The sequence below is a fragment of the Neovison vison genome, chromosome 6 (assembly GCF_020171115.1).
Source record: "Neovison vison isolate M4711 chromosome 6, ASM_NN_V1, whole genome shotgun sequence".
In the NCBI taxonomy this organism is placed as follows: Eukaryota; Metazoa; Chordata; class Mammalia; order Carnivora; family Mustelidae; genus Neogale; species Neogale vison.
The window spans coordinates 182,741,379-183,318,094 of NC_058096.1; the positions used below are offsets into that span (position 1 = coordinate 182,741,379).

At 37.7% G+C, this 576,716-nt stretch overlaps 1 protein-coding gene and 1 pseudogene across 1 annotated transcript; both read left to right on the forward strand.

The window, feature by feature from the left end:
* The first annotated feature begins 35,791 nt into the window (after nt 1–35,791).
* Nucleotides 35,792–284,677, forward strand: CNTN3 (contactin 3). Its single transcript, XM_044253145.1, has 22 exons — nt 35,792–35,846; nt 61,884–62,010; nt 73,975–74,150; nt 131,143–131,238; nt 183,602–183,805; nt 185,447–185,549; nt 186,017–186,201; nt 189,713–189,849; nt 190,788–190,917; nt 192,988–193,138; nt 216,236–216,363; nt 219,062–219,237; nt 246,274–246,391; nt 247,233–247,391; nt 247,491–247,640; nt 249,108–249,178; nt 250,168–250,402; nt 252,645–252,760; nt 266,322–266,505; nt 281,688–281,800; nt 282,415–282,583; nt 284,577–284,677. The coding sequence occupies exons 1-22, from the start codon at nt 35,792–35,794 to the stop codon at nt 284,675–284,677; spliced, it is 3,084 nt and encodes a 1,027-aa protein (XP_044109080.1).
* Nucleotides 284,678–389,608: 104,931 nt separating this feature from the next.
* Nucleotides 389,609–389,779, forward strand: LOC122910938 (annotated as a pseudogene).
* The last annotated feature ends 186,937 nt before the right edge of the window (nt 389,780–576,716 follow it).

Here is a 576,716-nt window from a genome sequence, read left to right on the forward strand (position 1 = left end):
TTAAATTCTGAGTTTTAACAAATGAAAAAAAAAGGAGATTTTCTGTGGGATGCAATGCAGTCATAGGTCAAGCCACTTCTACTTCTAAACAGATGTATTTGACCAATTAAGGACACATCTCCATATATAATGCTCAGTAACTTAGGGTGTGTCCTGGAGCATGATGTCTCATTGTTTTAGGGAATCTTCTACAATCTGATGCGTCCCGTACTTTCAGAATGCCATTATAATGGTGGGACCACAGAGGATGCTCATGCAAAAGAAGTTAGACTACCACCTCACACTATCCAACACATTATTTTAAAATAGATCATGGACCTAGCAGAAAAGCTAAGACTATGAGACATGTAGAAGAAAACTTACGTGCAAATCTTCATGGCTTTAGATTAGCCAATGGCTTCTTAGCTATAGCATCCAAGAAAAGAGACATAGTTTGTACTTCATCAGAATTAAAAACCTTTGTATTTTAGAGGATACCATAAAGAAAGTGAAAAGACAACCCACAGAATGTGATAAAATATATGTAAATTGTCTACCAGATAAAAGTTTCTGGAGAATGTAAGAACTCTAACAATGAAATAATAAATAAACAAGTAACCTTACTAAAAAATTGGCAAAGAATCTGAGGAGAGATTTCTCTAAAGAGGACATAAAAATGGCTGATAAAGACCTGACAACATACTCAAGACAATTAGATGACAAGCACCAACCGGCAGTGAATATTTACCAAAACCTGTTATCCCAAATATACAAACACTTAAAATTCAGCAATAAGAACCTGAACAACCTGATTAAAAAATGAGCCAAAGATCTTAATAGACACTCAAGGGAGATCTACAGATGGCACAAAAGTGTATAAAACGATGTTCAACGTTATATGTCTTCAGAGAGATACAAATGACAATAGCTGTGGGATCCCACTGTACATGTATTAGTGGCCAACATCCAGGACACTGATAACACCAAGTATTGGCAAGGATGTTTAACTCCACTAACTCTCATTCATTGCTGGTAGGAATGGCAAATGGTGCGGTCACCTTGGTAGAGGGTTTGTCAGTTTATTACTAGAGTAAACATACTCTACCATACGATCCAGCAGTTGTACTCCTTGGTAGTTACCCCAAGGAGTTGTACACTTACACAAAAACTTACACACAGATGTTCATGGCAGCTTATTCATAGTCGCCAAAATAGTAACACAGCTAAGGTGTCCTTCCATAGGTGGATGGATGAATGAATTGTAGTGTGTATAGTCAATGAAATTTTATTCAGGTCTCAAAAGAAAAGAGCTATTTCATGTCATGAAAAGACATGGGGGAACTTGCAATGCATACTACAAAATGAAAGAAGCCCGTCTGAAAAGGCTACATGACATTCCAGAAAAGACAAAACTGTGGAGACAATAAGTCGATTTTTAAGGAGGTTAATGGAAGGGAGAGATGAATAGACTTAGCACAGAGAAGTTTTAGGGCGGCAGAACTATTGTGTGTGGTATTATGATGGTGCATACATGTCATTAAATATTTGCGCAAACTCATTGAATGCACACCGAGAGTTTATCCCAAGGTAAACAATGGACTTTGAGTGATAATGATGTGTCAGTGTAGGTTTGTTGGTTGTGACCCCTGTACCCTCTGGTGGGCGATGTTGAACGTGAGGGTGGCTGTGTGGGTCTAAAGGCAGGGAGTCTATAGGATGTCTCTATATTTTCTTCTCATTGTGGCTTTGAGCCTAAAACTTCTCAAAAAATTAAGTCTGTTAAGGCAACCGATCATCATAGCACTTTCTCGGGCCGATGGCTTCTTTGTAGTATGAAGTGTGTTAGGACAAGTGGCATATGTTCCAGGTCTGCCCACTTTGCGTCTCCATAGCTGTCAAGTCAGGTGTTTGATCAGATGTGCTGTTATCTGTGATCTCATGTTAGATTATCCAGAAGCCCTAATGTAATAGCATTAGTTAAGACCCATGGGCAAAGGAGGCAAACCTATGCCTGGAATATAGATCAGTTTCTGTCAAGGTGAATTCCTGTACTTTCCAGGATGGAGGAAGTTTGCTGTAAGCAAATTATTATCAAGTTGCTTGTGGTTTCTTTATGGACATAGCTGTATTTGGGGCTCAGTGTTGGTCTCTTGATAATAATGGGCACAGCTTTGGTGAGTGGAGAGACTCTGCTTTTGGGCCCCATCCATGGCCCCCATCTGTGCTGCGGCCCCATCTTACACCCCTTGTGCCAGTGCTGTGGGAGTTGATGACAAAAGCTCACTGATAACTGGTGAACTCTTCTGCCTTACTGGGCTATTGGCCACCTCTCTGGGGGTGTAGTCCTTAGAATACTAAGGTCTTCACCTTTTGTGAAGTGCATTATTTCTTTTCACATTTTTGTTTCACATTTTTTTTTTACATTTTTGTTTCACAGGTCACATTTCTTTTCACATTTTTGTTTCACAGGTCACTGTGTCCCTGAGCTACTCTCCTTTCCTATTTTAGGCTCCTGACCAACTAGCGAACCTATGAACCCCTGCCTTTCACTCCAGGTATATTCTGACCTCAAGATACTTCCATTTTAACAGAAAATGGATGCTCTGTCCATTGCGAATATTTGTCTTCATGGCTGTCTCTCAGAGATCTCCTCTGGTTGGACACAGGTTAATTTTTGATATACACACACATGAACAGCTGGCCAGTCAGGCTCTGCTTTATGCTTCATTCCAGAAATACCACCTCCATGTTCTTTTGGATTTCTGCTGTGCCAGCCTGACCCTGTGACTTGGAGGGTCTGACTAAACCAGGTTATGATGGACAGTTCTGTCAGAATGGTTATATAATGTCCCATGATTAGGCTTCTCTCTTTTCTAGGGCATAGGAGCTCTGCAGGAGCTGTTTTTCAAATGGTGTATAATTTTCCACTGCAGAAGGCATGTCCTTGCTCCAGGACCCTGAGGGGATACGTTGTGATTCTCTTGTTGGAACTTGCCAGAAACTTTACAGTGCATTTACCCACCACTGATACTGATACTGCTCAAACCTCAGCATCTGCCAGCTCATATGGCCCTCAGTGAAGGGCAGCTTTCACTTGTGCCCTTGTCTGCTATAGTCGTTTCTAGCTCTGGGCCCACTGAAAACTGGAAATCTTTGTATCATCCGGGTAACAGGTCAGAGACTTGTTCAGAAGAGAAAGAGACCTAACTGGTGACTGTGTGTGTGTGTGGGGGGGGGGGCTGGAGTTTGGGGAGGGTTGATAATACACTAATCTGTCCTTTACTTTGGTGGGAATGTCCTCATACACTTCATATCACTGGACCTAGAGAAATAAAAAAAGTTCACCTATAAGGCCAACCACTGGATGTAGGTAGGGTTTTCTTCCCACTTTCTGGAACACATGTTTTATATCAAGACCTCTAATATCCTTGCCATATGTTGCTCATTTGGTCTGATTAACATACTGTTATTAGTATAACATCATGTTGTTCAGAATGTTCATCTTGTTTAGGTCCCTTGAGACTATGTTATGTCCATGGGTGGAAGGGTTATAATATTCCTGGAGCAAGACCATAAATGTGTGCAATTGGCTATCCTTAGTGAGTACCCTAGAAAAACATTGAAAGTTCAGCAGTTTATATTATGAAGTCTACATAATTTTAATGCCAGAATGATATGGTATATAAGAAGGAAATGACCTACATACATATGATTTTAGGAAAGATAATTCTAACTAAAATGTAAAATTCTAACTAAAATATTAACAATTGGAATTCAGCAGTGTATTAAGAGGATAACTCTGACCAAAGAAGGTTTATTCCAGGAATATAAGACTATTTCACTGTGTCACAAGGGTCAACAAATTAATTTGGAAAAACCATATGACCATAATAAATATATACTGAAAAACTCTCTACTAAGTATCAGCTGTTATTCCTTGTTCAATATGTAGGTGAAATAGAAATACAAAGTGTTTAGATAGGACTAAGCGTCTATACAAAAGTCAATTAAAACCAACATGTATGAGTTTAAATGGCCAACCACGAAGATTAAAATTTTTAAAAATATGCAAGAGTGCCTTTGATCACCATTATTTCTGTAAGCATACTATAACCAAATCTGCATGATTTGGCATGAGAAGAGACAGATTGGCATACTAGAATATAGAATCTAGAAATAGATCCTAGTATATGTGAGAATTTAATGTATACCAAAGATGGCATTTCAGTTTAGAGGTAAATAGATGATTCATTTAAGAAGTGATGCTGGCACGAATGGCCGTCCATCTGGAGTAAAGTTGAGACTGGGCCCTTACCTTACAGTGTGGTTGTTAAAATAAATTCTGTATGGGTGAAGGATTTAAATATGCAAACTATCTTAGAAGGACATTTAAGAAGCTATGTGCTTAATAGTGGGGAAAACATGCTCAAGATAGCAACCAAAAAATATAAAGAAAATATAGACCTATTATCTATGGAAAACTCAAAAATTATTACATAGAAAATACTACCACAGAGAGAATCAGTAGAAAATATGGTGAAGAAAATTTGCAAGTAGATGTCAGACAGAGTTAATATCCATAATACACAAAGACTTCTTACTCTTAACATTTGTTAATTTTATTTCTGTATAAATAGCTCAAAGAAAAAGGAATAAAGAAACAAGCAGGTAATTCAAGAAAAGTGAAACCAGGGAGCTAGCAAATATATAAAGGGATGCTCAAAGTTCATGAAGTCATGGCAAAAGTGAAAAAGGACATTTGTTTGTCAAGTAGAAATATAAATTGTTTCATCCTTTTTTATAAAGCAATCTGGTACTCTTGTTTTAAAAATTTTACATTACATATGTTTTTATTCCTGAGAATCTATTCCATAGAAGTGAAATATGGTGTGTGTGTGTGTTTGGATGGGTTGAAAACACTTCAGTGCATCTACTTATAGTATATTATATAGTTCACCATGAACAATGTAGGGATTAAGGGTACCGAACCTTCCCACATAGTCAAAAATCTGGATATAAGTTTTGACTCCCCCCAAACTTAACTACTTACTAATAGGCTACTGTTGACCAGAATCCTTAATGATAATGTAAATAGTCGATTAGCGCATATTGTGTATGTTATATGTATCATGTACTATATTCTTATAGTATAGGAAGCTAGAGAAAAAAATATTAAGAAAATTATAAGAGAAAATACATGTACAGTACTAAACTGTATTTATCAAACAAATTGCCTGTAAGTCATCCTGCATAGTTCAAACCCATGGTGTTCAAGGGTCAACTGTGTGACTGTTAAGAATGATATTTGATGGGAACCTGGGTGGCTCAGTCTCTCAAGTGTCCAACTCTTAATTTTGGCTCAGATCATGAGCTCGGTCCTGAGATCAAGCCCTGCATCAAGCCCCATGCTGTGTGTGGAGCCTGCTTAAAAGATTCTCTCTTTCTCTCCTCTGCCCCAACACCCCTCTTCACATGCTCTCTCTCTTTCTCAAAAAAAAGAATGATGTGTTAGAGCCATGACAGTTGGCTTGGAGAAATTTTTATTGGGTATTTCTGAATAAGAATAGCAAATTGCAGAAAGAAAACAGTGTCTGTAAATTTTGCAAATCAGTAACAAACACTTTAAGTATGTATATATTTGTTATTAATATGTTTGTGTGAATGTATGTATATTTAAATACAGTTAAATTAATAAAAAAGGGGGAAACTATGGAAGGATACCTGTTGTATTGGCTTGTCAACCTGTAATAAGTGAGGTGGGAATGATGGAGTGATGTGTATATATGGGGAAAGGAGTGAAGTGCAGAAAAAGAGGTAGTAAAAAATTAATTATACTAAATCAGTAAAATTTAAATAAAATAAAAGAAAACAAAGTAAATGGGAATAAAAAATTATTTTGGGTGCTTGAGATTGTGGATATACATTGATTGTTCTAAGTTTCAAGAAATGAAACCAAATCAAGAACTTTATTTTTATATTGGTGGAGGCAGGGAGGCAGAGGGAGAGGGAGAGAGAAAATCTTAGGCTCCATGCCCAGTGCAGAGCCCAACACAGGGCTGGATATTCCAACCCTGAGATCATGACCTGAGTGGGAATCAGGAGTGAGATGCTTAACTGACTGAGCCACCTATGCATTACCCCAGATTGAGAACTTTATTTTTTTTTATTATTATTTTTAAAGATATTATTTATTTATTTGGCAGAAAGAGAGAGAGAGAGAGAGCACAAGCAGGCAGAGAGGCAGGTGGGGGCGTGGGTGAGAAGCAGGCGCCCTGCTGAGGAGAAAGCCAGATGTGGGGCTCGATCCCAATACCCTGAGATCATGACCTGAGCCAAAGGCAGAGGCTTAGCCCACTGAGCCACCCAGGCGCCCCAGATCAAGAACTTTAAAAAGTTACTAGGAGGGGCACCTGGGTAGCTCTCCTTGGCTAAGCATCTCTTGATCTCAGCTCAGGTCTTGATCTCAGGGTCGTGAATGCAAGGATTGTCTTGGGCTTCGTGCCGGGTGTGGAGCCTACTTTAGAAAAATGAAAATAAATAAAGAGTTATTAAGAGATGATGTAGTTGAGTGATTGATACTAGAGATTAGACCCAGTTCTCAACTCTGCCTTTTATCACCTGAGGAGGGTACACAACATAACGACTGCTATCATCAAGACAGCTGTATCGATGTGATCTAAATGGTCACATTTAAATACTATCAAAGTATTTTTTAGTAACAGCTCAACGAATTAATGTCATTTGCTTCTTATCACAGAATACCAGAGTATCCCTAAGAAAGTGAGTTTCGTATTTAAAGATTCTGTATGTTCTGGGATGCCTGGTTTGCTTAGTTGGTTAATTGCCTGCCTTCAGCTTAGGTTATGATCCCAGGATGCAGGGATCGAGTCCTACATGGTGCTCTTTGCTTAGTGGGGAGCCTGCTTCTTCCTCTGCCTGCGCTTCCCTTCATTGTGCCAAATAAATAAATAAAATCTTTTAAAAAAACCTATATTTTATTGGGAAAAAAGATCAAGCACTTATTCTTGTAATACAATTTAAATAAAGGGCTGTGACTTTAATTGCCTTGAGCTTAATGAACTTACAGGCCTTGACCTGGGGACCTTTGATCTTAATGAACTTAGAGTCTAAATTAAGTTAGCTACTAGATCTGAAAATGTATAACTAAAATGCTTACATTAATGCTTGTGAATAGGCAGATGGATTTTATGAACACTTCAGACATGGTGGAATTTGAACCTGGTAAAACTGATACCAAATAGATTTAGAGTTATTAAAATACTAAGGAGAGTAGTGGGGATTCCAAAAGGATAATTTTCACAAAGCCCTAAGAGTTGAGTATGGGAGCGGTCACTCAGCATACATATCTTCATTCAGAAAATTATTTTAACAGGATTGAAGATCCTAAATAGTCATTCCATCAGAGAATAGAGAAATTATAAGGATAGTTTTCTATTTTGAAAAATTTAAAGCAAATTGTAGACATTCTAATTTCAGGTGGGGATAATAGCGGCTCATTGCTGTGAATTAACTAGCGGGTATTGAAACAGTAGCCCTGCAGGACACACATCCCTACACCTGCCTGCTGGAACTTTCGTTATATAGTACGTGTTGTTTTGGAATACTGATGTCAGTTTTTTGAAGGTTTTTTTGTTCTCTGCCTCAGAATTGTTTTTAAAAAGATGTTTCTATTACTTCTCGACTTCACTGTACCAGAGAATCATCTAGGCAATCTCTTAAAAATGTAGATTCCTTGATCTCACACTGATGTTCTCATTCAATTAATCCCAGGGAGGAAGGGGCTCTATAATTGGCTTTTTAAATAAGGAGCTTAAAGGATTCTGAAGGAGAGAGTTAATGCCTTGTCTTTCTGGAAGCATTCTTACGGTCTTTATTTTAGGGAAGGAGATGCTCTGTAGTCAGTGCTGTAAACCTTAGAAAGTTTATGTACTGGTAAATAACAATGCTTGGATAAAAAGAAGATATCTTTGCATCATTAAATAATTTTGAGTGCTCATAAAACTGTATTGTAAATACTACTTAAAAGCAGAACATTTTTATATATGTTCAGTGAAGAGGTTGACAATACAATCTGAGAATGAATAAAGGCTCCTTTAAACTTTAAAGTTTCTCAAAGTCAGATATGTAATATTCTTGAGCTATTCAATATATATTATTATATCATAAGGTTGTGAATTCATATCATAATTTATTAAGAAGAAATTCTAATAATGCCTTTCCCCTTTCAGTGCCAGCTTGACCTCCCATGTCACTTTTCCCAATTTATTTTCTGCCTGTGGTCTTTGATCAATATAGAAAAATCAGTCTGTGTTCTTTCTGACTCTTGCATTCCTGGAGTTTCTGATTAATTTATCCTCAATGACTCTACAAATTCCACCATTGCAAATTGAAAGTTTAACCTGAACTTGTCAGTCAAATATGATTAAAAATCACTTGCAAAGAAGTAGTAATTTTTTTTTTTCTGTGTTCTTTTAGCTGTCTTTGTACTTGACCTTCATTTCCACTGGAAAATTTTTTTTTTTTTAAGATTTTATTCACCTATCAGAGAGAAAGAGAACAAGCAGGGAGAAAGACAGAGGGACAAGCAGATGCCCTGCTGAGCAGGAACCCCAAGATGCGAGATGCAGGGCTAGATCCCAGGACCCTGAGATCATGACCTGAGCCAAAATCAGTTGCTTAACTCACTGAGCCACCCAGACACCCCTCCACTGGAAAAACTCTGAATTGAACAACTTAGTTAGATGGTTACAAAATCACTGATCTGTCCAGTTTCCTTTCCTCTTCCTATACTGTCTCTGTTTTTCTACCCAGCTTTGGCATTTCTGTGACCTCAGTATGAAATGGGGGACTGTGAGGTCATCATGAAGTTAATCATGGGGAACTCCCTTACAGGTTTGATTATGTAATGCTCGTGTTTGTGCAGTTCCTGTGATCAAAGTGCACCTTAGGTTTTTCTTAGGGGAGGGACATAAATTAATATCTGTATATAAAATATAAATATCTTCTAGGTAAATTTTGAAAACAATATTCAAGGTATAATTATGGTACTTCCTATAATATTCTACTTAATTAGTTTGTATCATTTTACTTGGAAAATATTTTAGCTTATATTCATGTTTCTTATGAATGCATATATTTATTTTTCTCCATATTGAATCTCAGGGTATTTTCACTTTAACCATTTTTTTTTTTTTTTTGTAGAAAACCTATGATAAGTGTCATAAGCAGCACGTTACCTGGAGCATTAAATCCAACAGCCTTAGCTTGGCGACATCATTTGTGAAGTGGTAACAGAAGATCTGATACCACCAGAGATTATCATTCCTAAGTAATAAAGTATATGCTAGTTTTCAGCCTTATTTTTTTCTGATCATATTGTTGTCTTAAATGCCTGCATATTTTTGCATTCTCTTTTATCTTGATTACTCATATCTCAGTGTTTCACACATTTCATTTACTTTCTGCCTGTTGAATATTTTGAAATTTAACACACTGTGTTTTTTTAACTGTTAGGTAAATTTGGGAAACAGCCATTCTTAATTTTTTAAAAGAAAAAAACCTGAAAATTTATTAATCAGTTCTGTTTATATTATGAAGAAAATATGAAGTCATAACAGAGCCTTTTCAGTTGTTAAAGTAGAAAAGAATAAATAGGGTCAAAATTAGTGAATCTTTTAAACAATATTGAAGCAATGTGTCTGATAAATTTATGCCATTAGCTATATTCAAGACCCTGTGATCATTGCTGAGTCATGTCTGATGACATTCATTGTTTCTGACTCATCGTGTTATACTACTTAGTGCATTTTAGCTGAGTAGTTAATAACTCACTTAGTGATTCTCAAATAGTTATGTGGAACAGAATTGCATTAAGAACTTTTTCAGGGGTGCCTGGGTGGCTCAGTGGGTTAAGTATCTGCCTTCGGCTCGGGTCATGATCTCAGAGTCCTGGGATTGCCCCGCATCAGGCTCTTTGCTCAGTGGGAAGCCTGCTTCCCCCTCTCTCTGCCTCCCTCTCTGCCTTTTTCAAATGAACTTTTTTCATACATACATTCATAAAATACATACATACAATGTATGTATTTGAAAAAGTTCAAATACATGACTTTGAAAAAGTTCAAATACATACATTGCCAAGCCTCAGATTTTGCTTGGACAGAGCAAAAACGTATGGGTTTTGAAAAATCTCCCCAGTAGTAATCTACTACTTGATTTTATTTTTTAATTTTATTTATGTATTGAGGGGAATGTGGGGGAGACCACACAAGTTGCTGGAGGGGCAGAGGAAGAAGCAGGCTCCCCAGTGAGCAAGGAGGCCAGTGTAGGACTCAATTCCAGGACTGGGATCATGACCCGAGCTGAAATGAGATGTTTAAACAACTGAGTCACCCAGGGGCCCCACCATCCACTATTTTAATCGCTTGATTTACCTTCTTTCAATTTTTCCAGTGGCCATTAGCTTAATTTTTCTAAATCACGAATTGTTTAAATATATCTCTTTTCCAAAGCTTTGGCTGTTTCTCATTTTATAGGATGAAATTCATGTTTTAGTGTTTAAGTCCCTCCTTGTCTCAAAGGAGGCTGGAAGATACCACAGTTATAGCCGAATGCACCAGCATGTGTCCCGCACCAACAATGGTGAAACCCATGGCCCTGAAGCACTGTCTTCTTGCACCCACAGTGGACACTGGCAGGCAGGCATGGGACCGCTCTCTGCAGAACTCAGATTTGATCTGAGCATCCTTTTTCATATAGTTGTATGGAAAGCTACAACCAAGTGGTGAGAGTTGACATGTAGCGAAACCAAAATGACATCATATTCTACATGAACTCTTTGTTCTAATCTCCAGCTTTATAGAGTTTAGGAAAAAAAAAACAGTCTCGGGGTGCCTGGGCGGTCATTCTGTTGGGTGTCGGCTTTCAGTTGAGGACAGGATCCCAGGGTCTTGGTCTTGAGCTCCCTGTTGGGGTCTGTGCTCAGCAACGATCCTGCTCCTCCTTCTCCTGCTCCCCCTGCTTGTGTGCTCTCTCTCTCTCTCTCTCTCTCTCTGATAAATAAATAAATAAATAAGATTTAAAAAAATCTAATATTTGCTTTTATAGTGGAACATTTCATGCACACGAAGAATCCACATTGACATCCATAATTTATAAAGGACAGTAGAATGAACATTTATGAGCCCCCTACACAACTTGTGAAATAGAATATTATCAGTGTCTTTGAAGGCTATTTTATGTTTTTTCTCTATTCCTGTCCCAGTCCTTATTGTAGGGGTTGGTACCATTTGAATTGTACATTTATCATTTTCCTGCTTTTTGTGTGTGTGTGTGTGTGTGTGTGTGTTGATACGTGTTCAAGTAACTCTGTACAACTCTTAAGTTTTATTTATTTACTTTTTTTTTTTGGATTTTATGTAAATGGTATTATATTCTCTTCTTCTGTAGTTTGTTTTTTCACTTGATGTATTTTGAGATTCAGTTATGTGTATATGTAAAACTGTACTTCCGTCAGTCCTTTCTGTTTTGTAGTAGTCCATTGACTGAATACACACTCGTTGAAGGACATTGGTTTGTTTTCTGTTTTTGTTTTTTTAAGATTTTGTTTATTTGACAGACAGAGACAGGCAGAGAGGCAGGCAGGGGTGCCCAGGGTTGGGGGCGGGAAGCAGGCCCCTTGCTGAACAGAGAGCCTATGCGGGGCTCATCCCAGGACTCTGAGATCATGACGTAAGCCGAAGACAGAATCTTAACCCACTGAGCTACCCAGGCTCCCGGTTTGTTTTCTGTTTTGCTATTACCTGTCATGCTACTAGGTTTATTGTTGGACATGTTGAATGGTGTACGGGTGCAGGAGGTTTTCCACTGTGGGTACCTAGGAGACAAACATCATTGCCTTCATTTACCAAATGAAACACATTTTTGTCCAAAACAGTTAATATGAACCTATATTTCAACAAAGTATATAAAAGTTCTTTTTGTTTCACCAACTCAGCAACACTTGATAGGCTAACTTCTCGATTTCTGCCAATGATTTTATCTATATTGTGACATTTTTGGTAGTGTTTAATTATTCTTTTTTTTGGCTTGTTCTAATTTACACAATGGATTTGTGTTATTAAAACCAAAAGTTTGAAATATTTTAAGTGGAAAAATACAGAATAATCTGTATAGTATGATTACAAACATATAAATAGAACATACCACCTTCATAGGTGCACGTATGTAGACATGTATGTGCATATATATGTGAGTGTGTATGTATATGTACACACATAAAATAGATGATCACTTGATTAATATTGTTTGATTCAGGGATACTACTTGGCCGTATGATTTACCCTTTGCATACTGGTTAACGTGGGACTAATGATGTCATTTGGGTAGAGGGAAGCAGCAGAAAGTCTTTAAAAGGAAGTGGTGTATAAGGAGGGGGAGGTGGAGCCTTGGGCTCTTTGCCGGCTGTGGCACATAAGAGCCATGTGCAAATTGCTTCATCTCCCAAACTCAGATTCGTCAAAACTCAAAGAGATTCCCCGATGTAAGAGTCAGTGCTTACCTTATCTGTCCATGTGAAGGTGAGTAGATGGAATCCACGTAAAGCACTTTGTATGGAGAGCGGCATATAATAAATGTTCATCAGAATTCATTGACCATCTGCTTGGAGAAACAGGGCACACATAAGGAAAAGAGCAGTACAGGAAACATGCTGAGAGCCAAAGTCAGACCAGTGCATCATTTACAACCGAGTCAGTGTTCACAGAAACTCCTATGGTGGAAAGAGAACTATTAACTGTTAAGCAGGACACGAGGGGGTGCCTGGGTGGCTCAGTGGGTTCAGCCACTGCCTTCGGCTCAGGTCATGATCTCAGGGTCCTGGGATCGAGTCCCGCATCGGGCTCTCTGCTCAGCAGGGAGCCTGCTTCCCTCACTCTCTCTCTGCCTGCCTCTCTGCCTACTTGTGATCTCTCTCTGACAAATAAATAAATAAAATCTTTAAAAAAAAAAAAAAAAAAAAAAGCAGGACACAAGGAAAGCCCCCAAACTTGAGATTCTAAAGCTGTTTCTTACTCTTTGTCTGATCACACGTTTCCACGTTCCCCCACTCCTTTCTGCTGAAAGACAGATGAGAAAAATCTTTGAAAATCTCGGGAAAATGTATAAACAGAAGTAGAAGCCATAGAGGAATCCTGGTGTCTGTGGAGCGGCTGGCTTTTTATTTCAAGTGGATGCTTCTGCGAACGTGGATGGCTGCCAGGCCTGGAAGAGGGAAGTGTTTTGCTAACTCTGCACTTTCTGAGTTTTTAGAAGCATTGTCCCCTGGAGAGGTAACCTTGAAGAAGCCCAGCTTCCCTAATAGAACATGCTGCCTGACAGGTCATGCAGGTCTGGATTTTGTGTGTGCTGATCTGGAAGGCTCTCTGCCAGGTCGTGCCGTCCCCTCTTCTTAGCCAATGGCGCCTATTTTCTGAACAGATACAGTGTGGACATGGGAAATAAGGCCTTTATGTTTAGACGATAGGAAAGACCTTTTCGTTGTACCAACGTATTATTTTTGATCCTACTTGCTTGCAGTCTTAGTTCTTCACCTGTCCACTCTGTCTCCTCCTCAGAGGCTCAAAGGAACAAGGATGGTACAAACGTGTCCATGAACTCAATTCTACAAATAAGAAGAAATGATAACCGGTACCTAACAAAAAAGCAGCATCAGAGCTTCACAGTAGAAATATCTGTGTAGGGACTGCCCAGATGATATTGTATTAAATTGTTATTTTTTTGTTCCATCTCTGAAGGATTGGATGTTTTAAACTGGTGAAGGGAGCCCATGGATGTTACGGGCGGTGGAAGTAAAGCAGCCTGAGTCCCAGGATTGCATTGGTGTAGACTCTAGACCACTCTTCGTAAGCTGGGTGAAAGTGGGCAGCTTACTTCCCTTCTCTAAGCCTTCCTTTGCTTCTCTGTAGGTGGCCAGAGTCTTAGCACTCCCCTCATAGGGCCCTTGGGAGGATTAAATGAACTCTGTGCCAAGCACATGATAGTCAATAAAAGACAGGAATTACTATCAGCATTTGCCTTTTAGTACTTTAAGAGAAACATTTTTAGCACCAGTATTTGGCACTAAATACAATAAATCGAATCCTGAAATTTCAAAGTGACACTCCTGCCCAAAAAGGCACTTGAAATAGTTGAATCTCATTCTCATCTTCCATCCTGGGTGAGGTATGTACTCGCTTACATCAGGTCTGTGTCCATGGGACACCATGTGCCGAGAGGAAAATATCATAGGGGGGCTTTCTTTTTAAAATATTGGAGAAAGACCATTTATACAGTCCTGTACAATATGAAAAGCCCACTAAACCATTTTTTGAAAGGTAACAAAGGTGATATTCAGAATATTTAGGAAGGGGCATGATACTGCCCGATCAGAATGGGCAGAGCTGTGCATAATGGTCATAGCTAGGCAGTGTGTACCTGAACTCAGTATCAGCCTAGACTCTGGTGAGGAGAGGGCTTGGGTTGTGGCTGCAAATATTCAGCAATTTCCAGACTTTTAGTTACTAGTCCCCATAGAGCCAGCAGCTTTGTTTTTGATTTCTTTCCTCCATTGCTGCCTCAGGGAAGAGCATTTCACAAAAAATACATACCACCTACCAAGGACATGAATGTCCACACCTCCTGTATATTATAAAAACACTTCAGTCTTCAGAATGCCCACATGATAATAAACATTATTCAAATATACATGCTCCAATAACCTAGATTGTCTCCAAAATGAACATTAAACAGGAATATTTTTATTATGATAAATCAGAATGTATCTCTCATGTTTCCAAGCACCAGTTTTGCTACATAAAATGATAGATGTCTGACCCTGGAAGTAATTGGGCTCAGGAGGAATACACGGGGAGAGAATTTTAAGTGAAGTTCAGCGTTCTTGGCTTTCTTAGCTTGTGATCAAACTTTAATCAACTCTGCTTTCAAACTGTAAAATGAGTGGATTATGTAACCAAAATAAAGTGAATCCTTATTGCACCCACCAAAGCGTTTCGCAAACAGTTACTAATTAATCTGCACAAAATCCTTTCAACTCAGGATCACCCCAAGTTTGTATAAAAAGCCTTGCTGTAGCGGGGTGTTAGAGGTTAGAATTGTAACCCACCAGCTCTTAGGGTACAAGAAAACCTGCCTCCTATAGTTTTGTAATTCGGTTTAAGTTTGTTTGTTTGTTTGTTTGAAGTGGCAGACACCCATTCCTCCTCCCCAGGTGTCGTGTTACATTTCCCAGTCTTCTTGGAGCCAGTGGAGTGTGAAGTGGGTGATAATGAGAATACTTGGCAGGGTGGGCTGCAGAGAAGGCACCTTCTTCCAGGTTGTCTCCATGTGTCCCTTCCTGTCAGGCTCTTGTCCCTGCTTCCATCTTGGAATCTTTCCCGAGTCCACCTTTCTGGGAAACGCCGAGGAACCGCTCTTCTCTTCAGCTGTGCTGCTTCTCTGTGGACTTCCAGACACCCATGTCTCCCTAGCTGGGAAACATGTTTTTTTTTTGTCTTGAAGGAAATTCTTCTTTCTCTCTAAATGTGTTTCTAGCTGAGGCTTTTAATGAATCTTCTCAGTGGTTTTTGGGAAACATCCCATGCATTGGGGGAACAACTTGGAACTTTCCATCCTGCCTCATCTTTCCCTGTGAAAAAGGAATCACAGAAGGAGGAGATGCAGGGAAACTAAACCCACATTAAAAATTTTATAACATCCCCAGAGGTGACGACATCTTGCGGACTTGTTACTGACACCTAGAGCTGGAACTTGGAAGCTCACTGTGTCCTAGCCAGTGCTTGGGAATGCATCAGTGACCCTGCAGTAGAATTACTCTGGAAAGTTTAAAACAACAACAACAAGACAACAACAACAGTTCTGGGCCTGGTGCCTGGAAATTATGATGCAGTGGGACCGGGGGATCAGCGTTTTTGCAAAGCTCCCCCAGATGGTCTGATATGGAGCCAAGTGTGGCAACTACTTCCCTAAGTGTGCTGTTCATTAATTCAGCAAATATTGTTTAGAGCGTCTGCTGTGAGCCAAGCCCCATGACAGGCTCTTGGGCAGACAGTGGGGATGTGCACGGAAACGGCCCAGCAGAAAGTGAGCACGGGAGAGCTTATCTTTATTTGAAAAAGGGGTTTTTTGATTATTGTTGTTGTTCTGTTGTTCCTCACCTGTAACTGCATTCAGAAACCTCAAACTGCCAGCCTGCAGGCCACATCTTGTCTAAGGCAAGTTTAGTTAGGGCCTTTCTGTGTTTAAAAAGGATAAGGAGTTGCCAACCTGAGAACAAAAAGGTTAATGGTTACTGTCTGGAAGGGAGAACCAGCTGACCCTTTTCACTGGATGGGCCGTGGGCAGCTCCACGCCCTTCCCACCAGGCACTCTCCGCTAACTTCTCCTGTTTGCCTGGTTCTTTAATGTCCTCGTATTTTGAGTATACGAGGAAAATTCAAGTATGTATTTATGGGAAATATCACTTGTTATTCTGGAATGTGAAGCCCTGGTGAAGGAACTTTCTCTGGTCCTACAAAATGAAATAGAAGCTCAAATATCCACATAGTGGTCCTTTATCTGGAGGGTCTGGAGAAGCCAGAAGGAAGCAGAATCTGCGCTTAAAGCCAACCAGAAACCATAGCGTCCATTATTAGCATATCTGTCATAAATGTTTTCAGGCAGAATTCTGGCTGCAGAAGAAGCAGCGCTGGTGTTCAATGTTGGGCCTTTACCTGTAAATCTGTCTGTAGCTTTTTTGGTAAATTCAGTTCCACTCCCTAAATCTGTCTGTGCGGGGAAATGAAAGCACATAGATTACTGTCGTGTGAACTGAAACGTGTTAACTTTTAGTTGCACCTCATGGTCTACATCCAGGTCTTCAAATTTTTCCTGCCAACAGTTAGCAAATGCTTTCCTAATATTTCACACGGGGGATGCACAGAAAATGCTAATACCCGCGTGGCACGCTGGGGGCGAGAAGAGAGGCCCCTTGCGGCATGAGGCAGCCTGTGTACACAGAATTGAGGTATCTCCCGTGTGGGCACCGTCTTTGCTGCCCTCTGATCCTTGGTTGCAAAATTTTGGTTCTTGGACATCAGCTCATTAGTGGGTGGATGAGAACCATTTCATTGAATACAGTGGAATACTTTCTGCATAATAGATATTTTCTCCTTTGACACATGGGAAGGATGCATCCTCTCTTTCATGGTCACACTTCGCCCAGTGAAAAAATAAAATAATCCATCAGTCAATCAATTATTTATGTATTTATTTTTGAGAGAGAGAGAGAGTGTGAGCCAGCATCTAAGCAGTGAGGGGGTGGGGCAGAGGGAGAGAGAGAATCTCAAGCAGGTTTCATGCTCATTGTGGAGCCCGACACGGGGCTCGATCTCTTGACCCTGAGATCATGACCTGAGCTGTTGACTGAGCCACCAGGTGCCCCAAAACAAATTTTTTTCAAAAGAAATTGTATGTTTTATTTTTTTAAGTGTTTATTTTAATTCCAGTTAGTTCATATACAATGTTACATTAGTTGCGAGTATACGATAAGGAAATTGCATTTTTATTTTTTTAAGAAAGATTTTATTTATTTATTTATTTATTTGATAGAGAGAGAGAGAGAGCACCAGTAGGCAGAGAGGCAGGCAGAGAGAGAGAGGGGGAAGCAGGCTCTCCCCGCTGAGCAGAGAGCCGGATATGGGGCTCGATCCCAGGACCATGAGACCATGACCTGACCTGAACCGAAGGCAGAGGCTTAACCCACTGAGCCACCCAGGAGCCCGGGGAATTGTATTTATGATTAGAAAAAATACTGAAGTCTTTCTAATATACAGTGTGTTATATTTCCTCAGGAGCAGGAGAGTGATCAATTATGCTTTTCAAAATTTTTAAGCAGAAAAGTGCATTTTGGTCAGAGATTTTGAGATGGATCGCATCTGAATGGCAGACATATTTTGTTTGGTCAACACCACTGTTTTGAAGTTGTATTTTTATTAGTTTGAAATGTTTGGAAACAGGAACATCTATAAAACTCTGTAGGTCCAGCATCTTCTAAAAAAATCAGAGTGTCTGGCAGCCCTGGGTGTGGACTGCCCTCAAGGCTGAGGTAGCACGCGCTGAGCACACGCTCCTGTGCTCATCTCCACCCGTCCTTATGTACGTTCCAGATTATTCCACATGGGCAGTTAGTTGGAGGATCCTTTCACCCCCTATCACCGTTGTGGAGTATGGGCTTCATCAGAACCATCATTTATTTGTGTGAAAAAAAATAGAGGCTTGTTGTGGTGGGGGAGGGACCCAAGGGTACTACTTTTCCTCCCCATGTCCTCAGCTGAAATTGCTGTGGGTATAAATTCAAGCTGCTATCACAGTTTGCCTCAATTTAGATTTACACTTCTGTGTTGATAGTGTGGATGTTTTATACACCTAGATGCAGCCCCTAATAGGTGTGAATTCTAAGCAGATAACTATTCATAGCCACGATTAGCATTTCTAAAAGGTGTCAGAATCACTCCTTTCATTGTGATAAAGCAACTTTAAAAAACACAGTTAAACAGAACAAGTACGTTTTTAAAAGATGTAAGCAATTAATATCCCTTAAAATGAGTTAGAGACCTATGTTTGAGTTAGTACTTCAAGTCTCTGATTTCTCTCTGGTCAAGTTGTCAATTATGTTTAATTTCTTTGAAATAATAGCAGCAACTGTTACGTCTTGAATACCAAGGAGTTGGCTCAGCATATAATCACAATCTTACTTAATCCTTATAATAAACCAATTAGGTACATCTTTACTGCCCCAATTTTACAGATGCAGAATTTGAGAGCAAAAGAGGTTTAAATAACAAGTTACTTGCCTATGGTTATAGAACCTGTTATGTGTGTGTAAGTGTACACACATACATGTATGTTTATGCCACATATTTATATAAACGTGCACATATAGAATATACACATATCATCCATATTGAACCACAGTTCCTTCGGCCTCTCATGATTTTAAGCTATTCTGAACCTCCATTCATGGTAAGAAATAATGGTTATTTCAGGCCTCACTACTTAAAACATTGTATTTCCATAGTATCCTTGTGCAAAACAGTACTAACCCTTACTAAATTCAGTACATGTGATCATTATTTTCTCTTCTTTCATTAGTCTCCAAACACACACACACACAAACAAAAAAAATCAATGTATACTCTCCCAAGTGAACCATAACCTGAAGTTTAGGAAACACTGACTTAGAAGCTAGGTATCAGGGAAGCCATTCCTGATAGAGCCAGTGAGATGAGACACTTGTTAAAATGGGGCCACGGTACAAAATCATCATTTCCTAATAATGGTTCATGGAGCCATACATTTTTCTTTGGATTCATATTTTACCTTACAATGGAAAGATCTTTGCTTTACTTTACAATAAAAATAATTATTTAAAATTCTGTATTAAAACTGCAGCTGTTCTTTTGTATGCCAGTTATACCTAAAGTAACTAAACAATAATAATCAAATGGGGGCGGGGTGAGTGGAGCTACAGACGGAACAAGAAGGTCAGAGTACTGGTATTTGTTGACGTTGAATCATGAGTATATGGGAATTCATTACCCTATTTTGTTTACTTTGTATGTGATTAGAATTTTTCAAAAAGTTATTTTTACAAAGTAGGCCACCATAGTCTCTGCTGTGTTTTCAGCTGAGGCTCCTGGTTGTCCGAGAGCAGGACACACAAAGGTTGAAGTGTGGACTTTCTTCTGTAAAGATGTGAACAGTTAGTAGCTAGGCTGACAGAAGCTGGTTTTGGGGGGTCTTCTGATACCAAACGGCTCTCAAGTTCGTTTTCTTATGTCGACACAGTTCATATTTGTGGGTGGATAATTCTTGGTTATGGGGGACTGTTTTGTATATTATAGACAGTTTAGTGACTCCTCTCCTTGGCCCCTACCCTCTCGATACCAATAGTGTATCCATAAACTTTCCGTCCCCAGTTACGAAAACCAAAAACCTCCTCAGACCTCAGCAAATGTCCATTGAAGGGCATAATCACTCCAGTTGAGGGCCACTGTCCTAGATCCTTAACATATCACCTGGTATTTATGCCTAGCTAACTTTAGGTCAGATTGCTAAAGCTTCCAAGAACTACATTCTACTCATGTTTTAGGGTAAACCAATTACAGATTAGGCAACGTAACAACTAGGGATTAGTTTAGAAATGCAGACTTAGGCAGGGTCATTTATCTGAAATTGGACATGTTAATTAACCTTTATCTATCTTAGTAACGTCATCTGTAAAATGGGGATGGTCACAGTACAAGTGTTGACTTTTTTTTTTCTTTTAAAGATTTTATTTATTCACTTGACAGAGAAAGAGAGAGAGAGAGAGAGAGATCACAAGCAGGCAGAGAGCCAGGCAGAGAGAGAGGAGGAAGCAGGCTCCCCGTTGAGCAGAGAACCCAACTCAGGGCTTGATCCCAGGACCCTGAGATCATGTCCTGAGCCAAAGGCAGAAGCTTAACCCACTGGGCCACTCAGATGCCTCGTAGTATTGACATTTATAAAGCTCTTAAAACCCTGCCTGGTACACATTAAGTAGTGAGGATTTGCCATTCCTATCTCCCTAGAACCCATTGTGCCAACAGGATGGTTTGCGATTCTTGTAGATCAAGGGATTCTCCAAAGTGCCATGCTAGTATCATATCTAATTGCTAGTCTTCATAAGTGTTTGGGTGCTTTGAGAATGTGTATGTAGAATGCATACTCAAATTGCTGCCTGAGTAGTTTGTGATGTAAAAGAAGGAAGTGTGATGTGGTGCAGTTGGTTTTTAGAGCTCCAAATGGAGAGACACCTTAAATGGAGTGACCGCTCAAGATCAACCCATAGTTTCTGTATTAATTTAACTATGAAAGTGATAGTACAAGCATAGGGAGATGGTGAGCACTTCATCCCTGGAAAGGCTTCAGTGTATCTTTGATGGTTTGAAGACACTGATTCGGAGCCCAGGCTGGGATAGTACACAACAAGACCTCTCCATCCCAGAGTCCCTCTTTTCTCTTTTAGCTACTGAATAGTGGTGAATCTCTTCTCTTTCCCCATCACCATATACCTTCAATCTTGCTCATGTGATTTTGACTGAGGCAGAATCAATACTGTGCAAGTAAACTCCAAGAAGAGTGTCTCCTCTAGAAAAACACACCTTTTCCTTCTTATATTTTCAGTTCTTCCCCTCAGTTTATAAATATGCTCAAGAATTTTCCAACTTAAAAATAGCTTTCATTGACTCTCCATCGACCCTCTGCCCATCTCCAACCACTATTCCTTCTCTCTCATTCTAAATTATTGAAAGAGTAGCTGATTCTTGCTGTGACCACTTCCTTGCCCTCTAGTTTACAGTTCTGCCCTCCACAGTGTGGCTGAAGCTTCCACCAGGACTGCGCTGAGCCTGACAGGGTAACATTGCCAAAGGCATGTTGAAGGTCTTGGTTCACAGTCTCTCTCTCTCTCGTTCTTTCTTGTTCTCCTTCTTTCTCTCCCTATTTGTGTATATTTTAAAATTAGCTTTAGTGAGGTCAAATTTACATGCCATAAAATTCACTCATGGTATGTGTACAATTCAGGGAATTTTAGTAGGTTTACAGAGTTGTGCGACCATTGCCATGATCCAACTTTAGAGTACTTCCATCACCGTGGAAAGAACCCTTTCTCCATTTACAGTCACCGTGGATTCACACTCCTAGCCCCAGGCAATCAGTGTTTGAGTTGTTCTCCATCACTCCCTTGCAAATCCATGCACTCTGCATGCACTCTGCTTTTATAATGCCGTCTATCTATGGGCTGCCCTGTGCCTCTTAAAGGTCCTTTGCTCTCCTCGAGGAGTTCTTCTTTCTCTGCTCACATCGTAAAGGTTGGGCTTCTCCGTCTCTCAGCCCAGTGCTTTCTGGACGTTCCCTGTATCATTTTATTCGCTACGATGAATCACTTACTATGCTGGGTTTTGCTGGTGTTATGATGTCCTCCCATACCTCCCTTCTTCCATGTCTCCTAGGTAAGCGCTTTTTAATTTAAGAATTACCTCGGATGCCACCTGTTCTAGTATGTCCTGTGAAGTGCAGCTTTGTTGTCTCTCATTTTCCCCTTATATTCTTTCTGTAGAATCCTCTTCTGCCCCTGCATGAAAAACCCAAGTAGCCCTATACACTGTACTTTTTTTTTTTTTAAAGATTTTATTTATTTGACAGAGATCACAAGTAGACAGAGAGAGAGGAAGGGAAGTAGGTTCCCTGCTGAGCAGAGAGCGCGACACGGGGCTTGATCTCAGAACCCTGAGATCATGACCATAGCTGAAGGCAGAGGCTTTAACCCACTGAGCCACCCAGGCACCCCTACACTGTGCTTTTGATGATGCTTAGATATCAGATGTAATTTTGATCAAAAAATTAAAGTGCCCAGTCCTGTGTAATAGTAAAACTTAGAACTTAATTTGGAGACAAAACATCTCCCTCCAGCGCTCAGCTACTGGAGAGGGGAAGTCAGCAGTTAGAGAAAGAATTCTTTGGCTTCCCTTCTTACCTGGCATGTCCTTATCCCCTCCCCTTAATTTGCTGATTCCAGTTTGGCTTAGTGTTTTACAAGGGAAGAGAAGAAAAAGGCCAGCCCCTGGTACTTGATGGATTTCCTTAGAGTGATTTAAGATCATGGCACTTGACACTCGCCAGTAATGTAGAACTGCTGTTTTCTTTCATTGGTTCTTTCATGGGTTCTTTAGAGATCCCCAAACTTTGGATATGTCCCTCCTTCAGGTCTCTGTGGTGATACATGCCCACCCGACCTTGTCATTTCCTACTTCCTCAGCTGCCGGAAGTCCAGAGGTACGCTAGCTTCCCTCTGGCAGATCTCCTCCTCCTGCCTTTCCCCATGTACTCCCCAGTGTATCTGACCCCCAGGAAATGGCCCCCAGGAAATGCCAGCTGCTCTGCTCCTGTCCTTTTTTCTTTTTTTTTTTTTATTTTTTATTTTTTTTCCCAATTTATTTATTTTCAGAAAAACAGTATTCATTATTTTTTCACCACACCCAGTGCTCCATGCAAGCCGTGCCCTCTATAATACCCACCACCTGGTACCCCAACCTCCCACCCCCCAGCCACTTCAAACCCCTCAGACTGTTTTTCAGAGTCCATAGTCTCTCATGGTTCACCTCCCCTTCCAATTTACCCAAATTCCCTACTCCTCTCTAACGCCCCTTGTCCTCCATGCTATTTGTTATGCTCCACAAATAAGTGAAACCATATGATAATTGACTCTCTCTGCTTAACTCATTTCACTCAGCATAATCTCTTCCAGTCCCTTCCATGTTGCTACAAAAGTTGGGTATTCATCCTTTCTGATGGAGGCATAATACTCCATAGTGTATATGGACCACATCTTCCTTATCCATTCATCCGTTGAAGGGCATCTTGGTTCTTTCCATAGTTTGGCGACTGTGGCCATTGCTGCTATAAACATTGGGGTACAGATGGCCCTTCTTTTTACGACATCTGTATCTTTGGGGTAAATACCCAGGAGTGCAATTGCAGGGTCGTAGGGAAGCTCTATTTTTAATTTCTTGAGGAATCTCCACACTGTTCTCCAAAGAGGCTGCACCAACTTGCATTCCCACCAACAGTGTAAGAGGGTACCCCTTTCTCCACATCCTCTCCAACACATGTTGTTTCCTGTTTTGTTAATTTTGGCCATTCTAACTGGTGTAAGGTGATATCTCAATGTGGTTTTAATTTGAATCTCCCTGAGGGCTAATGATGATGAGCATTTTTTCCATGTGTCTGATAGCCATTTGTATGTCTTGATTGGAGAAGTGTCTGTTCATATCTTCTGCCCATTTTTTGATGTGTTTGTCTGTTTCGTGTGGGTTGAGTTTGAGGAGTTCATTATAGATCCTGGATATCAACCTTTTGTCTGTACTGTCATTTGCAAATATCTTCTCCCATTCCATGGGTTGCCTCTTTGTTTTTTTGACTGTTTCCTTTGCTGTGCAGAAGCTTTTGATTTTGATGAAGTCCCAGAAGTTTATTTTCGCTTTTGTTTCCTTTGCCTTTGGAGACGTATCTTGAAAGAAGTTGCTGTGGCTGATATCAAAGAGATTACTGCCTATGTTCTCCTCTAAGATTCTGATGGATTCCTGTCTCACGTTGAGGTCTTTTATCCATTTTGAGTTGATCTTTGTGTACGGTGTAAGAGAATGGTCGAGTTTCATTCTTCTACATATAGCTGTCCAGTTTTCCCAGCACCATTTATTGAAGAGACTGTCTTTTTTCCACTGTATATTTTTTCCTGTTTTGTCAAAGATTAATTGACCATAGAGTTGAGGGTCCATATCAGGGCTCTCTACTCTGTTCCACTGGTCTATGTGTCTGTTTTTATGCCAGTACCATGCTGTCTTGGTGATCACAGCTTTGTAATAAAGCTTGAAATCAGGTAAGGTGATGCCGCCAGCTTTATTTTTGTTTTTCAACATTTCCTTAGCGAGTCGGGGTCTCTTCTGATTCCATACAAATTTTAGGATTATTTGCTCCAGCTCTTTGAAGAATGCCGGTGGAATTTTGATCGGAATGGCATTAAAAGTATAGATTGCTCTAGGCAGTATAGACATTTTAACAATGTTTATTCTTCCGATCCAAGAGCATGGAATGGTCTTCCATCTTTTTGTGTCTTCTTCAATTTCTTTCATGAGTGTTCTATAGTTCCTCAAGTACAGATCCTTTACCTCTTTAGTTAGGTTTATTCCAAGGTATCTTATGGTTCTTGGTGCTATAGTAAATGGAATCGATTCTCTAATTTCCCTTTCTGCATTTTCATTGTTAGTGTATAAGGAAGCCACTGATTTCTGCACATTGACTTTGTATCCTGCCACGTTGCTGAATTGCTGTATGAGTTCTAGTAGTTTGGGGGTGGAGTCTTTTGGGTTTTCCATATAAAGAATCATGTCATCTGCGAAGAGAGAGAGTTTGACTTCTTCACTTTCACCACTCTTGTTCAACATAGTATTAGAAGTCCTAGCAACAGCAATCAGACAACAGAGAGAAATAAAAGGTATCCAAATTGGTAATGAAGAAGTCAAACTCTCTCTGCTCCTGTCCTCTTTTAAGATCCATTTCCTTCCCACATTGCATCTTCTGTTCCGCTTCAGCCTGCTCTTACTCTCCAGTGTGGTCCTAGACCCCGGCATTCCCGAGTGCAGCTCTCTCTGGAGTCCTTAAAGCAGAGCTGCAAAGAAGTACCCTTCTTCCTGCCCCCAAGGGGGTGAGACTTACCAGAATTCTCTTCAAAGAAACATTTTTCAAAGCCTTTACTTAGTCTCCTGAAACCTCTCATGGGAACAGGGGTCTCAGAGTCAGACAAATGGTTTTGCAGTATCTCCTTTGAACCGTTGTTCCCCATTCTGTTCTGGAACCTCCCTTTCACGTGGGATGTGATCCCTACTGTGTCTGGGTGACCGAAGGAACTTCATGTTAACATCCTGGTGCAGACTTCTTTTCTCCACTCCAGAATCTTTTTATGGACCAGCATGCTTCTTGAGAGCAAAGATGATATTTTACTTTAAAATATCTTCTCTGTGTCTGTCCCTGACATGCTGTAGGCACTCAGTGAATGTTCTCATTCATCCAAAATTATGAGGGAAGAAATAGAATGGCCTTGCTGGGAATGCTGAAAGGTTCTTTCTAGTACTTTTCAACCCCCTTTTTCCTTTTTCTACTTGACTCTGGCAGTAAAATTATTTATACGTTTTTGACTATGCTAGAAATGAAGTAATATTGTTTCTTTTAAAATTGTTTATTAATGTTTTATATTTATATATTTTGTATTAGGCAATCTATATATGTGTACTGAAGAAAATTTAAAATATATAATAATATATAATAATGTAAAAATATTTTATTCCTCTAGTCCCTGTTCCCAACTGCACAGTTCCTCCCCAGAAACAGCTGCTCTCTTCAGTTCTCACATACCTTTTCAAGCCATTCTCCATGCTGACAAACGTATTATAGATATATGATTTTTGTCCCCATACAAAAAGTATCCTACTTCGCACACACTGTTTTATATCTAATGATTGTGACTTAGTGTGTCTTGGAGATATCTTGATTTAATCCTAAATAGCGTTGCTAAACTTTTCTTAATTCATCCCTACAACAGGGATGGTGTTTTATCACAGTGTATAAGCTTGAAATCAAGCAGAAGAATTATTTATGTAAATAGCCCTGTCCTTTCCCTTGACAGAAGAAATTTAATTTCTTAAAAATTTAATGAAATTTAATGTGCTACAACTTAATGAACTGACTTCAATTGCCTATTCTATTAATACAGAGTTTTAAAAATATATACAATATCAGCTCATACTTTATGGTTCCCTAATGGTCCTATTGCCTAAGCATTCTGTTTCACACCTATTATGTGAAAAAAGATGTATAGAAAATACACAGCACCTGTCATCCTTTTTTAAGGAGGTAAATATTTTGACCGATCTGTGTGTCTCTTTATCTGAAGAACGGGGGTGATAATAGAATTTTTATGGATTATTCTGAGGATGAAATGGGTTAATGTATGGACTGTACTTGAGAAATAATACTCAATAAAAGGCAGCGGTTATTATATTCTATTCATTTTCCTTTCTGAAAGTTTGAAAATTGTTTTTGTAGAAAAACATTTCCATCATATTGTTATTAAGGTATTTTAAATTTCTAAAAAAACATATGATGGCAAGGAATGTTGTTATGCAGACTTAGGAAAGGTATGTTGTTTCTCATCACCATGTCATGAGGTCTACAATAATTTCCCATTTAATAAGAAGGAAGAAGACTCATGCAGCATTTATAATTATGAAAATTTGTCTTTGTCCATTTTGTTCCTGTTAAATTTGGAAAATGTCAAGGATAAAAATATGTCATTGAATTTGCTTATTGTTTAGTTTTCCCGTTATCACTAAATGTGGTGAGACCCCAAAGTCTAAGTCCCTTAATTAGGGCATGGATCTTTTCTTTCTTTTCTCCTTTCTCTTTTCCTTTCCTTTCCCTTCCTTTTTTTAAGGATTTTGTTTATTTATTCCAGAAAGACTGAGAGAGCGAGAGAGAGCACCAGCGTGGGGCAGAGAGAGGGAGAAGCAGACTCCCCACTGAGCAGGAAACCTGATGAGGGTCTCGATCCCTGGACCTGAGCCAAAGACAGATGCTTAACCAATTGAAACATCCAGGCACCCCTTCTTCTTCTTCCTCTTCTTTGTTAATTTAGAGAGAGAGAGCATGTGTGTGAGCAGGGGTGGGGGGCAGAGCAGAAGGAAGGAGAAAATGCCAAGCAGATGCTACACTGAGCATCCAGCCTGACATGGGGCTTAACCCCACCACCCCAAGATCATGACCTTAGCCAAAACCAAGAGCAGATGCTCAACAGACTGAGCCACCCAGGTGCCCTGGCAAGGTTCCTTTCAACAGAGGTATTAAAAAAAAAAAAATCCCCAAAGAGCAACTTAGGTCTGATTGTATTAGAAAAACATGAGATAATCTCTTTTTCAGGGTGAAGATTGCATTAGAAAATTGTGCTTTCTTTCTTTCTTTCTTTCTTTTTTTTTTTTTTTTTTTTTGTTGTTGTTGAAATTCAGACTTGTTCCAAAACAAAAGTATTGTCCTGAACATAGAGTAAGGGTCAGCGTTACATGTCAAGTAGTCACCCATTCACTGGTGGAGAGATACTTGTGAAATAGCATGCCCTGGAAATGGCTATGCTCATTTGAGGTTAACATAAAGCAAGAATATTGAAGTTAAGCCCTCTTTGGAGTATATTTAAGAAGGATTGACATTTTTGTCTAATCTTTTGAAGGAGGAAATGGGTTGGCATGATTTGGTGGCTGTGTCTTTTCCCTTAAGCGCATGTTTGGCTGAAGGCAGTGGAACCAATTGAAAAAGGATATGTAATTTTTCCTGACATATCATCAGTGCAGATCTCTTTGAATTGAGGACAGGGAGATCTCTTTGAGTTGCCAGAGAAGATGTCTTTGAGTTGAGGACAAAGTAAAGAGGCTCTGAAATCAAACAAGGCAGCTCAGAGTGTTCCGGCAGCGTTTTTACAGCGCTGACTCATCGACTCGATGTATGTGCAACGTGACTCTGGTTCTTTTTCTGCCTGTGTACACTGATTGCTGAAAGACCAAAAGGAAAAATTAACTGGATGTCACAGATGCCATGCCTCACTGTACCAAAAGCAACTTCATACTTTCAACTTCTTTGTCAAGCCTTCAACAGTAGCCTTCTCCAAATATTTTTTAACAGATTTTTTTCTCTGTGTATAATTTATATTTAATTCTATTTTGATAGTCTCTATTCATCTCTGCATGAACAAAGAAACAAATTAATCTCTAAATAGTATACATTCACATGCATATTTGAACATCTGCATATATTTATATCATATCTATGTGAAAGAAATTATTTTTCACTGTAGTAAAGCAATTGTGTACAAAAGTTGTATCTGTCTGTTTGTATTCAGGTAGGGAGGTAGGTGAATCCATAGGTTTGGCTAAGTCTTGGAGGGGGTCTTAACCTACAGCAGGTTATAAATTGCTGGCTTGTTTGTTTTTATTTTTGTTTTAGCAGATCTTAGTTTAGTTGGAGAAGGAAGCCATAGTCAAAATAACTGTAATGGAAGGTGTTGAAAATGTTGAGAATGAAGAAAAGAAAATCAGGTGCTGTAGGGGTCCTTGGGAGCACGAGATGACCTTCGGCTGGCATTTACTGTGCTTGCTGATAGTACCACTGTAAACACAGAACTGGGAAGATACCACCAGTCTTGAGCATGTTATTAGTTCCCCTCTCCTTCCTGCTGAACATTTGTGAACTGTATGGAGAATGTGTGTGTTGTCAGGAATCTTGGACTTAGGAGTCCAATGCTCATGTAAATTTCATTCCCTACCCATTCAGTTCCAGCAGGAAGGAGGTCTAGTATGCAGACTATGTCACCTACATTTCACATGATGATTGTGAATGAAAACAAGGGAGGTAGATGATGCCTGATATCTGATCCGGCAGGAAGTGAGATCACATCAAACCCTAAAACTTATTTATTAGTTGACTGCGATGGTATTATGGTTGTATTCCATGACAGTGAGTTAATAGAAGTTCTAGAACACTCATAATACAAAACCCAGCAAACTTTTATCTATCCATTAATAATTGAGTGTTCTACTGTAGTATAGGTCTCTAATCTGTTGTTTTGGGGGAGGGTCTTGGTGGGGGTTGGGAAACACACATATTCAAAGAATGGAATTTCTTTCTCACATGTCAGAATGAGAGTTGTCTTTCTGTGGATCTGAGAGATGTGTTAAACAGTCCTTCTAGACAAAACTTCTGTAGGGTTTGTCTCATTGAAAAAGAGAGCTCTCATTAAGTGTCTATTACTCTGATATAAACAAAGCCAGATCATTCTCACGCCTAAATTTTCCACCACCTAAAGACGCTTAACTCTGAGCATTTGCCAAGACTACATTCAAAGTTGTCCATATACTTTTAATATTATAAGTATATATCAATATTTCATGATACACAATCTTGGGGGCAATTTTTGTAAAGTATGTGACAGAAGCCACAAATGGCCTCTTCTTTTAGAGCAACCAGGAACAACTATTTAGAGCATTTTTGGTTTTGAGTCCAAGGTCTAGCCTTTTTTTTTTTTTTTTTTTTTTAAGCTCAGCTGACATTAAGAATAGATAGTACAGTTGTCAATATGTACTAAATTTGGGGGCTATTTAAAGATTGCCATGAGAATCGCGTTATGAATATATTAAGCAGTAGCCCTCAGATGCAAATGTCTATTAGCAGAGAAAATTCTAAAGCCTATTTTTTCTTTGATTTAAAACATTCCTATGACTAGTAGAATATTTTAATGTGGCAAGATGACATTTTGATTTGTATTTGTCTTGCTTCAGTAGCTTCCTTTGTATTTATTTTAGCTTGGTGATTTCAGAAGTGGGACAAGTTTTATATGTCCCTTCTCTCCGTGACAATACTTAGCAATGCTGAGAAGTCAGGTTGTGATTGTATTAATTACTTTCATTATTTAAAAAGTCAGTGCCCTACTTCAGCACTGATTAAAAATGAGCAACATAATTTTTAGAAATAATGTTCCTAAATGAGGTTTTATTTTATGTTCAAACTTTATTCATTGTGTTTCTGTGTGTGTGTGTTTGGGTATGTGTGTGTGCATATATAAGAAGACTGGAATATATATTTTTCTTCTTTTAAACCAAGGGGTTTGCCTAATATTGTCTAGCCTCTGATTTCTATGAATTTGAAGGTAAGAATGAAACTGGTGTATTGCAAAATGTTTTCTTTTCATCCTTTTATGTCTGATACAAATTATAATATGTCTGATTTGAATGTTCATTGATTGTGGCAATTACTAGTTAACACTGCAGTGACTTTTCAAAGGGTTTTATCTTGATACTAGTATTCTTAGCCAGGCATATGGGATGTACAACTAGACATTATACATCTGCAGTCTCATTTCATACCACACTCAACCTGGGCCCCTGCATTTCATCTCAGTAACTTTCTTTCTGTTCTAGCAACAAGCCAGGAACACTTAAGCCCCAAGGCCTTTGCATATTCTATTCCTTATTTCCACAGCAGACTGCCAAAATATTTAACCAGCAATAGGGCATGGCCACTGACCAGTCAGAAGGGACACGGACTAGAGCAGGTTCTGGAAGCCCCTTGCTTAGCCAGGGATTAACCTTTTATGTGATCAATGCAGGGTGTTGGAGTGGGGTGCTAGGGCAGTTCTTGGGAGATGAGGTGGTAGTTGATGGGAGAGGGTCCAGACAGTGATGAGTCACTAGCCTCTTTACCATCTAAAGGCCATACCAAGTATTTGTGTATACCTGGGAAATTTCTTCTTTCCTTTACCCTTTAACATATACACACCTCTGATTATATATAATCTCTTCTTTTCTTCCATTACACTTTATTTCCTTAGAGGAGCTTCCCCGCTCTTCCTGATGAGGGCCATTCTCATTGAGCCTTTCCTAGAAACTTATATCCCTACATTTTACATTTCACAGTGGCTAGTTTATAAATACTTTGTACTGAATTTTATCATGTTTCCCTGCTTGTGGGCAGGAATTCCTGAAGACAGGAATCATCGGTGACCCGACAACCCCATCCCCCCTCAACCTTCCCTGAGTCTTGAAATTCCAGCCCCTACTAGGTGCTCAATAAGTTATTTATTGAATGCATGGGTTTTCCAAAAGATTTTAGAATTTCTTTGGACACATATATACTTTTTTTTTTTTCTTAAAGATTTTATTTGTATATTTGACAGACAGAGATCACAAGTAGACAGAGAGGCAGGCAGAGAGAGAGAGAGGGAAGCAGGCTCCCTGCTGAGCAGAGAGCCCGATGTGGGACTAGATCCCAGGACCCTGAAATCACAACCTGAGCCGAAGGCAGCGGCTTAACCCACTGAGCCACCCAGGCGCCCCACATATATACTTTTAAAATTTAAGTGATATGCATGTTACTTTGGGGATGCATTGTTGGGAAGATAACATTTTTAAAGAAGATTTGTGTACTTATTATTTTAGAAAGAGAGAGAGGGCAAGTGGGGAGAGGAGCAGAGGGAAAGGGACATAACGACTCCCTGCTGAGTGTGGAGCCTGGTGCCAGGCTCTATCAATCCTATGACCCATGTGATCATGACCTGAATTGAAATCACCAGTCAGACACATTCAGCCGACTGAGACACCAAGGCACCCTGGAAGATAACATATTTTTAAGAGATTTTATTTATTTATTTATTTATTTGAGAGAAAGAGAGAGAGAGAGAGAGCGGGCATGAATGGCAGGGGTTAAGACAGGGAGAAAATCAGACTCCTGGCTGAGCAAGGAGCCTGATCGGGGCTCAATCCTAGGACCCCGGGATCACGACTGAGCTGAAGGTAGACGCCTAACTGACTGAGCCTCCCAGGTGCCCCTCAAAAACATTTTTTTAAGTTACCATCTTTTTAATGCCTTTATACACATTTTTCTGAAGTGATTTTCAAATGATGGCTAGTTCCCAAGCTGTGACTTATCTTCTTGTTCTAACAGAAACGCTTTCACTCACATGAAGTCCAGTACAAAGATTTAATCTCCTGAGTTGAATTATTCATTGTTCTTAAAGCTCAGCAAGAAACATTAAAACTTGAAACTTGAAAGCCCACTACTGTATATACAGGATGTTTGGAACATTGGAACTACTCGTGATGGATGAGCTGTGTCCTACCTTCAGAGAGTATCAGTCTAGTAATTTTCTCCTTATCCTATTTGTAAGTGTTGATAACATTTTCTTTCTTCACTGCAGTATCAGAACAAAGACCATAAATTTTGTTTTCTTTTTTCTTCTTTTAAGAACTTACTTATTTATTTATTTGTTTGTCAGAGAGAGAGAGAGAGAGAGAGAGAGAGACAGAAAGAGAGGGAACACAAGCAGGGGAAACGGGAGAGGGAGAAGCAGACTTGCCACTGAGCAGGAAGCCTGACTTGGGGCTCAGTCCTAGGACCCCGAGATCATGACTTGAGCCGAAGGCAGATGCTTAACTGACCGAGCCGCCTAGGCACCCCTACATTTTGTTTTCTATATGACATAGAACAGAGCTTCTAATAGTTACGTGAATATGCTTTTTTTTTTTAAAAATAGGTAATACATTTATGTATTTATTTATTATTTTTAAAGTAAGCTCTATGCCCATCATGGGGCATGAATTCATGACCATGAGATCAAGAGTCGAATGCTCTACCAACTGACCCAGTCAGGTACCCTTGGATGCTTTTTAATAATGATTATGATGATAGTACTACATGGTGCTTTGTTAAAGTTTGTCTTTTCTTTTTCTTGACAATTCGAACTACTTGTTCTTTTTATGCTTGTTATTACCCCGTCCTTTCCAAGTTCAATTTCATGTATAACCTGGATAGCTTTAAGTCCTCAGAGGAAGAGATACCAGTCCAGTCACTGTTACACTCCTCAAGCCTTTCCTCTGTTCAAGACTTATCCATTGTCTTTAGTCTTTAAAAGATCTTGCAATCACTCTCCATTTTTTTATGAATCTGACGCATCACATATATCATTGCATTTCATGTTTCCGTGCCTTTTATGACTGCCATTGTATTTGAAAGTTTTTTTTTTCTTGTTTTATTTCTTGCCTTTCTACTTTGTGCACACACATGCATGTGTATGTGTGTGTGTGAGTTTGTATAGTTGTGCTACCCTTCTCATGGTTTCTGGACTACTTTCCTTACATGCGTGATTACAAGGAGATTATAGCATTTATGGATGTCAGTTAGAAGTTAAATGTAATCTTGAATGATTTCAGCTATCGTTCAAGTTAGTAAAAAACAATATGGACATAAAATGTGTCACTCATTGAGAAGAAATAAAAGAAGGAAGCCTTGGTATCTGAAAGCCTCTGATGCAAGTGGGGAAACTCAGCCACTGGAAAAGGTTGAGCAGTGTGACAGTTGATAATGGCAGAAAGTGGGCCCTCACTTGTGTGCTTAAATCGTTGAGTAATTTTGGTCCTCAGTCTTTTGGGATCTGATGGTATGGAAAACAGCTTCAAAAGCTCTCAGATTCACGGGCCTACTGTAATAGACACTTCCCCACATATACCCTCTAGTTTTTCATCACGTCAGTGCACACACTGCTTTCAGTTGTCACCAAATACATTTCTTTACCTGAAGCCATGTTTTTGGCCTCTGGAGCCATTTTGGCCTCTGGAGTCATTACCCAGAAGTGCTGGGTAAAACTCTCTCGAACTAGCCTTCAAATGGTAACTAATGAGAGTTATTGTATAAATATTCCAGCTTCCTTGTCCATTGGCAAGGATAACTCTGGGCAACTCCAAATAAGTCTTGGAGGACTCTGAGGCATACACTCTACTGGGTCCGGACCTTCAGAGTTTCCCCAGTGAGAATAAGGTCCTGTCAAACATAGGGATTGGTGGCTTTATTTCTTACTCTTTATTGGCTTCCTTCTTCCCCTGTCTCCTTTCTTCATACCCTGACTCTTTTTGTCCTTTACCATCCAAGTAAGCTGCTTGCATCTGAATTCATTTAGTAGTGTTTGCATTAGGGGAACCCAAGATATATGCAGTTTGTAGTAATGGGGCTAGTGAGAGATGGTCACAGATCCCATGATGGTATAAGTTACTAAGTTGCAGTTCTTAGAACAGTAGTTCCCATTGTATTTCTATAGTTTCAGATTCCTGTGGGTTAAATCATACCCAAATTCTGGAATTTTTGTTACAACCTCCATCTTACTTCCCATGAAAGAACATATATTAGATTACAAGCGCACAGGAACAACATTACTAGAGGAATGACTGGTTTAAGATATTATGTACAAGTACAATTAATTGCAAGTTGTCATATTTTCAGTATCAAAATTGTTATCTGGACACACTTGATTCCAGTCAAATACATCACATCACAAATTGGGATCCCTTGATAAACTACCACTGTCTTGAGAAAACTGAGATTTCTCTCTCTGGCTCAGCAACAACTAATACAGCCCAATCCATAGCAACTGCTGAATCAGAGTTTTACACCTTTTCTGCTAACGTGGATGATAGTCAAAGCATCCGTTCGCCTGTATGGAACCAGCTGAGTTTCAGCAGTCCAGAAAAGATTATCCAATTTTAGGTGTATAGATCTAGCCTAGTTAATCATTGACTGTAACTTGAACTAGTTTCAAATGGCCACGGGAAATGATTCAAGGTATCCATATAATTATTTTCTCTTTAATCAGCATATCAAAGTTCATGAAAATTCAAGAAAGGAAAAAGAAAATTATTTTATTTTCAAGATTCTCATACTGAACAGTTTCCACCATTCTCATTTTTTAAATCTGTTTTATGCAGCATATGTAATTGGGGGATTTTTATAATTGTCTCTGAAAAAAAATTGGCTTAATATGAGCATTGATAATGCTATTTATAATTTATATGTCTTATTAGGGATTCAGAGACAGTGAAAATGGTGCTTCAAGATATCTTCATATTTGACTCTTAGTTTTACCAAAATGTTATCATTAGAGTAAATGAGAAAAGTTAGAATTTTAGGATAATATGTTATTTGTTCTAATTATTATCTAGCAAAAGTTTTAATATTTAATATGTTAATATTTAATACTTTAGTGTTGTTGAACATTTATAATTCTGTGAAACTGCTTCCAACTGCATGTCAATTACATGAAATGTTTTTATTTTTTTAATTAATGAATTTTTTTTTTTTTGAGAGAGAGAGAGAACATAAATGAGGGAGGGGGAGAGGGAGAGAGAGAGAATGCCAAGTGGGCTCCATGCTTAGTTCTGAACCCCAGTGATGGGTTTGATCTCACAACCTTGAGATCATGACCTAAGCTGAAATTAAGAGTCGGACCCTCAACTGACTAAGCCACTCAGGTGCTGCACATAAACTGTTTTTAAAGTAACTACATTTCATAAATCTTCTCTTTTGTATCACAAAAGATTTGTTTCATTTTAGGATTTTTTTTTCCATTTTAGGATTTTGAGTGGCTGTGAATGATACAGTTTTATGAAAAGAAGAAAGTGTATTTTTTTAAAAGCAGCTTTTTTTTTAAAGTCTAACTTCTTTGTACATATATTTTACAGATTAAAGGATTTACCTGAAGACAAAGCATTCTATTCATCAGAGACTGGACAAGAGTTACTCTTGCTTTTGGCAATTAAAGATGATGTTGTCATGGAAACAGTTGATCCTGCTTTCATTCATTGGCTGCCTAGGAGGTAACAATAAGCTGTATTTTCTAAATGGAGGTTAGAACTATTCATGAGCCATATGTTAAATAATTTTTAAATGTTGAAATAATACTCCATAAGTAGCAAAGAGAAGGAAATGTTTTTCCCATAAAGAAATTTTTAATTTCCTCTTCTGAAAATCAGTTCTCTTCCCAATTCCCTGATTTTCACAAGCCTTTCTATCTCCATAGCAAAGATACCTAATAATACAAACCTACCATAGTATGGTAACTGTAACAGTTAATCAGAATTTGAGAATGTTAATTTATGACTTTTTTCCCAGAAAGAGCTAAAAGTTGTAATCTCTAGAATACAAGTGAGAATATAAGCTTTTTTAAAAAAAGCCAGTATTTTCATATACAATCTTAAAAAGAATATGATTTTTACTCTTACAAACAACTTATTTTAGGAATCAAAAATATTCTTTTTTCTTTTTTAGTTTTTGAAAATTTTAAATCTAGAACAAAATAGAAAATGGAATGAGTCACATATCAGTTATATGAAAGCATCTTTCATAAATTATTTGATATATTTCCTTTTTGTTTTTTTTCTGGAAGAGTAGCAAAGTAAAAGAAAAATTTTTAAAAATAAAGTGGTATATGTATTACTATTAATTTTTTTGGTTTCCTTACTGTTTTCCTTCTTTGTAGTAGAAATATTAACGAGCACATTAAAAAAAAACTGAAAAAATAGTAAATACGCACATACATTCCATTTATGTTTGCTTTTATTTGAATATTATACCATTTTATTGTATTCTGTCCATGTGTCTGTTTCCTTTTTTTTTTTTAAAGATTTTTATTTATTTATTTGACAGAGATCACAGGTAGACAGAGAGGCAGGCAGAGAGGGAGGAGGAAGCAGGCTCCCTGCTGAGCAGAGAGCCCTATGTGGGACTCGATCCCAGGACCCTGGGATCATGACCTGAGCCGAAGGCAGAGGCTTTAACCCACTGAGCCACCCAGGTGCCCCTGTGTGTGTTTCCTTTTATTTGCCTGTTTGACCCATCCCTCTGAAAATAAGTTCCAGAGATCATCACCCCGTAAAAAATTTAGTGCCCATCTCTTGAGGACACAACCAGTTTTCTACCTAAGCACAATTCCTTTAGGATACCTAAGGAAACTAATGACAAAAGTAGTCTGTCACTTTTCTTTTCTAAGAATACAGAATTGATGTGGAATGAGGACAAGTGTATTGTCAGATTAAAGCATGTTACTTGAAGAAGTACATTTATTGGTGTAGATTTTTAAGCTCTTATGTCAAACTTAAAACATTTTTCACGTATTTAAATGAAAATATATGGCAAAAATTCATAATCAGTAAGAGATTATAAAATAAAACCTCCAACTTTTGAAGTTTTTGTTTCTTTTAAATCGGTTTTCCCCTGTGATGTCTGTCTTGCTTCTAAATTATCTTTGACTGCCACTAATCTGCATCTAGGGAAGAAGGGTCAAGTATTTATAGATGTTGGCCTTTCCAAGTGATCATTGGAGAAAGATCAACACAGATATCAAGGCTAAAATACCCATTTCTTGGATTCCTTTTTTCATTTACATAATTTCAGATTTGAGTTTTATTGTTGTAGAGGGGACCAAAATGAAAGGGATTTTACTACCGCAATATTATTACTCACTACATCAAGTTTCATAGGGCAACCTTGAAATTTCCCAACTAACTGAAAAGAAGATAAATGCAGGAAGTGGAAGTGTAGCCACAGAAAACAAGATCACTTTATCAATGGCTTAAAATTTTCCATTCTAATTTTAACCATGTCCAGTTTGCGTTGATTATTTCAGCATTTTGGGGAAATGTTTTACATATTTTTTGAGCAAATTTATAAGAACAAACGGCGTCCATTTTGCTAGAATGTTAAGACATCATAAAACAATTAAAGGTCAACTTGATTTTCTGGATATGTTGATAAAAAAATCTATAAGGATTTGTAGGGAAGAATTGGATTAATATATGATAAATTTTAGATAGAGTTATTTAGAAAAGTGGTAATTTTTATAATTATAGAGAAGAATTGGGATTTTACCAATTTTCTAAAGAACATTGATTGTATATAGTTCTTTACATACTTTGATACTCCTCTAGGATCTATAAAATTTAGGTTAAGAGGTTTGTGAGTGTGATATTTTACTAATCAATATGGGTCATCTTTTATGTATTAAAGTTGAAACTCTGTTCATGATATAGTGACTGTCTTACAACAAATGGCAAGCAAAAAACACTCTGTGGGAATTTGCTTACTTAGAGTGGTGTTCAGCTAATGATATAAACCAGATAAACACAGCAAATGTTTGATAATTTGCATTTTCTATCTTCTCACATTTAATCTTTTGAATTTCCATTATTTTGTACATTTTTTCCATTTCTTTCTGTTTTGTCTCTGCATGCTTCCTTCTGCAACAAAAAGGCAAAAAGGCAAAAGTAATTTCTGGCTAGGACTTTTCCTTAGGATGCATTTGACTGATTTTCTTCAAAAAAAAAAAACCAAAAAAACCCACAAAAAAACATTAGGCTTCATTCATTCTTAAAAATACTTTTTTTTGGCATCTGTTTATGCAACATACATTGTCTTCAGTGAAGAAAATTGACAGAGCTCTTTGTCCTTGTGGGATTTATGTTTTGACATGGTGAGGTGGAATGTGGCATTAAGTTAGAAGATGATAGTGCAGTGGGGAAGAGAAGCAAAATATGGTGAGAGTGTGGGAGATTGGGATGTGGATTGCCATTTTAAATAAGATCAGTCCTCATCAAGAAGTTAACATTTGAACAAAGACTTAGAGGTGAGCAAGTTGACCTTGTGGATATTTAGAGAAGAGAGCTCCAGGCAAAGTCAACAGTCCATGCAAAGGTTCTAACATATGTCAAGCTGAGTGTCTAGAAACAGCAGGAAAGCTAGCCTGGTTGGACCAGGAGGGAAGCAACAGGTGAGAGCCAAGAGGTAATGTCAGGATGGATATAGCAGAAAATAAGTAAATGACCGAGAAGATTTAGAACTTTTATTCTAAATGCCCATAGCATGATTGGAGTAGAGAAATGATTTGATCTCACTTATTTTTTAAAAGAGCCTTGCTGGACACTGTGTTGTGGATTAACTGTAGAAGGCCAAGTGAGCAAGCAGAGGCACTAGTTAGAGTGCAGCCATCAGTCAAGGGTGACGGTGGCTGACTTCAGGGTAGTGGTAGGGTTGGTGGTCAAATTTTGGGTTTATTTTGAAGGAGAATCATGACTCTTTGCTGGTAGGATAGATGTGGAGTGTGAGAGAAAAGGGTGAGTTGAGGATAACTTGAAGGTTATACATCACCTTGTGTTTAGAGCAAATTACCTCTGTTTACCTCAAGAGGTGGGCCTCGTGAGTAGAATGAAGACCCAGAACAAAGCATGGGTTACAGTTTTCCACTAAAATTAATTAATTAATTTTATTTTTTTAAATTTTAATTTAAAAATTTTTTTTAAATTTAAATTTAAATTTTTTACCCACTAAGTAGTGGGTAAAAAAGTCAACTGAGTGGATCATGACCAGTGTTTCTTATTAAAATTAGAATTAAAAAGGGTTGGAGTAGGATCTATCAGCATGCACTGGTCACTTGGTAAGTATATTCTGCTGAGCGCTTGTAGGCCTTTGGAATATAGCAGTGAAAAAACAAAAATCCAACAATATCCTAATCTTTCTAAAGCCTTCCTTTTAATATGTGTGTTGAGTCCTGATAGTTCATGTATTTCTCACTCAGTTGCTGTCAAAAAAGTTTAAGAGCCGGAGACCTAAGGAGAAAGGAGATAGAGAAGAGAACCCTCCTGCATTTTGAGAAGAAGCCAGGAAAGGAAGGAGCAATAGTAATGACAGCAAAGTTAATAATACTAATAATATTAATGGATGGACCTCATTCTGTGGAAGTGCTTTACTTAGCTCCTCTAATTCACAAAAACAGTGAGATAGAATAGTATTACTTCTATCTTAGAGACAAGGAGAACAGTCTCTAAGATTTTAAGTGACGTTCCTAATCTTTGTGGTTATATCAAGATGTCTACTTGTCTTTGAAATCAAAGTATAGTACCCTACTATAATCGGTAGTACCTACTACTTCAATAATATATTTTTTGGAATAAAGCTAGGGTATAAGCCATGAAGTAAGAATCATCAAGAACTCAAGGAGATTGTTGTTTCATTACTTAATTACCTGTTAGTTAATTGCTTAACCATATTAGAAACTGTAGATATTTACTGCCCAATATGGAAGCCACTAGCCATGTGTGACTAGTCCACAATGAGTGTATTGTAAGTATAAACTGCACACAGTTTTTCAAAGACTTGGTACCAAAAATATTAAGATTTAAAATGTCTCAGTAATTTTATATTCATTAGATGTTGAGATGATAATATTTTAGATATATTTGGTTAAGTAAAGGTATTATTAAAATTAATTTCACTTGTTTCTTTTAACTTTTTAAATGTGGATCCTGGAAACCTTAAAGTATGTGTGTAGCTTGCCTTTTATTTATTTTGGACACCACAAATCTAGACATTTATGAAATAAAAACCTGACCATTTTACAAATTTTTTTTGCCATGTACTACCCCAACAGGAAACCAAATGAATTAAGATAATGGGACTTTTTGATTTCATATGGGAGTACGTCCTGAGAATGGATTGCCTTCATATACTAAATTCTTTGTAGGATGAGTTCAGATTTCACGTGACATTGCTTGGTGACTGTAGACAAGCCCTTAATCAATGCATGTGGAAATTCTAGACTTTACAGACTATATTCTATTGTATTTTTCGTTTTAATCCTCTAGTAGGACTAGTTGAGTAAATGTAAGTCTTTTGGAAAGAGATATTTCCTTGGATAACTGAAATCATTGTTGATGCCCAGTTAAAACACCATATGGAAAATATATTTCTGTAAAAGTTCCAAGGGGTTCTTATTTCATCAAATTCTTCTCTTAAAATTGTAGTGAATAACCAGTATGTTGGGATCTACTGGCACTTTATAATACCTAAAAACTACTTGTGAAAATAAGTAGCCATTAATCTGAGGAGGGGGGATGATCTTCAGTTGTCCTTACAGTGGATCTTGTGGTGGTAGGTTCCAGCACCTACTCTGTTCTGCAGTATGAAACAGCCATGGAGCTTGGGTAAGATTGGTACCATGCAGAGCTCCAAAGATGGACCTGTCTCATTTGCTCCAGTGACTGGCCTCAATTGCTAAGCTTGTGGCAAATTTTTGGCCATAACATTTTGTTCAAACTTTGTGGAAAGTGCCCTGTCTCCTACTGTGTCTAAGTGATGAATCCTAAAATCCTAATTGCTGCAGGTGGCCATCCTGTAATCAGAAAAACCAGCCTGAGGGAAATGCTGATTCTGTGCCTATGGATCAGAGATAGCAGAAGAAACCAGCTCTTCAGTGATATTATACCTACGTAGCTACAGTCCTGGCTTAAATAGTGTAAGAAGCAATAAACACCACCCCCCCAACCACACCAGCCCCCCTAACCTAGCCTAGTCTCTATTCTGCAGAGCCTTATTAACCCATAAACTTTATTTGCCTCTTTCAAGAATTATGAAGGCAGCCTGTGCCCCTCATCATGTCCCTAAATGTGTCATAGATGAGACCATAGATCACGCCTTAGGAGATGATTCAGATCATATTGATTAAATAATTTCATAAGAACTGTTGATACTGTAATTAAAGATAAAATATATCATCACCAAACATGAGCCTTGGCTTCCTTTAATAGTATGGATTAAGTAATGGACAACATCCGCAAACAATACAAGCAAAATTCACGTGTTTGGGCTGCATTTGAAAATCATCCTCTCTGCTTGTTTTAAAGGCAATAGTTTGTGGCAAAGGACACGACATCTTTGAGTGCCCGAATCCCATGATCCATCCTGGTCTTTGTCGCCTTAATGTGAATCACCTTCTGTGCTAGTATTTCATCCCGTCATGGCCAAGGAAAGCTTTAAAAGCAAAATAAACTTTTTAAGTCCTCTCTGAAGTAATTGAGGGGTATTTTTCAATTGTTAATGATGCCACCTTTGTAATCACTGAGAAAATGAGTGTGTGGTGTTGCATGTAGCACTTCAAGTAAACTGTCGCCATAAACTCAAATGACTGTCATTTCTTCTGTGGTATTTGTGTGCAGTGTAATATGATTTGATGGCACTGATACTGGTGAAATGGAGATGACGCTGATCTATGCTTATAAATCTTGACATCCTCCTTGTTTTCACCGGTAAACTTATTTCAAATCATCCTCCTCACTTGCAGCGCCCTAAATCTTGAAATGCTTTTCATTTATCCCATTTAAATCTTGACAGATTATCAGGGTATGAATGTGAAAATCTGGAAAAAAACAAGGCAGGCATTGTTGGCATAGTTTGTTCTTATAACCTTGATCATTGATAACCCCACATATTGGATTTTTGTAAGCTTAATGGTGACTAGGAAAACATTTCAGGGACTTACAAAATAATGTGCATTGGAAATGCTGTTAGAGTTCAGGAAACGCATAAGATTAAATAAAACCCACAATTTTATTTAGCTCTTAAAGTAGCTATTGTCGCAAATGTATCTGTTGATTAATTAACTGACTCCTGGAAATGCAGTGCTCGTTCAAACTAACTTAATTGACTATTGCCTAAGTGATAAGCTGTCTTAAAGTACTCATCACATAAAAGTGTTTTTAAGTATCTCTGGGTATATTTTGTCTTTCTGTGAGCTTTTAGCAGAGCTAAAAGGATTGGGTTTCTGCTGTGTACAGATGCAGTTTTTATTAACTCATGAATAATGGCAAATTCATGAACACACACATAAGCAAACCCATGTGTATGCATTTACACAAGGAACTACAAAAGGAATCCTGATTTTGGTCAGTAGCATTCATCTTATGAACATACTGATGAGTAGCGAGAAGGCAGTGTTTATGCTGTGACGGAAGGGTGTCCCTAAATGACACTTCCTTGTTGTTCTCTGCTTTCACCACTTGCAGTTCAGTTTTCCATAGTCCGCTCCAGTCTTTATCATCTTTCACTTGAACTATTGCCCTAACCTTGCCCTTCATCTCTTTGCCTTCTTTCTCTTCCCTTCTACAGTTTATCCCACACACTGCAACCCTGCTTCTCTTTTGGAACAGCCATTAAGCAGACATTTCCCAAGTGTCGATCTTGTGTAAGGCATTGTGATAAGTGGTATTGAGGAGGCTAAGATGGATTGGGTTGCTGTCTGTCTAGGAAGGAAAGGAGACACATGTAAACAGAGAAGAAAAATGCTAAGATTTAAAATCCTATTTAAAAAAATGCTGATAAATGGTCTAGACTAGAATGGAATGGAAGTTCTCAGAAGGGAGAAGTTACAGAAATGAAAGTTGGGACACCTGGATGGTATAATAGGTTAAACATCCAACTCTTGGTTTTGGCTCAGATCATGGTCTCAGGGTTGTGAGACTGAGTCCCACATTGGGCTCCACAGTCTGCATGGAATCTGCTTAAGACTCTCTCTCTCTCTTTGTCTCTCCATCCGTCCCTGCTGTGCTTCTCTCTCTCTCAAATAAATAAAAAAATCTTTAAAAAAAAATGAAGAAGGGAGGTACCAGGGTGGCTCAGTGGGTTAAAGCTTCTGCCTTCAGCTCAGGTCATGATCCTAGAGTCCTGGGATCGAGCCCCACATCAGGGTCTCTGCTCAGCAGGGAGCCTGCTTCCTCCTCTCTCTGCCTGCCTCTCTGCCTATTTGTGATCTCTTCTGTCAAATAAATAGTTAAATCTTAAAAAAAAAAAATGAAGAAGAATGGGCATCTGGGTGGCTCAGGAGGTTAAGCCTCTGCCTTTGGCTCAGATCATGATCTCAGGATCCTAGGATCGAGCCCTGCATTGGACTCTCTGCTCAGTGGGGAGCTTCCTCCCCTGCTCCCCCGCCTGCCTTTCTGCCTACTTGTGATCTCTCTCTGTCAAATAAATAAATAAAGTATTTTTAAAAAATGAAGAAGGAAAATTATTCATGGGTAAGACAGCATTTGACCTGGTTCTTTAAATAAAAATAGAGTGAACATGTATTGAGTTCTTTACTTGGTACCAAGCATTGAGCTAAGGGCCTTGTGTGGATTATATCATTTAATTCCTTTGGCAACCTTCTGAGCTTTATACTCTTATTATCCCTGTTTTATAAATGAGGGACTGATAGCTCTGACAAGTTAAGGAACTTTCTAAAATTCAAATCGCTAACAAAAGTTTGAGCCAGAATTTACAAACCAGTCTAGAAGACCGCTTCACTCCCCAGCCCATGGATATAACCGTTATGTTAAAATTGGACATAACCTAAGAGAATGGAACAATGTGTTAATCTATTTAGCTGCATAGGCTTGGTGGCTTTAAAAACTGAAATTTATTTCTCATAATTCTGGATGCTGAGACATCTAAGGTCAAGGTGCCAGTTGATTCACTTCCTGGTGAGGTCACTATTTCTAGCTTGCTGACACCTGTCTTCTTTCTAGGTCCTTACATGGCAGGGAGATTAAGCTCTTTGGTCTCTTCTGGTTGGGACACTAATCTTTTCATGAGGGCCCTATCCTCATGGCTTCATATAAACCTCATTACCTCCCAATATCCCCACCTCTTAATACTGTTAAATTGGGGGATAGGGCTTCAACATATGATCTGGGGGTGGACACAGATATTTAGCCCATAAAACATAAGAAGGATTATTTAAGTGTGGAGAAAAGTATGACATAGAATTGGTTGCTGGTTATCCATGGCAATTATGGAATAGCTTTGATTATAATGACAATTAATGTATATTGAGGTTTTCTTGCATGTCAGCCCCAACTTAAGCAATCTATTTCTGTTAATCTATTTAATTATTGCAAAGACCCTTTGAGATAGGTATTATTATAAATATTATTACTTTATAGAATAGAAGAAAAACTGAGGTACAGAGAGATTACTACCTTGCTTAAAGTTACATGCCATTATTAAGTGTAACCACATTTCAAACCCAAGCTGTATTTCTGTAGATCTACACTGTCCAATTTGGTAGCCATATATGACTATTGGGCACTTGAAGTATGGCTAATCCAAACTGAGATTTGTTTTAAGTGTAAAATATTGAATTTCACAGACATATTTTGAAAAATGAATGGATTACATCCCAATAGCAATATTTATATTGGCTGAATATTGAAAAGTATTAATATATTGGGTTATTTATAATACATGATTAAAGTTAATTTCACCTGTTTCATTTTCCTTTATATTTCCAAACAATGCAAATTTTATATATGTCATGTATTTTTTTTATGAGAACATTTAGGTTCTACTCAGCAAATTTCAATTATATGATATGGTATCAAATAGAATCATATTTCCATTGGAAACTAGGGCTAGAAATTGTTAAGAGAGAATGATAAAGTCTTGAATTTGCTGTAAGACCATTGTCCCCAAAGGATATTTATAGGATAGAAAGGAAGGAAGAAAAACTTAAAGAAAATGCTCACTTTGGGGTTATTGTGGTATATGAAGTGAGGGATAACTTATGCCCAAAGTAGGGCAGCTGGGATCATAAGGTAAGGTGGGAGATGGGAGAAATTACAGAGTTAAAACTGAAAAGATATGACAAACAACTGGATGGTTGTACCTGGTGAGGGAGAAGAGATTATCGAAGAAGACTTTTGAGGTTTCCAAATTGAGTGGGGAGGTAATGAGGCAATTAAAAGAAATAATAAACACAGGAGGCAAGAATTTGGATGTGTTTTGAGCATACTGAGTTTTGAAATGCTCAAGGAGTGGGTGGTTTGAGCTGCAAGTCTGTAAAAATCAAGAGTATATTCCAGTGTTGTGGGGGGGGGGTTGTGGGGGGAGCACTTGGTATCCCAGCAGGAGATCGAGATGGGGAGGGGTTTTCATTGTGACAGCAACTGGGGAGCCTGTTTAAGCCTAATGGAAGGAGAGTTACAGGAGGTAGACCGAACCCAGGGGCAAATATGACAGGAAAGGAAAGACAGAGCAAAGATACAGAAGAGCTCCTCCAGGTTAGCAAGCTAAAGTGAGGAATTATTTCAGGAAAAAAGAGAGTTGGAAGAAGATGGAGTTAGAAAAAGCTACTGAGACTTGTGAACAATAAGCCATTGGAGCATCTGTGTGGCCCAGTTGATTGAGCATGTGGTTCTTGGTTTTAACATTGGTCAAAATCCCAGGGTTGTGAGATCGAGTCCCCATTGGGCCCTACACTTCGTGCTAATTCTGCTTGAGATTCTCTCTCCCTCTGCCCCTCCCACTCCCTTGCTCCTCCCCATGCACTCCCCTGCACTCACGATCTCCCTTTCTTTCTTTCTCATGTAAATAAATAAACCCTTAAAAAAAGGGGGGGGGCTGAGTTACCAGAGTGCATATCTTTTAAGGAAGAAATACTGGGTAAGGAAGAAAGAAAATATATTGATAACAGTAATCTTTGATAAAACAGGGTTCTATTTACATCCATACACATGCGTATAGTTTTGTATATACACTTGTGTATTCCAGGCCATGCCCATCTTGTAAATGAGAACAGTGTGGCTTATTGGGGCCCTTTTCCCTCCAGTCAAATGACCAATTCCTGGCTCAGTGGCTTCTTGACCTGGATTGCCTAAATTTCCCCCCTATGAAGGTTTGAACTGCACTAAGCCTTTTTTGGGTCCAGTGTGTTGTAGATCCTTTTACAGAAAAGAACCAATGTTTCCTTCTGGAGAGTATTGTTTTTTGACCAGCGGTCAGAAGATAGGTGTGTATGTGCATGACAGCCCAGGTGTACATTGGAAGGATTTGTCAATTAAAAACACTTCTGTATATTTGCTACTTCTTCCAGCTACCCTTAAGGCGAAGAGCCTTAAGAGAATGGATAGAAACTGAAGCGTCCCAGGGTGGTTGGGCTATTGAAAGTGGTTCTTTCAATACTGAGCTACTCTAAGTCAAAATACTTGATACTTCATTAGTAATATGTAACCAGAACTTGCCTTGGTGTGCCAAGTGGCTTAGGAGATCAGAATCCCATTTGTTTTTCAATGGGATTGATCATTGATAAGTCCTAGTCCTGGCTTCTGTGTCTATTTTGTCTTTCCCTTTAAAAAATCCTACATGGCTTTTCTGGAATGAATTGTGAGCATGTACTAATATTATTACTTCACGTAACTCTTGGTGATTTATCTTACATATTGCTGAGTGTTTGGGAGATTGGGCTCTTAAATATCGTGTGCATTTCCTTTATTCTCTATTTGTACCATTTTGCTAATCATTCTATGAGTTTGATTATATAAAATACTCATGTGTGGAACTAGACCATGTATTTCTTCACTGTTCCAGTTTCAGTCCATGTCTTTAAGCTTGCATAAAAGTAATGACCACCACTCGGTTGTCCTCACTGGCAAGTACAATGCAAGGAGTTTATGTGTTTTTCTCTAATTTTACGTCAACTCTGTAGTATCCATTTTCCACATATTTTATATTTTCTGTTTCCTTGAAGTCTTAAAACTTTTCTTTTTGCTTAATGTACCATTCAAGCACTCTAGCAGTGAAAAAGCCTGCAAGGGTATTCCTTGGGGATCCTTTCCCTGACTTCCTAAAGCGACCTGTCATTGACCACCCATCCATTGAGAGCCTCACCCACACCCCCAACCCTGGCCGTTGACATGTGTAAATTAAAATCTTAGACATAAAAAACTGCCCATTCAGAGGAACCAGTTCTGCCTCTGCATGACTTTCAAATCCAAACCCTAACTCAAAACCTGCAGAATATTTTAATTTGAAAACTAGCCAGGCTCTTTGTTCTTGTGTTGTCAGTGAGCCCTAATTTTTCATGTGCCTTTTCTTTTCCCCCTCATGAATGAGATATGCAGATACAATTTAGGTTTACTTCTGCATGTTGTTTCCTTTAAACATCAGTGGACACTGTAAGTTTGAGACAATGTCAAGTGAAAGAATTCTGTGATTAGATATGCATCATGGGATGCTATTTTCAATAGAGATATTTTTAAATTTCAAATTACTTTATGAGGACAGTAAGTGGTAGGGAACAATCAAATTATGTACACATCTTAACATATGTATGTATCTATGTCTGTAATTTGAAGAAACTATGGGAAGAGATAGTTGTTTTATGTTTTGTGATAAAACTTTTATCATTTTCAAGCAATATCACATTACTAAATAGGTTCTAGAGTTTTTATTTTTCAACTGTGGCAAGGAGAGGCTGAGCCAGTTTTGCTAGCTGCCCACTGATTGCCAGTATTCTGTTTTTACATAAGGTCAGCTCCCAATGTCCACAAGGAATACTGCATTAATTTCTCTGAACAGTGTTAATGAGAACAAGAAGGCAAATGACTTACAGACATGGATGAAATGTTAGAATTCATCTGTTCATCAGTAAATAAGCATATACATGAAAATGATTTTGTAACTTTATTATTTATTAACTTTTTTTCATTAATCAAATCATTGATGCAAGAAATGAAACGAAAATAACTCTACCATTGCACTGCATGTTTGTGAAATTTCGTGTCATTCCAGTTCTACTATTCATAAAATTCATGATACATGGTTGAGATGAAAATACTGGTGATAATGAAATGTTTGCACAACAGTCTGTATCTGAAGAGCATGTACTGAGTGTAAAACAGTGAGCTTCTTGGTCATGCTGCATTGTGGATATTTACTGCTTACAAAGAAGAGAAGAACAATAAACGTCTTATTGGCAGGGTGGGGGGAGGGGCAGGGGAAAGGAAGGCAGAAAACCTCCTATACCTCTAGCAGGCCATTAGATTTCCCAAATGCTTCCTCTTCCAGCTTCTGCCTGGCAGCTAAGGAATTAAGCTTTTATCTTGTATTTGACTTACTACTTTTCTTTTTATATTATCTGGGTTTACTCTTCTTATTTATGGGACCGCTGGAGACAAAAGTAATATTCCCACCTGTCACTTAAACAGGAAGCAATTTGTTCCTTTTAACTAAAAGGACAGTTAAAAAAAAAAAAAAAAAAGGAAAGGAGAGCACTGTCTCTTTGTTCAGGTAGATCCGAGCCCCTGCTTGTGATGAGTGACCTTGGGAGACTCTTACACAGAAAAAACTGTTCTTTTCTTAGACTTCATGTGTAGTGGTCAGAGGCCCATGATCTGTCAGTGGAAGGTGGTCAAGAAAGAAAACTCAAGGACCGCAGAAGTGTGCAGTGGGGCACGGTGGCACGTAATGGCGCGGTGACTCATGAATCCATATTCTCTGAACCCGTGACTCCAGTTTTTTACCTGGATTACTTTATAGGTTCTGCTGATATGTGAGAGGGACATGTGTAGGATCCTTTTTTCATTGCTCTGGTGACTTAGTCATGGTTTATTCCAAGCATGTGAACGTTATTTGCTGTTTCCATCCTATGAATAAGGAAGGCTGATGAACGTTGCTCTTGGTGGACTTAAGGAATCCAGGCCACTCTGGGATCACTTGCTGCCATTGTGACATTGCTTGGTGTTGCCTGTTGACATGAAGCACTACTAAGTATTATTCAAAGAACATATGCATACTGGGGATGGTATTTCCCTGTTCATTTTTCATGGCAGTGTCCCATGGTCCTCTTGTTCTTAGAACCTCTGCAATATCAAATGCCATCTGGATGTGCCTCTGGGAGATTTGTAAAGGCGGATGGCAATCTGTATGTGTGTTTTTATCAGCCTTAAGTTTTCAAAGTAGAACCTCCTGGGTTTTTAGTCTCCAGATCAGTTTTTCATTTCCAAGTTTTTCTTTTGTCAGATTTTAAAATACGTTCCCTGACTTTTTTGAATAGGAAATGAGAGCTTTTCATTCCCATCCTGTGAGTGTGTGGATACATGTGAATGATATTTAAGCTCAGACATATCTATAAAAAACACATGAAGGGGGCATATACAGAGCTTATTTATATGGATAATTAGGAAGAAAGGGTGTTGAACAATGTACTGCATGGGTTTCTGAGTAGCCATCTATCTTTACTTAAGAAATGATTCTGCATCATATACGATGCCACACATGCCTTTTATTCCCTTTTTGCTTGCTTATGCAGCAAAGCAAATTTAGAATACTCAGTGCTGTGTCCATTATTCCTATTATGGGAGAAGAGAGAAAAACATTAGACTAACACTGATATAAAAGAATCTAATTTTTTTTCCTGCCTCATGGGGTTTTTGAAAGCTCTTTCCTGCTTTTTTGGTTGAGTTTCCCATTGATACTGTTTTGGTGAGTAATTATTTGAAGACAGAAAAGAGAGTAATACCTGTTGCAGAATTGTCTCCCAGTGAGAACTGATTCAGTAGGTATTATAAAGATTCCTTCCCCCCCCCGTTTTTTTGAAGTTATCACCCTCCATAGATTAATAAGGACCTTTGTCTTAGACATAATACTTAAAATTATTTGCTCAAACGAGATAACTGGACACAGGTGGCAGTGTTCACAACTAGTGTGAAGATAAGGACAATGCCTTGTAGATAGGGCGCTCTAATGAGCGAAGCCATTTATTAGACTACCTTCTCATAAATTACCATTCCTCATTTAGATGTAATCAAAAGTTTGATGCAGGCACTGAGCAAAAAGAGACAATAGTATCAAGTCTCATTTATTGTACTGCACTGCATTAAAATATTGACTATCTTTTTTTTAAAAAGATTTTATTTATTTATTTGACAGAGGTCACAAGTAGCCTTTTTTTTTTTTAAGATTTTATTTATTTATTTGACAGACAGAGATCCCAAGAATGCAGAGAGGCAGGCAGAGACAGAGAGGAGGAAGCAGACTCCCCACTGAGCAGAGAGCCTGATATGGGGCTCGATTCCAGGACCCTGAGATCATGACCTGAGCCGAAGGCAGAGGCTTAACCCATTGAGCCACCCAGGTGGCCAATATTACTTATCTTTTAATCAAAACCCCTTTAATGCTGATATCATTCCATAACTCAGTAGCTCAGAGAACTTAATGACTTGCCTGAGAAGGTAGATGGTAGTATCAAGGGGAAAAAAAAGCACGCCTATCTTGATGGAAAGTCATTATTCCTCCCTTAGACATACTCCTTCCTAAAGCAGGTGTTGGCAAACTTTTTCATGCAGTATTTAGATACTAAGTATTTTGGGCTTTGTGTGCCATATGGTCTCTGTCGTAACTTCTGTGCTGTTAAAATGTGAAAGCAGCCATGGACAATACATAAACAAGTGAACATGTCTTGTCTTCCAATAAAACTTTATAGATGGACACTGAAACTTGAATTTCATATGATTTTCATGTGTCGTGAAACATTATTTTTTTGATTCATGGGTCGTACAAAAACAGATGGCAGTCAAATTTGGCCTATGGGTGTAGTTTATCGACCTCTGTCCTAAAGCATAAATAAATGTTTTCTTAAGATCATTTTTTGGCAAGCACTTAGCTTATCATGTGCAAGGTATTTTGCAATGTGGTGTTAGGGAATAAAAAGGACATAGGTTCAGGAAAAAAAAAAGACAACCTTCACACAAATGACTAAAATACAGATGCATTGGGAGAGTTATAATCCATTGCACTAAATTGCATTTCTGATAAAGTGGGATTAATTTTTGGCTGGTCTTCCAAAAGATTTTGTGCCTTGAATAATAGGAGGGAAAGCAGTCCAGGAAGAAGGATGGTGTAAATCAATTCAAGATAATTCGGTTGGTAAACAAAGTTATTTTCATGTAACTGTGGATGAATGTCTTGCTAAAAACCCAAGAAGTCTCACTCCCTCTGGGGCTGCCTTCTGGGAAGACTGAGTGTGTAGCTCAGTCTGTATGGCAGTGCTGAGTTTAGGATTGCCATGGGAGAAAGGAGGCCTGGTATTATTAGATCATTGATTTTTTTCCTTAAGGTTAAATTTGACTTTATACCTAATACTTTTGGATTTTTAAATGGGACCATTTAATTTAAAGGAAGGTCCCCCACCCCCTAACATTTTATGACCCATGTTTAATCATTCTGCAGGATAGATTTTGCCCAGTAGCCACTGGCATACAGTTCTGCAAACAAAAATTCTGAAGTATATGTAATGAGTTGCCTCATATACATTTCATAAAATTAAAGAATCTCGCATGTAAAAAGTCCTGGAGAGACAAGTTAGCTCAGACCCTCTCTGAAAAGCAAGCATGTTTCCCTAAGGAAAGCTCCAGTTCTGAGATGAAGATACAGAAATATGGAGTGTGCTGGCAGCTAGCATTACATCCTGACCTTAGAAGATTTAGACTAAAATAAGAATTGCATGTTGGTTATGTGTTAACTAAATTCATGGCTCACATTAACAATTTATCATGGATTTGGGGATATTTTGCAAAGAGATCCATTTCAGGTAACAGTTAAATCTGTGCAAATGCTGACCCCTCTTAAAAGTAACTTGAAGCAACTTCTTTAGAAATCTGAGTAATAAAACAGCCCACCAACAGCTCAACTTTTTTTTTTTTTTTAAATTTTAGTGGCTAAAGCAGCTGTTATATTCAAATGAGTCATTAAAATCCAGAAATGAGGCTTTGCTTCAGCACTCAGAACTTACACAAGAAATGACTGGTAGAGTGCTGTTGCTATTAAAAGTGCTGTTTATCTACAGCTTTACTGAAGTTGCACCTGTGTAGTACTTGTATTTTCAGTATTCAGGAGGGAGTGGAAGAATTATAGGTGACCAACATCCTGTAAATTTCTTAAACAAAAATAGCCACCTAATGATGGTAGACACTTGTGAGAACACAGTGGGTGTATTTTTTTTTTTTGAGATTCATTGATGCAGTCACTTATTTTAGCTTCTATAAGTCCATATTTTTCTATGATGAATTATTTTGTCGTTGGACATGGATATTCCAGTTGGAGATAGGGTATTTGCCTAGGGTTATCTTGAGAATGGCCAAATTCTTTTTTTTTTTTTATCTTTTTAAAAAATATTTTATTTATTTGACAGAGAGAGATCACAGGTATGCAGGGAGGAAGGTGGGGGTGGTGGGGGGGAAGCATGCTCCCTGCTGAGCAGAAAGCTGATGTGGGGCTCAGTCCCAGAGCGGAAGGCAGAGGCTTTAACCCACTGAGCCACCCAGGTGCCCCTCTTTTTTTTTCTTTTTTTTTTTTTTTTGATCAGCATTAACATTCTGTAAACTAAAACCATTTGCAAAGAAGCACAGACACACATATTTTGATTCTAACATTAATGTACCAAGTTTTCTAATATATACAATATGATTGGCCTGATTAGGAGGTAGAAGTGTGTGTTTAATATATTCACTATTTTCCAAAGTTTAACGACTAGGAATAACAAAAATATAAGTGAAAAACAAGTAAAGCCAATGTATATACAGTATGATAGGGATATGTGAGCAGAGTACACAAGAATTGTTCTAAGAATTCTGAATGGAGGAAGATTGCTAAGTGGTGATACTGAGTAAAAATGAATGAAAGAATTGAGAGCAGATTTTCCTTAAACTTTCTACATGTGGGGACCTTCTCATACTTATCACTAAATGATTCTCAAGAGTAGCAGCACCAAAAATGTGTATAGAGTATTCAGTTTAACTCATCCTCTGCAACCCTGAGGATCTTTACTTCTGTTGTGTCAATATTGAGGAAAGCAATAACATTAACATGAGTATCATCTTTTATTCAGAGTGTTTAATATTCATTTAGAATTAGGTGGCTTAGTGGATGCAAAATGTCTAGTACAGGGCCTGGTAAGCATAAGTGTCTGTTTTATCTTCATATGTTGATGTTTGGGACTGTGCATTTGTTTAATAAGTATTATGAGGGATTTTGCCCCATATATAGAACTAAGAAACAATTTTTTTGGGGGTTGGGGAATAAAATCTGTGTTTTTATTTGCCAAGGTTACCAGCAATGCACCATACTATTTGCTCCCCTCTCCAAGCCTACAGAGAACGTAGCCATTTAGCAGGTTTGGGGAAGACACTCTTGTCATTTCTACATGTTAGGACCGTAAATACTCTTTCCATTTCCAAAGCAGACAGTTCTTTACCTTAACTGCCTAAGTTGGTTTAATTCCTAAATGAAGGAAGTTAAAGAAATACCTTACAGTCATCACAAATACAATAAAAAATAATAATCTAGGACACTGAGGGCAGGACAGGCATGGTTCTAGACCAGGGTTTGTCAAATTGAGGATGGAAACTCATTGACGGGTAATAATACTAATGTGTGCTTATGTCTGGCATTAAAAAAAAAAAAAGAATAGGTTAAAGGAGATTGGGTGGAATAGAATAGAAAAAATGCTATGACCCAGAATGCAAAAAACGTAAGTATTATTTCAGGAGACCCCTTTTTTGTCACTTCTATGTGCGTTTACACACACCTGCTGTGTCTACAATAAATCATGATGAAAAATAAATTTTAGTTGTGGTTAAATGAAAAATGATGAGAGCAAATTTGAGAAATTATTTAGTAATTCAAGTTCAGGCAGTTCGGAGACCCCCCCAACCCCCATCCCATAGTTCCAGACACCGGTTTTGGCAATGGCTGTCCTCTGTCCTGCTTCTGTAGGTCTCTGTACCTCCTGCACAGCCCAGCTTCATACCCTTAGTTATTTAGAAAGAAGAAAGCAGGATCCTTGCTGGGAAGAGGGAGCTAGATGGTATTTTATATACACAGACATTTACAAACACTGTGCTGGCTTCTGCTTACTGAGGTGTAGGCAAGAAACAATTATGCTGTTTTCTACTTTATGAGATTACACTGCAAAAATACTACAGAATGCAATCACCAGCTGGTATTACTTCTTAATAGCTTCTCCATTACAACTGATTTATAATAGAAATTCTCTATTGTATAGTTATTTTTTCATAGAAACAATAGCCTTGAAGTGGAGTTCATTATGAAACATCCTTTCTAAAATACATGAAGGGAATCATGCCTGGGCCCCAAAGAGCTTTGACCCAATCTCTTTGGCAAACAATAGAAACCACATACATAATAATCTATTAAAACCTTTGAGGGGAGGATGTCTAAGAAATGTTTTTAAAAAAGTTAATTAATGAAGTCTTCAATTCAGTATGATTGGTGAGAACCTTGTGAATTTACATATATCAGAGATGTTCAGTGAAAGGTGGTATAATAGAAAGTGGGGATGTAAGTGGATTTTTTTTAGGCACATGAGCCACAGATTGTACACTCCTGGCTATATTGTGCACACGTGGCACACTGCATCTAACAGTAGCATTGTAACTTTTTTTTTTTTTTTTTTTTTTGGTCATGTGGACTTGCTATTAAACTATCTAGCAAGGAAGGTATAACTCTGGGCTGGGGATTATGGAAGGATGTCAAGGAAGTTCAAAAGCACTAGAACTCACATTCATATGGAGACAAAACATGAATTTGAATAAAGAAAGCCAGAAAGCATTATGAAAACATTTTCATCTGCAAAGACTTCAACCCATCTGCTAAGCCTTTTTCCCCCACATACATTATTTTCTGCAGTATAACAATGAAGTGGTTAACTGTTTTATTCAGTTGTAAAGGACAGTTTACAAATCAGAAATGCAGCCATTGGCTAAAAGTATCAAAATTAAATATTGGGTACCCTCAAAATTCTCCCACGTTCTCTTTTACTCAAGTATTGTACAAAGTGAATATTAATCCAGTGAAATAGATAACTTTCATCAAAATATATGATTAGATCACTAAAGGGAAGTGCTAAAATCCAGATATTTTAACTTTGAACACAACTATAATGTGCGTATATGTTTATGGGTGTGGTCATCTGTGTGTGTGTGTGTTTTAAAGACAGGCTGCAATGAAAGAAAAATGCAATTTTTTGCTAAAAATTTGTCATGACTTGGAAAGGTTCTTCCAGTTCACAGGAGGATTTTTTTTATTGAACATTCATTTCCAGCACCTGTAAAGCTTAAATAGTCCTTTTCAGTTTTTAATTGTCTAATTATTGCACATTGCTTCCCATGCAGTTTCTTTATTTCTGTTTATGGACAAAACGTGAAACACAGATTGAGCAAATCAGGTAGTAAAACCATTAATTCAGCAAATTAAATAATTTTTATTGCTTTCTATTGGTCTCTATTATGCTCTCATACTCCAGGTGTCTGCCATTCTCCAGCACTTTTTCTTATAACATAATTGCTTGATAACATTTCCAGATGTGGGAAATGGATAAATTAGTTATTCCTGGTAAGCATTTTCTTTTTCTTGTTCATCTTAAGTATACCGTATTGCCTTTTCCCTTTTTTTCCTACCATGTTAGTTATAGTACATTCAGCTGCACATGACAAAAACCCATTAGAGGTTTATTTTTCTAATGTGATGTTTGGGCTTATTTGGTTCATGTTGGTTCAGGAACTCAAAGATGTGAGGGCTCTGGGTTTGCTTTTCTGTGATATATATATTTATTCTCCCTCCTGGTGTCTTCATGGCCATAGGGGTTCCCAGCATGACCTCCTTCCTCACACGATAATTTCCATATCAGAAAGGAAAGGAAGCAAATTCAGCATTTCCTTCATGTTTTTTTGTTTTGTTTTGATTTTTTCTTCAAAATCAGTATAGAGACCCTTTCCTAAAATCTTTTAGCAGGTTTTCTCTTACCTCTTGGGATAGGTGAAATTATGTCCCCCTCAAAACTTGGGTGTTGAAGTCTTAATCTTCAGGTCCACAGAACATGACTTTTTGTGGACATAGGGTCATGGCAGATGGGATTAGTTAAGATGAAGTCATTACCGTGGGCCCTAATCTATTATGACTGGTATCCTTGTAAAAGGAAAATTTGGACACAGAGACATGCACAGAGGGAAGATGACCTGATGAGACACAGGGAGAAGACGTATATCTACAAGCCTAGTTGACAGGCTTGGAGTAGATTCTTCCTTTATCACCCCCTGAAAAAACCAGTCCTGTCCACACCTTGATTTGAGACTCCAAGTCCGCAGAACTGTGAGACAGTAAATTCCACAAAAAACTCAGTTTGTGGTGGTGTGTCATGGCGGACCTCACAAACTAATACACCCCTCTTTTGTTGCTACTGGTCTCCTAATCCAATCCTCCTTGTCCACCTTGCTTCATAGTCAAGAACTACGGAGTGTTCTAGGAAGGTAGTTTATCTGTTGCTTTCTGTATCTTTAATGAGAGGGAAATTTTGAAGACAACGAAAAAGAGTAGTTAAGAGAGGTTGAGTTGTGAACCACCAATGTCTGCTACAACTAGTTTTTCATATACTGTATTTGGCATTCAAATATTTGTTAAAGAAATGAATTAAGATTGAATTCTGTATCCTCGCTTGACTTTGGGAGAATATAAATGGAATTTTATTTTTGTCACTTCTTGTTTGTTTGGGATTTTATAGCTTTAAGCTACTGATGAAAAAAAAAAAAAAAAGATGGCCCACTGCTAGAAAATGTTTCCATATTTGTTTGTTTGTTTGTTTATCTGTAGAACTGGAGGGCCTAGAATACAGATCTCATCTCATTGGTGACCTACTACTTTTATTTTCTCTGACCCAGTCTTGTGCTCCCTTCTGTTTGGTTTGGATGCCTTATAAATACATTGACTATTCCTTTCTAGCTCTACCTTTTCTTAAGTTCTGCTTTAAGTAGCAGTGCCCACCCTAGCTCCCTTTTTGGATTTACCCTCTTCATTTCAAAATATCCTTCAGTTTTGCATCCTGTAGATGTATGTAAATAAGTGAAGGAAAATAGGATATGCTCCCTTTTTCCATAGCAATGTCAGAGATACCATCATGGTCTTTTAGGAATTTTATTTCTTTTAGTAAAGTAATCCAACTTCCTGGAATGCTTTGTCTATTTCTCCTTGTCAGCCTTCATAAAAATCGTATGGAGTATGACTATTAGAATTGATTGGCCACAGTTTGATCTTTTAGGTGACATTACCTTAGGAGCTCATAAAGCTTGTACTTACATTCAAAGGTAGTTATTCTGAGTAGCCCATGGGTGTTTGGGGGAAAAAATAACACCTCAGGATTGGACTTTTGGACTTATTAGTCCTGTTCGGAAATGTTATATGCCCTTTATTTTAGGCTATAAACGTAAAATGGAGCTTTGGAGCCAGGCTAGCATATCAAAAAAATGCCCCTGTCACAGAAAGTAAAGTTTAGCATCAATCTAAATGTTACACTGAATCCATTTCGTTAGCCAGGAGGCCCCCTTCTGTTCTCAGCCAAGCGGCTTTTCGCTGGTTATGAATATCCATGTGAATCGTTAAGGTTCTGTCCTTTTGAGGATCAAAATTCATTTTGAAGAAAATGAAACTTCAGAATCTCTTCCTTTTAAGTTTATGTTGCTAGCAAGAGATGACAACCTTATATGCCAGCATCTCTATTTCCCTCTGGTGAAGCAAGAGTGAGTAGTCTTTGTCTCTTTTCAGAGTATGAAGCATGGACTGACCTGTCAGATATGATTATTAATTTGTACTTCCATTTTAGGAGGCTTTTGAATGGCTGCTGATGGTTTAAAAAGCCTTTAGGAGCTTTAAATTTCAGAAATGGTGTGTATGTGCCTCACAGGCTGGGAACTCCAGTGTTATCCGGAAATACTGAAGTTGAAATAGCAAGCTGATGGTTAATTTTGCCTTTGACCATATTTAGAACTGTGTGGTTTACTTGAAAGGGAAACACACCAAGAATAGGGGTATTAGGGTCTGCTACCAGGTCTCCCACCAAAAACAAAAACAAAAAACCAAACCTATGTTGCCAGGTTGGGTTATTTAACTGCTCTGTGCCTCAGTTTCTGCTGGGGAGGCCAAATAACTTAAGATGAAAACACAAGCTCTGAATTAAAATCTTAGCTTTATCAATCACTAGCTGTAAAAACATATCAGCTTTATATAGAGTTATTGTGAGAATTCCTTCATTCATCTTATTCATTCAATACATAAATACAGAATATCTGCCATGTTCTAGGAGTTGGGGATACAACAATGAGTTAGATGCAAATAACAAGAGCATATGTGAACATGTATAATGTCTACATTGAGTGAGATACAGCGAGATGTGCTTTGGGACCTCTGTGCAAGGTGGAAATGAGGGGTGGGTGGAGGGACATGTAAGCTGAGTGGATGACATTTATGGTGACTTCTGAATGACAAAAGGAAATCCGACCACAAGAATAACAAGGGTGGTGGAGGCTGAGCCCCTGTGTGGCAACAGTCAGCATAGACTGCGAGGCGTAGACAAGAAGGGCGCTGGACCTCATAGGGTAGAGGGTGGGGTCAAACATAGCCTGGGAATAAGGAAAGCAAAGCTTGTAATTTCCTCAGTTCAGTGCCTGGCACATAAATGTTAGCAAATTACCTGTGATTGTCATTCTCTCAAAAGGGTGTCAGAATAAAATGGTTTATGGTTATCTCACACCTTCATTTAAAATTAATAATGGTCTCTAGAGAAGAATTAGAGTATCATTTGGGATATGGCTTGCGTTAGAAGATGATGGAATGGACATTTGAATTTTCGTTGTAGTCACTTGTAGGAAATTTTTTTAAAAATACACCTTTTTTTCTCTTTTTCATTGAAATCACCCCCTTCTTATCTTGACCTGATTTTCCTTCTTTCAGTTTCTCTCCCCAGCTTACCTGGGATTTTCAAATCTATGCCATGATATTACTCTAATATTGTTTTTAAGTTCCCCGTATATAAGTTTGTTGGAACAAGGATGCTATACCATCTCATAAGTGAACAAAATAGATTAACCACTCTAAGTAAATCAAAAGCTATTACACCAGAAAAAAAATGCTATGGAAAATCCACCATATTTATAAATATTTACAAATAGGCATTAGAATTATTTTCAACTTTCTAAGACAGTAAATTTAATTAATGAAGTCAATTGTCATTTTTGCATTTATTTGTTATTTTTTAATGCATTAAACTTACTTAGGGGTGGGAGAATCAGAAAAATGACAACCTTGTATTTTTTTTGATTATGGGTATTAATAGCTATTTCAAAATCTATTTCTTCTGAAAGTTCTCCCTTTTTATGAAAAAAGGTGAGAACTTTTTCCTAGTGGTGTTTCCCCTTCAGAGGTAAATAAAAACTGGGGGCTAGAGAGGATAGCAGCCTGATTTCTTAAGGTATGGCTGGTATTAGTAAGGATTAACTTCGTGGTGATGTTGCAGTGAAAAGGGCATTCATATTCAGCTAGACTTTGAGGTTTGAGTGCACAGTCCCTATACTACCCTAGGTCGTCTAAGATACCCTAAGGTATTTCTAATACCAACTGCAAGTTCTGGCTTTGATAATTTGCTAGAGGGTCAGACAGGAGTCACTGAAAGCTAATATAATCATGATTATGGCTTATTATAGGGAAAGGATACATGCTAAAATCAGCCAAAGAAAGAAACCTATAGAATAGCATCTGGACAGTTCCCCAAAGCTAAGCTTTTGTTGTCCTCAGGATGAATAAACCTCCTGTCATTGATGTGCCTTAGTAAGGAAAGACTCTGGCCAACCAGGGAAACTCACCAAGCCTCAGTGTCCAGGGTTTTTACTGGGACTTCATTACATAATTAGTGACTCGTGATGGCTCATGTAGTTGAGCTCAGTTGCCCAAGTCATCTCACACCTCATGACAAAAATCTCCCACCATCAATCACAAATTGGTCTTTCTGGTATGGCCAGGCCCCATCCCACACTGTGAGGTATGGCTGGTCCCACCCTCAGATCCAAGGTGGCCAGACCCCACCCCAAACGAAGGCATTCCCATCACAAATGGCATAGGTTACCTGCCAGAAGGTGAGGGCAAAGACCAGATGAAGGGCAAGGCTTTTGGGACCATAACAAGAGGGTTCACTGCCTGGGTTCTAGACTCAGATGTTCTAGGGTGTGTACCTTCTGCAATGCTGTGTGAACTTGTCCCTGTCACCTAGCTGCTTTTAGACCCCATGCTTCTCTTCTGTTCATTAGGAATAATGATCTCTCTGAAGATTAAAGAACAGATATGGCCACATAGGTTTCGTGCACTGGCACCAGCTACTGCTGTTTTCATCATGTCAGTGATTAGTTTCAGTATCATGTTATTTTATTATTCTTGTTATTATGGTAAACATTTCTTGGGAATGTTATTACTACTTGTAGTTGTCAAAATATAAGTTCATAGTTTCTGGACTTTTTTCATTGCTTTTCTAACTTCTTTTCTTTGTCTGACTACTTGTGAGCTCTCTTTGTTTCTTAGTCTGTTTATTCATTCTTTGCTTCAGTAGGAGTTCCTCCTATTTTACTGAATGCTCCCAAGATAGGAGAGTAAAGAATTTTCTTTTCTTTTTTCTTTTTTTTTTTTTTCCCCTGTGAGTTTGTTTGTTTTCAGAAATGCTCTGGCAATGATTATACAACTAAAGTGGCATAAGCATTTGTTGATTGCATTACCTCATTCCTTTTTAAATTCATAGCACAAAGACAGATTTTTATTTTTGTGTATATGTGGAAATTCTCAGAAAATATTTGAGTTTTTTCTTTAAAAGATACTTTCAAAGATACTTCCTTAGGGTTATTTCCTTCTCTTCACTTGGTTAGTAATAAAGTGGAAATACCACCAAGTGCTGAGTGTTTTGAGGTCAAAACAGAAAAAGAATATTGTCAACCTTCAGATTCGCATGCATGGCAGATTTTATGAAAAAGATCCTGCTGAGGTATACAGCTAGTCTTGGTGAAGACGCTTAGGACAGAAAGACCTTCTGTAATAGAATATTCACCAGTGAAAATTTAGGTAGAGTTTATATTATAAAAAGTAATTAGTATCGCCTTATTTATACTTTAAAGGAATTTTATTAATGTGGCAATGTTTTTCAATACTAGTTTTCATTGTTGCATACATGTTACTAGGCTGTGAGCGGTTTCACTGATGCTCATTAGCAAACCCCTGCCTGCAGAGTGTGTTCTGTGGACAAGGGAGGCAATATCTGCTTTTTCTTTTCTTTTTTTTTTGACAGAGCAGATACTTTTTACTTCTTTTTCTTCTTTGATTCTAGAATACAGATTTTACGGTACCTTTTACTTACTATGACTGTTTATTTTGGATGTCTCCCACCCATACAGGTGAGCTGCTCTTGCAAGGTCCAGTGTTTATCAGAGAGCCCAGCAACAGCATTTTCCCTGTGGGTTCAGAGGATAAAAAAATAACTTTAAATTGTGAAGCAAGAGGCAATCCCTCACCTCATTACAGGTACAGTGACAAGTTTGCAAATCCAAATTATGAAACAACAATGTGGCAATTGTAACTTTTTTTTTTTTTTTTTTTTTTGGTTTCAGTATATTCATGGCATCACTAAGAAAGAATACATGAAACTGTAGTTGTATGTCATGTTCAGCAGATGTCATACGTAAACATTTGGATCCCTACTGTCTATATTTGATTGATTATTCACTTTATAAGAGTTCTTGATTTAAAGGAGACACGGTAGAATCTCTTAAATAAACAATGTTCTATTTACTCATTTATAGTGCAATTTAACGTATAAACATGTGTTTATATGTAGTCATTGGAATCATATATATCCATTGTGGGGATAAAACCAGATGTTCCAAAGGTTTTTAGAAATCATAGTTGAAAAAAAAAATACTTTTTAGAGTTTAGACTTCTTCCTCTACCATTTTACTGACTATGTGTTTGAAGATTCATTAAGTATAGAAGAATAAAATAACATTCTTACTAAAGAATTTTAAGTATTCCTGGAGAGAAATTATATTTGATTTAGTAGGGTTTTTTTATGTAAAAGTATGTGTTTTTCAGATTATATGAATATTTGTTCACTGGAAACCTTCAAACATCACAGAAAGGTGTAAGGAAGAAAGAAGAAAAAAAAAAAGTCTGAATTCCCATCACCTTAAGATAAAAGTATTAACGTTTGGGGGACGATGGTAGCTTATTTGGATGGGATGGTATTTACTTTTTTAAAGAACACAAGATTAACAATTTTTACTGTTAGGTGTGCTTAGGTGACCCAATTTAATGAAGAAATGAATTATTTATAAAGAGCATATGCTGCTTTCATATAAGTGGCTACGAAAAAGTGCTTGAGGCACCTTGAAAATAATATGCTCTTTTGAATCCTGTGAGCGTTTGTCTTGAAAACTCTGTTTACAGTATTAGTTTCTTGGCAAAACCTTTTCTATAAACTGCAGAACAAGCATACTTCAGCCTGTATTAATAAAATTCTAAGTGTTTAGAGTAGTCATATAGATCTTATTGAACTTCTTTTGTTTTCTTAATCCACGTAAGTAATAGAAGTCGACGTTCCTTGTTAAATTGGGTCAGCCTTGGGTTAGAAGGTAGACCTTTATATTTTTGCATCTGGAAGTAACCAAGGTCAGTCTCTTTAAACAATATTCAAGATGTGCTTATTGAGCACCTGCTGGATACTTGCACCAAAATAAACAATGATTCCAGGTTACTGGTCAGAAATGGCAGAGGTGATTAAAAAGTTTTCTCTCTGCCTTCTCCTCACCCTATAGAAATAAGGAAAGTATAGCAGGGGATTTAAAAAAAAACAACAACAAGAATCTGTATTAATGAGATAGTTCAATTAATCAGAAGAAACATCTGAAAATACTTTCCTCTTTGGGGGAAAGATGAACAGATCAACTTTAATAAGATGTTATCCTGGAAACATTTCCCCCCAGCATTTTCCTAGGGCATTCTACCATTTTCCAAATTTATCCATTTGTTTCTCCCTGAAACAGAAGATTCTCCTTTTAGATATGACTGTAATATGATAGAGTCCATATGAATGACTCATCTGTGGGCTGTTTCTCTGTTGTCAGTAAAGTTGTATTCCTAGCATTTATCTTATGAATAATTTGATGATAAATGTGTTCAGCTGAAACGTCGTCATTAGATAGAAGATTTTGTCAGGCAGGAGTGTATTTCTAAAGGAAGAGTTTAATTATGTTTGTAAAATTTTACCAAATAGCGAGAAATCTCGAGCTCAGAAATACAGAAATAGTCTTTTGTTGCAATCACTCCTTTATATATTGTGTATTTATTGTAATGCCAGAGAGTATGTTTTTAAGCATACTGACAACATGTATAAAATGTGGATGAAGAGGTCCTGCCATTTACATAGAGCTTCGTATGTTTTATAATGTGCCCTGAGATGTTGTATGTTGCAGTTTAAACAAAATCTGATTCTGAGACTAGGAGATATATGACTTTTATGCCTCATAATTGCAGAAATTTAACATGCTAAGTATTGTTTTAAAGTACTTTGGTTTGAAAAAAAAAAAATAAAGTACTTTGGTTTGTAGCCAAATAGAGCAGACACTTTCATTATAGCTCTAAAGATTTTTTAAAGTTAAGACTTGTAACCAATATAAAATTCCACTTCAACTAAGGGTTTTTAGTCACTGGAAGTCAAGACCTTGAAAAACCACATTGTGGTTTTACATTGTGAAAATATTAGGCTTTCCTATAATAACTCTATTATTCATGTTATCTGTATAAGAGGTTATACTGATAGAGCAAATGAGAGTATAGAACAATGGAGGTTGTAATTATGACCTTATCTATTTGGACAATACCTTCCATTATAGCCTGTTTTTTTCTCCTAGCTTTTGATGTTCATAGTCAGTCTTGTTACATTCTATAATATTCTTTAAGTATTTCAGAAGAAAATATGCTTGTTTATTCTTATTTTTTTATTATCCTTTAAAAACTACAGATAAATGGTTTAAGTGTGGAATAACACTGAAGACATAAAAATGGGGGATTTTCTTTTTTTTACAGGAAATCAGAGAAACGTGATGTTTTTTATAAGTATTTTTAAATATAAGCAGTTAGATAGATAAATAGATACCATGGAAGAAAATCAGTGGTTCATGTGAAATGATAAGTTAAAGACAATCCAAACATGTTTCCTTTGATTCAGAATAAAGTTTAATAGTCTTAGAAAAGACTATCCTTCGTAAGCCCACAGCCTGTCTTGTCTTGTAGACTGAGACAGATTTGTCTGATGAGAGATCTTTTCTTGGCTATCCCACTGGGTAAAAAGAACTCTTAATTGGCCATGTTAGAAATCCAAAAGTTCAGAAATTCTCCAGAGAAATTACTTGTGTTAGGGTTTAATTGAGAATTTTATTCTTGCCTTTGCATCTCCCCCACCTAAGCCCCAAAGTCTATATTTAAAGGTTAATTAGTATTCATTCTCATTGTAATTGCCGATGACGCTGAAAGAGATTACCCTGAGGGAGTATTAATAACATTTTTAAATGGGAGGGGCTTTCTCTGGCTTTTTATGAGGTTATAAATGCCTACCATTTGCTCAGATGAAAGACCCCCAAATAGGAACATCCATGGTCGCTTGTACTGGTGTCAGTCAGCCTTTAAAGGAACCACATATGCAAATGCCTCTGGGGACCAGGCAAGTAACAGAGCTAAAAGAGGTGGGTGTGCCTTAAGAACCTATAGACACTTTGAATAATAACTGGAAACTGTCCAACACTTAGAAGCCTATTGAATCATCATGACTGCTTCTCAGCACTGGCCACTAGTTACCATCCAGGAATCCCAGGTCAGTGTAACAAAAGCTTTTCAAGAGATCTTTTAAAGTTCAGGTATTTTGGGGGCACCTTGATGGCTCAGTGGGTTAAAGCCTCTGCCTTTGGCTCAGGTCATGATCCCAAGGTCGTGGGATCCAGCCCTGTATCAGGCTCTCTGCTTGGCGGGGAGCCTGCTTCCCCTTCTCTCTCTGTCTGCCTCTCTGCCTACTTGTGATCTCTCTCTCTGTGTCAAATAGATAAATAAAATCTTAAAATTCAGGTGTTTTTTTCTTCGGAAACTCTCCTTCAAGTGTTAACTCCACCTTTCTTTTTAATCATGATATAGGCCAAAGAAAAAAAGGCTTCAAGTGAGCTATGTCCTATGTGGGCTTTATGTTTTCCTCATTTAGTCTAGCTTGAGATTGAAAAGCTATGTTGTCCAATATGGTAGCTAGTAGCCAGATGTTGACCCTATAGATTTAGATCAGTTAGATTAAAAATATATTTTTAAGTCAAGGCAGCCTTCTTTCTTTTTTATTTTCTTTTTCTTTTTCTTTTTTTCCTTTTTAAGATTTTATTTATTCATTTGAGAGAGAAGGAGCACGAGTTGAGGGAAGAGCAGAAGGAGAAGCTGACTCCCTTATGAGCCAGGACCCTGACATGGGCTCTGATCCCAGGACCCAAAGACCATGACCTGAGCCAAAGGCAGACATTTAACAAACTGAGCCACCCAGGGACCTCTACACAGCCTTATTTCAAGGGCTGAGCAGGCACGTGTGGCCAACAGCTACTGTACGAAAAGGAACCAATGATCACTTATGCTTCTAGAAAGTTCTTGTGGATGGCACTGCTCTAGACTAACCCTCAAAACTGTAGCTTTTCTGTTTTTTTCTCCTCAAAAGAAAATAGTCCCAACATTATTTTCTTCCAGCTCTATAAGATAAGTAAACTATGTTAATAAGGTACAGGGTAAAAAATATCGATAAACAAGTTATAAGGACTAAATATCATTGCAAAATATCATGTCCCCTGCCAGTTTCTCCCTTTTAGGTATGATTCCCTATAATGGAATTTGCCAAAAGTCTACTAAATGCATTCAGTATAAGATAGAAAAATAAAAGAAACTAATTTCTGCTCATGTTTATTGAAAGAGTAAAATGTAAGGAAGTGAAGTCTGAGGTGATTTATTGTCTATACATACAGAGTCACACACACATATGTACACACACACATAATGTACCACTGTACATGGTACCACATATAGTAACATATGGGGCTCTATATATGTACTGCATTTGTATATGCTATATTTTTTACATGTACAATATAAAATACAGCATATGGACTGTGTATAATATACTCTATATTCTGTGTAATAATATCGGATATATATTTTAAGTATAATTTTTATTATATGAAGTTTGTCTCTTACATATATATTGTTGCCATGTAAGATCTAAAGTCACTATTATTTCACTTTTATGCTGCTTGCTTCAAGGCAAATAAAAGGTTTTTGTTCCTCTAATTCTCTTGGCCCTTAAAGAGATACAATCCTTTCTGCTGGGTTACTGGGCCCGATTCTCTGCGTTTATGTTCATGCTCAACAACTTTTAGCATCCTGATTTCTCCAGCTGATGAGTTCTCGTCCCCATACCCATAGTCAGGCACTAAAATCAATGAAATCTGCACATGGTTGGAATAATTGCTAACCATTAAAAAGTAAAGAATATCTATAGTGCCCGAGGGAATCTGAGGGAGACAGCATCTCTTACCAGGCATTTTAAACTTTGTCTACATTACCGTGTCTCTCATGAAGCCTTCTCAGTATCTTCTGTGTTGGGTCTCCTGCTGTGATGATGCCCATTGTATCTGTGCCTACCTGTATGGTGAAACTTACCAGAATCTGCAATTGTCTCAGTAGGATAGAACTCCCTTAAAAATGAAGACTGTATGTTCTTCCTCCTTACCTCCCAAATACCTAGCAAACAGTGCCTGCTACTGTGGAGCATAAAAAAAAAAAAAAAAAAAAGGAATGCAAAATGGGAAAAAAACAAAGCAAATTTGGTATTAGATCATGTTAGAAGTCAAGAATGTCATGAAAGATCAGAGGGTAAGAAGTGGTCCGTAGTACATTTGATAGCATATTCTAAGTTTGGACTGATTCCCTTTTTTGGCTCCATTTTAAGACGGATCGCCCATGAAGTGACAAAAGAACACGAGGCCTACTTACATCCTTCCCATAGCAGCTGGAAAAAGAGGACGTGCTTCCTGTTAGTGTCATCAAAAGTTCCGAATGCTGTCAGAAATAAAAACAAGGCTTATAGTGTGAGCAGTCTATAACCCAAGAAAAATAGAGAAGTTAGCTTTTAGATATCACAGATGGGAGTGTCAAAATTAATTCACACCATTTATTGTTCTTCTTTCTTGTGTTTTTGAAGTGCAGTGAGGAGGAAGGAAAACGTATTGGTTAAAATCAAGTTAAATCAGTTGGGTCACATTCGTATTCTTAACTAATCACTGAGGCCGAGATTGGATTGTTCTGAGTGGCCAGGCCAGGTCACGTAAGGAGCGGGCTCTTCAAAGGGAGTAAGGCAAAGAAGACATGAATAGCAAACCTTATCTGTAATTCTTGTAGGAATAATTTTAAGGCAATCACTGATCAATTGGAACCAGGCTGTAACTCTGTAAACTGAAGAGTTGCTTTTAATCCCAGTGGGTTGTTTTTTTTTTTTTGTCTTAAATATATATGCTTAAAACTTATCAATGAGTGAGAAATGGGAATCTATGTCATAAAACACATTTTAAAGACTTAATTTTTAAAAACACAACATTGCAATTTAACTCATTTTTATCTTTGGCAATTATTGCTGAAGCCTAACTAGTTATTTTTGGATAAAGTATTGAATATGCAAATTCGAACATTCATTCTTTCAAGGGCTGCAATTATTCTCATCACTTCAGTAAACATATTAACAAACATTGCATTTGAACACAAATGCATTTGCTTATTAACTTGAAAGCCGCATCTAAAACCGCAAATTGCTTCTGTGATTAAATTCCTAATTTTCCTGTCAAACCCCAAATAAAGTATTGCCTGTTGATTTAACAAGTGTTTAGTGTGGGCTTATTTCCCAAACCTAGCTCCACTTCCCTAAAGATTTCAATAAATTATTTTGTTCTTCTCACTTTATGTTGAAGTCTACCATGTGACATCAGTTTTTTCACCAGCATATTGTTCGTATTTCCATTTTCCTGACCAGATTTGGTGGGATAGGGTAGATATCCTGAAGGACATTGCCTTTGTATAATCAACGGTGAGGTAAATTATATCTGGGGATTATTTTGAAAATCACCTGAAGTCACTCAGTTTTGTTAGTTTCATTTTTCAAAGGGTAACAGTCTCTAACCTTGTCATGTTCTAGTGAAAGACGCTGTTTAGGACTTGGTGCCTTAAATTATACCAATGAGATAGATCTATGCTTATATTCATGATTGTTGTTCACGCTAGCGAGGTTTTGTGTAAGATTTACCATCTCCTGTAATAACTAGTATTGTAATAAATAATAACTAATAAGGTAAATTAGAATAAATATGCATTCATTCCTCATCTTTGAGATGTTTATTGTTAATATGGATGACCACAGTTAGGGATGACTATATGTCATGGTTATGGCTAGGTGACTCCACTCATGAAACTTCTGTAAGCACCTATTGTGTATCCCCTGTTATGGCTGATGGTGGGAATTCAGCAGTCATGACTGCTGATGACGATTCAAACAGTCATCGTTCACGGTAGGTCATGCTTTCAAAAAGCATTTTTCAACTCTGAAAGTTTAGGCCTTTCATACTGGTTGAAATTACATCATATAAATTCATGTTTGTGTGCGTGCATGCACGCGCACACACACACACACAGAGACACATTGTTCTTTATATTGGAAGTCAATGGTTCTTCTACACTCAGTCACTGACGTTTTAGTGTATTTCCCAGAAGTAACAAGTATAGTTTTCATCATGAGGAAGTAGTAACTGCCAGTTGTAATAGCTTCTGTGTTGGCTACCTTATGCTGTTATATTCAAAATTCAAAACCTGTTAGCTCAAGGGCATGCATGATGTTTTAAAGAAATTCTATTAAAAAAATGTTTAGAAGGAGATTGGCCAGAGACTTCTATCATTCCATTGAACAGGCTTGGCCCAGTCTCCTTACTCTACCTCCCCAGCGTGAGGAGATACCAGCACCTTGCTGTGTATAGGATACAGAGAGATTTTAGAGGTGGATTGGTAAGATTCATGTTATCTCAGGAAGGCTAGCAGAGTGTGAAGCCCAGACTTCTCATTCCAGCTCCCAACTCCTATGTATTGGCCCAGAAGCAATTTCACATATAACCTTCACACCAAGATATGCCAAGGGATGAGAGCTCATTGCTTGAAAATCAGTAGATTTGTGAAATATGTATATTAAACCATTTCTCACTTGTGGATTCTAAAAGCAAATCCTAATTTGTGTAGAATGAGCATTTGAACACTGAAGGCTGGCAGTGAACTCATAAGATCATTCAAGAGTGTTACAACATGATGATTATACAAAGGTGCTTAATCTTGTGACATTTACCACTGAACTAAAGCTACAAGGTTAGTCTGTTCCTAGAGCACAATGTAAATGTTATAGGATTGAAATGCTGGTGTATGCAGCCTCAAGAGCCATGGTGCTGTCTTCTTTTGCTCCAGATCACTGCATTAAGCCTTTTGGAATACAATTTGGGTATGCAAATGTTACTTTCATGGATTTTTACACAATTCTGTCATTTCAAAAAGATTTCATTCTTGAACTTTAGAGTTTCTCATGAACTTCACATTTGATTCATGAAAGTGGACATCTGCATTTATTACAAAGAATTGTGACTGGGCAAATCTAAAAGATAGTATCTACCTCTAAAAGCTTCCCAAATTCATGGCCTGTGACATTCACCTGTCATACTTGGTTACCACATGTTGTGTTCATGAACTCTGCACAGTTGACTACAATTTACTACAAAGAAGGTTTATGTAATTTATAGATTTATTGGACACATACTTTGTAAAAGGAGTATGTATGTCTGTCTTCAGTTTTCCTGAATGTTTCTTGTACAGAAGATAATCTCAGAAATATTTAGAAATCAGGCCCAAATATGAATATTTTGCTTTGGGAACACAAGTACATTATATTCTCAGGATATGATAATTTTTGGAATTTCAGGCCCAGAGATTCCTTACACATTCAGAGTTTAAATAAATACAGCCCTTTCTAATTCACATACTTTCAACAAGAGGAAAAACAATTAATGTTTAATAAGGTATTGAGAAATTTTACATCACCTGGGGATGAGGTCTAGTTAATGGTGAATAGTGTTAAGAAGGAGAGAAATAATTATATCACCTTGTTAAGAGAGAATTAGCATTCTTTGGGGTATTTCATGTAAATCTTAGCTCTGAAGAGTTTGTTAAAGTGAAAGCGCTCTTACTTTTTTAATAGCAGAAACATTTAAAAGAGAGTAGATTTTACCTTTTCACCTAATGAAATAATCTAGGGATTCAGTCTGTATGATGAAGATTGAGCTAAAGGAGTAAGAAACATTTAAGCATACAAAAATCTTTTCCATTTTGGTTGTTTAGTCAAAGCTTTGGGATGATAGCTTTTAGATCTAAGACACTTACTGAAATAAAGTACTATCTCACATACTTTATGATCTCTTAAATCTTTCCAGCTATTAAACAGGTAAGAAGAAGTGCTTCTTTGTGTTTTTATTTATCTTTACAATTTTCCACATAGCCACTGTACCTTTTTTATTCATCAGCTAAACACAAAAGCACAATTTTCAAATGAAGCCATCAAGCATGCTTAGTTAGGCCATAAACATTCTAACTCTAAAGCTAAAATCCTTTTTTCCCATACAAACTCTATTTTATAGGGAACAAAAACACCAAGTACCCTTCGTCATGGGAGTCTTCCTTTCAAAAGTATGTGGAATTATGTACATTTCTAGAGAAGTTTTTCCCACTGCAAGCATGAAGTTGCTCAGAAACTAACAAGCCATTTACAGCTTAAAAATTGAACCCCCCCCGACTAGTGATTTATTGTCCTATTGATTCTTTGAAAGTCAAGCCCAGCATGTGTAGGACTATGTCTTCCCCATGTTGTTTGTCTGCATGTGTACCTGCCTGAAAATTCATTGCAACATGGGGCTAAACTTACACATTTGTTCACTTCCTATGGTTTCTATCATTACAATTTTATTATGTATTATTCAGATACAGAAAATGAGATAAACATATAATCTAGTCCAGTATGAATATCCATATAACCACTCTTCAAGAAAGAAAATAAAATATCTAAATTTCCTAGTATTTGTCCCCTGAACATACCCCACTTTCTCCATGAGATCTTCAAAATACCTTGAAGTGGAGGTTTATAATTTTTGCACGTTTTACAACTTCATATAAATGGTATTAGATTATATTTTATTAAGTGTTTCATGATTACTTGAGATTTTCCATACTAAATCCATTACTTTTGACAGGTAATATTTCATTTACCTTTGCATAATTTCATTTGTGTTAATGTTAATGTTTCATATCTTTATTTGCTTTTAGAGCATGTAATATGTTCAGGTTAAATATATATTTATATATATTTATATATATATATATACCTAAATATATATATTAATACAACAATTTTTAGATCACACATGACATGATGAAAGGACTCTGGACTAGAATTCAGATAAGAACTACTTCTGATCCAACAATGATTTATGTGGGAACAATTATGTGGGAACAATTATGTGGGAACAATTTATGTTGGAACAACAATTACTCACCTTTTCATTGAAATCTTCATCTATAAAATGAGTATTAGATTACCCAACTTCTCAAAGTTACAAAGAGCAACTGACATGATTGTTGTTTTTGTTTTGTTTTGATTTTTTAAAAGGTTTTATTTATTTATTTAACAGAGAGAGAGAGATCACAGGTAGGCAGAGAGGCAGGCAGATAGAGAGAGGGGGAAGCAAACTCCCTGCTGAGCAGAGAGCCCGATGTGAGGCTCAATCCCAGGACCCGGGGGTCAGCCACCCAGGCACCCCAGTGATTGTTGTTTTAATACACAATAATTTATAGAACTGATAGTGGTTTCTTTTTACTATAAACATTATGTCTTCTAGGAGGTAAATGGCTCTAATTTATATAGTGGTGTGTTAAGACTGTGGGATATTTCTGAGGGTTTTTTTTAATTATTTTAATTATTTTTAAAAGAATTTATTTATTTATTTGACAGAAAGAGACACAGTCAGTGAGAGAGGGAATACAAGCAGGGGACTTGGGAGAGGGAGAAGTAGGCTTTCCGCCAAGCAGGGAGCCTGATGCAGGGATTTGATACCAGGACCATGACCCAAGCTGAAGGCAGATGCTTAACAACTGAGCCACCCAGGCATCCCTATTTCTGAGTTTTTAAAGGTGAAGTCTACTTTGATGTGTCAAGTATGCTCACTGTTTAAAAACTGTTTTTTCGTTGGTTAAGTTGGTTAAGCAGCTGCCTTTAGCTCAGGTCATGATCCCAGTGTCCTGGGATCGAGTCCCACATCGGGCTCCTTGCTCGGCGGGGAGCTTGCTTCTCCCTTTGCCTCTGCCTCTGCCTGCCATTCTGTCTGCCTGTGCTTGCTCTCTCCCTCTCTCTCTCTGATAAATAAAATCTTTAAAACAAAACAAAACAAAACTGTTTTTTCTGGAGATACCTTGGTGACTCAATCTGGAGATAGCTTTGGTTCCAGTCATGATCTAAGTGTCATGAGATAGAGCCCCATGTCAGGTTCCACACTCAGCAGGTAGTCCGCTTGAGATTCTCTCTCTCCCTCTTGCTCTGCCTCCCCCCCCTACTCTTTCTCTCTCCTTCTCTCTCAGATAAATAAATCTTTTTTTAGAAGAACCCTAGTTTTTCTGTTTAAAAATTCTTGTTCAAAAACAAGAATCTTTTCTTTTTCCTTTTTTCTTCATGCTTCCCATTGATAAATATGGCTCTGGGGTTAATGCCTTTACTATGTGAGACCCCCTAGGTGGCATTTAGGGTTTTTTATGGTGGTGTACCATTTAGTAAATAGCATTGTGATGGCTGAGAAGAGTGGAGAGTGCCTCAGGGATGGGTATTTACCCAGACAAATTGAAATGGATAGTTGAGCACTTATCCAATTAATTTATTAAATGTGCTCAGTCAGTCTGAATAAATCAAAGAAGTGTGCTCTTTCCCCCCTTCATCGGCAGCATGAGATTGGTCTGAAGTACATGAGGTAATTACCTCCACTTTCTACTTCATCTCTGCCTAAACAGACCTAGACTCATTTTTCCCCTAGTGAACAAATTATTCTCCCCCTTCAGAAAATCATGAAAAATCCTTAAATTTTAGCTGTTATTCTGTTGTGCTTTCACCATGTTTGAATCTTTTGTTTCTGATACGTGGCCATGTTTGAGCTTCAGACATGTCACAATGGAATAATATATTTATTGCCTTTTATTTGTAAGGGAGGTGATGTTTAAAGTCGACTTTATAATGTAGAGTTTTTCTTTTTTTTTAAATTTAAACATACTAAAAGGGGAAAAACCTTGACATTTGTTTTACAGATGGCAGCTGAATGGAAGTGATATTAATCTGAGTATGGAATACCGTTATAAGTTGAACGGAGGAAATCTTGTGGTTATTAACCCCAACAGAAATTGGGATACAGGAAGTTACCAGTGTTTTGCCACAAATTCGCTTGGAACGATTGTCAGCAGAGAAGCTAAACTCCAGTTTGCCTGTAAGTTTATGTTCACCATGTCCAGCAACTTAACATTTTAAAAAGTTAACTGACTTTGTGTGGTCATTTTGGATTTTAGAAACAGTATGTGTATTTTATTAATTCAATAAATCATTTGAGGAACAGTTCAATATGATCTTTTGGATCCCTATGTACTTACTGTATGAATCAGAGCTTAAAATGTGTGTGGGTATATTTTCCATTTTACTATTTTTGGAAGGATTCTGTTTAGGACGGGAAAAAGAATCCAGGTAAGAATATGTTCACAGAGTAGCTACCCTGTATCTCATATTGAATTTGAACTGAAAAGACAGTGAAAGAATTGTCAGACATGGTCCTTGCTCTTTGAGAATTTTGAAATTAGAGAATTATATCTGACAAATATGAAGATATTTAAGGCACAAAGACAATGAAAAAGAAAAGAATGGGATATCTTGTTGACCTCCCATGCAGTTTGGCCCAGCTCACAGTGACCTTAGGGGTAAGCCTCACTCCGACCTGGCTCTGGAAGCCACCTTTGTACCAGTTAATTGGACCTGGGTGAACTCATGGCCCAACCTGAGAAAATCACCTTCTTTGTCCAGGGAATTTAGAATAGGGACCAGAGACCTCATTTAACTTTTTATCTTCCTGAAATATTTTTTGACTACTTTCTACTTTTTGTTTCTTCTTACCAGACTCTCTTCCTTTGTTTTAACTATGTATTTTTTAAATAATGCATTATCAGGATTATCTTGGTTATGAGGTTTCTGTTAGTTCTTTATACCTCAGTAACTCTGAAATTGGAATGCATGTGTTCTTATAATGGGGTAGTAGTCTCCCTCCATAGCCACAAGCCATTAATAAATTGATGATGTGTCATTTAATGCATGGCTTATTCTGTAACTTTGTGTTGTAATGACAATGGTTGGCTTTTCTTTTTTTTCTTTTTTTTTTTTGTGGTTGGCTTTATTTTTGATGTTCTATTCTGCATGCTCTGTTTTTCTTATTTATTTGCTCTTCCCATTGTTTTCACTTTGTCTTCCTCTGTGAACAGTGTTTCTGGTTCTCTGATTTGAAACTGTATCTTTCCCAGGTATTTTGAGGGCCAGATGTTAGATTTATATTATGCAAATTTCAGCTGGCCTGTAAGTTTACCAAGGTGTTCTGTATATACGTCTTAGTAGCCATAATTTTAAATCTAAATTATTTTTTCAGAGTCCCTCCATTTTAAACAAGTTCAGTTCCTTTTTTTCCCTTACTATATACTTTGCTGTCTTAATAATTTCTATGGTCTTTGATTTAGATTCTTATTATGCCATTTTCATACATAGGGCTTTTTTTTTTTTTAAGATTTTATTTATTTATTTGAGGGAGAATGAGTGAGAGAGAGCATGAGAAAGGAGAAGGTCAGAGGGAGAAGCAGACTCCCCAAGGAGCTGGGAGCCGGATGTGGGACTCAATCCTGGAAGTCGGGGATCATGACCTGAGCTGAATGCAGTTGCTCAACCAACTGAGCCACACAGGCGCCCCCATAGGCCATTTTGATACATACACACACACACACACACAGGCATACATATGTATTAGGTATTATGTATATATACATGTATGTATGTATATAATAAGTGTATATATACTGTTTTTCTCATGAATAATTTTATATGTGCATATTATTTTTAACCAGAATTTTGCTATTATCAATGAGATAGCAATGTTTTACCTAGTTGCAATGCTAGCTGTTGGAGGCAGGCCCCTGGCCAGGGCGGCCTCCGCCATTAAAAGATGGCGCCTGGCTAGTTGCCAGGTTAGGATTGCCTCGTGAGACTAAGCGGAATGCCCAAAGAGGAAGTAAACAGCATTGGTTGCTAGCGAAGTTGTTCGTTTGGGTGTGCAGCCTGATTTGCTCCCTCCTGTACCCTGCTCGCTGATTGGTCATGTAAACGTATATAAGTGTGTAGACTTGCGGAAATAAAGAGAGAGAAGGTACATCTGAACTGGGGCTTCTTGTGGTCCTTGCGGGTCGAGGGCGATAAATGGTGCCGAAACCCGGGAACTAAATAAAGGAATCTTGCAAGGTAATCCGCAGGAAAGGGGGGGTAAGCGGGGACATTAGCCATGTTCAAAAGTGGGAATTCCGCGGTAAAGCGGGGAGTAAAGGTCATGTTCAAAAGTGGGAATTCCGCGGTAAAGCGGGGAGTAAAGGTCCGCAGGTAAGCGGGGACATTAGCCACGTTCAAAAGTGGGAATTCCGCGGTAAAGCGGGGAGTAAAGGTCCGCAGGTAAGCGGGGACATTAGCCATGTTCAAAAGTGGGAATTCCGCAGTAAAGCGGGGAGTAAAGGTCGACTGAAGTATATGCGTGTAAAAAGTTAATGTGCTAGTTAGTGTCTTTAACGTCCGCGTCTGTTGTCTGTGTGTTCATAATGGGATCTGAAGTATCTAAAGTGCGGTTGGAAGGGTCTTTAAAAGATCTGCTGAAATCCAATGGAACTCCACTAAAAGCAAAAACTGCTCGGGCCTTTTTGAATACAGTGGAAAAGGTGGCTCCATGGTTCCTAGATGAAGGCTTGCTAAACATACCTCAATGGGACCACCTGTGATCCAGGGTTTGGCCCCTGTGAAACCTATTAATGCCTCGGGGCCATATCAACCTTTTAAGTTGCCCAGGTGCACCAATAACAGGGTATGGCCACCGGAGTGGTCTGGATGTCAGAGTACCTTGCGCTCAGTTTACCTCAATGAAATGCATAGCTTTACATTCACTCCACGCTTTCCTACTTATAAAAATAATACCTTTACAAGGTACAATTATTCCTTTCAAAATCTAAAGCAAGGCAATCCCTCCTCTCCCTTTGATGCATGGCAGGTCTGTAACTTGCTAGGAGCATGTACTGATATCTCAGCAGTAAATGGTGGCAAATTCCTCAACTGTTCTTATAAACAAAATGACTCTATTACCTTTGAGACAACAGTTAATGTGTCTTGTCCCAATAATATTACTTATCAGCCCACTCCCATATGGGTCTCGCCACCGTTCCTTTTCCTCGTAACAAATGCTAGCGAGCTGAATGATACGTTCAATTGCACTAAGAATTGCTATCTTTCCCAGTGCTGGAATGTCACGGCCTTCAAGCTGGCTGTGATTATGCGTATCCCTACCCATGTTCCTATCCCAGTTTCCATTCCAGAGGACAAGTTACCGGTGGTGCTATCCAAAAAGAAGAGAGATTTTGGTATCACAGCCGCCGTTGTGACAGCATTGGCTATATCTACAGCAGCTGCCACGGCAGCAGCAGTCTCACTTGCTGCAACTATACCCACTAGGGAAGCTGTGAACACCCTTGCAGTAGGAACGGCGGCTGCCCTTCACACACAGACTCAGATCAATGCACATCTGCAAGCAGGAATCCTGATAGTCAACCAGAGAGTGGATTTGGTTCAAGAACAAGTGGACATATTGGGGGCCCTATTGGGACTGGGATGTATAGCACCCTTCCTGGCAATTTGTGTAACTCCCATAGCCTATACTAATATGAGTGACTTACAGAATGTCTCCTGACAGCTCTCCCAATACTTGCGGGGGAATTAGTCCGTAGAATTCCAAAACTATACTCAGCACCTGCTACTAGGCATAACAAGGATAAATAACACCAGAGTTGAGCTTGCAACCCTCCCAGAGATAATCAAAACATTGCAAGATGTGTTAACCTTTACGAAACAATGGGCTAGCGTAATTGGTCTGATGACAATCCTGGTAGTGGGCTTGATTCTACTAATAAGGAAACTGCAAATTTGGAGGCGACAGCAACCTAGGCAACAGCAAGCCATGGTGCAGGCTTTGTTAGCCATTGAGGCTGGAACAACCCCCCAAGTGTGGCTAAGTATGCTGGGTCGGTAGTCAACGACGGGTAAGATTGGTGGGGGAAATATACCAACCTAAGACAGGACGCAGATCATTGATATCTGCCGTCTGATGACGGGTAAGGATATTCCCCGCCACTGACAACCTAAGACAGGCATGATCCCTGCCATAAAAGAAAAAAGGGGGAGATGCCAGAGGCAGGCCCCTGGCCAGGGCAGCCTCCACCATTAAAAGATGGCGTCTGGCTAGTTGCCAGGTTAGGATTGCCTCCTGAGACTAAGCGGAACACCCAAAGAGGAAGTAAACAGCATTGGTTGCTAGCGAAGTTGTTCATTTAGGTGCGCAGCCTGATTCGCTCCCTCCTGTACCCTGCTCGCTGATTGGTCATGTAAACGTATATAAGTGTGTAGACTTGTGGAAATAGAAGATACATCTGAACTGGGGCTTCTTGTCCTTGCGGGTCGAGGGCGATAGCTAGCCACAAGACCTCTTCCCATTCTTGCATTCTAATCTTTTTTAATTTCTCAATTTTTAATTATTTAACAGTTAATAAGTTACATTGAAAAATATGGGGCGCCTGGGTGGCTCAGTGGATTAAAGCCTCTGCCTTCAGCTCAGGTCATGATCCCGGGGTCCTGGGATCGAGCCCCACATGGGGCTCTCTGCTCAGCGGCGAGCCTGCTTCTTCCCTCTCACTCTGCCTGCCTCTCTGCCTACTTGTGATCTCTCTCTGTCAAATAAATAAATAAAATTTTTTTTAAAAAAATATATATATAACTATGGGAGTGTCTGGGTGGCTCAGTGGGTTAAAGCCTATGCCTTCGGCTCAGGTCATGATCCCAGGGTCCTAGAATAGAGCCCCGCATCGGGCTCTCTGCTCAGTGGGGAGCCTGCTTCCCTTCCTCTCTCTTTGCCTGCCCCTCTACCTACTTGTGATCTCTGTCAAATAAATAAATAAAAATCTTTAAAAAATAAATAAAAATAAAAATATAACTATGTTTCATCCTCTTGCATTTTAAGGAATGTCATTATATTGACTTAAGTATGAAGACACCTTTTGGTTGGTACAAAGGTTGCATCCCAAACTGCCGAAGAATTCCAATGTGGTGTTCTGTTGCCTTCTGGAATTAGTGTTGCTGAGCACAAGTGTGGGGTCAGAATCACTTCTATTTCTTAGGAGCTCACCACCAACTCTTTTTGTTTGTTTTCTGTCTCACATGTTGGTTGCATCTGAGATCATTTTTTTCTTTATCCCTTTAGTTAAAAACATGCATTTTTCCAGCATACAGCTAGGTTTAGCTCTCTTTTAATTTACTTTGCATAGAATGTGAAAAATTAGTTTATCATACTTGAATATTATTTTGTACATGGTTCTGGAAATATTTCATCTTTTATAACTTTTAGTTTTATGTATGATTTATGTATATTTAAAAAAAAAACACTGATACCCTGTATCTTGGCTTTTTTGTCTTATTTCTTGAAATACTCTTTATCTCATGTTGTTCCTTCCAATGAATTTCTGTTCCTGATTCATAGAGGCCACATCTGTTTGTTTGTTTTCTTTTGAAGGTATAGTCAGTTTTCTGAAATGCTATATTGGACCCACAGGCAGTCTTTTTTTCTACTATCATTTGTTTTTTTTTCATTTTTATGCTTAATATTTTCAGTGCACTCTAAGGCAAATTTTATCCAAAGCTCACCTTTATCAACAGGTGATGTCAGGGGATTACCCTGGCCCTGCTTGCTTCTCTGCATGAAGAGGTCAGATTATCTTCTCAGATCTGTAGGAGAATATACAATTCCCAGTCTGATTCCCTATTTTAGGAGTCTTTCACCAAATATATTATTCCTTTTATACAGTAGTATTTTTCTATTATAGATTCTTGATACTTTATAATATCTGAAGAAGTATAATTAACTTAAAGAATACCCCCCCCTTAGTCTATCCTTCATAGTAGAGTATGGCTTATTTGGAAATACTTCTAAAATTATACCATGCCTCTTCTAGTCTTTTCCTACTTCCTAGCCAGTACTTTACAGACAAAGTAGGATAAAGTTGTTAAGTCTGGAATTTTATTTTCCCTACTTACAAGCTAATAAGCTGGCCTGCTGCTGTTTCACGGATGCTAGCAGAAGACACGATATTCCTGGGTCAGTGACAAAGAGCTTTATTACTCACTGATGAAGGAGGGAGTACGCGTCAGTTGCCCTTGCCAAGTCCAACAGAGGTGGTAAGATATGGCTGGGATAGATACCATACCCATAGCTGAAGAACACAGGGCTGAGATCTTACCTCTTTTATAGCAAGCAGTGAGCAAGCTGCTCTTCATCTTAGCTAAAGGAAGATACTACCTTATCCCTCTCTGCAGATGTTACCTTGTCCTTTAGCTCTCTGCAGACACATCCCTTAGAAATGGGTCTGCGTAGGAGTGACTGGACCTTTCAGTCTTTGCACACCCACTAAAAACTTCAAAACAGTTCTCCATTGTTTGTTTGGTGCTATTCTTTGGGTTTCCTTACAGTCTTTTTTCATCTGCCTCACAAGCTTTACTTGTTCTGATGCTTGGGCATGAGATTGCTTAGCTGTCTTGGTGGAGATTCTTTCATTAGCTTTGCTTTTGCAGTTGGCAGGGGTGGGGGAAGTTCATAAGTGTTTGGGGGAAGTTACAAGAACAAATTTTTTGTATCCTAAGCCTACTGCCACATTAGATTGGAAAGGTAAAAAAATGTATTTTTAAATTCATATAGTTGAGATACAGGTTTCTGGTAAAGAAGCCAAAGATAGTGGGAAAAGAGGTGGAGGATATTTACTATATCAGAGATTTCAAATAACCAGTTATAAGAGAGCACTGCTTTAACTTGGCAGCCTTGAAGGGATGTGATATATTAACCAAAGAAAGAATTAGGATCAAGACTCTTGTATTGGTAAGATGCTCATGACTTCAGGGGAATTCTGACTGTCTTTGCTGCAGGCAAATGGATGGTAACATGTTGACACTGAAAAACGTCCTGCTTGTTTACTGTATGTCCCCCTCTTGATTGCATTTGCATGCTTAGTAATTTTTTTCTTTTGTTTCTGTTCTTCATGGAGAAAATATTTAAATTGTGCTTCATGGGTAAATGAGTAATTGAAAGTATAGTCAATGTGCCACTTGTAAATCTGGTGAAAAAGGAAGGAAATTTTATCTTAATTTTCAAGTTGCTTGAAAATAGTGTTTGTAATAAAATCAAAGTGAAAAGGCCATTTATAATTTAAGAAGTCTGCTTTTTGTAGTCATTCTCAACCTCTTCTAGTAGATTATTTGTGGAACAGTTAGGAAATCTGTTGAAGGGAGAAATATGTAAAGTGATTCAATGTTTGAGTTACAGGCTTTCTCAGTTATTTGCTATTATGCTACATTGTATAATTTTTGATACTTGCTTAATATATTTGAAAATGTTTTTCCAAATTCCTAATTCCAATCACAGCAGATTAGGATAGTACCTCCAAATTCCCAAATATCTTTGCTTTATTGATAATTAGTTTTATTGGTCTTATTCCTGATTTTCTTTTAATTCTTTATTAATATGTTTTTATTTTGGCCATTTTTATATTTTTAATAATGAATGATATTACATGGACGAGTGGCATGGAGAAATTGCAAAGAAAGTCTGTGTAGCCACCACCTAAGATTTAAAGCATTTTTTAAAAGATTTTATTCACTTATTTGAGAGAGAGAGAGAGCACAAGAGGAGAGAGTGTCAGAGGGAGAAGCAGACTCCCTGCTAAGCAGGGAGCCGGATGCAGGGCTTGATCCTGGGACTCCGGGATCATGACCTGAGCCAAAGACAATTGCTTAACCAACTGAGCCACCTAGGTGCCGTAGATTTAAACCATTTGAAGTCCAGTTAAATCTACCTGCTAACTCATCCTCCTGACATTTTCTTCACTTGTTTCCCCTCCCAATAGGTATTCACTATTCTGAATTAAATAGGACTTTTTTTTTATTCCTTGAATACACATGTGTTTTTCTAAATAGATGTTAAATTATTTTACCTTTTTAATATATTGAGCTTCTACACAATGGCATCATACAGTATACATGCATCTACATTTTTGTCCCCTCAACATTATGGTTGTGTCTGTTGGTCTACATTCTTGCTAATGCTGGTTATTGTTCATCTTTTTAATTTGTGAAAATCTAATGAATATAAAATTATATTTCACTGTGGTTTAATTTGCATTTCTATGATTACAATGATGTTAAGTTCCTTTTCTGTGTTTGTGACCATTTATGTTTCTGTGATCTAGATTTTCTTTCTTTCTTTTTTTTTGGCAGGAATTCTTTGTACACATTCAATTAATCATCTTTTTAGTAGCTAGATTTGTTTTTCTTTTTTTCTGTTGATGCTGTCAAATGATGAACAAATGTTCTTAATTTTGAATTAAAGTATCAATCTTTTTCTTTATAGCTTATGTTCTCTTATGAGCTGTTTGAAAATTTTTCTCTTTTATCACAAAGTGCTAAAGACATTTTCCTTAAATGTATTTATAAAAGTTTAATGTTTTGCTCTTTATATTTAAGTCTTTAATTATCTGGAATTGATTTTGTATATCCTGTGAGACAGAAGTACTCATTTATTTTTTTCTAATATGAGAAGTCAACTTAGCAGCCCAATTGATTGAAGAGTCCATTCTTAACCACCCAGAATGCAATGTATGATCCTTGTCTTTGATTTCTTTGGATGATTTTGGAGAATTAGCTGCAAATAATGATAGTCTTTGTTTCCTTATCAGCCCTTGCATCTTTTTGGTCTTTTTAAATGACTGCATTTTCTCTAGCCTAAGACAGTGTTAAATACATTGATGGTAGATATTCCTATTTTGTTTCTGATTTTAAAGAAAATGAATTAAGGGTAACATTTCACCATTTCATATGTGTCCTTTAGATTTTGTAAGTGCGGTTTATCAAGTTAAGGCAGATCTTCTCCAGGTTAGGTTTTATCATGAATGTTTTATTTTTTTAAGTGCTTTTCCTACTTTTACTGGAAAATTCATGCTGTTTTTTCTTTTTTAAACTGTTAATGTAGTAAACAGTTTTTAATATTAACCAATCTTTTATTCTTGGGTTAGTTTCCTCTTGGCTTTTATGTAAGTTTTTAAAACTAAATGGGTGGTATGTGTTTGACAATATTTTTTTTTGCATTTTTGCATATATATTCATATATGAGATTTTCTTTCTATATTCTCTTATACTGTCCTTTCTTTGGCTTTAGTATCAAAATTATTTCACCTCTAAAAATGACCTGGAGAAAAATTTGAGAAATATTGGAATTATCTGTTGCTTGACAAAGAAGTAGAACTTACAGATAAAACCATCTGGGCTTCGAGTTTTTACTGAAGAAATATTTTAACTATTGAGTGAGTCTTTTGAATAGTTATAGGAGTAGTCGTATCTTTTTCTTTATGCAAAGTTGTAGTTTTTCTAGGAATTGGAAAATAAACGTATGTTTTCTAATGTATTGGCAAGAAGTGGTATCAAAACATTTCCTTTTATGATCGTTCTTATCTCTGCTTTATCTATATGTACTTCCCGGTTTCATTCTTTTGAAGTATTATTTTGGTACTCTTTTTAATCAAACTTGTCAGAATTTGGCATTATTTTTCACTTTTCAATCTTTGCATTTCATTTGCTTGTTCCCACTTCTTAGATTTTTTTTTTTAATCACTATATGTAAGTATGCAAGTAATCATTATATGGTTACTTTCCTACCATTCTAATGTTCTACTACAAATATGTGTGGCCTTAAATTGTCCTGAAATCATTGTTTTAGCTGTCAACCAAGGCTCTGATATTTACCACATTTATTGTGGTTAGGTTCTACAAATAATAAAATTTCGTTTTGATTTTCCTCTTAGATCCATGAGTTATCAGATATATTTTTGAATTTCCAAACATAATAGAGTTTTCCCAGTCATATTTTGTTACTGATTTCCATTTTTTTAAAAGATCTTATTTATTTGAGAGACAGAGCACATGCGCACCAGAGAGGCATAAGTGGGGGTGGAGGGAGGGATGTGCAGAGGGAGAAACAGGCTCCCCAATGAGCTGGGAGCCCAACATGGGATTGGATTCCAGGACTCCGGGATCATGACCTGAGTCTAAGGCAGAGGCTTAACCAACTAAGCCACCCAGACATTCCTTGTTACTGACTTCTAACCTTAGTGCCCCATCTATCAGAGCAGTGTTCTCTCTGTTAATTGGGTTAAACTTGTTAGTTGTGTTGCTGAAACTGTGTATCTCATTACTGATGCTTTATCTAGTCAGTCAGTTTCATACAATTATAATTTCTGTTTATCCTAGTATTTTTGTATTTTTTTAAAGATGTTATTTATTTATTTGACAGACAGAGATCACAAGTAGGCAGAGAAGCAGGCAGAAAGAGGGGAAGGGAAGCAGGCTCCCTGCTGAGCAGAGCTCAGATGATGCCTGGCTTGATCCCAGGACCCTAGGATCATGACCTGAGCTGAAGGCAGAGGCTTTAACCCACTGAGCCACCCGGGCGCCCCAGTATTTTTGTATTTTTGCCTTATGTATTTAGTGAATTATTGATGTATAAAAATTTATAATAGGAATATTGTTGGTCAACATAAGGTGACCAACTATCCCTAATAAATTGTTTGCCTTAGAATTTAGGTGTTAATGTATTGATATTGCTTCATTAATATATTGATTTTTTTTTTGTTTTCTTCTCTTTGTTTGAACTGATTACAAATTTCTTTCCCCCTCAGTAACATTGAAAGTTATACACCTTATTTATTTTCTTCTAGTAATTGCCCTAGAGATTTCAGTATGAATGCTTAACAAAGTCTATAGTTAAGCAATATTTCCAACAATAGAGGACTTTGCAGTATTTAAAACTATATAGCTTTTCTCCAGAATACTGTTCTTTTGTTATCAACTATTTTTGTTGAAATTTTTAATTCCCTGAATTAGACATGACTGATCCTATTCCTTTTATTTTCTAGTTTTACTTTTATATCAGAAATAAATAATGTAGCATGTGCAAACTTCTACACAGTTTTTTGTTTGATTTATTATATTTGTTTTTGCTTGTTTGTTTAAGGAAAACTTTGGGTTTCTGTCCATATCCTGTTTATTTCTCCTTTCCTAAGGAAGACGACTTTCAACTCTTTGGCTCTTAGGATATTTATCTCATTTTTTAAATAAGTCACTTGCTTATATTGCTACTTCTTGATTTTTTTTTTTTCGGTATAAGCATCACTTGACCGTCAGATCTAATAACTGATGCTCTAACAAGAGTCTCACGCCACCACCTTGCCATCACCGTGATGTGAGGTGCTCTTTTTATGAGGTTTATGAAACACAATATTTAAATAGTCTTACAAAAGCACAGAATTAAAAATAGGAAAATCCACACTTTATTCTACTTACTGTACTCTGACTAGATTGAGTTTAGATGGGCACAGACCAGTCAGTTTTAGAGCTACCCCTCATCCAGGTCTCCACGACAAATAAACGTTTCACTGCCTTTGTTTGAAACTGGGGGGCTGGGAAGAAGCTAATCACCAATTGATTAATATTTGAATACGCATTAACTTAGGGTATGTTTTCAGAGGATTTTATGGGATCAAAATTTAAAATAGGTCAGTATTCAGCATTTCTGTGGTGACGAGTTTATAAGTGATAATTCAGAGCTGAGTTTTGTAGCAAAGTGTAATACTAATTATTTTTTCTTTTGTGCATAATTCTTCTTGTCCCACAAATTAGTAATTTTTAAAATTTCTTCATTTTCTGTGGTTTTATACTAGGTCATCCAAAATTTTGGCTAGTTTTCTCAGTGTCCGCTCAGATATCAAGATGCATCAAGTATTCTCTTAGTTTTTATCTTCTTGAAATCTTTCTGGAGGTCTTTTCTTTGAATACTTCTACTGAGTTTTTAATACACTGTCTAAAGTTTGCAAATTAAAAGACTTTTTGTACTCTAAGTTTCCTCTTTATATCTTTTTCTAGTTTAATGGCTATTATACTTTTTCATATACATACAAAGTTTGGAGCCATGGTTTTCTTCCTTTATATTTTCTTCCCCTATATAAAGTGTTTTTCCCAAATAGCTTCATTTCTATTTTATGCTGGTTGGTTTCTATCTTTCAAATAGGAATTTTTTTTTTTTGCATACATCTGGTAATTTTTGGTTATTTGCACAGACTTAAAGTATAAGGAACTCAACCCTATTTGAAATCTCCATTTTCATGGTGGACCTTGTTATTCTGAGGTTAATGATACAATGGCTCATTGCCTTAAGAATCCCTTACTATCAGAGTTTCTAGTTCTTCCCCTTTGGGTAAGTCAGGTGCCCCAGAGGGAAGAAGGATCCAGTTTTCCCCCTGGATGGTATTCTGGGAGCCTGGTGGGAGAAGAGGCCTAAGGGATTGCAGTGTCCAGGGTGCATATATTTATTTAATCCACCTGTTTCCTCACAATGTATGTCAAGATTCTGCCGAGTAGTCTAGTCAAGATATCCTGTTTTACCCCTTTAGACAATAAGCCTCTCCTTCCCTGGTGTGGAATGGCATTCTGTTGATTGTAGGGGGGCAGACAGGTGATCTGGGTATCTCCTGCTTAAAATTCTTATTTTACCACCTCCTCCTCCACTTCATTTCTTTTTCCAGATGAGCCTGCTACCTCCATTCTGAAGCATTCGGAGGATTCTGCCCACAAATTGACTCATTTCTAGACTCTTCTCCACCATGCGCCCAAACATCCTCTTTATCCATTATGCAAAACTGGTTAAACATCACTTCTGTTTTCTGGCTTCTGTGCTTATGTTGCATGTAGCTATTCTGCTTTCCTGTCTTTGTGGGTTTGGGCATTCCAGAAAATACCTCTATATCGTCTAAGTCCTGGTTTGGGGAGTATCTTAGAGGAAGAGAGAAATGAGATATGTATGTGTTTTCTTTAGAAGCCTTATTGTTATTTCACACAATCAAGTGTTTTTGCAGATGTACTCACGTGTTCACTATGTCCTTTGTGTACCCTCTTTTTTTTTTTTCTTTAAATAAAGATTTTATTTATTTACTTAGAGAGAGAGAGAGAGTGCAAGCACGAGAGGGGAGAGAATCAGAGGGAGAAGCAGACTCCTCGCTGAGCAGGGAGCCCGATGCAAGCCTTGATCCCGGGACTCCGGGACCTGAGCTAAAGGCAGTCGCTTAACCAACTGAGACACCCAGGTGCACCTAGGCACCCTCTTTCTTGTATCTTGGCTCATTTTTCTTCTTTGAGATCTGTATCTTTTAGAAATCTAGTATGTTTCTCTTGGTGGTCAGAACTCTTTTGTCTTCTCTTTTCCCATCAGCCTGAAAGTGTGTCTATTTGCCCTTAGCTCTTCAAAAAATAATTTCACTGCAAAATGCACTGCTACAGAGACTGGAGCCAGACTGTGGGGGTTCGAATCCCACCTCCACCACTTACCAGCTGTGTGACATTGGACAAATCCTGAACTCATTTGTGTTGCTGGTTTTTCATCAGGTGTGAGGTTTACATGAGCTCGAATATGTCAAGCATCTGGAGCAGTGCCCAGCAGGAAATGCTTACTATATGGGGATCAGCTGTTGTCCTTCTGGTTTTCTTTCAAGTATATTTCGAAATTTCTCATTCTCTCCTACATACCTGTTGACTTGCCTGTCATGTTTTCTCTCTCCACATCTCTTTGCGGTGCTCAAAGTTACTTAGTTCTAGCCTACACATCCCACTCTGCCTGATTTTCTATTAAATTATCCTTTGGGTTTTTAATTCTAGTGATTGTATTTTCCCTGTCTGGACATTCTATCTGGCTCTTTTTTCTGTGTTCCTGTTCTTTATTCAGAGCATCTTGTTTTTCCTGATGGTTTGATAAGCCACCCCATTTTTTCTTTATTATCTTACTTCTTTAAAATCTTAAATATTTAGGTATTCTTTTATAATGTTGTATTAGCTCAGGATATTGCCAGTGTTAACCTGTGATTTGTAGGTCTGTTGAGAATATAAGAAATATTCTCTCATCTATTTTTTTGATGTGAATATGGTCTTAAAAAAAAAAAAGATTTTTATTTATTTATTTATTTGAGAGAGAAAGAGAGCACCACCAGGTGGGTGGGGGAATTGCAGCAGGAGAGAGAGAAGCAAGCTTCCCTCCGAGCAGGGAGCCCCACACAGGATTCAAACCCAGGACCTTGGGATCATGACCTGAGCTGGAGGCACCTCCTTGACCCACTGAATCACGTAGGTGTTTCATGATGTGAATATGGTCTTTAGCAGAATTTCTACTTACCCAGGCCAGCAGGAAACTCTCCTTAGCCTTGGTTTAAGGAGCTTTTATTGCTTTTGTCAGGAACCTCAGGGATATAACCAACCTGGGAACAATTTTATTTTAATATATTGGTTCTGTGTAGCCCAACACAAACAGTCAATTTTCAGTATTTATGGTAGTTCTGTTCTATAAAGTCACTGTTAACACTGAATTAACGTATATTGAACCACAGCTCCTCAGGGAAATACAGGGTTAGGTTCCTGGTCATAACATTATCATCAACCAGTCAATACATAACCTTGTTTTATGTATGTTTCTGTTTAAAGGAATCTTATGTAATGTACATTGTTGATTTATTAACATTAAGCTCATGGTCAAGAACTCTATTACTCATGCTTGAACAAAGCTTTTCTAACCATTTTTTTCCATAAGGCAACCACAGCTTCCTTATGCATGAGAATATGAGATAGATTTCAGCACTATGCTTGGGGTCCATTTGAAGCAGGGAGGTCAACAAAAAGCACAGAAATGCAAAAACCGTGGCACTAAATATACAGGAAAAAAGGATGCTTGTTTTCAGTAGGAAAGCTGAAACAAGGAGGCAGAACATTGCTTATTCAACCTCAGCTGGGAATGTGCGCACTGCGTGAGTCAAATTTTTCACCACTTCAAGCATGTCTTCGAATGATGGCAAAAGCGCCACAAACACTGAATTGGGGTTTACAAATAAATCTTAAGGAGTCGATCAATTTACAAATATGAAATTGACAGATGATGAGGGCTGAATATATGTTAACCTCGTATTAGAAATCCCACATTGTGTGAGGTGTAGGTCCCATGTTCTGAATTCTTTGTTGAAGTGTCTGTGCCCTTCAAACCCCTCACTCCTGCCATGGCCTTACCCACAGAGAGAGAGAAGGACAAGTGAACTATCTAGTCCTTTCCCTGTACCCACCAAAGGTTTATCCCTGAGTGCAGCCCAGCAGGTGTGCAGCTGTAAGTGAAAGGGCTTATTTCCAAATGGCCGCTTCCTAGGCCCCAAACCTTACTTCCTCTTTCCACCTGGTCAGTTCAACCTTAGCTCCCAGATTGCCAAGCCTAATGCTATCATTGCCCACGTCTTTATTCCAGTGTCCTGGCAACCCCAGCATAAGTTCCAGAATGAATTACTCTGCTTTCAACTTCCTTTTTTGCCCTGCTCTGCATTTGATTTAATTTGGGCTGTATTTTCGCCAACACTGCTAGGCAATTGGTAGAACTAGATGTCTCTCCCATTTCTTATGCTTTTTAATATTTCTATTTAGTTTGGTTACTTAGGAAGGTAACATAAATGAGTGAACAAGCTTGGTGTAAGCAACAAGGGGTAGTAGGGTCTAGAATGGACCAGAGATGATGACATGCTTTTTCGAAAGGGGATACTACCTGCTCAGTTCCCCAGCTTTTGTCATTTATTTACTCCTGAATTCATACTTCCAGCTTTGACCTCTCCTCCAAACTTGTGGCTCAAATAACCACCTGCCAGTTCTCTGGATATCAGTACTGGATATCACTACTCTGATATCACTCATCTCACAGTTACATTTCCAAACCATAATCTTGATTTTCCTGGTAACCTTGCTCCTCCCCAGTGTTCACCATTTTGATAAAAGACACATTTATTTTCTGGTTGCACTGATGTGGCTGTTAGCTAAGTGTATTGGTGAGACAAGGTGAGTTTAGGGTTTTCCTTCCCTGCCATTGTGGTAAGCATTGAATAATGTTTAGAATTGTTGAATCGCTATATTGTTTACCTGAAACTAATATGACTGTATGTTAATTATGCTTGAATTTTTAAAAAATTGTAATTCATTTGATGCCCCCCTCCTGCAAAAGACATGTTTGTTGCATTGTTCAGGCCCAAAAGCTGAGTCATCCTTGAGCTCTTTTTACATTTCTCACATTCCACATCTGTTTGTCAATCCATTCTATTAGTTTTCCTTTAAAGTATACCCAGAAGTTGACCACTCCTCCTTCCCTGCACAGCTACCATTCCAATGTGAGTCTTGTCTGCCTCCCACCTTGCATACTGCATTAGCCTTATCACGTAGCCTTCTACTTCCTATCTCTTCCTCCTGCCACCCACCCACCCCCACCTCAACCCCTCCCACTGCCCACAATGTTCTTTTTTCCACCCAAGAAACAGTGATTCCACACTTGTCAAATCACTCTCTTCTGCTGAAACCTCCAGAAGGTTTCCATTAGAATAAATCTCACTGATTATCTTGGCTACCAAAGCCCGATCCTGCTTCCCATATGTAATTCCCTACCACTTCTTATTGTGTCCTTGAATCCAGCCCCACTAACCTTGTCCTTCCCTACTATGTGAAGAACGTCCTCACCTCAGGGCTTCTGTCAGATCTGTACAGCTTGCTCACTTGTTCACTTCATCCAGGTCACTGTTTTAATGTGAATTCCTAGAAAGTCAAGGGAGAAGCAAATCTTTTCAGTCCTCTGTATGTTCACCATCTCCTTGATCCTTATATGACATTAAACATCTTTTTATTTTTATCTCCCTTACTATATTGAAAGACTGTGTTTTTCTCTGTTCTATCTAGAGCCTGACAGAGTGCCCAGAATTTACTAGATACTCACCCAGAATTTGTTTAATGAGTGAAAAAACAGATGAGAAAATGCGAGAACACTGTTAGCAAAGCTAATCACTTTTCAAGATAAACTAGAATCCATCATTCTTTACATGAAATATCCTGACTTTTTAAATGTGAGAGACTAAACTCAATTTCTTAATGAAAACACTGCATGGACCGATTCTGTCTGCCTCAAGCAAAACAAGTCTAAAGGCCAACTAACTGGTGTCACCAGTTAGTGATGTCTAACCTAGATGCTCAGGGCAAATTCAAAGGATTGCACTGGATTGTAAATGTTCCTACCTCAGTCTCTTAAAAAGAAACAAGAGAGAATGTCTCCTGAGCCCAGCGTTCCTTTTTTCCTTTACTTTTTCTTCTTAAACTGCTGTCATCCAATTTTTCTATAAAATGGGAAATTGGCCATATTGGCCCTACAAAGGATTACTCCTTCCTCTATCAGCAGAAGAGGTAGCACATTTTTCACTTTTCTTAAGATTATAATATTTAAAAGTACATTGAGGCTTGGGAAAATAAATTTAAAGAAAGATTAAACAAATGTAGAAAATTTTAAGGATGAAACTCAGAGTTGCTGGCTATATCTGAAAAGAAAAATTACTAAAGACTAATTAGCTTAAACTGTTGTGCTATAATTAGTAGGAGCTTAGTTTGCTGTGAGTTATAGGCAGTGCTATTTCTCATAAGTAAATAGTGCAGCTAGAAACATAAATTTCATCTTTGAACATAATGACTTTGATGAAGTTCAAAGCTGCTTTGCTCTGATGGTCTAAAAACAAGTTAAATTTAAAACAAAAGGGTGTAACTTTATCAGTATACCATTCACGCTTTATGAATTTAAAAAGCAAAGCAAAACTTATTAGTCAAACACAATATTCTTCAACTCAGTCACATAGGAAAGTTAAAGTTTTAAAAACAAGATTCTATAGAAGTCAATAATTTTTCAGTAACTTCTCAGTCTTTTATGCTTTTCCATATAATTGGAATATATTTCTTCTTTGTCTTTTGAATCATAAAGAAGTTTTAGATTATAAAATAACTGTGCATATGTAAGGGTATTTATTATATAACAGTATTTTTTCAGGTCCTATGTTTTGGGGGTCCTATATCTTGGTTGAGAAGATTCCATAGACAGGTATCTTCATCTAACTTTCTACCGAGTTTGCTATGTCTACCCACTAATTCTCATGTCTTTGATATGCTTATCTATGAATGACAGGGATGCCATGGTTGAAGCTCGTGTGACCAACATGTCTGAATTAATCAGACTATTGTCCAATTAATTTTCTTCTAAAAGCATATTGATATGAATCTTTCTAGGACATACTTTTATGTTGAAATATTGGATATTATATCTTGATCTGAACTATTGAGTCTGAGCTGGAGTTGGAATCTTTATCATTGAGATCTTGAAAACATGAGGCTGGAATAGGTCCCTGATTTAATCAACTGGCCCAATCATGATAGAAAGCTTCTGAATGTAAAGGAAGCATTCTCATTGTAGATTTTATAATGGTAAGGGTGGGCCATCAAAAGAGGTTGCTGGAACCCCATGACCAGAGTGCATTCTTTTATTCAATGAGCATTCATTGAGTATTTGCAATTGTTAGACATTGTACGGGAGGCTGGGCATTCTGGAAGGATCTTATTTTCATGGAACTGAGGGTCTAGTGGAGAAGAGAATTTCATCAAGTTAGTACAAAATTATATACTAACTCTGACAGTATTGTAAAGAAAACCAGTTGCCTTTTCTTTTCACCATGATCTTTGGTGCTTGAAATTCTACAGTTCCGTCTTTACTCTTTTAAGCCTTAAAGGAAACGAAGTGAAAAAGAGCTCATTATGACCTAGATAGGAATGAAGGTCAGCACACTGTAGCCGGTGAAGGAAGAATGGCATGAGGTGACTTGACAGAAGTATTCACAGGGATAAATCATTCACGTTTACATAAGCTATCTTATTCCAAGCAGCCAATAAGCAAGGTGACATGTTTTGATTTATAAAGATCAAATGGCTGATTTCTCTGTAGCAATTAGATTGAAGGGCATTAAAAATGCCAACAAGGAGACCAATAGGAAATTATTACTGGTGTTTACACAGCTGATGATTGTTGAGGGGGAGCCTGTGGCAAAAATGGTATTATTTAATAAGGGATTGGATGTGAGGGCAATGGAATATTTTTCTCATAGGCTTGATTCGATGGTGGTACACTTCCCCAGGATAAGCAACATTAGAGGAGTAGGATATTTCATGGGTTGGATGGCAGGAGGAGGTGGTGGGAAAGTCATGTGTTTGTAATTTTAAGCAGAAAATTTGATAGCATATCTATGACACCTGAAAGATAATCTTTTCCATCTGTTTCGGTAATAATAGAGTGATCTATGAACAATATGTCACCACTGTGTTACACATATTTATGCAGGCCATGCCCTGCCCAAGGGTTCCTGGATGAAATCCCTCCAAGGCTTCCTTTTCCAACAGTGCAGCCTGCTCCAGGTCTGGCCGGGTCAGCACGGAAGAAGGGGTGGCTTTCTGCCTGGCCCGGAGAAGGCAGCTTTTTATAATTCTTACCCAGGCACTGTGTGTGCTGAGTTGGTCCTGTCAATAGCTGCGGACCTGGTGAGTTGGAACAGGGGACAGGTTCAGATATTTTTAAAAAGCAGCTTTGTTGAGAGACAATTCATATATCCTATAATTCCCCCTTTTAAAGTGTGTGATTCAGTGGTTTCTAGGGGATTCACAGAGCTGTGAAGACACAACTTCACTTGTATTTTGTGTACAACGTTCCAAGCTCACCGTCGCCACAGTCGATTTTAGAATATTTTCATCATTCCCCAAAAAAGCTCTGTGCCCATTCACAGTCAGTTTCCATTTCCCCCCAAGCGCCTCCCCACCTCAGCTCCCTCATCTACCTTCTGTCTTTATGGATTGTCCTGTTTTTGACATTTCATGTAAATGGTATGCAACATGTGATTTTTTTTATTAGTTTCTTCCACTTAGCATGATGTTTTGGAGATTCGCCTATATTGTACATATATTAGTCCTCCGTCCCTTTTTATTACGGAATGATCTTCCATTGCACGTGCTGTGTTATCTGTTCATTAAGTGATGGTTATTACAGTTGTTTTCTCTTTTCAAACTGTTAGGAATAATGCTGCTTATAAATATGTAAGGGTAAGCATTTATATAGACATAGGTTTTTGTTTGTTTGTTTTTTAGATATAGGTTTTTATTTCTCGAGTTTATACTGAAGACTGGAATTGCTGATGTATATGATAATTTTGTGTTGAACTTTTTTGAGGAAGTGTCATACCATTTTACAGAGTCATTGCACCAGCAATGTATGAGGGTTCTGATTTCTCCCATCTCAGGTAACATTTGTTTTTATATGTTTTTATTGTAACCATCCCCATGGGTATGAAGTGTGATCTTCCTGTGGTTTTGATTTGCTTCTCTCTTGTGACTGATGTTGTGGAGCATGTTTTCATGGATTTATTGGCCATTTGTGTATCTGCTTTGGATAGTGTTTATTCATAGATTTTGCCCGTCTTTTAATTGAGTTGCTTTTTATTATTGAGTTGTAAGATTTCTTTATACATTCTATATACTAGTCCTTTCTTAGATATATGTAAATGTTTCCTACTGTCTTTGTGTCAGATGAGCTTTTGAGTCACCTCTTTAAAACTCTGGGGTCATTTGTAGAAATCTTCTGTGATTACTTGGCTGAAAAGGGGGTACCTTCAATCTGGGAGTGATTCAATAAAGTTAAAGTGATATACTATAAATACTATGCTAATCACACCAATGTGCTAGCATGGAATTCAAGGTTAGAAGTTGAAGACCTTGTTCTAGTCTTGGCTCAGTTATTGAATGGGAATCACTTAGCTTCTCTGGGCCTGAGTTTGTTTTGCCTTTTTTTTTTTTTTTTAAAAAGATTTTATTTATTGATTTGACAGACAGAGATCACAAGCAGGAACAGAGAGAGGAAGGGAAGCAGTCTCCCTGCCGAGCAGAGAGCCCGATGCGGGGCTCTATCCCAGAACCTTAGGATCGTGACCTGAGCCGGAGGCAGAGGCTTTAACCCACTGAGCCACCCAGGCGCCCTGCCTTTTTTAAAAAATTACTTGTAAGGAAGAATTGGGCTCCTAAAATAGTCTTTTGTTCTACCTTGTATGTTTCTAAGGTTAGAAGTTAAGCTGAACAGAATTAAGCTAGTGTTATTTTCAAGGCAAAAATACTAACTTCTTGATTTTGATACATCTGAGAGTTTTACATGGACTTTTTTTCCTTCTTTTTTTTTTTTTTTTTTTATCAAGAATACCCAAATGTCAGGGTATAATAACAGCCTTTAGAATCCTTTTGCCTTTTTCCCTTCCAGGGAGTGCTTGTTGACACTAACAACTAAATAACAAGCCTATAAACTCTGTTTCTGAAGGATGATGTAATTTCGCAGTTTGAAAAGTAATGCTTAAACTCCAGAATTTGTTATCTGAAAGTGATTTCTCTGTTTTCTGCCTGTGGATGTTGATTTTTGGACGTGGCCCTTGTTTGCTATAACCACAGGGTTGTTACTGTGGAGAATCTTGGAACTTCCCTATTGCGTGTTGAAATATGTTAGCATTCATGGAAATTAAGTTACTTGTTTAGTATATAGTTTTTTGCTTTTCCCCCAGCTGTGGTTTTATCTTATTCAATTGTTTCTAGCTAATTCCATCATTAAAAATGTGATCAGTTAATTCTAAGAAGTCAAATAGGGCATTTCCTACAGGGGTAGTGGTATTAGAATAGAGTCATCTCCATCAAGGCCAGTCACTGGCCATTCCATGAAATTCGTTACTTTAGATTCTTTGTTAATGATGACAGTATATCTCAAGTCTGAGGATGTGAAAAATTTCTGATCCCTGAATTACATGGACATTTTAGATTTTATTCCATTTCATTAAAAAAAATAATAATAAATCTTCTTTGATGTTAAGCCTTGGCGGGCTTTCAGCCCTCTTCCCTTTTCTGTCAGTTACCAATCATGATAAAATTCTAGACTCAAGGTTTTCCTTGAGATAGCAATAATATTTTATTTTAACTCCTTATACATATTTGGGAATACAAAGTATGTTTTATGTATCATTGTGGGGATCAGAGAAAAAATGCTGCTTCACTTTATATGACTCTGATTCTGATTCCTTTCAAATTGAGTGCAATTGTATAAAAAATAAGTCCTGTGAAATCCTGTCTTATCAGAGTCCAGTATCCCAGAGACTTGGAAATTTCTCAAGGCTGGCAAAATCACCAGCCCATTTGGCTCTTTGATTAACTGGCATTCTTCCATATAGGTTTTCTTCTGTTCCAATATAATGCCATTACAGAAGAAGTAGATTGAATGCTTCTCTGGATAGATCAGTTTTATTTCCCTGAACCTTAGGAAAGTTCTTGCTTAGAAATCATCTTCCTGTTGCTTTGTTTTACTTTCCCTCTTTGGTCACTGTTGGAATATTCTTTCACTGCTGTTGTGTTGGTTTTGGGGTGTGTTTTGTTTTGTGTTTTTTTTTTTTTAATTGCTTTGTCTTAACTCTAAAAGCAATCTCTTGTCTATAGCAGAACTGTTACGGCTTGTCGGTGAGAGAGAGTGTGTTGCCTGGTAAAGGTAGCAGCTGCTTGGGTGGTATATTTAAAGCTAAACCAAATGGCTTATGAAAAGGCTAGATTGAATTCAACCCTTTAATTTCCCATAAAGCACTATTATAGGTGTGTGGTGTTTTGTAGTGCATTGTGTACCATAATTTTGAGGCTGTTGTGCTATCCTGCTGTACATTGCTAAAAATATTTTGTAATTTTTTTCTTCTACAGGAGCATCTATTTAAATGAGTCCTGGTTTAATGTTCTTCCATTATACTGCTATGATTCTATTTTGCAAATGTTGGAAAGTGTCTTTAAGATCATACCTGGAGTACTGTAATTTTCAAACAAATGAGCTCTTGTGGTGCTTTTTTTCCTCCTTTCCCTCTTCCCTCTTTTTCTTATTTTTCTTCATTTTGAAGTTACAGCTTTAAAAATCAAAATACCTTTTATAATACATATATTTCACTATGTATCTTCTCATAATTCCATATTTGATAAGGCCTCTCTTGTTTATTAGTTTTAGAATGATTTGATTTGCCAAAGATATACTAATGACCCTTTTTTATTTTGTGAGTTGTCTGCCCTAAATCTTCTGTCTTAAAGCTTATGCTACTCAAGAATACAGTCTGTCTTTCAAAAAAATTCCGTTGGCTATAAATGATACTTCAAAACTTCAATTTCAACATTTCAAACAACAATCTCTTTTATAAAATAGAATATTTCATCACTGCAGTTATTTGATTTGGTAAAGTTATTGATGAAAATTTCCTACAGTGAACACTAATCAATTCTTCTTCTTTATACGTGCCAGCTATGATTAACAATGCTGTCTATCACTTTCCCACTAATGTTTTATTCCTTTCCACTCAAAAACATTAATATATAATGATATAAGGTGAATAAATCTATATTTTTATTTTGCATTCCTCATATGTTTATTGTGACTTCTTGATTTTCAAGTTTGCATTTTTATAACTGCCTTCTTAAAATATTAAATTTATTTTAATGCATATGCTGAAAATTTTTCCTAAAGATCTGTATTTTAGTTTGTCTAGTAGACAGCTTGATGATGAAAGGTCTCACTCAACACATAGTCGTTAGATACATTTTCCTCCATGACAACTCATCTCACTTTCAAGCTCCCATTTAGAACAGGTATTAATACTATGACATATAATTATGTATGTCCTAGTTTTTCCCCACTATCAGAATCATATGTTTCCTAATGTACAATAATAGTTTCACATAATATTTTAGGAATTGATCTTAATTTCATGATTCTCTTTTTCTTTCTTTTTTTGACTACAAATGTTGTTATTAATATTTTAATTATGCCTTTTCAAATGCCATGTCTCGATGGTGTCTCCAATTCAAAACATTTTTTTCCTGATGAGGCCCTGGGTTGGTTCCTTTGTAAGGAATTCAGTGTCCAGAATAACTAATATTATGCCACTTACCACGTTTACCTTCTTCCTTTGTCCCTTACTGCCTCCTGACTATCCTCTGTTCCTGCCGAAGTCACTTGCACGTCCACCAAGCTCCCTGGTTCTCTCCATCTGTCTCTTCTGACACTACTTTTCAGTGTCTTTTCAGTCTTTACTTGTTTTCTTTTGGACGCTTTCAGGGACAGTGATAGAAACTCAAATCAGAATTGGCTAGAACTCCAAAGGGATTTTTTGGCTCCTGCAGCTGAAAAGTCCTGGGTAAATTAGCTGTTAACCAAGGCTGGATTTAGAAGTTCAGATAATGCCCTGAGTCCTCAGTCCCTCTACTTGCTACTTTCCTCTCTGTTGGCCTCCCTTCTGCTGGCCCCACTCTAGAGTGGCTTATGTCCATCTGCTTTCCATCATGATCACTGCCCAGTATCCCAGGACAAAGACTTGCTTCTCTTTCAGGGTCCACACCTGAATCCCTGAATCCCAGGAGTAGGCCTTACCCACCTGGAACAGGAGACCTGTTCATCCTGGATCTGTTCTCTGACCATGTGGCTAGATCTACCAATTGACTGAGCCTCATTTCATCCTTAGACACTGACATGGTTGGTGGGGAAAGTGCCCTGAAAAGAAATCAGAGAAAGGTTCTTCACCAAAAAGAGAGTTGGATGCTGCAAAAGAAAAGTGAGGTTTCCACTATAACTTTCTCTCAGATGGAGAAATACATATTTTTTTTTTTGGATGCCAAAATGACTCCTGGTCAAGATTGGAAACAATCACCACTTTACTGGGCTTTCTGGATTCTTCCTTTTGGAGGAATAGCATGGAAAATCTATTTCTGATGTGGTGGGTTAATTGAGGCTCTCGTCCCACTGTTTGCTTTTTTTCCTGTTATAAACTTTATCATCTAGTGTTCTTTTTCCTTAAACAATGCACAAATCCCTATATTCCTTAACTGACTTGTGCACGTAATAGCAATGTTAAAGGACCTTTATTTATTTTTTGTTTTCTCTTGTGTATCTACACAATACTTAGTACTGTACGTGGGATCATTTTTTATATATATATATATATATATATATATATATATATATATATATATATATATATTTTTATCCCCAGGCTGGCACACAGTACCTGAGAGAAAATAATTTTGCAAGCTGGCTGACAATTACTGAGGGCCTACTATGTACCTACTACTTTCCTAAGTGCTATGGGAAACATTTAAGACCCAGCTGGGTTTAATAGGAAACTGAGATTATCACAGGGTCCTTAGGGAATGTCTGTTTACAAATTTCAACAGGATCACATGTAACAGAAATAGTAAAATGTGGTACATATACTTTTGGATAGAAAGTACCATTTCTTGTCCCTGTGGATTTTTGTTTTTCAATTCAACAGTTGTGCAATATGAACTTACTATATAAAATGGATTTTTTCCCCCCTAAATAGGTTCTTCACACAGACGGTCCTCTGGGTCTAGTAGCTGTTCAGTAAATATTTTTGATGGGCCTGCTGGGATCTAAGTACTGTGGCTTTGGCAGCTGGATTTTAAGCTGTCAGCATGTTCTACTACCACTCTTTCATGTAAACTACTGTCTTCTTATCATGCCTTAGCAGTATTTTTCTATACTCTTGCCCTTATAACTATATATACCATCAAGTATCTCAGCAAAGAAGAAATCAGAATGTAGTAGGTTGGGTCTCATAACCAAGTTCATTTGGGGAACAACAACCTATTCGGTTGAGAATTTTAAGTGCTGCTTAATAAAAGCACCAATTTTTTTTGGCATATGTGTATTTAGATAGAATAATGGTAAATAATATCTGTTGAGCATTTATTATAGACCATGCACATTGCTAATAAAATCATTTACATAGTCATAGCATTTAATCTTCATAACAACTGTGTGAGGTTCACACAGCTGTCAAGAGGAGAGACAGATTCTGAAGCCTAACATTTTTCGTCCAAAATCTATGCTTTAACTACTACACAAATTTTGAGTCTGGATAAAAAGAACTATTCAAAGCATTGGGGTGCCTGGCTGGCTCAGTGGGTAGAGCATATGTCTCTTGATTTCGAGGTCATGAGTTACTACTTAAAAAAAAAAAAAAAGGAAGAAAGAAAAAAAAAAAGCCATGCAAGGCATTGAAGTTCCAGGTCAGTTTACTAGGAAATTGACATTGTGAAGTGATTCTTAGAGAATGCCTGCTTACAAATTTTAACTGGATCAAATATAATAAAACCCCTAAAACCAGGTACATGTATCTTTGGCTAGGTACCACGATTTCTTGTCCCTCTGGGCTTCTCTCACATTCAACAGATTTGTAATATGGATTGATTTTAAAATGCTGGTAGATGAGACAGAAGATTATTTAGACCACAGCATCATTTCATTAGAGAGAAAGTGAAGGGTGTGAGTAAGACATGCTGGCTCTCCAGGAGATGTTGACCTGAGAACAAAACAACAACAAAGTAGGACATGTTTTTCAGGTTTCCTTAAGTAACTGGCCAGGAAACCAGCCAAAACAGTGTTAAACTGGAAACATGTAACATTTTTAAGATAGTCTTGTCCCTGCTGTGAGATATGTCTGCATGAGGTGCAAACTCATTTGACATCTTGTGTAGGAAATCTGGAATCCAGAAAACCAATTAGTTGCTCATAGTGGCATTCACAAAAGGAGTCGGCTTTATAATGAGAGAGAGAGAACCATGGATTCTAACAGCAGGAGACTAGGGGTAGGTATGCCTCACTTCCTCTTCCAGCTGCCAGGAATCCTACATAGTTAGCTTTGAATCCTACACTTTTACTTACTCACCAAAATTCATGTCTATTGGTATTGATGTTATCTAACACTATTTGCACATATTCAGAGATATTAAACATGATGTGAGAGACAAAAGGGACATGGCACAGACACATGAGGTTTCAGTCTTATTGCAGAAGAGAAACATACACAAAATGCAAATTAGCTGTCTACACATTAAAGCAATCAAACCATTAACAGGTCAGAGTTGTTAGAGCCTTTCACCAAACAAATCATTACTGAGTTCATTTGATCATTCATTTAACTAGCCTTTTATTGAGCAAGTTCTGTGTACCAGTCACAGTGCTAAATATGGGGGCTACAAGACAAGCTCCCATGCCCTTAACTGACCTACAGCTTAACAGGAAAGGCAGACTGCTCTAAAGGTAACAGTTGAAAGAAATTATTGAAGCACTTAGTGAGGAGAGATTGACAAGGCCTGGAAGAGTATGAAAGTTTGCACTTGGGAGATGCCATTTGTTTTTGGACTTCAGAAACTTATAGGTCTGTATTAAACAAATAAAAGATAGGCTTTATCACTCGGGATAGGAAGGGCATCAAAGATGAATCAGAGATCTCTGGACCTTGAAGTTGGCTGACAGTCAATGTAATTGGTTGGTGTCACATAAGTCATCGGATACTTTGGATATTGACATGGCTATAAATTTTTGGAGATAATATTCTAGGCAGTAGGTTTTTAAAGTATAGACATATGAATACAAGGGAATTTTTAAAAATAAATTATATAAGAAGGAGAATGTTAAGTAAAATTAAGTGAGAGAGGTCTTGTATACCGTTATATGGGATTTGAAACTTAATATTTTGGAAGTGAAGGGCCACTAAATATCAGAATTAGCAGGATGACCAGATTTGTGCTCCAAGACATTGAATCTGGCAGGATAATATGATGGTTTGGGGGTAAGGAGTTTAGAAAAAAGGGCTAATAACGAGAAAACAGAGAGAGGCAGAAGGAAAAGAGGTTAAGTTGATTTTTGTGATAAACACATCCAAGACAGACTTTACTGGACTTGGGTGAAGGAACAAAGAAGCAAGATGACTCTAAGTTGATTCTTAGATTTTGAGTGAATGTAAAAGGAAGATTAAAGTGTGCTCTGATAGTTGGAGAAGAATGGGTTAAATAGGGTTTTGTTCTTTTAGAAATTTATTAAATTATTCAACAGCCAGTATTTCGGTTGTTATAGGCACTCAGTGGAAAGACTTAAAAGTTTGCACTTATTATAAGGGAAAGCCACATTGGTGTTGTTGCTCTCCCCCACTCCAGGTTGGTCTAACTTAGAAGAATAAATCATAATGGAAGGGCATTGGAGATAGGTCATTGAGTGATAGGATGCCTTCTTGTAACCATTATCTGATTCCTTATAGTTATGAAGTATAATCGAGTAGCAAAGTGATTTGAACAAGAAAATATTCATTAATGAATTTGCTTATAAAATTGCTTCACATTTTAATAGCCCTCCCTAGTAATATTCCTAACACCAACTGTACTTACTCCTTGACTTTTTTTTTTTTTTACAAACCTTCTCAGTGATATCCAACAATATAATGCAAATTAGAGGCAAACGGTTTAAAAGGTGAGATTGCAATTTTACTGAAATTCCAAATCAGTGGAGATCAATGCATCCACGTTGGGAAATAGATAATATCTGAACCTGTTGACCAATTTAACATCACCAAAAAGGGGACATTTAGGGTTAGATGCCTCTTGATTTGAAGCCATAAGAAAGTACACAGGGCCACCAATGAATGATAGTTACCGAAAAATTGAATAAATAAAGCAGAGCACCTGGGTGGCTCAGGTGATTAAGGGTCGGACTCTTGGTTTTGGCTCAGATCATGATCCATGGTCCTGGCATTGAGGTCTGCACTCAGCAGGGAGTCTTTTTGAAATTTTCTCCCTCTCCCTCTGTCCCTCCCTACTCTAAAAACTAACTAACTAACTAACTAAACAAATAAATAATTTATTTATTAATAAATAAAATGGATAGTAGCTTGACTCTAATTAAGCCTGTAGCTCAAACTAGCAGTTCTGGGGATAGAAGTTCAAGTTAGAACAAAGCATACCGATGCAATTGACCTAACCCATATTGTGATCCAGTCAGTTGCAAAAATGTCTGATTTCCTGCAACAAATCAATGACATGAACAAAGAGGGAAAAAAGAGGAAGAGGAGAAGGAGGGAGAAAAAAATCAGTGAAAAAAAAAACTTGTTGTCTTCATCCCATTTGGGTCTGCTATAGAAAATACCACAGACTAGATAACTTAAAATGACAGAAACATATTTCTCACAGTTCTTAAGGCTGGAAGTCTTGAGAGCAGAGTACCTGCATGGTCAGTGGAGGACCCGCTTCTGGGTCACAGACTTGCCATCATACCCACATATGATGGAAGGGGCAAAAATTAGTGAATCATTTCACCAGGTACAGAAGGAGAATCATCTAATATGTCAGTATGTCAGTAGACATAGAAAAAAATATTTAACAGCATCCATACGTGGTAAAAATCTCTTGCCAAATTAGGATTCCAAGGCAATGGCCTCCATTTGATGAAATGTATCTTCAGCCCGCAACTAACAGGTGCAATGATGAAAGACCAAATGGTTTTCCCATTAGGGAAGACAAGGATGCCTGTTCTTTCTTCTCTTCTTCAACATAGTACTAGAAATTCTAGCCATTTCAGGTAAGGAAAACAAATAAAAGGTATACATATTGAAAAGGTAAAAAAAAAAATTCTATTTGCAGATCATATGTCTAAAATCTCAAGAAACCTACGAAATTCTTTTCGAAGGAAGTTCAGCAGGGTCAGAGAAAACAAGTTCAACTCACCAAAAACAGACACACTTTTATATGATAACAAATGAACTGATTGAAACCAAAATCACAGACACAGTTACCCCACAGATGAAAAGCTTAGGTATACACTTTGCAGAACTTATTCAGTATCTTTATGTTCAAATTGCACAATGCTCTTGAAAGAAATCTGAGTATACCCAAATATATGAGGGACACACCATGTTCCTAAATTGGAAAACTCAACATAGTAAAGATGTCAGTTTTCCCCTGTTGAATCTATAGGTTTAACATCATTTCTAACAAAATCCCAGTAAGGTTTATTTTGTTTTGTTTTACAAAAAAGCTTATTTTAAAATTTAGTGGGAAGGTACAGACCCTGAATAGTTAAAGGAATCTTGATGTAGGAGAATAAAGTATAAGGAATCATTGTACCCAATATTAAGGATTAGTATTTAGCTATAGTAATGAAAACTGGGTTGCATTGGGGGATGGGTAGACACATAGATCAAGGAATAGAATGAAGAATCCAACAATAGGCTCACACATAAACTCTGAGCTGATTTTTGACAGAAATGCAGAGGCAGTTCAGTGAAGGGAAGATAGCTTTTTCAACAAATGGTGTTAAACCAATTGGATATGCAGAGACAAAACAATGAATCTGGAGTTAAACCTCACATTTTAAACAAAAACTGACTCAAAATGAATCATGAACTTAAGTATAAAGTGTGAAACTATAAAAACTCAAGAAAATGGTGAAAAAATCTTTGCAGTGTAGAGCTAGCATAAGAGTTCTTACACTTGACACCAAGAGCATGATGCATTAAAAGAAAAAATTTATAAATTGGACCCTTAATATTAAAAACAAAAAACCAACAACAACAGCAAAAAAAAAAAAAAAAAAAAAAAAAAAACAGAACAAACAAAAAACAGACCATGGAAAGAGAATGAAAATATATACTATGGACTGGGAGGAAATACTGTAAGCACTATGTGTGCTAATGGTAAAACTTGGGTTAAGTGAAAGAAAAAGAAGACAGCTGTTGGAAATAGTGCAGTGTTTAAAATAAAATAATGAGCTTGTTAGATTTGCCTTGAATTATTCCTGGAAAAACAGAAAGCTAGAATTTAGAAAACCTAACTTAAAGAGATAATAGAAGAAGATAATAAAAGAAGGGTATAGTCTTTTGGAGGAGCATTTAGGCAGTCTACCTTCAAGGTTAAAGTCTTTGAAAGTTAAAGACTTTTAACTGAGAACTAATGGATGGGGAGGGAGTGGAAAAGGAAAGTAAAAAGGTGGATAGAGAGAGTTTCAGCAGAGGAGATAGCATGTGTTAAAGATGAGTGATGGGAAAAGCAGCAAGCATAGGACATCCCAGGGCCTGAGAGGAGTTTGAGGGTTCACCCTAGAATTTATAAAGACGGATGGTGAGAGTTGAGGTTGAGGGAAGAGGCAGCCAGAGTTCTTGCAAGTTTTGTTAAGAAGTCAGCATGAGGGTGGTGTAAGCAGTGCCATAGAGAGTGGGATCCACGTGGGGACAATGGGAGGGACTGTGTTGATAGAATGTGTTGATGATGGTAGCCTGGATAAGGATCTTAGCTCTGGAAATGTAGAGGAAAAGATCAGGAGGCATTCAGAGAAAGCAACAACAGAAGTTGGAGATACACTGGGTGTTAGAAAGGAGTGGAAGATGGTAGTGAGAGCCCTCCGGAACTGGGATGATGATGTCTGGAAGAGGTAATGTGGCAGAAAGAGAGCAGTGTCCATGGAGGTCACTGCACAAACACCCTAAGACATGGCAGAGAGATGAAGAGTCAAAGCGCCCTGAAGAGTCCAGTCCATGCAGGGTGGTTGTGGAACACTCCGTCAAGTTGAGAAAGGTTTTGGCTGGGCTTCACACGAAGCTGGTGAGTTTAGTGGTCTTTAATTGAATCAAATATAGCTCTTGTATTTAAAGATGCCTGAATTGAGAGTGTGGATTTATAGTTGGTGTCCAGCTGGAAGAGAACAGAACGGGAAAGAGAGAAAACTTTGGTCTAGTGAATCTTTATGGCAATGGGGTTTGGACCCAAATAGATCAGCTTTCTTTTCTTCATTGTATACAGTTAAATTCATACTATTTGGTGTATAGATCTAAAGGTGTTGGCAGTTACATCAGTTGACACAATCAAGATCCCCAGCTGCCCCTTTATAGTCACATTTCCCTTATTGCTTACTTTTGAAAACCACCCATCTCTTCTCTGTGACGATACTTGCACCTTTTCTAGAAGGCCATATACATGGGATCGTGTAGTGCAGAACCTTTTGAGTCTGGCTTCTGTGCAGGTCATATGGTCTCTGACACCTATTCACTGCTCCCCTTGTAGGAAATGAGCAGCCATAGAAATGCATGTGATTGTGTCCCAATAAAGCTTTACTTGTGAGCACCGAAATTTTCATTTCATATAATTTTCCCATGTCATGAAAACAGTATTAGTCTTGATTATTTTCAACTACATATAAAAATAATTTTTAGCTCCCAGGCTAAACAAAAACAGGTGGCAGGGGGGATTTGGCCCTCAGGCCATAGTTCACCAACTCCTAATACTCTTAGTACCAGGCACTTAATAAGTCCTGGAAAATATAAGCTGTTTTTATTATTTTTTTTTCTTTTACAAATTCCCATTGCTAATCAGAAGCGGAGAACATATACATCTTACTCCAGCAGAGGGCTGTTTGTGTGGACCTCATCCAATTACCAACCACATCCTCCTTCAGTCTCTATAGAAGTGCTTTTCCTCATAGATTCAGCGGGGTTGACCATTAGTTCCCATTTGCATGGGACATTTTCAGTTTGCATGTTTTCCCTATCTGATGCCTAGTTAATGCCTCTGTTTTTGTTCAAAATTGTCTTGGTGTAGATGATTTTATATGGTCAACCAGAGTAAGTTCATCAGCCCAAATAGAAGATTGTGTGAGAGGCATCTGTACAAGACTCACCATTGTGTACCCCAAAGTTGCAGGTGAGGAGACTGCCCTGGATACCAGCAAGTAGATCCTCTTTATGAGAACCTATAGGACTTTTTTCTTCTAGTTGGTATCAGGGGTTGTGTTTTACTTACTGAACTAAACAAGAAAAACTTTCTGGACATTGTGAATTATTTAACCAACTAAATGTTTTCTTTGTAATTGTTAGAAAGCTCAGAATGGAGTTAAGGACTTGAATGTAAGTAGATAGGACTTTATAACAGTTTCTGACTCTATTTTGTGTGTTTTTTTCCTTGCTTTTACTTTTTTAATTCTTAGATTCTTCTAATTTGTTGTCACGTATTGATTGAACTATTCTTTTGAGCCGTGCAATTTTTTTTCTTTAACAAAGCAAGGCATTAAAATGTAATGAATTTTGTCTTCTACTAGATATTTTGATCTAGTAGATAATTTTATCTTCTACTTGATAAATGATAACTGTGAAAAATTTCTTATTTTTATACTGAGTGAGTATATGGCACACACGTAAGAAGTCAAAGTAAGCATTTTTTTATCGGATTATTTTAGAAGAGCAGACAGAATATTTCCATAATGTCTCTTTTCTCTGATGTTCAATTCAAAAATATTTTGAATTTAAATAGCATTTTTTTTTCTTTTGGTAAGAAGTGTAAAGGGGGAAGGGAGCCTTGTTTATTAAGCTGTTGAGGTGAATTATACTATTCTTTATTCCTATTTTACTTATGAGAACACTGAGTTTCATAAAATAATTTGCTTTAGGCACTTTGTTGATGACAAAGTATAAATGCAAATCTTGGCCACTTAACTATAAGTCAGAGGCTGTTCACACCTTTACCTATCAGACTTCTAAAATCATATTTTAATGGAAAGTTATTTTCTGAAAACCATTACCCATGCGGAGTATATTAAACTTCTGCAAACAATCAAAACACTTTTAAATTTTTTTACTCCACACTAAATGGTGACTTTTTCCTCTGAAGCCAGTTATATAATTTGTCATAAGATTCCATAAAATATCAGATTTTAATAATATTTTATTATTTTTTAAAATTTTTTTAAAAGATTTTATTTATTTATTTGACAGAGAGAGATCACAAGTAGGCATTGAGGCAGGCAGAGAGAGAGGAGGAAGCAGGCTCCCTGCTGAGCAGAAAGCCCGATGCGGGACTCGATTCCAGGACCCTGAGATCATGACCTGAGCCGAAGGCAGCGGCTTAACCCACTGAGCCACCCAGGCACCCCGATATTTTATTATTTTTTAAAAGATTTTATTTATTTATTTGACAGTCAGAGATCACAAATAGGCAGAGAGGCAGGCAGAGAGAGAGAGAAGGGAGAGGAAACAGGCTCCCTGCTGAGTAGAGAGCCCGATGTGGAGTCTTGACTTGAGCCGAAGGCAGAGGGTTTAACCCACTGAGCCACCCAGGTGCCCCAGATTTTAATAATATTTTAAAAGGCCACTAAATTCTGGAACATTAATTTTATCATAGAACTTTATAAAATGTAGTATTTTAATGTTAAAAATAAAATCTACCATTAACATATTATAGCATGTTTGTGAAAGATGTTTTATAACCTAATTATTGGTCTTTAGAATTATTTTATTTGCTTTATTTTTATGGCATATAGAGTATATAGAAAAAAAAACTTCTTGGTAAGTAAAAAATTTTTTTTAGTGTACTCTTAATCTTTTGCTATTTCAACATAAAAGGAATATTTCAAATTCTCAGCTGGATGAGAAGAGCACCACATGTTCTTCTGCCAAAAAAAGTTTAACCTAAGTCATAACAAAGAAAATTGAGAAAGTTTTGTGATTTTTATTGAAAATGTGAATTAGTTACTATGAAACGTCCTACCAGTCCTTGGCTTCCTATTTAAAGGAACGCTCAACAACTCAACTATTTTAGACAATTTACTTTCTACCCCTGAAACCTGTATGAATATCAGGTGTTTTTGCTAGAACATACCACCTAATGGTAAATGAGCAGATTGTCTCTTCTGTGTTTTCCTCTGTTCTTACGTACTGACATTAAGTTACTATTTTAGTATTGTACTTTACTATTCTAAAAGAAACATGTCATTTTTCATATTTATCCCCCTCATTTTGAGCCCATTAATGCAATATAATCCTAATACATTGCCAAGAAACTATAGATGGAGCTGGCTTTAGGATTCTCCAGATTTCAAGGCTAAACTAATCTCGTACCTTTGAAATAAGATGTTCATGGGCAAAAATGAGGGTTTGTAAATCAGCAGAAAAGTAATCAAAGTTGAATATTCTAGAATTACTTTATTATTATTATTATTGTTGTTTTGCTGTGGATAGGTCTTCATTTAAAAAATAACATATGGTCATGTGAAATGATAAAATCCTGGAATGAGGGGTGTGCCCTCTTCCCACCTGCATATCTGTGCTTGCCAGGCCATGGTTCAGTGCCTGTTCAAGCATATATAGACATATAGCCTTTAAATATTAAAGCCAAAAGACTGTTCAGCAGCTTACAATTCCCATTCAACATATTTTGGAGAGTGCTCCATATCAGAACATATGGTTCTGATATTTTCCTCCCACAGCTGTAATAATCCATGGCATAGACGTAGATTCAAAGTGTGGTTCCCCAGATCAATAGTATCAGCTTCAGCTGGGAACTTATTTTAAATGCAGATTCTGGGACCCCACATCCGATTCAGTGCATCATACAGTATTTGGGTGGGACCTAGGATCCATTGTAGTTTTAACAAGACCCCAGATGATTCTGATGCCCAGTAAAGATTGAGAACGAGAGCTTAAGATGAACCATGTTCTTTATACTGGTTTCTATTAAAAACCATTTAGATTTTTTCTAGACGTTTTCTTTGGTGAATAGTGCTGCAATGAATATGAGTATAGACCTTTATGGAGATTGGTAGAAATTTGTCAAATGCCTTTCCAAAGTTATGCCCATTTACATTTCCACTAATAATGTATGAGATTTTTCTTATTTCTTAGAAATACTGGGAGTATTGAGGGAGTAGAAGGGAGTAAGGTAATGAGGGAGTAGAAGACTAGCTGAGGACAATGTACACCTCCCCTCGGAAACCCCCAACTCCTGGATGGGATTAGTGTGACATTCCTCCAGGAAGCTCCCAACTGTCTTAAAGTTAAAGACTTACTAGAGGGAAAAACAACCTTAACTTGACAATGACAAGGCCTCCAGTATTTTATAGGTCCTCTTTAGCATATAAAGGGTTTTTGGTTTTTTTTTTAAACCTCTCTTTTTTCCTACCCCCAGTTCCCAAGTATAAAATCAGCAACCCCTCACAACCCTGATGCAGCAGCTCTTTCTGCCCATAGGTCCTGTCCCTGTGCTTTAATAAAGCCACCATTTTGCTCCAAAGACATCTCAAGAGTTCTCTCTTGGTCATCAACTCTGTACCCCACCCCAACGAACCTCACTTATATCCCAAATCTACATCACTTATGAAGTGATCTTTCTTGAGATTTTCTTCTATGGTCTTTTTTTTTCTTTTCAGTGTAACAGAATTTATTGTTTATGCATCACACCCAGTGCTCCATGCAGTACGTGCCCTCTGTAATACCCACCACCTGGCTCCCCTGACCTCCTACCCCCCCACCCCTTCAAAACCCTTAGATTGTTTTTCAGAGTCCATAGTCTCTCATGGTTCATCTCCCCCTTCCAATTTCCCTCAACTCTTTTCTCCTCTCTTCTGTAGTCTTATAACTGGAATATTAGAGGACTTTTTTTATTGTATCTCAAAAAACGGTATATGTTTATATTTCAGATAGCTAAAAGCAGAATATAAAATCTACCCTACCACAATAATAGACACTTACAACTAACATTCACTGAAAGCCTACTATGTGTTCACTTAATTTTCATAAGCCTTCAAGCAAAGGACTGTTTTCATTTTTTAGATAAGAGGTGAGAAGGAAAGACTCTGCATGATTCATTCTCTTGCTCTTAAATGATTGTATAACTACATATGATCATAACAAATTATAAAAATAAGAGATGTACTTTAACATGCTCTTTTGAGAAATATGTAATTACATTGCCTTATTGTCCAGAATTTTCAAACAATTCTCTTGCTTAATGATAATGTTCTAAGAATATCTCTCTGAATGTTAGGGTTCTGGGTAAATATTTTTGGCTTACTCTGTAATAGAGTATTCAGCTAGTCTCCTGAATATTTGGAAGAAGACCAATTAATACTAAATGGCTTTTGGTAAATGTCAGAACAGAAATGGCTTCGGTCCACCCAGGCCTACCGTTTCATGAAGGATACAGTATGTCAGAGGGTTTTCTGCCTATCAAGTAGACTATCCATTTATGCAGAATTGCAAAATATTTCACCCTCAGCTCACTACTTGGACTTACCAATTTTATATTTATATTACTATGCATTTTTAACAGATCCAAAGCCCCTCCACCACATGCGTAGTCTGAATCTTTAGGGGCAGACCCTGGGAATATTCACTTTAAACATGCTCTCCTGCTGATTATTATAAGCCAAACTGGAATTTATTCTTCTCTCTATTAAGAATAATGGTTGGTTTTCTTTTAATTGAGCGAAGATGACAAAAGTGATTAGTGTTCTAAAAGAGTATATAAATAATTCAGTAAAACAACTTACTACAACAGTGTGATTTACATTAAGACTCATAACCTCATCTAAAAATGATTAATTTAATTTTGGTCTTTTTCTTTTACTTTGTCTTTCTTGTGGCCGGATGTCAGTTGGCAATGAAATGGCCCCAGAGCAGACACAATAAGAAGCCACATAAAAAAAATCTACATTATTTTTTATTATATAATACATGGATATTTCTTTATGATTTATACTCAAAGGCTTCTGAAAGACTTGAGTAAGCTTACAGAAAGAAATTAATATAAGACGGGACAAGCCCAGATAAAAATAGAGACCATTTAAAAGGATTAGAGGCACCTGGGAGATGTTAATTCTAACAGCTGGGAAGTATCCTGATAGCAGCAACCAAAATGAAACATGCTGGTTTATAAATTTTTAATCTTGGCTATAGAAAGCATTTATGCTCAGAAGAGGCTAACTTTTTCCTAGAACCAAGCAGAGGTGAATGTGGGATGGATAGTGATGGCTGTTGTATAACACCGAAAACAAGGAATATTTTGCAAAACAGGAAAATAGTGGAATGCACCCTTCTAGTAGACCACAAGGGACTTTTTGTAAAGATAGCCATGGTGGACATTTCTGTTTGGGCTGATACACTGTAGGAACGCCTGATATTTAAGCGTTCACATTGCCTGCATATGTGATATCTCATTTAATCTTCTTAGCAGCTCCTGGTATGTATATAATACTGTTCTTGCTTTACAGCTAGAGGAACTTCATTGTTGGTAGGGAGGCTGAGTAAGCGGAGTTGCTCAGGTTAGCAAATGGCATCCTGACTTCAGAACCTGTTATTATGCTCCACAATTTACATACATGTCAGATTCACCCAAGCGTTTGCTTTCTGATGCCATATGCTAAGGCAGTAAATCGACATATGAGAGAATAAGGAGGAATAGGGCGTGAGTATTTACAATATCACAGTCCCTCTCATTTTCTAGGCCAAGTCGAATGTCTTAATCCTCTACTAAGTGCTGTGAAATGAAACTACTCTCTAGTGGTTCTGTTGTTATTTTGTGTTGTTGATTAGAAGAAGCCTGTCTCCCTATGGCTTATATGGCAATGTATGCAGCATGAAATATGTGTTCAGAATGGGTATAAACAATGAAGAAGAAAGAGGAAGTTGCCCTTATGTTCTCACCTAGATACAGGGCTTACCCACTTAAGTGTCATTGTGCATCCTGAAATTCTTGAAGGTGGAATGAGTAAGTTCTCTGCAGAGAAGATCCATGAATCATATTGAGTATGTGCATCAGTGATTGGTCATAAACTCTAGAGTTCTGCCCCATGTAGCATAGAAGACAAAGCTCTAACCTGGAAAACCCTAAAACAGATGTTCACAGCTGAGTGTTCCATCCATAAAATGACATCAGGCAATGGGCTACATGGATCATCTAATTTTAATCTGGGCTGTGTCCTGATGGGTGTGCCAGAATGAGTTATTACTCAAGTAGCTGAAAAAAAAAAAAGAACTTTTGAGATTGTTTTTATCTCTTCATTATAAAATGGTTTGTGTTTTTCAAATAGAGCAATTTAATTTGGGGTCCAGAAGATTCCTGTTCCTGGTGTTAGTATCTTAGAGCTGTGAAACTCCTTCTGAATTCTCCAGCTAAGGAAGGATAACATGTGCACCCTAGATCATTCATCCTAGGAGAGAAAGCTTAAGGTAAATCTTGAACTTGAAAATAGGACAGTAGTAAGAGTGTTCCTGTAGGCTTCTTCATACCCTGCTCTTCCTCAAATTGTCCTCCATTTACCCTACTGATGCACGCCATCTGTCCACTGCTAAAAGTCTGATGAATGTGCATCTAATGAAATAACTGTAAGTGGAACAAATGAAGGAATATGTCTTTGGAATTTTCAAGCAACTTGGTATTATAGTCATGTATAGTAACACCTAGTGTGGAACATTTATGTAGAAGAAACTAGAGTGAAATTTGTTGACATGCCCTCCAATGGAAGTCTGTCTGAAAGTCAAAGCCCTACCATCTGACCCTGATCTCTGGAAATGTATGTATGGGGGGATTTTTGCCTTCTGAAGCAAAATACTCTGAGGCATCCCTGTCTAATGAAAAAGTAATGTGAATCACATATGTGATTTAAAATTTTCTAGTAGTCACATTTAAAAAAAAGCAAAAATAAATAAGGTAAGTTAATTTAAGTAATACATTTTGTTTAACAATCCTAAATTTTATTTCAACATGTATATTATTTCAGTATAAAAAGTTTGAAGGAGACACTTTACATTTTTATACCAAGACTTTGATATCCAACTATAGCACATTTCAGTCCAAGGACTTAGTAGCCTCATGTGAATAGTGGTACAGAATTCAAGAGTGCAGCTCTAGGCTTATGATGCCATTTAGTATAGAGTCTGTCTTTGTCTCTCAGTCTATCTCTGTTTCTGTTTCTCTCTCTCTCTCTATATATATATATATACACACACACATACATACGTAGGTACACACATTTATATTTTATTACAAATATAATGCATTTACATTTACATCTAAATATTAATATTTTAAATGTATCTATCTATCTATCTATATATGCATGCAGGAATGCTTACAGACGCCTTCTACAACAGTAAGGTATTCCCCTGCCTATCTAAATAAACCCTAAAGGCCTATCTTCAAAATCCTCGTAAAATTTGTCCGGGTAATGATTGCTCTCATTTTATGGATGAGGAAACTGAGTCACAGAGGGAAGAAGTAGCTAGCCCAGTGGTACAGAGCTATTAAGTTCTGACTGACAGTTCTTCTAACTCTAAGACCAGTACCCTGGAAGTCAGATGTATGAGGCCTATGTGTTGAACCAGGGGTAGGTAGGTTGGACTAGTAGCAGTTTGACTGGTAGCAGAAAAGTAAAAGAAATTCAGATCTGGCTTCCCCCCCGCCCCACCCCGCTTTGTTCTGGGGAGCAACGTTGTGAGCTCATGTGGTTTTGGGATAAAAATCAGGATCATGAAGACTTGGAATTGAAGCAGATCTTTTGTGTGGTTGTGACATTGACCCTGTTTGTGTCCTCAGGGCACCGTTCATATCATAGTCCCTGTGAAGGAGTTCTGCAACTTGAGTTACGCAGTGTGCACCTGTGCAGCTGGAAGGGGCCACCCTGGCTTTAGGCCCATTTGTGCCCCAAACTCCTAAGTCTAAGCAAATTACTAAATTATCCCATCTGTTTTTTTCAAACACAAATGGAGACTATTTGTTGATGCCACTGCAGAAGTTCTGCCTTTTCCTGTGAGCCATCCATAGGGATGGAGCACATATTTCTCCACGAGCATTACGCCAGCATTCCTCGCCATGGTTATCCTTGCTTTGGCAATACACATTAAGAAACTACATAAAATATATTGCTTTTCACATTCATGCACTAGCAGTACTCCTTTTGCTTCCTGTCATAGTTAAATACATATCTTATTACAGCATTTCTCTTTAATTTCATTGATTCTAGTAGAAGGCATTCATAAAACAAGAGTAGTTTTTAATGTTCCCATATGTTATTGTCAGAGGACTGTGATGTTCTGGAAAGTGTTGCACCACAAACATCAGTTAACCTTCTAACTAAAATATATCATTAGTGCATTAAATATTATGAATGCTGTTAGTAGCATCAAGCATACCGAAAGGCAGTATTCATCAGAGAGTAATAATGAAATAGCCATCTAGACACTGCACTGCATGCTTTATTGAAGCTGTTCTGTTTGCTGACTTCAGGAAAGATTGCTGTATTTAATCCCTTCCAGTGTGCAGTTGTGTTTTTTAAAATGGTCTTTCCATATTAGCCTGTGTGTCATCGTGAGTAAGATATTTTGGTGGTATATAAAAATACTCAGAATCATTTATCCTCAACATTGCCTAATTTTAGCCATTTGTAGCTTTTAATGACTTTTTTTATGGTTGATAATGTCCTTTCTTTGAGCAGTAAAAGAGCAGGCCATATTCAGCTAGTTCCTGACAGATTTATAATTGAGAAAATTTAAATTTTTGCTGTAAGTGCCTCAATTAAAATGGTTTTCTTAGAAGTATATTAAAATTTAGGTAAAGTGGTAATTTAAGAAAATTTTTTTTTTTTATGGAAGCCATGCCATGTTTAGTCTTAAAGTTCCAGTTGGGACACCAAGAAAAAAGAATATTGCTGAAAACTAGAAAGGTAGCATTGTTGGACATACGAAGAGTCTAAAGAAATATGTCGTGATCTCAAAGTTTGTCATTAAACAGGGTCCAGTGTCTGGTAAGTGAAAAGTTCTGGACACAGGAAGGCTGGATTTCGGTGAGATCTGCTGCTCAGCATTCTGAAACATGCATGGGTAGTGTGGGAAGTGCTCACGTCTGTTCCTGAGCACCCCTTCTGCCCTCAATATGACATTTGTACTTTAGTCATAATATTGCTCACCACCCATTCTGGGTTAAATTGTGTCTCCTTCCCCCACCTCCAAAACAGAGATGTTAAAGTCCTAACCCAGGATCTTAGTATGCCCTTATTTGGAAATAGGGTCATTGTAGATGTCAGTGGGAAGATGAGTCATTCTGGAGGGAGTAAGCCCCCAATCTAATGTGACTGGTGTTCTTCAGAGAAGACACCCATGAAAAGAGAGACATGTGAGGAGGGTTCTTGTGACTGTGGAGGCAGAGATTGGGGTAATGGCCTCTACAAGCCAAGGAAGGCCAAAGATCACCTGAGATCCACTAGAGCTAGAGGGAGGAAAGAAGGATTCCCTGATCGGTATCACAGGGAGTGCTGGCAACATTTTGATTTTAGACTTACCCTTAGAATGGTGAGACAGTAAATGTCTGTTGTTTTAAGCCACCCAGCAGCCCTAGGAAACTAATACAGCATCTACTAAGTGCCAAGTCTTACTCAAGAATTCCCTGCCTTCATGAAGCTCACGTAGTAGGTAAAACCACTCTACCGTGACAAGGAACCTAACAATAAGACCTCTGGTGAGAAATAGTACCTAAGCTGGATTGGAGGGGTTAGCAGTTAGCCAAGTGGAAGGAGCAGGAGAAGGTAGGCCTGGAAAAAGGACATAGCCATGCTGTAGGCAGCCTAGAGAAAGGAGTTCCATCTGACTGAAGTGGAGGAGAGCCATGGGCAATGGCGGGATCCTGCAGGAGAGCTAGGGTTCACATCCCACGGGACCACATCAGCCATCTAAAGGAACTTGGGAGTTTCCTTTAGTGCTTTCTTTTCTTCCTCATCAGAATTGCCACACATTATCAATCACATAATTTTATACCTTAGAAGTAGTCCTTTCTATTTCCACAATCAGGATTCAGATCCATTTCCCATCTAATTTTACTAATTAAGCCAAAAAAAAAAAAAAAAGAGAGAGAGAGAGAGAACAGGAATATGAAGACATCAGTGTTTAAAAAATCAGACTTATGGAATATATACTTGTAGGGCAATATTTTCTATGACAATGGTAGCCTAATTGATCACATCAGCTAAATGCGGAAGAGTATTTATGGAGAGAAACTTACATAGCATTGATGAGTGCATTTCTCCTGCGAGCATCATGATTTCTGGCATTGTTAATAAACAAACGGGTCCAAAGGACAATATGTCACTTGTTTAATAAGTTGGCACATTTATTCTAACAATACTATATTTACATTTGTCCCATTTTCACTTTGTTTTACCCTCCACATCAGCACATTTGCCCTAATTGCTTTCTAATTTGTGTGCATTTCTGTGCTTTAAAAATTTAAACCAAGAAACGTTTTTCAGGGGTTCTTTAAGTACTAAAGGGTGGGGGGTCTACTAGACTAATGGATCCATGTGTCACCTAGTGTCATGTGTAATGCATTTCTGAAGCACAAAATTGCATTCTTGTTTTTTTTGCTTATTCTGGATCTCAATATAACTTATAAAGAAAACAAGTAGTAGGAATCCGTGTTTGTTTGCTTAGCCAGAGACACAGGGAAATGCATATTCAGAGATATACTGATAGTGATGTTTCCATGGCAACAAAGCAGGCTATCATAATATTTAGATCCATCTATTACGCTTTAGTTTATTTTAGAATATGGTGTTAAAATGACAAAATAATACAGGCCTTATTTTCTTAAATAACTTTATAATAGCTTGTTTTTTTTCTGGGTTAAAAATTTCAAAGACCTCATAAAATTAGTAAGAAGTCATTATTAAAAATGTAACTTTTTATTATTCCCCATTATTGTCAATTACTACATTTTTTTGTTGTTTATAAAAGTTTTAAAATTGCTGTACACAACATAGTAAGTCAGACGCAGTGTTAAAAGTTAGGGAAAAGTATACATTTCTTCAAATTTCACAATTATGTTTTGTGGGAGATTTTTTTTTTTCCTAGCTATTTGCTTTGTAAGCTTTAAGTTAATAATTTAAGAGATCTGCTGCAGAACAGGAGAAATCAGCTATGCAAGCTAGTGCTCTAAGATAATACCAGTCTCCTGTTGCTGTTTTGTTTAGGCTAATGTGCAGGTATATGAGAGTGAGATCTCTTACTGAAATCCTAGGATAACATCCATTTATATACTTAATACATAATATATGCAAAACACCTTATGTGTGCCAGAGATATAAAAATAAAGCGGGAAAAAAGAAAGTGTAGTCCTATGAAGCTTTCTAGACAGGATGGGGGAAGGAGGTCTGTACTAAGGTAAACAGTGAAAACACCTTACATACAACAGTGTATAATAACTGAAAAAACATGAAGTTACATAAGATTATAGAGAGTAATGCCTGAGGGGGGATAATTTACATCTAAATACAGTGTTGTTGTTTACATTTTTAAAAACCCTGTTTCAGTGATCAATGCCTTTGATCACTAGATCAGACCCCCAAGGGATTCCTGGACAGGTGGGTATCTCTTCTCTGAGAAAGAGGAAACCAAGCCGCATGTGGTCAAGGAGCCAGCTGGCAAGTTTCTGGAGGGGGACCACATCTTTTCGTCCACAGTCTTGTAGGCACTTAATAAATTTGTGGAATAATTGAGTGAACATTTGAAAGAATGAACGTACCTTAAATGTGACTTTCAGATTGCACAAATATTATTCATGCCAATTTCCTAAAGGTAGGATTTCACAGAAAAAGAGTCAGAAGCTTAAACTTTAATTTGGATGTGATGTTCCTCCCTCCCCTTTTTTTATCTTCTCTGTATTAGAAATCAGAGGGTGCGCCATCAGCCTACCTCTGACACTTAATTAACAGTTTGACTTTGGGCAAAATCTAACCTCTCACTGTCTTGATTTGCTCATATTATAATTGGGAATAATGATATATATTGCCTATCTCACAGATTTTTTTTTTCTTTTTGAGAATCATGTAAGATAAAATACATGAGTCTCTAGAGGCTCATGCACTTCTAAAGTCATTTCAGTCCTTTAAACTGAACTGGGTAAATATTTTTTTCAGGCAATCCATAAGTAATCTTTGATGTCTCTTACTCTTATTTTAATGGGAATTTTCAGTATGAAGTGATCATATAATTAAAGAAAAAATAAACCTAATTAGCTTCTTTCTATGTAACAAGGGTGATCTTTGAATACCAGACTCTAGGAGTTCTCTCACCTATGAGCCTTGCTATTAGTGTGGAAATGTGCTGCTCAGTGAATCATTAAAAAATTAACTATTTGTAAATAAGTATAAGGATTCCATATTTGACATTTTTCCCTGTTAGTGTTCAGAGAGTTACTGCATTATGCTAGTTTGTTTTTATTTTTAGTATTCCTATGATGATACAATATATTGTCAATAATATAATATATAATGTAACACCATATATTCATTGCTAAAATCATATGTATGTTAAAGGCAACTGTTCTGTGACATTTATAAACAGTCTCAGTGACTGATGTACTCAGCCAGCTACAGGTGCCAAAGATCAGGAGCTTTTGAAACTCATTTCATGTGTTGAATTTAACAAATATTACTTAGCAACTACTCCATTAGTTGTGAGGGGAAAACAATAGAAATTATGATGTTCCCAGGGAGAGAGTCAGACCTATAAAAAGCAAAGGCTAACTATAGACAAAAACTAGTAATAGTTGAAGGCTTCAAAAGAGAAGGAAAAATGTTAGCGGGGCTTGAATGATGTATGTTTGGAAAGATGAGGAGAAGATATGTAGAGTGTGTCCTTGCCTGGGGACAGAAAGCAGTGTGCTAAAACTTGCTGAGCACCTCATATATTCCAAGAATTTTGCATTTATTTTCTCATACATATTTTCTCATACCTGCACTTTTCAGATAATCTTAATTTTTCAGAAGAATCGGTGCTTCAAAGAGGTTGAGAATTTGTATGAAATCATAGAGCTAGTTTTAGTAGCAGATACTCCTACTGAAATATAAGTTCAAATTCTTTGTTGAAGAAGCCACAGACACATTTTAATTTAGACTGTTAAAAAGTTTTAAAAAATGTTTGAGAACATAATTAAGATAACTACATTGAGGTATTACATGGGTCCCATATTCAGAATATTGTCAGCTTATCTGATTTTTTTTAAAACCTTCAAATGGGCAAGTATGTGTTCCTAAATGAGGGGACCCAGTATATATTCATATTACTAATTATTAAAATTCCTTGATGGCACTTCCAACGTGATGGTTAATTTTGAATTATAACATTGTAATATTCTTGAAAATTCAGCTTTCTTCACGTGGTAATGTTTTGTGTAAGAGCACTGGCTTTTTCTAGGGTCCTAGTAAAATCAAATTAACTTTTTTTTTTTTTTTAAAGATTTTATTTATTTATTTGACAGAGAGAGATCACAAGCAGGCAGAGAGGCAGGCAGAGAGAGAGAGGAGGAAGCAGGCTCCCGGCTGAGCAGAGAGCCCGATGCGGGGCTCGATCCCAGGACCCTGCGATCATGACCTGAGCCGAAGGCAGCGGCTTAACCCACTGAGCCACCCAGGCGCCCCAAAATCAAATTAACTTTTAAAATATGGTGTTTATATAGATTTTCTGAATTATCTCAAATCTCTGATGTACCTGAAGGTCTTTGTTTCAAAGAAAAGTAAAATGATTTATAGTATTGCCAGACAGGTTTTTAAAATTATGATTTTGATGGTAAAGCTGAGCATTTTTTTAATTCATGAAGAATAAGAAGAAAAATACTTTTAAGAAGTAAAGATTTACTTTATTTTTCAGTTTACATTAACTGTTCATGTGTTAAATTTGAGTATTGTAGGAGAAATTAGCATCCATAATCAAGTAGAGAGAGTTGTGGGTTTTTTTTTTTCTAGATCTAATATACTACAAGAACAAAACTGTCAATAGCATAAATATTTAAGTATTCTTAATTATCTTGTTTGATTTAACAACCCACCATTTACTTTTTCTAAATACATAAGGGGCTTTCTCACTGATACAGTCAGGATAAATAGTTACAGGGTTGTTTGAAAAATTCATTTAAAACAGGTAATTATTTTAAAAAGGGTATGTATAGATCATGAAAATTTTATTTTTGTTTGAATATGTGATAGTATATTTTTTTTTTTGCTTTCTGTTTTTGTTTTCTAATTTTTAATGCAGTGTCAAAAACTCTTCCTTGATTAAAGGTTGTATGTTAGTAGTTCACTTATTATTGATAAATCACCCCCATATGAATCTTTTGAGACTTCCAGTTACAGTTTTTTTTAACTTGAATAATAATTTTAAAAAATATTTCTGAAGCATCCTGGGTACAGAAATAGCCTAAAGATTTTTATTTTCAAGATTTTATAATTTTCTTACCCCATTTATTCCATCTATTTTGGTGTCAGTTTCTTGGAAAAAGGTAAATTTTCTTCTTCAAGTCTTACAAAAGTCTTTAAATTTTATTTGTATATAAACATTAGCTCCTTTCTTTTTTCCATATACCTATTTCATCAGCTTTCTTTAGTATTTCTCTATTAACTTAATTTCAGCAGCAACAAAATGTCTAAGCCAAGCAATTAATTGGTTTTGTTAAGAAATGCAATAAAAGGAAGCAGAAGGACATGGTGGAGAATAGGTACTAGGCATAAGCATTCCATTTGCTCCAGACAGCTGACAGTACCTCTGACAGTACCTTTTATAGAGGGATCATGTCGCCTAAGTTGAAGCCATTTGTCCTGGATAGATGCATATGAGGCCTGTGGAAAGCCACAAGAAGAGATGGAGGAGGTCCCAGCCCTCTGCCCTAGGCCTCTTGGACAAACAGATCTACAGCACAATTACCATAATAGTTCAGAATTCTTAGACTATGCTTTCTTCACATAGGATTGAACATTTCTAACTAGACCTTGAGATACATAAACATAATATAAGTTCAAAGTAGAGGATGGGGCTCAAGTTTGAGAAGCAGAAATGGCCCAAGTGACAGACTGTGCTCGATTATCCCAGTACCTGAGACATAGACACATACTTCACATCCATATACATGCATGTCTTTTGAATCAATAACTGAATATTAGGATAAGGAATGTGGACTTTATCATCTAGACAATAAGGAATGAATGTAGATTTTTGAGCAGATATTGAAAATTGGGGGTGTATTTTATGAAGAAAACCTGAACTCAGTGATGTGGGTACAGGACAGATAGTTTGGATGGGAGGGAAGACACCACAGCTCAGAAGAAATGCCCGAAAGTTGGCTGGACTTCCTGTACACATGAAGTTAAAAAGAACCGGACCAAAGTCAATGGAACTTTCCTCATCAATTATGAAAATACCTTCGTCAAAGTCCGTAACAGATTTGAGCCACAGCTTTTTGGAAAATGGAAAAATAATGTCTTTATAATAGAGCTCTTTTGAAAATTAAGTGAGATAAATTTCAGAAAATTTCTATCAGAGAGCCTAGCAAATCTCTTCATCCCTTAATTTCTTCCTATATCCCTTTAGTCAATGTTGATAAGTTGTATTCTTATAGTATTGGGGATGCTGAGGTATAAAACACAGACAAGCATACTGGAGTCATATGCTTACTACTATAGGTAATTGAACATTCATAATTCCAGCAAAATTCAAATGATGCCAGTGAAAAAATAGAAACGGCAAGAGAGAGGGTAGGCTTTGCAGAACAATGAGCGTGATTGAATAGAATGAATTGAAAAGACATAGGAAAGAGAAGTGACAGATTGCATATGGAAGTCATAGAGAACAATGATAGGAAGATGGAAGTTGGAAGAGGAACTGGCTTTTGTAAGGGCCATTATGAGCATCCAAAAATGAAATGTCAAATATGAGGTGGCAATTGGACAGCCAAAAAATGTCTGGAAGGCAAGCAGAAAATGCCCATTTTGAATCAAAATTTTGGTAGACACATCACCGGTACAGACAGAAGGGTAGAGTTTCCTGAAAAAAAAAAAAAAAAAAAAGTAAAGAAATGATAGATGCTTTTATTTATTGAACACGTCTAAATTAGACAGTGTGTTAAGAAACTGGCATGAGTGCTCTTGTTTCTTAATCACAAATACAGCAGAAATAATTGCTGTTATTATCCTCAATGTACAGATGATGTAAGTGTGAATCAGCAAGAGTCTGCCCAACCAGAGTCTCAGAGGAGGCATTTGTACCTGGGTTTGTCTAATTCCAGAGGACAAAGACCTGAGTTCCACCCAAGTAAAACTTGGAGGAAACCGAGAGATGGTTAGGATGGAGGGTGGGGAGATGTTTACAGGAGTCAAGTATGAGGGTCATTGGAGGATATTTTTGTGGGGTAATCTGTGCATGTTTGAAAGCATAGAGGACAGATGAGAGAGACTTAAGTAGGGACAGGTGAAAGGCAAACACTCAGAAGGAACAACAACTTGTGTGCACTTTTATGATTTTTGCATTTTTTAAAGATTTTATTTCACACAGAGAGCAGGGGAAACGGCAGAGGGAGAGGGAGAAGCAGACTCCCTGCTAAGCAGGGAGCCCAATGCAGGGTTCAATCCTGGGATGATGACCTAAGGGTCATCCATGGAATCATGGGATCATGGGATCAATCCATGGGATCATGACCTAAGCCAAAGGCAGTTGCTTAACCAACTGAGCTACCCACGTGCCCCATGTTTTTCATTTTTCGCAGGACTTGCACATGTGTGATGCTAGAAATCCTTTTCTTAAAAAACCCTGTGAACTTCAAAGGGCGGGTGTTGTCCCCAGTTTTCAGGTGGAAAGCTAAGAGACACAGAGCTATCAAGTGATACTCCTTTAGTCCTGTGGTGTTGATTGTGATAAAGCAAAGGCGAGATTTCTGGTGTTCTTACTCCTCTGTTCTTTTCCTAGGCCACCATGATAGAAAGTTCAGAAATCTGCAACACAGGCACGCACAGAGGGTTTGACTGGGTAGGGAGAATCGCCATGGAAATTCCAGAAAATGCCATGATTAAAAGATGGTCTAACTCAGTTTAAACTTCTATCAAAGACCCACACAATGCCATGAAATACGCTATTATCTAGAGATATTAAAGGTGAAAATGATATTGCTCTAATCTTAGTGCAGCCCCCAAAACAGGAGAACAAAATGAACAAATACAAAAGTATGGGAGCTTCAGGGGTGAAAGGCTGGAGGCAATTTCAGGGATTTCAAGAAAGGATTATGTGCCTGAAGCTGGTTTTGAAGATGAATAAAAGTAATGTATACCCATGAAGAAACGGGAACACACTTTGCATGTCTACACCAGCATTTTGCGCTCAGGGAAATCCAGATAGTCTGTTACTCTTACCGGGTATGTGGCTGACAGTTGGGGGCGCCAGATGCAATGATGGGAGACCGGGGGAAGCTGAACTGTGTGGAAGGGTCTTATAGATTATGTTTATGGGCTGGGCAGTCACCCTTTATGCCAGAATTCCCAAATCCCATTAAAAAACAAAGCGCCTGGGTGGCTCAGTGGGTTAAAGTCTCTGCCTTTGGCTCAAATCACGATCCCAGGGTCCTGGGATTGAGCCTTGCATGGGGTTCTCTACTCAGCAGGGAGCCTGCTTCCTCCTCTCTCTCTCTCTGCCTGCCTCTCTGCCTGCTTGTGATTTTTGTCTGTCAAATAAATAAATAAATAAATAAATAAAATCTTTGAAAAAACAACAACACGAAGCCTTTCCTGAAGATGTTAAGATCTTATTAGGTGCTTCCCTATATGCTAAGTAGGCTTAGAAAATACTGAATACTTGGGGTGCCTGGGTGACTCAGTGGTTAAACATCTGCCTTGAGCTCAGGTCATGATCCTGGAGTGCCAGGTGGAGCCTGGCATTGGGCTCCCCGCTGAGCAGGGAGTCTGATTCTTCCTCTGCCCCTCCCGCTCATGCTCACCCTCTCTCTCAAATAAATAAATAAATCTTAAAAAAAGAAAAATATGGAATACAGAAGTCTGCTCAGAAACTAAGAGTACACCTGTTTTAAAACCTCTTTAAAGGCCAAGTTTAAAATAAGAAACCTATTTGCAATAGACATTTTGGGGACCCAGTGTGACATCCCCTTTGCCCACCTTAATTTATTTGCAGGAGGGTAGACAGTTTCTTGCAAGTTCACAGTGAAAGGTCTGATGAGTTGGGAGGAATTACTGCCCTCAGCGAAAACCCTCCACTGTTGCGGCTGGAAGCCTGTGATTAATGCCCCAGACTCCCATCTTGGAAAATGACAGTTCTGCACAGTATTTGTAAGCTTGTTGGAAGTTTCTGTACAGTCAAGCCCTCTTGGACTCCAGTAGCAGCTTCTTACTGTCCTCACTCCTTCCCTCCTACCTCCTGAGACCATCTCCCACACACGATCACCTGAGGCTCTAAATAAAACTAAAACACTATTGAACTTTGTTGAACAAGCCATTGTTTTTACATAAGGCAACATTCCCCCCTCCCCCAAAGACACACCTGTTGCCACGGTAGAATTTTCCCTTAGGGACTTCAGAGTTGATTAAATGTTTTGAGAACTGGGCTGATATATTAAATAAGAAAGGGAATAGAGTAAGAGGAGACACTGAATTTGGGGGTTGGGATACAGAGCAGAAAATAATGGTCGTGTTTTGGACTTGCTGGTACTGAAGATGATGGAGAGTCAATTAGTGATATCTTAATATTCAGATTTGGGAGATCTTCCAGAGGCTTCTGTGCGTGTCAGGAAAACGGAAGAAAACTCATGGTCATCCATGGTAACACAGTTTGTTGGTTTGTTTTCTTTTTATAGTGGTGCATGCTGTAATGAGGTTTTTCAGCTAATTGAAGCTCTACCACTTGTAGTAGAAGCTGAATCATTGCGTGGGATTCTTTTATTTATAACACCTGGTACCTTGGAGATGAGGATGAAAACTGTAACAGAACTGCGATCTTGATTTTTATTGCCTTTCTGGATGTGTTCATTGAGTTTTTTCTTAGCTTTTGTATAGGAGTGCACAGCTTTCTTTTCCTAAAAGCTATCAAAGACAGTCTTGTCATTTACACTGTTTGGGTGATGATTGAATTTGGTAACCACAAACCACTATGTATTTCAACATTAAACATTAAAGACCTTTAAAGCATGACGCATGGAAGCCTATTACACTGCCTGTATCTGTGTTCCTTTGACAGTTTATTTAACTGTCACTACCAGGTAATATTCTGCATTTTAATTGGGAAGGTAACACTTCACCTCATAGCATCATGTAGAATTGTGTTACACAAGTAGTAAAGTTCACATGCAATTTTCAGCGATATTGATTTTAAAAGTTCCTCATGCTCTAATTGCAAATGATAACAAGGAATTTGGAGGCAGAGCTCTAAATTTTTAAGCTTTAGGACCATTCAGTCAGCTGGTCAAAATTTCCAACATATTGCCACTTCTATGCTTCATTTTAATCCTCTAAGGGAAAAAATGGTTTGTTTTATTTTGCAGTCTTTTATTGTCATCCTTTTTGTATTTATGACCTACCCAATTGAACATATGTGTACCTAATTCAACATATGGCCTTTGCCAGCATTTCCCATCTTCTACACAGAATTCTTTGGTCAGATATATTCAGGATACTCGTAATACCCATCCAAATTATGAGACCTCATCAGTGCCTACTTTATGTTAAGGTCTCTGACTACCGTGTATAAAGAAAACTCATTTAATTTGGCTTTACACAGTGTCCCAAACTGACATTGGTGGGAAATGATAGCCCTTCTTTGGCTAATTTTAAGTCCTGCAGAGGTAGACTTTTATTCTAGCCCTCAGTTATACTCAGTAACATTTCACATATTCTGCTTGCTAGGTGATTACCTAAATTAATCTACATGGAGAAACCAGCACCAGCAATCAGTAGCTAGTGGAATCAGATTCCAAATTGGGCACACGAGTATCAGGAAACCAGAGTCACCCCAGTCCTTTCTTTGTATCCATCACTAATTTCTTATGGTCTTGGCTACCTCTCCACAGCCTAGGGAGATGAGCCTAAAAGGAACATCCTTGAGAAGTCCATGGAAATCCTGCTCAATCCAGAAAACCAACAGACAGGCATCAAGGCAGACTATTTTATATGCTAGGAATGATCCCTGTGCATTTTCCCAAGGAAAGCAGTCCAGTTTATTAGTCTTCTCTTAATGATTCAGGTACTTGTTGTCAAGTCTTTTGTTATCAAAAACTCTTTGCTTCGCCCTAGATCCCAAAGATGCTCTCCTTTATATTTCTCTGAAAGTTCTATAGTTTTCTTTTATATATATATATATATAATATATATATTTTATATATATATAATATATATATTATATATATATAAAATATATATATATTTATTTTAAGTTTCTGATTCATTTTGAGTTCATGTCTATATATGAGTGAGGTTTAGGTCATTTTCTCTTTTCTTTGCTGGAGGGTAGGTCGGGGGCATGGGGTAACTGGGTGATGGGCATTAAGGAGGATACATGATATAATGAGCTCTGGGTCTTATATGATGAATCACTAAACTCCACCTCTGCAACTAATAATACATTGTATGTTAATTGAATTTAAATAAAAATTTAATTAAATTTAAAAATTTAAGTTGAGCGTATTTACATGAGTCTACTTCTAGGCTATTTTGTTCTGTGGATCTATGTATCTAGCCCTTCACCAATACCACACTGACTTGATCATTTTATCTATAAAATAAGCTTTAGTATTAGGTAGAGTGATTATTTCCACTTTAGTCTTCTTAGTAAAGATGGTCTTAGCTATTCTAAAGGTCTGTGCTTTTACATACAAAATATAAAGGTAGAACAAATTTTCTAAATGTGCTAGAATTTTGGTTAGTAGTTGCATTAAACCTACATATCATTCTGCGGAGAGTTCTTACTGTGTTGAGTGTCCCAGTCCACAAACACAGTATGGCTCTCCATTTGCTTACATTTGATTGTTTTCTGTCAGTATCTTGTCACTCTTAGCATATGTTTTATTCTGTATACCTAAATATTTCAAATTTTTTTGAATGATTGTAAGCAGTTCTGCATTTCTAATTTGGGTTTCTACATGTTCAGTGTTAGTGTCTAGAAATCGTGTCTTCTATGTTATTTAACTCACTTACTTATACTGAGAACTTGTGGTTTCATTTTGTTTTGTTTTTGATAGTTTCCTTCTCCTTTTCCATTTAGACATGTCATCTGCAGATAGGGGTAGCTTGTTTCTTCCTCTCCGAACTGTATCCTTTTTATTTTTTGTTCTTTCATTATTGCAGTACAATACATTTTAGTACAATACTAAGACTGTTAGGTAAGAATGGATATCCTTGTCATATTCCTGACATTAGGGAAAAGCCTTCAGTCCTATACCATCAGATATGATGGTAACTGTACTTCTCTTTTTGTTGTTGTTGTTTTAAGATTTTATTTATTTATTTGACAGACAGAGCTCACAAGTAGGCAAAGAGACAGGCAGAGAGAGAGGAGGAAGCAGGTTCCCCCATGAGCACAGAGCCCGATGTGGGGCTCAATCCCAGGACCCTGAGATCATGACCTGAGCCGAAGGCAGATGCTTAACCCACTGAGCCACCCAGGCGCCCCTGTAACTGTACTTCTTTATACATGCTTTTTTTTTTTTAATCATATTGGTTTGCATTTCAAGTCAAGCTAAGTAGAAGTTCCAGAATAATTTCAGAGTTTGCAAGAATTGAAAAGGAGACAAAAGTAGATTTCTGAGAAGTTTCTATCTAGTAATTCATGGATTTAGTTTTTACTTATTTTGACTCATAAGGAGAGTTTGTTCTACTACAGTTCTTGCCAAGCATGGATTCTACACAGCCTTCACTTGAGTTTGGGTGACACATGTAACCTTCAAGTAGGTCATTCAGTTACCTAAAACTTTTTACACACTTAGGTTACCTTTATCTCCATAGTCTTCAGTTTTCCTCCAAAAGGGAGGAAATCTTGCTATGTTTTGAAGTAGATGTTCTTATGCATCAGTGTTTTTCCTTGGTTGATCCCTGTGTCTGAACAGACTCTCCCTCTCCATCCCCCTCCCCCATCTGACTGGCCAACTGCTGCTCTTTCAACACATCTTGTCCATCTCTAGGTTGAGTGTTTGTTCTTCTGTGTACTTACCTCTGCAAAGAGCAGGTTCTCACTGTTGGTATCAAGTCCATTTCTAACAGACAGGGCTCTCCTTGAAAGAACGCTCCAGTGATTTATATTTCAGAACATGCATGCAGCGGGCTGAAGTCTTCAGTGGATAGTTGTTCAATAAGTGACTGCTTCACTTCTCATCCTTGCTGCTAAATGGTTGTTCCAAAGATTCTTTACCTCATGGGCATTTTCATACATTCCACAATGAAATGTTCTAAGATACTTAATCTGGGTTGAACTTGATATATCTTAGTAGGAAGCCACAAAGTTCTATTTTATGTGCCTAGACTTTAGCTAGTGAGCTTCTTAAAAATGCAGATCCCATTCTAACTTACTAGTTTTAAGTGATTTACCAAGTATCTGCCTTCGTAATAGGAATCTAGGTAATAATGGCACAGTTGGTCCTATACAATGCTTGGAGTAACATGAACTAAGAATTCAGGGGGTTGAGTATTAAAAAAAAAAAAAATTCAATCTAGTCACAGCGATTTGCTAGCAAGAAAGCCCTGGAAAACATGTTGAAGCCAGTATAGGTATTTTGCTTTGCTTTCCCACACGTTTGCTCCACAAACTGGCTACAGGTAACCAAAAAATAAAATTCTTTGCCCATGTATAGCATTAGAGACAGTATCAATGCAAGTGTCTAGCTCAATTAGCAGGTCTGTTCTAGGCCCCATTAGGACTTTAAACAAAAGGATTTTTTTTTTACCTCTAGGGGAGAAGAGACATTATTAGTTTCCATAGAACTCTTTTATCCTTTTTTTGCATATTCGAGCTAAAATCAGTGATGAATCACTTCCATGGTGTGAATTTATGTAACAGAATAAAACAAGAATTGGGTAAGAAATCAGCAATGATGACTCATACTTGGTTGCCAAAAATTGTCATTTGATATTATTTTTCCATGTACAGGCTATGTTCTGATATGATACACTTCCCCATTTAGATATTGAAAACATTTGGATGGTCTAGTTTTGCAGTTCCAGCTCAGGCACATATCAGGAACCTTAATATTTTCATTATGTTGCATTTTAGTTACACATTTAAGATAATATAATACCGTGTTACCCTATCGTTTTTGTAGGGAAACTTTTTGTTAAATAAGTGCAGAAACACATTTTTTTTCTTCTTTTATGGGCACATATAGTGAGTTTTGCTAAATAGCTTTATTCCGTGCTTATAACCTAGTAATTTAATGCTGCTTTTCAGTAACATTAAAGTGAAACAAGTAGACCTTCTTATTTCCCTCTGATAGGCTGATTTAAGGTGCTTAGAATATTCATAGCTGTCTACAGTCTGTAGTTTTATCAGTTTGAAGATAATTATTTGGCTTTTTACATTTTCAAGGCAGGGTTGAAATTTTCCTAGTTGTGTTCTAAAGTAGACACGCTGCCTTACCACACAGGCAATTTATATGAACCCTTAAGAGCTATGAAATGAGTGTATTCTTTCACGAATTGACAGTGCAATTGTTCTGATACAGAATGTGACACCACTGAGTATATTAACGGCAGAATTCACAAGTTTTGGGTTCAAAGAAACAGATTTTTTTTCTTCCTCTTTCCCCAAAGGCTTAAGCTTTGTTCAGAATGAACCAACATAATTTTCTCCCTTCTGTAATTTATGCTGGAGAATAAGAATCAGAATTTGTTGTCCTGGACTGTGGCTGGAAGAAATTTAACAATTTGAGAAAATAATCACTGCTGATCAAAATAGCATTTGCTTTGATTGCTTTATTAAAAACATGGGGGAAAAAAGTCTTTGGACATTGTAAAAATGATTTTCATTTTTTCACAGTTATATACGTAAAGGAATAGGAGGATCTAATTTACTGTGATCCTTTGAAGTCTAACAGGGTGGTAATTTTCAGTGATACACATCCTCTATGGAACCCTTCCAGACATGGGACAGATAAAACTTGTAACCAGAATCTGAATGTTTTCGCTTCTTTTTGTGAATAACAACAATATTTATAGGTATAATAAAATTTATTTAGGCTACTTATGATAAAAAAATTTGGGGAGAGAAATTCATGAATGGCTGGCTTTCGTTAAAAGGTCTCTAAGAGGTGATGAATCACTGTGGCAAATGTGGATATCGGTTTATGTATATTTTTGGTTCAAGATATTTCATGTCCTTCTTTGAGTCTTACTGTGTGGTTATTTCTTTCCACTATGCTTTATCCTTTGGGGTAGCCCAGGCCATTTCTGACACTATTCCAGCACCACAGGATTAATGGGTATATAGTTTTATCATATTGCTGAATTACTAAGAAGCCTTAATAATGAAATCAAAATTCTAATTTTCCTTCTCCAAGCAAATGTTCTCCTCTTGAGGTTCCTGAGAAAGGGTTATAAAAATTATCCTGCAAAAGAATGGATTGTCTTTGTGTGAAGATTTGAATTTGTGTTGACCTTTCTGAAATTCCATTTTGTTTTGTTTTCAAATCAGATCTTGAAAATTTTAAAACCAAAATGAGGAGTACGGTGTCTGTGCGTGAAGGCCAGGGAGTCGTCCTGCTCTGTGGCCCGCCGCCACACTCCGGAGGTGAGAAGTGGTCTGTTTGTGTTTTTTATACTTATTGAGTAAGTTTCTTTGCAAGACCTACAGCACATGTACTATTATTGCTCCCTTAAATTACCCTTAGAAAATTGATAACCCAAGTATTGGATTCTGTCAGCTGAGTTAGAATGTAAGAAACTCTACAAAAGAGTCCATCCAGAGAAGTTTATAAACATAATTTATTACAGCAAGAAGTGTTGTAAAGGCAAGTGAGATCAAGTTTGTTTCAATTACCTAATGGTGCTGAACAGTGCTTCTTATGCCATATCATTTGTTACTTAATTTTAGACCATGACTTACATTAGAGTCTTTCTGGAATCTTTGTGGTTTCCTTCTTTCTCTGTCTCTCTCCTTTTCCCTCTCTGTATCTCTCATATACATACTTAAACATGATGATTAATATATGCTATTTGATCTCTTTATGTATGATACACACGTGAAAATGATATGTGCATGTGTATTCACATCATTGTCATCGGGGTGTTGGAATTACAAATTTTATGCTACATTGGTATAAATTGAAATACTGCTTTAAGTTCAGAAGCTTAACAGACTAGCTACCCGAGTGAAAATGAACTTCAGTATGTATGAAAATAATTTAATAAGCACTGCTCCCCAGGAAGAGCCTGGAGTGTGGGTTTGATTTTGCTCTCATGCTTACTCCTGCAAACTTGGTCATTTGCGGGAACAAAGAGGGCATTATTAATATATAAATCACTGTTCTTGGAGAAACAAACTATTCTTTTTTTGAAAGGATGGGAATTACTGAGAGATAAATGTGTTAGAGAGGATTTTTCTGACCAGAGGCAAAACTGAAAAGTCTTCCCCTCACAGTGAAGTTTATTCAAATGAAAATATGATGGATTTATTTGTTTTGTGACATACAGGTCCTTTCTCCCCAGTCAGTTTTAATCACAAAACCCTCAGTCCAATAAAACAAACATATCCCATCTTGGCTATCTGGGCACTTGAGGTATCTGAACCAAGAGAATATTGCAAGTGTGGGGCTTGACTAGCAGACATGATTGCCATGGTATTGGAGGTATAGGTTTATTTCAGGCTCCTCAATCTACTTCAGTAGTGTATATTTTCTGGAATCCTGACTTCCCAAAGAAATTTTAACTTTGTAGGGAAACAGAGTCTCGTGAATGCAGGTTAAATAACTGAACTCAAACTGGTTTGAAGAAAATAGAAAATGGCTCCACATCACTGGGATGATTAGTTGGCCTCTGGTTGAGCTGTATGGTTGTCAGGGAGATGCACCACCCAAAAAGACTTGTGGCCTCACTGAGAGTATGGGGTCAGTGAGCCTCCAGGTCTTAGTTCCCTTCCAGTCTCTTTAACTCTAGAAAGCCAGTTGCACATAGTCTCACCCTGTCTGCAACAGCCCACATCTGGTGACTCATCAGGGTAGGAATACAAGGTCAGCCCTTTCTGCTCAACACTAGAGAGTTCGGGTAGGCAGTCCTTCTAGAGCTTCCCACCAGAATATCCAGGGCATTGTTGTATCATATCACAGTTGGACTTCTTTTGCTTCCTAGTCCTCCTCCTGCTTCTTTCCTTTTATAAGTTTTGACCATTGATAAAAATACTTGATCCCAAACTCTATCTCATTGTCTGCTCCCTGAGAACCCAGTCTGGCATTCTGCTGGAGCCCCAGGTTCAATTAATTTTATGAACAGTTGTCCTTTCCTTGTATCTTTTGGCTCTAATTCCCTCAGTGTTGATCCCATGTAATGTAGAATCCTTTGGTGTCAAAGGTGGCCTTCAATAACTCCAAGCTCTTGTAGTCCCTAATACTAGAGATGATAATGAACCAGGTAACCTGTTGCTTAATGGCTCTTGGTTTTAACTGAATCACCCTCATTTAGGGCATGGTTCCTGCAGTAGGAGATCAGGGTCAACTGTCTACTGATAAGCACTAAGATGAGAAACATATTTTCTACAAGAAAAGAGGGTTTTGCTATGAGAAAAAAAGGAGGCAGTGTATCAGAAAGAATCAACGGTTAGAACTACACATAGTAAGGAAGTATAAAAATAAATTTATTTTTAAAACAAATGTAAAATAACAGCTGGGACATCTTAGTTTATGATGAGCTTTAGAAATGTTGGCCTGATTTATGATCCTGACTGAGTGATCTCTAAGTGTTTTTACACTTAGATAGATTTGCTAATAACAAAGGCAGGACCTCTCCATTGACTAAGCTGTTGGATGAAACGTGTTTCAAAAGATGAGTCTTTTCTAATATCATGCAACTGGAGAACTGTCGGTGACTTCCTGTATTTCTCTTCTAATTTTTTAGAGCACATAGGTTGGGGCGACTGTGGAAGTCAAGTAGGACTGTAGATGAAAACGGAAAGAAACTGCCCCGGATATGACACGTTAGCACTGAAGAAGCCATACCATGCACACGGTTATAAAGAAGTGAACAAAAGCATGCCTTCTTCAGTGCTAGATCGTGCAGGAAAATGGTCAGGGCTCATGCGTCAGATTTAGATGCTGAAAAGAGGATTCTCATTGATTCAAGTTTACCTAATGCTAAGATATTCACAATTTACATCCACTGCCCTGACACATTGGCCTGTGAACTCCTTGAAGACAGAGCCCAATCACTGTTGGCTCTGCACCCGAGTGCCCAAGGGAAAGTGAATGTCCACACATATGAAAATAAATTAATAAGCATTTAACGAGCAGCACAAGGCTGGTTGGTGTAACACGTAGTCAGTGAATATTAGCTGAATAAATGCACACATTCATGAGATGACTAAAGGAATCCTTTTTCTTAGAGTTGGTCACTTATAAAGGCTTTTTGAGAAATCACTAGACACTTTATTTCTAGAGGTCTAAGCATCTAAAAACCAGTATGCCCTGGGTGCGAACCAGACAGGTGCAGGCACTGACAAATGAGAGCGAACTCCAACCACAGCAGCCGATATCAGCCCTGCTTCCCAGCCCTTACTGACTCAGGGAGTTGTAATTCAATGAACGGTGTGAAGCAGGACACAAAACAGCTGAAGCTGTGACACAAGGACTTATCAGTCACGTGGTATGTGGTGCCCATGGCCCACCCTGTGACCCTAGGAGACATGCCCTTGCCTTTCTCTGACTTCACCATTCTGCATTATCTTCATTCACTTCTTCCCATTTCTTCTTGGTCTCTTCTCAGGGACTGGAAGTGTTTAATTATGTTGTTATTTTCTGATTACTGAAGACACCTTCATAGTCTGTTTGTCCACCATATTCCTTACCAGAGCCATACCCTACCAGAGAAGGCACATAATGGCAAACTAATCATAATCATAGTAATAGTAAAAATAATATTCCTAGTTCTAAGAGCCTGTATTTATGGAGTTCTCCTTAGATGCTAAACAGTGTGATGGCTCTTCTTAGAAATCATCTGCTAGAAGATTCTTTTGGTTAAAAGTATGGAGAGGAACTGGTTGAGTGACAATATAAGGGTCAGGAAGCTTCCATTCTGGAGATGCCAAGGGACTCAGCTCTCACCCAGCCAATACCTAAATGCCTTGAGTCCACACTCCTTGCTTATAAATGATGGCTGAAGCAGGAAGCTGGAAAAGAAACTTCAGCCCTGAGCCCCCCAGCTGTTACTCAGTGCTACAGTTTGGGAGTTCACGAAATGTGGCTTGGAGAGAAAGTAGTGTTCTTAAAATCATAGAACTCTGAAGAAATAGAATTAGATCCTCAACGCCTGAGTCCTGGGCCATGGTTCCTTCTATTATGGTACAGCCTAAACCAGCCCCCAGGTGCCGTTCTCTAAATGGTTGTAGTACAAAGAAACAGAGTCCTTAGTGAAAGAGTCACTATCCTAAGCCAAGGGCTTCTGACATTTCAGATCAGATGCAGCAGAGTTAGTGGTTTAGTTTTTTGTTTTTTGTGTGTGTTTTTTTTTCTTTTAAGATTTCATTTATTTATTTGACAGAGAAATCACAAGTAAGCAGAGAGGCAGGCAGTGAGAGAGGGGGAAGCAGACTCCCAGCTGAGCAGAGAGCCCGATGTGGGGTTCGATCCCAGGACCCTGGGACCATGACCTGAGCCGAAGGCAGAGGCTTAACCCTCTGAGCCACCCAGGTGCTCTGTGGTTTAGTTTTAATATCCAAGGCCATTGTTTATGGAAACACAACAGACAACAGAGAAGCAATGCCTAAAGTCCTTGTGAGCAGAAATGCCCCCAGAGTTCAACCAAATGCCCAAGTCAGGTATGTGCTAGTCCAGGGCTTCTGAGAGTTTGATGGCAAATGAATCAGCGGGGGACTTGCTAAAATGCAGATTCTGAATCAGTGGGTCTTGGCTGGAGCCTGAGATTCTGCATTTTCAATAATCTCTCTCAGGAAGCTGATGCTGCTGGCCCATGGACCATACTCTGAATAACAAAATCCTAGCCTCTCTCTTCCATTATGTGGGGTCCCTAATGATTTCCCTGTTCCCTATTTCTGCCCTCACTCTTCCTTTCTCCCTAGCCAGTTTCTTGTCCTAAACATTAGAATATGTTTTTGTAGTTTGAGAACCAAAATATTACGTCTCCACTGAGGACATCACTTTATTTTTCCTCCATTCACGACTAAAGAGTCTTTCTCAAGATGATCTTCACTCAGATTGATGCCCTTGTTTGGTGGCCTTCCTGGTCTTGAACAGATTTATATATACTTAATGTCTCCTAAAACTCTTATCTTTCCTTTTTTTTCTAAGTCCTGGATGTAAGAGGGTTGCCCTTTCAGTGTTGCCCTTGAAATAAAGGGGCTAGAGTCCCAAGCATAGCAGCAATCATGGTTTTATCTCATGACTTCTAACCTCCCAGGTATGACAAGAAAGGCAAATGTAACCTTGAACTTGACATTAGTTTAGATCTAGGAATTCATAAAGAACCTCACCAAAAACAGACTCTTCAGATTTTGAAATTAGATTATATGACATGAATTAGGTGCTGATGGAAACCATTAGTTGCGTGTATTAGTTTCTGCAAAACCCCTTTGAGAACGTCTCAGATTTCTGAGTGAGATGATGCTTTTATCTTTTAAATCACAATAAAAAGAAGATATCAAGGTACAAAGACACAGCAGTTATAGTATGCCATGCATTTTTTTAATCATCAAGAGATACAGTGTGCCCCCAGTTTTATCTTTCCCACACTGCTTTCTGCCGTCTTCTTGTGGAGGGGACACTTCAGGAGTCTCTAAAGAGTCCTGGGCTAGAAAGACATTCCTCCTTCGGTGATGGGGAGGTCATGGAGTTGCGACTCACACCAAACGTGTTCTGTTTGGCTTTGGGTCATGTTTCTTCTGTAGCCAGCAACATGATCTGTAAGAGCTACTTCACAGCTATTTATTGAAGGTCACAAGAGCTGATTTTACCTTTTTTTTTTTTTTAATTTCAAGGTTTAAAAATGTTTTTTTTAATTTTCTTATTAACATATAATATATTATTAGCCCTAGCGGTACCGGTCTGTGAATCACCAGATTTACACACTTCATAGCACTTGCCATAGCACATACCTTCCCCAATGTAAGGCTTTTCTTTTTTTTTACTGACCCATAGTAAAATTGCATTAAAATCTCTTCTCTTGTAAATAAATTGTTTACTTTCTATTGTTCATTTGGGATAAAAATCAGAAATATTCTCCCAGAATGGACTGGGGAATTCTACATGTTCAAAGCCTAAATGAGGGTGCTGAAGTATGGAAACTGCATATATTATTTACACTCCTGTAATTCACTTATGCAGATAATTTATAAGAAAGTGGCAGCAACCTGGGGCTGCTTTGCTTAAGAGCAGTCACCATTTATTTCATGCCAATAAGAAGAAAAAATTGTTTCACGGTAGGTGACAATTAGGAATTTCTCTTAGGAATCCCTACAACTCCTAAGCAACACAGGTCACCATCATTTGAGAGGGGACTTAACGTCCACACTTTCTGTGACATTTTTCTGCCATTTCCTGTCCATTGGCTTCTCTACAGAACAACTCAGTATCTCTCTGAGGCAAGAGGAATTAAAATCCTCTTAGAAAGTTGTTGAAAAACTAGGAATTGACGAGTTAGAAATAAGATCCTGGACATGGATTATCTGTAGCTTTAATTATTAATCTAGTTACCAACAGTGTGACAAGCTGGGAATTAGTATAATTACCATGCAGTTGCTGGTATCACTATAAAATCATTAGAAATTCAAATGCACTGGAGAAATTACCCTATTATAAATAAGGTTAGAAGACTAGTTCATGGATACTTCATGATAAATATTAATTAGACAAGAATTCATAGGCTGATCAAGTTTATTGCATACACACATGTTAAGGAAGAGTTGATTTGTGTTCAAAGATGGCTGATGATATTAATTCCGAGTAAGGAAGAGGCGGTAGGCTCTCGCCATGTTTGGTCTCCGATCCAGCTTCCTGTCTGTGCTGTGTGTATCCTCTTCCTGACATGACAGCCCTGGACACTGCCATCCACTCACAACAACATGGCCTTTGGGCTGTTCAAAGGACCCTGTGAAATGCCAAACAGCAGGTAGTGAAGGCTGAAGTGCCTTCATGCTAAAAATTGCTTTGTAAATCCTGGTGTGACATAGGTGAGAACCGTTAGCAAGATAACCAGATGGCATGGGATTTACACCCGCTGTATCAGCTGTATCAACATCTTTGGTGGGGTTTGTTTTTGTTTTTTTTTCTCTTTCTTTCCTTCCTCAAGACTGTAAAGCGAAAGTCATCTCTGGTAGCTTAGACAAAACAAGCCTGAGGAAAAGGTGCCAAGTAGGAATTCTCTGGTTGTGTCCAGTTGCTAGACCTGTCATTAACATGACAAGGCACCTAGATGGGCTTTTTGATGGGCTTTTTGATGGGATTAACTCAGAACAACAACATCCACAAATAAAATGTGAACTTAACACCATTTTGTCTTAGATACTCTTTTTTCCTTAAACTCCCCTTCTCTACCATTCATGTTTGTAATCTCATCAAACTTAAAACAATAGTTTCTCTGAAATAAAGAATATGTAGGAGGATGTTCCCGGGCTTTTTGGCTTTTTGGCTTCTATCACATTTGCATCAGTCACCATGTGAAATGTTTCTCTGAGAATCCAGTGGTTTCTCCTTCCCTAGAGCTGAAAGAGCCGTATCTTAACAGGCATTTATGCCCTCACAAGTTGTGAGATCAAGATAAACCAGATGACTGGTGGATTCCTGAAAAATGAGCATCTATGCCAGGAGAGCAGATCGTTCTGAATGTATCGCTCCTAACTGGCGAAAGGGGAGTGGACAAAGTCAGGTTAACGTGTCATGCCAAATGTTAGAGAAGCTGTCTGTAGACGGAATGAATAGTGTATCGCTACTATAAAACTATTTTTGAATCCATTTCAATTCTGATGTGACTGTTGACATTTACAGGAGTCCAAAATATTAGCAAATTCATAGTAACATTCAGACAAGTATGTTCTGAGTCAATTGACGCACAAACCTCAGCTGCTATTGTATGGATAAAGCAAAATATTTTGATCTCTAGAGGAAATATCTGTTGTAGTGACTCGTCTTAATTGCTGAACATCCATTTTGTGGTTGGAAGTGGAGATGAGAAATCCTGTTTCTCTGAAGTACTTAAATGTGGAATCCGTCAATGAGAAATATTCATGGAGTCTGCCTGTTGTCTTTGCTTCTATTCTTTTTTCCTTCCTTCCTTTCCTTCCATTTATCCATCCATCCATCCATCCATCCATCCAACCATTTTATTCATTCATTGATTTACTCATGCATCCATCAAACATATGTTGATGTGTAGATGCTTTATGTTTTATAGTACTATTTTACTATAATAAATATAACCCTTGACTTAAATCATCTTAGTATTAAGTAGAGAAAAAACCACAGGCATTGTCGATAAATACATAGGAAGGTATTCACCTGAGTATTTGTTGAAGCTCACCCCAAACCTCTCCCCAAGTGAAAAATCCTGAAAATATGTAAGAAATAGGAAGATAAATAAGAATCCTCTTGTCTTCGGGGGCTTCTGGCCCCACAAGAAGTGAAAAGGCGGATTTGCTAATGACTGGTTAGCCCTGAAATAGCAGTAATAATATCATTATTCAATCAGACACAGGGTTTATTGTTCATAACATCAAGGAAAAGGTGTATTATTCTTATTCTGCATTGACAAGCTAAACCTCAGAGCAGTTAGGTGATTTGTTGAAAGCTGTACAATAGAAGATTTGGGCTTCAAACCTAGATCTGTTGCTTTTTGAAGGAAAATTTTTCTATGTTCACAAAAATTACAGGCTTCAGTTTTGTGATTTACATATTATCTGCCTACTAGTGTGGTGTTTTACCGAACCTTTTGATACATGCAAATACATAATTAAAATGTTTATAAGCACCTCTACCTTGTCCTACTCTCTCTGTCTCTCTCTCCCTAGCTCTCTCTTTCCCAGACATACTTACGAGGCCTAGTGGGTGCAAGCCAGGCTTCTAAGAGTTAGCTTGCTTGAGTTCCAGTTCTAACTCTGACATTACTACAAACTTTGGACAAATTGCTTAACCTCTGAATCTGTTTCATATCTGTAAACAGGGAATAATCATAGAACTTATCCTTACAGAATGGTTGTGAGGGTTTACAAAGGTACTTCATATGATTTGTTTGAAATGTCTGATTTATTTATTAGACAAAAAATATGCTAAAGTCCTAGTATTTTTACTATATGGAAAAATATCCAAATGGGGCACCTGGGTAGCTCAGTCAGTTGAACGTCTGCCTTCAGCTCAGGTTATGATCCCAGGGTCCTGGGATCAAGCCCCGCAGTGAGCTACCTTTTCAGGGGAGAGACACTTCTCCCTCTCCCTCTGCTGCTCCTCCTACTTGCTCACATTCTCTCTCAGAGAAGTAAATAAAATCTTTAAAAATAAAATATTTAAATAATAATATATTTATTTAATATATATTTTTATATATGTTTAATTTTTATATTTATTTTATATTTAATTTATATTTATATATATTTAATAAATATATTTATTAAAAACAAATATATATTTATATATAAATATTTTAAAAATATATTGTATTTTTTTCTTTTACTCCAGAGGATTTATTTGCCTGAGATATTTGTGCCCCACTTTGGAAAACATGGTTCTAGAAAATATTGGAATTTCCTCCTTCCTTATTGGTTAATCTGTGGTTGGGGATGGAAGACTTGATTTTTTTGTTTAACAACACAGTGACACTTAGAAATAGGGGAATGGGGATGCCTTTGAGATGCTTATCCTGTACAAGAATCAGTGACTGCCTCTCTCCAGGGACGTCCCAGCCCAGAGGTTGCCCCTACTGTGGAGTAGTTCCAGCTGGCCTTGACTGATTGGCCCAGAGAAGGACACCTGAAACAGGCTAGGCCAATCAGATGCTTTCTTCTGGAAATTTGGTATTTGACCCAAATTCTGAATTTTGGAGTTTGAGGCACTTATTTCTATTATGTAGACTAGACAGCTAAGAAAGCTGATGCACCTGGAGCAGAGATGGAGCCCTGCCAGGGATTAAGAAAGCCCAAGTGGGATTGGGGGGTATGGCGCCTGAATGGCCCAGTTGGTTAAATGTCTGCCTTCAGCTCAAGTCATGATCTCAGGGTCTTGGAATAGAGCCCTGCATGAGGAGCTCTGCTCAGCTGGGTGTCTGCTTCTCACTATCATTCTCCCTCTGTGCTCTCTCCCTCTCTCACACTCGATCTCTCTTAAATAAATAAAAACCTTAATAAAGGAAAAAAAAAGAGAGAGAGAGAGAGAAACCAGGGACAGAGAGTAAAGACTAAGGATGGCTTAGCATGAGTGTGGTCAAGTGGGGCAAGGGGCAGAGAGAGAAGGAGAGAGACTCTGAAGCAGACTCCCCAGTGAGCACGGAGTCACATGAGGCTCTCAATCCCAGGACACTGAGGTCATGACCTGAGCTGAAATCAAGAGCCAGACGCTCAACCAACTGAGTCACCCAGGTGGCCCATCCTATCTATACACAGCAGCAGGCTTCATGCCTTCCCCTTCTACTTCATTCTCAGATTCCCTAAGTGGCCTTCCGTAGTACAATGAGAAAATCATTTTCCCCCACTCTAACGACTGCAGAGTTTTCCTCGCTCTGATTCTATCCACCCACAGACAAAAGTCAGAAGGAGACTTAAGCCCATCAAGAAAATTACATGTGTAAGCTGGAAATTTAAATCCACTCTTTCAGTGATAAGTGCTTCAACAAGAACTTATTTAAAAATTGCAGAGCTCTGAGGGATGGTTTCTGCTTTAAGTAAAAATAAGGTTGTTAATTTAGTGCAAATCACGGCTGGTAAAGGCTTTGTTTCCTAACATTCTAAGCAGAAACTGAGAATGATCATTAGTCAGTGCTTTTTGTCATTAAAAACAAACAAAACAATACAAACACCCCAGTAGTACTAGGCCAAGTCCTAAGAAGGAATCTGTGCACTGGTAAGAGCGAGGGCGACACATTGGATGCTTTGCCACGAAAATGTACTTATATGGACCTCGTGTTTTAAATAAGATTATCAGAGCTGCGGTAACAAACTTGAAAATAGATTAGCTCAAACCCAACTGTGTTTCTTGTTCAGTTAAGGTCCAAGTCAAGCTCTCTGGCTCCAACCATTTATGCCCCTTCATTGCATCTAAAATCCATGGTCATTGCCTCTGTCTCCCTCAAGCTGGCAGAAAGAAAAGGGTGAATGAAGCCACATGGGTGGTTTTTATGAAATAGGTGTAGAGGTCATACGTTACCTACGTGCCCATTCTTTTTTGTTTGCTTAAGATTTTATTTATTTATATATTTAGTTATTTAGAGAGTGCTCATGGGGGGAAGGGCAGAGGGAGAAGGAGAGAGAAATCGGAAACAGACTCTACGCTAAGCACAGAGGGAGCATGACGTGGGGCTCAATCCCACGACCCAAGAGCATGACCTGAGCCAAAATCAAGAGTTGGATGTTCAACTGACTGAGCCACCCAGGTGCCCCACCTATGTGCACTTTCTGTTGACCGATCTCCAGTCACATGGTCCCACTGAGAGCAAAGGAGGTAGGAATATGTGGTCCAGTCTGTGCCAAGGGAGAAGTGAGAACAGGTTGGAAGTATGGCTAGCCTGTCTCTGCCTTGCTTCATTAGATCTGTGCCTTTAAAAATGAGCCCAGGAGGACCTGAGACATAAGATACAGTCACATGTCTTAAGGGCTTATTTGTGAACTCTAGTAGCTATGTGAGAAGTTTTATTTGGAGAACTTGTTTAAAATGTCCATTCCATGATCTCACTTTGAGATTTTGATTCAATACTGTGGGGTCTTTCTTAGGAATCTGCACTCTTGATAAATGACTCAGGGGGATTTTTGATTCAGATGGTCTTTGAGTAACACTTTAAGGCACGCTATCATCAAGTCATAAAAATTTAAATGTTGTAAAGAAATATTTCAAGGAATGGAGGAATGCCATTTATGATGAAGAAAGTGTAAGCCTTGACTATTTCAGTGGTTGATTTTATTAATAAGGACAATTTAGACTCTGAAAGGGAAATGGAATTCTTGGCTTATATAAAACATTGATGTTCATTTATTTATAAGCTAGGCAGTAACTATCTCAGCTGAGTGTTTTCTTCATAATGTTAGCTGCCTTAGAGAGTATGGTTGTTGGTATGCCATGTGTAACTGAATATTCTCTGGCTCTCACCCACCTTCCCAAGTGTGGAGCTATTGGGAGGCACCCACAGTCACCTGTGCTTCTTGATCACATGAGCTAAGCACCACTACTGGTAGTGGTAAAGATTACTTAGCCTTCGGTCCTCATAGGCACTGCTTGGCATCTCACCACTGAGTAGTTTGAATCAGTTCAGTGTGTGTGTGTGTGTGTGTGTGTTTCATCTCAAGGGGGTATATCTGTCTAGTGTAAAAACCCAGATTGATTTTGTAGGGAGGGAATTTTTAAATTGATCACTTTCTCTTTTTGGCCTCACTCTCACTTAGAAATTATTTTTCCCTATTAAATATAGTATGTTGAACTTTAAAATGATACCAGAATTTAACTCTAAGAAATTGTGAAATGAGCCATGTGCAAAATTTTCAGTAAGATGACAAGAATCAGCTCTTAGATTCACAGAAATGCCACAGTACTCACCTTTCCATATTCTGCAGGGACTGGCCAAGTGATGCAAGTGAATATGCATGGACAAATTTTGAGGCTTGGATAATTTTTTCCACTTACAAGTTAAATCTTTTAACAACATTTATTTTATTTGCATTTTTTAACTATAGAAAATATGGAGGGTTTTTTGTTTTTCTTTTTTTTTTTTTAGTTCATTTAGTTTTGGTCACACGTATTTTCCATTTGCTGATTATAGTTGTCACTATGGTGTTTTTTCTTATGTCTTCTTAAATTCTTTAGACACAGGCACATTTTGCTTATGAAACACATAGAGAGCATTTTCACTATTTATGTACAAAGTTTGCTTTGTATCGGTCAGCTTTTATTATGTTTTGTTGCAGTAACAAATGACTCCAAGGTCATTTGTTTGACTTTGGAGTCATTAGGTTTACAGTAATGAAGGTTCATTTGCTATTTTATAGGCTTTTATGGGCGGGTTGGCTGCAGCTATGTTGAATGTCACTTTTTCACTTTAAGAAAAAAGAGTCCCTATCTGGGATAAACCATTTTCATGATGGGAAGAAAAGAAAATTATCAGAACCATTCAGTCTGTCTATAAGTTCAATCATTTCCACACTCACTCTCTTTTGCAAATCAAGTATTATGACCAATGCTGATCAAATGGGCTGGAAGATCCTATTACAGAGATAAGCACAAATAATTTTAATAAAAACATAATCAATCATATGTACTATTATTTATTTATATTTTTAGCTATTTGGCTTTTGGAGTTTTCCTACATTTTATTGGATCTGGATATAATATTGATGTTATCCTAACTGTACCAATAAGAAAACATGAGAATAATATATCTTGATGAAAAATGGGACCCAAAAGGTTCAGACCACCCAAAGGTTTCAGATGCTACTCAACTCCAGCTGGTTATTGCCATGGAGAAAGTACCTCTTTGGATTTTTCACATAAAGCTAGAAACTATATATTGGCAAAATTTCCCAAAAATGTTTTAATAGTGTGGGTTAAATAATACATGGTTCAAGGCTGCTTTCATCCTTTAGACCACAGATGAAGGTCTCTTCCTCAGGGACATATAATTAATGCTAATTAAAAAGAAATAGACCTCATTGACTCAACAATCTGAGAGAATATGAGTCTGAGAGACAGTTAAAGTTATGGCATATAGCCTTTAAAAATTCACTTTTATGGGATTCAGGAGTACATAAAATAGTTCCAAACAAGGCTAATTAAAACAGCTAATTATGGGTTCCTGGAGACCTGTGGTGTTTAGAAGTCACATCTCACTCCTTCTGGAAATAGCTTTCCAAATTATGTTTACATACTTCTACTGAAGTAGTTAAGTGTTCTCCCCTTCTATTTTATATCATTACTTTACTTAGCAAATGTTTTATGCTCCCAAAGTGGGGCTAACCCAGTCAGTGAAACACAATAGACTGCTAGGGATCTAATATGTGATGTTTAAGTACTTATTATTATAAGCATAAACTCTGTAATTCTTGAGTCTGAAACTGATTTTATCTGGAAAAAGGTGGTTTTGGAAGATCAGTGATAGATGTCAGCAAAGACAAGTTCCCATGAAGAAGCATCGTGTTCCCAAGAATAAATACAATCACTCAGTGAAAACATCATTACTTCTTCTGTTGTAGCTACAAGTAAATTGTTTGTTGTTCCTAATGTAAATTTTTATATAAATCTAGAAACTTAAAATTTTTCCAGTTTTTTTCTAACACGTTGTCTGTAATATTATATTTGGAAGTACTATGCATTTTACAACTCACTCCTGTTACTTCTTTTAATTTCCCATTTGATTTTTTAAAGATTTTATTTATTTATTTGACACAGAGAGAGAGAGAGATCACAGGTAGGCAGAGAGAAAGAGAGGGAAGCATGCTCCCTGCTGAGCAGAGAGCCCGATGCGGGGCTTGATCCCAGGACCCCGAGGTCATGACCTGAGCTGAAGGCAGAGGCTTTAACTCACTGAGCCACCCAGGCGCCCCTCCCATTTGATTTTTATACAGCATGTCTTATATTACCTGTATTGCCTTGTAATGATCACCTTCCACAGATAAGAAACTTGATTTTTCACTGCCTCCCTGACATGACCATCTGATTAATGGGTTGATACAGTAAATCAATTAAATAACCGTAAATTCTGTGTTCCCACAAGAGACTTCTTATTTTCTCTAGTGGGTTTTTTATTTTTAAGATTTTATTTATTTATTTATTTGACAGAGAGAGAGAGCAAGAGAGGGAACACAAACAGGGGAATGGAAGAGGGAGAAGCATACTTCTGTGGAGTAGGGAGCCCGATGTGGGGGTCGATCCCAGGACACTGGGATCATGACCTGAGCCAAAGGCAGGTGCTTCACTGAGTGAGCCACCCAGGTGCCCCTTCTCTAGTGGTTTTATATTTTATCAGCGTATGTTATACTCAAAGACTATTTGTATGACATTGAGCAGCATTTTTTACATTCTGTTCTTGTGGCACAGTAATATGTACCATGTACAAATGTAAGGCAGTTAAAAAAAAAAAACAGTTTTTCAAAAGTACTGGGAAAAAGCAAAAGAAAACATCATTCTTTTCTTTCTCAGGGCTTTTATGAGTACAGTATTGAGTTTACATATCCAGGAGGAAGACTCTCGCATGTAGGTTTTCCCAAATTTACCTGACAGGAGAGCCCTGCGTGTATGCAGCATCTTGTAGGACCAGATGTTCTGAGGCGCACACTTCAGGAGATGCTCACCCAGCTTGAAGATTGCACACTCCGGTAATTTTCACAATGTCCTCTGCCGAGCCTCTGAGGGTCTGTGAAAGTCCTTACGGGGACGGCTTAGTGTACATACCCCTCATTTCCTCTTCATATAGAGCATTTCTGTTTTTACTTATTTCAAATTTGTAGTTCCATATGAATATTCTTCAAAGGCAGGATTCTGAATTGACAAATTATAAAGAAAAGGAAGGAAAAGAGTAAGAGAGTAAGGCTGCGGAGGAGATAACAGGGAGGGAGAGAGGGATAGAGAGAGATTATATCTTTTATCAGTGAGCAAGTAGAGGTGGTTGCCTGAATGTACTCATTTTTATTTTGGCTGTAGAATTCTTGACCTGTTAGGGGGTGGTTTGTTCATTATATCATTATGAAAATTGGGGGAGAAAATTAGGGGATGCTTTGAGTAGTTAACGTACTTCTGGTGTTCTGTAAATTCAATTAATTATGTGTGGATCACATTACATCTGTTAGAGTAATAACAATAGGCCCATGTTTTCTGGTGGAGAAACTAGTCCATCAATCATCCATAATCATTGATCTTCAGATAAGGGGACCCATTCTGACTGGTTTACAGTAACCGAAGTGCGTTTTCAACGTTACTGCCGAAACATACTGTATTCCACAAATCTCTTAAGAAGGCCTATTCTGTCTCCACTTGAGATATAAAATGACATCTGAAGTGGTGATATACGTGGGCTTAAAGCAATCTTTTTCAATCATTATAACCTTTAAGCACCACTAGCATCCCTCAGGATTCTTTGACCTTTTCTCTCTGTGTTATGCTTTTTGACAGCTCCGAGAGACAAGCAGTACACCTCACATCTGGAATAAGCATGAAATGTTAATTCTTGACACATACTTAATATTGACAACCACTTACAGACACTCATATGATGGATTTTGTTTTTCCCATGGCTGTAACATAAACCATGGGAAAGCTTATTTAAAACATAAGAAATCTCTATGAGTTTTCTTAATACAGTGGTAGAAAGCGGTAGAAGTTATTTATATTCCAGTTTTCCATAGCTGTGGTTCTATCTCGAATTCATCACCATAGGTTAGGCAGAAGTTAAAGATTCAGCAGTCCTTGGCCCTACAATGACAGGATTTTGTTCTCTACAGTAAAGAAAAAGGGGAGTTAAAGAGTGTTAGAGCAAAACCCAGACATATTACCACAATTGCAAACCCCAAAGAGTGTTATTATTAAAGACATTATTAATATTTCTATTAACGAACTATACCCAAGGCAAAATTCCCTATCTCTTATAAGCAGTGGGGGTATTACAGCATGTACAACTTCTTTCTGATTCTTAGTAAAGTATATCACAGGTATCTATTCCAAGCTACAAGGCTTCGATAAGAATCTTCAATTGAATTGGAAGAAATGCTGGTTTGCTAAAACCAAGTCATTATGGTCAAAACATCATAATGCAGTAAAAGAATTCATCAGAAAGTAAAAGGATTTAGATGAAATCCGGAACTCAGTGGATCTCCAGGTTTATCTCCAAGTTGGAAGAACTTTAAAACAAGCCAATATTTTACTTCCTAGTCAAAAAAAGCATGCATTAAACAGATAGCCTGGAATTTCAGTTAGAAAGCATTATGTAGAGAACATTTAGAATGAAAATGTAGGAATGTTCTCCCCCCTGAAAAGTACCTATATTTTGTGAACTCCAGTGTCTTAGGTACATGATTAGGGATAGATGCCTTGAGTCAATTTTAATAGGAATTGTCATAACTAGCAGTTAGGTTATTAGTATTGTGATAAGACATCCTAAAGGGGACATAACGTAAAACCCTCATCTATCTGCAAAGTTCTTGAGCAATTTGTGGCATGGAGAACTGCTTCTTAAGCTCTGTGTAGTGTGTTGGTGAAAGGACTTGAGAACTTTTATACTTATACTTGGAATTGAAAAAAGATTAGAATTGATCATTGTATCGATAGCCATGCTCTATCTTAGTCCTAGTACAATCCTAGTAAAACTTACAGAAACAACCTTCAAATGGTCTCTGTGTAACAAGGAGGGGGCTTCACTAAATGACAAAAGGAGAGCTGAATTATATGAAAATTGTTGGAATCAGGATACAGGAGCCCCCATTGCAGGGTAAGTGCACTGAAGAAAGGAAACGAACCATTTAGCAAAGCTGTATACAAGTTTCCACATGGAAAAATGAAGGACAGAGCACCTGGGTGGCTCAGTTGGTCAATCATCTGACTCTTGATTTTGAATCAGATTATGATCTCAGGGTCATGAGATAGAGCCCCACTTTGGGCTCCAAGCTCAGCATGGAGTCTGCTTTGAGATTCTCTCTTTCCCTCTCCCTCTCCTACTCCTGCTTGGTCTCTCTCCTCTCTCTCTTTCTCAAAATAAATAAATAAATCTTTTTTTTTTTTTTTTTAATAGCAGATATTTTCCAAACAATTCCAAGTAGATTTACAAAGGTTCAGCATGCTGTCTACCAGGAAATGCAGGATGGGTATGTATGTTTAAGAATGCTCCAGCAATCTGGCACAGTTTGGAAATGCATTGAGAGAGATTTAAATGGCAAGCTGGTTTCATGCCTCAGTCTTGTCCCTTCGAAGGACAGGAACATGTCCCTCAGTCATGTCCCTTTCGAATTTTCAAATCCAAGTGCAGCTAAAAGAATTAAAACATGCACTGCCTCTTGAGCATACCCCCCCCCTTTTTTTTTTTTGTCGTTTTTATTTTTGTGATACCTTTTAAAAACCAACCACGGTGACTATACTAGGGAGATAATCCAGGGATAAGATTTGCTGAGTGCAAACCTTTTATTAAAGGCCGACAACATTATGTTCTGGAGCATTTTGTTTTCCTTTTCTTTAACACTAGTTAGATCAGATTTTCAAAAGCACATCAGAAATATTCCTAGTCTTAAATCCAGGGATTTATAGAACACAAAGTTGCAAGACCAGTGGGAAATTAATTTCCTTTGAAGCACATTAGCCTGAAGTTTCCTGCCTCCCACAGTGGAGCAGAAATTGTTCAAACATCATTGTTGTTCCTCCTCCAAGTTATAAGCCAACTGCAGGAAGCCAGTGATTGCCTGGACCATTCTGGCTAAATTGGAAAATATCAGGTCAAAGAAAGGTTAACTGGAGACTCCTTGTGTTGCTCACAGCTACCACCTCTGGAGAACCTACTGTGTATGTAGATGGCCTCTGTCACACATTTCCTAGTCTAATAGGAACAGCACTATGACTGCTTTAAATATCAGTGAGATAGACTTTATCAAATTGAAATACCTTCAAATGGACAGTGTTTTATTTTGCCATCAAGTATTTATTTTACCAGTATATTCTGGACTTGTTATTTAAGAAGCTTTTGTAGGTGCAGAAAGTTCTGGGTCCTCTACTTAGAACATTTTGCATGCTTCTATTTTACCCACACCTTTCTGTTTTCTCAATCAAGATTCTTCTACTACCCACAGAGTAGATGCCTTCTTTGGTTCATTGTTTCTCTAAAGTTTCACGTTGCTTTATCTTGAACAGTACGTGGAAAAATATAACAAATTCCAGTGTAATATTGTAACTTAAAGCAGAGTTCAGTGTTCGTTTGCAAGGGAGAAATGAAGGACCCTTTGTGTTCTGCCACATGGTTCTGGAAATCTTTAGGTCTGAGAACATACTGCTTAGCACAAGAAGCTTTATTTTTCTTTAATGTCTTTGGATAGTTTTCAAGATACACGGTAACAAAGTGGAGTTGTCATTTTAGCCCTGAAAAAAATTAATAAGTACATGTTCACTGCTAAAATTCTCCTATATATCTTTTCCTTATTGTTCTCTTCCTCTGGCAGAAACAAAATAATTACTAGCAAAGAGACATAATGGAGCCACTTTATTTTAGCTATTTATTTCCTTTACTCATACACACCGGTACCCACACGATTTCTTTCCTTTTGGCCAAATTATAGATTTGCTAAAAAAGAAAAACTGGATGAAGGAAAATTGTACACATGGAGAAAGGAGGTGTTTATTGATATATACTGCATATAGTTAAATTAAGGAACATGTAAAAAGTAAGATTTGAAAATGAACTCAAGCCTTTCCCTTGAAGATACTTTTAAAAAAATAATTCATACTGTTTTTTCAGATGATAAAAGCAATGGTGCTTATTACAGAACATTTAGAAAATTTAGTAGTTTTAAATCACAAAAGTAAAATTACCCATATTACCTCAATGCCAAAATAGCCATCATTTTGTTCTATTTACTCAGTCCTATTTTTTTCTTAAACATATTTTTTCCATAATTGAGAACTACTATACAAACAAATTTGTACTTTTTTCTATTAATGTTATAAATACTTGGCTATGTTAGTGTAAACACATTAGAAATAATCTTTTTTATAAAAACAAATAACTGTAACTATAAAAATAATGCCTTTAATCTTAATATTTTAAGATAATGAGTATTTTGTTTCTCATATTTGGCAAATTTTTCTTCTAGTTTGTCACCTCTTCTTACTTCAGTGGACTTCATATTTGCCTGCTTATTTTGCTTTATTACTGTATTCAAACTTTTTATAGTTAAATCTCTTTGATTTGTATATGATTTTCAGCATCAGATATCATTCTTGATAGAGTCCCCACATTATGTACATGTTCATCTATTTTTCTTTTAGTATCTTTGTATGTTTTAAAATTTGCATTTCATTCCACCTGGAATTTGGTATAATTTCTGAGATCGGGACTCAGTGTCATTTTTGAGAAATGGAGACTCAGTTATCCCAGTGCTCTTCAGTGGATAACCCACTGTTTCAACAACTTCTTTGAAATGCCGTTCCAGTCACGTAAAAATATCATATAGATAGCTGCATACACACGTACATATGTATATACATATATAGATCAATTTTTAAATTCTTTACTCTGTTATTGTTCACTTCCTACAGCACCACTACAATATTTTAAATGCTACACCTGCTACATTTCGTAATGTTTTAATAATTTATAGGCACGTTCCCCTGTTATACAACTTATTTTGCCAAATAAAAAATACTGTCTTTCAAATATATTCATTCTTCTAAATGCACCTCAGAATCCTCACATTCAAAGAACTTTTTAAGATTTTGATTGGCGTTATCTGATACTTGTATATTCTTTTGGGAAAATTGGTATTTATACTGTTAAGATTTTACATTCATGAATATGGCATATATCTTCAGCATTAAAATCATAATATTTTTTCAGTAAATTAGTCTCCTTCTGCATAAACTACACATCTTTTAAAAAGATTCTGGCTGGAGTGCCTGGGTAGCTCAGTGGGTAAAGCCTCTGCATTTGGCTCAGGTCATGATCCCAGGGTCCTGGGATCTAGCCCCGCATCAGGCTCTCTGCTCAGCAGGGAGCCTGCTTCCTCCTCTCTCTCTCTCTGCCTGCCTCTCTGCCTACTTGTGATCTCTGTCTGTCAAATAAATAAATAAAATCTTAAAAAAAGAAAAGATTGTTGCTAATATACAAGAAGACTACCTTATTTTTTCATATTTAATATGTCCAAATTTCTGGACACTATATTAGGATTCTTAGGTGATGCTCATGTGTTCCCAGAAGATACCATGACAGAAGTCATTTTTTAAATATATCTGAAGAGAATCCCACTGATTGTGTATCCCTGAGGGTACTTCCTTTTGCTGTTCTGGTAGATTCTCTACCATATTAAGGAACTGGCCCTTCATTTCTCATTATCTGATAGTTGTTAAGATTGTCTAGACTTTTGTTATTTTAATGCTATTATCAGTATTTTTGGTTTTCAAGTTCACTCTGCAGTTTGGGTTATTGTGAAAGTTTTTTGTGTTTGAATTCTTCAAAAGCACAAGCAGAGAGGACTGCTAATCTAATTTATGTGCTTAGAATATGAACCATTCTTATCTAGTCCATCTTTTTTTTTCAGTTGTTTTTACTCTAAAAATGTCCCTACGAACAATAAAGAAAAGACAACAAAACAAAAACTCTAGAGCAAACTGCATTGTTTTATGACCATGTCAGTATTTTCTATTAGTGTGCTAGCCTTTAAACATACAGCAGAAGAATCTGATTTATGTATTTTACAGAATGGGAAACTAAGACCACTGTAGGTCAACTGATTTGGTATATTGGCTGGTACATGGTATATTGGTATACATGGTATATTGGCTGGGCCATTTGAAAACTCAGGTTTCCTAATGACTAATCCTTTTCATGATAGCCAGCAATGTCCTGGGTTATTTTAAGACCATGTTGAGTTTTTTAAGAAGATTCTTTTTTAAGCTTTTCTCAAGAGGAAACACACTTAAGATTCATTGGAAGGAAAAGGTAGAGTTGTAATCAAAGAGAAATAGCCATGGAAAGGACTTAATTATGTTCAAGTTCCCCCAGTTAGTATGATAAACCAGAGTAATAGCCATTGAGAAGACTTAGCCAACTTCCTTTTACATGTCCAAGATGTACAACATCCCTAGCATGTTGGCAGGCTTGTAAACAAGTTTCAACAAGTACTTGGTGAAATAGCAAATTTTAGCCATTCACTTCTACCCAAACTGAATTAAGAAAGAAATTCCTGACCCGTTGGCATCTTCCCTAAAATGGAATGGACTCATTATAGAGGTAAAATTTAGTCTAGTAATTTAGGTAGTGGTTTGTTTTGTATACGTTTATTTTGTGCCTGCTGTTCTCACAGTGTACTCTCAGAAAGATGGTGATATGTAAGAGGGAGGAAATACAGGAAATGGCAAATTCCATTTTGCCAAATGGATGAAATTGTTATGAGCTTGGAAGAGGGAAGATTATCAAGGTGGAGGTGGCTTGTAAAAGATTGTTTTTCATGATAAAGAGAAGCTTCCTGGTTAAGTGAGCCTTGAGGAAGCAAAGCATGGAATATCAATAAACCTAAAGGCAAGAGAGAAGAAAGAAAAATGAACTAGAAGCAAATCAGCTCCCTTCATTAATGAGTTTAATGACAAACAAGAAGAATAAGGAGTTCAGAATATTTCTCAGAGCCCAGGAAGTTCTGTTTGGTTGCCTTATCACCTCAGACAGTCTTCTGTGTCTTATAACAATTTTATGGGTCTATACTTTTAAGAAGAAAAAAAAAATTTCTTTTAAATATGGAGCGCAAACTGCTTTGCAGTATGGGGTGTTGTAGAGGAAAGTCAAACACCAGGTCAGGCCATGAGTGGATTAGACCTTCAGCCTTTTTCTGCCTGTTGTCACTGTCTTGCTGAAGAACTGGAATTTTTGGACAGATCGGTTTCTGTCATAAAGTGGGTGGAGTCCTAAATTCTGATTTCAGTCCTGATTCACTCCCCCAGTACCTTGTGACATTGCACCAGGGACAATAATTGTCCTTCTAATTTCAGAATTTGTTAGGAGAGTCCCTGAGAGAACCCCTGTGATGTATGCCATGTGCTTCTCTTTCCTTTACACTTCGTATTGTTTCAGCAATTCCGCTCAATGAGATCATGCACATATTTGCAGTTCACCAAGTCTGGTTGAAAGTGGCAACCTCAGTCACTGTAGGAGTGTCCTAATAACTTCTTCCTACTCTGTCTTCTCACTGTGCACACAATAGCCAGTTACCACTTTAAAATGTGAATTCATTCTTCTGCATGTGGCTGTCCAGTTTTCCCAACACCATTAATTGAAGAGACTGTTTTGTTTTTGTTTTTGTTTTTGTTTTTTTCCCATCAGACATTCTTTCCTGCTTTGTCAAAGATGAGTTGACCATAGAGTTGAGGGTCTATTTCTTGGCTCTCTGTTCTGTCCTGTTGATCTGTGTGTCGGTTTTTGTGCCAGTGTCCATTCTGTCTTGATAATAACAACTTTGTAATAGAGCTTGAAGTCTGGAATTGTGATGCTGCCAAATTTGCTCTTCTTTTTCAACATTTGTCTGGCTATTTGAGGTCTTTCTGGTTCCATATAAATTTTAGGATTTTTCTTCCAATTCTTTAAAAAAACTTGATGGTTTTTTTATAGGGACTGTGTTAAATGTGTAGATTGCTCTAGGTAGCATAGATATTTTCACAATATTTGTTTTTCCAAACCATGAGCGTGGAATGTTTTTCCACTTCTTTGTGTCTTCCTCAATTTCTTTCTTAAGTACCTTATAGTTTTCTGAGTACAGACTCTTTGCCTTTTTGGTTAGATTTATTCCTAGGTATCTTAGGGTTTAGGGTACAATTGTAAATGAGATCAACTCCTTAATTTCTCCTTCTTCTGTTTTGTTGTTGTTGTGTAGAAATGCAACTGATTTCTATGCATTGATTTTATATCCTCACACTGTACTGAATTCTTGTATGAGTTCTAGCAGTTTTGGAGTGGAGTCCTTTGTGTTTCCACATAAAGTATCTTATCATGGGCAAAGAGATTTTGACTTCTTCTTTGCTGATTTGGATGCCTTTATTTCTTTTTGTTGTCTGATTGCTAAGGCTAGGATTTCTGGTACTATGTTGAATAGCAGTGGTGATACTGGACATCTGTTCTGTGTTCCTGACCTTAGGGGAAAATCTCTCAGTTTTTCCCCATTGAGAATGATATTTGCTGGGGGTTTTCATAGATAGATTTTATGAGGCAGAGTAGAGGGTTGTGAGGGAAGGGAGGGAAAGAAACGAAACAAGATGGGATGGGGGAGGGAGACAAAACATGTAAGAGAGTCTTAATCTCAGGAAACTAAATGCAGGTTGTTTGGCAGGGAGAGGGAGTGGGTGGCTGGATGATGGACACTGAGGAGGGTGTATGCTATGGTAAGTGCTATGAATTGTGTAAGACTGATGACTTAGAGACCTGTACCCCTGAAACAAAATATTATTAAAATATTTTTTAATAAAATATAAATTTAAAAAATGTGAGTCTAATCCTGCCACTCCCTTAAAGCACTTCAGCAGCTACTTATCACAGATGAATTCATGTTCAAATTCTTTATCCTGCTCCCAAGGCCCAAGACACCTCTTCTCAGGCTTCTCCCAGCACTCCTACAGACCAGCACTTAGGGCCCTCGCACTGGCTTTCCCTCTGCCGCCAGTGCTCACCCTATCCCCAGGCTTTCCCTGCCATTGGGGGCTTTGCTGAGTCAACCTCTTTTCTGAGCCTTGCATCTAAAGCAGCCTCCCCTCCCTGTCACCATGCTGTCATGTTTATTTCCTTCATAGCTTTTCCCATTTTCTCCTGTTTTATTACTTATCGATCTTGTTTATTTTAAAAACTGTTGCCCCTTTGCCAATGCAATTAGTCTACTTCTGGGTGAGTTAAGACTTTGCTTAATTTTTTAGCTCTGTACCCTTAGAGCCAAGGATAATACTCAATATATAACATGCACTCAATAAACAGGTGACAGGTACCTGCTGGCACACTTAAAATGTTATTCACTACCCACTTACTTAAGGTAATGTGCTACAGGAAGTTTCTGTGTTTGCTATGTAGAAGGAGAAGACATTTATGTTATGGAAGAAGAAAAAGGCATGGCTCCAAAGGTTTAAAGTTTTATGAGCTTAGATAAGGCTTCCTTTGGTGGGTCTTATTTAAAAAACAAAACAAAACAAAAAACCCCACCATTAAAGACCTTTGCTAGATGATTAGAAACCTCATGTACTTGTGCCATAATTTCATACCCATGCCTTAAGCAGTGTTTCTGTACTTTTTTTTTTTTTTTTAACTTATGAAGAGGGGAGGAAAAATACAGACCTTAGGGGTTCTGGGACATAACGGTGGGAGAGCAACCATAAATCCAAGACTCCTTTGAAGTCTCATACCTCACTTTGAAGAATCATGTGGTTTTTGCCTTCCACCCAATAATATATCCACGTGGTAAAATTGATGCTCCCAGAAGATGTGCCCTGGAAACACCAGGGCCCCACATATCCCCAGCATCTTGGCTTCTGCTCCTGGGCAGCTTGCCCTCCAGCCTAAGAAATGTAAAAGACCTTGTATCTTTGGCAAAGTTTATTCTTAGACGAAGATGGGCTTCATTCATAAGTGCTTCCCAGCCAAGCCTGTGCTGAAAACTAGACCTAAAGTGCTTGTTGTTAGAAAATCTTGTGTATTGAAGAGTAGTTAGAAGAATGAACTATTCTGGAAAAATGACTCACCGAGTAGCTGAAAGTGAGGGAAATGAGGGGAAAAGGGAACAGACACTGTAGCCTTTTCAGGTCCCCAAGTCTGGGGCATCTGTGAGCATCTCTGAGCCTCACTTTATTACAACACATGACATTATGTTGCCTAAGGCTTTTATGCTATTGGATTATGTTCCTCAGGCACAATTTGCTAAGAGAAAGAGGGATGGCATATGTTTTAGAATCGTCCTGGGATCCCTAGGTGGCTCAGTCACTTGAGCATCGGACTCTTGATTTCTTTTTTTTTTTTTTAAGATTTTTTTAAATTTATTTATTTGACAGAGAGAGATCACAAGTAGATGGAGAGTCAGACAGAGAGAGAGAGAGAGAGGGAAGCAGGCTCCCTGCCGAACAGAGAGCCTGATGTGGGACTCGATCCCAGGACCCCGAGATCATGACCTGAGCCGAAGGCAGCGGCTTAACCCACTGAGCCACCCAGGCGCCCCCGGACTCTTGATTTCAACCAGATCATAACGTCAGCATCCTGGGATTGAGCCTCTATTAGGCCTGGTGCTAGGCGGGGAATTTGCTTGAGATTCTCTCTGTCCCTCTCCTTTTCCTTTGCCCTCCCCCACCCCTGCTCATGCTCTTCCTCTCTCTCTCAAATAAATAAATTAATCTTTAAAGCAAAAATAGAATGGTTCTAACAAATACTGTTCTTTATTGTTTAATTAGGCCCCTGAATCAGCTTGTTTCAGATAACTGTGTGAGAGAGAGAATGAATGAGAGTATGAACAGTGTGTTCACATTCAAAAGGCGGGATTAAAGACCGTCTGAGAGCTGAGCTGGTGAAAAATGTTTCTGTAAATACTGTTTTCCTAGTCTCTTTTTTTATCTTGAGTACATGCTTTTATGAAAACTAATTTGGTTATAATAAGTATAGTTTGAATCTCTTTTTTAGTATCAACAGTTAAAAAATTGTCATTAAAGAAAAACTCATCTTGTGTAGTGATTGAGCTTTAAGAGTAAATTAAATTGGATCTTACTAAGGAGCGGAACTAGAATGCATTACTTTTTTTTTTTCTTTTTTCATTAATAATGGAGCCGGTCTCATAGTCTCCAGCCACATATAACCTGTCAGTTACGAAGCATTTTTATTCAACAAGGTCACAAGTTTATTCCTCCTGAGTTTTTCTTCCCCGCTCTTCTCATACAGATATTAATGTATCTTTAATAGAGGTAGGAAAAATTATGAATGTGTTCTTATTTGGAAATCCAAGATAAAGGGAATTCTTCTTTGCTTTGATCTCATAGCTGATATTAAACACTGATCCCAAAACTTATGCAAGCATAAATGCTATATTAAAGTATCCTTTGGTGTGCAAATCAGTCCTTAAAATATAATAGTTCTGCTGGATTTTTATAAATAGATCCTAAGACCTGAAATGTTCATATATACCTATGTAACCCAAGGTAATCACCAACACTGATTTATAAGGTTGAGTCCTCAGAGCTTTTATTTTATCCTTTGTAAAGGTCAGCTGGTATAGCATGCATGGTAATCTTAATCCTTAAATAGTGCTCTAATTCCTTAAAAGTAAGCAAGCAGAAAGGGGCACGTTGTGTTGCCATGGTTGCAGCAAATTGTTGATCACAATTACACTTTTAAAACCTAAAATGGCCCAGTGATTTTCACAATGGCCTGCAATTGCAATTCCTTATAAAACTTTCCAAAATAAGTCTTTCTCAAATAGGAATTTTCCACACCAGAGCTCTACAAAGGATGATTATTTTGCAGGCTAAAGAGAATGTGTTAATTACTAGGAAGCAGATTCTAATTGAAAGAGTAATGGAAGATATAAGACTTCTATCATGACCCCAACTGGGATGGTGCTCTTGCTTGAGAAAACAATTTAACAGCAGCTCTGAACTTCAGTGTTCCCATCTGTTAAATGGAGATTATTAGGAACACCTTCTGTTTGAAGATAAACAAATGGGAAAGTTAAAAGGAAAAGTAATGGGATCTTTGAAGGAGAAAAGAAGAGCCTTATGTTAATTTGGAGAATCATTTCTTTGTATAAAATGCGCTGACAAATTTTAATTAGAGCCATCAGTCAGAAATTTATTTTTAACTATTTTAAGACCCAGTTGTAAATCTCCATCCAAAACAGCCTAACATTTTTATTTATATGGTACAACCAGCCATACACAGATGAGACACAATTATTTGAGATTCCTCCACTATATAACTAGTTCACTTAATTCATGAAGCATTGATTTTAGACTCACTCTGTTGCTGGGCTTAAAGGAAAAAAAAAAAAAAAAAACAACCATAAATAAACACCACTACTGCCTGCATGCTGCTAGTAGTCTAGGGGTAGAGAGACATATGATAAAGACACTTAGAAGCTGTATAAGAAGAAATTGAGGCTCATACAAATTACACGGGGGGAAACAAGTGAGACCTCAGGTTAAACCACGCATGTTTCACCCTTAGCTAACAATCCTTAATATCTTTCCTATCATGTAATACCTTCTCATCACTGCAGTTTACTTTACCAGAAGTGAACCTGTGTGCAGGTTCTCTCTCTCTCTCTCTCTCTCTGGCAGATAAATAAGTAAGATCTTTTATAAACAAACAAGTAACTAAATAAATAAATGAGTAAGTGCTATATAAATAGGTACTCATAGGAAGTCAGATTCAAGTCTGTATTGTTCCAATCTTAGGGCTAAAAAATTAAGCAAAATCCTCGCTCACCTGGAAGTAGACTCTAATTACATTGGCAAAGGGGTAACAATTTTAAAAATCAACAATTTTTAAAATGAATTTATTGCTTTTGATGAAAAGCAATAAAATGGGAGGAAATGGTGAAAACCTAAACCTAGGTGATAGCACCATGACAGGCAGGGGAGGCTGCCATAGATGCAAGGCTGAGGAAAGAGGCCAGCTCAGCAGAGCCCCCGCAGTGGCGGAAGAAATCAGCCAGGGAAAGACTGGGAATGGGGTGAACATTGGAGGCAGAGGGAGAGCCCTTGCAAGGGCCCTGAGTGCTGGCCCTTCGGAGTTCTGGGAGGCACATGAGGCCAGCAATGAGAATTGACAGGTGGGGAGATTGGGATGAGAAGATGTCCTCAGGTAGGCTGAAACCAGGTATGTGTGTTTGTGCGTATGTGTATAGAAGCATATGGCGGGCAATGATGAAGTCTTAGCATAGTGATGACAAATTTGTTGAAACAGACAAAACTTGATTTTGTTCTCCAAAACCTCTGTGTTGTGCTCATCTGCTGATTGGGTATAGTAATGTGAATTCTCACATTATTTAACCTGTGACACCAACTCATACTCTGGTGCCATAGAGATGAGGATGACATTCTGGCCCTGAGATGTTTAGAGAGTAGTAGGAGAAACAGAAAAAGACATGAACAGTTTGTAGGGAAACAGAATGAATACTAGAGGCATGTGCAAACAAGTTTCTAATCTAGACTTCTCAGGCTACTCAGTTAATTTCATTTTTTTTGATCATTGTATCAATTTATATTACTTATATTTTATCTTATTACTCTATTAGCATATAGTTCCTTTTCATTGCACAGTAAACATTTTTCATGTATTTATTTATTTGAAATAATGAGAGTCCTATATTTACAGGCTCTTCTGTGAGTTCAAAGCACTTTCATGCACATCAAATTACTTACCATCACAGCACAGTAACACGAAGTGATTAAAAATCATATCTTTATTTGAAATCAGAAGCCACTGATCAAGAATGGGAAGAAAGCAGAGGTTTTCTCATTTGTGATGGTTATTTTAACAATTATCCCACATGCTTAAAAAAACTTGCTTCCGTCTAGCTTTGCTAGTTCCTCGCCATCTTTTCAAATCAAATGACTAAAAAAAGAGATTAACTTGCCTTTTTTTTTTTTTTAAGATTTTATTTATTTATTTGACAGACAGAGATCACAAGTAGACAGAGAGGCAGGCAGAGAGAGAGGAGGAAGCAGGCTCCCCGCTGAGCAGAGAGCCTGATGCGGGGCTCGACCCCAGGACCCTGGGATCACGACCTGAACCGAAGACAGAGGCTTCAACCCACTAAGCCATCCAGATGCCCCGAGATTAACTTGCCTTTTAACATTTCAGAATCTTCATTGATCTCTGGATAGACATTAGTACAGTTTCCTCGGTGTTTGTTGTTCCTTGTGTTCTTTCTTACCGTGGACAGTTCAGAGAACCGTGAGCACTGTCGTCTTCATAATGGCTTTTACCATGGGCCGGATAAGCTCAGATTGGATGTCGTGTGTCCCGATAAAATTTGCACTCTCGCAGTCATTCAAATGATAGCTCCTTTGCCATTTTGTTCTACACTGGTTTAAAAAATAAATAATTCTTCCGTTTCTGTTCTCGAAGAGCTTCATCATACATTGCTTCAAAATCACACTATTTTTCTAATGCTAGATGCTTAATTAACATCTGGAGAGTATATATATCTTACTGAGACTCAATCATGTTGCTCCTAATCAGATTCAGACTTTTTTTTTTTTCTCCTTCCCTATGTTCTAGCTATTAACTTACTACCCTGTGAGTTTTTGACTTAATAAATGAGAAAAACAGTTTGTCCTTACATTTAAATCTCAAACTCCCCTACGTTATGTAGACTCATTTCTATATTAATTTGAGATGAACATCTCCACAGACTGGTCTAATGAAATAAGTGTATTATTATTATTCTTTTTGGCTTTTCCCATGAGGAGAAAGCAATTTTCTGGGTTCTCTCAGTGATGTGTCTTATTCTGCTACACAATATCCCCTCTACCTAATATGTAATCTTTCAGCTTTTTGTTATTGAGATTTTTGTAGGATGTACTTTTATGGTGCTGTGAGTGCTTTGACTCACAATTGTTGATCTACTTTTATTACTATTAAACTCTCAGAGTACATCAGCTACAATTGTGCTTGTCATTCTCCATTCATTGATGGCTGGTAAAAGGTCAGGTTCAACATTAAAAATTCTGCAAATGGAACAGGAAAAACTTGGCACTGTCTGACAGATTTTGAATCATAGGGCTGTTTGTGGTCCTTCTCGCTGTCTGCCCTCATCCGTACTCCTTCTCCCCTTTCCCACTGTGTTCCAGCCACACTGGAGCTCTTGTTTCTTGCCCCCAGTCCTGCCTGAGTGCCATTGTTCTGGGTGTTCCTCTGCCTGGAACTCACTGATCTTTTCGAGGTCCACTCCTCCCTGTTAATCACACCTCGGCTAGAGTGTTATGTCCTTAATAACATTCGCCTTGCAAATCACCCAGAAAGGGATGGCCACACACTTTGAGAATGTGCCAAAGGAAGGAACAGCGAATTAAAGAGAAGAAAAATCAGAAGTTTTAGTATGGCGTTAAAAGATTTTCAAAAGGATGAGACATCAGACCGTGCAGACACCAGCAACAATGATCAAAGGCTTGTGGGAGAGCAGCCTAGTGCATGTTCTGAAAGGCAGCCTGGCGTTCGTAAGTCGGATGCTGTTCTCATAGACTCAGACACTCACATTCTGCTCTTTCTCACGTATTTAAAAAAATTCTCATGTAGCTCAGTGAGGGTTCATGTTTGAGGATGTTCCTTTCAATATTATTTAAACCACTGGAATGTTGGGAGCAAACTTGGAGTCCATTAATGGATTAGAAGATAAGTAAATATAGTAAAAATGAGGTCGATGCACATCAGGAAGTAGGCACGGAGGTTATAAGCCACAAGTGAAAGGCATAATATGGAGAGACCTTAGAATAGTGCCTGCTTAAAAAAAAAAAAAAAAATTAGAATTAGGTATATAATACAGTATCATTTATGAAAAGCATAAACCGAGTTTCTGAGAATGTTCTGGACTTTGATCTGGGTGATAATTGCACAGATATACGCATCTATAAAAGCCCACCAAGCTGTACACTTAAAATAGTGTACTCTACATATGAATGTTAAACTGTGACTCAGAAACGTGAACCCTGCTCTTGCCTACCTGCTCAAAGTAATTCTCCCTAGTTGATTTTTATTGCATGAACCTTCTCACGTTGTTTACAAAGCCACTATCATCATTTGATACTTTTCCAGGGCCTATTTATGTTTGTTGCAGACAGCACTCTCTCTCTCCTAGAAAGTGAGCTCCCCGAGAACAGAGAATTCCTCTAACTTGTCTGTTATGACGTAACCCACACATGTAAGGGCACTGAATTGTGTCTGTCTCGTTCTGTCCTCTCTACCGAACATCTAATCTCTAGGCTTTTTGAGGTTTTTACAGACTGTGCTTTTGTGCTATTCTGGGGGTTTAGTCATTGCTGATTAAGCGTGCAAGGAAGGAAGGAAAAGGAAGGAAAAAGGGTGAAGGGAGAAGGAAGGATAAGTGGAGCAAGCAAGAGCTAAAGGCATTCTCCCCTTGCCTTGTCACCTCCTTTTTACAACATCAGTAACCCTCAATTGCCTAGCCATGGCCTTTGTTTGTTGGAGTCATGCCTCTTGATGTCCCCTGCCCTCAATTAAATACTCAACATTACCAGCCCCTGGTTTAGATTCTCTGTCTGTCTTTCCCCACCTTCTCTCTTATTCCTTCTTCCTCTCTTTTCCCATTCCGTCTCGTACCTTCTTTGCCATTCCAGGGCCAGTCTCTACTTTTTTTTTTTTTTTTTTTTTTAAGATTTTGTTTATTTATTTGACAGAGATCACAAGTAGACTGAGAGGTAGGCAGAGAGAGGGAGGAAGCAGGCTCCCTGCTGAGCAGAGAGCCCGATGTGGGGATCGATCCCAGGACCCTGAGATCATGACCTGAGCCGAAGGCAGAGGCTTTAACCCACTGAGCCACCCAGGCGCCCCCCCAACCCCGTCTCTATTTCTTACATGAGGAAAGTCACATGACAATGCTCATTGAAATTAAAAGGCAGTGTGTTGAGAATCTAAGTACAATAATAGTAAAACAAGCATAGTAAATACGATAAGAGCTGGGGCACCTGGGTGCCTCAGAGGGTTAAGCCTCTGACCTCGGTTTCAGCTCAGGGCATGATCTCCTGATCCTAAGATACCCCCAGGCTCTGTGCTCAGTGGGGAGTCTGCTTCAGTTTCACTCTCCCTCTTCCTGTCCCTCCCCCTGCTCTCTCTCTCTCTTTCAAACAAATATATAAATAAATCTTTATAATAAATAAATATAATAATAGCTAACATTTACTGAGTGTTCAGTCTATGCCACTGACATATATTTCACTATGTAATTTTCACAAGTCCGTAAAAGTCAGGTTATGTCCCCCATGTAGCCGAAGAGAACACTGAAGCTCACGGAACCACATGGTTGATGGGCAGTCAAGTCAGATCAGTTTATGCTTTTGAGCCCTCCTGTCTCCTTACCCAGGAAGCACATATTTACAGAAAGTCCAATGTCTTGGCAAGTCATCCTCTCTGTCATCGGAGACAGCACCGTGTAAGGAGGAAGCCTGTGGTGAAGCAAAGCATAGATTATCCAGGTGGGGCCCATTTCCGTGAAGCAGGGCTGCTCACTTCAGCGTAAATCTCTGGACGATCATAATGTTTTATCGGGCTGCCAAACTCAACGTTATTAAAACACCTCCATTCATATTAGAGGCGGTTATGTGTTTAATTCCTCCAGTAAGACACATCCGCAGTAATTCATGACCAGGAATGGGTTCTTATTATACTTCGATAAATAGAGCACTGGCAGGGAAGCTAATAAAGGCAAAAGAAAATACTTTCAGAGTGCCTAGTGCCTTTATAATTCTATCTTTCCCCCCTAAATTTACCTTTGTATCATCACTTACAGTTACCCATTTGTATGAACAGTGCTAAATCTGACTTTGACGGCGACCCCATTACCATCTTTATATTGGCGTGCTTTGCACTGGGCAGGCACCTGCTAAGCCTTCCAGATGTGGGACATGTGGGTGGGAGGGCCCTGGTGACTGGGCAATGTCTGGGGCTGACCCGGCTTGCCTGGTGGGCTGTGGCTGGCACGCTGTTCCCCGTGGACCCACTGTTCCCCGCCGGTCCCCATGGAGCTCTCCTTCCCTGCAGCCATTCCTGCTTTGCTTACAACACCTGACTTTGGGACAGTGTTGGGAGCTTCCACAGGCATTGAGTCTGCTTTTGATTTTGTATATTCCTTCTGCAGCTCAAAGCTTTCTAGGGCTTCGTGGAAGGGAAGAACATTGACACGGAGAACTGTGGAATCAGAACCAATTATGCTGCCACGAAATAGCCTCTTCTTCAAAAAGAGCAGACTCTCAGCAGCCGGATAAAGTCTAAAACGGCAGGCCGTTAGGTCTGTTTCACATTTTCCTTCTATTTAGTCATACCCTTTAACAAAAGCCAGCGTTTGGGGCCTGGGTCTCACCCAGGTCAAATACTGCAGGATTTGGAATCCGGCTCTAATAGAGCTCTGACTCAACTGTTGGGTAATGCCCCTTCATGAGATCGCTTGGCTAACAAATGACATTTTTGTTCTTAAGAGTTCACAGAATCCTTTTTTGAAGTTTGTTGCCTACAATTCCCTGTACTGTTTAACTGCAGTGAGGGATAAAGTTGATAGGTGACTAGGGAATGATTTTGAAAGAAGAAAGGGGGAAAAAAGGCAAAGGTGTAGTGTTGATTCCTTCAAGTTATTATCATGCTGGGTCCCGAGAATCTTAATTACATCTTTCAGAGCTCATTATTTATTGCAGAGAGAATAATAAGGCTTCCTTCCAAGTCGTTAGGCTTGGGATCTAAATTTTAGTCCTTCAATTTCTCTCTTTTATCTTGGCACATGGAATAGGGCTTGGATTAAAGAGAGAGGAAAGATTGATGGCAAGTCTAAGTTAGTGGGCACACAACGACTTACATTTCATGAGCTGGGGCTTGGGAATAGGCTGGATTCCATCCAACCTTGCTTCCCTGGCTTACCCTCTCTGAGATCTCATGTCACTGTAATGGGCCTTGATATTCTCCTCTGTAGAATGGGAATAATAACTCCTACCTCACGGGGTGGTATGAACATTAAAGGAGCTATGGGTATGAAGTGACAAAATGCCTGGCACAAAGTTGTTTCTCATTAAGTAATAACTGTTATTTTTACTTCAGTGGCTGTTTGGGCTGTTATATTCTAGAATACTACTCAATATGTGTCACACTTCTTTTTAAAAGATTTTATTTATTTATTTGACAGAGATAAAGAGATCACAAGTAGGCAGAGCAGCAGACAGAGGGAAGAGGGGAAGCAGGCTCCCTGCTGAGCAGAGAGCCCGATGCAGGGCTCGATCCCAGGACTCTGAGCTGATCACAGAGGCTTAACTCACTGAGCCACCCAGGCGCCCCTGTGTCACATTTTTCAAAGCATAGCCTAAAGCATGAAAAACTGGCTGTGACCATTCTGTGAGTCATTTTTAGGTACCACATTTGTTGATGGAAAATGTTTCTTGAAGTAGACTTTGTGAGTCAGGCATATTCTTCCCATTCCACTTTCTCTCATGTAAGTAGAAATGCTCATATTTAACTGAGCAGCATGGCAAAATAATTTACAAAATTAATCTAAACTCGTTAATTCAGTGACACTAGTAGGGTGATTTTAATTTCACTTAGCCTTCTTCAAATATAAAAGCCCATGTAATTCCACAAAGTTTGCCTATCAATATCTAGGATACAATATTTGAGAGGTAAAGGTCCACAATTTTAGTAATTAAAATTATATTTTTAATACCTTCATTTCTTCTGTTCCTGACTTGTTTGGGAAGTCGGTTGAAGCTGCATGCTGACAATATGAATACAAACTGGAAAATTAATCTGTAATATGGGATAAATGCCAAGAGCATACATACTGATCTCTACTATGGAAAGCAGTGGGAATTAGCATCAATAATGTGATTAAAACTTGGTAACTAGCGTAAGAGCTGAAGAAGAGAAAATCTGGTGGAGTAGCTGTCCTTTTCTAAATATGTTTCAGTGATAGCCGAGTCCTTCAAGAATCTCATTTCCCTGATTCTGTCCAGGACTTCCTGCCATGTGGACAACAAGAGTGCTTTCTTTGTTGAGGTTGTAAAGGCTGGTTGAATGAATTTCTCTTGCCTGTGTGCCTGGAGGTAATTTTGTGAAATGTCCTGTGAAGACAAATGGATAGAATGTATTTTGTGTCCAAAGACTGTTTCAGTTGCCCCTTAGAACAGAACTTATCAGGAAATACCTGTTACAATAAATACAATTCTTAGCATTGATTTTATACCTTTTTTTGGTATGTTTTTAATAAAAATAAATATATTGTGGATTTTAAAATCTGTTTTCTATGTATCTTTGTATCTTTTCTTTTTTTAAATAGGTATGAAAACCTTTGAGCTATGATTTCTCTTACACTGACTTTTTCAGTCGTGTTTAAAATATTTGAAATTCTGGGGCACCTTGGTGGCTCAGTGGGTTGAGCCACGGCCTTCGGCTCAGGTCATAATCTCAGGGTCCTGGGATCGAGTCCTGCATTAGGCTCTTTGCTCGGTGGGGAGCCTGCTTCCCCCGCCCCTGCCTACTTGTGATTTCTCTCTGTCAAATAAATAAATAAAAATCTTTAAAAAAAAAACTTGAAATTCTAAAGTCAGTGATGTGATAGCCACTCAGTCAAAGTGTATTCTTCCTGTAAGAATTATGTAATTAATATTGTTCAAAAGATGTCCGTCTACCCAATAAGCTTCTCATATATCAGGCTTTCAATAAATATTTACAGTGTAAACGGTTACTTAAATTTGTGTCCCTTTTAAATTTGTCAGTATTAGATTATTTGGTTTTACTATCTCTTACCTACCTTTTGAGGTATGCTGTGGTAATTTTAAGTCAGTGAATTCGTTTTTATCAGAAATCGTCATGGCACGGAGACAGGCGAATCTCGGGCTGCTCAGAGAGCCTGAAGGGAGGCCATGCTGACACTGCCCCTGGTCATTAGAGCTGCAAGGAGCTCATCATCCACCTTTGAACTTTCTCCCTTTCTCCCGAGAATGAGAAGTCATCCAGTAAAGAAAAGGAGAGAACATTTTTAAAAAGATTTCATTATTTATTTGATAGAGAGAGAGAGAGAGAGAGAGAGATCACAAGTAGGCAGAGAGGTGGGCAGAGGGGGAGAGGGAGGAAGGCTCCCTACTCAGCAGAGAGCCTGATGCCGGGCTCGATCCTAGGACCTTGAGGTCATGACCCACACCAAAGGCAGAGGCTTAACCCACTGAGCCACCCAGGCACCCCTGGGAGAGAACATTTTTAATTCCCGAGATTCCATTTTCTATGTTTGGCAGTAAAACGTTGTTCTTTTCCTACCTGCACCATTATGTTTTCATTAGGGTTCAAGAATGAAGTAGAATGGGGACCTTTTCTCATATTCATTTAATATCTGCATATCATCCAAAACAGTGGCATGGAGGTGAGCATTTAATTAACAGCTCTTCTGATTTTAAAGGCAGAACAAGCTCTCAATATCCTCATAGGGATGTGATGAGATATTTCCATTACTTAAGATTAGGGACAGTGAACTGACATTTAGAAATGATTGTTCCCATTTGGAAATATTTCCAGAAGCAAGTTAGAAATAGAACTCCAAACCATTGATTGCTTCCAGTGCCGTGTAGAGCAACTTACTGACTCCTGAGCTCACTAAGCACCACCTGTACTGAGAACCTGGCTTCTACTGCAAACTTAATTCATCTAATGAATTTAGCAGGAGAGATGCAGGGTTTTGTCATGCTTGCATTTTGAATATTTTCAGATTCCAAGTTTGGTCCTGTTAGCTTCCTATTCAAATGAGACCAGATAACTTTTTCAGAATGCTTACACTGGCTTACATTTTCTCTTGAGAACAAAATTTTAATCCTAATTATTCTGTTGAATTATTTGATTCTTTTCTGTCTTATTCTGCCAGTTGTTTTGATGAAAGTTTATTCTTGCTGTGTTCTCTTCTCTTTTTATGTATAATGGTTTCTATATATCTAGTAGTGTATACATCAGGATCTCCTAAAAGTACATTAAAACACTTAAAAAAGCAATTCCCATCACTCAACCTAGCTAGTTAAAGGAGTCAAATCTCTATGCACATCAGGATTTTAGAGCTTCTCACCATCAACAAAGCCTAGAGAAGTTGTTTGACACTTGTTTGCCTTGCCTTCCTGACCACCATCTTAAGCTCTTCTGGGATGGTTTGGTCTGCTCCCTAGTTCTGCCAGGGAAAATGAAATCTTCGCTCCTTGAATCTAGGTGGGCTGGTTCACTTCAGATCCCAAGTTATTCAACCCTGTCTCTCTGTTTTCTTCATACTGCCTGCATTTTGCATAGTTGACTTTTTTGTAGGGTCCCCACAGAAGACAATCCAACAAGACCAAAACAACACCAAAAACAATGACAACAACCACAGATATTTATTGATCACTATTTGTCATATGCTTGTAAGTGCTTTGTATTCTCTTATTTAATCACCACACCAAACCTATGAAGTAGGTGCTATTCTTATCTTTATTTTGGGGGGTAGGGGGGAAGGAACTGAGGGATAGGGAGAAAAGGAAATTTTCCCTAGGCTACATAGGTGGAAGTACCAGAACCAGGGATGGATCCTAGTCATGGTTTTGGGGGCTTTTTTGTTTTGGGAGTTTTTGTTTCTTTCTTTGTTTGTTTTGTAGTTGTTGTTTGGTTTTGGTTTCTTTGCCATTCACTCTTGTTTTTAACAAGTACCCTAGCCATCTTTTGTAGAAGTGAAATTTGCAAAGGAGATTCAGTATTTTAAGGGATAGAGGGGATCATAAACACTAGTGTTCCCCAGTCCTACTGAATTCATGGGTTGTTTTAACAGTCAAAATCTTCTTTTTTTTTTTTTTTTAAGATTTTATTTATTTATTTTACAGAGAGAGATCACAAGTAGGCAGATAGGCAGGCAGGGGGCAGGGGAGCAGGCTCCCTGCTGAGCAGAGAGCCCCATGTGGGGCTCGATCCCAGGACCCTGGGATCACGACCTGAGCTGAAGGCAGAGGCTTTAACCCACTGAGCCACCCAGGTGCCCCTTAACAGTCAAAATCTTAATACCGCTCACATGATTGAAAAGATGCAATGAGAAGACAGTGCCGTGTAGTAGTTTGGGATCTGTTCCACATTGCCTGGGTGTTCAAATCCTTCTAACTTTATCTATTACTTAGGAGTTCCCTAATTGTCTTAGTTGCCTCTTCAGTGTAGAACAGGATGGTAACAGTGTTCACCTCATAGATTTTGCAAGGATTAAATAAGCCAGTATGTAAAGGTGTTCTCAGTATCTGGAGCTAAAATCAGTGTCAGTGTCTAAGTATTTAACTTGGCTATATTTTTATTGCTTTTTGTGTTTGGGGGAGGGAAAATACAGGATACCCAAAAGCCCTGATGAATTCAATAGCACTTTTTTTTTTTTTTAAAGATTTATTTATTTGACAGAGAGAGATCACAAGTAGGCAGAGAGGCAGGCAGAGAGAGAGAGGAGGAAGCAGGCTCCCCGCTGAGCAGAGAGCCCGATGCAGGGCTCGATCCCAGGACCCTGAGATCATGACCTGAGCCGAAGGCAGCGGCTTAACCCACTGAGCCACCCAGGCGCCCCTCAATAGCACTTTTTAACTGATATACATTCTTGTCAGTCACAGTATAGCCTACACATTTTAAGTAACAGGACCTGTCTATATGCTATAAAACACATAATTTGTTCAGTCTCTCCATCAAGTACAACATGCCTGTGGATTCTCTAACCTTACAGCAATTCCACGGTTCGCAGAGAATCCATACTTGGCAACCAAAGCAATCTCATGCACAACTCTCCTTTTTCAGGAAAGAGAATCTGAGAACAGAGAGTTTAAGATAATTTATCAAAGGCACATGCCTAGAATGGGACAAAGTTATGCCAAAACCTCAAATCTCATGACTCCAACATGGAAATCCACACTTCCAAAGATGTCCCAAAAATCTTATTTCAGGTTGATTTTATAATCAGAAAGATAGCTGGGTTGAGTACCGTTGTGTCCTTAAACAGTATTTTATTCTTTCTGAGTTTATGCTATGTTATCTTTGCTGTTTCTACTTGTTAAGCAACAGAGAAGTGTTTCTTTATATCTTTATTTATCAGAGGCTGAAAGGAAATTTGGAGCTACAACAGGACAGTTCCCATGTTTTGTCTTCCTGCCTTCATTACAAGTCATCAGGCACACTACAAGGTTGATAATCAAATCCTTATTACAAAGACTGTTCTCATTACCTTCGTAAATTCTCTCTGGTGAACAAATGGTACAAAAACGGATTCTCTAACTGGAATTTGAAAATCTTTCTCTAAAGAGAAGTGGTACAATTGATTATTTTTACCAGAGCCTAAGTGTGATAAGTATCTATGAGTAACAGAAATAAAAGATAGCTACAAGGTTGCTTGATCTAAAACCTGGTATGCTAAATACTCTTTGATGTAAGGCATTCAGATTGGAAGATGGGGAATCCCTTCATGTCATGCCAGTGGAGGGTCAACTAATTGAATTAATAAAATAGATCAAAGAAATGAACATGCTCATAAATTTTCCAGAAGGTATGTTGTTGAAATAAAATGTGGTATAAAACTTTCATGAGCGCTTTCAGTAATTCCCAGAGCCTTCTACCACATATGGTCTCAAAAAAAAAAAAGAAAAGAGAGAAAAAGCATCTAGAAGCAGAGGAATGGAGTTCCATGGGGGTAACTAAAACAAATGCACTGCTTTCGCCTAGAATATCAACGGCTAAAACATAACTGACAGAAAGATATTTATATCATCTCAGGTAATATTAAGGGAAATGAATCAAAATAAGCAGGGTAAATTGGGAAGACAACTTGTTCAACAGTAATTTAATTAGAAAATAAAAATGTAGTATTGTTTGGGAGAATAAATAGAAGAGGTAATACGGGATTAGAAAGAATGAAGTTGAGGATACTTCCAGTTTTAAGAGGACCAATGAGGGGTGCCTGGGTGCCTGAGTGGCTCAGTGGGTTAAGCCTCTGCCTTCAACTCAGGTCGTGATCTCAAGGTCCTGGGATCAAGCCCCACATCCTGCTCTCTGCTCAGTGGGGAGCCTGCTTCCCCCTCTCACTCTGTCTGCCTCTCTGCCTACTTGTGATCTGTGTCTATCAAATAAATAAACTCTTAAAAAAAAAAAAAGACCAATGAACATTTATGTCAGAGAGATTAACATTCCTTTGTAAGTTTATTCATGATTCTGATCAAGGCAGAATCTAATGTTCATACACTGTAGGTCTGCATATTTACTTCTTTTTTCTTTTCATCATACTGGCTGAGGAATACTCACATGATTGTTGTTTTTTTTTTCTTTTCACAAGGAAACCTGTATGCTTGAACAGCAGTGCTTTGCAGCAAAAATGTTTGAAACAGGGAGCAGGTGGTTGCTTTGCATTCCTTTGTATTGTTGTAGGTAAATACATTTGGACCTCCCGCCCCCCACCCCAAAAAAAGAAAAGAAAGAAGAAAAAAAAGAAAGAGCCGGTGCTCTTACAACTTCTAATATAATTTGTTTCTTGTTTGAAAAAATGTAAAAGGGAAGAAATTAACTGAAGTTGTAAGTAAACATAAACTTGACTGCATTTTAGGGACAACTGTAAACAGAACAACATACTTAGATTTTACTAAATACTTGAGCTGGCTTGAAAGGTCATTGTCCTTTTTTACCATCTGAAGATTATGGCATGAGCTTTGCATCCTTTCCTATGGGGCCACAAATGAGCTCAGTTACCAACTTGAAGTATAATTAGGATGCATTTTTTAAACTCTATTTGGCTCAATGGACTCCTGTCCTATAGTTTTGAAAATCACAGTGAAGCCAATATCCATTCGATATTTTTATACTAGAACAAGATTCAGATTAGAATCCTAGTGGTACTGTTAAGAATGACTAGAAGGGTCATTGGTCCATTAGCCAGACATAGAAAAGTAAGCACTGCATAGCACTGGAATATGGTGTTATTCATAATTGAAATGCTGCCTTTGACATACTCTCCATCACTTGATATTCACTTACTCTTATACCTCTGCACTTAATTGACTGATACAATGTACATCTATTAGTTAAATATAATGTTTGTAAATAGGTAGTTGGGATGTTGAAAAAAAATGGGGATAAGGAAAACCTGCTAAAGCAGCGATGGTTATGTTTACTACTAGAAATTAATATTAGACCAAAAGTTCTTTGTAAAATATAGAGAATCTCACTTGACATAAATTGCCATCATTTTGAGGTGCTCATAATGGCAGGGTATAGACAGAATAAGAACAATATATTCTTTTCTTCCTTTTACCTCTTACTCTTCCTTATATCCTGGATAGTATAAATTCTGAAAGAGTCCCTCAATGAGGGGCATTCAGATACTTTTTTTTTTTTTTTTTAGGATTTTATTTATTTATTTAACAGAGAGAAAGAGATCACAAGTAGGCAGAGAGGCGGGCAGAGAGAGAGGGGGAAGCAGGCTCCCTGCCCAGCAGAGAGCCCGAGGTGGGACTTGATTCCAGGACCGTGAGATCATGACCTGAGCTGAAGGCAGAGGCTTTAACCCACTGAGCCACCCAGGCACCCCCATTCAGATACTTCTTTAAGCATTGATCTTTCATTGACCAAAAATCATTCTTGCACTGACTAGGGTGTGTTATAAAGAGAAAGCAAGTAATAGAGAGGGATCAAATACAAAGTAACAACAATATTGAAGTCTGATAAATAAGCCAATTGGTCAACATAGTAAATCTTTCAAAACAAAGATCAGAAAGATGATATCTAAAAAACTCAAACACTAAGCACTGAGAATTTTAAATAAAACCTGCATTTGGGCAATAGGCTTTTATTTCTTTATGTATATGTCTCTCTAGCATCAACAGGGTTTTATTTAGGTAGATTACTAAAATCACAGAAAAAGTATGTCAGTTTTTTCAGGCTTTGAAAGACATTTCTATAGAGTGATAGTGATAGATTTTTTCATGAACTAATCTTCATAGCCTTTTTTATTCCCATAAAAAGCAAGGGAACATGATATAATGCAAATACTATTTTTCAAACTTTTTTTAAGGCCTACAAACTATTATCTACATTTGACTTGAAACTGTGACTTCTGTGAAATCTTCTGAGCCCATCCTTTAGTGCCTAAAGAGGTTGCCATTTATAAAGCCCTCTGGATGTGAAGGATGGAAATTGCTTTTAATGATAGATTTTGGAGGGCATTGTTTTTTGTTACCACATTTATTTGGGATATTCAGGCATAATTGCATATCCTATCATAATCCAACATTTACATAGTCTTTTTAAAAATTTTTGATAGTAAATTTTATTTATCTGTTATATCTATATACTATTATAAGATATAAGCAAAATGATGTTATTTATTAAGATATTTATATAGTTATTTTTAAAACTCAGGTGACTTTGCATGATTTCAAAAGTGTAATTTATAATGAGACTGCTACTATTTAAAATCTACTATTCAGAGGAGTTACAGACCACAGAGTGTAAAGATACATTTAAAAATAAGTTTTTAAGTAGTATTAAACTTGGCTCAGTCAGTTAAGTATCTGCCTTCAGCTCAGGTCATGATCCCAGCATCCTGGGATTGAGCCCCACATCGGGCTCCCTGCTCAGCAGAGAGCCTGCTTCTCCCTCTCCCTCTGTGTGCCATTCTTGTGCTCTCTCTCGATCTCTCTGTCAAATTAAAAAAAAAAAAAAGTCATTTAAAAAATAAATAATATTAAACTATTTTGAGGAACAGTTTGATGTGCTACTAGTGGCAAATCGTAGTACTTTGTGTGGGTGTGTTTGTGAGAGAGAGAGAAACATGAATTTCTCCCGCTTCCTTAGGACTAATTTATTGTACCAAGTAAGAAGACCCCTGTGATTTGGTAGGATGACTTCATTTTCTGCTAATAAACACATTCTATTTACCAATGATAGTGGGTATCTTATTCTGCTATTAAAACAAACAAACAAACAAAAAAAAACTCCCACATGGCAAGAAGAGAAATATCCACTCTTCATGACATTCCTTAAGGAAAGAATACAAGAAAAGGAAACCTAACGAAGGATGGACAATTAATGTGATACCGCTCCTTCATCCACTAGGCCTTAATTATTTCAGGGTTTGTTTTTTTTTTAAAGATTTTATTTATTTATTTGACAGACAGAGATCACAAGTTGGCAGAGAGGCAGGCGGAGAGAGAGAGAGAGAGAGGAAGCAGGCTCCCTGCTGAGCAGAGAGCCTGATGCGGGGCTCGATCCCAGGACTCTGAGATCATGACCCCAGCCGAAGGCAGAGGCTTTAACCCACTGAGCCACCCAGGCGCACCTTATTTCAGTTATTTTTACTTCACATTTTCCCCATCTATAGTTTTTTTGTATCATTTGCAACCCAGCGAAGCCCCTGTCTGGAATTAGCTTCCGATAGTTGGTGTGGAAATTGTAGCCCCAAAGCACTACCCTTGGATTCATTAAAGGGTGGGCTTCCTATAGTTAGCTTGTACTAGAAAATTTCCATTTTGCAAGGACAGTGTAAATTTTGCATATCATTTTAATAGCAAGGCAGGTCAATCAAATTATAATTGGCTCCAATTAGCACTCCCATGAGCTATAGGATTCTTTAACTTCTCCTGGACTGCACTTAAAACGACATGTTATTTACTGTCACTGAAGTCATAAAAAATATCCATTATTCGGTATAAGTGGTGAGGAAAGTGCAAACCTGGCAAGAGGGATTTGGCGTACATTTAAGATCCGTGCACCGGCATATACATTGCATCAAGCATGGCATTGTGCGAAATGTGCTATTACAAAGCACTTTCTTTTAGCTGCACAAGCAGGTCTTGGCAATGAAACTTGTAGTCATCCGCAGCATTTGGGTTTTGAGCTAATCTTAAATTTGCTTTCTAACATTTTCAGAGCCTCGAACTCCTTTGAAAGCCATATTTTTATCATGAAAATGAGGAAGCAGAAAACAAATGCATTATATTCCCCAAGTCTCTCTTACCTTAAGATCTGACTCTTGTCGTTTTGGGGGTTTCTACCTGAGTTTCATCACTGTAGCAGGAGATCCACCTACAACCAAGGGGTTCGTAGTAACTGCACGTTGGGTCTGTGACAGGACAGGGTTCCTGTCTTCATGAAAACATCGTGATAACTGGCCCATCCTGATTAGGTCTCTTTTTCTCTTCGGAAAATTTAAACTGCTTTCTTTAAGAATATCATGCTTCCTTAATACTGTGGCCAAAGGAAGTAAGTCAGTAAATGTCTTGAATGTTTTTGCTCCTTCCCCTTCTCAGTTACCCTAAGTCGTTGCTGAACAACAGAGTTTGAGTGTCATCGAAGTTGGCCTCCACGTGGACGTCCTCATCCTGAGATCTCCTTGGAACAAGGAGACAAGGGTGGGGGTCAGTTCACTGAAACAAGGTGAATTAAGGATGGGAGATGGTTGGTTTTGGGGGGGGAAATTAAAAAGTTTTTTGTGAGAGGGGCACCTGGGTGGCTCAGTGGGTTGAGCCGCTGCCTTCGGCTCAGGTCATGATCCCAGGGTCCTGGGATCGAGCCCCGCGTCGGGCTCTCTGCTCAGCGGGGAGCCTGCTTCCTCCTCTCTCTCTCTGCCTGCCTCTCTGCCTACTTGTGATCTCTCTCTGTCAAATAAATAAATAAAATCTTTAAAAAAAAAAAAAAGTTCTTTGTGAGAAAAGGGGATGTATGTATCCAAGCAAAAATGAAGAATGGTGAGCGTGGTCACATTTCTGCATCAACAAATAAGGAGGAAAGAACTTCACTTTGGCACCTACTTCCGTTTTAGCAGCCATGGTACCAGGAAAGAAATGAAGGTGTTTGTTAGAAGAGCTTTACTGGCATTAAAAATGAAGACAAGGGTGCCTGGGTGGTCCAGTCACTTAAGCTTCCAACTCTTGGTTTTGGCTCAGGTCATGATCTCAGGGTCCTGAGATCAAGTCCTCTGTTGGGCTCCATGCTCAGTGGAAAGTTTGTTCGAGAGTCTCTCTCTCCCTCTGCCCCTCCCCGTGCTCATGGTCTCCTCTTTCTCTCTCTCTTTCTCTCTCTCTCTCTCTCTCTCAAATAAATAAGTAAATAAATCTTTCTTTAAAAATGAGGACAGAGCCTTGTGGAGGGTATGTTGTTTATGTGTGTGTGTGTGAGAGAGAGAGAGAGAGAGAGAGAAAGAGAGAAACATTAATGTCTCCAGCTTCCTGAGGACTAATTTATTGTACCCACCTGCAAGATGCAGGTACTCTACTGGAAATATTCCTGTTTCTGAAAGAAAATGATAGAACCAAAAATGGTGGTCACAGAGCACATTAGGAAACCGCATTCTCTCTTGGAAGCATCTGTAATGCAGTGGAAAGGGCTCCTATGTGTTCCAGAATGGTGGCAGGTCTAGAGCAAGAGAGGGGAATACAGAAGATTTAGGGGACTAGCCTAAGCCCTGTGAAGCTTCACATGGTAGTTAGGACACTATGACAGCCTTGTGAGGAAGAGAGCTGTTGAAGTAAAGTAAAGCCAGTAAAGAACGCCAAACTCATAACTTGGTCCAGGGCTAATCCTAGCCTAGAACATGAGTCATCGACCTTTGTTCTTACAAGTTTAGTCAGATAAAATATTTTAGCCTTTATGGGCCATGTACTCTCTGTGGTGGCTCCTGGGCTCTGCTTTTGCAGCATAAAAGCAGCGATGGACAATAACAAAGGGAGAGGTGTGAGTATGTTCCAAAATATTTAGTTTACAAAGCGAGCTGCTTTGTAACTTGACCCCCTGGCTATACTTTGCCAGCTCCTGACCTAGAATCGGCGTGGAAGTCCGGGAAGTATGAAAGGATGAAGGAATGTCATTTTTAAGATAGGTCTTTTTTTTTCCCCCTCCCCTCAAAAGTCACACTTGTGAGTACTCTAAGTAAAAATAGATTAGGCGGACATTTATAGGCTAAACAAGGAACCCTGCAACATAATGTAATGCAGCCCTCAATGCAACATCTTACAAAACAGCTTTTGAAAGACAGCACGCTGAAATGTTGGAAAGGTTCATAGATGCCTTCTGCTTTGAGGGTGCAGACTTTTCAGTCCTAGCCATTGATCTTTGGTTCTCTGAACCTTAAATTATCTTCAGTTTTCTGCATGGCTCTAGAGTTTGGAATACAAACTGTCACAGACCCTCCAAGCCCCATGGCCAAATGTCCTTCCCAGTTGTCTAAGTCACCAGTACAAATCACGAATGCCATCCAGCAAGTTCCCAGTCTTAGACTATGCCTTCTTTTAAGATAGGTCCAACTGCCCAGGCAGCACTGGAGAAAATGGCCAAAGTTACTTCTACAGTTTTGTTCCACCAGTTTTGTTTGACAGCTTCTTCTGGAAAATGCCTTTATAAAGGATTAAATCTCCCTCAAAGTAGAATTTTATAATGAAACTAGGAGTAAACCCTTAAATGTCAGTAGTCTGTGTATTAATGTATCTCCAGGTAAATACTAGAGTGACATATTTCCTGTGAAATTGACTGGCCTCATACTTAAGTGACCTGAGAAAGAATGTGGCTGGAGAAACGATGTCATTCATCACATACTACTTTTTTAGAAAGCAGTTTCAGCACTTCATTATCTTAATTTATGACTCTGATTGCTAAAGCCTCTTTGCTCTCTAATAAAAAATATTTCACGTACCTAATATTAACGTAGAGTTGTTAATAGAAAGCCCAGTGGCCAAGTAGTTTTGGTATAATGTGTTTGTGATTTACACCACAGGTTATGAAAGGTTTTGTAAAGTCTAGCTCGTTTGAGTATATAAAATTATCATTTTTATTATAGCTTTGTATTTATCATCATACATAAAATGATGTTGAAAAATCTCCAAAGAATGCTGATTTGATATATATTTTACTTTGCAGTGTACAATTAATGTTTATTGCAAATGCAGATTTTTATGATAAGTAAACTCTGATAGTATTACAGCAGATTTTTTTTACTTTATTCAGAATGCAGTAAATCACTTAATTCTCTAATGTTTTCAATCAGAGTGATGCCATATATTTTAACACAGTCATACAGGCAATAAATGAAATAGTGCAGATCTCCTCTCTAAGACATAAAAGTTATGTCTCTTTCCATCTCAATAAGAAAGTCTGTAAAGAAGGGGTAGGTAGGTGCTACAAATTTCTGTTTTAACTGTCATGACTGTATATACCATATTAAATACAGATTTGATTTCTTTTGGTTGTTAAGGGTCTGAATCTTTGTGTGTTTTCTGCTGAATCTTTGTTGTTAAGGGTCTGAATCTTTGTGTGTTTTCTGTTTTGTTCTGTTTTTTAGTGGGGGGTGGTGAAAGGGAGAGAGATAATCTCAAGAAGACGTCATGGGCTAAGTGGAGCTCAAAGTGGGGCTCGATCTCACGACCCTGAGATCATGCCCTGAACTGAAACCAAGAGTCGGAAGCTTCACAGACACTGCTACCCATGCATCTCAAAGATCTGAATCTTTGTATAAAACACTAGAACACGAATTCATTTGCTTTGGGGTTGCTGTGATTTGCCATCTCTTTTGGAATACCCCACCTCTGACACAGTATTGATCTTAGAGTCATTTTGTATAAAATACGAGTCTTTCTTAAGCCTTCTAAGTGCGGCTTTCTCTATTTTTTTTGTTTGTTTGTTTCTGGTCATTTGTTTTTCTCTGGAAATTTTATCTCTATCACTTAGCACTGTACTTGAACTTAATAACAGCACCTGATTGTTACACGTTATCATTGTTTCTGTTGGTTTTCCCTTGCTCATATGACAAATTACCACAAGCTTAGTGGCTTAAAACACCATGGATTTGTTATTTTACAATTCTGTAAGCCGGAAGTCCAATACAGGTGTCCCTGACCTAAAATCAAGGTGCCAGATGTTGACAGGGCTGCTGAAGGCTCTGAAGGCTCCGGAGGAGAATCCATTTCCTCCTTTTCCCCGCTTCTAGAAGTCACCTGTTTTCCTTGACTTGTGCCCTTTCTTCCATCTTCAGACCAAAAGCATAGCAACTTCAAAGACACCCCTGTTTCTCCAAGCCCCCTGCTTCCCTCTTACAAGGACTCTAATGACAACATTCCCCCCAGCCCTGATAATGCAAGATAATCCTCCCATCTCCATATCCTTAATTTAATCACATCTGTGAACCCTCTCTTGCTATATCAGGTAACACGTTCAAGATTTCAGGGATCAGGGTGTTGGCATATTTTGGGGGTCATGATTCTCCCTGCCATACCGTTATTAGGCCCAGCCTCTCTCCTAGGCTTGTATTTTAAAGTCTCACTTGCCCACTGGGAATTTCCTTTTAGGTCACCAACCTGAGTCTCAGAATTAATTTACAATACGACCTCTTCCTTCCCTAAAGTGGCTTTCCCTCTCTTTTTCCTGTTTTTCCTGTTTATCTCAGCTTAAAACCTTAGAGTTTGATTTTTGTGCTGTCCATCAAAGATCTTTTTTTTTTTTTCTCCTATATTTGTGGGGTTATATTATTTGAGAGACATAGTGGAGGAAGACTATTATGTTATTCTGGTTACTCTGTATTTCAATGTTAGGCCATGTTATTGCACTTTTAGTTCAAAAGCATACCCACCATGCAATTAGGATATAAAGAGAGAGGGAGCATTGTTGAAAACTCTTTAAAACATCTTTCTACACCATATAATACACAGGGAGTATACAGTCCTCCTGGTTGTGTGATGATCACATCTGCAGTATGCTGTAGGGGTTGGTTGACAAGTATAAGCCCTTTGTAATTCAAGGGATACCTGTATGCCGTTCCATGATAGACCTCCAAATCTGCCTGATTATATAGATTCTCAAAGAAGAATGTGGGAATACTAATTCCTACAAAACAATAGCTTTTCTCCACTGGATTGTCAATTTATGAGTGATGGTGTTAGGGCTTCTGCTAGGTAATATAGCTCGGGGGGATGAAGGTTTTCTTGTTTCTTCCTTGGTGGGGGTCTCTTGATGGGCTTGCAGTGTTTTCCTCTGGGCTTGTCTGGAGGGTTAGGTACTAAGAATCAATTAGGAATGAGTTTGTAAATTTGAAGAGCCTGAGGGTGAAGTGAAGGGATTACACAGATCCTGAAAAAGAGGTCAGTAAAAGAGGCTCTTTCCTCCATGTGTAAGGGAAGGGGCCATTTCCAATACAGAGGAGAGTCTGTTTCTCAGTTGCAGCCACACTCTGTCAGTTCAAGCCTTCTGAGAAGCAGACCTCAAGATAGGATAAGAGGATCAGACTTGTTATTAAAAAAAAAGGCCTATGAAAGATAAACGGGGAGGGAACAGAAAGTGGTAGAGGGAACCTCAGTCTGAGATTCAAGTCTGAAACCTGTGACCAAAGAGAGGAGAGGAAAACTTGGATAGGAAGAATGCCAGACCACCAGGAAGTTCTGAGAGTAGGCATTATCTGATAGGATGTCTCCAACCAGGGTTGCCCATGGGGGAAATCCTGCACCAGGGGGAATGGGCCAGCATGAACACCCCAGTGGGCTCCATCCATTAAGTAGAAGCAGCCCCAGGAAAAGTGCAGCCGCGGCACTCAGGGGCTAGCAGGTGGAGGCTCCCAGCTAACTGTGTTTTGGGCAGGAAGTTCTCCTGAATGAGACCTCAGTGGGACACTTCCATGTCGACCATAACCCACGCCACAATTCATCCGTGTTCACTTCTCCATGCTCATTTTGGGAGCAGCTTTAAAATGATTATAATTTTGGCCTTCTTCTCTCCTGACAATCCATCATTACTAGAAGTCATGTAGGCAAAGCCAGCACAATATCTGTACGACAATATCATGATTGTACAGTATTTAAATCTTAACAACATTAATTCGGGATTAAAAAAAGAACTACAGGTGGAGGCTTATCAAATTTCAGTCAAAATTACATATATAATATTTGTTCCAAAGTGTTTCATGTACTTACTGATCATGCATTCTCCTTGCTATATAGTATTTTTTACATGTAATTTATTCGATTTTAGGTTTTTCTGAATCTGAATTCTTTCTACCATCCATTCTCATTTTAGTATAAACTGGTTTAATAAGGTTGACTTCTTGTTCTTAACACCCAGCTGAGGTCTGGAGGCAGTGGAAGTTTAACACTCACTGGACAAAAGGGACATTTGTTTTAAAAAAAAGATTTTATTTATTTATTTGACAGAGAGAGAGATCACAAGTAGGCAGAGAGGCAGGCAGGGGTGGGGATTGTAGGCTCCCCGCTGAGCAGAGAGCCCGATGCGGGGCTGGATCCCAGGACCCGAGATCATGACCTGAGCCAAAGGCAGAGGCTTAAACCACTGAGCCACCCGGCACCCCAAAAAGAGCATTTTTAAATAAAAAATGAAAATGAGAGAGGAAATTGTATTAGCTTCATGGGTAGAACAACTTGAAAAGCAGAATGAGATGGCTTTGCCTTCTTCAAAGCAAGGTAAGGTGACAGGGGTTAGGGAATGTTGGCATGGGGACCAGATTCTTAGTGCAAGAGGAAGAGCCTAAGGAGCTATGATTTCCACCGCTGTCAATTTCAATAAATGTAGAGCTAACTTAGCCTCCCTGACCAGCATTCTCTAACTCTGGTTTATTTAGTATGATTGTAAGAGAAAAGCACCATCAGATTGGCATGAGGACAACTATGGAGCGAACATTTGAGACACTTTTTTTTTTTTTTCATACAGTCCAATAAACAACTTTAGATTTCACAACCTATCAGGTGACTGACTGGATGTCATGAAACACTCTGCCAATAGGATAGAATGATGTGGAGAGCAGTTCAAGGTTAAAAATCCACGACTCTCAACGTGCGCACAGTTTGACATTGACTTACTAACCTTTGGAATCATCAGACATTCACATTTGCATTAAAGGCAGAAGGGAGTCAATGCTGTCTCCTTGCCACGGTCCTTACCACCTTCTCTCGCCTGCTTGCTTTACACATGCCCCTCACTTCATCTGGAGTGCTTTTATCCCTGCTTCTCAGAATGTTGTTCTGTTCTTTAAAACCTGTTCTTTGACTATGAGAGAATGTCACCTCTCCTTCCTCTGAAATCCGGAGTAACTCTCCCCCAGCCCTTTTACATTGTCTCATTGTTCTTTGTATACTGACTTACTGTCCCACTTTACCAAATGCAAAGACCCATCACTCCTGGAATTATGCCTTCAATGTATTTTGAATTTGTTACTCACTGAATTTATTTTCATTACATACATTTTCTGAAAATTCTTTTGAAAAAGCATTACCGTCATAAACCAATAGCGTAAGGCTGATGAAATTGTAAAAGACACTAGGACCATGGAAAGAAGGACTCAAATGAGCCAACCATGGTAACTGTGCTTAAATAACATCTTGCCTCTAAAAAATTGGGCATCTAGAGCAATGCAGGTTGGTATTGTTTACCCTCATTATCACAGAGCAGAAGAACATTAGTTCCTTTGGAGAAAGTTGGTTTGCCTTGACCCTGAAAGTCAAGAAATCTCCTATTGGACTTTACATAGGAGATGGTAGCATAATTGTATCCCTAATTCACTCAATAAATGTTTATTGAGGACTATTAAGTGCCTTTGGATATTTCATTTTGCTAATTGGGCAGAGGAGGGCAGTCAGGATAAAAGTTTACATCAGTGTTTACCAAGAGGTGGGAGGACAGATAACTAAACAGACCATTATATACAAAGCAGTAAGTGCTTGAATGATGTGAGCTTAGAGTTGTTCTCGATAGGAGAATCTGCCCTGAGGACAAGGATGAAGGAAGACTTCTCCAAAGAAGTGGTTCCTTATAGTTGGAACCATGCTTTGAAAACCATCTGAAAGTTAACTGTGACAGAATGGGGTTTCGTGTTGAAACGGGGTGAGGGAAGCAGAAGAGTGGACAGAGAAGAAGGACACTGTAGGCTTCTAAGCAGCATGTGCAGAAACACCCAGGTGCTAAGGCTTTCAGCAGGGGCTCAACCCTGCAGACTCTCCTATTCAGGTTAAGAAATTTTGCATTATTCCCAAGAGCACCAAGGAACTTCAGAAAGCTGTTCTATCAGAAATGGACATGATAAGAATGGTAAATTTGAAAGATCACAGAATGTGTGGTATAGAGATAAAATTAAAAGGGAGAAAGACTGAACCCAGAGAGACTTGTCAGGAGATGTCTGGAATGGTGACAATGATGATGGTAACAATATTGCTCCCACAAGAATGCTAATCAGCAGTGTCCTCCACCATAATGCAGAATGACCGCAGAATCAGTTCACAGAACTCTTTCTCTCATGACCTGCAATAAAAGCTTTCAGCAGTACTTTGTGGTAAAGACAGTTTCGTGTATTTTTTAGTATAATATGGAAAGCTTTCTTTAATGGAGTTTCTTTTCCCCCCAAATTTTACTAGAACTATCATATGCTTGGATCTTCAATGAATATCCATCATTTGTTGAAGAAGATAGTCGGAGATTTGTCTCTCAAGAGACAGGCCATCTCTACATAGCCAAGGTCGAGCCATCCGATGTGGGTAATTACACATGTGTGGTGACCAGTACGGTGATGAATGCCAGAGTGCTGGGCTCCCCAACTCCTCTGGTGCTACGTTCTGATGGTAGGAAATTTTTCAAGGTGCAACTCTAAATGTAAATGTTGTAGATACTAGCAAAAACAAAGGGGGAAAAGTGAAAAGTGTATCATGAAGAATTATTTCATTTTGGGGGGATCAAAAATATTTATGAGTACAGTGATGAAGATTATTTCATTAACCACAGGTCCCTGTACCTAATCCTTACCCAGGACCAGCTTTATATGGTTTTCAGGATGAGTGCAAAATAAAAATGGTGGCTCCATTGTTCAGAAATTATTAAGAATTTCAAGATGGTGGTAGGAGATCACTGAACCAAGGTTGAGGTTCTTCTGAGTCTGAGGCTCAAATTACATTGTCATGAAGTCACCTGTCCTGATTTCAGGCACCTTGAGGTTCTTAAAGCTCTGGCTATCTTGTTACAGGATATAAAGCATCTCTTAAAAATTTGTTAAATGTACGCTAGAGGGAGGGAGGTGGGGGATGGGATAAGTGGGTGATAGACATTAAGGAGGCCATGAGTTTAATGAGCTCTGGGTATTATGTAAGACTGATGATTCACTGACTTCTACCTCAGAAACCAGTAATACATTGTATGTTAATTAATTGAATTTAAATTTTAAAAAATTAAAAATACATATATACACTAGATTCCCAAAGCTTATTCATTTTATAACTTAAAGTTTGTACTCTTTGACCACCCCCTCACCATTTCCCCCACTTTCAGCAGCATCGTGATCATAGTTAATAATCCTGTATTATGTACTTGAAATTTGCTAAGAGAGTCAACTTGAATGTTCTTACCACAGAATATTTAGAAATTAAGATGGTATCTATGTGAGGTGCTAGATGTGTTAATTGGATTGACATAATCATTTAACAGCATATACATATATTAAATCATGTTGTACACAGTAAAAAAAACCAGGTTTTACAGTCTAAATATATGTAATCTTTATTTGTTAATCATACCTCAATAAAGCTAAAAAGAAAAAAGAATGTGTTTCCTCAACCCCTTCATGGCTATTTCAAGGAAGCACATGAACTTCAGAGGAAGTAGATTTGTAAGCTTATATAACTGGCCTACTTACACAAAACCATATCTGATACAGCACAATGCCACGACCACATATTATCTAAGCATTTCTTTCCAGTCAGTTATAATTGAATTTGACCTTTTTCATTTATTAAGTTACTGTTTCTTGTCTCCAGGGTGCCATTTAATAAGTTTAAGATTGGTTTCTCTGCTACCAGGGCACCATTAAGTAAATTCCCTCCCATAATTTTTGTTCTTTAGGATATTTCAGGAAGTCATAATACATTGTATATTTCACTTTGACTAGAAATGTCCAGATTAAATGCAGAATGAAAAAGCCTCCCATTTTATACAATGTAAAAGGTATAATGGTTTTCTGGGAACTGCTCTACAGACGGTAATTTAGGAATCATGGAATTCAAGGTCCCTGATGTTTAGTAATGTTGCATGTTTGGCCCAGTCATCTCTGCTTTGAAAGGTGCCCAACGGATGGCTAGTGAGTAATTTAAATCATTAGAGCAACTAGTTCAAAATGGAGCAAAAGGAAGTTTTATGTTAAAATAAAAAGGGCGGTGGGGGGACAATTCTAAAGGAAATATTGAAACTATTAACCTTGAATTGTGGGTTTACAGGTGTGATGGGGGAATATGAACCAAAAATAGAAGTGCAGTTTCCAGAAACTCTTCCAGCAGCTAAAGGTGCAACTGTGAAATTGGAATGTTTTGCTCTTGGAAAGTAAGTTTTATAACATTTACTCCAATGTGCTGAAATAGTTTGCTGTAAAAGATCAAGATAGTTTTTGACTGACTCATCCTTATTTTCTAAAATCTTCTTTCATTTAGGAACCAAAGGAAAAATAAAATATAAGACAGTTTGCAGCGAATGACTGTAACGGCCTAATGTCATGAGCTAGATTGGTGTTATTTTTCTTTTGCTTGTTTGTTTGTCATATTATAAAATACAGTGGCTATGTGCTCAACTTTTTTCTCTAAATCATTAATTAACTCAGGAAAATGCACAACTTATTTTCTTGATATATCAATGGAGGTAAATCCTTGTATCAATTTTATGTAAGTGACAACTGGAAATGTTCTGCATTTGAAACCTGGCGCCTTTTTGCTCCAAAAGGTTTAATTTGTCAAGCCTAAAATGCATCCAAGATTTTGTTTAAAATAGCAATAACCTGAAAATCTTCTTCTTAGTCCTGTACCTCAGATTAATTGGAGGAGAAGTGATGGACTCCCCTTTCCCAGTAAGATTAAACTGAGGAAGTTCAATGGTGTGCTTGAAATTCCAAACTTCCAACAGGAAGATACAGGTTCCTATGAATGCATTGCTGAGAATTCACGAGGAAGAAATGTCGCCAGGGGGCGTCTCACTTACTATGGTGAGCTTCTATTTTGGGCAAATTGGATTTTTAGATTGTGCTCTCTCAATAAAATGTTGGGTGGTGGGAATTTATGGCAGAATGCCAATGTGCAACTTGTTCTGTTCCCATTTTTAAAATGATGAATATTTAGGGGGAATTAAAAAACAGTAACATTTTGCAATGAGGTCGGAGGCATGACATATTCTATTTGCATTTTAAAATGATTCATATGAAAATGAATATTTCACTTTTTTCCTACAAGTAATGTCTTACACACTTGATAATATCAGGGAGAGATCTCCTTTGCATCTGTCCTCTCCCCTGGAAAATGTGACTTTGTATCTTCCTTTGTGATCTTTACTAAGGCAGAAAGAGACTGTTGACTAGAGAACTCGTTAATTACTGCATTAGACAAACCACATCAACTTAGACTTTTGAGTTCTTCAGTGTTAATTCTCTCCCTTCCAATAATGTAACTCTGCTGTGTTTGCTTCCTTTAATTTATAATCACATTTATTTGATGTACTGTTCTGTTTAGATAAAGAAAGGATAATGATGGTACCTTTATTTATAGTCTATTGGTATAGGAAAATTAAATTATCTTTTTTTTTTCAAAAATTTTTTTCAAGTCAGTTTTTTAAAATATAATATACATAAAGATATATGCTCAATGAATATATACTTTCAGTGTAACCGTTAGAAACATTGTAAAACTAGTGGGAATTGACCACTTTTGTGAAAGGCAAATTGTACTGCATTCTGTTTATCTTAGAAAGTGGAGCTAGAAACAGTTTGCATACGTAAATGTTTCAGGGAGGAAAACATTTGTAAAGACAAATATTAGAATTATAGGGCATTTTACGACCTCCCTCAAAAAATCTACAATAGTTATGATGAGATTGACACCTGTTCAACTATTGTAAGATTTAAAGATCTGTCAGAGACAAAATGGAGGCCTGGTATAGTATCATGAGTCATTCTGTGTTTTTTAACCCTCTTGTTACATTACTGCGTTAGAATACATAGCACCAAGGTGAGGTTACCTGGGGTCAAAGTCTACATGCTGATGGGATGATGAAGAGGTGGGTTGGTGAGCATGTAAGCCATGTGAATGTTCAGCTCCAAAACCATCCAGAGCAAGTGCCTTTTTCTCATAGGAGAAAACTCCAAAGAAGCCTTTCCGAGAAACCATTACTTGACCCAGGGTAAGAAGTGAGCATTATAAGGAAACAGAAGATATTCCAAGTGCCTGAATGTTTCAGCAGGAGTGTTTTAGCTCTGTGGAACAGCAAATAATAAACAATTACATGCCTCCTAGGACAAGAAATTCAAAGCTAAGCTGTGTTCAAGTACCTTATAATAAGGGCCCTGCTCAGTTTCTCTGTCATTTTGATTCTACCCTGATCTCTCTTTTCCCTTCCTCTGCATGATAGTCTCTGGTAGTGTCACAAAATGGCTGCCAGGCATAGTGTCAGAATATCAATTTTTGCTCGTTCTTCCTGTCTCCAAAACATCTTGAAATTCCTTTCTCAAATCTCATTGCCCACAGTTTAGTCCTAAAACAGTCACTAGCAAGGAGAATTGTCTTAAACAACTTCAGAGCCTCTGTTTGGAACAGGGAATGTGGTCAGGTTCCCCTAAATTTTATGGACAGTGTGAGGTGATGGATGAAAGGATAGTTCAAAGAGAAATGGGGATTATTTTACAAATAAAGAAAGGAGAAACTGGATACACAAGGGATAACTAACATCGTCCGGTATACTGACTAGATAAGATAGAGTACTGCTTTATTCCATTAGGTAGGTGATATGCTATATACCCAAGAAATCAGAAATTAATGAGATAGGGTGTTTCATGAAAGTTACTCTACATTTCTGGCTTGCCTAGTATATTCTACCAGTGCATGGCATTTCTCTGGTTATCCATTCTATTATTTCATGTAAGAAATGGTCTGATAGAATATTTGGATCTCATGTGATAGAATAAGACGGGAAATCACAATTAACGTGGCAGTCGTGATCTCAGGATTGGCTTAAGTCCGGCAAATTATCCTCCCGTTTGGAGGAGGAGAACAGTAGTAATATAAAGCCAGTGGAATTTTTTGCTAGAAACTTGAGTCTTAGGTCAAGGACTCATGTGAGTCTCTTTGCAGTCTTACTCCATGAAGGCTGATATTTCCCAAAAGAAGAAAATGTGCTTTAATGTAAGTAGAGTGAAGTGATTTTGAACTGAACTACACTTCAGACTGGGCACGTCATTTATATAAAAAATAATAATAAGGTAAAATTTAGACCATTACATTTTCTCTAAAATCTAAACAGCTACATTTTCGTTTCAATTTCCTTTATAAAGAAAAAAAAAGCAATTTTACGAGATAGGAATGGAAAGACAAATCTTCCCATGGTTGCAATTAAATAGAAATAGATAAACTGTTTCTCCATATGGAGGATGCAAATGTGAATCCCACAGTAGACATCACATGCATAATGCAATGTGAAACCAGTAAGACATCTCACCTCCCAGTTTTGGATTTAAAATGCAAGCTGAGACTTGGCTGAATATACTGTGTCTATTGAGTGGCTTCAGTTGTAAGCGGTATGTTGCTTTCATCTGTAAAAAGAATTTTCCAAATATCTTCTAAAATGTAAGAGAAAATGATAAATCCACTTGATGCTGCTGATTTGCATACATAATTTAAGGTTGCATGAGCAACTTCTTTTTCATAAAAAATCATATGATTCAAATTGAACCAATTTATCCATCTTTCTCTGCCTTCATTTTAATTCACACAGAGGTTCATAAGATGCTCATTGGCTTGTATTTAATTAAAAGTTATTTCTAACTTGAGGGAAATGTTTTTTTCCTCAGCTCTCAAAGTTTCCCTTCTACGGATGTTAATTTTTAGTGCATAATTAAGACTAGTATCTGCTGTCATTCATGTATTAAGTTGTCATCAGTTGTGACCTTATGATTCACAAATGCACTTGGAAAGGAGTCTGTTTTGTGTACCTGCATTACCAGCTACTAATACACATCTGAATTATATAATACAGTGCTGGGGCACCTGGGTGGCTCAGCCCATTAATCCTCTGACTCTTGATTTTGGCTCAGGTCATATCTCAAGGTCATGAGATCAAGCCCAACCTCAGGCTCTGTGCTGGGTATGGAGCCTGCTTAAGATTCTGAGATTCTGTCTCTCTCCCTCTCCTGCCCCCCACCCCCGCCCTGCTCTCTCCCTCTTAAAAAAAAAAAAAAGAAAGAAAGAATGAAAAAACATAACACAGTGCCCAGAATTTTGAAAACAGAGAAGGCATAATGAGTTTGGCTTAGGAAGTGACAGATTGCAACATTCATTCTCAAATCTAGAAATGTTTCCCATATCCACTTAGTAAATAGGGTATTAAATATAATTTTAGCCACTATGCTCATATTAATCCATTGTTCACAGTGTTTATATCCATTTGTAGAAAGTATTTACTTTTTATTTGCTGGGTGGTTTGATTTTTTTTTTTTTTTTTTCTCCTTGCAGCAAAGCCTCATTGGGTTCAGCTCATAAAAGATGTAGAAATAGCAGTGGAAGACAATCTTTTTTGGGAATGCCGGGCAAGTGGTAAGCCCAAACCCTCCTACCGATGGCTGAAAAATGGAGAAGCCCTTGTGCTTGAGGTAAGGTAGTGAGGCTAGTTAATCTTTCTTCCCTTCATTTTGTTTTGAATAAATGCCTTCCTCATACCTGGTGCCAAAGTCAATTCTTGAGTTTGCACACATTCATTTGCACCTAAAAAGGAGTAAAGGGGGGAAATCTATAAAATCAAGTACCCAGTCTGCCAAGAAGGAAATGTTTTCAACAAATGAATTTCATCGGGAAAAGATGATTTTATGATTTTTGTCTAAAACTGATTACTTTTTTTTTTTTTTTTTTTGCTTTTGAGACTAGAGAAGACCTGACTTTAATCAAATGTGGAGTATAATTTCTTTTTCCATGTATGACAACTTGATATGGCCTCTGGAGACAAAATGTGTTGTTACGTGGTTACCTTCTTACATGAGTACTTATTTTCTCAATCAATTTCTTTCTTAAGCCATGTAATTTCTGTTCTTTTAAAAAATCGTGTACTAAGTCAGTTAGGTTCCTTCAAATTTCTATATATAACCTGTCATAGTACCTACACACCCTTAATAAATATATTTTCTGGAACCTTTTCTAATGTACAGAATTTATAATGTCTTTAATTTGCATGATTACAAAAATGGTGAAAACCTTTCCAGTTGACAGGATAGAAGCATTGATACATTTTTTAAAGTCTGCAACTTTAACCATAGGGAAAACTAAATGCCCACAGTATTTTACCTCTCACTTTGTTATTTATTTTACTGATAGACATTTGGACTGAAGGGTGTTTATTAATATTTCTAATGTGTGGCTATTATGTTAAATCAGTCTAAGATTTTCAAATAAGGAAATGTTACCATTTCAGGCCAGATTGCCTAATACTCTGAAGGAAATGAGAGAGGTTTGTGTATGATTGAAAGAATAGTGGTTTTCATTTTTCCTTTAAGATGATATATACATTTATATGCAAGAGATTTTTGTTATCATCTAGGAGAGAATACAGATAGAAAATGGTGCCCTTACAATATCGAACCTAAATGTGACTGATTCTGGCATGTTCCAGTGCATCGCAGAAAACAAACATGGTCTCGTCTATTCCAGTGCTGAACTTAAGGTTGTAGGTAAGACTAAGCTTCTCTTGTCATATTTTTTTTTTCTTAAATCTTCATTTTCGCTAAAACCAGAAATATTTACTTCTCCTATTATATTCCTATAGCATCTACAGTCTTGCAATAACATCATTCAAGATTTTTAATCAGGGAACTTTTTTTATGATTTCTAAGGAAAAGCAGCAATTGTGGCCTGAATAAGCCTCAAAGGTTGAAATAGTGCAATGATAATGAAACAGTGTTGACCTCAAACATCCTTATCTGTAACTCTGATATTACAAACTAACCAATGCCTTTTAAGAGAATAAATGAACTTGGTGTTTTCTGTTGCCAGGCCAGAAAAGTAAACAGAATTCAAAACAATATTTTATTGATCCACAAGGAGTTGCTTTTGTTTTTAGAGACCGTGCTCAAAGCATCCAGCATTGGGCGTACTGAAGTTTTAATTAACAAGGCTCCAATATTTGAAGTTCTGAATTATTTTCTTCTTCTTGCACTTTAAGTATATGAAAGTATAGAAAATATTATATCATGTTTAGGGCAATTATCCAGAAAAATACTTGTAAGAGGTAAATGCCCGAAATCAACCAGAATAATGAGAGCATAGCATAGCATGAAACACGTAAGAGAGAAAGAAGAAGTGAAATTTATTGCTCCATGTAATGAAAGTACAGATTTGGATCGGAGCAGAACATGATCCTGGGCTCAAGCATCATCACATCATCAGGGTCTACATGGTGCTCCCCAACACATTCAGTTTTCATGACTATAATCAGTCTAATGGAAGAAGCACGGCTTTGCTCTGAATTTCCCCCTGCTTGTTCTCTCTCTCTCAAGTAAATGCATAAAATCTTTTTAAAAAGTTTTAAAAATGTATTGTAATTCATTCAATAAAAAGGGCTTTTTTTAGTCGAAAGTACTATTTTAAGATCCTAAGTTTTAAGGCCAGCAACCTCTGGGTAACATATCTTCTTTATCCATTATCTAATATATAACTACATAATATAATTTGCTATATGATCTCCACTTACAAAAAAAAAATATTGTATTAACTGGAATTTTCCTTCAAACAGAACATTAGACATTAGGAGAAATGCACTTTTTTCACATTTGCAATAAAAGGAAGGCTGATTTTCTGGGAAAAGTATCATTTCATTCAAACAATACATTATTATGTATCTTGAATGTTCAGGTGTTGTTTCAGGATCAGCACTGTGTGCATTATTACCACATATAAGGTTCTCTACATATTATTATGCTTAATGTTACTGTAACGTTTCTGTAACATTACTGTAATGTTAATGTAGTAATTCCTATTATATATTCCTCCAACAAAGAAGTTAAACCTGACCATGTAAAAATTTTATAATAGATCTTGGTAATTTTTATGCAAGAGAATAATAATTCAGTATTCAGCCTTCATTCTACAAACATTTACTGAGCACCTACTGAGTGCCAGATGCTCTGCCACATGCTGAGTCTCAGAAATCACGGGAGAGACTGACTCTATTGTTGCCTGATAGAACTAACTTTCAAGAATTTTCTGTGATAAATTGTCTTTCATTCTAATAGCTCCCGACTGAGCTATTTTAAAACTTCACAGTCAACTGGGGGCTTGGGTGGCTCAGTCAGTTAAATGTCTGCCTTTAGCTCAGGTCATGACCCCAGGGTGCTGGGATTGAGTCCCATGTTGAGCTCCGTGCTGTATGGGGAGTCTGCTTCTCTCTCTGCCTCTCTCTTTCTCTCTCACTCTGTCTCTCATGAATTTAAAAAAAAAAAAAAAAAACAAGAAATCTAAAAAACAAAACTTCACAATAAACTTCAAAAATTCCTGTGTAAGGTAATCATCCCAAGATTTAGAACTTCTAGAAAACACAGTAGTAGGAATTAGTTTTTAAGCCCCCAAATCCTGTGAGCGGTGCCCAGTCAATTAAGTAAATCAAGTACTGACATCTGTGTGTTGGGAAACTTTCAAAGTGGTTATAAAGTCAACCTTGGAACTTCCAGGAATTTTAAAATATTAAATTCTAATTTATTTAATAAATAATAAATTATCATTCTCTCATCTTTCTTGCCTTTCAGCTTCTGCTCCAGATTTTTCAAAGACTCCAATGAAAAAGCTGATTCAGGTACAAGTGGGCAGCGTGGTCAGCTTAGACTGTAAACCTAGAGCCTCCCCCAAACCACTCTGTTCATGGAAGAAAGGAGACGTGATTGTGCAGGAGAATGAAAGGTATTTTGTTGTCCAAAGTAATGGTGATTTGCTTTCTTCTTTCTTTCCCTGGTGTGTCAAAGTAGGTTTTCAATATGAAACAAGTAGAATACAAGTTGTTGAAGAACGAAGATGATAGTATTTTTGATTCTGTAATACTCTCATGAAGATAGTAAGCAATTTTTGAGACCTATATTTTTAAAGATTTTATTTATTTATTTGAGAGAGACAGCAAGATAGAGAAAGAGACTTAGTGAAGAGAGGGGCAGAAGGAGAGGGAGAAGCAGACTCCCTGCTGAACAGGGAGCCCAACGTGGGGCTCCATCCCAGGACCCTGAGATGGTGACCCGAGCTGAAGGCAGGTGCTTACCGGACTTCTGCCACCAGGGCACTCCAATTTTTGAAATCTAAAAAGAGGTAGAGCTATCATCTGTCTTCTTCCCATACAGAATACCTTCGTTTAGCAAGGATTTCCCTTCTCAGCCACCTGGTTAGACTCAAAATAGAATGATGAAATGTCAGTCCTGGACCCAGGTGAGCCCGTATCCTAGGACAAAGAAGAGAAGATATAATAAGAGCATATGCCAAATAAATGCCAATGTTGCTGCAGCTTTATACTGAAATAATTTCGCATTCCTGGTATTAGTTTAAGCAAAGGCTTTCTTGGTTTCCTGATTGTTATAATAACGTTTAAAATGAGGAGGAAGAATGAGGCTTACAGGGTACCGTCTATAGACCGAGACTGCCTGGGTTTAATTCATTCTGCCTTTTACTTACACAATGAAAAGTTTTATTTCCTTGACTCCTTTTCTTTTTTTTTTTTAATTTATTTATTTGTTCTAGAGAGAAAGAGCACAAGTGGGGGGAGGGGCGGCAGGAGATAGGGAGAGAGAATCCTCAAGCAGACTCCCCACTGAGCATGGAGCCCGACTCGGGGCTGCATCTCAGGACCCTGAGATCACCACCTGAGCAGAAATCAAGAGTTGACCCCTTAACTGATCGTGCCACCCAGGAGCCCTGTCATTTTCTCATTTTTGATGTGTATGAAGGGGACTGTTAGCCAGATGAACTATATAAATATCCCTACATCCCTTAAGTCACTATCTGGTGATGAGTAAACATAAATACTAGCTATTATTATTTGTTTAGCACTTAACGACGTGCCAAGTATTATGCTCAGAGCTTGTGACAAATAGGGTCTTGACCCCAGAGGCATCCATGTCCTTATCCCATAAACCTATGATTGTGTTACATACATGACAAAAGAAAACAATTCAAGTTGAAGATGAAATTAAAGTTACTAAGCAGATGACTTCAAGATAGGGAGATTATCCTGGATTATGCAGCGAGGTTCACAGTAACCATCTGAACACTCGTAAGGGAAAGAGGATGGCAGAAGCGTTTGTCAGAGCTGTGTGACACTTAAGGATGAGGCAGGAGACATTTCAAACTTCGGAGGGACTTCATTTGCTATCTCTGGCTTTGAAGATGGTGGAAGGGAGCCATGAGCGAAGGATTTTGGATGGCTTTTAAGGTGGGAACAGCCCTCAGTTGACAGCCAGTAAGGAAAGCAGGATCTTAGCCCCATAGCCACAGTGAACTGAATTCTATCAACAACCTCAAGGAACATTTACTAATTCTGAACCTTCCCAAGGAACATAGCCTAGGCGGTACCTTGATTTTGGTCCAGTGATACCTGTACTGGACATCTGATTTCCATAACTATATAATAATAAATTTGTGTTATTTTAGGCCAATCTACTAAACTTACAGTAATTTATTACAGAAGCAGGAGGAAACTGATGTAGAAGTCTACATTATCTACATTGTCATTATCTCTTTTAAGCATCCCTGGAACTCTATGATGTGTTGTAGATCATATAACCCTTTCCATTTTACTAATGAGAAAAACAAAACTTTGATTATATAATTTGCCTCGAGTCATATAGCCAGGCTTTTAATCCAAGACTGACTCTAGACATAACAGCTAAGCATTTTCCCTGTCACATTTTTATATAGGGAGTCCAGAATTTTTGAGGTGGTCTTAGCCTTTGCAGTCATGGAATCCAAATTACTCTTGCTGGAGATGAGGGAACACAAACAATAAAACCCTAGGCCAAGGAACGTGGATTTCCTTTTTAAAAATTATAGTGTCTTAATGCAGACAATCAAGTTGAACTGCTTGTATGTTACCAAGATACCAAGGTATTTTTTTTCTTATTTTTTTAATTTTTATTTATTTATTTATTTTTATTTTTTTATTTTATTTATTTATTTGACAAACAGAAATCACAAGGAGGCAGAGAGGCAGGCAGAGAGAGAGGAGGAAGCAGGCTCCCTGCTGAGCAGAGAGCCCGATGAGGGGCTCGATCCCAGGATCCTGGGATCATGACCTGAGCCAAAAGCAGAGGCTTTAACCCACTGAGCCACCCAGGTGTCCAATTATATTTTTATTTTTTATAAACATATAATATATTTTTATCACCAGGGGTACAGGTCTGTGAATCGCCAGGTTTACACACTTCACAGCACTCACCATAGCACATACCCTCCCCTATGGCCATAACCCCATCCCCCGTCTCCCAACCCCCCTCCCCCCAGCAACCCTCAGTCTTAACCAAGGTATTTTTTTTTTAAGATTTTATTTATTTATTTGACAGAGATCAAAAGTAGACAGAGAGGCAGGCAGAGAGAGGGAGTGGGGGAAGCAGGCTCCCCGCCAAGCAGAGAGCCTGACCCGGGGACTGATCCCAGGACCCCGAGAACACAACCTGGGGCACCTGGGTAGCTCAATGGGTTGAGCCTCTACCAAGGTATTTTTGTGAGTTGGTATGACAGCACCACTTGCTGTTCCTCCTGTATTTAATGGGAGACACTTCCATTAAAAGACAGCCACAGCAGGATGACAAGGCAAAGTTGTGAGCTGAGTGGTTGAACACAATCCAGCTAAATGTTGGGCCTCACAGAATGGATTTCTGGAACAGGAAGTTAATTAGTTATTTGGAGTTTAATTTTGTAAACCAGTTGAAACAAATGTAGGCTTGTGGCACAAATTAGTTAATTGTGGCTCTATTGGAAATGAAGTCTTCTTGCATAACTGCTGACTTTTTGTGTTCAAAAAAGTTTTAAATAGTTTTAACTGTTTACATAAATTAAATAGTGGTTAAATCCCAAGGACTTCAGTGCTTTCCACAATAATAAACCCACTTGTCCTCACAGTAGTGCCTATAGGAGGCAGAGGTTTTTAATCTTAATTTCAAAAGTGGATAAGAAGATTAAGAGTTTTAGCTACAGGCACACAAGGAGGGATTTACTCCCACATTAGAGAGTAATAGGGTAATGCAGGAAAAAGAAGTATAAATTCTGGAATCTCATCTGGGGTTTCTGACTTAGCCACCTTCTACCTTGGTGCCATTAGGTCCCTTATGTAACACGTTTGAATCTTATTTTCCTCACCCATGAAAGACATCATAATTCCTACCTTACATAGTTGCTCTAAAGTGAGCATTTAGCCTAATGTCCAATATTTGCAGATACACTGATGAGTAAGTATAAAGATATATTACTAATAAAATGTTGAAAATAACAGTGGCTGAGAAAGATAGAAGTTTTTTGCTTTTTAGTTGGGTGGCTCATTAACTGATTCATGTCTGTAAAGGTCGGTTGTTAGGACTGCCTGGAATCCACCATTTTCAGGGACACAGACTCCTTCTATCATGCTGTTCCACTGTCTTCATATCCTGAATCAAGATGGCTCCCTGGGCTTTAGCTTCTCGGTGTCTTCTCCCAGTAACAGGAAGGAGGAAGATAGAAATCAGGATATACTTCTTTCCCTTTTTAGGAACTTCCCAGAAGTTCCATACAATATTTCTTTTATGCCCTACTGGACAGAAATTAGTTCCTAGGCCAAACTTAAATGCAAGGGAGGCTGAGGAATATGGGGTGTTTATTGTTTTGTTTTGTTTTGTTTTTGTTTTCATGGGCACATAGGTATCCAGTGAGAAATTGGGATTATTTTTTTTTTGTTAATTGGGAATACGTTTTTAAGTGGAAAGAGGAAGATGGTTTACTCTTGCAATGTATCCTGTTATAAATGTTACTTCTGTTCATTTGAGGACTACTGACCTCCATTTCATTTTAAATATTTCCAACATCTCTATGAATGAGGAAACGTTTAGTTACAAAATAGGATTAAAAAGAGGAAACATGTTTAAGAAGAGGGTCATGGTGTTTCAGTCCCTTCCAAGTATCTTAGTCTGGGCTTTTATAGTGCAATACCATATACCAGATGGTTTATGAACAACAGAAATTTATTTTGCTCAGTTCTGGGCATGGTAGTCTGAGATCAGGATTCCAGCTTGGTCAAGCTCTGAGAAGGGACTTCTTCTGGGTTTCAGCGGCAATCTTCTTATATGCTCACATGGCAGATAGAGACCAAGAGAGCTCTCGGGTCTCAAAAAAGGCACTAATCCCATTCATGAGGCACCAACCCCCCCTCCCGCCTCTGCTCAGGACCTAATCACCTCCCAAAGACCCAACTTCCTAATAGCATCACACTGGGGATTATGGTTTTACTTATGAATTTTGAGGAGACCCAAACATCAGTACATAGCACAAAGTCTGGTGCTTTTTGCTTTTATCTCTTTGGACAGCAAAAGCACTGATGAGCCAGAGGCTTGAAGCTTAGGGAGAAGGCTGTTAGAGGCAATTATTGAACAAGTTGTACTTTTGAATCTTCTCCAAGTTCATGTGAAATCAGAGTGGGCCTCGGCCATCACTTGGCAGCGAAAGCTCCATGTCTGTCCCTCTTGACTTGGTCTGCAGTCTTACGCCAAACTGGGGAAGCACTTTAAATGCTAGATTTATTGTGATGGTTCAATCATTGGCTGTTGCAACTTGAAACATGTCGATTCAAATCAGATTTGGGGAACAGATGAATTTATTGGCACATTTGAAACTGTAAGAGAAGACAAAATTTTGGGAGGGTATTTATGGCAAGATTTTAAGTATGTTAGCTTTTTAAGTTTGTTTTTGTTTTTTATATGAACTTGGGTTTATCCATGAATGAGAAACTTGTAAGGAGGAAAGCTTTCTCCACCCTAGTGTAGGGAATGCTGGTGGCAAATAAACTTGATTAAGCCAACACATACATGTACTTTATTATGTAAAGCCTAAATCATGAAAAAAGTAATGTTAAATTGGGGGGAAAAAGTCTAAGGATTTAAGATGTCCTAAAAATGTATAAGCTGATAAATAGGTCTACTATGTAAATCACACAATACATTTGAACAATTATAATCAACCTGGTTTGTAAGTTTTTATATTAGCACCGTACCAGCTTTGTAATTAATGCATCAGCGATAGTAGTGGGGATCTAAGTCGGTGAGTCACCTAAATTACAGAATAGTTTTGAAGAAATCAGTGTTCCTGCTTGAAGTCCAGAGAGCGTTTCAAGCTAAGGTAATAGGGGAATTACTTCCCAGCAGAGGTCTTAGAAAAGCTGCTCTGAATAGATAAGATCTTACAATGCCAGTAATGATTCCTGAGCTCTCAAAAGCAAGTGCTCATTCATTCATTGGAAAATATTTTGAGTACTTACTCTGTGCTAGGCACCAGATATTTAATTTTTTATCAGACAAGTCCCTGGGTATAAAGATAAGCAACACAGAGCAGTTACAGTAACACTCAATGGGAAACTACAGTATGTTCAGTGATTACCAGAGAAGTCCCCGTCTACAGATTAGGGATCTGGGCAGGCTTTCTGGGGAATGTAATTTGTACAGAAAGAGTTGAAAGGTGACTAGAGTTTACTGAAGAAGAATGCTTCAGGCAGAGGAAAAGGATGTGGAAGGGCACGGGGCAAAGGGGCTTATGAACTTGAGTAGCTTCAGGTTACTTCAAGTGTAAAGTGTTTTGTGAGGGTGGATGCAGACAGCAGGGCTGCAGATGTGAGCCGGGATCTTACTGGGAAGGACATGGAATCCAAATCAAGAAGCCTGGGCTTTATTCCACAGGCACTGAGGAGCAACAGAGTAAAATCAAAGTAGCAGAATTAGAAGATCAAATTTAATTTTGACATATTCTTTAGAAGAAAATCATAATGGTGGCAGTGGGGAACATGGATTGGAGTGGCAGAAAGACTTGAGGCAAGAATCTCAATCAGTAAAAATTCACCTATCCGAACAAGAGAGTATGATAGGCTGAAGTAAAGAAAAGGCAATGAAAAGGGAGAGAAGTACTGAGGAATTAGAGAAGGGGTTAAGTTCACTGGACCTAGGAGTTGATTAGATTAATGATCTGTAGAAACAGAAAGAGTCAAGGCTAAATCCTAAATTTCCAGCTTAGACATCAGGGAGCACGGTAGACCTATTCAGTGAGACAAACAACATTACAGAAAGAACAGAGTAAGCACAAATATAAGTGCTATTTGGGATTGTTGGTATTTGAAATGTTTATTGAAAACCCAGCTGAATATATGAGCGTACAGGGGTTGACCAAATGACTTTGGAACTCGGGAGAAAGGCTTGAGCAAGAGATAGACATTTAGGTGTTCTGAGCATGACATCTTAGCTGAAACCGTGGCACTGAATAAAATTGTCTTGGAAGGTATGTCGCACTAAATGGTAGAGGGTCAACACCTTTTCTCTGAAGCTGATGGAAACTAAAGCTATGGGGTATAGAAGTCTGTTTTTATAGTCTCAGATAAATGGCATACAGTCCTAATTTGTAAGCAATCAACTTACTAAGTAAAGGTCAATATTAAGTCACCTAGTGTGCAAATATTCTAATCTTTGAAATTACTAGCATCATTGTGGAGCAAAGTTGCTATTATTGTTTGCTTTTTCTTTTTGTTTTCTATTTGTATCATCCACTACTGAGAAAAGTTGTTGTGCTTTTTTCCCCCCTTGCAAGAAACAGGTTTTCTGAATAAACAGAAATGCCCGGCTCCATTGAGTGTTCAGTGGTAGTACTCCAACTGTCAGTATTTTCGTGTTTTTTTTTTTTAATTCATTCATTCATTTGCTTATAATCCACATATTTTCAAAAAAGGCTGGAATTGAAATAGGATGTTTTTTCTCCTTTAAGCAAAGTAAAATTGGAAAAGACTCTAGAGAATGCAAGCAGGCATGGTATTCAAGAGGAAATAGCCAGTTGGCATATTTTAAAGAATGTTTAGCTTTTCTCTTTTACTTAGTGGTACTTACAATGCATTAGCCAATTATTTTTAAAAATGGGGCTTTCAGTTGAATGCTATTACTTATAATAGTAAATATTTTATTGCAATAGCCTCAATTTGAAAGAGAATCAAAGAATGGCCCATTACTTCTAATTAAACACATTAAAATTGTTTCAGATGTTCTCGGCAGCATTTAATATTATAGAAATTTAAATGCTTTTTATGGAAAGAAATAGTAAAGATTTTTTCCAAATATTAATACCCATAATCCACACAATACTTTTAAAACGTATTAACCAATTCTTAACATGCTTTTTACATATAGTTAAGAAACTGGCTTTGAAAATGTGGTAAGAATTATATTCTGTATCAATCCATTTATACAACTGCTGAAAAATTATATTCTGTATCAATCCATTTATAAAACTGCTGGGACAGAAAATAGTGGTCACTGTTGCCAGAGTGGCTGGAGGGGTTGACTATATAGGGACATGGGGAACTTTTAGGCGTGAGGGATTTGTTCTAGAACTTGACCCTAACATGGTCATAACCATGACCACACTAATTTATTAAAACTAACAGAACTGCATACCAAAAAGGGTGAATCACACCATAAATAAATTATATTTTATTATTTAAGCAAAAATTTACATTCAATCTTACATTAGCTTCATCCCGAATTCATGAGTAGCTTCATAGAGAAATTGAAAGGCTCAAGAAATGCTCCCAACAGGTCCCTTTTGCCTTCTGCGAAACATCAACTAATTCCACGACAGCACTGAGAAGCAGCATTGAAATTTTTGCCAGTAACCAGAAGAATTCTGTCAGAGCAAGAGCCACTTGGCATTTGCACCACTGCTACCACGAGTCACTACAGTCTTGCTCTGTAAAGATGTGTCTAGGAGCTATGTGACTATCAGCAAATCTGTTAGACGGCACTTCCTCTTGTCTCAAGCTCTTAGATGAAGAGCAAGGATTCCTTTGCCAAGGTTTCTGTCTTTATTCTTTCCCCATTTCCCCCACATTTCTTGGCTCCTCTCTGTCTAAATACAGTCGAGCCTGGCTTTGTTGTTGGTGGTGTTGTTTCATAGTGTTCAAAATGCTGCTTCCTTCTCTGTCTGCCTTCTGTTGCCCCCTTTCACCCAAAGAACTGGATTCTGTAACAGCTGTTACCTCATAGCTACCCAACACGGATAGAAGCTCAGTGCGTTTCAGTTAATCTACCCTTGGGCAAACAGCTAAGATCTTGGGTAATTCTTTACCCCTGTACTTTTAGGTCCAAATTAATCCTGAAATGATGAACTTAGAAGATCAAAGGAGAATTTTATTTAATGTGTGTCGTATTGCCCCTTTCAGAACTTGGATATTAGTTGAATAGAGATTGACATCCTTGCTCCCTCTACAGAGAAGGTACTCATCCTGTCCACTTATTTCATCTTTATTCAGCAGTGGGAGCTGTGCCCAGCACTGGGAATACACAGATGAATACAAAACAGCAAGAGCACTTAAGGAGCCCAGTCATGGTATATTCATAGTTTGGAAAAGTTAGCCATGGGATAGACTATATGATCATGGTGATCATATAATTTATTCTATAAATTGAGATATTTTGAGGGGAAAGGGAGCACTGCTAGCATTTAACCTTCAAGACAATACGTTTAAACTGTGCTCGTCTGAGGAAACTGGACACTGCCCCCTTGTATAAAATGGGGGTGTGCAGAAGTGAGTAAGAAGCAGAGAAGAGATGCTGTCCCAGCCTTGGGAGCTGGGGAAGCAGCTCCACAGAAGGAGAGGCATCTTAGAGGATGCAACCCTGGAGCTGTGTTCTGAAGGATCTATAAAATCTAACAGAGCAAAAGAGTAGGGAAAACACCGTCTGAACAAAATGGTGGATGGCATAGACAGAGATGAATTGGGTTATTTATTCTAACTGTGTCTTTATTCAAGTCCCTATATGATCAGGAAAATAAGGAGGCTGACCTGAGTTCTTTTCCAGAGAGAGCACCATCTCCCTCTCTCAGAGGATGTGAACATCGGCTCATCATTTTTATTAGAGGGGAGATTGAGAAACCTCAGTAAGTATGCAACAGTCTCAAAGAGTAGAGAACAGCCCACTTCCCTGTCTGGGTTCCCTAACCCACACCTCCATTTCTCTCATGCTTCCAGCTGTAAAGAAAAGAGGAAAGGGTGCATTTGCTCCTTACATCCCATAGTATCTGAGAAGATTAAGCTAGTATTTAGCAATGAAGATAATCAAGAGAAGAATCAATGCAATCCAGACTTTTGGGTTGCCATCCCCCACACTTCAACCACCAGAACATGCTTAGGGAGCTTCTCCCATTAACCACAGACATCTAAGTTTCTGTGTAGGTATTTGTGTCATTATTTACATGAATCATTTATGCCTATTGGCATGCAGCATACTAAGTACTGTGGACATCGTTTGCTGTGTCAGATGAAGCCAAACGTAGGTTTGATTTCCTTCTTGACTTAATTGTAACAGAGCATCAGCATCAGAAAGGTGTGGGTTAGATCTTGACACTTCGATTACCATGGAGGTAGAGCGAGGCCCATTATTTAACCTCTGAGTCTCATTTTCTTGTTTGTGAAATGGGGTCTTATTGCAAAGTTAGCCAGCCTGTTAGGTGGTATTTTCTTGGCACATACTCTTAGCAAAGGTTGGACAAAAATACTAACCTTCCCTGACAAGCAAAGAAAGGACAAAGTTTCCTTTGGAAAAATGATGTCCAGCCCTGTCCCTGCTCCGTTTCTCTCACATTTCTTTATCTCAGGGGACTCGAGCTGCAAAGATAAAAATAGGATAGTGTGTGTGTGAAGCATTTCTTATAGTGGCTTCTGGATTTGGATATTGCTGCTCATGTTGCTTTTAGTATTAACTGTTTTCATCATGTTGCTCAGATACTTTAGGAGTAAAAAGACTGGGTTAAAAGTGTGTAAAGACTTTTTTGTTTTTACAACTCTCAGCTGAGTTTTCCATTATTTCAACCCCCCGAAATAAATGAATTTTACCTAAATTTTATTAAAGAAATTGCTGCTTTCTTTTTTTTGAAAGATTTTATCTGAGAGAGAAAGAGAAAACATGAATGGGGGTGGGGCAGAGCAAGGAAAGGGACAAGCAGGCTTCCTGCTGAGCATGGAGCCCAGTGCAGCCAATCCCAGGACTCTGAGATCATGATCTGAGCCAAAGGCAGAGGCTTAACTGACTGAGCCACCTAGACACCCCAAGAAATTGCTGCTTTCTTCTCCTTCTTTTTTAAGATTTGATTTATTTATTTGTCAGAGAGAGAGAGAGGGGGAGGGAGCACAAGCAGGGGAAGCAGGAGGCAGAGGGAGAAGTAGGCTCTCTGCTGAACCAGGAGCCAGGTGCAGAACTCAAGCCACCCAGGCATCCCAAAATTGTTGCTTTCAAAAATCATATCAGCTAAATTTTGCAAATGACCATGTGGTTCTTAAACTCATATTTCAAGTTTGATTTTTATGAATTATTAAAGTTAAGGCCGCTTTAAAAAATATTTTGTCAGTGTCATGATTTTGGTAAGGGGATAGCTGGTTAATAAATTTCGATGTGCTGAACATTGGAATTGACTTGAAGCCCATTCCTTGTTAGAACTGGGTAATTAATTCATACCTATACTCAGAGTATATGTTTTACTTCCTGGGAATGTTTACCCATACCACATCTGTTTGGTCATAAAGCATTTCTCACTCAAGCTGCAAGATTCTGTACATGCTTACCTACAGCCCAGTCTATGTTCTGTTCTTTTACTGAAAATTGAAAGAAAAAAAATATATTAATGCTATTGTAGAAACCTGTATTATCATCACATACTACCTTTGCCTTTTTTCCTGATAATGTGTTTAAGAGAGGAAAAATCAGATGCTTTCTCTCAAAGTAAGGATATTGACTCTTTTAACACTATCAACTTAGAGGACAGGGGTATATACCATTGCCTTTTGAATAAATTTTAAGAGAAAGGAGAAACGGACAGAATTCTTATTTTATCCTGGCTTTTTTGCTCTTATAATTTCTTCTGGCTGGAATATCTTTTCTCCTCAACCTAGAAAACCTGAACTTGTCCCTCAAGGTCTGGCTTATTGTTACTCATGGTGGGAACTTCCCCCAAACCCAGTGGAGCGAGATTAATTGCCCTTTCTTCTGCTTTACCCTTGTGATTTCTTTATCCAATTGTATCACCTAACACAGTGCATTATAACTGTTGGTGCAGAAGGCCGTCTTCCCTGGGTTCTCAGAGAGCCTTTTGCTTATCTATCCTGGTCGCCTCAGGCTCTGCTCCATACTTGTTTGTTCATTTCAACATTCATTTATTCCTCAAATATTTAACATCTACATTTCCCATTAACTATTGTTGCATAGCAAATCACTGTGAAAGCCAGTGGTGTAAAAACAGTCACTTTGTTAGATTTCACTGTTTTGTGGGTCAGAAATTGGGAAAAGGCTCAGCCATGAGATCATAATCTATGATCTGTTACATAAGTTCTAATGAGTTGGTACTAGGTATTAGCTTAGCTTGTCTCCCATGACTGTAGTGGGGTAGTGGCTAGAGCGAGAACAGCTGGGAGCTGGCTGTTCCCTGCGTGTTCTCTTTGGCAGCCCCAAGCCCTTTCCATGTGTTTTCTCCATGTGGGCTAATTTATGCTTCCTCACAGCATGCTGTCTCTAGGGATTTGAAATGTTTACAAGGCAGCTAATGCGGTTTGTGAATGAATATTCAAGGTAGCAAGATGGAAGGTGAGTCTCTAGGCTCAGAAGACCCAACAGCCCACTTTTCTAGCATTCCACTGGTTATTAAGGAATCCCCAGGTTCACAGGGAAGATTCACAGGGAAGGAAATTAGACTCTACCTCTTGATGAGAGAGTAGCAAGATTCTAGGGGAGCAGGTAGGATGGGAAATCTAACTGCAGCCACCTTTGGGAAGTGCAATCTGGCATACCTCCCACATGCCATGCACTGCTCTGGGCTCTGAGGAAATCACACAAATAGGACAGCCACAGTCCCTTCTTCAAGGGACGTGCAGAAGGGAAATAGAGAATACAGATAAGTTGAAAAAGACCTCGTAGAAATTGCAGATGGGAGAGGCAGAGTACGTAATTTTAAAAAGATAATTTCTTTAGCCATAAAGAAAAAATATATATAATTATATACAATTTAATTTTTTTAAAAGGCCTCATTAAGGAAGTAACATTGGGGCAGAAAACTAAATGGCAAGAAGCAATGCCTCGTGCCAGGAATTGGGAGACGTGCCCCAGCAAGAACAAAGGCCAGAGATGGGGATGAGATTGGTTTGAGAATGAGGAGGAAACCAGTGGCACTGAGGTGTCATGTGTATAGATCAGGAGAGGAACAAAATATAAAGCCTCAGGGGGAAAAAAATAAACAAACCAACCAGTGAATTAAATAGGAAGTCTCAGAGATGGGATCCTTAAAGACCATGATAAAAATGTTGGATTTTATTTTAGATAGAATAAGACTCATTGGAGGCCTTAATGCAAATGTGTGACATGACCTGGTTAAAAGAGAACTCGGGCTGAAGTACGGAGAGTGGGTTGAATAAAAAAAGAAAGAGAGTGGAAATCTGGTTAGGAAGCAATTTGTAGGCTTGGTTTATTGTAAATGAACTATAGGTAGGCCCCTCAGCCATTAGATTATGTCTTCAAAGGCAAGGGGCTAGTTCTTACTCTTATTTTTCAAAACACATAGTGCAATTTAAGTCCTCAAAAAATACCTATTGAAGTGAAGTTCATTCTTTTCTGAGCAGTTTCCATTTCTTAAAAATACCTATAATTTTTAAATTTTTTTTTCTATCTTTATTCTTTTTTTTTTTTTTAAGTAGGCTCCACACCTAGCATGGAGCCCTGTGTGGGGCTGAACTCACAACCCTGAGATTAAGACCTGAGCTGAGATCAACAGTCAGGTGCTTAACCGACTGAGCCACCCAGGCGACTCTATAATTTTCTTATTTAATTTAGCACAACAGTTTCTTTTTTTTTTTTTTTATATTTTATTTATTTATTTGACAGAGAGAGAAATCACAAGTAGGCAAAGAGGCGGGCAGAGAGAGAGGAGGAAGCAGGCTCCCCACTGAGCAGAGAGTCTGATGCAGGGCTCGATCCCAGGACCCTGAGACCATGACCTGAGCCGAAGGCAGAGGTTTAATCCACTGAGCCACCAGACACCCCGCACCACAACAGTTTCTTAAAAATATACCAAAAGTTGGCTTTCTAAATAAATTTCTACTTGAGGCTTTTTATTAAAAATTTAAAAAGTTCCTTAATTCTTGGCCTCCCTGAACCTTTAACAAAAATAGAGGTAGAGAGATAGGTGGATGGATGGATGGGTGAGTGGATGATTAGGTGAGATGCCATTGCACTTCCATAAAAAAGGGAAAAAACATGTGTTTCAGTAGTGATGGTTGCTGCCTCCCACATTCTGATGCTGGAAGGTGTTATTCATAATTTATGATCTGTTATGTAAGTTCTAATGAGTTGGTACACTGAGTTAAATTTCTTACTGCCTAACAAACTTAAAAATAATTATTTTGCACTTTGATCTGTTTTCCACTTCCTGATTTATTTGTGATATTTTAAAATTCTATCTTAATGAAGATTTCATTGCTAGAGCAGTTTCTAAAAGAAGATGTGAATGATTGACCCTTTGTGAGTATGAAGTCCTGAAATCTGTAATTGAGATTGAATATGTAAAAATTTATCTTGAGAAAAAAATTATTTCCTGACCTTTTACATTCAAATACTAAAGAAATAGGCATGTTTAACTTTACCTTTAAGATTTTATTAGGCTCTTTATTTTCCACAGTATTTACTTAATTGAGAAAATGGTAGTATTTTAAAACTTGATATAAATTACATGTTTTTCTAGGTACTTAAAAATATTGATACACCACTGTATTTATTATTTATTATTTCTTTATTACTCTAGCCTCATTTTAATAACTTGATTTGTCCTAGTTTATTTCATTTACACATGTCATGTTTCATTCCTGAAAGAACTTGAGACAGTTTATCAAAGTACACATGATTTACACACTGGGGAGAAAAATATTTTGGAGAAATTAAAGATGCCAGCTTTCCATTTGCCTAGAATATAAGTTGTATTAATTAGGACAGCTTCAGTTCTTACCAGGGAATCCTTAATGCCTCTTAGAGCATGATCTATAGTACATGTTTAATAAATCCCTGCTGGATGAGTATCTGAGGGAAATTTGCAAAACATAACCCAGTGGATCCATTCATGTATTTGAGATGCACAATTTTGGCTCAGAGCTTTCTGCTAAAAATACGCAGAAAAAAATACTGCCACTTACACAGTCCTTGATGCCCCTAAGGTGATATGAAACCATTTTGATAAGGAGATATATAGCTCTCCCTAGGCATAAAAGTGCAAATATGTATATCCAAATTCAATAGATTGTCATGAAGAGAACATTGAGTAATGTAATTCTAACAGTCCACATTCTTACAATATAGACAATGACTTCTTGGAGCGCTTGGGTGGCTCAGTCAGTTAAGCATCTGCCTTTGGCTCAGGTCATGATCTCAGGGTCCTGGAATGGAGTCCTGAGTTGGGTACCCTGCTCAGCGGGCAGTCTGCTTTTCCTGCTCCCTGTGACCCTCCCCACCATTCATACTCATTCTCTCTCAAATGATTAATCTAAAATATTTTTAAAAAAAATAAAATGACTTTTCAGTGAGTATTAAATGTTTTTTTTTCCCCTTATTCTTTGCAATCCAAGCATAACTGCTGATATTAAGTCTTAAGGCTCTTGAGAAAGAGGTGGATCATACTCTTCTAGTTAATTTTCCATGCGTATTATTTCTCACATGTATGTTTTTAGTGAGCTTGAAATAGAAATTGTCTCAAGGTTATGTCTGGCGTCAGGAATGTAGGGTCCACAGAAGAGGCTGCTGTGAAAATAAAGGGTCAGTGCTTATAAAGAGTCAGTTGAACTAATATTTATCATCTGATAAACATTATAAATAAATAATGATATCTAACATAATAATGAATTATTAATTAGGTCAATTTAAATCAATTTAATTATATTATTATAGATAATATTGAATTATAATGTTTATTTATAATATTATGAATAATAAATATATCATCTGATTAAAGGTGTGGTGGCTCACCAGAACCTGTGTGAATAGACAATGATCGCGCCTCTGCATGGGGGGAGGACAAGAAAAGTGCAGATTTTTAGGCCCGAGATTTTTCTCAGAAAACATTTTGGGACCCACCCAAGGTTATGAATGAACACGTGGCCCATGACTCTACATTCTTGAGGGGTGCTACATGACTATTCTTTCTTTTTTTAAGTGAGGTAATAGTTGACACACAATGTTACATTAGTTTCAGGAGTGCAACATGGTAATTCCACAATTCTGTATGTTACCCTATTCTGGCCACAAGTGTAGCTACCATCATTCACCATACAATGCTGTAACAATACCATTTACTATATTCTTTATGCCATGCCTTTTACCCCTGTGACTTACACCTTCCATAATTGGAAGCCTGAACCTCCCACTCCCTTTCTGCCATTTTGCCCTTCCCTCTATACCCCTCCCCTCTGGTAACCTCCAGTTTGTTTTCACTATTTACATTACCACTCTATTTTTGCACAAGATAATTTTTAAGGAGTTAGTCACCAAATGTACACAGTCATCATGAGGGAAAATCTTAATAAGGTACATCTAAAAAGGCAAACACTGGAATATCCAAAACAAAAAGTTTTCGAACACAGTTTCGTTATCGTTGGACGAGTTGAATTGCTAGTGGGAGTTACCAATCTGAAGTCCACAAAACCTTAGATTATTCAACTTGACTTGCATCACATTTGTTACTATTGTTTTGTCTGTCTGTGTATTTGCTCTGCACAGAGTTCTCACACTTCTGAAATACTCAAAGAACTCTGTATTCCTCTGTATACTGCAGAAAATAAATGGCCACTTATACATGGATGAATATCTAAAATAGAAAATAATGTTGGAATTGGGATATTGAAGCCAGATTCATTCTGTCATGCAAGAATACAGTATCCAGACAGATGTTTTTTGGGCCACTCTTGGTTTGTGATAAAACCTTGTCCTCCTTATATGGAAGATTGCTTCTGAACCCTTCATATTTGTTAAGATAACAAATGTGTATTGAAAAAAAGACAATGCACATGCCACCTATTTGTGGTTGCTCATATCTTTTAGGGATTTGGTAACTGTAGCTAAGGACTTATTCAAGGGTATTACTCAGATTTACTAGGTAAGTTGCAGAAACTGACTCAGGGATGGACAGAAAGCCAAGTGGCTCCAGAAGTCCTGGCAGAAGGGACTGGACCATATTCTCAGAGCAAGTACTAGAATGAATGAACTAAGCATCATTTTTGTTCTTGTTTCACAAATAAAAGTTGAAAGAGGGAGAATCCAATAGGCAGAGTTTAGAATACCATTACTCAAAGTGTGGTTCCCAGGGGCTCCTTGGTGGCTCAGTTGGTTAAGCATTGGTCTCTGATTTTGGCTCAGGTCGGGATCTCAGAGTCCTGAGATGGAGCTCCGCATCAGGATTCTTCCCTTTCTCTTTGGTGTCTGCCTTCCTGTAGAGAATGAATGTATTTCGATGTTCTCTTTACCATGCAGTAAGAGACCTCGCCCTTACAGGAAGGGCCTGGTTGTACGCTTGAGCCAGTGTACTTAAGTCTATCTAATTCAGGGATGAAATATCAAAAAAACCATACTACTCACTTAAGCAGTTTTAAATCAGCTTTATGTATAGTATAAGCAGTAGAACTGACATTGTGATGCTCATTGATTTCACTTACGAGTCTCTCTCTCTCTCTCAAGCAGGAAAGAATAGTGTCAAATATGGCCCCACTTTGAACCTTAATAACTATTCCCTTTGAGGTTTTCTTTTAAATACATGAGGTGTTAGAGAGTTGTTTGTTTGTCTTGTTTGGTTTACTCCCTCATTCATAGGAATATTTATCATTTTTGCAGATACTTTATTATATAAGGATTTAAATGTTTCAAATGGATTACCTCGGCCCCATGAATTACTTAGATGAGTAGTTTTATATAATAATTCAAATTGGAAATCCCCTCTTAGGGGCCTTTTGTTCTATTGGCTTGAGTCCATTTTAGAAGAAAAAACAATCACATCCCTGTTGTAAAAGAAACTGAACTACAGATTTGTCATGATAAACATGCTTTTGGAAAGGTTTTTTTTTTTTTATAAAAGTAATGATTATGTCCTTTACTGTTGTTGATTCTTTTCTTATGAATATGAAGAAATGTTAATTGATATGGAAAAAGTACATCTCTCTAGGACCTTAGATGCCTGTTCCATGTAATCTATGTGTCCCAACCAAGTAACAGTGCCTCATAGTATTATCCTAGTGCTTACTCAAAAATAGGATAATTAACTGCTGAATCTTCTCTGCTCTGCCTCTCTTTTCCTTGGAGATTTGCCAACCAATAAATCACTAACCTAACACTGCTGAATTGATAAGACAAAAGCCCAAAATGGTATAGCTAAAAGAATGAAAATTCAAATATAATTTTCCTAAAGTGTGTGTGTACATTATCATTGAACTCAAGGGGCAGAAGTTCTTTTCACCAAGCATTGGAGGCTGAGCGGGAGCTGCAAACGAAAATAAGCACTTCGTGCTCTTTTTCACTGACACTTATTTTTCTCATGCATTTTCATCAATTTATATTTGCTTTTCTTAACTGTCATTATTTATCTTGTAATATATGCATTGTGAGTACTTTTCTCTTATGGCTAATTGTAAGCATCCATCTCTTCGAATATGTACTCAGAAAGTGAAGTCCAAAATAGCCTTGTTATTTTCTATACAGCAGTTTAATCATTACGATCTCATGTGATTTCATCTCCACTGAGATGTGCTTCCTGAGAAAATGTATAGTTGCGGTGTGTTTGTTAAAATTCAAGTTGAATAAATTACCGTAATATTCAGAACATAGGCAAGGATAAAACAATATATTCAGAAATCCTGCCTTGCATGCACAATAGACCGCACTGTTCCCATTTTAAAACATATTGTGTTATTATGAATGGTTACGTGTCATCATAAGGTACAGGTCAGTGTTGCCTAGATGACAGTCAACTTTCTGAACAAACAGCTTTTCTTAACAGCCATAAATTCAGTGCCATCACTGCATTACAGAATGGACCATTGGAGCAGCTTAGAGCAATTAAGTTTACTTATCCCAAACTAACCATAGACTGCACAGAGTTAAGTAAAATAATTAACCTCCTTTACTATGAAAGGAAAGTCTGATAAAAGGAGATATATAAAGGCATATTGTAAAAACCGATCAAGGAGTCAAAAATGTCACAGTGATTTAAATTCTACATTTTTCAAAGGAAACTAGAGTCCCACATTTCTGAATGTTAATCTCATAAATCTTTGTTTAACTTTTTGTGCCAAGACTTAGAGACACTCTTTGTTATCTACACTTTCAACTCTATCCGTTTGCAGCAAAACGTGTTCCCAGAAAGCTTAGAAAGCAATTTCATTTATACTGAAGAAGTATAAAATTTTCACTTTGGATCTCTGTAGGGAAGCATGGGTTATTGAAGGTTTTCTTTTGAGAAACAATTACTCCATCCATTTACTGAATATTGTTTATTTTTATGTTGTGTGAAATGCCCTGTGGGCCTCTTAGATCTTACTGGAAGAACCAGTTTAGGAAGAAAATACCCAATTAGCTCAAAATTTCACAATGTACAGAGTTGGCATTCTTTGAGAGTCAATATGTTTGTTTTGAGGTCTGTGTGATTCCTAAGTTGTTAGCCTTGTTTTTGAAGCTATTCCTCGTCTTGGCATCATCATAAAGATAGGTTTGCTCATTTACAGTTATTAAACCTCATGCCCTAAAGGTTTTGTCGTTCTTCCAATACCCCTAATAGTTCTGTATTTGTTGTGGAAGGTTAGCTGTTAGGCTAATTCATAGGATGTGAAGGTATCTGCAGTTGCCTGTCTCTGTTCTGTGATATCCAAATCAGAAGATCTGAGCTTTGGGTGAATATTTGTTCCGTCAACCAGAGACATTCTTACTTTGATTTCATGCTTGCTAATCTTGGAAGTGGTCCGTTCCCACCTCCAGCCTCTATCTCAGACCAGATGAAGTTGCATCACTATTTAAGTATCTTTAAGACCCTCTGATAACCGTCTCCTAGCTTGTTTTCTTTACATATTTAAAACTCCAGTAAACCTGCAATATTTTTTATTTTTTATTTTTTTTACTAATAAAGGTAAGTAAAATTGATTGAGCAATGCTATGAGTCAAGTCCTATCCTCTTTGAAGATCATGACCCCAAATTTTTACAGATAGGATTAGCAAGCAAAATGGGTCAGGAGCATTGCCCTTGTTTGTACTCAGAGACTTTTCTCAGTAACTTTTCTCTCACTCTCTCTCTTCCTCCTTCCCTGTCTCCCTGCCTTTATCTTTAGTCTCTCCCTGTTTCTTAACTTCTTTCTTCATAGTGGAGGTACATTTGTAGTCCTCTTATCCTAGGAATTTCTAAATTCTCTTCATCCTGACTTCTATTGCCTCAGCTTCCTTTTTTTCCACATATGTATTTACAGAGTTGATCCTTAAACAACATGGAGGTTAAGTGTGCCAACCCCATGCAAAATGGAAAATCCCGTGTAACTTTTGATTCTCCAAAAACTTAACTAAGAGCCTACTGTTGACTGGAAGCCTTACCAATAGCTTGGTCAATTAATTCATATTTTGTATGTTGTATGTATTATAGACAAATTATTATAATAAAGTATTTTAGATAAAAGAAAATTTTGTTAAGAAAATCATAAGAAAGAGAAAATACATTTGTAATACTGTATTTAAAAAATCATGCAGTTCAAACCCTTATTTCACGGGTCAACCTTATGCAGAAACATGTGCGAATGTATAGATACATTTATATATGGCACATAAATAGGCATATATATGTGTATATGTAGATACACATTTATGTGCATAATAGTCTGCACACATTCTGAATTTATTTTCTTATAATTTCTAAAATCCTCACTGCCGGGGGTGCTTGGGTGGCTCAGTGGGTTAAAGCCTCTGCCTTCAGCTTAGGTCGTGATCCCAGGGTCCTGGGATCGAGCCCCACATCGGACTCTCTGCTCAGCGGGGAGCCTGCTTCTTCCTCTCCCTCTCTCCCTGCCTCCCTCTCTGCCTACTTGTGATCTCTGTCAAATAAATTAAAAAATAAAAAATTTTTAAAAATTAAAAAAATCCTCAGTGCCGTGCAACCTGTCTTGAGTGCTAATCCCTGTTCTTCTGTAGTGACTCTCTAGAGACATACAATCTTTTGTTCATTCAGCAAGCATCAATTTTGAATATTTACTCTGTCAGGAATGGTTCAAGGCTCTAGAAATCTAGTGATGCGTAAATCAGACACTCTCAAGACACCCTCCCTACCTCCAGAGAGCTTACAGTCTCTGAGCTTACTAGAGAAGAAAATTAGTCAAATAAGCACACAAATGTGTAATGGGCCAGTTGTCAAATGTTATAAAGCAGGCACAGAAGTTGTATCATCATTTACAGGAACACCTCCTCTGACCCGTGGTTCAGGGAAGTGGCCAAAATCTGAAGGTTAAGTGCACATTAACCAGATGTAGGGAACAGTGTTCACAAAGGCACCAGGGCAAGAAGAAGCATAAAAGCATTTGAAAGAAAGTATATGTGAGTGGGGAAAAGTGAACAAGGGGTAGAATCATGTGGCTTCAGGACATTAGAGAGAGGTGGGGTCCTGATGAGAAAATACATCTCAGCCTTAGGCGGTAATCATTCTTCTGTAGGCGGTGTGATGCCAGAGAAGCTGTCTAAGCTGGTATTGGGGTAATGGTGGAATTACATGATCAGACTTCCATTTCTTTCAGGTTGCTCCCCGTGTTTCTCAAAATAGTCTCCGTATGTGGAGTGTTTGGTTTGCATGTGTCCCTCTGCAGGGTCTCCTCTTTCTGCTGTTACTGCACACTATCTAAGGAAATCTTTGTTCTCGGAGAAGCTAAGGTATAGAGATTTTTCTTTGATGACCTCTTTGAGAAAAGAGATCAATCAGCGGGTATTTCAAACCCATCAAAGTGGTCAAGGTTCCATGAGGGGAATCAGATACTACACCTTTTTCACAGCTACCTAGGAAATTTCTTGGAATTTGTAACCCTTGTACTTTGCCCCTCAAATTAAAACAAAATGTTCTGTGTTCCCTGATTAGCTTTCTAGGCCATTGTTCTCAAACCCTTTTGTTTATCACATATTGCATGGAGCACTGGATGTGGTGCATAAACAATGAATCTTGGAACATAAAAAATAAATAAATAAATAAAATAAAAGCACCTTTTGATTAAGACCAAAAAAAAAAAAAAAATTACATGAGCAACAGACTTTCATGGATAATCTACCTGAGATGATGAGCAGGTCTTTGTGTGCTGGCTCTAATTATACCACTTTCTTACTCCAGAAAATGGAAGTAGGATTTGAGTGAAAGTGAATTACAGTCATCAAAGGACTATATATGTATAGGGAATATAAAATACGTATCTTGTATATTTTTGATATATAAACTCAGACAAATCACACTTTTGATACTCACCTGCAAATCTTACATCAGCAGGATAATACTTAGAAATTGAGTTGAGATCGTCCACTATAGTCTGATGCCCTTAGTGTCCTCCCTGTCTGTTGTAGAGCCTTAAAGTTGGAAACACTTATTAATCATGGCTTCCATATGTCATGCTGATGCTGGGGTTGGAAATCTTTTTAAAGAAGTTGACCTTGTCTTTGGATAGATTTGACACTCACATACCAAAGATATGAATCACACAAGATAAAAGGCATCCTAAGTGTTAAATGTATGGTATGAGTAGTTAAAGATTTTAGGAATTCAAGGAAAGGGGAAATAATTACGGGTAGACAAGATGGGCCCTTAAGATTTGTGGATCAGACTAATGATAGGTAAACCCTTTCTCATTGTTTCTCATTTCAAATGATACCTCTTCTAAGAGGCATTTCTAAGGCACCCTATCATGGAAACACTCCTTATAGTTATTACTCTTTATTATATCACCCTGTTTGTTTCCTTCAGAGTACTTCTCAAATATCTGAACTTGGTTATTTATTGTCTGTGTTGCTCAGTAGACTGTTAATTCCATGAAGGTGGAGATTTTCTATCTTGTTCACACTATAATCCCAGAGAGTCTCATAATGCCTCGCACATGTGAGACACTCATTTGTATCTCCTTAATTAATTAGTTAGGTACAAAAGCTTTAAGTACTTTAAGCATATGCTCAGCAACTCTAATGTAAGGTTCATTTGTACTGCCGATTCTTTGCAATAGCTCACAAGTGGCCATGAAGGTGTTATTTTATAAAATTTGAATTTATATTGGGTCAAATGTGATTCTTTCAAGTTCGTTATGAAAGGAAAGAGAGTTTCTCAATTCTCATATACTGTTTCAAAGTTAAGGGAATTCATGACATGTCTATTTTCTTTTTTCTCCAAGCTGATAAGGTTAGCCCATCATGAACAATCTACCACACCATATATTTTTAGAAGGCATTTCACACTTATTTGATAAAGACATCCCTGAAAGTAGGTATAATGTTAAATAATGGGGTTAAGTAATGCTGCATAAAAATGTCAAGAAAAGTTCAAATTGGTAGAGCATCTTCTCTTACAGTTGTGTGTGTCTGTGTATGTAAATTTTATTTTAGTAGTGTTTATTCCCAAAGAGGCTAACGACTGGTTTATCTAGCCATAGAAATCCTAGTTTAAGGTGATAGTTCTATTTGAAAATTGTTATTTAGGAAAAATGACTATTATATATTTATTTGTCTAATTTGGTTTCTTTAGAATTTCTTATTTAAAAGATGGAGGACTTAAAATAGCCAATGTGACTAAAGCTGATGTTGGAACTTACACCTGCATAGCAGAAAACCAATTTGGAAAAGCAAATGGCACAACACACTTGGTTGTTACGGGTAGGTACATTTCTTAAAGATTACCTTATGTAGAGATGAACACTGTGGTATGTTATAAAGATCAAGGGAAGGGAACAGATTTTTTACAATATGCAGTGCACTTTGAAGGTATAGAACCTGTTTCCACTGTTATTTTTAACAGGTGGAAGTCAAGAGAACAACTCTTAATATTTCTTCAAGGAAATTGAAATGTGCACCAGGGAACACTTTAGTTATATGCTGGTATGATGGACAGAAGAATTACAAATAGCATATGCTGATGATGAAATTTTATGGTATTCTATTATGTCAGATCTTTTGAATGTGGTCTTTCATAATATCATTGATATTTTCTGGAGACATTTAAGTCCATGGAATAATCTTTGCCATCAGTGAGAGTCACAGAGAGTTGTGGGTATATGTTGTTTATTTATTCATTCAAGAAAAAAAAATGAATACCTACTCTGTGTCAGGTGCTTAGCCTATGTTGGCGAAAAATGGCAAAGATGCTGCCCTTATGAACCTTACCTTCTACCAGAGGTAGAAAGAAAACATGTAGTAGGAATAAAAGACAAGAAATTATTAGAAGGAAAAAATTGCAAACAATTTAGAAAATAAGGAATAGTGTATGGTAGAGGTAAGCTGGGACAGAAACACCATGACTGGCATGGACCCGGTAAGAAAGAGAGGTTTCGACAAAGTGTGGACATGGAGGAATTAGCTTATAGATTCCTTGGGGACAGTCATGGAAGAGCTTTGTAGACCTTGTTAGGACTTTAGCTTTCAGTTAAGTGAGAAGTGGAGGCTGGTGCAAATCAACAGAGGAGTGGCATGATGTGAAGATTTAGTCTAGCTGCTCTGATGACACCACACTGTGGGGAATCAAGAGTAGAAATGGAAGAGATCTCAGAATACCATGGCTGCAAACCAAGCTGGAGATGGTAATGACCCCAGGGAAAGTAGCCGCAGAGCAATTGATGGGAAAGGATCAGATTCTGTAAATGCTCTGCTTATAGAGTCAATAGGAGTTGATGATGAATTGAATGTGAAGCCCAAGAAAAAGGAGAAAAGGATGGTTGCAGGGCATCTGGCGAATAACAGAAAGAATGACAGTCAAAACAACTGAGATGGGAAGGTTGCACAAATTTGGGAAAAGATAGACCAGAAGTTCAGTTTGGATGAGTTAGGTATGAAATGTTCATTAGGCTCTATTTGTGTAAAGCAGACCACAGTGTTCTTGCATTAGCAATAAATCCAACCTTTCAGTGGGTTAAAATAGCAGACGTTTTTGCTTATATAGCAAGTCCATGGTGGGTCAGCTATCTTGTCTTCATTCAGATATAAAGGGTCCCAGTGCCTCCACCATCAGACACATTGTCCGTCGCAGTGGAAGAGGAGAAACACATCAGATGGTCTCTTAGTTCTTCCAAGCTTCTGCCTGTCAGTGCCACCCATAACTCCATCTTGTATTTCTTCGGCCAAGCATTAGCATTTGGTTATGCCTGAATTCAAAAGTGTTGATAATTTAATCCTACTGTATGTGTTTAAGGAAATTGTGGTGAACAGTAATGTCTATTATAACACCAAACCAAGTATGTTTCCCAAAGAGGAATTTGGTTATATGAATCTGGGTTCAGGGAGAGAGAGATGAAGGATGGAGATACACATTTGGGAGTTGTTAGCATATAGGTATATACTTGAAAAACAAAGAATGACTAAAATCACTGAGGGAGTGAGTGAAGATAAAGAATGAGGAAAAACCAAGGACTGAGCTTGAGGCAGTCTAACATTATGAGATTTAGAAAGAGAAGAGGGACCAGATAAGGAATGACTGGCATGGATGGTTCTAGAAAACAAAGAGAGTTTGGTGTCCCAGAAATCAAGCAAAGAAAGTGAACTGACAGGAAGACAATGATCAAGGGTAGTAAATGCTGCTGAGTGGTCAGTTAAGTAAGATGAGATTGGAAAATGTGCCATTGGTTTGCAGCGGGGTGATTACTGGGAACCTTGATGAAAACCAATGGCTTGCAAGGAGCCAGAGGCTAACTGGAGTGGATTAAAGAGGGAATTTACTAGAGGAATTGTAGACAACATGCATAAATGATTCTTTCGAAGACTCTTGCTGCAACATGGAGTCGACAAATGAGGAGCAACCATGGAAAAATGGGGCCATAGGAATTTTAATTCACAGTAGATGGGAGGACTGTTACGAGGATGGAGAAAAGGAAATGTACACGGGGACCCTCGGGAGTGGGGCAACACATTAATTAACATTTTAACTTAGCATCCCTCTCATAGTACCTGTTCTATATGTCTTTTGTGTGGTCTTTCAAACGTTTGAGTCTATTTAAATTTTTTTTGCATTTTTGAGTTATTAAAAGTCCATGAGAATTCAGTGGTTTCTATTTCTAACCTCATATTTCACAAAGCAATAAAACTACATTAATATTGATTTTGTAGTAATATTCCAACTCTTGTTTACAGGTGACTTTATTTTTTAACTGATAAATTCTATCAATTCAAATATCCTAATTCTTTTTAACAAGAATTTGTGGATCCGATGACATATATTACAGATCTGCATAAAAATTTCTCTCGTAATCTTGAAAACTTTTATTCATGTACCCTAAATGTTAGATTAACCATCAGCTTGTGAAAATGATGTCATCAAAATAAAAATGCTAATGTTTTACTTAAACCTTTTTTCTTTCTTTAATAGAACCAACGAGAATCACTTTGGCACCGTCCAACATGGATGTCTCTGTCGGCGAAAGTGTCATTTTGCCCTGCCAAGTGCAGCATGACCCCCTGTTAGACATCATGTTCACCTGGTATTTCAATGGGGCCCTCACTGATTTCAAGAAAGATGGATCTCACTTTGAAAAAGTCGGTGGGGTAAGTCGTGCCACTTTACTCCTGCTATTTATATCACTGGTGGCTCTGACACATTGTCCCTAAAAAAAATATCTGGCCCATATATGATGCTCGAGAAATGTTTGTTCTATGAGTAACTCTGCATTCTCAATTCTTTTTTTTTTTAAAGATTTTATTTATTTATTTGTCAGAGAGAGAGGGAGAGAGAGCGAGCACAGGCAGACAGAGAGGCAGGCAGAGGCAGAGGGAGAAGCAGGCTCCCTGCCGAGCAAGGAGCCCGATGTGGGACTCGATCCCAGGACACCGGGATCATGACCTGAGCCGAAGGCAGCTGCTTAACCAACTGAGCCACCCAGGCGTCCCTGCATTCTCAATTCTGTTGTGATCTAATTTTATTACTGGCATTCCCAGAAAGTGAGCACAGTTACTTCAGCCTATAAATTATCATTTTAATTAAAATTGGTGTTTGTTTTATTTCTGTCAAATATAAAATGATACATATGACCATGATAATTTTGTCGTTACTACTCCATGGGAGGCAAAATTTTCATATACAGGTGTCGGTTTTCAACATGACATATTTATTATGAGGTTGAAACTAGTCACATTTGCTAAGTACTCCTTTGTGTCAAGCCAAGAGCTTTATCCACGTTAATCCTCAGCATCGCTCTGGGCATTGTCAGTGAGAGTTTTCATTTTACAGATGCACAGACTATGGATTTGAAAACTGTATTGACTTGCTCAGGGTCCCTGAGCTGGTTAGTGTGGACACTAGATTCAAGCCTAAATCTTTATGTGCTCAAATACAAATGTTTTCTTAAGCCCCATTCGGCCTCCTCATTTGTGATGGTTCGGTGTGAGGAAGAATTACAGAGTTCAAGGAGGAACCTTCACTTTGAGGAGAACCATTAAGAAATGACTCAGTGTTGGTGAGCCACACAGACTGACAGGAGACCCCCCCCCCCAGCTGGTCACATAACTCTGAATCCAGAACCACAAGGCCAGTTGCCCTTGAAAACCCGTTTTCACTGACTTCAGAATAGCTTCATTCTGTGTAGCTAAGGTGTCAGGGGTGTAGAGTAGAGATCAAGGTGTGTCCTTTGAATGAAAAAAATAAAAACAACAAAAGATGGCCTGATGGACACCTCGGTTGTATTCATTTGACAAAGATTTCATGTTAAATGTATGTGTATACACAGGTATAGCAACCTACTAGGATCATGGGCAATTTAAAAGGATAATGTTATGACTTCAACTGTGTGCCCCGCCAGAAAAAAGATTTGTTCAAGTCCTAAAGCCTAACCGTAAAATAATAGAATATGTTGATTTCTGCTCCTGGGTCCTGCCACAGAGCTCCTAAAACCCTTGGAATTTCCTGGGTGATAGGAATGCTTTTCTTCTAATAACGTGTCTCTCTGTGGGCTTTGAAACAGCTTGAGGATGAAGGCTGGTCCTTCAGCAGAACCATGATTAGAAGCTTGGAAGTTTTGGCTCTATCACTCATTCTCGGAGAAGAGGAGAGGAGCTAGAGACTGAATTCATAATTGATTGGACCTGTGTGATGAAGTGTCCGTTAGAATCCCAAAAGCGTGGGGTTTCGTAAGTTGGCGAGCACATCCACATGCTGGGAGGGTGGCACACCCCTTCCTAGGACCTCTTTATCTGGGTGTTAATCTTCCTCCTTTATTATATCCTTTATAGTTCACTGGTGCATGTCAGTAAGTGTTGCCCTGAATTCTGTGAGCCGTGCTAGCAAATGACTGAACCTAAGCAGTGGGTCATGGGATCCCCGGTTTACAGCCAGTTGGTCAAAGGTGCATGTAGCAGTCTGAGCCTTGTAACTGGTATCTAAAGTAGGGGCGAGGATCCTCTGGGACTAAGCTCTTCTTCACTCGTGGCATCTGAGTTCAGGCAGATAGTTTCAGAACTGAATTAAGGGCATTCAGCTTGTGTCAGAGGGTTCCTTGGTGTGGATATATATACCTCTGGTATCAGAAGTCTTGTAGTGTGTTCTGAGTGTAAGTATGGTACTGACAGGAAAGAAGATACAGAAATTTTTTTAGTTACACCACTAGCTCACAGGGTGACCTTATTTGAAATTAGGGTTATTGAAGATACACTTAAGTTACAGTGACAGAATGAGGCTTGATCCAATAAGACTGATCTCCTTATAAGAGAGAGAGATTTGATGATGGGGATAAAGGGATACAAGCTTGAAATTGTAAAATGAGTCATAGGATAAAAAATACAGTGTGAGAAATATGGAGAAATATTGTAATAACTTGCTATGGTGACCGAAGCGAACTACACTTAGCACAGTGAGCATTTTGTAATGTATGTAATTGGAGGTTCACTAGGCAGTACCCCTGAAACTAATATAATATTGTTTATGAACTATCCCTCAATAACAAACACTTCAAAGAGGGAAATTTTGACAAAAACATACAAAGAGAACACAATGAAAAGACACAACACGGAGGGAAGGTGGCAATGTGAAGACGTAGGCAGAAATCAAAGCTATACTTCTATAGGCCAGGAAATGTCTGCAGCTTCCAGAAGTCGCAATAGGCAAGGAAGGATCTTCTCCTAGAGATTTTGGACAGGAGCTTGACTTCAGACTTCTGGCCTCTAGAACCACCAGTGGATGAAATTCTGTTGCTTTAAGCTACTCAGTTTGTGTTACTTTGGTACAGCAGACCTAGTAACTAAAACAGATGCTCTCTTAAAAGGAAAAAAAAAAAAAAAAAAGGCAGAAATGTTTCCATACCTAGCACAGTAAAGTACAATTTCATTGTCATTTCTTTTTTCTATCATCTGGCTTTTTTTTTTTTTTTTTTGAAGGTCAAGCAAAGCTTTATTTCCTCTATCATCTGGCTTATTTCATTTTAGAAGTTCTAGTTTCCCTAATTATTCTGATTCAAGGCTTTCGAGAACTTCACCAATTGCTACAACCTATTAATATTTCTTTCACAATTATTTTAAATGCCCTTTTTTAAAAAAAAGTCACAGATTTCTTCTATTGCACTAGGAAAAGGCATATGCCAGTATTCTTAGCCAATTCTACTCCATACCCAGGATTTGTCATTTGCTTTTCTTGGGGGAAGGTAAAGGAAAAGACAAAAGACTAGAATGTTACCTTCATAAAGTCCCCTTACCAAGTCTGGAAAAGGCTTCTCTTCTACCCCAGCTCTTGTCATAACCTTAATTCTTAGATAAAGAATCTTATTTGAAACATTAGTTATAGGGCACCTGGGTGGCTCAGTGGGTTAAGCCTCTGCCTTCTGCTCAGGCCATGATCCCAAGGTCTTGGGATGGATCCCCACTTCAGGCTCTCTGCTCAGTGGGGAGCCTGCTTCCTCCTCTCTCTGCCTGCCTCTCTGCCTACTTGTGATCTCTGTCAAATAAATAAATAAAATCTTAAAAAAAAAAAAGAAAGAAACATTAGTTACCTTTGCTATCTAATGTAGATAATTGTGTTTGTGATTTAACTGCTGGATCTTAAATTGTTGATGGTGTTTTATCCAATGCAGTGTCCTCCATCTTAACTAATGCTAAAGAAGTATGTAATGAGAGACTTAAAGAAGGGCTCACTTTAGCCTGAGTTAGATTACCGCTTTCTGTAAGAGGAGCTTGGAATAAGGAATATTTGAGCTTTTCGTGTAATTTACCTGCTCCTGCCTTACCTGTAGGTCCTATATAAAGTAGAAAGTCATCTTTTCAGCGGAGTCAGGCATCTAAAACATGACATTTCATAAATTAATTCCATCACCTGTTCTTTCTCTAGCACGCTAGTTCATGGCCTGTGAATTTTTTTTTCTGACTTGTGCCATTAGTAACTTAATATTCTCTCATCAGTAGAAAACAGGAAGCCATACATGATGACATTTCCCTTAAGCACGGGCAATTAAGTAAATTAGTTTTCCACTGCATGGGAAGGGAATCACACAACAAGCCTTGTTCTCTGATTCTATATTCATTGCAGCATTCACATTAATACCTGGAAAAGCCTGCTTCTAGATATTTATGTTCCTAGATAGATCCCTAGTGTCAAAAGCAGCAAAATGTGAGTCAGAAAGTTGCCAATACATGTGGATAATAAGAATACTAATTTTATTTTTTTTTAAGATTTTACTTATTTATTTGACCGAGAGAGAGACAGTGAGAGAGGGAATGGGAGCACAAGCAGGGGGAGTGGGAGAGGGAGAAGCAGGTTTCCCGCCAAGTCCGATGTGGGACTCGATCCCAGGACCCCGGGATCATGACCTGAGCTGAAGGCAAACACCTAATGGCTAAGCCTCCCAGGCGCCCCAAGAACCCTATTTTTAAAGGGGGGATAATTTAGAATTGGGAAATCTGGCTTAGAGATTTAAGTGATTCAACCAATTGTCACTGGGACCATATAAGAGGGTTTTATTGGACCATACATTGAGTATTCAATACTTATTCATTTATTGTAAAAAAACAAAAACAAAAACAAAAAACCAACTTTGGGGGAAAATCTCCAAGCTCAGAAAACTCTAACAGTTTAGATCAGATCCACTGTGTTTGAACATATGCCTGTCACAGGTTTCTGCACAGTTATACATTGAGAAAAGCTTGTCAAACCAAGTGACTGAAGCAAATTGTCCTATCACAGGGGAGGGATGGGTCCAGAGTCAAGCTTCAGCATGGGCCCATGGGACAAATCAAAGTTGTACAAAGAAACCAGCAGTGAAAGAACTCCAGTTTTCCACTGTTTGCCCCACAAATCTCAGTTGCAGGCATGTTGTAGGGTAACTGGAAAAACAGGGATTGTGTTCAGGTATATATGACTTCTAGATTCTGATGCTACTGGATGGTGCCATGGGTGAGTTACTTAACTTTGCTTCCCTCATTTTTTGGTCTCTTTTCACATCAGTTTTTAGTATTTGGCATGTTCCCTCCGACCTTGAGAATTTGCACACATTGATCTCTTCTGGAACACTTTTATTTCTCCATTTCACTATGTTTACGTATATTTTATACACACACACACACACACACACATATTATTATTATTTATATATGTGAGTAGGAATGCATATATTCATATGTATACACTTTAATCTTTTATTTCACATAAATGCAGTTATAAGAAGAGACATAGGCTTGGGGGCCTGAGTGGCTCAGTCAGTGAAGCGTCAGCTCTTGATTTTGGCTCAGGTCCTGATCTCAGGGTTGTGAGGTCAAGCCCCATGTTAGGCTCTGTGCTGGGCATGGAGTCTGCTTAAGATTCCCTCTCTCCAGGGGACGCCTGGGTGGCGCAGTTGGTTAAACGACTGCCTCCGGCTCAGGGCGTGATCCTGGAGTCCCGGGATCGAGTCCCACATCAGGCTCCCAGCTCCATGGGGAGTCTGCTTCGCTCTCTGACCTTCTCCTTGCTCATTCTCTCTCTCACTGTCTCTCTCAAATAAATAAAATAAAAAAACCTTAAAAAAAAAAAAAAAAAAAAAAGATTCCCTCTCTCCTGATCCCTCTGCCTCTGTCCCCTACTGAAGGAAAAAAAAGAAGAATAGACATTAGCTCATCAATATATGTACAGTTACATTCTCTTATACTCCTATATTTAACCAACAGAATTCCACTGCATGGACCCAGTGAAAATATAAAAAAATAAGTGAGATAGAGAGAATGGAGAGAGATTCCATCAGTCACCCAGTAAAACATCTTTCTCTACTTTTAAGTATACCTTAGCTTCCAATAACAGGATAAGGGAGATAATAGCCCACAGTTCAAGAGAAACAAAAGAATATCACTGGCTGGGACCTATGTGGCTGGGGTCTAGCAATTTAAATATAATTTTTAGAACATTCAAGGACAATTTTGACTGGCCTAACAAGCTACCTTTTGGACTCAGACATATTATATGGTGGGGGCTCACTATAAATAGAAACGTTCAAACCGAAACTTACGAAGAGGTCACTGTATAATTCTAATGGATGTTTAAACGGATATGCTTTGATAAACTTGATGTGGTGCAGGTGTTTAGAAATGAAAAATGTATAGAGCCAAGCTGTACAGCTTTACAAACATTTTGTGGAATTGGATCTATGATGAATTAGAATGTGTGTGGATAACAGTCACTGGAAGCAATAAGAGGTTTAGCAGTGACTGGTTCAGCGCTGACTGCCATTCATTTGAGTGGCTGGCTTCAGGATGATTTATCTCCCACAGCCCAGGCTCACTCTTGTTACGGCAGCTACTCATGAGCTTCGGGACTTGATGCATTTCCCAGCTTGCGGTGGTAGGAAAGAATATCTTTACAAATAATCCTTTGTGTGTAATAACACAGTTGTGGTCACTTTAACTTGATTTGTTTCATAGAATTATCAGGGTATGAGGACTAAAAGTTTGAAAATAACAGTTCTTTTATAATACAAAAAATATTTAAAAAAAGGTTATATATGCATTTTATTTATTTATTCATTCATTCATTTATTTTAGAGGGGTGGGAGGGGCAGAGAGAGAGAGAATCTCAACCAGCTCCTCACCCAGTCCAGAGCCCAATTCAGGACTTGATCCCACAATCGAGAGATCATGACCTGAAACAAAATCAACAGTTAGATCTTTGACCAGCTTAGCCACCCAGGTGCCCTATATATGCATTTTATGTACAGATCTGAGACAAAGCACTCATTCCAAACACTAGTTGGGGCTATATTCTGAATTTTTAAGCATCTTCTACTTGGAGAGTCTTATAAATTTTATATGTTGCCCAAATTCAAAACATTACCTGACTTGGAATGATCACGAAGAGGATATATTCAGGAAGAAGTCTATAAAAGTGGTGATTAAACCAGAAAAATTACTATTATTCATTTTGAACACTTCCCTGAAGTCCAGCTCTTTCCACAAAGCTGTTTTAAGGTTGAGAAAACAAGTATTCTACAATACTTATGGAAAAAGGGAAGTGCACAAAACAGTTGAAGTTGAGTTTATTTCCGTAACTCATCATTTGCTCAACCAGGCATACAGAGTCTCTGTTTCTTCTTAAAGTGTGATTGGCACCCCAGGGCTGTATTCATGAAGTGAAGTGTTTATTGAGATGAATGGTCCAAATCTACCCCTAGCGGAGACTTGGTAAGGTTTAAATTTATAAGAAGGCGGGCAGAAGTTAAACCAAGTAACATGTACCTTGAACTAAAAGCCCATAAAGATATCAGAGTTAAAACAAAAACCAAGGCTATGAATAAAAGGATGTACGTGAAAAGATACGCAAATATTTATCAGTCAAATGCAACAAAAAAGAGAGAATAACAAGTGTTACTTTATAAAAAGATCATAATAATTCAAGGCAAATCTCAAGAGTAAAAAGGGTAAGTATTTTTTGAAAAAGTTTGCTCTGTCATGAAGATATAATAATCGAAAACTATAATGCTCAAAATAATATACCATAAAAATATATCAAGTCAAAAGCAAAGAGAAAAATTAGAAACAAAATTGGTATATAGTTCCAAGAGCTCTTCTTTTAAGTGCCAACAGATCAATTTGCCAAAATTAGAAAAAAACAATTTTGATGTCTATTATAATGGGAGAAACAAACACATATAAAAATTTTCCATACAAATAGAAAATAATGCATTCCTTTTCATTCTTTTTACACCCTCATAAAACTTAGAAAAGAAAAATAGCACAACTGTTATATATAAAGGAGATGGAAGTACAAACTGGATAATGTCGAAAAGCAATGGATAATCTCTAGAATGTATCAATGAAGAATAATGATAAAATTAAAATTAGAAATGAGAAAGAGAATAGCAGATAATAAAGAAATATTTTGAAATGGCATTCCATGTTGAACTCATATATATTTAATGGAATTCAGTTAAATGGAACATTTCTGGTAAAATAGAAGTAATCAAAACTAATAAGATCTAGGAAACCTAAGTAGATCCACTAAGTATGCAAACATATAAATCAATAGCCACCAACTTCACCCTCCCCCACCAAAAAAGGATATTAGGGACAGATAATTTTACTTTTTTTTTTTTTTCAAAATTTTTTCAAGTTTTCAGGAACCAGATAAATATTTTGTTATATAAACTATTTGACAACGTAAAAAGTTCAAACATCTTTTCAATTTATTTTTTTGGAGCTAACATACTCTTAAGAACAAAATCTAGCAAGATAGCAAATAATTGGTAGATATAAATTCATCTCATGAATATAGTATGAAAGCCTAAATGACACTTTGTCAAATGAGATTGAGCATTATATTAAAATAATGATAATGACCCTTTGAAAACTACATGGGGATGTTCTGGCCAGTGTGCCTGCATCATATCAATAGATCTAATAAAATAGACCACAGTATTCTCAATGGGTATTTAAAAGACATTCAATAAAATTAATGACCTATTGTAGAAACAGAAAATGCTTCCTCTACATCTCAAAAATGTCTTTAAAGGGAAGTGCCAGGAATACTTTTATTTAAATCAGCAATAAGAAAGGAAACATACAAATACCATTACTTTAAAAACATTTGGAAATGTTTGGACAAACAGTGGGGTATAAACAGGAATAAATGACCTTAACTCTGAAAATAAGGAAGCATAGTTACCATAATTTGAGGACAGAATGACATTTGAGCTACTCAAGATCCAATAGTATCAACTCTAAGTTTTTAAATAGTGAGAGTTCAGTCAACTGCTTAGATACGAGATAAATTAAAAAAAAAAAAGATAGCTTTTTTATGTACCAGCAGTAATAGAAAAGAAAGTATAGTAGAACAAAAAAACTACCTGAAAAGATAAAATATATGTTAATTTTTATTAGGATGCAAGACCTAAATTAAGCTTTAAATACTTTGTTAATATGAATGAGTAGGTGGGTGGATGGATGGATGGATGGTTGGATGAGAAGAAAGAAAAAGAATCACAAAATTTTGGTGCTCCTGGCTGAAATAAAACAGCTGTGTATTTTGAGGCTTTTAATTTTCCTTAGACTTTTCCATGGTTTTAAAATAACCAACAATCTGATTCCAGTTTAAATAATTCTGACAGTATAAGAGTAAGAAATAGGTAAGAAAAAGAATAGTTAATAGTATTAATAGTATTTTGAAAGAAGAATAGTGAAACCTTATTCGATAATTTCAGAGTTTTCTGGGGATTCCTTGCTTAGGCAAGGAATTGCTGGATTTGATAAGAATTATCTCTGTTCATCATTAAAAAATCTGAATTCAGAATTCCAACTTTTAAAACCTATTTCATTCTCTTATGAACTGTTGATCTTTATCTCTCTTTGCCTGAGTTTCTCATCTGTAAAACTGAGGTGATAACAGTATCTTATTTAGATAAATATATATATCTATATATCTATATATATCTTTTATATATCTATATGTATCCTTTTTATAGCTACCTGTCTATCTGTATAAAGCACTTAGAACAACAACAGGTTAGTTCTTGTTATTACCATTACTACTACGAGCAGTAATGATAGCTTAGTCTCTAAATTGTCCTCCAGGAAAGATGCGGCAATTTATCTTCCTATCAGCTTGAGGGTGCTTGTTACCCCAAATCCTTTCCCATACCTATTTCTCTTCATTTTTATAAAAGTTTTTTGCCAAACATGGTTGAAAAGTGATATCTCATTATCACCAACTTCTCATTTCTCAGATCAGTAGTGAGCTTGAGAAACTCTCTGTTCATTTATTAACATTTTAGATACCATGGAAATATTTAGAATTATAACTGACTCCCCCAAATCAAGACATTTGGGAGTTTACTACTTACTCTTGTGAAATGGAAGATTACCTCTGCAGGGAAAAGAGAGAAAAAATTACCTTTTTAATTCTAGATAGAAAAATTGATAAAATCCACCTACTTGGATTATTATGTAGAAGAATATTCAAAAACGTTTTTAAGAGATTTTATTTATTGATTTCAGAAAGAGAGAGAGCAAGCATGAGCAGGGAGAGGGGCAGAGGGAGAAGCAAACTTCCAGCCACCCAGGTTCCCCCCGAAATATTTTTCTTTTTATCTGACGATAAGGAATGATTTTCAGAAGTTAAAAAAACAAAACACAGGCAGCTCAAAGACAACCATTAAGCCAAAAAGATGTATTTTATTTTTGTCAGAGACAAAGCGGTAAAATTGACATTTGTGTGTATCAGATTTTCATCTCATCTATGTCATGTGTCCATTAAACAGTGTTTTCCTGAGGTCACAGCAGAAAATTGTTCCCATAGATATAAACTCACAGTATGTACTGTCATTTCCTACTTTAGGATATGATATAGGCTTATTTCATAAATAGCAAATCTGTATCCTTTATTCATTTCTCTTGTTGGAATTCAGAACTTTGTCTAACAGATTTGCAGTAGGTCCTTATGTATTCAAGCTATTGATTATATCTTAGTTTATGCACTGGGAATATCTTCTTTCAGTATGTCACTTTTCTGCTGTTTATCATTCATAAAAGTTTTTAGTTTCATATAGTCAAAAAACAAATATTCTTTTCCTATGAGTTTTCATAAACTTTTCCTGGATTTCCCACAAACTGAGAATTTGAGGAGAGATATGGAGAAGACTTTGGAATGACTGTTCTTTGGATAGTATGTTAGAAAAAAAAATGGGGATGTGTCATGGGGAGTAAAACTTTGGAGAAGATGCAGATATTTAAAGAAAACTTTGGTAAGATTTTGCTGTGAATTGCATCATGTACACCCACAATTTTAAATAAAATTGCATCACTCCACTTGGGAGATGACTTTTTCTCCTGGGAAAAGGGCATCAGTTGTTGTCTTAGTGCATAATGGGATCCCACTCTTGAATCCACCCCTCCTGTTAGTAAGTCTTGAGTTCAGTAGTGTCAGTCCTCCAGTTTAGTGCTTCTTCAGTTTTGAATAGGTTATTCTGGGTCTTCTATCTTTTCATGTAAACTTTAGATTCACTTTATCATGCACTAATTTGCTGGGATTTTTTAATTGAAATTGTGTTCTATAATCAATCAGGGGAAAAACTGACATTCACAATATTGGATGTTCCTATCTATGAACATAGAATATCTATACATTTATTTAGTTTTTTTGATAGCTTTCATCAGAATTTTATAGTTTTCCTCATATAGTTCTTATATCTATTTTGTTAGATTTATACTTAAATATTTCATTTTTTGAATGCTGTACAAATGGTAATATGTTTCAATTTCAAAATCACTTGTTCATTACTATTAAATAGGAGGGAAGTTGACTTTTGTATATTAACCTCATATCCTGCAACATGGCTATAATTGCTTATTTCCAAGCATTGTGTTTTATTGATTCTCAGATTTTCTACATAGATAATCATATCATCTGAGAAAAAAGATGGTTTTATTTCTTTCCAATCTGTATACCATTTATTTATTTACTTACTTATTTTTTTGTCTATTGAATTACTAGGAATTCTAGTAGTGTTAAAGAGTAGTGATGAAGGGGAACATCCTTGTCTTGCTCTTGATGTTAGCAGGAAAGCTTTAAGGTTCTCACCACTAATTATGTTAATTATAGTTGTTTTGTAGATGTTCTCTATTAAGATGAGGAATTTCCCCCATTCTTTGTTTGCTGAGAGTTCTCATCATGAATAGGATTTCCTTCCTTTCTTTCTTCCTTTTTCCCTTCCTTTTTTCCTCTTTCCTTTTCTTTCTTCCCAGTGTTTCTACCCAAATATATTTCCTTCCTTCCTTCGTTCCTTCCTTCCTTCCTTTTTCTTTCTTTCTTTCCTTCCTTTCTCTCTCTCTCTTTCTTTTTCTTTCTTTCATTCTTTCTTTCTCTCTCTCTCTCTCTTCTTCATCAAATGCTTTTTCTGCATCTGTTGATATGATCATGTGATTTTTCCTTCCCCCACCCCACCCCCCACTGTACCAAAGCTGGTCTGTGTCACCAGTTGAGTATGGCAAAATTGATGTTATGGTCCTTTTTTTTTTTTTTAGTTTTTATTTAAATTCCAGTTAGTTAGCATACAGTGTAATATTAGTTTCAGGTGTACAATACAATAATTCAGCACTTCCATACATCATCCATTTCTCATCACAGGTACCCTCCTTGAAATGTAAACCAACCCCCCCCCCATCATCCTCCCTTCTGGTAACCATCATTTGTTCTCTACATAAAAAGCTTCTGCATAGTGAAGGGAAAAAAATTGGCAAAATTAAAAGGCAACTTACGGGATGGGAGAAGATATCTGCAAAAGATATATGCGATAAAGGCTTAGATTCCAAAATATATAAAATCTTATAAAACTCCACACCCAAAAAGTGAATAATCCAATTAAAAATGGGCAGAAGAAAGAAATAGACATTTTTGGAAAGATTTTTCTTAATCAGAATCTTGACATAATGGATTACATTAAATGATTTTCAAATATTGAACCAACCCTACATAAGTGGAATAACCCCACTTGGTTGTATTTTCTAAATTTTTATAAATTATTGGAATTGATTTGCTAATACTTTGTTGTAGATTTTTATGTATATGTTCATGAGAGATATTGGTCTGTAGTTTTCTTTTATTGCAATGTCTTCATCTGATTTCAGTATTAATTAGGGTAATGCTGACCTCAGGAAATGAGTTGGGACAAGCTCTCTTAGCTTTTATCTCTTGTAAGAGATTATAGAGACTTGGTATAATTTCTTCCTTAAACGATTGGTAGAATTTTCCAGTGAAACCATCTGGGTCTTTTGCTTTCTGTTTGGGAACATTATTCATTATTAATTATTAATTAAATTTCTTTAATAACTTAGTTCTTATATGTATTTTGGTAGAATGTAACTTTCAGAGATTTGGCCATTTCATCTAGGTAATCATATTGGTGGACACAGAATAATTCATAGTATCCCTTTGCTAGCACTTTAATTTTATAGAATCCATAGTGGTACCTCTTCTTTCATTTGGTAATTTGTGTTTTATTTTTCTTTTCTTAATTAGTGTGACCAGAGGTTGATTAATTTTATTGATCTTTTCAAAGAATCAGTTTCTGGTTTCATTGATTTTTCTTTATTGATTTGATGTTTCAAATTTCATTGCTTTCTAATCTTATTATCTTATATCATCTACTTTTAAATTATTTCTTTTTTAGTTTCTTAAGATTGAAATTTAGATTATTGATTTCATATCTTTTTTTTCTTTTCTAATATATGCATTTAATGCTGGAAATTTCCCTCAAAGCCATTGCTGTCTCTATATCCCACAAACTTTGATAAATTATTTTCATTTGTATTTAGTTCAAAATATTTCTAAATTTCTCTTGAGATGTTTTCTTTGACCTACATGTTATTCAGAAGTATGCTGTTTAATATCAAGTATTTAGGGATTTTCCAGCTCTCTTCACCTATCTTTTTGTTACCAATTTCTAGTTTAATTCCAATGTCTGAGAGCAGACATTGTAGCAGACATCTTTCCCTTCCTATTTGTTAAGGTGTTTTTTGTGGTCTTTCTTGGTAAATGTTCTATGTGAGCTTGAATAGAATGTATAATCAGCTGTAGTTGAATGAAGGAGTCTATAGGTATCAATTGTATCCAGTTGATTGATAGTGCTGTTCAGTTCAACTATGTTCTTACTGTATTTATACTTATTGGATCTGTACATTTTGACAGATGGGTTTTAAGTTCTTCAGCTATAATAGCAGATTCCTCTATTTCTCCTTATAATTTTATCAATTTTTTTCCTTTTATGTATTCTGGTTCCTTGTTGTTAGGTTTATAATCATTAATAGTTGTTATGTCTTTGAATATTGATCACTTTATCTTTAGGTAATGCCTATCTTTGTCTTTGATAACTTTTGTTATTTTAAAGTCAAGCCTGTTTGAAATTATTATAGCTGCTCCCATGGTGCTTAGGCGGGTCATTCAGCTAAGCAGCTGATTCTTGATTTCAGCTCAGGTCATGGTCTTGGGATCCTGGGATCAACCCCCATTCTGGACTCTCCACTCAGCGGGGAGTCTGTTTGAGGATTCTCTCTCCACATTTCCCTCTGCTTCTTCCCCCACTCATGCTTTCTCGTTCTCTCTCTCAAATAAATAAATCTTTAAAATATATATATATATATATATAGCTACTTCCTCTTTTTTTTCAGTGTCCCAAGATTCATTGTCTATGCACTGCACTCAGTGCTCCCTGTTATACAGGCCCTCCTTAATACCTACCACCAGGCTCACCCATCTCCCCACCCCTGCCCCTCCAAAACCCTCAGGTTGTTTCTCAGAGTTCACAGTCTCCCATGCTTCATCCTCCCTTCGATTTATACCAATTCACTTTTCCTTTCCTTCTCCTAATGTCCTCCATGTTATTCCTTATGCTCTACATGTAAGTGAAACCACGTGATAATTGACTTTCTCTGTTGACTTATTTCACTCAGCATAATCTCCTCCAGTTCCATCCATGTTGATACAAAAGTTGGGTATTTATCCTTTCTGATGACTGCATAATATTCTGTTGTATATATGGACCATATCTTCTTTATCCAAGGAGGGCCTCTTGGCTCTTTCCACAGTTTGGTGATTGTGGTCATTGCTGTTATGAACAATGGGGTGCTTATGGCCCTTCTTTTCACTACATCTGTATCTTTGGAGTAAACACCCAGTGGTGCAATTGCAGGGTCAGAGGGTAGCTCCAGTCTTTTTATTATTAGTGTTAGCATAGCATATTTTTTCCACCTACTTATTTTAATCTATATGTGTCATTATATATATTTTAATTATTCTTATTAACATATAGCATATTATTTGCCCAAGGGGTACAGGTCTCTGAATCATCAAGCTTACACATTTCACAGCATTCACCATAGCCCATACCCTCCCCAATGTCTGTAACCCAGCCACCATATCCCTACCCTCCCACCCTCTGGCAACCTGTGTTATTATATTTAAGTGAGTTTCTTATAGACAATATTATGTTGATTCTTGTTTTTAATTCACTCTATCTCCATTTTTTACTTGGTATATTTAGAACATTCATATTTAAGGAGATTATTGATAAAGTTGGATTAATATCTATCATGTTTCTTCTGTTCTTCTTGTTGCCCTTGTTCTTTGTTTCTGTTTTTAACCTTCCATATTTTTCCTGCCTTTGTTGTTTTAATTGAGCATTTTATATGATTCCACTCTCTCTCTCCCTTCTTAGTATATCCAATTATACTGTTTGTTAAGTAACTATCCTAGACTGTGCAATGTATATTTACAACCAATTGCATTCTACTTTCAAATAACTGTGTACAGCTTCACTTGTAGTGAAGGTACCTTTTAATAAAAAATATTACTAATTCTTTCCTCCTATCCTTTCTATCATTTCTTTCATTTCATATAGACATTATACCTATATTTATATATAAAATAAAATTCACTTTGATAACAGTGTTTTGAACAAACTGTTGACTGTTAGATCTATCAAGAAAAAGCAGAATAAAAGTTTTTACTTTACATTTACTTATTTATTCTCTGATGCTCTTTCTTTCTTTATGAAAATCTAAGTTCCTGACCTCTGTCATCTTGCAAGGCAGGTTACTAGAACAAATTTCCTTAATATTTTTTTATTGTTTGAGAAAGGTATATACTTCTCCTTTTACTTTTCAGAGTACTGAATTCTAGAGTGATGAGTTTTTTCTCTCAACAGTAAATATTTCATTTGATATGTTTTCTTGCTTGCTTCATTTCTGAGGAGACATTGGATATAAGTCTTATTTTCGTTCCTCTGTACGTAAAGTGTTTTTTCCTTGGGCTTCTTTCAAAATTCTCTTTGATTTCTTTTGAGGTTTGAATATGATATGCCTATGTGTTGTTTTTATGGCATTTATCCTGCTTGATTTTCTATGAGCTTATTGGATCTGTGGTTTGGTATCTGACATTAATTTGGGGAAATTCTAAGTCATTAGAATTTTGCTTCAAATATTACTTCAAATGATTATGCTTCAAATATTACTTCTTCTCTCTTTCTCTTTTTTTCTCCTTCTGATATCCCCATTAAGTGTATATTACAATTTTTTTAATTATCCTATAGTTCTGGAATATTTTTTCTCAGCCTTTTTCTCTTTTATTTTCAGTATTGCAAGATTTGATTGTCATATTTTCAAGCTCAGAGATTGTGTTCTCAGCCATGTCTAGTCTATTAATGATCCCATTAATTTTTTAAATTTCTGTCAGTGTTTTTGATCTCTAGCATTTCTTTTTTATTGTTTCTTAGAATTTCCCTTTCTCTGTTTTCATTGTCCATCTATTGTGCATATTGCCTGCTTTTCCATTAAATCCCTTAGCATATTAATTGTAGTTCCTTTAAATTCTTGGTCTGATAATTCCAACATTCCTGCCATACTTGGTGCCTATTCTGCTCTTTTTTGCCTTTTGATGTGCCTTGTCATTTTCTGTTGAAAGGCAGATGGTGCACTAGGAGGAAAGAAGGGCAGTAAACTGGTCGCTACTAATGCAATATAAGGTGTGGGGGAAGGGAAAGCATTCCATAATCCTGATTAAGTCTCATTCTTTTGGTGAGGTTGTTCTCCTGGACTGTGAATTTCACCTGTGCTGCTTCTTCCTCTCCCCCATTTGATGGGATGTCTGCAGGGCTTGAAGTTGTCCGTTTCTGTTACCCATGTTGAAGGTGAGAGGGAGCTAGATTTGGGTATCCCCCCAGAAGAGGTATTTGTCTCTGATTAAAACCCCAGCCAGGTAGGCCCTAGTAAAATAGTTTTTCCTGAAAGCAAGCTTTGTTAAGAACAAAGTGCTTTGGCTTATTTCAACCTAATGAATGATTCTTGTTCCCTTCCCTTGCCAGAAACACAGGGGGATTTTTCTCCAGTAGTCATTGTGGTGACCTCGAAGAACTCATGGAGTAACAGCTCACAGAAGTGTGGGGAACCCACTAAGTTGTTCCCTGGAGTTCCCCGTAGCTCTCAGGCTTGTCCACAGTGACCCGCCAGCAATTCATCAGTTACAGTTCAGGTTTCTCTACCCCCACGACTGGCTCCTGAGCAAGTTTCTGCTCATAAATTAGTATTCTCTGTATTTACCTGTTTTTTAATTTTTGTTTTTGTTTTTTTCCCAGTTTGGGAGACAGTGATTCTCTCTATGACCTCATTTCTATACCAAATCTAACATGAGGTGTTGATTTTTCAGTTCATTCAACTTTTTACTTGCTTTTAAAATGAACTGATGTTAAGCTCCTTATACATGGCCTGAAAACCAGAAGTCAGGGTAGCTGGTCCATTTTTTAATTGGGTTATTTGCCTTTTTTTTATTGGATTGTAATTGTTCATGCTGGCTTAGATTTTATGTCCCAATTTCAGAAAGAAAATCATTCTACTTTGCAAGATGTAATATTTAATTATACTATTTAATTGATCTGAACCTAACTAAGAAAGTAAAGAATAAATGGTTCCTTTGGGACAGTTTAAATTTTTAGACAAAAATTGGAAATTTTAGGTGTTTTTTTTATTACAATAAACACTCTTATTTTTTAGTATTTCTTATACTGACTCTAAAGTTTTAGATCATATTCTTACAGAAAAAATAGCTAGTGATAGTCATATTTGACATTAAACCTTGTCTTTTTTCTTAATCTTCTTCAGTAAGACTTTGAGATGAAAACCTACACTTCTGAAGTATTGGGATAACTGTTGGAATACATTGGTCTGCTGTTGTAATAACCACAGTGAGATTTCTTTTTGAACACTTCTCTTGGGAGATGGCATAATTTTATTCTCTCTGACTGCTTAGGAGTCCCTTTTTCTGACTTGCAGAGGCTAACGACATGAAAGAAAGGGTGTCCAAGCAAGGGTTGTTGTAGTTGTAGTTGCTGTTGTTGTTTTTAACCTATTTTGGGTCCTGGGTATAGCTGCTCAAAACAACCTCACAAGGATAAATTTTGGTGAGTAAATACCCCAAACTCACTGTTCCCTCTCCCTCAGATCTCCTGATGGGAGGAACCCAAGGAAATGGCAGAGAATGAAGGAACCATTTTATATGTAGTGCATATAGGCCAGCTGCCAAAAAAAGAGGTAGTATTGTATATACAGAGATTTCTGGAGGAGTATAGCCAACCATGTTTCCAAGATAGCTGTAACAACATCCCTTACCAACTTGCTCTTCTTTAGAATGACTTTGACACTCCTCCCCACTGAGTGATGAAATCAATGTCTCCTACTTTGAAACCTAGTCCCTTATGACTCCTTGAGCAGTAAAAAAGAGCAGGAGTGATGCTATGTGATTGCTAAGGCTAGCTCGTAAAAATGCATGCATTTCTATCTTGTTCCATCAGCACAATTTCTCTTGGAATCCAGCCACCATAATATGAGGAAGCCCAAGCACACTGTGGAGAGGCCTACCTCAAGAGGAACTAAAGTCCCCAGCCCACAGGTATGGCTGAATTCCCAGCCAGCAGCCCACCTCAACTTAACCAGTCATGTAAATGGGCTTTCTAGTCCCCGGCAAGCCACCCTGGCTGATGAGACTTAGAGCAGAGATGAACTTCCCCCACTGATCTCTGCTTAAATCACACAATCCAGAGTAGAATAAATGATCATTGTTATTTTAAGCCACCAACTTTTAGGTAATTTATTACATAGCAATAGTAACTAAAACTACAAGCAAACATAAGACATTTGGCACAGCTTAGTCAAGTTTCCATGAAATGACTTTTTATTCCTGTGTATGAGAAAGTCTTATTCTTATATACTAGCCTTTCATTCTACAAGGGACAAATGTCTCTTACTAAATTTTAAGCTTATAATATAAGGATTTAAAAAGAGAGAAAGATCTGATCTATGAGTTAAATTGCTACTCAGGGTAGTCTCATGACTTAAAATACTTTCATTCAGTTTCAGAATTATTCCTAAATCCAGAGAAATCCTAGAGTAATTCATGTTGAATAACATTAAGTTTCTGTATGAATCTAGAGAAATGTATCAGCATGTTGAATTATTTCAGTGTCTATTTTTTTTAATTATGGGAAACATACCAAGACAGTCTAATTGTAAAGAAATGTGTCTTGTGATTGACCTATGGTACCTGTTTCAAATACTGGCTTTCTTACCTGTACTCTATGATTAAAATATGTTTAGGATTGCTGTTCTTAGCTTATGAGTCCATCAGTAAACAGCCTAACTTAACGATTTTCTCATGCACTTACTAGTTGCAGAATTTTAGAGTTAGGAATAGATGTGAGTGATTATTTAGAGCCTAAATAATGTGATTATTTATAAAAGAAGTGAAGATGATGAATCGAACATCTCAGGAGGTATCATGAGTGTTGGCTCCGACTGCTCATTAGAATCAGGTAGAGGGTCTACATTTCCTAGTCCATTCTGATTTAATTGTTCTAGGATGTGACCTAGCCATTTCTGAGATATATATATATAAAAAATATATATATATATATATATATATTTTTTTTTTTAAGACGTTTTAGGTAAATTTATTGTCTAGCCAGCATGGAGAACTGCTGGGTGTAGTGAACTGTATAGCCCCAGGTTTTGCAAAGCACAGACCACATACCACTAGGCAGTATTAAATAAGGTAGAATGAGAGATCTATTCTATTTTTATTTATGTTTCAATCATATAGGTTAAATCAAGGAGAATGTTTCAATATGGCATTCGGTTTGTCACTAATGGTTCTCTAATAGTAGCTAATCTCCCCTTTTAACTGAGAGAGCAAAGGTCTCAGTCTCAGAGACTTTGAATGTGTCCAGCTAATGTCCATTTACATTATTTTGGACAGTGTTCTTTGCACTATTTTCCACTTGTTGTATTCATTTTGGCGGGTAACTATTATTTTGGTTAACAGTTTCCTGTTTAAGATGAAGACATACATTTTCCATATAAATGTAAGTCTAAAAATGTTTATAATTTTGAGAAAAAAATAAGTCTTTGTACTGGGATATGGCAACATACAATTGTGGAGGTACAACTCTATTGAAACACTGAGTTAAAATTGCTGTGAGAACAAAGATGAGGCATCCTGATGCCACAGATTCTTAGGTAGATACTCCATCTGCATAACACCATCCAGAAAAGAAATGTCCCATGCTGTTAATAAGAACTTGATGTTGCAGTAGAAAAGCTGATCCCTTATAGCAAACAGGTATTGGACACAATGTAAAATATGCATAAAGTGCCTTTGACTGAGTTTTTATCATTTTTTTGTGTGTCACTCTTCCAAAAATAGTTACGATGGAACAGGCTGGGACCCTCAATCCAGTAAAGGAGCAATTACTCCAATTTATTAGTATCAAAGAATATACTGCAAATTTTGATATTAGCAGACTCCTATTACCTGCCTTTCAGTCTCACCTGTTTGGATAAGCAAGCATTGGACAGTTTCAGATGAAGTTCTTAGTCAACAAAACTAAGACTGTTTAGTATTAGGACCTTTTTTTCATGTTTCAGTGGCTTCTAATTATTTCTTTTCCTTGTATGAACAGTATACATTTGCAATGGAATTGACCTTGCTGCAGCTGTTTTGGGTTGGTGGGGGGCAAGTGTTGATTTGGTTGATCAGAGATACAGGTCTACCAGCAATTCCTTCAGGGACATTCAGAAAGGAAAACACCACCCAGGCTCCAGAAGGCACCAGCAGGTTTGACTGCTTTCAAGGCACCTGCATCTGATTTGCATGCTGTGTCGGGATTTGGAAGGCAACCCCGTGATGGGTTGAATGATTTATATTGGAATTTATGCAATAACAGGCTGTGGAAAGTGACAAAAAGGAGGAGGACCACCTATTCAACCTTGCCTTCCAAATAGTCATCAAACCTTTTTTTCCCCCCTTAAACTGAAAAATTATGCTTCTTGGCAGTCCAGCAGCAGCATTTATGAGAGTGCTTACTAGGGAATTAGTTTTCTGCTGATAATTTTTTATACTGCAAGTTTATGCTACGTTTGCTCCATTCAAAGGTTTCCCGAGATCTAAGGTTTATTTTATTCCTTGATTTTTAGCATATGTTAGATATCACAGTGTACTTTTAGCCTACCCATAATTATTAATGATCTACTTATTTATTTTCACCTGGCATGGCTTATCATACCATGTACTATTCAGCATTTACCCCCCTACCCAGGGCAGAGTAGGTTTTAAATTATATAAAAAAAAATTCCATTAGCATCATCATCTAAGAAAATATAGGGAAAAAGTTAATAAACTCCTCTTCTATTTCATTTCATACACACTGAATTTTCCTTAGCATTTATTTCAAAGATGATTTGGCTTATACATCCATTTACTGTTTATACCTGTAACGTGTTCTGGAAATGGAATCTTTCCCTGGAAGACACCTATATAATTAGATGAACAAATAATTGGATAATCAAGTAAATCTAATGAAACTTAAAAAAAATTTTTTTTAAATAGAAGAAACTCAAAATTTTATTGTCATCAAAGTATAAATATGAACTTGAAACTATCTACAGTGAACTTTATGTTTTCTGGGGACAAATGAACAATTTGTGGATTAACTATACCCCTGATATCCTCTCTCCCCTCATACTCCCAAACAGACTATGTTCTCACCTGCCTTAGAGTCTTTGTATATGTTTAAGTGCCCTGGTATAAACCATTTTTCAGAACCCTCTTTTTTTAGGTAACTTCTACTCATGTTGCAAATCTCAGCTCAACTATTAATTCACCAAAACTCCAGAAAATCATAGATTCTTCTATGTGCTTTGAGCTAGCATTATTATATTATAATCTTACATTGATTTATTATACTCATATGATTAATGACAGTCTTTCAACTATAAACCCCATGAACATATGGACTGTTGTTTTTTTCACCATTGTATCCTCAGCATCGAAAGCACAGGTGGATAAGCATAGATAGTTTTAGGTGAATTCTCTTATTTTTAAAAGATAGGGCATTTCTTGGGGTGCCTGGGTGGCTCAGTGGGTTAAAGCCTCTGCCTTCAGTTCAGGTCATGATCCCAGGGTCCTGGTATTGAGCCCCGTATTGGGTTCTCTGTTCAGCGGGAAGCCTGCTTCCGCCCCTCTCTCTCTGCCTCTGAGTCTACTTGTGATCTCTGTCAAATAAATAAATAAAATCTTTTTATTTAAAAAATTAAAAGATAGAACATTTCAAAAGGAACTTGGGAATTCTTTTTTTTTTCTTAATTTAACTTTGGTTTTTTTTCAGTGTTCCAAAATTCACTGTTTATGCACCACACCCCATGCTCCATACAATACGTGCCCTCCATAATACCCACCACCATGTTCACCCAACCCCCACCCTCTCCCCTCCAAAACCCTCAGTTTCCACAGTATCCCATGGTTTGTCTCCCTCTCCAATTTCCCCCAACTCACTTCTCCTCTCCATCTCACAATGTCCTCCGTGTTATTCCTTATACTCTACAAGTAAGTGAAACCATATGATAATTGACTTTCTCTGCTTGACTTATTTCACTCAGCATAATCTCCTCCAGTCCCATCCATGTTGATACAAAAGTTGGGTATTCATCCTTTCTGATGGAGGCATAATACTCCATTATATATACGGACCATATTTTCTTTAGCCATTCGTCTGTTGAAGGGCATCTTGGCTCTTTCCACATTTTGGAGACTGTGGCCATTGCTGCTATGAACATTGGGGTATAGATGGCCCTTCTTTTCACTACCTCTGTATCTTTGGGTAAATACCCAGTAGTGCAATTGCAGGGTCATAGGGTAGCTCTATTTTTAATTTCTTAAGGAATTTCCACACTGTTTTCCAAAGTGGTTGTACCAACTTGCATTCTCACCAACACTGTAAGGGGGTTCCCCTTACTCCACATCCTCTCCAATACTTGTTTACTGTCTTGTTAATTTTGGCCATTCTAACTGGTGTAAGGTGGTATCTCAATGTGGTTTTTTATTTGAATCTGCCTGATGGCTAATGATGATGAACATTTTTTCATGTGTCTGTTAGCTGTTTGTATGTCTTCTTTGGAGAAGTGTCTGTTCATGTCTTCTGCCCATTTTTTGACATGATTATCTGTTCTATGTGTGTTGAGTTTGAGGAGTTCTTTATAGATCTTGGATATCAGCCCTTTTTCTGTAGTGTCATTTGCGAATATCTTCTCCCATTCCATGGGTTGCCTCTTTGTTGAGTTGACTATTTTCTTTGCTGTGCAGAAGCTTTTAATCTTGATGAAGTCCCAAAAGTTCATTTTCGCTCTTGTTTCCTTTGCCTTTGGATATACACCTTGAAAGAAGTTGTTGTGGCCAATGTCGAAAAGGTTACTGCCTATGTTCTCCTCTAGGATTTTGATAGATTCCTGCCTCACATTGAGGTCTGTTATCCATTTCAAGTTTATCTTTGTGTATGGTGTGAGAGAGGTCCAGTTTCATTCTTCTACACATAGCTGTCCAATTTTCCCAGCACCATTTATTGAAGAGACTGTCTTTTTTCTACTATATGTTTTTTCCTGCTTTGTCGAAGATTATTTGACCATAGAGTTGCAGATCCATGTCTGGGCTCTCTACTCTGGAACTTAGGGAATTCTTATAACTTAGGGAAATGTCTCCTGCTTCTTAAATACCTGTGTGTGCCATCAGAATATGCCTGTTTCCTTACTAAAATCTCCATTTCTCAGTAAATCTATGATTAGCAGCATTGAAGAGGGAAAGGGTGGAAATTGTACTGTTGTGCTTTGAGAGGGAGATTTTAAGGGAAAGAAGGATGGGTAATGTCCAAAAAAAAAAAAAAAAAAGATTTGACTCTGCCTCTGCCCAGTTCTTATCTATCCTCTGTATTTGAGGAAAGGGGTGTGGGGAAAGGAGAGTTTAGGAAAACAACACAAAGAAATACTAACAAACTAATTAATAGACAACAAACTAGAAGCTATTTGTTATCCAAGGAATTAATAGTGTTCCTAAAAATGTTTTATTTGAATCTAAATAAGGGATGCAATTTTATTGGTAAACATGTTGAGAAATAATCTATTGAGTACTGATTTACCACATTTTGACAATTTTTTTCAGTTTTATGGAGTTATAGTTTACTAATTTTACTTGTGCTTTTCTGGATCCACTTCTCTTACCTTTATCATAGTTAATCAGCAATTAGTTATACTGTAACCATTAACAATGAAAAATTGATGGGGACAGGAACTGGTTTGATATAAGTGAAACTTTCCTTGGAATTGTTTTTTCCTTTTTTATCTTTAATGTTGGAGAATTTTCAGTTGCATCTCAGTAAGAAATTATAGGATATTCTAATTAATAGTATAGGTGCTTAAATTATTAGCAGTAAATGTCTCATTCTTGTGAAAGAATTTGGACTTTAGAATTATAATCATGTTATTTGGCCACTTCAGCCTGTGGTCCTATTTAATGTGGAACATTTAAACATCTAGCTGTATGTCATAATATTTGCATTTTAAGAACTATTATATTCTACCCCCAAAATAAACAGATCAGAAGTGTATGACTCCATGAATATTTATGAAATGAACACACTCAAGTATCCAGCACCAAAATCAGGAAACAGTATGACCTTTATCTCAGAAGTCATCCTTTGAAAGGCAACCATAATCCACACTTGTGATACAATAGATTTCTGTAATGTGCTCTTTGCTATCCAGTTTTCATCTTTGAAGTTGAGGCAGCCACGTTGATCTAGAGTTATTATTCATTCATTCTCATGGTCTAATAATATTTGCTTAAATGAGTGTCCTGCTACTCATCTTCATCTACTTCATTGTGATGGAGTCCTTCATCTACTTCATTGTGATTCTGATTAGGTTGCTTTTATTTTGAGTAGCACTGCTACATTCTTATAAATGTCTTTGTTGAACATATGCATACATCTCTGTAGGGTGTATACTTAGGAGTGGAATTGTTGGGTCATAAATTATGCATATGTCCTGCCTTAGTGGATACTTCTAAATAGTTGCCCAGAATAGTCCTACTAATCTATAGTCCTGTTAGCATAATGATTTCCAGTTGTCCCACATCCTCAGTAGGACTTGAAATTGTCTCATTTCTTCAGAAGTTATCTATAAATGGTCTGTGCCATGCAAATTTATTTAACCTTCATAAATAAACTTTCTAAACTTATAAAAATAACATGCTTCACATGTATACATCTGTTATCCTGATTTGGGTTTACATTCTAGGGGGCAGAGACCATGTATTAGGTACTTCATTGTCCTGGAGTGGACTTACATGGCAAGCACTTGATGAACTTTTGTTAAGGTGGATCTTAAGGCTGTATATTGATCCATTAAAAGAATAGATACAGTAAGAAAGAAGCAGTTGAAGAACAATACAAATATGTTCTGTTGAATGAGACAGAAGTTAAAGAGGCATCCTTTCTAAATTTTGATAAATTTTACTTTCCATTTATGTATTCATCCATTCATCTTCATGTTAGTGCTGAAAAAAAATCAGTGGTTCCTACTGTTCACGTGTCTTATTTAATTGCTTCCTCTCTCCACTCTACTTTGTAAATAGATAATTAAAAATTATATTTCCCCTGATGGTGAGCCTAACTACATTTCTTCAGGAAGGTGGTTTGGTTTTGACATGAGCTAAGTTTTTTCTCTCTTGACCCACCCATACCATAAGTGAAAAGAAATGACACATCCAATATCTGTCTCTTCCTTATAGTTTCAACAAATATAACTAGCCAATGTGCCTTTTATATGTATTTATGTGTCTAAGGACATAAAGAAAGTCCAGTTCCAATTTTCTTTTACCGAACTGCTTTCAAAATAAGCAAATAAACCTAGGGAAGAATAATAACTCTCCCAATGGCTTGATGGAATTTAATAGTAACAGTTCTTACCTCCCCGAAAAGAAGAGATTTCTATAGAAATGATAATCAACCTCCTGTGAGTATATGGAGCTCATAAAACCGGAAGAGCTTCTAAAGGTCAGCAAGCATTGAAAGTTTTGTCCTGGGGATAAATTTCTAAATAACCCTGAGGAGAAAAGAAAGGGAGGGAAAGAAAAAAGTTCAACTTGATGAAAGTAAAATGTGCTAACTTAACAGTTTTTGGATTATCATTTAATTACAGCCATCAATCACCTCACATCTGCTTTCTCCCAGTACCCAAGACATTCAGGCAAAAGCCACACAACCTGACCAACAGAGAATGCATAGCCCATTCAAAATCCAAAGCCTAAGAAATAATATTTAAAGAATTTCCCTGTAGGAGATCTTAGGAAATTTCCTAAAACCTGGAGAATGGAATCCATCCTTCAAAAAAATACTGAGAAAACCCAAGAGTAAACCTATCCTTTTAATTAACAAGATAAACACCATTGCTTCCTCTGTGTACCAGTTTAGAGATGTTTCGGTTGGTGATCATTTTCAAAGAGCTTTGCTTTCCAAATCATTTTATTTTCATTCATATTTTTACTAATGCGTGGAACTGGTCTGCAGTAAGTAATTTTATGAACATGATTTTATATTCTTTTAAAATACAGACCATTTGAAGTTGAGCTTTTAGAAATACATTTGCTGCATTAATTGGTGCTAGAGGATGCCAGCAAATGTCTTTATGGACAGCTGTTATTTTTAGGGTTTAAAGTGTTGTAATTTCTTCTTATTGAGGGGTTCATACTGACTGTTCCTAAATTCTCTATTGAACAAATTAAATAGCGTTAGGCTTTTTAAGCACCAATGTGATCAGAAACATGTTTCAACCATGGTAATCCTCTTGTCCTGCTGTATTTATCTCTCACAAGATACCTAAACGCTTCCCTCCTCTTCTCAGGCAGATAATTGCATAGAGGTTGGAACCAGAGAAAAGAGTTGAGCTGGTGCTGAGCAGTGGATATAAAAAGAAGTGTCACCCTAGTGGAAGTAAATAGGCTCTGAGACCATAATCTCTGCCCTTATTTACTTTTGCAGCCATAAATGCCCAGGGGAAATCTTGTCGTTTATTTAGCTACAGGAATCTATGTGTGCAGCCACGTATGGTTTTTAACTTGTTTTTATTTCCATACATTCCATTATAGCAGTCTACAGTCTTGAACCTCCTTGGTCTTCTCTCTAAATATGGGTTTTATCCCAATGGTGTTGTTGGCTACAGCCTTCAGGAATTCTTCCCATTTTCAAAATGACAGTGTGTTCATTACCTGTTTTTTTCCAACAGAGTTCATCTGGTGATTTAATGATCAGAAACATTCAGCTGAAACACAGTGGAAAATATGTGTGTATGGTGCAGACGGGGGTGGACAGTGTTTCATCTGCCGCCGACCTCATAGTAAGAGGTAGACATTAATGCCTCAGTGATTTTTGTTGTTGTTTTGCTTTGTTTCGTTTAATTTTCTTTTTTAATCTCATATCTTAACTGATCATTCCTTACTGGAGGAAAAACCATGAGACCGCATATGAACATGTGAGTTGTATTATTGATTTGATTCCCTCCCCCCCAAAAGACCAGAGACTATGATGATAAGGACGGGTCCTAGTCCAACAAAATAAATATCTCAACTCTGCCCTGCAAACAGCTCTCACTGTAATCAGCATTTCACAGGTGCTGCCAAGCTGATGTGTTTTTGAGCATGTCATTAATGCAGCAGTAGTGTTTAATATGAAAGAGAATAGTGATAATGTGTCTATGACAACTTCCAAAAACCCGAGATCGTCCAGAATGCCTGAGAGAATTTGCCAATCTGAGTCACTGTCCAAGGTACTGATTTGCTACTGGGCTGAAAATGACCAGAGTGCGTGATAAACTGAAACAGCTCTGGAAAGCAAACTGGAAACTACAGAGGTGCACCAGTAGATTAAAGGAAAAGACATCATGCCAAAAGTAAATGATGTTGTATTTGGAAGGGTGCAGAAATCCTCAAAAAGTGGGCATCATTTGCAACCCTAGAATACTATGATTTTGATATTACTGACTCCCGTCCAGATTGAATATCTAACAGCAGAAATGTCCAAAAGAAAATGCGGTAGTTGTATTGCCAGGAAAATACCCTTTTTTGCTAAGTACTTTTGAAATTAGGATCTGTTGTCGGTATTACATTGATCATGTGACATTCTTCACTTGGGTAGAAGATGATATTATGGAATTGCTGTCCACTTTTGCATTTTTGCCTTTCTTAGGTTCACCTGGGCCACCAGAAAACGTGAAGGTAGATGAAATTACAGATACCACAGCCCAACTCTCTTGGAAAGAAGGTACAGATAACCATAGCCCAGTTATATCCTATTCTGTTCAGGCGAGGACACCTTTCTCCGTGGGTTGGCAAACTGCCACAACAGGTAAAGGGAAAGAGTGAAGTGCCCTTGGTACCTATAAATGGGTTTTAAACCAGTGCTAAGACCTGCAGAATGTCACTTCTCTGACATATTCCTTTTCAGTGCCTGAGGTTATTGATGGGAAAACACACACCGCTACAGTCGTCGAGTTAAATCCATGGGTGGAATACGAATTTCGGGTTGTAGCCAGTAACAAAATCGGAGGTGGAGAACCCAGTTTACCCTCAGAAAAAGTAAGAACTGAAGAGGCAGGTTAGTGTTTTTGTTTTCTGAGTAAAATAGGTTACTAGGTTTCCCTGGGTGTGTATTTCCATTTCTCTCAGACTTGGCCTCCAGGCCAGCAGGGGATTAACCTCAATAATCCATTGTTGCAATTATCTGACCTACCTAATAGCAGAACTGGCCATATGGCATTTGACAAAAGACACTCTTGTAAGTGATTCTGATGTAATGTGACATTTCCAAAAGTTCAGTCCATCATCAGCATTCATTAGTGCATGTTGAGTGAATATATTTTTGTCACTTAAGGTTATAATTACTATCTGACATAGTCACCCTGTTAACAGGGGAAATGCTGTTTTCGTTTATAACAAGCATTGACAAATTGGTAGGATAATGACATTTGGGAGTTCTGCTGCTAGGAAATCTCATTTTACCACCACGCTCCATGAATGAGCTCAAGCAACTGATGATCAGGAATATTTTGACCCCTCAACTATTAGATTAAGAGAGAATCATTGTTAAAATGTTATGTTTTGGGTGACTATTAATATTAAATTTAAGACTATTTTTATAACTCTAAAAATACCCTAACATTGAAATTGAAACTTAGGTAGTGTCCGTAGTATCGGATTCCTGAGGCCTCTGAGAGGATCTATAGACTTTCCTTTTCAGAATCTGTAATATTAATTAATGTTGATTAAAATGATGTTTAAAGTATAGCTAGTATGTCACTTTAGGAGCCAAAATAGAAGTCATGGAATATGTTTCAGTAATTTTAAATATGCTTTTTCACTCAGGACAATGCATGTGATATTTATGGCAGGAATTATGAGGAATAGGAGAACCATGCCAGTCTTTGTAGTCCATTTGTTTATTCATACAACACATACTTATGGAGTATCTACTGTGTGATCAGAACTTTCTAGATATGGTGGCTACAGCTCTGAACAAAGACACACCTTCAGGAACATCTGTTCTAGTTCTGTCATAGAAATTACTAAGCATAAAGTTCTCCATGTAAACAGGGAATCTGATACCCATGTGAGGTGTATAAACAATACCTCATAAAAAGATTTGAGGATTTGAGTCTAGGTCCTTTTTTTTTTTTTTTAAGTAAAGTCAATGTTGATACAGCAATTATATCTGTAATGTGGAAGAGTCACAAATGAAACGTTCATACCAGGTTCATTTCCCATCATCCCCATGGAATCACTTTCCCTTGTTGTATTGACCTCTATCCTGAGTCATTTTTTTCTTGTTGTTTGAGGTGTTGCAGATCTATGAAAATTTCATGTAAATATAATTTATTTGATGATCTCCTCAAAGATAAATATGCATATATGGATATTGCATGTATGTCTCACATGATCCAGATACACACACATACACATACATATGTATAATGTGCCAGTGATCCAATTACTTCAAATATTAGAAATAAGCAACATTGAATCAAATGCAAATAGGGTTTTATCTCTGTCTCTCTGACCTACACAGTTCCGGAAGTGCCTCCTTCAGAAGTCAGTGGAGGAGGTGGAAGCCGGTCTGAGCTGGTGATAACTTGGGATGTAAGTGTCTGGACAGCAGCCTCCCCGTCAGGGGTTTGCTCTTCCCATCACAGCCCCTGGTGGTGCTGGTAGTGGGCCTTAGTACTAGTAGCTCACCTTATGCTAATCACTTTTTCTAGAACGGATTTGTTTTTTGTTGGTTTTTTTTGTTTTTTTTTTTCATTTCACTCTTGCAACATTTTATAGATGAAAACACTAAGGCATAGAGAATATTAAATAATTTGCCCAGGGTCATTTGGCTGGTAAACATGGGGTTGAGAGTCAAGTCCTGGCTGTTTGCTCTCAAGCTGTCCTCATGGCTTTCCACGCAGCTGTAACCCCACTGATGATGTTCACCCACTGATTCCAGCAGGTGCTTGCTTCCTGGCCATGCTCTCAGCTCTTGCTTTATGTTGTAATTAGGAAAAAATGTAATTAGCACATTTAAAGTCAGAAAGCATGAGAATCATCTGTGTTATTTGAGGATGTTGGTGGAAAAATAGAAAGTTAAAAGATCATGAAGGAGTGTCAGTAGGAATTGTTGACATGATCTAAACACAGCTTTGACCTTAATACATTATTTTTACTTTCTTTTTTTAATATAGTTTAGTCCTTTGTACTTAATCATCATATCAATAGGTAATTTTTTTTTTCCATAAAGTCAACGTTCTGGATTAGATGATTTTTATTTGACTCAAGTGATGAGGTATATTCAACTGAAAGTATATCTTAAGATACAGAACTTAGATTGGAGCTACAGGGTGCTTAAAAAAATCTGAATAACTTTAGAAAATTCCAACTGGTTATCTGGATGGCTACGAAAAAGTGGCGTATGTCTCTTTAAAGCATCTGACTGTGCCACTGACCTTTTTCTCCTTTTTTTACAGAACCTCTTAATACAATGTCAATTATTATTTGATGGGTTTTGCAAAAGACTAAGGATTAGAACGCATTTATTTTTGCCTGGCCCTCATGTATAAGGGTGAATTTAATATGTCTTTCCTTTGTAGCCAGTCCCTGAAGAACTACAGAATGGTGAAGGTTTTGGTTATGTTGTTGCCTTCCGCCCTCTTGGAGTTACTAACTGGATCCAGACAGTGGTCACATCTCCTGATACCCCAAGATATGTCTTTAGGAATGAAAGCATCATGCCATTTTCACTGTATGAAGTTAAAGTGGGTGTTTATAATAACAAAGGTGAAGGACCATTTAGCCCGGTGACAACCGTGTTCTCTGCTGAAGAAGGTATGGAGACTGTGTGGTTTGTGTTTTCAGTAAACCTAGTAAATGCTTTGTGACTTCAGATAAATTTCTTCCAAAGAGTAATGACTGAAGCCACAGTTAGATTCACAGTCCAGGTAATAAACATCAACCAAGCCGATTTGAAGTACGAGGCTCAGTAGCTAGTCAGAGGATGTAACTCTTGGTTAAAATCTGTGGACGATGAGTACATTTTGAGCTCCATCTTGTGAAACAGGGCACAACGCAGCTTTCCATAGCCTTCTTCTTTGGGGGATAAGATTAGGATACTCTCTTCAAAGTGCTCCAGTCTCAATTCTTATGGTGTTTCCTGTGACCTGAGAATGGGACGTTAGCAGAATGGAGAAGGAGGCCTAAAGTATGACATGGAGAGGTGTGCAATGTTCAGGCTTAAAGATGTGAAACACTGGTTCCAGCTAGTGTAGATTCATACATATGCCACTCTGGACTCATGCTGTCTCTCTGCCTTTCCTTAAACTTGCCCCAACTATGGTATCTCCTTAGAAAATATGATTATTAGAAGAATCATATGAAATTGCCATTTTATAGGAAAAAAAGCAGCTGAATATTGGCTATCACATGGGGTTCTACTTAATAAGAATGATAGGATCTATCATATATTGATGCTTACCATTGCCAGACTTTACCTAATTTGGATTTTCTAAGGAGGAATTACATGTGGGTACTATCATTATAGCCCATGTATACATAAGAAAATGGAATTTTAATGAAGGAAATGAATAAAGTAGCCATACTCCATACAGACTTACCAAACAAGTATTTTAATCAAGAGCCTTTGGTCTGAACCATTCTGAACTCATGAAAGGTGACTTTGCAGTGTCTTCTCTACCCCAAGACCCTGCAGTAAATTGCAGAAGGTGGTCCACAGTTGTTATATCTAAAATAATAAGAAGACTCCGTTTTTTAATACCACATATTCTTATCCTCTCTTTTTTATGTAGTTCTGAGAGAAAAACAAACAAGTAGTATTAAAAACTTTGCAAAAAATAAGAGCCTTTATAGTCATAGCCAGACCCCTCCAAGACTAGCCAAGGATTTTGCTTGTAAGGGCAGCAGTCTGAAGAAGGATGAAAGTTAACCAGGGAGTTTTCAAGCACTGCGTACCCTGTGCATTCTGGACTGGGAGGGCTGAAGGCTGGAAGGAGGGACAATTAGAGCCTGTTACCCTCTCCCTCCCCCACCCTGCATTTTCCTCCTCCTGTTATTATTCTTGCCACCACTAATGAGTTGAATAAAGGTCTTTCTGTTCCAAACATCAGATAGAGATTTGACTTTTCTATGAAAAAGTGAAGGATTTGTTGGATACTATGACTTACTGAATCAAAAGAAGATTTAAACAGCATACCTCGTAAAGATCATTAATAAGAAAAGCTGTGGAGCCTCAGAAACCCTCTTGCTCTCTAGGGTGCCAGGACTGGATTGACTGGCCTCAAGTACTCCTCATCTGTCCAAATCAAGTTTCAAATTATCAGGACAGAAAATCTAATAGGCCCTTCCTTGGACCAAGATTCTGCCTCACTATCAATCAGTACAGCCCAGAAGAAGGATGATTTAACACAGAAATGGATATTGGGAGAGGGGAAGTCCCTGCTCAGATCTGTGCTGTGAGACAGGAGAATGACTATGAGCCCCTCAAGCTAAGAGTTGTTTATTACGGAGGGATATTTGTTGTGTAATAAGTTCTGTGCATGTCTGTCTACTCCTTCAAAACAGTAAACGTCTGGAAATTGCTGTATCTCATTTAGTGTGCCCCTCCTGTGGGCCTTGGATACAGAAGGCACTAACTAAATGCTTATTGAATAAATGAACTCTGTAGAGCATGACTTTGTTTGGCAAGACAAAATTAAACAAACAAACAGGCAGCATTTGGGTGCATTGGAATGCCCAAGCAAGAGCTGGGGGATGGAGGGGAAAGAAATAAGGAGTGGTGGAGAGAACATAGGGAAAGAAGGGAAGAAAAGATACCAAGAAAAAAGTGCAACAGAGGAAAAAAGAGTTTTCTGCTGGGGTTTAGCGAGGAAAAGTCTATCTACTCCCAAAGCAGGGAAATAGATTAAGACATGGTTTATGTTTTCAAATGTTTTGATAAAGTGTTTTATTGGATTTTCGAATATGTTAAAGCGCCTTTTTAAAAATATGACCTTCAATAGATTTTTAAATTAACTACCAAAATAATCATTGTATTTCACTTTCTGTTGTCAAACAGAGCCTACAATAGCTCCATCTCAAGTATCTGCAAATAGCCTATCTTCCTCAGAAATTGAAGTCTCATGGAATACCATTCCTTGGAAGTTAAGCAATGGACATTTGCTTGGCTATGAGGTAATTTCTTTTAAAACTAATAGACTGCCCCTCTGATTTCCACCCTCTCACTTCTCCTCTCCATCTCCCCATGTCCTCCATGTATTTCTTTGTTCTACACAAGTAAGTGAAACCATGTGATACTTGACTCTCTCTGTTTGACTTATTTCACTCAGCATAATCTCCTCCAGTCCCATCCATGTTGATGAAAAAGTTGGGTATTCATCCTTTCTGATGGAGACATAATACTCCATTGTCTATATGGACCACATCTGAAGGGCATCTTAGCTCTTTCCACAGTTTGGAGACTGTGGCCATTGCTGCTATGAACATTGGGGTACAGATGGCCCTTCTTTACACTACCTCTGTATTTTTGGGGTAAATGCCCAGTAGTGCAATTGCAAGGTCATAGGGTAGCTCTATTTTTAATTTCTTAAGGAATCTCCACACTGTTTTCCAAAGTGGCTGCACCAACTTGCATTCCCACAAACAGTGTGAGAGGGTTCCCCTTTCTCCACATCCTCTCCAACACAAACCATGAGAGACTGCTGTGGACTCTGAGAAACAAACTGAGGTTTGTTTGGGATGGGAGGTTGCATGAGCCTGGTGGTGGGTATTATGGAGGGCACGTATTGCATGGAGCACTGGCTGTAGTGCATAAAAAACGAATTTTGGAACGCTGAAAAAAATAAAATTAAATTAAAAAATAAAAAATAAAACTAGTAGATCGCATGTGTATGTTGCCATGGTACCTTGTCTCCTTCCATTTAAAATTCTTTTTAACAATGACATTTAAAGTCTGACTTCTGTTGAAATTCTATTAGCACATTGTCCTATGTAATTATTAGTGGTTATTGAGTTTAACTTAATAAGTTGAATGAAAATAACTTGGTATAGAAAGAAAAAACAGTGGAGCGGCTGGGTGGTGTGTCAGTTGTACATCAGACTCTTGCTTTCAGCTTGGGTCATGTTCTTAGGGTGGTGGGATCAAGCCACAAGTCGGGATCCATTTTTAGCCTGGAGTCTGCTTGAGATTCTCTTTTTCCCTCTTCATCTGCCCCTCCGCTTTCCCTCTTTCAATCTCTCTCTCTCTCTCTCAAAAATAATAAATCTTTAATTTAAAAAAAGAATATGGAAGGAAATCATATATCAGATGAGCCAAATCTTTTAGATGGATTGACTAAAAAATAAGAGTGATATTGAACTGTAATATTTAAGTTCAAAAGATATTTATGCCAATAGGAAATCATTTTCGTCCAGCTCTTTCTTTGTCTTACCTTCTTGGTGGCCTTGTTACATTGTACGATTCTCTGTTAGGCCCTCCAGAAGATAACTGTCTATAACTTAATTCTTGCCTTCAGTCTGTGACCTAATTCTTGCCTTTAACGAACTCTGTTTGGAGAAGTAAGATGAGAGATCTGAAACAGCATGACACAAGAACAAATGTAATGACCATCAGAATAGGTAACAGAGGAAGTGTTTGGATGGTCAAGAGTAATGAGTAGTCTTAAAAGCTGTCATAGGTTTATGAGACTGACGCGCTGCCTACTTCACTAAGAAGGCACTAAGCTGTCATAGGTTTAATGGGACTTTAAAGGAATATAAGCAAAGAGAGAAGATGGAAAATTCCAGATTAAACATGGCATGTTGGAGGACTAGAGGGAGTGGTGACCCACCTACTGAAGAAGGTTCCTATAGGAGGGATGACTGCAGATAGTGCAGATAGACACAGGAGAGCCAGGTCACATATGGCTTTGAATATTGAGAAGAACTGTTCTGACTTGGCCCCATGTTCAGTAGGGAACCATTAGAGCTGAAAGGAATTGAACTGAGACTGGCAAGATAAAAACTAAGTCCTTTTTTTTTTTAAGATTTATGAATTTATTCCCTATAGAGAGAGAGGAAAGTGCAGAGGGAGAGGAAGAGAGAATCTCTAGCAGCTCCTGCTGAACACAGAGCCCCATAGGACACCCGAGCCCAAATCAAGATTCTGACTTTTAACCCACTGAACCACCCAGGCACCCCAAAAGTAAAGTCTTATGAGGACTTCTCTGACAGTGATATTGTAGGAATCATAGTTCTGATTTCATCCCCACCCACAGCCATTTTTTTAAGGACCCTCCCTCATGCTTGTCACTCCTGATTCAGGGGCATGCTCACACAGGCACATATGCAACACAGGACCCTATACCCCTCCACTTGCCCACATAAGCTCCAACTATGACACCAGGGTGGCCACCTGATCCATGGACAGTCAGGCGGAGCTAGTCAGATTCTTGTTTGATATATTGAACTAAGCAATATAGAGATTGTAATTACTGAGTATAATGCAGTGATATGTGGAATTTAGGACTCAGTTCGGGCTTCCCAAGTTAAGGCCATGGGCAAGTGGGACAAAGCTTGTCGCAGGTGAGATGGAGCAGACAGACTCTGCTACAACTCCAATGAATGGAGGAGACAAGGACCCACGGAGCTGTAGGGACAGCAATCAAAACAGAATAGCTCTTCGGTAATTGCCCAGTTCTCAAGTAGACTCTCTGTATTCTTTTTCATAATGTCACCTTGCTCTCCTTTTCAGAAAACTCCCTTTATAATTGAATTGAGAGAGTTTCTGTTCCCGGTAACCAGACATTGACTTGAATAAATATCAGTGATAAAGCAGAGAAAAGATAGGCTACAGCAGCGGTGCTCCACAATGGCATGGTGGATGGCCTTCACCAGAATTACCTTAATTGTTGCTAAAGATGAACCCCCCAGAGCCCTCCCTGGACTCACTGAATCCAAATATCTAGAAGTGGGTCTTGTCAATGTAGATTTTTAGTAGGTATCCATAGGGAAATGTCTTCCCACACCTTCAATACAGGAAACACAGAAACTTGACCAGGGACAGAACTGCCTAGACTTCAAGAAGTAAAATACCACACAAACACCACAAACTGCCTTGGTTGGCATCTGAAAGGAAGCCAAGAACATTTAGTTGGAAAGTTCCTTTAATTCCAAGACAGTGAATCTAAGAAGCAATCCCTACTTTCTCCCCGGTGATTAGAGAAATGGAATTGTGGGGGAAAGGTAAGTGGGATGGAGGGAGATGGAAAGGAAAGCAGTTCTGAGCTCAAAACTGCATGGCATCTTGACTGCCACTTTACTGGTTGTGCTGGAAAAGTCGCATCAACTTTGTGAGCCTCGTTTTCCAGAATTTTTCCTAGAATTGGGCAGTAATTGACCTAACCTTATTAGGATTTGGGGAGTACTGAATGGTATTGGACACTTATGTGCTTCTTGCAGTCTCTGGCTCATAATAGTAAACAGTCCCTATGTGCAAGCCCTATCTCAAAAGAATTGCTGAAATATTAATTTATAGAATTCTCCCCAGTAAATATCCTCAAGCAGTTCTTCCACTCTAAGCTTCTTTGCCGCAAGAAAGTTTATGATAGTTGTCAAGAGGGGTTGCCTGCAAGAGCCCTTTCTCCCTAGGTTTGTTTGCAAAACTCAAGCCCTTAAGGAGTTAGTTCCATGTGTCCTGGAGGGTAAGAAGAAAGCAGATGCCACTGAGAAAAATTAGAAGTGAAATTTCAGGTGACCTTGGTGGAAACAAAGATCTGATACTTAACAAAATCTTGGGGGGTCCATACCTTTCTACCTGGCAGTCTCCATGTTGGTGGTAAGACCACAGGAGGGAACAGATCTATTTCCCACTTTCAGCAATGATCAATGATTTCCCATTCTCCAAGCATGGTCCGGGAACTAAAGGGATCAAATCAATGTAATATTAAGTTTTCTGGGAAAGGTTTTGGGAATGGGCGCCCCAGCAGTGACTGAGGTTGAATTTCCCATTAGCTGAGCAGGATATGAAACTCAGTGGTAAATCAAATTAACTTAAGGAAAATAAACAAACACATTTTGCATGCCTCAGACAATGGACGGAGATGCACATCGCCGTTAATAACCTTACCCTTTACAAACCACAAGACAGGATCATAATTCGAGAGCCAGTTGTAGTTTGTGAAATACTTAAGAGAAACAAGAGAATATACATAAATGGGCTTCGTGGTTTTCAAAGCACCACAGCCAAGGTAGCAGTTGCTGTCAATTTTTTGGCAGCATGGGGACAGATAGATGTTAATTTTGCAATACATAAATGTAAGCTGATAAGAATATTCTACAAGAAAGCTGAGTTATACCTCTTTTGTTTATGTCATGAAAGAGCGATTGAATGAAAGAGAAAACCAATGAATCCAAAGAGAGCCAGTGTAGAATCTTATTAAGTCTACCCCATCTTGGAATTAGACAGACTTGCAGCCAACTCCACTAGGATAGAGGACGAGCTGCACCAGGGACCGGGAAATCTGCTTGTTTATTCAGTGATGTACGCCAAGTGCCAGGAGTCCTATCTAGCACACAGGAGGCATGCAAAAAAATATGTGTTGATTGAATAAATGCAATTTTGACTCCACTATCTTGCTGCTGTGGCCTTGAGCAAGTTATTAAAGCTCTCCAAAGCTCAGTTAAAATAAAGATGATAATAGTAAATAACACACTGCATCATTAGAGAATAAAATGAGATAAAGCAGCTACTGTCAAAACGGCTGGAAGAGACTTGGGCTTTTCTCTGTTTTGAGCATTGGTCACTGGGATAATATCTCTTTGGAAGGAAAAATTGGAAAAAGCAGTGAAGAAACATAGAAAGACCTAGTATAATCCAAATGCATCATTCAATGCTGTTGTTTCTGTTGGTGCTGGTGTGTTGCCCTCGGGTTAGGAGGTGAAAAGATGAGAGAGGCAAAGAGAAAATGGGACTTACTTTGACATTATCTGTAGGTTGGGGTGCATGTCAGCTTGCCTGTCTATATAAAAGAGCCGCAGACCTAACATCCAAATGCAGCATGAATAAGGTGTTGAAGGGAAACAACTAGTGAAAATTTCTTTCCATGAATCATGGAACACTACATCACAAACTAATGCTGTTCTGTATGGTGACGAACATAACATAATAAAAAATAAATTTAAAAAAATTTTCTTTCCCAAGTGTTTGTTAAATAGGAAGAGAAAGATAGGCTAATTTGGAGAATCTTAAGAAATATTTTATGTAATTACACGAAGATAAAAATATGTATTTTCTTAGGTTCCATCATGATTTAAACACTAACAGGGAAAAACAAATGACTTGGCGGAGTGGTTAATTACCAGTCGTGTGGCTAACTTTCTGGGTTGCAGTTTCCCCAATATGGCTTTAAAATTGTTAAAAGCTCCTGCTTTCCTCTCATCTCAGCAAGGGTTGATCATGTGCCACGTGGCATGCTGAGCCCACATCATCATTAGCATCCAGACTAATTTTCTTTCTGATTTGACCAAGTAGTAGTTGAGGAGCTCATTTCCCTGGGCTCCAATTTATTTCATCTGCTAAGCCGGAACACTCAGGCTCAGATCTTTTCTTGTGCCCTTTGGATAGGAACCCGAGATGCAGACATGATAAAGAAGATGCAAAGGGTTGAAGTTCACCGGTAGCAGGTGCCGGAGGAACAAAACTCCCAAGTTATAGCGTGATTTCTCCCATCAGTTTCTGAAAGCCATTATGTGTCTTGAAAAATAAAACTGGAGAGAATAACCTTGATAAGTAATTGAAACAAATGTCTACAATTGTGAGATAATATAGATTAGCACTTTTGGGGGATACTTAGTGATTTTTTTTAAATGCGTGGGAGGGGAGCAAAACCAAAAAAAAAAAAAAAAGTGTGCAAAATGCATGACTATTAACCTCACTGATACCGGTTAAGTTTTAGAATATAAGTGAGGTTCCGTGGGGTGAGGTCTGGAGCCAATGACCAAGAAAGAATTCTTGAGACATCTTTGGTGCAAAATGGTAGTTTATTAAAGCAGGGGGACAGGACCCATTGGCAGAAAGAGCTGCTTCCCCCGGGGGTGTGAGGGGTGGCTTATAATATACTATGGGGTTGGCAAAGGTAAGGAAAAGGGAGAGTTTGAAAGAACTTTTATATGCTAAAGAGGACCCACAGGATACCTAAGGTCGTGCCATTTCAAGTTAAGGTTGTTTTTCCTTTTATTTAGTAAGGCATTAACAGTAAGGTATAGTTGGGAGATTCCTGGAGGAATGCCACATTCCTGCTATCACACATCCTTATCAGTGACCTTTACGTTTAGAAGAAATTTAACTTTATTTACATTTCCCTCTGCCTCCCCCCCCCTCAATTTTATGGAGGGGAAGATGATGTTAGGGCTTCAGGAATGGAGTTAGGGATCTTTGGAAGTTAGGCTATTGATAAGAAAGCTTCTACCTTGTAAATCACTAGGACATTTGTAAATTGAGGGAGACTCCGGTCTCGCAGGATTGTGATCTCTACAAGTTAACTATCTGTTTTTCCTTTAGGGCAGCCAGGAGTGCCTGAGGAGTGCCATCTATACCCCATGGACGGGGCGGGGTTGGGGGGAGTTGTGGCGTGTTGGCGTGTGGGCCTCTGCTTTGTCCTCAGCTTGCCTTCTCTTCCCTCACCAATACCTTGGTCCAGACTCCTGTTCTAAATAGCTGTAGAGAATGTGGTTGGTTGAAACATTTTAATTACAAAGGGAAAAGATGTGAAATATTTAAGTTATTTTTTGAGAGTGTGAAAATTCTACTGGAAAAAAAAAAAGAAATGTACATTAAGTCTAATTCCATACTATCAAGCAAAGAATTAACTGATTCTAGAATTAATTCATTCTAGAATTAGTCAAATGTAACTTGGGAAAATTGGATAGAAACTATTGAGACACATTTAAACAAATAGGAAACAGGCAAAAATGAATTCAAGTGAATGAAATGCAGACTTTAGGCTCAGAGGAAGGACTGGTTATGCTAGAGAGAGCGGTCACTGTGTGTGAGCCAGAGTTGCTCAAAGGGAGCTCTGTATGTGTGGTGGTAGTGGTGCGTGTATGTGTGTGGCCAGGCGGGGGGGGGGGGTGTATGTTTGAGCTATAACTGACATACAACATTGTATTAGTTTCAGGTATACAACATAATGAGTTGATATTTGTATAAATTGTAAAATGATCATCACAGTAAGTCTAGTTAACATCCGTCAGCACACATAGTTACAAATTGTGTGTGTGTGTGTGTGTGTGTGTGATGAGAACTTTTAGGATCTCCCTTCACAATTACCATTGCTATGCATGAGATCCCCATGACTTTTATTTTATAACTGAAAGTTTGTGTTCTGTGTGTGTGTGTGTGTGTGTTCTTTGTTAGGGCAAAGGTAGTCCCTAGCAAACTGTGTCCCCGCATAGGGATGCAGGGGAATAAATATCATAGCCTCTCTCTTCCTACACTCCCATCTCCTGTCTTCTATTGGCCAAATCCAGTGAGAAGCCAGAAGGCCAAGGTCATGCAGCACATGGGTCAGCCCTTCAATGACTGAGAACCATGTAAGAAAGAACAGAAGATAGATCCACATTTGTCTTCCAAAACACTATTGAATGCATTTTTCCTGCCTTCTCTTTATCTAAATACATTTGAAGCTAAGTTGAAATATTTGCCTCTCTGAAAATCTTTAAGTATAAACAAAATTATTTTAGTCTACTAAAATAGTATTTCTGACTTAATATCTGTACTTTAATGGCTAAAGAAAGTGCCATTTTTCAATACATTCCTTTTATAAATTGCATTCTGTGTTAAGTTTTAATTAAGTGACATCTCATGTGCAATAATATTAAGGACTCCTTAGAGCAGGGACATTAGTTTTTGGAACAACCAAATTACTTGCAGAAACAGAGATAGCATTTTAAATCCTGACATTCCTCAAGTTTGTTTCTCTGTACTTATCCAGATAGAAACACATGGGCCTGTGATATGATTTTATGGTTCTGAAGAAAAATAATTAGATTATGCCATCAAGAAATTCAGAGTTCCAATGTTTCATAGATGCATAGAATATTAGGACTTGAGTACTTAACTTAGTGAATAAAAGGAAAAAAATTCTTCCTCTCTACTATATCCACCTAACACTTCTTATACCAAATAATGTGGATTTTTTTCTCTACACTGACCGGTTCTCCTACACCTATTGGGCATCCTAAAATTGAGTTCAATTCTGACACCATAAACCTAGAGTTTGCTTCAGATACCACAGATTAAGGGCTAGTCCATAAGACTGCTGGTCCCCTACCTCCCCCCTCTGCCCCTCAATGCCCTTCAGATGCTGGGCCTCCTATACTTATGATTGGCTATAAATCTGGAGTTCCCACATCCTCCTCCTTGAGTTTGAGATCTTGCTAGTACAGCTCACAAAACTCAGGAAAGTGCCTTACTTACTGTTATATATTTATTATGAAGGATACAACTCAGGAACAGACAAATGGAAGAGAGACATAAGACATGGTCTGTAGAAGGACACACACAGAGTTTTCATGCCCTCTCCAGGAGCTCTACCCTCTCAACACCTTAGTGAGTTCACCAGTCCAGAACCTTCAGTTCGGGCTTTTTATGGAGGCTTCACTGCAATCGTGATAGATTAAATCAATGATCGTTGGTTAACTGACACAGTCTCTAGTCCCTGGTCGGGAGGTGGGGCTGAAATTCCCACCCTCTACTTATTATAAGGTTGGTTCCCCTGGCAACCCCATTCTAAAGCTATCCAAGAGCCAGCAGCCACCAGATAGCTCATGAGCATTTAAAGGGAAATGTCTAGTGTTTGGGGATCTACGAATTTCTGTGGTGGAAAGGAAGGAGGCATTTTAGACTACCTTTGTTAAGTCATTAAGAACTCAACAATACTGAGTGCTTAGTATGTGCAGGCTTTGCTTTGGATGGTAGAGCTATGGTGATTACCAAGACAGACAACTGCCTCAGGTGTGTGACCAGAGCTTCTGCTGTCTGCCATGCCAAGGAGTACAGCTGTCTCTCTCCACAGGTGCACAATCCATACTGCAAATCAAGGCACGGTGATACACAGATATTCCAGAGATTGAGCTACTCTCAGGTATATGGTGATGGAAAAATGTTGAGAGCCACAGTTATTCCGACCACCTGCTCCTCTGCAGTGGATTTACCTTTTATTCTCTGCCCACTCCCTGCCCAATTCAGATTTTACCACTTGAAAATATGTGTCTTCAGTTCTGGAAAATTCTCAGACATGTTCTCTTTAACTGTTGTCTTTTCCTCCATCTCTCCTGCAACTCTGGTTGGAACTTCTCATTTGATCTTCCATATCTCTTTGTTTTCATAGTTTTTATTTTTTTCTCCATGTTGTGGATTTATTAATTCTCTTTTCTTTTTTAAATTTAATTTAATTTTACTTTTTTCAGAGTTCCAACATTCATTGTTTATGCACCACACCCGGTACTCCATGCATTACGTGGCCTTCTTTAATACCCACCACCGGGCTCACCCATCCCTCCACTCCCCTCCCCTCCAAAGCCCTCATTTTGTTTCTCAGAGTCCACAGTCTTTCATGGTTTGTCTCCCCCTCTGATTTCCCCCAACTATTAATTCTCTTTTCAATCATGTAGTCTTTAGCTTAATTCTGTCACTGACTTTATTTGTTAATACAGTATTTTTCTGATATTTTTCAAATCCATCCAGTTTTCTTTGCTTTTTTTTTTTTTAATCTTCTATTCTTGGCAAGATAGATTCAGTCCCTTCTTTAGTGAATTTGGACATTTTAAATATACTTATTTTGAGATCCACTTCAGATCAGTATCTTGTAGCTAGACTCCCACGAGCCTAGTCAGCTAACTTTCTTTCTTATTAGCAGGATTCTTTTTGTATTTTATAATATTTTTCTCTGCTTGTCTTTAGTACATGCAACTTTCATGTTCTGTCATTGTTATAGTAACTCTTTTCCCATCAAGTGTTATACAAATAAATATATATGTATATATGTACATATATATATATTTTCTCTATCTCTATATAGATATATATCTCTAGATATATCTTTTTTTTTACTTCTTTTTTTTTAAAGATTTTATTTATTTATTTGACAGAGAGAGATCACAAGTAGACGGAGAGGCAGGCAGAGAGAGAACGAGAGAGAAGCAGGCTCCCCGCTGAGCAGAGAGCCCGATGCGGGACTCGATCCCAGGACCCTGAGATCATGACCCAAGCCGAAGGCAGCGGCTTAACCCACTGAGCCACCCAGGCACCCCGATATATCTTTTTTTTAATTGAAGTATAGTTAACAGACTGCACAATCATATTTGCAGAAGTTTTCCTTCAGTCTATATGGTTTCCTTTCTTCTTCCCTGCATTGTGATCGTGTCTATAAAATCTGAATTAGCATGGACTTACAGTCTGTTTTCTCAGGTATAGGACTTTTACAAATCCAAACACAACTGAGGGGAAAATTTGGTCTTTGTCTTTATTTCATTCTTGACTTTTGCCTCCTTTATTTTTTTCTTTCTTTCTTTCTTTCTTTATTTATTTTACTTTTCCCTTCTTAGAAAAAAACTATCTACCCTTATTAAATATTTTTGAGCAAAATTTTATAGGACATATTTTATTAACTACTCATAGAAAATTGGGAATATTAATGTACTGCTTTGGTTCTTTATGTTTGAGTTGTATGCACATTTATTCAATTTTGTAAGTAAAGCTATGTAAGGAGATTACATAATCAATTCCAATGAATATCACATTCCAATTTGGTACAAATTTTCTCTATGGTCTAAATATTTTTAATTCATGTCAGCAACTTAGATACAAAAATAAATCTCTCATTCTGGTACATGGAGTACTTCAAAAGCATACTGCTATCAAGAACCTTAAGTGCTTTTTATAAATAAATTTATGAGATATATTCTTTATGCCTATTAAAAATTGTTTTTATTTCTTCTTTAAATCAGTTACCTGAGGAACACTTTCTTAGGCAATTTAAATTGATGTAATTTGACATACCAGAAAAAGAATGGCCCATAAACAGAGACCAGTGTGTATGACAGGACACCCCTGATTGAGTTACTTAACTCCTGGGGGCCTCTGATGTCCCATCTGTTAATTGAGGGTTTCAAGGGCTCATAATTATGTGATTTCTTTCCCCAATCTGTGCTATACCCAAGGCTGCAAGTTTCAGGCTGCCTGTAGCATGTTATTCTAATTACTGACTCTGTGTCATTCTTTGTTTATAATAAGCGGATAATGTTTTCAAGGGCAGGGAGTGTGTCTTACCATTTTGGAGTCCTCTAAACCTAATATTACCTAGTGTTTACTGTTGTTGAATTTGGAATGTGTACCAGTGTTTAGTATCCATTAACAGTTTAGGGGCGCCTGGGTGGCTCAGTAGGTTAAGCATCTGCCTTCGGCTCTGGTCATGACCCCAGAGTCCTGGGATCAAGCCCCACATCTGGCTGCCTGCTCAGCGGGAAGCCTGCTTCTCCCTCTCCTCCCAGCTCCTGCTCTCTTCTGCTACCTCTCTCCCTCTGCCTCTCAAGTAAATAAATAAAATCTTTAAAAAAATAATTTTACTTGGCTGTGGCTTTATAAAAGACAATTTGTACGTTATCCTTAATTAATGAAAAAATTCTTTGTGATTTTCTGTTATACTGGGTTCCCTAAGATACGTAGATCTTTTTTTTTTTTTTTTTGCTAAAATATCATCAAGTTTCAGTGTTAATTCAGTGCTTTAAAGGTGTAGAAATTACATATTCAATTTAGTCCTGATCGTTTGGGTTCATATCCTTCTTTTGAGGTTTATATAAAAATTAATAACTTTTCCAAGAGTAATGCACATACACATATACATGGACACAGCATTTTACATGAATTTAAGGGGTCCTGTATGTAAATATAAATATGAATGTAAATATAAACACAAACATGTACATACATATACACATATACACTCATGCATATATATATACACACATACATATACATATGTAGGGAAAATATTGCCCTAGTACATTATTAGTACGCTAACTTAGGATCATTATTGAAAAATCTGATTTTTCTATTAATTTTTTTAACTAAAGAATTTCATAGTTACCCTTTTTTTTTTTTCCCAAAAAACACTGTAACTTTTAGTGTATTTTTCCCAGAGGGCTAAGTGGGTTATCCTAAGTAGATCATAAACAAGCTTTGTTTGGACCACACAATGACTTTAAAAAAAATTGAGCCAACTCTAAATTTGGGCCATTTCACATTAAAATAAAGTTTTCTCCTTTTCTTAAAAACAAACAAGCAAAAGGGGCTCAGTCTGTCAGTTTTCCAACTTGATTTCAGCTTATTCATGAACTCAGGGTCAGGGAATTGAGCCCTCTATTGGGTTCCATAGCCAGCAGTTTCCTCTCTCTCTCTGTCAATAAATAAATAAATCTTAAAAAAACAAAAGACCTCCAACCACTGGCTCTTCCTTCCCTTGGTAGAGCCAAGTAGTAACTCCCTAAGATAGAACTTGGCTGTCTATTTTGCCACAGTCCCCTTAAGTGTCTACTGCCTTCATGACTGATGGCTAAGAATCAACTGCCGTTTTCATTGTGCTCCAACAGCTGTTGACTTCCACAAATTATAGAAATGGTCTTCCGTTTTCATATTTTGCTATCAAGAGAAGATAAATGAAAGTCAGTCAGAAAGGGCAAATGTTGCAAGAAATATGGGAGAGAGCATATGCATTTCTTTATGAAAGCAAAAAAATATGTACCCAGTCTGCCTTACATATTTATGTTAAGTGTTTGCGCTCTGCTTTACACGATTAAATGGTGATATCCAGTCTCAGCCTGAGGAATGCTTGTACTTTTCCTGAACAATTTGGTGGTCTTGTTGCTGTTGCTATTCATGTTGGTTTTGCTTTGACTTTCTGGATAATCCGTTCTCTGTAGCGCAGCACAGCAAAACTTGATAGCATGAATTGGACATGGGAAACATGTATTTTTATTGGATTTTTCATACCCTAATTTCTTTTTTTATTAAATATTCTCATTAAGCTTTTTTATAAGTTATCCTCCATATGCATTTTTCTTTATATAACATCTCAGATCGTTTTGCACAATTCAGAATAATGAAGTACAAAGAAAACGTGTTAGCATAACTTAAATTTAACTGTGTTAACTGCTTTCCTCTTCTCTTCAGCAGCTCTGCATGCACAGGTGGCCTTGTTGACACCTGGCCATCACTGGAGGACAAACCAGTGGCCAGCTGGCTTTTTGATAGTCTTTTCTCTGACAGTTTTCTTTCTTCCCAGAGGGAACCACCACCATCCAGGCGAGGTGAAGCAGAGCTGCCAGCATTCCGGAGTTGAGCTTGGACCTGGTTGGTTAGGGCCCGAGAAGGAGGAACAGCCTGTTCTATTAAATTTGCAGATTTCACCCTCATTTTCCTTTAATAAGCTATAGTCTAGGGGTATTTAGCTCTCACTGTCTTTGACTTTATCTGGATTCTTTATCTGGTTTATTTTTTGTCTCCTCCCAAAGTCCCTTTTCTCCTCTGGCACAGAATCTAATGGGACCCCTAGCACATAGTAGGTCCTTAAAGAACATTTGCTGTGTAAATGATGAATATAAATACATTATAGTAGCCATTTTCATGAAAACCACTTCGTGGAAGTGTGGTAGTGTTTGTGTCAACGTTTTCCATCTTTTATGTTTTTCTGTCAACCAGGTGCGCTACTGGAATAATGGAGAAGAAGAATCATCAAGCAAAGTGAAAGTTCCGGGAAATGAGACATCAACCAGACTCCGGGGCTTGAAGAGTAATCTGGCCTATTACACAGCTGTGCGGGCTTACAACAGTGCTGGTGCTGGGCCCTTCAGCACCACAGTGAATGCAACCACAAAGAAAACTCGTACGTAGATTCAATTTTTTGAATGGCAAGGAAGTAGTTTATGGTAGCCTTCTTTCTCATTTAAAATTGGACAACCCAACTCAGTAAGCCCACTGAATGCTATAAATCCAATCCCAGACTGTTGTAAACTCAGACACACACATATCTTTGTCTTCCTAGATCCCTGAATCTTTAGATAGAAACCCCATGTGAAAATCAATGTGTACCTTTTGAAAAACCTTTGTGTGGGGTGTTGAGTCTATCCATTTTTCTTTTAAAATGATAAGCCTGGTTTATTTTCATGGGTTTTTTTTTTTTTTTTAGTTCCCTAAAGCTTGAGGATTTCCAGTACACGTGAATAAGTTAAATTTCACACCAGAGAGTCAAGAGTGGTTTTCTTCTTCTTTTTCTTTCCTTTTGATGCCTTTTTGACATTCAGAAGATGCTAGCATGCACTAAAAGATCACCATCAGAAGATGTTGGTGCACGTGAATATACTGATATTTTAAAAAATCTAACTGGAGATGTCAGTTGCCTTGAAAGCTGAGTCTTTGTTAGCTATGCATTCACAGGTAAATTCACAAGCAGCAGTTAGGAGCTGTAGGTAACTTGGCTTTGAATTACATTACAGGAAGATCAGTGATTTGCAATTCCATAGTCTTACACATATATTTCAATTAGACTGCTAGCAGAATTATATTTTTAATCATTGTATTGTGTTAGTAACTTCTTGGAGTGCAACTACTTCAGTTGTCCTTGTCATTGTCATCATTACAGCTAATAGCAGTTGAGAGTGTTCTATCTGCCAAGTGCTTTACATGCATTCCCACATTTAAACTTCCTAACTACCACAGGAGGTAGCTATCAGGTAGCTATTAACATTGTATAGGTAAGGAAAATGGGAATGTAAGATGAAGTACTTTTAACATAATAACGCATTACTTTTATTTACAGAAAATTATTTTTCTTCTTTTCAGAATTTATTAACTCGGTAAAAATGTTTGCTTAACTGGCTTCCTATGGGAATGAGACATCAATTTTGCCTGATTTCTATATCTATATTTAATTTCCAAGTTTGTATAAGAACATACATTTGTTAGATAAAATTGCTAAGAATACCAATAGCATAAAATGGAATATCATTGACTAGCTTTGTGGGTAAGTTAACATATATATAAAACATAATTCTACTACTTTAGATTTTAGTCAGCCAGTGTTAATTTGATGAGCAACGTTCACGTTCATCTTTGTATGATCTGTACAAAAGAGAACTTGATTACTAATTTACTAGTATAATGAGATTGCAGACCGAAAGTTTAGCAACAATCCATTATAAATCTTCAGTAACATACCTTTACAAGCAACCAACCCGTGTAATAATTCAGTATTATCCTTCACTAGTTATTAGGGGAAGGCTGGCCCAATCTCTTTCTCATAATACATGGCAGGGGTTACACCAAGTATTATATGGGCTTGGAAATACTTAAACTGAAAACATTCTGTGTTTAGAACTTCTCGCTAAATATGTTTGGTATTCTCAATAACAATTCTGAATTAGTAAGATTTAAATATACATCATTATTTATATATTCAAAGCACAGCATCAATCAAAAATTCTGATTACAAGAATATATGCAAACAAGTTTATCTGGCTCTTTCCTCTGACTTAATAATTGATGTGATTACTTGCTAGAAAATTATGATTATACAAAACTGTGTGACATCATCATGGAATCAGTGAAGAACTTAGCAATTGGTAAGATATGAGGAAAAGACAATAGGAATGTTATGATAATGTATAATGAATGAAATACAATTTAAAAAAGAAATTTCTGATTTAGGTGTAGCATATAGGCGCCCAATCTAAAGTAGAAATTTACAACGGTAATGATAGCAATGATGATTTTAATGGTTGACACTTAGAGCAATCTGCAGTCACTGTTCTAAGTATGTTTTTCTTGTACTGATTCTCACTTCTACAACAACACCGTGACTTGGAAGCTGCTGGTAGCCTCACCTTAGAGATGAGAATGCTGAGGCTTATAGAGGTTATATCACTTCCCTCCAGTTACAGACTAAGTAGCTGGATACTGCTAGACATAGTCTTAATTGTGCTGTCCTCTCTTTCAGCCATATAATCAGAATATCCATGCCCCGTTTAACACCAGTATTTATTGGGATTTTTGCTCCATGCTTAGGACGTGGGTAAGGTTATCAAAGATAGACAGTACTCCTTTGCTCACAAAGCTGTAGTCTGATGGAATTCCAACAATTGAATAAAATCTCTCTGACGGTGATACGTTTGTATTTCTGCAAATCATTCAGAGTATGCATGTCGATCTGCAGGTGTTATTAGGGAAAAATTTCCTACGTTGGGTGGGAAATTCATAGAAATCATTGAAATCCTTAATTACTCTAAGATTAGGTATATAAAAAGTATGCGTTAAACTTTCACTTTTATGTTAATAATTTTTCCTTAAAGATACCAAAAATGCAAGTAAAACAGGATCCTTTAAAGCCTTTCTTATTACCTGTTACTGGCAACTCTCGATAGTCATCCTAACCTTTGTCCTGGATTTAGCTCCAAATCCTATTTAAGAATTTTGGTAACGTTTTTGTGATTATCTCTATAAAGAGAATTATCATCATGCTTTAGACATAAAGAACTAAGATTACGCCTTTGATTATTTGCTTGCTGTCTGATTTTCCCTCTGGATTGCAAACTTTATGGGGAAAGAATCTTCCTGTGTCTTGTTCATCCAGCCCTAGTGGCAAGCATGGTGCTACAAACCACTGGTTAAATACTGATTGGGTAGCTAAATGGATGAATGAAAGCTAAAGCAGGCCAGCCTGAAGGACTATTACTAATCAAATATACTTCCTCTTGACTGAACATTGTGAATTCAAAACAATTACTGTAGTTTTTTACCATCTTACTTAAACTGTGCAAGTTTCATGGACTCGTAATCATGGAATTTAGTATGCAAGCCTTTATATCAGTACAGATCCTGGGTGATTATTTTTGATTAATGTAAAATAATACAAGGATTCTCAAGTTAAATACTGTAGCTTCCGTTAAACACTTAATTTTTGATATCCAAATACTTGTGTTTTTTGGAAGCATTTCTGAGTTAAACTCTAATTAGCCTCTTTAAGTAATCTAAAATGGGTCTCTGTTACTTGCAACCCAAGGGGAGCTAACTCTTAAGAACATCTTGTATCTAAAGGCACTGATGAGGAAAAATTGCAGATGGCATGTAAATGATGAAATTTGTTGGCTTCTAAAAGGAAACATATTGAGAATTTTATGTTCAGAGATAGCAAGAAAGAATTTGTAGGGCAAATATTCTGCTTTGTGTAACTAAAAAGTCAAGTGGTAATTCTGGTTTTCAGTATGGATGGATTTCGCACTCAACCAACATCCTCAAGATTCATCTTATAAGATCTCAAACTGAATATTTCTAAAACTAAGTTCTTGACTATGCCATCCACCCCATTTCAAACCCGTCCCTTTCAGAATTCTCCATCCCAGTAACTTAAATCCCAATATTTCAGTTGCTCAGGCCAAAAATCTTAGAATCACCCTCAACTCTTCTCTTTCTCTCATACTCAACAACTGACTCCTGCAAGAATCTGCCACATCTTATTGTTATCATTGCTATCACCCTGTTGTAAGCTGGAACATCCCTTACATAGATCAGGGCAGCAAACCCCTTCCTGTTCAGCCTCTTTCCACCCTTGTCTCCAGTAAGCCACAGTGATGCTCAGGATGCCCCCATTTTATCTCATTTCAGTTAAATACTAAATCCTTATAATGCTCAATAAGGCTTTTTTATATGATCTATCCTCCAACTCCTCCTCTGACTTATTTCCTGTTATTTTCCTCTTCACTCATTCCACTCTCACTTCAGGGCTTCTGCATTTGCTGTTCCCTCTGCTCAGAAAGCTCCTCCAGGCATCCAGTGACTTTCTCTCTCATCTCTTTGAGATCTTTGCTCAAATACTAGTTCAGTGCCACCCGACCACCATGTTTAAAAGTGCGTCCCTCATCTCCTGACACTCCGTCTCCCTTCCCTGCTTTGTTCTTTGGTATAGAGCACTAAAAGCTGTCACAGATTCTATAACTTGTTCCCATTTATTTGATTGTTCTCTCTAGCCTGCTTTGACTGGAAGACAAAGTCCTTTAGGGCATAGATTTTACCATAGCTCTGATAATAACTCTGTCCTCAGGGCTTGGTCTCCAGTGTTGAAGTAACCATAGTTGGTGCCCAATAACAGATGTTCAACAAACAAGACTCTCCTTCTCTTGGCTCTGTTCCATGGTGGAATCATTCTTACCATGTTCCATTTTTCAGGGTGAAAGTATTGCTGTTTTCCACTTAAGGCTTATTTCTGTCAACTAAACACCCTGGGAAAAATGGACCGCTCCCTTCTGATAACGCCACTCAGAGCCAAGGATGGTTCTTCTTGGCTCATCCCAGAACCAGCTGTTATGAACAGTTGATAGAAAACTTTCCCTGGGCTGGACTGAAATCACATGCCTAGACCTTACCCTGGAACAAGGGGATACTGTTTTGTTTTTATTTCAGTGATGACTGTACATATATGTCCACTTGAAAAATCAGAACAATATTAAATGGTACGATGTTTTGTGCTTGGGTTTTTGCTTTTGCAAGCGGAATGTTTATCCATGTAAGCTGAGCTAAAATCAGTTGTCTGAATTTAAGAAACCTAATCAAGTGTGTCCTAAGGGATTGTAAAGGTAATGTGAGTAAAACAAACACTAAAGGAATAGGGGTCAGAATATTTCAGAAGTTTTTTGTTTGTGTGTGTGTGTGTGTGTTCATCACCATACAGTACATCATTGGTTTTGATGTAGTGTTCCATGATTCATCATTTGTGTGTAACACCCAGTGCTCCTTGCAATCTGTGCCCTCCTTAATACCCATCACCATGCTCACCCATTCCCTTACTGCCCTCCTTTCTAAAACTCTCCATTTGTTTCCCAGAGTCCCTAGTCTCTCATGGTTCATCTCCCTCTCTGACTTTTCTTCCTTTCATTTTTCCTTCTCCTAATGTTCTTTATGCTATTCCTTCTGTTCCACAAGTAAGTGAAACCATATGATAATTGACTTTCTCTGCTTGACCTATTTCACTCAGCATCATCTCTCCAGTTCCATCCATGTTGATGCAGAAGTTGGGTATTCATCCTTTCTGATGGCTGAGTAAAATTCCATTGTGTATATGGACTACATCTTCTTTATGAGTTTTTGATAAAATAAAAATTGCTGTTTCAAATATATAATTTCATATGTATAATTTAATTATATCATTATCTACTCTAAGTTATGACTTGGGAACTATATCAATGCAAAATTTCCCAAATTTTATATGTGATTTTGCTTCTCAATTTTTGCCATTCCTCTGGGTCTCCTCTAATATGTACCTAACAGTTTGTCTAAAAAATTAACTTACAGGGGTACCTAGGTGGCTCAGTCAGTTAAGCACCTGCCTTTGGCTCAGGTCATGATCTTAGGGTCCTGGGATCGAGCCCCACCTCGTGCTCCCTGCTCAGCAGAGAGCCTGCTTCTCCCTCTCCCTCTGTCTGCTGCTTCCCCTGCTGGTGCTTTGCCTCTGTGTGTGTGTATGTGTGTCAAATAAATAAATAAAATCTTTTTAAAAATTAGCTTATAATTTTTGCTATCATAAACTTAAAATTAAAATGGAAACTAACCAAGTATGGAAATCAATATCATTGCCATAAATAGATGCTAACAAAATAGTACATTAAGTGGTAATAAAATCAGTAATAAATACAACAAACAAATATGCCACTCTCCATTTTTTAATACAAGCAACATGCTCTTACCTGTTCAGACCTCTAAGTCTGCTCCCACTTTATTTATGTTGTTAGTATCGAAGAGATATTAAAAACCTAGTATCACCAAATCCAGCCTTCTTTTCAAGTTAATAGGAAAAGCAAAGGGAATTTCTCTCTAGGTGACTTAATGTTATTTGCCGGCTCCTCTATATATCCCATCCCAGATATGTCTGTGAACTACTCATGTCTGTATATGATATACCACCAATCACAGAGACAGCAATAGAACACATTGTTCACTAATGCGCGTTCCCCAGATTTTAGAGTGATTTTTGTTGTTTTTGTTGTTCTTGTTCTTTTATCTGTGGACTTCAACAAAATGATTTCTGATGTTGTAAGTTCTGAAACAAGATAATAATGTGATATTGAACTTGAACAGAATTCAGTCAGGGAGTTTCAGCTAATATTAGATCAAGTCATTCCTCTGGCCAAATGTGTGTAAATCTTATGAACTTTGTAGGCACTTTGGCACTTTTTTTGGAAATCTTCAACTTGCTTACAAATTCTCTAGAAACTTTAAATTGGGAATATCCAGTCATTTAAAAGAAAGATCTTCCTCCCTGACACTCCAGGTTGGACCCCGAGAAAAGTCTTTTCTGAGATTCGGATGAATTAAGAAGTAGATGTTTTTGTTGTATAGTTGCACATTGAATCAGTTTCCTATTGTAAGTCACGTGTTTAATTCTAATGATTCTAAAACAAATATGTCTCATTATTAGGGAGAAAGTATCTTTTGGTGACCTGACTCTGGTACAGTGTCCTGTGTTTTAAGCACTTTAATGACACATGCTGATGTTCAACTCAACTGAACTCCCACTACAAAGTACAGTTTCTAGCTACTGGTGAGAACAACCACTTCCCACTAAATCACCTCATTATCATCAAGGAGTCAAGAAAAAAATTAAATCTTTTGAGTCTTGCATAAATAATCACAGCAAGCGTATGTTCTTAAAATTCCATGTTTTGAAAGTAAATGCCAGTTTCATCATCACCACTATGGAAATGCCACTGTTGAAAATTCTAAACAGCAATATTCATAGTTTTTACTTTTTATCTTATTTTTAAAGATTTTACTTATTTGACAGACAGAGATCAGAAGTAGGCAGAGAGGCAGGGTGGGGAAGGAAGCAGACTCCCTGCTGAGCAGAGAGCCTGATGCGGGCTGAGGGTCCTGATCCCAGGACCCTGAGATCACCATCTGATCTGAAGGCAGAGGCTTCTACTTTATATAAAAAGAAAACATTTTCATTGTTGAAAATTTGGGAAAAAAGAAAATTGTAGAGAAGAAAATAAAAACCACCCATAATTCTATCATTCAGAAATACTATCATTAATGTTGGGCTTTCTTTTCAGACTTAATCTTCTGTAGAATGTTTGTCTTATACAGTGGAAGAATGCTGTATATTTAGTTACCTATACATCATAGCAATTTCCAGCGTCCCTAATAGTTTTTCATAAATGTGTCAGTGTATATATAATATTCCACTGTGATGATATACCACAACTTAACCATTTCTATTGATAGGCATGCCTTATATTCCTAGCTCCATTCTGTCAACAACCTTATGTTTATCACTTGCTTGTAGGCAAGAGGCTGGGGACTCAGTGACCTCTGTAAAGCTGACATTGAGGAGTCTGTTAATCAAATATGCAGAGGACATCTTGATAGGTACTTAAAGAACAATAATTATAAAAACCTTCAACGTTAACACTGTTTTGGTTACAACATATGAAATTACGGAAATAATTTTGCAGCCTGCCAATTTTTAGTTTACTATGTAGTGATAGGCTGCCTTTCTACTAAAATTAAATTAGTTTTTGTCATTTTTTTCTACTTTAGCATACTATCAGCAGTAGAAATTGAGCTGAAAAATCTGTATGATGAAAAATCTGTATGATGTGAAAGTTGAGACATAATTTACCAAAAATTTTAAAATGTAAACTATGTATCAAGTTAGTTCTAATATAATGTAGAACTCAGTCAGCCTATTCTGGGTGGGGGCTTCCAGATAGGATAGGATCTAGAAAGTGAAATTCTACATAGAATTGGATGTGGAAAGTGAAACAGATAACCTATGTTAATGTACAGGATTCCATTTTTCCCTGTCTTTACAAAAATGTATTGTGTTGCATCAAAGCTATTTAGAATATTGGCTAATAGCTGTACCAGTCAGATTAGGCTAATCTAGACCGCAGTATCCAAACTCCAAAATTAAGTGGCTTAAAACTACAATGTTTGTTTCTCACTTATCCGACACGTACACCCCAAGTAAGATTCAGATCTGATCCATGCCATGTTCACTCCAGGACCCAGACCGAAGGAGCAGCCACTCACTGGGCTGTATAGATCTCATGGCAGAGGGAAAAGAGAAGGGCTGAGCACATTCTTCTGTGTCTTTGAACGCTGCTACTGGGGAATGACCTGTTTTGCGTTTGCTTACATTCTGTTGGTAGAAAGGAGTCACATGACAGAGCCTGATGTCTGCAGGATCCAGGGAGAAGCAGAAGTATGTCTTCCTACAGGCAGTGGAACCACAGGTCCCATGGCCAACCTGAATGTCAATGGGAGAAGTATATACTCTCCACAAGGAGTAAAGGGCAGAGGACTTGCAAAGATCATAATAATACAATTTACCTCAAAATACTTTAAACAAGAACACAGCCGACCTACTAGCCAGTAATATGGACCATCGAAAAGACGTTTTCCGAGGATCTAAGAATGTAGCTCAGGTTGTTCAGATCCCGGAACGACACCTTCATCTCTTCCAGTGTCTGTACCTTCTTCCCTCCCGTCCTTCCCTAAGCATCCACCACATCAAGCCTTGAGGGAAATAACAAGTTTAAACAGTTACATTTTACAGATTTATTCCATCAAAATGTATTACTTTTCTAAATATGTCCATCCAATGTCCTTAAAATGTATAAAAACTACCTCAAACTAGTACTTATTTTAAAAGAGAAGTGTCCAGTCAGATACCTTCAATGGCCAGGCAGGTATCAATGGGCAGGGATGGAAGATGGCTGGGGTGTCTTGTCTTAGGGCCAGCCCATTCTCTCTGTCCATCAGAGTAGGCCCATTCTTTCCCATCTGATATTGCATGAGCGATCAGCAATCAGAAACCCAGAACTTAAATGAAAGGTCCTGAGTTTTAAATGTTGGCAACTACGCAAAATTAAAGTACATTGGGTTAGCCCCTTCTACGCCCCCCCCCCAAAAAAATTTGCAAGCTGGTTGATGCGTTTTCAGGTCTCAACTTCTGATCTGAAGTTTTCCAGTTCTAGAGCAATTTCACTCTCCTGTAGGTTTTATTTTTTAAGATTTTATTTATTTATTTGAGAAAGAGAACAAGTAAGAGAGAGCATGAGAGGGTAGAAGGTCAGAGGGAGACACAGACTCCCTGTGGAGCTCGGAGCCCAATGCCGGACTTGATCCTGGAACTCCGGGATCAGGACCTGGAGCGAAGGCAGTCACTTAACTGACTGAACCACCCAGGTGACCTCGCTAATCTTGAATCTAACATATCTAATCTTGAATCTAACATATCTGATCTTGAATCTAACAACTGCTCTCCAAGGTCTTCTTGTGGTTTTACAGTTGAGATACAGCTGCTTCTGTTAAGTTAAGACAATAGCTCAGGACATTTGCCTTGGAAATAGCCACAGTGCTTCCAGGCCTTTGTCTAACCTGGAGGAGGTAGATCTTTTCTGTGCTGTTACAACACCTGGCACACAAGGCTAGGCAGTCTTTTTATAGAGATTGTGGAACCCAAGGTTTCCTGCTTGAGATTGGACCATAGGAAGATAGAAAAGAAGAGCACTGAAGGCTCAATACAGGGTAAATGAATGTTGGTGAGGACGGAAACCAGAAATGGGAACAAAGATGCTAAAGGCAAAGTTGGATCATGCAATGAGCAAACTCAACCTGTTCCTAATTTGCCCACTGTTTTGCCATCCCAGTCACTTGATTTTAGCCACAGACTCAAACAACCTGTATTATTTTCCCAATATATTTAATTTATTTAATTTAATAGTTAGATATATTCATTTTAAAAGACAACTGTAGGGGGCCCGGGTGGCTCAGTGGGTTATGGCCTCTGCCTTCAGCTCCGGTCATGATCCTAGGGTCCTGGGATCGAGCCCTGAGTCGGGCTCTCTGCTCAGCTGGGAGCCTGTTTCCTCCCTTCTCTCTCTGCCTGCCTCTCTGCCTATTTGTGATTTCTCTCTCACTGTCAAATAAATAAAATCTTTAAAAATAAATAAATAAATAAAAGACAACTGTACCTTTACTAGAAATAGAAAATCACTAATACTCTTTATTGTAAGATAGTGGCTCTAAGATTTTTTTAATAAAATGAAAACAAAGCAATTATTTGAATAGAAGAATTTTAAAAGTTAAACAATACAATGAAATGCAAAGAAAAATAAACCTAATTGATTTTCCCAAAAAAAAAAAAAAAAAGCATACCTGAAAATGAGTTTTGCAGTGGGCTAATCAGGGTCTTTGTGATAGTTATTAGTAGAGTGATATTCTTTTCTTGATCACTTGGTTTAAGATGAATTATTTGTGTTAAATATTCCCTTAAGTCAGAGTTAGTTTGAATTGTGACTGTGTATTTTAGGATGCTTACCAGACATCTGTGTGCAGCTGGAAACATCTGAGTTATTTGTGTTTGCATAATAGCCTTTGTTCCGTATCATTATTTAGAACCTAGTTTTAATGAGCTGTGTGTTATGTGTGAAGTAGATTACCACAGATGTATCAATATTGGCTTCATCCAAAATAATTATATCTGTGAATCAAGAATTGGATATGACAGGCTTTTTTTTTTAACTTAACATGAAAATATGTACATATTTCCAATTAAAAATGTCATCCACCTAAAATCATCTCTAATGGTAGAAATATTAATCCTTGGGAACCACTAATAAGACCCATGGTTAGAAGTCAGAGAACATGTCTATCTCTTTGCTTAATGTACTGAGAAGGATCCCTAACACATAAGAAGTTGTTATTAAATATGTAGTCAAAGGTAATTCCAGCTGGAGACATTGTTCCCTCAGGTCTGTGTCATCAGCTAGCATTAGCTTTGCTTTTTATTGCCAGCACCCGTGGATGTCAGTCATCATGACTTGTTGAGTTTACACAAATGTCGTGTCTGTTGCATCCCTCCAACTCCATGGCAATCATCATCACGCAAACAGACCTTTATTCTCTCTTCCATGAAGTGCTACCAGATTCTCCCAACAGAATGCCCACCAAGATCTTCCTCCTTTTCCTTCTGCTCCCATAAAGATCTGTGAAACCACAACACTGGTAGTATCACTTCCCTACCTTTACTTATGTATGGTCTTCCAAATTGCCTACAAAAAGTTTCCTTTTCTAGTTCCTTTGGTCTCCTGGACCCTTCAGCATCTGGCTCCTACTTTCTTCTTCAACTGCGTCTGCTCCATCCCTTCTTCTCCTTGCTACTGTGTAACCAGTCAAAACTTCTGAGCTTCCCGCGGTACCTTGCTGTGTCCTGCCTTTTTGCCTTAGCGTATGTTTATCCCTGTGCTGGATACCTTTCCCTCTCTTGCCTCTACAAATAAAAAACATAATTTGCCTTTCCAAATCTACTCCAGATGTTGTCACCTCCTTATTCCTTTCTTCCTTAACACTTAACATACAGATATTTCTTGAATAAGTCATTGAATCGATATACCAGTTTTGGGGGGTGTTTTTCTTACTCTGTTCTTTCTTTGTGTGATGTTCCTTATCATCTTAGCCTCAGTACAACTGAACATATTCAATCTCAAGACTATCCCAGTTTGGTCTTTATAAAATGTGTAGTATTTGTTGGGGTATCTTGGAGAACTTTCAACCGTGTAGCTAGACAGTTCATTTTGAGCCTTTGAGAAGTGTGGCTAGCCAAATCTTGATCATTCTTCATTAACACAAAGGAAATGGGTCAAACTTATTTCTCGATAGCACTGTAAAAGCATTTTCTTTATCCTTGTGTTTGTGCTTTTTACATTAAAACATCAGTCATTTACAAAATCTAAATTGATGTCTACCCCTTGGCAAGGCATTGGACTAGTGAATAAAATCGACCATATCAAATTTCTGTGTGTCAGAGACCTTACTGGACATTGTCTCTGCTTGCAAAGATCTTACAGGTTAATGGATATTAATAAAACTGTATATTAATAAAAATGAAATAACAAAGAAATGTAAAATGTACCTTTAATGAGGATTATGAAGAAAGGTCCTGGTATCTGAAAAGAGCCCCCACTTTAGTCTGAGAAGTCAGGAAAAGCATTCCTGTGACAGAGGAAGTTGAGTATATTTTGTGACATTCTTGTTTAGTATTTATTTTCACATCATGTACAAGTCTGTGATCAGTCATTCAGGAGTTAAATAAGGCCTCAGGTACTCAGCACAGTCTAATATGGGTGGCTTAGACTTTGGCATTAATCAAAACTGGCTTGAATCTGCATAATATCTTTTACCCATTGTGTTGTTTAGCAAGTTCTTGCTTTTAATTTTTTAATTGTAAAAATAAACAGAACATGAATTTTCCATCTTGCCCGTTTTTAAATGTACAGTTCAGTAGCACTAAGATTGGTTGCTGTGTAACAGATTCTAGAAGTCTTTCATCTTATAAAACTGAAACTCTGTAACCATTAAAACAACAATCCCCATTCCCAGCGCCCAGCCCCTGGCAAGACCTTTGTGTCTTTATAAATTTGAGTACTCTAGGTACTTCATGTAAGTGGAATCATATAGAGTTTGTCTTTTCTTGACCAGATTATTTCACTTTGCATAATACCCTTAAGGTTTATCCATGTGTCAGCAAATTTCCTTTCTCTTTAAGGCAGAATAGTACGCCCTCTTACATATACCACACTTTGATCATCCATTCATCTGTCAACAGAGTGCTTCTCCTTTCGGCTACTGTGAATAATGCTGTTACGAACATGAGTGTACAATTGTTTTTAAGTCTCTGGTTTCAGATTACCCATGTATAGAAATAGACATCATTATTATTATTATTTAAAGATTTTATTCATTTATTTGACAGAGAGAGAGATCACAAGTAGGCAGAGAGGTAGGCGAAGAGAGAGGGGGAAGCAGGCTCCCCGCTGAGCAGAGAGCCCAATGCCGGGCTTGATCCCAGGACCCTGAGATCATGACCTGAGCCAAAGGCAGAGGTTTAACCCACTGAGCCACCCAGGTGCCCCAGAAATGGATATTATTATTATGCAATGAGAATTAAGTGAATTATACTATATGAAAATTATACTATATAAAAAGCACATTTTACCATGCCCATATGATAAATATTTAATAAGCATTTAGTTACTATCAATAATAGGATTTTGAACATGGAAAGAAAGTTTATTTGGTATAGAATTATCCAGAAAATGTTATTCTTATCAGTGGTGGTAAGAAAGATGATTTGGGAGTGCTTCACAAACACTTTTTTCAAAAATTCAGTAATGCTTCATTTATTGTAGAGAGTACTGTAAGAACGTAACTAGCATATCAAGCCCACGCTTGTGTGAGTATTAGTATTTGGGAGGAAGCTAAGGTAGATGTTTATTTTTTTGAATCGAGTCTTCTATTTAAAGATAGCAAAAATTATAAAAGTGGTACATTATTATCTGAAGCTCAGGAAACACTGATGTGATTCAGAATAAGGGTAATCAGACCCAGAACAAACCTTAATTTTTTTCTTCCTTTCCCTTTTCCTGTTTTTATCTGTCTGTTTATAAGTATCCAATTGAGGCTGCATTCATTCAACTCATCTGTTTTTGGACTGATACAAGATAAGCCTCTGTGTTATACTTTAAGTCATCTCTTCTACAAGACTAGTGCTAGAAGAGATGATTCAGCCAACATGACTCAAGCCGGGTATTAATAAAATCCAACCTCCTGAGCACGCATCTTTCAGTCGAACAGACCATGCTGCTTTTGCTCCCTGAGCTGCATCCCCCGGAACCTGTCCCATTACACTGCTGTCAGGATGCAGGAAATCACAGACTTTGGGAAAATGTTCTAACGCTTGTGCATTCATATCATTTGGACTGAGTCACCAGAACATGGTCATCAGTATTTCACCCCTAAAGCAACTGCCTTTATATACATTTTTGTTATCAAAGCAGTGCAGCTTCAACTCTCTGCGCTGACCTCAAGTCTCTGCTAATGCCAGATCATGCCGTTTCAAAGGCAGCATAGAATAGTGCGAAAGAGCAGACATGAAGCAAAAGAGTCTGCAGGGAAGACAGCCTTGTTTGGTGTCATTAGTCACATAAATGTATCTGAGAGCTCTTCCCATCTGTAAATTCAGCCGTCTTTCCCCCGTGGCATGAGTCAATGATGTTTAGAAATTTCCCTGCATAGCCAATATTTTATATCATTTCCCCATTACAAATTCAGTTAACCAGATCACATTCTGCGGCTAAATCCACAAGTACAACATATTTCAGCACTGCTTTGGGCAATTGTGAGGTTGTGGCCAAATGGATAATATTGTGTTTGTTTTGTGCTTGACAGGAAACTGAATTTTAATGTCCTGTCTGTGCTGCCGCCGAGCCCCCTTTCCCCAGCACGAGTATGCGGTCTAGTGCTGGTGAGAGGGAACTAAGCTTTGAATCCAAGTCTTTAAACCTCAGAGAATTTCATTCATTATCGAATGGAATTCTCATTAATGTTTTAGGGTTTCGCCTTATTTTTCTCAAAAATTGATTTAAAACTTGGAAAACGAAGAGTGAAATATAGACTCTCTGCCACAGTTTTTCATGGGAATCGCTGTTACTTCATGGGAATAAATATAAGTAACCCTTATCTTTGATTGCCTCCCATTTTGCCTATCTCATCACACAACGCTGGCCTAAAAATCATCCGCACTACATTTTGTGCGTCTTTAATCTCCTCAGTTGGCAATTTCTCTCAGCCTCTGTCTGGATGTGTCAAAGTGGGTCAAGGCTGCCTTCCTTTCTTGGCACATCAACAAGCGTCCCTCTAGTGGTGGATGAAGGAATTTCCTTATCTCCACTATCCACATGTTTCCAGAAGTGGCCCCACAGCCACTATTGAGAGATGTCCTCAAAGATGTCATGAATATGATGAAATGAATTCTCATTATTTAATTGAAAAACCTGTTTCAAAGGAAACTTAGCGACACTTAATTTGTTTTTTCTGATCCCACCTATATGCTGCATATCACTAAAGAGATTTTACTTTCTTTTTATAAGCTTCCTTTAAACCATCATTTATCTGCTCTATGTGAATTATCACTTATATTCAAATCTGGTTCATTTTCTCATTTTGTATTTCAAGCTCCCAGTCAGCCACCAGGAAATGTTGTTTGGAATGCCACAGACACTAAAGTGTTACTTAATTGGGAACAAGTCAAAGCAATGGAGAACGAGTCAGAAGTAACGGGATACAAAGTAAGATTTTGCAATGCTTTCTTTTCCTACTCCTGGCAAGGGAAGCTCAGTTTGAATGATTTTTCTAACTCTGGTAATGTGGTTGCCGTAATCTGATTTTAACATAGATTAAACTTCTTGTAAAAAGGGTATTTTTTCTCCCAAATGTCTGATTTCTTAAATATAAATTTAAGAGAAGTAATTCTGGTCATGCAGGGATTTGGGACAAAATAGTTATAAATTGTTTATAATGTTAATACTTGGCTAATTCTGATGTTCACCTATATACTATTTAAAAAACAACTGAAATTTTTGGCTTTAATCCGTGGGTCTGGCTTTCAAGATAAGTGCAGTAGGGGCTTGCTCTATCTCTCCAGCCTTATAAATGCCCAAGCCAGCTGAACCCTTCCATAGAAGTTGGCTCTTTCTCCCCTCCTTGATTTTCAGGACTTGATGATTCTAGTATGTGCTGACCCTTAGTCCAAGACCTATGAAAAGAACTATGTATGAAACTTATATACTGGTGACTATAACAAGATAAACAATATAAATGAGGTAACAGAGTAATCAGTTCTATGAAATAAAGTAAGAATAGGTAATGGAAGAAATTAAGTGTATTTGTTCATACATTTTAGGTGTTCTATAGGACTAGCAGTCAAAATAATGTACAAGTGCTGAACACAAATAAAACGTCAGCGGAACTTTTGTTGCCCATTAAAGAGGACTACATTATTGAAGTTAAGGCCACCACGGATGGAGGGGACGGAACCAGTAGCGAACAGATCAGGATTCCAAGAATAACCAGTAAGTTGATCAAAGTCAACATTTACTTTATTGATAGCATCAGCATTAAGAGCTCCCAAGAGTGAGTCGGTCAATGTCCTTCTGTCCATTTTCTTCCCCATGACATCCTCCATCTAAATGGAAAGAAGGTTTTGGAATATGAGAGATGACAGAGAAATTTCTCCTGAGTGATACAAAATACAAAGAAAGATAATAACAAATAGAAAATACATCAGAAAATACTTAGCAGAATTTTATTAAACTGAATTTTTTTCCTTCTTATGATCTCTACCCAAATTTGCCTTTGGATTGCCTCTAAAGAACAGAATTTCTTGAACATTTCTCAAGGGCCATGTTAAATGCACCAACTAGTTTTAAGATCTTTGTTTGCCTCCTAGAAATTATACATGAATCTTATTAATTCTTTAAAAAATGGAAAATTTAACATGGTTAAAGTCATAAACCACTTGGCCAAACCAAAAAACACTTCTTATAAAAATTCTTTGTTTCTGAATTCTAAGGAGGTTCACACTAACTTTTCCTTTCAAAATCCAAATTAAACCTATTTTATAATAGAAATTATACCATTAGAGTTAAGGGAAACAGACTCATGTTCTTATTTAATTTTTAGGACTATTTTTTAAAGATTTTATTTATTTATTTGACAGAGAGAGACAGGGTTAAAGAGGGAACAGTAGTAGGGGGAGTGGGAGAGAGGGAAGCAGGCTTCCCCGAGAGCAGGGAGCCTGGCTGGGCTCCTGACCCTAAGCCAAAGGCAGACGCTTAACGACTAAGCCACCCAGATGCCCCTCACGTTCTTATCTTATCAGTGACAGCGGTGCAAGAAATTTCATTTATTCTTTCAAATCTCAAATTTGGAGTTTGGGGACCTCAGTTTAAATGGAGTAGAAGCCATCTTCATATTCTATTCTGTAGTTCTCAGTGACAGAAATAGCCTTGTTCTATGTTTCCTTTCATGGGGCTTGACCTAGTCTGTAATCATGGGCATAAGATTAAAAGCTCTCTTTAATCTTAGAAAACAAAACGACTGACATCATTAGGAAGTAACGAGAAAGAGGGATATGGGAACTTAGAAGAATTTTATCTTAACATGAAACCATAAAGACTGCCATACTTAGACTGAAACAAATACTAAACTATACCCAGAAAATGGAAAGCGTTTATCTAAGAACTGAGTTCTACAGCGTAAAAATCTATAAATAAACCATTTCAGACTATAGACATTTTAAAAACTGCATGTACTTCAATAGAGCAAAATGAGAAATTTAAGCCTGTTATGATTATTATATAGGTTTTAAAGTAATTAAGATAGACTCTCTTATTCCTCGAATAGCGCAAGATGTAGAGTTCACATTCTAGTATGACCAAAGTGTGACTGTTACAAAGAGTTGACTCTATGCTTTTGCAGGAGCAGACACAATCTTTGCATTTTAGGGCTGCTGAGTCAAGAGTAGCCTTTTCATCTGACATGTGCCGGCTGCTGAGCTTGCAAGGACTAGAGTAGACAAGGCCATCTCTAGAAAAATGGAGCTTTTATTGATTTCCTTTTTTTTTTAAAGATGTTTTATATTATGCCTAATAATTTTTCTAGAAATGCATAAAGTAGAAACAAACACAGATTTTTCCAAACTCTTATACAATGAACCTTTCTTTAATTAAACCATTGAATTATCTCAAAATTGTCTGTAATAGAGTATAATTGTTTTCAAAATGATTAAGTTGTTTTTGCAATTTCAATTAAAGTTAAGTAATATTAGATGAACAAAGCTTTGATTCATTTTTTAAAAAAAATTTAAGTACGTCAGAGTTTTTAGAGATATTCTTGGCAAGTAACATAGGCTACATTGATAAATAAAATGAGGGCTAATAATAACTTGTGGTTTTAGGTTAGGTTCATTGTATGATTTGATTTTGATAGGGGAGGCATTGCTTTTGCCCTGGTTATTTATATTGGTACAATCCTTATTAATAAGCTATTTATCATCTTTGACAGATATGGATGCAAGGGGTTCTACTTCAGCCATCTCTAATGTCCACGCTGTGTCAAGTTATATACCTGTAGTATTGTCCTTTATTGTACATGCCTTGTGGTGATATTAACTTTTCTTTATTATTTACTAGAAAGTTAATTGGTTACAAAAAATAAGTGCTTTCATGAAATTCAGTGATTATGCATGGTTTTTTTTCAACTCTGTATTTTTAACTTTCTATAGGTAAAATATGAATATAGTAAAAAAAAAAAAACAGTAAATCCTTTTAGGGGAATCTGAAATGCCTTAATATTTACCTGATAAACCAAAGGAATTTACACATTACCTACATTAGATTTTTGATAAAGATCTTCGTAAGCTATGATTTTAAGCACTGCCTATGGATAGACTCACATGCTCTCCTGTGGAAACATACACACACATACACACTATGTTTATTTGTTTGTTTTTTAATGTAGAAAAACTCATTATTTAATCCAAATGTTATGTTCCCATTATAACAGCATTGCTCAGAAGACTTAAGCAGTGTTATTCTGATATGTTCGTTTGATATACTCAAGGGTAAAAATACATTTTTTAAATTACCCTGTTTTGAAGAGGGTGCATGTGTTTCAAAAAGATGTTGGAAAATGCTACATCAGAGATAGGAACAGTGCTGTTTTGTTTAGGTATGACAAAGCTGTGAGATTCTTTACAAATCACCTTGCTCTCGCTAGTTCTTCATTTTTCATCTATAAAATGTGGAGATAATACCCAGCATACCTGCCCCTATCCTGTGCATTGTTTGTTATGAGAAAAAGAAAGCAATGTGAAAGTGTTTTGTTATTCTTAACACTCTGAATCTGTGCAAAATATAATGAGAATTTTCTTAACCATATAAAAGTCGTAAGGACCAGCCACTTTATTTTTAAAGTTTGCATTCTATTATAGGTAATGCTTTCTTTTTTTCAATTATATTATAAAATTGAAATGATCCCATTTTATTCCTCCTCAAATATTAAAAAAAATTAAAAAGTAATTGTTTCCTTCACACCTAGGAACAAGATTTCAGGTTTTATTACAACACGGAGAATATAAGGAATGACCTGACTCTCAACTCAAATATTAAGCAAAATTCACACAATTCTTCATTTCCAATTTCTGATTCCATTAAGGGACCCTCTCTTTTTTGGATGGTGGAGATGGTTTTTTAATGAAATCCAACCGTCTATCAGAGTGAGTCTGGCAGGCTTTTTAGTTCCTGAGTTAAATTTGTAAGAACCACGGCAATGCTGCTGACTTTGATCTGTATGACTCAGTCTTTCAAGATGTGGTTTTCAAAAGATTGTTGAAGACATGACTTCATAGCAATATGTAAAGAATATATGAAAATCGACAGATTGAGTGTTAGACATTGCAAAATCGATTTTTTTACCTCTTTCCTACCAATTTCACATTTTGCAGGAACTTGTTCTTCTTGACAAAGATATCAGAATTTGAAACCAATAGTTCAGATATCAAAAACATAAAAATTAGCAAAATTCTGATACCATCATGAAATGTTACTTTACACTGAAAGATTACATTTGAGATAAAGTCGTTATACACAAAGGAGAAAAAATATTTATAACTTTCTCTGCAAGGTCTGTATATACTGTATATATCTAGAAAAAATCTGGATGGCTAGTAGATTTCATATGACCATTGTTATTTCCAGTCAAAAAGTGGGGAAGCACTTTCTCCAATACCTGTATTTTATGCTACATGTAATGGAGTTGTACCTTTTTATTCTTTAGTAATTCTGATAATATGTTCCTATACTTTCCATTTTCAAGATGATTACTCTATTGTTTCCTGGCATTTGTAGCAATATATCTCCATGAGATATGTACTTTGTTTCATATTGAAAAGTATAAAATTTATCTTTAAATTCTGTGTGTGTATCCTATGGTTATCTGTATGTATTATTTTCTATTATTCGAATAAAATTTATAACAATCAAATGTCTATTCATGATTAATTGTGGTGTGGTCAAAAAGAATATTTTAAGGGGGGAAATGGGAGGACACCATAATAGTTATGCTGATGCTATCATTTCTTATATTTTTCAGCCAAATTTTAATCTTTCCATCTTTTAAGAGAAATTTTTAAAGTTATTTTTGTACCCTACTGACTTAGTAAAAATAGCAGTTTAAAACAGTGGTCTTTGTATTAAAAATATTTCAGGTATGGGGAGAGAGGGAAGGGGAAGTAGAAAATTCACTTTCTATAGTTTCGGCATCTAGTTTCTAATGACTTGGTTGGTGGTATCTACACCCACACTTTTTTTTTTAAGATTTTATTTATTTATTTATTTGTCAGAGAAAGAGAGAGACAGCAAGAGAGGGAACACAAGCAGGGGAGTGGGAAAGGGAGAAGCAGGCCTCCTGTAGAGCTTGGAGCCCGATGTGGGGCTTGATCCCAGAACCCTGGGATCATGACCTGAGCCAAAGGCAGACTCTTAACGACTGAGCCACCTAGGTGCCCCTACACCCACATTTTTGACAAGAATTTTCTTAAGATTAATATCAACTTATCACGTCCTTTGTAGTTTCTCACTGGTTTGAGTGTTTGAACCAGTGTTTGAGACTTTCTAAACCACTCTTGTAGTGTAATATATTCTAAATATTTAAAAAAAAATACTAGAAAAGGTCAGTTTGTAATTAGTAAGGAGTTTTAAATATTATTGTTGATGTAAGGAAAATTCACACTAAAGTAATAATTGAATTGTTTTCTTACATGAGAACTCAAAGATACATTTAGAGGCAGGACAATCAAATGGGGAAAGCACATGTAGGGTTTGTGCCACAGGTGAGTGTATGTGTACCTGTGTGTAGGGAGGAGTGATTTTTTTTTTTTTTAAGATTTTATTTATTTATTTGCCAGACAGAGATCACAAGTAGGCAGAGAAACAGGCAGACAGAGAGCGGAGAAAGCAGGCTCCCCACTGAGCAGAGAGCCCAATGAGAGGCTCCATCCCAGGACCCCAGCAGAAGGCAGAGGCTTTAACCCACTGAGCCCACCCAGGCACCCTGGGAGGAGTGATTTTTAAAGAAACAGATCATACCATTAAAACCTGTGCCCAGGTTCTCTCTCCTGAAGTCAACGTCGTTGGACATGGCAGAATCAGGTTATATTGTCTTGGTCTGAATTACACCCTCACTAATTAGGGCCCCATGACCCTGCTCACATTCAGTAACTTCCCCACGCCTCAGTTTTCCTATCTGCAGAACGGGGCATGGTAGTATTACTCTTAGAGAGATGTCAGATATTCAGTGTCTACAGCACACTCTGTGCTGAGTTTCACCATTTGTGAATTGAGGTTGTTGGTGTGCCCACTTAAAAGGATGGAAGTTAGGGGCACCTGGGTGCCTCAGTCAGTTAAGAGTCTGCCTTCAGCTCTGGTCGGGATCCCAGGACGGGATCGAGCACCACATCAGGCTCCGTACTCAGCAAGGGGTCTGCTTCTCCCTCTCCTTCTGACCTTCCTCCCCGTTTGTTCTCTCTGTCTCAAATAAATAAATAAAATCTTAAAAAAAAAAAAAAAAGGTTGGGAATTAGTTAATGAAACCATGTGTGTGAGTGCTTTGGAGCCAGGCTCTTATCATTAGACTTCTCATCAGTTGGTAAATACATGACATTGGAAGACAAAAGTAAATATTTGAAGGTGACTTTCTTTCAATACGTTTAGAACTTTGATCTCATTCTATGGAGAAGAAAAGTACATGATACCATTAATTCCTAAAAGAGAAGGTAAAGTGATTCTGTATCAGATTTTTTATAAGAATATAACATTAATAATGTCAGATAACATCTTCATTGTCTTTGTGCCAGATTCTGAGCCACTTTACTATTGCTAAATTAATCATCACAGTTAAGTACAAATATCAAGCCCATTTTGCAGATAAGGAAACCAAGGCTCAACCAGATTAAGTACACTATACAAGGTCATTCTAACAAGGGCAAGTGAAATAGGATTCTAATGCAGGCTAACTGCAAACCTGGACCTCTATAGCAAGTTTAGATCCCTTTCAAAATCAGACCAGTTAGATTTAGAGATTTTGAGTAAGAATTTGTAGTACCAACTTGTAGTGCACTTTGCTCTGCCTCTGTTACTGATCATAATTCAAATTGGGGAATGGAAAAGCTGGGAAACTTTCCTTTGGCAATTGTAAATTTTGATATTCTCTAATTCTTACATGGACGTCTATCCAAGATAAGACTGTCCCAGCTTCAGAATTTTTTAAGTAAAAATTATAAAAATATTTGTCCTTTGAAAAATATTTTCTAGGTTTTGTGTTTAATTGTCACCATGCATTTTCTTTAATTTTTTTGAAGGTGGTTTGTGTTGATTTTCAATAATTTTACCATTTTCATTGAAAACGTAACACAATGGCTCAATAAAATAAAGAAAATGCAAAATGACTAGGATGCTACTAGTTCTTTTTTTCCAATTAAAATCCCCCCTGCTGTTTCATATTCATATAATGCCATCTTTTTTTGAATTTGAAATTAATCTTAATTGGGTTTATTTTTTTCTGAAACATTGTACCCTTTTAAAAAAAAATGTACTGATATTCATTATAAGTTGGATAAACTTCAGTAAACATTGGAGGTAAAAACCCACAGTAGCAGTTACTACATTAGCAATTAGTAAATTACACCATTCTTTTGAAAGTAATGATATAAATAGATTGGAATATGGCTTTTTTAATCATTAGGTTTTTCTGCTTTTGTTTTTATTTGAACACTGTGCCCTAATTTAACATATCTTGCTTTATATGTAAGCGATAATTACCTCTTGAACTTGCACATGGAATAAGCACACTGATATAGAATTAAATATGTAGAAAAGGGTGCTTCTGTTATTTGCTGGTCATCATTCCTATCCTTTACTCTTATTTCACCCACTGAAATTAGCTTGGAGCCTGTTGAGTCTACCTTGATCATTAGTACTGTGTGGAAGAGAAAAAATTAGAAACTGTATAATTGGATGTTTCCTGGGAAAACTCGGCGGGGGGGGGCGGGGGACAAGGATAACAATGGCAAATTAGCAGATTTATTTGGGCTTCAGACAGTAGAATGTGACAAACACAAAACCCAAAGCTAATCTAAAATGTATAGCTAGACTGGCTAATGAGGAAATGAAATGTCCATTCAATGTGATAGTTGCAGCGGTTTTTCCAAAACCTCCAGATGAGAATGGCTGCCCTTCCAAGGCTAAATGTCAAGATCACAGATGAGAATGCTCATTGGGATCATAAACTCTGCCAGAGTGAGTGCCCTCCTTGTACATGGCTCATCTTTATCTGTTCAGTACATATTTGTTGAAATAAGTCAGTGAATTTTTCACCATCTCATCTGACCCTCTCCTGTTTCGTTTGCTTAATTTTTCTTCCTGTGCTGCCTCTGGAGAGAAAAGATACAATACTTGGGAGAAGAAGAGGTGTTATAAAATCTTATTAGAAGTAATTATAAGCAATAGATCGTCTGTGTTCGGCAAGTTGACCAAACTGGAAAGAAGGCAGTATAACCTCATTGTTAGAGCACTCATTCCCAGTCATAGGTCCGAGTTGGAATCCTTGCCATGTTTTAAATAACTGCGTGACCTTGGAGAAGAAATTAATCCCCTCTAAGACAGTGTTTCTCCAAAACCACACCAATGGAAGGACCTGCCTTGGAGGAGTGTCCTGGTAGGATGTAATCACAGAAAGCCTTTATCACAGTTTGCCTCTTGGGTCCCCAATAACAGACTCTAATAGGTTAATCATATTATTGGGTTTTAAATGCTGATTCCTTCTTTAAAGATTATCCGTCAAATACAATCTTCCTCAAAGGTTGGTTCATGCATTCATCCTTGGTTTCAGACACTGGTCTTGAGATAAGAGATTTGAGATTCCTCCTCTCAAGAGCTTATATGTGAGTAATAAAGCAAGGGAAAGGATAGAGAATAATTTGATGATGAGAAAGAGATTTTAGAATATATGCTCAAGTAATTGAGAGAACTAAGATAATGTTTATAGAGTTTGTAGCACAATACTGGGCACATGTAAGTCTCTGCTGACTGCAATCTGTATTCTCAAAGCAGACTCAAATGGCAAATAACTCAGAATGTTGCCACAAGTCAATACCAGTGATAATATACAGAGGATGTTTTCAGAAAGATGGTTAAATCTCAGACTAAAACCTTTATTGTTATTGCCTTTAAGTAAACAGGCCTGTTTGTGACCTCCTCATATATGTTCCTCATGAATTATGTAATTAGGTTTGAACCAGAGTCACTTGATCTGATAGGGTGGGCCTAGCATGCTGAGAAAGTTCCGGAAGTTAGTCTGGAATGGCTGAGGAATTTTTAGAAAGCCTTGGCAGAAAGGAATGTATGAGATAAAAGGAAATCATGTGATGAGTATCCAAGTAAAGGACATTTTGAGAATATTTCTATTTTTGTATTCTTACCTAGATCAGGTTATATCCAACTGCCAGGACCACTCACCACACACGAGTGACAGACTATCCTGTTGGGTTTGGAAACACCAAAAGAGATGTCTTTGGCTACTGCTTCTACATAAAGCTTTCTTCTCCCTTTAGAAATTAAGTACGTTTGCCTCTATGCAAGGCCCTTCCTGACTAGGCCCTTTCTGGGGGGGAAAAAAAAAGCCATTCCCACTTCTATATGAGAAATACAGAAAGTTGTTTTTGTTTTTTGTTTTTTGTTTTAAATCTAGGTTCCTCATGCCTTAGCTCGAAGTAATGAAATTTCGAAGTAATGAAATAATCTTGAAGAGAGAGAGAACAGGGGATGTAGGTCAAGATCTGAATCTAAAGAAATGATGACAGGGAGAAGTGCTGGGTATATTTTTCAAAGTAGTAACAATCAAAAACATTTCACTTATTTTCACGGACATTCACCTTTCAATGAAAAGTCATTCCGTATCTTCAAAGAGGTTTTCTTCAGAGTAATGCATAGCCATACTTCTGCTCACAGACTTGTGAAGTCCTGTGGAGAACATTGCGTTTATAGCCACCGCACTGGGGAAAAGGCAGCGAGTGGGCAGCGGGGGCTTGTGACGGTAGATGAGCCCCAGCTGCTCAGGGGAGACTGTGGAATGGGGAGAGCCCCTACACACCTGGGAGTAATCTGTTACAGATGGTAACTTGCCTACAGGACATTTCTAGATCTGAACAACACACTGGTGGGAAGAAAATTATGCAGAGCTGTGAGCTGAGTCTTGGTCAAGTCATGGTAGGTACATCTAATTTGAATTTTAGAAAAGATGATAGGAGATTTGGGAAATGATTAAGATTACGGGCTTGGAATCAGCCCACAAGTCCTGAGTCTGCTACTTCCTTGATTAGTGTTTTTGAGCACATTACTTCATCAGTCTAAAGCCCTTTAAAATTCCCGTCAGATGGAGGTTAAGAAGTGCCTGCTTCTATTGTGTGGTAATTAGATGAAATAACGCCAGGAACGTGGTTCTCTCGTTCTACCTGAGGGAGGCGGTCCTTAGTACTGCATGCTTAGAACTAATTTCTACGTTTCTCCCATCCAGAATACTGCAAGAATGAGGTTAGTGCTAACTTCTTAATACTTGAAATGCTGTGTGCCTTTTATTCCATAGCTTATATCATTTTCAGATCCTATCTGGACACTTGCTTGCTACCCTAGGTGAAAACTGACCCAGGAAAACGCCATGTTGAAAGGGTTTTCCTCATTGATTCACGCAGACAAATGCCTGATGATGTAAGCAGAAAGTTTTCCTTTTCTAATCTTAAATCTTCTTGGATCCAAATGAAATTGGACAATAACAGGCTCAGAATCTGAATAACGCAATAAAGCACAGCCCAACTTTGTCTCTTTCAGCAAAGAGGGTGAATGGAGGGGTTCCTTGTGGAAGGCTTTAGTAATTAATTAGAAGTGGTCAGAAAAATTTCTAAAATGCTTGCTTAGGAGGAGGCCCTAAAATCAAATTAATGTTACTGGATAGAACCTGAGGGAAAGCTGTGTTATGCAAAATCTGAGTATACATTTTTTATTTTATTTACATTTTCTCTAAACTGTATATGTGTGTGTGTGCATATAATCTGTGGGGCAGATAAAGGCATATAAATATATATATATGGAGGTATAAGTGTGTACATATATATATTTAACTGTTTTAAACCTTAATCTCTGAAAATTGGGAATAACATAAAAGAGACACATGAAAAAGGAAATATTAAAAATCAAACAGACATTATAGTAAAATTTAAATACAGTTTGTAAGTGTGGGAGTATATAATAAGCAGTGTTATACAAATTTCAAGGAGGAGAAACCCATTTGAAGAAAGACTAATTAAGGAAATAACCTGGGAATGAATAAAAATTAAAAAAATATTTCAGGAATGGAAATGCTTTTGTAAGCATTTGTGTTTACAATACCGTGTTTGCACCTGTAGCAACGGTAACTTGAAAAGACGCCTTAAATTTGACTTCTCGGTGTATAAATGTCACTGTACACTTGGTTTGTAAGACAACTGGCTGTCAAATATATTGCACAGATATGCTGGATGTTGTATAGCTATCAAATCTAGATGCTAATTTTATCCTTAAGAGCTATTGGAAATCAAATTTAGATAGTTTTCCAGAAAAGAGGAAACTTGTCTCTTTATTGTGAGAATGTAAAAGTTGAAACCATCTGTCAGTCAGTGGCTCTTAGGAATTAACTTCAGACAATCAAGGATGAAGTTGTGCATGAGAACAGGCATTAATCCGACAGCTTTATGTCTAAAATAAATGACAATATGATACGATTTGGGAGAGCAGTATAAGTTTGTAAGCAGACAAGGGTTAAGAAAATGTATTTTCTTGTTTCAGAGGGAAAATAGGGATTTTCAACATTTTTTAATATTTTCAATATTGAATACTTGAATACAATATTGAATACCTCAATATTTTTCTCTTAAATTTTTTTCTGTTCTGTATCTATCTACTAAGATATGTAATCTTTATTTACTTAACGAACTGTGCTTTTGACATTTCCCTACTATCTCATAAAAGCATCTAATGCTGGTTTGTTTCACACCGTTTCATTTACTTAGAAGTCAGGTATGTATTTAGGGGCGCCTGGGTGGCTCAATGGGTTAAAGCTTTTGCCTTCGGCTCAGGTCATGATGCCGGTGTCCTGGGATGTAGCCCCACATCAGGCTCTCTGCTTGGCAGGGATCCTGCTTCCTCCTCTTTCTCTGCCTACTTGTGATCTCTGTCTGTCAAATAAGTAAATAAAATCTTTTAAAAAAAGAAAGTTAAGTATGTATTTAACTCTTGAAAAGTGTTCTATAAATACCGTCCATTATAGAAGGGATCACCATATTTTTATTATTGGTTTACTTGTCTCTCTATTCAAATGACAGTAACTGTGTTTCGGGCAGGGAATGCTTTTTTATTTATCTTTTTATCTCTGGCATACAGCACTCTGCTTCGTAATTGAGAGGAAATCAATAAAAGAATTAATAAAGTGAATTAACGAATGAGAGGTCTGGATCATTGTCTCCCGTCTTTCAGGTTGTTACAATCTTCCCATTCCTTTTGCTTCCTATAGCAATCTCCATTCACTGACATTTCTGCATGAATCATAGGGGAAGACAGGCAGTGTCTTTTCTCTTAATTAACTGAGCACTCCACAGTCTCTCCATTTTCCAGCAAGAGACAGAAGTTAAACTAAGATTCATAAATGATTAAGCACAACAGTAAAATCTGCAGTGTGTTTTTTTTTTTCCATAAGCCTAGGAGATGATTTGTTGAAATTTTTTTTATTTCTGTGGCCTTTTTTATTTCTGAGATAAAAAAGATCCTAGATTCCCTAATCTGCAAAATGAGAATAGTCCTGGTAACTCAATAAAGGTTGTGGTCGGGATTAACAAAGAGTCCATGGAAAGCACCAAGCGTAGTCTGATTCAGATAAGAGCTCCACAAATGGTTGTCATTAACTGAGACTTGACATTTTGATTGAGTAATGCTTCCTAGCAAGCTCTATTGAGTTGGGGCTTAGGAAATCAGTTACATAAACAGTTATCCTGTTCTTAAATTTTTTTGATGATTTTTCTGCATAAACAGAAGGGTTTTTAATTTTTTCATGATTACAGTATTTTCTCTACCTTGTCTATTTATATTTCATCTCTTGGTGCAATTATATTTTCAAAAAACACCTAATAAGGACATGAAACTTTAATTATAAAACATCAAGTTGTGTGTGTGTGTGTGTGTGTGTGTGTACAACGTCATTTTATTATTGACTCTGCAGAATTTTCATCCTTTGTGTGTGTCTCATTTCTTAATTAATATCCAATTATCTGTTGTGGGTGGGTCTTCATGCTAGACAGTGGGATGTAGCAGTTAGCAAAGAAAAGAGTTGCTTCTGTTCTCATGGAGCTTTCATTCCATAGGAAGTAATAGGCATAAGGCAGGTAGTCCGAAAATGACTAAATAATTAGACTGTAAAGGAAATACAGTGTGTGGGTTAATAATGGCAATGGAAGAAAGGGGAACTCGAGAGAGTAGAAGTGAGGGGTGGTGGAAGATTTCAGCAAAGAACTAAGGAGCATTTTCTAATCATAAAAGTTACAACTAAGCTTTCTGAACAGAGAAATCATTAAGTCAAAGAGGTTGAGGTAAGAAGAGAGTCTGGACAAGAAAAAATGGAATCAGATAAGGTAGACGTATTGTTGACTTGTGGGTCATGATAAGGCAGCTGGATTTTATATGCAGCATATGGGAAGCAATTTACTGCTAAAGCAGAAGAGTGATATGATTTTTTAAAATTTATTTATTTATTTATTTAACAGACAGAGATCACAAGTAGGCAGAGAGGCAGGAAGAGAGAGAGGAAGGGAAGAAGGTTCCCTGCTGAGCAGAGAGTCCCATGCGGGGATCCATCCCAGGACTCTGAGCTGAAGGCAGAGTCTTTAACCCACTGAGTCACCCCTGCGCCCCAAGAGTGGTCTAATTTAATGGTTTTTTGTTTTTTGTGGGGTGTTTAGGGGAATTGTGTTTTTTTGTTTGTTTTGAAGATGTATTTATTTATTTGAGAGAGAGAGAGCAAGCATGAACGAGGGTGGCAGAGGGAGAGGGAAAGGGGAGCCTGAGCCCAAAAGGAGATTCAGACCCTTAACCAGCTGTGCTACCCAGGCACCCCTGTTTTGTTTTGTTTTTTAAATTCTACTGGCTACTCTGTGTCAAATAGGTTGAAGCGGGGAGGCCAGTTAGGAGGTTAGTGTGAAAGTTGCAATGAGGATCTCTGGTGGGTGGCCTGGAGTCAAGGAAGCATGTGGGGGAGAATTGGGAGCCCTTGTGAGATTTGGGAGGCAGGGTCAATATTAGTGTTCGATGAATTCAGTGTGGGGGGAGATGGGAAACTAGAAATAAAGTATGACTTCTTTGTTTTTGTTCTGTTTTTACGTGATCTGTTAAAACTCACAGACCAGCTCATCTTAGAGCATTCAAACATTACCTACAGGATAATCCAGGAAGATTTCTTCTTTCATGCATACTTGGTGTTTTTTTTTTATTTATATCACATGTTATAAATGTTGCCTTCTCTTCAGGTAGATTGTAAATTGTTGTCAACCAAAATCAAGAAATCCATCCTACTCTTATAACAAGTTAATGTTTTTGGTCTAAAGTTCATTTTTATCTTCATCAAATTAATACACCTGCAAAGCTTAATTTTGCAAATTGAGTTTATTTTAGAAGGTAGTCTTGAATTCTTCTCCAATTAAAGCAGCTAAAAGAAATTCAGATGAGGTCCTAAATGTATAATGCTCTAAGTGTGGTAGAATTTTTTTAGCAGACTGTTTATTTGGTGATGTGTAAAAGGTATATAATCCCACAGAACGTTCAGATTTTTAAAATCCCTCTCAAATTTATTTGTGGACCTTTTGTTCTGGGAAAGAAAGAGCTCCATTGAGCTTATCCTAATATTTATAATAGTTAAGATCAGATACCAGTCATGGACATATTTTAGGCATTAACAATCACAGAATGAACAAAATGGATGAATGCTTTATGTAGCAAAGATTGTGTCTGCCTATAATGGAGCAGTTTCTCCAATCTTTGACCATTTTCACTGAAAAATTGCTGAACTGCCATTAATATAAATATTTTGGTTGATTCTTGACAATTTTAAATGCATGCTTGGTAAGAAATATGTCCTCGATGTTGCTATCTTGCCAATCAGTTTTGTCTCATGGTATCTACGAAGGGGAAAGCCATATTGAACCACATTCAGTTTTAACTTTACTAAATACCACAAAAGTTCCCCAAACCAGCATTACAAAAAAAGTTAGCTTATTGCCCTTTTACTTCTGTATAACACAACATCAAAAACATTTTATCTGCCAATATGTGATTTCTCCAGTGACCTTTGACATTTTTGAGCATATTTTCTCATGCATCATTAGAGGTTTCATGCCAAACCAATAACACAGTTCTCTGTTGTTTTCAAATGCCTCCTAAAGCAAAAGGTTAATGATCAATAAAATGCACTGAAATGGTTCTTTTTGCTGCCATAGCTCATCTATTTCTCTTTTCACTCAATATCCACTTGCTTTTAATATTTTGTGAGTAGCTTTTGTTTTTTCATGTAATGAAGAGTAACTAATGTGCCATTTTCTCTTTATAAAGTAACACACTCTCAGACAGGATTCTATCCATGAAAGAGATGCCTTTCGTTTGCTCTGTGACAGTGGTTAACTCACTATTTGACAATTCTGTGCCTTTAAAAAATTAAAGGTTGTGCATGAAATCTCCCATTTGCATGAGTTTATACAAGGTTATAAAATTCATGTAAATGTTGTCTGGTTTAAGGGTCTATAGCACCAGCACTGAATGCTAAAAGAGATCTAAAGCAAAGCTCAATGAACACAGCCTTAGGTGAGGTGTGGCTCATAGACTGTTTTTGTAAATAAAATTTTATTGGGACACATCCATTCCTTTTTGTTTGTCTTTGGCTGCTTTTATGTTTCTTTCTTTTTTTCTTTTTCTTTTCTTCTTCTTCTTCTTTTTTTTTTTTGTTAAAGATTTTATTTCTATATTTGTCAGAGAGAGAACATGCATGCACAAGCTGGGGGAGCCAACTGGCAGAGGGAGAAGCAGGCTCCGCACCAAGCAAGAAGCGTGATGCGGGGTTCAGTCCCAGGACCCTGGGATCATGACCTGAACTGACAGCAGATGTTTAACAACTGAGCCACCCAGGCACCCCTGCTCTCATGTTTCAGTAGCAGAGTTGAATAGTTGAAGCAGAAACCATAATGGCCCACAAAGTCAAAAACATGGCCCTTTACAGGAAAAAAAAAATTATTGATTCTTGATCGACATAAAATCAAGCATGTTTAGTTTTGAAGCCATGCAATCACAAATATATACACTAGTTGACCTTGTGACATTGTATAGCTTGACAGTTCAAATTTTGTCATATAATTTGAGAGTTATGGAAGGTACAACCTGCCAAGCAAAACATAACCTATTGTCCCTTTTCAAAATACAAAGTTCAATATTAGTCAGAGTATATACCTCAAAAAAATACACTGAACATAAATGAATGATTATACCTGGGGACAGAAGGAATTTTGTCTTTTCACTTGCTATACTATTAAAAACTATAATTTCAGAATATCTCTCTAATAGGTACATGGTATGTTAGTATATTTTTCTTTAAGTAGATTTATTACCAAAGTCAATTTCAATAGCCCTGTCACAATGCATTATAATTATCATAGACAAATTTCAAGGAAGAATTTTCAGGATTTTTGTTAAGATACATTTATTAAATATTGCTACTTTAATTCCTGAGACACAAAGCACTATTATAGTCAACAATTCTCTTGACCTCCCTTTCAACCCAAAAAAATGGAGCCAGTATTTTAAGCACTTCCTGGACAGCAACAATACTTAGATTATAAAACTCCTGTGTGCATATACAGGTGATGATGATGATGATAATGATGACCAATTGGCCGTGTCTCTGATGTTAGGATAATTGCTTAAAACAATCCAATGAGGTTGGTGATGTTATCCCTGTTTTAAAAAAGGAAACAAAGAAGAATAGGTTTTGAATGGTCATGTGTTAGAGCCTAGGAAAGTATCAAGATATTTGACACTATTGGCCAACGCTGGTTCTCAACCATTAACACCATCAAGGTGCCTCCCAGTAGGCTGAATGAGTCCATTTAGGGTAGAATGAATTAATCAAGGATATTTATTGAAGTCCTAGGTACAAGCTGTTGAGTCAGATTCTGTGCTTTTGAAGAGTCAAACTAAATTTCATTATGCTCCTATTATATGTTGGACCCATCATAGATGCTGGGACTAAAATTTTCACAGACACTTTAAAATTAGTCACATCTGTAATCCTAATGATTGAATAAAGCTACCTATTTGTCTTTTTTCCTCTCATAAGTGCCACTTTCATAAGTATCCTGGCTAATTTGTATGCATGTCTTGTGTTCAAGAGATGGGATTGTAACATCAAAAGGTAGACACATTTAATACTGATAGATATTACTAATGACCCAAAATGGTGTACCCAAATATTCCCATCCCATCTCTACCAAGATAGTCTTTTGCCCATAGCTTGGCTTTTATTAAGCAAGTTAGAACCACTAGACTACTAGCTGATAAAGATGAACCCATCAGTACACATGACCTACATCTTAGTTCTAAATCACTCTGAGGTTGTTAGCACATTATAATGTGTCTTTTTCTTTATGTGGGAAATAGAATGAGTTAGTTAATAAATTTCACTAACACCCATTCAATAATAATGGGGGGTGAGTGAGTTCACATTCTACGAGGAAGTACTCTGAGAAGGCTGTCAGAAACCATAGTATCTACCCTAACTTCGGACTTGTGGCATTATCTGTTTTATGCTGCACAAGCCTATTTACCTCTTTGGTCTTAGGTTTCCCCAACTGTCAAATGAATGTTAGATTAGACCATCATTTAGTGCTCTTTTTCGGTTTCAGTTTTCATTAAAATGTAAATATGGATGTAAATAATAATGTAATACTGTTATTTTTTTTCTTTGCTTTCATTTCAATAATTTGTGACTTCATTCCTTTAGAAGGAACTGTAATAAAAATGGATCTTTCTGTTACCCCTGCTTGAATATAAGCTCTGTTGGTGTCTGTCTTGTTCACAAACATGTTGTGCTCACTGCATGCTAGGCTTTTGATGGATGAATAAAACAGTGTCTCTTTTAGATGAATGTGAAACCATTCAATAAAGCAAACCTGAAGGTGATTCAAGTTTTGACTTTAAACTGGAACATAATATCCTACGTATGACTTTTATGGACTTTGTTGGCTGAAGTTTACATATTTCACCATACACCGGAAGATTTTAAAAATTGGGATAGGTCAGATTTTCAAAAATTATGATAGGCTATTTAAAAAATAGCTTTGGGTATTTCTCTTTTTTATTATTTTTATTAACATATAATGTATTATTTGGTCCAGGGGTACAGGTGTGTGACTACAGGCTTACACATTTTATAGCACTCACCATAGCACATACCCTTTCCAATGTCCATAACATAACCACCCTATCCTCACCTCCTCACCCCAGCAACCCTCAGTTTGTTTTGTGAGATTAAGAGTCTTTTATGGTTTGTCTCCCTTCTGATCCCATCTTGTTTAACTTTTTCTTTCCTTAGCCCCTACAAGCCCCCAACCTGCCTCTCAAATTCCTCATATCAGAGAGATCATATGATAATTTTCATTCTCTGATTGACTTATTTTGCTTAGCATAATACCCTCTAGTTCCATCCATGACTTTGCAAATGGCAAGATTTCATTTCTTTTGATGGCTGCATTGTATTCCATTATAAATCTATACCACCTCTTCTTTATCCATTCATCTGTTGATGGACATCTGGGTTCTTTCCATAGTTTGGGATTGTGGACATTGCTGCTATAAACATTCAGGTGCACATGCTCCTTCAGATCACTACCCAGTAGTGTGTAGATACCCAGTAGAGTAGTGTGATTACTGGATCATAGGGTAGTGCTAGTTTCAGCTTTTTGAGGAACCTCCATACTGTTTTCCAGAGTGGCTGCACCAGCTTGCATTCCCACTAACAATGTAGAAGGGCTCCCCTTTCTCCACATCCTTGTCAGCATCTGTCATTTTCTGACTTGTTAATGTTAACGATTCTGACTGGTGTGAGGTGGTATCTCACTGTAGTTTTGATTTGTATTTCCCTGATGCTGAGTGATGTTGAGCACTTTTTCATGTGTCTGTTGGCCATCTGGATATCTTCTTTGCAGAAAAAGTCTATTCATATCTTCTGCCTATTTCTTGATTGTATTATTTGTCTTTTGGATGTTGAGTTTCATAAGTTCTTTATAGATTTTAGATTCTAACCCTTTATCAGATATGTCATTTGCAAGTATCTTCTCCCATTCTGTCAGTTGTCTTTGGTTTTGTTGACTGTTTCCTTTGCTGTGCAAAAGCTTTTGATCTTGATGAAATCCCAATAGTTCATTTTTGCCCTTGCTTCCCTTGCCTTTGGTGATGTTTCTAGGAAGAAGTTTCTGTGGCTGAGGTCAAAGAGGTTGCTGCCTGTGTTCTCCTCAAGGATTTTGAGGGATTCCTGTCTCACATTGAGGTCTTTCATCCATTTTGAGTATGTTTTTGTGTGTGGTATAAGGAAATGGTCCAGTTTCATTTTTCTGTGTGTGGCTGTTGAATTTTCCAACACCATTTGTTGAAGAGACTGTCTTTTTTCCATTGGATATTCTTTCCTGCTTTGTCAAAGATAAGTTGACCATAGAGTTGAGGGTCCATTTATGGGCTCTCTATTCTGTTCTATTGATCTATGTGTCTGTTTGTGTACCAATACCATGCTGTCTTGATGGTTAAAGCTTTGTAATAGAGCTTGAAGTCTGGAATTGTGATGCCACCAACTTTGGCTTTCTTTTTCAACATTCCTCTGGCTGTTTGGAGTCTTTTCAGGTTCCATATAAATTTTAGGATCATTTGTTCCATTTCTTTGAAAAACAATGATGGTATTTTGATTGCATTAAATGTGTAGATTGCTTTAGGTAGAATAGACATTTTCAAATGTTTGTTCTTCCAATCCATGGGCATGGGATATTCTTCCATTTCTTTGTGTCTTCCTCAGTTTCTTTCATGAGTACTTTGTAGTTTTCTGAGTACAGATTCTTTGCCTCTTTGGTCAGGTTTATTCCTAGGAATCCTATGCTTTTGGGTGCAATTGCAAATGAGATTGACTCCTTAATTTCTCTTTCTTCTGTCTTGCTGTTGGTGTACGAAGAAATGCAATTGATTTCTGTGCATTGATTTTATATCCTGACACTTTACTGAATTCCTGTATGAGTTCTAGCAGTTTTTGGAGTGGAGTCTTCTGGGTTTTCCACATAAAGTATCATATCATCTGCAAAGAGTGAGAGTTTAACATCTTCTTTGCTAATTTGGATGCATTTTATTTCTTTTTTGTTGTCTGATTGCTGAGGCTAAGGCTTCGAGTACTATGTTGAATAGCAGTGGTGATAGTGGACATCCCTGCTGTGTTCCTGACCTTAGGGGAAAAGCTCTCAGTTTTTCTCCATTGATAATGATAGTATCTGTGGGTTTCTCATAGATAGCTTTGATGATATTGAGTTATGTGCCCTCTATGCCTACACTGTGAAGAGTTTTGATCAAGAAAGGATGCTATACTTTGTCAAATGGTTTTTCAGCATCTGTTGAGAGTATCATATGGTTCTTGTTCTTTCTTTTATTTTGTATTTCATCACACTGATTTATTTGCAGATGTTGAACCAACCTTGTGGCCCAGCAATAGATCCCACTTGCCGTGGTGAATAATCCTTTTCATGTACTGTTGGATCCTATTGGCTAGTATTTTGGTGAGAATTTTTATATCCGTGTTCCTCAAGGATATTGGTCTGCAATTCTCCTTTTTGATGGGGTCTCTGTCTTATTTGGGGATCAAGGTAATGCTGGCCTCATAAAATGAGTTTGGAAGTTTTCCTTCCATTTCTATTTTTTGGAACAGTTTCAAGAGGATAGGTATTAATTCTTCTTTAAATGTTTGGTAGAATTCCCCTAGGAAGCCCTGGCCCTGGGCTCTTGTTTGTTGGGAGCTTTTTGATGACTGCTTCAATCTCCTTACTGGTTATGGGTCTAATCAGGTTTTTTATTTCTTCCTGGTTTGGTTTGGGTAGTTTATATGTCTCTAGGAATGCACCCAAAATGGATGCATTCCAGATTGTCAAATTTGCTGGCGTATAGTTGCTCACAATATTCTCTTAGAATTGTTTGTATTTCATTGGTGTTTGTTGTGATCTCTCCTCTTTCATTCGTGACTTTATTAATTTGGGTCTCTTCTCTTTTCTTTTTGATAAGTCTAGCCAGGGGTTTATCAGTCTTCTTAATTCTTTCATAGAATCACCTCCTTGTTTCGTTGATTTGTTCTACTGTTCTTTTGGTTTCTATTTCATTGATTTCTGCTCTGATCTTTATAATTTCTCTTCTCCTGCTGGGTTTAGGCTTTCTGTGCTGTACTTTATCTCCTTTAGGTATGAGGTTAGGTTGTGCACTTGAGACCTTTTTTGTTTCTGGAGAAAGGCTTGTATCGTTATACACTTTCCTCTCAGGACCACATTTTCTGTGCCCCAAAGATTTTGAACTGTTTTCATTTTCATTTGTGTCCATGAATATTTCTCAATTCTTCCTTAATTTCCTGGTGGACCCATTCATTCTTTAGTAGAATGCTCTTTGGCCTCCATGTATTTGAATTTGTTCCAACTTTCTTCTTGTGATTGAGTTCTAGCTTCAGAGAATTGTGGTCTGAAAATATGCAGGGAATGACCTCAGTCTTTTGGTACTGATTGAAACCTGATCTGTGACCCAGGATGTGGTGTATTCTGGAGATGTTCCATGTGAACTAGAGAAGAATGTGTATTCTGTTGCTTTGAGATGGAATGTTCTGAGTATATCTGTGATGTCCATCTGGTCCAGTGTGTCATTTAAAGCCCTTATTTCCTTGTTAATCTTCTGCTTAGATGATTTGTCCATTTCAATGAGGGGATTATTAAAGTCACTTACTAGTATTGTATTACTTTGAATGTGTTTCTTTGATTTTGTTATTAATTTGTTTATATAATTGGCTGCTCTCATGTTGGGACATAGATATTTAAAATTGTTAGATCTTCTTGTTGGACAGACCCTTTAAGTATGGATATAGTGTCCCTCCTCATCTCTTATGATAGTCTTAGGCTTAAAATCTAATTTATCTGGTGTAAGGATTGCCACCCCAACTTTCTTTTAATGTCCATTAGCATGGTAAATTGTTTTCCACCCGCTCCTTTAAATCTGGAGGTGTCTTTGGGTCTAAAATGAGTTTCTTGTAGACAGCATATTGACGGGTTTGTTTTTTTTTAATCCATTCTGATAAACTGTGTCTTTTGATTGGGGCATTTAATCCATTTATATTCAGGGTAACTACTGAAAGATATTAATTTAGTGCCATTTTATTGCCTATAAGGTGATTGTTACTGTGTATTGTCTCTGTTTCTTTCTGGTCTCTTGCTTTTAGGCTCTTTTGCTTAGAAGCTCCCTTTCAATATTTCCTGTAGGGCTGGTTTGGTGTTTTCAAATTCTTTTAATTTTTGTTTCCCCTGGAAGCTTTTTTTTAAAAAAATATTTTATTTATTTATTTGACAGATAGAAAGAGAGAGATCACAAATAGGCAGAGAGGCAGGCAGAGAGAGGGGGAAGCAGGCTCCCTGCTGAGCAGAGAGCCCAGATGCAGGACTCAATCCCAGGACCCTGAGATCATGATCTGAGCTGAAGGCAGTGGCTTTAACCCACTGAGCCACCCAGGCACCCTGCCCTAGAAACTTTTTATCTCTCCTTCTATTTTCAGTGACAGCCTAACTGGATATATTGTACTTGGCTACATGTTTTTCTCATTTAGTGCTCTGAATATATCAAGTCAGTCCTTTCTTATCTGCCAGATCTCTGTGGATAAGTCTGCTATCCATCTAATATTTTTACCATTGTATGTTACAGACCTCTTGTGTGAGGCTGCTTTCAGGTTTTTCTCTTTGTCACTAAGACGTATAAGTTTTACTATTAGATGATGGGGTAGGACCTCTTCTTATTGATGTTGAGGGGGTTCTCTGTGCCTCCTGGATTTTGATACATATTCCTTTTGCCATATTAGGGAAATTCTCTATTACAATTTACTCCAATACACCTTCTGCCTCCTGTTAGGGTCCATGATCAAAGGAACAAGACTGACACAAAACAAAAGTCAAGCAAAGCTTCATTTCACGCCAAGCATCAAAAATCAAACTGACTAGTAGGGGCCATATCTTACAAAGAGGTGACAACGACCAAGACACCAATCCCAACTATTTCCCTTACCCGATGATTCCCCCGACCCAACAATTGCCCCTACCCAACGATTCCCCCTACCCAACCTCTCCCCTACCGACGACAACGATCCTGGCGGTGCTGCTCCCTGGCAAGGCCGCTTCCTGATGGACGACGCTCCCAGCTGTGCCGCTCCCCAGCGAGGCTACTCCCCAGTGATGCTCATGACACTCCTGACGACCACCCCGATGATCCCGATGATGCTGCTCCCAATGACCCCGATGCTGTCACTACTCCTTCCCTGCCTCACAGCCTAACCTTTATAGAGGTGGTTGAGCCCAGCCCATACACAGGTGGCCAATGAAATTGCAATACACAGGGAAAACTGCATAGTCATGCTAGGTCAGCAGTACAGGTGACCAAATGAATTTCAAAATATCACAGTAAATATATGCGTGCCCCACAGATTGGATATCTCCATGCGCCCTGGCCCACCCCAATATCTGGGGTTTGCAAGCAAGTTCCAGGATGAAATGGCTCCCTCTGGCCAACCAGTCCCTTACACCCCCCTCTCTCTTTCTTCTTCTCCTGGGATCCTAATTTTTCTAATATTGTTTCATCTTATGGTATTACTTATCTCTCAAATTCTCCCCTCATGATCCAGTAGTTGTTTGTCTCTCTTTTGCTCAGCTTCTTTATTCTCTGTCATTTGGTCTTTATATCACTAACCCTCTCTTTTGCCTCTTTTATCTTAGCAGTAAAAGTCTCCATTTTTTATTGCACCTCATTAATAGTTTTTTAAATTTCAGCTTGTTTAGATTTTAGTTCTTTTATTTCTCCAGAAATGATTCTCTAATATCTTCCATGCCATTTTTGAGCCCAGCTAGCACCTTAATAATTATCATTCTGAGCTCTAGTTCTGACATATTACCAATGTCCATTTTGATTAGGTCCCTAGCGGTTGGTACTGCCTCTTCTTCTCTTTTTTGCAGTGACTTTTTCCACCTTGTCATTTTATCCAGATAAGAATATGTAAATGAGAGAGTAAAATACTAAAAGGGTGGCAAAAACCCCAGAAAAATATACACTAACCTAACCAAATCAGAAGAGACCCAAAACTGTGGGGAGATGGGGGGAAGAAATACATAAAATACATACACACACACACACACACACACACACACATATATATATACACATATATTGGTGAATAGAACAGAGCCACCCACTTGATTTTGGGTATATTCTGGTCTCTTAGAAGAAACTACCTCCCAAAATTTTAGAGAAAGAAAAACTTATATATATACAATAATAAGGGTAACTGTGATGAATGGATAAAATATGACTATAAAGATGAATTTTAAAATTTAAAAAAATTTTAATTAAATTTAATTTTTAAATTAAATTTTTAATTTTTTATTTAAACTTAAATTTAAAATAAAAAAATTTGAAAAGACTCTAAAAAATGAACTGATAAGATAACTTGGTTGGAAAAAGAAAAAATAAGAGGAGAAATGTGATCATGCTGGAGCTACATTTAGGGTATATTTTGATCTATTAGAAGAAACTATATCCCAAAATTTTAAAGAAAAAAAAAAAACCTATATGTACACAAAAAAATAAGGTTAAATACAATGGAGGGATAAAATATGACTATAACAATGAAAATTTTTAAAAAGATCTTTTTAAAAAAAGGTATTGATAAGATAAAATAGTTTAAAAACATTAAAAGAAGAAAGAGGAAAAGTTGAAAAAATAAAATTTAAAAAAAATTAACTTTGCAAGACTGAAGGATCATGGGGAAAATACCAAGAATTCTATATGCTGCTTTCCCCTAGCTCTGGAGTTCCACAGTTCTTGTTGATCAGTGAACTCGGTCTTGGCTGGATGTTCTTGCTGATCTTCTGGGGAAGGTGCCCCTTGCAGGTATTTTCAAATGTCTTTGCCTGAGGCGGAATTACACCACCTTTGCCAGGGGCCAGGCTAAGTAATCTGCTGGGGTTCGCTCTCCTGATCTTTTGTTCCCTGAGTGCTTTTTGTAGAGCTCTGGAGGACGGGAATGAAGATAGTGGCCTCCCAGTCTCCGGCAGTCAGTCCCTCCTATCTCCCTGGTCTCTGGGCATGATCTGTGCTCACCCAGCCTGTGACTAAGTGTTTCTGTCTCTGGCACATGGTCCTATTTGGAGCCTCCAAACCCAGCAGATTCTTTTTTTTTTTTTTTTTTTTTTTCTCCGAATTTATTTATTTTCAAAAAACAGTATTCATTATTTTTTCACCACACCCAGTGCTCCATGCAAGCTGTGCCCTCTATAATACCCACCACCTGGTACCCCAACCTCCCACCCCCCCCCGCCACTTCAAACCCCTCAGACTGTTTTTCAGAGTCCATAGTCTCTCATGGTTCACCTCCCCTTCCAATTTACCCAAATTCCCTACTACTCTCTAACCCCCCTTGTCCTCCATGCTATTGGTTATGCTCCACAAATGAGTGAAACCATATGATAATTGACTCTCTCTGCTTGACTGATTTCACTCAGCATAATCTCTTCCAGTCCCGTCCATGTTGCTACAAAAGTTGGATATTCGTCCTTTCTGATGGAGGCATAATACTCCATAGTGTATATGGACCACATCTTCCTTATCCATTCATCCGTTGAAGGGCATCTTGGTTCTTTCCATAGTTTGGCGACTGTGGCCATTGCTGCTATAAACATTGGGGTACAGATGGCCCTTCTTTTCACGACATCTGTATCTTTGGGGTAAATACCCAGGAGTGCAATTGCAGGGTCGTAGGGAAGCTCTATTTTTAATTTCTTGAGGAATCTCCACACTGTTCTCCAAAGAGGCTGCACCAACTTGCATTCCCACCAACAGTGTAAGAGGGTTCCCCTTTCTCCACATCCTCTCCAACACATGTTGTTTCCTGTTTTGTTAATTTTGGCCATTCTAACTGGTGTAAGGTGATATCTCAATGTGGTTTTAATTTGAATCTCCCTGAGGGCTAATGATGATGAGCATTTTTTCATGTGTCTGATAGCCATTTGTATGTCTTTATTGGAGAAGTGTCTGTTCATATCTTCTGCCCATTTTTTGATGTGTTTGTCTGTTTCGTGTGGGTTGAGTTTGAGGAGTTCATTATAGATCCTGGATATCAACCTTTTGTCTGTACTGTCATTTGCAAATATCTTCTCCATTCCGTGGGTTGCCTCTTTGTTTTTTTGACTGTTTCCTTTGCTGTGCAGAAGCTTTTGATTTTGATGAAGTCCCAGAAGTTTATTTTCGCTTTTGTTTCCTTTGCCTTTGGAGACGTATCTTGAAAGAAGTTGCTGTGGCTGATATCGAAGAGATTACTGCCTATGTTCTCCTCTAAGATTCTGATAGATTCCTGTCTCACGTTGAGGTCTTTTATCCATTTTGAGTTGATCTTTGTGTACGGTGTAAGAGAATGGTCGAGTTTCATTCTTCTACATATAGCTGTCCAGTTTTCCCAGCACCATTTATTGAAGGGACTCTCTTTTTTCCACTGTATATTTTTTCCTGTTTTGTCGAAGATTAATTGACCATAGAGTTGAGGGTCCATATCTGGGCTCTCTACTCTGTTCCACTGGTCTATGTGTCTGTTTTTATGCCAGTACCATGCTGTCTTGGTGATCACAGCTTTGTAATAAAGCTTGAAATCAGGTAAGGTGATGCCGCCAGCCTTATTTTTGTTTTTCAACATTTCCTTAGCGATTCGGGGTCTCTTCTGATTCCATACAAATTTTAGGATTATTTGCTCCAGCTCTTTGAAGAATGCCGGTGGAATTTTGATCGGAATGGCATTAAAAGTATAGATTGCTCTAGGCAGTATAGACATTTTAACAATGTTTATTCTTCCGATCCAAGAGCATGGAATGGTCTTCCATCTTTTTGTGTCTTCTTCAATTTCTTTCATGAGTGTTCTATAGTTCCTCAAGTATAGATCCTTTACCTCTTTAGTTAGGTTTATTCCCAGGTATCTTATGGTTCTTGGTGCTATAGTAAATGGAATCGATTCTCTAATTTCCCTTTCTGTATTTTCATTGTTAGTGTATAAGAAAGCCACTGATTTCTGCACATTGACTTTGTATCCTGCCACGCTGCTGAATTGCTGTATGAGTTCTAGTAGTTTGGGGGTGGAGTCTTTTGGGTTTTCCATATAAAGAATCATGTCATCTGCGAAGAGAGAGAGTTTGACTTCTTCATTACCAATTTGGATACCTTTTATTTCTCTCTGTTGTCTGATTGCTGTTGCTAGGACTTCTAATACTATGTTGAATAAGAGTGGTGAAAGTGGGCATCCTTGTCTTGTTCCTGATCTCAACGGGAAGGCTGCAAGCTTTTTCCCATTGAGGATGATATTTGCTGTGGGTCTTTCATAGATAGATTTGATGAGGTTCAGAAATGTTCCCTCTATCCCTATACTTTGAAGCGTTTTAATCAGGAACGGATGTTGGATTTTGTCAAATGCTTTTTCTGCATCAATTGAGAGGACCATGTGGTTCTTCTCTCTTCTCCTATTAATTTGTTGTATCACATTGATTGATTTACGAATGTTGAACCATCCTTGTAGCCCAGGGATGAATCCCACCTGATCATGGTGGATAATCTTTTTAATGTGTTGTTGGATCCTGTTGGCTAGGATCTTGTTGAGAATCTTAGCATCCATATTCATCAGTGATATTGGTCTGAAATTCTCCTTTTTGGTATGGTCCTTGCCTGGTTTGGGGATCAGGGTAATGCTGGCTTCATAGAAAGAGTCTGGAAGTTTTCCTTCTGCTTCAATTTTTTGAAACAGCTTCAGGAGAATAGGTGTTATTTCTTCTTGGAAGGTTTGGTAGAATTCCCCAGGGAACCCGTCAGGTCCTGGGCTCTTGTTTTTTGGGAGATTTTTGATCACTGCTTCAATCTCGTTATTAGATATCGGTCTATTCAGGTTGTCGATTTCTTCCTGGTTCAATTTTGGTAGTTTATATTTTTCCAGGAATGCATCCATTTCATCTAGGTTGCTAAGCTTATTGGCATATAACTGTTCGTAATAACTTCTGATGATTGTTTCTACTTCCTTGGTGTTAGTTGTGATCTCTCCCTTTTCATTCATAATTTTATGAATTTGGGCTTTCTCTCTTTTCTTTTGGATTAGTGTAGCCAGTGGCTTATCGATCTTATTGATTCTTTCAAAAAACCAGCTTCTAGTTTCATTGATACGTTCTACTGTATCTCTGGTTTCTCCCTCATTGATCTCAGCTCTAATCTTGATGATTTCCCTTCTTATGTGTGGAGTTGGTTTGATTTGTTGTTGATCCTCCAGTTCTTTAAGGTGTAGAGACAGCTGGTGTGTTCTGGATTTTTCAATTTTTTTGAGCAAGGCTTGGATGGCTATATATTTTCCCCTTAGGACCGCCTTTGCTGTATCCCATAGGTTTTGGACCGAAGTGTCTTCATTCTCATTGGTTTCCATGAATTGTTTCAGTTCTTCTTTGATCTCCTGGTTGATCCAAGCATTCTTAAGCAAGGTGGTCTTTAGCTTCCAGGTGTTTGAGTTCCTTCGGAACTTTTCCTTGTGATTGAGCTCCAGTTTCAAAGCATTGTGATCTGATAATATGCAGGGAATAATCTCAGTCCTTTGGTATTGGCTGAGTCCTGATTTGTGACCCAGTATGTGGTCTATTCTGGAGAAGGTTCCGTGTGCACTTGAGAAGAATGAGTATTCTGCTGTTTTAGGGTGGAATGTTCTGTATATATCTATGAGGTCCATCTGGTCTAATGTGTCATTCAATGCTCTTGTTTCTTTATTGATTTTCTGCTTCGATGATCTGTCTAATTCTGAAAGAGGCGTGTTAAGATCACCTACGATTAGTGTATTCATATCAATATGACTCTTTATCTTGATTAACAGTTTTCTTAAGTAATTGGCTGCTCCCATATTGGGAGCATAGATATTTACAATTGTTAGATCATCTTGGTGGATAGTCCCTTTAAGGATTATGTAGTGTCCTTCTGTATCTCTGAGTACAGTCTTTAGTTTGAAGTCTAATTTATCTGATATGAGAATCGCTACCCCAGCCTTCTTTTGAGTCCCATTGGCATGAAAGATGCTTCTCCACCCCTTCACTTTCAGTCTGCGTGTATCTTTAGGTTCAAAATGGGTCTCTTGTAGACAGCATATGGATGGGTCCTGTCGTTTTATCCAATCTGCAACCCTGTGCCGTTTTATGGGTGCATTTAGGCCATTCACATTGAGAGTGATTATTGATAGATACGTTTTTATTGACATCGAGTTACCTTTGAAGTCTTTCTTTCTGTAGACTGTCTCTATATTTCTGTTCAATGCTATTCTTTGGATTTTTCCTCTTTTATAGCACCCCCCTTAATATTTCCTGCAGTATCGGCTTGGTGGTTGCATAGTCTTTTAAGCCTTGCCGGTCTTGGAAACTCTTTATCTCTCCATCCATTTTGAATGTCAGTCTTGCTGGATAAAGTATTCTTGGCTGCATGTTCTTCTCATTTAGTGCCCTGAATATATCTTGCCAGCCTCTTCTGGCTTGCCAGGTCTCTGTGGACAGGTCTGACGTTATTCTGATGGGCTTCCCTCTGTAAGTAAGGAGCCTCTTTGCCCTGGCAGCTTTCAAGAGATTATACCTACAATTATAATTTCTCAATTTGACTATCAGGTGTCGTGATGTTTTTTTGGAGTGTATAATCTTGGGTGGAGACCGTTCAGCCTCTAGTACATGAACGCTGGTTTCATTCGCGAGATTCGGAAAGTTTTCATGAAGGACTTGTTCCACGACATCTTCTAGACTTCTTTCTTTCTCCTCCCCTTCAGGAATTCCAATAATTCTGACGTTGGAACGCTTCATGGCATCACTTATTTCCCTAATTCTGCTTTCGTGGGATCTAAGCTGTTTGTTCCAGGCTTCCTCCTGATCCTTTCTCTCTATCTGTTTGTCTTCCAGATCACTAATTCTATCTTCTGTCTCAGTTACCCTAGCTTTGAGAGAGTTTAGATTGGATTGGAACTCATTGAGAGCATTGTGGACCTCCTCCCTGGTAGCTTTAAGCTCTGCCCTAACATTGTGAACATCCTGTCTGGTCGCTTTCAGTTCGGCCCTAATCAATTCTGTTTGGTCATCCATGGCTTTCTCCAACCTAGCTATTGCCTGGATAATTGTTAGCCTGAATTCTCTTTCTGACATATTGTCTATGTTGATAGCCGTTAGCTCTGTTGCAGAAGGTCCATCCTCTGTATTTTTCTTCTGTTGGGCATTCCTCCTCCTAGTCATTTTGGTGGGAGAAGACTGAACAGATGTAGCTGGATGTATCAACTCTGGTGCAGTCAAGGTGTACCCTGGAACACTTCCTGATCTCCGTCTCAGAGAGAAGCCTCAGTCTGGGTGCAGAAGCTGAATAAATTCCCCCTTGGACGCTGGCAGTGCAGGTTCCAAGTTGCAGACCCTGGGGGCGCAGGATCTTTTGCTCGTCCCCAAAGCCAAGGCAGTGGCGGCTGTCTGGGAGCTCCTGACCGCCAGAGAGGTTCCAAGCAGCGATCGCACACTGAGATTTTGCCGCCGGCGGGGGCTGGGAGTGCCCGGCTTGCGCGCACCTCTTTTCAGAGGCGGCTGTGGGTCGGGCGCGCGTCTGGGGCACTGAGAACGGGGCGCTGGTCCGTAAGCCGCAGGCTGGGCTTTTGCGCGCCTCTGTCCGGGGAAGAGTTTCGCGCGTGCCCGGCTTAGACTTTGAAACAATGGCCCGGGTCAAGAAGCGCCCCAGGGCCTTAGAAACCCAGGAGAGCTGGAGCGACGTGCGCGCGCATCTCAAGCTTTGTGGTAGGGCTAGCGCGCGTTCTGCAGACCAGCGCAGCTCCCATCCCCTCACAGGAGCCGGAACCCCCGCGCTCTGGGGCACGCTGGCGGCTTAGGGACCAGGAGCCGGTTTCCCCGCCGCACTCTCTCTGCCTCCGCGCCGGGGAGGCCGTCTGGGACCGGGGACTTAAGCCCCTGTCCCTAGCCGCCCCGATTCCCACAATTTGACCCTGCGATCCTTTGCTCTTTTGGAGTGCTTTCAACCAGTCTCCAAGTTAATGCTGGTCCCCAGACGCAGGGCACTCTCGCTCGTATCGGGGTATTACTTTTGCACCGGTCGCCTCTGGTGGCTCCCTCCCCCTTTTGTTTATTTTCCGATATCAGTCCGCTGTTCCCATTCCGCTTTACCTGCTCACTGGCATCTTCTGCCCCTGTAGAGATCCAGACGTGTATAATTCTGATCTCAGGCTGATTTCATGGGTGATCAGAGTTCTTTGGTAGGTAATCAGCTCACTTTGGGGTACCAGCTGAAAAGACGCCTCTTCCTAGTACCCCGCCATCTTGTCCCCCCCCAGCAGATTCTTGCCATGCACTCCTGTGCCACTCCTTCCAGAGGAGGAAGGAAGGGATCTCTCTGGATATGTTACTTTTGGAGGTCCCTGCTCGAAGAACAGTGGTCCAACTGTGCCTTGGATCACGGTTTAAGGTAACCCTGAGCTGAGAGCTAGCTTTGGATATTTCTTGAGTTCACCATTACAGACTGTTCCAGAATCTGAGTATACAAAGTAACCCACACATAACATTTAAAATTTATATAACTTGGGACTTGTAAGGATATTGAATTTTACATCCTGTAAGTTTATTAAGCATTTATAATAGATCTCTGAATTGTTGAAATATAGGCAATAAGTCTCTTCTTTAAAAAAAATGTCCATTTGAATTTTAAGGTGCCACTCAAGGTGCTAGGAAATACAGTCAGTTAAAAAGGCAAAAGAAATTCCTGCCATTGTGAAGTTTACACACTTGTGAGGTTTTCTTATGTGAGGAAATAGCAATGATTGAGCCTCATAATGGTTCTTTTTTTTTTTTTTTCTTTTGAAATCCCTAGACTTGGCTATATTTAGAGTAGTTTTTTCCTCGTTGTTCTAGTAAGAGACCACTATGTCGACGGGAGAAATACCTTGATCCAAAAAGATTACAGAATAAATCTGTAATCAAACCAACATGAATTTTCTCCTTCATGAGTGAGAAACTGTTCCAGATTGAGTTGTCTCACAGAGAAATTTTTTTTCAGCAAAGAAGCTCACAGCGAATGGCTCCCCAAGATGTGACTCCCCAAAAAGGGGTGAATGAGTTCCTTTAGTTTAGGGTTACAATGAATACTTAGATAAGGAAGTTTTTTCATCCTATGCAGAGGTAGGCAAAAGGTAACATGTTAAGGAAATATGGCTATACATATGTTGTATGCTATGTAAGTGAGGATGATGCTCCTCCTTGGAGCATTTTAATATTATAATGAGGTAAAGGTAATTGTAGGCCATTCCAGCAGTCACTCAATGGTCCATCTATGCAGTCATAAGTTGGGTTTAACTCCAGCAGTGGGGGTGGTCTGGGCCAGTGGGAGATTCTGCCAAGACAGTTGCCATCACCTGGGTGAGGGGGGTTATGAGTTTTTTGTCTGAGTAAATAGGAAAACTGAAAAGAAGAGCTTAGGGAAAAGTGTAAGACAAAGGTTAGTGAGTACAAGCAAGCAGGCAGTCAAGGCCAGGTCTTGGGGTTTAGCTGGTGACAAATCCACTTTTACTTAAGATAGTGATATTTAAAATTGATACATCTTAAACAATGGAAGGATCTCCTAGAAGTGATGATTCTTTCCCCCAAAAAGAAAAAGAAAACAACAACAAATTTAGGCATTCTACTCGTAATTTGGCACATAATTCCAAGGGCCTATGGATCACCCATACATCCACATGGCTAAAAGCTCTGATCTAGACCAGCTGTTTGACAAGTTAACAAAATTAAGGATAATAAATATTAGATATTTGTTGAGCTATTTTAAATGTATAAACCTGTTATATAGTTTATTTAGTGATTGATGATATTTGATTGACTATTAATGCTCTTATTGTCAGATACTGCACCAGGCAACACTATTATTCTCAAAACATGTTTTGATATTATTACCTAATAGGTAAATTTCATTGTAAAACCAATCAATGGAATATCTTGCCCAAACCAAGTTCAATGTTTATATAAAATTCAGAAGCAATCATTTGTGCATTTGCCAAGCATTGCTCTTTCTAGTTTTTCTTGGGACTTAACTAAACAAGAGGAAATTTATTTCTTGTTTTTTTCAGACCTCAAACAAGAGTATTTGACTATGTAATTATTAAAAACATGTATTTCATACAGAACAAGTATAAGTACTAAAAGCCTGTATTTCATACAAAATAAGTGTAAGTAAAAGTAAACTGTAGGGTTACTCGTGACACATTCCAATATATTAACTTTGTGAAGTGCAGACTTACGCAGAAGACTCAAAGAAGCAGATCCAATCACTGAATTCTAAAACGTAAGTTGCTGAACCCCTTGTATATCTGTCAAGCATCTGTAATAATTTGAAGTACCATATTAAATACTGCATATTTTAATTAACTAACATAGTTTAATTTTTCCAAGTGGCATTGGCAAGTTTTAATGTAATAAGCATTACCAACTTTAGATCAGGTCTTTTGAGACCAAATGACACACCAGAATTACAAGTAGAGAGTGACTGCCATGAAATTATGCATTGATTTAAAATCAACACATTCAAATTTCTTGTGGTAACAAATGATATTTTCATCCCAGAATGGCCTTCTTGCGACTGAATCTTTATCCATGTATTGTTCGTGTCCACGAATAAGTAGTTATAAGAAAAACAAACCTTTCCTTTGGTGACAACTTTTTTCAGGTGTAGCCAAAGAGATTGTCATTTACCAAGTGGTACAGCTTTTTTTTCCTATTGAAACTAGCATAGAATATAAGTTTCTCTGTAGGCCTTTCAAGAACTCATTATCCCTTAAAATATTAAAAGAAAATTATTGGTTTTTCAATGAAAAGAAAAGAAATACATTAGCAAGGGGAAAGATTAACATATGTTAAATTTCTTCTTTAAAGAGAAAGTTATGAGATCATCCACACCATCTGTAATAGTTTTTCCCTCAAATTAATTTCAGCAATGTGTATTACTGAACGCTAGAGTTTAACTGAATAAATCTTGAAACACTTAATGCTTCTAAGTTTCATTTCTGGTGATGTGGAAGATGAGGAACTAGGACTGAACTTTCTCTTGCAAATAACAAAATGAAAAAAAAAGAAAGAAAGAAATGCATAGATAGTCTGACCAAAAAATAAATAAATAAATAAAAAATAAAGAACTTAGAGCAATAGCTGAGTGAAGCCCAGACCCTGAGATTGATTGAAACACTAAAGTCAGATTTCACCTTGAATTATATGTGCAAATTATAGTTTTTTTGAGGTTCGTTTTTTGGTATTTCACGAGGCTGGGGTGGATGCTGGTACAAAAGAAAACAATTTTAAGGCTGAGCCCATATGAGAAAATCAAAGCAGAAATCCTCTTTTCTTCTAGTTAGAACTCCAGAGTACTATTCCCTTCATGTAACGGTGGATTAGAAATAACTCTGTTCCCAGATGAAATTATGATAATTGCCTGCCTCCAAACTTGGTACCGAATGAAGGAGTAAAGATCTCTCCTGAAAATACGTAAGCACAAACTGACATTTGCATAAGTTTGCAACATAAATTCATCCCAAATGGTCAGTTCAAAGATGCTGATCCAAACCAGGAATTTAGATGTGTTTCCAGTAGAAGTACATTTAAGCCCCATGCCGGAACCAGATGATAACCCTTCCAGGCGGTGTTCAACTTTATCCCATGTCTCAAAGAAGCTTCCTATATAAGTTTATAAACAAAGTGGGCAGCAAGCAGTTAATAATCAATAAGCACATAAGGTAACAAGGCACCATGAGTGATAGCCATCAGAAATAAGAGAAAGAAGAAAATCACCTTGCAGTTAAAATATGTAGATTATCATTGTGAGAACAGGAATAACTCATTTCCTTAGAAAACACTTGATTATCTTAAAGCCATACTATCTTAGAGCCACATTTCCTCACTACTTTTTTCCACTAAAGACACAATCCTAATGTGTCCTGAGAAAATTGTGTTTATTGTATAGTATTATAGTATTTATTGTAAGAGGGTTATCGAAGTCTAGCAAGTGGAATAGTGCAACATCTGACATCTACTACCTTTGGGAGACTACTTTTCTTTCACTTTAGGGAGGGAGTATAAAGGCTAAAAAGTATAGGCTTGAAATCAGAATAAGATCTTTAATCCTATAATATACTTGTCCAATGTCCCAACAAGTAATGTATTTAAATTCTAAGCTTTGTATTGTTCGTTGTAAAAATGGTCTTATAATATCTCTATTACCAATTTCTACAGTGGGTTGCAGTGAGAATTGAGTCAAAACGCTTAAAGCATATGTCATAGTTGAGTATGGAATATTTCTTGGGTCATGTTAGCATTTTTTCTTTTCCTGTGCTAGTCTCATGAGACACGGTAGCTTACTGTTCTTTGTTTATGGAGAAGGATCGCCTGTCCCCACCAGGATGAGTTAGTCTGATTTATCCCATGCATTCACCCATCCTAAGTTTAAGACTACTTGGTCTGGGGCACCTGGGTGGCTCAGTGGGTTAAGCCTCTGCCTTCGGCTCAGGTCGTGATCTCAGGGTCCTGGGATCGAGTTCCGCTTTGGGCTCTCTGCTCAGCAGGGAGCCTGCTTCCTCCTCTCTCTCTCTCTGCCTGCCTCTATGCCTACTTGTGATCTTTCTCTGTCAAATAAATAAATAAAATCTTTTAAAAAAAAAAGACTACTTGGTCTGCAGGTGCGTGAATTGAGCCTTTAATTCACGCCTTTAAATTTGTGATGCATAATTATGCACCACGTCTCAGGAAAATGTGAGTCTTGTCTGAGACTCATCTGTCAGCTTATGGTATGATTTCACTGGTTGATTAATTTCACTAATCAAATATTAGAACTTTGAAGGGCTTCCTTGGTGCCTTCCCATAAAGAGTGGACATCTGTTTGGTCTCTCTGACATTTCTGTCTGTTAATCCTTTCTTTGATAGTAAGAAACCCATGCCCCTTAAGGTATTAATTCATTTGGTCAATCTCCCTGTGTGCAGAAATGACACCATCATCCGTCAAGACACTTATCACATCTCCTACCCCTGTCCATGTTCATATACTTTGAGCTGAACACTGTCCCCCACCAACAACGCCACCAAATCTTCCCCTTCCATAGTCCTCCTCAGTCAGGCTGCTTTCCATTTTGGGTGATACTGTCACTCTTCTCTGGCTCAGACAATCTTCCACAGAGATGTCCTCCATACCCCTCTTGGGCTCTAAAACCACAACCCAGGTAGCCCTCCATAGCCTGTTTGGACTCTGACAATAACACCATGCTACCTCTTCTACCCTACCCCATACTTGTTCTTGGAGACCCCTTCTCATATCTGATCATCTGATCTCTGATCACTCCATGCCTCCCATCCCCCTAAGCCCCCATCTGGACACCTGCCTTGCTCAGCTTCATCTGATGACTTTAGATCTGTTTTATTTCAGAAGGGATTACCATGTTAAATTTAATCATGAGGAAGGTGAAGCTAATCAGTTGATGCTGGAGACAAACTGCAAGTACATTTATATTTGGAATTCTAGAATATACGACCTCATAATTGTTTATATATCCTATTTATTGTCTAAATAGTGAGGGCTTCTTTGTTTCTGAGGATGTTCGCACAGGACAGAACTTAGGAAAATATATGGAACAGACTAAAATACAGAGTTTATATCCATGGATATATGTATCCAGTACTGTCAAAGAAGCTCAGATTTTTGAAATTTAATTTCCATTTTATGATGTATGTGTTTTATTAGAACTAATTGCAGGATAGAATTATAGGGTTCACTTAACAGGAACTAATACTTGAGATTTGCTGGCTGATTTATTTGAGAAATGGTTTGCCTATTAACACTCTTGTCAAATGTCCTAAGATCTAAAGATTATGTGAATAATAAAGACTTTTATAAATTAAGTCCCTAGATTGGGATTTGAATGGAAAATATTTTCCAGTGATGTACGGAAGGACTTTTAAGACATTTCAACATGTTTTCTTTGGGACATTAAAGTCATGATAGAGTAAAGGCAAAGAGTGTCTCCCAAGAAAAGGCTGAAATCACTGGTCAGGTAAAATCAGCAATGCCCCTTAGGCATATTTCTTGTCTTTTCTATACAAAAGAAAAAGTTCAACCATCCTTAGCATGTCCACATATGGCAAGGCACAAATTTAAGTAAAAATATCTTCCAACTCTCTCACCTTCTCCTGAGAACATGGTTTTAAGCTATATTCCTATGAAATTTTCATTTATATCTAAGACTGTTCAGTCCAGATATAGAAGCTATTAATATCCAGGGTTTTAGTGAATTATACACTTCATCTCCTGGATAGACAAGAAACCTTATGCAAACCCTTTTCATACATTATATAATGCCATTTGAAGTTTCTAGTATAATTCTTTTTTTTATTACTCAGAACTCATTAAGGAAGAGATGTGCATTAAAACAGTAGGCACACAGTGAGTAGTGTGGTGTTCATTTTAAAACAAAGTAGACACCTACTTGCAACCTTTTATGCCATTGGCATGTTATCTCCATTTGCTCACAAATACATTAGGCTCTTAATCAGTTTCACTCATACAGAAAGAGACTCTGAATATTTCCTGATTATTTTTTGAAACATAATTTCAGTGCTTTAATACAAGTTTTCAGCAGCTTTGGTATACTTTATTTTGGTACAAAAGATGGAAAAGATGGAGATTTTCACATTCTCATATAAATATGATATCATGAGAAATAGTTCATAGGATTTATTAGAACTGCAGAAGTGATACCTTTTCTAAATAATTTACAGTTGGAGATGGAACTGAATATCTAAGAGAACTGATCATTTTTAAAGACAAGTATTTCATTGCAGGTAGATGCTGCTTCTGAATGAGTTGCTGTAATTCTCAGTAGTTGCATTTAGTCTCAGAAAATAATTCTCTTTGGAGACCAAGCCCCATGTGCCAAATACCAAAGATGGTACATGAACGTTTTGTTGAAGGTGGCCTTTCACATTAGTATTTAATTCAAATTGTTAATTTCACAGAGGCAAACAATGCCATGAACGCTGTGAAATCTTACAAAGATAAAAATGTTTCTGAAAGTATCTTTTTAGTTGTCAAGAGCTCAGACTGAGAATCACACATAAGGTTCAATTCTTAGAAATGCTAAACAGTTATATGACCTTGAACATTTCACTTCAGTATAAATTAACCTTCAATTTATTTGACTGTTTAAACAAGCAGATAAAATACAACATTAAGCAAGGATTTATATATTTTTAATATAAAAGAATATGATGTGAGATATATAAAATAGTGTATGCCTCTTATAACGTGTAAGAACTAAGTTACAATGCATGGCACAGAGTTTATTCCAAGGAGTAGTAAGTATGTACTAATTACTTTAAAAGGTATAACTCTCATGAGTGACAAGACTGAATGAATTCTCTAATCAGAGTTTAAAACAGAAGGAAAATTATCCTCCATGTTAGAGAAAATTTTTTTTTTTTTTTTAATCATGGCCACTTGGGGCACCTGGGTGGCTCAGAGAGTTAAGCCTCCGCCTTCGGCTCAGGTCATGATCTCAGGATCCTGGGATCGAGTCCTGCATCGGGCTCTCTGCTCAGCAGAGAGCCTGCTTTCCTCTCTCTGCCTCTGCCAGTCTCTCTACTTGTGATCTCTCTCTCTGTCAAATAAATAAATAAAATCTTTAAAAAAAAATCATGGCCACTTAAGTATTTTATATTAAGATACTGTTTTCCAAATATGACTTTGCTATGAAACGGTACTCTGCTTCAGCTGAGGGAGAGATTATCTCCCAAGCTAGTACAGAGAAAAGCAAGGTCTATATACAAAGATGAAAAACATAATTTTTTTCCTTGCATAAAATAGTATTTTTGGTATAAATACCCCAAGAATTTTGTTTATTGATTCAAACTGCATTTAAATGTAGATTTCATACCTAGGATGCACTGATTCTGCTGATGACATCTCCTAAGCAAACCAATTAGTGCCTGGTATTGTTAAAGAGCTGACTGTCACTGGAATCAGAACTGTTTGTCATAAGGTTCATCTCATAGAGAGTCATTAACTGGGGTACCAAGCAATTTGAGTAAAAAACCAAAATATATAAAGAAGTGTCCAGAGTAGGACAGAGTTGCTGTTTGTTTTGTTTATTGATCTCCGTGAGTTTAGCCTCCTTATCCAGTCTCTGGTCAGCTAGTCATCTGGGCAGAGCCAAATGGAAATCCATTATGCATGTTTCTTCTGGTTTCAAGATATAGACTAAGTGAACCATAAAATCATGTTTGCTATGTGGTTGCTAATGGAATAGAACCAGAAAACCATTAAAAAAAGAAAAAGGCAGTTTCTAAGCTACTTCAAAGTCTTTCTCTGGGGATTCATGACATCTTGGGTCCTGCCCCTAGGCCTTTGAATCCAAAGCCCAAAGTAGCCACTATGCAGCATTCCTTCTACAGATATTAATGACCAACATGGTTAGAAGTTAATTTCTTTTGAACTTCAGACTTGCAGAGAGAGACCTGCCTACCTGTGACACCTTCTTAAGAAAGCTCATTGGCATATCAAACTGAAAATAAATTCCTGATCTCCCCCATCCTTGAACTTGGAGGAAGTGACATCACTATTCATAGCCTTGAGAATTCCCTCTACCTTGACTCTGCCTTATTCGCTTCATCACCAAAGTATCTCAATTGTCTTCCCTTCTGAATGTATATCCAATTGGCTCCTACTTTTTTATGTACTCTATCATTATTTTAGTCTAGGCCACCATCATGTCTGGTGTGAAATACTACAGTAATTACCATCTTGCCACACAAGTCCTCTCTAGTGCAGTCCCACACTGCATCAGCCACAGCAATCATTAAAAAAAAAAAAAAAAATCTGATCTGCTCTCATACTACACCTAACTTGTAACTCTTCCAATGGTTTCTAATGTTCTTAAGTTAAAGACCAAATCTTCAACAAGGTCATGAATGCTATGGTCTTTATGCCCTTCCCTCTCTCTTTCCTGCTCTGCTTGAACCACAAAGTTGTTCTTTCTCCACTACACAGAACAGTTTCCCAAGACTGGGAAGACTGTTCCCCAGTTCAAACTTAATCCATTCTTATGCCCTCTCCTAGAAACCTGTAGTTTTCCCTGATGTTGGTTGTATCATGACAATAGAGTCAAACTTAATTCATCTATAGCCTTGGTACTTAGCCTAGTACTAGGGGTATGTGCTTATTTATTTGAATAAATGAGAAAGGAAAGATGATATTTTTTAAATTGTTAAATTAAAATTTAGGGAGCATTTTGTGAGGAACACAATTGTTCTCTAAGGATCAAATGAGGAAAAAGTGATTACTTTAAACTAGAGTAATTTACCCATGAAGAATTTCACCAACAGGGACACGAGGAAAATCTGTCAAAGATTTGACTAAGACATCCCCCTGGATATCTGTATTAGTGCTGCTTTAGAACATCTTGAAAGCCAGTGATTACATAAAAACATATGGTGATGATAAATTCTTATGCATTCATTATTATGTAATATGTTTATGTATGAGACAACTTTCAAAATATCATTGACATTTTTGTCTCCTTGAATCTTTGAGGTGGCTGCTTCCCAAATCCTTGGATCTTAATCTGGCTGTCACCATGCCAGCTCTAGAGGTAGAGAGAAGGTGCTTGAGCAGGTGAACTGTTGTTAACAGTAGAGTTTCTCTGGATTCCTCTCTGATTTTTGACCTGAATGAACAAATCTGAGTAGTTCTGATTTGGGAGCCTTATGAATTCATAGCAATTTGAATTTACTCCATTGTAGAAAGCCTCTGTTACTGGAACATGCATAAATAAGCCTGCCCTCTCTTTTACCTCCTTACCCCCAAAGAATCCTTATTTTATTGAAGTAAATATTCCACCAAAAGTTGTTAGAAATAATAAACACAGTTATCTTTTGGGACATAAAATCGATGTACAGAAATCAGTTGTTGGGGCGCCAGGGTGGCTCAATTAGTTGAACACCTGACTTGATTTCAGCTCAGGTCATGATCTCAGGGTCTGCATCAGGCTCTGTTCTGGGCATGCAGCCTGCTTAAGATTCTCCTTCTCTCTCCCCCTAGCCCCTTTCTAAGAAATAAAACAAAACAAAAAAATGATCTTTCTCTCCCTCTCTCCCCCACTCCTGTTGTCTGTCTCACTCAAAGGAAAAAAAAATTGGTTGCATTTCTATACACCAGCAAAGCATCTGAGAAAGAAATAATCCCATTTATATAATGACTAAAAAATAAAAAAGTAAAGCATGAATTTAGCCAAGAAGGAAAGATATATACACATAAAACAGTAGGACATTGATAAAAAAATTAATCAAAAACTAAATGGAGAGATTAAAATGAAAAGAATCCTTGTTAATGGCTCCCATCTCCTTACCTACCTCCTCATAAGGATACTGACCTGTCTTGAGCAAAGGAGAGGTTCTGGTTCTTATTATGCTTTGCTTTCTAAAATCAGAAGCAATGACCAATAAGAAAATTTCTAAAGGTCCCCTCCTATAGCAGGTTTTAACACCTGGTTGCTTATTTCCTGCATAGGCTGGAGGGAATGGCATTGGTAGAGAGGGGAAGGACTTACTGGCCTCAGTGAAGTGACCATTGAACAACCTGTACTGAAGTGTTGTGGTTTTGTTTTTGTTTCTGTTTTAATTTTGACTATCAGTATGGATTAAATGTTATCAGTAAAATATCAATTCTTACTGAGATTATCCCTTGCAATTGTGTGATTAAATGAATCATATTGGTGAAACTGTTGCTGGTATTTGCTTAGAAAATCATGATTTGGAAAAAAAAATTTTCTAATGATGTCATGGATAAAATCTTTTAGATCAGTGGCTCTCAAAGATCGCCTTGGAATTCTTGAAAGTTGTTACAGATACAGATTTTCAGTTTCCAACTCAGACTACAATGGGGTGGGATGGGAACCAGCAATTGGCATTTTAGTAAAGCTCTCTGGACAATTCTGATGCCCCCTAAGGTCTGAAAGTCATTGTGTTAGATCATTGGCCCACTTCACATGTGTCAGTATAGAGTCACCTCTGACAATATGAAGCAGGTGATTTAGGCCCTATGTTCATGAAAATAGGTGTTTGTCAGGTATGCCACTGCTGCCTGGGAGTGTCCAATCATTAGCTAAGTGACTTAGTTTTCATCATCTACCTCCCAGCAGCTAATTCAAATGAAGATCTCCAGAAAATTACAAAGTGCTACATGTCATAGACATTCATAGTCATTGCTAATTGTCAAAATCTTAAAACACAAAACTGTGAATATCAGTAGTCTACTGTATTCATTTTAAACCATAACATTTAGTATGGGGAAAATAGACTTTGAGGATGCAATAATTAATAGAATCTGTGATTACATTCATATTGACTTTTTTAAATAGGTAAAATTGTATTGCTGTCTTTAAAGACACTTAAGAAGTCAGATTATTATTTTACCTGGGAAGGACAGATCTATATAAAAAGAAATCAGGGTCATTATAATGTCCTCGAAAAGTATTCACTTGAAATATTATATTTAGAGAGTAAAGATTGGATTCCAAATCCTTTTCCAAGAAAGAAAGACAAATATAGTTTTCCAGGTCACTTTTGAATTCAGTGAGACTTCAATCATCTCTCTATCCAATAAGGAGCCCCCAATTCAAACATCACCACATGCAGCAGAAAAATGTTCAACGTTTGGCACTGATCCCTGTCCAAGCTCAAATGGTGTTTTGAAATGCTCTTATTACATATTCCTTTCTCTCTTTGAATGGCATATTCTAGCTGTATTTCATCTGCTCTTTAGTTTGTGAATAGACACTATAGTTTAGCAATAGAAATAGTTCAAGCCTAGAGATCCAAGATTTTGATAGTTCACAAAATAACAAACATTGGCAAAGTACTGGATAAATATTTTCTTCTCAAGATATTAATCAGTTCCAGGACCTCTAGGTGGCTCAGTTAATTAAGCATCTGCCTTGGGCTCAGGTCATGATGCTAGGGTCCTGGGATTGAGCCCCACATCGGTCTCCCTGCTCAGTGGGAAGCCTGCTTCTCCCTCTCCCACTTACCCTGCTTGTGTTCCCTCTCTCACTGTCTCTTTCTCTGTCAAATAAATAAATAAAAATCTTTTTTTTTAATATTCTTTTTAAAATTAACACATGATATATTATTTGCCCCAGGGGTATAATGTCTGTGAATCATCAGGCTTACACTTTTCACAACATTCACCATAGTACATACCCTCCTAATGTCCATAACCCAACCACCCTTTCCCTACCCCTCCCACCCTGCAGCAAATCTCCATTTGTTTGTGAGACTAAGAGTCTCTTATGGTTTGTCTCCCTCCTGATCCTATCTTGTTTCATTTTTTTTCCTTCTCTACCCCACACAACCTCTTGCCCTGCTTCTAAAATTCCTCATATCACAGAGATCATAAGATAATTGTCTTTCTCTAACTGACCTATTTTGCTTAACATAATACACTCTAGTTCAATCCACATCATTGAAAATGGCAAGAGTTTGTTTCCTTTGATGGCTACATAGTATTCCAGTGTGTGTGTGTGTGTGCGTGTGTGTGTGTGTGTGTGTGTGTGTGTATCACATCTTCTTTACGCATTCATCTGTTGATGGACATCTATGTTCTTTCCATAGTTTGGCTATTGTGGACATTGCTTCTATGAACATTTGGGTTCATGTGCCATTTCAGATCACTGAAGATACATTTCTATCTTTAGGGTAAATACCCAGTAGCGCAATTGGGGCTGGGTCGTACGGTAGCTCTATTTTCAACTTTTTGAGGAACTTCCATACTATTTTCCAGAGTGGCTGCACCAGCTTGCATTCCCACCAACAGTGTTGGATGGTTCCCCTTTCTCCAAATCCTCGCCAACATCTGTCATTTTCTGACTTGTTAATTTTAGCCATTCTCACTGGTGTAAGGTGGTATCTCACTGTGGTTTTGATTTGTATTTCCCTGATGCCAAGTGATGTTGAGCACTTTTTCATGTGTCTATTGGCCATTTGGATGTCTTCTTTGCAAACATGTCTGTTCATGTCTTCTGCCCATTTCTTGATTGGATTATTTGTTCTTTGAGTGTTGAGTTGGATAAGTTCTTTATAAATTTGGGATACTAGCCCTTTATCTGATATGGCATTGGCAAATATCTTCTCCCATTCTGTCATTGTCTTTTGTTGACTGTTTCCTTGCAAAGAAAAAGCTTTTGATCTTGGTGAAGTCCTAATAGTTCATTTTTGCCCTTGCTTCACTTGCCTTTGGCAATGTTTCTAAAGTTGCTGTGGTTGAGGTCAAAAAGGTTGGTTGCTGCCTGTGTTCTCCTCAAGGTTTTTGATGGATTCCTGTCTCACATTGAGGTTTTTCATCCATGTTGAGTCTATTGTGTGTGGTATAAGGAAATGGTCCAGTTTCATTCTTCTGCATGTGGCTGTCGAATTTTCCATCACCATTTGTTGAAGAGACTGTCTTTTTTCCATTGGACCTTCTTTCCTGCTTTGTCAAAGAGGAGTTGGCCATAGAGTTGAGGGTCCATTTCTGGACTCTCTATTCTGTTCCATTGATTTATGTGTCTGTTTCTGTGCCAGTGCCATACTGTCTTGATGATTAAAGCTTTGTAATAGAGCTTGAAGTCTAGAATTGTGATGTCACCAATTTTGGTGTTCTTTTTCAACATTCCTCTGGCTATTCAAGGTCTTTTTTGTTTCCGTATAAATTTTGGGATTATTTGTTCCATTTCTTTGAAAAACAATGATGGTATTTTGATAGGCATTGCATTAAATGTTCAGATTACTTTTTATAGCATAGACATTTTCAAATGTTTGTTCTTCCAATCCATGAGCATGGAATGTTCTTCCATTTCTTTGTGTCTTCCTCAGTTTCTTTCATGAGTACTTTGTAGTTTTCTGAGTACAGATTCTTTGCCTCTTTGGTTAGATTTATTCCTAGGTATCTAATGCTTTGGGGAGCAATTGAAAATGGGATTGACTCCTTAATTTCTCTTTCTTCTGTCTTGTTGTTGTTATATAGAAATGCTTCTGATTTCTGTGCATTGATTTTATATCCTGACACTTTACTGAATTCCTGTATGAGTTCTAGCAGTTTTGGAGTGGAGTCTTCTGGGTTTTCCACATAAAGTATCATATCATCTGCAAAGAGTGAGAGTTTAACATCTTCTTCACTGATTTGGATGCATTTTATTTCTTTTTTGTTGTCTGATTGCTGAGGCTAGGGCTTTGAGTACTATGTTGAATAGCAGTGGTGATAGTGGACATCCCTGCTGTGTTCCTGACCTTAGGGGAAAAGCTCTCAGTTTTTCCCCATTGATAATGATAGTATCTGTGGGTTTTTCATAGATAGCTTTGATGGTATTGAGTTATGTGCCCTCTATGCCTACACTGTGAAGAGTTTTGATCAAGAAAGGATGCTATACTTTGTCAAATGGTTTTTCAGCATCTGTTGAGAGTATCATATGGTTCTTGTTCTTTCTTTTATTTTGTATTTCATCACACTGATTTATTTGCAGATGTTGAACCAACCTTGTGGCCCAGCAATAGATCCCACTTGCCGTGGTGAATAATCCTTTTCATGTACTGTTGGATCCTATTGGATAGTATTTTGGTGAGAATTTTTACATCCGTGTTCCTCAAGGATATTGGTCTGCAATTCTCCTCTTTGATGGGGTCTCTGTCTTTTTGGGGATCAAGGTAATGCTGGCCTCATAAAATGAGTTTGGAAGTTTTCCTCCCATTTCTATTTTTTGGAACAATTTCAGGAGGATAGGTATTAATTCTTCTTTAAATGTTTGGTAGAATTCACCCGAGAAGCTGTCTGGCCCAGGGCTCTTGTTTGTTGGGAGCTTTTTGATGACTGCTTCAATCTCCTTATTGGTTATGGGTCTATTCAGGTTTTCTATTTCTTCCTAGTTCAGTTTGGATATTTTATGTTCTCTAGGAATGCACCCAAAATATTCCTGATTGTCAAATTTGCTAGCGTATAGTTGCTCACAATATTCTCTTAGAATTGTTTGTATTTCATTGGTGTTTGTTGTGATCTCTCCTCTTTCATTCATGACTTTATTAATTTGGGTCCTTTCTCTTTTCTTTTTGATAAGTCTAGCCAGGGGTTTATCAGTCTTCTTAATTCTTTCATGGAACCAGCTCCTAGTTTCGTCAATATGTTCTACTGTTCTTTTGGTTTCTATTTCATTGATTTCTGCTCTGATCTTTATGATTTCTCTTCTCCTGCTGGGTTTAGACTTTCTGTGCTGTACTTTCTCCATCTCCTTTAGGTGTGGGGTTAGGCTGTGCACTTGAGAACTTTCTTGTTCCTGGAGAAAGGCTTGTATCGCTATATACTTTCCTCTCAGGACCGCATTTGCTGTGCCCCAAAGATTTGAACTGTTTTCATTTTCATTTGTTTCCATGAATATTTCTCAATTCTTCCTTAATTTCCTGGTGGACCCATTCATTCTTTAGTAGAATGCTCTTTGGCCTTCATGTATTTGAGTTCTTTCCAATTTTCTTCTTGTGATTGAGTTCTAGCTTCAGAGCACTGTGGTCTGAAAATATGCAAGCAATGATCTCAGTCTTTTGGTACTGGTTGAAACCTGATTTGTGACCCAGGATGTCATGTCTTCTGGAGATGTTCCATGTGAACTAGAGAAGAATGTGTATTCTGTTGCTTTGAGGTAGAATGTTCTGAATATATCTGTGATGTCCATTTGGTCCAGTGTGTCATTTAAAGCCTTTATTTCCTTGTTGAGCTTTTGCTTAGATGATCTCTCCATTTCACTGAGGAGGTTATTAACATCACCTGCTATTATTGTATTACTATCAATGTGTTTCTTTGATTTAGTTATTAATTGCTTTATACAATTGGTTGCTCTTACGTTAGGGGCATAGATATTTAAAATTGTTAGATCTTCTTGTTGGACAGACCCTTTAAGTGTGGATATATTGTCCTTCCTCATCTCTTATTATAGTGTTAGGCTTAAAATCTAATTTATCTGCTGTAAGGATTGCCACCCCAGCTTTCTTTTAATGTACATTAGCATGGCAAATTGTTTTCCACCCCCTCACTTTAAATCTGACAGTTTCTGTGGGTCTAAAATGAGTTTCTTATAGACAGCATATTGGTGGGTGTTCTTTTTTTTATCCATTCTGATACCCTGTGTCTTTTGATTGGGGCATTTAACCCCATTTATATTCAGGGTAACTACTGAAAGATATGAAGTTAGTGCCACTGTATTGCCTGTAAGGTGACTGTTACTGTATATTGTCTCTGTTTCTTTCTGGTCTCTTACTTTTAGGCGCTCTCTTTGCTTAGAGAACCCCTTTTGATATTTCCTGTAGGGCTGGTTTGGTGTTTTCAAATTCTTTTAATTTTTGTTTGTCCTGGAAGCTTTTTATCTCTCCTTCTATTTTCAATGGTAGCCTAACTGAATATATTGTTCCTGGCTGCTTATTTTTCTCATTTAGTGCTCTGTATATATCATGCCAGTCCTTTCTGGCCTGCCAGATCTCTGTGGATAAGTCTGCTATCAGTCTAATATTTCTACTATTGTATGTTACAAATCTCTTGTCCAAGGCTGCTTTCAGGATTTTCTCTTTGTCACTGAGACTTGTAACTTTTACTATTTGATGACTGGGTGTGGACCTATTTTTATTGATTATGAGTGGGGTTCTCTGTGCCTCCTGGATTTTGATGCTTATTCCCTTTGCCAAATTAGGGAAATTATCTCCTATAATTTACTCCAATATTCCTTCTGTCCCCCTTTCTCTTTCCTCTTCTTCTTCTTCTCCTCCTCCTCCTCATCTTCCTCCTCCTCCTCCTTCTTCTTCTTCTGGTATCCCAATTATTCTAATTTTGTTTCATCTTAAAGCATCATTTATCTCTCAAATTCACCCCTTGTGGTCCAGTAGTTGTCTATTTTTTGCTCAACTTCTTTATTTTCCATCACTTGGTCTTCTATATCACTAATTCTCTCTTCTGTCTCATTTATCCTAACAGTGAGAGCCTCCATTTTTTATTGTACCTCATTAATAGCTTTTTAAATTTCAACTTGGTTATATTTTAGTTCTTTTATTTCTCCAGAAAGGCATTTTATTTCTCCAGAAAGGGATTCTCCAATATCTTCCATGCTTTTTTGAGCCCATCTAGCACCTTGATAATAGTCATTCTGAACTCTAGTTCTGACATATTACTAATGCCTGTATTGATTAGGTCCTTAGCTATCTCTTTTTTTTTTTTCTTTTCTTTCTTTCTTTTCTTTTTTTTTTTGGTGACTTTTTCCACCTTGTCATTTTATCCAGATAAGAATAGATAAATGAGAGGACACAATACTAAAAGAGTAGCAACACCCCAGAAAAATAGACACAACCAAATCAGAAGACACCAAACACTGGTGGTAGAAGAAAGGGGGAAAATGGGGGGGGGAATATAAATATATATATATATTTTTTCCCCTTTTTTGGTAGAAGGAAGGGGGAAAAAGGGGAAAAATATATATATATCACCAGTCTAATATATATATTATATTTTTCCCCGTTTTCCACCATATATATATATATATATATATATATATATGTCTATATATATATTTTTCCCCCTTTTTGGTAGAAGAAAGGGGGAAAAAGGGGAAAATATATATAATATATCTTATATATATATTTATATATTATATATATATATATTTTCCCCTTTTTCCCCCTTTCTTCTACCATCAGTGTTTGGTGTCTTCTGATTTGGTTAGTGTCTATTTTTCTGGGGTTGTTGCTACTCTTTTAGTATTGTATAATTATTGTATAATATATATATAATATATATATTATATTGTATAATATATATATTAGACTGGTGACTAGAACTGAGCCACACACTTGATTTTGGGTGTATTTTGTTCTCTTAGAAGAAATTACCTCCCAAAATTTATAGGAAAGAAAAAAATATATATATATATATAAATAAAATATATATACACACACACATATATAAAACATATATATATACAAAATGAGAGTAAACATGATGAAGGGATGGAATATGACTATAAAAATAAAAATTTAAAAAGATTCTTAAAAAGGAATTTATAAGATCATAAGTTGGTTGCAAAAAGGGAGAAAAAAAAGAGGAAAGAATGTGATCAGGCTGGAGACTAGAACAAAGCCATGTGTTAGATTTAGGGTATATTTTGATCTTAGAAGAAATTGTATTCCAAAATTTTAAAGAAAAAGAAAACCTATATGTATATAAAAAGTAAGGTTAAATTCAATGAAGGGAGAAAATATGACTATAACAATGAAAATTAAAAAAAAGATTTTTAAAAAGGTATTGATAAGATAAAAGAGTTCAAAAAGTTAAAATAGGAAAGAGAAAAATTTTTAAAATAGAATAAAAAAAGGAAAATTAAAAAAATTAACTTTGAAAGACTAAAGGATCGTGGGAAAAAAGCCATGTGTTCCTTTCCCCTAGCTCTGGAGTTCCACAGTTCTCGTTTATCAGTAAACTTGGTCTTGACTGGATATTCTTGCTGATCTTCTGGATAAGAGGCCTGTTGCTGGGATTCTCAACTCTCTTTGCCTGAGGCAGAATTGCACCACCCTTACCAGGGTCCAGGCAAAGCAATTTGCTGGGTTTCGCTCTCAGACACTTTTTTCCCTGAATGCTTTCCATACAGCTTTGAAAAATGGGAATGATAATGGCAGCCTCCCAATCTTTGGCCCTGTAGGAGCTGAGAGCTTGGGATCCCGCTCTTCAGTGTGCCCTCAGAGAAAAGCAGTCAATCACTCCTGTCTCCCTGGTCTTTGGCCTCACTTTGTGCTTACCCAGCCTGTGACTGAGCACCTCCATCTCTGGTGCACAGCCCTGTTTGGAGTCTCCAAACCAAGCAGATTCCTGCAGCGTGCTCCCATGCAGCTCCTCCCAGAGGAGGGAGGGGGGTCTCTCTGGAATTTCAACCTGTGGGGTCCCTGGTTAAAGAGAAGCGACCTGAATGCGCCTGTGGATCAAGGTTTAAGGTAATCCTGATCTAAGAGCCCACTTCTCAGCTCCATCTCTACAGCAGGCTTCCTTGCTCGGATACCTAGGATCTCTGCCACACTCAGACACCCCTGGTCTTCTTGTGTTACCATAGGTCCTGAGACCACACTGTCCCCTTGAGGGGTCCATCCCCACTTAGCCTTTGGAGAGATGTCTCTTAGTGGAACAGACTTATAAAAGTTCTGATTTTGTGCTCTGCTGCCCCACCACTTGCCGGGAGCGGCCCCTCCCCCTTTGGTGTGGTCTGTCTTCCCATTGCTTCAGATTCACTTCTCTGAACATCCTACCTTCCAGAAATGGTAGATTTACTATTCCTAGAATTGCTGCTCGTCTTCTCTTCAATCTCCTGTTGAGTTTGTAGGTGTTCAGAATGGTTTGATAGCTATCTAGCTGAATTCCTGGGACCTGATGATATTTTGTTCTCCTACTACTCTGCCATCTTGCTTCTCTCTGCTGTCAGGATTCACTTGGGTTTGCTAAATAAATAAAAATATTTTTAAAAAGATATTAATCAGTTCCAATTATACAATGTGTGTGAGATCTCTTGAGTGTTTGATTAAAGAGTTTTTGTTTCTTTACATGATTGTTTCTTTTAAATTATAAATATATTCACCTCCATTGTGTTATGGTTGGGTGAATTTCTGTCTCCATGCCTGCATCCACACCTTGCCTTCTATCTTGCTGTCAGTCTTGCTTATAACTAAAGGCCCATTCCATTTCTGCCTGCAGCCACTGCTATTTTCTGCTTATGACATGTGAGGTGGGCTCTGCCTGTAGCCTTACTATCTGTAGGAAATTACCCCTTCCTCCCTCTGTGTTTTTCTAGTACTGTCAATCTAGAGTTGACCTACCCTTCTGGTTGTGCAGGTTGGACAGGGGTGAAATATGGCCTGAGATCCAATTCCAGGCCTGGCCCCATGGTCCTGGAGGAAGAAGAACATTTTGAATGCATCTTCTCAGAGAAGGTGCTTCATTACAATTATCTACCTCATAGTGAAGACCTCCTTATTTACACAAAGGATTTGGTAGGTTCTCACTCCTAATAAAACGAAGAAGCCAAAAATGAAATGGTTAAGCCCTTAATCCCTTTCTGGGAAGATAATAGCAAGAGAAGCTGCAGACTCCCCCTGTTCCATTGCTTTCTATGGGACTGCACATACCTGATGGGCCAGAAAGAGGTTGTCTCACTTCTGAGCGAGAGCCTTGAACAAAAGCTCTGGTAGTTTTAATGGACCCTGAAGATAAGCAGAGGGGAAGAAGGAGGCCTAAGTGTGGAAAAATACTAGGTACCAAGTCTGAGAGGAGAAAAGTTTCTCCAAGTTTTCCCTATTCAACCCCACCCCCTACTTGCATAAAAGGCCTCAGCAGAGGTGCCAGAAGAACAACTCGGCCTGAAGCCTTGAATAAAGAGACCTGGGAATGAAGGTTCTGGGCCAGGGATGTAAATATATGAACGGAATGACCAGCCAGTGGGTTTCTGTCCTTGACTGCACTCCCTGTCAGAGACTGCCATTCATTGGCAGGGTCCCAGGTCTGCTGTGGGGAAGGCAGCTTTCCCATGAGAACTGCTAGGTAAATCCTCTGTAGCCAAAGCCTGTGGTCAGGCCTGAAGAATCACATGTGGAATTTTAATAGGGAGCTGAATTCTGCGCACTAACCATTGTCTTCTTATAGCTTCTCTCTCTTTTTTTTTTAACCTCTTTTTTGTGTCCTAAAAGCTGTACTCTAACACACAAGACCTTAATGAGGCTTCTAAATTAATTTTTTAACCTTATTTCATCTCTAGCCCTAACGTGTTATAAGAATAACCACAAACCTATTGTGTTGCGGTGTCTAGCATAAGTACTAACATCTCTTTCTTTTGGAAACAAAGGATCTTCCCCGTGCTTCTGTTGGAGATAGGCACCCTTTCAGTGACAGCACCAGGCATGTATTATAAGATCCAAAAATAATTGTTGACTTAGATATAGATGATCTCCTGAAAAAAAAAGAGGGTATATACAAGCTATATAGAAATGTGTCATTAACCGTGCTGTGAGTTAGGAGTCCAAGGAGTGAAGGTGAACTTTCCTCACACTCTGGTAGTGGTGAAACACCTCTACATCCTGAACATGAAGAGGAGTGAAGTCCTAGTTCTCATGGTCTGTTATCCTTGCTTTTATCCATGAAGGAAGAAGTTGTGGAATGGAAATTAACAAGTGAATAATTAGATATGAGGGAAGGAAAGATAGGAAAGGAAATAAGGATTATGGAGGGTTTCAAACCTCATCTTTCACTAGAAGATATTGATTCTATTAATGTTGGATTCTGACTCTACCCCCAGTCATTGCTGTCTATCATAGACCAAAAAATAAATCAACAAATGTAGTAATTTCTCTGTGGGCTTCAGTATAGATTGTGAGACCAGCATTCAGCATGCTAGGTTTATTTATTTATTAAATTTCTTTTCAGTGTACCAGAATCCATTGTTTATGCACCACACCCAGTGTTCCATGCAATACGTGCCCTCCATTATACTTAACCTCCCATCCCCCACCCCTCCAAAACCCTCCATTAGTTCCTCAGAGTCCACAGTCTCTCATGGTTCATCTCCCCCTCCAATTTTTTCCAAATCCCTTCTCTTCTCCACCTCCCCATGTCTTCCATGTTATTTCTTATGCTCCATAAATAAGTGAAACCATATGACAATTGACTCTTTCTGCTTGACTTATTTCACTCAGCATAATCTCTTCCATCCTATCCATGTTGATATAAAAGTTGGGTATTCATCTTTTCTGATGGAGGCGTAATACTCTTTAGTATATATGGACCACATCTTCCTTATCCATTCGTCCATTGAAGGTCATCTTGGTTCTTTCCACAGTTTGGCGACTATGTCCATTGCTGCTATGAACATTGGGGTACAGATGGCCTTTCTTTACACTACCTCTGTATCTTTGGGGTAAATACTCAGTAGTGCCAGTAGTGCAATTGCAGGGTCATAGGGAAGCTCTATTTTTAATTTCTTAAGGAATCTCCACACCGTACATTAGAAGTAGTTGAAGTATCCAGCAGGCAGTTAGAGGTATGTGTTAAAATTAACAGAAGTGTTGATTTGGATATCACTCAAATAATAATGGTCATTAAATCAATGGACACAGTACAATGACCACTACCACAAAAACAAAAAGAAAGAAAAAGATGAACAAAAACAAAAACAAAGAAAACAACAACAAAAAAAGATGAAATTACTGACAGGGAAACATATGTACAGTCCAATTTCACCTCCACATAAAAAGCAAAATGATTCATTATTTAATAATAATGGAGAATGTTATTTCATAAGAAATACACACTAATACTTCATCTATATTATGCTTAGGAAAAGAATAGAAAGAGGCTTCTGTATTTGCCTTTCAACTATGTGAAAATTTGATTTGATATTACTCTATATTCTTAACAATAATCAATTTCCAGAGAAGGAGAATATAAATGAGAAAACATCTGTCTTATTTGGAAGAGGTAGAGAGGTAGAATAAAGTGTAGGCAAGGAGTAATATTCTGAACTGACTGCATTTTCCTTTCTCATAAAAGAGAATATTTTGCATTGGAGAACGCTTGGAGTTCATTGATTTAAGAGGCCAAAAATTGAATTGAAAACAAAAGCAATTTTTTTTTGTCTCTTTGTCAAAGTATCTTCCCTTGACCATCCTGTCACTTAAGAATAAATATCCCATTAATTATTTCTTTCAGTAAAATACTATATTTGTTGCATTGAAGGTCTTTTAACCTCTCAGTTGTATGGTGAACTAGTGATAAATTCAGCTTATATCAGTCCAGGTCAGTGTGTCCCTGGGAAGGTTTATCTCTTGCCCCTAGATAAACAGCAAAATTATGATGTTTTCTTACTGTGGAAATATTGCATCCCTTGGGGTCAGGAAAACTTAACCATCTAAGTTATTTAAATCTTATTTCTCTCCTCCCTGAAGTTATTAGCCTTGTCCACTGAGATTCTAGGTAAAATATATATTTTTCAATAATAAAATATATTTAAAAAATATATTTTTTCAAATATACTTCATTATTGAAAAAAATTTATTTTTTCAAATATAATTTGTTTTTCTCTCTTTGGAATTTCTGTTGCTCCTCATATAGCACAGATGTGACTTATGTGTATTTGTAATAGACTGTTGTATCTTGAGTTTATAACTTCTTGTTTTTCTCATCTTTCTCATCAACCTATGATTTAGGATTTTCATCACAAGGGTCAAAGGAAATGTGCAACCTAGGGAATTTCCTAGTTTTTTACAGATGGACTCATTTTTCCATCTTCCAGAGAAGGATTGCTAGATTGTATTTAGGATATGATTGTCTTTCTAAAAATGGAGGTTACAGCAAGACTAGTGATAGAAAGTATCTATTTTTCATCCTGTGTTTTTAACTTCTCTTCATCCCCAATATGCCCTATCAGTCTCAAGATCCATTATCATTGATACCCGCTCCTAGGGTTGGCTCTTATAAGTAGCATATTTGAAGTTCTTTGAGGTCAAAATGTAAACTCTTCTAAGGCTGTTTACATTCTTAAACCTTATCTTCAAAGTAAAAATGAAGTGTTGTGCCTTCCATGGAAATTTCAAGATTATTTCAAGGTTACGTGTACCATGATTTTTGACTTTATGGTAGTGTCATAAATTTATATTTTGAATACAAGAGAAGGGTAACAGAACTACCTACAAAACAGTTGAGATTCTATCTCTTTCTACTCTTTCTGTGAAGACAAATGGGGACCTTAAAGTGTCTTTATTTTCTCAAAGTACATCTGTTTCTGAAAAATGAATAATAGATACTATTATTCAACTATAAGGACTAAAGCTGCCTCTTGTCAACTTTTGAATGGTCACCTGTAACAAAGAGATTCTATATACAAAAATCATCCTGTTTCCATAATTTTTAGAATACGAAGAAGAAGAAAATTCAAGTACATAAGGACCAATAGATTTATTTTCAGAATAAATAATAACTGTCTACTTGAAGGGAAAAAACCAAGCTAGATCTGTATGTCACAAAACATATCTAAATAAGTGTCAAAGGGAATTCATTTGATCCTTGAATAACATGGATTTTAGGGGCACCTAACTGCATGGTTAAAAATCCACATGTAACTTTCACTCCCCCAAAATGAAACTAATAGTCTACACTTGACCTGAAGTTTTACTAATAACATAGTCAATTAATACATATTTTATATGTTATATGTATTAGATATTATACTCTTACAATCAAGTTAAAAAAAGGAAAACGTTATTAAGAAAATTATAAGTGAACATATACTTACTGTATGGTATTGAACAACAAAAAAAATCTTTTTATAAGTGGACCAATGCAGTTCAAACCCATGTTCAAGAGTTGACTATAATACTAAATCATAAAATATATACTATATTAAATATTATACAATTTATTGAATCCTAAAAGAATAGGAAGAAAAAATATGTAAATAGGTAACAAATAAATGGAAAGGGAGAATTTTTCTAAGTAGAAAGGCAAAAGAAAGAAGCATAAAGGAAATATATATATATATATATATGAATAAAGTATAACATCTTCTATATATGGTAAAAAATGAGAAAAAAACCCAGAGAAATGTTGGCATATGTATTATATAATGAAATTAATATCTGTAATGTATAAGGAATTCTTAGAGAATAATGATAAAAGGATGAGTGATCCTATTGTAAAATGAGCCAAAGTTATGAATAGAAGACATTTATTGGACTAAAAATTTTAAAAAATGTAACAAGGTCAACTTCACTAGTATTCAGAGCAATACAAATTAAAAGAGAAAATGCAATTTTTTCACTATCAAATTGGCAAGTTTTTTTTTTAATCTGGTATTTAACCAAAGAAAAAGATGATTTATTTCAACCCAGTAGGAAATACTAGCTGTGTTAGAGTTCTATAAAGAGGACATGTTAGACTATCCTCAACATGGTTCCTTCCACGGGAGATTTTTAAGGGTTGCTTTATTTTTTAAAAAAAAAAGATTTTATTCTTTTCTTCAGTCTGTATATTTTTAAACTCCTTTATTTGAGCTATGATTGACACACAAAAGCTGTGCATTTTTAATGTATGTATCTTTTTGGGTTTGAAGATGTTTTTAATGAAAGTTTCCAAGCATAAAAATTAAAGAGGATAATATAGTGAACCTCCATGTGCCCATGAACTAGATTCAACATTTATCAAGATTTGAAAGCAATAGTGATTGAAAAAAATTTCTTTGTCTTTATGACCTGATCTTGGATACAATGCAAGTATATGGTACATTTCAAAAGACATAATGTGTGAATGATCTGATCCTCCACTTCAACTTCTTAGATATTATTCTAAGACAATAGTCTAGGATTTGAATGATGAGTTATTTTCCAGATGTTAAGGACAATAGAAAAAAATGCCTTACAAATGAACTTTTCCCAAATGAACACTTAAATGATTTATGAAATTAGGCAGAAAATAACTACCCTGTTTATATGAGTTTTGGGACTTAGTCCAAATCATTAGACCCCAAAAGTCCTGCTCTTTTCACAACTTCTACTAGAAATTATCAGCTCTTAGCCTCATAAATAAATGGGACATAATATTTAGTGATTTAGTACATATTCTCTCACCCTTATAAATACATGAGGTTGATACTATGGTGACCCCTCTCTCCAAAATAAGGATGAGTAAAGGGTCCCATATCAATACATCGAGTTCCTGTTAACATCTGGGATCTAGAGCTTCTATGATGAAGCACAAGCCAATTCCTGCTCTGCTAAAATAAAACAGAACCTTTTTTAAATAAAGATTTTATTTATTTATTTGACACACTGAGAGGGAGAGGGAGAGAGAGAGAGAGAATATAAGCAGGTGGAGCAGCAGACAGAGGGAGAGGGAGAAGTAGACCCCTCACTGAACAGAGAGCCTGATGCAGGGCTCCATCCTAGGACTCTGGGATCATGACCTGAGCTGAAGGCAGCTACTTTAACTGACTGAGCCACTCAGGAGCTCCAAAACAAAACCTTAAAAAAAAAAATGAGTCAGGGGCACCTGGGTTGCTCAGTGGTTAAAGCCTCTGCCTTCAGCTCAGGTCATGATCTCAGGGTCCTGGGATCGAGCCTCACATCAGGCTCTCTGCTCGGCAGAGAGCCTGCCTCCTTCTCCTCTCTCTCTCTCTCTGCCTGCCTCTCTGCCTACTTGTGATCTGTCTGTCAAATAAATAAAAATCTTAAAAAAAAAAAAAATGAGTCAGTAACAGGTCCAGAATGATAAGTCCTAAAGATATACCAAATATTTGTTTTTGCTTTGTTTTGTTTTGTTTTGTTCTGTTTTTTAGGAAGTGTATTTTTTATAAGTTGACTTTAATATTGTTTTACTAAAGCAAGTGCCTTAGACATAAATACAAAGAGATTGATATGTAGAAAAGGATTTCAGCTCTTAGACAGACCTAACCTCTCCTACCATACTTTTATGTGCTATTGTTTATGTATTTTTTAAAATATTTTATTTATTTATTTGACAGAGAGAGAGAGAGAGAGAGATCACAAGTAGGTAGAGAGGCAGGCAGAGAGAGAGGGGGGAAGCAGGCTCCCTGCTGAGTAGAGAGCCTGATGCGGGGCTCGATCCCAGGACCCTGAGATCATGACCTGAGCCGAAGGCAGAGGCTTAACCCACTGAGCCACCCAGGTGCCCCTGTTTATGTATTTTTATAATAAAATACACTTGCAAAAAATCCCATACAAATGTATGTTTTAAAAATTATTTCAGAGGACTCATTTTATAAGTATCATCAGTTAAGAAATAGAAATTGGCTACCTACCTGAACGTATCTTCCACGTTCTCTCTCTCAATCACATTTCCCCACTTCCATAAGTAGCCATTATCCTGACTTTCTAGTAATTATTTTTAATATTTTTATTCACCAAGTATGCATCTTCAGACAGATGAGTTTATTCTTGCTCCTGTATTTTAACTTGGTGTATCTTTTAACTCTCTCTTAATCTGTATGTTCTCATTCCATCCTTCTTTATTCCTTACAATTTATCAGCACAGTATTATGGTTAAAAAACATCTTTTATATATGGTGGCAGGCTTTCTTTCAAATAAATTCAGCTGTTGAAAATGGATAGTTATTCTGTGTTCAAAGTCTCATGAATCACCCTTTAAACCACAACAAATAACTCTTAATTTCAGGTCCTCCCAATATTAATCCCCTTCCATCTTTATTTTAAGGTTGCTTGGGGAAAGGAAATTGTTCTGGAAATTGAATGTAAAGTTTCATTTGTTTTAGGAAATTAAATTGATTGAAGAGGTAAAGTGGGGCTCTTTGGAGTCTTCTAGTAGTGGGTAGTAGAAGCCCATTGTGGTTAGCTAAAGGACAAAGGGATATTTGTTACAATGACCCTAGGTATGCAGGGAATCCAAAGCTGTGACTGAATGGGACATCCATAATAAAGTACTCTAGGGTAGCACATTATAAATTAAGGGTCAGGTATGTCGGCTGATGAGTTTATGAAAATTCAGATTCTTTTTTTTAATTAATTAATTTATTTTCAGCATAACAGTATTCATTGTTTATGCACCATACCCAGTGCTCCATGCAATCTGTGCCCTCTCTAATACCCACCACCTGGTTCCCCCAACCTCCCACCCCTCGTTGCTTCAAACCCCTCAGATTGTTTTTAGAGTCCATAGTCTCTCATGGTTCACCTCCCCTTCCAATTTCCCCCAACTCCCTTCTCCTCTCTAGCTCCCTTTGTCCTCCATGCTATTTGTTATGCTCCACAGATAAATGAAACCATATGATAACTGACTCTCTCTGCTTGACTTATTTCACTCAGCATAATCTCTTCCAGTCCCATCCATGTTGCTACAAAAGTTGGGTATTCATCCTTTCTGATGGAGGCATAATAGTCTATAGTGTATATGGACCACATCTTCCTTATCCATTCATCCTTTCAAGGGCATCTTGGTTCTTTCCACATATTCTCAGATCACAATGCTTTGAAACTGGAGCTCAGTCACCAGGAAAAGTTCAGAATGAACTCAAACACCTGGAAGCTAAAGACCTCCTTGCTTAAGAATGCTTGGATCAACCAGGAGGTCAAAGAAGAACTGAAACAATTCATGGAAACCAATGAGAATGAAGACACTTTGGTCCAAAACCTATGGGATACAGCAAAGGCGTTCCTAAGGGGGAAATACATAGCCATCCAAGCCTCCCTCAAAAACATTGAAAAATCCAGAACACACCAACTGTCTCTACACCTTAAAGAACAGGAGAATCAACAACAAATCAGACCAACTCCACACATAAAAAGGGGAATAATCAAGATTAGAGCTGAGATCAATAAGGTAGAAACCAGAGATACAGTAGAACGTATCAATGAAACTAGAAGCTGGTTTTTTGGAAGAATCACTAAGATCGATAAACCATTGGCCACACTGATCCAAAAGAAAAGAGAGAAAGCCCAAATTAATAAAATTATAAATGAAAAGGGGGAGATCACAACGAACACCAAGGAAGTAGAAACAATCATCAGAAGTTATTATCAACAGTTATATGCCAATAAGCTTAGCAACCTAGATGAAATGGATGCATTCCTGGAAAACTATAAATTCCCAAAATTGAACCAGGAAGAAATTGACAATCTGAATAGACCGATATCTAGTAATGAGATTGAAGCAGTGATCAAAAACCTCCCAAAAAACAAGAGCCCAGGACCTGACGGATTCCCTGGGGAATTCTACCAAACTTTCAAAGAAGAAATAACACCTATTTTCCTGAAGCTGTTTCAAAAAATTGAAGCAGAAGGAAAACTTCCAGAAAATTCAGATTCTTATTTAGTAGGTGGGGCCAGAGATGGTACACTTCTTTTTTTACCTTTTATTTTTATTTTCATTTTTTTATTATGTTATGTTATTCACCATATAGTACATCATTAATTTTTGATGTAGTATTCCATACTACATATATGTAGTATGTTTGCATATAATACCCAGTGCTCCATACAATACGTGCCCTCCCTAATACCCATCTCCAGGCCAACCCATCCCCCCATCACACTTCCCTCTAAAACCATCAGTTTGTTTCTCAGAGTCCACAGACTCCCATGGTTTGTCTCCCTCTCTGCTATCCCCCCTTTCATTTTTCCCTTCCTTCTAATGTCCTCTATGCTATTCCTTATGTTCCACAAATAAGTGAAAACGTATAATTGACTTTCTCTGCCTGACTTTTTTCACTCAGGATAATCTCCTCTAGTCCCACCCATGTTGATGCAAAAGCTGGGTATTCATCCTTTCTGATGGCTGGGTAATATTTCATTGTGTGTATAGACCACATCTTCTTTGTCCATTTGTCTGTTGAAGGGTGTCTCTGCTCTTTCACAGTTTAGCTATTGTGGACATTGCTGCTATGAACATTGGGGTACAGGTGGCCCTTCTTTCATTACATCTGTACCTTTTGGGGTAAATATCTAGTAGTGTAATTGCTGGGTCATAGGGTAGCTCTATTTTTAATTTCTTGAGGAATCTCCACACTGTTTTCCAAAGTGGCTGCACCAACTTGCATTCCCACCAACAGTGTAAGAAGATTCCCCTTTCTCCACACCATCTCCAACATTTGTTGTTTCTTGCCTTGTTAATTTTTGCCTTTCTAACTGGCATAAGGTGGTATCTCAATGTGGTTTTGATTTGAATCTCCCTGATGGCGAATGATAATGAATATTTTTTCATGTGCCCTTTAGCCATTTGTATGTCTTCATTGGAGAAGTGTCTGTTCATATTTTCTGCCCATTTTTTGACTTATTATTTATTTTTTGGGTGTTGAGTTTGAGAAATTCTTTATAGACCTTGGATATCAGCCCTTTGTAGTGTCATTTGCAAATATCTTCTCCCATTCCATGGGTTGCCTCTTTGTTTTGTTGACTGGTTCCTTCATCGTGCAGAAGCTTTTGATCTTGATTAAGTCCTAAAAGTTCATTTTAGATTTTGTTTCCTTTGCCTTTGGAGCCGTGTTTTGAAAGAAATTGTTGTGGTCCATGTCAAAGAGGTTATTACCTATGTGCTCCTCTAGGACTTTGGTGGATTCCTGTCTCACATTGAGGTCTTTCATCCATTTTGAGTTTATCTTTGTGCATGGTATAAGAACGGTTGAGTTTCATTCTTCTGTATGTAGCTGTCCAGTTTTCCCAGCACCATTTATTGAAGAGACTGTCTTTTTTCCACTGTATACTCTTTCCTGCTTTGTCAAAGATTATTTGACCATAGAGTTGAGGGTCCGTATTTGGACTCTCTGCTCTGTTCCATTGGTCTATGTGTCAGTTTTTATGCCGGTATCATGCTGTCTTGGTGATCACAGCTTTGTAATATAACTTGAAATAAGGCAAAGTGATGTCCTCAGCTATGTTTTTCTTTTTCAACATTTCCTTGGCTATTTGGGGTCTTTTCTTGTTCTGTACAAAATTTGGGATTGTTCTTTCCAGCACTTTGGAAAAATGCTGATGGTATTTTAATCAGGATGGCATTTAAAGTATAGATTGTTCTGGGCACCACAGACATTTTAACATTTATTCTTCCAACTCATGAGCATGGACTATTTTTCCATTTTGTGTGTGTGTGTCTTTTTCAATTTTTTTCATGAATGTTCTGTAGTTCCTAAGTATAAATCTTTAACTCTTTGGTTAGGTTTGTTCCAAGATATCTTATGGCTTTTAGTGCTATATAAATGGAATTGATTCTCTACTTTCTCTTTCTACAGTTTCATTGTTAGTGTATAAGAAAGCAACAGATTTCTGTGCATTGATTTTGTATCCTGCCACATTACTGAATTGCTGTATGAGTTCTAGTAGATTGGGGGTGGAGTCTTTTGGGTTTTCCACAAAAAGTAACATGTCATCTGCGAAGAGAGAGAGTTTGACTTCTTTTTTGCCAATTTGAATGCATTTTATTTTATTTTTGTTGTTGTTGTCAACTGATTGCTGTTCCTAGGACTTCTAGTACTATGTTGAAAAATAGTGGCAAGAGTGGGCATCTGTGTTGTGTTCCCGATCTTAAGGGAAAGGCTCTTAGCTTCCCCATGGAGAATGATATTCATTGTGGGTTTTTCATAGATGGATTTTATGACATTGAGGAATATTCCCTTTATCCCTATACTCTGGAGAGTTTTATTCAGGAATGGATGCTGTATTTTGTCAAATGCTTTTTCTGCATCAATTGAGAGGACGATGTAGTTCTTCTCTCTTCTCTTATTAATTTGTTCTATCACATTGATTAATTTGTGAATATTGAACCACCCTTGCATCCCATGGATAAATCCCACCTGGTCGTGGTGGATAATCTTTTTAATGTACTGTTGGATCCTGTTGGTTAGTATCTTGTTGAGAATCTTGGCATCCATATTCATCAGGGATATTAGTCTGAAATTCTCCTTTTTGATGAGGTCTTTGCCTGGTTTGGGGATCAAGGTTAATGCTGGCTTCTTAGAACTAGTCTGGAAGTTTTCTTTCTGCTTCTATTTTTTGAAAACAGCTTCAGAAGAATAGGTATTATTTCTTCTTTGAATGTTTGGTAGAATTCCTCAGGGAGTCCATCAGGTCCTGGACTCTTGTTTTTTGGGAGGTTTTTTATCACTGCTTCAGTCTCATTACTAGTTATTAGTCTATTCAGGTTGTCAATTTCTTCCTGTTTCAGTCTTAGAAGTTTATAGGTTTCCAGGAATGCATTCATTTCTTTGAGGTTGCTTAACTTATTGGCATATAGCTGTTGATAATACTTTCTGATGATTGTTTCTTTTCCTTGGTGTTAGTTGTTATCTCCCCCCTTTCATTCATAATTTTATTAATTTGGGTTCTTTATCTTTTCTTTTGGATAAGTCTGATCAGTGGTTTATTGATCTCATTAATTCTTTCAAAGAACCAGCTTCTAGTTTCATTGACGTGTTCTACTGTATTTCTGGTTTCTAATTCATTGATTTCTGCTCTAATCTTATTTATTTCCCTTCTCATGCATGGGTTAGGCTTAATTTGTTGTTGATTCCCCAGTTCTTTAAGGTGTAAAGAGAGTCCATGTATCCGGGATTTTTTTTTTTTTTTCGTGAGGTTTGGATAGCTATGTATTTCCCCCTTAGGACCACCTTTGCTCTATCCCATAGGTTTTGAACAGATGTATTTCCATGAATTGTTTAAGTTCTTTGATTTCCTGGTTGACCCATTCTTGATCAGGATGGTCTTTAGCTTCCAAGTGTTTGAATTTCTTTCAAACTTTTTCTTATGATTGAGTTCCAGTTTCAAAGCATTGTGGGTTTGAGAATATGCAGGTAATAATCTCAATCATTTGGTATTGGTTGAGACCTGTTTTTGGAGAAATTTCCATGTGTGCTCAAGAAGAGTGAGTATTCTGTTATTTTAGGGTGGAATGTTCTGTCTATGTCTATGAGGTCCATCTGCTCCAGTGTGTCATTCAGACTTTGTTTCTTTGTTGATTTTCTGCTTAGATGATCTATATATTGCTGAGAGTGGAGTGTTAAGGTCCCCAATAATTAACATATTCTTATCAGTATGTCTATTTATTTTGACTAACAGTTGGCTTATTTAGTTAGCTGCTTCCATGTTGGGGGCATAGATATTTACAATTGTTAGATCTTCTTGTTGTCTAAACCCTTTAAGAATGATATAGTGTCCTTTTGTATCTCTGACTATAGTCTTTAGATTAAAATCTAATTTGTCTGATATAAGAATTTCTACCCCAGTTTTCTTTTGTGGTCCGTTGGCATGAAAGATGGCTCTCTATCCTTTCACTTTCAGTCTGGATGTATCTTTGGGTTCAAAATGAGTCTCTTGTACACAGCATATGGATGGGTTCTGTCTTTTTATCCAGTCTGCAACCCTTTGCCATTTTGGGGGAGCATTTAGGCCATTCATGTTTGAGAGTGATTATTGAAATATATTATTTTATTGTCATCATGTTGCCTGTGAGGTCCTTGTTTCTATATATTTTCTATTTCTGTTCTATATCACTCTTGGGGTCTTCCTCCTTTTATAGAAACACCCTTAATAGTTCTTGCAGGGCTGGCCTAGAGGTCACAATATATTCCCTCAGTTTTTGCCAGTCTTGGAAGCTCTTTATCTCTCCATCCATTCTAAATGACAGCCTTACTGGATAAAGTATTCTTGGCTGCACGTTCTTCTCATTTAGTACACTGAATATGACTTGCAAGCCCTTTCTGGCTTGCCAGGTTTCTGTAGACAGGTCTGACATTATATTGATGTTCCTCCCTCTGTTTATAAGGAATCTCTTCCTCCTAGCTTCCTTTAAGATGCTTTCCTGGTTTTAAGATTCACAAATGTCACTATTACATGCATGAGGGTTGGTCTTTTCTCTCTGCCTCTGGAAATGAATATTTGTTTCATTCTCCAGATTAGGGAAGTACTCACATAGGATTTCCTAAAATATATCTTCTAGTCCTCTCTCTCTTCTCTCCACCCCCTCAGAGACCCCAATAATTCTGACATTGAAATGGTGTTATTTATTTTTCTATTCATGGTGTTATTTATTTCTCTAATTCTGTCTTCATGGATTCTAAGCTGTTTGTTTCAGGCCTCCTCCTGCTCCTTTTCTATCAGTTTGTCTTCTAGGTCACTAATTTTTTCTTCTCCCGTATTTACCCTAGCTGTTAGAATATCTAGATTAGATTGGCTCTCACTGATAGCATTTTTAAGTTCTGCCAGATCAGCTCTCACTTCTGCTCTTAGAGAATCTATGTGCCATTAATGTTTTTCTCCATCCTAGTTATTGTTTACATAAATGTTACCCCGAAGGCTATTTCCAACATCTTGTTTATATTCATATCCATTAGTTCAATGGCAGAGGTCATAGTCTCTGAATTTTTCCTGTGTTGGGAATTCATCCTCCTAGTCATTCTGGTGAGGGCTGGTTGAGGGAATGTAGAGTCCAAACTATTGACCACAATGCAAGCAAGATGTACCAGTTTTATAGGGACCTTAGGGTTATTGGCCTCTTGGTCTTTCAGCCGGTCTTCCTGATGCACTATTATACAGACAACACTCTTTGAGAGTTGCCCTGCCACCAGTGGGCAAGGATGAGCTCATTGAAAACTAGTTTTGGGGAGATTTTGTTCTCTAGTGGCTTTCCCAGGCAGCTTTCTGCCATCTTCTCTGAGAGTCAGCAGAAGTGATCATATCCAATCCTTTGTCTCAGAATGAAGAGGTATCAGTTCATTCTCTAGAAAGCCCTCCAGGTCACACTGACTCCATTTCCATCTGTGCTATTAAAAACAACAGCATCCTGGGTTGTGCACCCCACAGCAGCACTCCCAGCCCTCACTTCCAGGTCTGGGCACATCTCTGCCCTTTGTGCTTCTTAAACTACAAGTTTCCCCAGTTCAAATGCATGACCCCACAGCTCCAGGTTTCAGTCGGGGTGGGGGGGGCTGCCCTAAAGTCCTTTCCCTGCTGTTACTGGTCTGTGAGTCTGTGCCAGTTCCCCAGCATGGGAGGCTTTTGCACTCCTGTGTTATTTCACCTTTCCAGTGCCAGTGCTTATGGCAGCTCCTTCCCCCTTCCATTTATCTTCTGATATCTGCCCACAGAATGATGCCCTCTGCTTCATACCTAGAAATCAGCTGCCAGAGATATTCTGTTGGCATAGATCATGATATATCTTCTTACATTTCAGGCTGATTTCAGAGTGGTCTGGTAGATATCCAGCACAGTTCAGGGGACCGGATGAAATAGGGTCCTACTCCTCTACTATCTTGGCTCCCTCCCCTAAATGGTGAACCTCTAATGAAACTCCCAGATGAGGGAAGTACTGCTGGTCCACACAACACTCTGAACAGTAAGAGACCGCTCACCACCTGTGGCCAGCTGGATGCTGTCATGTTTATTATTGTGGGTGCTTCCACTGTGTTTGTGTGTCCAAAAATAGGAGGAAAGTAAACGTGTGTGCACATCGGGTGGCAAGTATATAAAACAATAGGTACACATCACAGGACACAAATATGGAAATCATAACAGAATCTGGTTTCTGTTGAGCACAGAGAAATGAGCTACCTGGTACCTGGAGAAATTGCACCTGGAAATGATCAGCTTTCTGCTCTTGGCTCCCACATCTTTCCAGTACCCTGGTACACACACCCTCCTTCCTAAATCTTCTTTGCCATTCTATGAAATGAGGTTCATAACAGCGATTAGAATCTGCCATGAGGGAACAGATAAATCTATTCTATTGCTTCCCCTGTAAATGAAATTATCATTCTTTAAATTTTGTGGATGAGGTAGAAAGTTAAAAGCATAGAGCATGCTGGGTGGTCCTGGGTTTATTATTTAATCTTAACTCCGTCTCCTAATTAAGCATGTATTGTTAAATGAAGTAACACCCAGGCTTAGAAATTACCAAGCAGGTGTTTAAAAGCCATCAGTAAGCATTTCTGTGATTGTCTAATTAGTGTTCTAATACATTTTACAGTGCACCGTCATCATTATTTCTTCTTCATTAGTTGTTGATGTATTGCACAGGCATCTTATAAAAGTGTACCTACCCAGGTTTCAGAAAATATGACTCTATCCAAGGAAGAAATGTTACAAATTTGTGTTCTTTCAAACACATGAATAAAATATTTTTTAAAACACCTTGTAATCTAAGCATAATATTTATTTGAATATGATAAATAAACTCATACATATTTATATTTGTGTAATTCTATTTACTGTGTATTGCAGAACATTGCATAGAAGGATGAGCCATAGTCATTGTCCTTTTTTGTCTCAATATGTTACTAAATGAGGTATTTCACCCCATGAACTCCCCCTGCCCCACCTGCCACATACATGGTGCTGGGTAATAAATATCCTCTAGCACACATTTTTATTTCCTTTTTTCCTAGCTTAGTTGGGATACAGTTGACATATAACATTGTGTCATTTTAAGGTGGTGATTTAGTACATTTACATATTATTGCAAAGTGATTACCACAGTAACCTTAGTTAACACCTCCATCATCTCACATAGTTACTGTGTGTGTGTGTGTGTTTGTGTGGTGATAATATTTAAGGTTTACTCTCTTAGCAATTTCCAATTCTATAATACAGTCTTGTTAGCTATTGTCACCATGCTCTATGTTAGATCCCCAGATCCCTAGATCCCAAGAAATCTTATTCTTCTTCTTATAACCAGAAGTTTGTACTCTTTGACCACATTTCCCTATTTCCTCCACCCTCTGACCCCTGAGAGCCCCCATTATTCTCTGTTTCTATGAGGTCAGCCTTTTAAGATTCATACCTACATGAATCATACAGTATTTGGCATTCTTTTTCTGATTTATTCCACTTAGCATGATGCCCTTAAGATTCTTACATACTGCAAATGGCAGGATTTCCTTCTTTTTAATGGCTGGATCATATTCTATTGCATATATATATATATATATATATATATATCACATCACATTTTCTTTAACCATTAGTTTGTCAGTAGACACTTAGGTTGCTTCCATGTCTTGTCCATTGTGAATAATGCTACTCTGAGGAGGGAGATACAGTGCTCAAAAAGGCAATCTCTCCTTAGAGAGAAATGAAATTTAAGTTTAAATTAGTTATCAACCAATATAGTGATCAATTTTAAATAAGTTTAATGTAATATAATTCTTCTCTTGAGGTTGGGGGGTGAGGCATGGTAATGAGAAGAGCTCTGGAGACAAGCCTCTAGCTCTAGTTTCCAAGAGCTGAAAGCACAAATTGCAAATTCAGCAAATGTTTGTCAGGTGCCTATCAAGTCTGAGACACTGTACTGAGAATTTGAGGAAGTTTATGAAACACAATTGACCTGTGTATCTCAAATAGTTAAGATGTTTTTACTTTTCCTTACATTATTCTAATGAAAAACTAGTTTAAAATAAGTACATTTATTATCGCACCTACCTGTCAAAGTCCAGTGAGATGTCAGCTCCAGTGAGGCAATTTGGGTAGTTCAATAATGTCATCAAGGACCTAGTCTTTCCACCTTTCTTTTCTTTCCTGATGGCTCATGATTCCAATTCTATAAATTCTGCTCTGCAATAAGATTAACTCAATTATAAAAACGTGAATAGCCACAAGTTTATTTATCATAGTCAGGTTGATTAAGCTTGTGAGCTTTGGCTTTCATTGATTCCATGTTTACTACTGCTGCCTAGACTGTATGGAAGAGGCAGAAAACTGCATCCTTTCCAGTGTCTCTTACTTGGCAGAAAAGCACCTTGCTACCAGCCCCAGCAGCCCCTCCTCTCAGGTTATCTCAATCAGGAATGGGGTCACAAGCTACCCTCTGTGTCAATGATTAGAAAAGAAAAACAAGTTTCTAAAATTGAATTAAGCAGATCATCTTAAGTATTCTCTCTTTTTTAAAAGCTTCTAATTTTGTGGCTATAACCCCAGTGAGTTGAATTGGAAGGTTGACTTACCAAAAAATTATATAAGGAAAAGTATTTGAGAATTCCCCCAAATAAATTCTGCAAGGCACAGTTTAGATTTATCATCCAAAGAAATAATGATCAACAGAGAAGAGGAAGTATCTTACACTCACAGGTAAAACATAAGAAACAAGTTATGTGAGTAAAAAGAATAAAAAGTAATAGAAAAAAGGGTTACCCTTTCTCCACATCTTCTCCAACACAGGTGTCTCCTGTCTTGCTAATTTTGGCCATTCTAACTGGTGTAAGGTGGTATCTCAATGTGGTTTTAATTTGAATCTCCCTGTTGGCTAGTGATGATGAACATTATTTCATGTGTCTGATAGCCATTTGTATGTCTTCATTGAAGAAGTGTCTGTTCATGTCTTCTGCCCATTTTTTGACGTGATTATCTGTTCTGTATGTGTTGAGTTTGAGTTCTTTATAGATCCTGGGTATCAGCCTTTTGTCTGTACTGTCATTTACAAATATCTTCTCCCATTCTGTGGGCTGCCTCTTTGTTTTGTTGACTGTCTCCTTTGCTGTGCAGAAGCTTTTGATCTTGATGAAGTTCCAAAAGTTCATTTTCGCTTTTGTTTCCTTTGCCTTTGGAGACATATCTTGAAAGAAGTTGCTGTGGCTGATATCGAAGAGGTTACTGCCTATGTTCTTCTCTAAGATTCTGACGGATTCCTGTCTCATGTTGAGGTCTGCTATCCATTTCAAGTTTATTTTTGTGTATGGTGTAAGAGAGTGGTTGAGTTTCATTCTTCTACATATAGCTGTCCAATTTTCCCAGCACCATTTATTGAAGAGACTGTCATTTTTTCACTGTATATTTTTTCCTGCTTTGTCGAAGATTATTTGACCATACAGTTGAGGGTCCATATCTGGGCTCTCTGCTCTGTTCCACTGGTCTATGTGTCTGTTTTTATGCCAGTACCATGCTGTCTTGGTGATCACAGCTTTGTAGTAAAGCTTGAAATCAGGTAACATGATGCCCCCAGTTTTGTTTTTCTTTTCCAACATTTCCATAGCAAATTGGGGTCTTTTCTGATTCCATACAAATTTTAGGATTATTTGCTCCAGCTCTTTGAAAAATACCAGTGGGATTTTGATCGGAATGGCATTAAAAGTGTAGATTGCTCTAGGCAGTATAGACATTTTAACAATGTTTATTCTACTGCTCCAAGAGCATGGAATGGTCTTACATCTTTTCGTGTCTTCTTCAGTTTCATTTATGAGTGTTCTGTAGTTCCTCTAGTACAGATCTTCTATCTCTTTTGTGGGAACACAAGTTGGTGCAGCCACTTTGGGGAAAAGTGTTGAGATTCTTTAAGAAATTAAAAATAGAGCTTCCCTATGACCCTGCAATTGTATTACTGGGTATTTACCCCAAAGATGATGATATAGTGAAAAGAAAGGCCATCTGTACCCCAATGTTTATAGCAGCAATGGCCATGGTCGCCAAACTGTAGAAGGAACCAAGATGCCCTTCAACGGACAAATGGATAAGGAAGATGTGGTCCATATACACTATTGAGTATTATACCTCCATCAAAAAGGATGAATACCCAACTTTTGTAGCAACATGGATGGGACTGGAAGAGATTATGCTGAGTGAAATAAGTCAAGCAGAAAGAGTCAATTATCATATGGTTTCACTTATTTGTGGAGCATAACAAATAACATGGAGGACATAGGGAGATGGAGAGGAGAAGGGAGTTGGGGGAAATTGGAAGGGGAGATGAACCATGAGAGACTATGGACTCTGAAAAACAATCTGAGGGGTTTGAAGGGGTGGGGGGTGGGAGGTTGGAGGAGCTAGGTGGTGGGTATTATGGAGGGCATGTATTGCATGGAGCACTGGGTGTGGTGCATAAACAATGAATTCTGTTACGCTGAAAAGAAATTAATAATAAAAAAAGTAATAGAAAAATATACCTGAATCTTTTTTTTTCCAATTTATTTATTTTCAGAAAAACAGTATTCATTATTTTTTCACCACACCCAGTGCTCCATGCAAGCTGTGCCCTCTATAATACCCACCACCTGGTACCCCAACCTCCCACCCCCCTGCCACTTCAAACCCCTCAGATTGTTTTTCAGAGTCCATAGTCTCTCATGGTTCATCTCCCCTTCCAATTTACCCCAAAGCACATACCCTCCCCAATGTCCATAACCCTACCCCCCTTCTCTCAACCCCCCTCCCCCCAGCAACCCACATTTTGTTTCGTGAGATTAAGAGTCACTTATGGTTTGTCTCCCTCCCTATCCCATCTTGTTTCATGGATTCTTCTCCTACCCACTTAAGCCCCCATGTTGCATCACCACTCCCTCATATCAGGGAGATCATATGATAGTTGTCTTTCTCCGCTTGACTTATTTCGCTAAGCATGATACGCTCTAGTTCCATCCATGTTGTCGCAAATGGCAAGATTTCGTTTCTTTTGATGGCTGCATAGTATTCCATTGTGTATATATACCACTTCTTCTTGATCCATTCATCTGTTGATGGACATCTAGGTTCTTTCCATAGTTTGGCTATTGTGGACATTGCTGCTATAAACATTCGGGTGCATGTGCCCCTTTGGATCACTACGTTTGTATCTTTAGGGTAAATTCCCAGTAGTGCAATTGCTGGGTCATAGGGCAGTTCTATTTTCAACATTTTGAGGAACCTCCATGCTGTTTTCCAGAGCGGTTGCACCAGCTTGCATTCCCACCAACAGTGTAGGAGGGTTCCCCTTTCTCCGCATCCTCGCCAGCATCTGTCATTTCCTGACTTGTTGATTTTAGCCATTCTGACTGGTGTGAGGTGATATCTCATTGTGGTTTTGATTTGTATTTCCCTGATGCCGAGTGATATGGAGCACTTTTTCATGTGTCTGTTGGCCATCTGGATGTCTTCTTTGCAGAAACGTCTGTTCATGTCCTCTGCCCATTTCTTGATTGGATTATTTGTTCTTTGGGTGTTGAGTTTGTTAAGTTCTTTATAGATTTTGGTCACTAGTCCTTTATCTGATATGTCGTTTGCAAATATCTTCTCCCATTCTGTCAGTTGTCTTTTGGTTTTGTTAACTGTTTCCTTTGCTGTGCAAAAGCTTTTGATTTTGATGAAATCCCAAAAGTTCATTTTTGCCTTTGCTTCCCTTGCCTTTGGCGATGTTCCTAGGAAGATGTTGCTGCGGCTGAGGTCGAAGAGGTTGCTGCCTGTGTTCTCCTCAAGGATTTTGATGGATTCCTTTCTCACATTGAGGTCCTTAATCCATTTTGAATCTATTTTTGTGTGTGGTGTAAGGAAATGGTCCAATTTCATTTTTCTGCACGTGGCTGTCCAATTTTCCCAACACCATTTATTGAAGAGGCTGTCTTTTTTCCATTGGACATTCTTTCCTGCTTTGTCAAAGATTAGTTGACCATAGAGTTGAGGGTCTATTTCTGGGCTCTCTATTCTGTTCCATTGGTCTATGTGTCTGTTTTTGTGCCAGTACCATGCTGTCTTGATGATGACAGCTTTGTAATAAAGCTTGAAGTCCGGAATTGTGGTGCCACCAACTTTGGCTTTGTTTTTCAATATCCCTTTGGCTATTCGAGGTCTTTTCTGGTTCCATATAAATTTTAAAATTATTTGTTCCATTTCTTTGAAAAAGATGGATGGTACTTTGATAGGAATTGCATTAAATGTGTAGATTGCTTTAGGTAGCATAGACATTTTCACAATATTTATTCTTCCAATCCAGGAGCATGGAACATTTTTCCATTTCTTTGTGTCTTCCTCAATTTCTTTCATGAGTACTTTATAGTTTTCTGAGTATAGATTCTGTGTCTCTTTGGTTAGGTTTATTCCTAGGTATCTTATGGTTTGGGGTGCAATTGTAAATGGGATTGACTCCTTAATTTCTCTTTCTTCTGTCTTGTTGTTGGTGTAGAGAAATGCAACTGATTTCTGTGCATTGATCTTATATCCTGACACTTTACTGAATTCCTGTACAAGTTCTAGCAGTTTTGGAGTGGAGTCTTTTGGATTTTCCACATAGAGTATCATATCATCTGCGAAGAGTGATAATTTGACTTCTTTTTTGCCAATTTGGATGCCTTTAATTTCCTTTTGTTGTCTGATTGCTGAGGCTAGGACTTCTAGTACTATGTTGAATAGCAGTGGTGATAATGGACATCCCTGCCGTGTTCCTGATCTTAGTGGAAAAGCTTTCAGTTTTTCTCCATTGAGAATGATATCCGCGGTGGGTTTTTCATAGATGGCTTTGATGATATTGAGGTATGTGCCCTCTATCCCTACACTTTGAAGAGTTTTGATCAGGAAGGGATGCTGTACTTTGTCAAATGCTTTTTCAGCATCTATTGAGAGTATCATATGGTTCTTGTTCTTTCTTTTATTGATGTGTTGTATCACATTGACTGATTTGCGGATGTTGAACCAACCTTGCAGCCCAGGGATAAATCCCACTTGGTCGTGGTGAATAATCCTTTTAATGTACTGTTGAATCCTATTGGCTAGTATTTTGGTGAGAATTTTTGCATCTGTGTTCATCAAGGATATTGGTCTATAGCTCTCTTTTTTGATGGGATCCTTGTCTGGTTTTGGGATCAAGGTGATGCTGGCCTCATAAAATGAGTTTGGGAGTTTTCCTTCCATTTCTATTTTTTGGAACAGTTTCAGGAGAATAGGAATTAGTTCTTCTTTAAATGTTTGGTAGAATTCCCCCGGGAAGCCATCTGGCCCTGGGCTTTTGTTTGTTTGGAGATTTTTAATGACTGTTTCAATCTCCTTACTGGTTATGGGTCTGTTCAGGCTTTCTATTTCTTCCTGGTTCAATTTTGGTAGTTTATATGTTTCTATGAATGCATCCATTAAATCCCCCCTCACGATTTGGGATCTCTTCTGATTTGGTTAAAGCATATTTTCCTGGGATTGTTGCCACCCTTTTAGTATTTTACTTGCTCCTTCATATACTCTTAGCTGGACAAAATGACAAGGCGGAAAAATTCACAACAAAAAAAAGAACAAGAGGCAGTACCGAAGGCTAGGGACCTAATCAATACAGACATTGGTAATATGTCAGATCTAGAGTTCAAAATGACAATTCTCAAGGTTATAGCTGGGCTTGAAAAAGGCATGGAAGATATTAGAGAAACCCTCTCCAGCGATATAAAAGCCCTTTCTGGAGAAATAAAAGAACTAAAATCTAACCAAGTTGAAATCAAAAAAGCTATTAATGAAGTTCAATCAAAAATGGAGGCTCTCACTGCTCGGATAAATGAGGCAGAAGAAAGAATTAGCGATATAGAAGACCAAATGACAGAGAATAAAGAAGCTGAGCAAAAGAGGGACAAATAGCTACTGGACCATGAGGGGAGAATTCGAGAGATAAGTGACACCATAAGACGAAACAACATTAGAATAATTGGGATTCCAGAAGAAGAAGAAAGAGAGAGGGGAGCAGAAGGTATACTGGAGAGAATTATTGGGGAGAATTTCCCCAATATGGCAAAGGGAACGAGCATCAAAATTCAGGAGGTTCAGAGAACGCCCCTCAAAATCAGTAAGAATAGGCCCACACCCCGTCACCTAATAGTAAAATTTACAAGCCTTAGTGACAAAGAGAAAATCCTGAAAGCAGCCCGGGAAAAGAAGTCTGTAACATACAATGGTAAAAGTATTCGATTGGCAGCTGACTTATCCACAGAGACCTGGCAGGCCAGAAAGAGCTGGCATGATATTTTCAGAGCACTAAACGAGAAAAACATGCAGCCAAGAATACTATATCCAGCTAGGCTATCATTGAAAATAGAAGGAGAGATTAAAAGCTTCCAGGACAAACAAAAACTGAAAGAATTTGCAAACACCAAACCAGCTCTACAGGAAATACTGAAAGGGGTCCTCTAAGCAAAGAGAGAGCCTACAAGTGGTAGATCAGAAAGGAACAGAGACAATATACAGTAACAGTCACCTTACAGGCAATACAATGGCACTAAAATCATATCTCTCAATAGTTACCCTGAATGTTAATGGGCTAAATGCCCCAATCAAAAGACACAGGGTATCAGAATGGATAAAAAAACAAAACCCATCTATATGTTGCCTCCAAGAAACTCATTTTAAACCCGAAGACACCTCCAGACTTAAAGTGAGGGGGTGGAAAAGAATTTACCATGCTAATGGACATCAGAAAAAAGCAGGAGTGGCAATCCTTATATCAGATCAATTAGATTTTAAGCCAAAGACTATAATAAGAGATGAGGAAGGACACTATATCATACTCAAAGGGTCTGTCCAACAAGAAGATCTAACAATTTTAAATATCTATGCCCCCAACGTGGGCGCAGCAAACTATATAAACCAATTAATAACAAAATCAAAGAAACACATCAACAATAATACAATAATAGTAGGGGACTTTAACACTCCCCTCACTGAAATGGACAGATCATCCAAGCAAAAGATCAACAGGGAAATAAAGGCCTTAAATGATACACTGGATGAGATGGACATCACAGATATATTCAGAACATTTCATCCCAAAGCAACAGAATACACATTCTTCTCTAGTGCACATGGAACATTCTCCAGAATAGATCACATCCTCGGTCCTAAATCAGGACTCAACCGGTATCAAAAGATTGGGATCATTCCCTGCATATTTTCAGACCACAATGCTCTGAAGCTAGAACTCAACCACAAGAGGAAGTTTGGAAAGAACACAAATACATGGAGACTAAACAGCATCCTTCTAAAGAATGAATGGGTCAACCGGGAAATTAAAGACGAATTGAAAAAAATCATGGAAACAAATGATAATGAAAATACAACGGTTCAAAATCTGTGGGACACAACAAAGGCAGTCCTGAGAGGAAAATATATAGCGGTACAAGCTTTTCTCAAGAAACAAGAAAGGTCTCAGGTACACAACCTAACCCTACACCTAAAGGAGCTGGAGAAAGAACAAGAAAGAAACCCTAAGCCCAGCAGGAGAAGAGAAATCATAAAGATCAGAGCAGAAATCAATGAAATAGAAACCAAAAAAACAATAGAACAAATCAACCAAACTAGGAGCTGGTTCTTTGAAAAAATTAATAAAATTGATAAACCCTTGGCCAGACTTATCAAAAAGAAAAGAGAAAGGACCCAAATAAATAAAATCATGAATGAAAGAGGAGAGATCACAACTAACACCAAAGAAATACAAACTATTATAAGAACATACTATGAGCAACTCTACGCCAACAAATTTGACAATCTGGAAGAAATGGATGCATTCATAGAAAAATATACCTGAATCTTACTCTTTTTTTTTTCACTTCAATTTGATCTTCTCCCAGCTGATGAAGGAAAGAGCTTTGATAAATGCTCCAAGTCATTGTGTTAATAATTTAATACATTATTCTTTTTAAAAGTATTTTATTCCAAAACTTTACTTAGCCTATTTTGGAAAAAAAAATTTGCAGCCAAATTTTGACATAAAGATAAAATCAAATGAAGTATGAACAGAGCCCATTTAGAAGAAGTAGGAAATTAATTTTACCAGAAACCTGGGTTATTTTTAGAAGTTGAAAATTTTTTTTTTAACTTTCTTACAATTAATTAAAGTGATATCTCATCATGAAAGCATAGATGTTTGTGCGGGAGAAAAATTCTGAAATGAGTGGATTTTCAAATTGAAAATACTGAAAAATCCCAAAATTGGTAGGATTTCAAGGATTACCAGAAGTTTTTAGTTTTTTAAAGTAAATTTTTAATTTACTATAATATGCATATAATTATTTTATCATAACATGCATAGGCATATTATCCAACTACGGCTTAATTTATTTTACCACCCACATAACAAGCACCTAGAATACTATCAGCTCCCAGCAACCTTGATACCCTTTCCAATGGTAACCTACAACACCTTGGACTAATTTTGTGTTTTGAATTTTACTTAAACAAAATTTTATATCATATATTCCTTCCTGGTTTCTTTTGTTCACTATTGTGTTGATGAGTTTCATCCATGGTGCAGGTCATGTAGTTTGTTCTCATTACTGTTTAGTATTATATACTGTAATATGTAATAATATTGTAAATATGTTATTTAACCACTTAATGATGGGACATTTGTTTTTTTTTTCCAGTTTTTCTGGCTATTTTGAATACTCCTATTCTGAATGCTCTCATACATATCTTTTGGTAAACATGTGGTTATATTTTGCATAGGTATGACCTTGGGCATGGATTGCTGGGTAAAAGGGAATGTACATACTCAGCTCTTTTAAGTATTGTCAAACAGGTTGAACCAATTTATCATCTAAATAGTTTACTGTGGAACATCCACTTGATCTGTATCCTTGCTGATACTTGGTCAGAGTTTTTCATTTTATATATCACTCTCTCATTGCCATTTTAATTTGCATTTTCCTGATGACTAATAATGTTGATCCTTTTTATAAAGGTACATAGGCTCTTTTCCTATCTTCTTTTGTGAAGTGCCTTTTCAGCCTGGAATGATTATCAGTTTCCATCACATATGCACAAATAAAATATTGTTTGCTGCTATCTTGTGCTCTATTATAGAAAATATTTCTGAGATTATACCAAGGTTCTTTGGAAAGAAGCCTATGACAGATTAGTGATTTCTGCCACAGGAAGGGAAGGGAAGACACTACACATTTGCCAAAAATTTATAAAGATCATTTATAAAAAAGAATTAAGAAAAACAGAATAATAATTTTTAAAAGTTTTCCATTGAGGGATTATTTAAAAATTTTAGAAAAGTACACTCAATGAGATGATTATAAAATTTCCCTTCCTCATGCTCCTTAAACAGTACTTATTCAGCAGCCAATAGAGTAATGATTGACCCTCCCATAACATATTAATAGAATATGTTGCCTTATATATATTCTTATATGAATAAGATAAAGACCATATCTTATTCTCTTTTATGCTAGTACATGATGTAGTGTCTGGAAAATTATAAGCCCTCAAATGTTTTTTGAATGAAATCAAATGCAGCAACAAGATATGGACTGTTAAAGTTGGTTATCTAGTAGTTAGGGACTTATTTATTTATTTATTTATTTAGGGACTTTTAAATGACCAAAATAGTTGTGCCAGTTTCTGTCAACTTGCTGATATGTTGGCTTTGGCTTTAAGCTTATCACCTTTTCCAAGTGCGCAACTCAATCGTAATTGAAGAAAACTGGATAAGAGTTATTAATCCAACAAGTAACAGTATACCCTAAATTCTAAGGAAGAATTTTCAAAACCTCTCCTGGAAATGCTAACTTTCACATTGTAGTGATGAAGACAAACACCTAAACAGGTACTTAGAACCTAAATTATCTTGTAATAAACTTTTTATTTTAAACTTCAGCAAACCTGTCTTTTCTCTTGAATTCTCAACTGCATCTCTTTGTTTCCTAATACAGATACCTGGGAATCTGTCCTTGCCCTGCCCCTCCTTTAAAAAGCCACAAATAGCCACAGATTTCTTTTTAGGAAATTTCTTTCAAGTCTGTCCACTGTTCTCTGTACCTAGTGTCACTGTCTTGGTTCAAGGTTTCGTTTGCTTGTTTGTTTTTTCCCACCATGCATAGATTTATGCAAGTTCATTGTCTGCCATTGCTTTCTGCCTACTCCAGTGGGCTTTCTATAACACTGCCAAAGATAATATTATTAGAAGAATCTGGTGGTGTTTATGTGGTACAAAGGCTATGATGGTGAGGCCCAGGTCTGAGACATGGTGGGTGAAGACATTGTATATCTCCATTCTGATGCATGAAGCTGCTGGGACCCCATTTCATTCATTTTACCATGCATTTCCTTATTGGCTGACAAAGTTCTCCAAGATTTGCAAAACACCCCCTTCCTTGACTTCTGCCCCAACTCTCTTATCTTCTCTGCTCTCCTCATACTGTGAGGTGCTGTAGGTGATGCTGTACATCACCTACACTACTGACTTTTCTTGCTTCTCCTTTTCAGGCCAGTTATGCTTTTTAATTTCCTTCATATTCCCCCTGATACTGGCATGGCTTATTCCTTCATTATCTTCCACTGTTTGCTGAAATGTTACCATGTCAAAAAGCCCTTCTCACATGATGCTATAGTCTTGTTGAGCTCTTTACCCTGCATTCATTGTTTGTTCTTATGTATTATCAGCATCTAACATAATTCTGTCTATTGTCTATTTTCTCCTATTTAGAATGGAAGTTCTATGAGGGCAGACCTTGTTGTGTAATGCATGCTGCTATATTCCCAGCACCTAGAAAAGGCTTGGTACGTACTTATCATTCAATACTTGTTCTTCAGGTAAATAAATCAATGAATTTTGGGGGGCATAGATGGTGAAGATGAGTTTGGAATGCTCATTACAATTATTGATTACATGTTGGTACAGAGAGAAAAGGCAGAATAAATTACCCAGGCCCTCATAAATACCTAAATAGGTATATAATAGTGTCTTTTATTGATAAATCTAGAACTAGCAGTGTAAGTGAATTATTTAGGATTTTGAACTAATAATAGATCTAAGATCAAAAATTTTGAAAGTAGTTGAGTCTGTGTAATTAGGAAACAGGGTGGGGAATAGTAAAGCTAGACACGACTGTTTCATGTTTAGTGTTTTGATTTCTTCACAACATGAATTCTTTAGACATTACTTTTCAGTTCAAGAGTGTTTCCTAAATTTCAAATATGCACATTTTCTCTTCATACCACGATGAACCACTTGCAAATTTAATATGTAAGAAAGATGGAGAAAACATAGACTTCACTTGAAATTTTTAAAAGACTCCACATTCAAAGGGAGATTATAAAATTTTTAAGGAAAAAGAGGAACAATTGATGTAACTGAGTATCTGTCATATTAACCATCAGAAAATGCACTGGAAGAGGGAAAAAATGAACACAGAAATTCAGACTAAATTGGTGAAGCAATTTTGAATTATCCACTCTAAGACTTTGACATTGAAGTTGAGCATCTGGCATAGATCCATCTAATTAAGTTTTTGAATCTCTTCCTATGTAAGTCTGCGCAATGATGTCTATAAAGCAACTTACAAAGATAACTTTTAAATAATCCCACTTATTTAAGATTATCCCTATACAGGGGTGCCTGGGTGGCTCAGTGGGTTAAAGCCTCTGCCTTTGGCTCTGGTCATGATCCCAGGGTCTTGGGATTGAGCCCCGCATGGGGCTCTCTGCTCAGCGGGGAGCCTGCTTCCTCCTCCCTTTCTGCCTGCCTCTCTGCCTTCTTGTGATCTCTATCTGTCAAATAAAAATAAATTAAAAAAAAAAAAGATTATCCCTATACATAATCTTGTCATTGTACATTAACAATCCAAAAACCTGTAGCTATGGTGGAAAAAGTTACGTAGGAATATGAACGGAAGTTCACAAAATCAGAAACTGGTAGCCAGCATCTAGTCTTGGTACCAACTGTGCAAAGATAATAAAGCAATTTAGTAGATGAGGCATGATAGACTGGTTCATGAAATTGTTTGGAATGGATCTTTGGATTTAACAACTTGTTAAAAATAGGCTGGGGAACAATAGAGGTAATATTTGGTCTTGAGACTCATCACTCCAGGAAGCTAAGGTCGATAAGTAAAACATGACACCACATAGAAATGTCATTCAGTGAAAACTAGAACTGAAATAGCCATTTATTTTGACATATGTTGGAGACTAAAGAGTAACACTTGTTTGCTCAGTGTATAACACATTATTGAATGATGTCAAACAGTATAATATCAGAGTTGGATGCTAGCAAACCTCTTGACAGACTTTTGATTACCAGGGAAGGGATTCAAGTACATTTATGGTGTGTAGCACATCTTAAAAAAAATAAAGAATCAGGTTGATTTGAAACTAAAGTAATGTGCAGTAAGCACATTAGGAAAACAGTACAGAATAATGAGTATAAAGTATTGAGAATTAGCTCCCATAATAAAAATAAATTTTTGGACGAAGATTTAACTTATATATACAAAACTGTGTTTTTTTACTCTGTCTCTCAAAAAGAAAAAAAGTATTGAAGCACTCTTAATTAGAGTATTGTGGCGTAGAGACAGAGTAAACCAAAAAGGAAAGGCCATCTCATATAGCTGATAATAGTTTAATGCATGAGTATTAATTTTGAGTTGACATTTTGGTCATTCCATATACAATTAGTTGTGTATGCATTTCAATTTTGCTTATCTAGAATGTTGTTGACTCTATGAAGTAAGTTGATTGACCTATTTATCAACTAAGTGTAGGAAAGCTATTGTGCTTTATGACCTCTGAAGTTATGTCCATCCATGTTAATGAACCATGAAGGAGGGTTTAAAAACCCATTAAGATAGCAGTGCATTGCATACCTGATTATTCTTAAATGACAGGGTCTATTCTGTAATAAATGACTAAGACCCCAAATATTGAAAGTTCCTTTCTGGTACACAGACCAAAATAGCTTGAAGATATACTTTAGCTGTCATAAAAAACCAAGTTAATATCTAAAACTCATTATTTTATGAATTACTCTTAACAGATATTTAGAAGTATATATTTTCAGAGCTATATATTACTTGGCTCAAGCCCATTCCTTTTATAAAACTAAAAATCAGCCAGAGTAACTTCCTAAAGGTGGGCTATAAGCCCTGATATACCTCTCTCCGAGAGTGGAGTGAATGTTGTATCATATCATGCTGCTTCTGTTCTCCTTACCTGGTTTCTCTTAGGAGTCAAACAAAGATGAAACCTTTGATGCGTTTGGCTCCTTAGAGTCACATCGGAGTTTTTCCATTAGATATTTTACTGGGACCTTTAGGATCTTCAATGAAACAAGTAGGTTCAAAGAGAGTAGTGATGAAAAAAGATTTATATCAGGTTCCTAGCCAGAGTATTCTCTACCTCTTATGAGAATTTTAGCAAGTCTAATTCATGGCTCTGGTGTCTACAGTGGGAGACTACTTGGTTTGTTTATGGCCTCTCCCAACCTAGTAGACATCTTTGGTTTTTTTTTAATTTTTGGTAATTTTTTTCATTAGTACAAAAGAAACATGCATTTACATTGAAAAATTCAGAAAAGCATAAAAATGCAAAAATGAGGAAATATTTTTTCCTCTTTCAGAAAAATTATAAGGTAATGTCCCAGGCCCTTGACCTCCCACTCCCAACTCCTAGATTGGCACTGAAACTCAGATTCTTAATCTGTGTCCTGGTCCCCTTTGTCATCATTTATTGAATCAGGGTCCATATGTGCCTAAGTTAGACTGATGAGATAATCATAGTTTTTGAATTTAGAGATACTAGCCAGCCTTCCCTAATTGATTGAAATGAGAATATGTGAACTGGGATATAGTCGGGTGTTCAACTTACACCATGCAGACAGCGAAGCAAAGAAAGTCAAACTATTGAGGAGAATAAAAACAGGTGTTCAAAGGAACAAAAACCTTGAGGAAAGTAATTTCAAGAATATAAGAGCTTTGTTTCTCAACAGCTCTCCAGTGCCCAGTTCCCAACTCTCCTGAGGCCCAACTGTACTTTTCCCCTTGTCTTCATTTAAATACCTCAGAGTTTATGGTATAGTCAACTTTTATGCATCAGCTAGTTCTAGTAGGCTTATATCCTTTGCAATTACAACAGCTTTTGCAAAGAAATTCTCAGAATTCCTTTATTTAGTGATAGTCAAAAATTTCTCTGTGTGGGTGTTAAAGTAGGATTATAGAGTCATATTATACATTGTGTTAAGTAACCTACTTTATATGCTTATTATGAACATTTCCATGTTATTGTATATTATTCTATAAAAACATTCTTAATGGCTTCAAAGTATTCCATTGTGTAATTAAGCAATAATTGCTTTACTCAGTTCTCCTTGGACATTTAGTTGCACTGTAATTTTTTTCTGTTCTGAATTACTTTGAAATGTAACAATATGATTACATGTAACCATTTAAGAAATATTCCTAACATTAACTTTGCTGATGGAAGTACAAGAACTTCCATTTTTTATTTTTTTAAATTTTATTTTATATTTTCAATGTTCCAAGGTTCATTGTTTATGCACCACACCTAGTGCTCCATCGAATATGTGCCCTCCTTAATACCCACCACCAGGCCCTCCCAACCTCCCACCCCATTCCCCTCCAAAACCCTCAGTTTGTTTTTCAGAGTCCACAGTCTCTCATGGTTTGTCTCTCCCTCTGATTTTCCCCAACTCACTTCTCTCCATCTCCCAATGTCCTCCATGTTATTCCTTATGCTCCACAAGTGAAACCATATGATAATTGACTCTCTGCTTGACTTATTTCACTCAGCATAATCTATTCCAGTCCCATCCTTGTTGATACAAAAGTTGGGTATTCGTCCTTTCTGATGGAAACATAATACTCCATTGTATATACAGATATCTTCTTTATCCATTCATCTGTTGAAGGGTGTCTTGTTTTTTTTCCACAGTTAGGTGACTATGACCATTGCTGCTATGAACATTGGGGTACAGATGGCCCTTCTGTTCACTATGTCTGTATCTGTGGGGTAAATACCCAGTAGTGCAATTGCAGGGTCATAGGGAAGCTATATTTTTAATTTCTTAAGGAATCTCCACACTGTTTTCCAAAGTGTCTGCACCAACTAGCATTCCCACCAACAGTGGAAGAGGGTTCTCCTTTCTCCACATCCTCTCCAATAATTGTTGTTTACTCTCTTGTTAATTTTGGCCATTCTAATTGGTGCAAGGTGGTATCTCAAAGTGGTTTTGATTTGAATCTCCCTGATGGCTAATGATGATGAACATTTTTTCATGTGTCTGTTAGTCATTTGTACGTCTTCTTTGGAGAAGTGTCTGTTCATGTCTTCTGCCCATTTTTTGATGTGATTATCTGTTTTGAGTGTGCTGAGTTTGAGGAGTTCTTTATAGATCTTGGATATCAGCCCTTTGTCTGTAGTGTCATTTGCGAATATCTTCTCCCATTTTGTGGGTTGCCTCTTCATTTTTTTGACTGTTTCCTTTGCTGTGCAGAAGCTTTTGATCTTGATGAAGTCCCAAAAGTTCATTTTCACTTTTGTTTCCTTTGCCTTTGGAGACACATTTTGAATGAAGTTGCTGTGGCCGATGTCGAAGAGGTTACTGCCTATGTTCTCCTCTTGGATTTTGATAGATTCCTGTTTCATGTTGAGGTCTTTTATCCATTTCAGGTTTATCTTTGTGTATGGTGTAAGAGAATAATTGAGTTTCATTCTTCTATATGTAGCTGTCCAATTTTCCCAGCACCATTTATTGAAGAGACTGTCTTTTTTCCACTGTATACTTTTTCCTGCTTTGTCAAAGATTAGTTGACCACAGAGTTGAGGGTCCATGTCTAGGCTCTTTGCTCTGTTCCATTGGTCTATGTGTCTGTTTTTGTGCCAGTATCATGTTGTCTTGGTGATCACAGCTTTGTAGTAAAGCTTGAAATCAGGCAACACGATGCCCCTAGTTTTGTTTCTTTGTTTTTCTTTTTCATCATTTCCTTAGCAATTCGGGGTCTCTTCTGGTTCCATACTCCTAGCTACAGCAATCAGACAACAAAAAGAAATAAAAGGCATTCAAAATGGCAAAGAAGAAGTCAAACTCTCTCTCTTCACAGATGACATGATAGTTTATATGGAAATCTCAAAACACTCCATGCCCAATCTACTAGAACTCATACAGCAATTCAATAATGTGGCAGGATACAAAACCAATGTACAGAAATTAATTACTTTTTTATACACTAACAATGAAAATATCAAAAGGGAAATGAGAGAATCGATTCCATTTACTATAGCAACAAGAACCATAAGATACCTGGGAATAAATCTAACCAAAGAGGTAAAGGATCTGTATTCGAGAAACTATAGAACACTCATGAAAGAAATTGAAGAAGATACAGAAAGGTGGAAAAGCATTCCATGCTTTTGGATTGGAAGAATAAACATTGTTAAAATGTCTATACTGCCTAGAGCAATCTGTACTGTCAGGGCCATCTCAACCAAAATTCCACTAGCATTTTTCAAAGTGTTGGAACAAACAATCCTAAAATTAGTACAAGAACTTTTAAACCTTTGCAGCATGCTGCCAAATACTTTGGAAAAGTTGTACCGATTCATAACCCAACAACACTCCTCAGGTTTGTTGCAGAGGGGACCTGATATGAAAGAAGCCAGCAATAACTTGAGTTCTAGATATGTGAAGGTGATTCAGTTTGAGTTTACAGGTATTAAAAATCTCATTTTTTAAAATTGTAATAATAGAGGCATAATCAAAAGAATCTCTAGATTGGACAAGGGTAAGCAATATAAAAGGATGCCGATTTACTTCAGATAGACTCAGACTTGGATCCATGTTCAACAAGTTAACACTATACCTCTGCCTCTTGACTTTTTCAGGTAGGCAGAATAGTGCCTACATGAAAAAGTCTTTTAGAAGAAAGTACTCCTGGATAGCTTATTAAAACACATTTTCTTTAGTTAGGGATCGGGAATTTTAATAACTCCTGTGCTTTGATAGTCAACTGATTACTTGAATTCTGGTTTAACTTCATCATTCCTACTTTTAATTAAACATAATGATTTTGATGGAGATAAAGAATTAAGTGGCTGAATAAAGTCTCCAGAGACTCCAAGAATTAATGGAAGTGGGGACCTTTGGTTAGCTGAGTAGGGTCTTAAGTGAAGACCTTTTGTGCATTTAATCTCTGAACAGTCTCAGGCATCATTTACTGAGCATTCACTCTATTAAAACTATATTAGTGTTGAGGCTTATGTGCAAGTGTCTGGCTTGGTTTTGCTACATTAGTTACTTTATCACATAATGGTTTTGTTGTCCATATGTGAATCTTTCCCCCCGAATTTTTGCTAACTTTCAGTGATTTGTTTTCAGTGATAATAAATTATTATAAAAGCCCTGAAAAGGCAACCTCTGAAGTTCAAATCTGGGGTTGTAGAATAAAACTATTTCTGAGAAGTTCCAGAAAGATGTTATTTATTGGATTCATGTGCATATCTAGGCAATTGCCAGGGCTTAAATATATCCACCCATCCATCCATCCTTCCATCCATAAATTTACATAAATGTATTACCTAATTGGATTAGGCCTGGGACACATGATCCACTACTGAGCTAAGTGAGAAGAGAATTTGTTACTGAGAGAAAACTCTAGGTACACTTATCAGAAAAAATTTGTATTAATTCTGGAATGGAAAAGCTACCTGGAAACCAAGAATTGCTCTGATTCATATCATGTTAGAGAGGAAATAACTCTTCTTTTGATTTTATGAATTGTCCTATTTCCTTCCAATTGACTGGGTGTATGAGTATGTGTGTACGCCCATGAGTGTATGCATGTACTTATCTGTTACAGTTTCTTTCTGTGGCTTGCAATCAAGAAAGTTACATTTATCTGCTTTCCCTCCTGCTATCCTGGTCATTTCTCAGTTCTTCCTTTACGGTCAGCAATTTTTGTTTTAAGCCTTCTAGATTTCAGCCAGCAACCACAGGCAGCAGAAAGATTGAATAATATATATAAAAAAGTCAAAATTACTTGGTTGTACTATATAATTGCTCCCCCCCTCCCCCCAGATATCAGATTCATTGTTCAAAAATACAAGGGCCTATGTCACTTATCTCTAAGGTCCTTTGTATAATTTGAGAGTTCTTAATTTTGGAGCATCTGAAGATTTTGTTTCAGGATGTCAGGATACTAGTCAGATTTTGAAAACCAAGTGCAACATGTTTATAACCTGATATGAAGTTGATTTAAATCCCATTTCAAAAAGAATGATTACAGTCACACACAAAAATACTCAGCTCTAAAAAAGAAAGGTCTTATCTTATGACTTCTAAAATTCTATTTCACCAACTTAAAAATACATTGGTTGGGAAATCAACAAAACACTACATAGGGTGAAAAATAGCCATGATTTGGGGCCAATTTTGTTCTCTGAAATTTTAGGTTATATAGCTTTCTTAGTGTGTGGCCATTTCTCCTGAGAATCAATTATCAGAGGCCTATTCAGCTTATTTTGCAATAATAATTAAACAAGCGTTTCCTCTTACCAGACAAATTTAACTTTTTTGGTTTTTTTGCTCATGATTTGTTGAAATAACCCTTTCCCTGGGTGGAGTTGTTTGACTTTACAAACCAGAACCATCAGTATAATCCTTAGAATCTAATAAAGATTCCATCAGTGTAAAATTGTTATCCTTAGGCAGAAAGAGAACCAATTCAATTATGATGTTGGTTGAAAAATTGAAAGGCTTTTTAACTTGAGGGTGGAAAAGTTGTAGTACATATTAAAATGGTTAGTACAAAATTCGTGCATCTAGGCTAACAAATGCTAATATGTTCTTTTGTTACCCTCTAATTTATATGATTCATGTAAGCCTCCAGCCAGTGAAACTTGTACTAAATTTCATGTGCATTACAAAATAGCAATGAATTGTGAAGTTATTAGCATGCGTGTCTCCTTGCATTATTAAGCCATACACATCAAATCTGGTAGTACAAGGAGAGAAATGTCATAATGAAGTACAACAGTGTTTAATCAGATGAATTTCGAAAGGTCATCAAAGCATCATATAATATCCATTCATGCATAACTGCAATCTGAAACAAATATCCAGTATAACATAAAAAGAATAAGTTTAATAACCATTCCATGTACTGTTTCTGTTAATGAAGGGATTTACTATTCTAATGTTGGAGACAAAACTGATTCCAGTCCCAAATCATATGTGCTGCTTCTTAAGTTAATTACAGATTAACAAGGAGATAAGAAGGCACTAATACAAAGATTAGTGTGGGGCTTATTTACCTTCTACCAGTCAGCAGATGAGTGACGATTCCAATGTACATTTAAAAAGAGTTACTTGACTTTCATTGTCTAGGGGAGCCATGGGCAACACAACTTAAGTAAGCAGTAATTAATATTTTCTGGTTTGTGATGGTGTTTTATGTGCTTCACGACAAGTACTCATATTTTCAGTACTTAAGGGCTGCAAACATTTGAACCCTCTAAATATTTTACATTAATATTCTAAGGACTAATTTGCTTCCTCCCTTTGCTGGGAGGCTTTAGTGAGGAGGAATAACAAAGTAAATGTCCATATAACTGCTTGGCTCAAGATATAGTCATATATATGGTTTTTAATATTTGGGGATTTCACAATAGTTTTAAAGGCGATTATAGTTTGTGCCGTTAGAAAGACCAGCAGGGGAACAGAACACAATTTAAGATGGTTGCCATAGATTTGTGCCTGGAACCAACTATCACTTTTTACTGCTGGCCTTAACGCTTGAATTTAACCCTGCACTCATAGTCAAAGAAAGCCTTTTCTCCTTTATAGACTCATGCCTGGCCAGAAGATCTTTCACTTTTTCCTTGGATACTCTGGTCACACCAACCAATTAGTCAGTGGGTTACCGAATTTTCTCAGAGGCTTTCACTTGCTACTCCTGTTTGCTGCTCAACTCTGTGTTCCTATCTCAAAAGCATTTGCCCTGTTTTACTAAGACTGTTTTGTTCCTCTGTACTTTCTACCCTCTGCCCAGATCCAAACTAGAAAAATGAAATTCTTAGATTATCTCATTTAAAGATTATAAAGGGTTTGCTTGCATCCTGTTAGGATTTAAGGGCTAAACATATGAAGTTAGATATCCAAAGCACTGTTTTGATAAAATAACATTTAGTTGTTAGTATTTGTTCCATTCAGTATGTTGTTTGTATAGCTAGTTGCTCTGTTGAGTGGTCAATGCATTTTTTCATCTGACTAAAAATTATTGTTGTATAACATACATTTAGAAGTGTACACCTTATAAATGAAGAACACAATGATTTCTTAAATACACCCATGTAACTAGCACCCATTAAAAAAAAAAAAAAAGTAATGTTCTCAGGGTCCCTGAAAGTCTACTCTTTCTGCATCCCAGTCCTCCCGTACATTAAGGATAACCATGATTCTGACTTTGAATAGCTTGGTTTGGTTTGTCTCCTTTCCTACATGACAAATGGATTTGTACAGTCCATACTCATTTGTCTGATTTATTTTGCCAACCACTGTTTAGGAGAGCCATCCATATTGCCTGTAGTTGTAGACCATTTATTCTCCTTGCTGTATAGCATTCCATTACGTGTGTGTCCTACAGATTATATATTCATTGTAGCATTGAAAGGTGTTTTGCTATTTTCCAGGGTAGGGATATTACAAATGATGCTGTGGACCTTTGAGCCTATGTCTTTGTTAAATGTACCAAGAGTGGAATTGCTGGGCTGTGTAGTAGATGGGCTGTGTAGTACATACAAAGGCAGAAGTAATTTAAGCAGAAGTCTCTGGGCTAAGTTCCTTTAATGTCACTGAAATGTGTGAACTCAAAAAAAATAACAATGGGGGAAAACATCAAACTAGATGTTAGTTTTGTTTTGTTTTTAAGATTTTATTTATTTATTTGACAGAGAAAGAGATGACAAGTAGGCAGAGAGGAGGAAGCAGGCTCCCCGCTGAGCAGAGAGCCCGATGCAGGGCTCGATCCCAGGACTCTGGGATCATGACCTGAGCAGAAGGCAGAGGCTTTAACCCACTGAGCCACCCACGTGCCCCTAGTTGTTAGTTTTTATTTTAATTATTTGGGAACAGTAGAAGATGGTGGTGAAATCTGGATCTAGATTTGCAGTCACTGGGTTCAGATCTTGGCTCTGTGACTTCAGGAAAGTTACTGATCTCTCCGTGCCCCAATTTCCTTATTTATAAAATGAAGTCAATAGAGTTCACCTCATAAGCAGGTTGCCAGGATTAAATGACACGATGCATATAAAGTGCTTGGAGTAATTCCTGTATGGGAGTAAGTATTCCAGTGATGACCATTATTCTTCTTATAAATGTGACTTCCAAAATGTTATTTCCCAGAACTTCAGGACTCAAAGTAGAACAAACAAGAGAAAGAATTTAGTTATAATATTATAACTCATAATTATAGTATGATACCTAATTACCAGATTCTTTGAGTAATGCTACAATTACAGGTGAGTTGATAAAATTTCACAAGTGAGTAAAATCACAACATTTTTTTTTCTAGGTCAGATCTCCTAAATTTATTCTCCCCTCCTCAGTAAAACCCTTTTAATTTCAAAGCCACCATCCTGTTTGTCCTTCTCTTCCCTACATAGTCTCTAACATATAGTTAGTCTGTTATTATTCTTATCTGACTATATTGCAGTTATTTATAGTTGGATTTGCTTCCTGTTTGAAGCTGTGAACATCCAGAGAGTAAAATCCATGTGTTGAAATAGAATAACTGAAAGAGTTTGAACTGAATTTAAAAGATAAAAGAACTTTTCAATATCTAGTAGCATCATCTTTGTCTGCATTGTTAGTGGTGGAATTCTTGACACTAATAATGTCATTACAATCATCACCATTAAGGAACTGAAGTCTTTTTCCATAATTTAAATTATGATTTCCAAGGGGTGCCTGAGTGGTTAAGCATCTGCCTTCAGCTCTGGTCATGATCTCAGGGTCCTGGGATTGAGCCCTGCACTGGGCTCCCTCATCAGTAGGAAGCCTGCTTCTCCCTCATCCACTCCCCCTGCTTGTGTTCCCTCTCTCACTGTATTTTTCTTTGTCAAATAAGTAAATAAAATCTTTAAAAAATATGTTTTTCAACAAAAATGATATATGTAGTTGTTGATTAGGCTTGAAATAATGTCATATATTTCAAATACATTAAGAATTAAATAGAATTCTGTAGATTGACTGTAGAAATGACATATTATTCCAAAGTGAGAAATGGGGGTGCCTGGGTGACCAACTCTTGATTTTTCCTCAGGTCATGATCTCAGGGTCATGAGATCAAACCCTGCATTGTCTCTGCAGTGACTGCAGAGTCTGGTTGAGATTCTTTCCCTCTGTCCCTCCCCTAGCTCACACTCTCTCTGAATAAGAAAGCAAATCTTAAATATTTTTTTGTTGTTGAAGAGCTCACATGTTTGAAGGTAGCACTGATAAATGCCACGTAGGAGGCATTTATCAGTTTCCACATTCCTAAAACAAGATGGGGTTTCATTTGATTTTTTTATTGAGGTCCTCTTGACAGAAACATGTTCTAACAAAGAAATAACTCCCTTAAAGATGGATATCTAGGGTCTAATTTATTTATAAGCAAATTCTGGTTGATTGTATGTGATAGAAAAAAATCTTAAATGGAATTTGGAGAATAAATTTTCATACATTAATGGTTTTGTTTGTTTTTGCATTTTATTCCACTTTATTCTTACCTAAGCACCTTCATATAAGCTAAACATTGGTGAACTGTTTTCTTTACAAATTCTGAATTACTATAAAATGTACAAGTTGTACTAGAAGTTCAACACTTAAATAGATTAAATCATCTCTGACATGGTAGATTTCATATAATGAAAATAACTAAAAGGGTCAGCGTAATGTACTGAACTGATCGCTGTAAAATAAACTTTGTAAAACAAGGCTGCAAGAGTGTTACTAGCATATTGCAATACTTAGGCTACAAATTACTGATACATTGTTTAGTGTGGTTTTAGCCATGCAGGAAAAATTGAAGCCCCTTCTTTTCAAAGGGGGAGAAAAGAAAAAAAATTGATATTTTAGTAACTGTACCTTTGGCAGTACCCTGTTTATGGTACAGTTGAAGATCAACTTATCACTGATAAAGTTTAAATGTATGTAATTGTTAGTGTATTGACTATGACAAAAGTGAACAAAATCCCCCGTCTTGCCACCAAATAACAAAACCTATGTAATGACCAGAAGTCATTAAGTGGAAATACCAGACACCTAATTTGTTTCATTTCAAGTGAAGAGCTCACATATTTGAAGGTAGTACCACACACTAAGAGGTGTTTATCAGTTTTCATATTCCTGAAACAAGACAGGGTTACATTTGATTTTTTTTTTTATTGAGGAACACTTGACATACAATATTATGTTAGTTTCATGTGTTTTACATAGTGATTGATATTGGTATACATTGACATTGTAGAATTTTCACCACCAAGTGTAGTTGCCTTCTATTCCCATATGAAGTTATTAAAATATCATTGACCATCTTGCCTATGCTATACATTACATTTCCATGAATTTCTATTTTTATGCCTGGAAGTTTATACCTGTAGATCACCTTCATCCATGTTACGGAACCCCAACCTTGCCTTGGACAACTTCCAATCTATTCTCTGTATCTGTGTGTCTATGTTTTGTTTTGTTTGTTCTGACTTGTAGATTCCACATATAAGTGAAGTTATGTTGTATTTATCTTTCTGTGTTTGGCTTACTTCACCTAACATAATAACCTCCAGGTCTATCCACATGGTCACAAATGGCAGGATTCCATTCCTTTTTATGGCTCAGTAGTGTTCCATTGTGCATACAATATCTTTTTTTTTTTCTTTTCAGCTTAACAGTATTCATTGTTTTTGCACCACACCCAGTGCTCCATGCAATAAATGCCCTCCCTAATACCCACCACCTTGTTTCCCCAACCTCCTACCACCCCCCCACCCCGCCCCTTCAAGACCCTCAGGTTGTTTTTCAGAGTCCATAATCTCTCATGGTTCACCTCCCCTTCCAATTTCCCTCAACTCCCTTCTCCTCTCCATCTCCCCATGTCCTCCATGCTATCTGTTATGCTCCACAAATAAATGAAACCATATGATAATTGACTCTCTCTGCTTGACTTATTTCACTCAGCATAATCTCTTCCAGTCCTGTCCACATCTTAATCATTCATTTATCAATGGGCATTTAGGTTGTTTCCATACCTTTACTATTATAAATAATGCTGCAGTGAACACAGTGGTGCAGATTAATTTTGAATTTTTTGCTTTCTTTGGATAGATAGGCAGCAGAATGGCTGGATCATATGGTATTGGTATTTCTATTTTTAATTTTTTGAAGACTCTCCATACTGTTTTCCATAGTGGCTTCACCAATTTACATTCCCACCAACAGTGCATGGGGCACCCTACTCTTCATGTTCTTGCCAACACTTGTTATTTCTTATCTTTTTGATAATAGCCATTCTAGCTATAGATAAAATGATATCCATTTTGGTTTTAATTTGCATTTCCCTGGCAATTACTGAAGTTGAGTACCTTTTCATGTGCATGATGGTCATCTATGTCTTTTTTGGAAAAAAATGTCAATTCAGACCCTTTAAAAAATTTTTAAAATCAGATTGTTTCATTATTGAATTGTAGGAGTTCTTTAAATATTTTGGATATTAACTACATATCAGATATATGATTCACAAATATCTTTTCAGATTCTGTAGGTTGGGTGTTTCATTTGTTGATAAGTTCCTTCACTGTTTCACTGAGTGGAAGTTTTTGTCTTGTTTTTGTATGTTTGTTTTTTAGTTCACTTTTGCCTTTGTTTCCCTTGCTTTTGGAATCAGATCCCCCCACAAAAATTTTTTTTTCTAAGAAAAGGTACTTGCTGCCCATATTCTCTTCTAGGGATTTTATGGTTTTAGGTCTTACATGCAAGTTTTTAATCCATTTTGAGTTAACTTTTGTTTATTGTACATAATGATGGTCTATTTCCATTCTTTTGCATGTGACTTTCTGGTTTTCTCAACACACCATTTATTGAAGAGACTGTCATTTCTCCATTATATATTCTTGCTTGATGTAAATTAATGGACAAGATATTAGTGGATTTATTTCTGAGCTTTCTTTTAAAAACTATTTATTTATTTATTTATTTATTTGAGACAGAGGGAGAGAGAGAGAGAGAGAGCGCACACACAGCATGGAGAGGTAGAAGGAGAGCCTGAGAGAGAAACTCAAGCAGACCCCCACTAAGTACCAAGTTCAATATGGGACTGGATCTCACAACACTGAGATTATGACCTGAGCCGAATTCAGGAGTCAGATTCTTAATTGATCCCTATTTTTTAGCTTTCTATTCTCCTCCACTGATCTGTGTATCCAATTTTCTGCCAGCACCAAAATTATTTTGGCTATTTGTAGTGATTTCTACTTCCATACGTATGTTATGATTCATTCTAATTCTGTATAAAATTATCATTAGAATTTTGACAGGGATTGTGTTAAATCTGTAGATTGCTTTGGGTAATATGGATGTTTTAATGCTTCCAATCTACGAGCATGGAATATTTTTCCATTTATTTGTGTCTTCTTTTTTTCACCAGTGTTTTATAGTTATCATTCCACAGGTCTTTTACATTCTTGGTTAAATTTATTCCTATGTATCTTATTCTTTTTTATGAGATTGTAAATGGGATTGTTTTCTTGGTTTCTTTTTATGATTGTTATTAGTATATGAAACTGCAAGAGTTTTGTGTATTGATTTTGTATCTTGCATATTTATTGAATTCTTTTATTAGTTCTAATGGGTTTGGGGGGACAAGTATTTAGAGTCCTGTATATATAGAATCATGTCATCTATAAATAGTGATAGTTTTACTCCTTACTTCTCAATTTGTATGACTTCTATTTCCTTTTCTTACATAATTGCTATGTGTCAAGACTTCCAGTACTATATTGAATAAAAGTGGATAGTGAAAGTCCTCATCTTGTTCCTGATCTTAGAGGAAAAATGTTCACTTTTCACAATTAAATATGATGTTAGGTGTTGGTTTGTTTATATAGCCTTTATTATGTTGAAGTATATTCTCTCTATCTCCACTTGTTGAGCTGTTCTATCATAAATGGATGTTGAATTTTGCCAAGTGCTTTTTCTGCTTTTGTTGAGATAATTATAGTATTTTTATTTTTCATTTTATTAATATGACATATCATGTTGATTGATTTGTGGATGTTGAACCATCCTTGTACCCCTGGAATAAATCCCACTTGATTGTGTTGTGTGATTCCTTTCCTGTATTGATAAATTTGTTTTGCTCATGCTTTTTTTAAAATGTTATGTTAGTCACCATACAGTACAACATTCGTTTTTGATGTAGTGTTCCATGATTCATTATTTGTGTGTAACACCCAGTGCTCTATACAATACATGCCCTCCTTGATACCCATCACTGGGCTAACCCATCCCCTCACCCTCCTCCATCTAAAACCCTCAGCTTGTTTCCCAGAGTCCACAGTCTCTCATGGTTCATCTCCTCCTCTGATTTCCCCCTCCTCATTTTTCCCTTCCTTCTCTTAATGTCCCACGCTATTCCTTATGTTCCACAAATAAATGAAACCATATGATAACTGACTTTCTCTGCTTGACTTGTTTCACTTAGTATAATCCAAATGGATGGAACTGGAGGAGATTGTTCATATGCTTTTGAAGATCTTTGTATCTATGTTCATCATAAATATTGACTTGTAATTTTATTTTTTTTCTATTCTATTCTTGTCTGGCTTTTATATCAGGGCATTGCTGGCCTTGTAAAAGGAGTTTGGAAGCTTTTCCTCCTATCCAGTCTTTGGGAAGAGTGTGAGAATTATAAGTATTTAATCTTCTTTGAATGTTTAATAGAATTTACCAGTGAAGCTGTCTGGTACTGAACTTTGTTTGCTAGGAGGTTTTTAATTACTGACTCTACATCTTTATAGATTTTTCTACTTCTTGATTTCATTTTTGAAGATTGTATTTTTTTTTAAAGATTTTATTTATTTATTTGTCATAGAGAGAGAAGCGAGAGCAAGCATAGGCAGACAGAGTGGTAGGCAGAGGCAGAGGGAGAAGCAGGCTCCCCGCCAAGCAAGGAGCCCGATGCGGGACTCGATCCCAGGACGCCGGGATCATGACCCGAGCCGAAGGCAGCCGCTCAACCAACTGAGCCACCCAGGCGTCCCTGAAGATTGTATTTTTGCAAGGACTTTTTTTTCTAGGTGGTCCAGTTTGTTGGTATATAATTATTCATATTAGTCTTTTATGATTCTTTGTATTTTTGTGGTTCCAATTGTAACTTTTTTCAAAAAAGATTTATTTCTGGTTTTATTTGAACCCTCTCTTTGTTCTTTTTTTATTTTTAGTTATTTATTTATTTTTTTTTGGTGAATCTAGCTAAAGGTTTGTCAGTTTTGTTTTTCTCTTCAAAGTACTAGCTCTTAATGGCATTGATCTTTTCTATTACCTTTTTAGTCTCTATTTCATTTATTTATCCTCTGATATTTATGATTTCTTTCCTCCTACTAACTTTGTGCTTCATTTGTTCTTTTTCTAGTTTCTTTAGGTGTGAAGTTAATTATTTCATTTGACATTTCTTCTGCTTATTGAGATAGGCATGTATTGTTATAAATTCCCTCTTAAGACTATCTTTGATGCATCCCATATTTTGTAATGTCTTATTACTATTTTCATTTATCTCTAGGTATTTATTTCTCTTTCTATTTCTTCTATGATCCAGTAATTGTTCAGTGATAAGTTGTTTGATTCTCAATTATTTGTAGTTTTTCTAGTTTTCTTCTTGAAATTGATTTCTGGCTTCATACATCATGGTTGGGAAAGATGCTTGATAAGATTTCAATCTTCTTGAATTTAGGGGCCTTTTTTTCTGGTCTAAAATGTGACTTGTATTGAAGACTGTTTCATTTACATTTGAGAATAATGCATATTCTGCTGGTTTTGAATGGCATGTTCTGTATATATCTATTAAATATATTTGGTCTAATGTGTTATTTAAGGCCAATATTTCCTTACCAATTTTCTGTCTGGATGATCTTGATCTTGATCACTGATTTAAGTGGGGTATATAGTATTGCTGTCATTTTCTCCCTTGAGCTCTGTTAATATTTGCCTTATATATTTTGGTGCTCCTATCTTGAGTGTACATATATTTATAAATCTTTTATCTTCTTGCTGGATTGACCTCTTTATCTTATCATTATATAGTACCCCTCTTTGTCTTTTATTACAGTCTTTGTTTTCAAGGTTATTTTGTCTTCCAGGTTTCTTTTTACTTCCATTTGCATGAAATATCTTTCTTCCTTCTTACACTTTCAGTCTGTGTCTCACTACTGAATGGAATCTCTTGTAGGTAGCGAAAAGATGGATCTTATTATTTTTTTAATCCAGTCAGCCACTCTATGTCTTTTGATTGGAGAATTTGGTCCATTTACATATAAAATATTGATTGGTCTGTACTTATTGTCATTCTGTTGTTTTCTGGATATTTTTGTATTTCTTCTGGTTTTTTTTTTCTTCTCTTTTCTTCTGCCTTATGATTTGGGGACTTATTTTAATGTAATGCTTACACTTATTTCTCATTTTCTTTTGTGTGTTTCCTGTAAATTTGGCTTTGTGGTTACCTTGAGGTTCATCTTATGTATATAACAGTGTATTTTAAGTTGATAATAACTTAAACTGGAATACATTCCCAAACGCTACATTTTTATTACCCTCCCATGTTTTTATTTTATTTAACTATTATTTTATTATTTTACTATTTTATTTTACTACCCTCCCATGTTTTGATGTCACTTTTTTTTTAAAAGATTTTATTTATTTATTTATTTGACAGAGATCACAAGTAGGCAGAGAGGCAGGAGAGAGACAGAGGAAGCAGGCTCCCCGCAGAGCAGGGAGCCTGATGCGGGGCTCGATCCCAGGACCCTGGGATCATGACCTGAGCCGAAGGCAGAGGCTTTAACCCACTGAGCCACCCAGGTGCCCCTTGATGTCACTTTTTACATCTTTTTAGTTTATGTATTCCTCAGCTAATTATTATAGTTTTAATTTTACTACTTCTATCTTTTAAGCTTCTTACAAGCATTATAATAATTAATCTACTGCCTTTATTATGTATTTACATTTTCCAGCCAAGTTTACTTTCATATGATTTCTTGTCATTGATTAGTGCCAATTATGTACATCTTAAAGAAGTGTCTTTATTATTTCTTGTAGGGCAAAATCAGTAGTAATGAACTCCTTTAACATTTTCTTTTCTGGAAGACTCGTTATCTCTCATTCAAATCTGAATGATAACCTTTCCAGGCAGAGCATTCTTGTTTGGAAGTTTTTCCTTTTTGCACTTTGAATATGTACTGCCACTTTCTTCTTGCTTGCAAAGTTTTTGCCAAGAAATCTGCTTATAGCCTTATGAGATTTTCCTTGTATGAAACAACTTATTTTTTTCTTACTGCTTTAAAGATTTGTTATATTTAACTTTTGACATTTTAATTATAATGTGTCTCAGTGTGGCTGTCTTTTGGTTCATCTTATTTGGAAACTTTTGGGCTTCCTGGACTTGGATTTTTGATATCTGCAACCTTCCCTAAGTTAGGGAAGTTTTCAGCCATTATTTCTTCAAATACGTGTTCTGGTCCTTTCTTCTCCTTTTGGGACCTCTGTAACATAAATGTTATTCCACTTAAAGTTGTTTCAGAGGTCTCATAATCTATCTTCATTGTAATTTTTTCTTTTTCCTGCTCCATCTGTGTAAATTTCAATGCTTTGTTTTCCAGGTTGCTGCTCTTTTCTCCTTTATCCAGTCTGCCATTGAACCTCTGTAGTTTTCATTTCAATTATGTATTTGTCAGTTCTATGACTACTGTTTTGTACTCCTTTTGTTTTCTGTCTCTCTGCTGAAAGTGTCACTGTGTTTATCCATTCTTCTTTCAGCTTTGCTAAGCATATGTGTGACTTTGATTCTTTATTTGGTAGATTACTTAGTTCCATATCAATTGAAGTCTTTATGTGAGGTTTTATCTTTTTATTTCATTTGGAACATATTTCTCTGTTTCTTCATTTTGTTTGACTCTGTGTCTTGAGATATTGGGTGAAAAAGCTACCTCTCTGTCTTGAGAGATTGGAGCTGTGTAGGTGATAGTTCTTCCCGTTTAATCATGCCTTAGCTTTTGGTTGACTCTTAAACCTTTGTTATTGTCTAAACCACCTGATTTATTCTTAATATGCCCCCATTATTGAGGGTGTGCCAATATCCATTAGTGATCCAAGAGGAGGAGTCCCAATTTCAACATTTAATTTCATGGTGTTTAGAGACCAGACTCTTGGGCAGCATCTTTCAACGTGTACAAATACACATAGGCCTGTGGGCCACAGTTATAATCCTTGCTGGCTTCCAGACCAGGAAATCTGGAGGTGTCCCTGGGAGATAGTTGCAAGAATTGGGACTCGACTTGATTGCACAAGTTTCTTTCTGGAAGGCCTTGTTGAGCTGTAGCAAGCCCTGTGGGGTGCACAAAGATGGTGTCTTCCTATTCATGTTCCCTGGGAGTACCTCTGTAGCTTCTAGATGTGTGGCACTCCTGGAACCTATCTCTCGGGCTGAAGTTCCAGGATAAGTAAAGAGGCCCTTTTCACAGGAAAATTGGGTTTTTATCTTGGTCTGCTGTCTGTGCAGTGTCCTAGGAGTGGTGGATTTCCATGTAGTGTCTTTTAGATTATTACGGTCTGTGGAACTCGGGAACGCCAGCCTTCTTTGCCACCAGGGCCAGGTGATCAGGAGGGTGTTCCCTATACAGACTGTACACACATGCTTGTTTCAGCAATGCTGAATTCTTGTTTCATTTGGAGAGTGTTGGGAGTGAGGCACACTTGCTAGTTTCAAGAAAGCGGTGGGAAAATATCTTGAATGTGTGTGCCCAGGGGCTTTGGCAACACCAGGAAAGTGCTTTCCCTGTACATGTGCTGACTTTAAGCAGAGAATGGGAGAATGCCACCACTGCTTATAGTCACTAGAGGCCTGGGGAGTGTCACAACTACCCTAGCTTGCAGAATTTAGCTAGGATGCAGAACTCCTTAACCATTTGCAGTCCCCCACCCCAGTGAGAAAGCAAGGGGGTGAGTGCTACAACTGCTTGTGCTCTTCAGCCTCAGCAAGTGCCCAGTTGCTCACCCTCAACGCATCCCACCAAGGTGACAGGAGGGTGCCCCATCTGATCTTATCCTCCTGTGCTGTTGGGCTATGTGTAGGGCTTTTTGAAGACATCTGCCCCCATCTCTGTCTCTAGAAAATATCTCAGTTTTCCCCTACTCCTCTAGCCAATGCATTCAGATCAGCAAATGAGTCTCCCTCACAGATAATCGAGGTCCCTTTCAAAGTGGTTGTTTTTTTGCTGGGTCTGGGGCAAGTGAGGCCACATACATGTCCTCAAAGAGGAAATCCCAATTTCTTCTAGCACAGTGGCACCCCCAAATGTTAGCTCTATTAATTTTCTATGCCAGACATTCTGGGGGGATCATTTTTCTGGTATAAATCTTAGAAGCTGGAGTACCCAGTTTTGGCACCATCACCTTGCTGCTCTGGGAGAAATACCTATTTGTCTAGAGATTCCTTCCTATTGTGTGTTGCAGTGCCAGGAATTAGGTAATTTACAAGGTCATGTATCTGTCTCTTCTACCTTCTCCATGTGGTCTTTTATTCTTTGTTGTGGAGAGACATCTATCTAGTTCTCAAATTTTTCTTAGAGGGAAATATATAGCTATAGTTTGGTATGTCCAAGGCAGGAAGTGAGTTTAGGATCTTACCACACCATATCTTGGACCCCCTCTGATAATCTACGTTTGATTTTTTTTTTTTTTTTGTCCTATACAAAATAGCAGCTCTCACTATAATTTATAGTTATGGTATGATCCAAGATGTCTGAGGAGAGTGGTAAGTCATTATTAAATAGTCTTTAACTTTCTATATAGGACACCATGGAAGTGCATTTGTATACACACTCAGCCCTATGATGAGCAGTCTCAGATCTCAGTTACTCTGGCTTGACAGGACTAAAGACATCTGAACTAGCGGATTCAGCGTGTTTGTGGTTTATTTGCTCTGTGGCACTGAGTATTGATTAATGACATAATAAATCTTTCTGAGATTTATTTTCCACTGTGAACATACCATCCTGAAATGAGAGCTACAAGCCTGAGTAGAGGTGATGAGATGTATGTCAAATAAGATAAGTTGGTCTAAGCTCATGACTGATGAATAATTGCTTTGGGGAAGTAACCTGCTTGCTTTTCCTCAATCCTACAATTTAAAATTGTCTTTCAAAGCCATCAGATGCTTTCATTAGTTTTTATTGCCTTTATTTGGATCTAAAACTTTCTACTGGTTGTGTAATTTTAGGAAACAAATTGAAAAAGGTTGATACTATTATAGATAATTCTATTCATTCTAGGGCTATTAATTTTAACTCCATGGTATCAGAAGAATGCAAAGTATAGATGAGGATTTAGAAAGATATGCACCAAAACCTTGCTTCTGTCTCTTACTAGTTTTAGGACTTTAAACAAAAATAGGTTTTCTTACTTACAAAATGGGATTCTGCCACTACATGGTAATTCAGAGTTAATTGCTATAACACCTATAAGGCATTTAGTACAGTGCCTTTACAAGATCAAGATTCAGTGCATGAGGGGGCATTTCACCCCTTTTAATAAAGAAAAAATTCCTTCAATTTCTCATTCATTTAAGAATCATTTATAAAATACCTCTCATAAGCCAAGCACTAGGCTAGCTACTAGATATTGGTCCTGATGGGAGTAATGGTGGAGGAATAACCCCCTTTATTATATACTTTAATATTTTAATTCTGAATAGGCTTCCCATCAACTATTGTATAATATAACAAATTATAAAATACAATGTTCAATGTTTATACAATAGCATGAGGTCTGATAATTGAGAGTTAACAAAGTGACATAAGACCAACTCCCAGGCCTTGAAGAACTTAAGACTAGAATAGTAGTTCCTAATAAGAAGTGATATTCAAAACAGTCTATAATACTGAGTACAGCCCCCAACAATCAAAAGTTATCCGCCTAAAATGTTAATAGTACCTAGATTGAGAAACCCTGGGCTACATCAAGCAATAATGCAAACATATGCAGACCTGAGCCACAAAGTTCATTACATAGCAGCTATTTGCAAAAGTACAATATTTCATTTTAACCATAATAGCCAATAACTGTCTTGATGTGCTTATTATATACCTTCATGCATGTTTTAACCCATTTAATCCTCTTCACTCTATGATGTAAGAGTCTGATTATTAAATCCATTCCACAGGTAAGGAAACAGCGTTCTAGAAAGATTATATTAATTGCTAAAGTCACAAAATTTGTATGAAATAGAGACAAAATTCAAACCAACGATATCAGCCTCAAAATCTTACTATCTTAACACTCATGACAATTATGTAAAACTTGTTGGGACTTCTTCTAATAAGAATAGCAATTTTTTATCAGAGGAGGGGTCTGAGGATTTGAACTGTAGTCCTACTATGGTGAAAGTTATAGAATTCCTGCTATAATTGGGGTACCTGGTTGGCTCAGTGGGTTAAGGCCTCTCCTTTGGCTCAGGTCATGATCTTAGGGTCCTGGGATTGAGCCCCACATCGAGTTCTTTGCTCAGTGGGGAGCCTGCTTCCTCCTCCTCTCTCTCTCTCTCTCTCTGCCTGCCTCTCTGCTTACTTGTGATCTCTGTCTGTCCAATAAATAAAATCCTTAAAAAAATTTTTATTAATTTATTTTTTTTAGCATAACAGTATTCATTATTTCTTCACCACACCCAGTGCTCCATGCAATCCGTGCCCTCTATAATACCCACCACCTGGTACCCCAACCTCCCACCCCCCCCTGCCACTTCAAACCCCTCAGATTGTTTTTCAGAGTCCATAGTCTCTCATGATTCACCTCCCCTTCCAATTTACCCCAACTCTCTTCTCCTCTCTAACAACCCTTGTCCTCCATGCTATTTGTTATGCTCCACAAATAAGTGAAACCATATGATAATTGACTCTCTCTGCTTGACTTATTTCACTGTATACACCATGACCAGGTGGGATTCATCCTTGAGCTACAAGGATGGTTCAACATTCACAAATCAATCAATGTGATACAACAAATTAATATGAGAAGAGAGAAGAACCACATGGTCCTCTCAATTGATGCAGAAAAAGCATTTGACAAAATCCAGCATCCGTTCCTGATTAAAACGCTTCAAAGTTTAGGAATAGAGGGAACATTCCTGAACCTCATCAAATCTATCTATGAAAGACCCACAGCAAATATCATCCTCAATGGGAAAAAGCTTGCAGCCTTCCCATTGAGATCAGGAACAAGACAAGGATGCCCACTTTCACCACTCTAGTTCAACATAGTATTAGAAGTCCTAGCAACAGCAATCAGACAACAAAGAGAAATAAAAGGTATCCAAATTGGCAATGAAGAAGTCAAACTCTCTCTTTTCGCAGATGACATGATTCTTTATATGGAAAACCCAAAAGACTCCACCCCCAAACTACTAGAACTCATACAGCAATTCAGCAACATGGCAGGATACAAAGTCAATGTGCAGAAATCAGTGGCTTTCTTATACACTAACAATGAAAATGCAGAAAGGGAAATTAGAGAATCAATTCCATTTACTATAGCACCAAGAACCATAAGATACCTGGGAATAAACCTAACCAAAGAGGTAAAGGATTGTACTTGAGGAACTCCAGAACACTCATGAAAGAAACTGAAGAAGACACAAAAAGATGGAAGACCATTCCATGCTCTTGGATCGGAAGAATAAACATTGTTAAAATGTCTATACTGCCTAGAGCAATCTATACTTTTAATGTCATTCCGATCAAAATTCCACTGGTATTCTTCAAAGAGCTGGAGCAAATAATCCAAAAATTTGTATGGAATCAGAAGAGACCCCAAATCACTAAGGAAATGTTGAAAAGCAAAAATAAAACTGGGGGCATCACATTACCTGATTTCAAGCTTTACTATAAAGCTGTGATCACCAAGACAGCATGGTACTGGCATAAAAACAGACACATAGACCAGTTGAACAGAGCAGAGAGCCCAGATATGGACCCTCAACTCTATGGTCAAATAATCTTCGACAAAACAGGAAAAAATATACAGTGGAAAAATGACAGTCTCTTCAATAAATGGTGCTGGGAAAACTGGGCAGCTATATGTAGAAGAATGAAACTTGACCATTCTCTTACACCGTACACAAAGATAAACTCAAAATGGATAAAAGACCTCAATGTGAGACAGGAATCCATCAGAATCCTAGAGGAGAACATAGGCAGTAATCTCTTTGATATCAGCCACAGCAACTTCTTTCAAGATATGTCTCCAAAGGCAAAGGAAACAAAAACGAAAATAAACTTTTGGGACTTCATCAAAATCTAAAGCTTCTGCACAGCAAAGGAAACAGTCAAAAAAACAAAGAGGCAACCCACGGAATGGAGAAGATATTTGCAAATGACAGTACAGACAAAAGGTTGATATCTGAGATCTATAATGAACTCCTCAAACTCAACACACAGAAAACAGGCAATCATATCAAAAAATAGGCAGAAGATATGAACAGACACTTCTCCAATGAAGACATACAAATGGCTATCAGACACATGAAAAAATGTTCATCATCACTAGCCCTCAGGGAGATTCAAATTAAAACCACATTGAGATATCACCTTACACCAGTTAGAATGGCCAAAATTAACAAGACAGGAAACAACATGTGTTGGAGGGGATGTGGAGAAAGGGGAACCCTCTTACACTGTTGGTGGGAATGCAAGTTGGTGCAGCCTCTTTGGAGAGCACTGTGGAGATTCCTCAAGAAATTAAGAATAGAACTTCCCTATAACCCTGCAATTGCACTCCTGGGTATTTACCCCAAAGGTACAGATGCTGTGAAAAGAAGGGCCATCTGTACCCCAATGTTTATAGCAGCAATGGCCACGGTTGCCAAACTATGGAAAGAACCAAGATGTCCTTCAACGGACGAATGGATAAGGAAAATGTGGTTCATATACACTATGGAGTATTATGCCTCCATCAAAAAAAATTTTTTTTAATAAAAAAGAATCCCTGTTGTAATAGTTTCCTAAGGCTGCTCCTACAAAACATCACAAATTGACTGGCTTAGAACAATAGAAATTTATTCCCTCACACTTTTAGATGCTTGAAGACTAAACTCAAGATATTGCTGGACCATGGTCCCTCTAAAGTTTCTAGAGAAGAGCCTTTCCTTGCCTTGCCTTTCCCTTGCTTCTATCTGTTCCTAACAATCCATGGTGTCTCTTAGCTTGTAGCTGCATCACTCCTAATCCTGCCTCCCCCCTCATATATCCTTCCTCTCTGTGAGTATCTCTGTAAGTCCTTTCCTCTTCTTATAAGGACGCCAGTCTTTAGATTTAGGGCCCACCATAATCTAATATGATCTCATTTTAACTTAACTAATTATATCTGCAAAGACACTATTTCCAAATAAGTTCAAACTTCTTTGAAATTTTGTTTATTTTATTTGGGGGTGGGGGAGATGTGTTTAAGCATGGGGAGGGGCAGAGGGAGAGGAATAGGATCTCAAGCAGACTCTGCCCTTGGTGCAGAACCCATTGTGGAGCTCGATTCTATGACCCTGAGATCATGAGCTGAAACCAAGAGTCGAACACTTAACCAACTGAGCCACACAGGTACCCCCAAGTAAGTTCACATTCTAAGGTTCCTGATGGGCATGACTTTTTGGAAACCCTGTACAATCTATTACACCTGGTATCATATACATAATTCTGTATGTTAACAGGATTGTTTGCATGTACCCAGAAGATAATGACCTGTCAAAATGGAGTTTTCCAGCACTGTATCTTTAAAGAATAAAATCAGATGCAGCATAATGAGACACTTAACTCATTAGTGGCTGTAAGACTGAACCAACTCATATTAACATTCTCAACTCATGTATGGTGAGCAGAATTGTCTGCACTATTTCTTTCTCTCTTTTTCTCTCTTTTTGACATAATTAATTATATTTGACTAACATGACATTTGAAAAAGAAAAAAAGATGAATCATTGTGGTTATTTTACCTTTTTAAAAATTTTTTTCTATGTATCTCAATGTTTCTGTTAAAATGAAATATGACTCTTTTAAGTAGATCAGAATGTTCTATCATTTATTTTGCAAGTTTTAAAATTCTTTACCCTGCTATCTATCATTGTTCTATTATAAAGTTCTCTTTTTGATATTTAACATTTTAATTGTAAAAAAATCTATTTATTATATACTCTATCAGAATCATATAAAATCTTATCATATTTATATTCATAGCAATCTTTAATACATTGAATTCATTCATTAACCTCTATATCAAATGATGGTGAAGTATTAGTTAAGTAAGATACTTAAGAAAACCATATGCTGAGAGCAATGAAAAAAATTAATCTATTACAGAAATGGAAAAGCAAACCAGAAGAAACACTCGAATGGCACAGTAAGAGCATCAAAAAATTTGCTTCTCCATAAGAACAATAAGAATACTTGCAAAAATAGGGGCACCGGTGTGGCTAGGGGAGTTGAACAACTGACTCTTGATCTCAGCTCAGGTCTTGATCTTAGGGTTATGAGTTCAGGTTGCATGTTGGGCTCTTAAAAAAAAAAAATACTTGTGGGGCGCCTGGGTGGCTCAGTGGGTTAAGCCACTGCCTTCGGCTCAGGTCATGATCTCAAGGTCCTGGGATCGAGTCCCACATCGGGCTCTCTGCTCAGCAGGGAGCCTGCTTCCTCCTCTCTCTCTGCCTGCCTCTCTGCCTGCTTGTGATCTCCGTCTGTCAAATAAATAAATAAAATCTTTTAAAAAAATACTTGCAAAAATAGTAAAAACCAACTTTTTCAGAACTCAGGAAATCAAAACTTGCAATGAATTATAGGGAGAATATTTAGTCAAGAAAGATAGCCAAATTTGGTAAGAACAACAAGTTTTTTGACTTGCTGTATTTATAACTCTCTCTCCTTGAGTGTTTGGTAGCCTTGAAACTCAACAGCCTTGCAAACAAAGCGTATGTGGAAAGTAGTGGTGTAGCAATAACTGGAGGTGCAGAATGGGTTTGAAGCTCCCCTCAAAATCACATACCCAGGGAACTGTCAGTATTTGATCTGACAGCTCCCCAGAAAAGCTCCACTTCCAGTGTTTGTCTTTACTTGATTGACCAGCTCAGACCTTACTCAGTGGGAAAAGATTTATGCTGAGTGCTGGTTAAACGTAATCAGGAACGATTGTTTAACTTTAAAGCTGCCTAAGGCTGTGATACCAGTTAGGAAAAGTAAGCAGGTTGCCAAGAAAGCATAAAAAGAAAAACTGAGGAACACTGTGTCAGAGCAGGCTTTAAAAGCTCTGACATATTCTGGATGACCTTGGAGGTAACGTATATATGGAGGACTCTGCACATGCTCAGGAAAGACCCACAAAGGCACTTATCTCTCACCTATATCCAACATTGAAGCTGTGCACAAGGAGGTAGTGGTTGCTAAGGTGAAGTTGTACATTGCCAAACTTTGAAAGTTTTCTCCAGAACATACAAAGTCCTTTGGCAAAGGATGAGAGGCTTATTCATCTAAGACAGTTGAGAAAATCTCTGTCTAGTGATTAGCTGACCCCAAAGGTAATTGACATGAGATTCCAGGGGAATAAGATAAAGAATGCAGACCTCACCCAAGTGGTGCAAAAAAATCACTAAGCAAAAAGACTTCTACAACAATAATAACAAGCTGGGGGTGTGGTGGAGGTGGGAAAGTTGGATATAATTCCCGATTTATCTCACTTAATTATTTAAATCACCTATTACAATACACACAAAGAAACACTAAAGTATACCCCATAAACAGGGAAAATATCCCACAACAATCAATAGAAAATATCCCAGAAGAAGCTCAGAAATTGGACCTACTAGTCAAAGATATTAATTAGCTATTGTGATTTGTTCAAAATACATATAATATGTGTAATATGCTAAAAGAATTAGAGTAAATGTCTCAGCAGATAAGACATTAAAATGATTTTTGAAAGAATCAAAAAGGAAATCTGGGACTGAAAATTACAACTGAAACAAAAATTCAAAAGAAAGGCTTACTAGCAGGTCTGATTCAGCAAACTTGAAGAGAAGTCTGTTGAGAAACCAGTGAATGTTATCTAGTCTGAGAAAAAAAGAAACAGAAATGAAGAAAATTGAACAGTCTCAGTGAACTGTAAGACACCATTAAGTTGTCCAACATAAGCATAATTGGATTCCAGAAATAGAGGAGAAAGAGAAAAATGTTTAAAGAAATACTGGCCAGCTTTGCGCAGTGACAGTATCGTAGCCAATGAGGTTTATCTGAGGCGTGATTATTGCTAAAAGAAATACTGGCCAAAAATATCCCAAATTTGAAGAAAAACATTAATCTACTCATACAGGAAGCTTAACAAATTGCAGGTAGAGTAAAATCATAGAGATCCACACTTAGACACATTATAGTCAAAATACCAAAAGTCAAAAGCAAAGAAAGTGTATGAAAGACTTGGCAGATGGATGTTTATAGAAGCCTTATTCATAATTACAAAAACTTGAAAGCAACCAAATTGTATTTCAGTAAGTGAATGAATAGGGGTGCATTTAGATAATGGGGTATTATACAAGGCTAAAAATAAATGAGCTTTCAGGCCATTAAACAAGAACAAAAACATAAAGGAAACTTAAATGCACCAAGTAAAAGAATCTAAAATGCCTATGTACTGTATTATTCCAATTACATGATATTCTGGAAATTACAAAACTATGGTTATAGTAAAAAGATCACTGGTTGTCAGGGATGAAGGGTGGGAGGAGGGATGAATAGAGCACAGACGATTTTTAGGGGGGTGAAACTATTCTGTATGGTATTATCGTGATGTATACATATCATTAAACATTCATCTGAAACCATAGACTATACAACACAAAACATAAATGCCAAGGTAAACTATGGGCTTGGAGTAATTATCATATATCAACGTAGGTTCATCAAGATAACAAATATATGACTGTGGTGAGTTATGTTGATAATGAGGGAGCCAATGCATGTGTACAAGTGAATGATGAATCTCTGTACCTCTCTCTTTATTTTGCTGTGAACCTAAAACTACTCTAAAAAATAAAATATTAAAGCACAGTACACACACACACACACGCACACTTTTCTAAAACAATAAGAAGTGACTCATACAGTACAAGGGATTCTCAGTAAGTTTAATAGTGGAGTTTTCATCAGAAACTGAGGAAGCCAAAACTGCTTCTCCCTTCATTAGAAACTATGGAAATAAAATGGTCACAGTCAAGTCTTTGGCTGAAATTCAGAATACAGACTTGGCTTATACCCATGACTTTGCTAAATGAAACTTCAAATAGTGATGGGGGTGGGATTAATGTGCCATTTAAATAATAGAACCATCTAAAAGAATAATTTATTTCTGGTTTTTTAATTTCATGAATCATTTTCCCATTATCTCTTTGGACTGAAATTAAGCCTAATCTCTCATATTGGGCTTACTCTTACTAGAACAAGTCAAATCGAAGCAATAGTTTACAAGTGTATAATGATGGATGCCAACTGTTGGAATAGATGTGTATTAGCATTTGATATAGGCTTTGTAAAGTAGTACAACTCTGAAGTTTTATACTTTAAACTGTCAACCTCCAAACTTTGACTAATGATTTGTTAGAATACATTGTTGTATGAGTGGCAAAAGAAAATCAATAGCTTAGATGCTAAAGAAAAAAAAAATCCAGAAAATTTCTTTGTAATCTAGGAAGTCCTGCAACAAAACAATTTTTCTGAGATCAACAATGAAGAATAGATATAAATTCTAACTAGTCAAGCTAGACCAATTAAAAACCTTACTTGACTTTGGTTAATTAATACCATCTTCATAAGTGAGGAATATCTTCATCATGCACATATATGATCAGTCACTCTCATTTATAAGACAATAAACATCAATTTTTTTTTAAAGATTTTATTTATTTATTTGAGAGAGAGAGACAGTGAGAGAGAGCATGAGCGAGGAGAAGGTCAGAGAGCGAAGCAGACTCCCCATGGAGCTGGAAGCCTGATGTGGGACTCGATCCCGGGACTCCAGGATCACGCCCTGAGCCGAAGGCAGTCGTCCAACCAACTGAGCCACCCAGGCGTCCCTAAACATCAATTTTTTTATCAATATGAAATCTTTTTTTAATAAATCTTCATGTGGATCTCATAGTGGCACCCATCCTCTCAATTTTTATGTGGTTCAGAAGGGCTTCCTATCACATTTCATTTTGTAATCTGATTTCATAATTGTGACCTCCACTTGAGCTTTTGCTGACTTTTAAAATAAATAATTGTGTCATTTTGAATCATGCCCACTCAAACACTTAAATAAGCATATGTGTAGTCCTTCATTTCCATATTCTTTCTCATTAGTATCATTTTCCATTTCTTTGAAATGATCAACAGCTGTTTGATACTATTTATTGCTTAATTCCTCCTAGCTTGGTACACAAAAACAGTTCAAAATGTATCTGATTTAATGAATAGCTATACTTTGTATATAAAGCAAATCTAATCAGTTTTAGGTAATTTGGCTATCTCATTCTTGGGTTAGAGTTTCTTGTTTTCCATACACATGTTGGAGTTCATTTCCAGTAACCAGTCAATATCCATTTTGAAATTTGAAAGTGAGTGCATCACTTCCTCATCTGTAAAATGAAATAGAAATATTACTTACCATGTAGAGCCATTACGGAGACTAAATAATTTACTGCATAGAAAATGTCTGTCACATCATTCATTTATTCTGCAGATTCAAATGTGGACCTACTGCTAGACATACATCAGTAAACAAAGCAGCTAGAAAATTCCTACTTTTGTGGAGCTCTTAACCATAGGGACATACAATACTGGATATCCAGGTAAACTTGCCACTAGGCCAGGTAAAATCCAAAATAATGTGTAACATTGACTTGTAAGCACTTAGGAAAAGTAGTAGTGATTGCTTAAACCCAATAAAAAAAAATTCACAGTGCACTCAACCCTTTCCCATTGAAATTTTTGAGGCTAGTAAACTATAAAAATGGAAACCATAAGGGCCTTCTCTTGAGTCTAAATATTCCAGCTTGCAGTTACAGGAATGATACCATGACTTAAAACACCTTGTGTGGGAAGCCTTAAAGAGTTTAACTGACCACAAGATCAATATGAGGAAATGGTATGATATGGAAAAAATAAGAGAGAGAAAGAGAAGCAATTTGTTTTTAATTCTAAGGCTCATAGAATTCATAGAAACATATATTTCAGAATGAGTATTATGATACTCTCACTCAATGCTGTGCTAAATGTAGTATGAGTCTCCCAACTCTAGAAGAAGTATGAATAAACCAAAATGCTTCTGGAGAAGAACAATCGGGAACAGTGTGTGAATGTGTGAAAAGTAATGCTGTGTGGTAAAAGAGGACTTCTTAAAGACACTCATATCTCTGATGCAGAGAAGATTTGAGGGAATATTTAAGAGCTGAAGGTTTGCACGGAGGAGAGAAATTGGACAGAATTCAGATCACATGAGTGAAGTTAGAGAGGGTCAGATTTAAGCTGAATATGAATAGGAAGAGCAGAAAGAAAATAATATCCATGCACTTGCGAAATATATGAAATCAGTACCTACAGAAGAGTTTCTGTAGAGCCTGGAAGTGTCCAGGTCTCTCCCAGCTTGGCACTTGTTAACTTTTATACTCTTCTCAAGACCTCATAGTATTTTGGACAAGTTTACATAGACTCAAAGAATGTAAATTTAGGGAAAATAAAAATAAATGTAGATAATCTTCAAAAGAGTAGGTTTTATTATTCCTACTATTAATAAAACACTTTCTCTTGGGAATCTACTAAGCATGAATTCATAACACCGTTAGTGAACCTTGAAATTCATTTTTTGCTCAAAAAGCAATATCTTAAATCATGATTAATTATCCACATAGGCTCCTTAAATCATAAAATCAATGAAGATTGAGATCAAGAGAGTAAGGGAGGCCCATAAGAAAGCACCCCTTACTTGAAAGCTATGTTGACACTAGAAGTAGCAAATAGGTTTCTTCTTTTTTGATCAGTTGCCTTAACTGGAAACTTACAGATGAACTAACTGTACATCTGTGTTTGGAAGGGTTCAGAAGCAGAGTCTCTGATCACTGGGAGAAAAATAATACCACGATAAGCATTGTTTACCATTGGCAGAGGACCTGTATTTTGCTACACACATCATGTAGCAAGTATTTCTGAAGAAATTAGCAGACTCATTTGCCTTGGTGGGTTATAGTTCATCCTTTCATGCGGCACCTTATTCTTGGTGCCCCACTTCATATCAGATTCCCCTGCTAGATGACAGCCTGTCTCAACTATAGCAACTGAAGCCCACGATCAGATGCAGAAGCTAGAGACTTGCATGGACCTGCCTCCCAGCGCCCACATTCGCAGAAGTTCTTATCCTCATAAATCACTCATAGTGGTCATCCTCTGATTAAACTCTCACTGATACCCTTGCTGAACATCAGGCCTGGGATGGGAATTGACATTCTAGGCTCAACAAACTGTACAGTATTCTCTATTGCTAATAGTTCCTGATCATGATCACTTGTTAGCCTTTTGGCTACGATCAAGCGTAATAGTCCCTGATGAGAAAAAGCCGAGTGGTTTTATATAACAAATAAACCATTAAGAGAACACAGGGGCCTACCAACCTCTTGCTTCAGTCAAATGCTGAGTCAAATCTTTATATAGATACTAATGTGTTCTAGCGATAGGAGATAGCAACGCTGCACTTCATGTGTTCAGATTGCTTGTTTGTTAGATTAAGTGGAAATGAAGTGCTCCGTGCAGCTTTATTTCCAAGGGTTGATTTGGACATTCATTTAAAAGATAATCTATGTGCCCTGTGCCATGTTCAGATAAAATGCTTTTATTTTGGAAAAAGGAAGTGATTGGATCCTTTTGTCTTACTGTTGTTACCCATGAGAAACATTTCTCTTTAATACAGATATCTTTTTAAAACTTCCCTGAAAGGAAATAAGAATGTTATATAAATGATTTTTCTGCTTCAGATTAAATTCAAAGGCATAATAGATAGAGTTATACCATATAATGGGAATTGTTCTTTATAGCTTCTTAATACATAGAGGTATTTGAAGAAGATCTTTTTCTCTCCCCTACCCCCACTCTCCATCTGTATCATTTGCACATACACAGAAGGGGAAATATCCTGTGAATTAACAAATTAAGGCAACTCGGTCCATTTTGTAGAATGAAAACACTTTATAAATACAGTATCCTCTCCTCTTCCTAATAGTGGAGAGTTGACAAGGTAAGAAAAATTCTCATTTCTACCTAAGGCAATTGTAAAAAAAAAAAAAATACTCTCATAAAACACTGCAACATTTCTCCTCACTTATACACAGCTCATTTTCTACAGCTGGTTCGAAGAAGATGCCAAAACCCATATCTGAAAAGAAATAAATAATAGCTTTCTTATTCTGAAAATATATGCATAACTCAAATTCAATTTTGACTGAGGGACAGAAATGGAATTCAGAGCTCACAGTGAGTTTACTTGATGAATGCAGCAGTGTTTTCACTTTTTCAATTGTATGCTCAATTTCCTACTTTAAAAATATCCTAAAATTCATTAAACATTAAGCCCTGCTGGGCAGTGACGAGATAGGAGCACAGCAGTTCCCATAAGAGTGCCTGAGTCTTTTCCTTAGGGATATTCCTAATTAAAAACTGGTTGTTGCTTGTAAGTAGCCTGAGTTGTTCTAGACAGAGAGCACCATGAATTCTCAACCTCTGTAGAGGTGAAGATGCGGTATAATGAAAAAAGGAAAACCGTATAGCAAATAGAGAAAAGTGAAGATGTCTTTTGGGTTGATCAAGGAAAAAGGGAGTTCAGATTTCAAATTTAACATTCTTTCTCTTCTGCTTGGAATTCAGGTTTTTTTCTCTTGATCTCTCCAGTTTGATAGAGCTTAAATTTCAGAATGCTTCAGAATTACCTGGGAAATTTGCTTTTAAAAAAGGCAGATTTTTCAGAGCTCCCTCTACTTATTCTTAACTAAATCCAGAATAAGTCCTGGGAATCTAACTTTGTACCAAAGTCTTCAGAAATTATGGCACATTTGACCATTTGGGTACCACAAATCACAGTGCAAAACATCCATTCAATAATATGAAACTCTAAAGTGAAAACTACAAAACATCTAGTGAAGATTTTGCTCAGTACCTTATCAGAAACTCTGACAGCATAAATCTCCTTATTCTCTGTAGCCTTAGTAACCATAAAGGAAGAGGGTTCTCAGATCTTTCTGTGTGTGAGTATCACGAGCTGTCTGAGGGAAATGCAGATTTTCAGGTGTCAGCCATGGCATCTTGAGTGCAGGGATGCCTGCTGTTAGCCTGTATCTTGTACTGTGCTGCAGCGCTGTTCATGGAGGACACTTGACAAACTTCTTTTTTTTTTTTTTTCCAATTTATTTATTTTCAGAAAAACAATATTCATTATTTTTTCACCACACCCAGTGCTCCATGCAAGCTGTGCCCTCTATAATACCCACCACCTGGTACCCCAACCTCCCACCCCCCCGCCACTTCAAACCCCTCAGACTGTTTTTCAGAGTCCATAGTCTCTCATGGTTCATCTCCCCTTCCAATTTACCCAAAAGCACATACCCTCCCCAATGTCCATAACCTTCCCCCCTTCTCCCAACCCCCCTCCCCCCAGCAACCCACAGTTTGTTTCGTGAGATTAAGAGTCACTTATGGTTTGTCTCCCTCCCTATCCCATCTTGTTTCATGGATTCTTCTCCTACCCACTTAAGCCCCCATGTTGCATCACCACTCCCTCATATCAGGGAGATCATATGATAGTTGTCTTTCTCCGCTTGACTTATTTCGCTAAGCATGATACGCTCTAGTTCCATCCATGTTGTCGCAAATGGCAAGATTTCGTTTCTTTTGATGGCTGCATAGTATTCCATTGTGTATATATACCACATCTTCTTGATCCATTCATCTGTTGATGGACATCTAGGTTCTTTCCATAGTTTGGCTATTGTGGACATTGCTGCTATAAACATTCGGGTGCACGTGCCCCTTTGGATCACTACGTTTGTATCTTTAGGGTAAATTCCCAGTAGTGCAATTGCTGGGTCATAGGGCAGTTCTATTTTCAACATTTTGAGGAATCTCCATGCTGTTTTCCAGAGCGGTTGCACCAGCTTGCATTCCCACCAACAGTGTAGGAGGGTTCCCCTTTCTCCGCATCCTCGCCAGCATCTGTCATTTCCTGACTTGTTGATTTTAGCCATTCTGACTGGTGTGAGGTGATATCTCATTGTCATTGTGCACCCCAAACCATAAGATACCTAGGAATAAACCTAACCAAAGAGGCTAAGAATCTATACTCAGAAAACTATAAAGTACTCATGAAAGAAATTGAGGAAGACACAAAGAAATGGAAAAATGTTCCATGCTCCTGGATTGGAAGAATAAATATTGTGAAAATGTCTATGCTACCTAAAGCAATCTACACATTTAATGCAATTCCTATCAAAGTACCATCCATCTTTTTCAAAGAAATGGAACAAATAATTTTAAAATTTATATGGAACCAGAAAAGACCTCGAATAGCCAAAGGGATATTGAAAAACAAAGCCAAAGTTGGTGGCATCACAATTCCGGACTTCAAGCTTTATTACAAAGTTGTCATCATCAAGACAGCATGGTACTGGCACAAAAACAGACACATAGACCAATGGAACAGAATAGAGAGCCCAGAAATAGACCCTCAACTCTATGGTCAACTAATCTTCGACAAAGCAGGAAAGAATGTCCAATGGAAAAAAGACAGCCTCTTCAATAAATGGTGTTGGGAAAATTGGACAGCCACGTGCAGAAAAATGAAATTGGACCATTTCCTTACACCACACACAAAAATAGATTCAAAATGGATTAAGGACCTCAATGTGAGAAAGGAATCCATCAAAATCCTTGAGGAGAACACAGGCAGCAACCTCTTCGACCTCAGCCGCAGCAACAACTTCCTAGGAACATCGCCAAAGGCAAGGGAAGCAAGGGCAAAAATGAACTTTTGGGATTTCATCAAAATCAAAAGCTTTTGCACAGCAAAGGAAACAGTTAACAAAACCAAAAGACAACTGACAGAATGGGAGAAGATATTTGCAAACGACATATCAGATAAAGGACTAGTGTCCAAAATCTATAAAGAACTTAACAAACTCAACACCCAAAGAACAAATAACCCAATCAAGAAATGGGCAGAGGACATGAACAGACCTTTCTGCCAAGAAGACATCCAGATGGCCAACAGACACATGAAAAAGTGCTCCATATCACTCGGCATCAGGGAAATACAAATCAAAACCACAATGAGACAAACTTCTGTTTAAGGAATGCCATCAACACAGTATGGCCACCAAAGACATGATTATGACAACAGTAACTTGAAGCACTCACCATTTAATTGATAAATGAATCCGCATTATGGTCTTGAACTACATAGAATTTTGTTAGGATAATTTCTATCTAGTAATAAAAACTTAAAATCATTCTAATTTTATTAATAAAAAATGAAAAACTACTTGGCTTGTGAATTTTAAAAGTCCAGAGTTAGCCCTGTCTTTAGGGATCACATGGTATCAGCAGAACTGTTTCTCCCCATTTCTTGCCTCTGCTGTCTGCCTGGCAAGAAATGCCAGGCATCGTCCTCTGATGCCAGCCTTTCTGCCGTGATGGAAAACTCCATTTTCACAACCCTTCGGGCTCATGTCCCACACAAACAACTAGAATCCTGGCTGGTTCCTGCAAAATCTTGAGGGTTACTGTGGTTGGACTAACTTAGGTCCTGTGGTTGAGGCAATGTGGTATGGTCATTGGTTTAGCCTTGGTATATACATGGGTGGCGTGAAAACTCCCAAGATCTGACTCACGGAAAGAACATGAGAAGTGTGTTCATTAATTGTTTGCTATTGCTGGAAGGAGGGGGGTGGATCTGGGGAGACATCCTCAGTAAACATCCACTGTGCCATCATGTATGTACAGAAGCAACCAGAAGTCATAAGCGGGGGTAGTATCTGTAAGTTTGCCAGACAACTGATATTGAGACATCCTAATATTTTGAGCTTTCTTGCTAGTACACACAGGAAAGTACTAGAGTTGTTAGTGTTTGGAATTTCTAATTAAGCCAAACTATTACCTTGTTGGGATCTGTGGTTTGTGCTTGAACTCTTGGTGTTTCCCTGCCTGTGCCATAAGGACCTAGAAGAGTCTCTGTATGCATGTGGCTAAGTAATCCTTCCATGGGAGTTCTGTGCCACAGACCATCTTGGCAATCTGATGAAGCCCATGGACCCCTTCTTGGAAAAAAAAAATGTTTTTAAAAGCATGAAATAAAACACATAGGATTAAAGAGAAAACCATTTTTATTATTTTTATTAAAGGTTTCATATATTTTAAACAACTTTGTAATGTGCCTTTTATGACCACATTACGTTGCTTAGTAAAAATAAATATGTTCTTTTTTTCCCTTTGGGCCATCACAGTTCACAGACCCACTGAATTTCCAGCAGGGTTCATGGACTCTGGTTTCAGAATTCTTATCACATAGATGCCGGGGGCCTCTTAGTAGCGATGACTGTGTAAGTCCCAGTTTAAAGTCCTCCATTTGCTCCCCAATTTTCTCAGAACAAACTCTGCAATCCTTAGTAAGACACACAGGTCTTATTATAACCCGAGTGGGCTCAGTCCTTCAAGCTCCCGCATCTTATAACTTAAGCTCACACAGTACTAGAAAACACGCAATTCCATGAGTAAGCAGCGTTTTCTCATGTCCGGGCATTTGAACATGTGGGTACTTCCAGGACAAACTCTGCCTCGCTCTCTGCCATTTCAGCTGGCAGATTCTTCAGCATGCTTTAGGATTTGAACTCACTTACATCCAAGACTCAGTTAGCCAGCCGTTCCATGTGTTTCCTTTGCCCCTCTTCACCTGTGTGGAGCACTGACATTCTAGTCCAAGTTAATAAACTGGAGAATCTACTGGACAAGTATCAGAAAGATCTCAGGCATAATAGAGCATTTACTTGCTTAGCGACGGTAGCTATGGCAAATTTACAGGCAAGGGTCTCCTTTAAATAGTCAGTGCCCATACCATTAAAACTATCTCAAACATCTTATACTTACAATTGTCAACTCCTGGTCTGAAAATGATTTTAGTGTTTTACTTAATACATAAATCTGTGATTGAAACAGATTAACTGTTGTGTTAAATGAGAGCAAGACCTCTGTGCATTTGTGTGTATTTTAAATTGTATCGTGAAATGGAGAATAATAATATCATAGTTATTTATCGTTTATAATCTCCCAGCCTCAGTTTCCACACATTTTGCATATTAACCTTATTTCATCCTTACAGCAACTCTACAATGTAGTTACTATTCTTACTACTTTTTTTTGCATGCATCCATTTAATTTAATTTAATATTTTATTTTTTTAAATAACATATAATGTATTATTTACCCCAGAGGTACAGGTCTATGAATCATCAGGCTTACACATTTCACAACACTCACCCTAGCACATACCCTCCCCCAATGTCCATAATCCAGCTACCTTATTCCTACCCCATCACCTCCCAGCAACCCTCAGTTTGTTTTGTGAGATTAAGAGGCTCTTATGGTTTGGGGCACCTGGGTGGCTCAGTGGGTTAAGGCCTCTGCCTTCAGCTCAGGTCATGATCCCAGGGCCCTGGGATTGAGCCCCACATCGGGCTCTCTGCTCAGCAGGGAGCCTACTTTCTCCTCTCTCTCTCTGCCTGCCTCTCTGCCTGCTTGTGATCTCTGTCTGTCAAATGAATAAATAAAATCTTTTAAAAAAAAAGTCTCTTATGGTTTGTCTCCCTCCTGATCCTATCTTGTTTCACTTTTTCCTTCCCTACCCCCCACAAGCCCCTGCCCTATGTTTTACTAAGCAACGTAATGTGCCTCTCAAATTTCTCATATCAGAGAGATCATATGATAATTGTCATTCTCTGATTGATTTATCTTACTCAGCATAATACCCTCTAGCTCCATCCACATCATTGCAAATGGCAAGATTTCATTTCTTTTGATGGCTACGTAGTATTCCATTGTGTATATATATACATATATATATGTATATATATATATATATATCCTCTTCTTTATCCATTCATCTGTTGATGGTCACCTAGGTTCTTTCCATAGTTTGGCTATTGAGGACATTGCTGCTATAAACATTCGGGTGCATGTGCCCCTTCAGATCACTACATTTGTATCTTTAGGGTAAATACCCAGTAGTGTGATTGCTGGGTTATAGGGTAGCTCTATTTTCAACTTTTTGAGGAACTTCCATACTGTTTTCCAGAGTGGTTGCACCAGCTTGCATTCCCAAGAGTGTAGGAGGGTTCCCCTTTCTCACCAACACCTGTCATTTCCTGACTTGTTCATTTTTCACTATTCTGACTGGTGTGAGGTGGTATCTCACTGTGGTTTTGATTTGTATTTCCCTGATGCCAAGTGATATGGAGCACTTTTTCATGTGTCTTTTGGCCATCTGGATGTCTTCTTTGCAGAAATGTCTGTTTATGTCTTCTTCCCATTTCTTGATTGGATTCTTTGTTCTTTGTATGTCAAGTTTGATAAGTTCTTTATAGATTTTGGATAATAGCCCTTTATCTGATAGGTCATTTGTCAATATCTTCTCCCATTCTGTCGGTTGTCTTTTGGTTTTGTTGACTGTTTCCTTGCTTTGCAAAAGCTTTTGATCTTGATGAAGTCCCAGTAGTTCATTTTCCCTTGCTTCCCTTGCCTTTGGCAATGTTCCTAGGAAGAAGTTGCTATGGCTGAGGTGGAAGAGGTTGCTGCCTGTGTTCTTCTAAAGGATTTTGATGGATTCCTGTCTCACATTAGGATCTTTCATCCATTTTGAGTCTATTTTTATGTGTGGTGTAAGAAAATGGTCCAGTTTCATTCTTCTGGATGTGGCTGTTCAATTTTCCTAACACCATTTATTGAAAAGACTGTCTTTTTTCTTTCTTTCTTTCTTTCTTTTTTTTTTAGGTCTTATTTATTTATTTATTGAGATTTTATTTATTTGACAGAAAGACAGAGACCACAAGTAGGCAGAAAGGCAGGCAGAGGGGGTGGGGGAAGCAGGCTCCCTGCTGATCAGAGAACCCGATGCAGGGCTCAATCCCAGGACCCTGAGATCATGACCTGAGCCGAAGGCAGAGGCTTAACCCACATAGCCACCCAGGCACCTAGAGACCGTCTTTTTTCCATCAGACATTCTTTCCTGCTTGGTCAAAGATTAGTTGACCATAGAGTTGAGGGTCTATTTCTGGGCTCTCTATTCTGTTTCACTGATCTATGTGGGGTTTTTTTGTGCCAGTACCATACTGTCTTGATGATTATAGCTTTGTAATAGGCTTGAAGTCTGGGATTGTGATACCACCAACTTTGGTGTTCTTTTTCAACATTCCTCTGGCTATTTGGGGTCTTTTCTGGTTCCATATAAATTTTGGATTATTTGTTCCATTTCTTTGAAATAAAATGATGGCATTTTGATAGGGATTGTACTAAATGTATAGATTGCTTTAGGTAGCATATTCTTACTACTGTTTTAATGAAACTGAAGTTCACAGAAGTTAAAAATCTCATCTAAAGTTACATCTCTGGTGTGGGATTTGAATCCAGAAAATAAGGCTTTGGAGCTCTCATTAAATGTCAGAACATTTAGTGTAAGGCTGATTTTTATCAACAAAGTCCCATGTCACACATGCCTAGAATGAACGTGTGTGTATGTATGTATATGTAAATATATACATACATATATCATTTTTTTGTGTACATCGTTCTCACCATCTTTTTCTGGTTGAACATTAAGACAGCTGTGTGAATCTGATGTTAACAACTCTTCTCTGGGAATCGGTAAAATTTCAACCAGGAATAGCTAAAGACGTAAATATATGCCCATTGTGCCTGAGAATTATACTATTTTGCTGCCCATACTAATTCTTTGCCTTAACCATTTTTACCAAGATGTCATCTTGAACTAGAGCTAGAATAATTGCTATTATGGAATTTGGAAGGAGTGGACCTATGTTCAAACCTTAACATGGCCCTTCACACATTTGGAATTAACCTACTTATTCCACACCTCAACCTCCTCAGGTAAAAATGGGGTGTATGATCCCTGCTCAAATTTAAAAGGTAAAGAATGTAACCATATTTTGGAATTACTATCTATTTTTAATTAATAAAAATTTTATGAACTTGAGGTATGGGACTCCTTTAATACAAAATCTGTTCTATTTATATAGTCTTTGCAAAATCTCCTCTTCTCTAGGTTCCTGGGAAAGGACAGAATTATATATTACTTTCTGCCAGGATGCATTATTCTCAGTCTACCTCAATAGTTCTTGTTGCCTCTCAGGATCCTCTATTCAGAATATTGTTATTTATTTATTTTTTCCTTAATTGACCCACTTTTTCTTTTGCATAATTAATTTAAAAGGAGAACTTTATCACTTCTGTAAATTTACTGGGTGGATAAAATTTTTTCTTTACTACGTTAAGATGAATATAACACAAAGTAGAAGTGTTCAAAGGAAATGGCCAAAAACCCTCCATCATCCCCTGTGTCAGGAGTAGTACATGTAGTTCCTTTTGGGAACTGCTGGCCTAAGATGGTCAGCTGAAAAAGTCCTTCATCAAACTTCCCCTTACTGAAGTGCCTGGTATGAAAGGAGCCTTTTGTCACTCACTAGAATATACTGTTAACCTTCTCAGTTACACATGCAACTTTGGCCCCATGGGATTGTATATGCACACCTGCCCATGGTCAGGAGCTAAGGGCAAATCAGGCCCTTGGCAAAAGTACACAATAAAAAAAACTAACTTCAGCATCATTCAACTTCTTCCCTCTCCATCTGTCTTCCTTCTTCAGGAATTCCAGCTGCCCCTATGCTTCACTTGCCCACCCTTCCCTGAAAGCCCAATTATGGTTTGTCCTCTAGAAGCAGAAACCCTTTTTGGAAGAGAGGATTTCTTTCATCTATATTCATTACCTTGTTCTGCCTCAAAACTTCAGAACATAACTTTTCTGGGTAATATTCTCTCAGATATATGGTTGGTAACTCTCTGGTCTAATATACTGATTCCTGATGGGTTTTCTAATTGATAATAATGTGGCCAACTTGCTTAGTCTCTGCTAGAGAGGGATTTAAATTTTAGTGAGGGGAGTGGTCTTGAATCATTCTCTTTTATTCTAAATGAGGAATGCCTGAGAGAAGTTTAATGCCTTTCCTGGGTAGATTTTTCTTGAGCAGAGAACCGTCTAACACCATTCTTCAGATCATACCATGTGGCCTAGAAATTCTAAATCTCTTGGAATGAAGTCTCATTGATCTTTCTGTGGAAGAATCTGGGGTCTTCAGCGAAATAAACAAGAAAAAATGTCCCTTGAATAATTTTATGTATTGGTTAGTGCTCTCATTTTTCTAAGTTTTACACGTTAAAGAAGAAGCAGAATGATTGAAAGTAAATTGCATTGCAAGTGCCTCAGCATTTTATGACAATCTAGCATCTGGCTGACTCCTGTCAGCCTCTGCCTGTCTATGAGGGTGGTGCTACCTGCTAAGAATGCCTGAGGCACTCACCTGTGCCCTCACTACTTCTGGTAAGACCTTATAGACATTGACCCAACTCCTCAGAACCAGTGTTGCAGCTGGACTGGTCCTTATGGTTCTAATTATGATGGGAAGATGCGCCTCAGCAGCAACCGTATGGAGCTTTGAGGAATGAGATTTATGACTCACAGGTCCTTCAAGAGATACCACATACCCAGGGGCCACGCAGCCGGTTATGAGTAGAGAAGGGGAGAGCTGGGACAAGACCACAGCTCTGCCTTTTTTGGGTCCAAGGATGGGGCGTACCTAGAGTTTCATAGGTTTAATCTTGTTTAGTGAATTTAAAACATAACAGAGAGGCACCTGGGTGGTTCAGTGGGTTAAGCCACTGCCTTCGGCTCAGGTCATGATCTCGGGGTCCTGGGATCGAGTCCCGCATCGGGCTCTCTGCTCAGCAGGGAGGCTGCTTCCCTCTCTCTCTCTCTGCCTGCCTCTCCGTCTACTTGTGATTTCTCTCTGTCAAATAAATAAATAAAATCTTAAAATAAAATAAAATAAAACATAGCAGAGAGATTGAGGACATGAGAAGGGAGAAGTGGGGTCACTCAAGTCATTAGTGATCTAGGTGTCCAGAGCTTTCTAACAAGGAAACTTCATGGGTGGACCAGCCTGGTTTCTTACCTAGTGGTTTTGCCAGGAGCTATCTTACACACCTAGCAGTATTTATTCAGAGTAGGTGTCTTTGAAATAAATGCCTTAGTAATCAAAGCTTACTGTCAAGCATTTCAATTAGATTAAACACTTAACATCAGGTTCTTACACTATACTGGTCCACACTGGTTTTGACTCCTATAGGTAGTGGCCTATGTACAGCTGAGAAGCACGAGTAGATGTACAGAGGCAAACCCCCTCTGAAGGATGAAGCTGCAGGACCCCTTGCTTGCATGGGGCCCTCACAAGGTTCTGGGAGAACTGTAAGTTGTTTACAATGTGTTCATGATTATGTGTTTTTGTAGAATTTGAAAAAAAAAAAAAAAAAGACATTTTGACTTCAACTGTTAAAGACCACTGTTGTCTACCCCTGATTTGCTGTCTGTCACATTGCCCCTTTTGTGGAGTGCCATTGGCCGTCATTGTATGTGGGACTGTGGGATCTGCTAAAGGAGATGAAGTGGGAATATATACTTGGCTTGGGTGTGTGTGGCTTACTGTCAGTTCCATGCACCTATATTATGAAATTGTGGCTAGCTATTCTGGCTTAGGAAAACTCCTAGGTACTCCTACTTCTGATGTCAAGACATCTTCACCAAAAAGTACAGGGTCAGATTGAAGTCAAATATTAACTGAATATTTTCAGGTGTGGTTTTTTTTTTTTCCTGGATTTTCTGTGTTTGTCATGTTCTTAGCATTCCTAATTAACTGGTTGTGATTTTTTTTTCTCATTCTAAGTAAGAATCCCTGTTGTACCTAGTTTTGTATCATTTCAATTTTTTAATTTTCTTTCTTTCTATCTTTCTTTTCCTTTTTTTTTTTTTCGCTTAGCCAGAAACCCCAAATTGTATGTGCTTTAAGCTCTGCAGTTCTACCTTCAGGCACCAGCTATAGCATTTCCCACAACTGGCACTAGTGAGGCCACTTCAGCAGACTCTGTCCCTCATGAGATAAGTTCTATTCGGTTTCAGGAATTTTGTTTCTGGAATATAAATGGCTCAGTTATTATGTTGGTAATTAATTAGGAGAAATGCCGTGTTATTCTCAATTTTACCACCACCTACTTCAGCAGCAATGTGAGTCACATTAATGACTATTTGTTTTCCTGTTTTATTTATTTATTTATTTTTTAACCCCAAGAAGTTTTCATTTTGGTTTATTTCCTTCATCCTTAGGGCATTCCTCTTAAACCATTACCCTTGATATTTGTTCTCTATCTTCCATGCCTGGGAACAATTTCCCAAAGATTTAATTAGCTCTTGCATTGATGAAGTAGTTCTTTGCTATGGTGCCTGTGTTTGCAAACAGGAAAGTCTTTTATCTTTGGCTGCCTAGAGAATTGGCTACTCAAAATCCATTTCTCCCTCCAGTTTATTACTTCTCAAGCTCAGAATCATGCATACCTATAGTTCTCTTCATAGTTGCCTTACCTCAGGGTCTAAGACTCCGTGACATAAAAGACATCTTCTACTTTAATATTGGATTCATTGTTGGAAAAAATACCCCAAGACTCCTTTTCATAGCCAGTTTTCATTACTTTGTGGATTCTGTATCCTTAACAAAGTGAGGATTTTTTTCCAACTTTCTGGGTGGTTCAAATACAATTATATAGTATATACTTTACCAGTTACTAATCCACGTTTGTTTGCATTTCACACTGCCAAAGAGCAGTCCTCTTCCCCTGTTTAAACAGTGAATGCTTAATTCCACTAGGTTGATTCACTTGTCTTTCTTCTATTTTCTCAAAAATGTCTCTGTCTCTTAACTTATCTATTCCAGGGACTATAAACAATAGCTAGAAAGGGTGTAATCCAAAAATCTTTTAAATTTTCCTCTGAAATAAACCTCAGTAAATCCACATTTAGTGAAAATAAATTGTTTAAAGTCGTTTAACCTGAAATTTCTTTTAGTTATAAGATTTACTGTTAAAAATTATTTAAAAATATTTCTTTTCATTTTCATCCTTGGTCATAATATATTTGACATGATTTAACTAAATATTACTTAGTGCTTGAGGATTTCCATGTGCCTAAGGTCTTTATTCTGATCTTGATAATTTCCAACTCTACAACATTTTCAGAAACTGTAAATGTCAGTGGGACAGGGTTGAAGGTTTGTTGGCTCTACAACTGAGTGGGGAAAGTTAAAAAATTACATAAAATGAAATGAAAACATGTCTCGTATCTCGGGTTTTTTTTCTAGTAAATTATATGGATTTAAGAAGACAGTACTATGAATTCTTATTAAAAGTGTAGGTTTCCATAAGAGACCCTTAATCTCACAAAACAAACTGAGGGTTGCTGGGGGGAGGGAGGTAAGGAGAGGGGGGTGGGGTTATGGACATTGGGGAGGGTATGTGCTATGGTGAGTGCTGTGAAGTGTGTAAACCTGGAGATTCACAGACTTGTACCCCTGGAGATAATAATCTGTTATATGTTTATAAAAAATATATATAAAATTTTTGTTAAAAGTGTAGGTTTCAGTTAGAAGTTTTATTTCTATGTACCAGTTTTCAAGATTCTAGATATGCTGTCTGAATTTCTTTGTGCCTGGTATTGATGTGAAATTGGCTTCTATTTGAATATGCAGGTGATAAGAAAGCAAGGGGTTTGAAAATGCTCTGGTTGGTGTTTAACAGTCTGGCTCTGATACTTGGGCTTCTAGTTGCTGAACTGCTCTGTCTCCCCATAGCAACAGTTATAAAATAATGAAAGTACACTGGATATTTAGGTGGCACTTTAGCTTGATATAATGCATATTTGCATTCAGAGTTTGATGCTATTTCCATTATCGCCCAGTGGAAGCAAGAGAAGAGATGTTACACCCTTGTTCCACGGAAGATAGAATGGATGTCTTAGACAGCTGATGGCCCCATGGGAATATTAACTTCTGAAGAGGAATTCATTTTTTGTTTAAATGTGATGTATTATACAGAATTCAAGATTATAAAAGGTATGGGATGGAAAGTGAATTTCTGTCTCCTGTCCTCATCCCATTCGTTTTCCCTGGAGGCAAGAGCTGCTGCTAAGGTTTTGTATTGTGGTCCAGGGATGTGGAAGGTGCCTCCCAGAGCCTGTCTGTACCCAGGATTGGCACACTACAGCCCTCAGGCGAAGTCTGGCCTGTTGCCTATTTTTCCAGAGAACTTTATTAGAACACGGTCGTGGCCATCCTCTTATGTATTGTCTATGGCTACTTTTGTGCCACAACAAAAGCATTGCAACAGAAACCATCTGCCCCACAAATCCAAGGCTATGGGTTTTCCGTCCTTTTACAGAAAAAGTTCACCACCTCTCTCAGATAGCATGCATATGATGCCTCTTCCTCCAAAGCTTGCATGATAGTAGTGAGCAATCCATATGCTGTTTGTTGACATTGACTGAATCAAAGTATAATGTTCATTTTGATTTATGAACCCTCGTCCACGTAGAGGCGAATGTGTCCTGTGAGTATGTTACTGACCAGCTTTGCTACGAAGATGGTTGAATCTTGAGCATTCTGTGTTTTAAACAAGCACAGTCCGTTGATTTTGGGTTTTTTTTGTTTTTTTGTTTTGTTTTGTTTTGTTTTCAGCATTTTAACCTCTGGATTCAGTTCTTGTGGTGTTGGTTGTTATCTTCTGGAGAAACCCTCAGAAACCCTGCAAAGTGTCCACAAATCTTTTGGCCCACCAAGAGAAAATAATGATGTGGATATGGATCTTAGGGTGATAATTACGTGGTATCAATTAAAACTTGTCAGGTGCTCAAATTCTGAAATTAGTAAAGTGAAAATTTGGCATTTTAAACTACTCTTGAAAATTCAGTCAATTTCCATGCACTGTGGAGGCATATTACCTCTTAGTAAGCCCAGTATGGGGAGTTCTTCCTCCAGTTCTTCCTTGTTGGTTGAGGAAAACATGAAGGTGTCAGTGGATGTTTGGGAGACATGTCATATGTACGTTCTTAACCAACATGAGAATCACAGCCAGGGCGACAAAATGCACACTGTATGGGAGGCCCCTGGGAACAGACACCAAGGGAAGAGTATCCTCATTTCTTCAATCTCGTGATCATTTCACAATGATTTGCTAAGTGATTAGAGTGATAAGAATTGTCAGTTCTAAGAATTATGTTTCTCTTTTACTTTTCCATACTTGTAATTCTTTAATTTGTCAAAGAAAACTGTGTATATGATTGAACTTCACTAGTAGCTCTCTTATCATTTTGCATACTTGAAAATTTTGCCATTGTACGTTTTTGTAGCCAATACATGCTGAAAGTTCACCAGCTAATATTTAGGACTTCCATAAGAGAGGGTTTCTCATGCTGAGTGCCACCTGTCCTGGACTGTTTCAAATGACCTTTTTCTCTTCTGTGAGATTCTTACTTTCTAGCTTTCTCAAACCAGGCAGGCAGAGTTCTCTTTTAGGTATAAATTATACACAAGATATCAAAATTTCTGGAAACTCTCCTCAGTGTCTAGGGAACACAGGCTTCAAATAATAGATAAATGGAAGTATTTCTGAGGTCATTATATGATTATACAGAATGTGATGTAGTATTTGAAAGTCAGGAAAACAAGCATTAGTTAAGGCAAGTGTAATATTCTACTAAAACCCTCCTGATAAAATCATTTCATTGTAAGGAATGCTTGCAATAATTTAGTGTAGGTGAATGATTACAATATTTTCCCCAGAGCCCATGCTGGAGAACTGGGTTAAAATAACCTCTCTTATCTACTAGTAATGTATAAATAATAGGCTATAAGGTGGCTAACATAGGAGAGGATTTGGAAGCATTTCCAACACTCCCTTAGGTACATTTTACTAATCAATGTGAGCAAAGTTTGAGGAAATCTGTTTGCTTTCCAAAAATAGCAATTTGTTTATAAAGCACTTGAGATATCCATGATGAATGACAAATCCAAATTATTATGAATTATGGTGCTGTCACAATTTTCTTAGGAACAGGACTAGAAAATACCATTCTACCTTGCATGACATTAATTTTAAAAACTTTCAATGCCAGAAAAAATTCCCTCTGGCATTGTAATGCATTCTGCATGATCCATATTATCAAAGAAAAGAAAAAAGAAAAGAAAAACAGGTGGCTAGGTTACTAGTTTTATTCTATGTTGAGTTTTCAGTAAGTGTTTAAAAAAATAAACCTGCAGTGCATCCATAAGCTTTTGGTGCAAATTACTTTGGTTGTATTGTAGAAACGTAGAAACAGAATCCATACCCAAAGAGAAAAAAATATTCTTTATGAGGAAAAGTCCTGCTTAAATCATACATGCTGCTACTACTAAACATGACTACTTCAACTACTATACATTCCTACTAAATCACTGGGCTTGCGGTCACCAAGTTTCAGCTGTGAATCACTTGAAGCTTACAAAATAAATTCCATGGTCAACAAGAAGAAATTCAAACTCAGAGTCACAAGATTGAGAATGTGAGGATAATATCTGCCACCATGATTCTATCAGAATTGTCTTTTTATTTAAATGATAGCTTTGATACACACAGATCCAACAAGCCACAGATAAAATTTTTTTGAACTCAGTAAATAGGCTTTGCATGGGAAAATGTCTAAACCAGCTCTCAAGAAAACTGGGTGCCTTTTTTTTGCTGTAAATGTAGCAGAAACAGTGCTCATCACCTCTGCTCTCTTACATGTGGCAGTCTTTTTTGTAGTACGTTGGGGTCACATGACTAGTTTTGGCCAACGGACTAAGGCCAGGAGAGATTTGTGTCAGTGGGGAGCCAGGGCAGCTAAGAGAATGTGCCTACTGCCTATCTTACCCTGTCTTGTAGCCTTAGAAGCTGCAGATAGCCTAGCTGCAAGGGAAGAGTGTTGACCAACCTTCATTAGATATTGTCATGGAGAAAGGGATCTAGAAGTCCCTACCTTTTTTGGGTTTAATGTGGTAGCTAATATTAATTAACTGCTGATATAGTGAACATAAATCATGGATTCTATTTTTATTCAATTTTTGTATGAAGGTCAACTACCTTCTTATCCTAAAAATAAAATCATTTTTGTAAGACTGATAAAACTGAATGTTAGTAAATTGCCAGCCCAAGAACCTGGAAATAGTTGGTTTAAATTGTTATAAATAAAGCAATCCATCTTCTCAAACCTGATCTAACAAAGAAGTTAATATTGCATTTTTATGAATGTTTAGTTCTCTGAATTTCTCCAGCCACAATTAAAGGCTTTCACATTTTATCCAGCTTTTGGCAAAAGATGGGAAAATTCCATTACTACCTTCAATGTAAAAAGCCTTTAGTTGCTTGAAATAATTCTTTTTAATTCAACAAAAATAATTTAGTATTCTTTTCTACATTTCAGTATAGATTATTATAAGATTAATTATATCCTAGCTGTGGGTGGGGGAGGTGGTCCAAGGCAGGGGCGGTGGGGGGGAGAATCATTAAAGGCTTAGATTATCTCCTCCAGGCACATGTAGTAACTGCAAAAGATATGCCCACACATGGAAAATGTTACATTATCAATCATCCTAGGATTGACCTAAAGCTGTAAAGGAACCACTAAGGGCCTTTAAACATCTTAGTTGTGGAGTTAGACAGACTTGGGCTTGAGTCCTAATTCTAACACCTAATAGCTCTGTGACCTTGGACTAGTCACTTGACCATTTATAAACCTTAGTTTCCTCATCTGCTACAACAGGGTTACTGATAGTACCTTCCTCACAGAGCTAGTTAGTGAGCTCAGGCGCTGGCATGAAGTAATTTCTCAATGAGAGTCAATAAACACACTATTAATAGCTAGATGCACCCTACAGGGCAAAGATGACTGACTGAGTCTAGATAGTTCATGAATTCAGTTAATATGCACTGAGCTCTTGCTACATTGAAAGCCTGTGCTGGTCTCCTCTGGCAAAGTACATTGTATCAGCATGGCAGGAATGGTTAGTTAACCACCTAACTTCCCTTCTGTGAAGTTGTTGCTAGCAGGCTGCTGTTCAGCAGGAAATTACACATTTCCAGCCTCCTTTGCACCTATGTGTGTCTATGCAAGTAATTCTTGCCAGTGGAATATTAGAGAAAGTGTGACTTATGGTCTAGTCCTCTAAAGAAGCAAGTGTCCTTCCTTCAGTGCTGCTTTCCTATTCACTGGAGGCTTGTAGAGGAATCTCAGGCCCCCAGAAGCAGGGAAATCCCAAGATGGACAAGGCCTGGGTCCTTGAAGAATGACAAGGACAAACGCTTTCCAATATTGGACTCTTATGTAGACAAAACATTTACTGTTGTGAGCCATGAAATTGTAGAACTCATTTGTTATGTAGTCAACAGTGCTTCTCTCAAGATAATCAGATAGAACTTTGCCCTAAGTGACTTCAGAGTCTATAAGAAAATGCATATTATAGTAGGTTGCCCTATTGCTGTTAGCTGATAGATGTGTCTGAGCAGATCAAGCCCTTTAGAATTTTGAGAACTTATGGCCATAATTGAACAGCTCTTACTTTTTTTTTCCTATTCTTTGCCTTTATTTTGCCCTTGATTCAGGAATTGTGAAATGAAAAGTATAGACTCTGGTGTCTCACTTTTATTTCCATTCCTATCACTCACTGTGCAATTGATGAAACTCAAGGCCAGGTTGAGAATCCTTCATCGCACCATCATGAAACTGTCTACTACACTTTCTGTCTCTGCTCACTCTGCCATGCTGGCATACTGTACACTGAGAAACTGGTTCAAGATGTAATAAAAAATTTAAGTAAAATAGCGTAATCTAAGAGTCAAGGTTTCTGTAGACTATCAATATAAAATGACATCAAATTAACTTTTAATGACTGGTTCAGAATGACTCAAGCCTTCTCTTAAAATAGCCCTTGCAAAATATTTATGTTTTGCTTTTAGCTGATCCAAAATAAGTCTCTTAAAAATAAAAGAACCATTTCTAGGAAATGCCTAACATTTTCCTCCAGTCAGCTATAAGTGGTTAGTATTATTAAAAACTTTCCTCATTGTGGCTTGACAAAACGTATCCTATAATTTACCTCTACAACTTTTACATGACTTTTATTGACTATCAGGTGGCATACAAAAATAAACATTCATGTCTCATGTGTCAGTGCATTTCAGCTGATCCAGGTCCGGCTCAGCTGGTGGATCTGGTAATGTTGGTTTGGCTCCCTTAGACATCTGGGAGCTGGCAGGGAGTCAGCTGTTCCAGACTGGGCTTGGAAAAGGTTACTCAGCTCTGTTCCACACTTCCCTCATTCTGCCCTAGGGAGCAATGAGCCAGCCCAGGAACATTCTTCTCTTGGCAGTGACAGAGACACAAGAACATAAACTCAATCTTGCAAATAATTTTCAAGCTCTGTTTGCATCATGACTGATGACATCCTGTTTGCCAGAGGAAGTCCCATGATCAAATCCAGGTTCAAAGGGTAAAGCAATACACTCATCCTTTCATTGGGAAGGCCTGCATGATTCTATGGCAAAGGCAGGTCCTACTGAAATTTAGTGCTTGGATTTTCTGTTTTCGCCGTGGAAGGATCTATTAAAGGAGTTTACTATAATCATTCTATCTTCTCATCAGAAGATACTAATTTCCCAATTCACAGTTCTTTCTTAAACACCTACATTTTCCATTTGAAGCAGACTATTTCTTGATTAATATTAAGAAAAGAAAAACCTATGTCCTTAACCAGAACAAGTTACCTAGGAGGCAGCAAAGCAGTACCCTTAAAGAAATAATAGTCTTAAAATTTCAGCCAATAGCAAAATTTATCTTTCAAAGAGCATATGTAAATATTCATAAATTTATTCACTCAACAAATATTTGTGGCACTAATAATTTAGAGAAATCCCAAATCCTTTAAGGGACAAAATGTTATTAAGACAATGTTTCTGCATTTTTAGATGAATCAAAATTGGAAAAATGACCCCTCCTGGAAACACTGTTGAAATAATTCATAACAGTACAGAAAACCAACAAGGAAAGGAACTTTTAAACTTGTTTTGTGCCATTTACTATAGTTCTCATCACAGCTTCAACCAAAGAGCAGTGTATATTATTAGATATGTCACCTAGTGTTAAAATGTTTGTTAATTATCAATGACATCAGATATATATATGGGATTTCCCCCTAGGGCTTTGTTAAAAAGGAAGCTAGGAATTAAATAGAAAAGTTGACAAACATTGCATTTGCATGATGAGTGGAAATGAGCCCTCTATAGAAAATAGTAGCAGTCCTGAGACCACTATCCTAGAAAGGACTGCTGACAGTGTTGGCCCTTGGCTGGCATCTGAGAACTGAGATTTTGAAAGACTTCCCACCATGTCTAGAACTGATAAGCATGTCTCACTGTGCCTAAGCTGTTTATGCAAACAATATGATTTGCATTGCGCACCAACGTTTCTTCAGTGAAAGACTTGCCTAAGCAAGACCCATGTGACTCCACTGAGAGAGGACTCTTGGAAGCTTGTGTCCACTTTCCCAAGATCTTCACTCCATGAGTCATTTCCCTTTTCTGACTGTCATAAAATCATGGCTTGAGAACCTCTGTGTGCTGAGTCCTGGGAGTCCTCCCGGTGAATCACCGAACGTGGGTTTGGTCTTGGGGACCCTTAACTGAAGTACCATCTTCTATTTCTTTGTTCTTAGCTTTCAAAAGTGACCTTGTATGGCAAATTCACTGATCCTTTAAGTGGAAATTTACTGGCCTCCTACTATGCAACAGTCATTGGGCTAAAATCTGGGAATAAATTTGTAAATAAGACCTACATGGCACCTGCTTTCATGGAGCTTTGATTCAAGATGCAGGGGTTTGAAGTAATAGATGACAAATTTATTTTTAGCATGTCCTTCTTCCACCCCTTTTTTTCTGCTAAGGTGGAAAACATGCTAATTAGTTTCCGGATAGTAAATACAGAGGACCCATCCCCCTAACGGAACACTTCACCAAAATTTGGTGTTTGGCTTTTCTGTCTTCCCCGGGGCGGTGGGGGGGGGGGATTAATTATATAGATAAGTGTAGCATATGAATTTAAAACTCTGTGAAGGTATAATGGCAATAATTAAATAGGCATTGTCCTCTTATGTAGGAAGACGCTAAAATGGTTACTGTGTATTTTTATAACCAAATTTGCCAAAGTACTCCAAAGACTCCACTTGCAAGAGAAAATAACAGATATCATACATGTATTATAATTAGAAACTCAACTGCTATGAATTCTGGTGCACCTGGATAGCTCAGTGGGTTAAGCCACTGCCTTCAGCTCAGGTCATGATCTCAGGGTCCTGGGATAGAGCCCCGCATCGGGCTCTCTGCTCAGCGGGGACCCTGCTTCCTCCCTCTGTCTCTGCCTGCTTCTCTGCTTACTTGTGATCTCTCTCTCTCTGTCAAATAAATAAATAAAATCTTTTTTAAAAAATAAAAAAAATTTTAAAAATTGCTGTGACATATTGGAAATTTAAATTGCTTGCCTCCTTTAGCATTATGCACAGTTTTTCTAGGTGCAAATCTGCCTCCAGTTTTTATTTTAAGACGTTCTTAGAACATATGAACCAGATTAAGTTAGCTTCCATCTGCACAAAAGTGGGAAGATTTCACTGCCTGTTGTATCGACCGGCAAATATTTTCTCTTCTTACATCAACTTCTGGTGGGAGATTGAAAAAAAAAAAAAAAACTAGATGGAGGAGAAAGAAGGGCCACCATGATCTAATTTCTTTCAATTACTTTGGGTCTTACTGGAGCATATGTCTTCTATTTTATGGACACCCATTCATCTCCTGTGCTTTGCTGCCTTTGTAATCTCATCATTAACAATATATGAGAAGAGTAGTTCTCCAGATTTGGGCATAACTGTCATTTGTTCATGGCTGCCAGCATACTGGGGGTGGATTGGTTTTTGTTATGAATCATTTGTGCGCATGATTTAATATATGTTTGGGCCGTAAGTCCTGGCTTTGATTTTTAAACATTTGACAGATCGAGTCAATCTTGCGTGAACATAAGTAAAATGCAGTGCGTGCTCAGTATCACCTCCTCAAGCATGGGGTTTTCAGCCATGTAATCATTTGAGGTCATGGCTGTCGTGAATTCACTAACATTTTGAATTAGAATTTAACCGGTGCTTGTTGCCCAAAATCTTGAACAGAAAGAACTGTCAAGAGAATTTGAAAAGACATTGAGTAAGAAGCATTGAAAATGTTAAATTTGGTGATAAAGATGAGTTTAGCATTAGAGGGATATGTGTTTAAACTTCTGGATTCTGTATGTTGTGTATACTTGACATTAATCCACCTTAAGAACTTATTTATTTGTAAAATGAGTCTACAAACAGGACTTGCCTCCTGAAATTTTTTCAATATTAAATGGCATAATTCTTGACACACAATTATCTCAGAGACTTGATAAATCTCACCTATTGATTGCAATGTACATTTTTCTTTTTTGTAGTTTAACACACATAAAGAAAACTGCACAAAACCTAACTTGATAGGTCAGTAAATTTTCAAAAAGTAAACACATCAGTGTAGATAGCACTGAGATCAAGAAACTGGCTATTATCATATGTTCCTTCCAGGAATTACTTCCCATCACACAGGAAAAATCATTACTCTGACTTTTTTTCACCATACAGGAGTTTTACTTACTTTTGAACTTCACCTATTGATTCTTTCTGGTTTTGTACAGGTACTCTCCTGTTGTTGTTGAATAAAGATGAATTCTTCCTTTCCAACTCTTAATCTTTCTCTGCCTTCCTCCATGGCACTGGAGTTCCCATACAATGTTGACTAGAAAAGGTGATATCAGTAATCTTAGTCTCATTCTTTGTTTCAAGCAGAAACTACCTAATTATTGATCATGATCCATGATCTTTGCTGTGTTTTCAAACAGATCGTATCATATTAAGAAAAATTCTTACCTATTCCCCTTTGGGTTTTTGTGAATTTTTGAGTGGTTTTATTTTGCTTTGTCTTATCTTTAATGAGGAGTGTGTAATTTTATAACAATCTTTATCTGAATCCATATGATTTGCCTCTTTTTGTGGTTAATGTGTCAAAGTACATTTTCCCCCCAAATGTTAGTCAACTTTGTGTTCACAGAATAAGCCTCACTTAATTGTGGTATACAATCTTTTTTGCAAATTATGGATTTCATATGATATTTTTTGAGAATTTTATATCTCTGATGTTGCAAAATACTTGCCTGTAATTTTTCTTTCTTATAATGGCCTTATCAGGATTTTTGTCAAATGTATGTTGGTCTCATTAGACAAGGGAGCATTGTCCTTTTCTTGAAGTTCACACTTTTTTCCTTAAATGTTTGAAAGGCTCACCACTTAAGCCATCTGAACCTAAGGTTTCTTGTATTGGGTCTGGTAATTCTTGATTTTTAAAAGATCTATTTATTTATTTATTTATTTGAGAGAGAGAGAAAAAGCAGGTGTGTGCCCTCACAAGCAGGGTGGGAGCAGAAGGCAAGGGAGGGAGAGAATCTCAAGCAGACTCCCCGCTGAGCACCGAGCCTGAGGCAGGGCTTGCTCTTCAAACCCTGAGATCATGATCTGAACTGAAATCCCAAGTCAGATGCTTAACCCACTAAGCCTCCCAGCCAACCCTAGTAATCACTGATTTTTAGAATGTACTTTTTATCTACATTGTACTTTTTATCTTTTGTTCTTTATTGTTGTCTTCCTTTACTTTCTCGGGAGTAATTTCTTCTTTCTAGTTTCTTAGGGTAAAAACTTAGTTTCTTTGGTTATCAATCTTTGTTTCTTCCTAATCTGTGAATTTTAAAGCATAGATATGCCTCTAAACACCGTATCACATGTATCTTAGAAATTTTTTTTGGTATTTATTATCATTTCATTCTGAAGATTTCCTGGTTGTTTTCTGTGATTTATTTCTTGACCCACATTTTATTTTAAAATCTATTGCTTAATTTCCAAGAAGCTGAGGGATATTCTAGTTATCTTTTTGTTGGACTAGTTAGTTAACTAATTGGCCTATATTCCAAAAAACATACTTTGAGTGAATTAAATTCCATGCAATTTCTTCAGTTTTATTTGATGATTTGTCATATACTTTATTTTGACAAATGTTCTCTGTGGACTCCCAAAAGGTGTATATTCTTTCACCTCTGGCTGGGTACAGTGTTCTATGAATCTCAAATTAGGTTAAAAATGCCATTCAGATCTTCTACGACATTACTAATTCTACTTGTTCAGGTTTGGTGCTCTGGTATTCTGCCCATGATCCCACATTACTTTTGAGTAGAAGTCACTAATCCATAGTTTAACTTATTAATTCTGGTACTTAATTTTAGTAAAAAAAAAGTCTTAATTTTGACAGAAATTAAGTCATTTGTAAATTGATGCTTGAATATTGAATGTTAATATCAATTTATTTAGAATTTACCTTTAGAATATTGCTTTATTTAGTTGAAAAGACTTCTGAATTCTTATTTACTGACTTATTCATTAATTTAATTTTTCTAGAAGACCTTGTTACAAGTCATGGCCTATTTTCTTCTTGGACCACTAAAGGTTGTTGAGAATGAAATGGTAAATCTTATTTTATAGCTCAGTCAGTGGGTAATACTAATGATGTCTAATTGTTCTGAAGCTGGAAAGTTAAGTGGACCAGCTTATGCCATAATGATTAGGGCTTCATTAACTCTAGGTAATTAGTCATCTACAATGTTCCCAAGTAGAAACCTCGGGGGGTTTTGAAATAGTAAATGAGTGAATTGTCAGCCCACCATCTCCAGTTGCTAACCGTTTTTCATATAAATAAGCTAAATATTTCAGGCCAAAATATTGAAACATTTGTTGCCAGGCAGGGAGCTCTATTGTGTCTAAAGGATAATACTCAAACCATCAGGCTATGGTTCAACTCAAATATAAGTGATATGATTCTAAAGGTAGTGTTTATGAATGAGCCAATTGGACAAGTTTTCAATATCAGATGCTCAGTTATCATCTAACAAATTGCTTCCCTGATAAATTTGTTCTGACCTGTCATATCTAAGTGCAAATATATGGGACTAACACAATTGGCTTATTGCTGGGAATTCATTTGCAGCTTTTTAATGCATGTACTTGATATAGTCATAGTTTGGAAGTTTAAAATCTGCTATTGTGTATTCCAAGACTATCCATTCCCTGAAAGAAGATAAGCCTTGGCAAAATGTTGCAATATTTCTTTGCCAGTCTTTTCTTTTTGTAATTGCCTTGTCTCTGAAAGTAAGAGCTACACTGAATGAAATGTGTTTTTACTGGAGCATTCTAAACAATCCCTGATAAATATTGATTGTACCCAAAGCCAGTGGTCCAGCACTCTTTAAAAAATACATGATTCCTATTTTTCTCTAATCCAAAAAACATGCATGTTTCCATGTTCACAAAATGGTAAAAAGTTTTACTTTCACTTTTAACTTGTCTTCGGAGAGCTTAAAGTGATGCTGCTTAGGAAACAACTGGAGGCCCAGCACTGCAATTAGGAGGCGGGGTGGGAAGGAGCTTGTGTGCACCTTCTAGGAACTCCGGTTTTAGTATTTGGAAACTTTGTGTTAATGATTGGCAGAAGTGATACAGATTATAAAAAGGAGTTAGACTAGTGGGGAAGTAATATTTGGGGGGTATTCTCATTTTTATTTTCTCTGCATTTTGTGACTGAATATCTGTCCCATCCTACCTTACTGTGAAAAAAATTTTCTATCCATTTTCTCCCAAAGCAAGGTGTGCTTTGATATTCAAAGATAAACTGTAAGATTTCCACTAAGAAAAGAAGCTTAACTTTCAAAGTCTTCTGGTCTTAAAAGAATTATTTTGAATGCACATCACAGAATTGGTCACACTCTACATTTTTTAGTTCCTTTATTCTTGAAATGCTATCACTGATTTTCTTCTTATATGTATTAGAAAAAGCAAATTAAGTAGAATGCTCTCTAGAATTCCTTATAATGTGGCTAAAGGTTGTGTTTTAAGCATTAAGCCACTTTGCTTTTTTTTTTCTCTCTGTTTTAAGGTAAAATACATTTTAAAAAACATAAAAATCTTTGAAAATTAGAGAAGAACCAATTATTTAATTTAATTTATTGATTTTAAAGATTTTATGTATTTATTTGACAGAGAGAGACAGCAAGAGAGGGAACACAAGCAGGGGGAGTGGAAGAGGGAGAAGCAGGCTTCCTGCTGAGTAGGAAGCCCAAGCACATTGGGTCCCAGGACCCCGGGATCATGACCTGAGTCAAAGGCAGACGATTAAGGACTGAGCCACCCAGGCACTCCTAATTATTTACAATAGCTCTATTTATAATAGATCACAATTCTAAGGCTAGATATCGTAATTGGTGTGTGGACGTACCTAAGATTTTCATCTTAAACTTTATACACTTAAAACTGTGATAGACGACAAGCCTTGTTAAAGAAACTGATTTATTTCAGATTGAAATTCCTCATCTGCTAGTATTAGGTTTACCCAAGTAAGTTTTAATTATAGAATCTCTGTAACTTTGGATCTTTATTTCATATAAAAATGTACAAGGATTAATATCATGGTAATATGATTTAAATGATGCTCTTTCATAATGACCTTTTAAAAAATTCTAGGTAACAAGTTATTCTTTATGGTAATTTAGATTGCTTTCCCAGACCAATATAATAAATTGTATAAATTTAAAAATAAAAATATTTTAGACTTATTTAAAATGAACTATATAATGAAAAGTAGAACGGAATCCTTGCCGTACATTGTAAAAAATTGTGATAAAATATACATAAGATATACCTTACCATTTTAACAATTTTTAAGTGTATAATTTAGTGGCCTTAAGTATATTCACAGTGTTGTTGTCCGCTTCCAGAATGTTTTCATCATACCAAACAAAAACTTTATTTATTAAACAGTCACTCTGATGGAGACTTAGAATATAGATAAGGTTCAATGATGTCGAGTTCAGAGCTAATGGACAAGAAAGAATTATTGATACGTCTTTGGTGCAAGATGGTGGTTTATTAAAGCACAGGGACAGGACCCATGGGCAGAAAGAGCTGCTGCCCCAGGGATGTGAGGAGTGGTCTATTCTATGCTTGCAAGTTGGGAGGGGGTTAGGGATGGCCTATGTCTCTAAGGAATTTTGGAAGCAAGGTTTCCAGAACCTTGAGGGGCTAGCTATTGTTGGGGAAAAGGTTATTCATTACCAGTAACGAAACCTTTGTCTTGAGACCCTTTAGATGCATATCAGTGGGCCATATGCTTGGGTTTAGAGATAAAGTTTCCAAAGAAATTATTAAAGTAGACTTACAGGATCCTGGTTGGGGGTAGGGGTTGGTCAGGCTAGGATTGCCATTTGCTCTTAGCAAAGCCTTAAGATGGGGGTAGTTGAGTCCTACAGGAGTGTCACTCTGCCTCTTTTAAGGACTAGTCAGTGGGTAAGGAAATTTAATAATTTTTCTTCCGCCTGTGCATCCCACATCAACTCCACATTCTCTACCTGCCCCGCTCTCTGACCCCAGCCCCTGGTAATCTCTATTCTACCTTTCTCTATGTATTTGCCTATTCTAGATATCTCTTATAAGTGGAATCATGCAACACTCATTTTGTGTCTGGCTCATTTCACTTAACATATTTTCAAGGTTCATCCATGTCGTAGCATGTGTTTGAATTTTCCTCCCTTTTAAGGCTTGATATTATTCCATTGTATGTACTATTTGTACAAGTATACATATTGCATTTTGTTTATCCATTCCTTTGTTGATAGACATTTGGGTTACTTCCACCTTTCAGTTATTTGAGCAGGACTGCTATGGACATTGGTATGCAATATCTGTTTAAATCCCTGCTTTCAATTTCTTGGGGCATATATCTAGAAGTGGAATTGCTGGTCATCTGGTAGTTGTATTGAACTGAAGAACCACCAAACTGTTTTCCTTAGTAGCCATACCATTTTACATTCCCACCAGTGAGTTAGAAGGGTTCCAGTTTCTCCATATTATCAACAACGTTGTTATGTTCTTTTTAAAATAATATTAGGCAATCCTAATAGATGTGAAGTGGTATCTCATTGTGAAGTCGATTTGCATTTCTTTTAAATGACCAGTGATATTTAGCATCTTTTCATGTGTTTGTGGGTCATTTATGTGTCTTCTTTGGAGAAAGGTCTATTCAAGTCCTTTGGCTGTTTTTGAATTAGGTTATTTGTTTTTTGTTGTTGTTAAGAGTTTTAAAAAATATATCTGGATAATAATCCCTTATCAGATACACAATTTGCATATATTTTCTCCCATTCTCTGGGTTGACTTTGACTCTCTTAATAGTTGACTTTGATGCACAAAGGATGTTAAATTTTGATAAAGTCCAAATTATCAGTTTTGTCTTTTGATGCCTGTGTTTCTGGTGTCAAATCCAAGAAATCATTCTCCAGTTCAATCTTATGAAGATTTTTCCTGTATAATCCCCCCAAAACTTCAATAGTTTTACCTCTAAATTTAGGTCTTTGATCCATTTTGAATTAATTTTTGTATGTGGCATAAGTTAAGAATTCAACTTCATTCCTTTGCATGTAAATATTCATTTTTCCTTGCTAAAAAGAATGTCTATCCCCATTGAGTGGTCTTGGTACTGATACAACAAATCAATTAAACATTCACCCAAACATATATTTCTGTGTTCTTTTTTATTTTCTTGGTTTCTATGTCCTATGTTAGTACCATACCATTCTGATTGCTGTAACTATATAAAGTTTTGAGATTAGGAAGTGTGAGTCCTCCAAATTTGTTCTTTTTCAAGATTGCTTTGTTACTTGGGACCCCTTGAGATTCCACATGAAATGATGCATGGGTTTTTCTATTTCTGCAAAAAAGAAAATAAAAAGCATTGGAATTGTGGCAGAGATTGTATTGAATCTATAGATTATTTTGGTTGTATTATTATCTTTAATGAATATTAATACCTTTTCATTTACTTAGGTCTTTAACTTCTTTCAGTAATGTTTTGTAGTTTCTAATATTCAAGCCTTTTGCCTTTCTAAATTTATTCTTAATTATTTTATTCTTTTTGATGCTACTGTAAATTCAATTTTTTTCTTAATTGTCTTTTTTTCACCGGTGTGTATAAAAGTGCAGCTCATTTTTGTGTTGATTTTCTAACGTACTACTTTGTTTATGAGCTCTTATAGTTTGTGTGTGTTTGTGTGTATGTATGTGTGTGTGTAATCTCTAGGGTTTCTACAGATAAGATCAAGGCATCTGTACAGAGATAATTTTATTTCTTCCTTTTCAATTTGGATTTCTTCTATTACTTTCTCTTGCTAAATGTTCTAACTAAAACTTTCAATACTCTGCTGATAAAAATGATGAAAGTAAGCGTCCTTGTCTTGTTCCTAATTTTAGTAAAAAAAGCTTTTAGTCTTTCACTAGTGAGTATGATACTATCTATGAGTTTTCTCTCATGTGCAGCATGTTTTTAAGATCTTATACTCCTTACCAAATTTATAGAACTTAAATAACTTGTATAATTCATTATTAAAATGAACTTCAGAATGTGCATTCTTAAATGTTATTTCTAGAATGTCTTTAGATGTATATGCCTGGGTGGCTCAGTCAGTTAAGCATTTGCCTTTGGGCCAGGTTGCCTCAGGTTCTGGAACAGAGTCCCGCATCTGGCTCCTTGCTCAGCAGGGATCCTGCTTCTCCCTCTGCCTGCCACTCCCCTTGTTTGTTCTCTTTTTTTCTCTATCTGACAAATAAGTAAATAAAATCTTGTAAGTTTTTTTTTAAAAAATAGATTTTTTAAAAAGATTTTATTTATTTGACAGAGAGAGACACAGCGAGAGAGGGAATAGAAGCAGAGGGAGTGGGAGAGGGAGAAGCAGTCTTCCTGCAGGGAACCTGATGCGGGATTTGCACTCAGGACCCTGGGATCATGACCTGAGCCAAAGGCAGATGCTTAATGATTAAGCCACCCAGGCACCCCTCAAAAATAGATTTTTATAACATAAAACACAAGTAAGAATGGCTTAAAGAATAGTCAAGTCAAATTTTCTCTTACGTGGTGAGTCCAGAAGTGAAATTCTGATAAAGTAGTTCCACAAAAACATTGGGATACTTGTTGTTCTGTATCTTTGGGATAGAGCTCTCTTCATTACACACACACACACACAATGTAGGTAGTAGGTAGAAGACGGGGCCAAGGGCAAATGTTCTTGCTTACTGAACTTTCTTTACAAAGAGCTTTTCTGGAAACTTCATTTACTTGCACTTACATCTCACAGGCTGGAGTTTATTTGCACGGTCACCCCTCTGTGCAATGGAACCAAGGAAGAGAAGTTTTTAAGATGGGCACATTGTTTCAGTCAAGGAAGAAGGATAAAATGGTTATTGTGAAGTTAGCAACTTGTTCTACATCATTGTGCATCATAAAAAGTAAGGGAGGAGATATCAATATCTTAAATATATGTGTGCAAATGCCTGGCAGGCAGTAAATATTTCAATAAATATTCATGCAACAAAAAGAATGACTGAATATATCTGTATGAAGTTTTTGAAATGAAAATATCCAAAAGTTGCTTTGAGACATACTTTCCAATTTGCCTTAAGTGCCACAGTAAAAATAACAGGATTCTTACACTTTTTACATTCTTCAAATGTTGCATTTGCCTGATTTAGACGAGTGGCAAAAATTAAACCTTCTAGCATCACTCTATTAGCCCATTTTTAATTCACTCAATATTAAAGAATTAAACTTGGTAGTAAAAGATAATTTAGGGGAGGTAGATTTAAGAATTGAAAATCATCATCATTATTGTATGAAACACATATATAAATATTCACTGAAGGCATAAATATCTCAGAGCTCTTGTCTTACATGATCTATTGCTAACATCCCAGTATCTTATTATACCTAACAATTTCATTAATATGCTCTTGGCCAAGAAGATTCTCCTTTTGTTGTTGTTGTTTTATTGTGGTATAATTGAGATTTAATATTAAATTAGTTTCAGGGGTACAACATAATGGTTTGACATTTGTAGACAATGAAATGATCACCACTGTAAATCTAGTTATCATCCATCACCTTACAAAGTTACAAAATCATTTTTCCTTGTAATGACATCTTTTAAGATTTACTCTTAGCACCTTTCAATTATGCAATACAGTATTATCAGCTGTGCTCACCAGGCTATACATTACATCCCCATGACTTGTTTATTTTATAACTGAAAGTTTATACCTCTTGACCTTCTTCACCCACTGTGCTTATACCCCTAATCCTCCTCCTGGCAACAACCGATCTGCTCTCTGTAGCTAGAAGTTAAGCCAAGAAGATTCTTGGAAGATAAGTACCTGACAAGAGCCAATCATATTTTTTGCTTCAAAAATTAAAAAGTACTCTATTTACTCTTGCTTTTCATACGCATTAGTTAAGGAATGCAAATTACACAATTAGATGCATTTTGTTGCTCAAATGAAAATTCCATATGCCAAAATCTCAGCTCAAGAGTGCCAATTGGTAAAACCCAACCTCAGACCCTGCCCTGCATACTGATTTATATGCTTGCTTGCTTAAATCTTTCCTACTTGAGAGGGGAAAGTATCACTCTTCATCGTCAGTATTGTTTTGTTAGAATGCTTTTGATTTCTCACTAAGAGCGGAAAGTGATGGATTGAGATTAGATAGTTAGACAGATTCACTGAGTGTTGAAATGTTATTTACCACTGTTTTCCTTCAATATCACAAGGTAAAAATGAAGCAAAATGAGAGATACAGTAGAACAAGGGAAATAGTGCTACTTTAAATGAACCTCTCAGCACAAATCAGAAATTCTCTTTATAAATACATCAACATTTTTTCAAATAGTATAGAATAAAAGGCTTGAAAATATTTTACTTTTCATCCAAATGATTGTTAAGTTCTGTGATAACAGGCCCAAATATTCTATAATTATATCACAATGGGTAACATTTATTTACCATGTACATAGGCAAGGCCCTCTGTTAAAAGCGAATTTGTCTTATCACATTTAATCCTTGCAAAAACTCTGTCAGATATATAAATTTTATTATCCCCATGTTATAAATGAATTTACTCAACCCCGGAGTCACAAAGTTAATAGATGGTGGAGTAAGGACTAACATTCAGATAATCTTTATTTAAAGCTCATGGTCTTAACTATGAGGCTATATACACATATGTATTACACATGGAGGGTGTGTATGTCTATGTGTATTACATGTGCAGACCAAACTTAAGAACACATTTCTTAGCATCTATGAAGAAGTGTAAATAGTTAAAAGAGAAAGTTAAAAAAATTTTTTTTTGCATTTACGTCACTTAAAATGGTATATAAGTTATGTATTCAGAAGAAACAAGTTGATGCATTTATTGAAAATTAACTATCATATGGAAACCTAGGAGATATTGATTAGGATTATTTTAACACAAACTGGATCTAAAAACTTGTTTGCCTTCATTGTTTAGTAACATGAGAAGTATTGCTGCAAATAAATGTAAGAATAAGATGTAGCAGAGACTAATTCTACTTCATAAAATTTTAGGTTCATGGATATTGGGGAAAAAAAAACATGGTTAAGAGAGTAAAAGCTATTCCAAGGTACTGCATTAAAAATAACAGTATGTCCTACCGTAATAGTCTTTACTATTTCAAGTAGTTCTATTTTATACCAAGATCCATCAGATATAATTACTAATCTACCAATAGACATTTTTCCCTCTAAAGTGATGCCATAATTTTGGGCCCCAAATTCTGCTGTGCAGGGTAAGAAATGATATCATTTTATAAGAAACATTAGTACTTTCAAAAATAGAAATTTACCAAGCAGGCTTTAAAACAGCAAAACAAAATGACTGAATGCTCCATGGTCTCAAATAATTAACATAACAGATTTACATTTTTACATGTAAACTATACTTTGTGGGCCTTATCTCATTATATTTAAAGTCTGTGGTTTTGTTTCTTACTATTAATTAGATCATATTTTAACTATAGTAAAGGAAACATGAGAGAGTAAAAACCTAAAATTTCAGAGAAACTGCTATCAAGTTAACATATTTATAATTCCATCCATTACATTTATGGACAGTCAAACTAATGAGAGTCAGTATGAACGTATGTCACTCCTAAGGGCTGTGCACCCAATCCTACAGGTTGGGCACTCTAGAGGAGGTCATGTCAAAGCTCTGTACCTTGCTTTCCCTATCAAGAGGGATAGTAAGAGTCACCATTGTATGGGACATAAATTAGATAATGTATAATTTGTTTAGACAGAGCTTAAAGTATGCACTTTATGATCTATTATTATCATCTTTTTTTTTTTTTTTTTACTAGCAGTGTAATCATAAAAATCTGTCGTCTCACTTACCTGCTTGAATTCTATTTACTTTGCCCCCAGAAACCCTACAACACAAATGTGGTTGTTTCACTGGGTCTTAACACATCGTGAAGATAAAACATCAGGAGGCTTTAAAAATGTTTGCTGCATTTTTGATGAAAGTCCTTGATTATTTGCTCAGTCATGCCTGCATTAGTACATTTATTCAGCAACTACCTTTTGAGTGTCTGTCACTGAGGACAAGGGATTTGAAAGATCAGCATGGTTTCCACTCTCAGGGAATTTAACAGTCATGATGGAGACAAACATTAGACAGTGATCACACATGCTACAAACTGGGACACATCCTACAAAAGGATAAGGTAAGAGTGAGGCATTTTAACAAAGAAACCCAGCTGAGATTGGAGGGAAGAGTTTTGTGAGGAAGTGACATCTAAAATGCAACCTACAGGATGAGTGGTAATTTGTTCAATAAATTAGTGTCTAGAGGCAGGAACTGAATGCTCAGGAGTTCTGAGGCAGGAAGGGAAAAGGATGCAGTGTGGTGGGAGCGTGCTGAGCAGACACAAGGTGGGGATGAATTTGACTGGAGTTTGGACAGGGTCAGGTCTTGGAAGCCTCACAGTTTGAAAAACCTGAGATTTTCTCCTATTCGTGTTAGGAAGCCATTGAAGGGTTTGAAGCTGGAAAGAAAAAATGCAAACAGAGTTTGCATTTTGAAAGAAGTCTGGTCACCATGTGGAGAATGGATCACAAGGTCAGAGTGGGATCCAACAGGAGGCCATGATGATTTGTGGGTAGAAAATGACAAAGTCGTGGATGCTTAGCATGAGGTGCTGGCCCTGTGGTTGGAGGAGGAGACAGAAAAGAGGCAAAGTTTGGGGGCATAATTAACAGATTTTTTTTAGTGGAATAAACATATAACAGACCTTTGTATAAAACCCATTACATATGTTTCTTTCCCAAATATTTTCTATATTTCTTTCCCTCTTTTCTTTCAAATGCAGAGTTACTGTTGCATTGCCTTGCTTTTCCATGTCACCAATAATGATTCTTAAAATCTTTGCTTCCCTCAAGAGATTTTTAAAAATTCTTCCTTGCCTGTAAATCTGCTCTCAATTGGAAAGAACTCAGTCCAGCCTGCCTTGCTTATCATGGCATCTCCATGTGCGCATAATGATATCGTGTGGCATAAATGTCACCCGTGTAGGAGGCTACTTCCTGCTGCTGCCATCTTTCAAAATCATCTTCAGTGCCACAGCTATACCTCAGTCACATTACAGAGCAGTTCATATTACTTTGTATTCAATGAATGTTTCAGCAATTGATTTTTGTTGAAAGGTAAGAATAAGAACTTCTTTGACAAGCATGGAGGTTCCTCAAAAAGTTGAAAATAGGGCACCTGGGTGGCTCAGGGGGTTAAGCCATTGCCTTCGGCTCAGGTCATGATCTCAGGGTCCTGGGATCGAGTCCTGCATCAGGCTCTTTGCTCAGCAGGGAGCCTGCTTCCTTCTCTCTCTCTCTCTGCCTGCCTCTCTGCCTATTTGTGATCTCTCTCTGTCAAATAAATAAATAAAATCTTAAAAAAAAAAAAGTTGAAAATAGAGCTACCCTATGACCCAGCAATTGCACTACTGGGTATTTACCATAAAGATACAAATGTAGTGATCCAAAGGGGCACATGCACCTGAATGTTTATAGCAGCAATGTCCACAATAGCCAAACTATGGAGAGAACCTAGATGTTCATCAACAGATGAATGGATCAAGAAGGTGTGATACACACACACACACACACACACACACACGCAATGGAATACTATGCAGCCATCAAAAGAAATGAAATCCTGCCATTTGTGATGACGTGGATGGAACTAGAGGGTATTATGTTTAGCGAAATAAGTCAATAGGAGAAAGACAACTATCATGTGATCTCCCCGATATGAGGAAGTCAAGAAGCAACATGGGGGGTTTGGAGGGGTAGGAGAAGAATAAATGAAACAAGATGGGATCAGGAGAGAGACAAACCATAAGAGACTCTTCATGTCACAAAACAAACTGAGGGTTGCCAGGGGGCGGGGTAGGGAGAAGGTGGTGGGGTTGTGCTGTGGTGAGTGCTGGGAAGTGTATAAACCTGGCGATTCACAGACCTGTACCCCTGGGGCTAATAATAAATCATACATTAATAACAATAATAAAAAGAACTTCTGTGACAGAAATCCAGAATCTGTATTTTGGAGGATATTATGGAGTTTTAAAATAGCATTAAACTAGCCTAGCCCAGCGATTAGTCTGTATGTGACTGGTACTCTGACTCACTTTTTTTTTTTATTTGTAATATATTATTACATAATATATTATTTTAACATAATATATTATTTGTTTCAGTAGTAAGGTCTGTGAGTCATCAGTATTACACAATTCACAGCACTCACCATAGCACATACCCTCCCCAATGTCCATCACCCAGCCACCCTCTCCCTCTCACCCCCCCACCCCTCCACCAACCCTTAGTTTGTTCCTGACTCACTTTTCACAAGTCTGTCAGCCAGAGACACTTAAAAAATCTTTTATAAATACTGCTGAGTTCAATACTTAATCATACCCCCCAACCTTATTGTTTAATTCCCTCACCTATGTTAGATCTGTGACTGCCAATGTGACTAATTTTTTTAAGAACAAAAGCCATTTTTCACTTTGCATCTCACAAGATGTCTGTCTAAATTCCTAATGGTGTTTCTACTGTTTTTCAGAGCCATACTGTGTTCCCACAGCTCTGGGCTTTCTTTTTGGACCCATCTTGCTTCTTGGGGTCCCCTACCCTGGCTCAGTTGTAAGTGCATATCATGCCCCATCCTATAGCCTCTGGGATTTTTTGCTCTGTCCATACTCCTTGAATCAACGATTCACCAATTTCTTTTGGAGCCATTCAAGGGTTAATTTTAATCTAACAACCTTGCCATATACCCTGAAAGGTGAGTACATCTGCCTTTGGCTGTCCTCATGGGGATTTTACATCTTAACTATCTGATGTGTGATACAGTGCTCAGCATATGCATGTAATTTTATGGCTCAGTGATCTAGAAAGAAAGATAATGGAGAAATATCAAATAGTCAATTGAGGTAAAATTCACATTTTCACCTAGGTTAATGTTTGTGGCAAGAAACGCTGGTGGTTTCCCATAGCCCTTCCATAAGTCTTTAGTAACAGAGCTGCCGATCTGGCATTGGATGCTTGACCACCCAGCTATAGATTAGACTTGCTGGCTGCTCTTTCAAACCCATGGAGACACACAAAACAATGCTGGCAAAGGTATGTGCAGGAAAGGTGCTATGGTCTGAATGTGTGTGTCCCTCTAGAGTTCATAGGTTGAAACCATAACATGTAAAGATGATAGTTTTAGGAGATGGGGGCCTTTGGGAGGTACTGCGTCAAGAAAGTGGAACCTTATGAATGGGATTAGTGCTCTTATAAAACAGACCCTCGCAGGGATCCCTTGCTTGGATCTTTCGGTCTTCTACTCTGTGAGGACCTGGGGAGGAGATGTTTATTGTGAGGCAGAGAAAAAACCCTCACCAGAACTTGACCAGGCTGGAGCTTGATCTTGGACTTCCCAGCCTCCAGTACTGTGAGAAATAAGGTTCTTTTGGTTATAAACTACCCAGTCTGTGGGAGTTCTTTAAAGCCACTTCAACAGAATAAGACAGAAAGTGACCTGCTCAACTCCTGGGTCATGACCTTAAAGCACAGAAACGTGTCCACTTCTTCAGTTGCTGGAAAAGTGAACACAGTAGGATCTAGGATAGCTATTACTGACCACAGAATAGAAACCATCTTTTATGGCTGATGACATACAAAACAGAAGGGTATTGGATCCCCAACACTGGAGATCAATAACTAAAGTCTTAGAGTACTTCTTTTATGATACTTCATTGATCTACTGTTACTTTGTTTTGGATACAGCAGCCAAACTTAAATCCAAATGCCGTGTTGTTTCCAAAGATTACTAAAGAAGCACCTACTTTTTGTTACATCTTTACGATGTCTCATTTATCCCACAGTAATCCACAAAGGTGGATAAAGATGATCCCATTTTACATGTGGTAATTCCAAACACATACCTAGTAGTGGGAAAGCTTAGATTTGAACCTATCCCTTCTTGTCTCCAGCTTGCATTTAATAAACACACATTCTAAAGAATACATGGTTACAAGTCGTTCTGAAATTCGTTCTAAAATTAAATTCATATATGAATTAAAAAAAACATGCTTCTTCATGTAATACTCAGCCCTATTTATAACATTTGATATATGATATGTATATATACACACATATATATGTGTATGTATATATATCATAAGCCTATACTGTTAATGTCATCAAACTTTATGGACGAGTTTTCTTCCAACAGGTTAATTCAATGTACACCTACATAGCACCTCTGTGACAGAAAAATGGGTTAGGTACATGTTATTAGTTTCTTGTAAGTACTCAGCTTGTACCCTAAGCTACAGTGCAGTGTTTTCTAATCCCTACAACACAGTGGCTCAGAAAGGCTAACAGCTGTTTCTCTCCCTGATAGCAGTTTAGAAGTAGGCAACTGGTCCACAATGGAAAGGCAGTTTTCCTCCACAAGGCCATTCAAGGATCTAGGCACTCTACTTTCTTTCTTGTTCCTCCACCATCCTTTCAGGTAGCTGCTGGCAAAGCTTATTCCATAAAATGTCAGAGAGGATTTATATTGTAGACATTAAGGACTGTATAGTCTCTGACACAACTCTGTGACTCTGCCATTGTGGTACAAGAGCATCGATCAACAAGGAGTAAATAAATGGGTATGTCTGTGCTTTAATAAAACTATTGACAAAAACAGGTGGCAGACCGGATTTGGCTCATGGGCCATAGTTTGCCAGCCCCTGCTCTAAAATATTGTTCTGTCCCACATGATTGATTCTGGGTTCTCACCACATCAGCCATGTTCTAGCCCATTAAAAGGAGGAAGGGGAAAATGGAGGGTGGGCGATTTTCTTTAAAGGATGTGAGGGATGTTGCAATATCACTTATCCTCACAATCCCTTGGTAAGAAGCTAGTTGCACTTGACTTAAAGGTAGGTTTAGGGGCACCTGGGTGGCTCAGTGGGTTAAGCCGCTGCCTTCGGCTCAGGTCATGATTTCAGGGTCCTGGGATCGAGTCCCGCATCGGGCTCCCTGCTCAGCAGAGAGCCTGCTTCCCTCTCTCTCTCTCTCTGCCTGCCTCTCTGTCTACTGTGATCTCTCTCTGTCAAATAAATAAATAAAATCTTAAAAAAAAATCTTCTAGGTTTAGAAATGTACTCTCTAGTTTGGGTCTTTTTAATATGTGAGGAGGAGATGGTTTAATCATGAAAAGGAAATAAAAGAGAAAACTAGTCTTCTCTGCCACCATGTAGATTTGTTCTTGAGTACCTCACAACTTAAAAAGGGATATAGTTAATTAACCAAATATTTATACATTGTGTCTCATTTTTTTTGAGAATTTCTAAAAGCAGTCACTTGCTCAAAAGAATTCAATTTGATTCTACACAAAGACTAATCCATAGTTAGATATATTGAAGTCACCTTTAGAAGTTGAAGTTTATAAAAGTAAGAAATTCAATCCCCAAGCTCTTTAAACTGAGATTTAGCTATAGCAAAGTCTAAGAAAAGAAAACCGTAAGCATCATTTTCTTTAATAGTCTGCAATGATAAAAATCAGGAAATAATATACCCCACACAATGACTTTTAATCCCAATAGGAAACAATTCATTGTTTCTCTTTTGCACTTTGTGATTACAATTTTGAAACATATCTCTGGCTCTAAACACAATTCTAACAATATTTTTTAAACTTCGGTAGGACAAAAAAAAAAAAAAAGAAATATCCCCTTAGAGAAGAGTTTTTATTTTTGTTTTTGTTTTTCTTTAATGATCTTATGCCAGTTTCTTACACAGATCATGTAAGTATTCCAACCTATATCTAAGTATTCAAAATTCCGTTCACTTCCTATCATTGGAGACATCTGTCACTCTATCTTATAAGCAAAAAATTCTTCAAAAGGTAAGGAAAGATATTATATATTCAAGGGATCCAAAACACCCGGGAGAAATTGACAAAGTGATACCTTAATGAAAATGTTTGAGTTTTTCTCACTCTTAAGAATACAAGGGTTTTCTCTCTTTAAAAAAAAAAAATTGATATACAAAATTATATTAGTTTCAGGTGGATAACATAGTGATATGCCATTTATATACATTACGAAGTGATCACTGTAATGTCTGGCTACCATCTGTCACCGTATAAAGTTAATATGATATTATTGCCTATATTCCCTATACTGTACATCATATCTTCATGACGTACTTATTTTCTACCTGGACATTTTACCTCTTGATCCTTTCCATCCATTTCATCATCACTAACCTCACTCCCCTCTGTTCACTGTACCTAGGTTTTGTTTCATTTTGTTTATTGGTTTGTTTTGTATTTTAGATTCTACACATAAGTGAAATTATAGGGTATTAGTCTGTCTGATTTATTTTATTTAGCATAATACCTTGCACATCCATCCATGTTGCTGCAAATGACAAGATTTAATTCATTTTTAATGACTGAGTAATATGCTGTATGTGTGTGTGTGTATGTGTGTCTGTCTGTCTGCCTGTCTGCTATAGATACAGATATATAGTTCCACATCTTCTTTATTTATGTATCCATTTATACTGCTCCCATATTTTGGCTATTGTAAATAATGCTGCAGTGAACATAGGGGTGCAGATGTTTTTCTGAGTTAGTGTTCCAGAAGTGTAATTGCTGTATGGTGTGACTTTTTTTTTAAATTTTTTGAGGACCCTACATACCACCTTCCAGAGTAGCTGCACAAGATTACATCCCATCCCCACCAGTGGTGCACAAAGGTCCCTATTTTCTCTCCATCCTCGCCAGCACTTGTTATCTTTCTTTTTTTTTTTTTTTAAATAATGGCCATTTTGACAGGTGTGAAGTGATATCTTATTGTGTTTTCGATTTGCATTTCCCTGATGATTAGTAATGTTGACCTGAGTCACTCTCAGAATGCCATAGTGAAGTGTGTTGATGGTATATATGTAATCATTAGGTTTCACAGACTTGGGGTTTTTTGTTGTTACATTGCTGGTCTAGATTTAAATTGAACTTGTCATGCTGGAGAGCATGTGTCCTGGTTCTGAATCTCTCCTGTTCTTGTTACTATAGTGACCAGCAGAAATCAGAAGGGAAGTGGAAAAGAGGAATCTTCATTTAAATAAGCAGGTTCATCCAGCACCGCTTTAAGTGACAGGCCTCTTTTCTTTACCTTCAAAGGTTTATGTAGCAAGGAGTGTTCTCATATTTTGCAGTTGGGGATTTTATTCTCATATCTTTTAAAAAAATAGGTTTATTGTTAATTGCAAAGAAATAATTGTTACAATTCCAGAATTTAAGGGTCAAAAGAAACAAAATATGTATATTCTGGATTACGGCTTTAGCATTATTTTGATAGAAAGCATTCTATGAACTTCAATATTTTCATTTTTTATTTAAAGCAGTAGTTTTCAACCAGAAAAATTTTATACTTTTGAGGACATTTGACAATGTCTGAGCCATTTTTGGTTGTCCTGAAAATGTGGGGCTACTACTACATCTAGGGATGTACTACTACTACATACTAGATTTATTCCTGAACATACTATACAGTGCATAAGACAGTCCTTCACAGCAGTGAATTATCTAGCTCAAAATGTTAATAGTGCTGAGGTCATGAGCTCCTACTTTATTTATTTATTTATTTATTTTTTATTGTGTTATGTTAGTCACCATACAGTACATCATTAGTTTTTGATGTAGTGTTCCATGATTCATTGTTTGCATGTAACACTCGGTGCTCCATGAGATCCTACTTTAAAGCATCTATGGCTCATTTTTTAAAATGATACTACACTGTGAATTTCCTAGGTTGACAAGTTGACAAGTCTGAATGAGGGCTGATATTCCAATTCTTGGTGTGGGGTGAGCAGAAGAAAGACAAAATATCTATACATCTATTTACTGTATTGCTTTGTACATCCATAAATCATTGGAAGAAATAGTTTCCTCATAAACGTCTTTGAGGGTTTCTGAACTATTTCTTTCATCAATCCTATTTATATAACTCAGTGGTAGAAGCCTTTTCCCTTTTTTGCTTACCTTTAAAAAATACGCAAGGTAAATCTGAGAATTAGATATACGTTCCATTTCAGTCACGTGACTGCTGTCTTAAAATCGACCCTAAATTTCTGGGAGCAAGTATGTAAGAAAATAAAGAGAAGGTATCTGTTGAGTCTTAGTAACCCACCTTGAAGTGCTGGTCTGCCTCCTCCTGAATGGATTTCATTTTTGGAAAATAAAATCTTGATCCATACAGAGCTAATTTTCTTTGTTAGGATACTTAAAAAACCTGATTATAACAATACATGGATAAAGGAGTAGTGCATGTAACTTATTAGCACTTGGCCATCCTCAAAAAAGATAGATTTCACAATACAACAACACACTCAACAAAAGGAAGAAAACACTTATTGAGTGAAGATTACCATAGTGTGTGCCTGGTTGTCTCACCCTCTCTTGTATCCTGGATTTCCTATTATGGGCCATAGTGCTTTGGGATTCATGGTTTGAAACATCAGACACTTTTTCTTTCCTAAATTAGATTTGATTCAACATACGTGTGTTGAAAGCCTATGCCACAGGATATAAATAATGGTGAATAATTTGATGGTTCTCTAAGCCTATTTCTCCTGGACTTCTCAAAAATAATTGCTATAATATGCAACTCTTTTAAAGGCAAATCATGTAGGAGACTTTTAGTGTTTTCGCTTGCCTCTCCAGCATCCCCAATCCCTTTTCTGACATCAGTATTTTTACTATCATTTAGGGAGCTACCATCCTCTCTTCTTAATTTATACAGCTTAAACAGAATTAGCCCTGTCTCCAGTTCCATAGGTTGAGCACAGAACAGAGACAATGCCAAGAAGCATTTTCTTCACCAAGCAATCAGATTTGGCGATGGGTGACTGAAACAGAGCAAGACAATGAAATGTATACTGTGAGTTTATTGGACATAATGGCCCATTATTCAGTGAAAACTAAAAATTAAGGCAGCCCAGAGAAAAAGCTTAGCCTAGAGATAGAAAAAGACTAACTCCGGCATAATCAGCATCTGGATCCGGCAGTGCCTGAAGCCAGAACCCCTTAATATTTAATTATATGCACCAATAAATATATCTTCTTTTCAAGTAAGTTTGATTTTATTTTCTGGGGCTCATAAGCAGAAGTGCTAAAAATGTAAGAATTGAAATGTGAAAAAGCTGAAAATCAGAAGGTATTTGTGTCTTAGAAAGTGAAGCACTTACTCCTTTTATCTTCCCTTTAATATGTAAACTTAATTTTAAAGAGTTGTTTCAACCAATTTAGCCAATTTCTTTCTTATCTGACACTCTTTTTTTCTGCTAATGGATGTATTACATTTTGGAAGATTGATTCTGGTTCTACGGAGAGTTGATTTACTTTGTTCTTAATATCACAAAATAGCCTTCCAATGAATAAAAGAAAATTTCCTTTCAATGTTATCCATTGTGTAGTGAAAATGATTGTCTCACTAAACACAACCATGAGACCAGTCAATCTTGTTGATTCAACAAAAGTATCACCTGCTATTGAGAAATCCTTTCAGCTCCTGAAGCTAACTTGCAAAACATTTGTGATAATCATGCCTGGAAATATTGAACATACTTAACATTCTTTATCTCCTTTATTGAGTAATGATTTGAGAAATAAGGAAGAGGAAATCATTCAATTGAAAAAACACCCTTGAACTCTAAACAGTATTTAAAAACAAAGAATCCTTAACATTTCTGAGTAGAGAAACTCAGCAGTCTTTCTGGATTTCTCTGACCATTTTTCAGTTACAGATCTATTGCAAATTAAAATTAATGTCATCAGAATTCTAGAAATGTAGTATCATTAGAATTTGGAAATTTAAGTTAGAATTTTATATGATAGGATTTATTGATTTCTTGATCTCTAACTTATCAGGAAAACTTGAGTGGCGATCAGTAATACAAAGTTTGAAATACATTTCCATTTGAGTGCAAATATTACCATTTTTAAGACACCGATCCTCAAACTTGTCTGCATTTTGTAATCATTCAAGGATTTTTTTTTAAAGATTTTATTTATTTATTTGACAGACAGGAATCACAAGTATGCAGAGAGGCAGACAAAGAGAGAGGGGAAGCAGGCTTCCCGCTGAGCAGAGAGCCCGATGTGGGGCTCAATTCCAGGACCCTGAGACCATGACCTGAGCTGAAGGCAGAGGCTTTAACCCACTGAGCCACCCAGGTGCCCACATTCAAGGATTTTTTAAAAATTCTGATAATTGAAGTATATGATATTAAGCCACCTGCACTAAGGTTGTTTTCAAACCTCTCTAGGAGATTCTTATGTACGATGTTTAAGAACAATTGCTCTGAGACACTACTTCCATAATTTTAATATTCATAAAAACCACTTGGGGATGTCGTTACACTCATATACTGATTTGTTAGGCCTGGGGTACAGTCCAAGATTCTGCACTTCAAATGTTTTGGGTGATGCTGATGTTACTGGCATGGATTTCATAACTGTGGGTAGCAGGGCTCTAGGGCACTGGCTGCATTTTGGAGTCATTGTGAATAATGGATTTGGTCAAGAGTCACTGCTTGTCTTGAATAAAGACTGGAAATCTCTGTTAATATATATATATATATATTGGTGGTAATCTGATTTGATCCATGGAGGACATTCTGTTACAATGAAGACTTGTTGGAAGTTGTTATTCCTGCTAATGGTCCTACCTTTGCAAAGAGTAGGGGAAAGAACTTGGTACTATGGAGTCTGCTGGTTTTCACAGCCCCTAACTCTACTCAGAGGGGTAAGCCTTGGGCAAAATGGCAATCCCCGTCCACTCAGAACATGGGTCAGCTGGCCCAACCACCCTTCTCCCTATTCCAGTCTCTTGACTTCTGGAGCCTTTGCTTTAACTAATGGCAAATACAGTTTCGAATAAATAGGTCACAAGATCTTATTCTCTCCAGTTCTACCACAGCACCAGCCCCCCAATCAAACCCTGGCTGGCAGGCCTGTTTGTGGCTAATTCAGGAACGTATGGTCCAATGTTGGAAAGTGGAAATGAAATCTCCTTCATTTCACCTTCAGTTCAGTGTTCTGCTATTTCAACATGAACCACGATCTTATCTTTTTCTGAAATAAGGTGTGAATGCCAACACATGCTAAAGTACTTACTTCGAGAAAGACCCCAATCCCTAAGACTCAAAAAAATATAATTTCAAGTCTAGTCTAGTGTATTTTAGGAAGAGTCAGCATAAAAATAACAATATGGAGAATTTTTTTTTTTTTGTAGCAAAATTATTTTGAGGGAGGGACCTGGTGTTCTTGGGGGAACATTTTGAGAAATTAGGGTAAGGAGTGGAGGCTTTCAAGGGCATGCTTGAGAAAAAAATGGAAGTTCACTCTGGAGTCAATTAGAGAGCATCGTTTTGCCAAGTGAGGTACAGAAATGGAAAACAAGAGCTGAGGAGAGTAGGAAAGAGTTTTGGCAGCTGTGTCAGGAAGAGGGCAGAGAGATGGTGTCACCAGCAGAAAGAATAATTTTTTAGGGCAATTGGAGATCAGCTAAGGAAATCTTAGTATATTTCTTCAATGTGATATGCAATAGGAATCTTCTTCCTTATTTCCTTATGGCACCTCTAGTAGACTATCCATTTCTCATGAACACGACAGGATATTTTGGTATCTATTTTACAATTTTAAAATGTAAGTTAAATTATTCCACTCCTACACTCAAAACTGTCTAGTAGTTTCCCCTGGCATGTGGAGTAGAAGTTAATGGCTTTACAGTAATCTACGAAGTCCTACATCAGCTCGTCTCCTGCTACACCCTGACCTCCTCTCTCTTTCCTCCTTTCCATACCTCATTGTTTTTAGAATGTGTGACCCTGTTTCCTTCCTGGTGGCCCTTGCCTTGGCAATTCCTCCCTCTAGAATGGTGTGCCCTGAAATGTTTGCCCAGCTCATTCCGTTCCCCAGCTGCAAGCCTTCACTCAGATGCCTTTCTCAGCACCTAGATTGAAAGTTGAAATCTCGTTTCCAACCTCCTCACCCATTTGTCAGGCTCTCTTCTGTTCTTCCACAGCACGTCTCTCAGTATGTTATGGAATTTATTTATAAGTGAATGCCCTCCTCCACTCTCAAATGTAATCTCCACGAGGATAGGGATTTACGTCTTTTTTCTAATGATGGACACTGAGCAGTTAGAACATACTGGCTGAAGAAATGAATGTATACAAATGCCCATGAAGACTTCGATGTTGCCCATAAGAAGTCAGTTCAACCAAATTATATGGACACTATTCATCACAGTGCTTCTAGCCATAGGCTGGTAAATTTAAAAGATTGGAAATATATGCATTATTCTCTCATGCATGCCCCCCACCCCACCCAGCCCAGCTCTAATCTCTTTTGAGATGTAATTTCTCTAAATCCAGCCTAAAACTGGATGTATTTGAAGCAGTAACATTGTCCTTTAGAGCAAATATGAGGATCTCCTGGCAGGGGTGTATGCTGTGTTAATATTTCTATGTCTCCCTCCTGCCCCATAATCCCACCGACTGCTTTCTAAATTCATCTTTGCACTTCCTTATCAAATCCAACTTGAGCAAGAACCCTGCTGAGTCAGTTTAGTCAAAACACCCCACAACCCTCAATATCTGATCAGGTTTTTTCATTCTCCAACATTTGTCCTCCGTTCTCTGACACCAGGGTTATCTGGTTGCCTGGCTTGTCAACAGCAAGAATCCTGTTAGGTCAGGTTAGTCAGAATTCCCATACCTCTTAGTGTTTCCTCTTAGCCATCTTCTACTCACTGACCTCCACCCCTGCTCCCTAGCTATAAATTCTCACTTGCCTGGGCTGTATTCAGCATTGAGCCCAGTATCTGTCCTCCACTGTAAAAATCCTATTGCAGTGGTCCCTATACCTCCCATGATGGTCCTTACCATCTGTAACAAGTGTCATCGATCGTTTATTTAGCAGTCTTTCTGTCTCTCTTCCAGTAGTTTTATATCCATAGTTTTCTTCCATTCAGGACCTTTATTCATAGTCAAAAACAATAGAGGTTCAATCCAGTCTTTGTTATTATACAGTTGTATGGTGTTGGACATACTATCTACATACTCTAAGACTTGGTTTTCATGTCTCTGAGATGGGCATATTATTTCTTGTATGTAAGATGGAAATAAGGATTTTGACTAAATGGACAGACTTGACCTCTGGATGAATGTTAAGTGAGAAGTTGCATAATTGATGCTCTTAACTAGCTGGTAAGTTCATGTTCCTTCCCCCTTCTCCTCTCCTTCCTCCTTTTATTAGCTCCTGCTGAATCACAGAATCATGAAATCTTTAGTTTGAAAAGGACATTAGGGCCATTTGGTGCAGCTCTTCATCCATAAATCCATTCTTTATCATCTTTGCGAGCGTTCATCATGCCTCCTATTGAAGTTTTTATTTCCTGCCAAAGCAGCTTCTAATCTATTTGGTGTAGATATTACTAGTGTTTCTCATATATTGAGATGGAATTGCTCACCCTAAAATTTCCATTCTCAATCGTAACGTCTAATACTGGGTGTTCTATTGAAAAATCTAAACGAATTTTTACTGCATGATAGCTTTTTAGAGAGTTGAAAATAGTTATCCTGTCTTTCCATGTTTTTAATCATCCTGACTAATTTCCCAGAATGTATTCATTACTCAAAAAATGATATCTTGATTTCTCTCCCATCCCAATCATTTCTTTGAGAAACTCTCATCTCATGAGGCAGTAGAACAAAGTGGTTAAAGATGCAGCCAGGATTTCAGTCTGAGCTCTGTTATTTATTAGCTGAAAACCTGGGATAAACTTCTTTAAATGTCTCTGTCTTCATATGTAAAATGAATAATATTAATGAAAGGCATTCTATGTGGGTGGGTGGTTGGGGGAATAAAACAGAAGATTTGTTCAACATACTTATCACTTAGCATGTGGGACATGCTCTGGAAGCAGGAGGGATTGCTGGGAAGCCTTTCTTGAATGGTGCAGCCCAGGCAGTGCAAAACTACAGCAGCTTCCCCACTTTGTTCTGGAAACTTCAGTTTTGCAGAGAGAAGGGGCTTTTGTTGGCACCTCCATCAGGCAATTCACACTCATTCTGTTAGAATCAATAATATTAAGGATGTAAGTAACATGTTCTCGGTGAAACAGTATAGATGCCAAGAAAATGAACAGTAAAGCCTACAAGAAGTTTTAAAGGATTAGAATGTAAAAATTTATTCTATAACCAGGTAGAACACATCTTAAGAAAATAGTAAGGTGGTAACACTTCATTCATTCATTTACTTTTTTAAGTAAATATTTGTTTAGCCCCAGCTGTATTCCAGGCACTGTATTAGGAACTAGTAGCTTTATATGTGTTCTTAGTAGTGGTAAGTACAGAAAAGAACTAAATTCAGTTTTATTAAAATTTAGTTGTTTCCATAAATATAAATGACAGAATAAAATACTGTATGCTTTTATTTCTTCTAATTTGGTTTGTGGAACTTGAAAGCATACAACATGAAAACTGTATTCTAAAAAGTAAAGCAACGTGGGTCTGAAATTTTAAAAATTCCTGAGAACTGCAGAATGTCCATGTCCAGTGACTGGTTGACTGTGCCCAGGTTGTTTCCATGTGGGAGCGCCACTTCAGCTGGGAGGCATAAGCACCAGCCAGCATTTGTCAGAGTGTGACTTGGATTATGTGAGTTTTGAACTCTACAAGGACTTTAAAAGCTATCCTCTCCAAAAAAGGGGAGGAAAAAGTGACTTTTGCAATATGTGATTATCAATCCTATTATCATCCAAAAGGTTCTTAAAATAAGGGATTTATGAAGACAACAAAATATCCTACAAAGTATCAGTAAGGCATCAAAGGTGATAAAAGATGAAGACTTTCAACCATGAGCAATTGATGGCAAAGCAATATAGCAATAATGTCAACCTTCTGACAGCAAGGAGTTGCCAACATGCCTTAGAATGGTTATAACTATGAGGCTGATAATGTTTTGCAGGCATTCTACAGACCAGGGAAAATAAATCCATAGAAAGATGCTTTCCACTGAACTGATCTGGAATAACAAAAGGATATTTAGGGATTTATTTCCATTATCTGAATACTGACTGAGCCACTCAGGGAATGCTTTTCTCTTTCATTTGAACTGAGTACTTTGACAGTAAACATATGGAAGGGAAAAGAATCTAGGCGTATGAACCTGGAGAAACACATGATTAAAATATGAAATAAGCATACATAATTCTTAAAAGAACTTTGACATGGGGACCATTGATTTCTGTCCATGGGATACTAACTGCTGTATTCTGAAGGGGGAAACTATTGAGGTCTAAACGAGTGAAAGGTTAAAAAAGGGAAGTAAGGGCACCTGGGTGGCTCAGTTGGTTAAACATCTGCCTTTGGCTCAGGTCATGATCTCAAGTCCTGGGATGGAGGCCCACATCCAACTCAGTGGGGAGTCTGCTTGTCCCTTTCCCTCTAGCCCGCCTCACTGCTCCTGTTCTCTCTCTTTCTCTTACTCATTCAGCCAAATAAATAAATAAAATCTTAAAAGATAGGGGTTGGGGGAATCATTCCAAATGAGAAATTTGATTTTTAGAGGAGAAAATTTATGTACTCCGTGATAGAAGTCGTGGGTCTTGCTTTCTCTGCCCTAAGCATAACGAGTTAGCAGTATACCAAGATTATAAGTTTAGATCTTGTGATGTGCCAGGTAGACACTCAGTATGCATGATGAAGAAAATATGACATCTCTTTAACTCCACTTGGCAGGGGGAGTAGAGTAGAGAGGCTTTTGGGGCTTGTTTTTAATTTAACTTATTATTAAAACAGAATGGAGACAATAAAGAATTATGGATAAGTTTATATTTAAGCATATAAAATTTGGTTAGAGCTTCCCCCAGTATAATAGGAGGTGGCATGTTTTAGTGATAAAAGCATGGACTAAGGACTAAGGAACCAAATTCCTTGAGAGAGTTTCCCAACCATAAAACTGGGATAAATAATAGTACCTTCCTTTCACAGTTGTTGTAAAGTTATGTTAATACAGGTATAGAACTTAGAACAATGCCTGAAATAACATGCACTCAATAAATATAATCTATTATTATTACGTCCAAAAATGAAATAGAATCAGGTCACAATCCCTGAGAACATTGCCTTGACTTCCAGTTTCTTTTTGGAAAGCTAAAAAAGGAATAAAATGTATAACAGAACAGAATCAATTTCAAATAATCAAAAGAAGCCACTTTTCAGGATAAAGATGGCAAAATGTACATGATAGCTCTTTCCTAACCACTTCCTTTGCACTGTCCCAAGTTCTCAGTGAAATGACTTAAAGAACAGAGAAAGAACAACAGAAAGTAAGTAAGGGGTTTGGCCCATTACCCAAATGTTACAGAATGTCTAAAATCTAAAGCATCAAAAAAATGATTCAGCTTAAGTAAAATTGTGTGTCCTATGTCCAGATAGAAGAATACAGAAGAACAGTACTGTAGAAACACTCCTTGAATAAGAAGAGTGGGAGCTAGTGTAGATATGGTCCATAAAAGAATTGCTGGAATCAACCACTGGGTACCATCCAGTGTGGAACTACTACTTGAATACTTAAGAGAAATGAAGCTCATTTTGAGGGATGGGTAAAGAAGACCAGCATCCTAACAACATCCATGGGCCTTTTGGTGAAATTTGCTACAACAACATGGAAAATATCTCTCAAGTTCAGAGAAGGAGGTTGACAGTGTTGCTATTTTTTTTTTTTAAGATTTTATTTATTTATTTGTGAGAGAGAGACAATAAGCCAGTGGGGCAGAGGGAGAAGCAGGCTCCTTGTTGAACAAGGAGCCTCATGTGGGGCTCCATCCGAGGACCCAGGGATCATGACCTGAGCTGAAGGCAGACGCTTAACTACTGAGCCACCCAGACATCCCATGCTATTTTTATGCTTTTCAATAAATGGTAAATATTTCCCATGTTGTTGGTTTTTTTTTTTTCCTCTTTTCTCCAGTAGAAGTTACTTTTTTCACCTTTTAGAGCTCAGCATTCCTCTGAAACCTCTTCCCTGCCCAGATCAGCTCTCCTTGTAGTCCTCAAGGGACAGTGTTTGATAAACGATCTCTTCTGGGAATGTTTGAATCTGGTGATGGAAGTCTAGAAAAGGCAATGCTTTAATTAAATAAATGAGAATTGTAGACTGTAATAGCAACCACCCTAGTTTCAGGATGCAGGAGATAGTATGGAGACCCAAAGACTCTAGCTCTGGATTCATGAGAATTCTGGATAAATAGGCAAGTACTGTGTTTCTCCCTCCCTCTTCATTTTCTTTCTTTTCTGCTACCATCTACCTAAGATTTTGTTGTTGTGGTGGTTGTTGTTTGTTTCTTTTCTTTTATTCGTTTGGTTTTTGTTTTGTTTGTTTTGTTTTCTGAGTGGAAGATCATTTCAGCAATGGTCTTCCCCATTGGTCTTTCAGACTGGGGTTCGCAAATATGTTACATAGCCCCTTAAGAAGGAGATGGTGCTGATGTTATTATCAAATGCTATTTTTGTTTGTTTTTTTGTTTGTTTGTTTTAACAGCTACTAGTAGGTCCCTAACTTTGACCCTTTTTGAAATGTTCGCAATGCTATTCAAGTTTGGTTGGGTTGGGGGCTGATAAAAATGACTGATAAGTGGGAGAGGGCTTAACTTGCCTGGGCTATCCTATAAACTGAAATTGATATTCTAGCCATGAAAATTTATCTTTTTATTGATAGTTAGCTGGAATGGGGTTCCAGACGTGCTACCACAATATGGGATATTGAACCCCACTAACTGGCAGACTGAATATATTAAGTGGAAGGGGTTAGAGAAAATGGCAGAAACAGGAAGCTTGCTCCTGCCACTTCCAGTCTCCATGCCCTTTCTCCCCTGAAACAAGTCATAAAACTCTCCTGTGAAGGTTAACTTCCCTGAACCGTGAAAAAAGAAGACATTCCTGTCACTAGAGCCTGGAAATCTGGGGCCGAGAAATCTGTACAAACAAACCTTATTAAATAGACATTTATTTTTCGAGGCTTTCATCATTTATTACACTTAGCCTAAACCTCTTTGTCCTTTCAGTTATTTACAATATTTTGTTTTAGTCTAAAAACTGTAAAAGCTTCCAGATCTGACCACTTCTGCAGGTTTTCCTCTTATGAAGGCTCCCATGTACATGTAAAAATTCAATAAAATGTGTATACATTTCTCCTGTTCATCTGTCTTTGTCAATCTAATTTTCAGACCCAGCAAGGAACCCTAAGAGGGTCATGGGAAAATTTTCCTCCCCTACAGCTGCAAATCATGTGCCCATTATAACGCGATGAAATTGCAATCACCCAACGTTTTTCTCAAAATGTTTGAGTAGGAAAATCTTAGTTTAAAAATAAGACCCCAATACAAATGCACACACATAGACAGTCATAGAATTTATTAATAATTTGAAGTTATTTAAATCTGATACGATAACTTTTTGCTCTAACATTCAAAATAACAGCAAAATGTGCCAAGTGAAAGGGATAATTTTTCTTCTCTCACTCTCCTTTTAACTAGCCATCCTGGTTTTAAAACATGAGATACAAGTCATCAATTTTAGTGTGACTTAGCAATTTATTTACACAGTTTTACTGCTTTGGACATAGCACAGCTGAGTTTCAGGCTTGATGAAATATTGTTATCCACATAATTCATTTTCTGCTGTTTCAACAAGGTGTTTGGATTTGTGGGAGCTCCCATTTGAGGTTGAAATTGAATTGAAAATTCATGTGAAAGCTCTACAGATGAGGCAAGTCTGAATATCAGGGAAGTGTCAATTAAATTTACTCTCTAGTCTCTGGCATAAAAACCTGTTCCGAAGGCCTTGAAAATAGCTCTCATTATCATATCGACTGGAGTCAACAAATATAACTCAAATCTAAGGTGAGCATAAGTTTATTCTGAGATATTTGTAATAAATTCCCAATATATTTCTTTATATATTGTCACATGGAGTTTAGTGTAAGTTATTAATGTTGACCATAATGATTTATTGGATTTTTATGGGCAATCCTCACTTATTAAAGATGTTATTGATTGCGGTGAAATTAACAGTTCCCTATTAATTCATAATTCATCTTTTAGTGGTAGTCATAAAATAAAACAAAATCTGCATCAGTTGTAAATTAATTTAAAAACAGATATAGAGGTAGAAATAAGATAACAACAGTTGTTGCCTCATGGGGTACCAAGTAACTTAACAGTAGAGAAAAATTTAAATAGAAAAAACATTCTTCTTCCCCCAAACAGTTTCCTTTTAACTTAGAGAAATGAAAGGCAATTTGCTAGAGTCTGAAGGGGAAAAAAAATGCTCTCACAACCTGCAAAAGCCCAATACTGAGTACTTCAGAAGATCTTTCGATTTTAGATAGTATCCCAATATTATAAATAAAAATATTTTCTTTTTGGGAAATGTCACTGAATGAAATTTGCCCCAAAAGAAATTTTTAGAGCTCTTCATTGGAGAATTTTTCTATAGATTGCAGCTCTAAGTACAAAATGCCACATTCTTAGATCTTTAGGAATGGGAGGGGGGTGGCTGAAGATGCCAGGGAGAGTTTTTACCCACTGGTTCTGCTAAAAATGTACTGTTGTTCAAAGGCTATGTAATTTATTTTGCTTTTGGGTGAATGCTGTTCATTCTAGTCAATTAATGTATCCAAGTGTCTTATGTACAGTTCCATCCAATAAAAACAGAAGTCATAAGGATAAGGGATTAAATTAGGCTAGCAGAAATAATAAAGGCTCTGTTCCTAAGGGACATAGACCCTAAGCCTTGCCTTTGGATACAGGGATTTCAGTCCCAAGAGCAACTTAGAGAGGTGATAATAAAAACATGCTGGAGAAACAGTGTCCTGGCTTAAAGAATGCGAAAAATCACTGAATTGATACAGTATGGCATAGTATTGAGAAATAAGGACTCCCTACACCTCACCTGTTTGGATTCCAAACTTCATCACTTACTGTGTGATCTTGAGCAAGAGCCTTAACCTCCATCTGCTTCAGATACCTCATCCTTAAAATAGAGATACCGTATCTACCACATGTCAAGTGCCTGATACATAGCAAATGTGTTTCTATCATTGTTATTGCTATGATTATTGATTACTAATATTATGTGTCTTACTAGTGAATGAGTGTGAGTTTCTAACACAGAAGACCTAGGTTTCAATTCCCACTTTGTTATTTATGAGCTTTGACCTTGGACAAGTTACTTAACAAAACCTCCATTTATACAAGCTTGAAAAAGTGGATCAATCTACCTTTTAAAGCTTTTTGTGATTATAAAGTGACATGATGTAGGTAAGGTGTTTGACCCTTAATGAGCACCCAAAACCAAATTCCTCTCCCTTATGACACAGAGTGAAACAAACAAACAAAAAACCCAACAAAAAAACAGAGAAAGAGAGAGAGAAATGAAGTCTCTTAAGACTCATGAAAGAAAATAAACTATTTATTTATTTATTTGACAGATCACAAGTAGGCAGAGAGGCAGCCGGGGGTGGGGGGTGGGGGGTGGGGGGAGAAGCAGGCTCCCCGCTGAGCAGAGAGCCTGATGCAGGGCTCAATCCCAGGACCCTGGGATCATGACCTGAGCTGAAGGCAGAGGCTTTAACCCACTGAGCCACCCAGGCACCCCAGAAAATAAATGATTTAGTGACCTCTATATATCAACTATAGTCATAAATTACATGTACTGACTATTAGCATAGAAAAGTAAAATGGCTAAGAGAGAAAAATAGAAGTAAAATATCTTCATTTTCCAGTCACAACTGGAAGGTCTTCAAATAAGATACCTTTTTTTTTTTTTAATGTTTACCGATAGATGTCCTTACCTATACAGCTAACCAAAAAATTCTCTAACTCTGCTTTTTATGGCTCTGTCAGTTCATTCTTTTCAGTATTTTGAAATTGTATGATCATGCAAATGGGCTCTGTGTCACTATCCAACCAAGTAGTTGAAAACAACAATACCCATCTTCATGAGATCAAGTGTATTAGTCAAATGCAAAAAAATTTTGCATTCAAACCGGCTATAGTCCAAAAGCAAGGTTACCCAGAGTACAATAGCTTCAGACTGGCTGCATTCAAGAGATCAAAATATATTAGAGCTCTGCCCCCTTTATTGGTTCCAAAGATAAAGATGAATGATATAAAGTGTCACTGGTGAGTCTACCAAGGCATTCTTACGAGTTATAAGAAAAAGAAATCTCAGAAATGTCATGGAGAAGTCTTCTCTTCCTATCCAGTTCTGGTAAAATTTCCTAGCTATGTCCAGGTAAGCAATGAAGGTTCTGCATCTGTCTGTGAACCAGTCAGTGTAGTCAGAGGGCCAGAATTACACTGAATTATAGATTAAAGGTGTCTAGTTAAAGACCGATTCTGGAAAGGCTTCTGAGCATGGCTCTCTTTCCCAGATGACTGCCTTTTGAATAAAGTGTTGGCACTTTGTACAATAATTGAATGTTATTGGAGTTAATAGAGGAGTAGGGTATGTTACTTTTAGAGGTGAGATTGTAACCATTTAAATGCACTTAGAAGCTTTCTTGAAACTTAGTTTCTATCATTGTTATATTTTATTGTGGAGAGAGCAAAGAGTGTTAAAGATGAAAGCATGAGAGCACAAAATAAATGAAAACTTGTTAAGGTCAGTAGACCAGGAAAAGAAAGAAGCAGAATTTCCTTGAATGTTAATCTGCAAAAATGTTTGCTTTTTTATGTACAAAACTCATCCATTAAAAATCATGTAGCTCTCTCCCTCATCTCTGAAGCTTTGGGGGTAGAAACTGGCATCATACTTCATTTTTAGAGGGCCTTTGTGCTTCCTCCAGGGCTCCTCAATTATTGGACACCCAGATTACCACTGATCGATCGATCTTCCTTCCTTCCTTCCATCTTACCTTCCTTCCTTCCTTCCTTCACTTCTCCCCACTTTTGGCTCCCAGTCTATAGTTCACCTTCTGACATTTATTAGGATTCAAATGCCTTAGTCACAGACAGTCCTTCTTTCCTCTGACTTGAATGAAGGTGTGGAAAGATAACCATAGATACTATTGGGAGGCTTGAGCACCTGTTCTTTTTATTTAGAAAGAATTCTTTAAAAAAAAAAAAATGCAGCCATCAATAAATGAGTCCCCATGTTGCTTGGATCTTCTCTTACATCCTCCAGGATGATCCAGTGATCTGTCTTTATGAAGGTAAAGGTTAGGGCACTGCAGTTGGACTCCATTCTGCTTGGTTAGTGCTTGTGCCCTACTGTTTTTTGTTTTTTGTTTTTTGTTTGTTTTGTTTTTTAAACATTCTGATTATCCACATGGGTCCAGTGCCTCCTCTCCACCTGAGAGTGTTAGCCTCACAGTGTTAAACTGTATGATTTAGAAGAAACACTGGGAATCTTGATTTATTAGGTAGTTAGTTTGTTACTTAGTTAAATATTTTATTCACTTGAGAAAGAGAGAGGAAGCATGAGCAGGGCAAGAGGGAGAGGGAGAAGCAGGCTGACATGGGGCTCGATCCCAGGACCCCAGGATCATGACCTGAGCCAAAGGCAGACACTTAACTGACTGAGCGACCCAGGTACCCCTGGAAATCTTGGTTTATACATCAAACATTACACCTGTTTTGGAGGTGGAAATAAATTTAAAATATTGAAATATTTAAAACTTAAAAAAAAGAATAGATTTGAAGAGAGGGGACAGTGACAGGTGGTGATAGTTCTAGGCTGAAAGAAAAGAACAGAAAAAAAAAAAAAACCACAGGGACGTTTCTATGTTTACGCTTGAGTTTAAGCAGTTTTCAAACTGGTACTTTGCAGCCCAGACATTGGTGGTCTTATTTTTGCTTTCTCATAAGGAAGTGTGTAAGATTCTATATTATTCTGGATCTTGGTGAGAACACAAGTATACAAGTTGCAAAAAAAAAAAATAGTTAATGTCATTATGCTTGTCACTCAACTCTATTTGTGCTTCTAGAGTGTTGTATTAAAACAACTTGAGTTTCTTAATAACGTACTCCTACTATTGGAGTGAATAAAAAAATCCTATGGTAGAGTGATAGAGACAGTGAGTGAGTGAATGAATGAATGAATGAATGATGGTGGTTAGTGTGGAGGCCACTTGCAGGCAACAGGCTTGAGCAATGGAAACTTGATCAAGGCAAAAGGGCCCACAACCACCACCTAGCTGAATGCAAACAGGATCCTTAAGCGACCCACCATGAAATAGTCACGGGTCCTAACTAATCAATTACAACTAGGTATAGTTCCTAAGACTACCAAAAAGGGGCATTCCATCCATTCCCATACTCCCTCACTCTGCCCTATGACTTTGACCCCTCATCGTCCCAGACTGTCTCTCCCTCACTGTCCTGTCTGCTGTTCCCTTGCCGTGTATTCAATAAACTTTTATCTCTTTTGTTCCACCTTGTGTGAATTCTTTCACCACCCATGGAACCAGCCCCCATATATTTGGGACATCCTACATTTGGTCCCCTCCCCCCATTTGTTTGGCAGACACCACAGTTAGTGCTATGGAGCAAAGTAAGGCAGAGTAAGGGCGTGCTAAGAGAGGAGAGTTTGCTATTTGATCTGGAAGGACATGAAAGACCTCTCTGTTTGGTGACATTTGAGTCAAGAACCAGAGATATGAGGGAGATCCATAATGGGGAGAAGAACATTCTAGGCAGAGGAAGCAGGGAGGGTAGGGGCCCTGTAGAAACACATGATATGATGGATAGGAGTATAAAAACCCAGCTGATGGTAGTGGATGTGGTGGGAGGTGGTGAGGTTATGCCCTGTATTTTGATGAGATTCGTGGGTGGCTTGAATGTGTGGTGGGGAAGAAAGACAGGGGTAAACGTGGCTCTGGTTTGGGGCATAAAATTGAACGCATGAACCTACCACTTACGGAGATAGACCACATAAAGTAGTTGGTTTGTTTATAAAGTTTATCATATATAAAAATATGAATCTCTAAGTGGTACAGTCACAATTCGTGCCATGAAATGAAGCGCCCAGTCCCATTTTCTTTCTCCCACTCATTGGAGGCATGTGCTCATGTCAAGGAAAGGTAGGTGGAATTGCACACAATATTTCCACCTTTGTTCTCTTTCTAGTTAGTATGCATGATAAATGTGCGAAGGTAGCAACCTCTGCTAGAAATGACAGATCTGGAATTATGAACATACACAATAGGATGGACAATACAATTTCTATACATGTCCTTTCTTCTTTAATTACTTTTTATACTTAAAACCTTTTTCCTTTGGTGATGCTTAGAAATAAACCCCTTAATAACATTTAACTCTACCTGAGTCCATTGGTCCTAGAAAATAGCAGTTGGCAAGAAACCTATCCACTTCTTTTGTGTTAAGTATAGCAAAGAGCTATACTTTCCCATACAGCTTGGGTAAGATTTGTAGATGCCCCCATCCTCTTATTTACAAGGCCAGACACAGACAGACCTTCCAAATTCCTATTCTTTGTTTCATTAATGATTAGCTGAACTGTTTGCTGCACCAACTTGACATAACCAAAGTTTAGTCAGACTTCATCCCTCCTGTAGGCTCCAAGACATTGACCCAACGTAGAGCAATCATTGGAAAGCAGAGTAGCTTCTCCTTATTGGTCCCTATCAAGAAATGGCTAACCTCAGGGGAAAAAAAAAAAAAAAATTCCTGATGAGTTATCCAAGGTCATTACCTACTTATTCTACTCCCTCACACCCCGTTCCTTCTAATTTTGTTTATCCACCCCCATAAGTCAGGTCTTTCTATTTGTCCATTGAGATGCTTACAGATCTCACAGTTAGGATGTTCTCTCCATTGCCATAGCCCCCAATTTCTTAACCTCAATGCTCTTCTCTACATTGCAGCAGTATTTTTGAATTGTATCTCTCCTCTAAGTCCAGATTTGTTTTCCACTTGAAAACTTTTACCAATTAGTAGTTTACTATGGTATTTTTATATAGTCACTCATTTATATTCAACAACTACTGATTAATTCTGTCTACTGTGTGCATTCCTGGGGATAAAGCAGTGAATAAGACAAACAAAATCCCTTCCCTGTTAGAGCTTACATTCTAGTTTGAGGCATTAGCTAAATAAGTGAAATTTTTAGGAGATCAGATGGTGCTTCATGCTATATGGAGAAAATTAAATCTAGTGAGAGATGGGTTGTGTTGGGTAGATTACATTTTAAAATAAAGTGGCCAGGTTTATATTTAGGTTATTTCTACATTTTGAAAGAAATTAGAGATGTAGGTCTGTAAGCCTAAAGTCTATAAATTGTAATTATTGCAGTTTATGAAAAACAAGTGATGCTGAAAGTCAGGTAAGGAAATCCCCTAAACCATTTGGAAAAAGTTTATTTGCAATTATTTAAAATCAAGATAATAGGGGCACGTGGGTGGCTCAGTGGGTTAAGCCTCTGCCTTCCGCTCAGGTCATGATCTCAGGATCCTGGGATCGAGCCCTGCATCGGGCTCTCTGCTCAGCAGGGAGCTTGCTTCCTCCTCTCTCTCTGCCTGCTTCTCTGCCTACTTGTGATCTACATCTGCCAAGTAAATAAATAAAATCTTTTTAAAAAATCAAGATAATATAGCTAAGGAGTTAAGAAGTAAGATTTCCAAACTGGAGTTCTTCAGGATACAGTGATGTCTGATATATTGAAGAGAAATTCCCATTCCAAATTCCTCAGGCTGGTGTTGTACTAGCAATAAAAATGGGTGCTAAACAGATAATCTCCAGCCAGTTTTTGGTCCTTTTCTTTTGGGTTTTATCACTCTAAAAGAACACTACATCCTAGTCAATCACTAACAAACCCAAAATAAAGATTAGTTGTTTTGGAAAGTTATGTATTCTAGGATTTTCTTTAAAGAGCCAGTGATTTGAAGTGAAGTGTTTTGTAGTGTTTTGACAGATTTTGTAGCATTGTAACTTACTTAAGTAAAACATTTCCCCTTTAAATGCTTTGTGTTATACATCTGTCAGACTCTGAGACAGTTTAAATGTTTAAAAAAATGACACTGTGACTCAGTGCAGGTTGAAAGCTTTTCGTTTCATGGAAGCAAAAGGCTGAAAATGTGAAAGCTCATAGGCCATATTTATAAATTAATTGAGATTTTTATTAATATTTGATACGTTCCAAACAGAGCCATACATCTATAAGCAGACAATATAAATCAGATGATGATGTAAGGATTGATTATGTCCAGGGTTCCACAGATCAAGATACTAAATACCAAGGGAACATTAACTATTCGATATTTCTCTTATAAAGCACAAGAAAAGAGCCCAGGTGAAGCCTTGGTATTCTTTTTCCCATTTTATCTGGCCCAACATATTCCATCAGTGTCTAATAAATTTCTCATAACTGGCTTTAAAATAACACTGCAGAGCTTTCAAATAGGTAGCACTCAGAACAAAATGGATAAATTGGAAAGCTTATATCAAATCTAGTAGGTTGATCCTCTTTGGTACAAATACTCAGAAATAGAGCTACTTCAACTCCCTAGGCACTTTAAAGGTAGCTGGCTGGTATTTAAACTCACTCTGGCATTATATCCCAGATCACTCAAGAAGCAATAATATAAGGTAATAACTACACTGTTGTATCTTGTCCCCTAAATAATAGTAAATTATAAAAAGTGCCGAAATTGCTCAATATTGTCTCAGCTGTGTATGATCAGTGGGTTTTGTTTGTAGTGCCTATCACTCAACTAGAGCAGTATAGGATCACTCATGACTCTTGGAGTACTTCTAATGAGTATGTATTATACTTGAGCTTATCCTAGCATGCTAAGGTATTAATAATGCGGGAAAGAGAAATCATACTCTTTATTTGCAGTTTTCATATTTTGTTCATATCAGAGTCAGATTCAAACATGCAAACCTTCTCCTTTCCTGTTCTACTGTTCTACTGTTTTCTTCTGTTTAGAAACACACAAAACTCATCAAATTTCTCATCTTAGCTCACTATCATTGTCTGAATTTGTATGGTAAGATTCAGGCAGATGTTGCCAGGGTGATTGCTGAGCAAATGAGCAGATTTTAATTGATTTATTTGATTCAGCCTTCAAAAGACTTAAAAAATTCTGGAATATAGCATCAGTTATCTCGGTTATAAAGATAGTCAATGGACCATTGACCAATTGAACACTTGTCAACCTGGAAAACAATTTAAGCTTCAAGTGGTCAAATATTGACTATGTAGCTATGGCCTTTGTTATAGAGTATGACTTGAAATTAAAAATGGACTGAATCATTCAGTGGTTGATGGATTGCATAGAGGTCTGTGTTGTCACATGGCTTTCAAAGGGGAGGTTTTAGGAGAGGGTAATATCACTTATATTCACTAATGTTAGAAACTAACACAATTTCAAAGATGTGATGTGCGACACCAGATTCAAGCACAGTCGCCTGCATCTAAAGTGAACGGATTTTCTGTATTTTTCGAAGGGAATGGATTGTACTAAAAGCAGATGCCCAGATTCCACCTGTTTCTGCTAATTGCAGCAATTTTCAGCAGTTTCTTGTTGGGATGGCTGTTGTTTGCATTGCTGATGCAACCAGTTTGCCATTGGAAAATCTGCTGTAACAAATTAAACTCCTAGAAGCATAAACATTTATTTGTTTATTCACTCAGCAACAAGTATTGGGGACCATTCTATGAGAAGACTATACTTGGTACTGGGGTTAAGTTGTAAATAAGGTTCAATTCTAAAGGAACTTTCTCTCCAGTATGACATATAAATAAACATTTATAATTGAGTGTAATAATTGCTATGTTAATATAAGTTCAGAATGTATGAGACCTAACAACAGTGTCACCCAATCAATCTTGATTTAGGACTTCTCAGAAAAAGTGGAGTCTAATTAAGACAAGGAAAATGAGTAGGAGTTAGTCAGGCAGAGATGACAATGTGGAGAAGAGTGTTTTCCACCCAGAAGGACCACCATGTGCAAAGTTACTTTCTTGAGAGAACGCAGGGGACCAACCCAGAGAATCTGCCCATTGTGTCAAGACCATGGACTCAGGGCTGGAGAAGATAACTGGGGCCATGTGGTAAAAAGCATTGTCAAACATGAAAAGCACATGGAACTTTATCCAGAGTTCAGTGAAGGACTATTGAAGGTTTCTAAGTAAAACATGGACTGGCAGGAGCTTTAAGGGAGGGCGAGGGGCAGTGGGTAGGGGAGAAACTCATTAGCAAAACTTAAAAAGAGAAAGAGAGAACACAAAAAGTTTTATTATTAATCATCTATCTACTTATTCTCCCAGAATAATAAAACACAGGCAGCTGAGACTGAGAGTTTATAGTATGGATATTCTATATTTTTCAGCACTCTGTGGTAAAATTATTGTGACTAATTATAGTGTCTATTTGAATGCATCATGCCCCATATTGCATGAAGAGTTCTATCTCTCTTCTGCAGACTCAAAAAGACAGCCAAATAACAGCTTTGTGTATATAATTTCTTTCCCAAATTTAAATTTTAAAATAAGTAAGGAAAATTGCAATAGCACAATTCTTCTCTTCTACTATGGGAATGAACTTTGTTTTATAATTCCAGCCAAATATGAGAGTGAATAATTATAGTAAAGCCAACTTTACTGTATACATCTGGTTCTTTCCATGATTGCCTAAATTATGGGGTAAAATCCCTAGGAAACAAAGAATAATCTTTACTGGAACAGATTATGTTATTACATTTTGTAAACTTTTGAGGGTTTGCTAAATTATTATTTGTTTCAAGCTTAAACACAAGGATCTTTCAATACTAAGGGTCTATTGCTGCACTTCCAAGGTATTCAAGATCCAGGTTCTACCTCACTTCTTGGAAGTTCCCAAGACATCTCCCTGATTACTCTCATTGGAAATGTGACTCATTAAGACTCTTAATCTCACAAAACAAACTGAGGGTTGCTGGGGGAAAAGGGGTTATGGAGAGGGTGGTTGGGTTATGGACATTGGGGAGGGTATGTGCTATGGTGAGTGCTGTGAAGTGTGTAAGCCTGATGATCCACAGACCTGTACCCCTGGGGCAAATAATACATTATATGTTAATAAAAATAATTAATTTTTCTAAAAGCCTGAATCCAGCTAGTCCTATCCCAGAATAGGGCTATATCAAAGACATTTAGTCCAACAGATAAAGTAATTTTCAAGGAATCCATCCTTTAATAGATAATATATAGCAGGGCTACCAGATCTAGAAGAGGAAGAGAGAGAACAAATGAACCAACCAGATGACCCAGCATTTGAGATGTACTCAACCGAAAATATTATCTGTTGTTTATCTGATATTCAAATTTAACCAGACATCAGTATTAGGAAAAATGCAGTTTTCTCCCCCTTTGTTTCTCCCCCTGGAGATAGCCTCAGATCCCACATTAATGAATCTGTCCCACAAGACTGTTCCTACCAAACTTCAGATACCATTTTCAAGTCTGTCTGTCATCTGTACTTCTGACCGATCTGAGGTTCCCATGACCACCTCCTTGGGTTCTATTAATATGCTAGAGTGGCTCACAGAACTCAGGGAAACACTTGCACTTACCAGTTTATTAAAAGTTATGGTAAAGGATGTAGACAAACAGCCAGATGACAATATATACAGGAAGATATCTGGGAGTATCCCTAGTATAGGAGCCTCTGTGCCCGTGGAGATACAATGTGTCACCCTTCCAGGTTGTGGCTGTGTTCATTCACCTGGAAGCTCTCCAAACCTCATCATACATCTCATCATACATTAGGGATTTTATGGACACTTCTTCAGGTGGGCACCTGTGATCTCTCTGGAGGATGGAGAATGGGGCTGACATCTCTAAGGTTCTAATCAGGAGTTGGTCTTTCTGCTGCCCAGGCTCCATCCAGGACCCAACAGGAACCCACCCAGAATCACCTCATTAGAATAAAAGATGCTCCTAGTTGCTCTTATCATTTAAGAATTCACAAGGTATTCAGGAATTCTATGTCAGGAACTGTGGGCAGAAACCAACATAAATATTTTCTGTTATCTCACATTCTACTTTGGGGAGAGCAACCCTACAAAAGGAGGATCTAGGAACATTCTCCATGGAGACTTTTACATTCCCCCTTTCTTTTCTACCCACTTCTATCACATGTGCTGCAAAATTTCTCTTTCCACATATTTTTCATAGTTTCTCCCTTTGCTATAATGTTCAGTCCTTTCTCAATCCATTCTTTTATCTTAGGGATTAACCTAGTTCCTCTACAGCAGAGTGGGGTATCTGCTCTTTAGGAAGCAGAGAGGAGGGAGAAGACAGTGTGCCAATCACCAGACCTTCTGTGGAGGACTGGTGGGGGGAGAAGAAAGAATAGGAACTTTCACCAATTAATTTGTATCCCATTATATATACAGAAATCCTAATATCAGTGAGACTAGGCTTCTTATTTATGAAATACGAACCACATCTTTTGCATTTATGTCAGTGAAGTCTAAAAGTATAATAAGTTTTGTCAAAGTGAGAAAATCATTCTATGACTATTAGGCAGTTAAATTAGCTTCTTGAAAATTTTTTCTGGTCTGCTCTAGATTTTATCCTTGTTTCTACTTTCACTTCACTATTTGTGTACTATTCTATATCTTAGTGTAACTCCTTTTCTTGGAAATCAAAGTTAGGCTTTGAAATTACAGTTAATTATGTTTCTAACTGTCAAACAAAAGAATTCACCTGTAAATTAAGACACAAGAAAAGTGTGATCTCAATAATATTCGGAGTTGGGAATTACAGACAATATTCATTAAAGACTGAAATGGGGAAAAAATTAACACAATGCCATTTTTTTATTCTTGAGAAAAATCCAAGAGTACTTTTTTTCTAATTCTTTGTGATTTGAAAAAGGCCTTGACAGCTGATTGTGTTTGTATTTCATGGAAATTTTCAGGTTTATTGTAGAAAATTGTAACACTGTTAGCAATAATGGCAAAGCCAAATGTTTACCATATAATTATTATTCTCCTAGCAAATTTATGGTTAGGGAGAAAGAAAATTAGACAAAGAACCTCTCAAAAATTGTATATGTGTCAAGGTCCTTTGTCCAAAGATGAAATAATAGGAGCATTTCAGAATAATCATTATAATTTTAAGAAGACATTGTGATCTTTGGCCTCTCATAATTATGTTGGTGTTTTTTTTTAATTTGGGGGGGCATTTTGGAAGGAGACAGTCAATTAATCAGTATAAAAATATCAGAGAATAGAGGTCAGTATTATAAGTTTTAAAATATCTGCCTTAAAATATCCGTTGATTTCTCTATGGACTCCTTCTTTCACATGGTCTGGTGGTTCTTTCTCTTCCAACTGTCAACACCAAGGGAGAGGGTTTATTTATAGTCTTAGATTATTGTGATACCTCAGTCATGCACCCCAACCTCTTCCTGTCCAGCCTTTATTCAATAAGATTAATTTTCCTCAACAATTATTTTCCTTATATGTAATAATAAGCTTTTACATACTCATTTCTTCAAATGGCCTCCCTCATTCTTTCTGCTCATGTGAAACTTACCCCTTTTTTCCAGAGTGGTTATCTGCCAACAACACTCTGTGGTTATCTCCTTCATAGATACCACTGACTGACAGAAAGAGTTTGGGACCAGAAGTTAGAAGTCCTGGCCTAACCTTTCTTGCTATTTGAACTTGAGTAACTCACTCACTTTAAGCCTCAGTTCCCTTATCTGTGAATCAAGGATAATAATTCCTATGTCAGAGAGTGATGTGAAGAGCAGCAAATTGGAGAATTCTATCATATCAATAAATAGGTCATCAATATATTTTATTTAATGGATTGTAAACTCTTTTGCAAGACTTTCCATGGTTTTTTAAATTTCCTCCTGGACCTATCAAGTTGAGATTCCTGATTGTGATATGTCAAACCCCTTATTATCTGGCCCAACCATACCTACGCCATAGGCCATACCTATGGCCCAACTAAACCTATTTAACTTTTAAATTATCATTCACAGTTATCAAATGCATATTATCTGCTGGACACTGTGATAAACACTTTGTACCCATTTTCACATTTAGACAGCACAACCATACTAGAAGGAAGTACCATTGTCATGCCCTTCTATGGATGAAGAAATGAAGCTTAGAGAAGTTAGATAACTCGCCCCAGAGTTAAATGGCCGATGAGGGGCAAAATCAATATTTGAACCTAGGTAGTTCAATAATAGAATGTGATGTTTTAGTCTTTGATCTATACCCTGCAAAGAAATTTCTATTTTTGCTAGGCTAATTGTCATCACTGAACACACACAAATAATATGTGTATATAATGTGTGTACCTTCAGTTGTCTCTATTTATACCTCATTGTTGTTGCTTTTCCCTTTCTCTCTTCATCTTCAGATTCAACTATTAGGACTTTGTCCACTTTCCATTCTCTACTGTAAGTGCTCTCAAAACTAAGTTTTCTGGAATTCAGTGAGCACTTTTGTATTGTACTGACCAGAACCATGCTGGATTGTATTACCTTGTGTTTTCTCTGATCCATTCATGTTTAAAAACTGCAAAAATGGACCTTCCTCAGCAGGAGGGACTATGTCTTCTACCTTTTTTGTGCCTCTCAAAATGTACAGAAAAAGCAGTGGATAATAGATAGTATACAAATACATAAAAAAAAATAATTGTTAAATTCCAAAATAGTCATTTGAGATTTACATGTGTGCATTGTTACAGAGGCTGTCTACTCAACTCCTAGTAATCTTTTCGGAATGAACTTTCCTAAATGAGTCCAGCTTATGGAAAGTACTTTGTCCTCTTCTAAGCTACTCTTCTGCTGTCTGCAATGTTTCCTCTCATGGTAACACCTGGCAAAACCATAGCACAGTATCACAAGAAGGTTATTAGTATTAATTCAGGTAAGATATAGAACATTTCCTTTGTCATAAGGATTTATGCCATCGGTCCTAAAATTATGGCCCAATATTGTGTTGCTTTCTTATCTGGGAAAATAAAAGACACTTGAGTGGCCTGATCTAAGTTTCCCTTCCCATTCTGGTCCTGCAGATAAGGTCCCCTCACCAAATAATCCTCTTTATCATGGGGACTAGCACAGTTCCTGCTTATCCCTGAGTTGTGTGCTCCAGTTTCCTGGCTGACTGTGAACTTACTGAAATTAGCCAGTCACATCCTTCCTTTAGAACCAAGGGTCACCTTATACTCTTGATACTGCAAAGCCTCCCTCCAATAACCTCTGCTTGTTCATTCTGTTCCCTAGTGCAACTCCCACTGTGGTCCTGCATGGTGTGGTGTTCCCCTTCCCTGGGCTGCAGGAAAATGTGACTAATAAGCTGCAGTCAATCTCATTTGCCCAGTGCTGTGTGTCAGGCATTGGGCCACCTCTGCAAGTGTAGGGTGGGAATCTATTCCTTAACAGTGAGTGGGGTATAAGGGAGGTGATTAAGACAGAATTTCTCATGTAGCCTTTTATAACAATACCACTTCCCTTTTATTCCCACACCCTTCTTAATCCCTGATGTCCACTAACCTGTTCTCCATGTCTATGATTTTTTTTTTCATCTCAAGGATGTTCAGTGGAATTATACACTGTATAATCTTTTGCGATTAGCTTTTTTCATTTTTCATTCAGTATCATTCTTGGACTTCATCCAGATTCTACATTATCAATACTCTTTCTTTTTACTGCTGAGTAGAATTTCAAAGTAGAGATGCACCACTGTCTGATTCACTCTTTATTGAAGGACATCTAGATTGCTTCCAGGTTTTGGTTCTTATTAATAAAACTGAGATAAACATTCGTGTACAGAATTTGTGCAAACATAAGTTTTCATTTCCCTTGGATAAATGCTCAAGAGTGCTTGAGCACTCTTATTTATTCCCTTGGATAAATGCTCAAGAGTCAATATGGCAGTTGCACGTTTGTTTGTTTTTTTAAGAAACTGCCAAACCGTTTTCCATAGTGGCTGTCCCACTTTACATGTCCACCAGCAGGTTACCAGTAATTCAGTTCTTTCTCATTCTCACCATCCTTTGTTGTTCTCACGATTACTTTAGCCTTTCTGATAGGTATATAGTTCTATCCCATTGTCATTTTTAAATTGAATTTCCTTGATGATTAATGATATTGAACATCTTTTCATGTATTTATTTGCCCTCTCTCTATTCTTCCAGGTGAAGTGTCTCTTCATATCTTTTGCCCACTTTTGAGCTGGATTTTGTGTCCTTTTACTGTTGAGTTTTGAAAGTTCTTTGCATATTCTGCATAATAGTCCCTGAGCATATAATGTGGCTTGCAAATATTTTTTCCCCTTCTGTACATCAAATGACTTTTTAAAAAAATCTCTGGAGTTAGTTGTAGTAATCTTCTGTGATTAGTAGATTGAAAAGGGATACCTTCATTTTGAGAGTCTCTCACAATGTTAACATGAAAAACTAAAAAGATACCAATAAATACTAAAAATATACTAATCCTATCAGTGTGCTAGAGTGAAATGAACCCCAAATTATAAAGTGAAGAACTTGATTCTAGTGCTGGTTCAGTCAATAAATAGAGATTTCTTGGCTTCTCTAGGCCTGTTTATTGAAAAAGAAGGATTAGGCACTTAAAATACTCTCCTGTTTTACCAGTCTATGATTCTAAGTTTAGACATTAAGCTGCATGAAGCTAATTTTCCTTTCAAGGCAAAAATACTAGCTTCTAGTTTTGAGACAACTGAGAGCCTTAGATGCACTATCTTATTATTACTATTTTTTAAACAAATCTTTTTTTTTTTTTAAAGACTTTATTTATTTATTTGGCAGTGATCACAAGTAGGCACAGAGGCAGGCAGAGAGAGAGAGAGGAAGAAGCAGGCTCCCCACTGAACAGAGAGCCTGTTGTGGGGCTCAATCCCAGGACCCTGAGATCATGACTGGAGCCAAAGGCAGAGGCTTTAACCCACTGAGCCACACAAGCACCCCATTTTTTAATTGAGAAATTTTCAAAAGAGCACATTCTAACAATGAACTTTAAAATTCTCCTGACATTTTCCCTTAGTGGAAGTATTATATTTCATCCTCTTAAAAGACTTGTTTGCAAAGTAAAAGTTTTAATTTTGATGGAATTGTATTTATCATGTTTTCCTTTAATGGGTCATGTATTTGGTATCAAGCCTAAGAATACTTTGAGAAGCCCAAGATATAGAAAATATTCTAAAACAGAATTATCATTTTACATTTAAGTCTGCAATCCATTTAGAGCTTAGTTTTTATATAATCTGTGAGACTTGGATTGAGGTTCATTTTCCACCTCCCAATGGATATCCAATTACTCAAGCATCATTTGTTGAAAAGGCTATTTTATTCATTGAATTCCTTTTGCACCTGTGTCAAAAATAAGTTTGTATATTTGAATGGGTCTATTTCTGAATCCTCCATTCCATTCCATTGATTTATATTTATCCTGCCACAATGCTACTTGGTCTTGATTAATGTACATGTATAAAAAAAATCTTGAAATTAGAATATTTCCTTCCACTTTTTCTTTTTTCCTATTGTTTTACCTACTTTAATTCCTTTGTCTTTCCAAGTAAATCTTAGAATTATCTAGCTTATATCTACAAAAAAATTATGCTGCTTTTCTGATAGAGATTGCATTGATGTACATAAATTTGGGGAGAATTGCTATGTGAATCTTCCAATCCAGAAGATTCTGTATCTCTCAATTTATATAAATCTTTGATTTCTTTCACCAGTGTTATAGTTTTTAGTGTAAAAATTCTGTTAGAATTTTACCTGAGTATACAATTTCTTTGAGCAATTGTAAATAGCATTACATTTTAAAAAATTTGGTGCCCTTATGTTCTTCGTTAATACATGAAAATATAATTGGCCTTTATATATTTATCTCATATCCTGTGACCTTGCTGAATTTCTCTGTTGGTTCTACTATTTTAAAATATTCTTTTGGATTTTCTACAAAAACAATTAGGTCAGTTGTAAAGAAATGTAACGGAACAGTTTCATTTTTCCTTTGTATGCTTTCATTTCCTTTTTTTGTACTATTGTATTGGCTATAACTTTTAGCACTGTGTTGCATAGAGGAGATGAAAGCATGCATTATTGTCTTATTTCTAATCTCAGGGAGAAAGATTTTATTTATTTATTTGACAGAGAGAAATCACAAGTAGACAGAGAGGCAGGCAGAGAGAGAGAGAGGGAAGCAGGCTCCCCGCTGAGCAGAGAGCCTGATGCGGGATTCGATTCCAGGACTCTGAGATCATGACCTGAGCTGAAGGCAGCGGCTTAACCCACTGAGCCACCCAGGCGCCCTAATCTCAGGGAGAAAGAACTTAGTCTTTTACCATTGTATATGTTAGCTCAAGGGTTTTGCAGATGTTCTTAATTAATCTGAGGTAACTTCCCTCTATTCTTATTTTTCTGAACGTTTTTATCATAAATGCATATTGAATTATATCAAATAATTTTTCTACAAAGATCATAAGATTCTATAATTTTTCATCTTTAGCTTATTAATATGGTGGATTATATTGGTTGTTTTTCTAATTTTGAGCTAGCCTTGTATTCTGGGAATAAATACCAGTTGGTCATGGTTATAATCCTCTCTATATATTGCCGGATTCTATTTCTTAAAATTTTAAAGAATTATTTTTGTCTATATTTATAAAGAGTATTGATATGTCATTTTCCTTTATTGTGCTATTGTCTGATTTTGATATCTGGGTAATATTAGTTTCGAGAAACAAACTGGGATGTATTTCCTTCTCTTGTATTTTCGAAAAAGGTTGTTTTAATTAGTGTTAATTCTTCCTTAAACATTTTGTAGAGTTCTCCAGTTAAACCACCTGAGGAGATTTCTTTGGGAGATGTTGATAATGAATTTGATTTACTTAAATAGTTGTAGAATTGTTGAAATTTTCTACTTTATATTGAGTGTGATGTGGTAGATTGATGTATTTTGGGTAATTGGTCCATCTCATCTAAATTATCAAATTAGTGTGTACAGAGTTCTTTATACTACTAACATTTTATTGTTTTAATATCTGATGTCTCTGTAGTAATAGCTCCTGTTTTTTCTTTTGTGATGTCAGAAATTTATGTCTCCTTTTTTCAATATCAGTCTTGCTAGGTTTACCAACTTTACTGATCTTTAAAAACACTCAGTTCTTTGTTTCGCTGATGTTCTCTATAATTTTTGTGTTTTTACTTTCATTGATTTTTGCTTCATCTTTTTTATTTTCTCCTATTTTCTTTGGATTTATGTTACTATTCATTTTTTAGGTTTTTATGATAGGATTTTAGATTCTTAACTTGAGAATTTCTCTATTCTCTGATATAAACACTTAATGTTATAAATGTTCTCAGCACTTGTTTAGCTGTTCCCCACAAATGTTGCTGTATTGTATTTTCAATTTCATTTGTTCTTTTGGGTTTTTTTATTTTTTTTAAAGATTTTTATTTATTTGTTAGAGAGAGAGAGAGAGTGAGAGTGTGAGAGGAGAGAAGGTCAGCGGGAGAAGCAGACTCCCTGTGGATCTGGGAGCCTGATGTGGGATTCGATCCCAGGAGTCAATCCCGGGGATCCAGCATCATGACCTAAGCCAAGGGCAGTTGCTTAACCAACTGAGCTACCCAGGCATCCCCAGTTTCACTTGTTTTGATGTAGTTTTGAATTTCCTTTGAGACCTTTTCTTTGGTAGAGTACTAGAAGTATTATTTCATTTCCAGGTATTTGGAAATTTTTAATCTTCTATTTCTTTATTTTACTGTTAGATTAAATCATAATCAATGAACATATTCTGAATGGTTTCATTTCTTTTAAATATGTTGAGATTTTTTTTTTTTTATGACCTGGAATATGGTCCTTGTATACATTTGTGACCACTTGAAAAGCATGTATATTCTGCTGTTGTGTTACAGAGTATTCTATAAATGTCATTTAAGTATGACTGGTTGATGATGTTGAGTTCTTCTATATCCTTGCTGATATTATGACTTGCTATTTTATCAGTCATTGGGAGGGGGACATTGAAGTCTCTGAGTAAAATTACAGATTTTCCTATTTTTCTTTCCTTTCAGTTTTATTAGTGTTTACTTTTTGCATATTTCACATCTCTGTTGTTTGGTGCATATATATTTAAAATTGATAGGGGTTTTTTTGTATTCTTTATCATTATATAATTTTTCTTCTCTGACTGGTAATATTCATTGCTCTGATGCATACTTATCTGACATTAATATTGCATTCCTACATTATTTTGATTAATCTTGCATTTTCTTACCTTCAGCTACCTTTGTTACTATTTTTGAAGTGAATCCTATAAACAGGATATAGTTGAGTCATGTTTGTAAATCCACTCTGCTGATCTGCTATTGGTGAATTCAAATCTTTTACATTTAATGTAATTATTGATTTATTGGAACTTAAACTTGCCACCTTTTTATCTGTTCAGTTTTCTTTTTCATGTTTTCCTTTGAGTTACTTGAATATTTTTTGTAACTGTACTTTATTTCTAGTGTTTTTGATAGGTATATTTGCATAATTTTTAGTGGTTACTCTAGGTATTACATTATATATACACCTAAATTTTCATAATCTACTCATGTCATAAATTTATTATTTACATCAAACTGAAGACAAATGATTTTCCTTCATATCCCTTTCCTCTTCTGTATATATAACATTATTGTCTTGAATATTCCCTTTAGTTTCTGCTTAAAAAACTTTAATTAGCCACTCTTTTAGGATATGTCTGAGATGACAAATCCTCTCAGTTTTTCTTCCTTTGAGAATATCTTGATTTCCCCTTAATTTCTGAAGGTATATAGAAATCTAGGTTATCACTGTTCTCTTAGCACTTCCTTCTGACCCTCTATGGTTTCACCTAAGAAGTCTACTGCTTCATTTGAATTGGTGTTTTCTCTACAGGTAATGTATTTATTTCTTTCTGCTTGTATTCATGGTTTTTTCTTTGTATTTATTTTTTAGAAGTACAATTATGATGTATGTTTGTGTGAAACTCTTTGGGTTTTCCTTTGTCAAGTTCGGGTTCTTGAATATTTAAGTTTGTGCTTTTTGCCAAATTTAAAAAGTTTTCAGTTGTTACTTCTTTCAGTACTTTTCCAGTGATGCTTTCTTTCTTCTCCCCTTTAGGAACTCCCATGACAGTAATGTTAGATCTTGTGTTCTAACCAACAGGTTCTAGAGGCTTTGTCCTTTTTTTAAATATTTGCTTATTTTCTCTCTGTTATTCAGATTTGTTCATTTCTATTGCTGTGTCTTCAAGTTCTCTGATTCTTTGTTCTGTCTGGTTTCCTCCATTTTGTTGGTGAGGTCATCAGTTGAGTTTTACTTTTTTTACATTGTTGTACTTTCTCAGTTCTAAAATTTCCATTTGATTTTCTTTATATCTCCTATAAAAATATTCTATCTTCTGACTTTCTATTTTTTCATTTGTTTTAAATGTGTACTTGATTGTTCATTGAAACATTTTTATGATGGCGGTTTTAAAACATTTTGTCAGATAATTGTTAACATCTCTGTGATCATGGGGTTGGCATTTATTGATTTTCTTTTTTCCCTTCAGTTTGGGATCTTCCTTGTTCTTCATATGATGCGTGTTTTTTTTTTTTTAATTTTTAAAGAATTTATTTATTTATTCAACAGACAGAGATCACAAATAGGCAGAGAGGCAGGCAGAGAAAGAGCGGGAAACAGGCTCCCCGCTGAGCAGAGAGCCCGATGTGGGGCTTGATCCCAGGACCCTGAGATCATGACCTGAGCCGAAGGCAGAGGTTTAACCCACTGAGCCACCCAGGCACCTCTGATGCATAGTTTTAGATTAATACTTGCACTTTTTGGGTATTAAGTAATTTAATTTAAGTAAGCCTGGATCTTACTTAAATTTTATGTTTTGGATGGCATTCTTTCACACTGCTATGTCAGGGACAGATGTTTACTGTTTTGTTATTGCCAGATGGAGGTAGAAGTCTACATTCTCTGCTCAGTCTCCATTAATACCCAGAGCAGGCAGTGGGTTCCTATTGCTAGATCAGGATGGGAATACTAGATCTCAAATAACCGCCAATGATCTGAGAGTTACCATGTTGGAAAGGGTAATAGTGTACCATTACTACTCCCATGTGTCTTTTACTGACATTATGAGTTGGGGAATGGGTCTTATTACCACCACTAAGCACGGGTGAAATTCCTGGCTTTCCACCAGGCATCCTCTGACATCACTCTAATGGAGAGTAGGACTGTAGTGTCATTATTGGCAGGTAGAGCTGTAAATCCAAACTTCCCATATGCTCTTTATTGCAGCTAGGGGGTGGGGGGTTTCTTACTGTCCCATAGGGATAAAAGTCTTAATTGCCTAGTGAGACTTCCCTGACACTAGGTGGGAGGGAGGTTTAGAGTACCACATTACAGTGTAGAAGGGTGAAAATTAAAGCTCCCACTTGACTGTTGCTGGCATAGATGTAGGTGCCTGTCACAGCTCTTTCTGTGAAGGTTCAGAATAGACTGTTATTGTCTTAAAGTTTTCTGTCTTGCTAGGTTTTTCTTCCCTGTCCCTTTGTCTATACAGATCAGGCTTTTGTTGGGGCTTTTTGTCTGTGCCCTTTGGCATTGCAACAGCCTATCTGAGATATATATATACATATATATATGTATATAATAAAAAATGTAGGGAACTCATCACCCTGTTATTTCTAGGGTACTAGTTCCCTAAGCAACTTTCATTCTTCTTATGCTTGCTTTATATATGATTTCCAGGGTTTTGAGTTATACTTGGTAATGAAAACACATCTACTTAATCTTCTCAGAAATGGGAGTCCTCTGCTTTGTTTTTATTTTACTTTAAATAAATAGTGCTCTATTTACTTTAAATTATAGCATTTATGCCAGTAAAGAGTTTAGATTTTGATGAACACTTAATCAAAACATCAGAAATTATGTATTGAATAGCATTAATGATTGGGGATGCTTCATGGAACATTAATTTTTTCCTGAAAAAACAAACAAACAAAAACCCCATAAAGTATCAAGTGTACTTTCTGATGCACTGAAAAAATCATTCAGTAAATGTATCTCATAGGTTTTTTTTACTTTGTTTTGTTTTGTTTTGTTTGATAGGATGTTGTAGTAGTTAACACTCTGGGTTTGGAGTCTGGGGTGGTCTTATCACTAAATTAGCATAGGTGCTATTGGAGAATTATTTAGCTACTACTACTTTCAGTGTCCTGATTTGTCATTTGGGGATAATAACAACACTTCCTGTGAAATATTTGTGTGAGTATAAAATGAAATAATTCAAGGACTAACTCTGATTCATTTCCTACTGAAACAAAGTAAGCATTCCGTGTATGTTAATAGCTACTGTGGCAGCTGGTACTATTATATTAAGGTACCCCCAAACAGATACTTAAGGTACAGCTCTTAAGAAGCAGTTAGGGGATATTGAGAGAAGGACTGCATTCCTTTGTTTTTTAACTTTCTCACGTAGAGTGTGGCTCTCAGTTAGTGAAACTGGCACTGCTCATTACCCTGGTATATTTATCTCTTACAAAGGTGGCAAAAGGAGGAATATACTCATGTCTTTTAGCAATTAATGTTTCTCATCTTTCTTGCTTTTAAAATCTCTCAAACTTCAGTAAGCTGCTTTAAAATATCCCCCTTCCGGGGGTGCCTGGGTGGCTTAGTTGGTTAGGTGTCTGCCTTGGGCTCAGGTCATGATTCTGAGGTCCTGAGATAAGGCCCTCATCAGGGATCGAGCCCCACATCAGGATCCCTGCTCAAAGGGTTCCTTCCAGGTCGTGCTCTCTGTCAGTTTCTCTGTCTCTCCCTCTCAAGTAAATAAATAAAATCTTTAAAAATAAACTATCTCCCTTCTTTTATTCTAAATTTTCCCAAATTTCCCTCTTAGTCTCCCTTACCGCTGCTTGAGAAAAGCTCTAGAATAAGAATTCTCTCTAGAATGAGCTCTTTATCATGTAGATCTATTTATGCTTGCTAACTCCCTCTCTGTTTTCATTTCCCCTTTCATGGACTTTGTCCATTCCGGAATGCACAGGAGTTGACCAAGTAAACAAGAATAATTCCTTCTTGGAAGTAGTGGGTGGTATTTCCAGTATGCATAATTTAATATCTTTTTTCCATAACTGCCATGTAAAATATCAACAGTAAACACTGAGACAGCTTCTAGAAGCCCCAACTTCATGATGCTAACAGATTTCAAAGTACTCCCCCTTTAAAAATCTCAAATCTCCTCTCAAATATAACATTAACTACCTGTCCGACAAGGTAGGATCTTTGGCAAGAATAGATATATTGGTGCTTTGTTAAGATTCTCATTCATTTCCCACTCCATTTTTTACATTTCCAGGCTAATTACTTTCTATTCCAAGGACGCAGTTTCTTCTTCTCTACATGGCTGCCTTTGTTTCTTTTTACACCTGCACAATAACTACTTCTTATAGCCAAGGGTTTAGTTCATTAATTTTAAGACAACAATAATGAGTCCTGTGGATTTTTCAAAGCAGAAGTTTTATTTCACAGAAAGTTGAATTTTTCTTTCTTTTAATGGAATTAGTGAGCTAGAATCATATTATACTTTTCTCCCCTCCGAACTCTGATGACACAGATAATTAAATTAAACTAAGAAGCACAATTTATGTCAGCTGTTTTCCTCCTTATAAATATATCAGTGCAACTGGGGAAATAACTTTAGGAAAAATATTAAATTTGGTACAGGTTGCTTTTAGATATAATTTTTAAAAATATTTATTTATTTGAGAGAGAGCAAGAGTGCACGAGTGGGGGGAGGGATCATAACCTAAGCTTAAATCAGAAGCTTAATGACTGAGCCACCCTGCTGCCCTCCCCCACCCCAGATAGAATTTTTATCTGTCATGTAGGTCATGTAGGACTTTTTCATCCATTGGTTTGCCAGGAACAAGGATGTTTATGCATATGGGGTTGCTACAGAATGTGTCTTTAATGAAAAATACACATAAACATGAAATGCTGCTCTTACTTGCAAGGAGCTTACTATCTCTTTGGAAATACAAGAAATACATATGAATGAAATGGAATTAGAATAAAACGAGTCAGCAATAATCTAGGACAAATATAAAGGAAGTATGCCATGCTGTGCATAACTAAGAGATACAGAGTGGAGACTAACAGAGCCATTGGTAGAAGACAAAGAAGCTGAAGGCTTATTAAGTATAAGAATTACTTCTTAGTGAGTGTCTACCACCCGCCAGGCATTGTGTTAAGCATTTCATGTTTGATGTTTTCAGTTTATAAAAACCCTAAGATATGGTTAATTTTAAAACTACATTTCATGTGAGGATGATGTGCAGAGACCTTTAATATATACTAGCAAATGGTCCAGGTGAAATTTGAACACAGAAATATTTGGTTCTGGAGCCTGGATTTTTTTTTTTTTAAGATTTTACTTATTTATTTGACAGAGATCACAAGTAGGCAGAGAAGTAGGCAGAGAGAGAGGAAGGGAAGTGGTCTCCCTGTTGAGTGGAGAGCCCAATGCGGGTCGATCCCAGGACCCTGGGATCATGACCCAAGCTGAAGGTAGAGGCTTTAACCCACTGAGCCACCCAGGTGCCCCTGGAGCCTGGATTCTATTTGTTATCCCCATGCTGCCAAAATATGCTAGGCAATGGAAAGTTATATTTAATCTGATTATTGAAAGAGAAGTAGGGAATAGAAAAGAGAATTAAGGAAGGAGAAAGAGGAAAAGCCAACATTTTGGAGTTACAAAAATAGTGTAAAAGTGGAGAAGTAGGGAATAGAAAAGAGAATTAAGGAAGGAGAAAGAGGAAAAGCCAACATTTTGGGGTTACAAAAATAGTGTAAAAGTGGACGTAACAAGAAGTATAATGTGTGCTTTGTGGACAATGATTTTATGGTTTCATCTGCACAAATGGTAGATAATAGTTACAAATGTCATTAGAACTCTGTATTTTGATGGAGTAGTTTAAATTCAAGCTCATCCATTTATAACTGACTTCCCTTAGACAGATTCCAACATCACATAGAATTGTTGTGGTGGTTAAAAGAGATAATGCAGTATGGGCACAGGTTATCCAGATGTGTTTGCTATGGGAAAATTCATCAAGCTTCTTATGTATACTATGTGTCAGTAAAATGATGTTTTTATAAAAAGGGCTAATGCGTGTATTAGTGCTGGGATAAACAGCAATTTTTTGTTTTCAGTATATTCAAGACCTTGAGCTATTAGAAGAGGGTCTTAGCAGAATGTTGGAGCAGTTTTAGAGGGTCTCTATGTTTTCATGGGGTTAAGAAAGGGTTGGAACAATGAAGACAGATTCACAGTGTTGTTTAGGAAGCTTGGTCTTTGTGACAGTACATAGAATGGACTGGAATAAAAGGTGTGCACCAGTAAGAGTATAAACAGAGGGTATAAGCTAGTGAATAGGTTTAAACAAAAAGGTATAAACCGGTGACCAACAACAAGATTTTGCTTATGCAAGCATTGGGTAACATGGTTCTGTATCAGATGATGGCAAGGAAAAGACCATGAATTCCAACAGGAGTGGACAATGGGACATGTTAGGGAAAGAAAGTAAAGATTCAGAAATAACTTCTGCAGTTTGCGCAGTAAGAGTGACGTGAAGAAAAACTGATGGGATGACATGGTAAAGAGTTTGACGATAAATCAAGTTCCAAGTGTTAATTGTCTTGTTGGCAACTAGAAAGGTCAATGAACAATAGAAGAGCACCATCCAGGAACAAGTGACAAGTGTGGCTTTACAAGACCAATTTGTGACTACATAAAATATAATTTTTTTGTGGTGATAGAGCAAAGAAAAACCCAAAAATTTATTCGTTCAAAGAGACTAATTTGGGGTATGATTATATAGATTTTATAATTCTATATTCTGTTCCTATAACTGAACCATGTTTTCCTCCCTCTAAAACTTCAATTGTTAAAAAGAAAAAGAGTATCCATGTTAACCTATAGCAATGAATAAAATCCCTATGGCTCATACTCTTTTCATTAGGGGGAGAATGAATATGTCTTTAATGAAGCCACAATGGATAGAGTGTAAATTAAATGAATGTTACCTTTTTAAGTAAAAGTACATTTTTTAAAGGCCATATGTATCCTCTCCTTCAAATGATATTTATTTTCTCCTGAACTTATTTTAGGACATTTAGAAATAGAGGATTAATTATTTTATATTTATGAAAACAGTTGCTTACATTCTTGAAGACATTCTTTTATATATATCCAAGAGCTAATTCAGTCCTGAGATATTGAAAAGCTTTATGCCCTGTTAAAAAAATTTTTAAACAAAAGCTCACACAATATTGAGCCAATATCATTTATATTTCTCTGGGACTTAAAAAAAGTAAGAGTAAGTGTTCAATTATAGAATCCAAAGTCCTTGTATATGTAGATGTGAGTATGTGTGTGTATGTGTGTATGCATGCATGTGTAAATATGAAAGGGTGGGAGGAAATTTATAAAATGTGCTTCCTCTGGTTCTTATCCAAGGGATGGTAATTTTATAATTAAGTGCTTAGAAAAGAAATCCTCTGGTGATGAAATATGTTGAGAAACAGGAGACTGACATTTGAAAATAGTTGTGTTGCTAAAGACTTTTAATATTTTATGAAATCAGACATTAATTTGATTAATTAAGATGCTAGAATATGCAAAGAAATGCCAATGACACAGAGGATATTGCTCCACTGGTCATGCCTCAAAATAGCAATACTTTTTCAGCCAATACCTTTTGGTGGAATGTGAGAACTGAATTGGGTCATCAAGGAACATGGCTTTGAAGTCAAAAGCTAGACTGATGTTACTGCTCTCCAAACCTCCTCTCCTCTCCATCTGCCCCGGACAAAATGCTAGTCGGTCATTGGTAATTGCTTCAATGTCACTTCCTTTTTCTCTCCTATGTGCATCCTACTGCCAAGTATTCTACAAAATAGAAAGAATTGTAAGATACACTCCCTGCCCTCAAATAGCCTAGCTGGATACATGGGGCATAAGTAAATTAGAAAGGAAAGCCTATGATATAAGGCATTATATGTAATCTAGTGTACATAAGAGCATATAATATTCAATAATTTGGACTTTAAAGGGAAGGAAGCCAACACAGATGGTGAACTGTATGCTAAGCCTATGTAGCATCTCTTATACTTGGAGTGGGATTGTTCCCCACTGCTGTACCCTCAGCCTCTAGAAGAATGCCTTGAATTTTTAGACACAAGCATTTATTGGGTAAATGAAGGAATAATTCCCTTACTTAAGCCTCACAAAACCCCTTGGCTATAGATAATAGTTTCCCATTTTACAGATGTTAAAGATGAGAACCTGAAAAGTCAACAATAAACCTAAAATCACATAGTGGCACAAGGTAAGATTTAAATCCAGATCCACCTGCCACCAAGATCTCACTGAAAGCTGGCAGAATTCAATGGAAATGACCCAGTTCAGTGTTGAGGTGGACAGAAATATGTAGTTAAATCAAACTGGCCAGACTCTTACACAAGGTTTCATTATCTAAAAATGAATATTGCATTGATACTATTAAGGACTGAAATTGTTCAAGCTCAGATACATTCAACCTAAGCTAGTACATGGCCAGCCTATCAATATTTAATTTCCAAAGAACATGAGCATTGTTTATAAAGGAATGGTTGTATTTTCCTACACTTAAAAATGAATAGACGGCAAAACTGACCTTCAACTTTTTTACAGGATTTTACATCCTCCAGTAGAAAGTGCCACATGTAAGATTCACACTTGACTAGCCTCGTGACAACCTCAGCTACCATCCTAATGACCTACAAGAAATGCTGATACAAAACAAGCAGACAAATATCATGGCATAAGGCCTACGTGGAAGTTTGGTTTTGAAAGTGAGATTTATAGACTGTGTCTGATTTCACAGTTTGATTAAAGTAGTTTTTCCACTTCCAAAAATATTTACATAGTGTTGGCAAATATTCTATCATAAATTAGAGTGTATTCAATTTAACAACAAACTCAAACTCAAGATCTACTAAGTCCATTAAATACAAAATCGTGAAAAGAAAATGTAACATCTGGTGTGCAAAACGTGAGCAATATTGTTTTAGAACAACAATGAAACAAGATGTGTCATTTGTTCATTTCTGTGAAACAATGTTTATCAGTGTTGTACTATAATACAATCCATGCAGTAAAGGAGGACAGCATCATACATTGTCTGCTATTTTCAACAATTTTGATTTTTGACACTCAGAATTAATATGGATCTAATTCAGAATGGCAAATTGGAGAATTTTCAGACAGTGATCAACATGTACTTCTGCCAAATTAAATCAAGAAAGACAATCAGCAATCCCTTCTCACTTCTACATGCCCTTGGGTCCATGGCCAATATCATTGCTCTCTTTTGAAATAGTGGCGATAGTTTAATTGTACTCCATAACATGTTCATATGATTTATGTATGTTCTTACTTGCTTTATATACATTATCTCCTGTAATTTGTCCAACAGCCTTTTGATACCCACACTACTTTATAGATGAGTGTATTAGGGTCCTTCAGAGAAGCTAAACCAATGGGATATAGCCCCATATGTGGCTATGTCTATAATCATCTATTTCTTTTTTATAAAGAATTTACATGATTATGGAGGCTGGGAAGTCTCACACTCTGCCACTTGCAAGTTGGAGACCTGGGAACGCCAGTGGTGTAATTACTATCAGAGTCAAGAAAGCCTGAGCCCAAGCCCTGCTGATGGCTCAGCTAATGATAAGTTCCAATCTCAATGTAGGAGAAGATCCCTATTCCATCTCAAAAATGATTTAGCCAAAAGAGCCAATTGTCTCTTACTTCTCTTTGTTCTATTAAGGCCTACAATGAATTAGAGGAGGCCTACCCACAATGGGGAGAGCGATCTGCTTTTCTTAGTCCACTGATTCAAATATTAATCTCGCCCAGAAATCTCCCTCACAGACATATCCAAAATAATGATTCTAATTATCTGGGTGCCTTGTGGCCAGCCGACCTGACACATAAAATTAACCATTACAACAAGTAAACAGGATTAAAGAGGAGAATTACTTTCAAGGGGCAAACCAGGAAGGGTAGTAGAGTGTGCACTATGCTCCTTCCCACTGCACCTGTGCCCCATGCTCCTTCCCACTGCACCTGTGCCCCATGCTCCTCCCACTGCACCTGTGCCCCATGCTCCTCCCACTGCACCTGTGCCCCATGCTCCTCCCACTGAACTGTAGTGCCTGCGCTGCTCAGATAAGGTTTCAGCACAGTACTCTGGATAGTGACAGAATGTGATCAGAGTTGGCCTTCAGGATGAATCATATCCTCCATTCACAAACCTTTTCATGGACAATTCTCAATTTCAGAAAATAAAGTGGTAAGTGTTAGGGGAAAGGAAAAAGCAAAAATGGTTCATAATGTGAGATCAGATATTTAAAAGGACTGTAAAAGACAAATAGAAGAATTTAAAATTGGGGCTAGGAACTGTAGATTTAGGTTGACCCACATGTCTAGGTTTGCTAGGGACACTCCCATTTTTAAAAGTGAAAGCTCCATGTTCTGGGAACTCCCTTGGTCTCAGGAAGGCAGGATGGTTGGTCATCTTCAGTAAAGAAGGTTGTTCAAGTTATCTCTCTGTGAAAACCACTTTGTGTTTTCTAAACAATATATTAAAAAAATGAATTACTAGAAAAACAGGATGGAAAAAAATATAGAAAAGACAGGCTGAAATATTCATTATTTAATTAAATAGATGTAAATGACTATGGCAAATAGTAATAAAAGTTACCAAAAATTTTAACTCTCAATGTCTGTATTTACCTTGTGAAGGGCCAGTTACAAACCACTTCGAGATGGGTCCTGGTACACAGACCATATAGGAATAATGGGCCGTCTGTACCCTCTGAGAAGGAAGAGAAAGGGTGAGCAATTTTACTCTGGCACAGTGGGTTGACATGGAGCCCCCTGGAGCTAGGGGACTGCACAACGGGAAGGTGAGGCAGACAGGCAGAGAGCAGGAGGATTTATGACTTGGATATAGAGCTTGAGGAAACAGAAACAGAGCTATCTTTGAATTTCCCACCAAAGGGAATCTTTGGCCTTAAAAGCTAAAGAAAATGCAAGTGTATAAGAAATAATTTTCTACAAGTCAGCATGTAGAGTGGTTAAGAGAATAGGCTTTGTTTGTAAACTGCCTATGCTCAAGTCCTAGCAATTCTCAAGTTAGCAGTTAATGAAACCACATCCTGGTGTTTAACCACTCTCGGTTTCTTCATCAATAATATGGCACTCTTCCTACCATCCCTCTCATAGAGCTGCTATCAAATATTCAATATATACATGTAGAGATCTATTTATCTGTAATTTAGGGTTTTAATAATTGGTACATGGTTAATGGTTATTGTTGGTTACTATACGCATTAATAAGATATCTCAGCAATAATCATCCCCACATTATAGCTTTTGAAAAATATTTTTCTTGATTTACCTAAGGATCTATAGTAATCTAAGAAAAAGTGTGATTCCTTATTTATCAGGGGGAAATTGCAGTGTATTCACCCCTTAATTTTCAAATTCTTTAGCACTTGTCAACCTTATATATTTTAATTTTATGGTTGGTTTATCCCATAATTGTTTGACTCTCTCTGAAGTATCATGCATTATTAAAATAAAGGGAGGCTCATTAATAGTGACCAGTTTGGTTTTATTTGCCCTGTGACATTTTGACGGTCTTGTTGCAGCATAACTACCCAGGTAATTGTTTTATTGCTCCCTGGCATTTCTCCATTTTATCTTATTTTTCTTTGATCCCATCTCTTTATGAATCTCTTACTGCCCAGACACTGCTTGTGCCTCCTGTGCAGGGTGTACATATCATAAGATTACTAACCTTGGTTGATACCTGTTCTGGTGAAATCATCCCCCTGTGGTCAACATCATTTCATCTTCTAGTACGTATTTGCCACAAAGGGAATAAAATGTATAAAGGCTCTGAAGTACCAGGACACCAGTGTGGTGGACGCTGATACCCAAGAAGAGGAAAGAATCTGGTCCTGGGTCCTTTGACATATGGCAGAACTTTAATTCTGCTTCAAATGTGATGGAATCTATTAGAATTATTTGAGCAGAGAATGCTACCGACTATCCCAGAAACAGGGTCATCCGGCTGGTACGTATACATTAGACCATCTCGGGGTGTAAGGGTGTAGGTGCTATCACTAGGAAAGACTCAGTATTCTGATACAGACCCATCATTGTCTCTTGGCTGACAGGAGGTGTTCTGATGACACAATATACTCTGGTTTTCCTCTATGTCTCTATAGAGCATTTGAACTGGAAACCAGGCCTAACCACAAAAGTTGTGCAGAAGGAGAACAGAAGCAGTAAGCGTAACTAGGAAAGCCTCTGAAACCCCAGGGTTATAGAAAATAATCTTAATTGACTCGTTACTCTCTTTTCCAGGTCCTATCCCTTATGAGACTGAACTGCCATTGTTCAGAATGGAGTGGTATGACCAGAAAAACTAAAACAAAAAAATAGATCCTAGCCTTTGTAATTTTTGTGGTGTAAATGCTTCCCCATTGGCCAATTTCAGTTGCTAACACGATGTCACTCAACACAGACTTAGGAAAAGTTGTGGATAATCTCCCCCTTGCTGGACTCTTGGGAGCTGGCTGCAGCATACTACTGATGCCTGACGTTTGCATGAATACATCCAGCAAATTTTCTATTTTATTAGTTTCTTTGAGTGGATGTTTATTTTAACCTTGGATGTTGGATAATCAGTCATATTTTACCTCTTTTGGCCCTTGGACTTCCCTTAAAGAGTCCCTTTATCTTATTGGTCTTTTCTTGATTTCTAGTTCTCAGAAACATAAGACAGTCACAGAAGATGTTTTTAAGTCCAGGATATCATAATTAAACATGTGGATTCATCCATATTTTAGTGTTAATCTTTTTTTAAAAAATCAGATTTTTTTATTCATCACACCAGTTTTATTAGGCTTATGTAATCTTAAACTGCTGCCATTTTTAACAAAATGGAAAAACAAAATTCTCTTCACTACTCTGGAATTATGGTTCAAGTCAATACTTTTAATTAAAGCATTTAAAAAAAAAATCCACATTGTCTACAAGTCAGAAAATTTTCCTGGAACTGTTGACTTTGTAACCCCAAAAGTATTACATATTTAAAGTGTTATTCTGTACCCAATTATTTCCCAAAAGCAGGTAAAAGATAGCAAATCTGTGGGTGAGCTTTAAAATGAACTTATCCTACCAGCCCACTGAAATTCTCATCTGTGAACAGGGAAGCACATCCAGCGAATGAGAAATGAAAGACAGAACTATCCATTATTCTTGGCAAACTAAATTATAGTCTCTACTGCCTACTCAAGAATAAGTGGTTTCACCTGGTTTCAGAAGTGACAGGAAGGCTTAAAAAGAGAAGCTCTCCTGGGCCAATACCTTCGCATCACTAACACGATCAAGTCATTAAGCCATTGGAAGAACTGCGGAGACCTCAGAGTTGTTCTCAGAAAAGTAACATTTTGGAAAGTCAGGGATATGGCAGCTTCTAGTAGCCAGTGGTGGGTAAGAAAAAGTAAAGCAATTAAATTTGCAAGCCTCAAATTGCCAGCTCCATAGATGTTGAGTGGTTATTAAGAGTAAGTTCTTAATTTGCAAAAGAATCTCTGCTAATACACCCGCTAATTAAATTACTAATCATGTAATAATTCCTGATGTTATATTACCTAGAAAATAGAATGACAAGGTCATAATCATCCGAAGCATTACTTGAAAAGACTTGGGGAGAAAAGCTAAGTAAGCCATGGCTGGTTGAAAGAGCAAGATGATATGAGGGTATTCAAGTGGGCATAGTTCATTAAACCACCTTCGTGGCTGTTCAGAAAATTGCGTTCAATGGTATCTAGCTCATTTAATACCTGGAGCACCATTCAGATGGTTAAACAAATGAGATTCATACAAGCCTCGTCACCCTGTAATTCACATCTCATTTGCTCTTTCCTTTGTGCTAACATCTGCTACATCACTCTGGCTATCTAGAGAACTCCTGTAAACTCCCACACTAAAAACGTGTGAGGCAGTGTTCTGATCCATAGACATGATCTATGTTCAGCCATCTCTTGGAAATGGGATCTAGGCACCTTTCAAATGTGGTGTGGATCTTATGCTTTAGGGGGAACTCCTATGCTTTTAAAAAAATAATTAAACCCGAAGAGGACCCAATCCTGCTTTCCTGAGCCCAAAGTCATATTCTTGAAATCTCATGTTATAGAAGTCTAAGTCTGCAAAATAGTCTTTCGCATGTGCTGAACACTTTCATAGTGAGGAAGCATCTGGTATTTCTGATAACCTGTGTGCTGACATTACAAACCTGTCTCAAGCTTCTAAACGAACCATGTAAAAGTATGAAGACTTGCCATTTAGTCCCAGGGAGGTGCTGACACTCAAATATAGCTTATTTTTGGCCTTTCCATTCCATCTGAAACATTTGTGGGTATCTCTTATAAGCTGCTATATTTTATAAACTAGCAAAGTAGATAGAGACAACAGATATATTTAATTTTATTTAAACGCTGTCTTCTCTGCAAGTTTTTGTTTTGTCTTATTTTTGTTTTTGTTTTTTGTTTTTTTTTGTTTTGTTTTGTTTTAAAGATTTTATTTATTTATTCGACAGAGAGAAGTCACAAGTAGGCAGAGAGGCAGGCAGAGAGAGAGAGGAGGAAGCAGGCTCCCTGCCCAGCAGAGAGCCCTATGTGGGACTCGATCCCAGGACCCTGAGATCATGACCCGAGCCGAAGGCAGGGGCTTAACCCACTGAGCCACCCAGGCGCCCCATTGTTTTTGTTTTTTAAGAAGTGTCTCTTGAATTACATGGAACAGAAAAAGGTGAAACATACCTTTCAGAAGTTTTTTTTTTTTTTTTTTTTAATAGTTGTAGAAATTCTCCTAAGCCTCTGAAGGCATTCAGATTTGGATGTTTCTGGGTTCTCAAAATTGATTAGAATTTTTATCTATAAGGTAGCTTTATAGAAAATAACATTTTCCAGCCTCAGATTAAAATAATTTTCTAAAAACTGACCTTAAGTCTCATCTCAACTACCAATGAAAATTATCAGATAATTTGCAAGTCATGATCATCTCATTTGGGTGGATTCTGTCCATTTTGGGCCAAAATTTTAGTTGAGGGCTTATTCTAAATAATGAGGTTACAAAGACGACAAGTAAGATATTGTCATTAACTTTAAGGAGCTTACAGTCTATTTGAGGAGACAGATATAAGAAACACACTTTATTATAATACAGTAAGGATTTGGATGTGTCAGTGGGCATAAGCCTACTCCATTTTATTCCTCACTGTGTTCTCAGTGCTTATTAGGATGCCCATGCCTTGGAATCACTCTGGTAGCATTTGTTGAAGGAGGAAAGGAAGGAATGGAAATGTGTGATCATGGAATACAAAGAATACACATTTTATCTGAGTTGAATTCAAACACTGCTTCCTAGAATGTATTAAACCTAGTCTTCTACTATGAATAAAAATTAATTGAGCAAAATAAAAGAAAAAGGGGACAGGCTCTTTAGACAAAGGACAGGGAATAAGCATGGCGTCATGAAAGAGCATGTTGTGTCAGGGTACTAGAAGCAGGTTGGTATTATGATGGAGGGGAGTGCATGATGAGAAGAGCTAGGGGAGAGTGGAGGGTAGGAGAAGTACAGATGCCTTGCCTTACAGCAGAGCCTTACAGAGGTTTTAGAGCAGAGAGTAACTTGGGCACAGAGTATTTGTGATAGCTCTTTCTGTGTCTGCCGGGGGCAGATGAGAAGGAAAGGAGAGAGATCTGGAGACCAGTTACTTTCACCAGATTAGGTGCAGGATATGATGATGGCAAGAACAAGGGCAGTGATTCTAGGTAGAGAGGACAGCAAAAGAACTGGAGAAGTAGTTAAGGGGTATAATCAGCAGCAGAGGATAGATGGGAATTGGGAAATGAATGGCAAGCAGCAGACACAGACTTTGTTTAAGGTGGTCACCACCAGTGAGAGAATACAGAAAGGGTAGATACGCAGCGAAAGATGATGCATCAAGTGTTGTTTGCTTTAAATTTATGGAATATCCATGTGGATATAGCCCAGAGACAATTGGATATGTGGTGTGATTTTCTTGGGAGAGGCCAGAGCTGGAGATACTCCTTTGGGATTTACCAGCATCGTAATTTAAACCATGTGAGTTGATAATGTCACTCAATGGCATTATGTGGAGTGAAAAGAGGTTAAGCCCTGAGATCACTACTGTTTAAAGCCTGAGCATAGGAAGAACTACATGGGAAGGACAGAAAGATAGGAGAAAGGTCAAGGGGGCAAGAATAGTTTCTCTAAACTTTAATCTAGGGCATCAGAATTAGCCAGGTAGCTTGTTAAAAGTTCTGACCAAGAGTAGGGTCCAGGAATCTACCTTTTAACCAGCTCCCCCAATTATGCTAATCTACACTTGATTTTAGGATGTGTAGTGTAGAGATTTCCCAAAAGAAAAGAATCTGCTGCCAGTTGTGACAGAGAGAGCTAATAAAGGGGAATGTAAATTAGTTCAGCCCTTTTGGAAGACACTTTGGCAGTACCTGTTAAAACTTTTGTTCTTCAGCCTCTCCAATTACATTTCCAGGAATTCATCTCGGAAAAATACCCTGCAAGGGTGCACAGACATAATCTGCAAGGATCTTTCCCACAGCAGTGCTTTTTTGTATAGCCAAAGGTGGGAAATAATCTAAATGTCTATAAATACAGGAATTCTTAACCTATTAATTGGACTTCATTTGCACAGTTATCAGTGGGGTAATGGGGAGAAACTCAGGTAGAAGTGACTTAAGGATGGAGGAGAGGCAGTGAGGAAGTGGAGACATTGAGTGTTTTAAGAAGTTTAAGGAGTGGAGTGCCTGGGTGGCTCAGAGGGTTAAGCCTCTGCCTTTGGCTCAGGTCATGGTCTTGGGGTCCTGGGATCGAGCCCTGCATGAGGCTTTTTGCTCAGGGAAGAACCTACTTCCCCACCACCACCCCCAACCTCTGCCTACTTGTGATCTCTCTCTCTGTCAAATAGATAAATAAAAATCTTAAAAAAAAAAAAAAAAAGAAAGAAAAGTTTAAGGAGGAAGGCCTGAAAGAGCAGTAACTAGATGAAGACAGGGTATCCTTTGAGATGGAAGAAGCTTCAGACTTGCATAAATTGAGTGGAAGAGGGGAGAAGAAGGAGGTAAAAGAGTGAGCACTGAAATACTCTCCCTCATCCTCACCTGTATCCCAAGGCGACACTTAGAACGGATTTAATATATTCCAAGTGGCCATTTTGTTTGATCATGGTATATGCTGTCTACTTGTTACAGACCTTATTCTTACTTTGGATAAACAGAGCTCCTGTGCTACATGTATTTTTATAGTAATAGCCCAAGAAGGAAAAAGAAGACAGGGTTATCTGTCTTCTTTCTTCAAGGTTTCAAGGTGAAAACTTGTTTTTTAGCATGTTCAAGTCAATATCTACATGCTTAGTCATGTAGCATATGTGAATTGATGTTGAAATAATAGACTAAAAAAAATCCTCTTTATATCAAAGAATCAATTACCCAGTCTGCTGCTATTGTTGCTGCTAAAATCAACAATCTCTTCCATATGATCAGATGCCATGCTTCACTGCAAAACAGTCCTGAAAAGTGTTGTCTTATTTAGGATTCATGGTTATAGACTAGATCTATTTTTCATAAAAAAACACAAATATATAACTATAAATTGCTTTTTTAATCAGAAAAGAATGTCCAAAAAGTAATTATAAAAACCGTGTTTCTCTGTAGCCACTCAAATTAATAAAATTATGTAGCTCTATAAAATCAAGGCCACATAATGATTTTCAGAGGTTCTAAGTATATTTGCCTTTGTGGGTGCCTTCTTCCAAAAAAACCTTAAAAACACATTAAAATATGTGCTTTGACCTAAAAGTTCTTTTTAAAAAATTTTTTAAAGAAATTAACATGTTTTTGTGGGCCCATGAGATTTGGACCCTCAGCACTGTTTCTACTGTGACTATTGGGAAGTTGGGGATAAATAAATTATATCCTACGTTAGTGAATGTAGCATATGAAAATCGATCCACATCTAAATTTTAGTTGCTAGTCGTGGAAAATTTAAATATTTCATTAATTTGTTTGTCTTTTTAGATTATGCATGTTTTTCTATCTGTTTTTCAATGTCTGAGTCAAATTGACCTCATCTCTTAGGATCGGATCTTAAAAAGGCTGAGTCTATAGTTGTTTATTTCTTTCCTTATGGACTCAGAGAAAAGGAATTTATTGAATATAATCCTTTCATTTCTCTTCATTTATTAGCCCTCTTTTTCTGTGGCTGCTAGTCTGCTAACGTCAAGGGCACCTTCAAGAAGAAAATAAATCATAAGAAGGAAAATGCAAATTAAGAACAGAAAAAATACCATCACTCAATCTATAAATTTGAAAAAGTTATGTTACTATTGGAGCACTCCCGGATGGCTGGCACCTGAGTGTGGTGTGACAGATCAGACGGGTTATAATAAGGCCTGGGATAGAAACTGACCACCCTGACAAGCAGCAGGTGCAACTCCTGGCAGAGATGTGTCTCTCAGATTTGAGATCTTAAGACAGCTATATTATCCCTGAATGCTGTATAATGGTAGATTATACAGAAGAAAAAGATGAAAAACGATTTCTTAACAAAGGTAAATGTTTTGTAAATTCAATAGAGAAATCCATTTCTTGTTCACTCTGAACAGTTAACTTAAAACTTCAGACAGGGGGGTGCCTGGGTGGCTCAGCAGGTTAAGCCTTTGCCTTCGGCTCAGGTCATGATCTCAGGGTCCTGGGATCGAGCCCCTCATCAGCCTCTCTGCTCAGCAGGGAGCCTGCCTCCCCCTCTTTCTCTGCCTGCCTCTCTGCCTACTTGTGATCTCTCCCATTGTCAAATAAATAAATAAAATATAAAAACAACAACAACAAAAAAACTTCAGACAGGACTGTGTGGCAAGTATTAAATTTCTTGAAAAGCAAAGACAATAAAAAGAATTAGCACACACACAAAAATTGTGTCAGTATCGGAAATACTGAGGCATCCAGAACCTTCACGCAGAGCTGGTGGGAGAGGAGTTGCCACTGTGGAGATCCACTGGGCAGTGTTGAGTCTTAACAGGCATATGAATACCATGAGATCCAGAAGTTCACGTCTGTCTCCCCGGTGGATAGGAGGTAGACAGTAGGAAGGTCGTTGTTGCGCTGTTGGGGTAGCAGGCAGTGGGAACTGATTTTGAGTCCATGGTGAGGAGAAAGGTGGCAGAAACGTGTTGTACACATATGATAGGATGCTCTGCAGCCATCATAAGTAATGAACTTTATTTAACATGTAATGAACTTTTTTAACTTTATTTAGCATGGATCTCATAAACAATATTTGTATAAAAAAGAAGCAGTAGAATGACCTAGGTATTGCACTACCATTCACGCAACTTAAGCAACATGCAGACCAGCACTGTGCATTTGAAAGAATCCATAGATCTAAGTCAGTGTTTCCAAGGAGCCATATATCTAAATAAATCTATAAAATATGGATGGGGAAGACGTTTTTTAAATAGACTAGGGGGAATGCCAATGGTAAGGGGAGGGAATTGGGAGTAGAGACACATCCATACATTAAATAAAACAAAAGAGAAGACAGGGTAATGGTGAATGTGTGTCACATGGTGACAAATGAAAGTAACTTAATTCTGTGTCTTAAGGCCAGAGGATTTCCTTTTTTTTTTTAAGATTTTATTTATTTATTTGACAGACAGAGATCACAAGTAGGCAAAGAAAGAGAAGCAGGCAGAGAGATCCGGGAAGCAGTCTCCCTGCCGAGCAGAGAGTCCGATGCAGGGCTGGATCCAAGGACCCTGAGATCATGACCTGAGCTGAAGGCAGAGGCTTTAACCCACTGAGCCATCCAGGCGCCCCAAGGCCAGAGGGTTTCCTTTAAAACAAATAATAATTATGCCTCCATCAGAAAGGACGAATATCCAACTTTTGTAGCAACATGGACGGGACTGGAAGAGATTATGCTGAGTGAAATCAGTCAAGCAGAGAGAGTCAATTATCATATGGTTTCACTCATTTGTGGAGCATAACCAATAGCATGGAGGACAAGGGGCGTTAGAGAGGAGTAGGGAATTTGGGTAAACTGGAAGGGGAGGTGAACCATGAGAGACTATGGACTCTGAAAAACAGTCTGAGGGGTTTGAAGTGGCGGGGGGGTGGGAGGTTGGGGTACCAGGTGGTGGGTATTATAGAGGGCACAGCTTGCATGGAGCACTGGGTGTGGTGAAAAAATAATGAATACTGTTTTTCTGAAAATAAATAAATTGGGAAAAAAATAAAATAAAACAAATAATAATTTTAAAAAGGGGACCCCCTGACATGTGTGAAAAGTAGAGTTTGCAAACTTAAATGCTAATGAGGGTTATGGAAAACTGATGAGTGTACCCTCCTTCAAATGAGCTCCCACTGCTCACTTAAGAACTAACTGATCCCACTGAGACCTGCCAACCTATGGGGCACCTGGGTGATTCAACGGGTTAAAGCCGCTGGCTCTTGATTTTGGCTCAGGGTGTGATCTCAGGGTCCTGGGATTGAGCCCCTTGACAGGGCTCCACGCTTAGCAGGCTGTCGCTTGAGACTTCTCTCTCTCTGCCTTTCCCTCTGCCTCACCCCCTTACATGTGCACTCTCTCTCTTCAAATAAATAAATCTTAAAAAAAAAAAAAAAAAAAAAAAAAAAAGACCTGCCAAATTATGACAACCGAAACTTCTTTTTTTTTAGGTGAGAAAATGCTGAATTTGACTTAGGGGTATTGTATTCCAATTTGAAAACATTGTTTATGTTAGAATAAACATTTCTCTTTCTTTTAGAAAGAGAGTATAATAATCATGACTCTCAGATATAAAATGAATACCTATAAAATATTTTACTGAAATAATTAATGACAAAAAGCAGTAAGATGTTATAGCTAGTTCAAAGGAGAAAGGAAAGAGCAAACAAATATGTAGGCAGTCAGGACTGCTGAAATTAATTGGCTTAGGTCATGTAAATTTGGATAATATCCATAGGGCAATAATGATCAAGTCTGTCTGAGCTGAGACAATCAATTTGCATTTCTACGGATAAGAATCACTTGTGTTGTTATCAGTGTTCTCCAGCTTACAGAGTTGCAAAATAGCTCAAAGACAATGGAATGCGGAGACCCCATAGAGTCAGATAACCCTAGCAATGCCTCAGTCTTCTGTTGCAAGGAAAAAAGGCAGTGATGTTTTTTGTCAATTTCTGAGTTATTTCACTTTTTTCCCCTACAGTGATGAAGTCAATTGAAAAAGAGTAACAACCACCATAGAGGACAAATATAAGCTGCCTGATGTGCGTTTGGCTGCCAAGCCTCCTCTGTATTTCTGGTATGTATGGAAAAAGAGAACAATCCTTTTATTTGATGATGGTCGGAGGGTCACCATCCCTCTGAGCTTTTTAAGCTTTATTTTCCCTCCTTTTTAAAGCTTCATCATTGTTTCCCTCCTTTGTCATCTACATGTACAGACTAGTACCTGCCTTATAGCTTCAGAAATTGTCGGATAAATGGGAAAGAAAATACAGGTGTTAATCATGCTGTGTTACAAAGAATGGTGAATTGGGATACATAGAAACGCAAGAGGGCATGCAGATTAAGGAAGCTAATTCTTTTTTTTTTAATTAAAGATTTTATTTATTTGATAGAGATCACGAGTAGGCAGAGAGGCAGGCAGAGAGAGAGGAGGAAGCAGGATCCCTGCTGAGCAGAAAGCCTGATGGGGGCTCAATCCCAGGACCCTGAGATCATGACCTGCGCTGAAAGCAGAGGCTTAACCCACTGAGCCACTCAGGTGCCCCGAGGAAGCTAATTCTTTTAGCCAAACAGAAGCTTTCTAGTATGATTCAAGCCATGCTTTGCCAGAGACAGAGGTCAGAGCTGGTAAGAGCTGTGGCAAGTGAGCCAAGTAGAGGGGATAAATTGAAGAAGCAGGAGAGTACTTCTGGCACAGAAAGCATAGTTTTGAAACTTTTGCCAGTCTCTAAGCTGTGGCTTTCCATTTATTTTTCAGCAGTTTGCAGAAACGGCCTGCTTCATTTTTAGTTTAAGTCAGTGATCTTTTGCAGAATTTACAATTTTGCTGTGTCATCTAATCAAAATTCAACTAGATTCATGCCATTCATCCCCTTTTGATTACAGCCCAAAGAGGAATGCTTTGTCTTTTTAGGATAACGGGCCCCATATAGCAGAGTCATAAATGCAGTCTATGGTCTGATCTTGGCTTTTTCCAGAATTCTGGGTTGGTATAAATCCTGAAACATTAACTTGAGCTAAGTTAATTGCAGTCTTGAATTTAAAATACCTACTTCATAAGCTTTCTCTCTATGGGGCAGTAATTCCTGTGGACTCCAAACCATTTTGCCACAGAGTTAGGTGGGATAGGTAAATATATGATCTAAGAGCCTGTTTCCAGAAAAGCTTTTGCCTTGCTGTTGAAATAATTTAACACTAGCATATTTGTGTTAATTTGAACGGTGTGACCCGTGGCGGCAGACATATTTAATCACCAGCCCAGAAGTTGCTATGTAAAGAATAAATTTGTTCTGAGTTAATGTTTGTCGTGAAATGTATGCTATCAATTCCCCCCAGTGGTTTTGTTTAAATCAGATGCGTCTCTGTCTGGGAGAAGGAATGATGTGCAAACAGCTCTGATGGACTTTTTCAGCAATGTTTTCATTCCAAAGACAGTGACCTTCTCTGTTTTGTTTTGCGGTTCTGCTCATCACTGGTAGCTTTTGAGCTTACCCAAAGGCTCATCTCTGTCCCTATAAGGAATTTTCACCTGTTCTGGCTGTTAGCCTGGAACTGGCTTTGTTCATGCCCTGCTTCAGTGTCAGTAAAGCTGACCACAGCATAAACTGCCTTTTCTTTTCTTTTCTTTTCCTTTCTTTTTTTCCTCTCTTTTTCTCTCTCTCTCCTTCCTTCCTCTCTTCCTTCCTCTTTCTTTCTTTCTTTCTTTCACTTCTTGATAGGGACAAACTTTACTCTAAGATGGCTGACCAAACCAGCAAGGGAATTCAATTCCTATCTCAAAGCCCTTCCGGGTTCTTCTTTCCTACCCTGTTTCCCCACGAAAGCCAAAAGTACCAAGTATGCGGAAGTAGAAGGGTATAAATCCTCCTCCCTGCTTGTGCTTGGGGCTCAGACCTTTGGAGAACAACCTCGTCTGAGCCCACCAGTGTTAAATAAACCTTCGATCCTCCAGAGTCCCCGAGGACCGCTTGGTTCTTCCACCAGGATCCGGTCCAGGTTCTGCAACATTTCTTTCTTTCTTTATTTCTTTTAAAGATTTTGCTATTTATTTGAGAGGGAGAGAAAGCAGGAACAGGGAGAGCAGCCAAGGGAGAGGGAAAAGCAGGCTCCCCACCAAGCAGGGAGCCCCGATGTGGGACTTGATCTCAGGACCCTGGGATCATGACCTGAGCCGAAGGCAGATGCTTAACTGACTGAGTCACCCAGGTGCCCCTAAACTGCCTTTTCTGAGGAGCTTCCTTGCCTGTGAGATGGCAGATGCTTCCTAGGACCCAGACTGGAAGGCCTCCTTTGGCCGTGTATTCTAAATAGCAACATAAAGAGATCCTCTGCTGTGATTTCCGAAGATATTAGCTCCCATGTGATGACCTCTCTGTTTCTGAGCAGGAGGAGTTACCAGCCCCTAGAGATTTAGGGTTCTTGACAAATCGTGGCCCCATCACAATCTATTCTTTCATCAAGAGGCCGAATGAACAGATCTTGGAAGGCTGGACAATGAATGATGTTTTCAAAAACATTTAATTATTTACTAGGCTAGAAAAAAACTCAGTGCATCTATTTAAAGAAGTTTTTTGTTTTGGGGATTTTTGTTTGTTTGTTTGCTTGTTTTTTTTTCCCCTAATCTTGGTGCTTCTGACATTTTAGACTGTCAGTGTTTGGGCCTATGGTAGGATATTTAGCAGTATCTCAGGCCTCTACCCACTAGATGCCAGTAACATTCCCCACCCTACCCCCCCTCCCACCCTCCAGTTATAACAACCAAATGTTCCTTCTGAAATTCAAATATCACCCTCCCCACCCCAGTAATCACTGACTTAAAGTCAGGTGGAGTGGTAAACACCCTTTGCTTCTTCAGATTTGACTAATGGAAAGTTGAGCTACAGCACTTGGAGGAAAAGCAGAGAGAATAGCCTAATACTACCAGTGAGAAATCCATTCCATTTTAACATCAGGTTTATACAAAACACCAGTTCACAACAGATAGCAGGCAGGCGTACCACACTCTGCTTCCAGACCACTGTCTCTGCTTGCTTACTTGGTATGGTAGGTGCGTCGACGTGGATTCCTCTCGCAGATTGGATAATTTGATTCTAAGCACAAATTTTATAAGTCAATTCCATGGTGGACAGCAACCCTTTTGAGAACAATAACAAATTGATTTTGTCTGCATTTTTTTTCCTCTCGGTTATAAAATTGAATAGAGCTCTCTTAAGAAAGGCCACTGTTGTGCAGTCTGTGTCAAATAATGGATTTGAGCTATTTGTACGAACTAATCAGCTCTCCTATTAGATTTGCCAATTAGTCTAAATTCTTCCTCATTATAGGAGATTTCAAGAGTGTAAACATTCTCCCCCCAGTTAAAACCCCAAAGAATGTCAAACTGAGCATTCATGATGCCTTTTTGCAAACAAGGCAGGCTCTGGTTGCAGCTTCAATAGCTTTCATGCTGCTCGCTTCTTCAGAATACAGAATGTGTTTGTTTAAAAATTATGCTTAACTTCAACTTCACCTCTGGGCCCAGGAATAAGCCATATATTTGAAGATTATTAAGAAAATGAATCAGATTTGTGCCATTTCTGTTGGTAGGCGGCTTTTTGTCGTGAGAGAACCTTGATTTAACGGCACTTTTATCTTCCTTAATTATATTCACTTGTTAAGAAAAATAAAGATGGTAAGTTACAATATTAAGGTCCGAGACTTCCCCTTCACGGGGTTCTAAGCTCTTCTGAAGCCGACATCAAAGGCGCTCCGGGTCCTCAGGGCCCAGCAGAAGGAAAGGAGTGACCTCTCTACTTACCCTCACCTCAAAGATGGGAAACGGTGGCTCAGTGTTGTTCTTTCCCCCTCAGTTGAACCCTTACATTTTAAAACCAGTGTCTCCTAATTCCTAGCTTAAAGGAGCATCCACTAAATTAGGGCGGGCCTTTGAGAAGGGATGTTGTGGTTGTTAATTGGGAAACGCACTTCTGTCTCAGGCAGTTTTAAACTTCTAAATCAGCGGTCTTTTCTTACCTAATTACACGATTCGAAGAAAATCTAATGAAGTGCTGTCAGATTTACACTGGAATTATTTTAAATGTTATCACAGTAGCCATGGTAATGATATATAAATGGACAAAATGGCAAAGATCTGGAGAAATGTCACTATTACACCCACAGTCTTCCTTTGCACAGACATTAAGTCAGTGTATTTTAAGCCTTTTGTCCCCTCAAGGAAATGAGGCTCTTCAATGGGGGGGAAAAGATATAAAATGGAAGTCATTTAAGTCATAGTATCAAGTTGATCTTTATTTCTATTTATTAATGTTGCAGCAGGTCAAGACAGGATCCAGATTTATTTCTCATTGTTTTTTAGTTCTACCAGTATTGCTCTTTGGTTTATTAGAGGGTTGGTAATATGGACTTCCTTATGAAAATTTTAGTTATTTTAATACTTTTTGTTTTCTATGGCTTCTTGGGGAGTTGAAATAACTTGTTATGTGCATTTACTTTTAAAACGCAGAAACAAAATAATTATAATACTCATAGATTCCAGTTATTAATGAGCCCGCCACTTAAAGAGGCTAGATTTCACTCCCATGGGGACATGTACAGCTAAACCTGAGAACTATGTACTTACTCAGCCCCAGTAATAAGAAAGGACACAAAGAAAACATTTAGGAATTTTCTAGCCCCTCAAACATATGTACCTATCTATGTATATACACATATATATGTATGTATAATCATTATCCTGTCCACAAACTATGGCAGACATCGCTAATTGATCTTTGTACAACTTTTGCTCATGATTTGCAACCTGTTCTCTGCAAAGCTTGCATTAAAATTGGCATATAAAAGAAAACCAATCTATCATCCCAGAAGTGGAAGCTAATGGCCCATATTGAAAAATACATCAAATTCCTACCTTAAAACACACTCATAGACAAAATTAAATCACTGTTTTCTAAATAGCTTCAGTAAATTGGTATATTTCTTCCTCCAGTGGTAATCATTCATGGCTTGACCTATGTTAGCCATCCTCTGGGGTTGTGCAACGTGTACTCTTTGTGGCCCTTTGGACCATCTACTTATCAGCGATGACTAAAACCCAATGCAAGTCACTAGACAATAGGCTCAAATTCCATCATTGAATTTTAGATATAATTCTAGAAACTTGGTTACCAACTTACCAAAATTTAGATGTTTCGAAATGGTAGAAGAAGATCTACTGCACAGAGGACAACTGATAATACGGAGACTCATATCAAAGGAAGTGACAGAAAATATTTTGAATGGACTCAGAAGTTGTTCATTATAACAAATTAAGAGCCTCCAGCTTTTGCATAAGTATGATCATCCTCAATAACTAGTCACTGTTCCTAATGCTATCCCTGATAACATCCAGGAAAGTTTAGATTATGTATGTTCTTTGTCAGCTGTTTAAAGATAAACAGTATCTTCAAGAATTTAATCTGAATTCAAATCCCTCCTAATTACGACCTCTTTATTCTCTCCTCCTATTCTTTTCACCTATCAAGCATTCCTAGTCCTCCTTGGGCCCTTCCTATTCTCTCAATTTATAGATTTCCTGCTGGTTTCACATGTCCTTGCTTTCTATCAGAAGAGAACACCTGTGAAAAATCAAGTTCAAATATAGCACCACCAACTAACAGTCAAAAAAAAGAGGTAACAGAACACTGGTGTAAGTTAACTTAGCTTTGCAGGATGACTCTCCTACTTACCAGTTATGTGATCTTGGATACATTATTTAATGTCCTTATTCCTCAAGTTTCTCATGTATTAAGTGTTAAATATATTCTTGAGTCTTGGAACAATGCCAGGACCCATATCAACTGCTTAAAAACATATTAGCCATCATTATTATTTAGGATTGCTATACAGTTATTAATTATATCATTAATGAACACAAAGTGCCACTTAGAGAAGTAATTTTGGGGTTATAGATCCAATGAAGAGAATGTCCATGTCTTTTTTGTTCACCATTGTATCAATAGTTATGAATACAATGAGTATAAAGAACTGCAAAAGACAATGCTGAATAGGAATGACATGTGAATTATACCTAGGATAAACCAATCTACCTGAAGATTTTTTTCTATTGGTCTAGACTCCGCTCCTAGAAGAATTCTTCCACACCTGGAAGAATTTTAAGTAGGATTTTTGTCATAGCAATTATTGAAGCACATTGTTTTGTAGTATCCATTTAAATGTTGATCTTTTCCTTAGAAAGTATACTCAAAGGCAGGGAATGTGTTGGATATCTCCTTCAGTGGCTAATTTGTTGGTTGAACAAGGGAGATGATAAATAAGTCATCCCATTGAAAATTGTTTATGGATTTCATTTTTATAAATTAGGTTATTGTGTATACCATCTAAATTTGAGCTTCCCCAAATTTGCCTTCTCTTGTCTCTGAGATCTATCCACACAAGATCAGAAAGCACTGCCAAAAGCAAAAAGGCACAGAGTCAGGTGGAATATAAGATTCTCTGTTCCCTGTGTTAGAATTCTTCAGTGTACATGTTATTAAAAGGGTGAGCATCAAATTGTATACTGGGAATTTAACAAGGTCATATGACAAGGATACCTGTAAAATGAGTTCAAGTAATTACACTAGGCAAAGAGTTTGATTACTCTATCTGATCCATTTACCTTTCCCGTAATTCAGAGATATGCCTGAGAGGGCAGGACTGACATCAACCCAAGTCAGTGATTCCGGACTAGCAAATGATAAACATAATATGGGACATGGCCCCATAATAAACCTGCTGGGACTAGAACTTGAAAACTCATTTCCTAATAGTGTCATGAGGCCCTTCATTTATTTGTCCTAGTGACTTTTTCCTTCATCAGGCTGATCGCTGATAAGGATTCACATACTGTAGCAAACATATCAGTCACTGAGGCCACCACTGCTTGTTAATGATGTCCAAATCAATATCTTAACAGGCTTTTTTTCCTGTTTGAAAGAGAGGAATGCTATGAGAAAGATGAGATAACTTGGCAAGAAGCAGCTAAAAATTTAGAGAATGACATTGAAGGCTGTGTGTGTGTGTGTGTGTGTGTGTGTGTATGCACATGAGCATGCGTGCACGTGTGTGTGTGTTGGGGATGGGGGTGGAGATTGAAAAACACAAAGAGAAATTGAATAGAAGGCCTGAGTGTTAATGGAAAGATTATAATCACCAACCAGGAGAAAATCTTCTGATAGTTAAGGTAGAAGCACTTTAAAAATAGTTAAAGCAAATATAGTTAACAAAGCAGAAGTCTTTTTCATGGGATCTTAATAATCTCTAAGGCCAACTCTTGGCTTGTTCTTAGACTCCTCTTCACAGTGCACATATAGCCACATGCTGGGCTATTTTTGTGGGGTAGTACACCAGAGTTCTGATCCAGAATTGTGTGCTAAAATTACATAATCTGGATCATCTCTCCAAAATACTATTTTTAACAGATGCCAAGAGATTTTCTCTGAAATTCTGGTGGAGTTAACTTTGAATCTTATGGTCTTGATGTATTTGAATGGGCTTCCAAAAGGATTTTCCCAAGTAGCTCTCATGCTCTTTCAATGAGAGCAAACTTGAGAGCAAGAACTGGTTGGTGGTGTTGTTCAAGCTGGATGGTGAAGCGATTTTTTAAAAAAGTTTCCTTCTACAAAATGCAGTGAAGTAAATTAGACCAGGTATCTCAAAAGATCCCTAGGCCCCTTGAAATGTTGACATGGTTGACTGGATTGTCATGCCAGCCTCATAAGATACAGACTCTTCTTTAATATTTTAGTGAATTCCTGGGGGGCTTAGTATTTCGTGATCAACTCTCAGTCCTTCTGAACTAGATAAAAGTTCAGTCCATCTTCAACTGATGCTAAAAAATAAGTAAATGAATGGATAGCATCACCCTTAGTATGCTCTTGTGAGTGTACTGATTGGTTTTATTCACGATATGGAAATGAGTTAGGAGAGGGATTTTATCATGGGTAGTCAATCAACTACAACTTTTAACTATGTTAAAAGTGAACATTAGATTCATACAATCCTTAAATGTCTGTTGGTTATTTTCCAGCCAGCGTATTCCCACATGGCTCCCCCTACATGGGCCTCACTCTACCTTACTTTCTTTCCTTTACAAAGACTATCTGCTTTGCTCACTTTCCCCCTTGTTTCTTAGAAACATCTCTCTTCTTGTCTCATGAGATGTATTTAGACTTCCCCCCGTGTCTTGGCTTATGGATAAACAGAATGTGATATATGCATTTCTATACAAAATGGATTACTATTCAGCCTTAAAAAGGAAGGAAAATCTGATCCATGCTCGACATGGATGAATTCTAAATAAACATTGTGCTTGTGAAATAAGATAGTTGCAAAAACAAACACACCAAAAAAAACCAAAAAAACAAAAAACCCAAATAATATATGATTCCACTTATAAGAGGTCCCTAGAGTGAACATGTCATAGAGAGAGAAAGTAGAAGAGGGGTGACAAGGGTTGGGGGGAAGCAGGACGAGTGACTTTCTGTTGAATGGCTCCAGAGTTTATGTTAGGGATGGTGAAAAAGGTCTGGAATTGGATTTTGGTAATGGTTGCAAGCACGGTTGACACCCTAAAATACGCTGCTTTGATATATTGATTATTCTGAGCTATAGGCACCTGAAGGGTAGCAGGTGCAGGAACAGGCTTTCTCTGAACTGTCTTATCTGTCTAAAGACAAATCCTCTGTAAGGAATCCAGTTGGCATGGATCCCACCCCCTCCCTGGGAGTGTCATCAACTAGGGAGGACTGGGTCTTAACCACTGCAGAGGAGATTAGAAGTCTACACCACACCCAGACAGATTCACAAACTATCACACCTCCCATTCATTCTTCTAAGGCATTCATCTTTCCTAAAAATCATTTGCTTTTCCCTAAGAAGCCTATATCCCCTCTTCCCTTTCTCTGGTAGCCTGGTATCTAAGTCTGAATTCTAAGCCACCCAATTTCGGATTTCTCATTTAAAGCTCCACTTCTTCAAGAATCATTAAGGAGCCTAAAATTGAGAAATTTGAAATTAGAATAGAAATTTAACCAGAATTGGCTTCATGTCAGCTTTTAATAAATTGCATGGTATTTCAACACTTCTTTTATTCTTTCTACAACCATGAGTTTCACACTTAATAATGCAGAGTCCATTGTTGTGATTATTCTTTTGGGAGTATGGACTGCCCTGTTATAGAACCCTTACAAGGATTTTATGAAACTGGCCTTAAGTTTAAGTTCTTAAACATGATTACAGAAATTTCATTCATTAAGTTCTTGAGGAGTTTGGACATACCTACATTTCATGACTCATCAAGCTTCTTTGAATAAGAAGGGAAACACCTTCCCAAAATGTTGATTTTTGTCTCTCATAAAATTCAACTGGTGGGGAAAATACTTATAAAACAAAAAGGTCATCCACTTCTGATAAAATAAAAATTAGGTTGTTAAAGAATTTTTTTTTTTTACTCAAGCTAAATGTTTGACCCAAATCACATAAATAATCTGAAATAAATATAAAGAACTTATTTTCTGGCTATTCTGATAGGAATGTACACTGTGTAAAGAGTCTCATACTCATCGTAGCTCCAGTGCTATGTGTTGGTACCTTCTAGACTCAGCAGGGGAACAACCTGTCTCTTTGTGCCCTAGCAGAACTTATTCTATTAAGGTAGAGAAACAGAAATAAACAATCAAGTAAATACACAGCACTAGGTAGTGATAATTACTGTGGAGGAGAGCAAAGTATATAAAGAATAGAGAGTAGCAAGAGAGAGTTGCTATTTTATTTGTTTATTTTAAAAAAGATTTTATTTATTTATTTGACAGATCACAAGCAGGCAGAGAGGCAGGCAGAGAGAGAGATGGGGAAGCAGGCTCCCTGCTGAGCAGAGAACCCCACACGCAGCTCGATCCCAGGACTCTGGGATCATGACCTGAGCCGAAGGCAGAGGCTGAACCCACTGAGCCACCCAGGCGCCCTGAGAGTTGCTATTTTATATTCAATGATCAGAAAGTGTTCCTTCCACTGGTGGTATTTATTGTCATTTTAAGATTTTATGTATCTCTTATCTGATGATATATAAACAACCATCCTAAAACCTGATGTCTTAAACTGATGACAATATTTATTTTACTCATGAATCTGCAATCTGTGCAGCATCCTGCAGGGACACTTACTCTCTGTTCCACTTCTTGTCAGCTGGGACAGCTTGATGCGTGGAGCTGATATCATCTGAGGTTCGCTCACTCACGTACCTGGTCCCTGAGCTGGGAAGACTAGAAGAGCTGGGACTACTTAAGCATCTCTCTCTGTCTTCATGAGGTCCTTCCATGTGATCTCTCCAGCATGGGGTCTTTGGGTAGTTGCGTGTCTTACACGTTGGCCAGGGAGATGTGGTGACCTGTGACCTGGTTCAGGAAGTCTCATAGCATCAGCTCTGCTGTACTCTATACACCACAGAGTCACAAGCATGCTCAGGTTCAAGGGGACAGGAAACAGACAAATGGAGGTTTTGGAAAACAGCATGCAGAAGAGAAAGTTTACTGTGGCCATTCAAAAAATACCACCATGAGATCTCTCTTTTTCTTTAATATGGAAAATCGGGAAGATAGCTCTGAGTGCAGACATCGAGGTCTCTTTATCCAAGGTCACAAGTGAAGCTGATACAGCTACAGGGTGTCAGCTCTGCCTTCACATGTCTGGGCTACACCATCTTAAAATAGTAATTACTGCTTTTACCCTTAATGCGCTCACGATGCTGGCATCTCACAAAATTCTTTTGTGATGCATTCCTTTTAACTATACTTATGAGAGAAGGCGATCACAGTAGATGTGTGTGTCTCTCCCAGGAACTGTGTATGAACTCTAGAGGTTTGTGGTGACACATACCATCTAGCTCAGTTTGAAAAATACACCACACTGATACACTACCACTTTCAGACTAGTGAAGCATCTTACAAGAGGTTATAAAAAGGATGTGATAAGTAGTAATTGCCCAGTACTCAAAAACACTGAGTATAGTTCTCTTTCAGGCTGTGATTCCCGAAAAATGAAACACCTGCCAGACATCCTTCCTGTGAGATCTCTAGTTCATTCAGAGAGGGTAGGGGCAGCACTGGGTACTCTCTCCTTTCGGAAATGGGGATCTTCCTGCTTATATGTGCCTGGGTCCCTTCCACATTCTTTCCCTATTAAACCATGAAACTAAAGAGTAAGAGACCCATGGGCAGTCTGTGTTCTTATACCTTTCTATTCTTGAAAAATCGTCAGCAATTTGACTCCGAAGATAGACTTTGCCAAAGGCCACCAGTAAGAAATCAGTATCTTACTGAAGGTCATGAGGCATATGGGGAACTGTACTAATGTACCACACAACACAACATAAACTCATAATAACATAGCATAAACACAGTAATAAAAACTCATTTCTCAGTGATCTCATCTTTTCTTCCTCCTTTCCAACCACACATCCCTTTAAAAATTCCTTCTATCTCCTTCTATCCCCTTCTATCTAGAATAGTTCAGATTTCCCTCCACTTAACCAACCCTTGACAGCCCAACAAAAGCATAGGAGATGCTCAACACTGCGTATCTCTCATTATTCTAGGAAGACCTTGGAATGTCCCACTGACCCTGGTTCAATCCAGGCTGATTCCATGGGTCCCCTTGCATAGTGCTTCTCAGGCTTGACTCACATCGGCCTCCTCTGGGATGTTCAAGCTTCACCCCAGACAAGCTGAGTCGAAAGCTCTGAGAGAGATCCCAGGCTGCTCTTGATTCTGAGACAAAGAGAGGGACATCAAAGACTTCGACCCTAGCAGGGGCATGTGCTTCTTTCTAGTGCTCCTGCCCCTGTTTTTTTCTCATGTTCTTTTTACCTGGTCCCACTCCAACTGTCCCTTCACTCTTAGGGTCTCTCCATTCCTGAAAGTGATCAGAATCACTCTTTGCCTAGATTTTGAGGTATAGATTTTAAGAAGCATTCCTTTCAGTGGAGGTCCAGTGATTCCTACAGTGTACAGGACTAATAAAATCTGAACATATTTCACATACAAAATTAGGAAAACAATACAAAGAAATGTAATAAGTGACTCAAACACAAAGAATTGTGCCCTCTTGAACTATTGCTATTAGAAACAGAAACCAGCATGTGGCATTGTATTGATATCCGCTGTCCCCTCAAATGTGACAGGATATATGCGTGTCTGAGTATTTTTGTATGGATAGATATATTTCAAACACAAAGTTATTTCCTGCATTAAAAATACTAAATTTTCATACTTTATGGGTTGTGGTGATTCCTTGAGATAATTAATGTAGAGCTTTGATCACAGTGTAGGACCAGGATTAGGTCACAGTGAGTGATGCACCTAGTACAAAATTTTATGGTAAAACTCAATAATTAAGGTAAATAATATTTTCATGCAATATTTCTCAAAACCAAAATTTATACAAAAAAAAAAAACCCAAAAACCTCAAGATGAGCAAAATACCAAGATTGGGAATAAAGAGAACCATAACAGTGCCCTGAGGCATATTGGAACTTGAAACAAACAAACAAAATAATAACAGATCCCATCTTTATTTAAAATTTTACTGTTTTCTTCATCATGAATTTATCGCCTTTATTATGATTTTAAATAATATCGCATTGAGATATTGTCTTGATTGCTGAGTACTGCTTGTATCCCCTTTAGATTTTGTACCTAGGACAGGCGCCCCACTCATTTTCTCTAGTCCCCACCCTCAGACAGCGCTTGGGACAAAGTAGCTGCCTGATACATGTTGATTGATGGCAAGCACGTCACACTTTCCTGTGTCTTACTCAATCTCAGATGTACTTAACTCCTCAGCTCTAATGGCAGCGAGCTGCACAGTCCAAAATGTCTTCTTCTTTCCTTTCTTCCTGGCAGGGCGACTGAGCACTCACTACAAGTTGTCACTGCTTAGAGCTCAGTTAACTTCCTCCACACAATCACTACACAATCGCTTTTCCATATTTGGATTCCCTCTTCAACTCTTGCAAAATGTCCAAAGTTTGCTTCCACTCTCTAGGAAATCCCATCTGCTTTTTTCTTTATCTCATTAAGCCTGGTTTTCATCAGACACCAGCCAATTTTGTGAAAATATGAGTTTGCCTAATCACTACAGCTGGGACAATATTTTGTTGTTATTGACTGAAGTACTTCATTTGTGGTATAAATAGCCAAGATACCATGCAAAGTGTGCTGGTTTTTGTGTTGGATGTTCTGGATTCAAATTATGGCTTTCTACTCAGTACTAATTATATGATCTTTGGCAAGTTATTTGACTCAATTTGTATTTTCTATTTGACAGATGTTTTGTAAGCTAAGGTATTACACATTTGTATGCTTTACTATCTTGTCAGTACTATTATTAGAAATTTAATTAGAATTCTGAGCTAGTTTTAGAATTTAGCCATCAGCATTTAAATCAATTCTATATAAAATATGACTTAATTTGCATAAAAATAAATTATGAATTCTGGAAAGTAGGTTTTTTTTTTACAATGTAAAAATTTTTTACATATGAAATAAAACAAGTCTAACAGAAGTCGTAGATTATATGCTCCATGACTGTAACATTCATGATATTGTGTAGTACTGATTGGTTTTTTACATATAACCTGTTCTGTTCTAACTCTAGCCCAGTATTGCTCAGATGTTCATGTATCCTATTAGAACACAGATTTCTGGGGGCACCTGGGTGGCTTAGTCGGTTAAGCATCTGTCTTTAGCTCAAGTCATGATCCCGGGAGTCCTGGGATTGAGCCCCGCTTCTGGCTCCCTGCTCAGTGGGGAGTCTGCTTCTCTCCTTGCCTCTGCCCCTCCCTCTCTTCATGCTTGTGCTCTCTCTCTCAAATAAATAAATAAAATCTTAAAAAACAAAACAAAACAAAACAGATTTCTAGGCCTCAGTGCCAGAGATTCTGACTCAGGAAGTCTGGGGTGAAGTCTAAGAATTTTTTTTTTCTTTTTCTTCTTCTTCTTTTTTTTTTTAAGAATTTTATTTTCTAGCAAGTTCTTGGGTGATGTTGATGCTGTTTGTCCAGAAACCACAGTTTGAAAACCACTGCTTTAATTGAATCCCTACTATGGGATTTGATTTAAATTTTCAGCAGAACTATGATTCCACAGCACAAAGAGCTACTTAGGAGAGAGAAATGAAAAATAAGACAGAGTTTAATCCTTCATGTTACTGCAGCCTGCAACCACCATCACCATCATGCCCATCACAAAAGGTCCTTTTATAATTTTGTGTTTTTAGTCCAGATTTTTAATTAAATTGATTTTTTAAACTTATATAACTAATTCTCACCCTCAGTCGCTTCCTGGTTTCCATCATGTTATGAGATCATGAGACATAATTGAGCAAGCAGCCTTTCTTTCCTACTGCAGAATCCAGGCTTTGATTCTGATTTCTGATTCCAGAAACTTCCTTGGCTTTGACATTAGCCATTATCTCCTCACTCTGCCAACCTGCTCTTTAACTGGCCCAGCCTCAGTCTCGGCAAAATGCCCTGATGAAGCCAGGAAGTAGAGTTGATTGCTACCAAGAAAACCTTGCCTTCTTTGTCCATTCCCGTAATCAGTTTGGAAGGCAATGCTGGAAACTCCATCCTGTTCACAGAGTTAGAATATTCAGCTGCATCTGAAATTTTATTCATTTGAAAACAATTGAGTATCCAATCATACTCACGAGAGTTTGCTTGGATCTCAGTAATATTTGTCCAGCATTGCCCTCTAGTGCTTGTGGGCCTGTTTCTGACGATGCCTCGCATCTTCTAATTAGAGCATTTGGAATTAATTGCTTAGGGAAAGATTCCTTCCCCATAGTTTCACAGTAGGCAGAGAAAAAGTCAAGGCCCAGACAACATCAGAAATTTTTTGAGTGTTTTTTATTTGGTCAAGAAATAGCAGTGTGTGTGTGAGTGTGTGTGTGCGTGCGCGTGCGCACGCGTGAGTACACACATATATTTTGTTGGGATATTCTACTTTTGTTCATTTTATCCATTATGATATGACAGGCAAGACTTGTCTATACTTTTGCCCTGCCTGAGAAGAAATTCAGTATAGGACAACAGGTTATTTAAATAAAGTAATTGTAAGTCACATTTGTGTGTGCGTGTGTGTGTGCTCCAAGTTTCTTTTGCTCCATAAACTTGTCCTTGCATATATTTTCTAGACACAGGCTAAGGCAGGTTGTATCTATGGGGTATGCTGAAGAATTTCTTTCAAGATCGGCTGAAAAAGTTCTGGATGGTATTTGTTTGGGGTTGGAGAAGTTTTCTTCATTTAGAAATATCTGAGCTATATACGAAAGCTTTCCCTTCCTATTTGAAATAGTAACAACAACAATCACAACAAGAAAATAAAAGAAAGAAAGAAAAAAACCCAAACACGACCTTATATGTTTCATTTTGAACACTCCTTAAGCCGGGCAGGTAGCTCTCTGCACAGCACGGCTGCCAAAGGTCACAGACAGTGTCTGGCATTCTCATCTGTTTAGATGACAAGAAAAGTGCCCTCTACGTTCTGGTCTGCAAAGCCAAAATGCAAGTATATGACCTTCCTGATCTCCTGAGTTGTTTTTTGGAGACAGAGCTTTTGTCTTTCTAATTGGGTTAGAAGTGCAGTTATGGCTTCTCCTTTCTAGGGAGGTAGGATACTGAGGGATTTTTCCAGGCTGGTCTGACCAGTAATCAATGCTCCCTGGCAGTCACATCACTGAGGACTAAACCATATGATATAAAAGCATGATCAAGTTCTGTGAATGAAATCCCCAAGATATAAACACTATTTAACTCTCAAAGTTAATATACATCATCTGACAAAACAAATTTCTTTCTGACTCACCCTCATTTTAAAATGAGAATTAATAGAAAATAGTAAAGCTATTAGAATCTCTACCAAAATGTATTTTTAAGTGATGGAACTATCAGTAACAAGTACTTTCTCTTTATACTTTCCTTCATAATCTAAATTTGATAACCAAAAAACACTATGTTTCAGTTTTGTTGATGTATGAATTATATAAACAAAATTTGTTTATTGTAAGAAGACAATTGGATGGTTGAAAAGACATTTATGAAGTCATACCATCATCCCCACAATCTAATTTAGAACATTTCATCATCTCCAAAAGAGCCCCGGGCATCAACCCTTTATGTTCCATTTGCCTGTTCTGGGCAGTTCCTAATAAATGAAATCAAATCACATGCTATGTGGTTTTGTGTCTGTCTTCTTTTATTCAGCATAATGTTTTCAAAGTTTACCCATGTTGCAGTAGCCATTTCTTTTTGTGGCTATGCATGGATTTCCCATATTTTGTGTAACAGTTCATCAGTTGATGGACATTTGGGTTGTGTTCACTTTGTGCCTGAATGTGCTGTCATGAACCCTGCTTTCACTTTTCCTGAATAGGTAACGGAGTAGAATTGCTATATCATACTGTAAATTTATGTTTAATATTGTAAAGAAATCATTAAATTGTTTTTGGCAGTGGTTTCACCATTTTACATTCCCACCAGCAAGGGGTGAGTGATCAAGTTTCTCTGCATGCATACTAGAATTAGGTGTTGTCATTATTTTTTAAATTTTTGTTCTTCTGATATGGGTGCAATGAGATCTAACTGTGGTTTTAACTTGCATTTCCCTTATAACTAATGATATTGAACATCTCTCTCTCTCTTTCTCTCTTTTTGGTCTGTTATAGGCTATTAGCATATCCTCTCCAGTGAAATGCTTACTCACATATGAGGCCCATATAAAATTTTTACTTTCTGGTTTACAACAAAGTTACAAAGGTAGCATACAGAGTTCTTCTATACACCTTACTGAGGCCCCTCCATTATTAATACTTTGTTTTCACATGGTACATTTGTTACAAGGATGAAATGATGGCGAAACATTACTGTTAACTTCACTCCAAACTTTGTTGGCATTTCACCAGTTTTCCCATTAATTTCCCCTTTCTATTCAGGATTTATTCTGGAGCGCCACACCACACTTAGTTGCCCTATGTCCTTAGTATCCTCTGGTCTATGATTTTTTTCTCAGTCTTTTACGTTTTTTTTTTAACCTTGATATTCTTATGTAGCACTGGCCCAGTATCCTGTAGAGTATTTCCCAAACTGCGTTGGTCTGATGTGTAGTTTTTTGATTTTTTGTTTTTTTGTTTTGTTTTGTTTTGTTTTTTTTCTATCACTAGACCAGGACTCCAAGTTTTTAGAAAGAATATCACAGAGGTAAAGTGAAGAAGGAGAGTAAGAACACATACTAATACTCTATAAAAAAGCTGTTTTACTACATTCTAATATATGAGCTTCTTTGATAGTACAAATCCATGAAAACTGCTATAGAATTATACACGTGTATCTACATAGTTGTTTATTTGACTTTTTAATACTGCAATCATTTGTTATTTTTATTATGAGTTATTACCACCAGCTAATGGAAATTTTGAAATGAAACCTACTTACAGTATTATGACACTGGATGTCAAAAACAGTTTTAACAAGTTTAAATTTTCTGCATAGACTCTCCAGCATTGTAACAATGAGCCAAATCAACTTGTAATAGACAAGATTTAAAATGTACCTTGCTATAAGGAGATCTCAATAAGTATAGGCAAAAAAAAAAAAAATCAGATTTCCAAAAATAAAAATGAGGCAGATGGCCATTCACTCTAAGACAGAACTAGTGACATGGTGACAGATATTAGGTACATTAAATATTTAAGCATTCAATATAAAATTGAAGTCTCAACTTTTTAGGAACAGGCCTATTTTGTAAGCTTAAAATCCCCTCACTTGGACATATTTTTCTTGTGCAGTAGAAATATGGGGAGCTGACATGGAAATATTAGACCTTTTGGAATTTGATGGAACAAAGATAATTACAACAGAGCTCCTGCCCTGCAGTTGTTGATTAGACACATTATGAAGAATTAATGAACCAACAAGGAAACTTAAGTAGTGATATGAGGGGAAGCTAAAAATGGGGTGGCCAAGAAGATAGAATAGATAGAAGCCCAGGCTTGAAATCTGCGAGTCTGGGGTTGAAGTTCTAGCCCCATTAATTTTTTTTAAAGATTTTTTTTTAATTTATTGGATAGAGAACAAGTAGACAGAGAGACAGGCAGAGAGGGGGAGAAGCAGACTCCCTGCTGAGCAGAAAGCCCGATGCAGGGCTCAATCCCAGGACCCTGAGATCATGACCTGAGCTGAAGGCAGAGGCTTAACCCACTGAGCCACCCAGGTCCCCCTAGCCCCATTATTTTAAATAAGGTTATTGAAATATAATTCACCTACCATGCAGTTTGCCCATTTTAAACATACAGTTCACCAGGTTTTTACACCTGGTTTGTTTTCACACAGTTGTTCAACTATAACCACAATTTTAGAATATTTTTATCACCGACTCCCTCTCCCCCACAAAAACCCCTCCAATACTCGTTAAAAGTCACTCCCCACTTCTCTCCAAGCATGCCCTTCCCTTCTCAGCCTACAGCAACTGCTGTTTTATTTTCCATATTTGTAGATTTGCCTATTCTGGACGTTTTGTAGTACTGGATTCATAAACTATGTATTCTTTTGTAACTGCTTCTATAACTTAGATGTTGTAACATATTTCAATATTTCATTCTTTTTACTGCCAAATAACTGTCTATTGTATAGATATACCATATTTGGTTTATCCCTTCTCAGTTGATGACTTTTGATTTATTTTTCCAATTCTATTTTTATCTGCTATGTGATCCTGGACAAACAATTCTAGTGACTAAGAACCAGGCTCTGTATTCAACTGCCTGGCTTCAAAACCTAGTGCTATTCTTCTAAATCCTTGGGTTTGTTTTCTGAGCTTCCTATTCCTCAGTTTTCTCATCTGTGAAATAGGGATACTAGTAGTAGTAGTACCTTATGGAATTGTCTGAGAATTTCACAAGTTAATACTGAGAAGCCTTTGGCACTGTCTTTGGTTCATAGTATATTCTCAGTAAATGGTAGTAACAATGATTATGGTCCTCTTAATCTTAATCTTAATAATCCTTTTGAATTTTCTGATCTCCCCATTTTAGAACCAATAATCCCTCTTGAGTGAGCTGTTCTGAGATTAAATAGGGGAGGATATTTGGAAGCCTTTGACTTGATATCTGACACATACTAGGTGTTCAGTAAATAGGTTTTAGAGGACAAATAGCTCATTGCATGCTGGAAAGTCAAGAGACAAAGCTTGAATTTATGGAGTGAGCCTTGAATTACATGTTCAGGTACAGAGGGAAGACTATGTGAAGATATAAGAAGAAGATAGTGATTTTCTTTTCTAGAGCTTGAACTCAATGATTATAACAGTTGTCAGAGTCATGAATTTCGTTTTACCTTCTTTCCCAGGTTCTGATGATGGTCTTATACATAGTGCAATGACCAAAGGACAAGGAGAAGAAAACGTAGTGGAGGTAAGTCAAGCAGGGTTGGGCTTTCCAGTCAAGGAAGGGAAGGAAAAAGGAATTTTCAAATATCCCAAGTTCCAAAAACTCCAAAGCAACTGAGGAAGATGTTAGAATGTTATCAGCTGTGCTTAGAATATATCTAATTTGGAAGTAAGCAATTTTCTGTATTTCTTCTTTTACCTACCCCAGGACCATAAAATAATGGAAGAAGGAGCTCAGAAGGCTAGATTCTGATCCAGATGCTGTTTCAAAATAAGTGCAAGATCCTAGGTAAGTGCTTCTTGATCTTATATATTTTTCTAATTTATGAAAACACATGTTTGGAGTAGAAGATATAAAAGTCTTTGTTAAACCCTAGGAAATTGAACTTTGTATTTATTTTCCATCCCCAGCAAGTATCCAAAAGACTTTTAGAAGTAGAATGCCTTATACTTTGAAGCATTTTAATCAGGAACAGATGCTGTATCTTGTCAAATGCTTTTTCTGTATCAATTGAGAGGACCATGTGATTCTTCTCTCTTTTCTTATTGATTTGTTCTCTCACATTGATTGATTTGTGAATGTTGAACCACCCTTGCATCCCATGGATAAATACCACCTGGTCATGGTAGATAATCTTTTTAGTGTACCGTTGGATTCTATTAGCTAGGATCTTGTTGAGAATCTTGGCATCCATATTCATCAGGGTTATTGGTCTGAAATTCTCATTTTAGGGGGGTCTTTGCCTGGTTTGGGGATCAAGGTAATGTTGGCTTCATAAAAAGAATCTGGAAGTTTTCCTTCTGTTTCTTTTTTTGAAACAGGTTCAGGAGAATAGGTATTGTTTTTTCTTTGAAAGTTTGGTAGAATTCTCCAGGGAATCCGTCAGGTCCTGGGCTCTTGTTTCGTGGGCGGGTTTTGATCACTGCTTCAATTTCATTACTAGATATTGGTCTATTCAGGTTGTCAGTTTCTTCCTGATTCAGTTTTGGAAGTTTATAGGTTTCCAGAAATGCCCTTTTCATCTAGGTTGCTTAACTTATTGGCATATAACTGTTGATACTAATTTCTGATGATCGTTTCTATTTCCTTGGTGTTAGTCATGATCTCTCCCTTTTCATTCATAATTTTATTAATTTGGGTCCTCTATCTTTTCTTTTGGATTAGTTTGGCCAAAGGCTTATTGATCTTATTGATTCTTTCAAAAAACCAGCTTCTAGTTTCGTTGATGTGTTCTACTGTATCTCTAGTTTCTATCTCATTGGTCTCTGCTCTAATCTTGATTATTTCCCTTCTCATGTGTGGGGTTGGCTTAATTTATTGTTGATTCTCCAGTTCTTTAAGGCATAAGGAAAGCTGGTGTATTCTGGATTTTTTCAATTTTTTTGAGGGAGGCTTGGAAAAGCTGACAGCCTTCTCTTTGAGATCAGGAACATAACAAGAATGTCCACTCTTGCAACCGTTGTTCAACATAGTACTAGAAGTCCTAGCAGCAGCAATCAGACAACAAAAGGAAATAAAAGGTATTCAAATTGACAAAGAAGTCAAACTCTCTCTCTTCACAGATGACATTATACTTTATATGGAAAACCCAAAAGACTCCACCCCAGTCTACTAGAACTCATTCAGCAATTCAGTAATGTGACAGGATACAAAATCAATGTACAGAAATCGGTTGCTTTCTTATACACTAACAATGAAAATATGGAAAGAGAAACGAGAGAATCAATTCCATTTACTATAGCACCAAGAACCTGGGAATAAACCTAACCAAAGAGATAAAGGATCTGTACTTGAGAAACTATAGAACACTCATGAAAGAAACTGAAGAAGATACAGAAAGGTGGAAAAGCATTCCATGCTCATGGATTGGAAGAATAAACATTGTTAAAATGTTGGTACTGCCTAGAGCAATCTATACTTTCAATGCCATCCCAATCAAAATTCTGGTGGCATTTTTCAAAGAGCTAGAACAAAAAATCCTAAAATTTTTATGGAGCCAGAAGAGACCCCAGATAAGTAAGGAAATGTTGAAAAAGAAAAACAAAACTGGGGGCATCATGTTGCCTGATTTCAAGCTTTACTACAAAGCTGTGATCACAAAGACAACATGATACTGGCACAAAAACAGACACATAGACCAGTGGAACAGAGTAGAGAGCCTATATATGGACCCTCAATGCTATGATCAAATAATTTTTGACAAAGCAGGAAAAAATATACAGTGGACAAAAGATAGTCTTCAATAAATGGTGTTGGGAAAATTGGACAGCTATGTGTAGAAGAATGAAGCTTGACCATTCTCTTACACCATACATAAAGATAAACTCAAAATGGATAAAGGCCTCAATGTGAGGCAAGCATCTATCAAAATCCTAGAGGAGAACATAGGCAGTAACTTCTTCAACATTGGCCACAGCAACTTCTTTCAAGATATGTCTCCAAAGACATATGAAACAAAAGCGGAAATGAACTTTTGGGACTTCATCAAGATCAAAATCTTCTCCACAACAAAGGAAACGGTCAAAAAAACAAAGAAGCAACCCATGGAATGAGAGAAGATATTTACAAATGACACTACTGGCAAAGGGCTGATATCCAAGATCTATAAAGAACTCCTCAAACTCAACACACACAAAACAGATAATCACATCAAAAAATGGGCAGAAAACATGAACAGACACTTCTCCAAAGAAGACATACAAATGGCTAACAGACACATGAAAAAATGTTCATCATTAGGCATCAGGGAGATTCAAATGAAAACCACATTGAGATATACCTTACACCAGTTAGAATGGCCAAAATTAACAAGACAGTAAACAACATGTATTGGAGAGGATGTGGAGAAAGGGGAACCCTCTTACACTGTTGGTGGGAATGCAAGTTGTTGCAGCCACTATGTAAAACAGTGTGGAGATTCCATAAGAAATTAAAAATAGAGCTTCCCTATGACCCTGCAATTGTACCACTGGGTATTACCCAAAAGATACAGAGGTAATGAAAAGAAGGGCCATCTGCACCTCAATGTTCATAGCAGCAATGGTCACAGTCGCCAAACTGTGGAAAGAGCCAAGATGCCCTTTAGTGGACAAATGGCTAAAGAAGATATTTTCCATATATACTATAGAGTATTATGCCTCCATCAGAAAGGATGAATACCCAACTTTTGTATCAACATGGATGGGACTGGAAGAGATTATGCTGAGTGAAATAAGTAGCAGAGAGAGTCAATTATCCTATGGTTTCACTTACTTGTGGAGCATAAGAAATAATACAGAGGACATTGGGAGATGGAGAGGAAAAGTGAGATGGGGAAAATTGGAAGGGCAGACAAACCATGAAAGACTGTGGACTCAGAAACAAACTGAGGGTTTGGGAGGGGAAGGGGTGGGGGTTGGGGTGAGCCTGGTGGTGGGTATTATGGAGGGTACGTATTGCATGGAGCACTGGGTGTGGTGCACAAACAATTAATTTTAAAACACTGAAAAGAAATTAAATTAAATTAAATTTTTTAAAAAAAGAAGAAGAAGTAGAGTGCCCATTTGCAGACTGCACTGTGATGGTGATTGTGGTGGCTGCTGGGACCCTGTTGATGGGATTTCATCAGGGAAGAAAAGATGATGGAAGGAAAGCCTCCAGTTGATGTCCTTGGGCAAGTTATTTAATGTATGAAGACTGGTGTCTTCTATAAAATGATGCAATACTAGTACTTATTTTAGAGGATTGTTAGGTGGTAGGTTAAGTATTAAGTGCTATGTGTTATTTGACATTATGAGCTATTGACATGGAAAGGTCCAAAGACAAAATTTCTAGATTTTAGAGTTACTTCTTCCATCCCAATTTTTTCTTCTTTTCCTTAATATTTTTATGGTGTTCAAAAGATTTTTTATTTTAAACATTGAAAAAAAAGTGTTGATTTATGTGTCTTTAATTTCATGATGTAATGTAGTCATATAAGTTGCATTTTTATATCACACTTGAATCTTTGAAATGAATCATACTTAGCTAAGGGTGTCATTCTTTTACTTTTAACATGTTAAATTTTATTTGCTATTTTAAGTTATTTATAGTGTATCAATATTCACAAATGGAATTAGTCTATAACTCTTTTCCCTGTTTATTTTGGGGGAGAGGGATGTATAATGAGTCACCACAAAGCCAACCAAATTTCTAGAACCTGCCAATACATTACTTTACCTCGCAGAAGAGTATTTGTGCATGTAGTTGAGGTTATGTGCCTTAAATTGGAGAAACAATCCTGGATTATCGGTGTGGGCTAAATCCAATCACACAGCAATCAAGGCACGCAGGCAGCTTCTAGAAGATGGGAACAGCCCATAGTTGACAGCCAGCCAGGAAATGGGGGCCTCAGTACTACAGTTGCAAGGAACCCAGTCCTGCCAACAACCCACACATGTGAGGAGCTGGATCTCTTCCTAAAGTCTCCAGAAAGGAGTGAAGCCCTGCCAACAGCTCCATTTTGGCCTGAGAAGACCTATGTCAGACTTCTGAGTTATAGAACTGTGAAATAATAAGTTAATGTTGGTTTAAGCCACTAAATTTGTGATAATTTGATATGGCAGGCATAGAAAGCTAACAAGAAGCTATCTTTGTTTTGAAACAAATAGGGCCTCGTGAAAAGAATTTGGAGGTTTTCCTTCTTTTAACACTCTCTGCAACAGTTTAAAATGTATCAGATTTAGGTTTCATGATAATTTTAAAAAAGGAGCTGAGATAGTATCTGAAACTCTGAAATGAAATCTTAGTGTTTTCATATTTATTTTTCTCCTTTCTATACTATCAGGATCCATTTTGTAATCTTGTATTTACCAAAAACAGTAATAAAAATAAATAAAATAAAATAATTTTTTTCAGATTTTCAAGAGTACTCGCAGAGTTTTGAAAGATTACTCCTATAGTTCTTTTACTTTCATCTTTATTTGTGGTCATTTACATCTTTTCTTTTTGCTTTGTCCTTTTATTCCTGGTTAGTGTAACTAGAGATTGATGTGACTATTTTATTGGCAAATGAAAATGACAAGCCCCTGATGTTTTAAATCAGTTTATTTTATTGCTTTTAAATTTGATACTTTTTTTACTTTTATCTCTATTATTTCCTGCTGGTTTTTTTGTGGCGTCTGTATCCTTTTTTACCCCCTGAGTTAAATGTTTAATTCACTTATTTTCATATTTACATGAATATTTATATGAATATTTACATGAATTTTTACATGTTTGATGCCATAAATTTTCTTCCAAATACAACTTTAGTCATATGTGCACAGTTGGATATGATATGTTTATTATAATTTTTTTAGAGACTTGGTATCTTCAACTTTGGATTCTTCGTTAGCTTAAGAGTTGTCTAAGAGAGAGTTATTTTGAAATTCAAGGGCTGATATTTTGGGATCTACTTTTCTTCTATTATTTTCTTACTTATTTTTATTTTTATTGTATTAGCTGCCAAAGAATGAGATCTTTACTTTTCACCTTCTAGGATTTGAGATTTTTTTTTTTTAGTGGTCATATTATGTAGGCATTAACTAAAGATGTAAGGTATATTTAAAGGATTTAAATATATGTTAATTGTATCTCAGTTCATATTGACATATGAAATATATGTTAATTTTTTCAAAATTTTTAATATTACTCAAATCTTCTGAAACCTATTTTAAGTTTAGCATGTTTCATTTGTCATGGACTCTCAGAATTGAGTTAATGTTGATTGAGTTAACCATGTGTCCCTTTTTTTCCTTCCATTTCCTTCAGTATCTGCTTTCATTTCTTTTACTGCTTTGTTCTTTGATGCAGAAAATAGGGGAAGGACCTTCTGGAATGGTGGAGTGAAGAGCTCCATAGATTCTTGCTCTAGAGAAACAACCCTAACAGATGAAAAATGTTAACATTTATTTTTAAAAAAAAATTTTAATGGTTTTAAGTCATTCTCAGGACCTACAACAAATGAGGAAATAATTAGGAAAAATCTACTAAATCTCAGTAAATAAAATGAATAAACTAGCAATCATCCAAATAATGTAGCACTCTGTGATTACATGGAGATCAAGGGGACAGAACTGAGAGCCCAGAAATAAACACTGTCACATTGTCAAATGATTTCCATGAGGTACCAAGACAATGCAAAGGAGAAAGAATGGTCTCATAACAAATGGTGCTGGGATATCCACATGCATGAAGTTAGATCCCTTCTTTATACCTTAAATAAGAATTAATTTAATATGGATCACAGACCTAAATGTAAAAGCTAAAACTGTAAAAATCTTAGTGGAAAATATGGACAAAATCTTCATGACCTCAGGTTAGGCAAAGCCTTCATAGTCACAACTCCCAAATCACTAGCTACAAAAAGAGAAAAAGAAGATAAATTGGACTTATCACCATTATAAACTTTTGTGTTTCAAAGTCACCATTGGGAAAATGGAAGACAATCCCAAGAAGGGGAGAAAGTATTTCCAAATTATATTGCTCAGTATTCCTGTCCTCTTCAGAGTAAAATCTCAAGGTTTCTAAAAGTCCTGTTAGAACTTTCAGAAACTCTGACAATAATTTCTACAGTTCTCTAACCTTATCCCCTTCATTTGTTCTGTGTTGATATTTCTAGAGAAATGAAATATCTACCCCATAGGCGACAAAATTCCTTTTCTTCTGTGCTCCCCCAAAGCCATCATTTAGATGTGTGGTTCCTGCTGGTGACTGTACTGTGGGTCCTCACCACTTGATTCTTTCACCCCTCTTCATGGAAATAAAAAAAACAAAAAACCAAAAAAAACCCTCATAATTGGAAAGGGAGTCTTCTTTTATGTCTAAAGAAATATGACATGTAAACAAGAAAGAGACACATCCTATGGAAAAAAGAAGGAAAAAAAAAACAGTGAAGTCAGCTCATGTTACACCTTCAGGCCATAAAATGTCGAGCAAATCTGTTGGCTAGAAAAAGGTATTTCATATCTACTCAAGAGGAACCAAGTAATACAAAGCAAGGAACCTTCATAAGAAATTCACACATTCATTTGAACTTGGACCCATGCCCAAGAGTGGTTTGTTAATTTCCTTCAGCCAGTTGGTAGAGACTTTTGGACCAATTCTGCTCTCCTTCACTTGGACAAAACCACCACTTCCAGGAACAGCAGAGCTAGCCTGTCTTTTTGTGTGTGTGTTGTTAAAACTACTGTTTAGGTCCAACCCTCATCTAACCTATTTTCTTCCCCATCTTGCCTCTGCCCAAAAGGGAAAAATCAATTATTTCAGGCACTTGGAATTATTTAGAAGCAATCTTACTGGCTATCCACAGGGAAACCATCCATACTACTGTTACCTAAAAAAAAAAAAAAAAAAAAAAAAAAAAAACTGTGGGGGGGTGGAAATTACCTAGGAAGCCATTTCTTGCAAAGGAAGCATTTCAATGCAAGAATGCCCATGATTTGGATTCACTGGTATTAATCTCTCATTCATATAGGGAGTTGTTTCTAAGAGAATTAGTTTTCAAAATAACATTACAAGACACCAGGTTAATAGATGAAGTGCTGAGGTTTAAAAAAAAAAAGTGATGATTTTATTTTATTTATTTTATTTTATTTTATTTTATTTTATCTCTTTCCCTCCTTGCATGTGAACCCCTGGTGCTCCTCAAGGGTAAATAAGGATTAATTAATACTAGCATATGACTGCTTTGCTCCAGGGGTCACAACATTTCAAAATTTACCCGAGCTCATAAATGTTTACTTATGTCTCTTCACACTCCCAGGATCTGTGCCAAGACAAGATCATACCCAAGGCTTGCTTTCCTTTTTCTTTTCTTTTCTTTCCTCCTCCTCCTCCTCCTCCTCCTTCTTCTTCTTCTTCTTTTTATTTTATTTTATTTTTATTTTTTAAGTAATAAGTTATTAAAATGCACTGTAGATCATTTGCTCCTCTCTGGAAATAGTAAGAGATGACTTTTAAAACCAAGTTCCTTTAGGAGTGCCTGGGTGGTGGCTCAGTCAGTTAAGCATCTGACTCTTGGTTCCAGCTCAGGTCATGATCTCATGGGTCATGATCTCATGGGTCATGAGCTCTAGCTCCACATCAGGCTCTGTGCTCAGTGGTAAACTTGCTTAAAAGAGATTCTCTCCCTCTACCCCTCCCCCCAACTCACACTCACCTAGTACTCTTTTTCTCTAAAAAAAATAAATAAATCTTTTAAAAAATAAATGAAGTCCCTCCATAGACTGAGAAAAACTTTTCCCTTCGAACCATGTTTTCATTCTCTCCTTCCCACCTTTTTTCTCTTCCTTCCTTTTTTCCTTCTTTCTTGGATTTCTATATTCAGCTGGTAGCTAATACTTGTTGCGTGAACTGCTGTATCCAGGCACTGTAAAGATATTTTCTTGATTATTGCCCCATAACAAGTCCAAGGGGTGTAGATCATCTCTCTTTTTAGATCATGAAATAGGCTCAGAGTTTAGGTAATTTCCTCAAGTCACTTTGCCAGAGCTGAGATTTGCATAGTCTATCAGACTGGGTGTTGCTCTGTGTTTATTTGCCTGTATCAACATGTGCAACACTTCATTGGCTCTCCTTATCTCACACCATATTCCAAACTAGCAAATAATTATTTAGCATACTGCTTTCAGAGTACCAAACCAAAATATTATGCTATTGATTCATTAGGTGTGCAAAGGTCTTTGTTCCTTAAAGGTGTGATAAATCCAAGAACAGAGACAGTGCCAATGCACTGGACTGAATTGTGTCTCCCTAAAATTCATATGCTAATGCCCTAACTCCCAAAGTGACTGTATTTGGAGATAGGGCCTGTGAGGAAAATTGAATGAGGTCATAATGATGTGCCTAAATACAGTGGGGTTGGTGCCCTTTATAAAAAGAGGAAGCGACACAGGAGCTTCCTCCTCACTGCCACATGAGAACACAAGAAGGTGGCCATCTGCAAGCCAGGAAGAGAGTCTTCCCCAGATACTGAAATGGCTAACATCTCAATTTAGACTTCTCAGCCTCCGTGGCAGGGAGAAATACATTTCTGTTGTTTAAAGCCACCAAGTCTGTGGTACTTTGTTATGGCAGCCCTGAGCAGACGAAGTCAATGCCTTACACATTTTAGTACTGATTGTCACACCCGACAGAGTTCTTTGTACATAGTAGACACATAAAAACAAACTGTTATTACCCACTAGGTGAAGATAGTGGGTAGGAAAACACGCAGCCATTTTACATCCTCCTGACAAACTACTAAAACTTCAATGAATTATTTTAATCAAAAATAAATACACAAAAATGGAAAAAGGAGGAGAAGAAGAAAATTGAAAGAAAATACAAAGTTTTAGAAGATGAAATCTGTTGGATAAGTAAGGACTAATTTAGCAACCAAGTGGAAGCTTTATCTCAAGCTGGTGGAGAGGTGTTGAGAACCAGCCCAGATCCTCCCCTGTGCTCCTAACTGACAGGAAACAGAATGTCTCTGAAGCTATGGGTAAATGGAGTGGGAGCAGGTTGGATGGAGCACATGAGGAAGAATTGATAAAGACTGAGAAGACCTAGATTCTCTCCTACTTTATGCCCTGATAACTAGCCCCACTCTAGTAAAATTCCAGAAATTTGTTACCCGAAGATGTTGAAAAAGAGGATGAAAAGACAACCAAGAGTAATGACTGTCCCCAAAACAGGATGATCAAACAGTTCTCTGGCTACCATCTGCACGCTAAAATGCCTAATGTGGAAAACCCCAAACTCTTCCCTCATGGAGTCTAGTAAGATAAGCAGCCCTCCCCTGTTGGTTTTGAGTCTGAACTGCCCAAGAAGAAATATGTAAAGATACTTATATTGGGAGTGACTCCAGAATGACCCTCGTACCTCACCAGACATTGATGCTCAACGTTGAAATGTCCTTCTCATATTGCTCAAAACCTTTCATCAGCTTTCTAAGCTCTAAATCTCAACTCAAACAGATGCCATAGATTTCAGATATTAGAGGAAAACCTCTAAAACTGATCATGGAAACCAGAAAACACACACACACACATACACACACAGAGAAATAAAGCAGACCACAAGAAAAAATAACAATAAACTTAAAAATTCAAGATAATAGAAAATATTGCATCTAAGGAGCACAAACAGGATAATTTTAAAAAGGAATATTCTGAAAACAAAAAGAACATATAGAGATGACTACTCTTGAGTCTTATTTCTTCTAAATGCCCAGGTTTGGGCCGGTCTTGCTGGACGGCTCAGCCTGGGTGAGGACTATAGCTCCCGGAGGTATCCCTAATTTCACCCACTTATTCACCGGCACTGAACTCTTCTAAACTGAGGCAAGGGGAAAACAGACTCTTGCCTCACATCTCTCTCCCTGTACTTTCTCCAGGCAGCCCTTAACTAATAGTAGCTTCCCCTGAAAGCTGGAATATTATCTTTCCCTGAATATTCATTGGTTTATATTTTTTGCTCAGCTTAACAAGATGAAACAATGTTCACGAATGCATGTACAAGTGCTAAAACTCTCTGATGCCCCCAGCTCTGGGTTACCTCAGGCTGGGAGAGTGATTCATATAGGAAACACGAGCAGCATATGGGACTTTAAAATACTGGTAGTATTCTTTCTTCATCTGGTGGTGTCTCTTCTGGTTCTTCAAACTACATGAATACGCTGGGTATTCTTTCTAGGTATGACCCATTTTACCATTTAAATAGGTAAGATGAGGAGGAAAGAAGCACTAGCGGTACAAATACCATAAATCTTTCAAAGTGCAGTTTGGTGACTAAAAAAAATCTTTCTACCTTTCCATTCTGGAAGTGGAGTTACTGCCTACTTTTCAAGGCTATTGTGCTAATAATTAGCTCAGGCCATGTTGCTTAGTAGGCTCTCAGAAAGTATTACCTGAATTTGCTTTCAAAAGATTTTTTTCCCCACTAGTTACCATTGTTCAGTCTAATGGCATTGTTCATTTTTCTTTTTATATTTTTCATTATCTTTTTCTTTGGCTTAAAATAAGAGTAGACACACAATGTTCTTCATTATTTTCATTATCTTATGTTTGGTTTTATTTGCTTGTCTTTTTACCAGTGTTATATTGAAAGCACCTGGGATGTTAATTGGCTTAAATTATATTGTCAAAAAAGTTTTCCTGACTAAATTAATGAACTAATATTCAATTAAAAAAATTTTATCATAGCACATGTTTACCTTTGAGACAAAACTAATGTTCTAGTTCTGAAAACTAAAACACTTTGTTTTTTAATACATATTTGTGATTACTTAAAAAATAAAATGCACCAAGAGATTTTCTCTTATAAAATGATGGAAAATTAAAATTGTAAATAAAAAGCAAAGAAACAGTATTGTATACTTTATGAACTATACACATACACACAAACATACTTTTTAACATGGGTTTTATGACATATATATGTATATATGTACATACATACATACATACATACGTTTTAACATGATATTTATTATTCTATATTAACATCAATGTTTATGTCTAATCTTAAAACTTATAATATCATATTAGAGTATAATTTATGTACATAGCTCTATGATTCTGACGAACTTACACTGTTTTCAGGATTAGAATGTTTTACTCATTGAAATCTCATAAACTTGTGGAATATATGTATATGTTTGAAAAGTTGATCATAAAAGAACAAATATAACCAAATAATTCTACTAATGCTTATAAATAGATTGGATCAGGCTGCTTATGTAGCATTAGGACTGATAATAACCAGGTATTTTGTTTTAGTGTGCAAAGATCTTACTTGTTAGCTTGACAGGCCTAAGAAATCAAAAATATTTCCAATCAGAATGAAGTTGGTCCTCTAAGGATAATGAAGAAACTGTCGCCAAGATGTTTACATGTGTGCATATGAAGAGCTGATTTTCTGAATACTGACATCAAAGTGAGCTGCTTCAGAAATTATGTGCAAATCTTTCCGTTATCTGGAGCTAATCACCAAGGAACCAGAGATGGCAAAAACCATCGGATTCCAAGGCAGATGCATGAAGGAAATTGGCAGAATGAGCACGAAGATGTGCTTCTCTTTCCAAGTAGTTCTGACCTGTGAGAATTTCATTATCAGCTCATGTCTTTTACTGTTAAGATGTTAAGAGGGAGATTATCATTTGCAAACTAAAAGCTTTCTGGGGAGCCTCACAATAATTGATTTTTTTTTTTTCCATTAGAATTCTTGATACCTAGAACTCCAGAAAAGTTGAAAAGATCTTTGGAAAGCTTTATTTGCAGGCTAACATATGCACAAAGAAAAGAACTAATGCAAATTACCCATATGTATTTATAATGATAATAATTCAGTAGAGGCTGACCCTGCAAGCATGGCTAAAAGATAGCACTATATTTAAGCAGGATTCCTAAACTATACAAGGGTATTCATTAAAAGAAGTGGTTCATTAGATGCATTTCAGTATATGCAAAAAGAAGAAAATAAGCAAGTGAGGTTCAAGGAAACCAGCTCCTTTTTGCAGGATACTCTATAAATTACCTCTGAGATTCTAAAATACATGTCAAAATGGTTTTGAAATTTTGAGTTCAAACTTCAAAATTGCCATCTTTCCTAAAATGTATCTGAAATAAAATATGATGTTCACACTTCCTATACTCCCCACACTGAAGATGTATACGTGTAAGGAAACCAATGCTATAGGACGGTACATGCCAGCAGAATTTAGTTATTGCTGTGATTTAGTTATGGGTATCAGGTCAGGAGTATAAGGAAAAATATTTGATAATTTAGATTCTACCATAAAAGTCCGTGTTTTAAAAATGTGTGCTGGGCAGCAGACATTCTCAGTGTGTCTGAGAAGAACAGAGCAGGAAAATTAAGACAAATGAATACAATTTTCTCACTTTTAAGGTGCCCCCCCATTTTCTTTCAATATTTGCATTTGCTCTGATTTAATTATACCAAACAAGCGCTGGCAGAAGAATTTAGAAATTGGTGGACAGTGGTTTCATTTTTAGGGAAATATTTGTCATTGTGATTTTTAAAATTTTGTTTTGTAGCATGAGTATTGAATTAAATTGAGCATCCCTAAATTCCATGAACTTAACCAAATTATGTTTGTCCTAACTACATTCATTACCTTATTATATATAATGATATTTCATTGTGCTCTGAAAGGAACACTACAACCTCCAGGTGGTTCCACACAGGAACAACTTTAGGAACCACTGAGCCATAAAAATACCTTTTCTTTAGCCCAGGTGAAAAGGAAACATCAGTGGGAACTTAGTATTCCTATGACCAGTCATTTGCAACTGAATGAATTTACAAATTACCTTTCTCTTGTTCTCTAGTACCCTGTTTATTTTATAATAAATTTGTATCACAAAATGCAATTAGTTATTATTTTAAAAAGTTTTTTCTTGCCTTTTTGGCATACCCAGTAGTAAACTCTCAATTGTATCTCCAGGCTGAGCGAGTCACATAGTGAAAGCTCAGTAAATGGTTGTCGATTTATTGAATTCATTTGGTAGAAAGAAATCTGTATACCAAGTTCCATACTGTTTCTTCTTATCCTCTCCCTCCCTCCACCTCTTCTTCACCTCCTCCCCTCCCCTTCTCCCCCTTCTTCCCTCCTCCCCCTCCTTCCCCTCCTCCCCCTCCTTCCCCTCCTCCCACTCCTTCCCCTCCTCCCCCTCCCCTTTCCCTTCCTCCTCCCCTCCTCCCCTTCCATCCCTCCCCCCTCCCTCCCCTTCCTCCTTCTCCTTCTTCCACTTCTTCTCCTTCTTCTTCTTCAGTGAACTGACCCATTCCTTGATAATTGACGAAGTAGTTGAAGTAACTGTAGGGTGAAACAAATTCACTTGAGGGTTTCCACATATCAGAGTCACAAAGTACTAATTATGAAGGGTGTTGCAGAATACCAGAGTAGACTTCCTAAATCTAAGAAAGATGTATGCAGAAATAATACATATTTTTAAACCCATGGTTATTCAGATGTCCAGGGATATAGCAGATTGCAAAAGGTGTCCAAGAAAAGCCAGAGCTGGATAATAGAGCATTAAAAGCAGATTTTATTCAAGACTTTTGCAATAGAGGAAAAGAGACCTCGGTAGACAACAGGGATCAATTTTGAATACAGCACAGGCAAATAGGATGTATAGCCAAGGAGCAGGGCTGGGTTTGGTAGATGGAAAATTACTCACAGGAAAAATCAGGGATAAGCAGTGTTCTGGCTAAGCCGACCTAACAAGAGTCTCGCTGAAGCCAGGCCAGGTAACTGGATGTCATCTGGTGGTAGGTAGAGGATGGGGAACATGACGAGATATTGAGGGTGATCAGATAGTGAGGAGGTGGTTCTGGTTCAGCTGAGGATTCTTAATAAAACAGAACTTCACAAGCGCATGTACAGATGGGCTTAGAAGATTCAGGAACCTGACTACAGTTTGGTCAAGCAAAAAGTCTTTACCAAAAGGGGGAGTAGTAACCCTAGCTCATGATGATAACAAACGCTGTAATACAAAAGAAACTTTCAAAAAGATAATTTTTCTTTTCCTTTTAATTGCTTTTCAGTGGCATCAATATTTTGTAGCTCATAGAAATAATATACATCCTCCCATACATACACTGGAATTACTTCTGTCATTTTACTCCGCTGAATCACATCCCAGTTTGCTTTTTGAGAACATTATTTCCATGTCCTTGCTCTAAAGAACGTAAGTACCACAGGAAGCCATTAAGCACAGCTCTGTTCTGTTTGAAGGTATCATTAAGACCAACCCTTTGATGAGCTGCTATCTGTATCCCCTAGACGCTCCATTGTGGCTAACTCTGCTGCCAACAGGTTTCATTTTTTTTCTCCCCCTTTTGATGCCAGATACAAAGCCTCCTATACCTTTGACAAAAGCTGCTTGCTGGCCCCATGTGAAAATCCATAGGACATATTTTCTTGTTCATTTTTTATTGAGATGACTGGTGTCAGCAGACATTGCCTCCACAGGCTCTCTCTGTGCGCACTGGGAAGCACGCCAGCTGCCCCAGACTTGAAGCTGGGTTGAAGTCATGCTAGAATAGCGGGGCCCTCAAGCCATGCCCTTAAGAGGGCTTTGTGAGGGGCATCTGGGTGGCTCAGTCAGTTGAGTATCTGTCTCTTGATTTTGGCCCAGGTCATGATCTCAGGGTTGTCGGCGTGGCACCTGCTTAAAATTGTGTCTCTCCCTCTCCCTCTATCCCTCACCCCACTGCTTTCCACTCACTTACGTTGCCCTCTTTCTAAAATAATTCATGAGTTAATTGAAAGAAGTGCTTTGTGAGTTACCTGTGTTCAGTGAGAAACCTTTTTCTAATCCATCCCTAAACTTTGAAAGCAAAAAATCCAATCAGATTTTGATGAACCAGGAAACTAAGCAATCCCCCAAAAGTGGCATTTGACTTTTGGTAGTGGAAACTCCACTTGGCAGCCGTTCGGTTGCCACCCGCAGACTGACCATGGGCACGTTTGAGCAGCTTCATTTAAGATGCTTTCCTTGCCTCTGCTTCTTGTCAGAATCTTGTCTTAAGCTCTTTCAATTTTTTTCTCATGTTCACCTTCTAAATAGATTTTGTACTGAGGCTATTCGCTGCAGGCAGCATATCCCTTGATTTCCTGTGTGTGTGTGTGTGTGTGTGTGTGTATTTTGTATTCCTTTTCCTTCTTCTCATCTTGGGCTCTTCTAGATTCTGTCATCTTTTTTGCAGGGCTCATTATTCGAGTTCACCTTTCTGGCTTTCTTTTACCCCTTCTATCATCTACAACTATGCTCTTTGAACTTCCTTCAGCCTGAGAAATCCTAGGATAGCTTGGATCTGCACCATGTAGAATCATTTGGTTAAATACACTCAAGTAAAACATAAGAGATACTAATTGCAGAGGACTTTGACTTAGCCTCCATCACCCAACATTCATTTCCTCTCCAATAAGCCATCCTTTCCCCATTCACAGCAGTATATTTTGGGTGAGGCTAGTTATAGGCAGTTGTGTCCTGATAAATGTTGAATAAATGCTTTTAGGTATAGGGAAAGAAGAACAGCCCCAATTTATATCATTTGCTGATACCCATGATGTAAATATTCCCTTGGCCAATTTCAAGCTAGGAGTCACGGAATGTAGGGTTAGGAAGAGATGTGCAGTAGCATACCATTTTCTAACATCTCCACTAGGCAGAAACTCTACACATAAATCATCTCAAGAGTGTCTATGAAGATTAAGATTTTTTTTTTTAATAAAAAGCAAGATAGCAAATCCTTTACATTTGGGAGCTACAAGTTCTCAGCCACAACTATTCACCTCCGCTAATCTACTATAAAAGCCTTAGACAATATGCGCATGAATGAGCATGGCTGTGTCCTAATTAAAACTTATTTACAAAAATAGGCAGCAGACTCCATTTGGCCTGAGGACTATAACTTACTGACCCCTAGCATAGGTAGTAGTAAAATGTAGTAAAAGAAAATTAACAAGCAATTTTTTTATTTCCTTAGTTTTAAATATTATTTTATTGTAAGTTTATATATTTTCATATTTAATATAGCATCTTTTGAACAACAAGCTTGCAAAATTTCTGCTAATTTAACAATTGCCCATTGTAAGTGAGTACAGACATTCTCCAGTTCACCATTGAATCTATCCCTGCTCCAAGGTGGGGTATGTGTGTGCGTGTGGGGGGGGGTCATCTGTTTTTGAATGATGCCAAACAATGTATTCAAAATCATTGAAGATTTTTATTGATTGAGGGTATAAGAATGTGACCCAGTATAAGTGAAGAGATTCAGGAAAAGGTTTATGTTTAGTGGAGCTTGTGGAATATAAGGTTGTCTGTATTTTCCAAGAGCAACCAAAAGGAACTATCTGTCTTCCCTTGGGTAAAGTGGGAATGTGTGTATAATGTGTATATAATGACTGAGTGTATATATAATGGATAGTGGAAGTCATTTAATATCCTAAGGAGAGTGCTTGAAAGCTCCTACAGGGTCACTAACTGCGTGAAACCTGAGGACTGAAACGCCACCATGGAGAAAGAAAAAGAGACAGAAAAAATAACCTTAGTATCCTACTCTTAATATTAGTAACATAATCTGAGTGACTGGATCACATCTTACCTGAAATCAAGACTACCTTTCAATGTTGAGTCAGTAAATTCCCTTCATTGTTTAAGTCAGTTTAGTAGGTCTCACTGTTACTAGAATCAAAAGATTTGTCAGTAAGCCACCATCTTGTTTCCAAAGGACTCCAGTCTGCACGCTATATTACCACCATTCAGGGAGAATTTTGAAGTAGTTCAGCATTAAATACCTTATTTATTTCCCAACTATTTGCCTTTTTCTTATTACCTTTTGGTTTTGTGGGCATCTTTATTTCCCTACTGAATGATAGGTATAAGGATGTGCTGTATGATTGTCTATTCATAGATCAATAGTTTTCAAAACCAGTGATCCAGCTAAGTCATCCAGGTGCTTTAGAAAACTGCAGAGACATTGTGTCCTTTCTTCTAGGGCTTCTTTTTTAGTAGATCCAAGGTCGGGCTTGGGTATCAAAATTCTGGATTGTATGAATGAGTCTGTGTGCCATTACAGTTGAAAGCCCCTGTCATTGTGCATCATTTCACTACTGATTTTAGAAGACCCAGAGAGGAAATAATTCACTGGAAAGGAAATAATTTACTGGAAATAATAGAGAGGAAATCATTTACTGGAAAAAAAAAATGAGTCTTGTTGGCTCTTTCTAAAGTTAACCATGTTATCTGGAAAAGTTGCTAACTCAATTTATATATGCCTCTCTTCATTCTTCCTAAAATTAGTATTGGATACTCATTTCCATTCATCTGACAAATGGTAGATAATATTTGAATACGGGAGGTACAGATCAAACAAAACAGCACAATCCCTGCCCTCATGGAGTTTGTAGTCTCTTGGGGGAAGCATCCAATAAATAAGCATCTTGATAAGCAGTTACAGAGCAAAGTGCCATGATGGAAGTAAGATGGTCATGGTTGGTGGCATTACTGGGAGTGTCTGATGTGTAGGAGTTAAGTGAAGTCTATGCGCTTTCGCGTCTCAGGATGCATGCCTCCTTCGGTTGATGATCTAGCCATTCAAATACCTGTTGGCAAAAGGCTAACTGCTTGTTCTTCCATTCCACAAATAGTAATGGCCTACTAAGTGCAGTATGGGATGTAGTAAAGTCAGTTCACTTTATAAAAGACTCAGGGTTGTCTGAATGGAGAAATAGAACTAGAAAGATAGTTTAAAGTAATTTACTCTCTTTGAATAACTCATAAAGGTATAAGATGCAACATTCCTAAGGTACAACAGATCAACAGTGAAAAGAAGATCTGTTCCTTCTTTTTCCAGCAGCCCACTTCTCTCCTCTCTCCTATAAAACCAGTCAGTGTTTCCTATTTCTGTGTGGTCTTCAGGAGAGGCTATAGGCATATGCAAGTGTGTGTGTGGGTATTTAACAAATGACAGCATACTGTACCTGCTATCCCATAGTTGCTTTCTTTTAACTTAAGAATATATACTATACCTTTTTCCGTGTCATGCATGCATAAGTGGATCTTTTTAATGATGTAATGTTTTAGATGACTGTATTATAATTCATTTAATGAGTCTCATACTGAAAGACTGATAGGTTATTTCTAATCATTTCCTATTAAGACCTAAGCTAAAAACTTTCTTATACAGTCATCTTTTAACTTATCTGAGACTACCTGGAAAACAAATTCTTTGGAATGAAATTATTTGGTCAAAGGATACAAACATCTGTGATCTTGAAAGATATCCTTAAATTGCCCTCAGAACAGATCGTGCCCCTTTACCCTCCCACCAAAGCTTTCACAGACTCCCCATCTCTTTGTCCATAAAACTCACAGAGAATGTATTAACGTTAGCTACCATATCTTTGCCAATTTAATAGATGAAATTGACAATACTTTAATTTATATTCATGTTGCTTATGAGTGAAGTTGAACTTTTTGTTTTTAATATGTTTAAAATGCCACTTTTACCTTGTCTGTTAGTTATTCCTTCCTGTCTCTTGCAAATTTTTTATTGAGTTGTTGCCCTATTTCTTTTTGATTTGCAATTGTTATTTTTATATGAAGAAAAACTCAACCATTTTTTCATGACTTCTATTGCAAATATTGCTTATTAAATATTGCCTTTTGACTTCATTCGTAATTTTTCCACGTAATGTTATTACTTGGAGCCAAATATAACCAATCTTTTTGTATTAAACATTCCTCCATGTTTTATTCTCAAACATGTTTATGTTTTTATGTCTAATTTTTTATCCCCTGGAATTTATTTTGTTATAGGCAATAAATGGGAAATACAACTATTATTTCCGAGAAAAATATCCATTTTCCCTCACCGACATGCTGTGCCTATTTTATCAAATACTAATACCAATTTGCCGTATGTATTTGGGTCTAATTCTGGACTCTGGCTTCTATTCCATTCACTTGGGACTGCAAAATTTGAGGGGAGGGAGGAGGAGTTTAAAATGTCAAGAAAAATATACAGCAAACTGAGGTGGATTACCAGGGTAAGGCATCTGGGTATCTGGGAATTACTCACTGAGATGACTAGGAACTCAAGAGTGGCTAAGTACTTACTGAAAGAAAAGAAAAAGATGCCAAAATGGAAGCGGGCGTGGGGGTGTGATCTGCAAGCAATCTTCACCACACAGTTTCCCCAGAGGCTAGGCTAAAGTTTTTGTGGGTTTTTTGTTTGTTTTTCCTCAGGTTAAGGTTTTTCAGTTAAGTATTAGTAACCCATAGTCATTAACCACTGTTCAGTACACTGTGGTCACATCGATATCCTGAATGTCACCAGTTCTCAGACCCTCCTCTTTTGACTGGAGGACCTCAGACTTCCCGTAGACCTTTTTCAGGTCTTGTTTGGTCAATCCACTCAGTGGATTCAGCACAAGCTGGCTGGCCCTATATGTTTGAGGAGCCACTAGTACTGGTGAGATGAACATACACTACTTAATCACTCTGTCTGGCACAGTGAGCACAGAGGCTACTCTCCTGCTCCTCCATAGTGCTTACTGGGGCTGTCAAGCACTCTCAAGAAAACAGGGGAATACTTCCTACTCTCTGTTGACCTTGACTTGGAGCATGAAGAAACCCAACTGGGTTTCTGAAGAAACCTGACAAAGACTTTCACAAACTGCCTTTTGGAGCTTCTGACCATACCCCATCAGGGCTCAAAATATATCCATTGGGAAGGGTAAAGGGACAAGAGCCAACCAGTTCACAGTATTATTCATATCACTGTGTATGCTTTCTCCAGGAGCCCCTGCCCTGGAAAACCAAAACAAATTCCAAACAAGACAAAAAATTAAAAAAAAAAATTTTTTTTTCTCCTGCTTACTCCAAAAATACCTGACAAAATCAACAAAGATGATGTTGCAACCCATGAAAATACAGTCAGTACTTGGGGACAGGGCAGGCTTGAGTGCTAGGCATTGATTAGGACCAAAATTCAGGCATGGATAGAATCAAGTGGCTAATCCAGGACAACCTGTATGACAAATGTGACTGTGGCACTGTCTATGAAGTCCCATCTTTTAAGTTTTTCACAGCTGGAATAATAATTTTAAGATGCTATAATTTGCTTTTGCCTCCAAGCACACAAAATCGATGACCTAACTGTAGAGAGTCCAAATACTCATTTAGATTTCCTCTCTCAAATAGGAGTGTAATTTGTTTGGCTTTCTTTCCGTAGGAATTGCACATGTAAAGTGTTTTGTATTTTAAATGGCCAACTTTATAAACAATAATAAAGCCTAAATAAGCAAGAGGATCGATAATATTCTCCATGAAATTGTAACACTCCCTTCCCACTTCCTGTCTTTTATATTAGAATGCAACTATTATTGCTGTATGTGAATTAGCAGAAAAAGGCTATTAATTCCCCCCACTTTAAAAAGATCCATTCTATTTTCTTTACTTTTGCCATGAGAAAAATATCCAAAGAATAATTCACAAGCAATTCAGCAATCATAGACAAAAATAGGGGCAGATATAAGAGCAAAGGAGATTTTTATTTTTTCTTTCATCTCTTTATTCCATTCCCTGACCCACGCATTGCATTCATAAGGCTGCTTATTAAGGAAACTGAGAAAAAGATAAGAAATACCTTATCTTCCCAGACAAAGAAACTATTGAGAATAAATACAGCATTGAAATTTCCAAAAACAGTTAAATGAGTTCTCTAGGCATTATTTATTTTGGCATCCCTGTAGCATTCCTTCGTCTGGCTATAAATCCTTATGTTAGGTTAGGGTTTTTGGTGTCTGGAGCATGTATCCTGTCTGCTTAAGACAGGAAAGAAATAAACAACCTACCAGCCAAGGGCATGAATAAAAATTATGTCATGAATTGGAAAAAAGAACAGTTGTAGTGCACAAGAGGACCTAAAGGAGGTCCTTATCCAAAGTGGGTATAAAGGAAAACAAATGATCCAACAGTGGGTTTTGTCATCTTATAGTGACTGTTCAGATGTTCTCATGAGTGTGTTAGGGAAAGAAGCCACTTAGACCTCACACTCTGTTCTTTTTAGTTCCCTTTGACTGCTGAGAAAGACTCATTCATATTTCTCCAGGAGTGAGGGGGTTCATTGTGAGGGTCGACTTAGGAGCAGGAGCTGAAGGGTATTAAGAACTCAGAGAGCTCAGGATCTTCTGCCAGCAACCCAGTTTATGGCTTTTAAAGGTGGGAATAAGTGCCAGAGCCCTACAGAGTCAAAATACATAGCCATCATAGGCTGAAGTCTCCGGGAATGCCAGTTCTGACTTAGTAGACTTCAAATGTATATTTTACATCTCACAGTTTCTGCTTTCTGATCCTATCTGCTCCTGGATACTTTTAGCTCCTACCCAGGCCTTTCTGGTTTCTCAGCCAAGATCTGTCAGCCTTGATCTCATTGTGATCTGCCTCATTCTCTTGGTATTTTTGAGATTAGGCGCTTAGGATGAAGGAAACATATTGGTTCATCTCTCCCTTATGCCTTGTCACAAAGAAACCTAAAAGGAAACTGCCTTTGACTCTGTTCTCACCTTTGGCCAAATCAACTCTGGCAAGTTTGTGGACATGATTCAAAACTATGGCTTTTTAACCAACTGGGGCCTTGAGTTCTCAATGTCTCTTTAAGCTAGTATGAGGCTGGATCTGTCTTTGATGGCACAGTACACCACCTGCCCATCTCTGTAGGTACATTTAAGAATTTCTTACCTTGGGGTGCCTGGGTGGCTCAGTGGGTTAAAGCCTCTGCCTTCGGCTCAGGTCATGATCCCAGGGTCCTGGGATTGAGCCCCACATCGGGCTCTCTGCTCGGCAGGAAGCCTGTTTTCCCCTCTCTCTCTGCCTGCCTCTCTGCCTACTTGTGATCTCTGTCTGTCAAATAAATAAATAAAATCTTTAAAAAAATAAAAATTAAAAAAAAAAGAATTTCTTACCTTGAAAATGTTCCCAAGAATATTTATGTATTTTGACTATTCCCATTGCTTTTGTAAGAAATGTGTAAAATGCCTATCAATTCAGTGATTCTAGGAAATTAAGTCCCGGTATAATGAGGACAAAAATATTCATGTATGGGTACCATCTTCACCTACCCTGGCTTCCTAGGAGGAGAGGCTATTACTTTTTTATTTAGATAGTTAAAAACAAAATTTGACTAATGTTAATAATCTTACTGGTTTTATTCAGTCATTCATGAATCAGGGAGCATCCAATCTAACAGATAGAAAAGAGCTGGACAACATGAAAGACTTATAGGCAGAAGGGAGGGAGAACAAGGAAGTTATACCAGGCAACAAGCAGGTTGTTTGTTGCAAGGTTACGTATCCCGTAGGGACAGTAGGTGCCAATTAGATTACTTAACCGGTGCTGATCAGCTGATTCCTGATTGACTGGTTTAAGGTACCATTTCTGGGAAAGCCAAAAAGGCAACTAAGTTTTATTTTGGTGATGTGGGGCTTAGCATAATTGAATTCATTTTGGACCTGTTGTCTTGTTTTTAACAAGTTCTTAATCAGTAAAGTTGATTGCTTTTTTTTTTAATTGAGTAAAAATTTGTCTCATTTGAGGCTTCAGCCTATATTTCTGCATATTTTGACTTTCTAAAGCCCTAAGGACTATCATTGAACACTGACAATATCCCTACACTTTTGCAACGTCAAGTTCAGTAGAGGAAGAGAGCAAATGAATGTTTCATTTTAAATAGGGTGATATAAAAATAAAGCAAAGCAAATTTAATTTCCTTGACAGGAATTACTGAAAAATATACTTAATTGTTGAAATACGTAAAGCTGGCCTCAGTTTGTAGTACTAAGATCTTCCCTGAGCTCAGTACCTTTGAAAAGTTATGGTCCATATATTTTAACTGTGTCATTCTGCAGACCTATAATTACACTCTAATAGGAACATTGTCGTCTGGGATATTGAGGAGAGAAAGGAATCTCTGTGACTCAGGATTTGCCAGAAATATGTTAACTATTCCTATGAGCCCTGTGTAGTGCGTGAGTCCTCTTGGCATATTTCATGGAGTTAATTGTCCTAGACATAACTTCCTACATTGGGTTAAAGCAGTGCAGTTGAGGTTTAAATGAAAAGAGACGGAAAATAAACAAGAAAGGAAGTGAAATGTGGGTAGTGATTAAATGTATGTAGGAGACTGAAGAGGCTCAGTAAGGTGCTTCAATTTATTCCATTTTTGATATAATGAGGTTTGGATATGAAGGTTGTAGGAAGAGTTTTAAAGGGCCAAGTATGAGTGGTGAGACCAGAAGGCTAGACAGAGCAGAAAGGTACTGACGTGTTGAGCCAAAGTGGAAAGGTTCTGATTTGCTTACATCGAGACCTAGGATTAGGCATCAGCCTTGCATTAGTTTGCCAGGGCTGCCAAGATAAAGTATCTCAGCCTGGGGCAGGGCAGGTGTGGGGGTGGGGGAAGGGCTGCTTTTAAACAGCAGAAATTTATTTTCTCACAGTCCTGGAGGCTAGAAGTCTAAGATCGAGGTGTCAGCAGGATTGACTCCTTGATTGAGGACACTGAGGGAAGGATCTGTTCTAGGGCTCTCTCCTTGACTTTTTCCTGTGTCTTCATATCATCTTCCCTCCATCCATGTGTGTGTGTTTTATTTCTCTTCTTATAGGGACATCAGTGATATGGAGCTGGGGCCCATGCAGAAGACCAAATTTTAACTTAATTACCTCTGTAAAGGCCCTATCTCCAGATACGATCATGTTCTAAAGTTAGGACTTCAACACAGGAATTTTTTTTTTAAGGGATACAATTTAGCCCATAAGAGCTCTCATATCAAATCCCTAGGTAGCAGACTTCTCCCTCCAGCAAATCATTTTTAGCACTGCCACTGGTGTATAAGCTTTATCTTCTTTGAGACCATATAAAACATATCACTCTGTGTTTCAAAAATGGTCATTTGAGGCCTTTTAAGATCGGACTCTGGTCTACCTTTTCAGTCTATCCCGCACCCCCGTTATACTCTTGTCCCCTGAACAAATTATTTACTCTGAAACAAACACTCTCTGTCTGTCTGTCTGTAAGTTCAATCCACCTGTCAAGGACTTGCACAATTTTTGTCTTCTTTGTGAGGTCTTCTCAGAACCATGAAAGAGATGGAGCTATATTTGAGTAGCTTCTTATGGAACAGAAAATGCATCTTGGGTCAAAGACTTGAGATTTTAACCTAGCATTGTCACTTACAAGCCACGGGCTTTTCAACAAACCAGTTAACCACTCAAAGCTCAGAGCAGTTATAAAATAGTCTAAGGGAATGTCTATTGTATATGGTTACGGCAAAGGTTGAATAATGTTATATGGGTCGCAGGCCTGACATGGGTCTGGAATATACTAGGTGCTCAGTAATCAGTAGCGTCCTGTTTTTCCAGGCCAATGCCATCTCCTTTCTTTTCCTACAGTCACCTTTGTATGTGTGCCAGTGTGACTCGTGCAGTATTTACCTTCTTATCAGTGAGGTGTGCTTTTTTTTTTTTTAAAGATTTTATTTATTTATTTGACAGACAGAGATCACAAGTAGGCAGAAAGGCAGGTAGAGAGAGAGAGAGGAGAAAGCAGGCTCCCTGTTGAGCAGAGAACCCGATGCGGGCTCAATCCCAGGACCCTGGGATCATGACCTGAGCCGAAGGCAGAGGCTTTAACCTACTGAGCCACCCAGGAGCCCCAATCAGTGAGGTGTGCTTTATAACCATTGTGTGTGCATGCGAAGTCGTGGTTGAGGCAATACCCATGGTTTGTGTTGGCCTCCAAGTTGACTTTTTTTTTTTTTAAGATTTTTAAAAATTTATTTGACAGAGAGACACAGTGAGAGAGGGAACACAGGCAGGGGGTGTGGGAGAGGAAGAAGCAGGCTTTCTGCCAAGCAGGGAGCCTGATGTGGGGCTTGATCCCAGAACCCTGGGATCATGACCTGAGCCAAAGGCAGACGCTTAGCGACCAAGCCACCCAGGTACCCCCCAAGCTGTCTTCTAAAACAATTACCAAGCCGAGAGCATAGCACATGGAAGAACAACAAAAATTATGTGCCAAAGGAAAGGCAAAAGGACTGGATTGAAAGAAAATATGTGGAGTTTTATTTCCTTCCCAGGATCCTACATACATTCTTGTAAATTGCCAATGTGTGTGAAAAGTGCAAACTCCAATTCCATCTACAAAAGATGATTGAAGATCTGGGTTGCCCTCAGCCCAGATGATGTCTCCAAACAGTTGCGAGTGGCAGTAGTTTGCTTGTTTTACTTGATAGCTTGAAAATTTCAGGTATTTTAAATATAGAAAGATGGAGGGACAACCAGGTAAAATGGCTTTTGCCATTCAATACCCATCTCCATTCTGTTCACATGCTCCTCCACTACCAAAAAGAGAATCTATACTCCCATGCTATCAATAAAATGATCTTTTAAATATATATAGTGAGACTAATTGTTAAGGCTCTTTATAAACATTGACTAATTAGTTAATCAATAACACTTTCCAGGCTTTTTCCCCCTTACTACAGCTCTTCCTATAACTTCATTTTGTGTTTTTTATTGGGTAGGGTTTCTTCTGCCCATGCCACTACTGTGTTAAGTCTCTTAATGGTAGTCGTACGTCAGAGAAGACAAAGGGATTATCTCAGCCCCAGAAGCAATTAATACAGCCTTTTATCCGTTAGGCTGATAAATGCACCAGGAACAGCGTCTTAGTGAAATGGGCTTGTGGGCATGTGTTAAAGTTTAGTTTCATCCTAAGTCTTAATTATTTTTCGGTGGGAACTGTCTTAAATTCAACATTACCAGATGCCAGTGGAACAGAAACATATGAAAAAGTTGTGAAGCAAAAACAGATAACCATTGCTGCGTTCTTTGCTTAAATTCAAAAGAGTTAATCATTTCATGTTAACAGGAACTTCCAGACAAACTCCTTTCTTCCTGTTCTATTGGCAGAGATGTTAACTAGAAACTTGGAAAACTAGTCAAGCTTATGTTCTTCTAAGAGAAAGTTCTGCAGAGTGGTTAGGAGATCTTACTTTGTAATTAGTGAGACCCTGGTTCAAATTTGGACTTCAACACTTATTAGAAGTTGCATAACCTAAGACAAGTTACAAATGTCTGCAATGCTCAGTTCTCTTGTCTTTGAAAGAAGGATGATGCTGTGTTCATTATGGAATTGTATTGTGAGGATTGTAGCTCTTAGTTTGGGATTTGAATAAATGAAGGATGCATATATAATATATTTAACATCATTCCCAGTTCCCAATATGGTAAATATCCAATAAATGTTGGCATTACTGTATCCTGCAGACCCTTGTAGCACAGGTTTATTCATCAGGTCACTCTTAAGCATTCAATACAAATGGGAGGCCTGGGACAAAAAAAGAATTAAAAGCTGAAGTTGAAGGGAAAATGATTATTATGGTGCCTTATAGGACCCTAAATCTTATTCAGGACACTTCAGGTTTGCTAATTCAATTAATATTTCACAATACCTTCCACTAGTGCCTATCCTTTTCTTCTTTTTATTAACTTTTAATTTAATTTATTTAAAATTATTAAATTTATAACAAGTGTTGGATGAGATAAAAGGGAAAAGAACGTTCTTGCTTATCCTCCTACAGCTGAGCTGATATGGTTTAAGCTTTGTATCTTGATAAAGTGTAGACCAAGTTAAGAACTTGGCTTTTATGATGACTGTCTTCAGTGTTTTTCCAGAAATGATGATCAATGGGTATGATCAATCAGAATGGATGAGAATGGTCCTGAAAACCTGCTTCCATGCCAGGTGTAAATCTTTTAGTTACTGGATGGAGTAAAGATCCAGCAGGAGGTTGTTCCGAATCTTGAGGTGGTGTTAAGCATGGGACTGAGAGGGTCACTTGGAGAATTTTGTAGCAATGGCTCCATGCCAATCACTACAGACACATTTGAATATTTTTAACATCAGTCTGGTAATGCTATGGTGTAGCAGTCGAATATCAGCCCTACATTCTTTGCACTTACTTGGTTATGCTCTCCATCCCCCACTTCATTGGAGCCCAATTTCTCTGAGCACAAACTGAAATGATGAAAACAAATTGGTAAGTTTAAAGCTCCGCAAAGAAACTATATAGGACAGTGATTAAGAAGTTGATTTTTTGAGTGCACCTGGGTGGCACAGTTATTAAGCGTCTGCCTTCAGCTCAGGTCATGATCCCAGGATCCTGGGATTGAGCCCTGCATCAGGCTGCCTGCTCAGCAGGAAGCCTGGTTCTCTCTCTCCCAATCCCCCTGCATGTGTTCCCTCTCTTGCTCTGTCTCTCTCTGTTAAATGAATGAATAAATCTTAAAAAAAAAAAAAAAAAAAAGAATTTGAGTTTGCAAGGACACCTGCATGGCTCAGTCAGTTAAGGGTCTGCCTTAGGCTCAGGTGATGATCTCAGGGTCCTAAGATCAAGCCCCGGATAGGGCTCCCTGATCAGTGGGGAGTCTGTTTTTCTCTCTACCCTTCCCCCTGCTCATGCTCTCTCTCTCTCTCTCTCAAATAAATAAATAAAATCTTTAAAAAATGTTAAAAAAAAAAAAAAAGATTTGAGTTTTGGAATTAGGATAACCTGGATTTGAGTCTAGCCTCTGTCACTTAAGCAGTATATGACTTTTGGTGAATCACCTATAATCCCTGAAGCTCACTTTTGCATTCACACATGCATCTAATCAGTAGATATTTATCATGCACCTAAACTAAATACCCCAAATGAGCAAGTAGAAGATGATGAACAACCCTGAGGTATCTAACATCAGGAATACATTAAAATTGGGTAATATGAGATAAAAATAAATTATTTAACAGCTAATTTCATATGGTGATACATGCTATTGAGGAAAAAAATAAAAGAAAGGAATAGAGGGGGAGAAGTCATTTAGAAAGGTGGTCAGGAAAGGACACTTCATTGAAGTGACAATAGTGCTGAGACCTGAATAATGAGTAGCCAGTTATAAAGACCTGGCCAAAGAGCTTCATAGGCAAAAAGAAAAGGCTATGAAGCAGGGATATACTCGGTGACTTCAAGAAACAAAATAAAGAGAGTGTATGAGCCCATCCTGAGGTAATGTCAGAAGGGTGGGCAGGGGCCAGAACATGCAGGACCTTACCAGCTACCATAGGAAGTTGAGTTTTTATTGGTGTTTTCAGTGGGGAAATTGCAGAGTCTTCTTTTCTTCACCTGTAAAATGGGATCCTCTTGGTGCCAGTGGAAGGGTAAATGAAGAGATGCACGTAAAGTGCTCAGCAGCCTCTGAAATCTATTGAGCCCTTGGTAACTATTGGATTAAATGTTTTGGCTGCCAATGTGTTTAGCCGGGGAATGTCCTTGCATTTCCAACACGAAGGAAAGAGAACAAAAGGGTGAACCAAATGAAGCTTGGCAAAGAACAACCAAGCGTTGTAGACTCTCTAGGCCACAGAGGCTTCTGTTGAATAGCCACTGATCGTAATTCAGGATAACAAATGTCTCTTCATTTCATGGAACTGTGGCATGCTGGGACTATCTTGTTTATGAGCTTGATGAGTCAGATGAAAGGCTTTCCCAGTGTTGTCTGATACTAATTATCTTTTAATGAAACCTTCTTGATTGCCGTAAAAAATACCCCAAAGTCTGTTTTCCAGGCAGTAAGCCAGTGCCACAGTCAGCAGTGACTAATGCTATGCGTGTGCTACCATAGACTGGGAGTCTTTGCCTACCTCTCCTGAAATATGGGACTTCAGGACTCATGTTCTCATGTCTCTGTCTGATAGGTTTTTTGATACAATTTTTTTTCTTTTTTTTTTTTTTTTAGGAATGCTATATACTATCTTAGGGATTAAGGACAAAATATACCTATTATTCTCCCCTTTCCTGAGAGCAGATTGGCCTTCTGACAATATCCATTTCCAACATATTTGTACTCATCTTTCAACAATACTTGTTTTGGAGAAGACCATCACTAAACTTGAATTTGCAATGACCTGTTCCTTTTCCAAAAGGCATGATCCCCACCTGGAATGACATTTTGTGTGAGAAGATAGTCTCTTTTTCAAGGAGTAATAAAAGAGCAGAGGACAACACAACTGCAAGTATCATCCAATGCCCTAGGTTGCTTTGACATTATTTTTGGATGTATTCAAACTGTCAAAACCCCTCTGCCTCAAGACCCAATTCAGCCATTGTCTGACCAGACAATGTGGCCCTTGTGTGAATAGATAGTGAAGACACCTAGTCACAGACCAATGAGAAAAAATCCACATAGGCTGGCAGGCAAGATGGGGCTAGTTAAGAAGGCTTAAACTGCTATAATGTCAAGAGACAGTAAGCAGATTGTCCTGGCAGCTGCCAGAGCGGCCACTGATGCAGCTCTCTTCCGTTGCTATGACCACAAGCTCCAGAAAGTAATTTTGTGTTAACCTTTCCACCTCAGTCCCTGAAGCGTCATTGAGACCTCTAAAAATCAGTAGAGGATGATAAGAGCTTGTACCTGGCATTGGTCTTCAGTGAGCGATACTGTCTAAAAGTAGGTGACTGGACCTGGCCTTCCATTTTGAGGTTTCAGGGTCCAGCCCTTGTCAGTGACCGCCTATCATGAGAAATGTCAGAAATCATGCTATGTGTAATGCAGACGACTGGGGTAGAAAACAGAATGCCGATTTATTAGCACACAGTAGAAAATATAACTGTCACATAGAACTGAATCCCCTGTATTTACATGATTGTTTCATACTTCCTATGATACAGAAAGCGCAATTGTTATTAGAAGTCAACTTTGCTGAATCGTTATAAAGGGATAAGGAATATTAAAAAGTCCAAATCACCAGTACTTTCTCTATTTACAGGTAGACTGTTTCATTGCAGTTTCATTGGCTGTAAGCACTAGCAATCCACACTGACTAGCTTATGGTAAAAATGAATTTAATGAAAACATATGGGGAAGCTCAGTTTAAGGAAGTACTGAAGAACTGGATTCCAGAGAGGACAAAAACCACTGGAAATCCATTGTAAGCTAATGTGTTGGGTGTTGGGGGACCATTTTCTTGAATCTGTTTCAGGAGTTTCTTGTCTCTAATTACTCCACACAAAGTTCAATTTTCTGACAGAGGAAGTTGGCCATAGCTTGGGTCAAAAGTTCACCCTTTGAGCAGGGAAGGGCAGAGAAATCTTGATGAACCCCCAAATATAACTTCCATTAGAAGTGGGTACTAGAGGGGCGCCTGGGTGGCTCAGTGGGTTAAGCCGCTGCCTTTGGCTCAGGTCATGATCTCAGGGTCCTGGGATCGAGTCCCGCATCGGGCTCTCTGCTCAGCGGGGAGCCTGCTTCCCTCTCTCTCTGTCTGCCTCTCCGTCTACTTGTGATTTCTCTCTGTCAAATAAATAAATAAAATCTTTAAAAAAAAAAAAAAAAGAAAAAGAAAAGAAGTGGGTACTAGATTCTGGGTAGACAAAAAAAAAAAGAATGCACTGAAAGGAAAATTCAAAAGTTGTTTGATGGGCATGAATATAGGCCTAGAGTATGTACATATATGTGCATGTATATGTCCATATAATGTTCTTCTGTTTGAATTTTTTGATGCTTTGACATCTTGGGGCCTCATTGACCCTAGAGGTACAGAATTCCCCCTCGCTGATTTCTAGAGATAGTAAAAGGGCACAGCTTTCATATAAAAATAAACAAATCCAGAGCTCATACCTCCAACTACCTCCTTAATTGGGCTCTCCCTCTGGGCCATTTTGTCTACCTGTCTTAGTCACCTCAGGACCAGGTGTAGACAACTAGGGACAACCCTCAAACCTTAATCCTCAGAGCCCCCTGAGATTATTCAAACTAGCCAATACACAGCCTGCTTACCTTGCCTCACCCATTCCTTCTAAAAGAAATGATCATAAAGGCTCTTGACTACATCTTCCCCTTGTCCTACTTAATGAGTGACCCTGGTGCCACCCCATGAAGCCCTGAGTGGTTTGCTGTGGTTACAATGTCAAGAAAATTGTGAGTAAATTATATCCTTCATGGTAGTCATTTCTGCGTCTCCATGTCTTAACATATTTGATTAAAACAAATCATGGGGGTATATATATATATATATATATATATATATATATATATATAAAATATATATATATATTTAGTTCAAAGCTAATTTGAACTGACTTGAGAGACAGTAGGTAGATCTCTAGTGTGGCATCTCCCTAAGGATTCTCTAAGAGTAGTTTTGATTGAACACCATCTGGACTTCCTCTGTTGGCTTGACAACTTGACCTTGTGTCACAAGATAGGACCTAGCTACATACCTCATAAGACTTCAAAATATTCTTCGTACATTGTCACTTCATTATCTGGAACTGACCTCCAATCCAAAAGCAAACATCTTTCATTTCAGCTCCTTGAGGAAAAGAACTTTCTTGTAGAGTAAAGAAATAATTTTAGAAGACGAATTATGGGCCGCATCTCCAAGGTCACTGAGATGAACACAAACAGAAGTCTTTAATATCCTGTGACCTTTTGAGATCTCGGTGCTACCTACAAGTGCTGACATCTGATCAAGCTAACGCAGCAGCTTGGGGGTCAGAGTCCAGGCCTCACCTGAAGGAGTTAATGCAATTTTCACAGACCCTCAGCCTGTCACCCGGAGAGTGGTTAAGGTACTAATAGTTCCTTTTGCTTTCCTAATGCTTTTAAGGAGACAAAAGATGTGTATGTGTGTGCAGTGGTTGCCCTTTTTAGGGATTCTTTTACTTTAAAAAATTCCTGCTAAACATTTTAGAGTGTGATCATGTTTGGTGCCAAATGAAAAATGACATAAGGGGCTTGAGGGGAATCTGTACATTCTGAAGTTTGAGGCTTTTAAGTTCCTCCTGAGGGTGATTCTGAAGCAGAAGAAATAGTTAATTAAAACAAAAAAGACCTTGAATTTTGTGAAGGTGTTTAGGATTGGGAATGGTGGATGGAGATTTTCAGACTCTCTCTCTCTCTCTCTTTTTTTCTCTAAATTTCCAGTTTGAGAGCTATTCTGCATATATACCGATTTCCTATTTGGTGTGTATGTGATAGAAGGAGGCAGAGAAGCAACAATGAGAGTCTCAAAAATGACCCAAATCCAGAGTCTTAATCAATACTTAGAATCGATGCTGCTGGATTCTGATTTCTTCTACCATAAAGACACTAAAATGAGAAAGAGGCTTGTACCCCCAAAGAGTTATTTATTGCTCTAGGAGATTTTCCATTTTCTGGGCATTGTTGTGCCTCTCTGCAGAATTCTCCTGCAGCTAAAATTGCTAGGTGAAAGCTCTCTGAGCACTTCAGATGAGTGAGAAGGAAGTCTTTGGTTATCCTTCCAGAGGCTGTTGATAATGTGAATCTGCCAGCAGCTATCAGGGTTAATGTCGTCACTTTGTAGAGGTCACCCTGAGGTCTGACTTAGGAGAATATTCCTAGAGTTGTTAGGGTTTTGGTGAATTCATGCACATTTAAATGTTTCATTTGGCCACTAAGCTTTTTTTCTTTTCTTTTTTCTTTCTTTCTTCTTCTTCTTCTTCCCCCCAACCCCAAAATTTAGACTCATCCTTCAGCCAGGTTCAAATTGGAATTAATATTTTTGATCATGGTAGAAATCCATGAAAATGAAAATTTCTGCAATGTTGGAGTGGAAGGAGGTAGTGTATAGGCTTTGTGAGTGAAAACTACTGGTTCATTCATTCATTTGAGATACACTTATTGAGTGGAAATTAAAGGAAACTACCATGAGAAGCAGTAGGGAAAAGCACCTTTGAACAAGGACACTTTCTGGTAATTTTGTCTGGCTCTTCATTGGGAAGGGGAATATAGACTACCTGTACATTATATGTATCTGTAGTGGGGCCTGAGCTAGAGCCTTAACTGGGAACCAAATATATGGACACGTTTCACAAACTACTGGCCTGTCTAAAGTCAGTTTGCAGAGGAAATGGGGAGTATTCTGGCACAGAACGTTTGCTAAAGACCTGATATATCTAGGAACTTCATGCATATTTATTCCTTACAACAACGCTATGCAGTGAATTTTATTACCCTCTCCATGTTTAAATTACAAGGAAAGTGAGATCCAAAGAAGTTCAGTGATTTTCATTCATTCCGCTTAACAATATGTATTGCACACCTAGGCTCCCGCCTTGTTTTCTTTGTTCCAGGGATAGTCATAAGCAAGAGGCCAGATCTTTTTCTCCTAAACCTCGCATTCTTAGGATCAGCTAAGGCATCAGGCAGTAAATATGAAAAGTAAAACAATGAAAGAAAACCATCTGTGTTCACTCAGCCATAAGAATCAGAGCTGTAATCTCACACCAGATTCCCCAAATCTGTTTACCACACTGCCAGAAATGTCTCAGAATAAAATCTGGCTCATTGGAATGTAACAGAATTGACCAAATGAATTTAGAAGAATTGGTTGGTGCTCTGCGTTTCCACTTTTCTTATCTTGTAAGGTTGCCCTTGTTGTTAACAATTTCTTTTCATCCATAGCACAAGGCTGAGAAAACTACATAGCGAAAGCCAATATGACTTTCTCCAGGTAAAGTCAGATATTGGTTTCTGAAAGTCTAGCATTTTATTACTTCCATTACACTCTTTGAAGTCCTCAGCCTACCTTATCTGGAATTCTGTTCAGCACAATTTTCTTAATTCTGCACACCCCTGAGGATTCATTTGCACCTTCTAGCTCAGGAGTGCAGGCCTGTGAAGAGCGCCATACCCTTGGTGGAAGCTTAATTATCCAATGGAATGTGAAAATGGAGCTGTAGAAGTGTGCTCGCAATAAAGAGGAAAATTTTTTTTATCACAAAGCTCTCGAGAATGATAGTGTTGGGCTGGCAGAAAGAAAGGGCTACTTAAGATGGCGAAAGTCCCCGCCACAAAACCTGAGCTCGGACAGGAGAACAAAGACCCAAACGGGAAGCTGAGACCCCCGCCCCGGGCTCCAGTGGACCAATGGGACCCGGACAAGCAGGCGAAATATCCAAATAAGGGAAACTTGCCAAAAGACCCCTGAACTCCCCTCGAGGTCCCTTAAAAGCCCCCTTCTCCCTGCCTTGGGCGCCACTTCCACCACTCTGCTTTCCAGAGTCGCTGAACCTCGCCCGAGGGTGCCCACCTCCTCCCGGCACAACTTTCCTGGCTCCCCTTCTCCTGAGCCCTGAAACTTCGCTGGAGCGTGTTTTTAATAAATCTTGCCTTGCACCCACTTTGCCTGGTGGTGTGTTTATCTCGCCGGAAAAACTTTACAGATAGAAAATATGCATCCTAGCACATGTGGTAAAAAAGGGAGCCCATAATCTTTAGTCAGAATGTTGGCCTGCTTAGGATGTTTTAAATATATACCTTTATAAGTCCATTTGGAGAAAGTATCACTTGAGAAGTGTAAAGAATACTTTAATTAAAAAAAAATATATATGTTAAGGACAGAATTGTGTTTTGCCTCACTGCCAATTCATATATTGAAATCCTACCCCTCAGCACCTTAGAATGTGACCATTCTGGAGATAGGGCTTTTAAAGAGATAACAAAGGTAAAATGATTACATGGTACCAGTACAGCTGGTATCATTATAAGAGATTAGGACACAGCTGGCACCTGGGTGGCTCAGTTGTTAAGCAGCTGCCTTTGGCTCAGGTCAGGATACCAGAATTCTGGGATGGAGCCCTACGTCAGGCTCCCTGCTCAGGGGAAGCCTGCTTCTGCCTCTCCCCCTCTCCTTGTTTGTGTTCCATCCCTCGCTGTCTTTCTCTCTCTCTTTCTCTGACAAATAAATACATAAAATCTTTTTTTTTAAATTTTTTTTTAAGATTTTATGTATTTATTTGAGAGAGAGACAGTGAGAGAGAGCATGAGTGAGGAGAAGGTCAGAGAGAGAAGCAGACTCCCCGTGGAGCTGGGAGCCCGATGCGGGACTCGATCCCGGGATTCAGGGATCATGACCTGAGCCGAAGGCAATCGTCCAACCAACTGAGCCACCCAGGCGTCCCTAAATAAATAAAATCTTAAAAAAGAAGAAGAAGAAGAAGATTAGGACACAGATAGGCACTAAGGAGAAGGCTATGTGAAGAATTAAAGGAGCAAACAGTCATCTGCAGGCCAAGCGAAGAGACCTCATAAGAAACCAACCCTGCCAATGCCTTCATCTCAGATTTCGAGCTTCCAGATCCTGAGAAAATACCTTTCCCTTGTTTGACACCCAGTCTGTGATTGAAAGACTCCGCATATAGACACCCCCCCCACCCATTGATTAACTAACTGCTTCTTGGCTTTTCTGTAATCGTTTGGCTTCGCCCTTCCCCTGTTAGACCCTTCCCCCAGTTAATTGTTTAACCGCTCTCTTGCCTTTCTGTAACCGCTTGGCTTTTAGGGGGTAATACTGGTCTCCTGTTTAAACAGGATACCTTATGTGCATAGTCACGTAGGCAAGGGTGGTCGCCTAGGTACGTGGGCCTAGTCACGTAGGCAGGATGTTTCTCTGCTGAGTAATAAGGTCCAACTCCCCCTCCTCACTCCCCCTCCCCGCCTTTTTCTTCGCGCGCGGGGGTCCTCCAAAGCCAATCCGCAAACACCGAGTATGCCTTTACATTCAAACCAGCCAATGAGAACCTTGTAACTATGCTTCTGCTTCTGTACGTATGCTTTCGCTTCCCCAAACCTTATAAAAAGGCCCTGAACAAAGGGCTGGCGCGCGAGTCCTCCTAAGACTTGATCGCCCGCAGGTACCTGTGACTACTCAATAAACCTCGTGCTGTTTGCATCTGATCTGTGGCCTCGGCTCGGTTTTTGGGTCCCGGGGTCTCCTCCTGAGGAGAGGTCCATTCCGGGGTGCTTAAAACCCGGGGGGATCTTTCATGATACTGTATGATGAGAGTCCTAACAAACCAATAGGCAGGCGTAGTTGTAACTCTCATTGAAATTTGAAATAAATACGTACCCAGTTTCATGGAAAGTCCAAAAGAACAGACACACTACGGTTATCAGGAATGCTGAAAAGAATTTACAAATACATAACAGATTAGTCAATATCCACGGGCAATAACCAACTTCTTTAACTAGATACCGTTTGCATTTCTATGGAAAACAATTATTTGTGTTACTATCAGTATCCAGTAACTTACAGAGCTGTAAAATAGTTGAAAGACAACACAAGGGAGAGACAGCCCAGGAAAATATGCTAGACGGGATATCTAGAAATCTTTTTCACCCATTCAAAATATTTTTCAACTTTTCCTTAGCGAAGCAGAGCTTTTCGGGCCCAGATGAATCTTACCGTATTACCGCTTTTCCTTAAAATAGTAAAGGGGCCACAACTCTTCTAAGTGAACACATCTTCGATTCATCCAGGCTTGTCCCTAGTTATTGCTATTTTTTGGATTGCCTGGGGATGGGTGGTGGAGGGGAGACCTACTAAAGACAGAGGACATCAGTTTTATGTCAGAATCTGGATCAGAGAGTGGGAGGGAGCACGGGAAAGGCAACTGTCACTTTCTTTCACCATCCAGAGATTGGCCTTAAGGTGGAGCCTTTTGAAACACAAATTTTCTAAGCTTTTGAAACTCAACAATCAAGAATTGTTTTCTATTCTCTATGTATTTATTCTTTGACATCCTTCCTGGAGGACCTGAGGACAAAATTCAGGAAGGTAAAGAGCAAATATTGGAAAGAAGGGAATGTCTGTTTCCATTTCTAAAACCGTGTTGACTCCTCATCATGAACTTAGTATATGCAAATCTATGCTAAGTAACTTGACATCCTCCTCCAGTTGATTTTTATGAGTTCATTCAGTGGGGGCTATTATTAGCTCTATGTTTTAGGTGAGAAAACCTACTCCCAGGGAAAGAAATGTTTAAGGGCTGGAACCAGGGGAGGAGCCCAGTTTCCTGAGACTTCTAAACTCAACATTCTAATCTGTTTTACTACCTGCCCCTTTCCTGATGAGAGAAGGGAATGTGAGCATTAATTAAGCCTTAGTCTTTTCACCCCGGCGGTGTTCTCATGGCCCCAGGCTAACCTTTCTGAAATACCATTCCAACCGCCTTCCAAGCTTCCAACGCAATGAATCTTTCTTGAGTTTGTTGTGAGAAGACATTTCTTGAGATGTTATTTTAGTTTTCTATTGCAGTAAACCCCATCTAAGCTTAACGTCCTGATACAGCAACGATTTGCCAGTCCTTAAGATTGTTGGTAGATGGATGAAGTGATCTGTCTGCTGGTCTTCTAGTTTTCTGATGTGGCTGTATTCAGCTGGCCAGTGGGCTGGGGTGGGGACCCAAGAAAGCTTTCTTCCCATGTGTTGGGCCTTATGATTGCTTGCTGTCTGGGTCATGTTGATGAAGTTCTAGAACCTAGGTGAGGTTTGGTGGGCTGAGGTCCAGAGCCGATGACCAAGAAAGAATTCTTGAGACATCTTTGGTGCAAAATGGTGGTTTATTAAAGCACGGGGACAGGACCCATGGGCAGAAAGAGCTGCTGCCCCGGGTTGTGAGAGATGGCAGGTTATGTATCTTGGGGTTGGGGGAAGGTGAGGGGAAGGGAGGTTTCAATGGAGTTTTCATATGCTAAAGAGAGCCTACAAGGTGTTATGGCTTGATCAACATTGTCCTTTGGCCATCCATTAACATCAAGATAGTTGGGAGATTCCTGGTGGGATGTCACAGTCCTGCTATCAAGTGTCTTTGTTAGTGAGATTTAGGTGCAGAAGAGATTTAACTATATTTATGTGTCCTTCTAACTCAGCCTCTTCAGTTTTGTTTATGGAGGGGAGGGTGACATTAGGGCTAAGGAACTGAGTTATTTGCTCCTGGAAACTGTGCTATTGATAAGGTAACTTCTTTGTTTGTAGATCTCTAGGACATTTGTAAACCAAGGGAGACTCCTGTCTTGGAGGACTGTGATTTCTGCAAGTTAACTATGTGTTTCTTGTTTATGGCAGTTAGGGGTACCTGAGGAATGTCACACACATTACGGAGGGGAGCAGATGGAGAGGGGGTGCAAGCTGCCAGCTTTTGCTTTGTCCTCAGCCAGCCTCCTGCTCCCTCATCAATGTCAGTTCTTCTCCATGCCTTAATCTACTCCTCAGACTACTAGAAACCTCATTCTCCAGAGCCTCGTTATGTGCTGGAGAAGAGCACTTACTCTTTGCAATATGGCAGCTGGGCTCTAAGAGAACCTAGAGGAAGCTCCAGGGCTTGTCCTTTGGCAACATTTCTGCATGGTTCTGTTGGTAAAAGGAAGTCACACAGCCAACCCACACTCAAGTGGAAAGGAAAGAAACTCCACCTCTTGCTGGGAGTAATTTCTGGCAGTCATATTTAGACTGCAAAAGGAAAAGCACTTCCTCTTATAAGCCCATCTGCAGATTGCAAATTGTAGATAAATCATTCTGGAGAGTCAAGTTCACTAAGTTACTCCTCCAGATAAGAGTTCTTGTGGCTCTTCATTCTGTACAGGGAAAGCTAGACCACCATCCTCTAATATTTAGGATCTTTTGTGAAATGTTCCCACTTATCACTACATTTCGATTTTTTTTCTTCTTTCTAGGTAGCCCTCCCCCATCTCCCTAAGTATTGCAAACTTGTTTCTGATTGTACTGAAGTGGGGATAATTTTTCCTTTCTTCCTTTCTAGGTTCTTTGGCTGGTTTAATATTTAAATTGATATAAGACATATTAACAGGAGAAGAAACAAATTTTGTACATATGGGAGCTCCATACAAATACGAGACCCAAAGGGGAGCCAGGTAGTTGAGGCTTATAGAACATCCTGAGCTAAGGAAAAGGTTAAGAATCTGAGGATACAAAGGGAAGAGTGGCCATTCATAGGAAGGTGAGAGGAGGTGACTAGAAGTCAGAGTTTGCCCTCATATGCAGAGAAGTTTCCTAAAAGAATATTTCTGATAAGAGCTTTCTTCTTGGTGTAGACACGCTTCCCATTGCAAATTTAGGTAACTGAGAGGGAGGTAAAGAGCTTTTCCTGAATCTCTAGTTTCTTAAAAATAATCAGTCTAGGATAATCTTTATGCCAAAGAGGCGTATTTTGGGGTGACAAATTCTACTCCTTTTCATTACAAACTAGGGAAAATATTTAGTACATTTCCAGCATCCACCAAAAATAAAGATACCTTTCCCCGTCTCTTTGCAACTACAATATTGCTAATTTGCAAAACTGAAACTAGTCACTGTAGTGGGAATATGAAACCAACTATTCAGATCTATGTGGACAAATAGAGGCTTGTCTGAACTTGTCCTTTTCAATTGGTTGTGAATTGGCTAATGTACAAATATATTCTACGATGGTTCCATGCCAGATTCTGTTTATTTTAGAATATGCTCTCTACTAGAGACAAATAATCATCAGGCAAATACCCATGAGTAATTGCAACCCAACATTTTCAAACAGGCTTTTCTTTTTTAGTATAAAAGCTGATATAAATATTTATTCATGTGTCAGGTCATTCCAGTTGAAGTTATGAGGCAAAGTAGACAAAGACATTTATCACATTTAAAGTGATATTTTTCAATGTTTTGATTCATGTAATGAACTTTCTCAGAATTCACTATTCATGGACACAGCATCTGGAAAGCAATTTAATGATCATAAGTTTTATTTAATAAATAAGTCAACTTTGTCAAAATGATGTATGTTAAACAGTATCCTCAAGAACATAAAAAAAGGGATGGAGACTATATTTCATTCTTTCCATTCTTGTCTCTACTGCCTTAGTATTTTTAGCAAGTTTTCCCAAAACAGTCATAGAACTTCCAGAAAGGACACTTGAAATTGGGCCATTTTTCTTTTAAACTGTAAGTGTTATCATTCATCATCTCTTTGGGATATTGAATATAGTATCATATATCTGCTTCCATTGTTCTCACACAATAGTTATCAAATACGGATGAAAAATGATGATGGGAAGGGTTTACATTTTTTAGTTAGTATCAGAGCTAAAAATTACCTATCGTATCCTTTCCAGGCAGTGTTCACTTAATGTAGTGTTCAGGAAGAATAAAACAATTCCTAATCCAGTTTTATCCTTTTCTCAAAAAAGTTTAACTTTCTGAACCTTGACATGATATAATGAAATGCTTCCATTTTCTTACTTGAAAAGAACAAAACCCCAAATAGTAGCTGCATGAACCATTTAGGATTAGAATATATAATTACCAAGGTTTCAAACTCAGTGATAGAAGGTATCATGAAAGCTTGAAAGAAGCTAATTGTTAATTTATAATATATCTACCCAGTATTTTTATTAAAACCGCATTAGACCAGTTTTTGGACTTGATCCATACTCCATAGACGGGTCTTGATCCCTAGGCTTCCTTGAGTCTCAGACTACTTTGAAAATGCACTAATGCATACAGGAAGTTTTACTGCAAGTATTAAGGACTTCATGTACCTTCAGAATCCTGAGACCTATAGTATAGGTCTATATCTACATCTATACCTATATCCTCACACACTGTATATATAGTACAGAGACCATAGAAATGAAGAACCCGTGGTAGAAATGAACCCTCATGACTCTCACTCCTGTCCACATTTCTACCTTCATCTTGTACCAAATTCTGCAGTTTTTTCTCTATTTTACCTACTTGGGATTTCTTTTGGGTCTTTGTACATGCCAAACTCACTCTTACCCAAGACTGTTGTACTTGTTCCTCCTCTAACCTAGAATAGTTTTTCCTTGGATCTTTGCAGGGCTGGCTTCTCATCACTTAACTTGTAGTTCTAATGTCACACTCTCAGAGGCAGGATGTTAGACATTTAAAATGGACTTCTTTTTTTTTTTTTTTTTTTAAGATTTTTATTTATTTATTTATTTGACAGAGAGATCACAAGTAGGCAGAGCAGCAGGCAGAGAGAGGGGGCGGGGGAAGCAGGCTCTCTGCTGAGCAAAGAGCCCCACATTAGACATTTATAGTGGTGTTATTGTGTCTACATCACACATCTGCACGTGTGCATACAGACATGTGGACATACAAGCGCACGCACACTTATACAGAAATGCATAGTGTATTAAATTGTGTCAATTTCTTCAGAACTTTATTACTCTGATAGCAGGAACCATGCCCATATCTCTCACCACCAGATGGCTAATATCTGGTACCTAAAATGTACTGAACGTATCTTAATGGAATAAATGTATGGATGAAAGAATGAATTAATAGCTGAATAAACATAGAGTCCATTGAATTCCAACTGCATTTTCCATTAAATTAGTTGAATTCAATTTATGTTACTAAAGATGGCATAATATATAAAAACGTCTCTTTGGAGAATGTTCACATACATTTTTAATGTCTCGGCTAACTTATGACAGGCAGGAATAAATATGTGACATGAAAAAATTCCAAAACAGGTGTAATCAACAAAGAGATCAGATGGTTGGGGAAGTCTTAAAAAGCTCTTCTTTGTTCTTACCTCTCATAATCCTTCACATGTTTTGGCTGTGATCAAAGACACAGTGTTTATAAGGAGGAAATTCTTAAGAGGGAAGCTTTGACAAAGACCATACTGAAAGACAAACAAAGTGAATAGTAAATGAGTTGCTTGGATTAAGGGTTGGGAAAGACACATTTTGTTGGAGAAATTGCTCCTCAGTGGTGAAATGAATCACTGGAGACTTTCAGCAAGCAAGGCCTATAAATCACAAGATTTATCATTTCATACCTGCTGTTTTCCACATGTCCATTTTTGGCACTGTAGTTGGCATCTGGGAATTTTATGTGCTGGATACAAAATAAATGATTAACATCCCATTATTAAAATTCAATGCCCTAAACTCAACAGTTGTTTTATCAAATTGTTGTCTAAAGAGGTTAATATCATATGTACTTATGGAGAGTCTTTAGTCTGGTAAGAACTCTCCTAAAATCTTACAACTTGTTCCTGATCTGTGGGAGTTGATTTTCTCTCTAAGGACAACTTACTCCAGGCAGACTACAAAGCCAGAGAACCTATGCTTGTATTTTCTCGATGCTTATTGGCAATTGGGGTGGGGGTGGCAGGGGAGAACACTCATTCAGTGCCTGCAGGAGGCTGTGAAACTGATAAACGATGAACTGAATTGGCTCCTTCAATTATTTTTAACATTGTGCTGCCAAGGCCACATTTATTTGTCTATTGTCCATTGCACTAATTCATGTTGCTCTCTTATGTGCACGAATTAAGTTTCTTGACCCAGTCATCTTGAAAATAAATTTATTTAATAAGACTAGCTGTTATCTTACTTTTATTCCCAGCCCTTAATCACAATGGCCAATTGTGCATTGATTCACATGTCCTTTTAGGTTAATATCTGACTCCGGACTAGAATATGAGCTCCACAAGAATTGGGATCATGGCTGTTTTGTTCTTTTTATATATGGTAGAGTACTTGGCCCATAGAGACCTATCAATACAATTTATAAGACAACTGTGTGACTATATGACTGTGAATGAAAAAGAGACATGTGCAATTTTTGTTCTTTATTTATTCATGCATTCAACCATTCACTGGACCAGTCCCTACCTGCAAGTAGCTTATTGTCTAGTAGGTGATGTACCTACTGGCAACTAGAATGTGACCTGCAGGAGCTACATTGAAAGTAGAAGAAAATGATGTGGGGGTGCAAGGCTACTGAAATATGTGTCTGCATGAGCGAGCTAGGATTACAAGGGATGGACAGCTAGGGAGTCTGAATGTGATCATCTCGTACTGGGAATCCAGAGGGAGGATTGGTACAGCCAATGTGTTAGAAGCCCAAGTGCCCAGCACTGCAGAACACAGCATAGGAACAGTGGTGACCATTACTGTGCCAAAGCTGGAAAGAAGCATGGTCTTCGATTCAAGAAATACAGATAAGGAAATGGGTAGGTCTAAATTTGTTGTTGTCCCTCGAGAGGCGGGTCCAAGTGAGAGTCGGATTGTTGTTTTAGAGTTGCTATCATTATTCTAAAATACAGAGGAACTAGCCAATATGGGAAAAAGAAGGTGTAGAACCCTGGTGCCTTGGCTTCGTATTGTGTCAGTTTGGCTAAACTGGAATTCCTGTTCTCAGAATTCCCTTCCCCACGTTGTGAACCTCAGCATTAGCCACAAGAGAAATTTTCACAGTATTTGGAAGGCAAATGTGATGCAGCAGACATAGCTTTATACTGTGAAGATTAGGGTAGGGTACCGAATGCTGTGGAATGTGTGGACATTGTTACTTGTGCACGTAGATGGCCTGGGGCAGCACCGTAACCACAGCCCCTCTGCTGAGCCAGTTGTGGAGAGGGCCAGCTCCATTTGCAGACCAACTGCTTTCCCAAGGTGGGAAGCACTGAGATAAATATGGGCTCTACTTGCCCACATGGGCTCCTTGTCATCCTTTCACTCTCTGTGTCCCATTCTCTTTCCTGACACCCAGTCTCATCACCTCCAGTGATGCTGGGCTCTACACTAGACACAGAGACCACAGCCTGTATAGATCCCCCCACCACTCCAGCTCCAGAGAGTGCAAGGGCTAATGCTGTAATAAATCCCTTATTGTACAGCATCCCCAGAAGTTGTGCTTTTCTGACCAAACCATCACTGATACAGAACCTCTTTGTTATTTGTACTGTCCATGTTATTAGGGATTTATTGGGCATGTCCTGGGTAATGTCCCTTTGCCTGATAGCGCCTCTCAATTAAATTTCTTAAGGATACCATGAAGTGTAGATACTATTGTTATTCCTAATTTATGGATAAGAAAATTGAGGTTGAGTTAGCTCAAAAAGTGACAAAAGCCATATAGTTAATTAGTAACAAGTCAGATTTGAACCCAGAAGTGTCTAGGTTTTCCCAGCCACTGCCTACATCACCTGCTCCCAGAAAGGGAGTCAACAAGAGCATGAGCCAGACTCGAGGTCAATCCCAGTGGCACCAGAGGTACTCCTCATCACCAGGAGCACCACTTCTTGGAGGTGATTTGGGGCATATTCAGAGGTAAAATGGGGATAAGTGTTCATACTGCATAAGTTTTTTTTTGGGGGGAGATTAAATGAGTTGGTACATCTAAAGTACTGAGAAGAACAGATGGCAAACAGCCCTGTTACCACTGTTGCCTTTCCCCACCCCTGACCCCCAGTCTGGCTGTCAGCACCTCAGGGCTCAGAACAGCCATGCCCTGGTGCTCCCACTGCAAGGTGTCACTTGGCTGGTCTAACCCTTTCTGCTCTTTGGCTCCCAACAAAACCAATCTATTTCATGTCTCATTTCCTCGACGCTGTGTTGTCCACTAGAGGCCTCAAAGTGCTAAAGCAAATTGAATGAACTCACCTTTGTTAATGCAATCCCTAGTTCAATTGCATGTTCCTCAAGAAACTTGATGCCTTCATCTTTATCCAGGTTTAAAGGTAAAAGACATTAAAATAACTACTGGAAGAGCAATGCTAATGGTGAGAATTTCAAATAGAGATGCAGATTGGGATAATGTGAGTGTGTGTGTGTGTGTGTGTGTGTGTGTATTGAGCCATTTGCCTGCTCTCTCTGTGGTCCCCACCTAGCTGAATTGCTTGTAAAGAGTAGCTGAATCCCATACAAGTGCCATGACCCTCTGAATTCATCCTTTCATTTTTTAGCTATTAAACCTCTCCCAGTTCTTCAATAAAGCTTTCCTTGTTGGCATTTATCATAAAGCCTCACATGTGATAGACACTTCCCTTCTCCCTTCTCTCTCATTGCCTCTCATTCAGTAGATGTGCTTTCAGTCATTTCTATTGGAATTATATTTTACAGCCTTTTGTTCTTGCCCTTTTAATTTCGATTTATGCTTTGAATTATACTGGCTATTATTATATGAGAACTGTTAATCATGAACCAATGGGTAAAGTGCATTTCTTTTCATGATGTAGACCAAAGATCAATAGTCATTATTTTTGGATCTTAAACATAAGAAACCTGGAAAAACATCATCTGTCAAAATTCCAGATTGCAGTTTGTTCAATTCTAAATTAACACTGACATAAATCAATCACCACAAATGAGGAGGCGTGTATGTGCCTGTGTGTGTACATATATTTTGCACATATGTGATCTCTGTATGATAATTCCTTTTCGTGTTCTTGATTTTGTGCTACAATTCTAAGTCTCATAAAGTTGAAGGACAATTTGCAATTCACAAGAAAGTGAAATATGGAATTGAATTTAAAATAGAGAAAATTAAAGAGCAAATATAATTGTATCACTTTCTTCTAAAGATCAAAGGTTTCAAATGAGAATTTGAGTTGTACCTGTATTTATACATACAGAGAAATTCTACTGTTTCTCCTGACCCCCCTTAAAAATTATTGTAAAAGGTCATGATGCTATGTTTCTCTGATCCTTATCACCTTCTTTCAAATTTACACTTGGAAATGTAATCATTGCCTCTCTCTTTAGAAGTCTACTTTTTTAAAAATCCACTCCAAATGTATTTAAGAGAAAGGAAGAAAATGCATTTTAATTTTCATCAGCAACAAGTACTTGCCAGGTTCCTCAACTGCTGACATTTTGCTTTCTAAAGAATCAGGTAAAATGACCCCAGGGGCAATGACGGGTACTACCTAAGGGAAACAGTATATGGACTTTTTTTTTTGCATAACTGGCCTGACAATTTCTAAGAAGACTGTTAAATGCCTATGCCCACTGAACTATACAAAATTTAAAGTGCAATCACTGGGTGAAATTGTCTGAAAATATTGTGGGACATGTTGACTTACTATGCCTTTTGAAATCCCAGATTAGGGGCGCCTGGGTGGCTCAGTGGGTTAAAGCCTCTGCCTTCGTTCAGCTCAGGTCATGATCCCGGGGTCCTGGGATCAAGTCCAGCATTGGGCTCTCTGCTCAGCAGGGAGCCTGCTTCCTCCTCCCTCTCTCTCTGCCTGCCTCTCTGCCTACTTGTGATCTCTATCTGTCAAATAAAATAAATAAAACCTTTTAAAAAAAAATGAAATCCCAGATTAATTTTTGTTGTCACGCCCTTCAAGTAGCTTTTCTTGCCCATGCCAGGTAAAAGCCCGTCACCCCTATTCCAGTGTCCCTCTGGTTTCTCATAGCACAGGGCAATATACCTGTGCTGTGGTTGTCTTCATGTCCCCAGTCTACAGCCCTTCTGAGGACAGATGCTTAGTCTGTTTGTGGACCTCAGGGCCCAGCAAAGTGTAGAGTACGTTGTAGGAATTGTTAAACTGTGGCAGACTGGATGCAATGACACCTCAAAAAATAAAATGCGCTTTGCATGTTTTTGGTGGGGAGGAGAGTCAACATGTAGGGATTGCAGAAACCCTCTTTTCCAATTGGAGAGTAAGCTTCTAAAATCTTGATTAAGTTTCTAGTTTTAATTTAATTCTGTATCAGTTTGCTATCACTGCCTAACAAATGACCACAATTCAGCAGCTTAAAATAACTCCCATTTATAATCTCATAGTTTTTTGTTTTTGTATTTTTTTAAGATTTTATTTATTTATTTGATAGAGGAGGGGCGAACAGAGGATGGGGTAGAAGGGAAGGGTACAGGGAGAGGGAGAAGCAGATTCCCAGCTGAGCAGGAAGCCTGACTGGGGACCTGATCCCAGAACCCCAGGATCATGACCTGAGCCAAAGGCAGACACTTACCCGACTGAGCTACCCAGGTGCCCTATAATCTCACAGTTCTTCAGGTCAGAAGTCTAGGTGAGCCAGACTGGGATCTCTACTTAGGGTGTCATATGACCAAAATCGAGGTGTTGGCTAATTTGTGCTTTTATCTGGAAGCCCTCGGAAGAATCTTCTTGAAAGCTCATTCAAGTTAGGGCAGAAACTGTTTCCTGCAGTGTTACTTCATCATATTTTCACAGACTGACCCCATGCAGTGATAGTGGGATGGGAATTACCCAGTAATGAGAGTCACCGTGGGTAATTCTTAGAATTTTACCTATCATACCTTTTTTTGGCACCAAAAAATGATTCACATATAGTAGCCACTTGATACATGCTAAGGAATAAATAAGTGAAATGTGCAACCATAGAAGCCCTTGTTCCCAATTAAATTAGATAATGGGACTGTGGTTGGAGAAAAGATGGGCACACCGACTCCCCAGGTTTGCCTTTCCATTTCATCCTACCTATGAGTCTTCAGCTGTTGGCCTCTATCTCCAAGTCATTGAAACATTCATGATTTTGACTAGAGTGTCCTTAATAGGTTAGGTTGAGAGGCAAGAGCATCAACTAATATATTTGTTATAGAACAGTTTGGTTATATATAATACAGATAAAAGTTAGTTTTCTTTTGTCATTTTAGATGTGTTGGTGCTTAGAATTTTCCTTAGTTCTTAAAAATGCTTGAAAGTATGTTAAGATATATATATATATGTGTTGAAAGTATGTTAATATATATATATACATATATATATATAGAAATTATATATATATAATTATATATATATACATATAATTTAAATATATATATATAAAATATATATATATATATAAAATATATATATATAAAATTTAAAATTGGGGCCTGGGTGGTTCAGTGGGTTAAGCCTCTGCCTTCAGCTCAGGTCATGATCTCAGGGTCTTGGGATCAAGTCCCGCATCGGGCTCTCTGCTCAGCAGGGAGCTTGCTTCCTTCTCTCTCTCTCTGCCTGTCTCTCTGCCTACTTGAGATCTCTCTCTGTGTGTCAAATAAATAAATAAAATCTTTTAAAAATCTTTAAAATTAATATATATATTTGAAAATTAAAAATTAAATATAAAATATAAATTCAAAAAATATATATCATAATTATGTTACATATGTAGGTCCCCAGATGCTGGAAATATATGTAAAACTGCATTACATCTAATGTCATGTGCTTCCTAATGGGTGGCACAGGAACCACAAGCAACTGTGATCCCCATTGCTGACAGAGGTAGATATGTGTGTTCAGACACTGGCTGAGTTTAACCTCCTACACAAAGACCCCTTTCAGCCTTGAGATGTTCCTATCCTGGAGATGCTGAAGTTAGATTTGAGTGAAAGATTTCAAATCAGGGTAACAGCTGCACCAAATGAATAAAAAAACTGGTTTTATTGATTGTTCAGAGCAGAATCAGTAACGGAGCCATGGTTTGTTTCGAGCCCGTAAGCTCCGATTACCAGGCTGGGCTCTGGTGGAGCGGCTCCTAGTTCCATAGGTGATATACTGGAAGTGAGAGTGGTCTGCTCGTGGCTGCAGATAGAAGGCAAATCTGTGGTGAGAATTTTGTGCCCAGCCACAGGAAAGGAGGAAATTGCCCTTGGCACCCACAAGTGTTTTTAAACATCAGCCTCTTCTGTCAGCACCTGGGCTCGGAGAGAACCAGCCACCTAGGGACCACAGAACTCCATACCCCACCTGTCACTTAAAGTTTCACTTTTCTCCTGACTGGGTTGTGCAGCGGAGTACTAAGTGTCTTTATGTTTGCTCTTTTCACCTATTTTCTGACTGGCTTTGACACATCATGTGGAACCTGATAAATAAATTTTAAGAAGTTAATTCTATTTCAAGCATCATATTGAGGGGGCTTGACTTTCTGAGATCAAAAGAAATCAGATAACTAAACTGGAGGAACTTGAGAACAAGAATAATCTTTTGGGTTTGTCTGTTTTTTCAACTTGATGGGACTATCCCGTAGTTGTCAAACATTGGAGGGCTTTGCGCCATTACTATAGGAGGTGCTGGGGATACAACAGCGGATTAAATAAATCCTTTAATTCAAGAAGCTTATATTCTAGCAAAGAAAATGGTTGTGAAATTAAAATGTGGCATCTTTGGGGCATCTGGATGGCACAGTCAGTTAAGTGTCTGACCCTTGGTTTCAGCTCAGGTGATGATCTCATGCGGTGAGATTGAGTAAACTCTATGCTCAGCCCGGAGTCTGCTTGAGATTCTCTCTTCCTCTGTCTCTGCCCTTCTCACTCGTGCGCACACTCTCTCTCTCTCTCTTTCTCTCCCTCAAATAGAGAAATAAATCTTCTTTAAATAATGTTGCACATTTAATAAAAGCAAGAATGCAAGAGTGCTTTGAAAGAGAGAGAGGATGCTAGGGAAGCATTTGATGGGGATTCTAACATCATTTGTGAGAGTCAAGAAATGTTCCCCGAGGAAGTGGTACTTCACTCAGGGCCTGAAAGGAAAGTGCTCAAAACATGTCTGGAGAGGGAAGAAGAGCATTTCAGGTGGAGGAAACTTGGGCCCAACATGCATGAAAACCTCACGTCTAGAGAGAGTATGGCATACTCCAGGACCAGTGACCAGGTCAACGTGGCTAGAGAGAGAGCCAGACCCCTAACAAAAGGGCTGGAGAAATGGATGTCAAGACACACAGGTCCTATTAGCACATTGTTGGAGTCTGAACCTTACTCTCAGAGCAGGAGAAAGGAATGAGTCAGAATCGACTAGGTCATGCTGTAATAACAAACTACTCCCCAAACATTTGTGATTTAACCTACGAACATGTTTCATTTCTCACCCACACTCTATACAGGACCCATGCATGCAAGCAGGAGGCTCTGTTCTACCCAGTAATTCAGGGACCAGGCAACAGAGGCCCTGCCATCCAGTAGCTACACCTGCTGAACACCATCGTCTTAGCAATCATTGAGGCAGAGCAAAAAAAAAAAAAATGCTGAATTGTATCTGAAATTGTCACTGTTCAGAGAGTGACACAGGTCCTTTCCTTTCAAATGTCCTTGCCAGAACAAGTGACCAGGCCCTGCCTAAAGGCACAAGATCTTCAAAACATAAAGGAACACATAGAATATTTGATATATAGATATATAGAATATAGATCTCCGACTCTGCCAGAGAGTGCACTGAATGGTTTTAAGGAAAAGACAGACATCACCTTTGTGTGTGTGTGTGTGTTTGTGTTTTAAATGGGTGCTGTGTAAACAACAGGCCCAATCAACACTCTGCCATTTTTCATTTATATCAGGTTCATACCTGATGAATAAAACATAAAATGCTATAGAGTAGAGGAAGGAATTTGAGAAGTTCCTCATCATATGCTCATGGTCAGAGGGCAATCAAAACTATGTTATGTCATCTGTGTGAGTTATAATCAGCAGAATTACCTTACCACATGGGATCTTATTAGACTTTGGGAGCTTGTTAGGGGTGTATCACAAGGTTCTGTCTTTAGTCCTGAGATCTCAATATTTTAATCAATCATTTGAATGAGGATTTGGAAAACATGCCATTGAAATGTTCACAGGTAGCAATGACACCAAGAGATCATGATAAGCTAATGGAGGCAATTTAAGCAGGGAAAATGATAATAAGGTCATGTTTTGGGGTCAAAAGACCAGCTTGCCATACAAATGCCAAATCAGGGCCATGAGGCCCAGAAGCATTATGTGTGAAGTGAGTTGTGGGAAATGTATTGGTTGACTTTCAGTTCAAAATGAGTTAGAAGGATGACAAAAATTGGGCTATTCATGTGTTTCAAGATCAGGACAGAGGAAGTTTGATTCCCACCCCCACCCTTCATGCTGGTTAAACCAGAGCTCAGTTGTTTATGGTAAAAAGATAAAATAAAAAAGAAGAAGGAAGGGAAACTAATCAGCTATAGGCAGAAGGCTAGAGGAGAGAAGGCACATGTTATAAACCTAGACATGTCACAGTAATAATGGAATTAATTCAGTTGAAAGGTGGGCAAGGAGAGAGTGGTTGGGAAGAAGTGTAAATGTAATTTAAGATAGATTTAAGGCAAATGGAGCAAGGTCAAATGTGCAAGCTAGTGTGGTAAGGGGAAAGGGAAACAGTGAAATGAGGCTTGGCTGAAGAAACAGACAGACTTTAGAGGGATGGAGTGATTACCTTTAATCACGGAAGGGCTTTCAGGTGGGAGATGGATGGGCTCTATTTGACTTTAAGAGATAGAACCAGGGCTAGTACTGCAAATTGCAGGCAGGTGGATTGCGGCTCAATATCTTAATCAGCAGACCTGCCCAAGACATCCACAAGCTGCCTCAGGAGAGAGGGAATTCTCTTCGGCACCCAAGCAGCTTCGGCAGAGAACAGGCAGGGTATGTCATTATACCTGCTAACATGTACATAAATGCTTACAGAGTGGAGGTGAGTTCAAACTCACATTTCATCCTTTAGAGTTCACCCTGTGAGGCAGTCACTCTTTTTCTGTCTATGTCACTGACTGGAAAATGGGGGCTCACGGAGAAAGGCCCTGTGACTTGGAGGTCCTAGGAGTCAGGGTCTGGCAATCTAACTGCAGAGAACTTTCTGCTCCTCAGGATAGATGTTTCCTTCTTGGACAAGAACTCTCTGAAGGAATTCAGGGATCAGAGCCATAGGAAATCAAAAGGTCAAAGGTTATTTCAACTTAGACACTCCAAATAAATGGGGCAAAGTCTGTCATTTGGAAATTTGGGGAGAGTTAATGAATTTGAGCCAATAAAATATACTCATTTAACAATTATTCTACAGTATCTTGTTTGATAATATTGAATGTCCCCAGGAAGTTTGTCCATCATCTGTTAAATTGTATTTCCCTCCCAATTAGAGTTTTTTTTTTTCCAATTTATTTATTTTCAGAAAAACAGTATTCATTATTTTTTCACCACACCCAGTGCTCCATGCAAGCCGTGCCCTCTATAATACCCACCACCTGGTACCCCCAACCTCCCACCCCCCCCCCCCGCCACTTCAAACCCCTCAGACTGTTTTTCAGAGTCCATAGTCTCTCATGGTTCACTTCCCCTTCCAATTTACCCAAATTCCCTACTCCTCTCTAACGCCCCTTGTCCTCCATGCTATTTGTTATGCTCCACAAATAAGTGAAACCATATGATAATTGACTCTCTCTGCTTGACTTATTTCACTCAGCATAATCTCTTCCAGTCCCGTCCATGTTGCTACAAAAGTTGGGTATTCATCCTTTCTGATAGAGGCATAATACTCCATAGTGTATATGGACCACATCTTCCTTATCCATTCATCCGTTGAAGGGCATCTTGGTTCTTTCCATAGTTTGGTGACTGTGGCCACCAATTAGAGTTTTTCATTAAAACAATGTTCTCACTCTGGACGCCCAATCTATTCCTTTCCTTTTCTTCGGTCTCAGGGGCTTCCCGGCTGTTCCTCAAAACCAGCAGCCTCATTTTTGCCCCAGGCTCTTTGAATTAGCTGGTCTGTTTGACTTCAAGGATTCCCATAGCTGGTAATTACCCTTTTCAAGAATTCAAAATGTCTTCTCAGTGTGTCCTACATGTTCTGTAAAGTCTTATGTCCCTTCTATCCTTATGTATTCTTAGCATTCCCTTCTTCTGTCCCCCTCTTTCTTCATCCATGGCACTTGATGCTTATGTACCAAATCCTTTACTTATTTCATATTTTCATCAGTTAATGTCTGTCTTTGCTGCTAGAATGTACATTTTCAAGGGGCAAAGACTTTTGTGTTTGTTCAGTGATGTAAAACAGAGCCTTGGAAGAGGTTGGCACATTGTTGCCACACAAGAAAAATTTGTGGAATGAATCTAGTATTTACTCAAAAGTTTGCACTTGAAGCCTGCTGAAGGTGTTGAGAATTGAGTCTGAGCCATCCCACCATCCAGTTACTTCTGGCAGATCCTCTTGATCAGTTAGGGAAGACCGCTATGGCCACCATTGACCACTTTCATCCCTGCTGATGCTCTTCAGCTGGGGTCAGCAAACCTTCTTAATAAAGGTCTAGATGGGAAATACTTTAGGCTTCACAGGTCATACAATCTCTGTTGTAGCTACTCAGCTCTGATATTGTAATATGAAAACAGATAGAGACAATATGTAAACAAATAGGAAATGGGTGTGTTCCAAAAAATTATTATTTATACAAATAGATTTCGGACTGGGTGTGGCCCATGGGCCGTTGTTGGCCAACATTAGTGTCAGAAATAGAAAGCTAGAATGGTTTAACGTTGACTATCACTTCAAATGAATCGAGTCAACACATTTTTATTTGCAGGCCTACTCTGTGTCCATGACTATTCTTTGGGCTGAGAAATAAGCCAGGAATGAAGCCATCTGTGCTCATCATGGAACTTCGAGTCTTGCAGTGAGAATAAGGAGAAGGGCATCATGTATCACAAAGGTAAAATTCTGTGTCAGCTGGTGTGTTATAGAAATATAACCATAAACAAATTGCAATGGCAAGGTGGTATATGCTATGGATAAAACACATCAGGGTAAAGAGATAGAGGGACAGGAGGGCTTGTGTTCTTGTTAAATAGGGTGAGAGAGGATCAGTCTGATAAGCTGATATTTAAACATGGAGATGTATAAGAAGTAAGGGAGTGAGCCATGGCGATATTTAGAAGAACAGTTTTCCACACAGAAAAAAAAAGGTGTGAAGCTAGGAGGCTGAAGCATTCTGGGAGTGTTAAAGGGGGACGAAGACTGCAGATAATATCATAAACCCACATCCCTTCCTTCCCAAGCCATACATTTCCCTACCTCCTTTCTCCATGCTATTGGAGCTAAAATTAATTCACCAGCGTTCATTCTTTTCCCGATGTAGAGAGCCCTGTGCTCCTATTCTTTTTTATGCTGTCATAGCAAGTTATCTGAAAGAGCAAGTCACATAAAAAAAAAGAAGTTGTGAAGTGTCCCTCTCTCTGAATATTTTAATAAGCATTATCTACCAAAAGAACAACCACCTAATGGTGGAGAAGTTGACATCAACAATGAGGGGAAACTAAAATCAGTGAATCAAAAATACTCACAGGTTCATCCTATCTATGTGCTCATTGTGGTTGTACGAAGAACTCAGGTCTATATTTAAATTCTATCTCTGGTTGTGTTAGTCTTGGAGTGACTTGTGGTTATGTCATTTTCCCGTTCTGGAAGTTAGTTTATCACCTGTAAATGAATGAGTTAGGCTAGAACAGTGTGACAGCTACATCCATCGGTATAGCTCTACCCCATTTCAGCACCCATGGCCAAGACAGTAGACCTTAATCGTAGCTATTCTGCTGTTGAATACATCCGGAGTTTCAGAAACCTACTTAACACAGTATTTCAGGTGATAAGGCCCAGTCAATGAGAGTTGGTGCTGGAGAGGAAACATATTTGATCCTATGGACAATATGACTTCTAAGACTCCTTTTATTTCTAGAACTAAAAAATACCTAATTTAGATTCATGAAAATAGGCACTATCCAACTGGTGAACAAGTTTCCATGTGAGAAGAGCAAAGGATATTTTGCAAATGTATTCCAGGAGAACTTACATTCTTTGTAAGCTTTCCTGACCTAGGCATGCTGGCAGTGATGTTAATAGCATAAAACAACTGTAATTTGGTCAGGTCTTGAACCCATATTTTGGTCAACTGAGGGTTGGGTAAGGTTAAATAATTAAAATGCCTTCCCACATACTAGTGAAAGGAAATGCTTATGTAGTATTAAAAAAAAATAAAGCAGCCATTAAAGAAAGAAAAAAGTAGGTGAGTGAACAGGAATAGTAGAACCTGTTTTTGAAATGATTGATACACAAATAAAATTCAGCACCTGACATTTTTGCTTATTGTCTTGTCAAGAGTCCTGTATTTCTTTCTTCCCAGTATGAATCCCCAGCCCCAAAGGTCCCTTTTGACCAGCCACACAGTACTCTGGGAGGAAAGCAGGCTGCCTGAGGCACTGTTTACTGGGCCGTTATGCTCCCAGGGAAAGTTAATAGATCAAGTTTAAGGGCTGTCTGTAAACTTGGTGGCCTTTTGAAGTAATCAAAACAAGAGGAAAAAAACATAACCCTCTGTCTTACCTTAACAAGGTCTAAAATTTGCTTTAAACAGGAGTTTCTAATGGCAGAGAGACCCTTTTCATGTTTTTGAACTTTGTGTGCCATTGACTCAACAAAGCTATTCTCAAGAATGAATTCACTGCTTCCTGGATTCAAACGCTTATTATTCTATTGCAGTATTGTAAGGTGCAGTCCATGCCAGAAAGAAAACTGTCTTACCTGCATGGTGTCACAAACACTGTGGAGGGTGTGGGGCAAATAATGTTATACCTTGCACCATCCAGTTCACCATCCTGGCCCTTGGCCGTCTACCACAGTTGGCCCCATGGGAGTCCTTTCTCTCTGTCCTTCCCCCATCCCTTCCTGCTTTATGGTGTTTATATTAGTCTATCAACCAGAGACTTAACATCTTTCAGGTATTTTGTCGTGAAACAGCCATATACAATAGTGGTACACTCTACAAAGTTGAATGTATTTTGTAGCATAACTTTGATTTCTTTCTTAACTAACAAAGTTGCTCTATTTTTTCTCTCTGTTTTACCAGACTTCCTCAGTTGAGGAAGGAATGAAAAGGTGAGGAGATAGGAGAAGAAGGAAGAACCCAAGCCCTACAACACAAGAGCAGTGCTCTGGAAGACTTCTGTCTGGAGGTAAGGTAGAGCGATCTGATTCTGATAATCAATTATTTGGATAATAATAATAATTTGAATCATAACTGATTGAAGATAACTGCACATTCCCAGCACCAAGATGTCAAGGCCAGGAAGGGAACAAGGCTCACCTTCTTTTACTGTGATGGCTCTTATGTGACCAGGTTACATACTTCTTTCAGAATTTGACAAACATTATGAAACATTTCTCTAGAAAGTTAGACAGTTTCCTAGATTCATATACTCTCTCAAGTTTTTCAAAGAGATCAATGGATTTGAGTTTATGCTGGAAGTCTAAGAGCTCCTTCTATGTTGTAAGTCACTCTGTAAATCACCAAAAAGCTACTTGGACCATCCTTCATGTTCCCTTTTCCTTCCTCCCTCTTAGACTTCAGGCAATGTGACAGGAAGGTGAGAAACTTTTGAGATACAAATTCCTTTACTCAGATCCTGACCCTGCCCTTACTCCCTGAGTAACCTTGGGCACCATTACTTACCCTGTCTGGGCCTCTGTTCTCCTCCAGTAAAATGGGACAGTCATGTCATCTCATTCTCTCAATGTCAAAAGTAGTGTTTAAGCTGCCATAATCTAAGTGCTCAGTGAAGAGGAACTCCTTTTATTTCCAAAAATTTAGGCAGACTTGATTACTTTTTTTCTCTTACTTACAGAGTCAGATCATTTATTTTCATTTTTATGAATTTTCGTTAACATAATTAGAGCACTTGTAGTGAGCAGGAAGACTAATTTTGCTACTCTGGGTTCTAAAGCACCTTCCTCATATTAATAAATGGAGCTTTGAGCTCATACACAGTTCTGATCTCTTATAATCTTTGGGATTAGACATAATCACTGACTCTTTTATAGATAGGTTGATGATGGAAGCACAAAGACCTATCCCATGAATACAGAAGAGCATGAATTTGTTCCACAAGGGCTGGTGCTAGCACTCTGACCCTTGACTTCATGACCTGTGGGGGACATTCTGGTCTCCTAGTTTCAGTTTGCTTAGCTAATTAAATGGAATATAATTCTGAAGATTGAATGTGATAAAATATTACATGTATATTTATGAATGTTGTTGTTATTGTACCTCTATCCCCAAACTTACCAGTTTTTGTTTTTTTTTTTTTGTCTTTCCTGGGGAGGGCAGGGGCTAGATGATAACAATAGTTTTAACTTCATTACATCCTTCGGCATGAATGTTCTTAACTCCCAATTTGATCATGACCTTCGCTTGCAGAGAGTCCTTGAATGGATCCTTTTGGGATAAATTTCGACTCCCAAAAATGACATTCAGGGGCGCCTGGGTGGCTCAGTGGGTTAAGCCTCTGCCTTCGGCTCAGGTCATGATCCCAGGGTCCTGGGATTGAGCCCCGCATCGGGCTCTCTGCTCTGCGGGGAGCCTGCTTCCTCCTCTCTCTCTGCCTGCCTCTCTGCCTACTTGTGATTTCTGTCAGATAAATAAAGAAAAAATCTTAAAAAAAAAAAAATGACATCCAGAATCCACCACATCCCAGACATCACCACTCACCCCAGCTCCCCCCCCCATGCTGTTCCCCACACACTCTGCTTCCCACACTCAGGCCATGGAAGTCTCCTTAGCATACCTGGCTTTTTCTCCGTTTTGCATATTTTAAATCACTTAAAAACACACAAAGAAATAATTTTGCCTATTTTAAAGTGACATGAAATTATGATAATATTGTGTTATTCTTAGGTAAAGGCAGCATTTTGACAAAAACTTTAAAATTTGACAACCTAGCCTGAATCCTTGAGTAGTGGAATAATGAGACCCTAGAAGGAAGAATAGATCCCCTCTCTCTCCGGAAGCTCTAGGAAAGAACCCATTCTTCGGTTCTTTCAGCTTGTTGCCAAAGTCAGTTTGTTGGGGTTACAGGGCTGAGGTCTCTATTTCCTTGCTGGCTGTCAAGTGAGAACTGCTGCCAGCTTCTAGAAGCTACTCTCATGCCTCAACTAATGGCCACCTTCCTCTGTCTTCAAAGGCAGCAAGGGCAGTCCAGAGTGCCTCTCATGTGAAAAAGCTTCTTTCATCATCTCCTGTCTTTGCCTAATCCATCAGCCTCACTCTTTCACTTTTGATGACCTTCGTGATTATTTGGGCCCACTGGTATAATTTAGGATCATCTCTCTTTTTTAAGGTCAAGTGATTAGCACTCTTCTGCCTGCAACCTTAATTCTCTTTCAGCAGATAAACTAATGTATTCACAAGTTCTGGGCATTAAGATGTGGATATCTTAGGGGGAAGGAGTGTTACTCTGTTTACAGCAGCTCTCAATTATGTTTTTCTGGATCAAAGAATTATTTCAAGGTCTACATTAGCCCAAAACGACCACAACTGATGCCAGCTGGAAAAGTTCACAGAGGTCACAGCATAGAATTGTTAACAAGGGAGGCCAGGCATAGACAATGAATACAGGCTTCATAATTGTTCTGGCAGGTGCGATCTCATAACCACAAGTGTTGGATGCTTGTTGTAAACAAGGTTTTTAAGATTGCTTAAAAGGCCACCCAGTAATTGGAGAGCGTGACTTTATACCTATAGTAAGAACAAAAAACCAGTTCTTCTCAGATTATCCAAATGAAAACATGAGGCTTGAGATAAAATTTGCAGAGACTGCCTCCTACATAGATTTTAAATCTTGAACAACTTTTTGAGAAAGGGAATTGTGAGAAATTTCTCTTAGAGGACTCAGAAGGTAGCCCTGCTGGTGACAGATGTACTTGGGTTGAAGGTCACTAGGAAGAGATAGGATCAACTCATGATCAACATATGATATTCTAGAATTGATTTAAATATGCATAAGGTAGTAATTTAAAAATTATAAATAGATAGTTCAGACCTTAAAAAAACATTAATGCCTCCTTGGAAAAAGCAAGTTGGCTTTATGCTGAGGATTGCCTTATATCTCGTATTCAGCTATAAGAGAGTCCAATTTCTAAATTACATTTCTTGTTTACCTTTGGCCTTAAAAAAAAAAAAAAAAAAAAGACCCATAGCATAAAGAGCTTATTTTCTTCACACTGAAGAACGGGTGGTATTAAGTTAGTCTCATGACTCTCCAGAAGAAGTCTTAAGTCCTTTCCATGTGGAATGCAATATTGTAAGAAAAATAACACCAGCAGGACTATCAGAGACAGATTTTCTTGTCCTTTTACCTTCTGTTTCCTAAAAGTTCTACAGTTTTTGATATTCAAAGGAATAGAAAATGCACTGGCTACTAACATGCAAAATTAGAATTCTGCTCATGCAACTTTAAGCCCCAGGTCTCTCATTGTTGCGATCTCTTTCCCAAGCCAATGTTCAGAGGAAAAAAGTGCTTCATTACAGTTAGTTGCTACTGTATTACCAGATTATTCTCAGAGCATAACTGTATGTTATTTAAAAAAAAAAAAAAAAAAACAGAAACAAACAACTTGTGATATTGAAGGTGGTGGGATAGACCAAAAAGGGCTTTTCTCAAGTGAAAGGAGCCAGTTGCCAAACTCCAATATAGTACATTTTTGTTTTACTGAACACCGTGCTTTGTAAAGCTCAGAGCTCAGTGTAATTGGAGAGAAGGTTGAATGGTGTAGAAAAAGAGGAAGAAAAATCCCTGAACTCTGGAGAAATTAAAAGTCATGAGAATGAAGGAAGTTGTAGGCAAGAGTAGTGGGGTCTCTATGTAGGGACAGTCCCTCCTTCTTCTCTGCCGCATTTGTGGTAAAGGGAGCAAAGTGTTCACAGAATCTTGAATGTGATGAAATTTCTTGAGAAAAATATAAAGGAAACTAAAATCATCATACCTTTTGCCATGGGGCAGACAGAGTACACCTAGATGAGGCGACAATGAGTTTCACGAGTTTTATAGAAAATGAAGTAGTCATAAATTTACAGCTCTCACCCCTGTAATAATTCCTGGCTGTTCTGTTAAAAAAAAAAAAAAAAAAAAAAGACACTACTTGATTATTTATAGCTTGTTGGCACCTTACTTAAAACTCTGGTATTTCAAGAGCTAGAGAAGGCACAGAGCTTTTATTCCAACCATAAGACTTGAATCCATTCTCAACAGTCCCAGCACTTATATAACAGTTCAAGTGCCCCCTTAAAAAAAAAAAAAAAAAAAAAAAAAAATATATATATATATATATATATATATATATATATAGGTCTGCACCTGCCTCAAGGGAAGAGATTTAGATGTCAGGTACCAGATTGTTACTTTCCCTTTGGAAATGATAAGGCAGCTGAAATACTAATAATTGGTCTGGTAGTTAACTTTTACTATGCCTGATGCAATAAATAAATAAGTAAATAAATAAATAAACAGACCAATTGAAAAATGAAGCTGTTGCAAACTGAACTCTATGGAATCACTAAAATGCAGGGGGAAAATATCAAAAGCAGCAAATTAAATTCAAGATAATCAGCCCTGTGGCTTATCCTCTGTGGATTCTCTAATCTAGTTCTGCCTAATTGCATTCTTCGTAGGACCTATTATTTCTCTTTTCCCACTAGTTTTTTTTTTTTTTTTAAGTTTTAAGTTTGGGGAGTATATAGTATAATTACTATCTCTTTATGGTATAAAATGTCATGATTTTGAAAAGGGAAATTTCATGGAGTACATAATGTCCATCATCTCTCTTTATGAGGGTGTATGCCATTCATTTTGTTTAAAACAGGCTTGGAGAAAATACACTTTATTCGGAGAGCAGCTGATTGTTAAGTCATATTTTGACCTAATTTGCATGAGGGTATAGTTAAAGGATGTTGATACACTTGGGAGTGGAACGGTGCCCTGTCCAAAGGAGGCTATTTTATCTTTTAATTATATTCTTACAAATACCCAAACAAGATCATATAGGAACCACTCTTCTCTCTTCACACTCATATGTACAAACTTTCACATGTATTCACATTTTAACACTTGCAGACAACTTGAAACTTCAGATACAGGCATGGTCTCTCTACTTACTTCTTTGGACCCCTACTGGTACAATAATTAACATTTCTCAGAAGCTTCCTTAGACCTCAGCATCCCATTGCTCTGTGTATTTTATGACATGAGCAACCTGGAAGCTCTGATGACCTCATCTAAAACACAACTGAGTAATTAAAAACCAGAAATGACCTAAAGGAAGATGCTCTCCCAGAATCAGAATAAAAAACTATCTGGCTCTCCCATGTATAAGACTCTATGGTAGCTTTTTTATAACCATCCACTCCAAACTGACAGTGTAGCTATAGAGAGCACAAGGAAATAAAAACAATATTAAGCCATTTTATGTAAACCCTAAACTGAGGGTCCATTCTTAGAAATCTAAGGAATCTATCAATTCCTTTTTCCCCCCTTCTCTCTTAATGTATAGGAAGGCACCCACATATGCAGCGAAATTTACCTTTTTCTTAGTTCCCAAGAGTCTCCCTTAGTGGGATTTTTCACATGTCCCTCCATACTGTGCTGTGAGTTTAGGCTTCCCCTTATCCTGAACCCCAATCCTCCTTGGTAATCTGCATCCATCTGTGTTTCATTTCACAGATGACACTTCTTAGCTATCCGTGGACCCTGCCTTCTAGCCAACTGGACAAAAAGGTAAGGTGGGTTGTAATGGAAAAGCATTATGTTTTCTTCTCTGATAGTGTTTGCATTTTAGAAGGACATTCCTTAGCAAATTGGATGACTTCTTAATGCAGATTGGTCTGGCTGCAGTAGATAAAATCACTGCTCAGCAACTATTCACTGCTGCCCCTCCCCCATCTTTGCAGGTAGCATGATCTTTTCACCCTTTGACTTTGAGCTTGTCCCTTTGACTTGCTTTAGCTAATGGAACATTAGTAGACAGGATAGGACAGAAGCTTGAAATGTGCTTGCCTGATTGAGCTTGCCCTCTTGAGCTCCTGCCTTTTTTTTTTTTTTTGAGCTCCTGCCTTTTTGCCATGAGAAGAACCTGCTACTGACCTGGACTCAACCTACAGCCTGAGGCTGTGTCCAACCTGTATATGCCAAATCCCAGCAGACCTGAAGATATATAAATGACAAATAAATCCTTATTATTGTATGCCACTGAGTTTTGGGGTGGTTTTGCAACATTTTTTGGTACTAGCTTACTACTATGAGTTGGAGTTCCTTCTACAAAAACCAACTCTAGCTAAGCCTTTTTGTTTTTGTTTTTGTTTGAGAAACAGATAAGATATAGCCCCCAGAATCAAGGGTAAAACAAAAAAAAACAGGTTTCTGAAAGAATAGAGACAAAGCAGTCTCCAGGAACTAGGTAATCTCAACTAATGGTGGGTCTCTATAAAGCACCAAAGTCAGGATGAATACAGGCCAATTAATTTCATTATTTTTTTTTCATCATTTTTAAGATTTAGAGAGATAAGAGTGTGGCCGAATCCAGTTATAAAAGCACTCTTCAACTCCTGCACCACTGGAGAGTGTTACACATTAATGATAACTTGCAAGGGACCTCTAGATTTCCAAATAGAGGTCAAGCTGTTACTTTCAGAAGAGGTCATGGGTATTGAGCACACAGAGATAACAACTGTAATGACTTCACAAATGTCTTTCAAATATTCATTCATATCATGTCTTATAAGCAACTAATTATTCTGGTCCTTGCTCAGAGTTCTTGGAACATGGATTGATCAGGATAATGCAGGAGGGAATTATATGAAATATATATATATTTCATATATATATATATATATATTCTATTACCTTTGTTGAAGTTTAAGGAACATTAAACCAGGCTTAATGAAGTTAGGTTCTAGGCATGACTCTTTCATTAATTAGCTCTATAGTCTTGAATAACTCAACCCATCTGGCCATGAATGTTCATATTTTCAAAGTAGAGGAAAAATGTGTGCTGATGTCAAGGTAGTGAAGCCCTTACCCCACCACTACCTAAGATATCTGCACTTAGTACACTATGTACTAAATTTTGACCAAAAACTTTCAGTATTATGTCCCCTAATTTTCACAACTATTTGAGGTAGTATATTCATAGCTCCATTTTCCAGACGAGGAAGCTGAAATAAAGAAAAGTTAAGCAACTTTCCACACTTAGACTCCTAGTAACAGGTGATTTTGATTCAAATACCACATCTGCCTTGATCCTGAGCCCAAGCTTCTGACCTCTGTTATTATATGCCAATGAAGCACTAACTCTGTGCTTGGAAAATTACAAAGTATGATACGAAAATAAGATTGTTATTTTCCGAGAATTAGATTGTACTTTTATTTAACAGTAAATGACCCATCTTAATTCTGGTCTTGCTAAATTGAAAATGCACACAAAAATACATCTGTTCATTTGCAATGAACATCTTCAAGTTCTAGTTACTCAGGATAAAGACAGAGATGTAAAGAGAATGAAGGAAAGGATTCCCAATAAAATAAGAGAGGCAGAGAGGCAATTTGAGAAACTAATGTGCATTTCAAAGAAGCAAGAACCAACCAAAGATTGTAGTAGCCAAAATTGATTGGATCAAAATTTTAATAAAGAGTTTCACAATATAAAACATCTCTGTATACAGTGATAGCTTGGGCTCAGCATTAATTAAAATATGTTAAGATATCAGGTCTTTTTTAGTGGGAAAATGAAATATGGAAGTTATGCTAGCAGTTATAAACACTGACCCCTTTCCTCTTTCCATTCAACCAAGGTGTAGTCTTTTAAAATTTTGAAAGATAAAAGTAATTGATTTGTATATAAGACCACAAAAATGCCCTTATCACCATGTGATTACTTGTAATGTGTTGCTGTTTTACAAGAGGATGGGCTGATTTCTGCTTTCAGCTACTCCTGGTATTCTGATGAACTAAGCCAAACACAGTCCTGGGATAAGGCTTGTTTAATGGGAAGAACCTAGAGAAGTTTGCCAGTGTCATAATAATATGTAAGGGTTAGGACATGTGAAACGCTAACATAAAGATGTTCCACAAGATAAAGGGTCCTTCTGTATCATGTACGTATGTCCTCTTGTTAAAAATTCCCTAAGTTTATTAGCATTTCCTATGCATATTGCCAGGTTAGGCTCTGAGAAGTCTTGCAATTGTACTGGTATAACCATAGGATACTTCAGGTAAATAGATAAAACCACACACAGCAATGATCCCAAAACAAGTTTCATAGGAATGTTTTATTAGGAAACAATAATTAAACAGAAAAAATGAAGTACTCAAATCCTTTTCAATTGAGAAAATAAACACAAAGACAAATTTAACAAAATGTATCCGATGTCCAAAGGGCTTCTAACATAGAATCCGTTGATTTCTGTCTAATGAGGAGAGAACAAGTGCATTTAAGCTTGAACTGCAACAAAATGGAAATTCTTATGAAGAGAAAAGAAGAAGGTCATCAGAGTCAAACACTGAAGGGTTTAACATTGTGGTTAACATTACGATGCTATGGTTGGGAACTACACGGAGAAACTCGGATGATTCCATCTAGTCCAATAATTGCTTAGTTATCTTCTACTTAATGCTCTATTTCGATCCAGAAGCAATCTTCAAAATAAGCTCTTTATGAAACAAAGATAAAGTTAAAAAATATTCACTGTGGTTCATAAATCTAACCTACATCATCATCCAATGTTTTAAACATGACTTTTGTGGAAATAAATGGAGGCCACCCCAATGAGAGCAAACAAAGCCTCTTTATTTTATCAGTTTGCTATAGAGAGTCAGCCTCCATCTCTAGCATTCAACAGAGTCTCAAAGGCAGGTAGAGGAGCAGGAAAGCTCCAGGTCTGCCCTAATCAGAGGCTGTTGCCATGGAGAAACTCTAGGTGGGCTGAAAGGAAGGGCCTGGCTGCTGTAATGGAATCCGGGAGACCCCTTAGGAGGCTACTGCAGAAATTCAGAGACGCTGGTGACTCGAACAGGATGGTAGTGGCAGAGCTGGTGAGTTGTCATTCCATCTGGATATGCTTTGAAAATAGAGCCAGCAGGAATTCCTGGTACGTTGCATGTAGGGTTTGACAGGAGTAGAGCCATGGATGGCTGGAAGGTTTGTGGTCTGAGAAATGAGAAGTTGGAGCTGAACTCATTGGAAATGGGAAACATTTTGGATAGCAGAATTGTGGAGAGTGGAAGTTAAGTGTTCATTTTTGGACTTGTTAGGTTTGTGAGGTCAAATAAGTGAGTGTAGAGGTCCTGCAAGAGTCAGAGTTCGTAGCTACATTAGTTAGCCAGAGCTGCCATAATCAAATCCCACAGACTGGGTAGCTTAAGCAACAGACATGTATTTCTCACAGTTCTGGAGGCTGGAAGTTCAAAATCAAAGGGTCAGCTTGTTGGGTTTCCTCTGAGGCCTCTCCTTTGCATGCAGAAGCCACCTTTTTGCTGTGTCCTCACGTGGTTTTTCCTCTGTGCACGTGTGTCCCTGCTGTGTCTCTTCCTGGTCTCACAACACCCATTAGACCGGATTAGGGTCCACCCTCATGACCTCATTTTAACTTAGCTACCACTCTAAAGATCCTATCTGCAAATGCAATCACATTCTGAGGTACCAGGGATTAGGACTTCAAGATATGGATTTTGGCAGGGACAGAAATCAGTTCATAACAAGAGCTGAATTGGGATTTTCTGATCCCAAGTTCATGACCCTTCCACTGGCCCACAGTTAGTCAATCATTATTTTTGACTGTCTGTATGGGTATACATGCAAGCATATGTGAATCATCAGAATAAAATACCTTGACCCACTTGGATGCTGGGGATAGATAAGCATTCCCTGAGCAAACCCAGCGTAGAGCTATGCACATTCTGTAAACAGGGCCTCCATCTGCCCTGCTACATAAATCATCAACACAAGAGAACAGGCCATGGCAATGTCCCAGCACATGGCACTTTTGTTCCATTGCCATTTTTTTCCACATGGGACTAGGGCGTTCCAAACTGGAGCCTTCCAGCCCAGAATTTATACTTGTTGTATCTCTACAGGGTGGCAATCAAACCTGTGATGTCACCAAAGCTGACACCATCAAGAAACAGTTGCTAAGATAGCAGGAGTTGATCAAATTCTGGAATCCTGCTGCAGGGGCTGACTGCAAAACATGTCTTGAGAATAAGACAACCTCTTGTCATGTGTGGGAGTGCGCGCATTTATAGATGGAGTTCTCTAGTTGGATTCTCTTGTGCTGGGGAAAAGAGTTTTTAAAAAAAAAAAAACCACTGAAATGGCTTCTTCCATCTTCTGGCAATCCATCTTGTACTGTGGGCTGTGAAAAAATAGGAAGAGAGAAGAGTGATAAAGTAAATATAACAGAAGGAAGAAGCATGTTAAAACACTTCCTCTTCACCTGGGCACGGAGAAGCAGAATTACTCTACCTGAAAATTATTATTTCCTGTTTCCCTCCTGTACTGGTTTCCCAGGGCTGCCAAAACAACGTTCTACAAACTGGGTGACTAAAAACAACAGAAATTTAGTGTTTCATAGTTCTGGAGGCTGGAAATCTAAAAATAAGGCATCGAGGCATCAGCAGGGCCATGTACCCTCCGAAACATGCAGAGGGATCTTTTTTTTGCTTTTCTTAGCTGCTGACAGTTGTTCGAGTTCCTTGACTTACCTCTTCATTGCTTTATATCTGCTCTGGTCATCACAAGACATTCTCCTATGTGTCCCTGTCTTCACATGGCTATCTTTTTACAAAGGCAACAGTACAGTTGGAGTTGGGAGCATCCCACTCCAGCATGACAGCATCTTAACTAATCATACCTGCAATGACCCTCATTCCAAACAAGGTTGCATTCCAGGTAGCAGGGGTTACAGTTTTCATATATTTCCGGGAGGGAGGGTCACTATTCACCCCACACCATCTTTGTAGAATATAAAAGGTGAAGAGAACCTTAGAAGTCAGTAATAAAGTGGTTTTAAAATTTCTTGATATGGGGATGCCTGGATGGCTCAGTGGGTTAAGCTGCTGCCTTCGGCTAGGGTCATGATCCCAGAGTCCTGGGATCAAGTCCTGCATGGTCTCCTTGCTCGGCAGGGAGCCTGCTTCTCTCTCTGCCAGCCTCTCTGACTGCTTGTGTGCTCTCTCTTTCTCTCTCTCCCTCTCCCTGACAAATAAATAAATGAAACATTTTTAAAAAATTTATTGATATGGAACTGGAGTCCATCTTAAAAAAAAAAAAAAAGATGTTAAGTGGATCCTCAATACTCAATATACCACAGACTAAAAGGGGGAACTTCTGGAGGACTAGAAGGCTGTCAGTATTACTATCATGACTAGGAGTGGAGACCGGGGCAAAGGGGAAAAATGAAATAGAATAACGTCAGGAATTGTCCAATGATAAAAAACATGGCATGGAATGAGGAAAACCAGGGATTCCATTCTCTGTATTTTGCTTCTATACATAAAGAAAAAGGAAATGACCAAATCCTATTAAAACCTAGCTGCCCTGGCTGAAGGATGGTGCAGCGGAATCTTGAAGGTTGTCCCACAAAATGACCTCACTTTATTTTTCTGGCCAGTCCCTTCCATAGGACATTTTTATCAGTTCACTTCTGCTTAGCAGATGAAGGAACTGAAACGCAGAAAAGGAACATGATGTACCCGAATTCCCTCAGGCATTAGTGGATGAGGTAGCTAATGCCTTTCTCAGGTACCACTCCTGAGTGCTGAGTGGGCAAGAATGAGGAATATGTTCAGGTGTGGCTACCCAGGGTGTACACATACCCTGCTTTCCCTATTTTGTAGCACTCAGCTCAGTTGTTCTTTCAAGTGCTCACTCTTCCAGGAAGGGAAGAATTAATTCCAGTCATTCGAGAGTCCTGTCAATCAATGTATCACTCTGAGTTGAGCCTGTATGCCAGAGAGAGGAAGAGTAGAAATGGCCACGGTAGGAAGTTATGGGAAAGTCACCGGCCCACGCTAGTAGTCCCTGAGGAGTATTACTGCATTATATCTGCATTTGTTTAAAGTCTTCCCTGCTCATCCTTTTCCATCCTAACCCTGGAGCCTTCCAAGATGGCTTCCTTTCAGCTATTTCCATGACTACCCAGTGATAAGAGAAACATTTAGCTTCTCCTGGAAGCCACATGAAACCCAGAGGAAAATTCTGGTGACGCCTCAGGTTCACCTGCCTGGAGCACCTCCCCCCCCCCCCCGGCACTGCCCCAACAGCCATCTCTACTCTAAAATCTCCACACGATGCTGAGGGTGAAGAGATCACTGGTGATGGGCCATCTCCCCAAGGTGGATCAGGGAAGAGAAACACAGGTCTCGCCAGTTCTCAGACCCCTCCAGGTTAACCTGAGCTTTCTATTGTACCCTAGCCAGGGGTTAAATTTCGAGATCATAGGGAAGAGAGCTGTCGGGCTGCTGGCCTAGAGGTGGAAGAAGAGCCTCTTAATTATTCTCCCAGATCTATTGTTTATATTGTCAGATCTGTGGGGCTTTGGAAGCTCAAAAATTCATTTCTCTCCTTTACTGTTGTACTAACTATTCTTTGAGGCAATGGGCACACTCTAACCTTGCTTGCCTGGAGGATGGGCAGGTGATAGAAAGGAGTTCCCAGGAATAAAAACACATTTATTGACACATTAAAATATGACCCTATGACATGCATATCACATTACTTACCAATATCTGTAAACCATAAAATAATTTCCAAGCTACTTCTTGTTTGGGAAGCCATTCACATTGAGTGGAATCCTTTAGAAAGCAGATCACCATGTTTCTCATCCAAATAAAGTGATATCATGAATTAAAAACATATTACCAAGTTCCTAGAACAGAGTAATATTTGATAAATGTTTGTAGTATTAATAAAATTATCATAATTGTCTCACATGCTCAGCATTGGTGACTGTGTTATTTGTAATTCTTATGGACAGCCCTATACTAGCCCATCTTTGAACTTTTTTCTCCTTCCCTATATGAGAGGTGACATCCCCTTGATCCTAAAGTCTTTTGAAGTCTTTCTGTTTTATCTTTGTCAAGGGAAAAGCCTCCAAGATCACTGAAAATCACAGATAGGACCCACAGAGAATGCTTGAATTACCACTAGCCAAAGAAAAAAGAGAGAGAGAAAAATTGAATTGTGACTGTTTAAACACTTGAAAGAAAATTACATTAATGCGCTAAAAATCAACTCTAAATATGTTACTTGGGGAAAACGTTGGGACAGCACAAGTAGGCAGCTTTCTCCCCCTTCAAACGCATGGTAAAGTGACAACATCTTTGATTTATTTTGTCATTTAATTTCCCTTCCATGCCTTGGCCTTAAGCCACAGACACTTTAAGCCTCTTGGTTGGAAAATCAGACTTTTTTTCTTTCTTTGTCCATTTTTTTCCCCATTGGCAACATTCCCATAATAAGAGCCTTAGTGAAAATGTGCTTTCTCCTGATCCCCTCATTGCCCCTGAAAACTCTCCAAAGGGGTTTGGTTGACTTCTATCAAAGGAGAGATCTAGAGGAAAGTTCGGATAGATTTTGGAAATCAGAGTTGGGTGGTTTTCTCCCTAATTGTGTATGCATGCTCATGGTATCAGGAGAAAGGCACTCTTCAAAGCTGGGTCTCTTCAAAGATTTTGCAGTGCTCGAGGGCATTCTCCAAGACTCCTGATCCCTGCTGGGATCGTTCTTCCAACAGGTCACAGAACTGGGATGCTTGTTTCCTTTTAAGATGCCACCCCATAGAGAGGTTTTTACCATGTTAGATTGGTTCCTATTGCTAAGGGGCGACTTAGGACCCCCCAACTTTTAAAAGATGCTTCTATTTTGTGTGCTTTTTGAGAAGGCTGCCTTCCCCCCCCCCTTCCTGGTAGGCCCTCACTCTACCAATTTATGCCAATACTGCAGTCCAAATTTCCCATTTGATATTAACCTCTTCAAATGTCTGCTTTGACTTGGAATAATTAGCAGGATCTATATTGTTAGGAACAAGAACACAAGGATAGTGTAGTAGTAGTATGCTCAACTTGTGTCTTTATCCATCCAGTTTATTTCCGTACCTGGTGATACTAAAAGGCTTCCTTCCAGTAATCCCCACGTTTTCACTCATTCACCGGAATATGCAACAAGCTACATTAAACATCATCTGTGTGCCTGGCACTGTCCTAGGCCTTACAGACAATCAGCGCTCATGAAATAGAAATTGAGTAACAGAACGTATTGAAAGATCAAAGATGCCATTCCTCAGCCTCTAAGCCCTGGTTGTCTTGAGCTGGTTCTTACTAGTATAACTCACCTCTAACTTTTATCTCCTATGCTTAATGATGCCCCTCTATGAATTATATATTTTTATTTTTTTCCAAACTAGGATCTGTTTAGTCAACGCTTTGCATCATAGCAATGTTCATCAAAATAGTTTCCCTTACTTTGATGTAGAAGTAAGCATTTTCACCACTGAAATAGAAAAACAAGCCTGATGGGTCCATTTTCTTGAGGCTGTTCTCACGGAGGGTTTGTCTCCTAGCTTAACATGGATGGAGATGTGAATGGGACAGAGCAGTTTTTCCAGCTTCTGTTTTGTCAGCCAAGACATAGTGTTACCAAGAGGAGGAA

Bases quoted from the DNA above. Each gene is read 5' to 3' on its own strand.
- CNTN3 (XM_044253145.1), top strand. From the start codon at position 35,792: ATGATGTTGTCATGGAAACAGTTGATCCTGCTTTCATTCATTGGCTGC. The intron at 186,202-189,712 runs GTGAGCTTCTAT...TTCTCCTTGCAG, and splicing joins GGGGCGTCTCACTTACTATG to CAAAGCCTCATTGGGTTCAG. The intron at 247,641-249,107 runs GTTAGTGTTTTT...TGACCTACACAG, and splicing joins AGTAAGAACTGAAGAGGCAG to TTCCGGAAGTGCCTCCTTCA.